General features: G+C 35.9%; 4 protein-coding genes and 4 non-coding genes across 8 annotated transcripts; 2 read left to right on the top strand and 6 right to left on the bottom strand.

Annotated features, from left to right (window-relative positions):
* Positions 1-178,657: 178,657 nt before the first annotated feature.
* Positions 178,658-178,764, top strand: LOC126003070 (U6 spliceosomal RNA). Its single transcript, XR_007493613.1, has one exon. It is a non-coding gene; the product is annotated as a U6 spliceosomal RNA (small nuclear RNA).
* Positions 178,765-204,123: 25,359 nt separating this feature from the next.
* LOC126002705 (small nucleolar RNA SNORA51) lies at positions 204,124-204,256 on the bottom strand. Its single transcript, XR_007493376.1, has one exon. It is a non-coding gene; the product is annotated as a small nucleolar RNA SNORA51 (small nucleolar RNA).
* Positions 204,257-240,479: 36,223 nt separating this feature from the next.
* On the bottom strand, positions 240,480-256,629 carry TMEM167A (transmembrane protein 167A). The gene is made up of 4 exons (XM_049766495.1): positions 256,558-256,629; positions 246,638-246,747; positions 243,318-243,352; positions 240,480-240,882 (listed from the first exon to the last, which is right to left on the bottom strand). Exons 1-4 carry the CDS (start codon positions 256,558-256,560, stop codon positions 240,812-240,814), a joined length of 219 nt encoding a protein of 72 aa, XP_049622452.1. The 5' UTR covers positions 256,561-256,629; the 3' UTR covers positions 240,480-240,811.
* LOC126002799 (small nucleolar RNA U109) lies at positions 244,490-244,629 on the bottom strand. Its single transcript, XR_007493432.1, has one exon. It is a non-coding gene; the product is annotated as a small nucleolar RNA U109 (small nucleolar RNA).
* A 15,401-nt stretch (positions 256,630-272,030) lies between the features above and the next one.
* Positions 272,031-487,151, top strand: XRCC4 (X-ray repair cross complementing 4). The gene is made up of 7 exons (XM_049766213.1): positions 272,031-272,175; positions 280,406-280,581; positions 320,071-320,237; positions 332,082-332,234; positions 333,483-333,589; positions 371,949-372,090; positions 486,826-487,151. Exons 1-7 carry the CDS (start codon positions 272,037-272,039, stop codon positions 486,932-486,934), a joined length of 993 nt encoding a protein of 330 aa, XP_049622170.1. The 5' UTR covers positions 272,031-272,036; the 3' UTR covers positions 486,935-487,151.
* Positions 328,115-329,203, bottom strand: LOC126001010 (male-specific lethal 3 homolog). The gene has a single exon (XM_049768184.1). The coding sequence runs from the start codon at positions 329,195-329,197 to the stop codon at positions 328,115-328,117; it is 1,083 nt and encodes a 360-aa protein (XP_049624141.1). The 5' UTR covers positions 329,198-329,203.
* Positions 441,560-441,664, bottom strand: LOC126003238 (U6 spliceosomal RNA). Its single transcript, XR_007493770.1, has one exon. It is a non-coding gene; the product is annotated as a U6 spliceosomal RNA (small nuclear RNA).
* Positions 483,260-484,386, bottom strand: LOC125998202 (small ubiquitin-related modifier 1). Its single transcript, XM_049766475.1, has one exon. The coding sequence runs from the start codon at positions 484,354-484,356 to the stop codon at positions 484,051-484,053; it is 306 nt and encodes a 101-aa protein (XP_049622432.1). The 5' UTR covers positions 484,357-484,386; the 3' UTR covers positions 483,260-484,050.
* Positions 487,152-499,781: the final 12,630 nt, after the last annotated feature.

Consider the following 499,781-nt stretch of genomic DNA (forward strand, 5'->3'; position numbering starts at 1 on the left):
GGTTTTTGGTTTTTGGGTCACACCCGGCATTGCTCAGGGCTTACTCCTGGCTGTCTGCTCAGAAATAGCTCCTGGCAGGCACGGGGGACCATATGGGACACCGGGATTCGAACCAACCACTTTTTGGTCCTGGATCGGCTGCTTGCACGGCAAATGCCGCTGTGCTATCTCTCCGGGCCCTTATTTTGATTTCTAATTGACTATGAAAGGATAAAAGAAAGGTAGGAGGTATGTGTTTTAAACAGTTTTTATAAAGTACTTGATTCCTGCTGCCACTCTACCTTCTCAAGTTTTGAGATTTCTAATACTTTATATAACTTAACATAGTATATACAAAAGTCGATTTACAATGAGGCAAACAAACAATATATTCCTTAAAATTTTGTCTTTGTTAACTCCATAAATTCAATTGCAACCTGGAATGAGACTGTGTCCTCTGATTATTTTTAACCAATTTTATTTTGTTCTAGATTCAGCATTTATTTTGTTTTTAAATTTATGTGTAACAGTAACTCTGAGTGTATATGACTGGCATATATGTTGGTTGAAAAGATATTACTTTTACTTGTTTGATTTGTACCACTTCTCCTTTTCATTTAGTCTTAGGTTAAGATAAAAAAAGGCTTTTAGACACATTTACTGTTTGTGAAATTATTCCTGTTTCTATTTCTGTGTATACCTGTGCTGAATATTATACATTTGTTCTAAGAACAAGAATTCAAAGAGGGAGGAGCCAGAGTGATAGCACAGTGGGTAGGATATTTGCCTTGCAAGCAGAAGTCCCTAACATCCCTTAAGGTCTCCACTGTAGACACTCTGCACCAACAGTAGTATATCAGCCCTGAATGAAATAATATATTGCTGTCCTGAATGCACACCTTGAATGAATAAAGAGAGAGAAGTTTTCTTAGAAAGATATGTCCTCACTTGAATACTGGATATTGAACCAAAATGCAGTTAATTGAGAATTTATACTGCTTTTCTTAGCTAATTCTAGAAACCTCCCGATTACAATTCCCTTTGAATTTTTTGTTCGTTTGTAAAGCATACATGGAGAAAATTCATTGGTCTTCAGTATCACTTCAATGACTTGTAACCAAAGAGAGCACATGTATCCAGAATCTATCAAAAAATAAATGTCTAAGAAATAAAGTAAAATTTCTACATCCCCAAACTCCTTCCAGTCAGCTAACCTCTAGTCATCTTCAATGCACAGTTCCTTTTTCAGTATGAAAAAAGAATACTGCAAACACCATGATGGATTTAATGCTGAAAAATAGCAAACAATTTTTGTTTGTTTTCTGGTACCTGTATTGAACTCAGTGTCTCACACAGAGCACATTCTTGGTCTCTAGGGTTTAAGTATATTGTTCTCAGGTTGAACAGAGAATCTTAGAAGGAAGAGTTAAAGATTAGTACAAAGTGCTTCACTTACTCTGGACTTGCAACACATTGCAACACAGTTTTAGCAATAATAATAATGTTGGAGTAACTCTTGCTCTAAGAGTTTTACAAAAGGACCAACAGTAGCAAAATGGGAAAATACACTATCTAAAAATCTGTAAGCAATCAAATGCTTCCTAATCTCCAGGTCAAACCTAAGGTTAAAATGGAGAGATATACTGGAGGTTTTAAATGCCAGATAGAGAAGTTTTTGAGCTGAGAAAACAAGAGGAACAAAGTGGAGGGTGGCTTAAAAAAAATAGGAAATAACTAGGAAGCATTAGGAAACAGTCAATGCCTTGGAACATCAGAATCAAACAGTTAAACAATAGATTTCTATTCCTACATCAAGGCTTCTGATTTTGTTGTCTAAGGAGGAATCTCAGAATCTAGGTTTCCAGCACACTCCCAGAGAACTGTCATTGCTGAGGTTTTGGAATAATATTTAAGAAAAAAATTGGTTTGAGTCAATAGCCCGTCTTTATGACAACCTTAACTCACTAGAAAGAGCTTTTCTTTTTATATTTTAATTAATGCGTGGGTGGGGGGATTCCTAAAGATTCCAATCCAGGGTTTCACCCACAAAAAGCAAGTACTGGAGAGTTTGAAAAATACCTCTGTCCACATCCCACTTCCAAAAGAGAGATTAGGATTTCCAGAGGAAAGCATAAACACTGATATTTTCTACTAGCAAATCAATTTTGTATCCAAGGTTGAGGATTATGCATCTCAACTACAATTGTGAAATGTGATTGCTCTTCAGAATTACCCAAGGAGCTTAAGAAACAGGTTCTCTGGCATCACACTGAAGACACATTGATAAAACAAACCTGGAAAGAGGAGGAGGGGCATGCATTCTTTGTTTATGCTTCACAATCTGGTCTTTCGATGCATCCATGTACCACAATGTTTTGAGGAACGCTATGCTGGTCTTGAATGGGAAGTGAAGACACATATCCTGAAAATGAAGATGAAACTGCAATCGCTAAGTTCTAAGATTTTCTGACAGTCTAGAAATACAAATCAAAAGAAAGAGATTGAAGCCAGAGAATAGCAATTGATCTTAACAGGTCACAAGAAAGTCTCTGGGATGGCCAAGATACTGCATGGAAATTGTCACAAGTTGGATATATTTTTATATATTCTTTTCCTGTCAACATCCTGACATATTAAGACACTATCTTCTAAACCCCTAACCCTCAGCAGAGGCCAAAGGCTCAGGTTTCTGACACAAAGATGACAATTATTTTCCAGTGACAAACAATAATGAACAGAGTGCCTAAATATTTATATTCTGAACATTTCTAAATAGGCATAAAAACAGAGCAAATGCAGATTTAATTATTATTCAGGTATTTGGAAGCATCAAGTTGGGTGCATCCTTCTCTGTAAGTAAATAGTGAAAGAGACTAAAGTCACCATCTTCCTAATGGATAAAGCCTTATGTGCCCCAAGAACTCCTCAGGTTTATCCTTCTCGAACAACTGACTACTTGGAGTAAACTCATTCTTAATCTAAATATAGACTGTTTTCCATTCCATGGAAGTTTTTTTGGACACCTAAGGAACACTATGCTTCCTCAAATTGATTTTGTCTATCTCTCATCTTTGCAATCATGTATTCTTCTTCATTCTTTTCAAAATGACATGAATCTTTTACATATAAAAATCAGAGGTTAGTTTTTAACTAAGAATATTAACTAGAAATTATATTTTATACCATTTTTCACAAATCATGCATTAGGATTAAATCCTGTTTATGATTAAAAGAGTTCTAATTAGTGACCGGAGCAATAGTATAGTGGCTAAATTCTGAAAGCCATTGAGTATGGTCTGAAAACAAACAGATAAGATTAAATTATAATTAAGTATATAAATAAAATACCTAATTAATAAGAACACAAACCTTTTTGACTCCAGATGTGGAACCATTATTCCTAGGGTAACTATTGATATTCTAAAGTATATATACTAAAAGTTTCCTCATAATATACTATGAAGCTGTCAGAAAAAATGAAGTCATGAAATTTTCCTATACATGTATGGACATGGAAACTATTATGCTAATTGAAATGAGTAAGAGAGAGAGACACAATAGTCTCACTCATCTGTGGGATTTAAATAAATAAAAATAAAATAAAACAACAATAAGAGTGTTATCAAATTGAGTGTAGGCAGTTATGACTAGAAAGAAATAATCAAGCTCCTGAAGCTTGTGGTGAATGGCCTTGACACTTTTGAGAAAAATTCCTTTAATTTCCATCTTGTTGAGAGTTTTTATCATGAACAGGTTCTGGACCATGTCAACTACTTTGTCTGCATCTATTCATATGATCATATGATTTTTATTTTTCCTTTTATTGATATGGTGTATTATATTTATATAAATATCACATAATACTATATTGATATAATATAATTTTTCATAATATATACAATAACTTGTAACTACGAAACCACCTTAGCATCTCTGGGATAAATCCTATTTAGTCATGGTGTATGACCTTTTTGATGAGCTGTTGGATTCTGTTTGCTAGTATTTTGTTGACAATCTGTGAATCTGTATTCATCAGGAATGTTGGCCTATAGTTCTCTCATTATTTTTTTTTTGCTTATACATAAATGGATATGGAGATTATTGTGTTGAGTGAAATGAGTCAGAGGAAGAGGAATAGATATAGGATAATCTCATTAATTTGGGGATATAAGAAAAATAATGGGGCCGTAGCATTAGCACAGCAGTAGGGCATTTGACTTGCATGCAGCTGACCCAGGATGGACCTGGTTTTGAGCCCTGATGTTTCATATGGTCCCCCAAGCCAGGATTGATTTCTGAGCGCATAGCCAGGAGTAACCCCTGAGTGTCACCAGGTGTGGCCCAAAAAACAAAATTAAATTAAAGTAATAAAAGATAGCATAGTAATAATATGCAGAGACAATAGAGATGAGGATCAGGAGGACCAATTCATCATAGGAAGTTTGCCACAAAGAGTGGTGAATGCAGTTAGAATAGTTAATGATCCACTGTGACAATGATAATTGGAGCTGATCACATAGAACAATAATTGGTGCTGAAAATGGATAATGTAATATGCATGGTACCACCTCATTAGCAATAGTGCAAACAATAGTGTCAAAAAGGAGAGAGAGAGAGAGAGAGAGAGAGAGAGAGAGAGAGAGAGAGAGAGAGAGAGAGAGAGAGAGAGAGAATTTAATGCCTGCTGCAGACATAGGTGGGAAAGGGGAGGGGGGAAACTGGGAACATTGGTGGCCAGAAATGTGCACTGGTAAAGGGTATATTCTAAAACTGAAGTTCAACCATAAACAATTTTGTAACCACAATGCCTAAATAAAATAATTATATAATAATAATAATAATAAAAGAAAAATAAATAATCAAGGCTCCATAAGGATGCAGTAGCAATCTAAATCTGAAAAAATAATGGTAAACATCTCAACTATATTTTCAGTTTACAATTATATTGAAAATAGAGGGGGCCGGAGCATTGGTACAAGTGGTAAGGTGTCTGCCTTGTCAGCACTAGCCTAGGACAGACTGTGATTCAATCCCCCAGCGTCCCATATGATCCCCAGGCTAGGAGCGATTTCTGAGCGCATAGCCAGGAGTAACCCCTGAGTGTCAATGGGTGTGGCCCATTAACAAAAACAAAAAAATGTTAAAAAGAAAAAAAGGAAAATAGAGCTGCTCTCTGTGAAGGCCAAAAACAGAAAAAATTATTTTTAATCACTTTATTTAGATAACAAATCAAACAAATTCAAAATACAGCATTTGGATGACCTTTCTTTGAAGTGTAGAAAAAGTGGAAGTGGATATAGACTCTCCAAAGGCATATATATTACTTGGCAATACAAGCAGCAGCATTTTCAGTAGAGAAAGTAAAAGATTCATACAGGTGGGGAAGGCTTAAATCTGTTCTCAGTGGGAGCAGACAGGATATGTTTCTCTGACCTCTTACTACTTTCCAATTTATGTCAGGCCTCTGTCAGGGTGATTATACTTGGATCCTTATTTAATTCCAATTAAATCTGAGACTTGAGTAAACACATGTGTATATCATAGAAGAATTAGAGGATTCTGCACTTAGGCCAATGCAGCTGTATCTCATCAGTTACTTAAAAATTTGTTCTTTAGTAATTTTTGGAGGGTGAAAAGGAACAATTATTGGAAGTTTTAACTAAATGCCAGCCTAGAATGGTCCTTTTCTATGGCCTTCCCTCCATTTTAGTGGAGACTATATGGACTGTCTTAAAAACACATGTAACATATATCTCTCTCACTGTCCTGGTGGCTCTCTATTGTCAACAAAATATAGTCTAGCCCTAAATGTACACCCCCCCACTTCATTTTTTAATCTGGTTCTGCTCTTTATTTCCTCCAATATCTCTTCTCACAGAGAATATTTTATCAGGTCTAGACTCTTGCTTTTTCCATAGCTTGGAACTACCTCATATCCATGTGATTTGCTTATCTTGCTTGAAAGTGGAATTTGTGCAGATTTTTTTAGAAAAACTGTCCAGACTTCATGATGAATCTATCACTTTGTTAGTTGAATAATCCTAGGCAAATGACTTAACTGCCTGTGTCTCAATATTCTCTTCCTTGAAGTAATGATGATAGTATCTATCTTACATGCATGTTAGGAGATTAAATTAATTAATTAATGTTATACATCCAGTACAGTGCCTAGCACATAGGAAATGCGTAGTATTTATTGTCTTACCACAAACCTAAATATTTCTCTGAAATCCTCTTCTCCATGAGAGTTTATTTAACTCATCTTAAGTATATTTTCTTTGCTTTGTTTTTTTTTTTTTTTGGGGGGGGGGGAGGAATGTTCGGGCATACCCTGTGTCACTCAGGGGTTACTCCTGGCTATGCACTCAGAAATCGCTCCTGACCTGGGGACGTTGGGAATTGAACCAAGGTCTATCCTGGATTGGCCGCATGCAAGGCAAAAACTACCGCTGTGCTATCGCTCCAGCCCATCTTCACATCTTCAGTGTATTTTATGTGTCTTCACCAGGACCTTGTCACTGTCATCAGTATTATCAGTGTGTGTGTGTGTGTGTGTGTGTGTGTGAGAGAGAGAGAGAGAGAGAGAGAGAGAGAGAGAGAGAGAGAGAGAGAGAGAGAGAGATTAATTCTCAAATGTCTTGAGTGCACTGTAAGAGATAATTTTCTATCCTGATTGCCTTACAGCTGGCAGGTAATCTTGAAGGTCTAGTTTTGCTACCCTGAAGAAATAATCAATTGAGATACAAGGTGACTAGTGGAGAAAGACCTTTATGTAATAATTACCCATAAAATTAAGGTAAAATAATGATCTATTATGATAGATTTTCAGTGATTATCCAAAGAAAGTACATAAAACCGTCTTTCTTCTAGAAGTGAGACTGTTGAAGACTTCATTGAAAAAGATAAAACTTAAAATTTACAAAACTCACTTGCTCACTGTTTTTTTGCCCAAAACAATAAAGATCAGCAGAAAAGACCAAGGAGGTAAAGTACATGCTTACTAGATGCTGAGTTTAATTCCCAGCATAAAATCTTAATCAAATATAGATTAAAATACATTACAAGATTTCAGTTGGCATGTAAAAACATTTTAACTTATTAGAATATTGATGAATAAAATAAATTTGGACAATAATCAACATGCGAACTAATTAGGTGTCCTTAGAAGAATCACCTAAACTTGGTGTCATCTCATTTGTCACCTCTACTTCAAGTGGTATTAAGATAATGTATTTGATTGGGACCTAATGGTAGCACAGCCATGGGGCTTTTGCTGTGCTCATGGCTGACTCAGAACAAATGCAGGTTTGATCCCTGGCATCCCATATGGCCCACCAAGCCAGGAGTGATTGTTAAGTGCAGAGCCAGGGGTAACCTCTGAGCACTGCTGACTGTGACCCAAAAAAACAAAATTAAGATATGAATGGATATACATATCTATATATTTGTTTATACTTCTAAAGCTACTACCTGACAGAAGCAATTCTCAAAAAAGAGTGATTTACCCTGTTACTTCTCCCCCAACCTCCTGCCTAATCTCAACCTGGTTGGTGAGACCCATCCAAGCTGGGAGGGGTCTGTGGTTGGTAATTAAGGGGTTGCCTGTGGGGAGCCAGAGAGAGATCAGGCACTGGAAGGAGGCTTGCAGGGCAGCTGATGGGGGCTGCTTAATAAAGCTTAGTTAAAGGCCATATGAGAAATATGAACCTGGCGATTAGGACCTTGTAATAAAGCTGGATTTCAGCTGACTGCTCTGGATCATTTCTTTGCCGTCATCCTTTACCTACAGATCTGCTGGCTAAAGGGGCTGCAGGTGTCAGGCCTGAGAAAGGCCTCACTGCCATCCACGACACTAGGACTTTATAATTAATAATTAATATTTACCCCACCCCTCACTCTCTGCCCTTGGGATATTTTGTCAAAATAGAAGACATTTCTTGTTGTCATTATTAGGAGAATTTTACTAGTGGAAACCAGAAATGCTACTAAAATCTGCAATACATAGGAAATTTCTGAAATCTCACGAATAAAGAATTAAATGCTTTCTGATGCCAAATTTGACATAATGATGTAAAATGTACTAAGTTTTATTGAGAAAGGGTGTCCCCTAATTTTGATTAGGTGTCCAGCAGTCACTCCCAGGCACACTTAGCCTGATGATTATGTTTGGGCCAATCTTGCTGTGATGTCAACATTATTTGGTCTTTTGTAGCCTACCTGATGTTAGGAGTGTGCTCACCCTTTCATCTATATTCTGGACACCAAGTAATACATTTATCAACATTCAGTTTCATTAGTATGTATTTTTTTACCTTTATTAAAAAAACACAAAGGAAGCAATTAGTTGGTAAGTCTTATAAACTATTATCTTGGAGGCTGATATGGATTTATTAAATTGTGCAATACATCATTTTCTGCCATTTTGGTACCATGCAACTATGATATAGGTAATTTTCAATTTTCTAAGCACTTTAACTCTGTTATTTTAATTAAAAAACATTAAGTACATAAGTAATTTATTACTCCAATTTTACTGAGGAAACTGAGACAAAATTAATCTGTGTTACTCTAGGCTTTACACAGAGCCAGGTAAGACCAAGTCTATCATGTTCAATCCTTCACATGAGACATATCTATTCCTGTATAAAATGTTTAAGTCTGTTTAATTTTTCCTTTCTGTGTCACCTTTGGCAAAGACTGCCTCTAATTTATCAGATCCCCATGAGAGATTATCTTCTTCCAAATTGATGCTGTTAGGTGTGTCATAAAGAAAAACAACAGCAATAAAAAGGGCATCACAAAATTAAACTTCTTGGGGATTTGGGATTTGAGCCTGATAAGCTCCATGAAGGCAGTCTTCTAGTTGCAAGACAGTGGCTTTGAAATACAAACGTATTCTAATATTACTAAGGAAGCTTGTTTAAAATGCGCATCTCCACCTTTCCACCTTTACCTCTCTCGGAGAGTTTGATCCAGTGAGGCCCGGACAGTTGCTGAGGCATTTCATTTTCCCTTGCTCCAAGTAATTCAGGTTTCCATTCTGACAAACCTACTGTATCAGGGAGGCTTGGGGATAAGTTCTCTCCTATCTGAAGACTTGCACGCACATGAACACTAACGGCCCAGCTGAGAGCCTATTCTCACTTTTTTTTTTTTTTTTTTTTGGTCCTAGTGACTGGAGCATTAGGTCTGGGAGATGGAATGAGAAGGCGTTGATGGGTAGGACTAGAGAGAAAAAAGAAGAAGAAGACGACGATTTGAGCAATTAAGCCACTTCCCAGGAAAATGGCTGTCTCTCAGACAATGAAGAAGCCCTCACAAGATCAACCCTGGTCTTCCTGCAGTGTCTTCCTAATTGGCTATTGTGGCTAGCCTTCTGCCCTGAGGGAGCTTAATAGATAACAAGTAGAGAAAAGAAAAGGTCTCCGCATAAATTAGAGCAGGAACAAAAGAGGAGCTGGGCTCATTTCCTCAGCAGCGAGCAGCCCTGATTGGTTCTTTCCCTAAGGTTTTCTCACACCGTCCCTGTGACCTTTCCCCGCCTTTTTCTTTTCTCCCTCTCAGGGACCAATAAACACAAGATGTCTGGACAAGCTTAGTTTTATAATTATCCAGGGAAAATTCCAATAACCCAGAACTCTGCTATAAAGAAATGTTATTGCGAAGTAGGGATGCTCTTGATCCTTTTGTTGAGTCGCTTTCTCTTAAAGAAGGACCCACGGCAGAGGCTCTGAGCATCTTTCCAAGAGATCAATTGGGTTACTTTCATTTTAATATCCAACAGTATGGAGACTCCATTACCAAATGTATACTACAGCCAATTTACCTTTCACTGAAGTAAGTAATTTAAAGTCATTTCAGGGATAGAATGTGTAGCATGGTAATGAAGAATGTCTGTTTCAGTCTTCACTTGCAAATCATTAGCTGTGTGACCTTGGAGGCTATTTTACATGTCTACACTGCAGGTACTAGTCTGTAAAATTTTGATACTAATAACACACCTCTACCCACACAGAAACACACACATTTTAGGAAATTGTTATAACCACCAAATGAGACTATATGCATGCAAAATGTATCTCCTCGTTCAAAAAAATAAACCCTACAGTAATATTTGTCTCTGTTCTTTATATCTTTTTTTGAGTTATTGAAAATTTTAAACTAATATCTATACAAAAACTAGAAGAAAAAACATAAGAAAAAATAGAAACCATTTTTAAAAATGTTTTCAATGTATTGCCCATTGAATTTCACATGCTCCTAAGATATTGTGAGTAGAACAACAGATGAATTTCCATCCGAAGGGAAGTACACTTTATTTAGGACTCAAATAAACATAGGAGAACGAGCAAGTTAAAGCTCGTGACTATTTACCACACACACATTGAGAGTTATGAGATGTGGAGTTAGAAGTTTCTTAACTTCTGATAGTTGGGCCTCTGTTATTGACTACTTTATATTTCAGACTGACAATAAATAAGTCAGTGTATGAATAAATAAGTACATATATACATATAATATGTTTATGTACACATACATTTTTTAGTCTGAAAGGCAAATTCTAGAGAGCCAGAATATTAGGGGTTCTGAAATTCCAAGTTCTTTTGTTGTTCTTTGCACAGAAAAACTTTGAATGTCATGCTAGTGACAATCTTCTCATTTATATGCAGGTTCCTCTGGGTATGGTTAGAAGGCAACATTCCCCTTCTGTACAAAGTACTAAGCACTTTATCACCTTCTCAAGTATGAAGAAGACAGAGCCTTGATTTTTAAAATAAGAGAAAACAAAAAGGCTTTGTTAATCATAATTGATTAATAATCATAACTGATTAATAATCATAATCTAACTGCATACTACAATTTTGCAATGTAACTTCAAGCACCATTGTAAATTTTGCCAATACATTTGGTGCTATATTGGAACCTTGTGTGGTACATGTTGTGCATATCATTTTATTTGTGACTAAATGGAAGGCAGTGGAATAAAAATCTGCGTAACGTGGTACCAGAGAAATAGTACAAATACAACAGGTAGAGTATTTGCCTTGCATGTAATAGACCCAGGCTTAATCCTCAGAAACCAATATAGTCTTCTGAACCTCAGGAGTGATCCCTGAACATAAACAGGAGTAAACCTAAAAACTACCAGGTGTAGTCCCAAAACTAAGAGTTTGAGTAACTAATAGAATTAGTTTTTAGTTCTGAACTTGAAATTATACTCTTGATATTCATATTATATAAGTACCCTTAGTTAAAAAAGATGTTAAGTGATTAATGTAAAGATCATAATAGAACCATTGACTGAGTCTTTGGAGCCTGCTTTCTAGATTATAGATCTGAGAAGAATAAGGAAGGAAAGAAATTGAGGTCTGAGGATAGAGAAAGGGGCATGAGTAAGAAGAATCAGACAGGATGTACAGGGCAGAGAACAGGAGCCTTGAATAAATTGAGAGTGTAGGAGTATGATATATTTCTATATCTGAGCCACAGAACTCAGAACTCAGCGAAACTGAGAACATAAGATGCAAACTACAACAACCAAGGAGGGACTGGGTGATGGGAGGGAAACAAGGGCCTAAAAATGGAAGAAGTACACTTGTAATGGAACTGGTGTTAGAACATTATATTCCTGAAACTAAACTATGAACAACTTGACAAATCAAAATGCCTTCATAAAAAAATATTCTTACCCAGTAAGTAGACCTGTATTTGTTTGCATGTCTTTTATATGTTCCCTCAGTCAAACACAATAAAACATTTTCCTCTTCTAATTCTTACTATGATAATCAATCAGTAACTAAGATTTTTTTTGTAGACCATTGCACTAGATACTAGAGTTAAAGAGAAAAGGAAAAGAGATATGCCAAGAAGTGTATGTATGAGCATATCTCAACCATTTTGAAAAGAATAGTTTCCCATGGATGAGTTAGACCAGAGCCTACATAATAAAAGAGGCCAAGAGATAAGGAAGACCCTCATTATTTAATAATTATGGAAATCACATGCTTCACACTGTCCATCTAGAGCAGCACCCCTGTAACCTTTAATGAGAAGGAACAGGAGGTCAGGATAGTGTTGAAAGTCCATACTCCCAAACAGCATGTTGACTCTTTCAACAATCTTTACATATTAGTGTTGTATGTATTCATAATTGTATTGATACATCAAACTGAAAATATTTCTGACCCAGGTTTTTTTTTTGTTTTTTTTTTTGTTTTTGTTTTTGTTTTTGGGCCACACCTGGCATGCTCAGGCTCCTGGCTGTCTGCTCAGAAATAGCTCCTGGCAGGCACGGGGGACCATATGGGACACCGGGATTCGAATCAACCACCTTTGGTCCTGGATTGGCTGCTTGCAAGGCAAACGCCGCTGTGCTATCTCTCCGGGCCCCTGACCCAGGTCTTATTCAGTCATTTCCAAGACCTGTAGCCTGCTATACTCACTGGGAAGCTTTGCATATTCAACATATGCTGCTTATGTAGTTTTGCCAATATTCTCTCACATATCATTGACTATGGTGTTTGTAGAGTGCTTAGTGAAAGACATTATGAACAGCATGGGGACTTCAGCCTGAACTCTTCTTCATCTCTTGTCCCCTGGCAAGTCAGCATACTTCTCTAAATTAGAGAAAATTTCATTAATACTAAAAATACCTTTACTGAATTGCACCATATTGGAATCTGGACAAATGGAAGAATTCATGCTCTCATATATGCTTATCAAAATAACCCCACTCTCAAATTTGGACTTAGTTAATAGTAAAAACTCCAGTGGAAACACATGTCAATATAGAAAGCTCTGCATTGCTCATTCTGTTAACACATTATCAACCCCAGTAAACCAGTTGGTAGAGAACATGTTGATTCAGAATGACTGTTGCTATATTACAATAATGCAAGGTTTAAAATAAACAGCCTGCATTTATTTAGATTTATGTTTTATTCTCTGTAGATGTTCACATTAATTTTGCTTTCTTTTAAATGTTATCTGAAAATATTGTGTTGAATATTGAGAATTTTTTTTATGCCATAGTGGTGAGTGTATTCCATGCCTCACCTTGAGCCAGGCCCTGCAAATAGGGATGTTGAAAGTTTGACAAAAAGGTGGCAAACACAATACAAGTAGCAGGGCACAGTTCAATTAAACAAACACTGAAAAATTAGCACACTATTTTTAACTTCCTTCATTGGTGTCTGGCAGAACAATTCCATGGTAATTTTGCAGTATGTTGCTTTCAGAGTAGGAAGGCAAATAGGTATTTCTTTAGTATTTCTTTCCCTTCGTGGTTCACAGGGAGAAAAATATTTCAGCCAGTTAAATGTTGAAAAAATATTAGTATCAAAGGCAATGTGCATAAAAGAATAAAGATTAGTCAAAAATTTCAATCTGAATACAATGCAGGGCTTCCCACTTATAATGAATTGTTGGCCTAAAAAATAAAATATATTCTTTCCATTTCACCTATTTCCACAGAGACTGCTGCTACAAACAGCCTGTCACCAACAGTTACTGTCTATGTCTGCTCTAGATGTTCAAGCTTCTGTGAGCAGAGCATGAGCAAATGTGGGATAAATGCTCCTGGTCTCCTTCTTACTGAAATCTTCCCTTTTATTTCTCTCTTTTAAGTCACTAAGTAGCTCTCAGATTTGCATATTTCATCTCATTCTACTCTCTGACTTTCTGTGTAACTTTATGTGTGTGTAATAAAGTTAAAATACACTACAAGAACCACTGGGCTTAATGTCTTAGATTTTCAAATTTTATATATTTATTTTCATGCCAAAAGCAATTAAATACTGTAAATAATCGCAACTATTTAAAATGATGGAAAGCAAATGTTTTCAAATTACTGATTGTTGGAGTAACCAGTTTTCACTCATGTTGGGATATTTCTTCTTTGCTTGTACTTGTCACTCATGAACTGGAAGTACCTGTGGATTAGTCCCTTACCCCTACCTGTGCTCCACCCAAGGGGATGGTCTTTCTCTTCCCAATAAAGACCTTGGATATTAGGGAGAAGCTGCTTGTGATTTTGGTTTCCACAAATAATCTGTCTGCTAGTATCTTTTTCTAATGAGCAGAAAGCTTGGGGTGGAATTTTCCTGAACCTATTTTATTCAAACTTGTGTGATTATTTCCTGTGTTGCCATTTGCTTCCAGACCTGTGCTCCCCAATCCCTCAGGATTATGGCATGAGGTTTCTGGTTAAACAAATAATATAATTAATGATGATAATGATAATAATAATAATAATAATAATAACAATAACAGTATAACGATAGGGAGATTAGACAACTGGTAAATAATAGATACAAGACTATAAGTTCAAGTTTTAGCACAACATGTTCCTCGGAACTCCACTGAATTATGTCTCCAGTGGCCTCCGGAGTACTATCTAAGACTTCAAATGGAGATACTTACCATATTGCTGAATATAGTAGAAAGGACTCTAGTTTTGGCATCACCAAACCCTTGCATGACCAGAGAGTATACTTACTTTAAAAATACACATATAACATTTTGATATAACTTCTTTCCATGTTTATCTCTGTTTCCACTCACTTGATTATTCTTGACCTATTATTATCAACCACTTACCTAGTACATACCTGAACATTTATATGTGTGTTTTTTTACTTCGTTCCCATTTTTTCTTTTCATTTGGGCATATAGAATTCTGTGGGCTCTTTGAGTTCTCTGAAATGTGGTATATAGATTGTGGTTGAACGAGGAGAGGCCTGTGATGATATAAACATCTCAGCCCTTCTCATACCAGACTAGTTTTTCTATTTTCTCTGCTAATTGGATTATTAGGTGAAATTTCTTATGAATCACAATTTCTGTGTTTAAAAGCAAAATAAAACAAACTTGTATTTTGTTTCCTGTTTCTATCTGGATATGATATTTTGATATGGTGCCTTTATGGCAGTTTTCTTCTTTTATAACAACATCTATTTATTGAGAATTTGGTATAAAAAATAGTGTTAGACACTGGCAGAAAGATAGAGAGGTGAAAAGACACAGATAGGGAGGTGAAAGACCCAGGGTACCTCCAAAGAAAAAAATATGAGAAAAATATTATAGAGAAAATGCAAATTGAGAAAAAGCCAGAACATCATCATTCAGGAGATATAAAGTACAGCATTTAGTCCACTAAATTGGTTGAATAATTCTTTGAGCAAGTGTAGAGTTCAGGAGAAGAATAAAAAGGATTATCAAAGAGAAGTAATTCCATAAGCAAATGTTCAGTAAAATATAGAACTTGTTCAAGAGAGAGATGAGGTGTAGTATTTGTCTATTGCTCCTTCAAATTTGAATGAGAATCTGGCTGGCTGGTGAAAGTATTCTTGGTGAGACATTAATTTTGTTGAGGTTTTTTGTTTTTGTTTTTGTTTTTCGCTATATCTTACCATTTTTTCAGGCCCTGAGGGCTTTGTTTGGTAAAGCTACTGTAAAGATACTCATTTATATATAATTTTCTTCTTTGATTTTGCTACTTTCAGTTTTCAATCTTCATCTATGATTTTCTTTATTCTGATTAGGATATTCCTTGGGGTTATTTTTATTTGGATCTTTTTTTATTGGTAGTCTTCAGACCTCTTAGATTTGGATGCATTTGTTCTCCAGCTCTGGACATCTCAGCTATGATGACTTTGATTTTATGGTTACTTTTATAATATTCCATTTGAATTTATTCCAAAATTCTCTTGTCATCTCTTCATTTATTTTTGAGACTTTTTTTCATCTCTAATGTCATCTGGAGATTTTATGCACCTCTTCTTCTAACTCACTGATTATTTCCTCCTCAGCAACTGTTACTCTACTAGTGAAGTCTTCTAGTGAGTTTTCATTTCACCTACAAAGTTTCTTGGTCATCATTTTGCCTGTAGTTTTCTCATTTCTACTGTGATATCCTCTTGTGTTTTATTGGCTAACCATTTATTTCATTGTTTCTTTGATATCCATAAATATTCTCAACATCTCCTCATCAGAGACCAAGTAAGCAAACTACCTGCATTATATTGAATGATCTGCCTCCTAATATTTTGATCTCTTTCTTAACTTCAGCAATTTATTGATGACACTTTTTTAATAACTAAAACATGTCAAAATAAGAGATAGTATAATATGTAAGGCAAGTGGGATAATACAAATAAGAAACTTGCCTTACATATTGTACTATCTATTATTTTTTTGCTGAGCACAACTCCCAGTACCACTTATGCACACCACCTTCAGCACTGTCAGAAGTGGTCCATGAGGCAAAGAGCCAGAAATAAGCTCACATGTTGTCCTGATCCATTAGCACCTCATGAAGGTGGAACATTATTATAACATAATTTGACTGCTGCTCTCCTAATAGGAATCATATGCTATCAGTTGTTGATAAGGAGTGGAGGTGGGGAGTACTTTCCATAGCTAAATATATGTGGAAAATAAGAAGACATTTAAAATGACAGTTTGAGAGATGGGCAATTGAAAAATAATTTTATTTTCTCTACAGGTATCTCCTTGTTATGTCAAAAAATTTACTTAGCCACATCTATACTCACAGTTTCTAGCTGACAACAAAAACTTCCCATATATTCTCCTTCTTCTTTTTTACCATATCCTGTTTTAGACTGCCTTGAATAGTCAAGTTACTCAGATTTTAGAAGTATTATTTTATTTTTGCAAGGGAATTTAAATACCAAGAAGTACAATGAAATCACTTTTCTAAATATATATAATATATACAACACTGTAGCATCAGTGTAGCCCTCAGGATGGGTTTGGATGGTGGTGGAAGGTGGTGGATGGTGATGGAGGAACCTTTCTCTGCCATCCCAGGCCATGTGGCTGCATCACCCTCCAACCGGCAAGTCATCAGGTTCAGGTAAAGGGAGTAAATTATCCACATAGATTGCAGAGAGATAACATCTTTATTTGCCCTGGCCAATGTGTGTGGCCTATATCATAAACCTATTTAAGCAATGCCATTCTTAGCTTGCCCTGTGTCTTAACTTCTTTCCGCCATGCCTCCTCCCGCTATTTCTTCATCCAGGCAAATCCCCTTTTGCCCTTAAACAAAACCTTTCATAACCTTCCTAAGACCCCTCCCAGGAATAAGAGAGTCTTTCTTGTAGTTAAGCTTATGCAGGAGGATTGGGGGTGTGACAACACAATACCATCAAAATACAATTGTCCTTTCATCACAATCTTTTAGACTCCCAATTTGCTCTTACCCATGATATTAGGAGGGATAATTTCACCTTTTAATAGCTAAGTATTCCATTGTGTAAATAAATATATATACTGTTTCCTTATTCACTTATCTAATGTTGAATTCTTTCTCTGTTTCCTTACCTTTGCTATTGTAACAGGTACAGTGAATGGACAAAGAAATCTTTAAGTTTTTCAGGTTATAATAAAATGGAATGTTGCAATGAAACTGACAAATATAAGGATACTTGCTGCGGACTTTTATCATAATAAGATAAAAGTCCTTGAAGCAAATCTTAGTGGGTTTATTTTTCCACTGGGAATCAAGCGGATGCAAGAGCAGACAAATATGAAATATGAATTATGAAATATGAAATAAATAAACCACACAGAATTACATGGTGAAAACAAGAGGGAGAGGCCAGAGAGAGGCTTTATTCCTTGAATTGGGCCTTATATAGATGGATTTTTGGGGCGTAGCCAGGGAGAAAAGAAAAGGGGATGAACCAATGAGATTAGAGCTAGAATTAGCATATGAAGAGACAGGTAAAGAGAAACCAGATACCTTTAAGGAAATGGGGGGAGAAAGAGAGATCACAAAGAGCTCAGCAGGAGACTTTTGGCGGGCTTTGATACTGACATTTCTTTGTCTGTAGGAGAGCTGAGGCTGGATTTCTATAGTGGCCAAATAGAGGAGGATGTAATGCTACAGCCATGTTGGAATTATTGCCAACGATCCACGCAAAGGGTTAAATGATTGACTTCGCTAAGCGGGCCTTTTGGCAAATAATTCTTTTAGAAGAGGAAAGCCCTGCACCAGGGAAAGAAAATACCACGTCTGGTGCGAGCTTTTCTTAGATGGGATGTAACAGACACTCATTAAAATAATAGTGGCAGAGTGGCAGAAAATAATAAAATAGCTTCTTATTCCTATACATGACATTTTGGAGTCTGTCTGACCTATGAGTATTCTGCTATATAAATAAAATGAACTAAATCTTCTTGAAAACCCACTTGTACTTTCATAATCTGTCTCTCTTGGCTTTACTTACTTGCATACAAATAAAAAAAACCTGTGTTTTACTAATTACTAATAGTAACTACATATAAGTAATTAAAGTAAACTAAACAACATCAAAAATGCCTAAAATATAATACCTTGCTTCCTACACTTTAGTATCCCCTTGTCAGCATGTTGTATGACTCATATTATCTTGTTTCTAGAGTTTCTGGGAGAATTTACCCATTTCTGACTAATTATGTACACTCTTATTCTCCTTCATTCTGGACATTTTCTTACTTTTGGCAGAGGGTATTTGCCTATTGATTTCTTCCTCCCTGTCTCTCTCATCTATGTCATTACCCTCTGCCAAATCTTTGGATATCTGGCATTCACAAGCATCCAGAGAATCTAATTAGTTCAGCCTGTCAGCATCCGAACTGAAAATTTTTTATAGGAGCCTCTAAATAAGTTATCTTTGTATCAGGCATCAGTTCCTGATCCAGTTAAATGACCTATTTTGAATGAGAAAGCTTTATAATGTTAACCATTCCCATGTGAGAGGTTAACCCTTGCACTTCTACAAATACTGGTCTCAACATTAATCGTAAAAATGGCAAAGTTGATGCCAAAATAGTAGTATAGGAGGGAAGTCTCTTGTCTTTCATGCAACCAATACAAGTTTAACTAGCTACATATAATCTCCCAACACTCTTAAACAAGAAATACAGAATAGTACCTAAGACCTAAGCACCACCAATAATGGTCCCTTCCCCCAAAATAAATAAATAAATTGACAGAGCACCACATGTACCACAGCTTGAAGTAGTAAGTGCCATTCAAGCAGCATCATTGAGTAACTTCAGCCTGGAAGACACCACTGTTATGAATATGTTTGGTGAATATGTGAAAAGGATTTCCCAAGTTTGGGGCTAGAACAGCAAGTGCAGCAGCAATGTAATAAACTGTGTCAAAGTCCATTCTTATATGACCAGGGGAAATACTTCCACTGTATTTCACCCACAATGTTATAGTTCTCAGAGAATTTCTCCCATGAATGCATATAATTAAAAGACCCATTTTTTTAAATATATTTAGAAATTAACATGTTCCCTTTGAGCATTTCAGGTAGTATAAACCCGGAATTCTTAACTTGTATATATGCCAACCCTTTGGACCCCCCAAGATATTTTAAAGATGACCACTGGTAGAAATAAAACAAACGGGGGCATGGTATAAGATGGGGGGAGACTATAGAAAAAAATAAGCTTGGAGGAGAGCCACAGTCAGTAAAAAGTGAAGAAAACACTAGTATAAATCACCCACATCAATTTTTCTTTAGTTGCTTTGGAATTTAAAAAAATTAGATGACAGAGGCCAGAATAATAGTACAAGAAATAGGCATTTGCCTTGCATGTAGCAAACCTGGGTCTAATCCAAACACCACAATTTCAGGGATCACTAGCAGTAATCTTAGACAAAACAATGAAGTGAGAGAATGTAAAGATATAAACTGATGGGTTTTAAAGTTGAGGATAAGGTAGGGCATTGGATAAAAATCACTAAAAAATATATTTAAAAATGGTTTAGAAAAGAGAAAATGGCTAAGAATGAAGCCTCCAGAATATCTAAAGTCTAAATAGTAAATAGAAAATAAGGATCTAAAATAAATAAGGAAGATTGTTCCAGAGAAATAAAAGTATAGAAGAATGAGAAGGATCAGGGATTTTTTATTTAACTTTTCACATAGAGAGAGTAGTTAGTGCTGTTCAAAGCTTCTGAATGGTTCAAAACGTGTTGATGGAATCTGAATTCTGAAAAAGGAGAGACTCTTTTCGTAAAGGCCAGATGGCAGGCTTCTTCTTAGTTTCTGAGCAGGAAGAGACTAAATTTTGTAAGGACCACACGTTAGGTCTTCACAAGCCAATTTCTATATACCCCTCCCCAAGTCAGGTAGCCGATCAGGGAAGGACAAGGGGGCAGTAGGAAGGTACCCCTAGACAGTAGCCAATCATTTTAAGGATCATCAGAAAGCTGGAACCTCCTATATCCAATCTCTCTATACTCTTCCTCATGACCTTGGGCAGGGCTCAGGGAGATAAATGACCCAGTGTGGAGGCCTTGTTGGCAGACAGATTAAAGTATTAAACTTTAGAAGCTGAAGAGGTGGAGCAAGCAGTAAGGCGTCTGCCTTGCACGCACTAGCCTAGGACAGACCTTGGTTCGATTCTCCGGCATCTCATAAATCCCCAGAGCCAGGAGTAATTTCTGAGTGCATAGCAAGGAGTAACCACTGAACGTCACTGGGTGTAGCCAAAATATCAGAAAAAAAAAAAGTATTAAACTTTATTTTAGTTGTGTGGTCTCATCTTTTTACTCTGTAACCTAACAGTATTTATTTATTTATTTATTTATTTATTTATTTATTTATGGGTTTTGGGCCACACACGACGGTGCTCAGGGGTCACTCCTGGCATGCTCAGGGAACCACATGGGATACCTGGAATCAAACCCAGGTCTATTCTGGGTCAGCTGTATGCAAGGCCATGTGCAAGGCAAATGCCCTACCACTGTGCTAATTCTCCAGCCCCCCTAACAATATTATTTGTAAAACCTTAAAGTTATTGCACTATTAAAAAAAAACTCAAAATATTAATTTTATGAAATATAAATTTAACAGATCAACTCTCTATTTTATTTTTCTATTTATTTTTCCTCATAAATAAGACAAGTTTATGAAATATAAATTTAACAGATCAACTCTCTATTTTATTTTTCTATTTATTTTTCCTCATAAATAAGACAAGTTTAGAGAAATATTTGAAGACCTAACATTTAAAGATCAAAGATTGGGGCTGGAGAGATAGCATGGAGGTAAAGCATTTGCCTTGCATGCAGAAGGACAGTGGTTGGAATCCCTGCATCCTATATGGTTTCACGAGCCTGCCAGGGATAATATCCGAGCATAGAGCCAGGAGTAACCCCTGAGCGCTGCCAGATGTGATCCTTCCCCCAGAAAATTAAAAAAAAAAAAAAAAAAAAAAGAAATTGCCTTACATTAGAATTAAGGCTTCTTTTGTAGTGTAGAATTTTAAAACTTTTTTCTTCTAGCACATGAGGTGTGATCTCCCTCCCAAAATAAATAAAGATCAAAGATTTTCTGAAATTAGTTGACCCAAAGCTGATCAACCTGTAAAATCTGAGGTTATGTTTTGTATGTAATGGATATCAATTGTATTTATTTATTTATTTTAATGTTTTATTTATATTTATAAAATTAATTTATAAAAATAGCAAGAATTGTTTGAATATTTCTAAGTATCACTGTATCAAAATCAACTTTTTCCTACCTGTTAACCTCTGCCCCTATTGAGTTATCAAATAGTCTAGTTAATAAAAATGTAGTTAAAGATGTATATCCCTAAAAATACACACACACACACACACACAATCACACACAATCACACACACACACACACACATACCTGCAGAGGTAAGTTTTCGAAGAAATAGGAAATGAAAGGAATATGTCAATTTTTTTGGTAGACTTAGAGAGTCGGGTACTAAATTGTCCTTTTTAGAAACTAGAATAATTAGATATGTTTTATTGATCCTAGATATTTTTAACTTTTCAGAACTTCTTTTATTTCATTCCTTAGTCTTTAGATGCTCTAAAAGTTTGTTTGTCTGTTTTTTCTCTTTAATTTCCACAGTAGCCTTGGCAAAACTGGCATTATAGCATATGCTTATAAGTGAGCAGTAGGGAGATGCCTAAAGACTAAAAAAGAAAAAAATAATGAAGAAAAGAGAGAGCCATAAAGAAGTAGCAGTATATAAGGACTCTGCCCCCTTCTTGATTTTTACCCCATTTTATTGCTTTTCTTCTCTTCCAACGAATCACATAATTTGAACCATCTTGCTCTGCCTCTCAAATTGAGAGGGAAATAATGGCGGGTACCAAGACCAAGCAGTCGTATGATCACTAAGTAGTGATAAAAATGATTGGACTTTAACACCAAATCCAGAGTCAATGACAATAGAATCGATACCTGAAGCCTCATCCCTCCATTCTTCCTAAGTATCTTGACCTTACCTGCAAGACCCCACCCATTTCCTGGGAGGGGTCTTAAAAAAGGTAGATAAGGCTTTGACCAGAGGGGATTAGGGTCTTTTGGTCTTTTGCCAGCATGGAGGTCAAAGGGAAGATGGCTGAAAGGAGTTAAGATGCAGGGCTAGCTAAGAATGGCTGAATGCTTAAAAGGTTATGATATAGGCCACACATGTGGTAGATAGGGCATGAATAAAGTTGATGCTTCCTGAAGCCTGCCTGTGAGTGAGTTCAATACCCGTCACTTTCCTGGACCCCAGACCCACCTGTTGATGGGGGATGAAGCCACGTGACCATGGCCTAAGAATAAAGGCCTCCATCCTTCACCATCCAGCAACGATCATTAATTATTAAATGCAACAGATAACCAATCTACAACAAGCTAGACACAGAGGGGACCACTTATACTAGCAGCCTGAGAGGTAAGGGAGAGGGATATGGGATGCAAGCTGGGAATGGGGGTGGTGGGAGGACAACTTTGGTGATGGGAATCCCCTGATTCAATGTTAATATGTACCTAAAATATTACTGTGAAAGATATGTAATCCACTTTGGTCAAAATAAAAATTATTAACAAATAAAAGAAGAATTAGCAGTATAAAGGATAGAGAGAATTTGAGTGGAGATATAGTGTCCCATCACAAAGATACCAAAGGCATTGCAAGTGCTTAGGCAGACAGATAGAAAGGACCTGAAAACATAATTTTGGAGACTAGTAAGATTTAAGAGGAGATTTCCTAGCCCTTCAGAACTGCAAAGGCATGAAGCCTACATTTCTTTGAGGTAAAATCTGAGCTCTTGGAAGAGAAGCTGAGTTATAACCCAGAAATCCAATGCTCTACCCAGAGAAGGTTGCACCCCTCAGAAAAGGACATGCTACAGAATAATCTATAAAATTATGAAGAGACCTTCCATGAGAGTATGAAACCATCAACAATGCAAGGCAATATCCAGGTTAACTTTTACATATGCAAAATTCCAGGAAAGAAAAGTTTGGAAGAATTGTATAAAGCTCCTCCTAAAAGCCATTTAGGGCTTGCTCTCTCTTGAATACATATCTTCCTTGTCTTTAGGTTTCTTTGCTTTCTTAATTATGTGTTCTCTCTCAAATGCATATTTCTCTCTCTCTCCCCTCATATTTTTCTAAATAACTATCTTGCTTCATTATTTCACCTTCTAAAATTATTTTCTGTGAGGAAAAGGCTACAGGCCAGAAACTCTTGTGCTGACATTGGGACTGACCTAATCTAGGCCATGCCTGTTCCCCTGTTCCTGTGGCTGAGGTGGGTTAAACAGAGTAGTAGAAATATACTTTTTCAAATCAATCTCCCATGATCCCTCTTCACTGAGCCACTGGCAACCAGAATGGCAAAGTATCTACAGCCTTAAACACTGCTACAATTGTCCTTGCATATTTCTGTTACAGATGTGCAGAATCAAGTTCTTACAGAAGAAATCATAAAATGCTTTTAACTACCTACCTTTTCTGAACCAAGAATTGTGAATAAACAGTCAAGTGATAAAAATTATGGAGCTGACAGAGCTGGAACGATAGAGAGCAGAGCTTTTTGCCTTGCAAAGAGCCAGCACATTTCAATCATTGGCATCCCATAAGGTCCCCCAAACCTTCCAGGGGTGATCCCTAAGTGTAGAGCACTGACCCCTTGTTGAATATGACCCCCAAATGAAAAACAAACCAATATTTGAAAAGAGTTACACAGAAAGATTCATCCCTATGATTAGTATCAACCACTGAGCTAGCTTTCTGTGGAATAGTAAGAACACACAGTTTTTACTGATTATCTATTTTCCTACTTGAAAGTTTTAGAAAATCACTTCAAATAAACTCCTTACTGGGATCCTTGATTTATGCATATCTTTCTCCTTAAATTCATGTTCTTATTATGCTACTTACTTTAAATGGGAAATTAGAGACATCATCGCTTAATTTCTTTAAAAATAATACTTTTTCTGAAACTTAGAGGTTTCTTTTGTGAAGAAGGCATTTATGCTGCCTTTTTATTCACTGTCCCACCCCCGCAGGCTATTAAGCACTGTGTGGTAGTTCTTTATCAGCAGTGTTTATACAGCATGGTTTTGTTTATTTAGATGTTTGTAGAGTGTAAAATTATGGGTTTGGTGGTCTGTAGTCAAATTTGCTTCCCTGCTTTTCTCCTCCCTTTTACTTGCATTTGGAAGGTAGTATTTTTTGCTTTGTTTTGTTTTGGTTTGGTTGCAGTTTGTTTGTTTAGGTATGCTTTGTTTTCTTCTATAAAGCTGATAAATAAAATGTAAATTTCCCTCAAAGAATTTTTTACATGCTGATAAGTGAAAGCACTTTCTCTCCATTCTGCACTCTACAATTTACAAGTCCAGTCATAGAAAAATAACATCACTTGGGTAAAAATAGGGGTTGGAATTGTAACATCTTTCCCATGGTTTCCTCAAAGGTCTTAGTCTTACCTTCAGTTTTCCTAGAAGATATCTTATTTATTTTTAACTTAGGACAGTGTATTTACTCAAAGCTGTGGAGAATATCAATTTTACTTCATTTTATTCTCCACACATATATAAATATAAATTTACTTTAAAAGAAAAATCTTAAAAGAAACCCAGACATTGTCAGCTTCTTAGATTTTCTCAGATCATCCCAATTTTGTAATATCTCTAGACTTTAAGACATACAAATTAATGGAACCTAAATTCAATTAACATTCGAGAAGTTAGCAGAGTTATATTAGGGTTTTTTTTTAATTTTTGTTTCATTTGTTGTGCAGGATTGACTTGGCTGTATTTAATATAGAATAAAATTGAAAGTTCGGGGGCCAGAGTACAGAGCGGAGGGTGCTTGTCTTGCATGAGGCCAAATGTTTGGTCCCTGGCATGCCATGTCATTCCCTAAACCACTTAGGATTAATCCCTGATCATAGAGCCAGAAGTAAGCCCTGAGCACTGTTAGGTGTGGCCCCCAAACAAAAATAAAATAAAACAAATATGGAAAGTTTATTAGTTTCTAAATTAACTAAATCAAGCAACCTAACTAAATAGAGAGGAGGGTTATTTGCTTCTGGGAACTAGGCTTAAGCAACAACAACAAAAAAATCCAAATGCATAAGGGTAAGCAGTTTCAAAAGAAGGGGAAGTAAGAGTACTTGTACCTACAAAAATAAATTAATACAAGTTCTACAGGGAAAGGCAACAGTTTAAATGGACACAGGATTTTCCTTATCTGTAGCTGAGTGAGTGGGATGACATTTGCTAGTTGACACCCACTACCAAGACTGAAATTAAGAGTACATAAAATAATTTATTTGTATGTTCTAAAATATTTTTCATAAAATGACCAAAGATATTCCAAAATATTCCATTTTTCCCTTGAATATTTGGTTGTTGATTAATTGGGGCTGAATTCACATAGACATTTGAAGCAGTTAAAGAAATTCAGTCAGATTCTCATTATATGTGATGTGCCAAAAGAAAAACAAATAGTCCATGTAGCCTTCAATAGTACTGAAAATAAACTATGATTTCAATTGTATCATCCTAAAACCCACCCTGTAGAAGGCTCATAAAATTGCCATTTGAGGTTTTTTTTTCCTGACTTTACTCTAAAGGTTATGTAAGCATGGTAGAGCCCCTGGTTCATCCAAATAATGGATAAAGGAAACTTTAACATCTCCCAGGAATTTTTCCTAGTTATAAATTTAGAGAAAGGGTGGAATTTTGGACAGTCAATGGGTAAAGTTGACAAATGATTACTCATTAAAACATAAACAAAAAGAAACCAAAGCCACCCTGATTTCTTTGAGAACTGACCTCACTAGCACCATTATATTTTTCCTTTTTCCTCCCTCTTTTGACCTTTTTCAGATTTGACCCCAAAGTAAATTGTATTGTTGAAAACTGAACAATGATCTCTGCACACCCCTTTTGTTGTCCTACCTCAGCATTTACCTTTTGATTGTAGGCAAAATCAACTTTAATTGGTAGAGGAATACTGACAGAGAATAGTTTGATAATACTGCATCTCTGAAGCCTTCATAAAATTCTTGAGACTCTGCTAAGTTCATTGAAGTACTAAATGCTGGGCTGGGACACTAAACAAGCATACATACCAAGGACTAAATTTCATGAAGTGCATATTTTCTGGGCATCTTTTTTTTTACTCCCTCCATCAATGTTCTGTCCTTAGACATCTTTTCCACTATATTTCCTTTTTTGTTTTTTAAGGACTTGGGCCCCCATGAGCAGCACCAAGGAGTGGATCTTCCGTCACTATATTTTCTTTGATCATCTCTTACGTTATACAGTGATTCATATATATATATAACTTTTCAATCTATAGATATTTTTTTGTTTTTTTGATCAAATCCGGTGCCGCTCAGGGGTTACTCCTGGATTTAGGTTTAGAAATGGCTCCTGACAGGCTCCGGGAACCATATGGGATGCCAGGATTTGAACCACTGTCCTTCTGCATGCAAGGCAAATGCCTTGCCTCCATGCTATCTCTCTGGCCCCTAAATCTATAGCTTTTTGTATTACACGGAGTGCATAGAATTGATGGAATATAAAACATGCCTGCATTTTGGGTTACCAAATCTACTTTAATATGTACTAAAATTTAATTACCACCATCCACCTACAGTTGCTATTCTCCCTCCACATTCAATACTTTTTTTGGGGGAGAGGCCACACTCAGTGATGCTCAGGGGTTACTCATGGATATTTGCTCAGAAATTGCTCCCGGCTTGAGGGATCATATGGGATGTCAGGGGATCAAACCGCAATTGGTCCTGGGTCAGCAGCGTGCAAGAAAAACACCCTACCGCTGCACCATCACTCCGGCCCCCATATTCAGTACTTTTGACAATAAAAGTCTAACTATCATCATCCCATGCTGTACTTTTTTTTTTTTTTTTGGTTTTTTGGGCCACACCTGTTTGATGCTCAGGGGTTACTCCTGGCTAATCACTCAGAAATTGCCCCTGGCTTGGGGGGACCATATAGGAAGCAGGGGGATTGAACCGCAGTCCTTCCTTGGCTAGTGCTTGCAAGGCAGACACCTTACCTCTAGCGCCACCTCACCGGCTCCTCCATCCTGTACATTTAAAATCCCAAACAACATTTTAATTTTTCATTTAATGTTTTATTTGTCTCCTCCACATTGAATGTAGGTACAAAGAAAAACTCATTGAGAAAAACTCAATCTAACATGTGGGAAAGAACTTGCAAAGCTATACAAGTGTGGCATTTTGGTTCTTTTTATGAGTAGGTGTGATATTCCTATGCAAATGAAGAATTATAAATGCCTACCTACTCTTCTTATATGAATTCTAAATTCTTTTTTTTTTGTGGGGGAGGGCTTTTTGGCCACACCCATTTGATGCTCAGGGGTTACTCCTGGATAAGTGCTCGGAAATTGCCCCTGGCTTGGGGAGACCATATGGAATGCCAGGGGAGCAAATCGCAGTCCTTCCTTGGCTAGTGCTTGCAAGGCAGACACCTTACCTCTAGTGCCACCTCACTGGCCCCGAATTCTAAATTCTTGAACCAGGCATTGGGGAACCTAAATTTCTGCTACTTATACACATGTTGCATGTATTTGCTGTTTTATTCATCTGTATCAAAGAATATCTACATTCAAATTCTTTTTTTTTCTTTGCCCTGGAATTATTGTCTCCCAATCCATCCCTTAAGATCTCCTTCCTGTACCCTGTACCCAGTATTGAAATTTCTGAGTTGCTAAAGTAACTTAATTTAATTCCATACATCACAGGATGACAATGACTTCACAGGCCAGACAAATTGATTAAAATTCATATTAAAATTAATAATGCTAGACATAATGCTGAGAGATAGTTCAGGGGTAAGATGTTTGTCTTGGATGTTGTCAACCTTGGTTTGATTACTAGTACTCTGTATGACCCTCTTAGCAACTCCAAAAATGATGCCTTTGAGAAGAAAAAGAAAGGAAGAAAGAAAAAGAAAGAAAGAAAGAAAGAAAGAAAGAAAGAAAGAAAGAAAGAAAGAAAGAAAGAAAGAAAGAAAGAAAGAAAGAAAGAAAGAAAGAAAGAAAGAAAGAAAGAAAGAAAGAAAGAAAGAAAGAAAGAAAGAAAGAAAGAAAGAAAGAAAGAAAGAAAGAAAGAAAGAAAGAAAGAAAAAAAGAAAGAAAGAAAGAAAGAAAGAAAGAAAGAAAGAGAGAGAGAGAGAAAGAAAGAGAGAGAGAGAGAAAGATGAGAGAGAGAAAGAGAGAGAGAAAAAAAAAGGGGGGAGGGGGGAGGAATCTGATATGAGATAACTATGAAGGAGTGTAAGGCTTTGGGTCCAGAAGGCAAGGTGTTATGGATTCTAAGCACCTTGAAACCAATTGTCGGATACCAGTTCAGAGTGTGAATAAAGAGATTTTTCTTAGACTGTGTATTTGTACTGCTGAGGTTATTTAGACATGAGGAAGATGAGTCATTTGCAAATAAACCAAATGACTACTAGGAAAGAGTAATTTGCAAAAGGTGATATGAAGGAAAAGTCATAGATAATAAATAGGACATATAAAAACTATGCTGCCCAGGTAATGGGAGAGGGGGTGAGTGTGGGGATGATTGTACATGTTCTTAGTATCTCAAATAAAGTGAGATGTAGAAGGTAAAAAAAAAAGTAAGATCAAGCAGGAGTTTATTTGAAAGTGAATGGGGTTCCAAAACAGAATGGGGTAGATCAGAGAGTAGCTTAAGTCCTATAGGTTGTTTTAAGCATCTTTATCATGGGTTAAAGGGAGTGCCTAGGGTGAGATCAGGCTGGCATGTTGGGTGAGAATTCTTAGAAAATCTTGATTAGCATAGACAGGTTGTGTATAAGAATTCATAGGCGTGTTTAGTGGTCTCAGTTTCTCTACCTTCAGGTCATTGACTACATGGGATGTCTGAGAAGACTGTGGTCTGCAGAAAAAACCCAGATGACATTTAGTGATCTTTTTGTCATCCTTGTTCCTGTCTATCTTGTCTGCATTTACTATAGTATAAAATTCTCAACTGATAAATTCCTCAGTGTTTTACAGTATTAGATCATAAAATTTACAAGAGTTCTTCTGTAGCATATGAACTGACTACAAGTGATTCAATAAAAAGAAAATAAAGTTATTTAATTTTGCTCTTATTTTTGTGATTTCATCAACTTGAACAGACAAAAAAAATTACTGAAAATTGGAAATTCTCCAAGGATTCATTGTTTGTGCTTGTCAGCACACCTGAGAGGAATCAAACTTTTTAAAGAATTATCTGATCTAACTAATCTAACTCAAAGATGCTCAGGGAGAAATAAATTTCAAAATGCTTAAGGGCAACTCAAGAGTAAAATATGCTTTGTAAAATTGCATAAAGAATTTTGACAAGACACGCTTTAAAAAACAATAGATGATCTAACAGTAAGTGCCCTCAGGTTATAGAGGCTCATTGTTGTCAATTTGAGGAACGAGGGTAATAGATTATAACTGAGCTTCACCCATTACACATTATTTTAAGATCTTTTCAAAAATATTTATAATAGTATTCTATAAGAACAATAAATAACAAGATGTGCCATCGAATTTTTATAAAAGCAGCAATTAATAAGCAACACAACAATAAAAATCAAGATCCAGGATGTTGACCAGGCTACACATTCACCTTGTAAGTCTATGTCAGCTCAATTTTTAGAAAAATATTGAAAGTTTTAAGTTTATTTCTTTGCCACTCTTATCATCTTTACATAACATGTATGTTACATATCAACATATGAAATTTATAGAACATATATGTCCACTTGGATATATCTTCTAATGAAATCTGATTTCCTTTTACTAACATATCCTACCTAACATTTGCATATCAGTAAATAGTAATAGCATCCAAATAATTAGTATATCTGATTTGTTCTATCACTAAAATGGATCCAAGATCTGATCACTTCATTTTTCCTTCATCGTCACTTTCCTGGTCCACACTACCATCATACACGGTGTGATTTATTGTAGTGACCTTAATTTGGCATTCCTGCTGTCCTCTATTTCACAACAGCAGGTCCTTAAATAGTGTTTCTTGTTCAAGGCATGCACTAAGGAAGGACTTATTGTAGTCCCTTAATAGAACATCACAGAATTAGAGACTTCATATTCTCTTTAAAATTTGTCATTAACTTCATGTTTTTCACAGTAAAATGTCTTCAAAGTCCTTTTCTTTTTTTTTATCTTTATGTAAACACCGTGATTACAAACATGATTATAGTTGTATGATTACAGTCATGTAAAGAGCACCCCCCTTCACCGGTGCAACATTCCCACCACCAATTTCCCAGATCTCCCTCCTCCCTACCCCCCTACACCTGTACTCGAGACAGGCTTTCTACTTCCCTCATTCATTCACATTTTATGATAGTTTTCAGTGTAGTCATCTCTGCAACTGCACTCATCACTCTATGTGATGAGCTGCATGTCCTGAGCTGCACCTACCAGCCCTCATCTCTCTTGTCTCTGAGATACTGTTAAAAATGTCCTCCATTTTTCTTAAAGTCCATAGATGAGTGAAACCATTCTGCGTCTTTCTCTCTCCCTCTGACTTACTTCACTCAGCATAATAGATTCCATGTACATCCATGTATTGGAAAATTTCATGACTTCATCTCTCCTGATGGCTGCATAGTATTCCATTGTGTATATGTACCACAGTTTCTTCAGCCACTCATCTGTTGAAGGGCATCTTGGTTGTTTCCAGAGTCTGGCTATTGTAAATAGCGCTGCAATGAATATAGGAGTAAGGAAGGGATTTTTGTATTGTATTTTTGTGTTTCTTGGGTATATTCCTAGGAGTGGTATAGCTGGATCGTATGGAAGCTCAATTTCCAGTTTGTGAAGGAATCTCCATATCGCTTTCCATAAAGGTTGTACTAGACGGCATTCCCACCAGCAGTGAAAAAGAGTTCCTTTCTCTCCACATCCCCGCCAGCACTGCTTGTTTTCCTTTTTTGTGATGTGTGCCAATCTCAGTGGCGTGAGGTGGTACCTCATAGTAGTTTTGATTTGCATCTCTCTGACGATTAGTGATGTTGAACATCTTTTCATGTGCCTTTTGGCCATTTGCCTTTCTTCTTTTTCAAAGTGTCTGTTCATTTCTTCTCCCCATTTTTTGATGGGGTTAGTTGTTTTTTTCTTGTATAGTTCTGTCAGTACCTTGTAAATTTTGGATATTAGCCCTTTATCTGATGTGTATTGGGTGAATAATTTCTCCCACTCAGTGGGTGGCCTTTGTATTCTGGGCACTATTTCCTTTGAGATGCAGAAGCTTTTCAGCTTAATATAGTCCCATCTGTTTATCTCTGCTTCCACTTGCTTGGAAAGTGCCGTCTCCTACTTAAAGATGCCTTTAGTCTCAATGTCCTGGAGTGTTTCACCTACATGTTGTTCTATATACCTTATAGTTTCAGTTCTGATATCAAGGTCTTTAATCCATTTGGATTTTACCTTTGTACATGGTGTTAGCTGTGGGTCTGAGTTCGCTTTTTTGCAAGTGGCTAACCAGTTGTGCCAACACCACTTGTTGAATACGCTTTCCCTGCTCCATTTAGGATTTCTTGCTCCTTTATCAAAAACAAGGTGGTTATATGTCTGAGGAACCTTCTCTGAGTACTCAAGCCTATTCCACTGATCTGAGGGTCTGTTTTTATTCCAATACCATGCTGTTTTTATAACTGTTGCTTTGTTTTATTTTTTCTTTTTTTTTTTTTATTTAAACACCTTGATTACATACATGATTGTGTTTGGGTTTCAGTCATAAAAGGAACACCACCCATCACCAGTGCAACATTCCCATCACCCAAGTCCCAAATCTCCCTCCTCCCCACCCAACCCCCGCCTGTACCCTAAACAGGCTCTACATTTCCCTCATACATTCTCAATATTAGGACAGTTCAAAATGTAGTTATTTCTCTAACTAAACTCATCACTCTTTGTGGTGAGCTTCCTGAGGTGAGCTGGAACTTCCAGCTCTTTTCTCTTTTGTGTCTGAAAATTATTATTACAAGGGTGTCTTTCATTTTTCTTAAAACCCATAGATGAGTGAGACCATTCTGCGTTTTTCTCTCTCTCTCTGACTTATTTCACTCAGCATAATAGATTCCATGTACATCCATGTATAGGAAAATTTCATGACTTCATCTCTCCTGACAGCTGCATAATATTCCATTGTGTATATGTACCACAGTTTCTTTAGCCATTCGTCTGTTGAAGGGCATCTTGGTTGTTTCCAGAGTCTTGCTATGGTAAATAGAGCTGCAATGAATATAGGTGTAAGGAAGGGGTTTTTGTATTGTATTTTTGTGTTCCTAGGGTATATTCCTAGGAGTGGTATAGCTGGATCGTATGGGAGCTCGATTTCCAGTTTTTGGAGGAATCTCCATATCGCTTTCCATAAAGGTTGAACTAGACAGCATTCCCACCAGCAGTGGATAAGAGTTCCTTTCTCTCCACATCCCCGCCAACACTGTTTATTCTCATTCTTTGTGATGTGTGCCATTCTCTGGGGTGTGAGGTGGTATCTCATCGTTGTTTTGATTTGCATCTCCCTGATGATTAGTGATGTGGAACATTTTTTCATGTGTCTTTTGGCCATTTGTATTTCTTCTTTGTCAAAGTGTCTGTTCATTTCTTCTCCCCATTTTTTGATGGGGTTAGATGTTTTTTTCTTGTAAAGTTCTGTCAGTGCCTTGTATATTTTGGAGATTAGCCCCTTATCTGATGGGTATTGGGTGAATAGTTTCTCCCACTCAGTGGGTGGCTCTTGTATCCTGGGCACTATTTCCTTTGAGGTGCAGAAGCTTCTCAGCTTAATATATTCCCATCTGTTAATCTCTGCTTTCACTTGCTTGGAGAGTGCAGTTTCCTCCTTGAAGATGCCTGTAATGTCCTGTAGTGTTTTGCCTATGTGCTGTTCTATATATCTTATGGTTTTGGGGCTGATATCGAGGTCTTTAATCCATTTGGATTTTACCTTTGTACATGATGTTAGCTGGGGGTCTAAGTTTAATTTTTTGCAAGTGGCTATCCAATTGTGCCAACACCACTTGTTGAAGAGGCTTTCCCTGCTCCATTTAGGATTTCCTGCTCCTTTATCAAAAATTAGATGGTTGTATCTCTGGGGAACATTTTCTGAGTATTCAAGCCTATTCCACTGATCTGAGGACCTATCCTTATTCCAATACCATGCTGTTTTGATAACTGTTGCTTTGTAATACAGTTTAAAGTTGGGAAAAGTAATTCCTCCCATATTCTTTTTCCCAATGATTGCTTTAGCTATTCGAGGGTGTTTATTGTTCCAAATGAATTTCAAAAGTGTCTGATCCACTTCTTTGAAGAATGTCATGGGTATCTTTAGAGGGATGGCATTAAATCTGTATAATGCCTTGGGGAGTATTGACATTTTGATGATGTTAATCCTGCCAATCCATGAGCAGGGTATGTGTTTCCATTTCTGTGTGTCCTCTCTTATTTCTTGGAGCAGAGTTTTATAGTTTTCTTTGTATAGGTCCTTCACATATTTAGTCAAGTTGATTCCAAGATATTTGAGTTTGTGTGGTACTATTGTGAATGGGGTTGTTTTCTTAATGTCCATTTCATCCTTATTACTATTGGTATATAGAAAGGCCATTGATTTTTGTGTGTTAATTTTGTAGCCTGCCACCTTGCTATATGAGTCTATTGTTTCTAGAAGCTTTTTGATGGAGTCTTTAGGGTTTTCTAAGTAGAGTATCATGTCATCTGCAAACAGTGAGAGCTTGACTTCTTCCTTTCCTATCTGGATTCCCTTGATATCCTTTTCTTGCCTAATCGCTATAGCAAGTACTTCCAGTGCTATGTTGAATAGGAGTGGTGAGAGAGGACAGCCTTGTCTTGTGCCAGAATTTAGAGGGAAGGCTTTCAGTTTTTCTCCATTGAGGATAATATTTGCCACTGGCTTGTGGTAGATGGCCTTCACTATATTGAGAAAGGTTCCCTCCATTCCCATCTTGCTGAGAGTTTTGATCAAGAATGGGTGTTGGACCTTATCAAATGCTTTCTCTGCATCTATTGATATGATCATGTGGTTTTTATTTTTCTTGTTATTGATGTTGTGTATTATGTTGATAGATTTACGGATGTTAAACCAGCCTTGCATTCCTGGGATGAAACCTACTTGATCGTAGTGGATGATCTTCTTAACGAGGCATTGAATCCTATTTGCCAGGATTTTGTTGAGGATCTTTGCATCTGCATTCATCAGTGATATTGGTCTGTAATTTTCTTTTTTGGTAGCGTCTCTGTCTGGTTTAGGTATCAAGGTGATGTTGGCTTCATAAAAGCTATTTGGAAGTGTTTCTGTTTGTTCAATTTCATGAAAGAGTCTTGCCAAGATTGGCAGTAGTTCCTCTTGGAAAGTTTGATAGAATTCATTAGTGAATCCATCTGGACCTGGGCTTTTGTTTTTCGGCAGACATTTGATTACTCTTTTAATTTCATCAATGGTGATGGGGGTGTTTAGATATGCTACATCCTCTTCCTTCAACCGTGGAAGATTATAAGAGTCCAAGAATTTATCCATTTCTTCCAGGTTCTCATTTTTAGTGGCGTAGAGTTTTTCAAAGTAGTTTCTGGTTACCCTTTGAATCTCTGTCATATCAGTAGTGATCTCTCCTTTTTCATTCCTGATACGAGTTATCAAGTTTCTCTCTCTCTCTTTCTTTGTTAGGTTTGCCAGTGGTCTATCAATCTTGTTTATTTTTTCAAAGAACCAACTTCTGCTTTTGTTGATCTTTCGGATTGTTTTTGAGTTTCCACTTCGTTGATTTCTGCTCTCAGCTTTGTTATTTCCTTCTGTCTTCCTATTCTTGGGTCCTTTTGTTGAGCATTTTCTAGTTCTATTAGCTGTGTCATTAAGCTACTCAGGTAAGCTCCTTCTTCCTTCCTGATGTGTGCTTGCAAAGCTATAAATTTTCCTCTCAGTACTGCTTTTGCTGTGTCCCATAAGTTCTGAGAGTTTGTGTCTTTATTGTCATTTGTTTCCAGGAACCTTTTGATTTCCTCCTTGATTTCATCTCGGACCCACTGGTTATTGAGCATGAGGCTGTTTAACTTCCAGGTGTGAAAGTGTTTCTTCTGAGTCCCTTTGGAGTTCACAAATAATTTCAGAGCCTTGTGGTCAGCGAAGGTAGCCTGCAAAATTTCTATCCTCTTGATCTTATGGAGGTATGTTTTATGTGCCAGCATGTAGTCTATCCTGGAGAATGTCCCATGTACATTGGAGAAGAATATGTATCCAGGTTTCTGGGGATGGAGTATCCTATATATATCCACTAGGCCTCTTTCTTCCATTTCTCTCCTCAGGTCTAGTATATTCTTGTTGGGTTTCAGTCTGGTTGACCTGTCCAGTGTTGACAAAGCTGTGTTAAGGTCCCCCACAATTATTGTGTTGTTGTTGATATTATTTTTCAGATTTGTCAACAGTTGTATTAAATATTTTGCTGGCCCCTCATTCGGTGCATATATGTTTAGGAGAGTGAATTCTTCCTGCTCTACGTACCCCTTGATTAATATAAAATGTCCGTCTTTGTCCCTTACAACCTTCCTGAGTATAAAGTTTGCATTATCTGATATTAGTATGGCCACTCCAGCTTTTTTATGGGTGTTGTTTGCTTGGATAACTTTTCTCCAGCCTTTTATTTTGAGTCTATGTTTGTTCTGACTATTCAGGTGCGTTTCTTGTAGGCAGCAGAAGGTTGGATTGAGTTTTTTGATCCATTTAGCCACTCTGTGTCTCTTAACTGGTGCATTTAGTCCATTGACGTTAAGAGAAAGAATTGTCCTGGGATTTAACGCCATCTTTATTTCAAAATTTGGTGTGTCTTTTGGGTAGTCTTGTCTTAGATTAGGTCTTTCAGTTTTTCTCTTAAGACTGGTTTTGTGTCTGTGAAGTTTCTGAGCTGTTTTTTGTCTGTGAAACCATGTATTCTTCCATCAAACCGGAAAGTGAGTTTTGCTGGGTATAGTATTCTGGGTGAAGCATTCATTTCATTCAGTCTTGTCACAATATCCCACCACTGCTTTCTGGCATTGAGCGTTTCTGGTGACAGGTCTGCTGTAAATCTCAGGGAAGCTTGCTTGAACATGATTTCCCCTTTTGATCTTGCTGTTTTCAGAATTCTGTCTCTATCTGTGGGATTTGTCATTGTGACTAGGATGTGTCTTGGGGTGGTTTTTCTGGGGTCTCTTTTGGTTGGTACTCTTCGGGCATGCAGGATTTGATCACATATATTCTTTAGCTCTGGAAGTTTCTCTTTAATGATGTTCTTGACCATTGATTCTTCCTGGAAATTTTCTTCCTGGGTCTCTGGGACTCCAATGATTCTTAAGTTGTTTCTGTTGATCTTATCATAGACTTCTATTTTCGTCTGTTCCCATTCTTTGACTAATTTTTCCATTGTCTGCTCATTTGCTTTAAGTTTTTTGTCCAATCTCTCCTGCTGTATGGAATTGTTATGTATCTCATCTTCCACAGCACCAAGTCTATTCTCAGCTTCTGATACCCTGTCCCAGAGCTTATCCATTTTGTCATTCACTTCGTTTACTGACTTTTTCAGTCCTGTTAGTTGACATGTTATTTCAGTTTGGAGTTTTGTCATTTCTGCCTTCATATTTTCTTGGTTCTTATTAGTGTTCTGTTCAACTCGATCCATGGTTTCTTGGAGTCTGTTGAGCACCTTCCATATTGCTAGTCTAAAGTCCTTATCTGAGAGGTTGATTAGTTGTTCAGTCATTATCTGGTCCTCAGAATTGTCATCTTCATTCTCTATGTCTGATGCTGGCCTGCGTTGTTTCCCCATTGTCACACTTGTATTGTGGGTTTTTCTACGTGTTGTAGTGGTATTCATTGTCTATATGATGTAGGCAGCACACTCCTCTGGCTCCTCCCTTTCTGGATGGGCTGACTTGCCTCTAAGGGAGGGGGAGTCCTCCGTGGATGTAGCCTCACACTGGGTCAAATCTTAGGCCCGAGCACGCAGTAGAGAAGACAGTCTGGAGAGAAATGTTTGCTTCTGTGATATAGCGCCGTTCTTAGTGTGATTTTTCCTTCTTGTTGCAATGGAGTTCTTTCCTTAGAAAGAGTGCACGGCCGCGTAGCGAAGTGGAGCGGCCGTGCTCCTCTGAGCCTCTTTTTGCCCCACTCGCAAGAGTTTCACGCAAGAGGACAGTAGACAGACATAGACAGGTCACACTCACAGTCTTTCACAGCTGAGCCCCACTGGGCCGGTGTACTTTCGCGGATTTTCCCCGCCTGGTGTCACACACAGGGAGCCAGCTTTTGCAAAGGTTAGCCGGTTTTTATCGCATTCTTTTTTTCATAACTGTTGCTTTGTAATACAACTTAAAATTGGGGAAAGTAATGCCTCCCATATTCCTTTTCCCAAGGAGTGCTTTAGCTATTCGAGGTTGTTTGTTGTTCCAGATGAATTTCAGAAGTATTTGATCCACTTCTTTGAAAAATGTCATGGGTATCTTTAGAGGAATCGCGTTAAATCTGTACAATGCTTTTGGAAGTATTGCCATTTTAATGATGTTGATCCTGCCAATCCATGAGCATGGTATGTGTTTCCATTTCCGCGTGTCCTCTCTTATTTCTTGGAGCAGTGTTTTGTAGTTTTCTTTGTATAGATCCTTCATATCTTTAGTCAGGTTGACTCCAAGATATTTGAGTTTGTGTGGAACTAATGTGAATGGGATTGTTCTCTTAATGTCCATTTCTTCCCTATCATTATTAGTGTATAAAAAGGCCATTGATTTTTGTGTGTTAATTTTGTATCCTGCCACTTTGCTATACAAATCTATTATTTCTAGAAGCTTTTTGGTAGAGTCTTTAGGGTTTTCTAAGTAGAGTATCATGTCATCTGCAAACAGTGAGAGCTTGACTTCTTCCTTTCCTATCTGGATTCCCTTGATATCTTTTACTTGCCTAATCGCTATAGCAAGTACTTCCAGTGCTATGTTGAATAGGAGTGGTGAGAGAGGACAGCCTTGTCTTGTACCAGAATTTAGAGGAAAGGATTTTAGTTTTTCTCCATTGAGGATAATATTTGCCACTGGCTTCTGGTAGATGGCTTTGACTATATTGAGAAAGGTTCCTTTTATTCCTATCTTGCTGAGAGTTTTCATCAAGAATGGGTGTTGAACCTTATCAAATGCTTTTTCTGCATCTATTGATATGACCATGTGATTTTTATTTTTGTTGTTGTTTATGTTGTGTATTATATTGATAGATTTACGGATGTTAAACCATCCTTGCATTCCTGGGATGAAACCTACTTGATCAAAGTGAATGATCTTCTTGATGAGGCACTGGATCCTGTTCGCCAGGATTTTGTTGAGGATCTTTGCATCTGTGTTCATCAGGGATATTGTTCTGTAATTTTCTTTTTTGGCAGCATCTCTATCAGGTTTTGGTATTAAGGTGATGTTGGCTTCATAAAAGCTATTTGGAAGTATTCCTGTTTTTTCGATTTCATAAAAGAGCCTGGCCAGAATTGGTAGTAGTTCCTCTTGAAAGGTCTGAAAGAATACATTCGTGAATCCATCAGGGCCTGGGCTTTTGTTTTTGGGTAAATTTTTGATTACAGTTTTAATTTCCTCAATAGTGATGGGGGTGTTTAGATATGCTACCTCTTCTTTATTCAACCGTGGAAGGTTATATGAGTTCAGAAATTTATCCATTTCTTCCAGGTTCTCATATTTAGTGGCATAGAGTTTCTCAAAGTATTCTCTGAATACCCTTTGAATCTCTGCAGTATCTGTAGTGATCTCCCCCTTTTCATTTCTAATACGCGTTATCAAGTTTCTCTCTTTCTTTTGCTTTGTGAGTTTTGCCAATGGTCTATCAATCTTGTTTATTTTTTCAAAGAACCAACTTCTGCTTTCGTTGATCTTTCGGATTGTTTTTTGGGTTTCCACTTCGTTGATTTCTGCTCTCAGCTTTGTTATTTCCTTCTGTCTCCCTATTTTTGGGTCCTTTTGTTGAGCACTTTCTAGTTCTATTAGCTGTGTCATTAAGCTACTCAGGTAAGCTCCTTCTTCCTTGATGTGTGCTTGCAAAGCTATAAATTTTCCTCTCAGTACTGCTTTTACTGTGTCCCATAAGTTCTGATAGTTTGTGTCTTTATTGTCATTTGTTTCCAGGAACCTTTTGATTTCCTCCTTGATTTCATCTCGGACCCACTGGTTATTGAGTATGAGGCTGTTTAACTTCCAGGTGTTAAATTTTTTCTTCTGTGTCCCTTTGCAGTTCACATCTAACTTCAGAGCCTTGTGGTCAGCAAAGGCAGCCTGCAAAATGTCTATCTTTTTTATTTTATGCAGGTATGTTTTATGTGCCAGCACGTGATCTATCCTGGAGAATGATCCATGTACATTGGAAAAGAATGTGTATCCAGGTTTCTGAGGATAGAGTGCCCTATATATATCTACTAGGCCTCTTTCATCCAGTTCTCTTTGCAGGTCTAGTATATTTTTGTTGGGTTTCCATTTGGTTGACCTATCAAGTGTTGACAAGCCTGTGTTGAGGTCTCCCACAATTATTGTGTTATTATTGATATCCTTCTTCAGATTTGTCAACAATTGTATTAAATACTTTGCTGGACCCTCATTCGGTGCATATATGTTTAGGAGAGTGATTTCTTCTTGCTGTACAAATCCCTTGATTAGTACATAATATCCATCTTTGTCCCTTACAACTTTTCTGAGTATAAAGTTTGTGTCATCTGATATTAGTATGGCCACCCCCGCTTTTTTAAGGGTGTTGTTTGCTTGAATGATTTTCCTCCAGCCTTTGATTTTGAGTCTATGTTTATTCTGACTATTCAGGTGTGTTTCTTGTAGACAGCAGAAGGTTGGCTTCAGTTTTTTGATCCATTTCGCCACTCTGTGCCTCTTAGCTGGTGCATTTAGTCCATTGACATTGAGAGAAATAATTGCCATGGGATTTATTGCCATCTTTGTGTAGAAGTTTGGTGTGTTTTTTGTTCTGTCTTGTTTTTAGAGTAGATCTTTCAGTTTTTCTTTTAAGGCTGGTTTTGAGTCTGCAAAGATTTTGAGCTGTTGTTTATCTGTGAAGCCGTGTATACATCCGTCAAACCTGAAACTTAGTTTTGCTGGGTGCAATATTCTTGGCGAAGCATTTATTTCATTGAGTTTTGCCACTACGTCCCACCACTGCCTTCTGGCCTTGAGTGTTTCTGGTGACAGGTCTGCTGTAAATTTCAAGGATGCTCCCTGGAATGTAATTTCCCTTTTCGATCTTGCTGCTTGCAGTATTCTATCTCTATCGGTGGGTTTCATCATGGTGACTAGGATGTGTCTTGGGGTGTTTCTACTGGGGTCTTTTTTAGCTGGTACTCTTCGGGCATGCAGGATTTGGTCACATGTTTTCTTTAACTCTGGTAGTTTCTCTGTGATGATGTTCTTAACCATTGATTCTTCCTGAAGATTTTCTTCTTGGGTCTCTGGAACTCCAATGATTCTAAAGTTGTTTCTGTTGAGCTTATCAAAGACTTCTATTTTCATCTTCTCATATTCTTTGAGTAAATTTTCCATTGTCTGATCATTTGATTTGAGGCTTTTTTTCAATCTCTTCTGCTGTGTAAAGTTGTTATGGATCTCGTCTTCTAAAGCACTAATTCTATCCTCAGCTGCTATTAACCTGTTGGAAAGCTCATTTATTATGTTCTTCAATTCGACTACTGAGTTTTTCAGACCTGTTATCTGATCTGATATTTCAGTTTGGAGTTTTCTGATTTCTAACTTCATATTCTCTTGATTTTTATTAGTGTTCTGATTTATACTTTCTTTGATATCTGTTAGCAACCTCCATATTTCGTCTCTAAACTCCATTTCTGAAAGACTGCTTAGGTAGTTGGTCGTTGTTGGGTCATCAGAGTTTCCATCTTCATTCTCTATGGTTGAAGTTGGTCTGCATAGTCTCCCCATTGTCACGCTTACACTGTGGGTTTTTCTACGTGTTGTGGTGGTACTCATTGGCTAGGTGGAGTACGCGGCCGCAAAGCGCAGCGGAGCGGCCGCGCTCCGGCCCCCAAACACTCACCTCAGCCGAGGCAAGCCGTCAGGGGATGCCAGGAGAAGTCCCCAAATGTCCACAATCCACAACTCCAACAGAAAACACACGCCTCAGGAGACACGCCTTGAAGAGATTAATGCTGAAGGAGGTCAAAGTTCCCAGGTTGATGCAGGCTGGGGGAGGTCCCAAAATGTCTGCCGGGCCTAGGGGCCCAGCAGTCAGCCTGATCCGCAACTCCGGCCCCCAAACACTCACTTCAGCCGAGGCAAGCCGTCAGGGGATGCCAGGAGAAGTCCCCAAATGTCCACAATTCACAACTCCAACAGAAAACACATGCCTCAGGAGACACGCCTCAGCCGAGGCAAGCCGTCAGGGGATGCCAGGAGAAGTCCCCAAATGTCCACAATCCACAACTCCAACAGAAAACACACGCCTCAGGAGACACGCCTTGAAGAGATTAATGCTGAAGGAGGTCAAAGTTCCCAGGTTGATGCAGGCTGGGGGAGGTCCCAAAATGTCTGCCGGGCCTAGGGGTCCAGCAGTCAGCCTGATCCGCAACTCCGGCCCCCAAACACTCACCTCAGCCGAGGCAAGCCGTCAGGGGATGCCAGGAGAAGTCCCCAAATGTCCACAATTCACAACTCCAACAGAAAACACATGCCTCAGGAGACACGCCTCAGCCGAGGCAAGCCGTCAGGGGATGCCAGGAGAAGTCCCCAAATGTCCACAATCCACAACTCCAACAGAAAACACACGCCTCAGGAGACACGCCTCAGCCGAGGCAAGCCGTCAGGGGATGCCAGGAGAAGTCCCCAAATGTCCACAATCCACAACTCCAACAGAAAACACACGCCTCAGGAGACACGCCTTGAAGAGATTAATGCTGAAGGAGGTCAATGTTCCCAGGTTGATGCAGGCTGGGGGAGGTCCCAAAATCCAAAGTCCTTTTCTTATAAAAGCTATTTGTCTTTCTTTACCATTCCAATTACCACTTTGACCTCATCACCTGAAGATTCTCCTTCACATTAGTCTCACTGCCTTTCTTGATCTTCTTGCTGAAGTTATAATCTCTGTGAATCTATTCTACAGTCTGAATTTTTTTTTCTCTAGATGCAACAAAAACTTCATATCCAGTATAAGAATCACCAACTTAAAAGCTAGCAGTGAATTAGTGGCAGGAAATGAACACTGGTAAGAGATGGATGTTGGGACATTGCATGACAAAAACTCAATTATCAGCAACTTTTTAACTCTTTCCTCAGGTGATTAAATGAAAAATAAAAGCTAGCTGTGAACCATTATCATTGCCTATGATACTCTTTTAAAATATTCTATTGGAGTAATCTGTTTCCTCTAAGCGTACAGATTAGTGACATTAAGATGGAAAGAGTAACTAATGTAACTCAATTAGTATGAGACACTGATGAAATAACTTCTTATAAAACCTCATATTCTTTATATTCTCATTTTTTTCATTGGAGCTAGAAATTTCATATTATACTTCCTGCACCATTTTGAAGAGAAGCAGTACTTTAGTTTTTTGAGAAGACAAAGCTTCTTAGCTACCCTTGAAGAAAACAATCATAGAAAAATAAGGTTTCTAAGCATCCCCTTCAAGCTTCCAGGATGGGATTTTCTTCCAAATTCTGAAAAATTAATCAACATTGACAGAAAGATTTTCATAATGGATATATCTTTATAAAGATGTTCCTAATTATATATCTTCATCTTTATCTAATGTGTGGAAATAACCAAATAATATTATGAACTTTAAGGTATTAAATGTTCAAGAATCAAATAAGTCAAACATTTTTAAATGGATGTGTGAACTTCAGATTTAAAAAATAGATAAAATTCACCAAAGTAAGCATTGCTATTTTGAGAATGTGTAATATGTTTGCAAAATAAAAGTGTATTAATTTTTGAGCAGAAATTCATGATATTGAGATCAAGTTTCAGAACTAAGAGCAAATGTTCTTAGCTATTGGGAACATAGAAAAAAATATATATAAGGCAGCAGAAATATTTTTTGAGAAACCAAGAAAAAAAGAGTTCAGAAGAAAATGAGTACATTGGCAAACAAATTTGGATCTGCTGTGTGGCCTGAAATACAGCAGTCGTCTCGGGCCTCCTCTCTGCTGTTCTGTGGCTTGGGATTTAGTTCCTCTCCGCCATTGTTCCCTGAGAGCTCATCATCTGCAGAGGTGAGCGTTGCACCCACAAAGGGTGGAGCTAGAGAAGCGGATGTTCCATTTGCCTTTCATGCAGAAGGTCGGTGGTTCGAATCCCAGCATCCCATATGGTCCCCTGAGCCTGCCAGGAGCGATTTCTGAGCGTAAAGCCAGAGTGACTCCTGAGCACTGCTGGGTGTGACCCAAAAACAAACAAACAAACAAAAATCAGAAAGCTTCAAACTGAAAACTTCAATGGAAAACCTCTCCAACAGGGTAATAGCAGCTGAGAATAGAATCAGTGAGCTGGAAGATGAGAGATGCATAACAACTCCATACAGCAGAAGAGATTGGAAAAAAAGCCTTAAGGCAAATGATCAGACAATAAAAATATTACACAAAGAATGTAAAGAGATGGAAAACAAATTAGACCTCTAAAATTGTAAATTGGTAGCCAAACACTTTCCCAAACAGTGACTTTAAGGAATAGAGGAAGTAAAAGTGTAATTGACATTAACCCTTAATTTTTAGTTGAACTTTAATTTTTGCTTGACTTCAACCATAAAGCACTATCTTTATCTCTTACCATTAATAAGTACATTATTATTTTTGAATAAAAATGTTTTAGAATACAGTTATTATTTTTCCTTAAAAAGAAAATGTTGTCAAAATTTTATCATTTTTATTCATATAATTTTATACTTTTATAATACTCTTGAGTTTTCTGAAATTATTGGTGAAAATTATAGCATTAACTTTATTGATGTCACATATGTTGATATATATACATATATATTATATATACACATATATATGTATATATAATATATATGTATATCTATAAAATATATTTTCCGGCACATAAGGACTTTTTAACCCATGAAAAACTTCTTAAAAGTCTGGGGTTGTCTTATAATCCAGTATAGAGCATGCTGAAACTTACTCAAGCTTCAGAGATGAGTGATCCACCCACCCCCCACCCCCCAATTACCGCTGCATCCCATCCAGCTGCCAGGCATCATTCCTCATTCCTCTGCTTGTCCTGACTCATCTTTCAGGGAACACAGAGGAGCTGAATTACCGAGTGCTGCATCCCATCCAGCTGCTGGGTGTCATGGCTGGTATGCAGTTTTCCTTTGCTCAGTCCTCTATTCAGCTTTTCTGGGACAAAAAGAAGGCACTGTCTCCCTCTAGCTGTCCTATTAATCACTGCACCCCAGCCAGCAGCTCTTGGAGGAGCCCCCTTTCCCTGCTCTCAATGTAGATCACAATTAAAAAATCATAGTCACTCACTACAAATGACAAATGTAAAATTATTGTTGGCACTCCAAAGTCTAGCTTTATTAAACATATACTATTAACCTTTGAGGGTTCTACTCTTTTTCTCTCACGTTTTTAAATTTCCATTTGGTGTGTGTTAAAAGAAAGGTAGTTTTATATGGCTAATACAGCCCAAACCCTATATTTTAACATAAAAAGTAGGGGTTCATCTTATATGCCCAGGCATCTTATATGCTGGAAAATATGGTATATATATTTATTTTGGGGGAAGGGCCACACCCTGTAATGTTCAAGGGTTACTCCTTGTTATGTACTCAGAAATCACTCCTGGCTCGAGGGACCATATGGTTGCTGGGGAATCAAACCAAGGTCGGTCATAGATTAGCCACATGCAAGGCAAATGCCCTACCACTGTGCTATCGCTCTGGCCCCTTTATTTTTGGTTTTATTTAACTTCACTTATATTGATTTGGGGGCCACACCTAGCTGTGTTCAGGGATTACTTCTAATACTAGTCATAATCAATCCTGGATATCTTGGGGAATCATATGTAACTTCAGGAATTAAAGCAGGTTGATTGAATGTAAGGCAAGTGACTTAACTGCTGTATTGTCTTTCTGTTTTGTGTTTATTTGTATTTGTATTAGAGTGATACCCAAAAATGTCTAGAGGCATCTTCTGGCAGTGCTCAGTGTGACCATGTATATAATTAAACCTGCATTAAAAGATATTTTTCAGGACAGGCATGTGATTCCATGATAGAACACATGAATCATGTATATGAAGTCATGTACTCTATCCCTAGCACCAAATACATATATTTGGTATGTGTGTGTGTATATATATATTACACAAATATATATATATATATGTATATATATATATTTGTGGGTTTTGGGTCACACCCGGCAGTGTTCAGGGATTTTTCCTGGCTCTGTGCTCAGAAATTGCTCCTGGCAGGCATGGGGGACCATATGGGACGTGGGGATTCTAACCAATAACCTTCTGCATGAAAGGTAAAGGCCTTACCTCCATGCTATCTCTCCAGCCCCGTGTGAGTATATTTTAAAATAAATATAAAGCATGTGTATGGTTAAATATAAAACAATATGAAAAAACTTAACACACAAAATAACATTTTTCCACACTGCATCTAACTTGTTATCCCCTTTTCCTAGCTTTTCTGAAGGTATAATCAACAAAGTTGATTATAAAGTATATAGAGGTAAAGATATTTATCTTCCTTGATTCTTAACCAGTATTTTTTGTGGGGGGCCATAACCAGCAGTGTTCAGGGGTTACTCCTGGCTATCTGCTCATAAATTGCTTCTGACAGGCAAGGGGAATCATATGGGATGCCGGGATTGGAACCACCTTTGGTCCTGGGTCAGCAGCTTGCAAGTCAAATGTTCTACCGCTGGGCTATCTCTCTGGACCCTTAACCAGTATTTTATTTCTGGTCTTTCTTTCATATATTTTATCACGAGGCTATGCCCAATTCTTGATTTATTAGAGTCCTAATTTATTTATTTTTGGTTTTTTTGGGGGGTGCCACACCCGTTTGATGCTCAGGGGTTGGTTACTCCTGGCTAAGCACTCAGAAATTGCCCCTGGCTTGCGGGGACCATATGGGATGCCGGGGATTAAACTGCGGTCCTTCCTTGGCTAGCTCTTGCAAGGCAGACACCTTACCTCTAGCGCCACCTCGCCGGCCCCTAGAGTCCTAGTTTATTATGACTTCCTGCTCTAATGAATTATAACTTAATTTCTTTATACAATTACTTTACACAACTTTAGTGCTGTTTCATTTTTATTAGTAGCTTCTATTATTTTATCAATTATAAATAATATGTTATTAGGAATAACAGCATAAAACAAATGAAGTTGTTCAGAAATTCAAAACTACTATTCCTGTTACTATGACTTTTAAGCTCATATATTGAGCTGTCAGGCTTCCCAGAAGAAGAAAAGTACTGTGGGGAGAGGGTGTCTGCACTTGCTCCAAATACTACCATCCCTAAAGAATTACCACAAATTAAATGAATGGACAGCTACCAGAAAAGTGCTTATTAAACCTTCTGCCATTGTATTAGTGACTTCCTTGGAGATACAATAATTTTCACACATATGCTTACTACTGTACTTTTTCTTTTTTGTTTCTGTCTATCTTTCTTTTTCTTTTTCATTTTTTTAAATTTTCAATAATTTTGTTTCACTTACCTGAAAACAAATATATTATGATCAACACTGTCAACCATGTGATACATTTTCTTTTTTAATTTAAAGGAAATATACCCCATTGTTGGCAAAATTGATCATAATCACAAATTAACTTATTAAAGGCTAGCAGAAGGTTTAATAACATATTTTTCTTTTTTTAAGGATAAAAGTTAAAGAGTACAGCAAAAACAATGCTAAAGTGGCAATTGTTGTTTGCATAGGCACAGCAAAATATGAGGGACATGGAAAGGAAAAGCCTTGGCCTAAATACAAGGAGAACTTACCCCTGAAGTTTTCTGGTATAAGACCATTTCTAGGCTCCAGGCATATTAGATTATCCAACCCAAACCAATAAACCTTCCTCCCACACACACCCCCAAACAGTCTTTGTTGGTGGTGTCATGTTTCTGTAGTTAAAGATCCTGGAATCTGCATATCCTACATCGAAGTCAGGATGATGTGGAGCATCCTCTAGTTTCACCTCACAATTAGAGGGCAATGCGGATAGCCCTGCCCTGAAAGCAGGTAATTGTTGTTGCTGTTATGTCTTCTCAGCGTTAAGGGACCTCTTTTTGGAGTAGGTCGATGCTGGGGCAGCGATAGGGTCTTCCATGGTAGAGGATTGGTCCCAGGTGATGTTATAGACAACCGTGGTTGTTTCCTCGATGGCATCATGGTTCAGAAGTGAATAGACAGTGCCCATTCTTCAGAGGTGTGAGCCAAGTCATTACGACAACGTTCAGAGTGTAAGGTCCCACTGCATTACAAGATTTGTGTGTTCCTATCTCTACTAGATAAGAACTTATCTGTATATATATTTTTTTCCTCATTTTAATGTGCCTATGTGTTGTGTATGTAAACATTTCCATGAGATTATTATGTTTCTGATCCTATCCTGATCAGTGATTGTGCCCTATCCTAGGGTGTGACCTGATTATGTGACCTGCTCCCACCCTAGGGTGGTACCTGATTATGATGTATAAAAGCAAGGGTCTGTGGAAGGCAGGGGTTTTTTTCCTGGGGCTGATTCTGGGGCTTATGCCTTATGCACAGAATAAAGCTGTTATCTTCAGAAGCCTGACTGCCTGTTAGCTTTATACCCACCGCATTAACCTCAGAACCGCTGGCTGAACAGGGTAGCAGACGTGTGGTTCGAGCTGGAGGAGAAAGACCTCATCCTCCATCCCTCAATCAGTCAACCCCATCAAGGGTTGTTCTACAACGCCTATGCAAAAGCAGAACAATACCTCATGGCGTTATTGGTGTATATGTGGACTGCTGGAACAAGTCCAACAATTCCCTTAACTTGTTCTATCATAAGCTCTAAATCTAGGAACTCTTCTACTAGAATTTTGTATTGAACTGATTACAAAGAGAAGAACAGACAAAACAGTGGGGAAAAATTGTCACTGTATAAGAGAATATTCAGTAAGGGTTAACGCTGTTAAGGGAATACATACAAGAGATTTAAAAGATATATACATGTCCATTTTATATCTCTGAAATAGTTGGGGGTGTGTTAAATCCGGTGCATTACTTTGGTCTGTGATTTGGCTTGTGCAGTATGATAACCGGCTGGCCATGGACCAGTATCAGGAAAAATCCTTAAACTGTGACGTCTCAGAAACAGAGCCTCTTAGCAAACAAAGGCCCACAATGAAGGAAGGAGGAGGGAATGAGGCCTGAGTGTAGGTCAATAGCAACAGAATATTGGGATTTTCTTAGGCTGAGAGTCTATCATATCACTTAGGGTGCAGTTTGGAAGCTGGCTTTGTGTGGGAATAATTATCTGCTTCTTGAGGAGCCAAGAACTGAAGGTAAAAAGGGTTAAATGTGGGGTAATGATGGTTGGGGTTAAGGGAGTGAAGTACTAGACATGAGCTTGTAGGGTGGTAGGCAAGGGCAAAATATAATATAGACATTCTGCATCTGCAAAACTCTGGATTCCCTGCCTATGTCTTCCTTTTAAATTAAAACTGTCACTATCTGGAAGAGTTTCCTTCCCATTTTAAATTGATTATGAAATTTCACAGGCAGAAATTGTTAAATTCATTAAAAATTCAAAACCCTGGGTCTCAAACTCAGAAAGCATGGTATAAAGAGTTAGGCTAATGGGTATGATGTTGAAATTATTTGCATGTGAACTCATTATTAACACCATTGTAAATCACAGAATATCAATTTTAAAATTTCAAAAAAAAATATTAGGCTAGGGTCCTGAAATCTGAATTAAATAAGCTATACTGATTGTTTAAAGGCTGATTGTACTTGGATTTCCCTTTGAGAATCCTACCCTAGGGCATTGAGGATAAAGAGGAAGATTAATTAATCAATGAGTGCCTTCTGATAAATATTTAAGAGAATAGAACAGAAAAAAAATATGTAATGATCTCTAAAACACCTGAGTTTCAGTAGAGTTAAATAAAAGGACATTTTTTACCTCTGTCTATTATGCATGTAAATGAATTAAATGTATTGATGTCACTATCAGGTTAAATTTTTGTTAAAGAAAAGCTTATTTACTTAGCTAAAGAAAGAACTCATGACTACCAAAATACCAAACTTTGAAAAGACAATGTTTTCATTTGCTTCTTGAAATACTAATTATACAGAACAATATCTACTGCATTCAGGATTTGTATGTCTCCCCAAAATAGAAAAAATACATAACCTCAACCTGCCCTTTTAAAACAAATAGCAACTTTTTACCTTGTCTTGTCCCAAGAATAGTTCTAATTCTCTGAACCCCTATGTATTTGTTCATTGTATCAAAGCAAAAGGCAGCCTCAGAGACAAAAGGTAGCAGGTAAACATGTTTAAACTGGAAGACTTGCTTTTCTGTCAACTCTTTCACATAAAGAAAATCTCACCCTAAGGAATTCCTCATTGAAAATAAAGTAAGTATACATCAATATATTTTATTCATTTTTAAAAGAAGTTTCTATTTTTCACTCTAATTAAAACATGGGCAGGCTGAAACCTGCATATTTCAAACTGTGAGGGAAGCAAAGGTGGTAGAAGTCTTTGTTAAATACTTGAAGTATTTGGGCTCTTTTTTTAGTCTATCCACCAGACATAGTTAAGATTGCTTCACAGATATAAAATTCTACAGGGAAATTATTTACTCTGATTGAAAGGTCTAGAATGACTGGACCCAAAATAACCATAGCAAGCAGCCATGTGAAATTTCACCTAAATATGAATGTCTTTCTCATTTCCACAATCCCAAACAAGATTTGTTTCTAATAAATTAACCCAGAGTGTCCCTTCACTAATCAGGCAGAAGCCTTGATTTACCTTTTCTTAAACTGCTCTTCTAGTCCACACTTCTTATATAACTGCGACTAATATTTAAAGACTAGTATGTGAGCTGATTCTGCAACTATATTCTGCCAAATTTACAATATTAGTGATTTTTTATCACCAAATGATTAAGTTCCTTTAATGTATATGCATATAGGATACACACAATTGTCTGCAAGGGGACCTGTGCCCCCTTCCTGTTAGACAGCCTGGCAGTGCTTAGTATGGTGTCTGAGCTCAAACTAAAGACTTCATACATATTCTCAGTCACTTGAGTTTTCTGTCTGACTTTGAGTTCTTCTTTCTACATAGAAATTTACTTGATACTTAGGCTGGCTTAGAAGAGAGCAGAAAAGAAAGGAGGAAAGTAAATAGAGAAGAGATGACCAGAAGTTGTCTTCTGAGAGCCAGCATAGTTTTTTTTCTTTAAACTCTATCTCCTGGGGCCGGGAAGGTGGCGCTAGAGTTAAGGTGTCTGCCTTGCAAGTGCTAGCGTAGGACGGATCGCGGTTCGATCCCCCAGCGTCCCATATGGTCCCCCAAGCCAGGAGCGATTTCTGAGCGCATAGCCAGGAGTAACCCCTGAGCGTCAAACGGGTGTGGTCCAAAAACCAAAAAAAAACAAAAAAACAAAAAAAAACTCTATCTCCTTCTTGATACTAGACGCTTCTTTACTCAGAACCTGAAAATGATCTCAGGTTTTCTTTTTCTATTTTTTTATCTTGTAATTCAGTTTTCTTTTATTTAAAGGATTTTTATTACCTATATTTTATTGTGATAATAAAGCTAAAATCAATAAGAAACAAGTTTGTTAATTCATCTTATTGTTATAAGATAATGGGATTATACAAAATCTTAAACCAAGTGGCTATCAGTACTTCAATCATTTTTAGCCAATAAAAGTACATATATTGACTACCAGGATGAGTTGAAATAAAAGCCCCACTTTATTCACTTTGCCAGCACATAAATTAAAACTGAAGCATTAAAAAGATTATCAGGTCCGCTGGGCAAGGATGCAAATTTATAAAGCATTCCATTAAAAAGCACCCTCATTATCACATATTTATCAGCCAAACTTAGAAAATGAATAGACAAGTTTTCCTGTATGTGTGAGGCCCTAGGTTCTATGCCCAATACACTCAAAACAAAGTATGCATTTTACCTATGCTTTCTGTTTATTTAATTTTATAAAAACAAATTTACCCTCCATTATAACAAGTTAACATTTTCAATTTTTTTAAATTGTCTATAATGGTTCATTATGTCATGAGCTCTTAAATTATGATACCTACTGACCTAGTACTATCACCCAAGAGCCTGGACTCTAGTAGGAGACTGACTTTAGGCAAAATGTAATTTAAATATTATAATTATGTTTGTGACCTCAAATTGGTATTTTTTAGCCTAATTAATCCAATGGCCATTTTCAGCATTTTTGGACATTAATGGTCAACATTAGACAGACTTAAGATTAATGCAGTCACAGAAAGTAGTGCTTCATATTTTTCTTTTAATAATAAAAACTCTCTTTACTTCATAATATTTTAACTTACAAAACAGAGAAGTAATGAAGATTCTGGGTTCTCTCTGATCTTACTGTGGATTTCTTTGAGTCCAGGAATGGGACAAGATTGCCCAAAGGTAGATCGCAGAGAGAAAGAGCAGATCATCTTATGGGAAATAAATAATTTAAAAATATATCTTTTGCTCTGTTTCTTCAAGAATTTCTTTACCTAGTTAAATGAATATACCCATAATTATTGAGAGATTTTTCTCCCCCAATAAAATGCAGAAAACAAACTGTTCTGATTTATTTATTTTTGTTTGCCGATCATTTTTAACTATTATAATGAATTCTACTATAAGAAAATCCTAGTCATCTTTCAGACCTTAGTTTTGACCTTTCTTCTTTAGGAAAGATGTTTCTGTACTAACAGTCATATTCTCCAGCCCCCAAATCTCCATGCTCTATCTCATTCTATAAATAAATCTGTCACTCAGGTCCCCAAAAAGAAAGAGATTGAACTCTTAGTTTTTACATTCTCCTTTGTTATGCTTTTTTAAATTATTTGTAATTATTTTAATCATTTGATCAGTTTCTCTCTTCTTAAGTAGGTTATAAATCTTCTGAAGAAAATCATCTTGTTTTCTGTTTGCTTTAGTTTGGTTTTTGGACTACACCTACCAACATTCAGTCAGGATTTGCTACCGACTCCTCAGGGAATCATCCCTGGAGATGCTGTGAAGACCTCGGGTGACATAGATTGAATTCAGGTTTATGAAGGACAAGCCAAGTGCCCTTATAGTACTACCACTCCACAAATACAAGTGACCTTGTTTATCTTGTTCACCACTGTGTTTTTAGAACCTAGTACAAAGAAAATTTTTTTAAAAAAATTGCTTCTGTGCAAAAATAAAAATATGACTGTGTACATTAATGAAAGGCAGAAGGTAGAATTTCAAAGTCATATGCCTTGTCAATAAAAGCAGAAAGCTGGAGATTGGTATACAGAGTGAGTGATTTTAGAGTCCCTGCAGTGGAAGAGGAACCATTACTTCTCTTTACTATGAAAACAAAGAATGGATAGTTTGGATCTTAAGGTTATTTATTTTAAAAGAACTAATGAGTCCAAAGAAACAGAAAATGAAGTACTTTAATTATGAACAAAAAGTCAAGTGAAATGTTTTCTAAATTAATCTTTTCTTGGAGGAAATTTTTCTATAATTCACTTTAACATCTCTTTTTAATTCTTTCCTTACACACATGTGAATGCCTATACATGGGTATGGGTACACACACATGATGTACAGTCAGATCTTATTTAGACCACAATAAATAACATGAAATGATTGCAGGCAGTATAGTTTTCTCTTCCCAAGTTGTTTGCTTTACAAACACTAATTTTCCTTGTTAGTTATGGGAAACTTCTGGTCAATAAAGAGGTTGATTCTGGAAAGTGCTACAAAAATTTTTAGCACTCTGCCTAAAACATCCTAAATGCAGCAGTCAAGGGTCTGCCATGCTATACATTCCATTATATGTAGTTTCATTATATGAAGCTAAACTGAAGTGTGCTCCTGGAGAAAGAGATCAGACCATTATTGGAATCTTTTGTCTGTTAACATTTCTCCTTAATCTGTCAAAATTCTCCTACTCATTTTCTCGATTTTTCAATTACAATTTTTTTCTCAATTTCCTTTTGTTTTGGTTTTTGGTGTTTTTTTGGTGGGGGAGGGTTACACCCGGTGACACTCAGGAGTTACTCCTGGCTCTGTGTTCAAAAATCGCCCCGGCAGGCTCTGGGGACCATATAGGAAGACGGGAATTGAACCCCAGTCGTTCCTGGGTCGACCAAATGCAAGGCAAATGCCCTCCCGCTGTGCTATCTCTCTAGTCTCTTTTATTTTTCTAATTTTCAATTGAGAATTCAATTTTTAATATATTCTCTAAAGCCCCTCTTCAGAATTGAAGATAAGACTAATTCCAGTTACAGCATGTTATTTATAAGGATAGAGAGGTCCTGTTTTTATTCTTTCTCTTCAGTGTCAACAAATAAGAAATTATATATAAGAATGTTATCAAGAATCATTCTTCATTTGCCTCTCAACCACCTCATCTCTCTAGGGGAAGGTGTCAGTGAGAGGTGAGAATTGTAGAAAAATAAGAAGGGGGAGTATGGAAAAGGAAGGCATAGATCTCAGATTGAGGATGGTAAATGTAAGGAAAACTAGTGAGAATTTAGGTTGCTTCCTCTAAATAACTTGTCATGAGTTCTGTGTGGTAACATTAGAAGGTCCTGAAATCTGAAACCACAGGAAAGACAAAGAAAAACTTGTAAGTAGAGAAACTGGAGATTTCCCATACTATAAATTCTGGCAAAGAGCCAGAATCTTTCAAGGTTTTATAATCACTTTCAGACAGGACATGGTCTCTTGTTTGGCATTTTTCCCTTCATTTGTTGTTTTCGTGGTTTTTTTTTTATTTTATTCATTATATAAATTTATTTTTAAGAGAAGAAATGATAGTGGGTTGGCCTTTTCCTGAGATGGTTTTTAATAAAAGAAAATCTTTTTTCTTATTTAATGATAATTGGACAAAACATATTCATAAGACTATGGAAAAACTTCATATAGCACTATGGAGTTGATGAGATAAAAGTTCAAGAAATGTTCTTTCTAGGAGCAATGTCAGAGTAATGGAGAACAGATCTATGAAAATCTGGTTAAACCTGGAGCTAGTTGTAATACGAGCAGCAGGTGACAAAAAGCCAAATCTTTAATTTTGTCTCAGTATTTGAGGTCAAACAATGTTATATATAAAAAACAACCAAATAAATGTCTGGAAAGGAAACATAAGGTTTTTGTCTTTTTCCCATGTGAATGCAAATAGACACAGTTTTAGAAATGAATAAGGAATAAATGCTCGTCTCTCCAGATATCATTCCCTAGCAGTGACATTCTTTGCTCGGTGTCAGATATATACCTTTCTTGAGGTCTTACCTATTGGTAATTCACAATAAAATCTAAAGAATGGAACAAAACTTTCAGGAACATTGAAATTAAAATAGTTCTTTTTATTAACTAAAATACCGGTAGCTTCTTCTGACTCATTGGCATAAAGTTGGTTGGTGGTTTGCTTTTACTAATGCTTAGGCCCTTATTGAGTCTGTTTGTTGATTTATCTGTGACTCAATTTATTCTAGTTCCAAATAGGAACTGAAGATACTAGATAAGTGAAGTGATAACAGGATAACTTGAAAATTTCTTCAGAATAAAGAAATGACCATCTGCATTAGGCCTCGGTATTCCTGGGCTGGACAGAGGTACAAAGTTACTCTCTTCTTTTTCACCCCTGCTTCTGAAGATATATATGAATGTAAAGCCCTGAGAAAGCTCTGGTGGTCACTTAGCAATTGAATTTCCAGGTGGCATAGTCATGTCACTGAAAGGAAAATGCCTGTACTTAAAAGTAATCATAGGCTTTCTCCTCTAATACTAGGCTGCCCTGCCAATGTGTCAATGGTACAAAGGGCCCCAGTATTCTTTCTCCATCACAGAGTAAGTGTGCATCCTCCTGTCTCTTGGCTCCCCTCTCCCTGTCTATACAAGAACACAGCTGGGCTTTCGTCTGAAGAAGGCTGGGTTATTGATTAGTTTTGTGATGATTTCATCAAAGACAAGAGCACAGGACGTATTTTACATTTGTCTGTGTTCAAAGTCACAATGTGAAAGACTCAAATGCATTTTGTTCTCAGGGAAAAGCTGCTAATGAAAAATCACATGCAAATAGTTTTATAGGGGCATTAAAGCAGTTGCTTTAAATTTTATGCAGAATGCATTTAATGTCTCTCATATAAGTGAATTGTATGATAACAAATTTATTTTAAGCACAGTACATATATGTTTTAATTTGAACATATATTTAATAAACCTGACCATATATATCTGACCCACTAAATATTATAGCTTACTTGACCTAGTCTGAATTAAACATCCTCAAAACACTTACACTAGGCTACTACTATTGGGCAAATCATCTGACACAATCCTATTTTTTTAATATAATTTTTATTTTAATCATAGTGGCTTACATATCTTTCACAGTAATATTTTAGGGACATATTAACATTGAATCAGGGGAATTCCCATCACAAAATTGTCCACCCTCCACCCCCATTCCCATCCTGTCTCCCATATCCCCTGCCCTAACCCCCCCCCAGGCTGCTAGAATGAGTGGTCCCCTTTGTGTCTAGCTTAGTGATCACGCAACTGTTTGGTCTTGGTACCCTTCATTATTTCCTCCTCTATTTAGGAGGCAGGACTAGATAGTTCAAGTTATGTGGTTTTGTTTGAAGAAGAGAAAAGCAATAAAATGGGATAAAAATCATGACAAAACACAATCCTATTTTTAATAAAGTAATTAATATCTAATGTAACTTATTGACTATGGCATTAGAAGCAAAAATAAATAAATAAATAAATAAATAAATAAATAAATAAATAAATAAATGGCTCTATGGTTTCTTACCAGTAACAAATATAGCATACTGTGTGGGTGTGAGAACATTTGAAATGCTGAACTAAAATTAATCCTTCGATTGTGGGAATGCTAGAGTGACAGTATCAAGGCCATCACCCTTCCATGCCTCTGTTATCTGTTTATCTTTATGATAACCAGGTTACCTGGAAACCACAACTCACTGTTGCTTCCAAGCATCACCAGAGAGTATCTTAAGGGTATTCCTATAATGGGAAAAGGTAAAATTTCAAAATTCTAGAGGTTAGAAAGACTGTACAACAGATAAGGCCTTTACCTTGCAAGCAACCCACCTGGGTTCAATCACCACATATGATATCCCAACCACCATTAGGAGTGATCCTGAACACTGAGCCAGGAGTAAGCTACAGGCACAGTAGTGTGACCTTCCCATCTTCCCAAAGGAATTCAAGTTTCCAAAGTCTAAGTACACTTTTTACTGGACACATATTACTTTCACATAGTCCAACACTGTAAGTTGAATTATGAGTGAGAGGCTGCTATATTGCCCCCATTATCAGAAATATTAAGCAAGATTAATTTAATAAAGTATCAACAATCAAAGACATCATTGTAGAGAAACTCTCAGAGCTAAAGAGTGCAAGCAACCAAATCCAAAACATACAAAGTACCAGCCAAAAGAGATTTAAAGAAAAACACCCTAATACACATCCTAATCACAATGATGACTCCATAGATAGAGCTAGTATACTGAAAGCAGCAAGATCAAAAAAAAAAATTACATTCATTGGAGCATCTCTAAGATTTACTGAAGATTTGTCACACAAAAATCCTGAAAGCCCCTAGACAGTGGTGAGATATAGTGACAAACTGAATGAAATTAATGCATTGCCAAGAGTACTTCACCCAGTGAGACTTACATTCAGGTTTGGAGGAAGGATACACAGAATCATGGATAAACAATAGTTTAGAAATTTTACAGATTTAAAAACAACCTTAAATGATGAACTGAAAGATCTACTCTAAGATAGGACAGACCACAAGACACAAAATATCTACTAAAAGATGACACTAAATCCCATAACAATCATCTCTCTCAAAGTCAGTGGAATAAATGCACCAGTTAAGAGTGGCAAAATGGACCAAGAAGCTGAATCCAACATTTTGCTGCCTACAAGAAATACATCTGAATAGTCAAAAATAAAAACAAAAACAAAAAAACACAGACTCAAACTCAAAGGTTGGAGGGCAATCATTCAAGCAAACAACTCCATTAAAAAGGCCAGAATGCCATAATAATTTCAGATGACACAACTACAGGCTTTAAAAAGTTACAAGGGACAAAAATGTACATTTCTTAATACTTAAAGGATATATACAACAGGAAGAAATTATACTCCTAAACATATACACATTAATGAGGGAGGGACAAGCAAAATATTTAAAACAACTGTTGACAAACTTGAAGAAAGATATCAATAACAACACAGTAATAGTGGGAGATTTCAACAATGCCTTGCCACCACTTAATAAGACTATCAGGCATAAATCTAACAAGAATATACTAGAACTTAAAGGAGCAATGGAAGAAATTGGCCTAGTAGATATATAAGGCTCCCATCCCCAAAAAACTGGATACACATTCTTCTCCAATGCATATAGGCCATTCTCCAAAATAAAGTGCATGCTTTTTCCATAAAACATACCTACACAAAATAAAGACAATAAAAAAGTGTATATACTACCTTCTCAGATCATAATGCACTGAAATCAGAAGTGAATAACAAGCAGACACAGAGGAAAAGTTTTAACACCTGGAAATTAAACAGTTCATTACTGAGCAAACAGTGAGTCAAAGACAAAATCAAAAGGAAATCAAAAGATTCCATAAAATAAAACAAGAATGAAAACACAAATTATCTGGATCTGTGGGACATTGCTAAAACAGTACTAAGAAGCAAATGAGGGGCCAGAGAGACAGCATGGAGGTAAGGCGTTTGCCTTGCATGTGGAAGGACAGTGATTCGAATCCTGGCATCCCATATGGTTCCTCGAGCCTGCCAGGAGTGATTTCTGAGCATAGAGCCAGGAGTAACTCCTGAGTGCTGCCGGGTGTGACTCATAAACCAATAATAAAAAAAAAAGATTAAAAAAAAAAAAAGAGAAGCAAATGTATAGTTTTCCAAGCATTCATCAGGAATGAAGAGGGAGCCTACATAAATGACTCAATGGCACAGCTTAAAAAAATTGGAAAGTGATCAACAATATGAACAAAAATAGGAAGATAGAAGAAAATAATAAAGCTTAGAGCAGAAGTCAATGAATTGAAAATGAAAAAAAAAAAAAAAAAAACAACCTGAAAGATCAATGAAAGAAAGAGTTGGTTTGTTGAAAAAATAAACAAGATAGATAAACCACTAGTAAAACTCACAAAGAAAGAGAAATTTAATAAATTGAATCAAAAATTAAACCAGGTGGATTACTACAAATACTACAGAAATTCAAGGATAATCAAAAACTATTGTGAGAAACTCTATCCTCCAAAAATGAAAACCTGGAAGAAATGGATAATTCTTGGATAATAACCTCCCAAGGTTACAAGAACCACAATGATCTTGCATATCTAGCAGACTCACCACCATTGAGGTAATTAAAATGCTAATCAAAAGTCTTCCCAAAAACAAAAGCCCCATCCCTGATGGATTCACTAAAGAATTCTTTCTTTTTTTTTCTTTTTGTTTTTTTCTTTTTGTTTTTTGGTTTTTGGTTTTTGGGCCACACCTGTTTGATGCTCAGGGGTTACTCCTGGCTACTCACTCAGAAATCGCCCCTGGCTTTGGGGGACCATATGGGACGCCGCCGGGTTATCGAACCACGGTCCGTCCTACGCTAGCACTTGCAAGGCAGACACTTTACCTCTAGTGCCACCTTCCCAGCCCCAAAGAATTATTTCAAACCTTTCAAGAAGACCTATAGCCTATATTTTTCAGGCTTTTCCAGGAAATTGAAGAAACAAAAACATTTCCAAATAATTTTTATGAAGCTTATATTACCCTGATATGAAAACATGCAGAGATTCACCAAAAAAGAGAACTACAGACCAATATCTCTGATGAACACAGATGCAAAGATTCTAACAAAATCTTAGAGAATAGGATCAAATGCCTTATCAGGAAAGTCATACACAATTACAAATAGGATTCATTTAAGAGATGCAAGGATGGTTCAACATAAGAAAGTCAATCAATGTAATGCACCAGATCAACAAAAGGAAATTAAAAACCATATGATCATATCAATATATGCAGAGAAAGCTTTTGATAAGGCACAACATGCATTTATGTTATACTCTAAAATGATAGGAATAAAAGGAACTTTTCTCAATATAGGCTAAGCCAGTGGTCAGCAACCTGCGGCTCATGAGCCACATGGGGCTCTTTACACTTTTAATTTGGTTCTTCTGTGTGCCGGGTGGCCACTTCAGGAGTCAGGACTCTGCTCCTAGCCTCTGTCAGGGCACGCCCTGTGTGCAATCCCAGCAGCCTGCTCCAAAAGTGTAAGACGATACCCAGTATCAATTCTAAACAAAGGTGTTCCCCCAACGTCATCCTTTCTTAAACCTCTTCCTTTGATATATAAAAGTCCACTGAATATGTACTTTCATCTCTCTCTCTTGACCTGAAACCTCCTGGTATTGGGAATTGGTTTTAATAAAGAAAGAGATGTTCTAGCTTTTTGGGCTTGAGGCAGAGAGTACAAGATAAAAAGCCATGGACTCCATAATCATCCTTTCCTGGCTAGCTTGGTTTATTATTTCTTTCTTGCTACCCTGCTTCTTCAGACCAGGTTGGGTGGGGTTTAGAAATACAGTGCCTGGAGTGATCCTAAAACACATATTTTATTTTGCACAAGAGTGGCCATCTTCCAGGAAGGGATTCTCAACCCAGAGTTTTCTTTTCCATGAATTCTCATGTTCAGAGTACTCATGATTAAAGTTGTGAGCTAATACCTTTAAATGCTGTTTTTCATTTTGAGTATGACTTTCTGCATAATATAAGTGCCAATCAGAAACTTTTTGCAAGAGTGGAAACATTTCAATATCTCCTTCTCAGACTCAGCTATCCCAGAATCAGATTCTTTTTTGAACACATCCATCTTATGTCTCACTATAAAAACTACTTGTGAAACTCTCCTGCAGAGAAATATTAAATTCATAGAGAAAATGAACAATGTCTGCCAAATACACAAGCTTAGCTACCCATTCCTTGTCCAACTGGGGCTGTACAAAGTCAGAGTTCTGCTCTCACAAGAACTGCACTACTTCTTCCCTCTTGCCAACAAGACGAGAGAGCACCCTTCCCCTGAACAGCCACTTCACTTCTTCATGGAGAAGATGCTAGTAGTGGGCATCCATACTCTCATCCAGGGTAGTGAATAGCCTGAATTTGATCACAATTATGAATTTCACAAATTATCTTTACCGTGTCATCTGTCACAGAGTTTAGTTCAGCAGGGTGTTTTTTTAATTCAGTCTATCATACAATGAGTGGATACAATGTACGGTGTGCAACTTCTGTTTCTTGTGACTACACAAAAACACTGAGCCATGCACAGTGCATTATCTGTACATACATCAACACATCAGAATATTATTTTGAGTGAAATGAGTGAGGAGAGGTGTAGACACAGAATAATCATTTGTGGCATATAAGAATAATAAATGGCAATATAGTAATAATATCTAGAGCAAATAGGGATGAGGGACAGGAGGACTAGTCCATGATAGGAAGTTTGCCATAAAAAGTGGTGAGTTCAGTTAGAATAGAGAAAGGTACATTATGACATTAATAGTTGGAACATACCACTCTGGACAAGAACGGGATGCTGAAAATGGATAAGTGGCATGCATGGTACTCTTTAATTAACAATATTGCAAACCACGGTGTCATAAAGAAAATTTTGCAAACCTCAGTGTCATAAAGGAAAAGAGACATAGAGAGAAAAAAGCAAAATGCCTGTCCCATAGGCAGAGGAGGGTAAAGGGGAAGGAAACCAGGGACATTGGTGATGGGAAAAGTGCACTGGTGAAGGTTGGTGTACATTCTATGATTAAAACTCAAGTATGAATAATTTTGTAACAAATATGATTAAATAAAAAATTATTTTAAAAATGTTTCAGGCACTCTATCATAATTCCTTTATGATATGGTATCATATGTCTTTAACAAAGTGCTATTTTCGTTTTTGTGTGTATTTTAGTTTGGTTTCTTGCAGCACACATTTCTTGCAGCACACATAAAGTGTCAATAGATTTTTTCTTTTCAGTGAAATCACTATTTTTCTCTGGAATACTGTCCTTGCTTTTAAAGATTGTTAAAAGGTTTTTCTCTTTTACCTGTTTAATCTCCATATTGTAGGGTTTCAAATTTTCAGCACATTTTGGTTATCAAGAGGAAACATTTTGAAACGTCTTGCTTACTTAATATCAAAAATCAAAGCGATTTTCCTCGAGAAAGGTGTTCACTATCCAGAATTAACAATCAGTGGATTCAAAAACTGTATTTTATGGTGGATGTTACTTCACATCTAAATCAGCTTAATCATAAACTACAGGGGAAAGGAAACATAATTTTTTCGATGTTAGAAGAAGTTATTTTGTTTGAAAACAAATTATCTGTTTTTGCTCAAGATTTTGACAAAAAAAAATTGATTCACCTTCCAAGCCTGTTGAAACATCGCCAAGAAAATAATTCTGATATTGATATTACCTATTTTAAAACAGCACTTTTAAATATGAGGGAAGCTTTTCTCAAGAGGTTTCAGGATTTCAGAAAGAGCAAAGTGACGTTGCCTTTGTTAAAAAACCTCTGGATGCCACTGTAATGGAATTAAATTTTTCTCCCTTTAATATCGACATTGGCAACTTTGACATACAATTTCTGGATTTAAAAAACAAAGAACTGTGGAGCTCGAAATTTGAACTTCTTTGTGCTAATTTAGAAAGATTAGAGAAACACAAATGTGAACTTAGTTCACGGCACAAGTGGTCTGCTTTGAAAGACCTGGAGAAGGAAGATATGTTGATTTTTAACACCTGGAATAGTATTCCTGACTCATATAATCAACTAAAAAAGATAGCATTTGCTGTTTTTTCTTTGTTCGGGTTTACATATTTATGTGAACAATCATTTTCAAGCATGACTCTTATCAAGAGTAAATTGAAAAATCATCTCATCAATGAGAACCTGGAATCCTGCCTAAAATTAAAAACAACAACATACAAACCTGACTTACTCAAACTATCCAAGGAAATGCACAAACATTAGTGTTTGTGGCTTTGTCAGTCATTGTCAGGATATAATTTTCTCTACACTGTAAGGCAAATTTTATGAAATTTAATGTTATCGATAAATAATATCTAAAGTTTTTGTTTTTCTTCTAAAGTTTTTGTTTTATTAGTTGTGTTATTTTTATCCTCCCTACCTATGTGAATACTTGCATACAGAACATTCTCAATAAAATCTTATTGAAACTAAAAACAGTTTACCATCCTATGTATTTTCGGTTTTAAAAATGTGGCTCTCAGGGCCGGAGAGATAAAATGGAGGTAAGGCCTTTGCCTCTCATGCAGAAAGTCGATGGTTCAAATCCCAGCATCCCATATGGTCCCCTAAGCCTGCCAGGAGCGATTTCTGAGCATAGAGCCAGGCGTAACCCCTGAGCACTGCCAAAACAAAACAAAACAACTCCCCCCCCACCCCCCAAAAAAATGTGGCTCTCAAAATAAATTTTAATCGTGGTTTTGACGAGATTTGGCTCAGTTAAAAATAAAGGTTGCCGACCACTGGGCTAGGCCATTTATCACAAGCTCATGGCAAATATACTCTGGGTGGGGTGGGACTGAAAGCCTTTCCCCTAATATCTGGCACAAGGCAAATCTACCCTCTCTCCTCCCTCCTATTTTATATAGTACTGGAAGTACTTGTCAGAAATTAGGTAAGAAAAAGATATCAAGGGCATCCAAATATGAAAGGATGAAGACAAGCTCTGTTTGCAGATAACATGATACTATATTTGGAACATCCTAAATACTCTATAAAAATGCTTCTACAAACATTAGATTCATATAGAAATAAATGACCAAGAATAGCCAAAGAAACCCTGAGGAAAAAGATGGAAGACATTACATTCCCCAACTTTAAATTGTACTACAAAGCAATAATCATTAAAACAGCATGGTACTGGAATAAAGAGAGACCCCACCCCAGACCAATGGGATAGACTTGAGTATTCAGAGAATAACCCTCAGACTGACAGTCAATCTTTGATAAAGGGACACGAAATGCAAAATGGAGCAAATGAAAGCCTCTTCAACAACTGGTGTTGGGAGAATTGGTCAGCTACAAGGCAAAATAGCAAACTCAGAACTCTATCTAACACCATGCACAAAGGTCAAATCAAAATGAATTACAGACTTTGCTTTGTCCCTCTGTCCCCTCCACTATATATAATTGTAATTTATTTGATTTTGAAACCAACAAAGGTTTACTGAAGAAAAATTCTAACAATTTAGCTTAGACTTAAATATGTGTTACATGACTGTATGTATATACATACATATGTATGTTGTGAAAAGAACAAAATGAGCCGATTTCCTTTCACTGATAGATATTATCTGGCTCAGCAAATAAATTCTACTATTTTTGAAGAACAATGTGATTCATTAACCTTGTAATGATGGCATTTATTATTTACATTCTTTCCCTCCCTTTATCTCTGTCTCTAATTTTTAACTCTTTTTCCACTATCACTTTAGTCACATTTATTCATTTTAAGTAGAATTTTTTTTTAGTTAAGTTAACTTGAAATCATTAATTCTATTCTTTTGGTTTGGGTGGGTTTTTAGTCATTAAAATTTTATTGCTTTCTTTATACACCATAGTTACAAGCGTATTTATGATATTGTGGTTTTTCTTTTAATTTACAAAATTTTTCATGATTCAGTCATACAATGCACAACACCCTTTACAAGCACACAATTCCCACCACCAGTGTCACCAGTTTCCATTCTTGCCTTCCCCATGCCAATTCCCCTGCCTGCTCTTCTGGAAGATATTTCTATTTCTTCTCTTCTTTCCTTGTAAAAACTGTGGTTTGCAATACTGAAGTTGTATGATAATTTTATCTCCTTTCAGCACCTAGATAGATAGATATTTAGATAGATAGATGATAGATATGCTGTAAAATAACTTTCAAATTTATAAATAGATACATAATTTTTATAAATGTCTAAAAATTATGATTTTGAAAGTGATATATTAGTATATAACAGCACATATATATTAGTATATAGATTACTAATATATCTGATATATTAGTAAATATTAGTGTATATATAACATATATACTAATATAATATATACAACATTGGGGCCAGAGAGATAGCATGGAGGTAGGACATTTGCCATGCATGCAGAGGAAGATGGTTCAAATCCTAGCATACCATATGGTCCACCGAGTCTGCCAGGAGTGATTTCTGAGCATAGAGCCAGGAGTAACACCTGAGCGTTGCCAGGTGTGACCTCCCCAAAAAATTGACTTACATTAGAATTAAGGCTTATTTTGTAGTATAGAATTTTAAAACTTTTTTCTTCTAGCACATGAGGAATGAAAGACTGTCAGCTAAGGTCCTCATCATTCCTCCTGAAATTCACCTGGCCATCAAGTTCAAGCTCTGTTGTCCACATCATCAAAAGTGCCAATCAAATGTCACTGAGGTATATAAAACATTTTGGGGAAAAAACTATTATAACACCAGCAGAGGAACTAACAATCATTTAAAATAGTCATATTCTTTATTCTTAAAAGTGTTTGAATATCAAAATATACAGGAAAATGGAAATATAAATAAGATAAAATAATGAGAAATAAATGACTGCAGAAAAACAGTATATTAATAGCACTTGGTTTTAGAAATTATTCTAAGAACTTAATATATATAGTAACTGATGTATACCTCACATCCATTTTACCAAGTGGTATACCAAGGTATATTTATGATCTTCATTTTACAAACATAAAATGTAAGACTTAAAAAGATTTAGTTACCCAATGGCCACAGTTATTAAGTAGTAAACTTTAGTCTGACAAGTGTACACTTTGCCCAGAATTTCCACTCAATCTGCCCATTCAAATTGGCCCCCTGTCATGACATAAAACATAGCATTCACCTAATAAAAATATAATATAATGGAAAATAATGCAACTGAAATAAAAGACTTTACTTAAAATTATTTTATCAGTGTTAACATGGTTCATAATAGCATTAATTTTTGTTTGATTTTTTTTGATAAACAATTTCACTGTAGCGCTGCCATTTACAAAATGAAAATCCTTCACCATTGTCTTTATTTCACTTCCAGTCTACCCCATTCTACCCTACTGCACTTGGTAACTTCAGTTCTGTTGTCAGAATCCAAGGGTCTATTTCCATTAGACATTATTCATTCCCCTTTTTTAATATATATCACTTATAAGTGATATCAAACACAATTTCTCTTACTCATTTTATTTAACACTCTCCAGTTCTATTCAAATAAGCAAAAGTCAGAATTGCATATTTTTAACTTCTTAAATCATTCATCTGTTGATGAACAACTTCTATTGATGAATAACTTAAATCATTCATCTGTTGAAGGGCAGTTTGATTATTTTCACATGTTGGCTAGTGTGAATAATAAGAAGTGACCTCTCATTGTCATTTTGATTGGCAATTCACTGATAATCAATGATGACACAAATGTTCCATATTCTTTTAGTTATCTGTATCTTTGTCTGTTCAGCTCTTCTATCCATTTTTGATAGGGTTAGGTCTGTATTTTTGTCACTGAGTTGCGAGTGCTTTATAGATTTTGAATATTAGTCATTTGTCAGATCACTATTTGTAAATAACTTCTACCATCTAGTAAAAAATTTCTTTATGTTAAGAATGTTCCTTTTGGGGGCCAGAGAGATAGCACAGCGGTGTTTGCCTTGCAAGCAGAAGATCCAGGACCTACGGTGGTTGGTTCGAATCCCGGCGTCCCATATGGTCCCCCGTGCCTGCCAGGAGCTATTTCTGAGCAGACAGCCAGGAGTAACCCCTGAGCACCACCGGGTGTGACCAAAAAAAAAAACAAAACAAAACAAAAAAAAAACCAAAAACCAAAAAAAAAAAAAAAAAAAAAAAACATTCCTTTTGAAGTTCAGGAACTTATTCTATGTAATGTTGTTTATTTACTTTGGTTCTCTTTGCCAATGGAAGGATGTAAGCCATTAAAGACACCTCTGAAGTCATTATTATGGATAGTTATGTCTTTTATTATCTATGTGTTTTAGTGAAATTGAGTCTGATCTTGAAGGCCTTAATGCTTTTCAGATTAAGTTTGTGTGTGTGGTGTATGGAAAAGAAATAATTTTCACAAAGCAAAGTCTTCATATTTCATCCCACAGGCAAACAAGGCTGTGACATGGAATATTTTTTGTTTGGTGTTTGGGAAGATAGTATTCAATATGTGGAGTAAGTATCGAAATGGAAAATGACTTAAACTCACAAAGGCAGAAAGGAAAACAGATCTGACTACAGATTGGGGAGAGTATAATCAGAGGTAATTGTCTAATGTTTCAATTTAAGATACATAAGTATTAATGATGTAGGCTTGAAATAGATTGTAAATGTATTTGCTTTCATTGAATCGTGCACTTAGAAATAGTTGTGTCAGCTTTTACATTAACCACTTAATCATTTTAACACAATTTTAAAAAGAAACCCTGCTCCACACTGTTGATTCAAGTAGCAGCCACAAGGCAATAAGAAATAATCACCAGAGTTACTTTTTGTCTATACAAGTATTTTTAGAAAAACTGTAAAATATTTTAAGCCATCCTATGTAAGTGGAGTACATCATAGCATAGATTCCTAGAGAAAGAAATTTTACTATCAGGCAGGGAAAAGCCACGAATCTGCACCTGCCCAGTGGAGCCCAACTGTGAGTGCTCCTTGTAAATGTTTCTCTACTGTCCTCTTGCGTGAAACTCTTGGGAGTGGGGCAAAAGACGCTCCAGATATCTGCTCTCCCAGACGCCATTTCCAGGGCGGGTCTCCAGAACGTGAAAACCGGCGGGCTTTCGCAGAAGCCAGCTGCCCTGTTTGGGACATCAGGCAGGGAAAAGCCACGAATCTGCACCTGCCCAGTGGAGCCCAACTGTGAGTGCTCCTTGTAAATGTTTCTCTACTGTCCTCTTGCGTGAAACTCTTGGGAGTGGGGCAAAAGACGCTCCAGAAATCTGCTCTCCCAGACGCCATTTCCAGGGCGGGTCTCCAGAACGTGAAAACCGGCGGGCTTTCGCAGAAGCCAGCTGCCCTGTTTGGGACATCAGGCAGGGAAAAGCCACGAATCTGCGCCCGCCCAGTGGAGCCCAACTGTGAGTGCTCCTTGTAAATGTTTCTCTACTGTCCTCTTGCGTGAAACTCTTGGGAGTGGGGCAAAAGACGCTCCAGCAGAGCACGGCCGCTCCGCTTCGCTACGCAGCCGTGCACTCTTTCTAAGAAAAGAACACCATCGTAACAAGAAGAAAAAATCACACTAAGAACTGAGGTATAACACAGAAGCAAGCATTCCTCCTCGGACTATCTTCTCCGTTGAATGCTTGGGCCTAAGATTTGATCCAGTGTGAGGCTTCACCCACGGAGGACTCCCCTCCCCTAGAGACAAGTCAGCCCATCCAGAAAGGGCGGAGCCAGAGAAGTGTGCTGCCTACATCATATAGCCAATGAATACCACCACAACACGTAGAAAAACCCAAAATACAAGTGTGACAATGGGGAAACAATGCAGGCCAGCATCAGACATAGAGAATGAAGAGGACAATTCTGATGACCAGATAATGGCTGACCAACTAATCAACCTCTCAGATAAGGACTTTAGACTAGCAATATGGAATATGTTCAAAGAACTCAAAGAAACCATGAATCGAGTTGAACAGAACACTAATAAGAACCAAGAAAATATGAAGACAGAAATCACAAAACTCCAAAATGAAATAACATATCAATTAACAGGCCTGAAAAAGTCAGTAAACGAAGTGAATGACAAAATGGATAAGCTCTGGGACAGGGTATCAGAAGCTGAGAATAGACTTGGTGCTGTGGAAGATGAGATACATAACAATTCCATACAGCAGGAGAGATTGGACAAAAAACTTAAAGCAAATGAGCAGACAACGGAAAAATTAGTCAAAGAATGGGAACAGATGAAAATAGAAGTCTATGATAAGATCAACAGAAACAACTTAAGAATCATTGGAGTCCCAGAGACCCAGGAAGAAAATTCCCAGGAAGAATCAATGGTCAAGAACATCATTAAAGAGAAACTTCCAGAGCTAAAGAATATAGGTGATCAAATCCTACATGCTCGAAGAGTACCAACCAAAAGAGACCCCAGAAAAAACACCCCAAGACACATCCTAGTCACAATGACAAATCCCACAGATAGAGACAGAATTCTGAAAACAGCAAGATCAAAAGGGGAAATTACGTTCAAGCAAGCGTCCTTGAGATTTACAGCAGACCTGTCACCAGAAACACTCAATGCCAGAAAACAGTGGTGGGATATTGTGACAAGACTGAATGAAATGAATGCTTCACCCAGAATACTATACCCAGCAAAACTCACTTTCCGATTTGATGGAAGAATACATGGTTTCACAGACAAAAAGCAGCTCAGAAACTTTACAGACTCCAAACCAGTCTTAAGAGAAAAACTGAAAGACCTAATTTAAGACAAGACTAACCAAGAGACACACCAAATTTCGATATAAAGATGGAATTAAATCCCAGGACAATTCTTTCTCTCAATGTCAATGGACTAAATGCACCAGTCAAGAGACACAGAGTGGCTAAATGGATCAAAAAACTCAATCCAACCTTCTGCTGCCTACAAGAAACGCACCTGAATAGTCAGAACAAACATAGACTCAAAATAAAAGGCTGGAGAAAAATTATCCAAGCAAACAACACCCATAAAAAAGCTGGAGTGGCCCCGCGCGAACGGTCCGCCCCGCCCCCGTAGCGTTTCTCTGGTCTCCAGAGGCTAGGGAGGCTCCGCCCACCCACGCGGCCCGCGCGAACGGTCCACCCCGCCCCTGCAGCGATTCTCTGCCCTCCAGAGGCTAGGGAGGCTCCGCCCACCCACGCGGCCCACGCGAACGGTTTGCCCCGCCCCTGCAGCGCCCCGCCCACCCACGCCGGTTCCGCCCCGCCCCCCGCTGGGCTTTTGCTGCCTCTCAGCACTAGCTGACAACAATAGGGCAAAGCAAGGAATCAGGCCACAGAAAGAGCAAGGAGGAGCCAAACCTCAGCAAGCTCTCCCAACAGTACCTCTAGATCCACCCTCAGGGAGGAGACCCAGTCCCACACAACAGGGGAAAAAAACAGGCTGAAATTGGAAGGAACAGCACTCCAAAGCACACCAATAAATACAAAAAAAAAATGGGTAAATCAAAGAGAACCCTAAGTTCTGAAGATACGGAGACAAACCCTAACAAGTTTCCAAGTCCGCCAAAACGCACAGATCCCTGGGAAGGCGAACTAAAAGCAGCAATGAGGAAGGAAATGCAAGAATTAATAAAAGAAATGAGAGAAACCTTAGCTACAGAATATAAGATAGCTATGGATGAATGAATAAGCCAAATTAAAGAAGAAATGTTAAAGAGCATGAGAGAGTCCATACAAAAAGAAGTGAAGGAATTAACAGACAAAGTAACGAGCCTTACTAGCAGAAACACAGAGTTGGAGAAACACATTGAAGAACTCGAAGGAAAACTGCAAACAAAAAATGAACAAGAAACCAACAAAGAAATAAAAGGCAAAGCACTGGAAGGAAAAGTCCAGTACCTAATGAACAAGGACAAAAGAAACAATCTAAGAATCGTGGGTATACCAGAAGGGGAGGAAATAGGGAAAGGGGAAGAACAAATAGTCAGAGAGATAATAGCAGAGAACTTCCCCACCCTCTGGAATGAAACTTCAGGTCAAATACAGGAGATCAAGAGGGTCCCTAATAAAATAGACCCCAATAAACCAACACCAAGACATATAGTAATCCAAATGGCAAAAAACAAAGAGAAAAAGAAACTTCTTAAAGCAATAAGAGAGAAAAAAAAACCTCAAATACAAAGGTAGGGACATAAGAATCAAACCAGATCTCCCAGTCGAAATAATTCAAGCAAGAAGACAGTGGAATAACATATTTAAACGACTGAATGAAAAAAACTTCCAACCTAGAGTCCAATACCCAGCAAAACTATCATTCATATGGGAGGACAGACTAAAAACATTCTCAAACAAGACCGAACTAGAGCTATTTGTGCAAACAAAACTGATCCTAAACGACCTACTCAGAGATGAATTACACAATCCAAACCCCCGATTGTAACAAAAACAACCCTACACAACACAACTGCACAACAGTCCTCTCTCTCAATAATCTCCCTAAATGTTAATGGCCTAAACTCCCCAATTAAAAGATGCATAGTAGAGAACTGGATTAGGAAAAATAAACCGGACTTCTGCTGTCTGCAAGAAACACATCTACAGATGCAGGATAAGCACAGGCTTAGAATAAAAGGATGGAAAGTACTTATTCAAGCCAATGGAAAACAAAAAAGAGCAGGGACAGCCATTCTTATATCAGACCAAATCACTTTCAATCTCAAGAAAGTGATCAGAGATAAAGAGGGTCACTACTTACTGATCAGGGGAACACTAGATCAAGAAACACTAACCATGGTCAATATCTATGCACCTAATGTAGAGTCAGCAAAATATGTGAGGCAACTGCTCGTAAACCTGGAGAAACACATGAAGGGAAATGTGATAATAGTAGGGGACCTCAATACTCCACTATCACCACTGGACAGATACACCAAACAGAAAAATAGCAAAGAAATAAGAGCTCTGAATGAAAAAATTAGAAGATTTAGGACTAATAGACTTATATAGAGCCCTCCACCCTCAGAAAACAGAATACACATTCTTCTCAAGTCCACATGGAACCTTCTCCAGAATAGACCATGTCTTAGGAAACAAAGCCAACCTGCATAAGACCAGGAAGGTAAGGATCATTAGAAGTACCCTTTCAGATCACTATGCAACAGAGCTCAAAATTGGGGTCAAGAAGAAGCAATGGAGAAAAACTAATACCTGGAGATTAAACAACATGCTGCTCAACAACAGCTGGATCAAAGAGCAACTCAAGGAAGAAATAAAAAGATTCCTTGAGACAAATAATAATGAAGAGACAACATGTCAAAATTTGTGGGACACAGCAAAAGCAGTAATTAGGGGGAAACTCATAGCAATACAGGCCTATGGCAAGAAACAGGAAAATAACAAAACCAACAGTTTAAAAGATCACTTCAAAGAATTGGAACAACAGCAACAGAGAAACCCAACCACAACCAGAAGGCAAGAAATAATAAAAACCAGAGCAGAAATAAACAGCATAGAAACTAAGAAAACAATACAAAAAATCAATGAGACCAGGAGTTGGTTTTTCGAAAAAATAAACAAGATAGACAAACCACTGGCAAAACTCACCAAAAAAAGAGGGAAAACACCCAAATCAGTAGGATCACAAATGAAAGGGGAGAGATTACAACAGAACCCCAAGAAATACAACATATCATGAGAACATATTATGAGAAACTCTACTCAGCTAGGATAGAGAACCCAGGAGAAATCGACAGATTCCTGGAGAAAAACCCTCTTCCAAGACTGGACAAAGAAGAACTAGAAAGCCTAAACAGACCAATCACCTCAGAGGAAATTGAAGATGTAATTAAAAAACTCCCTAAGAAGAAAAGCCCAGGCCCAGACGGATTTACAGGCGAATTCTACCAAACATTCCGAGAAGATTTACTACCACTATTTCATAGGCTCTTCCAAACCATAGAAAAAACAGGAATCCTTCCTAACTCCTTCTATGAGGCAAATATCACACTCATCCCCAAAGATGGCAAAGACATCACTAAGAAAGAAAACTACAGACCAATCTCACTAATGAACATAGATGCAAAGATACTCAACAAAATCTTAGCAAACCAAATCCAGCTCTTCATCAAAAAGATCATACATCATGACCAAGTGGGATTCATACCAGGAATGCAAGGTTGGTTCAACATACGCAAATCAATTAACATTATACATCACATCAACAACAAGAAAAACAAAAACCACATGATCATATCAATTGATGCAGAGAAGGCGTTTGACAAAATCCAACACCCTTTCATGTTAAAGACACTCAGCAAAATAGGGTTAGAAGGAACCTTCCTCAAGATAGTTACAGCTATTTATGAAAAGCCTACAGCCAACATTATACTTAATGGCGAGAAACTAGAAGCATTCCCACTAAGGTCAGGAACTAGGCAAGGCTGTCCACTCTCTCCACTCTTATTCAATATAACCTTAGAAGTCCTAGCAATAGCAATTCGACAAGAGAAGGGAATCAAAGGAATCCAAATTGGGAAAGAGGAACACAAACTATCTCTATTTGCAGATGATATGATGATATACATCGAAAACCCCAAAGAGTCCACAGTAAAACTCCTAGAAACAATTAACCAATACAGCAAAGTGGCTGGATACAAAGTCAATACACAAAAGACAGTAGCGTTTCTATATACAAACAACGAAATCGAGGAGAGAGAGATTAAAAATACAATACCATTTAAAATAGTATCAAAAAATATCAGGTACCTAGGAATCAACCTTATAAGGGAAGTGAAAGATCTATACCAGGAAAACTTCAAAACGCTTCAGAAAGAAATTGAAGATGATCTAAAGAAATGGAAGAACATCCCATGCTCATGGATAGGTAGAATTAACATAATCAAAATGACTATCCTACCCAAACTACTATATAGATTTAATGCAATCCCTATCCAAATCCAGACACCATTCTTTAAAGAAATAGAACAATCAGTCACAAAATTTATCTGGAACCACAAAAGACCCAGGATAGCCAAACACATACTGAAAAACAAAAATCTGGGAGGCATCTCCTTACCTAACTTGAAACTATACTATAAAGCTATAGTAATCAAAACAGCATGGTACTGGAACAGAGACAGGACCTCAGACCAGTGGGTCAGAACAGAATTCCCAGACATAAACCCCAAAATATACAGCCAAATAATATTTGACAAAAGAGGCAAGGATCTGAAGTGGAACAAAGGAAGTCTATTCAACAAATGGTGTTGGTACAACTGGAAAACCACATGTACGAAAGTGAAGATTGACCCATACCTCACCCCTTATACAAAAGTTAACTCAAAATGGATCAAAGACCTTGAAATCAGACCCGAATCTATAAAGTTTATCGAGAATAAAATAGGCAGAACACTCGAAGACCTATATATCAAAAAGGTCTTTGAGAATGGAGCACCAATGGCAATAACGTTAGCATCAAATATAAACAAATGGGACTATATCAAACTAAAAAGCTTTTGCATGGCAAAAGAAACCCTACTTAACGCAAAAAGACAGTTAACAGAATGGGAAAAAATCTTTTCACTCGATATATCAGATAAAGGGCTGATATCTAGAACATACAAAGCACTCAGAAAGCTGAACCCCCCAAAACCAAATAAAGCCATAAAAAAATGGGGAGATGAAATGAATAGACACTTCTCTGAGGAAGACAGAAGGATGGCCAACAAACACATGAAAACATGCTCACCTTCACTCATTATCAGGGAGATCCAAATCAAGACAACAATGAGATACCACCTTACACCAGTGAGGATGGCTCACATCAAAAATAATGGAAACAACCTTTGTTGGCGGGGATGCGGTATGAAAGGAACTCTCATCCACTGCTGGTGGGAATGCCCCCTAGTCCAACATCTATGGAGAAAAGTCTGGAGAGTGCTCAAAGAACTCAGAATTGAGCTGCCATTTGACCCAGCAATTGCACTCCTAGGCATATACCCCCAAGTTGAAAGGACATTCATTCCAAAATATGTATGCACCCCACTATTTATCGCAGCACTCAGTATAATAGCCAAATCTTGGAACCAACCTCGATGTCCAACAACAGATGAATGGATCATTAAGATGTGGTACATATACACAATGGAATACTACATGGCAGTCAGAAATGATACAATCACAGATTTTGCAGCAACGTGGATGGACCTAGATCATGTTATGTTAAATGAAGTAAGTCAGAAGACAAAAGATAAACACAGAATGGTAGCACTATTCTGAAGCACCTAGAACATATATTTTATACACAACTAATACCTAACAACCAAATAAAAGGGTTTAACAGGGTAGAATCTCCAAACACTGTAATAGTCAACATATACTTGGGAGCAGTGTCCAAAATACATGAAAAAGGAACAACACGAACTCTTAACTACACATTATACCACAAAGAAAACAACAACAAAAGAAACAGCAACATAGAGAGAACAGGTATGTAATCAGACTTCTACAACAAAGGCCCACAATAATCCCTTAGAGATCGTATACAGGAACAGAAGTATAGAACACCATGGGAAATCACTGACTGCAATGGAAACATACCATAACACTATGTTTTAATGCCTTTATCTTACTATATTTTAAATAACCTCTCAGCTTTTCTGTTCACAGGCGCCCTTGGATACAAAGGGCGGACAAACTAAGACGGCAACTCGGGATACCACGCGAGATACCATACCTTGCTTGCAATACGAGATGGCCCCGAGAAAACTCTTTGACATACACTTTATCTCTAGGTTACACCTTCTTTTAGGAACTGAAGCACGTGACCAGTCAGACCACCGAAGCAGTAACTGAGACGTACAGACTTAAACTACAGGCTCTACTTTTTTTTTTATTTTTTCTCTTTTCCCCCTTTCACTTTTCTCTTTTCTATTCTTCTCTTTGCTTTTTTCCCTTTCTCTTCTCCCTTTCTTTCTAAGCTATTTTCTCTTTTCTCTCCCTTCATACCCCTCCCATATACCTTCCCCTTTCTCCCCTCCAGAAATCCAACCACCCCGTCACCCCCCAATCCCATCCAGATCTCCCACCATATTGAAACTCTTCACCCTCAGTCCTTAATCTATTAGGCATCAAGATCGACCTCCTACCCAACGAACCAGTACCCAGCACCCAGGCGAGGGGACACCCAGTCAAACCCACACCTCGTCTCCTGCAAGAAAAGACAGCCAACTCCCCTGCGGACTCATGATGCGAGGCTCTCCATACCAACTCCCCCTAATGTGGACTGTTTCTTGAAACTGGACCTAGGTCCAAAAGTATCCCCAAAGCAAGAACTCTTCCAAGACCCCCCTGCCGCAAATTTTTACCAATCTGAAGAAGGTCAGGGGTGTGATATAAAGATGCCTGGGAACCCATGCACCACAAGAAAAACCCAAAAGACAATGGGAAAAACTGTACTTCCAACATAGGCATAAGACCTCTAATATAGCACCGCTTTACCTGCTTTCCCCCAAATGTAAGATAGTCTTTTGCACCACTTTGGTCCTTTAAAAACTTCGCTAACTCATTTTATTTCTTTTCTTTTCTTTTCTTTTCTTTTTTTTTTATTTTTTTAAAATTAATTAAGTTATTTTTTTAATGTCTGTCCTACATATACATTTGTGAGCTGATACATTTTTATTCCTTTTTTTTTTAATCATTTTTGGGTATGTGACCTGTTTCTGTTATCCCCTCTGTCCACCCCCAAATACACCGACAATATAAGGTAGCACCGTTTCTCCCTGCAAAGGCACACTAAATAAAGGGGAAATCTTACATAAAAAAAAGAGCTCTTGTCTACTAGAGATAAGAACTCATAGTTGTGGGCCGGAGAGATAGCATGGAGGTAAGGCGTTTGCCTCTCATGCAGGAGGTCATCGGTTCGAATCCCGGCGTCCCATATATGGTCCTCCCGTGCCTGCCAGGAGCAATTTCTGAGCCTGGAGCCAGGAATAACCCCTGAGCACTGCCGGGTGTGACCCAAAAACCACAAAAAAAAAAAAAAAAAAGAACTCATAGTTGTTTACAATACAGGGATATCTCCTACCCTGAAAATATGTCATGTGGAATCAACTTAGACTTCAGGTGATTAGATACCATTTGTCCAGCCTTGAACCCTGGACCCCAGACATAGAAACGGCACAGTTCCTCACAACAGCTACAAGAAACAAATCCCAGCCGGGACAGCCTTAATACTGTGGGGCCACCAACAAGGACCAGCTCTAACATGATATCCTGACAACGAGGAAAATGTGAACAACCTGACCTTAGAACAGATTAGCCTACCTTACCAGCCAATGACAAGACAAAACCAGAAGACTTGTCACTCTTTGGTAGGTCCAAAAGCCAAGATCGCGAGTTATAGAGGACTGGCTGCTAGAACCATGACCAGACTGTATATATCTTGGGACCAATAAAAAAGCCCTAGTTCAGGGTTTGAACTATGACCTGCACAATACTTATGATCCCCAGTTCCAAAGGTCTGGCAGAGACAATTGTAACGGAATGGGGCTTCGGGAAGCACAAAGAAAGACGCTATCCTAGGCGCCATCCCAGGTTCAACACAAAGACCAAGATCTCCAACCACAGAAGATGGATTAAAATGACACTGAAGGAACGGAACCTCAAAAACCACAAAGACTGACTTCATCATAAGTCCCACCTCAGGATCCGTGCAGATACAGAGACCTCTAGACACAGAGGTCTGAGTGTATCACACAGGACAGGGCAGAAGTCTTCCACACACCACAAAAGCACCACCGGGAAAATAAATGAGCCTGAGCAGAGTCTATAGTTGATCCCATGACAATATACTCCAAGGACGGAGAAACCCCATATTTCTTAGGCCAAGTGAATTCCTCTTTGAATGACCCCAATATTTACTGTGCCAGGGCAGGAGGGAAAAAACAAAAATAAAAAAAGTACAAAACCTCGGTTATTTTTTTATATATATATTATTTTTTTATCTTCATTTTTTATTATTATTATTATTTTTATTTACCTACCTATCTTTGGTAGATTTCTCTGTTTGGGTGTGATTATTGAAATTGTTGTCCCCAGTTATACTTTTTTTTTTCTCTTCTTTTCTTTCCTTTCTTTATGTGCTATGCCATGTTTCTTATTTCAAGACCATAGCGGTTTTCGTTTTGATTTGTTTTTGTTTGTTTCTTTTTTGTTTTTGTTTTTGTTTGTCTGTTTTTCTTTGTTTTTTTTTTTTTTTTTTCGCTTGCTTGTTTTTTTGTGGTGCTAATCGATATAGCCGGAATCCTCACTGGATATTTGACACTGCTTTTGGTACGGGGGGAGTGTTTCACCTTCTTTATCTCCTTGATCTCTCAAAGCGTTGATGAGAGCCCCTAGAAGGATTCCGCACATTTGCGGCATATTAGTCTCTTACCCCAGCTTATTTCTTTTCTCTTTTTCAAACAAAACCATGCATCTTGAACTAACTAGTCCTACCTCCAGTTAGAGGGGGAAATAAGGGAGACATCAAGACCAAACAGGTGCAAGACTACTAGGTAGTGGGTCAGATACAGAGGGGACCACATATTCTAGCCGCCCTGAGGGTGAGGGAAGAGGAAATGGGAGGGAGGACAAAAATGGAGGTATACGTAAAGACAATCTGGTGATGGGAATCCCCCTTGCTTTTATGTAAATATGTACCTAAAATAATATTGTCAACAATATGTAAGCCACGATGATCAAAATAAAAATCATATTAAAAAAAAAAAAAGCTGGAGTGGCCATACTAATATCAGATAATGCAAACTTTATACTCAGGAAGGTTGTAAGGGACAAAGATGGACATTTTATATTAATCAAGGGGTATGTAGAGCAGTAAGAAATAACTCTCCTAAACATATATGCACCGAATGAGGGGCCAGCAAAATATTTAATACAACTGTTGACAAATCTGAAAAATAATATCAATAACAACACAATAATTGTGGGGGACCTCAACACGGCTTTGTCAACACTGGATAGGTCAACCAGACTGAAACCCAACAAGAATATACTAGACCTGAGGAGAGAATTGGAAGAAAGAGGCTTAGTGGATATACATAGGACACTCCACCCCCAGAAACCTGGATACACATTCTTCTCCAATGTACATGGGACATTCTCCAGGATAGACTACATGCTGGCACATAAAACATACCTCCATAATATCAAGAGGATACAAATTTTGCAGACTGCCTTTGCTGACCACAAGGCTCTGAAATTATTTGTGAATTCCAAAGGGACTCAGAAGAAAAACCTTAACACCTGGAAGTTAAACAGCCTCATACTCAATAACCAGTGGGTCCGAGATGAAATCAAGGAGGAAATCAAAAGGTTCCTGGAAACAAATGACAATCAAGACACAAACTATCAGAACTTATGGGACACAGCAAAAGCAGTAATGAGAGGAAAATTGATAGCTTTGCAAGCACACATCAGGAAGGAAGAAGGAGCTTACCTGAGTAGCCTAATGACACAGCTAATAGAACTAGAAAATGCTCAACAAAAGGACCCAAAAATAGGAAGACAGAAGGAAATAACAAAGCTGAGAGCAGAAATCAATGAAGTGGAAACCCAAAAAACAATCCGAAAGATCAACGAAAGCAGAAGTTGGCTCTTTGAAAAAATAAACAAGATTGATAGACCACTGGCAAACCTAACAAAGAAAGAGAGAGAGAGAAACTTGATAACTCATATTAGGAATGAAAAAGGAGAGATCACTACTGATATGAGAGAGATTCAGAGGGTAATCAGAAACTACTTTGAGAAACTCTACGCCACTAAAAATGAGAACCTGGAAGAAATGGATAAATTCTTGGACTCTTATAATCTTCCACGGTTGAAGGAAGAGGATGTAGCATATCTAAACACCCCCATCACCATTGATGAAATTAGAATGGTAATCAAAGGTCTGCCGAAAAACAAAAGCCCAGGCCCAGATGGATTCACTAATGAATTCTTTCAAACTTTCCAAGAGGAACTACTACCAATCCTGGCAAGACTCTTTCATGAAATTGAACAAACGGAAACACTTCCAAATAGCTTTTATGAAGCCAACATCACCTTGATACCTAAACCAGACAGAGATGCTACCAAAAAAGAAAATTACAGACCAATATCCCTGATGAATGCAGATGCAAAGATCCTCAACAAAATCCTGGCAAATAGGATTCAATGCCTCATTAAGAAGATCATCCACTATGATCAAGTAGGTTTCATCCCAGGAATGCAAGGCTGGTTTAACATCCGTAAATCTATCAACATCATACACAACATCAATAACAAGAAAAATAAAAACCACATGATCATATCAATAGATGCAGAGAAAGCATTTGATAAGGTCCAACACCCATTCTTGATCAAAACTCTCAGCAAGATGGGAATGGAAGGAACCTTTCTCAATCTAGTTGAAGCCATCTACCACAAGCCAACGGCAAATATTATCCGCAACGGAGAAAAACTAAAAGCCTTCCCTCTAAATTCTGGTACAAGACAAGGCTGTCCTCTCTCACCACTCCTATTCAACATAGCACTGGAAGTACTTGCTATAGCGATTAGGCAAGAAAAAGATATCAAGGGAATCCAGATAGGAAAGGAAGAAGTCAAGCTCTCACTGTTTGCAGATGACATGATACTCTACTTAGAAAACCCTAAAGACTCTACCAAAAAGCTTCTAGAAACAATAGACTCATAGCAAGGTGGCAGGCTACAAAATTAACACACAAAAATCAATGGCCTTTCTATACACCAACAGTAATAAGGAAGAAATGGACATTAAGAAAACAACCCCATTCACAATAGTGCCACACAAACTCAAATATCTTGGAATCAACTTGACTAAAAATGTGAAGGACCTATACAGAGAAAACTATAAAACTCTGCTCCAAGAAATAAGAGAGGACACGCGGAAATGGAAATGCATACCCTGCTCGTGGATTGGCAGGATTAACATCATCAAAATGGCAATACTCCCCAAGGCATTATACAGATTTAATGCTATCCCTCTAAAGATACCCATGACATTCTTCAAAGAAGTGGATCAGACACTTTTGAAATTCATTTGGAACAATAAACACCCTCGAATAGCCAAAGCAATCATTGGGAAAAAGAATATGGGAGGAATTACTTTCCCCAACTTTAAACTGTACTACAAAGCAATAGTTATCAAAACAGCATGGTATTGGAATAAGGACAGGCCCTCAGATCAGTGGAATAGGCTTGAATACTCAGAAAATTTTCCCCAGACATACAATCAACTAATTTTTGATAAAGGAGCAGGAAACCCTAAATGGAGCAGGGAAAGCCTCTTCAACAAGTGGTGTTGGCACAATTGGATAGCTGCTTGCAAAAAATTGAACTTAGACCCCCAGCTATCATCATGTACGAAGGTAAAATCCAAATGGATTAAAGACCTCAATATCAGCCCCAAAACCATAAGATATATAGAACAGCACATAGGCAAGACACTCCAGGACATTACAGGCATCTTCAAGGAGGAAACTGCACTCTCCAAGCAAGTGAAAGCAGAGATTAACAGATGGGAATATATTAAGCTGAGAAGCTTCTGCACCTCAAAGGAAATAGTGCCCAGGATACAAGAGCCACCCACTGAGTGGGAGAAACTATTCACCCAATACCCATCAGATAAGGGGCTAATCTCCAAAATATACAAGGCACTGACAGAACTTTACAAGAAAAAAACATCTAATCCCATCAAAAAATGGGGAGAAGAAATGAACAGACACTTTGACAAAGAAGAAATACAAATGGCCAAAAGACACATGAAAAAGTGCTCCACATCACTAATCATCAGGGAGATGCAAATCAAAACAACGATGAGATACCACCTCACACCACAGAGAATAGCACACATCACAAAGAATGAGAATAAACAGTGTTGGCGGGGATGTGGAGAGAAAGGAACTCTTATCCACTGCTGGTGGGAATGCCATCTAGTTCAACCTTTATGGAAAGCGATATGGAGATTCCTCCAAAAACTGGAAATCGAGCTCCCATATGATCCAGCTATACCACTCCTAGGAATATACCCTAAGAACACAAAAATACAGTACAAAAACCCCTTCCTTACACCCATATTCATTGCAGCACTATTTACCATAGCAAGACTCTGGAAACAACCAAGATGCCCTTCAACAGATGAATGGCTAAAGAAACTGTGGTACATATACACAATGGAATATTATGCAGCTGTCAGGAGAGATGAAGTCATGAAATTTTCCTATACATGGATGTACACGGAATCTATTATGCTGAGTGAAATAAGCCAGAGAGAGAGAGAGAGAAACACAGAATGGTCTCACTCATCTATGGGTTTTAAGAAAAATGAAAGACATTCTTGCAATAATAATTTTTAGACACAAAAGAGAAAAGAGCTGGAAGTTCCAGCTCACCACAGGAAGCTCACCACAAAGAGTGATGAGTTTAACTAGAGAAATAACTACATTCTGAACTTTCCTAATAATGAGAATGTATGAGGGAAATGGAGAGCCTGTTTAAAGTACAGGCAGGGGTTAGGTGGGGAGGAGGGAGACTTGGGACATTGGTGGTGGGAATGTTGCACTGGTGATGGGTGGCGTTCTTTACATGACTGAAACCCAAACACAATCATGTATGTAATCAAGGTGTTTAAATAAAATTAAAAAAAAAAGAAAAGAAATTTTACTAATTTCCCCTTTAAACAAGTGAAAAAAAATTTGTTTGTTTTAGGCCAAACCCAGCAGTAATCAATGTCACTCCTGGCTCTGTATTTAGGAATCCCTGATGGAATGGGGGAACCCTCTAGGATTCTGGGACATAAGCAAGGCAGGCACCCTACTCTGTACTATTTCTCTAGCCCTATGGGAAAAAAATTTTAACAACATCTATTATTAAGAAAATCCTTATATAAAGCTTAAATCCTTCTTGCTCTATGTTAAAATATTTTATTGTTTTTCCAACTCTGGTTCACCTTTAGCCAAAATAATTGCAGCTGTTTTACCTGTCCTGGGAGGTTATGTTTTCTCCTGTGAATCCATTGACTTTTGTCTTCTAAATCCTCTTCTGTCTTCTCTTTAATTTCACCCTTAGGGTTTTTCTCAGGATTGAGTAGTTTGAAAAATTGGACTCAATCATTTTCGGTATTATCAACACCAATTCGTAATTTTTCAACAACACTGTTAGAAGTACTTGAGTTCATAGTAAGTCATGGTAAATGAACTACATCCTGAGAACACTGATAATGAATGGAAATGTACACTGACGCCTCCAGGACATGAAACAAGGGACAACACTAACCAGAGAGGCCAGGAAAGAGAAAACCGTGGGTGTAATATAAGAACAAAGAGGTATGTTGAGTTGTTCTAGGGAAGAAAAAAGGGAGTAGACTGGAGCAGAGGGAAGCAAAACTACACTCTCATGTCCTGGGTGTGTGTTTTGGGAGGAATGCTCTGTTGCGGTGAGAAAAATGGGTCACTTCTCTAGGGTGATGGCATCTGCACACAGCTGGGAACTGAAGGAGGTAGGATGAATATGTTCTTTGCGTGGAAAATTACTTTATTAAAAAAAACAAGAAAATTACTTTATTCCCTGCACTGTGGGAACTTTGCTGTACCCAGGGTGAGATAGAGGTGCTGCTGTTGGTAGTGTGGAGACAGAAGTCAGTCAGGAACTGGCTTCCATGAAATAAATGAAACAAATAAATGTTGGAAAGGCCTCATGTGTTCCCAACACACTCTGACCTATCAAACTCTTCTACATTTGTCATCTAGTTCCCACAACACATCCCCTGTGCTGTTGACAATTTATGTGTGTTATCACCTCTCTACTGCATAGGAGTGGCAGGTAGGATCACTTGACAGGTAAATAAGAAGGAAGAAGGCCCTTGCCCTTTTGTTCTGATTTCAAAACTCTGTTCCATGTTGCCATTCTCCTGAACTGCCAGAGCAGGGGTCTGTGAGCCCTTGTTGAAATGCTTCTTAATTAGCTGAAGATTTACATTTTCCAAATCCCTGCCTGGCACAAGGCAAGCTCCAGAAACACTCTAGGAGCTGGTACTTAGTATGACAGAATGAGAAGGAAGAAGAAGTTGTTTCTATTGGCATGTAGAATAGTAGCTGGTAGACTTCCCAAATAACTGATTGCCCTCAGAAAACAGTTTATTCTGGTTTCAAATTGGATGAAGGTCCTTTTGACCATTGTTATACTGTTCGGTATATAAACAACGAAGAGAAAGAAAATGTCTGTAAATGTGCATTTTAATAATATAAAAGAATATATTTAAAGAGTTATTAATCTCATTTTTTATTCATTGTATCCTAAGACCAAACGTTACCCCTAACTGAATAAGCTGGGTACATTGAATTGTTCATGAATCAAATAAGAAATTAATAGCGTATTGAAACCAAAGCAAAATTAATGTTCTTTTTTCCTCTAGTAAGAAAGGGTTCCTTCGTCCCACGCCCAGAATTTCCACACAGATTAGAAAGTATTCTATTTTAATTTAACAAAGCTTTTGGCAAAATATTAACCAGCTATAATTGTGGCCTTTGAGACCCAGCACCAAAGAAACTAATTGTGTTTCTCTGAGAAACAGTTTGTTCAACAAATAAGAATAAATAAAAAAAGCTATCATTGTATCGTATTAAGTAAGTTAGTAAATTGAACTATCCCAATTATAATGTGAGATTTCCCATAAGTCAGCTGCCATCAAGTCACATTGCACAATGCACATTGCATAATTTCTGCCATACTTTGTGGTGGTCCCTCATATAAATTAATGGCTAGCTTAGTGTTTTGGGTTGTTTATTTATTTTCTGCTTTTATGGGTTCATGGGAACATCCAGCCTGTACAATTCCATTATCCCATATAAAACTGCCATTAGAAAGCACAGCAAATACATCTGCTCTTCTTACCACAGAATAGTCACTAAGGTGACCAAAGTAACAGGTAAGCATCTTATATCCAACCATTGTGGTTCAAGTACAAATACCAGAATAGAAAAATCATTTACATACATTGAGGTTTTCAGTGAAAAAAAAAACTATAGAAAACATACTTTGTATTTGGGTTCATTATGATGTCATTTTAAGTACAAGTTATTATTTACTAGGTAGATAAATTCCCTTAAATGTATTCATCATTTATAATTTTTATGTATCTTGATTGATAAAACCTTAAAACATCTACTCTGGGGTGCTGTGTATGGAAATTTGTGAGCAAAAATTTCTTGTTTTCTGTTTGAAAAATATTTAGGATTATTTTCTTAGTGTGTCAGATGCAGTGCCTACTACATGATATGATTCATTTATCTGAGTGTATGCACTTACTTTATTTACAGATGGGGCAAATAAGACTCAGGAGCATATGCAGCCCCTCAAAGAATCAGACATTTTATTCAGTGACAAGCTGATACTTGAACAGACCACAAGAGAGATTGAGCAACTTCATCTTACACCAATGGCCTTCAGTGGAAAACAAGATCTGGGAAATATGGACTCTGTGCTTTTATCTATATCTGAAACCTACTTATCTGGTCATATACCCTGTGAAGTTATTCATAGAGTCATTATATAACAGCAAAAGTCCTTGAGCCACCAGAAAATCAATTTGCTGTGTCCAGAGCTTCCATAAAGACCCTTTCCACTAGTTGCACTGCATCTGTGGTATGGCCAAGGCTGAGCAGCCCCTATGGGATTTGTGATAGAATGGCATATTTTTCATAATTTATGATTGTGATGCTACATGACTTACATTAACTAAGAAGAGCAACTGAGAAAGCAACTGAGAACTAAGTTCACATATGGTAGAAATAGTGAGGTTGTTACACATTGTTGAACAAGCTGAACACATAAAATCAGAAAAGTGATAAATCTGAGTACTGCTTCATTACACAAAATACATAATCCCTGAGGGTTTTATCTAAAAGGAATCTAAGAACAACTGAAATATCATAGAAATTATGTCTATAATGAAGAAACAAATAAACCAAAATATACTGAAGTATTGAGTTTAGGCTAATTGTAGAATAATGGATTCATTTCCTATTGTTGCATTATGAAATTAGTTAGCAGTTTAGAGCCTGAGTTCACATGATATAGCACATTCTTTGAATGTGAAAGGTCTTGGATTTAGTGTCTATAGTTTGTATCCAGGAAAAAATATGCAAGTTTCTATTTACATGTAAATAATACATTCACAGATATGAGTAGATTATTTTGGTTTGGGGCCACACCTGCCAATGCCCAGGGCTTATAGCTCTGTATTCAGGGATCAGTACTAGTAGTGTTAGGGGATTAAACTCAGGTTGAGTGCATGCCAGGCACACACCTTACAACCTGTACTACCACTTTGGCCCCATAAACTGTTTTTAATTTAATTTTATTTGTGCAGAATTGTACACATTATGTTATGGGGAATATCATCAGCACCACTGCAAGATCAGTGTGGTTTGAAATATTCTAAAAGAAATGAAATTATATAATTAAATCTGATTACATTTGAGTTAGAGGGATTTCTGGTATTAATGTCAATGTGTGAGAATTTTCCCTCTTTTCTCTTCTTGGAACTGAAACAAAAAATATAAGAAATACTAAAAGAGCCCACAAATTTAATTCTTTGAAAAATTAGATAATATATTTTAAATAGCCTCCAAAATACATAAGGTACTAGGACTAAAAAAAAAAAAGCCTTGGTACATAAGGTACCAGATCTAGAAAGTCACACAAAAATTATTAAAAGAAGCAAAATGATCTGTAAGATGATCTGATGGGAGCACATTTCAGAAAAAAAACATACACAGGGGCTGGAGCAGTGGCACAGGGCATAAAGCACCTGCCTTGCACACGCCAGCCTAGGATGGACTGCAGTTCAGTCCCCCAGAGTCCTATATGGTCCCCCAAGTCAGGAGCAATTTCTGAGCACATAGCCAGGAGTAACCTCTGAGTGTCACCAGACGTGGCCGGAAAAAAAAAAAAAGCAAAAAAAACCCAAAGAAACAACAAAGAAAGAAAAAACATACACAGTACATTGAGAGGTTCTTTTTGAGTACTAAGGATGAGGAATGTATAAGCAGTCTTGGCATCAAGGCTTTCATGTACTTGGTTAATTTATAACAAGCAGAGAAGGGAAGCCATGTAGAAAACCACTCAGCTTTGTTATGAGTGCTATGAGAGAAAAATAACTATGCTATAATGGAATGAGAACAAGTTCTAATTGTCTCTGAGAAATTAGAATAGGAAAGAACTTGCAGAGAATTCTCATTTGGGAGCATAGATCCTACTGATATTTTTTTTCTTCTATAGGAAATTACTGTAAAAGTTGCTCAAGATGGTGCCAGAGAGATAGCACAGTGGTAGGGTGTTTGCCTTGCAAGCTGCAGACCCAGGACCAACTGTGGTTCAAATCCTGGCATCCCATATGGTTCACCATGTCTGCCAGGAGCGATTTCTGAACACAGATCCAGGAGTAACCCCTGAGGGCCACCAAGTGTGCCCCACCCCAAGTTGCTCAAGAAAATCCTAGTTTTTCACTATTAAAAGAAAGCAATACAGTATTGTCAACAACATTATATAAGTGAAAATATGAAAATAGTAATACAACTAAAAAGACAATCTGATTAAACAAAAATACATAAATAGGTGTTCAAGAAAACTTTTCTAAAGTAAAATATTACTTAAAACCATTTAAGAAGAGGGTACTCTGTGTGTCAGATAATATTAAGTACAAGTTATCAAAACTAAAATATATAAAGTATTTATATTGGATTTTAAACATATAGAATAATTGCATGCAAAATAACCAGCTAATACATAAAGAAGAAAATGCTAGCCAATTTTTAAATTTTTCTATACTTTTATCTGGTTTCAGAAATAGTGAAGAGCATATATAAGCCCCACACTTTCCTCTATACATAGAGAAAAAAAAGAAATACTCTAATTTGTATTTTTAGTTTTTGGGTCATACTGACTCTGCTCAGGATTTTTTTTGGTCCAGTAGTCAAGAATCACTGCTGGAATGGCTCAGGAGACCATATCGTGTGCCAAGATCTAACCTAGGTCTATTGCATGCAAGCACACTTTTCTCTCTGATACTGCACTATTTCTTGAAGTCTCAAAGTATTTAATATAGAGACAAACTATCCTTTATGTTTAAAGGTATTCTTTTTCATGCAAGAACCCAGGAAATATTATTATAAAGGTTCTTGCTGATAAAATTGTTCTGAAACAAACTGCAGCCAATCAAAATGCATCTGTGATACATTATGAAAATAAGTTCATAATCCACAAGTAGAAAATTTACATGGAAACCCCTCTTTGAAAATTCAATTTATCTGTTAGTTTTTTTTAATCTGAAAGCATGCCTATTGATATAATTTATTCTCATTAACTAAGGGTCACTGTATTTAAATTATTTTTTGTTCTTTATTCAACTAGCATATAATCATCACATGCTACTTTGGGTGCCAACTATATCTCACAAAAATAAAATTGCAAACACTAAAATTAGATGGTGCTGTTCAACAGTGATTACTCAGAAAGGCAAAAGTAGCTTCTACTGATTATTTTTCGCTTGCTAAGTACAAAACATAGTTAAAATATGTACTAATGTTATTTTAAACTCTTGTCAGAAATAAAAACTGCATATGAGACAACAAAATTTCATGTTCTGTCAAGCCAAATCTGAGTTATTTGAATTCTCTTTTTTGCTGCCTGAATCTCATACTATACACAGAAGAGCTATGCTGGTGACTAGTTTTTTTTGTTTGTTTGTTTGTTTTTCGGGCCACACCGGTTTGATGCTCAGGGGTTACTCCTGGCTAAAGGCTCAGAAATTGCCCCTGGCTTAGGGGGACCATATGGGATGCCAGGGGATCTAACCGCGGTAGCAATCTTTCCTTGGCTAGCGCTTGCAAGGCAGACACCTTACCTTTAGCACCACCTTGCCAGCCCCACTGGTGACTAGTTTTAAGCTTTACGTCAGAGAGAGAATCTCAGAATGTAATTTTTTCTACATTTTTTTTCTTTTTTTAAACATCTTGATTACAAATATGATTGTGATTAGGTTTCGGTCATGTAAAGAACACTCCCCTTCACCAGTGCAACATTCCCACCACCAATGTCCCAAATCTCCCTCCATCCCACCCCTCCCCCACCTGTACTCCAGACAGGCTTTCCAGTTTCCTCATTCATTCACATGATTGTGGTAGATCTTTGTGTAGTTATTTCTATAACTACACACACCACTCTTTGTGGTGAGCTTCATGAAGTGAGCTGGAAGTTCCAGCCCTCCTCTCATTGTCTCTGAGGATTGTTACAAAAATGACTTTTCTTTTTCTTAAAACCCATAGATGAGTGAGACTATTCTGCATCTCTCTCTCTCCCTCTGACTTATTTCACTCAGCATGATAGATTCCATGTACATCCATATATAGGAAAATTTCATGACTTTATCTCTCCTGATGGCTGCATAATATTCCATTGTGTATATGTACCACATTTTCTTCATCTGTTGAAGGGCATGTTGGTTGTTTCCAGAGCCTGGCAATGGTGAATAGTGCTGCAATAAATATAGGTGTAAGGAAGGGGTTTTTGAGTTGTATTCTTGTGTTCTTAGGGTATATCCCTATGAATGGAATAGCTGGGTTGAATGGGAGCTCAATTTCCAGATTTTGGAGGAATCTCCATATCACTTTCCATAGAGATTAGACTAGACAGCATTCCCACCAGCAGTGGATAAGAGTTCCTTTCTCTCCACATTCCCGCCAGCACTGATTGTTCTCATTCTTTATGATGTATGCCAATCTCTGTGGTGTGAGATGGTATCTCATCGTTGTTTTGATTTGCATCTCCCTGATGATTAGTGATTAGGAGCATTTTTTCATGTGCCTTTTGTTCATTTGTATTTCTTTTTTTATCAAAGTGTCCATTCATTTCTTCTCCCCATTTTCTGATGGGATTAGATGTTGTTTTTTCTTGTAAAGTTCTGTCAGTGCCCTGTATATTTTGGAGATTAGCCCCTTATCTCATAGGTGTTGGGTGAATAGTTTCTGCCACATGGTAGGTGGCTGTTGTATCCTGGGCACTATTTCTTTTGAGGTGCAGAAGCTTGTCAGCTTAATGTATTCCCATCTCTTGATCTCTGATTCCAATTGTTTGGAAAGTGCAGTTTCCTCCTTTACTCTCAATGTCATGGAGTGTTTTACTGATGTGTTGTCCTATATACCTTTTGGTATCAGGTCTGATATCAAGGTCTATAATCCATTTGGATTTTACCTTTGTACATGGTGTTAACTGGGGGTCTATGTTCGCTTTTTTGCAAGTGGCTAACCAGTTCTCCCAGCACCACTTGTTGAAGAGGTTTTTCCCTGCTCAACTTAGGATTTCTTGCTCCTTTGTCAAAAATTAGGTGATTGTATGTCTGGGGAACATTGTCTGAGAACTCAAGCCTATTCCACTGATCTGAGGGTCTGCCTTTATTCCAATGCTGCTTTGATAACTATTGCTTTGTAATACAGTTTAAAGTTGGGGAAAGTAATGCCTCCCATTTTCCTTTAGCTATTCGAGGGTGTTTATTATTTCAGATTAATTTCATAAGTGTTTGAGCCACTTCTTTGAATAATGTCATGGGTATTTTTAAGGGGATAGCATTAAATCTGTATAATGCTTTGGAGAATATTGCCATTTTAATGATGTTAATCCTGCCAATCCATGAGCAGGGTATGCATTTTCATTTCTGTGTGTCCTCTCTTATTTCTTGGAGCAGGGCTTTATAGTTTTCTTTGTATAGGCCCTTCACGTCTTTGGTCAAGTTGACTCCAAGGTATTTGAGTTTGTGTGGCATTAATGTGAATGGGATTGCCTTCTTGACATCCATCTCTTCGCTATATTATTGGTGTATAAAAAGGCCATTGATTTCTGTGTGTTAATTTTGTAGCCTCCCACCTTGCTATATGAATCTATTGTTTCTAGAAGTTTTTTGGTAGAGTCTTTGGAGTTTTCTAAGTAGAATATCTTGTTATCTACAAACAATGAGAGCTTGACTTCTTCCTTTCCTATCTGGATTTCTTTGATATTTTTTCTTGCCTGATCGCTATAGCAAGCACTTCCAGTACTATGTTGAAGAGGAGTGGCAAGAGTGGACAGCCTTGCCTTGTACCAGAATTTAGAGGAAATGCTTTTAGTTTTTCTCCATTGAGGATAATATTTGCCATTGGCTTGTGGTAGATGGCCTTAACTATATTGAGAAAGGTTCCTTCCATTCTCATCTTGCTGAGTGTTTTGATCAAGAATGGGTGTTGGACCTTATCAAATGCTTTCTCTGCGTCTATTGATATGATCATGCGATTTTTATTTTTCTTCTTATTGATGTTGTGTATGATGTTGATAGATTTACGGATGTTAAACCAGCCTTGCATTCCTGGGATGAAACCTACTTGGTCATAGTGTATGATCTTCTTGATGTAGTGTATGATCATCTTGATGATGCATTGGATCCTATTTTCCAGGATTTTGTTGAAGATCTTTGCATCTGCATTCATCAGGGATATTGGTCTGTAATTTTCTTTTTTGGCAGCATCTCTGTCTGGTTTTGGTATCAAGGTGATGTTGGATTCATAAAAGCTGTTTGGAAGTGTTCCCGTTTTTTCAATTTCATGGAAGAGTTTGGCTAGGATTGCTAGTAGCTCCTCTTGAAAGATTTGAAAGAATTCATTAGGAAATCCATCTGGGCCTGGGCTTTTCTTTTTGGGCAGATGTTTGATTACAGTTTCAATTTCCTCAGTAGTGAGGGGGGTGTTTAGATATGCTACATCCTCCTTACTTAGCTGTGGAAGTTTATAAGTGTCCAAGAATTTATCCATTTCTTCTAGATTCATATGTTTAGTTGCATATAGTTTCTCAAAGTAGTCTCTGATTACCCTTTGGATCTCTGCAATATCTGCTTTCAGTTTTGTTATTTCCTTCTGTCTCCCTATTTTTGATTCCTTTGGCTGGTCATTTTCTAATTTTTTGAGCTGCATCATTAAGTTATTCAGGTATGCCCCTTCTTCCTTCCTGATATGTGCTTGTAGAGCTATAAATTTTCCTCTTAGGACCGCTTTTGCTGTGTTCCATAGATTCTGGCAATTTGTGTCTTCATTGTTATTTGTTTCCAGGAAAGTTCTGATTTCCTCTTTGATTTCATCTTGGACCCACTGGTTGTTCAGTAGCAGGGTGTTTAATTTCCCATTTTTAAGTTTTTCTTTTGTGTGCCTTTGTAATTGACATCTAATTTAAAAGCCTTGTGGTCAGCAAAGGTAACCTGCAAGATTTCTATCCTCTTTACTTTATGGAGGTATGTTTTTATGTGTCAGCATGTAGTTTATCCTGGATAATGTCCCATTTACATTGAAGAAGAATGTATATCCAGGTTTTTTTGGGTGGGGTGTCCTATATATATCTACTAGTTCTCTTTCTGAAAAGTACTCTTTTCAGGGCTAGTATGTTTTTGTTGGGTTTCAGTCTGATTAACCTATTAAGTGTTAATAGGGCCGTGTTGAGGTCTCCCACAATTATTGTGTTGTTATTGATGTCTTCTTTTAGAGTTGTCAATAACTGTATTAGATAATTTGCTGGTCTCTCATTGGGTGCATATATGTTTAATATTCTGATTTCTTCCTGTTGCACATATACCTTGATTAGTACAAAGTGCCCATCTTTGTCCCTTACCACTTTTCTGAGTACAAAGTTGGTGTCATCAGATATTAATATGGCAACCTCAGCTTTTTTAAGGGTGTTGTTTGCTTGGATGATTTTCCTCCAGCCTTTGATTCTGAGTCTATATTTGTTTTGACTATTCATGTGTGTTTCTTGTAGCAGCAGAAGGTTGGATTCATCTTTTTTACCTATTTTGCCACTTTGTGTCTTTAATTGGTGAATTTAGTCCATTGACATTGAGGGAGATGATTGTCATAGTATTTAATGTCATCTTTGTAGATAAGTTTGCTGTGTTAGTTTGTCTCTGTTGTTTTAGAGTGGACCTGTCAGTTTTTCCTTTAAGGCTGTTTTTTTCATCTGTGAAGTTTCTGAGCTGTTGTTTATCCATGAAGCTATGTATCCTTCCTTCAAACCTGAACGTGAGTCAGACTGGGTGCAGTTTTCTCAGTGATGCATTCATTTTATTCATTCTTGTCACAATATCCCACTACTTTCTTCTGGCCTTGAGAGTTTCTTGTGACGTGTCTGCTGTAAGTCTTAGGGATGCTCCTTTGAATGTAATTTCCCTTTTTGATCTTGCTGCTTTCAGTATTCTATCTCTATCTGTGTGATTTGTCATTGTAATGAGGATGTGTCTTGGGGTGTTTTTCTTTTATCTGGTAATCTTCAGGCATGCAGGATTTGATTGCATGTAGTCTTTAACTCTGGGAGTATCTCTTTGATGATGTCTTTGACAGTTGATTCTTCCTGGAGATCTGCTTACTGGGCCTCTAGGACTCCAATGATTCTTATGTTGTTTCTGTTGAGTTTATCAAAGACTTCTATTTTCATCTGTTCACATTCCTTGAGTACTTTTTTCATTGCTTGATCGTTTGTCCTAAGGTTCTTTTCCAGTTTCTTCTGTTGTGTTGAATTTTTCTGCATCTCATCTTCCAGAACTCCGATTCTCTCCTCAGCTGCTGTTACCCTGCTGGAGAGGCCATCCACTGAATTTTTCAGTTGAGTTACTTTGTTTTTCAGATCTGCTATTTCAATTTGGAGTTTTCGTGTTCTGTTCAGTTCAATCTATGCTTTCTTTGAGTTGTACAAACATCTTCCATATTTCTATTTTATGTTCCTTATCTGAGAGGTTAATCAGATGGTTGAAAATTTTTAGGTCATCCAAGCTATCATCTTCATTCTCTGTGCATGGTGTTTGCTGCGAGTTTTCCCCATTGTCACGCTAGTAGTGTGGTTTTACCTGTGTGTTGTGGTGGGATTTATTGGTTAGAAAGAGTGCACGGCTGCGAAGTGGAGGTGCTCTTCTGGGGTCTCTAGGTGACAATTTTGGGGGGTTTACTTCCCAGGGCTCTGAGGAGAGCTTCAAGAATTCAGGAAAGACAGAGAAGCACAGGACAGAGCTCCCTTCAGGTTCTCAGTTTTCTCAGAAGAAGCACAGCAGGGCGGAGACTCCGCAGGTAGAGCAATCAGCACTCCACCTGGCAACCCCCACAGCCAGCCATTTCTTACTCACTTGCTGGCTTGCTGGGCAGCTTCAGAATGCAGTTTTTTTGGGTTTCACTCCCAGGGCTCTCAGGAGAGCTTCAAGAATTCAGGAAAGACAATGAAGCACAGGGCAGGGTTCCCTTCAGTCCTCAGTTTCCTCAGAAGAAGCCAGAATGTAATGTTTTAACCTTCTAAGAGCAATAAAAATTTTGAAGAGCAAGAATTAGTGGTAAATCTCTCAAGATTTAAAAGAAAGTCTGTTTGAAGATTTGTTGAAACTCTGGCATATGAAATCAGGAATTAAAATCTTAGCACTAGTGTATTAATGAATAAATTCAGCAGTGAGGAAGAGTACCTTACTAATAGGAGAAAATATTTGCCACATCTAAAAAAGGGATAATATCTAAGATACATAAGATAAACTTACAAAAATTTTTTAAAATAATGTTTTCACAGGGCTGAAGTGGTGGCATAACCAGTAGGGCATCTGCCTTGAACACGCTAACCTAGGATGGACCACAGTTCAATTCCCCATATGGCGTCCCATATGGTCCCCCAAACCAGAAATGATTTCTGAGCACATAGCCAATAGTGACCCCTGACCATCACCAGGTGTGACCCCCCCAAAAAAAAAAACAAAAAAAGAATGTTTCCCCATCAATAAATAAAGAAAAAATATGAACAGACACACCTTTGAAGACATAAGAATGGTTTGTAGGCATATACAAAAGTATTCTCCATTACTAATTATTACAGAAATACAAATCAAAACAAGAATATATCATCCTTTACCATTAAGAATATCATATATCAGAGGGTGGAGCAATAGCACAGTGAGCAGGGCATTTGTTTTCCATGACGGCAGACCTAGATTTGATCTCAGGCCTCCCATATGGTCCTCCCAAGCCTACCAAGAGAGATTTCTGAACCCAGAGCAAGGAGTAACCCCTAAGTGCCAGTGGGTGTGATTCAAACCCCCTAAAATATCACATATCAAAATATATGAAACAACTACTATTAACAGGAATAAGGTAGGAAATAAACCCTTCTCACTATTGGTAGGGATGTCATCATCTGCCTTGATGGAAAATAATAGGGAGAATCCTCTAAAAATGTAAGAGAATAATTCTCATATGATTCACTGGTTTCTTTTCTTTTTTTTGTTCAGTAGTTTCATTAATGAAAAAGATATACCGGTATGTACAGCTGTGTTCACTACAGTGCAAAGTCCAATAGTGAGCATGCAGAAATTTAAATGTCCAGTGATAGATAAATGAATAGAGCAGTCCTGGTACATATACCTAGCATTAAGAATAGATGGAATCATGTAGTTGGCTGCAATTTGAATAGAACTAAAGGGTATCATGCTCAGTGAAGTAAGACAAAGAGAAAAAGGCAAGTGCTAAATGAGCTCACTCATCCATAGACTCTAGAGAGACAATAACAAACCCTTGGCTTTGGACTAAAAAACACATTTCAGAACAATGAAGGAATGAATGGAAGAAATAAAAATAGAACTAGACATAGAGACATATTTTCCACATTTTGGTAAAGGTGTAACACATAACTCTGTACATAAATACCACAAGGTTTACCAATATTGTAACCATATTACCTAATCTATAAATAGAATAATAAATATTGACAATGTTATTAGTAATTATTAAAAATTAAAAATACTTTTTAGCTTAGGGGGATAGAAAAATGGGTTTGCAAGTTACAAGTTAATAAGCAGTCATCATAAAAAATAAAACTAAGATTCTACCAGTCTCTACTACAAACATTGAAGCTAGTCCACCTCTAGGTATTTCACCAATGGTACCCTGCTCAAAAATCTATATTAGACAGGAGAACTTGCAAACTACTGGCTGGTCACAATTGGATTTCAAAGTTGACTCAATCTAAGAATGCCATACCATCCTCTTTACAACTGCTCCCTTCTCTGTATACTTTTTCTGGTATCCCTTTAAGGGTCTATATTTTGAAAGAAAAAAAAATAAGTTAGAAGGTGCTTGAGAAGTCTTTCTTCCTTGAGAAGGAAGGTGGAAAAATTTACTCTTAAGAGAAAGCATTGTCATTTAAACTATGACAAAGTAAGAAATAGAAGCAAAGTCATCTTATTTACACTCTGTATGCCCCTGTTTATAAATATAAAAAAGGTATTTTTAAAAGTTCAGATAAAGAGTTCCTGAGTTTGGAAGTAGTTTGAGTATTGGGTCACATTCAGTGGCTTTCAGTAACTATTGTGGCTAGGAATTCAGGTTTGTCCATACAAGGCAAGTAAATGCCTTGCTTCTTGAACTATATTTACAGCCCAACAGGAGAACATTTTTCAACAATGAGAGCTAACAAAAATTGAAACTCAAGCCAGCCCACTTTTAAGACCTTCCTATTATGTAGGTCTGGTTTAGTTAGGAAAAAGCTCAAGAACTGCCATTGACTAATAAACTCAGAACCTTTGTTCCTTGGTCAGAATGCACTGCAACTAAAGAACCATTTATTGTGATATTAGCTTAAATTTGCAATCCTAACTTAGAATAATTTGTTGAAAGGTTGGATCCTAATAGGTTATTTCCCTTGGACTTTATTTCCAAAGTATGATATTTAATTAGGTGCTATTTCCAGTATATAATATGCTAGAAATGTTATAAATATTTCACAGTTTCATTATCTGTGCCCCTGAAGCAATATGGCAACTGAGTACCATGCTTGTTGATTAGCTGTGAATCACACATTGTAGCAAATATTGTCCTATTATGTATTGTTCTATTTTAAGGTTTTTTAAATGAAATTATCTAAGAATTTTATCATGAACAGCAAGGTTTCTTTTCCTACTGTATAAATGTGTGTGTGTGTGTATGTGTGTGTGTGTGTGTGTGTGTGTGTGTGTGTGTGTGTGTGTGTGTAGTAATGGTGATGAAGCCCAGGGCCCCATGCACACAGGTAATTGCTCTACATATAAGCTATATATTTTGCCTTCATATTTTAGAGTGGTCGATTATTGCTGACACAAGGCCTATTCAGTTACTTAACTATATCCATGTACCCCTTTGTCAACAATATAGATTTTTTAATTTTTTATTGAGACCATTGTGAATTACGAGTTTTTATAGTTGTATTTCAGGCATATAGTTACAGTGAATTAGGGCCATTCCCACCACTAGTTAACAATATAATTTTAAATATTTTTAGGACATGTTCCTCTATTTTACTCTTAGAATTTGTTTTAGCCAACTTTTTTATTAAGGGAATTAACTTGGTATTATCATTCTAGACTTGTTATACCAAATTCCATAAACTGAAGTTTAAGGTGAAGGTATTCTGCAGAACAGATTTCTCTTTAGCCCTTTGTCTTTGGCTTACAAATAGATATCTACTTGTTTGGGTTTTACTTGGACTATTTTGCATAGGAAAATCTCTTGTTTCTTCCTTTCCATATAAAAATACCAGTCCTGTTGGACTAGGGTCACATCATTATGATTTCATTTAACCTTAATTAAGTATTGAAAAGTCTGTCTTTAAATCTAGTCATATTGAGGTTTAGGGTTCAATACAAGAATTTGGACAGCACATAATTACCGTATTTTCCTGCGTATAAGACGACCGGGCATATAAGATGACCCCCTAATTTTACAGTTAAAACATAGGTTTAGGCCTATATTTGCTGTATAAGACAGAATGTTCCTGTGCAGCAACTGTATCTTCCACAGTGAGCCAATCACAACAAGCAAAGGTCCAAAGGTTATACTGTAATAGACGTCCTCTCTGACTCTGGCCAATCTGAGCAGGCTTTTCACAGTGTAGATTCGGATCCAGAACATTGTCTAATTTGCATGCATAAAAAGCCTGCTTGGACAGCTGAGTTAAAGAGGCGGTCTGAGCAGCTTGGCAGTGATTGGTGCAGGATCGAGTTGGAAAATTCGTTTTGTGGCAATATTTGGACAATTTTTGTTTAGCGGCATATTGAAACATTTTTCGGGATATACTCAGCGTATAAGACAACCCCTGATTTTTGGTTGACTTTTTTTGTTTCAAAAGTCGTCTTATACGCTGGAAAATATGGTATGTCTGTACCAGTTCACAACCTAAGTAAATAAGGAAGAAGTATCTCAGTTAAGATAAAAACTGTATCACATTTCTCCCTGTGTATTATTCCTTTTCAAGTCAGAGATGAGTCAAACAACTCAAGTGCTTCAAGTGATCAATGTATATGTTTATAGACACTTCAAATGATAACTAATATGACCAAAAGTACAGTCTTACCCTGGTGTTTATGTGTCATTGTTTATCACTTATGTCTGTATGTTGTAACTAGTGTTATTTTAATAAAAATTTAATTAGAAAACAAAATTGGGTCATGCCAAACAAAGGTTGGTTTTATTCAGCTTTGAGTCTATAGACAACTTTGACATCATACAGAAAGGAAAGAAATGCTCAAAACAAGATCCTGCTAATGACCTATGATCACTCATAGAACAATGATTTCATTCCTGCTAACTCATCATTTGTGTAAATTAGCATGAATAGAAGAATAACTACCACAAATAAAGGAAATCTAATATAGACTTAAATTCTGTACACTTGGATCATAATTACATTTTAATGTTTCACTCCTAAGAATATTACTATCCCGATCCAGGACCAAAGGTGGCTAGTTCAAATCTCGGTGTCCCATATGGTTCCCCATGCCTGCCAGGAGCTATTTCTGAGCAGACAGCCAGGAGTGACCCCTGAGCACCGCCAGGTGTGACCCACAAACCAAAAAAAAAAAAAAAGAATATTACTATCTTGGAGAATACTTGCTATGTGAAAATCTTGACAAGCAGTAATTAGGTGTAAGTAAAAGCAAGAAAAATTTTGAATAAAATGCATGACTTTAACTTTTCCTTATTAAAACATGTTATTCAACTATCAATGCAATCGTTGTTAAAAAATTAAGTGTGGGGCCCGGAGAGATAGCACAGCGGCGTTTGCCTTGCAAGCAGCCAATCCAGGACCAAAGGTGGTTGGTTCGAATCCCGGTGTCCCATATGGTCCCCCGTGCCTGCCTGGAGCTATTTCTGAGCAGACAGCCAGGGGTAACCCCTGAGCACTGCTGGGAGTGGCCCAAAAACCAAAAAAAAAAAAAATTAAGTGTGACTCTAAAGAAAAAAAGAATTTTAAATGATAATGATGCAATAGCTTTACTATCCCAACATGTACCCTTTAACTTAGAATGAAAATGTCGCTTCCTATATAATTGAAATGGCTGGAATTATTACGCTTTCATAAAGTAATAGAATAATTCTAATTGGTCTAAAGGTTAAGGACAGGGAAATACACAAAGACAAAGCTACAATCATTAGACAATCATTAGAGCAAAGTTATGAGAAAACACTTGTGATCTAAAATAACGTTCTGTAAAAATAAAAATGTAGACTCAGTCTAGATTATTTCTAACCCTTTCAAAATACACTGGAAGGCCCAGAAGTATAATGTCTTTGAACACCTGGCAAATATGTGGTCATAAGTTAAAATCACTAGTGTCCTCGTGTACCAAGAACATTCCTTGAAGTTCATTTGTTTGCGCCTGGTAGCTCTGCTATCTGTGGTCCTAGTGCCACTGCAACCACAAAGTGACATGAGACCTGCAAAGACCACAACTGAAAGCAGGCAAACATGGCTAAGAAGTGGAACCCTGGAAAACAAAATTCTTGTACTGTAGCCAACAATGGCAAAACTGTAACCAAAAAGTACAATCCCCAGTGAACAAATATGCCTGCATAACAACTAAAAGAGAGCACACTTCAGGTGAGCACCTCCACATAGAGTATGAGTTCTGCAACTTGATGAGCAATTCCCTGAAAGCATCTTAGATGAAAAATTGTGTGAGTGCCACAACCAGGCATTTGTGTAGCCCTCATAATACATGTTTATCACATGACATCAATAACAATAATGAAGGGTGGGAGTAAAATTTGTTGGGACTAATACACAGTGCACAAACTGGGTCAGAAAAATATATAAGGAAGCAAATCTATGCAAGACTTCTCTTCTTTACCAAATAAGTTTGATTGTGAACTGGTTTTCTCTCTCCAAATAACATGGTTGTTGTTCTCTCCAGCTTGATTCCCTCCTTTGTCCTCTGAATCAGAAAAGAGCCACACAAGACTGTAAGTACAAATAAAATCATCCAGACCAGTGAGTTAAATGCTGATTTGGGTAATTAGTCAAGCCCAGAGAGTTCCCAGTGGGGACTGCTTTGATTTCTGATTTTTAGAAAGTTTTTCGACCAAAGGATTATTACGGTAATTGAAATTAGGAATGGAATTATGGTTGAATCCTAAATAACATGATGTAGATGCTAAAACTGCTATTTAGCTGTTACACTGAACAATTTGGAACAATGGAAGAGACAGGGTATACTTGGGAGAGCTCTAATTTTAATTTTGAGATTGCCACTTTGTTAGCCTTTCACTGCTTCCTTAACGGAAATACAAGGTCTTTGAGAACTTGCCCAAGGCCTAGAGTCAAGTAGAAAATTATGAGCTTCACTTCCTAAGAAGAATACATTAATTTTATCCTCCTTTGAGGGTGGTGTAGTCTTCACATATATAAAATTTGGAATTTCTACTACAAAATGAGTGATTCTCTATGACAGATCAGTTCTAAGAGTTGAGTACTTCGGGGAAAATCTCTCCCTTGACAAGTGCTTGCACCACTCTTTTTTTCTGACAGATAAAGAAATAGGTAAGGATCTTACTTTGTTTAAATCTGTAATTTATAGGCATAATGCAGATCAAGGCTAAAGTTCAATTGTCAAATAGCATAATTCATAATTCTGGCAGCTAATTTGCTCTTATTAGCAGACATTGGATAAATGGAGAATGAAAATTATTATGTCAACTGAAATCAAAAGTCACAAAGGATTAAATTAGAACTAAGAGTTAGAGTACCAAGTAGAAAACACTTGTTTTTCTAAAAGAAGACCAAATCTGACCTACACTTTTCCAAATTGACAATATATTTCATATTTTCAATTACCTTTTAGAAATCTAAAAATTGTAAACATGTTGTGGAATTCCAATACAACAATACTAAGAGGAAGTTTGCCACTTTTAGATTCTAAGAAAGAAGCACAATGTGTCATGTTATTTTATCAAATTTTTTGTTTGTTTTGGAGATTTTTTTGTTTTTGTTTTTGTTTGGTTTTTGGGTCACACCCAGCAGCACTCAGGGGTTACTCTGGCTCTACTCTCAGAAATAGCTCCTGGCAGATTCCAGGGACCATATGGGATGCCGGGATTTGAACCGCTGTCCTTCTGCGTGCAAGGCAAATGCCCTACCTCCATGATATCTCTCCTTTTTGTGTGTGTGTCGATCCCCTGGTGCCTGGAGGTTACTTCTGACTGCCCTCAAGACTCACTCCTGGTGGAATCTGGGACCAAATAGGATAAGAGCAGAACCCAGGACCAATCAAGTCCACCAAGTTCCACTGCTGCAAGGAAGCACCCTACCCACTGTACTAAGGCTCTAGCCCAATAAATATGTTTTCGCACAATTAAGTTACTATTGCTGAAAAAGTAGTCGATATGCTATATGTTATTTGTCAATATAGTTTTCAGTTCACATTCTATGAGTAATTTTTGGAGAAATGTAGACATCAGACATATATGTTAATACATGGACTTAGAAAAAGGGGTGTGTGCTACATCCAGAGATTTAAATGCATTACTCCTGGATCTGCACTCAGGAATTACTCCTACCCATGATCTAGGGACCACATGGGATTCTAGGGATTGATGGGAGAGTTAGTCACATGCAAGGCAAATCCCCTACCAGCTGTACTATTGCTCTGGTTCCACAATTTAAATTTTTTTGAAAAGAAACACAAGAAACCACAACTGTGCTTTGCTCTATTTTTTGTAAAAGAAAAATAACTAACTGAAGCAAGTGGCAGAAAGAGAGATTTTAAATATAAAAGGATAAAATAAAAAAATTTAGATTTCCTATTGCAATTTCTATACTGAAAAAAATTAAAATTTAATCATCTAAATATCTGTTTATTTGCAGGATAATTCACAATAAGATGATAGCAAGCTATGAACATCAAATAAAGATTTTCTCCAATTTCCTACTTCCCTAAACCTCTTCTTTTGGTATGTAAAAGTCCGCCTGGATTACTCAACCTTCCTCATCCTGGTATTAGGAATTGGTTTGAATAAAGAAAGGGCAGTTCTGGTTTAAGGCAGTTCTGACTTGAGGCTTGGGCAGAGAGAGCACAAGGTAAAATGCCATGGCCAACGTGTGAATCCTTTCCTGACTGCATGGTTTATTGTTTCCTCACCTCTACCCTGCTTCTTCAGACCCGGCTGCATAGGGTTTAGAAATACAGTGCTTAGGTGATTTTATAAGTCGTGGATTTTTTATTTTACAAGTGGTGCTTGAACAGTGACTCAGGACCCAGAGATCTGAGAAGGTTAATCACCATCTCAACCTCCTTGAACTGGACTCCGTGTGCAGAGCCCATCACTGGAACATCAGTGCACCTGGTGCCTGTTCTAAATATAGTAGAGGCCCCTCTAAGAAGGACAGAAGCAGGAAGTGAAGGGGAGAGAGCTGAAGTGTCCCAGAGGCCAAGGTCCATGGCCTTTCTTCTACCAGACGCGCTTTGTGCAAGTACTCAACCCCCCTCACAACCTACAACAGCTTATCATGGTCAATGATGGGGCAGAAGCCAAAGAGAAAGCTCCATTGGAGAGGGACCAACAGCAGGAAGATGAGTGGGTCTCCTTACATAGACTCTGGCTCAGGAACCAAAGTCCTTTCCATCCCAGATGAAATAAGCAGCTTAACATAAGAGAAGAAGGTGGAGATAGAGAATCCAAATCCAGCCAAAGCCCAACTGAGGAGAAGTTGCTTTCAGAACCTCCTGAACCTAGGTTACCTCCAAAAAATTAACTTCCTTCTAGGTTCCTCTCTTGATCTTACTTGCATTGGTCACTATTTTGCTAGTTAAACTGTGTGTTCTACTTGTATTAGATTTTATAGCTACTATGTTGTTCTATGCCCCATTGCAAACAGAAAATTTTGTATCTAACTTTAGTGGTTTTATATTAGTTTGAACAATTTTGGGGAAATGCATTAGGTTGTTAGAGTTTTAAAAGTTCTCAGCTATCCTAATGAAGGTTTCCTATTGCTATGATGTTTGATTGTGTATATTTTGTAGCAACTTATTCTCAAATTATGTCTGCAAAAATGTTCTAATGTCTTTATCCACAGAAGTCAATGGAAAAGGAACTTGGATACTACAGACTCTTATTGCAGTGCTCATTATAAGAATGTTTAACAAAATTATTTTCAAACTATATATGTATATATGTACGTATATATATCTACAGAAATGTTCTTGTGATTTTGTTTAAGGAAGTTTATGAAAAAGAACTTGAATGTTCTAGACTTGTATTACAGTGCTTGGTGTAATAATGTTTAAGAATTTCAAATTAAGTGTATCTCAGAAAAGTTTTAGTGTTTATGTTCAGAAAAGTCTATAAAATTTTTTGTGAGGGGGCAGAAGCAATAGCACAGCAGTAGGGCATTTGGCTTGCACATTCAGGACAGACCTGGAGTCGATCCTCAGCATCTCATATGGTCCCCCAAGCCAGGAGCTATTTTTAAGAGCATAGTCAGGTGTGCCCCCAAATGTGATATGTATAAGGCAAAGATATAGAAAAAAAATTGATTGTTTTGAGAATGATGTATACAGTTTAAACTTTGATGCTATCATACAGCCAACTTTTACTCTACCTATGCAAAATAACAAACACTTTTATAAGTTCTGATCAGAGGTTCCCACCTCTGACAGATAAAAGTAGGACAAAACTTTTGTAACTTTTCTTATTTTTTTTAAACAGAAAGGGTGGAAATATAAGATGATACCAAGCTATGAACATAAAACAAAGGTGTTCCCCCAACTTCCTCCTTCCCTAAACCTCTTCTTTTGGTATGTAAAAGCCCACTGGATTACTCGCCCTTCCACCTCCTGGTATTGGGAATTGGTTTGGGCAGTTCTGGCTAGGGACAGTTCTGGCTTAGGGCTCAAACAGAGAAAGCATGAGGCAAAAGGCCACGGATGTCATGTCCATTCTGTCTTGACTGCTTGATGTATTATTTCTTCGCCACTACTCTTCTTTAGACCCAGCTGTGTGGGGTTAAGAAATATGGTGCTTGGGACAGTCTCAACACTGATAGATTTTTATTTTACAATTCACAAAATTTGTATAAAAATTCCAAGACAAATCTTTAGTACAAACAAAACCAACTCTTCTTTCTCTTAGATGAGTTTTCATGCTGAGCATCCTGATTCTATTTGCTCTATTCCAGTATACTCCACCATTGTGAGAGCGAATGCTACTCGAAAGTGGTTTTGATTATACTGTTGCTGTTTTCATGGATTTTATAGGATGCTAGAAGAAGGGGTGGCCTAACCTAACTAATGACTCTAATGAACCAAAAATCCAGTAAATTCCTTGAGAATTTTGACATCTACAGATAATATTTTGGTTATTTTTTTATGCCTTGAGGGAAGTTTTTGTTTTATTTGCTGTGATTAATAGCCCATTTAAAGCAAAGGCCCCAATGGGGACCATCATTTTGGCTTTGTCTCTTCCTAGTACATTGCTGTCTCTTCTCTTAGGACTCCAGAGAGAAATTTCTTTCTGCTCTTAAGAATTTTAAAAGCAACCAAATAATTAATTTGCTTTTATATTATTGACAATGTGGATTTTGCAAGAAGGCCTGTTTCTGATTTTTGTATTATTTAGGATGGATAATCTTGACTCCACAGCCCAAGGGCATAAGTGAGTCAAATTACCAATTAATTTCCAAATAATAGAAATCAGCTGAAGGGCCACAGCCAATTCAGAGAAGACCCCTTGTTCCAAAAATTACTGTATATCCTTCAGGTAGTTATCTTCACTGATTATAAGTAGAATTAACCAATTGTTACTCCAAGAAAAAGAAATTTATTTTAAAGACTTAGAAAAGTATATTAGAACCAAAGGTCAGAAATGTAGTCTTAACTCAAAAACATTAGAACCAAAGATTCAAGTGTCATCAGAAATTACATTACATACAAAAAAAATCTTTCTTTTGTTTCCTGCTAATCCTGCTACATAATCTCTCTGTAAGTCTCTCTGTCTCTCACTTTTCCTCTATCTTTCTCCCTTTTCCCTCTCTCTTTTATCTCTCTTCCCTCTCACACACTTATCTTCAATTTTCCTGCTGTCCTAATTCACTGACAGAAAAGAAAGGTAACTTGAATCCCCCAGTGTATATGGCATAGATCCAATTACCTAGAAAAATACTGAAAATATTTGGTGCAAAATTCTGAATTTTGGCAAAGGGACAGATGATCAGAGCTTTAGCTCTGTGCCCACCTTTGTTCCAGCCTCTGTTGAAAGGTTGGTCAGAGTATGTGGCCCTAAAATGTCATGGTCAAGTGAGTAGGAGATGGGAAAGAAAGAAGAGGATGAGTAGAGCTATGAGTAAAGAAAGGGCCTTTGAGTAGAAAGAAAGGGCCTCTGGATGTGGCTGCTTTCCCCAAAGGCTAAAAAAAAAACAGCTTCCAGGTTTCTGGACACCCTGCATGGCTCATTTTGGATAGTGTCTTCCATCTTTCTTCAGCCCACTTAACCTGAGTAACATACCCCTCTCTACATGTTGTACTGCTCTAAAAGTAAATCTCAGTGCTGCAACCTCTCAAGAGTTCCTTCAGCCCTTGGATCTAAAGCTATTTATTGACTAGAGAGGGTGAAAAAAATGTTTTCTCACCTGTCTGCCATTGGAAGAAATCAGATTTCATCCCCATTTACTCTTCCCAGGTTTTACCCAACAAAAGCAGTACAGTGATAATTATTATTTTTTTTTTTTTGGTTTGGTTTGGTTTCATACTTTGGGGCCACATCAGCCAATACTCCTAGATGTGTGGTCAGGAATTACTCCTGGTTGTGCTCAAGTGACCATTTGAGATTCCAGGGACAACCAAGGTCAACTGAGTGCATAACAAGCGTCCAATCTGCTATACTATCTCTCCAGCCCCCTTCATGGGTAATTGAGTTCTCTATAATTCTAAAACACCTTATATTTTCCATGACGTAACAGATTGTTGTTTTGCTTTAGAGGAAAGTCAATTCTATCATTCGATTGTTTTCCCTAGATAATCGTTGTTAATTTGGGCTCTGGTGATGCTCAGAAGGGTTATCAGTTGAGTCACATGACCAGAATTCCTTAAATACAAATATTTCAAAAGTAGATTACTTACATTTTTTCTTCAACTAAATATTACAAAGTTTAGCATGTAAAAATGATAAAAGCTGGTCTGCTTGATAGAATTAGGCATCAGCACAGATGAAAAAAAAATTTTTTATAGATGGAAATTTAACCTTAGTCCCTGTGCTCACTGTTTGTCACTTCCTTCCCTTAAACAATTTTTACAACTTAAAAAAAATAAATTCAATTATATTATATTAAGTATAATTGTATAGAAATTTTTTTATATTTCATCATTTTTATTGTAAGAATTTATTCAAGAGACAAAATTGATTAACATAATGAGGTAAACTAACATAACATAATATAGTAACATAACATAACATATAATATAATTAATATATTATAATATATGTAAGTCAAAGAAAGTTTCTGATTAAAACACAAATTTTTTTATAATGGCTTATATATCTTTCACAGTAGTATTTTAGGTACTTATTAACATTGAATCAGGGAAATACCCATCACCAAATATGTCCTCCCCCATCCCAGTTCCCTTTCTACAAATCATATACCCCACCATCACACCCCGGGGCTGCTAGAGTAGGTGGACCTCTCTTTGTCTGGCTTACTATTAGTGATCATATATCTGTTTGGTCCTGGAACCCTCCTTGATTCCCCCTCTATTTAAGAGGCAGAGCTAGATAAATTGAGTTATGTGGTTTTGTTTGAAGGAAAGAAAAGCAATAGATTGGGGTACAAAATAAGAGAAAAAAAAAAGAAGTCAAATACATTGAAAATGGGCAGAGTCCCTCTAGAGGCTTCCAACCTCAGTTTGAGAGAGAATGTGAAAACGGTAATTGAAACACCACAACAATACAGAAAGAAATATCAAATTAAATAACCAGTTAGCACTACAGCAATAAAGACAAGCACCACACAATAGTCTCTGTTCTGAAATCAAAGCATGCTCGAGTGTAAAAAGAAAGAAAAAGATAAGATAAAATAAAATAAAATAATATTGGAGACATCAACTTCAATCTCTACACCAAAATAAAGACGTCAAAAAAATCGATCAATCGATAAATAAATATGTGGAAAAATGATTGTTTTGTGCTTTTTTTTTCCCTTTTCTTTTTCTCCCTGCATAGGCACAGTAACTATTGGGGATATTATAGAGGGAATTCCCTTGGCCTAGGAGATAGAGGGTTTCTCCACCCCTGAAGTATACTGTCATGGGATTAACTATAGACTCCTTGCATGATCATTTACTCCCCCTTTGTTGCTTTCATGGTGTATGGAAGATTTCTGCTTTGTCATGGATGGTAAAGTCAGACCTCTGTATCTAGAGATCTTGGTGGCTGTGCAGCTCAAGGAATGGAGCTTATGAAGTCTTTCTTTGTGGTTCTAGCAGTTATGCTTCTTCAGTGTCGTTTTAATCCATTTTCTGTAGTTGGTGGTCTTGGTCATTATGTTGCTCCTAGGATGGAGCCTGGAATAAAGTCTATCATTATGTTTCCGAAGGCCCATTCAGTTGTGGTTGTCTCAGTCAGACCTCTGGAATTTGAGATCTTGTTTGTTGAACAGATTGTAGACCAGAAGCTAGGCTGGAGTTTTTTGTTGCTGCTGGTGGTGGTGGTGGTGGTAGTGGTGGTGGTGGTGGTGGTGGTGGTGGTGGTGGTGGTGGTGGTGGTGGTGGTGGTGGTGGTGGTGGTGGTGGTAGTGGTCCCTGGATGCGTACTGTCCAGTCTTGGTTGCAACAACCAGTCATCTGTATATAGTGATTTTGGCTTTGGCACAGATCAAAGGGTGGCATGTTTTCTCGTTTTGTCCTATCGATAGCTGATGAGGAAGGACAACTTGCTCTTAGATCAAGTTGTTCCCATTTCCTCGTCAGGTTATCAACTTAGAACTGGAGCATGTTGGTGTCAGAGCAGCATTGTAAATGCCCGTGGAGAACTCTGTCGTTTCTGTGTCTGGGATCCAGGAGTCAAGGCTGGACGGTCGGTGTCTAGTTCCCTAGAGCCTAAGTTGTTTCCACATGACATTAATTGTATAGAAATTTAAGGTTTTATAGTTATTTAGCCTCAGGACTTGAATTTTATTTTTAATAGACATGTAAATAAGAGGATTAAAAGTATTTAATTGGACGGGGGCCATCAAATATAAAAGTGTTAAGGCATTTTCATGCATGTAGGCCCAGTTTAGGTTAAATCTTCAGCCCTACCTGATCCCTTACGCTCCAGTGGAAGTAACCTTAAAGTCCACAGGTATCTCCATGTGTGATCTTAACTCTATGCCACCACTTCTGCCCCCCAAAATAACAAAATAATGTAGTTTTTTCTGTTACTTTAGAGTATTTTTGTGGATTTTCTCCTCTTGAAAACAATGTGAGGTCTTAGTGGCATATACTCACACAGGAAATAAATTTTTTAATATGTCATAAATAAAAGATGACTTTATGCATTTCAAGTTAAGGTGCTTTGAAAGATATGTCTTTAATATCACATTCTGGAGAAAATTATAATTCCCCTAGCCCCAAATCATGTGAGAAAAAAGAGAATGAATTAGTTGGTTCCATTTCCTTATTTTTCTTTTAGTCTCAAGTGAATAAACTGGCTTTTTCTCCACTTCTTAAGGGCTTGGTATATATGCTTAATATATTTAAAATATACAAGAAACTCATATTATTAGAAACTAAGATTTTCTAAAAATGTGTAAAATATTTGTAAAAACTGAAAAGTTGAAAAGTTATTTGTAATGATCTTTTTTTGTTTGTTTTTTTTTGTTTGTTATTTGGGGCCACACCAGTGGTGCTCAAGGCTTACTCCTGGATCTCTGCTCAGAAATTGTTCCTGGCTTGGGGGACCATATGGGATGCCAGGGATTGAACCTGGGTTGGTCCTGGGTCAGCCGCATGCAAGGCAAACGCCCTACCTTTCTGGCCCCTCTTTGCAAATATCTAAGATGACCTAAAAATTATTGCTTAATTAGAATGAGACTAAACCTGAAAAAAAACAAAACAAGAAAAGTTAGAATTTACCTCAGTTATTTCTAGGCACAAAATTTATAAACAAATAGTTGTAAATCAGATGCCACAACACATACACTATGTATAAGAAAGGAAATGAATTAGGTAAAAGTATATTTTTAAACAAATAGTTCCACCATTTAAAAATAAAAATGAGATCTCCTTGATAGAAACTAGATAGTTGGTGGAATACTACAGTTTAAAGCAAAACTTTTGATAAAGGCAAGACAAATATATTTCACTCAACATGTCAAAAGGCTGTCTCAAACAAATTGTCATTGCTATCTAAAAATTACTAGTATATCATTAAATATTTAATAAGATAAAGAATGTTAACCATTATTATTTAAAATTATTTAAGTAACAAAGAATAGAATGACAGTACTGTAACAACTATAATGTGGGAAAAATTAAATGTTTATTTAAGAAAATAACTTCACAATTATAAGAAGATGGTTAACTGTAAAATAGATATACGCAACTTAAACTCTTATGGATCAAATTGGTTAGTTAAAAATTTAAGACAGATCAAGTTAAAATACCCAATAAAACTTGGTTGTTTAATTAAGAATTTAATGCTAGAGGCTGGAATGATAGTACAATGCAGGCGGCCAACCATGTACAGACACTAGTTGGATTCTCAGCATCCCATATAGTTTCCTGATCCTGTTAGGAGTCTTTTCTGAGTGCAGAGCCAGGAGTAACCCCTGAGTTCTGGGTGTGACCCCAAAAAGAAAAAAATAATAATTTAATGTTTGATAAAGGTAATATTTAAAATTAGTAAAATAATATTAACTAGTCAATAACTATACTAAAACACACAGCAGGTCAGTTGAGAATGTACAGTTAGATGCTTACCCACAATTTTTGAAAAAATAAATCACTGTAGCTTAGAGGTGCAAAATATGAAACCAAAAAACTACTAGACTTAGGGTCAGGAGAGAGAGTATGGAAATTAGGGCAGTTAACATGCATGTAGCTAATCCAGGTGTGATCCCTGTAACCCATACAATCCCCTAAACCCTGCTAGCAGTAATTCTTGTATGCAGAATGAGAAATGAGCCCTTGAGTACCACTTGATATGCACCATTAAAAAATTACTAAAACAAATTTAAATATATAATATTGGATTATATTGACCCATTCTTAGAAAACTAAAAGTAAATATGATTGTGTACATTACCTAAATCTTTAAAAAGTCTAATCAAACCATAAACATTGGAAAACAAATAAAATGTATAGATAGCAAAAGTTAAGTATTATAAAATTAGTTGACTGAAACTGTACAAAGAACATGAATATACACAGAACAATCTAAAGAAGCAGAAATATAATTAATAAATGTGAAACTGAAAAAAGCCAAGTCTACAAATAGTTTAATAGACACAAATAAAATGATACTTGGGTGGCTAGTTGTTTTATAATCCAATTGCTAAGCAGTTACAAATATACATTTTTAAATAAAAATTATATTTATGTAAACAACAACTTTTAATGTTGCTAATTAGGAAGAAAACCTTTATTTTAAGTCAAAAATATTCATGTAAAGATCATAAAAGATGAAGGTAAGTACCTAACAGTTTCTAGGAATTTATCTAAGAAAATAACCATATGTACATAAAGGTTTGTCACATAAAAATTGTTTATAATGGAAAATTGGCATAATATAAAAGTGTTTTATTGGTTGAAAAATTATAGTGCATTTATATCATGAAATGTAACATCTATTTAAATATATGTTGTGTCACTTAGTGACCTGGAAAGATGATTATACATAATAATAGGTTTAAATAGAAGTGCCTTAAGTACTTATGAATAAATATGGTTAATTTCTCCAGATTGATTTGTTTACTCATTTGTTCTCAGTATTCTAAATAATACTAGCATAATATTTTGCAGAGCTTTTTGAAGTCACTCAATGATACTAAATCTTTTTATGAATAAATGATATCCAGTCTCTAGAAGTATTCTTATAAAATCTTCTTTGAAAAAACAGAAAGAATAGTTTTCAAAGTTATTTAGACTATGTCATATAGTATCTATAAGGTAATATTCTTCCTAGTATATTTAACTGTGTACATTAAAAAGCAGAATAGTTTTCAAAGTTATTTACACTATAACATATAGTCTCCATAAAGTAATACTTTCCCTATGTATATTTAACTGTCTACATTTTAAGTCTATATTGAAAAATAAGATATTGGAAATAAATATATTTGACTAATTATTATGTCTCCATCCTTAAGTGATTCTTCTTTGTTTTTTGTTTTTGTTTTTGTTTTGGGGCCACACCCTGTAACGCACAGGAGTCACTCCTGGCTAATGCACTCAGAAATTGCTCCTGGCTTGGGGACCATATGAGATGCTGGGGGATCGAACCATGGTTCATCATAGGCTAGCACATGCCAGACAGATGCCCTACCTCTTGCACCATCGCTCCAGTTCCTCAAATCTGTTTTAACTAAATTATCATTATTTGTTATAGTGCTAAAATTATTATTTTATACTGGGAGTGCTGCTTCACCATGCTCTTGACTCGAGACTCAAAATTCCTCTTGACTTGAGTTAAGGTATTTTTTCTAATAGAAATGATCAAATCCCTTGCTTTGTTTTTTTATACTTCACAAATTAGTGAGATCATTTGGTGTTTGTATTCACTTAGCGTGGCTTTCCCCTATTTATTTAAGTCACAACACACTTCAAGGACTCATTTCTTTCCATAGTTGTGTAGTATTTACTCCTCTGTATGACTATACTACAATCATTTTATCTACCTTTGTTAGACACCTGGTTTGTTTCCAGACCATGGTTACTATGAATAATACAACCATGAACAAAGGCATACATATATCCTTTCAGATTTGTGTTTTTTTATTCTTAGGATAAATTCCCAGGAGTGGAGTCACAAAAAATTCTTGGAATATTCTAAAGCTACAGGAATGGGAAGTTGGGATAATATTAATCAGACTATAGCAATAAAATTTAACTTGTCACAAATGTTCTTTCTGATAAGTTAGAAATAAATGATAAACTTAAAGGGGGAAAGAACAGGTCATTAAATCAATTCCGAAAATTAAACAGGAAAAAATCAGGAAAATACTTGCTCTACAGTTTCCAACATTTGAATGAAAATTATTTTAAAGCTAGGAAAATGGATATTTGATGGATGTAATTGTATTTGTATAAGTGGAAATAGATTCTCAGAATCCATATCTTCATTGGGCAATTTTTGACAGACAATATTAAATTGTGGTGAAGTCAGATTTTCCAAGAATATTTCTCAGCTTAGACATTGACTCTGGCTAAATTTATGCAACATACTTTAATTCTTTGTTGAGCAGCTGAACCATGTTCAGTTCTGCTAATCTCATTGAAATTTTACTTCTATGAAACTTGGAGAATAGTATCGTATATTTCAAAGTTTTGCTTTGGAGAATTATTGATCAGTACCTGTACAAACTCTAACGATAGTAAATTACCCTTAGTGGGTGCTCAAAACTCCCTGCTCTCTGGGCTGGAGAGATAATATACGGTGTCAGGCACTTGTCTTGCATGTGTTGACCTTGTTTCAAAAAAACACAGCATTGAGGCCAGAGTTATAGCATAGAGGATAGGGTGTTTCTAAGTTCTATCTGAGCATCCTATATGGTTCCCGGAGCCTGACAGGAGTATTTGGGAATGGGACACACTCAGTGATGATCAGAGACTACTCCTGACTCTGCACTCAGAGATCGCTCCTGGCAGCTTCGGGGGGACTATATGGGATGCTGGGGGATGCTGGGGATTCAAACCAGGGTTCTTCCCGGGTCATCTGCACGCAAGGCAAATGCCCTACCACAGTGCTATCGTTCCAGCCCCCGACAGAAGTAATTTCTGAATGCAGAGCCAAGAAGAATCCCTGAGTACTTCTGGGTGTGGTCCCCCCCAACAAAACAAATCAAAAAAATAACAGGATCACATATGGTGCCTTGAGCACCATGGGTCACTCCTAAGAATATAGCTAAAAAGCCCAAGTACTCATGCATTGAGATTGCCCCAAAGGACAATTACAAAAGATAATCATAACCCTTCTTAATAATACCATCTAGTCTTTTTTCTTTTTACTTTTTTCTTTTTTTTTACTATCTAGTCTTTTTTCAATGAAATCATTACTTCTTAGCTGGTATAAGTGCTAAATTATTGTGGAACATAGATATATTCCTCCTTGTCGTGTAGTTTATTGAAAACAGAAATGCCTTCAGGTCTCTGTATATATGTAAAAAAAAAAAAAAAGGTTAAAAATGTCTAACAGATTACCTTATCAAAGAAACTGAACTCTCCCAGCACCAGGTGATTATGTCTGAAAATGAAACTGCTTATGACCACCATCACTTCAAAAGAACAATTGCTTTGTCAAGAGATAATATTTGAAAACTTGATTTTCCTTTGAATGTACATATGCCTTACCTCAAAAGCCTATGACATTTTACTGTGAATTAAAGAAATTTTAAGTGTTTAGAGAACAAGTGTAAAGTCTGTTCATATTTTATATTTTTCCCATCTGAGGAAAAACGAAAAGAAAGAAAGAAGGAAGGAAGGAAGGAAGGAAGGAAGGAAGGAAGGAAGGAAGGAAGGAAGGAAGGAAGGAAGAAAGAAAGAAAGAAAGAAAGAAAGAAAGAAAGAAAGAAAGAAAGAAAGAAAGAAATAAAGAAAGAAAGAAAGAAAGAAAGAAAGAAAGAAAGAAAGAAAGAAAAAGAAAGAAAGATAAAAGAAGAAAGAAAGAAAGAAAAAGAAGAAAGAAAGAAAGAAAGAAAAAGAAAGAAAGAGAGAGAAAGAAAGAAAGAAAGAAAGAAAGAAAGAAAGAAAGAAAGAAAGAAAGAAAGAAAGAAAGAAAGAGAGAGAGAGAGAGAAAGAAAGAGAGAGAGAAAGAAAGAAAGAGAGAAAGAAAGAAAGAAAGAAAGAAAGAAAGAAAGAAAGAAAGAAAAAGAAAGAAAGAAAGAAAGAAAGAAAGAAAGAAAGAAAGAAAGAAAGAAAGAAAGAAAGAAAGAAAGAAAGAAAGAAAGAAAGAAAGAAAGAAAGAAAGAAAGAAAGAAAGAAAGAAAGAAAGAAAGAAAGAAAGAAAGAAAGAAAGAAAGAAAAGAAAAAGAGAAAAGGAAACCTTTGAGATTAGTCAAATAAAAAGCCTTTTGTTTGGGTTTTTCGGCTTTATGTGATCTAAATTTTTCAAGTAAATATTTCTTGATTATCAAAATTAGATTTCTCACCAACATTTTGCATTTAACATCAGAAAGAAAGATGAAGGGAAGAAAGGCAGTGTTTATACAGGGGAAGCTGGGCAGTTACTTAGCAATGAGTTCCAGATGGGATGCCTGGAAGACCTTGGCTTCCATGATAGGCCCTATGTCTTTCACGGTATAAGACACTGAAGAGGATAAATTGCCTTTCAAAACCAAATGACTCAATAGCTTCAGTAGTTGCAACTTGAAAGAAAAGTAGTTACTTAACCTGTCAGGTTGTGTCAACCCACCCCACAAGCTGATAGCATAGATGAGTTTGGCAGAGAAATCATATCATTTCAAGGTATCAGGATACATGGCAGTATGTCCACTTATTTTATATTTTGCTGTGTTCTATTCCTCTAATTATGTACTACAATTCAAAAAAATTAATTTTCTGTTACCTCCTAAATGGAAAGACGCAAAGCCAGTATTTGTGTGTGTGTGTGTGTGTGTGTGTGTGTGTGTGTGTGTGTGTGTGTGTGTGTGTGTGTGTGTGTGTGTGTGTGTGTGTTTGGGATACAGCAGGTGACGCTCGGGGTTTACTCCTGGCTATGTGCTCAGAAATCACTCCTGGCTTGGGGGACCATATGGGACGCCAGAGCTCAAACCGATGTCTGTCCTGAGTCAGCCTGGTGCAAGACAAGCGCCTTAACACTGCGCTACTGCTCCGGCCCTGGTAACTGGTATTTTGAAGGTTTTTCTTAAAGTGGCTTGTTTCTTAAAGTTACTTGTAGAGGTCTGACAAATGAAAATAGCATTGAGCTATTACTAGTGCCCCCTTACAATCTAATCTCCAAACAAAAAATCATTAAAATTGTCTTTTCAAAAATATAAGCAACATTGTTTTTCTCTTGTTCAAAATCCTACAATAAGTTTCTGTTGCATTTAAAATAAAATCTAAACTCTATCTTCTTGTTTAGAAATGTGTCATTGTCTGGTCCATGAAACATCTCAATCTCCTTTCATCCTTTCCCCAACTCACTCACTCTTCTCCAGATACCCCAATCTGTCATAACTTACGATTTACTTACTAAAGAGATTTTAATTGAGTTTATATTTTCTATCAGTAGCTTTCATCTCAAATACAAAATATTCCCCTAATTAATCTCCTCAAGATTCTATTCTTGGTCTTTCCACACTGTAACCAGAACGATCTTTTGTAAGGACTTATTATATCAATTACATGTTACATCAATTACTTCACTACTAATTTGGTGACATAAGTAATTCCTTTACCTAGTTTATGAGGCATTTCATATTATGACTGTTATTTATCACTTATCTAATTCCAAACTCTAAACTACTATCCTATCCTACATACCCACATCCTAACTACTAACATAAATTGTCATTTCTAGTCTTGATCTAAATCAGTCTTATAAATGTTCTTTGCTTAGACAGATGTCCTTTCCATTTGTATTTGCCTTAAATGGTTGGCACCCATGACCAAAAGTACTTAAACCCAAATGCTGTAATAATGGAGTTCTTTCGAAGCACAAGCATACAATACTTACCCTTGTAGATCCACATTAAAATGCCACATAAAATGTTGAGCTGAACTAATTGGACTACCTCAACTGATAAGCTTCTTCAGAGCAAAGTAAATCACCAAAAATGAAAGGCAGCCTATCAAATATAACAAAAAATTCCAATTATATAATATAGGTTATACATATATGTATATAGATATACATAGATATATAGTTATACATAGATGTATATAGATAGATAAAAAGGGAGAAAGAAAGTCCACAGATCTCAAAACCAAAATTATAAATAATGCAATGGGTAGAAGACACATAGTTACTTTTCCTAAAAAGACAATTAACCAGCAACTAGAAAAAAAAAAGATGCTCAGCATCACTAATTCATCATAAGTGCAATCAAAATTAGAAGTTACTACATTTTACTGGTTAAAAAAGACCAGAGATAAGACTGAAAAGATATTATAACAGATTAGCCATTTGTCATACATGCTGCTGGCCCAACTTTGATCCTATATATCCAGCATTCCAGGACTGTCCTGAGAACAGAGCCAGGAGTCAGTATTGAGCACAGCTTTATATGTACAAAAGAATAATAAAACCAAAAGCAAAAGGAATAACAAAACAATAAATATGATGACGATACAGAGAGAAGAAAAATCCTGTAAACTATTAGTGTTTGTGTAAATTGGTGAAGCTACTATTGAACACTGAGTAGATTTATCAAAAGATTAAGAATAGGGGCCGGAGTGGTAGTGCAAGAGGTAAGGCATCTGCCTTGCAAGCACTAGCCTAGGAGGGCAGGCAGTTCGATTCCCCAGCATCCCATATGTTCCCCCAAGCCAGAAGCAATTTCTTAGACCATAGCCAGGAGTAGTGCCCAAGCCTCACTGGGTGTGGCTCCTCCCCCCAAAAAATGATTAAGAATAAAAATGCTAAATGATCCAGGTACTCTACTTCTGGGTAGTTACTCAAAGAATATAAAAACATTAACTGAAATATATATATATATATATATATATTACCATACATTCTGCAGCATAATATATACCAACATAAGTATTCATCAATGAATTAATGAATAAAGAGATTGTGTAGAATCAGAGAGATAAAAATAAATACAAGCAAATTTTACTCATCCATAAAAAAAAACTCTTGCCATTTGCAATATTGATTAATCTAAAGGGCATTATTCACTTTTTAAATATCTTTATTTAAACACTTTAATTACAAAAATGATTGTTGTTGGGTTACAGGGGTCTCAAACTCAATTTACCTGGAGGTCACAGGAGGCAAAGTCGGGGTGATCCTTGAGTGCAAAGTCAGTAGTAAGCCTTGAACATTGGGATGTGTGACCCAAACAACTAAAACAAAACAAAACAAAATAAGATTCCTCTAGGGCAGGGCCACAAAATGTTGTACGGAGGGCCATTTGCAGGCCATGAGTTTGAGACCCCTTACACCATAAAGGGCATTATTCTAAGAGTACTAGAAATTCAGAGAAGCTATGTATAGGGGAGCAGAGTAAAAGATATACTATGTGATACATTACACGTATATCAAAGAGAAGATATACAATGTAATCCTTATTTATGAAATCTAAGCAAACCCAGAATTATAGAAACAAAGAACAGATTGGTGGTTACCAGAGACATAAAAAGAAGTGTAGGAGAAATGGATTGAGTATAAATAGACAAATTTCCAGTGACAAAATGTATACTACTATGCTATACATGTTTTATTTTCCATTAAAATTGCTGGTTTTATTCTTATTGAAATTTATATGTAATTTTTATATTTTATATGTAATTTTTCCATTATTTGCTTTATTGATTCCTCATTTCTTCTTGGACTTCTAAACCATAATTCTCTGTGGACAATGTAACTCCAAAGCAGTCTTTCATTAAAAAAAAACATGAGTCAGCCTTTCCCCACTTATCACTATTTTTGCAATAATAGTGTGTTCCTTGTAGATGTCTTTGTTTTATTCACACAGAAAATTCTAGGAGTTTTTAATAAAGTGACTTTTTAATACTTATTTTTAGAACATATGTTTGTTAATTCATATGTATGTTAATTCTCTCCTCATCTTTAATTGGGATAATGAGGGAGGCTATTGACAAAGACAAGCAACAAACATGAAGTCCAGCAATATTATGTAGAGAATATAGAACAAAGTAAAATATAAATTTAAGTATTAAATGTAGATACATTACTTATTTTGGTTTCAGTCATAGTCACTATTTTCCTTCAATGCCTCAACAAGTTGAACGAAAGAAATGTAATGATATTGTAATACCATTAATAAAAATTCTGGTTTAACTAGGTAACAAATATTCTTGATCTGACTTCCTAAATTTCATTTTATATTTCTGTGATGTTTAATACATTTTATTAAAATGACTAGAAAGATTATATTCAGACTTTTAATCTTGTTGCTGGAAATTATCCATAAGATTGAAACACAGAGATAAATTCTTAGTTTGCTTCTGTTGGGTGGGGAGTGGGTCATACTCAGCAGTGCTCAGGGTTTATGTTTGACTTAATACTTATGGGTCAATCATGGCAGCACTCATATGGTACTGGGGGTCCAACATTGTTGTGGTGCATGGAAACAAGCTCTTTTACATTTGTACCATATCTCTGGCCCAGGGAATTCTATATAATTTTCTATATCAGTGATAGTCATCAGGATTGCAAAGAGGGATATTAAAATAGAGTGTTGGGTCCCACTCCTAGGTTTTCTGATTCAGTAGGACTGAGGGAGTTCAAGGATTTTTTTACTTCTAACAGGTTTCTTCATAAAACCAATCCAAAATCTACTTTTTGAAAACCACAGATTAATACCAACAAAATAATATATACCAATGAGAGCATTCTGAATTCTTTTTTTCTACTTGTATAAATAGACAATTTAATATAAAGCCAACTTCAGGCTCCAACTGTTTGATAAGAATCAGATTTGGATTTTATAACAGCTGAAGAAAATTATCAGGGGCAATTTTGCTTTGTCTCTCTTCAAAAGTCTCTTGATCCAGGTGAACTGCTTCAAGTTATTCCTGACCAGACTGTCAAATCTAATTTCATATATTAGAATGTTTGGAAAAGATAATAAGATATTTACAAATGCAATTTATTTGGTGAACACCTAAGAACTGACTTGGAAACTTGCAACTACTTGGCTCAAATCATTTAAATGCTTGATACTGTTCATAATATGGCAATGGGAAAGAATGAAAGGAATAAGAACCAAACACTCTCCAGTTTTATTATTAAAAGCTACCTGGGTGGCACCATTCCTTCAGCCTTGTTCTCATCCTAAATGAAGTCAGTCACTTGCTGAAGAGTCAAAATAAATATTAGCAAGATAAGAAAGAGGAAAATAACAAGGAAAGACTTATGTAAATAAATGCCGTGTAGCAACTTGTAACATTACTGCAGTTTTTATACACAAAGCTTTTCAGCTTTTCTTCCGTTAAAAAAAAACGGTTCTGAATTGTAAATATATATCATGCTCATTTACTCACCATGAGACAGAGTCTCTGCAGATTGGAGAGATTTAGTGTGCTAGACAACTGTTTCAGATCCACAGAAGCTGGGGAGGAAATAAGTACAGTCTAACTTGGGACATGCTAAAACCTTATTGATACTTATTCTTTGTGGGACTATTTCCTGAATAGAAATAATCTCTTTCACAGCAGTTTAGTGCCCATTGTTAGAGACTTTCTAAGTTCTAAGCTTAACCAACAATCTCAGACTTCATTATCAGAAGTCTCCCCTGAAAAACTAGAAAGAGCTATAAAAGGATTTTATATTTTAAAGTAAAAACAGACCTGATTATGAATTTTGAAATCTTTAAGTGCCAAAAACGCATTTAAAATTGAAGACTGACAGGCCTGTCAAGTAGTAATGCATTTGTATTTACATCTAACCTGAAAGTATTTCAGTGTATAAAGACAAAAAAAAAAGTCATCTAGGAATAAAAAATATATATTAATATTAACAACCTGCAAACTGTCTAGCTATGTGGAGGGAGACTTTTTCACCTCAACTCTTGTCACCCAAAGTTAGTTTTTAGCAGAGCTCTAACCTTAGGACTATATCTATTTCTTTGTTGGCAAAAGGGTAGGCAAAAGAGACAAAAGTCATAAATGTAGGAATGAATACACTTCATGTCCTTTAACTACAATGAATCCACAAGCACAGAGAGAACTGTCATTAGTTTTAGTAGATTTCTTCTTTGTGAACTTTGTGATCAGCTTCTTTCTGGCCCCATCATGGTATTTGCAATCTTTTCTGAGAGCAAGAGCTTGAGAAAAGGCATCTATCTGTTTCATTAAAGTGATAATAGATCAAAGTTTTAAGTTGACAAAGTTTAGATTGCAGGGAGTAAATTAACTTTTGTTGTTTTATTTTTTGTTTTAGGGCCATACCCAGCAAGGCTCAGAGGTTACTCCTGGCTCTGCACTCAGGTATTACTACTGGAGGTGCTCAAGGGACCTTCTGGGATGCTAAGTATCAATCCAACATACCCTACTAGCTATACTATCTCTCTGGCCTCAATAAATAATATTTTAACCATGAATTATTTATATTAATATAAATATCTATTATACTTATTACTTTTATTTTATTTATATGATTAATATAAATATTAATATAATATTTGATTATATTCAGCATAAACATTAATGACTAGATGTTGCAAAGATCTATATAAGTTAGAGAAAAATGCATATTTTTATGTTTTTTTTTACAGTTCTCTGCCCAATATTCTCAGCAGGCATCTGTAAAATGACATGGACTAAATGCATTTGATTAGAAATTTGAAGGTAACGCTATTATACTATGTATATATAAGAATATATAGTGTAAGAGTTATAAATGAATCAAATATATGTGCCTTGGTAAGAAAGAAATTTTGTAATTTTAAACTGCTTTCCAGATATACTGCAGTCCAGTTTCAGTTGTAATTAACATAAGGAGAGCTCTCTCAGAGCTATTTACAGGATGAAATCTCTAGGGGTTAGTAAATTGCATGCTTTTGAGATAATTTCCTAAGGAATACGCTTTTATACTTTACCTTGAAATTTCTTGGACACCTCCTATGGAGTTACAGTTGACTTTCATAAATAACATAATGACTACATGTCAAAGAAAGAGTGATAACTGTGGGTCTTCAAAGAACAGAAGAAGTCCATAGGTCTCTTTCTTTCTGTTGACATGTAAAACATAAAATTAACCCACAAGACATTTGAAAATATACTTTCGAAGATGGGTAATTATTTTTAACAGTCCAAAGTATCTGTAGCTCCCTTGTTTAAAACATTCTGTTTATTACTATTTTGTTAGAAGAGATTAAAATCTAAAAATATAAGGACTTTATTTAAAAGTCTTAATAAAAATTATATATGTGCAATAAATAAAACATGTGATCTCTATGTCAAAGTTCCTAGGAATGTAATGATTATAGGATATTAAAGGATAAGCTCACATTTATAAGCCCAGTTCTGTTCAACGTTCTATAGAACTTGGAAATCCTAAATATTCTACATTTTCTTTTTAAAAATTTACTTTATCTAAACATCATGATTTACAATGTTGTTCATAATACAGTTCATAATGCATAACATTTCTTCTACCATTGATTTCTTGTCCACCAACCTCCAAGCTTGTCCCTTTGGGAGGCGCGAAGTAATTTACTATATATTGCTTGTTATAACTAAAAAGTAAGGATTTATTGAAAAATTCATAACAAACTCTGTGCAAATATATTATATTTTAAATATATCACACAAGCTGGTTTTTAACTCATTATCTGAAGGTTTAATATTTGTTGCTAGTTGTACCTTCTGTATTGTTTTTATTTGTTGAGCTTATACAGCTTCTTTGCTACTTTCATTTACATCAGATTTGGTGTGTAACTTCTGAGAACACTTGCGTGTGAGTGTGACTGAAGAAGAAATCAAGATGCTTCCCTCCTGAGGGTGATCCAGAGTTTTAAGTCATGAGACTGGTGAATTTTGAGGCTTGACTGCTATCTCTTCTCAGAACAGAATAATAGTGTGAGTCTATAAAGCTGATCAATAAGTTGACATGATGGTGGCCCTGGGATGTGATTCAATCCTCTACATTTTCAGCCACATCATCTATGTCTTGTCCCATTTTCTAATATGTTTGCAATGTTTTTCCTATTAATATTAGTTTTAGTATGAGTGTGACACTCCTATTAATGAAATGTCTTGTCATCTGATGCTCACTTAGTATGGATGAATGTTTTTCAGGTTTGCGAGTTTTATTTTTTACTTCACTGAGCTATTCTGAGTACAACCAAATATTTAAAACAATGTTTTAAGAAATAATTTTCTCTGCCAAAATAATTCATTATAAAATTATTTTGAAGGAATTTTTCTCAATAGTAAATATTTTTGGGGGTCACACCCGGCAACACTCAGGGGTTACTCCTGGCTCTAGGCTCAGAAATCCTTCCTGGCAGGCTCAGGGGACCATATGGGATGCCGGGATTCGAACCACTGTCCTACTACATGCAAGGCAACGCTCTACCTCCATGCTATCTCTCCAGTCCCTCGATAGTAAATATTTCTAACCATACAGAAATAATTGCCATCTTGAGAATTTGATTCAAAATAGAATAGGTTCCGGGTCCTTACAATTTTAAAATCAAGTTATATTTGTGAAATTGGATGTCACAAAATATAATAAACTTCTATTGTGTTTTTGAATTTTCAAAATACTTTCAAATATACTCTTTTTCTCTTCCCAAGAAGTTAATAGGCAGAAGGCACAATTATCTTTTCAAATTAGAAGATTATTGTCCAAAACAATTGATTACTTTTCCAGATTCATGGAACAAAAGCTAATAAATTCATATTAGTACCTATACTCTTCAATTTCCAGCAAAATGTCCTTTTATGTATACTCCTACTATAACAAGTCAGAAAACATTATCAAAAGAAGCTTATCTTCAATTTTTCTAAATATGAATTTCCCTTAGACTCTAAAAAGTAACTCTGTAAAGTATGGGTTGTCCTTCCTTCAAACACCTCCATTGAGCAAACTCCTGCCACAATACCTTTTTTGGTACTCCAGGAACTTTGCTTGCTGGGGTTATGGAGGGATTAAGGACTGGATAAAACAATATTGATGCCTGACAACAGATGAGTGGCTAAAGGAACTGTAGTACATAAACACAATGGAATACTATGCAGCTGTCAGGAAATATGAAATCTTGAAATTTTCCTATACATGGATGGTAATGGAAACTATTATGCTGAGTGAAATGAATCAGAGGAAGAGAGGTGACACAGAATAGTCTCACTCATCTATAAGATTTAAGAAAATTAAAAGATTTAAGAAAATTAAAAGACAGTATGATAATAATACCCAGAGACACTAGAGATGAGGGCTGGAAGGACCAGCCATGATATGAAGCTTATCACAAAGATTGATAATTGCAGCTAGAGAAATAACTACACCAACAACTATCATGACAATGCTAGCTGTGAGAAAAATAGAATTTCTATTGTAAACTCTTTTTCTGAGAGGTTAATCAGATGGTTGGAATTTTTTAGGTCTTCATTCTCTGTGCATGGTGCTTGCCTGCAAGGTTTCCCAATTGTCACGCTTGTAGTGTGATTTTTTCTGCGTGTTGTTTTGGGGTTTATTGGTTAGAAAGAGTGCGCAGCCATGAAGCGAAGTGGAGCGGCCGCACTCTTCTGTGGCCTCTAGGTGACAGTTTTTTGGTGGTGTGTTCCCTAGGCCTCTGAGGAGAGCTTCCAGTAGTCAGGAAAGACAGACAGGCACAGCAAAGATTTCCCTTGAGGTCCTCATCGTCAAGGCACAGCAGGGCGGAGCCTCCGCAGGCCAGAGGGCTCAGCTCTTCCTGGCGACCCCTACAGTCAGATTTTACTCACTCACTCACTGGGCAGCTTCATGGTACAGTTCTTTGGGGGTGCGTTCCCTAGGCCTCTGAGGAGAGCTTTAAGTATTCAGGAAAGACAGACAGGCACAGCAAAGATTTCCCTTGAAGTCCTCGGAGTCCAGATAGGTTAAATTCAATTCAATTATACTGCTATTTCTTGATCCTGATATCTTCAAAGGTATTTTATTGGCTATTAACTTTTGAAATATAAAATAAAGTTTGTGGTAAAGTAGAGATAATCTTAAAATAAGTCAAAATATTCAGTTTTTATCAATACTAATACTAAATAATAGGTTTGTTATCTTCAATGATCATAATACATGTAATGAATGGCATGAAATAAAATATAGCAAGAAAAACAAGACCAGTTTGAGCCCTGTTTCTATAATTTCCTGCCAAAACAAAAAAAAATACCTTTGTGCATGCTCTTTGAATTCTGTGAAGAGGTACATTTTTTTTCTTATTGCTAATGTAAAAAGACAATATAGACTTTTAGCCAGGAGATGATCTTACAGCAGGTAGGGAATTCTCTTGCACATAGGGTTTGATTTTTGGCACCCCATACGATCCTCCAAGTCTCACCTGGAGTGGACCTTAGCATAGAAACAAGAGTAAGTCCTGTATACTACCCAATGTGACCCCAAAACAAAACAGAATTATGTGGAAAGTATCACTTTGTAAATTGTTTGCTACTTTAAATATCTTAGCTTCAATATGTTGTCACTATTTTACTGTTGCACTTTTCATCCCAGATAAATGGAGTTTTAGTCTCAGTAGCTCCTGCAGATGAAGGTAAAGGAGGGCAAATTTTTTTCCCTACAGGCTAAGTGCAATAGTAGTAGGAAAAGTGTGAACTCAAACAGCTCCTATTGTTATTTGACAAAATATATTAATCCTTGTGGTGAATATGTGGAGCGTCATCTGTGGGTTAATTTCCCGCCTTTAAAAGAGATTTGAGGGAAAACTGACAAAACTTAGTCCCCAAACTGCTTGATTCAGAATCTTATATATTCTTCTCTGAAGATGAAGATTGGATTGTATTATCTTTCTAATATAATTAGCTTAATCTAGTAAACATTGAATGGTTTCAGTAGAAGTCAGCAGATTTTCTCCTATAGGCACCTGAAATGTTTTATCTTTTGAAGATTTAAAATACATAGAAAGGGTTTAATCTAAAAAGGGGACCTCTTAAGCAAAAGGCTTTAATTTACGATGTCTGTTTCCAAAAGCATGACTTTGAACTTTCTTAAAATGTGGTAGTGAGTGAGCCCTGTGAGCAACTGGAGTCTTTGGCTTACAATAAAGAACACAAAATCTGTTCACCAGGAGTTTTCAATGCTTCAATACCAGGAATTCTTTCTATTTAAAATAATATACATAAAAAGTCTCTATTAACTTCAGTTATTGAAGGAAACATATAATGCTATATGACTACTGTATATTCACTGTCTTTGAAATCAGTGTTGTTACTGTTATTGTAATTCTCACAGCATCTCCATGCCTTTGAAAATGTAGGTCATTTGTGGGAATAATAAATTTTAAGAAAGCATCAAATATAGAAGTTTTCAATTTTTCTATATAACTATCCATTTATTAAAAACACACCTATAAAAATTAAGGGAGATTTTGTTAATGATAATGTATAAAATTCAAGGGCAAATCCTAGGAACAAATGATAGATATTGACAGTGTGAAGTACTCAAACAATTGTAATGTCCATATTGTGGTCTTACTGTGTGTGCATGTTTTGCACATAAAAAAATATTTTTAAGGTCGCCGCAGCCATTGCACATCATTGCTGTGACTTTGAGACCAACCCAAGCACAGAAACCCTCACAGAAGCTGATAGAAGGAGCTGACCTGGGAATTGCTTTGCTTCACAGCTGCATGCATCTTCCACCATAACATGTAGAAAAATAAGCACAACAAGTGTGACAATGGGGAAACAATGCAAACCAACACCAGGCATAGAAAATGAAGATGGCAGCTCAGATAACCTTAAAAGCCACCTTTTTTATCCAGCCACCTAGTTATCCTCTCAGATAAGGAGTTCAGAGAAGAAATATGGAGGTTGTTCGTAGAACTCAAAGGAAGTATAGGTTGAACTGAACAGAACACAAAGACAGAAATCAGAAAACTCCACACTGAAATAAGAGGACTGAAAATCTTGGTAGATAAAATGAAAACCTCAATAGAGAGCTTCTCCAATAGAGTAAGAGAAGCTGAGTAGGAAATCAGTGATCTTGAAGATGAGATACAGAGCAACTCCATACAACAAAAAAGATTGGAAAAGAACCTTAAAGCAAATGATCTGACAATAGAAAAAATACTCAAAGAATATGAACAGATAAAAATGGAAGTCTTTGATAAATTCAACAGAAACAATATAAGAACCATTGGAGTGTCAGAGACCCAGGAAGAAAATCCCTAGGAAGAATCAACAGTTAAGGACATCAATACAAAAAAACTCCCAGAGCTAAAGATGTCATGCAACCAAATCCTGCATGCCCAGAGAATACCAGATAAAAGAGACCCAAAGAAAAGCACCCAAGACATATCCTAGTCACAATGACAAACCCCACAAATAGGGATAGAATACTGAAAGCAGCAAGATCAAAAAAATAAATTAGATTCAAAGGTGTATCCTTAAGATTTACAGCAGACTTGTCACAAAAAACCCTCAAGGCCAGGAAAAAGTGCAGGGATACAGTGACAGAACTCAATGAAATAAATGCTTCACCTAGAATATAGCACCCAGCCAGAATCACTTTCAGGTTTGAAGTATACATATTTATGAATAAACAACAGCTCAGAAACTTTACAGTCTCAAAACAAGCCTTAAAAAAACTGAAAGGTCTATTTTAAGACAAGAAATACTGACACACCAAACTTATACACAAAGATGACACTAAATCCCATGACAATTATTTTTCTCAATATAATTGGATTATATGCACCTGGTAAGAGACACAGTGGCAAAATGGATCAAAAAGTTGAATCTAACATTTTGCTACATACAAGAAACACATCTGAATATTCATAACAAAATAGACTCAAAATCAAACGCTGGAGGAAAATCATCAAAGTAAACAATTCCTATAAAAGTAGCCATTTGGGGGCTGGCGAGGTGGTGCTAGTGGTAAGGTGTCTGCCTTGCAAGCGCTAGCCAAGGAAGGACCATGGTTCGATTTTCCCAGCATCCCATATGGTCCCCCCAAGCCAGGGGCAATTTCTGAGCACTTAGCCAGGAGTAACCCCTGAGCATCAATCAGGTGTGAACTAAAAAAGCAAAAACCAAAAAAAAGTAGCCATATGAATATCAGATAAGATAAACTTTAGCCTCAGAAAAGTTATAAAGTACAAAGATGAAGATTTTTACTAATATAAAGATATGTACAACAGGAAGAAATCACACTCCTAAACTTATATAAACTCAATGAGGGACCAACAAATTATTTAATACAATTGTTGACAAATCTGATAGAAAATATCTATAACAACACAATAATAGTGTGAGACTTCAACACTACTCTGTGACCTCTTGGAAGGTCAACCAGGCTAAAGCCCAACAAGAATATAAAAGCTCTGAAAAGAGAAATGGAAGAAAGTGGACTAGTAGATATATATAGGGCACTCCATCCCCAGAAAAATGTATAGACATTATTCTCCAATGAACATGAGTCATTCTCCAGGATAGACCACATGCTGGCCCACAAAACATCTCCAAAAAGTCAAGAGGATAGAAATTGTGCAGACTATTTCTCAGGCACTGAAACTAGAAGTGAAGTCCAAAAAGACAAAGAAAAAAGACTTTAACATCTGGAAATAAAACAGCTTATTTCAGCCAGTAGGTCAAAGAAATCAAAGAGGAAATCAAAACATTGCTGGAAACAAATGACAATGAAGACACAAATTATCAGAATTTATGGGAAAAAGCAAAAGCAGTACTCAAAGGAAAAATTATAGCTTTGCCAACACACATCAGAAAGGAAGAAGCAGCCTATATAAAAAGTCTAATGACACAGCTTATAAAATTAGAAAATGATCAAAAAGAGTAACCAAAAATAGGTAGGCAGAAGGAAATAACAAAGCTTCGTGTGGGGAACTTAGGCCTAATATTCTCTAGCAATCTCTCAAGAGGCATGAACAAGGATGCAGCCTGCCTTTACTAAGGTCAATCTAAAAGGTTATTTCTCATATCAATAAGTGAGTCATTATTACAAGCCAAAGGGAACACTGAAGCCAGTAACCTTGGGAGAAAACATATTTACTTGGCAGTGCATAATTTAGACACATCCGTGGATTGGGAAAAGCAATTTTTGTTATCTATATAATCAGGTACTAGGGGGGAGTTATGTTAGGGGACCATTTTTAATTAGGTAGCTAGGTGACTTGGAGGGTCGTGGGGGGAAAAAAAACGTATGCTGTTATCTGTGTAACCAAAGGCCTTGAGAAGTTGCTCAGACAAAGTGCTTACTCTGCAATATCTTTGTTTGCTTTCCCTCGTGTATGATATATAATGATCTGCTCCCTTTGCAATAAATTAGCTGGTTCTTACTTTCTTTGTCTCTTTGTCTGTGTGTTCTTTGACTTTATGTTTTAAACCCACACTCCCTCTAAGAAATTAACCCATTTTTGGTGTCCCTGCAGGGGCAGGGATGGTACAACTTAGAGCAGAAATCAATGAAGTAGAAATAAAAAAAAAATCTGAAAAACAAAAGCAAAAGTTGGTTCTTTGAAAAATTAACAAGATTGATAAACCGCTAGCAAAACTCACAAAGAAAACACACAAAGAGAAATTTAATAAACCAGACTAAAAATGAAAAGAGGGAGATCACTACAGATACTGCAGAGATTCAAAGGATAATCAGAGACTACTTTGAGAAACTCTATGCCACAAAACATGAGTCCCTGGAAAAAATGGATAAATTTTGGACTCATAATCTTCCATGGTTAAACCAGGATGATCTAGTATATCTAAATAGACCTATCACTACTGACAAAATTAAAATAGTAATCAAGAGTCTTTCCAAAAACAAAAGCCCAGGCCCAGATTGATTCACTAACGAATTCTTTCAAACCATTCAAGTGGAACTTCAACCAATATATTTCAGGCTTTTTTATAAAACTAAGAATCAGAAACACATCTGAATACTTTTTATGAAGCTAACATCACCTTGATACCAAAACCAGACCGAGATGCCACAAAAAAGAAAAAAGAAAACTACATACCAATATCCCTGATAAACACGGATGCAAACATCCTCAACAAAATTCTGACAAATAGGATCCAATGTCTTATTAAGAAGGTCATAACCACGACCAAGTAGGATTCATTCCAGGAATGCAAGGATAGTTTAACATATGTATATCAATCAATATAATACACCATGTCAACAAAAAGAAAAATAAAAACCATATGATCACATCAATAGATGCAGAGAAAGCATTTGATAAGGTCCAACACCATTCTTTTTTTTTTCCGGGGAGGGGGGGGGTCACACCCGGCAGTGCTCAGGGGTTACTCCTGGCTGTCTGCTCAGAAATAGCTCCTGGCAGGCACGGAGGACCATATGGAACACCGGGATTCGAACCAACCACCTTAGGTCCTGAATCGGCTGCTTGCAAGGCAAACGCCCGCTGTGCTATCTCTCCAGGCCCCCAACACCATTCTTGATTAAAAAAAAAACCTCATCAATATGGGAATAGAAGGAATTTTTATCAATATAGTCAAGGCCATCTACCACAAGCCAATGGTAAGTATTATTATCAATGCAGATAAATTAAAAGCCTTTCCTCTAAAATCTGGTACAATGGGAAGAGCAATAGCAGAGCAATAGTGCAGTGGTCAGGCGTTTGCCTTGCATGCGGCTGACCCAGGTCAGACCTTGGTTCAATCCCTGACATCGCATATGATTCCCTAAGACAGAAGCGATTTCTGAGCACATAGCCAGGAGTAACCCCTGAGCGTCACTAGGTGCAGCCCAAAAAACAAATAATTACAAAAAAAAAAGAGTAATATAAAATAAAATCTGATACAAGACAAGGATGCCCTCTCTCACCACTTCTATTCAACATAGTGCTGGAATTTCTCGCCATAATGATTAAGCAAGAAAAAGATGTCAAGGGCATCCAGATAGGAAAGGAAGAAATAAAGCTCTCACTGTTTGCAGGCGACATGATACTATATTTAGAAAACCCTAATGACTCTACCAAAAAGTCTCTAGAGACAATAGAGTTATATAGCTAAGTGGCTGGATAAAAAATTAATATGCAAAAATCAATGACCTTCTTATACACCAATAACGATAGAAAAGAAATGGACATTAAAAAATCAATCCCATTCACTTTAGTGTCACACAAACTTAAATACCTTGGAGTCAACTTAACCAAAGAGGTGAAGACCTTATACAAAGAAAACTGCAAAACCCTGCTTCAAGAAATAAAAGAGGACACATAGATATAGAGACACATACCCCACTCATGGATTGGGAGGATTAACATAATTAAAATGGCAGTGCTCCACAAAGCATTTAACAGATTTAATACAATACCTCTAAGGATACCCACGACATTCTTCAAAGAAGTGGATAAACACTTTTGAACTTCATTTAGAACAATAAACGTCCACGAATAGCTAGAGCAACCTTTAGGAAAAAGAATATGGGAGGCATTGCTTTCCCCAACTTGAAAATTTGTTACAAAGCTATAGTCATTAAAACAGCCTGGTACTGGAATAAAGACAGACCCTCAGATCAGTGAAATAGAACATTTGGGGAATGTTCTGAGATATACAATCAATTAATCTTTGATAAGGGAAAAATGCAAAATGGAGCAGGAAAACATCGTCAACAAGTGTTGTTAGTACAACTGGTTAGCCACTTGCAAAAACGTGAACTCAGACCTCCATCTAACACCATGCACAAAGGTCAAATCCAAATAGATTAAAGACCTTGATATCAGACCCAAAACCATAAGGTATATAGAACAACATGTAGGTCAGATACTGCATGACATTGAGACTAAAGACATCTTCAAGGAGGAAATAGCACTCTCCAAACAAGTGAGAGCAGAGAAAAACAAATGTAACTATATTAAGCTGAGAAGCTTCTGCACTTCAAAGGAAATAGTGCCTAAGATACAAAAGCCACCCACAGAATGGAAAAAATAATACCCATCAGATAAGGGGCTAATATCTAGGATATACAAGTTACTGACAGAACTTAACAAGAAATAAACATATAACATCATAAAAAATGGGGAGAAGAAATGAATAGACAATTCCTCAAAGAAGAAATACAAATGGCTAAAAGGCACATGAAAAAATGCTCCACAACACTAATCATCAGAGAGATGCAAGTCAAACAATAATGAGGTACCATCTTATGCCACAGGGACTGGCACACATCACAAAGAACAAAAGCAATCAGTGCTGGCAAGGATGTGGAGATAAAAGAGCTCTCATTCACTGCTGGTGAGAATGCCATCTAGTCCAGCGTTTATGAAAAACAATATGGAGATTTCTCAAAAAACCGGAAATTGAACTCTTATATGACCCACCAATACCACCCCTAGGGATATACCCTAGGAACACAAAAATACAATACAAAAATGCCTTCTCACACCTACATTCATTGCAGCACTATTTACAATAGCCAGATTCTGGAAACAACCAAGATGAATGGCTAAAGAAACTGTGGTACATATGCACAACAGAATATTATGCAGCTATCAGGAGAGATGAAGTCATGAAATTTCCCCATATATGAATGTAATGGAATGTATTATGCTGAATGAAATAAGTCAGAGGGAGAGAAATAGACACATAAAAGTCTCACTCATCTATGTGTTTTATGAAAATAAAAGAAATTATTGTAATACTACCCTGACACCAAAAAAAAATCTTTGAGCTTTAGTGGTTAAACTATTTTAATATATCTCTCATTTCCTAATATATAAACAGAAAAGAATATTTGAATATTCCCACAAAATTGAAAGTCAGGTTTATTATACTTATTACTATGCTTAATTTAAGCTTTATTTTATTTTGAAGACATAATTTATTTTGATTAACTTATTTTAATGTGGTCTGAATAAACAATCTTCTACTGTGTAAGATGTATTGGAAAGGTAATTATTCTCTATTTTAACATTCATTTTCATCTTTTTTAATTTTTTCCTGCTCAACATTGCTAGCATGCAACATCAGTAAGGACTATAAAAATTCTCACTTGCAATGCAAACTAAAATTGTCACAAAAGGTATTGATTACTTTCCTAAAAGTCAATGTATAACTGGAACCAAAACTCAATTTGTGTTATTTGTCCCTTTCCATCTCCTTTCTTTATTCCTTCATTAACTTTATTTTACTTTTTATTCTTTCCCTATTGCCCAAGAACTTTAAATCTCAACTTTTCCAGAGAGAGGTCTTTTGTCTTCATAGCATCATTCTTCTGGGATTGGGTCTCAGTGCCTAACTTGGACCTTTTACTACTTCTGAGTCAATCTCTGTTGCCAAAAATATGAAATACTCTTATTGATCAAGATGTGTTTTATGTCTACACAGGAACAATTTTCTCTCTTAAAACTAAATTAACTTGGGGCTGGAGAGATAGCATGGAGGTAAGGCGTTTGCCTTTCATGCAAGAGGTCATCGGTTCGAATCCCAGCGTCCCATATGGTCCCTCGTGCCTGCCAGGAGCAATTTCTGAGCATGGAGCCAGGAGTAACCCCTGAGCACTGCTGGGAGTGACCCAAAAAAACCACAAAAAAAAAAAAAAAAAAAAAACTAAATTAACTTTAGGGAAGAAGTATATTCCCCAGTGATACTAAAATACAAAATTGTTACTGACAAAACAACAAAATGTATTCAATTCATTCTGACTGTAATTCTTAAAGATGGAAAACTAAATTTTCTAAAAAATCTGGCAGATCCTTTACCCAAATGAATTCAGACAGCCATGGGGCTAGAGACCCATGAACCTTTGCTGGAAGGCCATTGAGAAATCATCAGTAAAGTCTGAGGACCATGATGCAACCATGGTGAAAGAAATCCAGTGGTGACTAGAAAGAAATGTCCTAACAACTTAGTACACTAGCTGTTAGCATTTTGTTGCTGAAGATTTATGCAATTGTTCTCACTATTCAGCAAAAGAAAGTATTTAGAGTACCTATGTACTCATATTTTAAAAATTACACTGGGAGCTCTGGATTGGAAAAAAAACAACCCAGATCAAGTGCTGTAGTCTTAAATAGACACACAATATATAAAACAGATCTCTAGGATATTCCCAGCTTGCAATTGTAAAGCTCTATACCCATTAACAATTCCTCTTTTCTTCCTCCAAACTTCTGGTAATCAGTATCCTGCATTTTGATTTGATTCATTGTGATCAGAAAATATATTGTGTGAGATTTCAGTTTTCTTGAATTTATTAAGACTTGTCTTGTGCCTGATGTGTGGTCTATTCTGGAGACTTCCATGTGTGCTCTTCTTCTGTTGTTGAAGTATTCTGTGTATGTTTGTTATATATAATTAGTCTAATAGTTCTTCAATTTCTCTATTTTCTCATTGATCTGTCTGTTTCTAATTAACCTTTTAAGTCTCAGTTCTTCATATGTAAAGTAACAACAGCAGTAACAATTAAAAAACTACTGCTTGGAAGGGGGATATAGGACTGACCAGTCCTGGCCTAGGGAAGCCAAATGATTGTGACAAGAGGACCGGCAAAGATTGCAAACACTAGGGAGCAACCATAGCAAAGTGTGTAGAAAGCAAAGGCAGGATCACTAGGAGTCAGAAATTAGAAAGAATCACATACTGGGGAAGAAAATTGAAGACAGCCATGAAGAAAAGGCAGAGAAGTACTTTCCCTGTGGATTTTTCTGGGGGTAAACTAATAAAACAAGAAAGAGGCCCTTGTTACCTTTTTCCAGAGACCTTAGATATCAACTGCAATTAAATATAATCTTCTGGGAAAGAGGCAAAGCGTTAGGACTAAAAGAGTGCTAGTCTAATGCCAGAATTACAGAAAGTGTTGCTAACCAAAGAAAGAGACAAAGTGATAGAGACAGAGACGGAGACAGAGAGAAAGAGAGACAAAGACAGAGATGTAGACAGAGGGATAGAGACAGATAGAGACAGAGAAGGAAAAAGAGGGAGACAGGAGGTGTCTGTGCTTATCTGCTCAGACAGAGCCTCTTCTGCAGAGATAGCCCTTTGTGAGTGGATGGTCACTCCTGCCTCAGGATCGGAGACCTAAACTATGTGCAATGTATTTCTTACAAAACAAAATCTGCTTCTGGTGAGTTTTTACAGGAATATTTACAGAGATAGAAAATGACCTACTGATTTCTGAACAGTGCTATGTTTTATCTTTTTTTTTTTTTTTTTTGGTTTTAGGGCTACACCCATTTGATGCTCAGGGGTTACTCCCAGCTAAGCGCTCAGAAATTGCCCCTGGCTTGGGGGGACCATATGGGACGCCGGGAGATCTAACCGCAGTCCTTCCTTGGCTAGCACTTGCAAGGCAGACACCTTACCTCTAGCGCCACCTCACCGGCCCCTGTTTTATCTATTTTTAAGGATAAATAATGTATTATATCTATCAAAAACAAAATCGAGGGTAAAATGCTACTTTTTGACTTGGGTGTGTAAAGTGGAACAAAGAAAGTCTCTTCGACAAATAAATCTGGAAAAAATGCATAATTTGACGTAAAATAATGAAATTATATCCATAACTCACAACAAACATAAAAATTAAATGTAAATCAAAGACCTAAAATTTAGATAAGAAACCACAAAATGCACTGAAGGAAACAGGCAGAATTCTCCAAGATTTATACATCAGAGGGATTATCAATGACCTGATCCCACTGAATAAGATGAAGAAAATCAAAGTGAGGAAGTTTATTAAACAAAATTAAAAAGTTTCTGCATAGCAAAAGAAACTAAGGATAAAACAAAATAACAACCAATTGACTGGGAGAAGATATTCTCACATACTACTACAGATAAAAGACTATTATATAAAATCTACAAAACACTCACAAAGTTTGGAACAATGACAGAAAACAAAAAAGAACAATTCCATCAAAATAAAACTGGGAGAGGAGCACAAAGAGATGAAAGAGTGGATGTACCTTGCAGCCAACCCAGGTTCAGTTCCAGGCATCCCACATGGTCCCTGAAGCCCTGCTAAAAGAGATCCTTGAGCATAAAAACACAAGTAAGATCTGAGCACCACTAGGTGTAACCCAAATATATATTTTTTGGTATTTTTGTTTGTTTGTTTGTTTGTTTACCTGGCAGCACTCAGGGATTACTCCTGGCTCTGTGCTTAGAAATCTCTCCTGGGGGCCGGGTGGTGGCGCTAAAGGTAAGGTGCCTGCCTTGCCTGCGCTAGCCTTGGACGGACCGCGGTTCGATCCCCCGGTGTCCCATATGGTCCCCCAAGCCAGGAGCAACTTCTGAGCACATAGCCAGGAGTAACCCCTGAGCGTTACTAGGTGTGGCCCAAAAACCAAAAAAAAAAAAAAAAAAAAGAAATCTCTCCTGGAAGGCTAGGGTGTCCATATGGGATATGTGGGTTTGAACCATCGTCAGTCCTGGGTTGGCCTCCTGAAAGGCAAATGCCCTACCACTATGCTATCTCTCTGGCCCCCAATTATATTTTTAATGAGAAGAAATGAACAGAAACTTCCACCAAGAAGACACATAGATGACCAATATGAAGATGTTAAAAGTGCTCATTATCATGTATCGGGGAAACACAAACAAAAACAAAAAATAATGAATCATCTCATACCAGTAAGAATGCCATGTATCAGACAAAGCTTAAAATAACAAATGTTAGAGGGAGAAATGAGCCCTTATTTGTATTGTCACATGGTCCAGCCTCTATGGCAAAGAATATGAAGACTTCTCAAAAACTATATAAATGGTGCTCTACCTAATCCACTTCCACAAAAGCACAAACACATTAATTTGAAGAATTATTGTGAATATCATGAAGAAATATCATGAATATCTATGTTTATTTTAGCTTTTGGTACAACAGCCAGGATTCAGAAGTAACACCCCTATGTCCAACAATGGATGAATGGATATAGAAGTTGAACCAAAAAACTGTCAATGAGAAAATAATTGGGGCAAGTAGGGGAGGAAGAAACAAAGGAGCAAAGTGGATATAGGTAGGGAAAAGATAATCATAGAAATTTTGGTGGTATAGTATACAGTTTCTTTGTACTGCATTACTAGAAGCTTGAACACAATTGTAATTCTATGCCCTAAAATATACTACATTCTTTAAATTTTAAGCCAAATATTAATCTATTGTAAAATAACTAATTAACTTTACTTAATGTCTGAACATATTGAACAAATATTTAATTGTGAATGTTATTTTTTTACTATTTTTTAAATGTTTTTTACTTTTATTTTACTATTGTTATTTTATCATTTATGTTTTACTATTGTTAACTCTACTCTTAGTCTTAAATGTTATCTTTTAATTATATAAATGTAATTAACATATAATAGTACTTTAGTTTTAGATTAAAATATAATGATTAGACATTGTGAAATGATAAACACAATAAGTCTGTTAACATCTTGTCAACTTATAAATTTTTAATACTATATTATTGATTAAAGTAGTCATACATCAATTATTAAACCTCAAGAAAATATGAAAGAGTCAAACATCAATGAAAAATGCCTAACTTCAGATTCTTTTTTTTTTAATCATAGCTCAGTTCCTTTGATATTCTTTGCCTGTGACTCATAATTAGTTGAGTGTAGTGAATTGTCATAGTTCAGAGATGAGTGGCAAAGCTGGTTTTTAATTTCATTGGTAAATAATTAGTTCTGTCTTCCATTTGCTTCTATTCAGGTCACAAAAACCAATAATATTAGAAGTAAAAGCAGCAGTAGGGGTAATCTAATTCTACTTAGTTATTTATAGGAGGAAGAACTGAAGCTAAAAGAAGCTAAACGATCTACCTAAGATCACACAGTTAATGGCAAGTCCTTTGTGATTACTGAATCATGCCTTCTCATGTGCAATGAAATCTATCAAAATCAAATAAATAAAACCCAATATTTCAGGACACTAGTATGATTTCAGAATATCTATCAAAATCAAATAAATAAAACCCAATATTTCAGGACACTAGTATGATTTCAGAATATCTAGTTTAGTTACACAGTGTTCCATAAACACAGAAACAGCATGAAAAGGGCACTAAATTGAAAAGATTTTAGGTCTCAGTGGAAATTAACATTTGATGTACTTAAAATGTTTATCTCTGATAGCCATTGAAAATTAATTTTAATGCTTTAATCAGAAAGTTATTTATTACTTGCATAAAAATTATTGAAGATATACCATAGATGCCTTTATGAAAGAACAAAAACAGCATAATTTTTAATACACTTAAGAAGGTACTTTTTAAATATTGAATATTTCCTTTACATGCTGCCTATTGACATTTCTCTTTTGTTCTGTCCATCTGTAGTGCAACTCTTCAGATTTCTCTGATCATCAGAATCATCCTGGAGGCTTTCTACAAAACAGACTCTTGCATGCAAAAGCATGAACCACTGTACTGTAGATATCTTTATTATTTTAGAAGACTCTCTTATGGTTCTGCTAGTTGGACAAGTTTAAGAGACACAGTTAGCTCTATAGTGTCTAGCATCCTATAAAATATACATATAAAAGTGTTTTACTGTAAAAGTATTCTGGTATTTAAATATACACTCATTCTGTAATAATAAATGATAACTGAAATAGTTATCAAGTTATCCACATCTTCTATATTGAAATATTTAACCATGTAAGACAAAAGTCAAATTTTATTGATTCTAAAATATCACTGACTATATGGTGCACCATTATTTATGTATTACTAAAAGACTAACTATACTGACATGTTATCAATTGTTAGATGCTTCATAATCCTAGAGATAGAAAAATACATTTTAAATAATGAAATAATAAAATGAAATAAGTTTTCCCCTCATAGTCAGTTATAATGATGTGTATGGAATTAAACATGAATAAAAGAGGAAGCTTAACTTTTTGGATATTAAGAGAAAGAGACACACAAAGTAATGATTCTAATTTATCTGACATCTTTATAGATCATATCTTTATCTACATTTAAGGTTTTCCTGGGAATAAGAAATCCATCCTGCTGAATTTTGATCTCCATGATATCATAGGGTAATTTTAGATAAAATTGATAGAGGAAGGGGTTTTTTATCTACAGGTTTGACTTTGATGCATACCCTGTTTCATCTCTCTCTAACCTTTTCCTGCTACCCTAGACAGACAGAAGTAAATAATAAACCATGGGGAAGTAGGATGAGTCACTTCTGTGCTACCATGTTTTAAATGTAAACTATTGTATTTGCCACCAAGAGCCTTTGAATATCTACATGATTTAATTACACTGACAAGCACTTTACTTGAGTTTGTTGCCTATTTATTCCTATAAATTCATACATTTGTATTTCTTTTGTCAATTAAAAATTTTTTCTCCCTATATTTCCTGGCATTTAATCAAGTTATTTATCTCTGTCAAAAATCATCAGTAGCTCCTCATCCAATTTATTTCTTGCTTTTAAATTTTTAAGTTTACCCTGCATTACATTTGGTACTTCAAACAGCATGGGATTGGCATCTGCACAGCTGATATTATTTTTTTTACTCTCTGAAACTTAACTATAAATACTTGCTGGTTATTGGAAGCCATTCCTATAATATAAACCATAAAAAATACATTGTTACATGTATGTATATGACTATATTTATATAATATGTTAAATTACTAGACAAAACTATTATTAGGAATTATTAAAGAACAAATACACTGTACTGTATTTATCAAAAACATAAGTTCAAAGAACTGAAACTAAAAGGAAGAAAAGTGATATGCATGATATATGTTCAGTAACAGTATTGCAAACCACAATATCTAAAAGAAAAAAAGGTTGATGGAGGAAAGGAGAGAAAAGGAAAGTTCTGCCATAGAGGTGGGGTGGGGCGTGACAGAATAACAAGAAAAATTGGTCGATGGGAAATGAACACTGAAAGGATAAGTGTTGGAACATTGTATGACTAAAATGATTCAACAACTTTTGAACTCTGTAACTCATGTAAACAACTTTTTAATGAAGTTTTAATAAAAAGATATAAAAGATGCACAAAAATTATATGTGAAACATCTATTGATATACAAACCCTCATATTCATATGTAGATTCACGTAGTTCAAATTTTGACAGTTCTAGGCTCAATAATTCTTTGAATAAAATAACTCAGCATTACTCCTTAACTAGATAAACCTGCTATTTTATAATTTTAAATGACCACTTTTTTCATACAAATATTTTATTTCTTGAATTAAACATAAGTGTTAGATATTAGGAAATGATTTGTTCATGGGTATGATTAATTCACAAGAAAATTTGTCATTATGATGAAACTATTTCAAAACAATCTTTTGCATATTATTCATATGCTATGAATGATCAATGTTCAATGTAATTAAATATGACAATAAAATTTTTAAACTGGCTCTTACCTTCCTAAACTTCAAGAGCAACTTTGGCCTTTTTTAAAACTAAGTAACGGCAATTTGATAGCAACATGGAAGTTTTTAGACATAACAATCCATGACAACACAGCATTTCCCTTCTGTTTTAAGAGATTCATCATTTCTTTGTCAAATAAAAAAAAATTGTTTGTTAATTTAACCACAGGACTAGAAGCTTTAAAGATGACTGCAATGAAGTTAGAAGAGCAGTTTTTTAAGTTCCATTTGTAACTTATACTGAATGTTATTTTCTGTATTGCCCACTACCAGTTTTATCTACCAGACTAACTAAAATAATAAAGTATATGTTTCATCACAAATATTTGTCTGTATGTTATGTGCCTGTCTGTGTGTGTGCATGCAGTGTTCAGGACACCTGGGGACTCTACCTGTAATTCTCAGTAAACAGGGTCAGTAGTTCAGTGCAAAGAAAGGTCCAAAGAGTCTATATGCTCTTTTGAGTCCTGCAATTCCAGGGATACCCAGTCCACCTCAATGGTTCTCAGGATATATAGAACATCATCTGTGGGTTCAAGTGGCTTCTTTACTGCATATCACAAAATTTGGGGGACTGAGTATCCAACCAGTTTCAGTAATCTCGCAATTGCCCTAATGGCTGTACCTTATATAGTTGTTTTGATGTAAACTTACCTACTTCTGGACAGTGCTAAAGGGATATTAGCACTATGTGGTAGTTGTGGTGTGGTGACAGTGTTGTTCAAAAACACAATTATACTTTTATAACTCATTGTGACTTCAAAAGAGAAAATAAGGTAAAACTAAGTTAAATCTCCAAGGAACAACAATAGGTTTTGATGAAGTTCCTTTGACATCAGGATGTGGACAACATTTATCACTTCTTTACTGATTTTTTTTCACCTTCCCCACTTTCTGTTTGGAGCTACCATAGTCAAGCATTGCCACAAAAGCATGGAGGGTTAAATTGTCATACTGTGTAAGGACCACACATCAGAAAATTCTATTAAACCTGACCAGGATGAACAGCCAGACTGGGCACTTTTACATTAGTTTTTAGTCCTAGCTGGTTTTTTTTCTGCCTGAGATTCTGAACCACATATGCTTTAATCATTCTGGACCACTAATTCTGTGAAAAATAAACACCGAGGTGATAATTAATTAAAAGTGCTGCATTTTCCTTTCTTACTAGTTAAGTGTTTCTTCCAGACAGAAATTGACTTTCAGGAAAATAGGAATCTGTCTGTTTCTTTTGCATTGGTTCATTTTTCAACAGATTCTTCAAGCTTTGATACCTGTGGCTTAATATTCAAAACATTTTACTAGGATTTTCAATCCATATCATTTCCCCAACCATTTAAGAAAAACAACCAGATGAAAGATCTCAACCACATCCACTCATCAAACTAATTTTTACTGTTTTCTTGGGGGTCTATTCTGTGTGACTGAGTTTGTATGAGGCCCCATTCAAATATGGGAGGAAAAATCTTGCCTAACTAAAGAAGTGTTAATCATTTCATTGAATAAAGAGAACATTTTTATTGCTACTTTACTTATTGAATCTTTCCCCAAGGCAAGAAACAACAACAAAATTCCTCCTACCTGCTTTTACAAAAGAATTCTAATCTGTATGGGAACTAACCATGTCTGAAAGATTATTGAACACCTCTGGGATTTGAGACTTCTTTGGAAATAAACAAGTCAGGAAACTAATCAATAGAATTGAACACAAAATATATGTGGGATTCAGTTCTGGTCTGCAATTTATCAGAAAATAAAATTTAATAAACATTTTAAATTGACCATGCACTTTATATTAAGTCCTACAAATATAATAATGTCCATTAATTATTAAATAAATGTTTTCTAGGTTAAGATGAAATAAAGCAGAGAAGTTTAATAATCCACTTAAGTATGAACAGCTAGTAATTAACAGAGGTTGAAACTAACCCAGGTTTTTTGGTTTTGGTTTTGGTTTTTGGTTTTTGGCTCACACCTGGTGATCCTCAGCGGTTACTCCTGGCTATGCGCTCAGAAATCACTCTTGGCTTGTGGGACCATAGGGGATGCTTGGGTCTTGAACCGCAGTCCATCCTAGGCTACAGTGGGCAAGGCAGACACCTTAGCGTTTGTGCCACTGCTCCCTGGGTTTTATTTTTTTGAACTTCAGTCAACTGCTTTTTCACTTTACTATGACAAACAATTTCTCTTTTCTTGGTTTTAGTGTTTATTTATTTTATTTTTATTTATTTTTTGTTCTTTGGACCATACCCAGCATGTTCCTCCAGGTTCCCCATTCAGAATTTATTACTGGCAGGGCTTGAGGGATCAGATGGGATGCCATGGATCAAACCTTGGCTGGCCACATGTGCGGCTCTACATACTATACTCTCCCTTCATTTCCAATTTTGATTTATTGTAATCTGAAAAACAAGATGATAAACTAAACCTTAAAAGCTCCTTTGAAATTGGATACTCTTCTTCTATAATTGAGTCTAAGCCTAACTTGTAGATAATAAACTTGGTTTAGTTCAGTCCAAACAGTACACATATTTATAAAATAAAATTGAGAACTATTGGGTAGGAGGTGGCATGAGATTAAGAGTCTGGTATTAATCTAGGGAGATTTCCGGCCTAAAGAGTTTTCATCTGGTACAGTCCAGAGGTTACACCATGTATGGTGGCAGATGGGAGGAAGCTAGTACCAGTCTCAAAAAATCTGAAAGAGTGCTAGGGAAGATTCAAGACAAAAGAATTTTATTTGGTCCTATAAGCTGAAAGGCAGCCTGGATCAGGACATTGGTACCGATGAAAAGAAAATGGGCCCTTCTTTCTATGCTTTACTATCCATAACAATGCAATAAACATTAGTAACTGACTATCTAGATGCTATAAAATAAACTACAGGTTTACTTTGAAGTATACACTTATAAGGCTTAATTGAGGAGCTATCAGGAGATTCCGATTCAATGAAACCATGAGAGAATATTGTTTCCATGTTTCAGAGCTTGCCAAAATATAAAGTGTCCTTGTTGCTATAAATATACTCCCCTTCTAATTCATTTTGTAATTTTTCTTAATTAATGTTTAGCATCTTTATTTTCATAGCCTCCAAAAGATTAGCAAATGTTAAGCATTGTCATTTTTCTGGTGACCTAATGGTAAGGGAGTGGGCACTTGAAATAAATGCTTCAATATTTTTCCCCTGATAAACAGGAACACTATTAAGAAAGGAAATCTAAATTCCAGAAGATCACTAGCTACAGTATAATCGTGAATAAATAAAGACTGGGAACTACAGCTGAACTCTTTATAGAGTTCTTGTTCTTTTCTTCGAACACAATATTAATCATGGGCTCCTAAAGGTGACTTGAAAGATACATTCTTTGAACCTATAAAAACAATCATTTATATTATGTACCAGGCACCTTTTGCTAGACATTTCACATATATTATCTGTAATCCTCAAAGCAGTTCTTTAAGATAGAACTGATTTCAGACAGAATAACTCAGTAACATGCCCAGTGCCAAGTGAAGTTGCAACACTAGTCTGTTTCAACTCAGGCCCCTTCTCCTTCATCTCTGCCTCTTACAAAAGACATGTATGGGCCAATCAGTGCCTGTGCTTTTTCTCTAACCAAAAGAATTGGCACAATCTTTATTAATCATTTCTAAGAGTTTAGAGGCTAGTCCTTTAAAGAATCACTTGTAGAGTGTCACAAAACAGTTATTTGAAATTATTTCCTCCCTTTAAACTGGAAGGAAACTTTCTGTTTGCAGGGTAATGTATGAAACAACAAATATGTGAAGAAATGTTTGCTAGAAAGTTAACATTATCTTTAAATGGATTTCATTGTTGAGAAACAAAGGCAAATCTTCATATGAATGAGATTCTCTTGCAAGATTCTCCTGTTTTTGCAAGCAAATTAATAACTGACTTACAAATAAAGGAACATTAAATTTACTCAGGTGAATTCTATTTCTTAACAAGATAAAGATAGAAAGTACTGCTAAAATAAAATCTCTCTGCATTGTGCACATAAAGGTGTATATATTATTTAAATGTTTCATTCCAACCCTGTTTTAATACAATCTATTCATAATTTATTTTCTCATAAAATAACACTGATCAAAAGTTCTCCAGGTTGTCTAAGTTAAAAGGCTCTAATGTAAGGTTGCCCTCTCAAAATATCCAGGTAAAAATAAAAAATTTGTAGAGTGAATCTGTCAGTTAATTCACCTTAAGTGAAGGAACAAACAGCCTCATAAATCATCAAAATCTGGGTCTCCAGGGGATAGGTCAGGGGCAAAAGTTTCTGCCTTGCAAACATGAGGTCACAAGTTAGAACTATGGGCCCACATACTCTGTCACACACATCCACAACAGCTCACCTGTTTGGAGCCCCTAGTGCTCATATAGAAAACAAGCTCTTCAGAGTATGATGGCCACATAAGTTTAAGCACCACCACTCATGACAGCCACTTCTAATATCAGTGACCATATAACTAAGAGAAGTGATGTGGCACAAAAAAAAAGTTTTTTTATTGTTTGTTTTTTGGGTCACACTGGTAGCGCTCAGTGGTTACTCCTGGCTCTATGCTCAGAAATAGCTCCTGGCAGACTCAGGGGACCATATGAGATGCCGGGATTCAAACCTCCGTCTTTCTCCATGCAAGGCAAACACCCTACCTTCATGCTATCTCTCTGGCCCACACAAATCTTAATAAATAATATATTCATTTCACTTTGTAGAGGTAAAATTTTAGATGTCACTGATAGTGTAAGCAGCAATCAAAGCTAAAACAAAAAAAAAGTGAGCTATATTCCGTGAGGGAATTAAGAGAACATGAGGAAACTTTTTTGATTTCCTTGCTTTGATTCCACTACCAATTCATTAGCTCTTCTCATATACTTTGACTTTGGGTCTGTGAAACTTATTTCCTATGTTCTCAAAGCAAATGTTAGAGGAAAATAGTGGGAATGAATCAGAGGCTGGTCAATGCACTCAGGGATGAATCACAAGCTGAAAAATGTTCAAGTCAAAACAAATGTGCAAACTAAGAAATATTTCTTGGTAAATGCCACCAACCTTATGATTCCCACAGGAACTCATGAAGTCTCTACTAAAAAACTGCTGTGGTGAATGGTCTGGCTGTTGAGAGAGGAGTGGCCTTCGTCAGCAGGTGGTATTTGGGTCAAAAACACTCCATAAATAATCACTTCCAAAAGCAGTAAAAAAAGCATCTTATTGTTAACATTGGATATTTTATATTAATGTACTTGCCACTATGATAGTCTTTTTTCAAAGTAAAGAATAATCATCATTTAATATTTTGTCTGCTTGCTATGACACTAATAGGCTGTGTATGTTCTTTTTATAAAGATAAAATCAAATACCTTTCTTTTAAAATAGTTGACTATAGTGAATTCTTTTAACAGACTTACTTCATATTTCCATCTCTTTTTGCTTAAAAATATAACAAAAAGATAAAATACTTAAAATTAGATTCAAGGTCAATTTTATAATTCAAAAAATTTGATAGGAAGCTTTAAATTAAATGGCTGTCATTCTAATATATTTTCCCTAAAAGGGTTAGAAGTAAAGGTGGGAGACTCAAATTTTCTGGCATATTATAAACAAAACTTTTATTTAATTTTACATTTGTTTAGTTTGACGACCATACTTGGCAATACTCAGGTCTTACTCCAAACTCTGTGCTCTTGGGACTATATGTTATGTGTGGTTACATACAAAGTAAACACCTTAACTTCAGCAATCTCTCTCTTGTCCCTCAGAACAACACTATTAACCTGGTCTTTCAAGAGAAAACCGTGCCCATAGAAATATTTAACTATAGTTTTGTTAAGGAAGTTGTGATAAACATTAAAAATTTGATAACAAAGAGGAGACAAATCATGTACTTTAATCTCTTGGACTCTTTTGAAAAAAATTTAAATTTTTATCATCATGTTTTTCATTGTTTCTTAACAGACTTGTCTATTCATTCCAATAGAAAAACTTGAGACTATGAACCACATTCGCAAAAGTAATTGCTCTAAGTGACTGCTTAACTAGATTTGCATCCATCTCCATCAGTAGTATTTTTTATTTCAAAGCAAAAGACAAGCTTTTATTTCATGATACTGGATTAAAAACAATATACTGAACACAATAAACACAAGTTATTTTTGGTCTACTATTTAAATGTGTTTAATTAAGTCCTCTATTCTAATCTGCCTTAGTAAGAAATGATGAAAAAAATTATGCTAGACAGAACTTTTTTTCAGTAAAAACACTAAAATTCTTTAGGAAGTCACAAACATTGAGTTAAAAGTACAAAAAAATAGTCATTAAAATCATCTGTAAAACAAAGTGTAATAATTTCTTGTTTAATAGAGAGCTATGCAAAGGAGAAGCAAGTAAAAAAGATAGGACTATCAAGAGAAACAATTTAACATATAAATCAAACAGGTAAATTAAAATTCTATAATTTATTAAAAACACAGAGTGAATGAGACTTCAACATAGAACTTCAGATTTTTGTTTGTAGGCACTTATTGTTCCAAATGAAGTTCAAGAGTGCTTGATTCTCTCCTTGGAAAAAAAACATGGTATTCTTGTAGGGATTGCATTAAATATGTACAATGCCTTGAGAAAGATTGCCATCTTAATTATAATCCTCCCAACACATGAACAAGGTACATTTATCAATTTTCTTGTATTCTCTTTTATTTCTTGAAGCAGTAATTTTGTAATTTACTTTGTATAGTTCTTCCACCTCTTTAGTTATTTCATTCCAAGGTATTTGACTTTCTGAGGCACAATTTGAATGGGATGTTTTTAATATCTCTTTCTTCTCTTTTATTATTTTTAAATAATGGAAGAAACTTTTCTCAATATAGTCAAGTTATAAATTTTTGTTGTGTGGGGCCAGGTAGGTGGCGCTGGAGGTAAGGTGTCTGCCTTGCAAGCGCTAGCCAAGGAAGGACCGTGGTTCGATCCTCCGGCGTCCCATATGGTCCCCCCAAGCCAGGGGTGATTTCTGAGCACATAGCCAGGAGTAACCCCTGAGCGTCAAACGGGTGTGGCCCAAAAAACCAAAAAAAAAAAAAAATTTTTTGTTGTGCAAAATGTGGAAGACCTACATGAGCTACATCAAATTACTTGTAACCCATTTTTATTAATATAGAAAAATTTGTCTTCGGCTCCCTGTGTGTGACACCAGGCGGGGAAAATCCGCGAAAGTAAACCGGCCCAGTGGGGCCCAACTGTGAAAAACTGTGAGTGTGACCTGTCTATGTCTGTCTACTGTCCTCTTGCGTGAAACTCTTGCGAGTGGGGCAAAAAGAGGCTCCAGAGGAGCACGGCCGCTCCGCTTCGCTACGCGGCCGTGCACTCTTTCTAAGGAAAGAACTCCATTGCAACAAGAAGGAAAAATCAGGGGCCGGGCGGTGCCGCTGAAGGTAAGGTGCCTGCCTTGCCTGCGCTAGCCTTGGAAGGACCACGGTTCGATCCCCCGGTGTCCCATATGGTCCCCCAAGCCAGGAGCAACTTCTGAGCACATAGCCAGGAGTAACCCCTGAGCATTACCGGGTGTGGCCCAAAAACCAAAAAAAAAAAAAAAGAAAAAAAAAAAAGAAGGAAAAATCACACTAAGAACGGCGCTATATCACAGAAGCAAACATTTCTCTCCGGACTGTCTTCTCTGTTGCATGCTCGGGCCTAAGATTTGACCCAGTGTGAGGCTTCATCCACGGAGGACTCCCCTCCCTTAGAAGCAAGTCAGCCCATCCAGAAAGGGAGGAGCCAGAGGAGCGTGTTGTCTGCATCATATAGACAATGAATACCACCACAACACGAAGAAAAACCCACAATACAAGTGTGACAATGGGGAAACAACACAGGCCAGCATCAGACATAGAGAATGAAGATGACAATTCTGAGGACCAGATAATGACCAACCAACTAATCAACCTCTCAGATAAGGACTTTAGACTAGCAATATGGAAGATGCTCAACGGACTCCAAGAAACCATGGATCGAGTTGAACAGAACACTAATAAGAACCAAGAAAATATGAAGACAGAAATCACAAAACTCCAAACTGAAATAACATGTCGACTAACAGGACTGAAAAAGTCAGTAAACGAAGTGAATGACAAAATGGATAAGCTCTGGGACAGGGTATCAGAAGCTGAGAATAGACTTGGTGCTGTGGAAGATGAGATACATAACAATTCCATACAGCAGGAGAGATTGGACAAAAAACTTAAAGCAAATCAACAGACAATGGAAAAATTAGTCAAAGAATGGGAACAGATGAAAATAGAAGTCTATGATAAGATCAACAGAAACAACTTAAGAATCATTGGAGTCCCAGAGACCCAGGAAGAAAATTTCCAGGAAGAATCAATGGTCAAGAACATCATTAAAGAGAAACTTCCAGAGCTAAAGAATATATGTGATCAAATCCTGCATGCCCGAAGAGTACCAACCAAAAGAGACCCCAGAAAAACCACCCCAAGACACATCCTAGTCACAATGACAAATCCCACAAATAGAGACAGAATTCTGAAAACAGCAAGATCAAAAGGGGAAATCACGTTCAAGCAAGCTTCCCTGAGATTTACAGCAGACCTGTCACCAGAAACACTCAATGCCAGAAAGCAGTGGTGGGATATTGTGACAAGACTGAATGAAATGAATGCTTCACCCAGAATACTATACCCAGCAAAACTCACTTTCCGGTTTGACGGAAGAATACATGGTTTCACAGACAAAAAACAGCTCAGAAACTTTACAGACACAAAACCAGTCTTAAGAGAAAAACTGAAAGACCTAATCTAAGACAAGACTACCCAAAAGACACACCAAATTTTGAAATAAAGATGGCGTTAAATCCCAGGACAATTCTTTCTCTCAACGTCAATGGACTAAATGCACCAGTTAAGAGACACAGAGTGGCTAAATGGATCAAAAAACTCAATCCAACCTTCTGCTGCCTACAAGAAACGCACCTGAATAGTCAGAACAAACATAGACTCAAAATAAAAGGCTGGAGAAAAATTATCCAATCAAACAACACCCATAAAAAAGCTGGAGTGGCCATACTAATATCAGATAATGCAAACTTCATACTCAGGAAGGTTGTAAGGGACAATGATGGACATTTTATATTAATCAAGGGGTACGTAGAGCAGGAAGAATTCACTCTCCTAAACATATATGCACCGAATGAGGGGCCAGCAAAATATTTAATACAACTGTTGACAAATCTGAAAAATAATATCAACAACAACACAATAATTGTGGGGGACCTTGACACGGCTTTGTCAACACTGGATAGTTCAACCAGACTGAAACCCAACAAGAATATACTAGACCTGAGGAGAGAAATGGAAGAAAGAGGCCTAGTGGATATATATAGGACACTCCATCCCCAGAAACCTGGATACACATTCTTCTCCAATGTACATGGGACATTCTCCAGGATAGACTACATGCTGGCACATAAAACATACTTCCATAATATCAAGAGGATAGAAATTTTGCAGACTACCTTCGCTGACCACAAGGCTCTGAAATTATTTGTGAACTCCAAAGGGACTCAGAAGAAACACTTTAACACCTGGAAGTTAAACAGCCTCATGCTCAATAACCAGTGGGTCCGAGATGAAATCAAGGAGGAAATAAAAAGGTTCCTGGAAACAAATGACAATAAAGACACAAACTATCAGAACTTATGGGACACAGCAAAAGCAGTACTGAGAGGAAAATTTATAGCTTTGCAAGCACACATCAGGAAGGAAGAAGGAGCTTACCTGAGTAGCTTAATGACACAGCTAATAGAACTAGAAAATGCTCAACAAAAGGACCCAAGAATAGGAAGACAGAAGGAAATAACAAAGCTGAGAGCAGAAATCAACGAAGTGGAAACTTAAAAAACAATCCGAAAGATCAACGAAAGCAGAAGTTGGTTCTTTGAAAAAATAAACAAGATTGATAGACCACTGGCAAACCTAACAAAGAAAGAGAGAGAGAGAAACTTGATAACTCGTATCAGGAATGAAAAAGGAGAGATCACTACTGATATGACAGAGATTCAAAGGGTAATCAGAAACTACTTTGAAAAACTCTACGCCACTAAAAATGAGAACCTGGAAGAAATGGATAAATTCTTGGACTCTTATAATCTTCCACGGTTGAAGGAAGAGGATGTAGCATATCTAAACACCCCCATCACCATTGATGAAATTAAAACAGTAATCAAATGTCTGCCGAAAAACAAAAGCCCAGGTCCAGATGGATTCACTAATGAATTCTATCAAACTTTCCAAGAGGAACTACTGCCAATCTTGGCAAGACTCTTTCATGAAATTGAACAAACAGAAACACTTCCAAATAGCTTTTATGAAGCCAACATCACCTTGATACCTAAACCAGACAGAGATGCTACCAAAAAAGAAAATTACAGACCAATATCCCTGATGAATGCAGATGCAAAGATCCTCAACAAAACCCTGGCAAATAGGATTCAATGCCTCGTTAAAAAGATCATCCACTACGATCAAGTAGGTTTCATCCCAGGAATGCAAGGCTGGTTTAACATCTGTAAATCTATCAACATAATACACAACATCAATAACAAGAAAAATAAAAACCACATGATCATATCAATAGATGCAGAGAAAGCATTTGATAAGGTCCAACACCCATTCTTGATCAAAACTCTCAGCAAGATGGGAATGGAGGGAACCTTTCTCAATATAGTGAAGGCCATCTACCACAAGCCAGTGGCAAATATTATCCTCAATGGAGAAAAACTGAAAGCCTTCCCTCTAAATTCTGGCACAAGACAAGGCGGTCCTCTCTCACCACTCCTATTCAACATAGCACTGGAAGTACTCACTATAGCGATTAGGCAAGAAAAGGATATCAAGGGAATCCAGATAGGAAAGGCAGAAGTGAAGCTCTCACTGTTTGCAGATGACATGATACTCTACTTAGAAAACCCTAAAGACTCTATCAAAAAGCTTCTAGAAACAATAGACTCATATAGCAAGGTGGCAGGCTACAAAATTAACACACAAAAATCAATGTCCTTTCTATACACCAATAGTAATAAGGATGAAATGGACATTAAGAAAACAACCCCATTCACAATAGTGCCACACAAACTCAAATATCTTGGAATCAACTTGACTAAATATGTGAAGGACCTATACAAAGAAAAATATAAAACTCTGCTCCAAGAAATAAGAGAGGACACACGGAAATGGAAACGCATACCCTGCTCATGGATTGGCAGAATTAACATCATCAAAATAGCAATAATCTCCAAGGCATTATACAGATTTAATGCCATCCCTCTAAAGATACCCATGACATTCTTCAAAGAAGTGGATCAGACACTTTTGAAATTCATTTGGAACAATAAACACCCTCGAATAGTTAAAGCAATCATTGGGAAAAAGAATATGAGAGGAATTACTTTCCCCAACTTTAAACTGTACTACAAAGCAACAGTTATCAAAACAGCATGGTATTGGAATAAGGACAGGTCCTCAGATCAGTGGAATAGGCTTGAATACTCAGAAAATCTTCCCCAGACATACAACCACCTAATTTTTGATAAAGGAGCAGGAAATCCTAAATGGAGCAGGGAAAGCCTCTTCAACAAGTGGTGTTGGCACAATTGGATAGCCACTTGCAAAAAATTGAACTTAGACCCCCAGCTAACATCATGTACGAAGGTAAAATCCAAATGGATTAAAGACCTCGATATCAGCCCCAAAACCATAAGATATATAGAACAGCACATAGGCAAAACACTCCAGGACATTACAGGCATCTTCAAGGAGGAAACTGCACTCTCCAAGCAAGTGAAAGCAGAGATTAACAGATGGGAATATATTAAGCTGAGAAGCTTCTGCACCTCAAAGGACATAGTGCCCAGGATACAAGAGCCACCCACTGAGTGGGAGAAACTATTCACCCAATACCCATCAGATAAGGGGCTAATCTCCAAAATATACAAGGCACTGATAGAACTTTACAAGAAAAAACCATCTAACCCCATCAAAAAATGGGGAGAAGAAATGAACAGACACTTTGACAAAGAAGAAATACACATGGCCAAAAGACACATGAAAAAATGTTCCACATCACTAATCATCAGGGAGATGCAAATCAAAACAACGATGAGATACCACCTCACACCACAGAGAATGGCACACATCAAAAAGAATGAGAATAAACAGTGTTGGCGGGGATGTGGGGAGAAAGGAACTCTTATCCACTGCTGGTGGGAATGCCGTCTATTTCAACCTTTATGGAAAGCGATATGGAGATTCCTCCAAAAACTGGAAATCGAGCTCCCATACAATCCAGCTATACCACTCCTAGGAATATACCCTAGGAACACAAAAATACAATACAAAAACCTCTTCCTTACACCTATATTCATTGCAGCACTATTTACCATAGCAAGACTCTGGAAACAACCAAGATGCCCTTCAACAGACGAATGGCTAAAGAAACTGTGGTACATATACACAATGGAATATTATGCAGCTGTCAGGAGAGATGAAGCCATGAAATTTTCCTATACATGGATGTACACGGAATCTATTATGCTGAGTGAAATAAGTCAGAGAGAGAGAGAAAAACGCAGAATGGTCTCACTCATCTATGGGTTTTAAGAAAAATGAAAGACACCCTTGTAATAATAATTTTCAGACACAAAAGAGAAAAGAGCTGTAAGTTCCAGCTCACATCAAGAAGCTCACCACAAAGAGTGATGAGTTTAGTTAGGGAAATAACTACATTTTGAACTGTCCTAATAATGAGAATGTATGAGGAAAATGGAGAGCCTGTCTAGAGTACAGGCGGGGGTCGGGTGGGGCGAAGGGAGACTTGGGACATTGGTGATGGGAATGTTGCACTGGTGATGGGTGGTGTTCTTTACATGACTGAAACCCAAACACAATCATGTATGTAATTAAGGTGTTTAAATAAATTTAATAAAAAAAGGCAACAAAAAAAAAGAAAAATTTGTCTTATATCATGTACTCTTTGTTACCTCCTGCCTCTCTCCTTCCTTCCCTCCCTTTCTGTCTCTTTCTTTTTTCTTTATTTCTGCACTTCAGTGATGGGAATCAAACCTAGTTCTCCTTCCTGTAAAACATTAGATGTTGAGACATCTCTGAACCCTGTTATATCTATTTTCCAGGTAATAAGTAATGAACCTTAGTCCTAGATAATAATTATCTTATTATTAAAGAAACTGGGGGACATACCACTGAGCATCTGGTGTGAGATTTTAAAAGTGGTGTTGTAGCTAGAAATAAGAAGTCATTTTAGAAAGGGAAAAAAATAATAGTAGAATATCAGAATATATTTTGGAAAGAGCCAGTTGCCCGGCTTGTTTGAAGGGTGTATATATAGGAATTAGTCTAAAGAATCAGTATTTGGCACAAACCTTGATATCCTAATAATAAATCAGTGTTCACATTTTTTTTCTCAGAGAATTTTAGACAGAGGACATTGACAAGTGAAAACCAGAAAAACATAGCAAGAAACCTAGCTTGACCACATTTATCAAATATGTGTGACTAGAACTGTGAAATAAATCTCTATTTGCTGTATTTTCAACCCTGGGCAAATGGATCTGAAGCAGGGTAGCTGTGAAGAATTAATAAACCAAGTCAGCCAGGAAAGAATCATGAAGTCAGTTGGTTTCTCATCAAATGATCTCTCTCCACTTGTCAAGCCAAACTGAAACCTCTCTAGTCTCCAAGCAGGAGTGGGGAGGGTCAGTGAGAGACAAAGTACCTATCCAAGTGGACTTTTACAAGTCAAAGGACTTGGTAAAAAGAAAGAGGAAGTAGGGGAACACCTTTGCCCTGGGCAAAAGCAGGGTGTAAAATAATACAGAACCAAATTTGTTAATGTATAACTATTACCAGTCTTTTCCTTCTATATCCTCAAGAGGAGACTAACTTTTCAATTTGCTTTATTATTTCTCTATACACCTAAGCAGGTTCTGCCTTATCAGTCCCATTCTTTTGGAAAGTATACCCCCAAAAATTCAATACAAAATCCAATATTTTCAAGACACAGAAGATTTGTGTCATTTTGGTATATAATGAAATGCAATGATCTTCAGGAAAACAACACATACTGAAAAGAGATAGTTTTTAATTTAAAACAAACTTAGATAATAAAAGCCAGATATTTAAATATTATCTGCAGGGGGTAGCTCAGCACATTGTAATATGTACATAGATGTAATTCAGATTCTTTGCTTCATGAGTTACTGGCTAAAATCATAGCCAAAAAGGACACTGGAGAGATTTTGCTAAGGAAGACAAGATTTTGCTAAAGGTTACTGAACAAGGTGATTACCTTTATTCTTTGGAAAGAATATTCTAGTAGTTTTATCCATGTAAACCAAAGAGGAAGGAAATCAGTTTAGGTAAAAGTCTAAGGTTAGGTAAAAGTTACTAAGAGTGGGAAAGATTATTTTTAAAAAGGAATAAACAGCAAAATATTTGGAAAGTAAAATTAACAGAACTATTATGAGAGGTAATACGTAAGTTAATGATTTGATGTTTGAGTCCTCAATAATGGAAAGAATGTATGTCCCACTAACAGAGTGAGAATGCCAAAAGGAAAAGCTGACTTCCATAATAGCTCAACTTTGCATAAATTTTTGGGGGTAGGGAACAAGTGGAAGATCAAGCAAAGATGGCTCATGAACAACTGGAAATAGTAACTTCAAGGAAAAAAGTCTTATATCTATCTTATTCACCTTTAACCACTAAACCCATGCATGAAGGTTGATCAATAAACACTGCTGAGTGATAAAGAGTGCATGTAAGACTATTCAATACAGTTAGAGCTCAATCCTCTTACATTTTTTAAATTTATTTTTATAAATTTTTAAGATATACTATTGCATTTTTCCTGTGCTTATTTCTTTTTAAGTATTCTGGGATTCCTATCTTATGTCTCCCTTATAGACTGCTTTTTGTATACTAATGACTATATATACTTATTGAACTAATGCTGCAGATATTGTTTTACTCCCTAGTAGAAGTCACCAAATATTAGGCCTAGTGTCACTTTTAAAATAAAATTACTTCATCTCTCCTGACAGCTGCATAATATTCCATTGTGTATATGTACCACAGTTTCTTTAGCCATTCGTCTGTTGAAGGGCATCTTGGTTGTTTCCAGAGTCTTGCTATGGTAAATAGTGCTGCAATGAATATAGGTGTAAGGAAGGGGTTTTTGTATTGTATTTTTGTGTTCCTAGGGTATATTCCTAGGAGTGGTATAGCTGGATTGTATGGGAGCTCGATTTCCAGTTTTTGGAGGAAACTCCATATCGCTTTCCATAAAGGTTGAACTAGACGGCATTCCCACCAGCAGTGGATAAGAGTTCCTTTCTCCCCACATCCCTGCCAACACTGTTTATTCTCATTCTTTTTGATGTGTGCCATTCTCTGTGGTGTGAGGTGGTATCTCATCGTTGTTTTGATTTGCATCTCCCTGATGATTAGTGATGTGGAGCACTTTTTCATGTGTCTTTTGGCCATGTGTATTTCTTCTTTGTCAAAGTGTCTGTTCATTTCTTCTCCCCATTTTTTTATGGGATTAGATGTTTTTTTTTTGTAAAGTTCTGTCAGTGCCTTGTATATTTTGGAGATTAGACCCTTATCTGATGGGTATTGGGTGAATAGTTTCTCCCAATGAAATTTTCCTATACATGGATGTACACGGAATCTATTATGCTGAGTGAAATAAGTCAGAGAGAGAGAGAATAACGCAGAATGGTCTCACTCATCTATGGGTTTTAAGAAAAATGAAAGACATTCTTGCAATAATAATTTTCAGACACAAAAGAGAAAAGAGCTGGAAGTTCCAGCTCACCTCAGGAAGCTCACCACAAAGAGTGATGAGTTTAGTTAGATAAATAACTATATTGTGAACTGTCCTAATAATGAGAATGTATGAGGGAAATTGAGAACCTGTTTAGAGTACAGGCGGGGGTCGGGTGGGGAGGAGGGAGACTTGGGACATTGGTGATGGGAATGTTGCACTGGTGATGGGTAAAAAAAAAAAAAAAAAAAGTAAGAGAGAAACAAAATATTAAAGACAGATCAACGTCTCTCTTGTGCCTTACTAGACTACTAAAAATATAAATTACTTGGAAAGAAATGTTAGTAAGCCCTACAATAAAAAATAAATAAATAAATAAATAAATAAATAAAATTACTTAACACTACTACCTCCAAAATCTACAATCTTCAGCAAACAGAAAGTACCCACCAATTACACCCAAGGCTACTAATACCCCCTGCATAGTCATAGTATTAACCCCAAATAGTTGGATAGTGTACTTTGATAAACATTGTCTATATTTAATTCTCATATTTTTATCTATATTCAAATACATTGAATCCACTAAATATCAAATTAACATAAATTTAAAATATTCAGAGTCATAAACTTATTCCAAATAGTTAAAAAATTTAAAAGATTGGTAGTTGATTTATCCCATTACTATAGAAATGTAAGTATTTCAACACTTGGTAATTTATTTTGTATGTAGAGCCTACTTGTGTCAAAAATAGCATTTCCTTTCAATTATAAAGACTCTAATAAAGACTTGGTTAGAAACTTGGCAGTGAATTTTAAAAGGTAGTGTTTTAATTTTATGAATAACTAGAATGTCTCCATTTTTAGTGTAACAGATGACTCATTTTGTTCCCAACATCAGCTTTTAGTGTCAGACATTAAAACTTGCAAGATTCTATGGTATAAACTTTCCCCCAAATTCTCTTTCTATTCCTGTAGTGTGTGAGGTTCTTACTAAGAACATAGTGTTCCTATTTAGGGCAAAACTTCTCCCATTTTCCAGGTCAAAAAGACTTGATAATATATAAGCATGTTATAAAATAACTTATATTTAAATAGTTTCTTAGTCATTATGGATCATTCTCTAGGGTCATTCCTCATAAGCAATAATAATAAAATAAAAAATCAAATTTTAGTGTACCATAACTTTTCCCTTCATGGCCTAAAATGGATTCTTGAAAGTTTAAATTTTTACCCCCCCCCCCCCAAAATCAAACCTTGAAAACAACATCTGGTGTTGAGTTCATAAATTAAAACCAGATATGCTTTCATACTGTATTTCAGTTCACATGATTAGCTGGCAGAATGGCAAAAGGAAAAAGTCTTACTCTTTCAATTTTTATGTTTTGAAGATATAATAAAAATACAGTGTCCAAAGTAGCTGTGGATCTTTTAGAGTACATAGATCATGAATAATTATTGGAATTAATAAAAATATAGAAATCATTAGTATTGTTACAGTTCACGTTTAATAAATTTTATGAGGGCTTCCTGAGTGATAATAGTTTAAGGAGCTTACATGCTGCTATTAAACTTGCTTTTTAAAAACTTCATGGTATATAATTCTTAAACAAGAATAAAGAGTGAATAATAATTTTTTCTCATTTTTGAGTAGTATGATTCACAATACTTTTAGTGATAGTTTTATTTATGTTTCCAACAACAAACCCCACCACCAGTGTGCCTGCTTCCTTCCACCAGTACCTAAGAACCTTCCCATCTATCCACCTGGATTAGCTCTTTTATCTTTCTTTCCTCTAACATTATATTCTTCCATTTAATCATGTTGCCATAACCAGGCAGACAAAAAGAAAGAGGGCACTCTTTCCTTGGATTTGTAGTGGAAACCTTGGCAACAGACAGTAATTGCTCCAGGTCTGTCAAATAGACACATCAAAAACAAAACAAAACAAAACAAAACAAAAAACATTTGATCACTCCTGGTACAAACATTAGTCATTAGTGCACATTGCATTGACAAAGCCATTTTATTATAAAAGAGCAGGTATAATTTTGTTCCTAAATTCCAACAGTGATTCATAATATGAAAATAATTATTAAAATATGCTCAATGACATTTTTATGATAGTTATAATAGGATTGTAAATTGGTGTTTATAATTAGTTTGCATTTGTTATATCTTAAAGTAGTATATTACTTACTTAAAGCATATATTACTTCCTTTGGCAGATGATAAAAATTGAAATCAACTATGAGAGGAATGTGGCTTAGTAGCAGCACTTCACGTGTATAAGGATATTTGATAGGTCCCTGTAACACACATATCCAAAACCTGAAGTCTGCAAAAATGTATGTTTCATTAAGTTAATTTTGTAGAACCAATAAATACCAGAATCACAATTTAAGTATCTTAGCTCAGAGTTTTTTCCATTATTTCCATGCTCTCTTTTTGTAGAAGGAAAATTCAACAAACTATATCCTGAATTTCCTGAATTGACTAGTTTGGCACCTAGAGTTTATTTAACTGCACTCAAACACTTGGAAAGTCTACCTAAGCGAAATATTAAAATCAAAAACAAATATAATTGGTGAAGGGGAGTGTTCTTTACATGACTGAAACCCAACTACAATCATATTTATAATCAAAGTGTTTAAATAAAGATATTACTAAAAATAATCAAGCATATTAAGAGATAGGAGCTATAGCTGGTAGGGTGTTTGCCTTACATGCAGACTGCCCAGATTCAATTGCTAACATCCCATATGGTCCCCCAAGCCTGCCAGGAATGATTTCTGAGTGCAGATCCCCAGGAGTTACCTTGTAGTGCCACCAGGTATGACCCCGTCCCCACAAAAAATAAAACAAGAAAGAAAACTAGCAATATCATATCTTTATTGTAACAAATTTATTATATCTGGAATTTATACTCTGACAAGTTATCTTTATTAATGAATTTTCTCATTTTCGTTCTTAACGTTATTTAATTTTCTACTTTTAGGCTTATTACGTAAATTTCTCAGTAAATTTTTTATCCCAAGTATTCAATAATTATAAAATTAAAATTTTGTTCATTTATGTTCAATAGAATAAAATTCTTTAATATACATGTTGTTATATTTATAAAACTTCTTTTACCATTTTTGAAGAGAGGATGAGAAGGCCTCTTTCAAAGATGTTCTACATCTGACAAATGTAGAAACTGACATGGAATAGTTTCCCTTTTTTAAAACAGGATTTTCTAAGTTTTCCTGGTGGCACAGTCTGATGGCTATTCCATTAAGTTAGTTCCAAAGTCAGTCTTATTTCAGCAGTAGATTATCAAGTTTCCAAAAATAAGTAGAAACCTTGGCATATATTTACTTTTGCTTACCCCTCTCCAATAAATAATGATTGGCAATTTTTCTTTTTACATGAGATTAACAGCAATAACAATGATAAGTAGTTTAGTCTCTCATTATTATGTCTGTTTCCAGGTATAGAAAAGCAATAGAATGAATGGGTGAGAAAATCACAAAGTAGTGGTGCTGTATACTGGCTTTTAATATTTTATTTTGGTTTATTCCTATGACACAAACAAGGTAAATGCACAGTCAGTAACTCTGAATCTACAATCACTTTTAATATTCTGGTGAAACAAATATGAGCAGTCTGAAACTCAGGAGCTCTGAATTCCTCTCTCTGCTTCAATGAGGCTAATTCTGACTCTCAGTCAACATTGTTAAGAGCATGTCTATAAAAGCAAATAAATTTAGCTTGGTTTTTCTAAGCTTCAATCTTCTTACCTGTAACAGAAAATATATTTTTAATCTTAACAAATAAACAATGCAAAATTCTTTGGCTACAATAAGTGTGCCTTAAATCATTGTTACCAGAACTTCACTTAATGCTGATTCCTTCTTTCCCAATCACACTCTGATACTGATTATATGCCTATAAAAGTTTTATGCCTGTGATACACAAATGCTAAAGACACACACTATTCTTTTGGTATTTGCATTATGCTTCTTGGGCAACTTAGAATTCTTATAAAGTTGTTTAAATACAAATATACTCCAAGCATCCCCTTAAATTTAATTGTTAAATGTTGTACATATTTATGAAACCACATTTCGACCACACCCATTGACACTCAGAGGTTACTCCTGGCTGTGTGCTCAGAAATTGCTTCTGGTTTGGGGGACGATGTGGGGTGCCAGGAATTGAACCCAGGTCTGTCCTGGGTCAGTTGTGTGCAAGGCAAACTCCCTACTGCTGCGCTATCACTTCAGCTCCAATTGTGTGTGTGTGTGTGTGTGTGTGTGTGTGTAACTTTTCTTGATTCCATCTATATTCCTCATGCAAACGTTTCCTGGTAGTTCCTTCACAACACTCATAAAATTACAAGATAGTCTTAGATTAGTCTTTGTCTTAGATCAGAGTTGAATTGGTGTCCATCTTAATCTGACTATAAAATTGTATTCACTTTGACAGGGAAAATCACTGCTATCCCATGGTCATACTGTTCATTTTATTATGGGATCAAAGGTAGTTGTTGAATTGAGTTTGAAAATGGTTTTTAAAATCTTATTTATTTAAAGAAAATGCTTCACATAGTTGACATAGTCAATCATAATATATGTGTTTTCAGATGAGAGAGCAGTTATTTTAAAAAATAAAAATAAGGGCCCGGAGAGATAGCACAGCGGTGTTTGCCTTGCAAGCAGCCAATCCAGGACCTAAGGTGGTTGGTTCGAATCCCAGTGTTCCATATGATCCCCTGTGCTTGTCAGGAGCTATTTCTGAGTAGACAGCCAGGAGTAACCCCTGAGCATCGCCGGGTGTGGCCCAAAAAGCAAAAAAAAAGAAGAAGAAGAAAGAAAATAAAAAATAAAATGGAAGAGAAAAGAAAAAAGAAAAAACAAAGCAAAAGTATAGTAGCAAGTTCATTTTTGAAAATTACTGCATCACAATTTAAGTCACTGACATAATGGTACAAGTTTTCATAAAGTATTATGGTTATATGTCTAGTCTGTTGAATTGGGTTTCTTTAGGAATGTGTTAGTTTACACCTTGTTTTACCCAAAACAAAGATCCTTGGTTGCTTATATCTGTTTGTTTACAATTTAGTTTTACCCAAACAAAGACATTGTCCAACTTCCTGTTTCTTTCACCAAGCCCTTTGACTTGTAAATGTCCATCTGGATAGGTACTTTTATCTCTCACTTGACTCACCCTCCCCCCCCCAGTTGAATTTGATCTGGTAAATAAAACAGTTGTTGGTTTTAGTGAGCCCAGAGAGACCACAAGGCAAGAAGTCACCTGATTCCATGATTTTCTCCTGACTGGCTTATTAATTCATGTGCAACCCTGCTTCAGACCAGCTCATCCAGGACTGGAAATACAGCACTATGGTTTATTTTACATCTGGTGCCCGAACAGAGACATAGAATCCCAAGAAGACCACAATGATGGTGAGTGAAGTGGCCCTCTGGTGGATAATCACCATGATGGACCCTTTGAGCAAGACTGAATGAGCTGTGTTTTTCACTTGAACATTGATGTACATGGCCCCCGCTTCTGAATGGCTTCATGTTGCTTTGGTCCATTTACAGCACTTCTCATTCTGGACTGTACATGCAAGGCTCCCTAGAGATTCCCCCTCTCACATGTACCAAGAGGGTAAGGGTCCCTTCCCAGTGTTGACAAGTTCTAGATCTAAAGGCCTACTAGGGGCTGATAATTGGTCATTCACTACTGGCACTAAGCCAGAGAGACCCCCTCCCCATCTTCCAAGGATGATGAGTTGGCTACCACATATGCAGAATCAAAGTATACAAACAACTCAACCAGAGATAACCCCATGCCCCAAACCCAGAGTCAGGTGGACAAACTGGTGCTGAAAATCCAAGTTCTAGGCACTGACAAATGGTTTAATGTTTGGAATGGTTAAAGATTTATCAACAGAAATGACACAAAATAAGATATTTTTGTTCACTGAACTGCTATTAAGAGAAACAATCTCAGGAAGCTTCTGTGTAGCATTGAAGATGCAGATACTGTGGAGTTTGATGTTGTGAAAGGAGAGAGGTGTACAAGAGCTGCAAGTGTATACTGACTGCAAGTGTGTCCAGAAAGTAAAAGTATGCTCCTAATCAACACAATTTCTGCCAATTAATTTATCCCTTGGCTTCATTCACTTACAGTGGCAAAGGCCCCCTCAGGCTGGACAGAAGCAGGAAGTGAAGGGAGGAGAGTTGAAGACTCTCTGCAGCATCCCAGATGTTTATACCACCACCTTTCTTCTTCTACCAAAGGCTCTTTGTACAAGGACTTCAGTTCCCCCCAATCTGCAGCAGTTTATTAAGGTCATTGATGGGTTAAAAGCCAGAGAGATACCCCACTGGAGGAGAACCAATAGCAGGGCGACTAGCAGGTCCCCACACCCAGATTCTAGCCCAAGTACCAAAGGCCTTTCAACCTAAGTGACTTCAACAGTCCACCGCAGAAGGCAAAGATAAAGAAACCAAACCCAGCCAAATCCCAACTAAGGAAAAGTGGCTTTCAGAACCTCCTGCATCTGGTCACCTCCAAAAATTAATTTTCTACTAGGTCACTCTCTTGATCCTATTTGTATTGGTCACTATAGTGCTGTTAAACTGTGTGTTCTACCTGTATAAGTCTTTTGTTCAATGCCCCACTACAAACAGATTATTATGTATTCAACTCTTGTTGTTTACTATTAGTTTTCACAGGTTTGGGGAAATGCATAATTAGATTTTTAATGATTCTTGGCTATCCTAATGAATTTTTCCCAAGTGCTCTGATGCTTGATTGTGCATATCATTTTTTTTTGTTGGATGCTAGAATTAAATTTTTGGGAAAAAATTTGAAGAGAACCCAAAATTTATTTATAATAAATATGACAAGCTTTTGTGTTGTTTTCTTATATACAAACAACATGGACATGCCCATTGATGTTTGGGGATTGTTCCTCATACTACTTGGGGATCAGGTGGTACCATGATTAGACCTGGTCTTCTTCATGTAAGGTACTTCCTCTAACATTTTAAGCCATATTCTTTTTCTTACAGATACAGTTAGAAACACAGAGTTTAAGACTTTTCCTTTTCCTGTGAGAAGTGTTAGGCTAATTAGTATGTGCAGGCATTTTAATAAAGATAAATGAAAATTCTAGACAATAAAAGAAAACTGTTCTTAGAACCACAAAAGGTCACACTGAGACATTGTCAGTGAAGCTACCTATGGTGTCTCACAAGTGGAAACAATATGTGAACAAAGAAGACCAGAGTGATAATACATGTGGCTGACTAGATTATATCTCTGTCATTGTACTCTCAATCATTGCCAGGAGTGATTCTTGAGTACACAGCAAAGAGTCACTCCTGAGCATTGTTGTATATGACCCCCCCAATCTCCCCCGAAAAAAGAACATGAAGAAATCAATAGAATTTCATAGCTGGAAAATGTCTAAAGAGAGAGATCCAAATGCTCTAATTATTTCTATGATTTTACTACAAAATTTATGTCTATGCTCTCTAGTCTCCAGTGAAGGCAAGCCCATTTTAATTTTCACAACTTTTGATCAATGGCATTATTTTTTCATATGGGGTATAGAGCTTTTACTCTGACTTCCTCCCAAAAGTCCTTCATTTCTTCTCTGAAGTAACAATAATCACCCACAGAAGATTTTTTTAATATTTTAAAACTACACTTATGCTATTTTATTTAAATTCTGTGATACAAAGTTTCTCATGATTAAACTTAAACTATCTTATATTTTACAATTTTTCACATGATTTGTCTATACTTTCTAATTAGCAATATCCTCATCATACCCTGGACAAGTCCTCTCTGCATTTTTAGGTACCCCAAGTTAATATAGCTTTATAGGTGCTGTATTTACAAATATAGCAAACAAAACTATATTTAATTACTTTTCTAGTATAACTTTATGCAACTCAAAGTTTAATTAGTTGTCTTGTCATTTATCTTTATTAACTCACATTATAAACGCCATCAGCTGTATTTTGGAGGACTTCATAATTATCTCTGTAGCATCTATTATTTAATCATGCCAGGTTATTTTTTGTATTCAACTCTAAAACTATTTTTTTATTTCTATCCTGCAAATTTTATAAATATAATGTTAATTCTTTCTTCCCGACTATTAGACCACCAATGAAATAATAAAAAATATAGGCTTTAGGTTTTCTGTCTTAGTTTCTAGAGTAAAGTTGATTCCTCAATACTTTTTGATAATGATCATTTATTTATCACAGTCTTTCAACTTTGTTACTATTATTCTCACCTTGTCTTCAAGAATACAATAGAAACAATTGTTCAGTTCCTTAAATCCACACATATACATGTAAGTACACACACACACACACACACACACACTCTTTTTGGAGGTAAATACATTATAACCGGTGGATAATGCAGGTTTCTTGACATAAAAAGTAAAGAATTATCAAGTAGGGAGACTGGAGAGATAGCTCAAAGAACTATAGAACATGTTTTGCATGTGTGTGCTCCAAATTTGTTCCCTGGCATTGTCAGGAATTCATGTTTATGATAAAAAATGTTTTTGTGAATTGGAATGGTAGTACAGTGGGTAGCATATTTGCCTTGCATGTGGCCAACCTGGGTTTGATCTCCATGACCAACCTGGGTTTGATCCCCAGTACACATGTCGTCCTCCAAACACCTCTAGGAGTAATTCCTGAGTGCAGAGCCCAGAGTAACTCTTTAACATCAGTGGGTGTAATTCACCCCATCCCCAGCAATATTTTTGTTAGAGCAGAAGAATTAGGGATAAAGACTACATTGGGTAGTAACTTATATTGGCAGGTAAATGAAAGAAAATAAAATGTATTACAAAGAGATAGAGATATAAGTGTTGACAGCAAAATATTGTTGAAAATATAGAAATAGAATGAAATAAAAATAAATCATAAAAATTAGCATCAGCCATTTCTAGTTTTATAATTCAATGATATATTTTATTTTATGTTTTCCACATTATAATAAAATACCTTCTTTTGTGAAATTCAAGAATGTTGAATATCTACAACACTGCCTAATAAAGTTCACTTCTCCCAAAACTTTGATTTATCCAATCTTCTTATGAGATTTCCTCTCTCCAATTTCCTACTCATCAAACAGAAACAGATTCCTCATTTATGAATGATACTTCTAGGGATTTTTAAACCTCAGCCTTACTCTGCTGTGGTCATTATAACCCTGCATATTTCCAGACCCCCAGAATTTTGCTCCATGGAGAAATGGTAGAAATGGTAGAATTGTTAGCAGCTGGACCCTCTTGAAAGTGCAAACTTTACATATTTCCTCTAGCTTAGTGTGATTGTAGAAGTGAAACAATTGTCTCTCAAGTCCCCTTTCCTGGCAGTTGCTCAAAGGTTACCAAGTGAGAACAGCAGTGCCAACTGCCTTGAAAAGCCAAGAAAGGGTGAAATTTAAGACTTGAATTGCCTCTCTCTTCTCATTATGTATTATTTGTCAATCATGGATGAAAAGTGCTTTTTGCCCTCCAACGGCTAGCCCTGGGGTGCATATAATACTCAGTGGCATTACTTTTGTGTGGAACATTGTTTAAAAAAAAATCAATGCTTTATACCTTAAATAATGGGATTTTTTTCCTCCCCTTAAATGTTATGGTTTTTAACATGATGACTTAAGCTAAAAAGAAAAGTCACTTGGAGAAAAAATTAACCTTTGTGCTTATGGCAATATACATCCTAGGTAATAACACATATTAGTACATGTTCTAAGAATGTTTTATTCTACCATTTTTTAATTGCAGCCAAAATGTAAGGAGCTTACTGTTCTGTTGTTCCTGATAGGAGAAGGATATTGTACTTCTTGTGCTAAAATTTGTAAGTGAGCAATAAAATTTACATTATTAAGTTAACATGAAATCCAGTCCTTTAAGTATATTTATTCTGGTGCACATCTTTCAAACATACTACTTATTTTTCAAAGTACATTGCTATTTTTCACAAATGTTATTCATACAACATAGAAAAAACTTCTTATATTTTGGCAATCCATATTTGAATTTAGTAATACTTTTTTTACTATGAAAAAGAAAAACATGAAAATCAAATGTATTTAATTTTATTTAATAAACACACATTAAACCTTATTACACATAACTTTTTGTAATTGTTACTAAACAAGACACTAAGGTATCATCTTACTTGTTTAAGCACACATGAAGCTAAGGCTCATTAACATCTCTTTATTTCTAGTTTGCTTAGTTGGCTAATTATAATAAAAAAAAAAGTAAAGTCCGAGGTAAGGCCCGTTCCCCCGCGGCTGCCAGGCCAAGCCCCTTCCCTGCGAACCCGGGAGGCGCGGAAACGGCCAGGTAAGGCCCGTTCCCCCGCGGCTGCCAGGCCAAGCCCCTTCCCTGCGAAACCAGGAGGCGCGGAAACGGCCAGGTAAGGCCCATTCCCCCGCGGCTGCCAGGCCAAGCCCCTTCCCTGTGAACCCGGGAGGCGAGGAAACGGCCAGGTAAGGCCTGTTCCCCCGCGGCTGCCAGGGCAAGCCCCTTCCCTGCGAACCCGGGAGGCGAGGAAACGGCCAGGTAAGGCCCGTTCCCCCGCGGCTGCCAGGGCAAGCCCCTTCCCTGCGAACCCGGGAGGCGAGGAAACGGCCAGGTAAGGCCCGTTCCCCCGCGGCTGCCAGGCCAAACCCCTTCCCTGCGAACCCGGGAGGCGCGGAAACGGCCAGGTAAAGCCTGTTCCCCTGCGGCTGCCAGGCCAAGCCCCTTCCCTGCGAACCAGGGAGGCGAGGAAACGGCCAGGTAAGGCCCGTCCCCCCGCGGCTGCCAGGCCAAGCCCCTTCCCTGCGAACCCGGGAGGCGCGGAAACGGCCAGGTAAGGCCCGTTCCCCCGCAGCTGCCAGGCTAAACCCCTTCCCCAGGAACCACAAGCACTGAGGAGAGTGGCTTGAGGGAAGCCCTTCCTCTGGGTGGGCACCTGGAAGGGCAACTTGAACAACCCGAATAGACAAGGGAGATAGGGCCAGCCGTCTGGCCCCTCAGGTGACCTAGAACAGTCCATCCCCTAGGGCCCTGGAGTGGACCAGGGACTCCCCAAGGACAAGAGCTCTGGGTTGGGCGGAAGGAACTCCTTCAACGGATGTTTGGAGGGGGCGGAGCTCCATTGACTCTCAGAGAGAGGAGGGGGGATAGAGAACTAGGCTCAACAGCGCCAGCAACCCTTGTGGCCAGGAGCGGAACTGCACCGCTGACAGAACTAAGGAGCAGAAAAGGGACAAGACCCACAGGGAAGGCTGACACCTAGGCAGCAAAGGGGAGGAGAAAGAGCTAGGTTCAACAAGCTCACCCAACAGGCCCCTCTAGAACCACCTTCAGGAAGGGGACCAATCAGGCCGAAAATAGAAGCCACAGCACTCCAAAACACACCATTAAATACAAAGAACCATGCGCAAATCAAGGAGATCCCTAATAACTAGAGACACCATGACAAATCCTAGCAAGTTCCCAAGTCCACCAAATCGCACAGATCCAGGGGAAGAAGACTTAAAAACGGTAATGAGGAAGGAAATTACTAACAGTAATGAAAGAAACCCTAGCTACCAAATATAAGAAATCCATGGAAGAACGAATCAGCCAAATTAAAGAAGAAATGTCAAAGAACATGAGAGAGACCATACAAAAAGAAGTGAAGGACTTAAAAGACAAAGTAACAAGCCTTACGAGCAGAAACACAGAGTTGGAGAAGCATATCGAAGAACTCAAAGGAAAACTACAATCAAAAAAAGATCAAGAAACCAACAAAGAAATAAAAGGCAAAGCACTGGAAGGAAAAATCCAATATCTAATGAACAAAGACAAAAGAAACAATCTAAGAATTGTGGGTATACCAGAAGGGGAGGAAATAGGGAAGGGGGAAGAACAGGTAGTCAGGGAGATAATAACAGAGAACTTCCCCAGCCTCTGGAAAGACACTTCAGGACAAATACAGGAAGTCAAGAGGGTTCCTAATAAAATAGACCCTAATAAGCCAACACCAAGACACATAATAATCCAAATGGCAAAAAAAAAAACAAAGAGAAAGAGGAACTCCTGAAAGCAATAAGGGAGAAAAAAAAAACCTCAAGTACAAAGGAAAGGACATAAGAATCAAACCGGATCTCCCATTTGAAATAATTCAAGCAAGAAGACAGTGGAATGACATATTTACACGACTGAATGAAAGAAATTTCCAACCCAGGGTCCAATACCCAGCAAAACTATAATTCATATGGGAGGGCAGAATAAAAACATTCTCAAACATGAACGAACTTGAACTATTTGTGCAAACCAAGCCAATCCTAAGCGACTTACTCAGAGATGAATTACACAATCCAAACCCCCGATTGTAACGACAACCACTCCACACAATACAACGGCACAACAGTCCTCTCTATCAATAATTTCCCTAAATGTGAATGGACTGAACTCTCCAATTAAAAGACACATAGTAGAGAACTGGGTTAGGAAAAATAAACCGGACTTCTGCTGTCTGCAAGAAACACACCTACAGTTACAGGATAAGCACAGACTTAGAATAAAAGGATGGAAAGTAATTATTCAGGCCAATGGAAAACAAAAAAGAGCAGGGACAGCCATTCTTATATCAGACCAAATCGTATTCAACCTCAAGAAAGTGATCAGAGAAAAAGAGGGTCACTACTTACTGATCAGGGAACATTAGATCAAGAAACACTAACCCTGGTCAATATATATGCACCTAATCTAGAGTCAGCAAAATATGTGAGGCAACTACTGGCAAACCTGGAGAAACACATGAAGGGAAATGTGATAATAGTAGGGGACCTCAATACTCCACTATCACCATTGGACAGATCCACCAAACAGAAAAATAGCAAAGAAATAAGAGCTCTAAATGAAAAATTAGAAGACTTAGGGCTAATAGATTTATATAGAGCCCTCCATCCCCAGAAAGCAGAATACACATTCTTCTCAAACCCACATGGAACCTTCTCCAGAATAGACCATGTCTTAGGATACAAAGCCAACCTATATAAGACCACAAAGGTAAGGATCATAAGAAGTACCCTTTCAGATCACTATGCAACAGAGGTTAAAATTGATGTCAAGAAGAAGCAATGGAGAAAAACTAATTCCTGGAAATTAAACAACATGCTGCTCAACAACAGCTGGATCAAAGAACAACTCAAGGAAGAAATAAAAAGATTCCTTGAGACAAATGACAATGAAGAGACAACATGTCAAAATTTATGGGACACAGCAAAAGCAGTAATTAGGGGGAAACTCATAGCAATACAGGCCTATGTCAAGAAACAGGAAAATAACAAAACAAACAGTTTAAAAGATCACCTCAAAGAACTGGAACAACAGCAACAGAGAAATCCAACCACAACCAGAAGGCAAGAAATAATTAAAACCAGAGCAGAAATAAACAACATCGAAACTAAGAAAACAATACAAAAAATCAATGAGACCAGGAGTTGGTTTTTCGAAAAAATAAACAGGATAGACAAACCATTGGCAAAACTCACCAAAAAAACGAGGGAAAACACCCAAATCAGTAGGATCACAAATGAAAGGGGAGAGATTGCAACAGAACCCCAAGAAATACAACACATCATGAGATCATATTATGAACAACTATACTCAACTAGGTTAGAGAACCCAGTAGAAAACGACAGATTCTTGGACAAACACCCTCTTCCAAGACTGGAAAAGGAGGATCTAGAAAGACTAAACAGACCAATCACCTCAGAGGAAATTGAAGATGTAATTAAAAAACTCCCTAAGAACAAAAGCCCAGGCCCAGATGGATTTACAGGTGAATTCTATCAAACATTTCAAGAAGACTTACTACCACTTTTCCATAGGCTTTTCCAAACCATAGAAAAAACAGGAATCCTCCCCAACTCCTTTTATGAGGCTAATATCACACTCATTCCCAAAGAAGGCAAAGACACCACCAAAAAAGAAAACTACAGACCAATCTCACTAATGAACATAGATGCAAAGATACTTAACAAAATCTTAGCAAATCGAATCCAACACTTCATCAAAAAGATCATATATCACGACCAAGTGGGATTCATACCAGGAATGCAAGGTTGGTTCAACATACGCAAATCAATCAATCTGATACATCACATCAACAACATGAAAGACAAAAACCACATGATCATATCAATCGATGCAGAGAAGGCGTTTGACAAAATCCAACATCCTTTCATGTTAAAGACACTCAGCAAAATAGGGTTAGAAGGAACTTTCCTCAAGATAGTTACAGCTATATATGAAAAGCCTACAGCCAACATTATACTTAATGGCAGAAACTAGAAGCATTCCCACTAAGGTCAGGAACTAGACAAGGCTGTCCACTCTCTCCACTCTTATTCAATATAAACTTAGAAGTCCTAGCAATAGCAATCCGACAAGAGAAGGGAATCAAAGGAATTCAAATAGGGAAAGAGGAATACAAGCTATCTCTATTTGCCGACGATATGATGATATACATCGAAAACCCTAAAAAGTCCACAGTAAAACTCCTAGAAACAATCAGCCAATACAGAAAAGTGGCTGGATACAAAGTCAATACACAAAAGACAGTTGTGTTTCTATATACAAACAATAAAGTTGAGGAGAGAGAGATTAAAAATACAATTCCATTTAAGATAGTATCAAAAAATCTCAAGTATCTAGGAATCAACCTTACAAGAGAAGTGAAAGACCTATACCAGGGAAACTTCAAAACACTTCAGAAAGAAATTGAAGATGATCTAAAGAAATGGAAGAACATCCCATGCTCATGGATAGGTAGAATTAACATAGTCAAAATGACTATCCTACCCAAACTTCTATATAGATTTAATGCAATCCCTATCCAAATCCAGACACAATTCTTTAAAGAAATAGTACAATCAATCACAAAATTCATCTGGAACCACAAAAGAGCCAGGATAGCCAAACACATACTCAAAAATAAGAAGCTGGGTGGTATCTCCTTACCCAACTTGAAACTATACTATAAAGCCATAGTAATCAAAACAGCATGGTATTGGAACAGAGACAGGACCTCAGACCAGTGGGTTAGAACAGATTTCCCAGATATAAACCCCCAGATATACAGCCAACTAATATTTGATAAAAGAGGCAAGAATCTGAAATGGAACAAAGACAGCCTATTCAACAAATGGTGTTGGCACAACTGGAAAACCACATGTACGAAAGTGAAAATCAACCCATACCTCACTCCTTATACAAAAGTCAACTCAAAATGGATCAAAGACCTTGAAATCAGACCCGAATCTATAAAATTTATCGAGAATAAAATAGGGAGAACACTTGAAGACCTATATATCAAAAAGGTCTTCGAGAATGGAACACCAATGGCAAGAACCTTAGCAGTAAACATAAACAAATGGGACTACATCAAACTAAAAAGCTTCTGCATGGCGAAAGAAACCTTACTTTATGCAAGAAGACAGTTAACAGAATGGGAAAAAATCTTTTCACTAGACATATCAAATAAAGGGCTGATATCTAGAACTTACAAAGCACTCAGAAAACTGAGCCCCTCAAAACCAAATAAAGTCATAAAAAAAATGGGGAGAAGAAATGAATAGACACTTCTCTGAGAAAGACAGAAGGATGGCTAACAAACATATGAAAACATGCTCAACTTCACTCATCATCAGAGAGATCCAAATCAAGACAACAATGAGATACCACCTTACACCAGTGAGGATGGCTCACATCAAAAATACTGAGAACAATCTTTGTTGGCGGGGATGCGGTATGAAGGGAACTCTCATCCACTGCTGGTGGGAATGCCCCCTAGTCCAACATCTATGGAGAACAGTCTGGAGAGTGCTCAAAGAACTCAGAATTGAGCTCCCTTTTGACCCAGCAATTGCACTTCTAGGTATATACCCCCAAGGTGGAAGAACATTCATTCCAAAATACGTGTGCACCCCACTATTTATCGCAGCACTCAGTATAATAGCCAAATCTTGGAACCAACCACAATGTCCAACAACAGATGAATGGATCATTAAGATGTGGTATCTATACACAATGGAATATTACATGGCAGTCAGAAACGATACAATCACAGATTTTGCAGCAACGTGGATGGACCTAGATCATGTTATGTTAAACAAAGTAAGTCAGAAGACAAAAGATAAACACAGAATGGTAGCACTATTCTGAAGCACATAGAACATACATCTCAATCACAACTAATACTTAACAATCAAATAACAGGGTCTAAAAGGATAGAAACTCCAAACACTGTAATAGTCAACATATACCTGGGAACAGTGCCCAAAACACATGAAAAACTAACAACACAAACTTTCGACTACACATTATACCACAAAGAAAACAGCAACACCAGAACAGCAGCATAGAGAGAACAGGTATGTCATCAACCTTCAACAACAATGGCTCATAATAATCCTGTAGATATCATATACAGGAACACAGGTAAAGAATACCAAGGCAAACCACTGACTCCAACGGAAACATCCCATAACACTACGTATTAATGCCTCTATCTTACTATATGTAAAATAACCTCTCAGCTTCTCTGTCCAGAGGTGTTCTTGGATACAAAGGGCGGACAAGCTAAGATGGCAGCTCGGGATACCACACGAGATACCATACCTAGTTTGCACTACGAGATGGCCCCGAGAAAACTTTTTTCTTTTTCTTTTTTTTTTTTTTTTTTTGAGAAATCTCTTTAACATACACTTTATCTCTAGGTTTACCTTCTTTTAGGGATTCAAGCATGTGACCAGTCAGACCACCGAAGCAGTAACAGCGACGAACAGACTCAAACTACATGCTCTATTCACTGAACACATTCAAACAAACTAGCATTCCCTTGTTATTCTCTCCTCTCTTCTCACCACTTGCTTTTTGATTTTTTTCTCTTCTATTCTTTTCTTTACTTTCTATCTTTTCTCTTCTCCCTTTCTTTCTAATGTATTTTTCTCTTTTCTCCCTCCCTACCCCTTCCATATACCTTACCCTTTCCCCCCTCTGGAAATCCAACTATCCCTCCACCCCTCAATCCCATCCAGACCTCCCTCTATATTAAAACACTTCACCCTCAGTCCTTAATCTATTAGGCAACAAGATCAACCTCCTACCCCAACGAACCAGTACCCAGCACCCAAGAGAAGGGACACCCAGTCAAACCCACACCTCGTCCCAGGCAAGAAAAGACAGCCAACTCCCCTGCGGACTCATGCTGCGAGGCCCTCCCTACCAACTCCCCCCAATGTGGACTGTTACTTGAAACCGGACCTAGGTCCAAAAGTATCCCCAATGCAAGAACTCTTCCAAGACCTCCCTGCCGCAAAATTTTACCAACCTGAAGAAGGTCAGGGGGTGTGATAGGAAGATGCCTGGGAACCCACACATTATAAGAAAAACCCAAAAGACAATGGGAAAAACTGTACTTCCAACATAGGCATAGGACCTGTAATACACCACCTCGTTACCTGCTCTCCCCCAAATGTAAGGTAGTCTTTTGCACCACTTTGGCCCTTTAAAACCTTCGCAAACTCATTTTTTTTTCTGTTCTTAAATTTATTTATTCTTTTTTTTAAATGTTGGTCCTACATATACATTTGCGAGCACATACATTTTTATTTATTTCTTCTCTTTTTTTTTAATTTTTATTTTTATCATTTTTGGGTTTGTGACCTGTGTCTGTTATCCCCTCTGTCCACCCCCAGCTACACCGACAATATAATGTAGCACCACTTCCCCCTGCAAAGACACACTAAATAAAGGGGAAATCTTACACACACACACACACACACACACACACACACACACACACACATATATATATATATATATATATATATATATATATATATATATATATATATATATATATATATATAAAACAAAAAGAGCTCTTATCTACTAGAGATAGGAACTCATAGTTGTATACAATACAGGGATATCTCCTACCTTGAAAATATGTCATGTGGAATCAGCTTAGATCTCAGGCGATTAGATACCATTCATCCAGCCTTGAAATCTGGATCCCAGACATAGAATCGGCACAGCTCTTCACAACAGCTACAGGAAACAAACTCCATCTGAGCCAGCCTTAATACTGCGGGGTCAACAACAAGGGCCAGCTCTAACATGATATCCTGACAATGAGGAAAATGCGAACAACTTGACCTGAGAGCAGATTAGCATACCTTACCAGCTAACGACAAGACAAAACCAGAAGACGCGGCACCCTTTGGTAGGTCCAAAAGCCAAGATCGTGACTTACAGATGACTGGCTACTAGAACCACGACCAGACAGTATACACCTTGGGCCCAATATAAAAGCCCTAGTTCAGGGTTTGCACTATGACTTGCACAATAATCATGATCCCTAGTCCCAAAGGTCTGACAGAGACAACTGCAACAGAATGGGGCTTCTGGAAGCACAAAGAAAGACGCTATCCTAGATGCCATCCTAGGTTCAGTGCAAAGACCAAGATCACCAACCACAGAAGATGGATTAAAACGACACTGAGGCAACAGAACCTCTAGAACCACAAAGACTGACTTCATCATAAGTCCCACCTCAGGATCTGTGCAGATACTGAGACCTCTACACACAGAGCTCTGATTGTATCACCCTGGACAGAGCAGAAGTCTTCCACACACCAAAAAAACACCACCGGGAGAATAAATGATCCTGAGCAAAGTCTAGAGCTGATCCCATGACAGTATACTCCAAGGACGGAGAAATCCCATATTTCTTAGGCCAAGTGAATTCCTTTCCGAATGACCCCAATATTTACTGTGCCAGGGCAGGAGGGGAAAAAACAAAAATACAAAAACCACAAAACCTTGGTTATTTTATATATATATATTTTTTTTTCCCTTCATTTATTATTGTTATTATTATTTTTATATACCTATCTATTTTGGTCGATTTCTCTGTTTGGGTGTGACTACTGAAATCGTGGTCCCCAATTATACTAATTTTTTTTCTCTTCTTTTCTCTTCTTTTGTTATGTGCTATGCCATGTTTCTTATTTCAAGACCATGGCGTGTTTTTGGTTTGTTTGTTTGGTTTTTGGTTGTTTGTTTTGTTTTGTTTTGTTTTTCGTCTGTTTTTTTTTTGTGGTGCTTATCGATATAGCTGGAGTCCCCACTGGATAATTGACTCTTTTTTTGGTACTGGTGGAGTGTTTCAACTTCTTTTTCTCCTTCATCTCTCAAATCAACGATGAGAGCCTCTAGAAGGATTTCATCCATTTTTGGAGTATTAGACTCTTACCCCAGTTTATTTATCTTCTCTTTTTCAGGCAAAATCATGCAACTTGAACTAGCTAGTCCTGCCTACAGTTAGAGGGGGAGATAAGGGAGGCATCAAGACCAAACAGGGGCAAGACTACTAAGTAGTGGGTTGGATACAGAGGGGACCACATATTCTAGCCGCCCTGGGGGTGAGGGAAGAGGAACTGGGAGGTAGGACAAAAACGGAGGTGTAGGGAGGACAAATTGGTGATGGGAATCCCCCCTGATTTTATGTAAATATGTACCTAAAATGTTATTGTCAACAATATGTAAGACACTATGATCAAAATAAAAATTATATATATTAAAAAAAATTGAAACAGCCAGAAGAAGGAAGACAAACCAAAAAAAAAAAAAAAAGTAAAGTCCTCTAGCAAAAAAATTAGTAACCTTTTTTTTTTTTTTTTTTGGTTTTTGGATCATACCCGGCAGCACTCAGGGGTTACTTCTGGCTCTGAGCTCAGAAATCGCTCCTGGCAGGCTCGGAGAGCATATGAGATAGATGCCAGGATTCGAACTACTGTCCTTCTGCATGTAAGGCAAAAGTACTGCCTCCATGCTATCTCTCCAGCCCCTAAAAATTAGTTTTTTTTTATCATACTTAGCTCTTAATTTTTATAAGTTAAAAACAAGTTGCAAATATTTCAGAATTATGATCAATTTTATGCATTTTATAAGTAAGACAAAACACTGACAAATTCATAACCTGAAATTAAATAGAGCTTATTGAAGGACGATAAGACATTTTCTCCCTCTCATTCTATTTTTCTCACAATTTATTTTGGAACAGAAGCTGAATTCAAGTAGAAGTACAGCCTCCCCTTCTATATTTTAATTTAAACGGAACTATGAGGAGAAATAACGATTGTAATGAGTTTTTACAGTGTAGGTTTAGGCAAGGATAGTTCAATAGCTTGAGCCCACCTACTACTTCGAGCTTCTCGTTTTTGATAGTTAGATTAAGCACTCTGCAATACACTCAGAATCAAATAGAAATAAAAATACTGAGTAATATCCAGTGGAAGGCATTGAGCTGGCTAGGCTTCCACCAAAGATATGCAAGTTTAAGCATTTCTTATGGCTTCTTTCTGGAGCTAGAGGACTAAGACATATGTCTGAACCTAATGAATATTCATTTACAGACCATCACCACGGATCTTCTGTTTTGTATCTCTCTCCAGGCTCTCAAAAATGTACTTTGGTGAACTTCAAATAAGTTCAACCTTCATAATCAAAACTGAAATTTCAGAAGTTTTGTTTGGATTCAACTTCAAACAGCCTTCCCAATCTCTGTGTCTCAACTACTGTGATTAGTTGCCTCCAAATCTATAATATCTAGTGTACATCCTTGAATTACTCAATAATGTAAAAGAATTGAAATTAGAATTGCTGCATAGAGGATAGAGTAAGGAGGCTATAGAAGATTCTAAATTTCAAAGAATGTCCCATAAAGGAGTTTTTAAATTAAAGTAATTTTTCTTGATAATAAGCATGTATTGGTTTCTTTTAACACTTGTCTTCTCTTTATGGATCTCATCCAGCTCTAATTATTAATCCATCAAAATTGAAATGTCCTAGAGATATACCCTAGGAACACAAAAACGCAATACAAAAATGCCTTCTGCACACCTATATTCATTGCAGCACTATTTACAAGAGCCAGAATCTGGAAACAGCACAGATGTTCTTCAACAGATGAATGGCTAAAGAAACTGTGGTACATATACACAATGGAATATTATGCATCTGTCAGGAGAGATGAAGCCATGAAATTTTCCTATACATGGATGAACATGGAAACTTATGCTGAGAGAAATAAGTCAGAGGGAGAGAGATAGTCACAGAATAGTCTCACTCATCTATGAGTTTTAAGAAAAATTAAAGACAGTATTGTAAAAATACCCAGAGACAATAGAGATGATGGCTGGAAGGACCAGCTTCATCACATAAAACTCACCACAAAGAGTGGTGAGTTCAGTTAGAAAAATAACCATACTAACAACTATCTTGACAGTGTTAATGAGTGAGAGAAGTAGAATGCCTGACTTGAATACAGGCAGGGGGTGGGAAAGGAGGGAAATGGGGGGGGGGCATTTATATTGGAAATGTTGCAATGCTGCAGTGGTGAAGAGGTGTGTTGTTTTTACAACTGAAACCCAACTACAAACATGTTTGTAATCATGGTACTTTATTAAAAGTATTTTAGTAAAATCCTGAAATGTCAAGTAAACTGAATGTTAGCCCTAGCTTTGTTGATTCTGAGTTGATGCTATGTAATTGTTTTCTCTGTTCTTTACCTGGGATGTCTTTCCTTTTGTTATAGTGTTCATAACATCAGTTTACAAACTCTTTGTCTATGCAGCCTTTGATGACTTTGTCATCTGGAAATTATTACCCTTTTATTTGAATTTACATAATGCCTATAGATTGGCAGAAGAATCATGATGTAAATCCATAGCCCATACTGTACCATAAGAGGTTTGACAGAATTCCTTCATCGATCTTTAAATTGTTAGAGATGATAGAATTATATCAATATTTATTGAAAGAATATACAATAATTAATAAATAACTGAACATAATCTTCAAGTGTATTGTGGTAAGAGAATTTGAACATAACTTATATTTACCATAATAAAAGTTTTTAGTGAATGAAAGAATTTAAAGAGGAAGACATTTCTAGGGCCCTTGTTGCTCTTGTATACTGTCTAGTTAATGCCACATCACTAGTGTACTGAGCAAGATACTTTATATTTTTTCCCTTTCACTATAAAATCTCAAGTCTTAAACATAGTTTCTGGCACATAACAGAATCTCATTTATTTTATTTGAATAAATATCTTGACTTTTTAATGGAAGTGTGTTTTATTCTATGAATTTTTTAGGCTGAGTAAAAGAGTTTAGGTGTTGTCACAAGGAGATAAATAAAACAAAACTAAAATATCTTAAGATAAAGCACTGGATATGGTCTCCCTGTTTTTACCTGTCTGATCTTGTCAGAACCTCCTTGAGTTCCTGAACAACATGAAGTCACAGAGAAAGCCACAAGTTACTATCTATGTGAATTCAACCACTCTCTTCTTAACCCAGAGCAGATCATAAAACTTATTATAAGAACTCTTAATGTTTACTGTTAATTTCAAAGTAGCTACCATGCTTGATAAGATCCAAACCTTTGGAGAAGAAATAGACATCAGATCTACTGGGGATTTTTAACCACATTAAAAGAAGATAACCTTATCTGAGAGAAAATTAATCCTCATTTTTAAGCTATGTTATTTAGGGAAGCTGACATATGAGAATTGCTTTAACTGATTTTCTGGTCCATTTTACAACATAGGCTCTTACTGTTTTGACACGTAAATATATTTAATTTATGAGTTTGCTAATGGTTTTTGATTAACAGAATGAACTATTTTGTAATTATTTATTGCTTCATAAAATAAGTAATGAAATCAGACTCCTAAAGAAAACATATTGATATCTAATTTCCATTAGACTTCATTTTTATAACATTAGGTATCCAAAGCTGACAACATAAGCAAATACAATTAGTTTTGCTTACATTATACTTGTAATTTAATGTTAGTTAAAGAGATCTACTAAAAATTGCACAGTAATTACACATATTCATAAAACAATGAAAAAAAGATTGAAGCACATTTTAAAGTATATTGTAGAACAAGTAAATGCTTGTTTAAAATTCTTCACATTTCCATACAGTTCTTGTGATTTTTGATGGTATCATATCCAATTTCAAAATATGAAAATATGAATTTCTTTATAGAGTTTTAGTTGCTATGTTTTTCTCAATTAACTTTAAAGGCTATGCTCACTTTTGTTTGTTTGGCTTTGTTTTTGAGCCACACTTTGTGATGATCAGGGCTTACTCCTGGCTCTATGCTCAGAAATTGCTCCTGGCATGGGAGACTATATGGGACACCAGGGATCAAACCCAGGTCTGTCCTGGAATAGCCGCATGCAAGGCAAATGCTCTTTTGCTGAGCTATCGCTCTGCCCACAAAAGGTATGCTCTCTTTTATGATTTTATTAGAAGATAAAAAGGAAAATGTGAAAAACATTAAGAATTTTATATACCTGGCTAATGATAATTGTTATAAGTAAATCATAACAAACATGATATTTTAATGCTTAAGATAGCATTAAAATTAATAATTTTATAATTTATACATTGCCTCCTCTGCCAGGAAGCATTTAAAATCACTAATATTGTGCTCGCTTTGGCAGCACATATACTAAAATTGGAACAATACAGAGAAGATTAGCATGGCCCCTGCGCAAGGATGACACGCAAATTCGTGAAGCATTCCATATTTAAAAAAAAAAGAAGAAAAAAAAGAAAAAAAATAAATAAAATAAAATCACTAATATTAAACAAGGCTAGCAAGACAAAACATTAAATCCTAGTACATGAAATTATTGGTCATGAATAACCATTTTTTAGTGGGTAAGGAGCTTTTCTTCATGTGGCAGACACAGCTTTTACGCTCCACACAGCATACAGGATTGTGCCAAGATCAAAACTGCTATGACCAAAATAAAAAATAATTACCAATTACTATTACTTATTTATTACAAAGAGACCTAGTCACACATGTTCTCTCGTTAATTGAGAATTTTACTATTTATAGTTTTAGTTACAATGGTAATCAAATTCGTATAGGTAACTTAAGGCTTATATACTTATATACTAATATAAAATTCTCAAGTAAAAATTACAATGTTGAGTATTGGGTGCCATATAGTAATTAATTCATTTAGTTCAGTCACTTACTTTACTTAAGTATTTTATAATTCTGGCGCTTTTCATGTGATATGCATTCTTTTAAAAAAAAACTTTTTTTTTGGTTTTTGGGCCACACCCATTTGACACTCAGGGGTTACTCCTGGCTATGCGCTCAGATATCGCCCCTGCCGGGGGATTGAACCGCAGTCCGTCCTACGCTAGCACTTGTAAAGCAGACACCTTACCTCTAGCATCACCTTCCCAGCCCCTTAAAAAATAATTTTTATTGTGACCAACATGAATTACAAACCTTTCACAGTAAAATTAAAGGTATATAGTGACATTGAATCAGGGGTATTCCCACCACCAGTGATGTCCTCCCTTCACCCCTGTTCCCAGCATCCCCCTCCTTTGTCCGCTGGCCTGCTAGTATAACTGGCCACCTCTGTGTATAGCTTGTTGAAGATTGGATATTTATTCTGTTGTCGTTAACTTTGGGTTTGGTGTTTAAGTCTGATGGTTTTTTATTTCTACTCAATGTTCACATGACTGTTCGGTTCTGGTACCATCTTTCCCCCCCCCCCTCAATTTATGAGGCAGAACAAGATGATTCAAGTTATGTGGTTCTGTTTGAAAAAAAAAGAAAGAAAAGAGAAAAAAACAAACAAGGAGGATTGATTATGTTGAGTGAAATAAGTCAGAGGGAGAGAGATAGATGGATAATAGTCTCACTCATCTATGGGTTTTAAGAAAAATAAAAGACATTCTTGCAATAATTTTCAGAGATGAAAGAGAGATCTGAAAGTTCCAGCTCACTACATGAAGCTCACCACAAGATGATGAGTGCAGTTAGAAATGACTACATTGAGAACTATCATAACAATATAATTGAATGAGAAAAATAGAAAGCCTGTCTAGAGTACAGGTGGGGGTGGGGTGGGGAGGAGGGAGATTTGGGACATTGGTGATGGGAATTTTGCACTGGTGAAAGGGGGTGTTCTCTACATGACTGAAATCCAACCACAATCATATTTGTAATCAAGCTATTTAAATAAAGATATAAAAGGAAAAAAAGAAAAAGAAAAAAGAAAAAACAAAGCAGGAGAAGTCATCTTTTGGATATTTTTTAAAATTGATATTTTTTAAATGCCAATTTAAAAAGAAGAAAGGGAGGGGTCAGATTGGTGGTGCAAGTTGGTAGGCAGTTTGCCTTGCACACACTGACCTAGGACGCAATGTGGTAAGATCCCCGGTATCCCATATGATCCCCCAAGCCAGGAGCAATTTCTGAGATCATATCCAGGAGTAACCCTTGAGCATCACCAGGTGGGGCCCAAAAAGAAAAGAAATAGTTAAAATAAAGAAGAAGAAATGTGAAAAAGGAGAAAAACATAACAAAGTATAACAAGCTATCCTAAACTAATTATTTATCTTAATTCAACCAGTCCATAATAGATCAGACCCATCCTATCAGGGTCAGACCTCTAACAACATCTTAAGAATCGATCACTAATGTATGTCTTTATATGGGCATGTGCACAGAAAGAGAGGACACCTCTATAAGAGCCAAACCTAAATTGTAAACAATCCAGGCCTATAGTGTATATACCCCTCCTATATACTATCCATCCTCCCCCCTTCAGAAATCCTACTATCTCTTCACACACACACACACACACACACACACACACACACACACACCCATTTCCAATCCGATATCTCACCTTATTAATGCTCTTTACTCTCAGTTCTTAACCAATTAGGTATCAAAACCGACCTCCTGCCCAATAAGCCATCACCCAGCTCCCAAACCAAAGGACTCACTCAGCACATCTTTTCCCCTGAAAGAAACTACAACCAACACCCCTGTAGACTCATGCTCTGTGGCCCTGCTTCTCATCCCACCCCCAAACATGGACTTTTATTTAATACCAGACTTAGCTCCAGAAGGATGCCCAGTGCAAGAACTATATCCGAGCCTATCCTGCCACAAATCATTTCTCAAAGTCAACAAGACCAGGGTGTTTAATGAAACTGTGCCCTAGATTCCACCCCCTACAAGAATATCTCAAAAGACAATGGGGAAACTATATTTCCTTTACAAGTTTAAGACCTATATAATTCTACCTCTTAACCTGTTTATCCCAAATGCAAGGTAGTCTCCTGAATCACTTTGTTCCTTTAATTACTTTTACAAATTTTATTTATTTATTTTTATATATATGTGAGTGTGTGTATATATATATATTTGGTTTTTGGGCCACACCTGGCGGTACTCAGGGGTTACTCCTGGCTGTCTGCTCAGAAATAGCTCCTGGCAGGCACGAGGGACCATATGGGACACCGGGAATCAAACCAACCACCTTTGGTCCTGGATCGGCTGTTTTTGTTTTCTTCTCTTCCTTAACTTTACCTGTTTTGGTTCTGCTTGGTACAAAAACCTACAAGAAAAAGTCTTGCCTGGGATAATAGCTCAGGTCAAAACCAGGGCACAGAGATGATGGAGCCTGACACTCTCACTTCCAAATGCACCAGCAGTATAATATAGCACCATTTCTTCTTGCAAAGGCATACTAAAAAGGGGTAATTTTTTTTGTTTTTTTTTTTGGGGGGGGCCACACCCGGTAATGCTCAGGGGTTACTCCTGGCTATGTGCTCAGAAGTTGCTCCTGGCTTGGGGGACCATATGGGTCTCCGGGGGATCGAACCACGGTCCGTCCAAGGCTAGTGCAGACAAGGCAGGCAGCTTACCTCTAGCGCCACCGCCCGGCCCCAAAAGGGTAAATTTTACCTTTAGAAACAACCTCTTATCTACTAGGGAAAAGAACTCATACATTTTACAATACAGGGGTACCTCCCACCTTAAACAAATGTCATGTGGACCCAATTTAGAATAGACCACGACCATCCAATCTGGAACCCTAGATTCCAGACATAGAACCTATTCAATTCTCTGCAACAGCTCCTGGAACCAAACTCCTTCTGAGACATTCTTAATACTGCTCAGACACCAACATGTGCCAATATTGATATGACATCCTGACAATGAGGAAATTGCAACAACTTGATCTAAGAGCAGGTTGCCTTACCTCACCACCTAATGACAAGATGAAATCAGAAGATATGTCATCCATTGATCTGTGCAAAAGCCAAGATTGCTGTCTACAGAAGACTGACTGTAACAACCATGATTTGGAAGAACTTATCTTGGAACCAATAAAAAGGACCTTAGTCTAGGCTTTGGCCTGTGATCTGTATAACAATCAAGATGTCTAATTCCAGAGGTCTGACTGAGACAACTGCAACTGAACTGAATTTCTGGAAACATAATGAAAGACTCTATCCTAGGCTTCATACTAGGATCATTGCAGAAAACCAAGATCATCAACTACAGAAGATTGATTAAAACAACAGTGATGGAACAGAACTTTTAGAACCGTAAAGAAAGACTCCATCCTATGACCTGTGCAAATACCAAGATCTCTAGCTACAGAGGCCTTATTTTATCATCCACGACAGAGCAGACAATTTACAGACACCACAAAAGGACCTATGGGAAAGTAAAAGAACATGTACATAGCCTCTAGTTATTCTCATGACAGTATATTTCAAGGATGGAGAAACCCTGTATCTCTTAGGTCAAGGGAATTCCCTTTCTAATCTCTCCAATATTTACTATACCGATGCAAAAAAAAAAAAAAGAAAAAGAAGAAGAAGTACAAAATAATTCTTCTTGGTGTTGATATTGTTATTGTTTGGTTTCTTTGTTTTTGTTTTTTTTGTGCTTAGTTTTGTTTTGTTTTTATTTCAGGACCATGGTTATTGTGTGGTTGTTGTCTTTATTGCTGTGGTGCTTTTCAGGTTTTTGTTTGTTTTTTTTTGTATTGTTGTTGTTTTTTCTCCTTTTTCCCTTAAATTGATATTTATAGCCTCTAGAAGAATCCTCCATTTTTTGCTTGTTTGATTTTTGCCCCATTTTAACTTTTTCCTTCCTTCAAACAGAGCTATATAACTTGAACCATCTTGTTCCGCCTCACAAATTAGGGGGGAAATAATGGAAGTTATCAAGAACAAACAGTAGTATGAACATTAAGTAGAAATGAAAAAATGATCATATTTAAACACAAAACCCAAAGTCAATGACAACAGAATCGATGCCCAATCTACAACAAGCTAGACACAGAGAAGACCACTTACACTAGCAACATGGGGGAGAGAGGGTCAAACAGGGGGATATGGGATGTATGCTGAGAACAGGGGTGGAGGGAGGACAACATTGGTGGTGGGAATGTCCCTGATTCAATGACACTATATGCCTAAAACATTACTGTGAAAGATTTGTAATCCACTTTGGTCAAAATAAAAATTATTATAAAAACACACACAAAATAAAAACAAAATAAACAAAACAAAAAAGAAACAAAAATCAAATCAAAGACCAAATGAGCAACTACAAAAAAGTACCCCAACAGAAATACAACAACCAAACAATAACCACAAGAATGAAAGAAAAAAAGAAAAGAAAAAAGAAAGGAGAGCTGGTATGGCAAGTTTTTTTTTGTTTTTGTTTTTGCACAGGCACAGTAAATATTGGGGAAATTAGAAAGGGATTCCCTTGGCCTAAAAGATACAGAGTTTCTCTGCTTTTGAAATATACTGTCTTGGGAATAACTACAGGTTCCCTACATACTCCTTTTCACACCCTAAGGACTTTTTATGGTGCCAGGAAACTTTCTGCTCAGTTGTGGATTATAGAATTTGACCTCTAACTAGAGATCTTGATATTTGCACAAGTCATAGGATGAAGTCTAGAATAGTGTCTTTCTTTACAGTTCTAGCAGTTCTGTTCCATCACTGTTGTTGTAATCAGTCTTCTGTAATTGGTAGTTTTGGTCTTTGCACAGATCCTAGGATTAAGACTAGGATAGAGTCTTTGATTATGTTTCCAGAAGATCTATTCTGTCACAGTTGTCTAAGTCAGACCTCTGGAATCAGAGATCTTGGTTATTGTACAAATCCTAGGCCGAATCTCTAAATGCAAGCTACAAGCTCTGCTTAAATGAACATCTAAGTTGAAATACTTCAATAAAATAAGGTTAGTTTCGATAGAAAAGTATTTATTCAATAGGTAATTTTTTCATTCAGAAACACAGTGACTATCTTAATGAATACAAGTTTCACCCTAGTTTTTAATGTGTTACTTCAATTAACATTATACAACAGCAACCACAAAGTAGCAATTCTTCTCTACATACTCACTGACTTTCAGAAATGCTATGTATAACCCCAAACTATTTCATCACATATTTTCTTTTTTTTACATGAATACAAATATTTTGAAAATCAAAACAAATTTATGAGATGAGAAGTTAGTGTTATTTTTAGCACCACCATCCCCCTTATACATGTGAACAATTTGAAATTTGAAGAATCTTAGTAAGTTCTTCCAAACCAACAATTGGTAAACATAAGAGAGCAAATGGTGTGGGAGGATAGACATTTGCCAACAAATGTTAATATACTATGCATGAAAGTTTGCCTAATCCACTTAGGAAACCTCCAAATCCTTGATTTTTCCCACAGGACTTTCCAATGGGTCATGCTAATTTTTTACTACCTTATCCATGTGGTTGAAGATTGCTGCATATGATCAATTTATTTTGGGCAAGTTTGTACATTTTTTATCATAATCCTTGGATTCAAATGTGAGTATCCTATGTTCATTGGTTCACTATTGACAATAGCCCAAATATGTAAACAACCTAAATGCTGAAGAACAGATTACTTGATAAAGAAGCTATGGTACATATATACAATGGAATGTTACTCAGTCCTAAGTGAAGACATGCAATTTGATTCTATGTGGCTAGATCTAGAGAGTATTATGCTGAGTGGAGTTACTCAGAGGGAGAAAGACTGACACAAAATGTTCTCCTTCATATGAGGCATATAAAGAAGCATTTTGAGGAAGAAAAAAATGCCCAAAGACAATAGGAACAAAGAATATGAGAATTGCTCTTCAGTAGGAAAGCTTAGATCTGTGGAAAAGTTGATATGACAGAGAAAAGAACATTATGACAATGGTGAAGGTAAATGGTCACTCTAGAGGAAAGAAAGATTATTTAAAGGTGTTAAAGCACCAAGCATAAAGTTTTTATTAATAGCAATAATGTAAACCACTGTACCTAAAATTTATCATTAAAGTGCTTATCATAAAGATAAGTTGAGAGAAGAAAAAAATGCAGAGATTAGTAGAAAGCAGTGAAGGAATTGGTACTGGAACACTGTATGCCTGAAACCCAAAAGAGACTTTCTCTCTCCATGTATATATATGTATATATGTATATATTTACAGATATATGTAAATGCTAACAGAGATGAAGACAATCTTTAAGGTCTAGAAATATAAAAAGAAAAGTAATCTTTAAAAATAAGAAAATAGTACAACCTGATAGAACATTTTTAAGGAGTTTCTCTTTATTTCCATATGCTTAGCTGAGCTAAACTTTGCTTCACAAAATACCAATTTTCTTTCTGATGTATCTACTATTAGAACTCATCATTCTACCAGATGGTTTGATAAAGACCAACATATATGATACTATCATATCAAGCAATGCTATCTTTTCAGTAGTGACTGGCATCTCCCCCCCAACTTCCACAACCTAAATGGCCTCAAGTCATGGGACCATGCACCATGGTGCACCCCTCCCACAAACACAAAACAGCAATACCTACAGGTCTGGGCATGAAATTTTGTGTTTTTTTTTTCTCTCACACCAATTAGGAGAGAAACAGGGGCAAAATGTTTTGTGTGTGCCTGTGTGTTTCTTCTATTTTATGATATAGAGTTATATATAAAATTATATATAAATAATAGAAAGAAAGAACATGAGAACCTGTTAACAAGAGTTTATCCTGTCACACAAACAAAATAGCTCAAACCACAGGTCAAATAGCTCCACTGAGCACTTCCCTCAAACCCTCCCTCAAATAAAACTGCTTCTATGGCCTATCCTAAACACCACAAACAAAACACCCAGATTCAGAGGTACAGCCCTAGGACTGGGTATGAAGTTCTGGGTCACACCACACATACACGGATAATGGATTGGGAAACATTCAGCTGGGTTACAGACTTCATCTCTACAGCCAAGTCTGGAGTATTCTCCACCCACCTGTAAATCTAATATTGTGAATCACAGTTACAGAATCAGGTTGCAGACAACTCCTAAACATTTGGTTAGGAAAAAAAAATCTTTCCCCAGCTCTGTGGTTTATGGGTCAGATTGGTTTGTTTTTAGGGCTGAGAATATGTGCCTAGTTAGGCTGCTTTAGAGTCCTAAGCCTGTCTATTGTGTTCTCCTCACCCTACCCCCCAGTTTGTGAGGGAAAAAAAAAAACCACAACGAAATTTCAGCTCCAAACTCTTGGCTTATGTCCTTGGTTTGCATTATTTTATTTGAAATGATGGTGCAGCATTTGTCCCATGGCCTTAGACCTCTGGGTCACAAAACTTTTTATAAGGGAAATAGAGAAGACAGGGAAGCACTCATTAAGGCCCATGGCCCCATGGCTTCAGCCCTGAGTCTGTTAGTCACTTCCCCTAACTTCTTAAGAAAAATAAAATTCGGGGCCGGGAAGGTGGCGCTAGAGGTAAGGTGTCTGCCTTGCAAACCCTAGCGTAGGACGGACCGAGCGTAGGATGGACTGCAGTTCGATCCCCCGGTGTCCCATATGGTCCCCACAAGCCAGGGGCGATTTCTGAGTGCATAGCCAGGAGTAACCCCTGAGCGTCAAACAGGTGTGGCCCAAAAACCAAAAAAAAAAAAAAAAAAAAAAAAAAGAAAAGAAAAGAAAAGAAAAAGAAAATTCATCTTTAGCTAAAAAGATTTAGCTTGTATCTTTGGGTTGGGAAGTTTGTTTGTGGGGTTGGATGTGGTGTCTTGGGTGGAAAGCACAGGATTAGGCTATGTAGAGTCCCACAAATCTAGTCCTCCTAGTTTGTGAAAATAGATCAAAATTTCACTCCCAGTCCCATGGCTCCTGCCTGCTTTTGGCTTGGACACTTGTACAGCTGTGAGGTCGTCCCCTTTCCCACCAAAACAATGGCCTAAAGCACAGGCACAGGTTACATGCCACCATTTATTTATTTGGTCTCCTCAGCACCATCACAAGTGATACCTGAACACACAGCCTCTGAGCACCACTGGTGTGGGGAAAAAAGCCTACTCCCCAAATATAAAATTGCTCTTAATAAAAGTGAGCCATTCTAGATTTTTTTCAAATTTGTTTGAATGCACACTCAGTGCTACTCACACTCCTGGCTCTGCATGAAGGAATTATACCCAATGGTAGCTGGAGTACCAAATGGGATGTTGACCATCAAACCTGAAACAATGCATGCAAGACGAGCACATTACCTACTGTACTATTTCTCTGAACCTTTAATCCCATTCTAGATTTTTAAACATAGGTATTTAAATAAAATTTTAAATAACAAATAATCTTGAATTTTAGAAAGAAAATTCCGGGGAAATAGAAAAAATGGTCAATTCAAATGCCATTGCATAATTCCACTGTGAAAATATAAGACTCTTAAATTCTTTTTTTTTTTTTGCCACACTCAGTGGTTACTCCTGGTTATGCTCATGGGTTACTCCTGGTCATGCACTCAGAAATCACTCCTAACTTGGGGGACCATATGAGATGCTGGGGGATCAAACCTTGGTCCATCCCAGGCTAGCTCAGGAAAGGCAGATGCCTTACTACTTGCACCACCTCCCTGACCCTTAACTTTTTTGCTTATGATGACAAAGTGGGAGAGGAGAAATATTTGAGAAATAATTTGCCATATCTGTGGATGAGGAAAGTGAGTCAATGATTCCAAAGTCACTGGCCTAGTTGGCTATTGGGAGCTATGAATAGCATTGACAAATGGAACACAGAAGGAACTAATTTAAGAAAATAGAATCTAAGTTGTACTATGGCTCAACACCAGACATGCTTTCCACTATGATCAAACTTACTTGTCTCCACATTTTTCTTCCAAGTGCATTTTATAATTAAAAAAAATTTGTTTTTAAAGTAAGCTCCTTGGAGAACTGTCAAAAACTATGAGTACCTGAAGACTAAATATCTATAGGATCTCTGTTCTGATGAATCTGGCTTTTAATTTCCTACTTATTAGATTTTAAAAAAATATTTGTTGACACAACCAAGAGAATCCACTACTGCTTTCCCAAACAGTATCAAGCTTTTGTAGGAAAGGCTACTCAGCAGATTGAAAATTTCTTTTGTATCAAACTATCCAAATATTATTTGTTTATTTTAGTAGTGTGTTTCATTAGATCACCATGTAAAAAGTCAAGATCAAAAATTTATCAGTTAGAAAAACTCCAGAAAGGAAAGGGAATGTCTACTAAGATTATTCAATTTAAAAAGCATTCATAAGCATTCATAGTATAGTGGAAAGTGTGCTTACCTTGCACTTTGCTGGCCCAAGTTTGATCCATAGCTCTCCAAACCCCTCCATTCTAAGCCCTAAGTACCACTAGGCGTTACAAAAAAAAAAAAAAAAAAAAAACTGAATAAACTCTAAAAGTCTTTTAATTTTGTCATTGGTTTTTATTGGATTGATTTTTGGTTTTGGGGGAGGGGTGAAGGTTTGTTTTTGTTTGTTCATTTTGGGCTGTTTTTGTTTTTGTTTTTGTTTTTTTTTTGGACACACCTGGCAGTGGTCAGAGGTTACTTCTGGCTCTGCTCTCAGAAATCATTCCTGGCTCAGAAGACTATATGGGAGGCCAGGTATCAAACCTGTGTCCATCCTGGGTCATGTGCATGTAAGGCAAATGCCCTACCACTGTGTTACCACTCTAGCCCCTGGTTTTTGTTTTGTTTTGCTTTGTTTTAGGGGCCACTCCTAGAGCAAGGCTTACTCCTGGCGCTGTGCTCAAAATCACTGCTGGGGTCGAAGCAATAGCATAGTGGTAGGGTGTTTGCCTTACACATGGCTGACCCAGGACCGACCTGGGTTCAATCCCTGGTGTCCCATATGGTCCCCTGAGCCAGGAGCAATTTCTGAGTGCATAGCCAGGAATGACCCCTGGGCTTCACCAAGTGTGGCTCAAAATCTACCCCTCTTCCAAAAAAAAAGAAAAAAGAAAAGAATCGTTGCTGTTGAGGTTCAAAGGACCATATGGAGTTTGAAGCAAGGTTGGCCACATGTAACAAAAACCACTCTATTGTCAATGCTATTGCTCTTGGTATATTGATCCTCATAATTTATTCTTTTTGAACACAAAACATTGTTAAGTGAGTTAGATTCAACTTTATATGAAAATATGAGCTGGCTTGCCATACTATGAAAATAAAATTAGTAACATCTCTTCAGAGCCAAATATTTCATCACATGAACTTCTGTCTTAGTTAAAAAGAGAATTAATTTATTTTTGTAGCCATATGCCATGTGTCACAAACCAAAATGCATAATCTATAACAATTTTCTGTAGTTACCCAGTCAGTCAGAATCCTCTCTCAAACACAAATTTGGGGGCAAATTAAATCTACAGCTACTATGTTTTTCTGAATTAGTTGTTGCAATTTAAGTGTCTCATTTCACTGGAAACTAAGGGAGATGACATAACCCAAAAGTAAGAGTGTTGGTGTCGATGAATGACCCATATGACTTTTATGGTCTATTCTCCCATTCCCCTCTAGGTATGTTAGGTGCTTGGGATATACTACTTGATTGGTTTATCAGAAAGAAAATAGAAAGCTAGACTGCACGAAAATAGATGCTTTTAAAGTTTTTTCTTTAAATCATCATCTTCCACAGAAAGTCTTCTTAAGTAGCCACTTAAAAATATGGATGTCTGCTATTCTCTGAAGCAGCTCATCCTTTGGGACCAGTTTATACTACAATGGTTGATGCTTAAAGAACAAGAAGAAGTAGCAAAATTGATTCTAGAAATTTGCTTTAATTCAACTAACAAAATAAGTATCCCCTACTTTCTTGTTTATTTTTAAAGCAGACTTGGAACATGCCCTATATTGTCATATATTGTGTTCAAAATTTTAACTACTTAGTTTTTATAATTTACTTAGTTTTATAATTATATAATGCTTAATCCTTAAGTTGTACGCTACATTATGTGGTTTGTTATGGTGTAATTCAGTTAGAATTTCTTTATTAATTTTTAAAACTCTCATAGATCAATATGTGCAGAAAAATATTGACGATATCAATTCAATACCATTTTATAATAATAAATCTCAACATCTATCACAAGGAAATTACTTCAACTTAGATTGGCCTTCTCAGAAAGCATGGGGGACGATTTCCCTTTCTACATGACCTACAGCAGTTCAGTGTCGTCCCTGACACCCTCTGGCAGAAAAGGCCCAGCTTCACAATTGAAATCATATAATCTGAGCAACTAAATCCTCTCAGGTGAGATAGGGCTAAAATCTGGGCATTTTCTTCTATAATGGAAGGAATCGAGTCCTCCTGTACTGGCACCACCTTTGAAAGTCCTAGCCCCCTCCACCCACTGCTTTCATAAAAGAAAAACAGCCAGAGTCAGCCGCCATGTTCCAGAAGAGAATAATGTCTGCCAGTACTTACCAGGTAATCATATCTGGCTGATACCACTGTTTGCCTTCTCAGAAAAGAGGGAGAAGGGGCCTGAGAGATAGCATAGCGGTAGAACGTTTGCCTTGCACGCGTCTGACTCTGGATGGATCTGAGTTCATCCAGGTATCCCATGTGGTTTCCCGATCCTGCCAGGAGCAATTTCTGAGCCAGAGCCAGAAATAACCCCTGAGTGCCTCTGGGTATGGCCCAAAAGCAAAAAAAAGAAAATAAAATAAAGAAAAAGAAAAGTGGGGAAGATTACTTTTCTGCATGAAGTACAGCAGACTAATGCTAAACCCCATGACTTTAGTCATGGGCTCAGCTCCATGACTTGTCCTTGTCAAACTTCCAAGCCACCTAATCTAATTTAGATCTATAAATCCTACATCTAGGGGCCGGCGAGCTGGCACTAGAGGTAAGGTGTCTGCCTTGCAAGTGCTAGCCAAGGAAGGACCACGGTTTGATCCCCCCAGCGTCCCATTTGGTCCCCCAAGCCAGCAGCAATTTCTGTGCACTTAGCCAGGAGTAATCCCTGAACATCAAACGGGTGTGGCCCGAAAAACCAAAAAAAAAAAAAAAATCCTACATCTCAATATTTTGTAGTATCACTCAAGTAGTAAGTATCACAGGAAATCTGATGGGAGTTATGTAGTAATCTATCTGCCTTGCCTTACTGAGCCCAAACAGTAGCACAGAAGATTCAACTAGCACCAAACCACAGCTCAGTAAATCCTTAGACATTGACTTTACTAATTCCCTGGAGAGAAATAGCAATCATTTCAAATTGACCTGTGCTGATATAAAATTGATAATTCCATTTGACTTTGTGTTGTAACAAGTAAATGAAGTAAATTTGTCTTGTGCCTGCATAGAGGCAGACTATGGTGATAGGTGAATGAGTGACAATGGTGATTACTGATGGGTCACACGGGTGGTGCGACTGCTGTTTAAACATTTAATGCCTGAAATGACTATATTGTGAAGAACTTGGTAAATTAGCATTATAATAAAATTAGGAATATAATACTGGCAAAATATAAAATGCACATAGTTGACTTTTTACTCAATATGGAAAGCAGAAAACTTTTCTTCGAAGATCAAGATCAATATACACACTTACTAAAATATTTCTTTCAACTTAATACTTAAAATCCTAGTCAAATAAAATAGGTAAGGAAAGAAAATGCATCCAAGTTGGAAAAAGTAAATTTCTCTCTGCATATAGATAAATAACAGAGCAAAGAGCTTGAAAGGCTGGGGGGCATGTCTTACATGCATAAGGTACCAAGTTTGATCCCCAGTATCACAGGGTCCCACATAATTGAGTGAACATGTTGTTTCCCATATACTGCTAGGCCTGAGTAGCATATCTTCATCAGAACTGCACACTGAATCTTCTGGCCCAGTTGCCTAGAATCACCAGGAATGAACCCTGATCCCCTTGACTATTGCCCCCCTAAAATAATTTTCTATGATCCAGTAATCTCTGGATATATATCTGGGTATAGATTCAAAAGAAATGAAGTCCAAATGAACTTTCTTAGAATGCTGAAATTATCTGCAGCATTTAAAGCAACCTAAACGCTAATGGATGAAAGAATAGGAAAACGTATTATATAAACTTAGAGATTAATATCAACATAGATATATGTAGCTATAAACATAAATTGATATAACCCAGCATATATGTTCAATTATATATGGAATATCTTGTTCTGCCTTAGAAAGAAGTTCTGCAATTTGAAATATGAATTACTGTCAAGGACGTTACGCTCAATGAAATTACACAGACGGGGCTGGCAAGGTGGCGCTAGCCAAGGAAAGCACTAGCCAAGAAAAGATCGCGACCACGGTTCTATCCCCCGGTGTCCCATATGATCCCTCCAAGCCAGGGGCAATTTCTGAGCACTTATCCAGGAGTAACCCCTGAGCATCAAACAGGTGTGGCCCAAAAAAACCAAACAAAAGAAAAAAAAAGAAATTACACAGACAGAAAGACAAATATTGATTTGTCTTACATTTATATATAATTTTAATTAAAAATACTCAGAAAAATTAGAAAAACTATTATCTGAGGATAGATAGAAGAAATAGGGAAAATAGTAAATGTTAGTGAAAGAGTAGAGTTTCAGTTATGAAGTATGTATTAGTTCTGCAGATCTAATGTACAGCATGTTAATTACAATAAATAATAATGTTAATCTAACACCAAAAGATAAACATACTAGGTATGTTAACTTTCTTGATGATTGTGGTAATAATTTTACATGGTATATATTTATAAAGTCTGTAAGTTATATATATATATCATAAGCACAAGCAATTTTATCACTTATTTCTCAATAAGTTCAGGAAAATAAAAAGAATATCTTATTGTCCTCCCATAGAAAAAGTACATGTTATAGAAAGCACCTAATTCTCAATGTTGGCTAAATTTTCAAGGCCAAGTTTTACTATATTTAACTTCCTTTAACAAAAAAACAGTACTTTGATCTTATGATTGAGTAGAGTTTAGAGACTCTGCTGAAGAATAATGTGAGTAATAAATATCTGAAATATTATAGTCTACTTAGGCCTCCTTTTCAAAAGTTAAGATTGCTCTCAAATCTAACAGTTCTGAGAGGATCATGATAATATTAAGAAGGTATTTAAAGACTATCTTTATAAAATCATATAAGGTCATTGCATATAAGGGTCTAATTATTATGGTATAAGTCATGTATTGTATCCTAGACCTTTCCATGAACTCTTTTTCTTCCAAGTGATTTATAGTACCAACTTTAATTACAAAGGATCTAGAGTTTACTCATATTTAATCATTTATTCTATATATTGAATCAATTTTGCACCCTCTGTGAGAACTGCCTTATATGTTTTATGATCCTAAGATTACTCCATAGGACATCTCTACATGTATCAAGTGTTCTGTATTTCTTGGAGCAAGTCATTATATTTCAAACATTTGAAATGCCACACAACTTCCAATGATTTTCAACCATGGATAGAAGTTGGATATGGGAGACCTTGTCAAATTTGACTGGTGGACACCCATAAGCATGTTTCTACTCTGTAATTGCCCTTTTTTAACCCCCAAATGTATGCTGTTGGAGAGTGGTTCATTCATGGTACAGTTAGGAATTTGAGCACCTCCCATAAAAATCTGAATAACTACTCAAAAATGATATTTTGACTAAATTATGGAAACTTCTAAGACTTTTAAACAGGATGCTTTTCCAAACTAGTGCTAGGTTTTATTTGTGCACTCAGAATTAGAAAAATTTCTCAAGTACTCTGAAACTATTTATTTTTGGCCAAAAGGAAAGAAGGAAATTAAACCACTACCTCCACTGATCTCAAAGACAGAAAGTATCTTAACAAGCAGAAATAATCGACCACACTATCCTACTCTTCTTTCTTTTGGCATTTATTGACCTTATTCCTTAGGTACTTATTTTATTCCTATTGAATTATTTCTATTTTCTAGATCTTAGTCTCATCCTTGTTTTTTAATGATTAAATAGGGTTTTTTATAGTACTGATCATTGAATTAATTTAAACCTTGAGGAACTTGTCATATATCTACATGGGGTATCTTGCCCAATTCTCATATACTTCTATTTCAAAGACTTTCAAAGGACTTACGCTTTTCTAAATTTTAGACAATACATAAAGTCAATATCAGTATGTCTTATATTTACTTTGTGCATTGTTTTTCAATATTTATATATAATGTTTAAGCATTTCCAGGAATTATAGGTCCATCTGATAAAATAAATTTCAGTCCAGTATAAAGGATAGTTTTTGATAAATCAACCCATCTGAATGTGAAACATACAACTCACAAGGAACTGAGTTTCAGGCAATCAAGATATTTGAGTAGAGGTAGAAAGGTCAACTCTTCTCAAAGACTTTGTAGAAATCTTTGTTTTGCACAAAAGAAAGGAATATGTGACACTGCAATGAAAGTCAGAGAGAGAGAATTTATATACATTCAAATAGTTTGTCTATGGAGAACAGATGAAGGGCCGGGTAGGTGGCGCTGAAGGTAAGGTGTCTGCCTTGCAAGCGCTAGCCAAGGAAGGACCGAGGTTCGATCCCCCGGCGTCCCATATGGTCCCCCCAAGCCAGGGGCGATTTCTGAGCACATAGCCAGGAGTAACCCCTGAGCGTCAAACGGGTGTGGCCCAAAAACCAAAAAAAAAAAAAAAAAAAAAAAAAAGAACACAAAATATGGGGCCAGAGGATGGTGTAGGCATCTGCCTTGCGCATGCTTGCCTAGGACAGACTGCAGTTCGATCCCCTGGTGTCCCATATGGTCTCCCAAGCCAGGGGCGATTTCTGAGCACATAGCCAGAAGTAACCCCTGAGTGTTATCAGATGTGGCCCCAAAACAAAACAAAACAAAACAAAAAAAAATACAAAAAACAAAATGTGGTTTAATTAGGACCTTAAACATAAAAGTCAAGTAATTCATCATTTTTTAGGTTTTGTTTTAAAAAATTAATGAACATGAAATAATGCTGTCTTAAATTATAATCTGTATTATGCTAGAAACATGTAGCCGACCAACCTTAAACCAAAATTAACCTAAAACCGAGGACATAACGTGAATATCTATCTGAAGAGTCACATACCTGGACAGATCCAGGTAAGGCTGAAGATACTTGGAAAGTAAAGGAGAGAAGGATGAGAGAGCAAATTCTCGATAGAAAATGTTGGGGTGGCCAAGAGAGTAAGAATACTAAATCAACATCGGGCAGGGTTAAAATGAAGTCACTACCCTCATAGAAGTAGAATTACTAGAAGTATAAAAATTAAACTAAAAACGAGAGCTGGTTTGCATTAGAGCTTCTGAAGTTGGAATAAATACCTCCCTTCTTTACTTTAAGATCAGCTTCATGGACTGCGAAATACTTGGCTTAATGCAACTTCACCTCAAGAAATGACATTCCACGCCTTCTTTAGAAGCATGCTTCATGTTTTTCTAATATTGGGGCAAGTGGAGCAAGGGAGAAGCAGAATAAAGCACACAAGATTTGAAAAGAATAAAATATAATAGCAGTTCAATGTCCACTTCTGTTTCTTTAAGAACAGAAACCTTTTCCGTTTCTTTTTGTTTGTTTGTTTGGAGTTTTGTTTATGTTTAGTCTTTGGTCATATTCAATGATGATCGAGGAAGTTCACTCCTAGCAGAGCTCTGGGACCTTATGGGATACCGAGGATCAAACCCAGAGGTTGGTTGTGCGTGAGGCAAGCGCCCTGCACACTGAACTCTCTCTCTAGCACCAAACAGAAACATTTTTAATTCACTTTTTCATATTTTATTACTATCTCAACTGAATGCTTATAAAATATAACTATATAACACTCTGATTTTATCGCAGGAGCTTAAAAATGTTGATATGCTATATTTCAGGCATTCTACTAATATCAACTCTTTAAAGTCTTTAAGAGTTATTGGGCTTACAGAGACAAAAAAGATGAGCGCTGGAAGGACCAGCTCATGATATGAAAAGCTCACCACATAAAGTGGTGAGTGCAGTTAGAAAAATAACTACACTGACAAATATCATAACAATGTCAATGAGTGGGGGCCTGAGCAATAGCAGAGCGTTAAGGCATTCGCCTTGCACACTGTGGCATAGACCGCGGTTGGAATCTCGGCATCCCGTATGGTCTCCCGCGCCTGCCAGGAGTAACCCCTGAATGCAGCCGGGTGTGACCCAAACAAACAAACAAACAAACAAACACCAATGTCAATGAGTGAGGGAAGTAAAATGCCTGTCTCAAATGCAGGTATGGGAGGGAGTGAGGAGATTCGGGGCATTGGTGATGGAAATGTTGCACTGGTGAAGGGAGATGTTCTTTTATATAAACCCAACTACAATCATGTCTGTATTCAAGACGCTTAAAGACATTTAAAAAAAGAGTTATCGGGCATATACATAAGCACAACTAGAAATTTTAAATCATTTTTTGCTTAACTTTTTATTCTGTCTTATTTTTTATTTCCCGTTGTATCAACACATTTTATTTCTATTTTTCTATTTGTTGATGTAACTTTTCAGGTGGCATTAATATAATATAATACTGATATTATATATTTATATATAAGTTATATAAAGCACATGAAATTATATGGTAATATATAATCTACTAAAATAATAAATTATAATTGCTTAACATCTGTCATTTTTTCTCACAAAAAACAGTATGAGAAGTCTTAACTTGTCTGTTTGTTTTTGGGCTACACCCAGCAATGTTCAGGGCTTACTCTAGGCTCTGTGCTCATTGATCACTCCTGATGGGTTTAAGGGAACATAGAGAACCACTGTACTATTTCTCCAGACCATTTTGGATACTTTTTCTTTCTTATATCTGGATCATCATGTCTTGGTAATATTGAGTTATCAGTTTTAGATATCAAGTTTTAGATATGTATAGGTGTCACTTGGAAAATGTTTGTGATAATAAATTTTTTCCAGAAAAACATATTATAAATTCTAAATAATTGCCTATAAAAATCTTGAGTACAAACTTCCACCTACAACCATCATTTTCCTGGTAGGAAAATGGCCCAGTTTTTCTACAATGCTTTAAAAAAAAATAATGGTCACCAATATTTTTCAGGTAGTTTGATCTGGGCTGATACCTCTGCAGCATTTTCAGAAGGGCAAGTGGTATATTCAACTTTGTACATGAACTACAGCAGCCCAAGCCACATTCTATACCCTTCAATAGAAACAGCCCAACTCTGAGACTTAAACTTATTAAACTACCAAGCCAGAAAATTTGTTTTATATCTATAAATTATGAACTTTACAACACCTTAAAATTTTATAGTAGTGTCAGGAAATCAGATGGGAAAGTTACAAAGTAAATTATTAAATCAGTGAACCTAAATAGTAACAAATATCATCAGTAATTTATAGACATTGATTTTTGTCACACCATGGAGTGATAAAAATTATTAATTGACCCTTGTTGACCTAAGTTTGATCATTGCATTTGGCCTTGTGTTGTTGACCTAAGTTTTGATAATTCCATTTGGCTTTGTGTTGTATAAACTAAATTTGTTTGTGTCTGCAAGAAGGCAGGGTATGATGGTGGGTAGGAAATTGGGGGCACTGATTAAGGAAAAGTCACTCTAGCTTTGGGATTGGTGCTTGAATAGTTAATGCCTGAAGCATTAATGAACAACTTGGCATATCTCATTGTTATAAAAAATTTATATTAAGTACATAGGATTCAGATCTTGTTGTTATTTCTTATGTTTACCAATCACCAATTAAAGAAACCTGATGTCCTTGTGAAACTATTTTCCTGTAGATTTTAAGCAAGCAAATGTACAAGTTGATCCCAGAACAAGTTGAAATGATGCCAAAAAATAAGAACAATTTCAAAAACCAAATATAGCAAATCAATAAAATGAAAATATTCCAATGTCTCTATGTTGTAGGTATTTCAGAGATATAACAGCCAACTTAAAGGGCTCCCAATAGTCTAGCCAAAACTGAAATTATTAAATTATAAAGTAAATAAAATTGCTTTGGGGAGTAATCCAAAGTATAAATGAGTATACACACAAACGTATATGAAAATATGTAACATTATTAAATTAAATAATGAATTGGAGGAAGACATGTTTTTCATGCAGAAAATTTCAAAATAAAGGGCCGGAGTATTAGCACAATGAGTAGGATGCTTGCCTTGCATTTGGCCAACCAAGGTTTGATCTTTTGTGTTCCTTTCATATGGTTCTCTGAGCTAAGCCAGGGATGATCCCTAAGCACAGAGCCAGAAGTAAGTCCTGAGCTCTAATAGGTGTGGCCAATTTCCCCCCCCCCCAAAGAAAAAGAAATAGTTATGTTGGTATTCTGCCCTCAAGGGGAATTCATGTCTTTACTCATTTAGTTTGAACTAAACCTAATAACTTTGTTCTAAGAATATTTTCAGGCTTTAGAAATACTACCTCCACCAAGTGATCAAGATCAACATCACAGTTAGTAGTCATATATAGAGTATGTGCTGAGAATGGCACTTTGTCTCTGTACTGCTTCTCATAAAAACTCATAAGCCCAGGCCAACCATGAAAACATCAAGAAAATCTCAGCTGAGAGACAGTCTACAAAATGTCTGACCAGGACTCTTCCAAACTGTCAAAATTATTAAAAATTAGGAAAAGGAGAGATTGTCACAGACAAGAAGAGTCTAAGGAGACACAATGATTAAATGTAAGGTGGCATCCTAGATAAGAAAGAACATTAGTTGGAAACTAAGTCTAAATAAAACATTGAGTTTAGTTACTAAAAATGTATCAATAGTAGTTCAATAATTGAGATAAATGTACCATACTAAATATATGGCATAAATATTTGGGGAAACAATATATGAGGTTAAGGAGACATTGTTGTACTACCTTCAATATTTTTCTATAGATATTAAAACTATTCCAAAATAAACCACTAAAAAAATATTAAGTATGTGATACCACCAATAAATAGATATTCAGTTATACACTTTTAAACTTGTGAGATCTCACCCAAGTACAATGTAGAAAGAGAAAGGGTTAATGATAGGGTTTCATACATAAATAGAGTTTCATACATAATACATTCCAGCACAATATCCTCTACTTTTCTCTATCATTGTCCCAGTCCCCCTCTTCTATTTCTCCCTTATCTTGTATAGATATACATTTATGTGTATGCATGTATGTACATGTATGTATATATGTACACATAGACATATATATTCAGCTGAATTATGTTATTATATACATTTATACTCAACTAAGTGAGATCATCTTTTATTTGTCCTTCTCCCTCTAACTTATTTCACTTAACCTGATGTCCCCCAGTCCCATTCAAATTGCAATAAACTGCAAGATTTCAATCTTTCTTTTCTTCATTCTTTCTTATAGCTGTAAAATGTTCAACTTTTATATGTATCACACTTCTTTTTCCATTCATCTATCATTGCATATTTAGGTTGTTTCCATATTTTGGCTATTGTATTTAGGATATAAAGTTTTTGTGTTTTTAGGGCAGATGCTAATTAGAATATCTGGGTCATATGGAAAATCTTTTCTTTATTTAATTTTTTTTGGATGATGGCACACCCAACTATACTGGAAAATTGCTCCTCAGATATCACTTCTGGTAGGCTTGGGAGATGATATGGGGTACTGGAGACTGAACCCAGGTTACATATAGAAGTCAGTCACCGTACTCACTGTGCTATCTCTCTGATTCTTAATCTTCTGAAATTCTGAAATGTTATCATGCTGTTTTCCTCAGATTCCCATCATCACCTCTGGCCTATCACTAATTGTTCTGGTGTTTTTGATATATATCATTCTCATTGGGGGTGAAGTTCTATCTCATTGTTTTTGATTTGCATTTTTCTGATGATAAGTAACAATAAATGTTTCTTAATATATCTACTATTTAATTATAAGTGAGTTACAAATAGAACTTTTTCTAGGGAAGTTGTTGGAGGTCACATCGGGTAGTGCTCAGAAATCACTTCTGGTGGTACTTGATGGACCATATGCAGTGTTGGGGGATTAAACTGGGGTGGACTATGTGCATGACAAGCACTTTAACTTTTGTGCTATATCTCCAATCCTACACACAGGTCATATAGACAACCATTCACACATATACATACATATTTATTTTAAGGCTTCAGCTGGGCTCAGAGCATACTTTTGGCTGTGTACTCAATAATCACTCCTTAAAGGACTTGCAGGATCATATGGGGTACCAGGGGTTGAGCCCTGGTTCATTGTATGCAAAACAACTGCCCTACCCACTATACTATTGTTCTAGCCCTCCAAAATATATTATTTATAATTTTCAGGCTTCTTAATGCTGAGATAATGCTCTAAATAAGTCAGTAAAATTTAGGTAACTTTACTTTTGTTTTTATCCTGGTAACACTAATGGAAAAATAAATAACATGTAATATACACATACACACAAATATATATCCCTCATTATATTTCCATTGAAAAGCAAGCACTAGATTAAATAGAAACTACAAGCCTAGAAGAGTTCATAGACAAAAGCAGAGGAGCTCCAAGAAATTATCACATTGTTGTGGATTTCTGGTTCCCACCACTAAACCTCTGGAATGTTATGATATTTAAAGCAATTTCTCTGAAATGAATTTACCACCATGAAAAACCACCCACAGAGACAAGAGGCCTTTTCCATTTCCCCCCTTATTTCCTAGTAGATTATACCTAAAAAATGTTGAGGAGCTACTGCTTGATTGATTTGTCAATAAAAACATTGAAATGGATAATAAAACTTGTTCCACCATATATACATGTGCATTTTTAATATTAACTCTTTTATAGATTGCCTTTGAGGTAGAGATAAAGTTTTTCAAATATTTCATTCTGGACCTTTAAAAAAGGAATGGGTATTTTCCAAGACAATATCTTTATAGCCAAACAACTAGTCAACAAAAAAATATTATCCTATCTGTTGTTTGGACTGTTAAAAGCTACCGCTCAAGCACAATTTAAAAAAAAAAAAGTGTTTTAGCTAAATGTCGATTTCCTCTTGGAAATATGGAGGACAATTTTAGTTAATTTAGCGGAAAATGCAATATATGTTTAATCTTGAACAATGTTTTAGTTATATTTTAAATACCTTGTAACGAAAAAGAGACAAAAGTCATAAACAATATTTCTGTTTAATTAAAAATTTTATTTAATGATAAGATTTCTAATTTTTACTAGTTTGCCATTATAAGCCAACTAAACCAATTGAAATAATTATTTTTATCCTCTCCTGAGTGAGTTTTACAAAGGATAAAGCACCCCCATTTTTGGTAAATAGAAGATTTGTAATTTGTCTCAAATTGATAGGAGGAATTGAGTAGCAAGATGTGGGGAATCTATAGAATCTAATTTATAATACGATTTGTGATTATTTAGACAATGCTATTTTTCTCTGCCATAGTAGGATATTCTTCCAAACATTATAGAAAATACAAACATTGGGGCCGGAGAGATAGCATCGAGGTAAGGCGTTTACCTTTCATGCAGGAGGTCATCGGTTCGAATCCCGGCATCCCATATGGTCCCCGTGCCTGCCAGGAGCAATTTCTGAGCACGGAGCCAGGAAAAACCCCTGAGCACTGCCAGGTGTGACCCAAAAACCACAAAAAAAAAAAAAAAAAAAAAAAGAAAATACAAACATTAACAATGTTTGTATCTACACATACAGGAAGCTGGTTGAGGAAACAAAGCCACAAACAAAAGCCCTATATTTTGATGAAGTACAAGTCCACTTAACCTGTTTATTCTCTCTCTCTCTGTCTCTGTCTCTCTGTCTCTGTCTCTGTCTCTCTCTCTGTCTCTGTCTCTCTCTCTGTCTCTCTCTCTCTCTCTCTCTCTCTCTCTCTTGGGTTTTTGGGTCACACCTGGTGACCCTCAGGGGTTACCCCTGGCTATGCGCTCAGAAATCGCTCCTGGCTTTGGGTACCATATGAGAGCAAGCGGGATAGAACTGTAGTTCATTCTAGGCTAGCGTGAGCAAGGCAGATAGATGCCTTACCGATTGCACCACTACTCCAGTCCCTCTTTCTTCTCTTTAAATAGAATTTTCTACCCTCTAGTCCTTCTTCCAAGACAGTCTAATTCAGCAGCAGCAGCAGTCTGAATGCTGTTCTTTGCTTCAAGATTTCTGTTTGATCAACTCATAAACCTATGGAGCCTACGAAATTTCTATAAACAGTCACAATGGGAACATGGCAGGAGTTCATATGTGGCTATTACACATGAGAAGCCAACAACACATCCACTGCAATTCAGCATCTGTGCAGGACAGATGTGTGCACTGCTCTGCCCTGGACCCTCACTAAGTTTGCCCCTATTGTTCCAGCTCTGAAGTCCAAGCCCTATGGTAAGAGCAGTCTCAGCTGGTGCATTAGTCTAGCCTGTTTTGTAGGGCTGGAGCACATTAGTAATAATTTAGCACTAGCAGCTGCAAGAGGCAAGGCCCGTGCCAAGTGCCAGTCTTTCTCCTCTCTACCAGGCAGCAACTAAATTCATTCTCTGGGCTCTCAGCCACATTTCAGAGAGAGAGAACCTCATTGGTGATAGCTGGGATAGCAGAGACTTACTCACAGCCACATAACAAGCCACTACTATGAAGTAGCCTACTCTACTATGAAGTAGTCTGAGTGGTTTAATGCCAATATTGAAGAATTAAGCCATTAGTGACTGAAAAGAAAAAGGGGCTAATTCATTTAAAGAATTACAGAGTTAGTGATAAAGCAAAATTATTGGGAGTAGTCACTTACACTATGGCTTCAGAGTAAAACCTAGTTCTAAATACATGAATTCTGAAGCTCCATAGACTTTTTAACTGAAAAAATAAACAAACAATCCACTATTTCCAGTTAGACCCCAGGGTAGTTCCCTGGAATCAAAAACAAATCATTCTTATCAAGCTTAAGATAATGAATGGCTTGGTGTGGGGAAAGGGAAGTGTGATGCAGAGTTTTGAACCATTTGTTGAATCTGCAGTATGTGGGAAGTTCCTTATTTACTTCTACACCAAGAAATATCTCATTGATATCCTCCCTAAGGTTGTTGTTGTGGGTTTTATTTCTGTATATTAAATTTCATCTAGATCAGTTCTGTGATTTTAGCATCAAGCATGTTCACCTTAGCATTTGTAATTCTTTAATTTTATTGGAAATAGCTACTCACATTCCAACAGGCAACCCCCCCCAGTCCCCAGTCCCCAACCCTCCCCCAAACATCACCACTATTGTTTATGGCAATTTGGGTTTGCCTGTTGTCAGAAGAAGGGGTTAAAATAAATAACAGCTTAGTAGAAGCAATCTTTCTTTTCACTTGCCTCAAGAATCATCTGGTAATTTACATTGAAAGTCACAGATTGATTTGGATTGCAAAGCAAATGTTAGTGTAATTAAACTGCTTAAATTCAAAGTATAAGATAAAAATAAATAATCATTTAACATATATAAAATGACATTAATGTATATCAAACATTGTGGAATGGTCTTAATACCAATGACTTTTTTTTAATTTATAAGAAATAGCATTACTACAATCACCATGTTTTAAGAATCTGGAGAATATTTCAAGACAGAACCTTTAAGCATCTGGTGGTCTTAGATATCCTAAGGAATAGTTGATCCATAATAAAGACTCCCTTTACTATGAAAGCAGAAAATTTATGTTGACTAGGGAACATCTGTTAATTACATATTAAGGATAATTCCTTTGCTCACTATATAAAAGTAGTTTCCAGTAGCCATTCTTTTTTTTTTTTCCCCCCATTCACAATATAGACCAGGCAAAGGGCCTGGTTTGAGGTGTATATGGGGAGCATTTACTGTACCTCCTCTTTCTATACAGTCAGTATAAAGAACATAGCCTGGCATAAAAACCGGCTAACCTTTGCAAAAGCTGGCTCCCTGTGTGTGACACCAGGCGGGGAAAATCCGCGAAAGTACACCGGCCCAGTGGGGCTCAGCTGTGAAAGACTGTGAGTGTGACCTGTCTATGTCTGTCTACTGTCCTCTTGCGTGAAACTCTTGCGAGTGGGGCAAAAAGAGCCTCCAGAAACCTCGCTCGCCCAGACGCCATTTTCAGGGAGGGACTTCAGAGCATAAAAACCGGCTAACCTTTGCAAAAGCTGGCTCCCTGTGTGTGACACCAGGCGGGGAAAATCCGCGAAAGTACACCGGCCCAGTGGGGCTCAGCTGTGAAAGACTGTGAGTGTGACCTGTCTATGTCTGTCTACTGTCCTCTTGCGTGAAACTCTTGCGAGTGGGGCAAAAAGAGGCTCAGAGGAGCACGGCCGCTCCGCTTCGCTACGCGGCCGTGCACTCATTCTAAGGAAAGAACTCCATTGCAACAAGAAGGAAAAATCACACTAAGAACGGCGCTATATCACAGAAGCAAACATTTCTCTCTGGACTGTCTTCTCTGTTGCATGCTCTGGCCTAAGATTTGACCCAGTGTGAGGCTTCATCCACGGAGGACTCCCCTCCCTTAGAGGCAAGTCAGCCCATCCAGAAAGGGAGGAGCCAGAGGAGTGTGCTGCCTACATCATATAGACAATGAATACCACCACAACACGTAGAAAAACCCACAATACAAGTGTGACAATGGGGAAACAAAGCAGGCCAGCATCAGACATAGAGAATGAAGATGACAATTCTGAGGACCAGATAATGACTGAATAACTAATCAACCTCTCAGATAAGGACTTTAGACTAGCAATATGGAAGGTGCACAACAGACTCCAAGAAACCATGGATCGAGTTGAACAGAACACTAATAAGAACCAAGAAAATATGAAGGCAGAAATGACAAAAATCCAAACTGAAATAACATGTCAACTAACAGGACTGAAAAAGTCAGTAAACGAAGTGAATGACAAAATGGATAAGCTCTGGGACAGGGTATCAGAAGCTGAGAATAGACTTGGTGCTGTGGAAGATGAGATACATAACAATTCCATACAGCAGGAGAGATTGGACAAAAAACTTAAAGCAAATGAGCAGACAATGGAAAAATTAGTCAAAGAATGGGAACAGACGAAAATAGAAGTCTATGATAAGATCAACAGAAACAACTTAAGAATCATTGGAATCCCAGAGACCCAGGAAGAAAATTTCCAGGAAGAATCAATGGTCAAGAACATCATTAAAGAGAAACTTCCAGAGCTAAAGAATATATGTGATCAAATCCTGCATGCCCGAAGAGTACCAACCAAAAGAGACCCCAGAAAAACCACACCAAGACACATCCTAGTCACAATGACAAATCCCACAGATAGAGACAGAATTCTGAAAACAGCAAGATCAAAAGGGGAAATCATGTTCAAGCAAGCTTCCCTGAGATTTACAGCAGACCTGTCACCAGAAACGCTCAATGCCAGAAAGCAGTGGTGGGATATTGTGACAAGACTGAATGAAATGAATGCTTCACCCAGAATACTATACCCAGCAAAACTCACTTTTCGGTTTGATGGAAGAATACATGGTTTCACAGACAAAAAACAGCTCAGAAACTTCACAGACACAAAACCAGTCTTAAGAGAAAAACTGAAAGACCTAATCTAAGACAAGACTACCCAAAAGACACACCAAATTTTGAAATAAAGATGGCGTTAAATCCCAGGACAATTCTTTCTCTCAACGTCAATGGACTAAATGCACCAGTTAAGAGACACAGAGTGGCTAAATGGATCAAAAAACTCAATCCAACCTTCTGCTGCCTACAAGAAACGCACCTGAATAGTCAGAACAAACATAGACTCAAAATAAAAGGCTGGAGAAAAGTTATCCAAGCAAACAACACCCATAAAAAAGCTGGAGTGGCCATACTAATATCAGATAATGCAAACTTTATACTCAGGAAGGTTGTAAGGGACAAAGACGGACATTTTATATTAATCAAGGGGTACGTAGAGCAGGAAGAATTCACTCTCCTAAACATATATGCACCGAATGAGGGGCCAGCAAAATATTTAATACAACTGTTGACAAATCTGAAAAATAATATCAACAACAACACAATAATTGTGGGGGACCTTAACACGGCTTTGTCAACACTGGACAGGTCAACCAGACTGAAACCCAACAAGAATATACTAGACCTGAGGAGAGAAATGGAAGAAAGAGGCCTAGTGGATATATATAGGACACTCCATCCCCAGAAACCTGGATACACATTCTTCTCCAATGTACATGGGACATTCTCCAGGATAGACTACATGCTGGCACATAAAACATACCTCCATAAGATCAAGAGGATAGAAATTTTGCAGACTACCTTCGCTGACCACAAGGCTCTGAAATTATTTGTGAACTCCAAAGGGACTCAGAAGAAACACTTTAACACCTGGAAGTTAAACAGCCTCATGCTCAATAACCAGTGGGTCCGAGATGAAATCAAGGAGGAAATAAAAAGGTTCCTGGAAACAAATGACAATAAAGACACAAACTCTCAGAACTTATGGGACACAGCAAAAGCAGTACTGAGAGGAAAATTTATAGCTTTGCAAGCACACATCAGGAAGGAAGAAGGAGCCTACCTGAGTAGCTTAATGACACAGCTAATAGAACTAGAAAATGCTCAACAAAAGGACCCAAAAATAGGAAGACAGAAGGAAATAACAAAGCTGAGAGCAGAAATCAACGAAGTGGAAACTCAAAAAACAATCCGAAAGATCAACGAAAGCAGAAGTTGGTTCTTTGAAAAAATAAACAAGATCGATAGACCACTGGCAAACCTAACAAAGAAAGAGAGAGAGAGAGAAACTTGATAACTCGTATCAGGAATGAAAAAGGAGAGATCACTACTGATATGACAGAGATTCAAAGGGTAATCAGAAACTACTTTGAAAAACTCTACGCCACTAAAAATGAGAACCTGGAAGAAATGGATAAATTCTTGGACTCTTATAATCTTCCACGGTTGAAGGAAGAGGATGTAGCATATCTAAACACCCCCATCACCATTGATGAAATTAAAACAGTAATCAAATGTCTGCCGAAAAACAAAAGCCCAGGTCCAGATGGATTCACTAATGAATTCTATCAAACTTTCCAAGAGGAACTACTGCCAATCTTGGCAAGACTCTTTCATGAAATTGAACAAACAGAAACACTTCCAAATAGCTTTTATGAAGCCAACATCACCTTGATACCTAAACCAGACAGAGACGCTACCAAAAAAGAAAATTACAGACCAATATCACTGATGAATGCAGATGCAAAGATCCTCAACAAAATCCTGGCAAATAGGATTCAATGCCTCGTTAAGAAGATCATCCACTACGATCAAGTAGGTTTCATCCCAGGAATGCAAGGCTGGTTTAACATCCGTAAATCTATCAACATAATACACAACATCAATAACAAGAAAAATAAAAACCACATGATCATATCAATAGATGCAGAGAAAGCATTTGATAAGGTCCAACACCCATTCTTGATCAAAACTCTCAGCAAGATGGGAATGGAGGGAACCTTTCTCAATATAGTGAAGGCCATCTACCACAAGCCAGTGGCAAATATTATCCTCAATGGAGAAAAACTGAAAGCCTTTCCTCTAAATTCTGGCACGAGACAAGGCTGTCCTCTCTCACCACTCCTATTCAACATAGCACTGGAAGTACTTGCTATAGCGATTAGGCAAGAAAAGGATATCAAGGGAATCCAGATAGGAAAGGAAGAAGTCAAGCTCTCACTGTTTGCAGATGACATGATACTCTACTTAGAAAACCCTAAAGACTCTATCAAAAAGCTTCTAGAAACAATAGACTCATATAGCAAGGTGGCAGGCTACAAAATTAACACACAAAAATCAATGGCCTTTCTATATACCAATAGTAATAAGGATGAAATGGACATTAAGAAAACAACCCCATTCACAATAGTACCACACAAACTCAAATATCTTGGAATCAACTTGACTAAATATGTGAAGGACCTATACAAAGAAAACTATAAAACTCTGCTCCAAGAAATAAGAGAGGACACACGGAAATGGAAACACATACCCTGCTCATGGATTGGCAGGATTAACATCATCAAAATGTCAATACTCCCCAAGGCATTATACAGATTTAATGCCATCCCTCTAAAGATACCCATGACATTCTTCAAAGAAGTGGATCAGACACTTTTGAAATTCATTTGGAACAATAAACACCCTCGAATAGCTAAAGCAATCATTGGGAAAAAGAATATGGGAGGAATTACTTTTCCCAACTTTAAACTGTACTACAAAGCAACAGTTATCAAAACAGCATGGTATTGGAATAAGGATAGGTCCTCAGATCAGTGGAATAGGCTTGAATACTCAGAAAATGTTCCCCAGAGATACAACCATCTAATTTTTGATAAAGGAGCAGGAAATCCTAAATGGAGCAGGGAAAGCCTCTTCAACAAGTGGTGTTGGCACAATTGGATAGCCACTTGCAAAAAATTAAACTTAGACCCCCAGCTAACATCATGTACAAAGGTAAAATCCAAATGGATTAAAGACCTCGATATCAGCCCCAAAAACATAAGATATATTGAACAGCACATAGGCATAACACTCCAGGACATTACAGGCATCTTCAAGGAGGAAACTGCACTCTCCAAGCAAGTGAAAGCAGAGATTAACAGATGGGAATATATTAAGCTGAGAAGCTTCTGCACCTCAAAGGAAATAGTGCCCAGGATACAAGAGCCACCCACTGAGTGGGAGAAACTATTCACCCAATACCCATCAGATAAGGGGCTAATCTCCAAAATATACAAGGCACTGACAGAACTTTACAAGAAAAAAACATCTAACCCCATCAAAAAATGGGGAGAAGAAATGAACAGACACTTTGACAAAGAAGAAATACGCATGGCCAAAAGACACATGAAAAAATGTTCCACATCACTAATCATCAGGGAGATGCAAATCAAAACAACGATGAGATACCACCTCACACCCCAGAGAATGGCACACATCACAAAGAATGAGAATAAACAGTGTTGGCGGGGATGTGGAGAGAAAGGAACTCTTATCCACTGCTGGTGGGAATGCTGTCTAGTTCAACCTTTATGGAAAGCGATATGGAGATTCCTCCAAAAACTGGAAATCGATCTCCCATACGATCCAGCTATACCACTCCTAGGAATATACCCTAGGAACACAAAAATACAATACAAAAACCCCTTCCTTACACCTATATTCATTGCAGCTCTATTCACCATAGCAAGACTCTGGAAACAACCAAGATGCCCTTCAACAGACGAATGGCTAAAGAAACTGTGGTACATATACACAATGGAATATTATGCAGCTGTCAGGAGAGATGAAGTCATGAAATTTTCCTATACATGGATGTACATGGAATCTATTATGCTGAGTGAAATAAGTCAGAGAGAGAGAGAGAAAAACGCAGAATGGTCTCACTCATCTATGGGTTTTAAGAAAAATGAAAGACACCCTTGTAATAATAATTTTCAGACACAAAAGAGAAAAGAGCTGGAAGTTCCAGCTCACCTCAGGAAGCTCACCACAAAGAGTGATGAGTTTAGTTAGAGAAATAACTACATTTTGAACTGTCCTAATATTGAGAATGTATGAGGGAAATGTAGAGCCTGTTTAGGGTACAGGCGGGGGTTGGGTGGGGAGGAGGGAGATTTGGGACTTGGGTGATGGGAATGTTGCACTGGTGATGGGTGGTGTTCCTTTTATGACTGAAACCCAAACACAATCATGTATGTAATCAAGGTGTTTAAATAAAAAAAAATTATGCATTAAAAAAAAAAAAGAGAAGTTCTAGAAGAAAAAAAAAATAAAGAACATAGCCTGTAGTAAGCATTGGGATGCCTTATCTTTTCTTTTTTTTTCCTTTTTTTTTTTTGATTATATATATACAAATAAACCTTCACCAGTGCAACATTCCCATCACCAATATCCCAAGTGTCCTTCCTCCCCACTCCACACTGGCCTGTACTCTAGACAGGCTGTAGCCATTCTTAAATTTCCATAGATAATGGTTATCTTTTCAATGTCAAACTAATGCTAACAGCCAATATGACATTTAGATACTGTGTGTGTGTGTGTGTGTGTGTGTGTGTGTGTGTGTGTGTGTGTTAAAAACAATTTAAAGGGCCACTCATGTGGCCGGTCAAAGAACATAGGACACAGAGTGAAGAGGAGAGATCTAGATTTATTAAGACTCAGTGCTGAGGCCATGCAAGTCAGAGACTTGGAGTTCCAAGCATTGGGTAGGCCCACAATTTATATGCTTTTATCTTGCTTATTCAAGGCACATATCTATATTCCATCAAGGCACATATAAGCAAGGCAGGTGTTAGATTAAGCCATGCATCTTGTTTATGAGCCCTGTTTTTATTTTCTTCCAGTTCCTTCCTTCCCAGAGACCCAAGGGAACTTGCCTAATCTCATCTGGGCACTGGGAGGGCTGGTCTCTTTTGTTTTCTTAGGTTCTGCCCAAACCATAACACACCACTCTGGTTCACATAGATCTGAGATTTTTTTTAGTTTTTCCAAGTGTTCAGGAGGTTCTTCTTCCATCTTTTTCTTTCTCTCCAGCTACAAGATGTGCTTATTAAGAAATATATGCCAATTACAAGAAGTCTTTTGTGTCAGCAGGTATGAATCTCAGTAGTTGCTTTAATCTCAGAGTTCACTCTGCTCTATTTAATAATATCCAACACTTTGGTTATCAGCATTATTTGGAGGAAGAAGGATTGTCTTCACTTATTTTGATGTCATATATAATGATGACATTTATTTCCCAGTGGACTCACACTTTACACTGCCTCTCTTTTTTCTTTCGAAATATGAAAGAAAAATAGATTGGGCAACAAATATTTAAAAATAAATTAAAACAGGGACAGGAGCAATAGCATAGCAAGTAAGGCTTTTGCCTTGCACTCTGCTTGATCTCTAGCATCCCATATGGTCCCCCCTAAACTGCCAGGGGTGATTTCTGAGTACAGAGCCAGGAGTAACACCTGTGGCTCAAAGACCAAATAAACAATAAATAAAACAATGTCAGAAATCAAAATAGTCCTTTTATAAGAAAATTAGCACAAGTTAGTGCAGAGATGCCATTCATTCCTAAATAAATTAAAACCCTATAAAAACTATTGTCATGTTTATTTTTTCCCTCTAATTTTCCCCAGACATCTGTTAAGTGAAGTGTGTCCTAACTTGTCCAAGTTTGGCACTGTACAAAGAGGATTTAGGTTTGATGAATTTAAAGGACTATGAGTCTCTGTAGACTATGTACATGACTACTAAATATTATAAAATACATCTTCCAAAGATACTATCAGAAATCCAGTATTACATTTGCACAGGAAAAATGAGTTTCATCATTTCTAGTCTTACCCTATGAAGAAAATTAAGTTTCTTAATTTTCAATTAATTTAAGAGTGAAATATTGTAAAAAGGACATGTTTTTAAGTCTGTGTAAGTGAATTTCAGTGATTCTACACCATGTTCTGCTTACCACACCCAACTGCTATCAATTCCAATAAGCTTTAAAGTAGAATCACATCTCATTTTTTGTTTGTTTATTTTGAAATAATACCCAGGGTCTGTGCTCAGCCTGGGAAAACATCTGTGGTGGTGGAGAACAAACAGGAGATCAAACAGAATTACAAAGCAAATGTCCTACCTCCTATACAGTCTCTCTCTTGCTCCTAAATATTTTTAAGTGGAAGAAGTCAAGAAGGTCTATACAGTTTGTAAATTAAAATCTGGGATTCATTCTCCTGAATATATAGATATTATTGATGATAGGTATATGCACATCTCTAGGAAGAGGATTCTTGTATTTTATTTGCTTTCTTTTTTATTTGCTTTCTTAATATATTTATGACCCCTGAAAATATAATTAAATTGAAAAGCTTTTAAAAAATTAATTTGCGGGGCCAGAGAGATAGCATGGAGGTAAGGTGTTTGCCTTTCATGCAGAAGGTCATTGGTTCAAATCCCGGTATCCCATATGGTCCCCCGGGCCTGCCAGGGGTGATTTCTGAGCATAGAGCCAGGAGTAACCCCTGAGCAATGCCGGGTGTGACCCAAAAACCAAAAAAAAAAAAATTAATTTGCTAAGAAGGTTAGGCAAGGAATAGGAAGAGATAGATAATAGAATAGATAATTGCTGGAGGGATGCTGACACAGTTGGTGAGTTTGTAGTTGCAACATTGAATGGCTCTTCTCAATAACTAAAAATAGTCCCTAAGTTAAAAATAAATCAATTAAAACCCATATAATTAAGACTGGAGCAATAGTATAGCACAGGTAGGATGCGTGCCTTGCACAAGGCAGACACAGGTTCAATCCATATGATCCCTGAGCACTGCCTGAGTACAATGTCAGGAAGAACCCCTGAGCATCACTGAGTTTACCTCCAACCCCGCGCAAAAATCCCATGTAATTGAAGTAGTTCATTGCTCACCTCTGTAATAACTTGCCATATAATAATATGTTTAGAAAAGACCAGGCTTACCTGCCAGTCAAGGATCAACTTACACTCAGTCAACTAGTATTAAATATTCTGCATATTTTTACTTCAATATATGAAATAAAGAGAATCAGAAAATTTGGTTACAAGGCAAGATTTTCTCAAAATTTCCATTGGACTCCAAGTCAATTGGTCTACTATAGTTGTATAAATCAGTGCCGATCTTTATTCTTTAAAAGTGAATGCTGGTTTTTATTGAATCTCTATTCTATGTATAAAATATAAGCAGAAACTAATTATCTTTTTCAAATTTTGTAGGTTCTAGTTCTTATGAGTTGAAAATGAATACATAATTTTCATTGAAAAGTAAACTGCAAACCTATAAAGATTATAGGTGACATGTGCACCATATGGAAAAGATTGTTTAAAATTTAAATTGTACCTTTCAAGTACATTTCTTTCACATCTCAACATGGTTTTGTTTTTCTAATATTAAAAGGTCAAATCACTAGTTTTAAGTGTCTTTTGCTTAGATTTGACAAAAGCACTGGAGCACCATGAATCTTGCTTTGCTTTTTACTTTTTCCTAATATTAGTTTATTCCTCATCAGTTTTTTACCTCCCTCATCCATTTGCCTTTCCTCTTCCTGCTTGAACTTGCCAAACAAGGAAAAAAAGAAAACTTTGTAATTTTGTTTTGTAAATCTGAACAACAAACCATCTTTACAAAGGTGATTAAAATTAATAATAATATTAATAAAAGTATTTAATTAATTGCAATTTAAATATTAAAGAGTCCAAGACTATTAGCTTTTTAAATTCAAATTGATAAAATAATTCTTAAATATAAATTATACAAATATAATAGATGTTAGTAGCTCCACAAATGGAGCTACTTATTTTGTATAATTTTTTTTTTAAATAGTATGGTACAGACTGGTATACCTGGAGTCCAGAGTGGGTCTTATGCCAATAAACTTCTGGGGTGAGGCCTTTTTGTAAACAGGTCAAGGACTTTTTGCCATTTCCCCCATTTTTCTGGATATATGCAAACAACGGCGATTGCCACTATCATGCCTTTACTATATTTTTTTACTCTTATCCTTTAAGGAAAAAAAATACAATTTACTAAACTTAAAAACAAATAACTGTAGTAGAATGCCTGTCTCGATTACAGGCAGGAGATGGGAAGGGGGAGGGGCGAATGTTACACTGGTGAAGGGGGATGTTTTGTTTGTGACTGTAACCCAACTATGATTATGTTACTTAAATAAAAAAATATATATTTAAAAAAAAACTAGTATGGTTTAGTTGAAACTAGTTTTCCTAGCAAGAAAATAAAATAGAATTAATTCCAAATATCTCTTGATTTATTTATATAAGTAGTATGCTGCTGACTTTGAAGCTGATTGCTTTCATGTACCAATTTCTTTTTTTCAGTACTACTGTTCTTCCACTTCAAGATAACAGAATTTATAGGACCAGGACATGAAGTGATCTGTCCCTGGTATAGCAAATGCCCAGGCTGAGAGAGAGAGAGACAGAGACAGAGACAGAGAGAAAGACAGAGAGAGACAGAAACAGAGAAAGAGACAGAGACAGAGAGACAGAGAGATACAGAGAGACAGAGAGAGAGAGAGACATAGAGAGAGAGAGAGGAGAGAGAGAGACCCTAGAGAGAGAGAGACCCTAGAGAGAGAAGTGGAAATTAGGTATCCTTTTTATTCCCTTCTGGAATCTGAGGTCTGCAGCTGCCAGGGGGGTTTGAAGAGAGAGAGAAATTCACAGGCCAGAGGTGGCCGAGAGAAACCCCTAGACTCAGATTCAAGAGGGAGAGATAGAGATAGAAAAGAAAGGGTTGATACAAAGCAGGTAGCATCTTGCCTTTATCCCTGCTTTATCTCAGTGATGCTTTATCTCTGCATTTTACCCCTCCTCCCTCCCCACCAGCTGGTGCTGCTCTGGTCACTATCCTGCACCACCCCCAACTGTCCAAACTTTCCTTTTTATACCCAGCATGACAGGGTTGTGTCTTAAAGAATGTGTACAGGGTGGTGTGTCCAGGCCCAACTGTCATTACAATTGGGCTATCCAAGAACTTGTCCAAGTCCAACTGCCATTACATCAACATTTCCATTATGTATTTATTTATTTATTTATTTTAATTATATGGAGTTATTCTTAGTGGCCAATGAAATTCAGTCAGATGATGATCTTCTGTAAAAGCCATGGTGGTTATCAGCTGCATTTCTCTTCTTGACAAAAGTCTCTTACTATTATTGTACAAAAAAAATTTTTTTCCAAAGCCAAAAGACATAGCTCAGATATGAAACAATGTTTAAGGAGCAAACAGTAACTTGTGACTTTTTATCAAAGATATGCCTAACTGAAGAAAGTGAAAAACTCCAATCTTTTTGGGTAATGGGGCAACGAATTCTTTTTAGCTGCTTCCTGCTGATAGGGGACAATTGTGGAGTTATCAGAGTTTTCACTTTCTTTTTATACCAATCTATTTAAGGGGCAAATATTTTCTATTTAAATTTTTTTCTGTTTCTCTATCTAAATCTCTTTTATTTCCTCTAAATAATAAATTTCTTTATTTTGCTTTTTCTGTCTAAATCTTTTTTCTCTGAATAATAAATTTATTTTGCTTATTTATTTTCTTTTTCTTTTTTGCTCAACTTCTCACTTATTTCTCTCTTATTTGTTTCTCACTACCATTCATTTTCTCAATTTCTCTTTCATTCACTTATTTTTCTCTCAACTTCATCTTTTTTTTGTTTGTTCTGTATTGTTTTGGGGTCACACCCGGTGATGCTCAAGAGTTACTCCCAGCTATGCACTCAGAAATCACTCCTGGCTTGAGGACCATATGGGAAGCCAGGGGATCAAACCACGGTCTGTCCTAGGTCAGCCGCATGCAAGGCAAATGCCCTACTGCTGTGCCACCACTTTGACCCCCCAACTTCATCTTTTTACTTATATATTTTTCTTCTTGAAATCCTTGTAGAATCCAAAGTTCAATTGACCTATTACAGGCACCATTTGCAGAATTACTTCAGTCCAACTGCCATTACATCAACACCTGGTATTAAAACTACGAGGTCCTGGGCCGGAGAGATAGCATGGGAGGTAAGGCGTTTGCCTTTCATGCAGGAGGTCATTGGTTCGAATCCCGGCGTCCCATATGGTCCCCCGTGCCTGCCAGGAACAATTTCTGAGCCTGGAGCCAGGAATAATCCCTGAGCACTGCCGGGTGTGACCCAAAAACCACAAAAAAAAAAAAAAACAAAAAAAAAACTATGAGGTCCCAATCTGGAGTCACCATTTACTACAATATCCTATTAATCTTATGGATCCTTTGTTTAATTTAATTATATAATAGAGATAATATTCTTATATATTTGATATATTGCTTACAGTGTTTAATCTTTAAAATAACTATCCCAAATACACTCTTTGGGGTTAGGAATGGAGGTAGGTGGCATGGGCAAAACAAAGTTTAAAGACATGAAAGCTAACTGAGGATGTGAGACTCAAATGACAGGAAATATATCTTAAGTGAGTGCCCAAGGCCCTGGATTCTGTCCCTCCAGAGCACTGCTACAAAATGGTCCTGTGCCATTTGCAGTGGCCAAATAATGATTAAAACGGAAAAAAATGTACAAACTATCTCATATAATGTAATAAAATGAAGAGAATAAGGTTTCAACTTTACACTTGCATTTAAAAACAACCACTATACTAGAGAATTGGGGAAAAGTCCATTGTCAAATGGCCCTCTATAACATGTTTGGGGAAAGACAGTTAACTGAATATCTCACCTTTTAACCAGCATAAGGACAAGTAGAATTCAAGCAACAGTTAAAGGATGCATTTAAACACTCTATACCCTCACGAATATGAAAAAGTGTCATCTATCTCTACTTGAAAAGTCATAATTATCCTTCTTATTTATCAAGTTTATAATAATGGGGGACTTCTTGGCTTATCATTCAAAGTATCCAGCTGCTTCTAAGTAAGTCATAGGTTATCTTTTCTGTAATGAAAAACAACATGTTTTAACATGAAAGGAAATCAAAGAAAGCTTATAATTTCTGGAGCTTGCTTTGACAATCTATCCTTCCTTTCGAAACCTTTTGATAAACAGGTAGGCAAAAACCATTTTATCCTGCTATTTCCAAACTTTAATTTAGTGGCATTTACCACTAAATTAGTGGTAATTAAGATAATGGAAATGGTTTAATTACTTATGTCCTTATTCTTGAGTAGAAGATCTCATTAAAGTGTATCCCATAAGAGAAGAGAGGAAGAAAGTTTTATGAAGTTTTTCAGTGGTTGCTTAAATTGAAGAGTTTTCCAAAGAATTCATATCACAGTTGCCAAGAACTGTGCTAGGGACTTCCAATGTACTGTTTCCTACTCATAGAAGCCATCTCATGGTACAGGTATAGGTAGTGACCTGCTGTATCCTGGTTCTAGAAAAATGGTTTCTTTCAGGAAATTCTGAAAATTATTCTACAACCACAGAGAATCATTGCAATGGAAGACTCAGGCTTATTTTGGTGTTTTGTAACCACCTGAAAACAAACGATATGCTATGTTTTGGGACTATCTCAAATTTTCAATTATGCACTTTGGGGATGAAAATCCAGTACAGAAAACTTGTACAATGTACACAGCAATCAAATTCATATTATCTTTATTAAAATCCCTAAGCTGAGGCAAGGATCTAATTTCCACAAAAGAAAGAAAAAAGCCTCATGTTTTTTGGGTTCAATTAGACTAGCATGATTGTTTTTGCAGTACTGAGCACTTAATACTGATCACAATCAGAGCACACTGATTAGCTTATTGCCTTAATGTTCAATGCCACATGAAAATTACATTGGTCAGGAGGGTGGAATCCATTTAAGATTATCTTTCGGAATTAGGTAACATTAATAATAGACATTTACTAACTTTTAATATTGTCATATCAGGTACTTTCTTCTCTTGAAAATTGCTATAACATATCCGTAAAGGCAATAGCAATAGAAATTATTGCTTTTTATAAAATAGATAAGAACCTACATATGAGTATATATTGCCATACTAGTAGCATTATGAATGACTCTGGAATTCTCTCCAACAAACTGTCTAGTGGGCGTAATGCTAATGGTGAAGTGTTGTGTATTAGTTAACTTTACATGGGAGCTTGGATCCCCAAACTCCAGATACTGAGCAGTTCGTATCCTCCATTACTACTCTAAGAAACTAATGGCTCATATACTTGATAGCTGAATCCAAAATATTTATTCTGTAACAAAGGTCGCTTTCATAATTGACTTACAATAATTATAAACCATAAGAGGAATGGTAGAGCACAAATTTTTTGTTGTAGTTTGTTTTATTTTTGGAGCCACATATGGCGGGGCTAGGGACTTCCTTCTGGCTCTGCATCCACGGATCACTCTTGGCGAAGCTCAGGGGACTATTCAGAAATTGAACCCAGTTGAGTTGTGTGAAAGGCAAGAGCCTTACCTGCTGCATTCACTCTTGCCCAATGGAAGACAGTTTTATTTATTAATTTACACACCAGTACAAAAATTCCCCCACTGAAGGACAAGAGGTTATCCAGGACTCAGCTTACTTTTGACTTCTAAATTCTTATTTTTTCCAAAAAATGTCAGTTGTGTTAATTTGGATTTCTGCCCAATACATAGGTATTCTTTTTTTTTTTTTTTTGGGCCACACCCAGCGATGCTCAGGGGTTACTCCTGGCTGTCTGCTCAGAAATAGCTCCTGGCAGGCACGGGGGACCATATGGGATACCGGGATTCGAACCAACCACCTTTGGTCCTGGATCGGCTGCTTGCAAGGCAAACGCCGCTGTGCTATCTCTCCGGGCCCTACATAGGTATTCTTAATGATCACAGCAGTCAAGAGATTTGAGGTGGAATCAAACTAGATATGTTCCAATCTAATGTTTTGATCCTACAGAGATGTTGGAATAAATTTTCTTAAAATCTTCAGAGAAAATAGTGGTGTTTCGTAGGTATTTGGGGTTTCTAATAGTCTTTAGGGAGGTATTTAGTGACAGGAATTAAACCTAAGTCTAAAAACATACATGAGGGCTAGAGTGATAGCACATCAGAAGGGCATTTGCCTTACATGAACTGACCCAAGACGGACCTGGGTTCGATCCCCAGAGTCCCATAAGCCAGGAGTGATTTCTGAGTGCATAGCCAGGAGTAACCCCTGAGTGTCACCGGGTGTAGCCCAAAAATCAAATCAAACCAAGCAAAACAAAACAACGCCCCCCCCCCCACAAACCCAAGACATACATATCATAACTTGACCTGCATCCTTGGTCTTTGGTGTTTTTGCTTTTTTGGGGTGTGTGTGTGTGTGTGTGTGTTTGTGTGTGTGTGTGTGTGTGTGTGTGTGTGTGTGTGTGTGTGTGTTAACAACGGAATTTAACTCTTATTCCTAGAATGTTTCTGTAAGAGATTGAACATTTCATGAATAAAAATTTTCCTTTCTTCTTTTCTTTTTTGTTTTTGTTTTGGGGCCACACCCAGTGGTGCTCAGGGGTTACTATTGGCTTTGCCTTCAGAATTTAACCTGGTAGACTTGGGAGACCATATGGGATGCTGGGGATTGAACCCAGGTTGGACTTGTGCAAGGCAAATCCCTGCCTCCTGTGCTCTCACTCTGACCCACTTTCTTTTTCTTTTTTTTTTCCTGACCCACTTTCTATTTTTCTTCCTTTCTTTTCTTCTTCTCTCTCTTCCCTCCATCCCTCCTTTTCTCCTTCTTTCCTTCCTTCCTTCCTTCCTTCCTTCCTTCCTTCCTTCCTTCCCTCTCTCTTTCTTTCTTTCTCTCTCTCTCTCTTTCTTTCTTTCTTTCTTTCTTTCTTTCTTTCTTTCTTTCTTTCTTTCTTTCTTTCTTTCTTTCTTTCTTTCTTTCTCTCTCTCTATTTCTTTCTTTCTTTCTTTCTACTTCACATATATTTGCTTCTATTAAATATTATGGAAATTAAAATAAAATAAGAGCACTTTTATTCAGGATTCTGTGTAGAATAGGGATGAAGGTCTTAAAAGTATAATCATGAACCTTGGTACATGGATTACTTTGTTTTATCAATATTCCAGCATTTTTCTATAAAACTAATAAGAAAGGAGTAATTAAAGGCTGGGTGCCAAGGGCCAAGTTGTTTTGGATGCATTGGTCAAGAAATAAATAAGGACAAAACTAAATATCCAAGCCAAAGTCAACAATTATCAAATCAAGAGACCTAAACCTTAAAAATCCAAACTTAAAGGGGCCTGTTACACTGTAAGGCCAGTTGGTGGTATAAGATACACTCTGGGCCCATTGGTGGAGGGAGGTTGACATTGATGGTGGAAATGGCTCTGACTCATTGTACATCTAAAATTTAAATATAAGGGACTCTGTATATCACAATTGTTTCAATAAAATAAAATTAAATAAAAGTATAATCATGATCATCTCCTTGTGATTTCCTTGGGGAAATTGTACTTTCCTCTAAATAGTAGCCCAAATCTCCAAATTCCTACTCTGATCTAATACTTCAAGTATGAACTCTTTTTGTGTGTGTGATCTACTGAAATTTATTTGAAGAGACTGAGAGAATGGTATAGTTGCATAGATAGATGGTTTTTCAATGTTTAAATCTACTTCTGATAGGGCCCTTTTCACTTAAAAATAGAAAATATTATATTATTACTCTTTTACTCCTTAACAGTTCCCTATCACAAAATATGCACATGGCTGATCATTTTTATTGAAATAAATGAAAACCATCCCACTTCTGCATTAGTCTGTGCCCATGACTTTCAGTGACTTCAAAGCTCATATGATTATTGATAGAATATTGTTTTTCCCCTTAACTTTTGGGCTTGTCAGATGATTTGTATTTTCTTACATTTATTTCTATTTTTCCCTTTCTTCTTTTAAATTAATGTTTATAATTTCTAGATGGACTCCTCCCAGTTTTCTTTCTTCTTTTCTTTTTATTTTTTCCAACAGAACCACATACCTTGAATCATCTTGTTCTACCTCAAAAATTGAGGTGGGGGGAAAGATGGTAAGAGTATCTAACAGCCATATGAACATTGAGTGGAAATAAAAAATGATTAGACTGAAACACCAAACCCAAAGTCAACGACTAAAGAATCAATATCCAATCAACAACAAGCTATATACAGAGGGGAGCAGTTACACTAACAGTCTGGGGGGCCAAATGAGGGAGATATGGGATGCATGTTGGGAACAGGGTTGGAGGAGGACAACACTGGTTGTGCGAATGGCCCTGATTCATTGTTACTATGTACCTTATATTACTGTGAAAGATTTGTAATTCACTTTGGTTACAATAAAAATTATTAAAAGAAGTATCGCATTACAAAAATAATTTGTATTAAGATTTTATCACTGAAAATTTGTATGAATTCCTCACGTCAAAACATACTTCAGTATACATTTAATAACTACATAAGTATAGCATTTTGTAGAATAAATAAATAAATTCTATCAAGATTCTAATGTGCATAAACATTTAACCAGTTTCATAGACTCTCTCTATTCTCAAAAGAGATGTAAACCAAACTGTTATAACTTATGTCACATTAGTCAAAAAGCTAAAAGCTGGCAATCTCAGGAGAAGATTGTTCAAGGCCCTGCCCTGCCCAAGCCATGACTACTTCACCATTCACCCACAGTTGCTGTTTCATCATTCATAAATGTCTATCTGCAAAGACAACAATGTCACTAAAACTATGCTGGTTTTTGGACTAAAGCCAATGAGTTTGCAATGAGTACAGGCACTCCTCTCTGTCCATATTCTTGTACTTCCAGAAGCCCCGGTAATCAAAAGCATGCCTCATAAAAGTTGAAGTATAAACAAAATTGCTTAGAATTCCTGGCCTTGAATGCTACCACTTGACAATTTTAATTTTTTTGTTTAGTTTTTGGGTTACACCTGGTGGCGCTCAGAGGTTACTCCTGCCTCTGCATTCAGAAATCACTCTTGCCAGGCTCAGGGGACCATATGGGATGCCGGGGTTTGAGCCACCAGTCTGTTGCCTGCAAGGCAAACACCCTACTGCTGTGCTATTTCTCTGGCCCCTAATTATATATATATATATATATATATATATATATATATATATATATATATATATAATTGTTTTATTTAAGCACCATGGTTATAATATTGTTCATAGTTGGGTTTCAGTCATAAAATGTGCACCACTCTCAGCAGTGCAACTTTCTTAACACCATTGTTTCTAGTTTCCCTCAACCACCCTCCCACGACTGTCTGGGTCAGGCATTTTGCTTCTCGCCCCTCTCTGTCTCTGACTCTTTCTCTTACCTTTTTGCCACTGTGGTTTGTACTATTAGTAATGAAGGGATACCATGCATGTCATTTTATTCCCTCAGCACCCAGTCCTTATTCAGAGTGAACAGTTCCAACTATTATTGTCATAGAGACCCTAATCTACTCTAACTGCGTCTGCTCTTTGTGGCAAGCTTCCTACCATGGACTGGTTTTCCTGATTCTCATCTCTATTGTCTCTGGATATTATTCTTTACTGTCTTTTATTTTTCTTATATCCCACAAATGAGTGAGACTAGTCTATGTCTATAACTCTCCCTCTGACTCATTTCACTCAGCATAATAATCTTCACTCCCATCCATGTATAAGCAAATGTCAAGACTTCATTTTTTCTAACAGCTGCATAGTATTCCATTATATAGATTTACTAGTTTCTTTAGCCATTCCTCTTACAACTCCATTTTTCTATTACTATCACTTCAGTAGGAACACATCAATTTATGCACTAATGTGTATCTTAAAGTACATAATAAATTATTGAAGTTACAGAATAATATAACATATTTGCTGGCGTATAGGACGACCTTTCAACCCATGAAAAACTTCCTAAAAGTCGGTAGTCATATTATATGCTGGTATACGGCATGCTGAAACTTGTTCCAGCTTCAGGGATGAGTGATCCGCACCCCTCTTACTTTTAAGAAGTAACTTACTTTTAAGACTTTTAGGAAGTTTTTCATGGGTTGAAAGGTCGTCTTATACGTCGGCAAACATGGTACTAGAAACAAGAGCTTACTAAATCCTCTTGACAATGACTTAATGACCTCATTGTGAGATACAATGATTTTCACAAATTTTCTTTCTACTTTTCTTTCTCCTCCTCCTCTTCCTCCTCCTCTTTTTCATCTTCCTTCTCCTCCTTCTAAATAATTACACTCGTACTTATCTGGAAACAAATGTATCATGATCAACTTTATGTGATGATACTTTAAAGTAATTTATATTTAAAAAAGATTCTTTAGTTGGTTTACACAACATCCATTATTAAAATCATTCTATAAAACCATTAAACCATGAATAGCTAAAAAACCATGTAAATAAAGACATAGAAGGCGCTAGAAATTCTATATAGTAATACAGATTGATCCATGGCATTCTGGCTATTGTATGCAGGTGAATACTTAGTCCAAAATGTTCCATTGTACCATCTTTTTTTTTTATAATTTTTTTATTTTGAATTATGAGAACAAAAGATGCAAAGAAAGAGGATAAGGTAAAGTTACAGTGGAAGGACAATCACCCATAACATAATTATCAAAAGAAGTCCCCTTGCTGATATCTTAACTTTGAACTTTCACCAAAGAAAGTTAAGATAAATAAAACAGAATCCATGTGCAATTACTTTGTCCCTCAAGTCCCCAGATTGTAGCACATTATAATATTTCTTAACAGCACACAAGGCAATCTAAAGCCATCAAACTTACGTAACTCCTTAAACATTAGAGGCATAGTATTTTTTACATTTCCATGTACATACATATTAGCTTAAGTTAACCTCAAATTTTAAGTGGGTGCGTTTTAAGGATTAGAGTCAAAGGAGCACAGTAAAAACGGTGTTAGAGTGGCAATTGTTGTTTGCATAGGCCCACCAAAATATGAGAGGCATGGAAAGGAATAACCTTGGCCTAAATACAAAGAGATCCTACCCCTGAAGTTTCCTGGCATAAGACCAGCTCTAGGCCTCAGGAAAGTTATCGTTCGATCTAAGACATTGTCTGTAGTGCCAACACACTTTTCACACAGTCTCTGTTGTTGGTCTCATGTTTCTGTATTAAAGATTCTGGAATCTGCATGTCCTACATTGAAGTCATGATGTGGAGTGCCTTCTTGTTTCACCTCCCCATGAAAGGGCAATGCAGGAAGCCCTTTCCTGTAAGCAGGTTGTTGTTGTTAAGTCTTCTCAGTGTTAAGGGAAGTCTCTTTTGAGTAGGACGATGTCTGAGCAGTGGTAGGGTCTTCCGTGGTAGAGGATTGCTTCCAGGTGATGTTATAGACAAACCTCACCATAAAGGGGCAATACAGCAAGCCCTGTCCAGTAAGCAGGTCTTTGTTCTCGTTGTCTTCTCAGTGTTAAGGGGTGTTTCTTTTGAGTAGATGTCAGAGCAGCTGTAGGGTCTTACCTGGTACAGGAATGCCACCAGGTGATGTTATATACAACCTTGGATGTTTTGTAAATGTCTTCTGTAGATCAAGGGGTGAATGGAGAATGCCCATTCTTCTGAGGCCTGTGCCAGGTCTTTATGTCAATGTTCAGGGTGTAAGGTCTCATTGCACTACAAGATTTGTGTGTTCCCATTTTTATTAGATAAGAACTTATTGGTATGTATAGTATTTTTCCATGTTAGTGTGCCTACGCAAACAAGATATAAAGCCACGTGGTGCTATCAGATATATGGGGGCATAAGAACATTTCCAACAAGACCCATGACTTGGTTCAAACATAAGTATTAAACTGAGGGATTCTTTCACACCAAATTCCATATTGAGCAGTTCACAAAGAGAAGATAAAAAACATGGGGGGGGAATCATCACTGTATAAGAAAGTATTTAGCAAAAGTTATAGCCGTCAAAGAAAACACCCATAAAATGTTGAAAAGATATGTGTCCTTTTTATGCCTTTTAAAATAGTTGGGTGGGTGTTAACTCTAGGGCACCACTTTGGTCTGTGACTTAGGACTCAACAGTACTTAAGTTAGAAAGGGTATAAAAGGAGTAATGATGATAGGAGTTAAAGAAGTTAAAGAGAAATATGAACTTATGAAGGGTATGCAAAAGGGCAGAGTACAAAATGGACATTTTGCATACATAAAAACATAATTCAATGATAGTGAGTACTATTAAAGTTTCTTGTGAGAGTACTATTAAAGTTTCTTGTGAGAGTACTATTACAGTTTCTTGTGAGAGTACTATTAATGTTTCTTGTGAGAGTACTATTAATGTTTCTTGTGAGAGTACTATTACAGTTTCTTGTGAGAGTACTATTAATGTTTCTTGTGAGAGTACTATTAATGTTTCTTGTGAGAGTACTATTAATGTTTCTTGTGAGAGTACTATTAATGTTTCTTGTGAGAGTACTATTAATGTTTCTTGTGAGAGTACTATTAATGTTTCTTGTGAGAGTACTATTAATGTTTCTTGTGAGAGTACTATTAATGTTTCTTGTGCGCGGGGGCAATAGCCCCCGCGCGATTTTGAAAATGTAGACTGGGCAGAGCTTACCAGTGCCAGCCAAACCTCCTCCTGCTAGACTCCCAGCTCCCAGGAAGGAGAGATCCTTCAAGAAGCTGGGAGACCAGAAGCTCAGAGCCCCACCCAGACCCTCCCTAAGGAGCCGCATGGATAGTGGGGGAAGGCCTAGGGTACCTTCAAGCTCCACCAAGGGACCCAACTCACCGGCTTGCCCAGGCGTGTGGCCCGGGGAAGCCCTGGAGATCTGGAGCAAGGCGGCAGAGGAGTGCTGGGGTTACCCAAGTCCCGCACCCCCCCTAGGCCTGGCCAAGCAGGCCTCCGGCATGGCGGGGGCCTGCCAAACCTCCTCCTGCTAGACTCCCGGCTCCCAGGAAGGAGAGATCCTTCAAGAAGCTGGGAGACCAGAAGCTCAGAGCCCCACCCAGACCCTCCCTAAGGAGCCACATGGATAGTGGGGGAAGGCCTAGGGTACCTTCAAGCTCCACCAAGGGACCCAACTCACCGGTTTGCCCAGGCGTTTGGCCCGGGGAAGCCCTGGAGATCTGGAGCAAGGCGGCAGAGGGGTGCTGGGGTTACCCAAGTCCCGCACCCCCCCCAGGCCTGGCCAAGCAGGCCTCCGGCATGGCGGGGGCCTGCCAAACCTCCTCCTGCTAGACTCCCGGCTCCAGATCTCCAGATCTCCAGGGCTTCCCCGGGCCACATGCCTGGGCAAGCCGGTGAGTTGGGTCCCTTGGTGGAGCTTGAAGGTACCCTAGGCCTTCCCCCACTATCCATGTGGCTCCTTAGGGAGGGTCTGGGTGGGGCTCTGAGCTTCTGGTCTCCCAGCTTCTTGAAGGATCTCTCCTTCCTGGGAGCCGGGAGTCTAGCAGGAGGAGGTTTGGCAGGCCCCCGCCATGCCGGAGGCCTGCTTGGCCAGGCCTAGGGGGGGTGCGGGACTTGGGTAACCCCAGCACCCCTCTGCCGCCTTGCTCCAGATCTCCAGGGCTTCCCCGGGCCACACGCCTGGGCAAGCCAGTGAGTTGGGTCCCTTGATGGAGCTTGAAGGTACCCTAGGCCTTCCCCCACTATCCATGTGGCTCCTTAGGGAGGGTCTGGGTGGGGCTCTGAGCTTCTGGTCTCCCAGCTTCTTGAAGGATCTCTCCTTCCTGGGAGCCGGGAGTCTAGCAGGAGGAGGTTTGGCAGGCCCCCGCCATGCCGGAGGCCTGCTTGGCCAGGCCTAGGGGGGGTGCGGGACTTGGGTAACCCCAGCACCCCTCTGCCGCCTTGCTCCAGATCTCCAGGGCTTCCCCGGGCCACACGCCTGGGCAAGCCAGTGAGTTGGGTCCCTTGATGGAGCTTGAAGGTACCCTAGGCCTTCCCCCACTATCCATGCGGCTCCTTAGGGAGGGTCTGGGTGGGGCTCTGAGCTTCTGGTCTCCCATTGTACCATCTTTTAAAACTGTGGATCATGGGACCGGAGAGATAGCACAGCGGCGTTTGCCTTGCAAGCAGCCGATCCAGGACCAAAGGTGGTTGGTTCGAATCCCGGTGTCCCATATGGTCCCCTGTGCCTGCCAGGAGCTATTTCTGAACAGACAGCCAGGAGTAACCCCTGAGCAACACCGGGTGTGGCCCCAAAGAAACAAACAAAAAAAATCCCCTCTGTTTTGGGGCCAGAGAGATGGCATGGAGGTAAGGCGTTTACCTTTCATGCAGAAGGTCATCGGTTCGAATCCTGGCGTCCCATATGGTCCCCCGTGCCTGCCAGGAGCAGTTTCTGAGCACAGAGCCAGGAAAAACCCCTGAGCACAGCCGGGTGTGACCCAAAAACCACAAAAAAAAACCAAACAAACAAACAAAAAAAAAAACTGTGGATCATGACTTCATGGGCAAGGAAATTAAAAAAGTTTTTGATTGATTATTTTATTTTTTCTATAAAGCATTTTTCCATAAATCATTTTATGTATTTTAAACATAATTATTTATTTAATCATCATGATTACAAAATTCTTCATGGCTGAGTTTCCGTCATAGAATGTACACCACCCTTCACCACTGTACATTTCCCACCACCAATGTTCCCAGTATCCCTTCCAAACACCCTCACATGCTGCCCTCTAGGTAAGCCATTTTACTTCTCTCTCTCTCTCTCTCTCTCTCTCTCTCTCTCTCTCTCTCTCTCTCTCTCTCTCTCTCTCTCTCTCTCTCTCTCTCTCTCTCTCTCTCTCTCTCTCTCCTCTCTCTCTCTCTCTCTCTCTCTCTCTCTCTCTCTCTCTCTCCTGGTTTGTACTATTGGTAATAAAAGGGTACCATGCAAATCACTTTATCCCCTTTCAGCATCCAGTTTTTGCCTAGAGTGAACAGAAACTTAACATTTTTTAAATGAAATTCTTTGTGATTTACTATCACAAAGTATAAAGTTAATGCTTCTTTATGTATCTATTTTATAGCAAGGACATGTAAATTTTTTCTGATGAAAAGGGCTTATGAGTGGAGTTTAAGAAACCTTGCTTAATACATTCAGTCTTAGCTCACTTTTCAAATTTCTATATTTATGCTGCCTCTCTTCCCAGATCCCCTGATTTCTTTGAGTAGACTGGGAACATTATATTCTGTGGTCTGTAGTGTTTAGTAGAACTGTATTCATATATGGTACGCTAGCAATTGATCTCCTTCACCATATACATGTAGGTACTTCATTTAATGATACTGGGTTAGCTTTGTCCAAGATAAACACCTTTCCAGCTGTGCTATGGGACTCCAGCCCCATCATCTTTATTTTCAATTTGAAAATCTCCTATAACTTTTACACTTATATTTGTAGTGATAAAATACTACATTCAGTTTTAGGTGCAGGATTAAAGTGTCCTATGATTAAATAGGGGCTCATTATCTTATCTCTCAGGCATATAACTTATCCTTCAGAAGTTAATTGTCTTAGAAGGAATAGAAAGTACAGAGAACAGGAGCATATCTTGCTTAGTGACTGTGCTAGCGTGGTCAGTTGTGGGGATATTACATTAATGTAAATCCTTGGATTATAGCAAGTACTGCCACATGGAGACAGAGGGTAGGAGGGAATGATCGAAATTTAAAGTGTAGAAGGGTTCATTTCAGCTTAATAAGCATGATTGAGTATTCATACACTTGTTATGATGTTGCTATTGACACATTACCCATTTGAGTTGGAGGAAAAAGTGTAAAAGTAATTTCCTTTTTTTCCTACTCTTTTTACAGGTGACATGGATAGTTGTCTTAGCATGATGTAGCTAACGAGTGAAGCAATTCTTGCTGATATTTATAGATTAATATTATGTAAAAATTAGGGAAAGGAAGGAGAGACAACACATGCTTGGTGAATAATTATTTTGTTTATAGCATTGTGCTCAATGATGCTTCTGGCACCACAAGTGTAGAAAAATATATATGGAAATATACATATATGAAATCCATATTTCAGTGAACATAAGATGGTGTAGGAAATTTAAGATGAGCTTTTATTCGTGATATGGCTATTTTGTTATGTTTTAAGTAATACATTTTGTTACCACTTATTTATCTATACCAAATGATCTTTTCAGCAAGACTGTTTTTGCCAGCACCCTTTTACCTGTTTTAGCCTTAGGCAAGACAAATTTTCCCTTTTAAATTTTGGTCACATTTAGCAACTCAGGATACCCACCCGGAGCTGGGCAGCGACACAAACCTGGTAGGTCAGGTCTGAATCACTCTTAGTCTGAGTTAAACTCTGGCTTTCAATCTTATGAACATTCTTGTATCCCTGGACTTGGAGAAATGAAAATTGCGTTTATTTTTGCAAGCCTAGCTCAGTTGTCTAATCCTTTTTTTGTGTGTGACTAGTTGGGCAATTTTTCTGCTGTTACTTACTCAATTATGTGGTTAAATGTTAAATAGGCTGTCATAAAGATCTCCCTTAAAAGAAATAAAGCATTAAAAATTGGTAATGTGGCTCAAGTGGCAGAGCATGTTTGATTAATATCCAGATCTGGCCCCCAACCCACATTAGCACTGCTGGTAGCCTCAAATATTGTTGCTGGGCCCAGAGCACTTCAGGGAGTGGTCCCAATACTAAACACAGTGGGAAAATAATAATCATTTATTTTTGTATTTAAACTTAATAGCACTATTTTCTCAGAATCAAATTTCTATTTTTATGATTGGTTCAAAAATAATCAATTTGGATGGAGTAGAAATTTTCTATAAAGTGTTATGCTTACATAGAAACTTTAGAATGCACAAATACATGACTCGGTTCTCTGAAGTGTGCTGATTGCTCTAGCACCGGCTCACTAATACAGTGACCACAGATTTCCTTGTAACTCTCCATTGGGTGTGATACCCAAGATCATCTATCATTTTGTTGGATCTTTTCACAGCTTCTCTGCTTCCTGGCAGTTATTTATGTAACATTACTCCACATGGGAAAAGACAGCTGTTAAAGTTTTAGAATCAGGAATAAGAACACATTTTTATTAGATCTTTCATCTTGTCTACAGTGTTTTCCTTGGTTTAAATAATGGTAACAGCATGCTAGCTCTCCACCATAACTCACTCATTATTCATCTTTGTAAGGGAGAATGCTCTTGTACTTCTTTGGTTTCAGAAATGGGCATCTATCAAATCAAACAGAAAATCAAAAGTGTGGGAATGTATAATCACTTGGTGATTTTGAATTCATATATTTTGGGTTGGCCCTGCACAGGTACAAATGATAGAACTAAACTGTAAATCAGTAGGCATAAGAAAGGAATGCAAGAAACAAGAGTTCAGAGGATTAGACTGTTTCAATAATAAAAAGCAAGTTAGTATACATTAAAAACTGGAAAATATACAAGGATATTAGTTTAGAAAGACAGAGATTTGTTTATGATACATTGAGTTGCTGGGAGATGTCTGTCAGAAAATAATCTTAAGACTAAGAAGGTATGGTGAACTCTTGTATCAAGTTTGGGTTGACTTACATTTACTAAGTTCCTTTCTTTTTTAATATCTTTAAACACCTTGATTATAAATATGATTGTAGTTGGGTTTCAGTCATATAAAGAACACCCACCTTCACCAGTGCAACATTCCCATCACCAATGTCCTAAATCTCCCTCCTCCTCACTCCCCTCGCCTGTATTTGAGGCAGGCTTTCTAATTCCCTCATTCACGATATGATAGTTGTCAGTGTAGTTATTACTCTAACTGCACTCACCACTCTTTGTGGTGTGCTTCATATTGTGAGCTAGACCTTCCAGCCCTCATCTCTTCTGTCTCTGAGAATTATTGCAAAAGTGTCTTTTATTTTTCTTAAAACCCATAGATGACACTATTCTGTGTCTCCCTCTGACTTATTTCACTCAGCACAATAGATTCCATTTACATCCATGTATAGAAAAATTTCATGACTGCATCTCTCCTGATGGCTGCATAATATTCCATTGTGAATATGTACCACAGTTTCTTTAGCCATTCATCTGTTGCAGGGCATCTTGGTTGTTTCCAGAGTCTGGCTATTGTAAATAGCACAGCAATGAATATAGATGTGACGAAGGGATTTGTGAATTGTATTTTTGTGTTCCTAAGGTATATCTCTAGGAGTGGTATAGCTGGATCATATAGGGAGCTCAATTTCCAGTTTTTTGAGGAATCTTCATATCGTTTTCCATAAAGGTTGAACTAAAATGCATTCCCACCAGCAGTGAAAGAGTTCCTTTCTCTCCACATCCCTGCCAGCACTGCTTGTTCTCATTCTTTGTGATGTGTGCTGTGGCATGAAATGGTACCTCATAGTTGTTTTGATTTGAATCTCCCTGATGATTAATGATGGGGAGCATTTTTTTCATGTGCCTTTTAGCCATTTGTATTTCTTCTTTAACAAAGTGTCCATTTCTTCTCCCTATTTTTTGATGGGATTAGATGTTGTTGTTGTTGTTTTTCTTGTAAAGTTCTGTCAGTGCCTTGTATATTTTGGATATTAGTCCCTTATCTGATGGGTATTGGGTGAATAGTTTCTCCCATTTAGTGGGTGGCTCTTGTATCCTAGGCACTATTGAGGTGCAGAAGCTTCTCAGCTTAATATATTCCCATCTGTCTGTTCTGCTTCCACTTGCTTGGAGAGTGCTGTGTCCTCCTTGAAGATGCCTTTAGTCACAATATCATGGAGTATTTTACCTACATTTTGTTCTCTATACCTTATGGTTTCAGGTCTGATATAAAGGCCTTTAATCCATTTGGATTTTACCTTCATACATGGTGTTAGCTGGGAGTCTGAGTTCACTTTTTTTGCAAGTGGCTAACCAGTTGCGCCAACAACACTTGTTGAAGAGGCTTTCCTTGCTTCATTTAGTATTTCTTGCCCCTTTATCAAAAATTGAGTGTATGTTCCTCAGGCATACACTTGAGTACTCAAGCTTATTCCACTAACCTCAGGATCTGTCTTTATTCCAATATCATGCTATTTTGATAACTATTGATTTATAGTATAGTTTAAAATTGGGGAAAGTAATACCTTCCATATTTCTTTTCCCAAGGATTGCTTTAGCTATTCATGGGTGTTTATTGTTCCAAATGAATTTCAGAAGTGTTTGATCCACTTCTTTGAAGAATGTCATGGGTATTTTTAGAGGGATTGCTACTAAATTCCTTTCCATTTAAAGTTTCTATCAGAAGAGACAACAGAAGTGCTGGTGGGGGTTTGGAGGGGTTATGTAAAATAGATGGCAGCAATGAAGCTGGACCACTTTATAGATAAAATGTTACAAATTTGATATCTAACCTTGTTAACATGATGTGACTATTGGGCTACTCTCTCTTCTATTTCATCATTTCTGATTCCTAAGCCAGTTGTATTTAGATTCAACAAGGCCACACCTTGAAGCTTCTAGTCTTTCTTTCTCACTACCTGCTTAGTTGAGTTTCAGTTCATTTTTGGATGCAAAGACTACTCACTTACACAGCTGCTTCCATTGTGCAAGGTCTAATTCTTTTGCATGCATTTATTATTTAGAGCATTGTATGCTGGATTAGAAATACTAGAGAAAACAGAGAACTTGCCTTGCACATATTTAACCTGGGTTTGATCCCTGTCACACCATATGGTTCCTGAGCTCTACCAGGACTGATCCCTGAGCTCAATAAGGAGTAAGACCTGAGAACAGTGCATGTACACAAAATAACAAACTCTTACTGTATGGCACTGCTTTTTTTGTTGTTGTTAATTCCTAATTTACATATTTCTCATTTTATGTATTCTTCATGCAGGTTCCCTATATTTTTCCCACCACTTCAAGTCCTAATTTCCTTCCCATTGTATTTTGGAATATATTATTTGTTTCTTTGGCCTCTTATTCATTCTCCTTTGTTTTCAGTCTTAGCTGATAGATCAAAGATTGGCTCTGATGATTCCATTTAAAAATTCTAGAGGCCAGAGTTATAACACAGAGGCGAAGTAAGGTGTTAGTCTTACAAACAACTGCACTTTGATCCCTGACTCCACTTAGGGCCCTTCAAACACTACCAAGAATGATTACTTAACAGCCACGACTAAGCCCTGAGCATGACAGGGTGTGGCTCATTTATCTCAAAAGAATTACTTTTAATTTTGTATTAAGATCCATTAACTCGGGGCCCGCAGAGATAGCACAGCGGCGTTTGCCTTGCAAGCAGCCGATCCAGAACCAAAGGTGGTTGGTTTGAATCCCGGTGTCTCATATGGTCCCCGTGCTTGCCAGAAGCTATTTCTGAGCAGACAGCCAGGAGTAACCCCTGAGCAATGCCGGGTGTGGCCCAAAAAACAAAACAAAACAAAAACAAAACAAACAAAAAAGATCCATTAACTCTGTTCAACGTTTTTAAACTTGAGGGCCAACACCTGTCAGTACATCAGCCAAAGGCCAACTATTAATATTGCTATACACCACTAGCTTTTACTTTTTCTACATTTGCAAACTGGTGTTTGAAGACCACTACCATTAAATGACCCGAATGAGGCTTGGAACTTTTTTTTTTTTTTTTTTTTGGTCACACCCGACAGTGCTCAGGAGTTACTCCTGGCTCTACACTCAGAAATCACTCACCGGGCTTCGAAAAACAGTTCTTGTGCATGCAAGACAAATGCCCTACCTTCATCCCATCTCTCCAGCCCAAGGATTGGAATATTCTTAACTATGCTTTCAGTGCTATTACCTCCAGTTTTTAATCATCCAACTCTCTTTTCATCTTTGTATTATGTTCTGTAGTTCCTAAACACAAACATCATTTTACAACAGAATGTACTCATCGTATTCCAGATTTACTGTATACACTCGAGTATAAGCCGAGTTTTTTTCCGGCATAAAATTTGTGCCAAAAAACCTGAACTGTCATACAGGTTATTTGAGTCAGTGTGCTTACTCCGAATCACATGCGTGTAGTCTCCAGCCGTCTTCTGCTGTCTGCTGGAGGGGGCGGTGCTTCCGCTCAGCCCACAAGCTGTGGCTGAGCTGGAGAGGTCAGCTGCTGAACTGAACTGGATGCCACTGAACTATTGAACCCACAATATTCAACGGCACATATACTTAAGTGAAAAACCATTTAAGGCAGTAAAGTCCTGTAAATAAATGTTCATAAATCCTGAATACTAATAATCATGAGTTTTGGAGTATAAGGATTCAGGATTTTTTTTTTTTTTTTTTGGTTTTTGGGCCACACCCGTTTGACGCTCAGGGGTTACTCCTGGCTATGTGCTCAGAAATCGCCCCTGGCTTGGGTGGACCATATGGGACGCCGGGGGATCGAACCGCGGTCCTTCCTTGGCTAGCGCTTGCAAGGCAGACACCTTACCTCCAGCGCCACCTACCCGGCCCCCGGATTCAGGATTTTTAACCATTTATTTACAATGCTTTATTGTCTTAAATAAAGCATTCTATTCACTTTATTAAATAGTTTATTCACTTTATTGAAGTTGCCATTGAATACTATGGGTTAATGTGGTATTTTCACGGTATACAGTATGTCAAACAATATGTATCGTAAATGTAACATGTATTTATTTACTTATTTATTTACTGATTCCTCAATTATTATAATTGTTTTGGGTATATATTTTTATTTTTGAAATTTACCAGTGGCTGCTGCATTTTCCACCTCAGCTTATACTTGAGTCACTATGTTTTCCCAGTTTTTAGGGTAAAGTTGGGGGGGGGGATCGGCTTTTAGAGTTTATAGGCAATAGTTTCATTAGTGAAGATTGGAAAACATATAAAGAGTAAATATTTACTTCAAACATGTATGAAATAAATAGTTCTGTTCAATGAAATCAAAAGAATATGCTATCTTTTTTTTTAGGGCTCCGATAAAAATATTGTTGGAGTATTCTTAACTATCTTCCATATATTTTAACTTCCAATAACAAATTTTTGGTTTGAGGTAGTCTGAGGATGATTTTAACAGTTCAATAATGCAAATACTTTCTTGATGCTAACCTTAAATCCCTCCATGCCTTCCATACTTACAAGTAAATTTAATGCCTGGCACCCCACAAGGCCCTTGCCAGGAGTGATTCCTGAGTACAAAGCTAAATCTTGCACAGTTGGGGTGGCCTCAAATGCAATTCCCCATACATTACATGCTTAGCAATTTGATTACAAATCTTCAAAAATCACACATTATGTCTACAAATAAAGCTTAAACAGTAGTGTCTAGGTATTTTGAGGTCCCTGAGTATTCTCATTCTCCACAAAGTATGTGTGAAGGGATTTATCCTTATTTCTAATAGATATTCCTTCTTACTCCCCAACAAATGGTAAGAACATAAATACAAATTCTAAATTGTTAAAAGATTTTGCTCTCAAACTATTCTGCTCGGCAGACACTTTAAAATTTTGGGGGCTTGAATTAGAAAAAAATTGTTGTGACTTTTCTCTATAAATATGTATTAAATAATAGTTATAATGAAGCAATGAAGAAAGGTCTATGCCTAAAGAAAGCACTATACTGTTTTATAAGTCCCATCTAAAATGTTTTTTCGAATTCAAAGTAAAATTCTAGTTTTGTAATTTACTTGGGTGCACAGTCTTTTTTTAATATATTTTTTATTTAAACACCTTGATTACAGACATGATTGTGTTGTTTGGGTTTCAGTCATGTAAAGAACGCCACCCATCACCAGTGCAACATTCCCATCACCAATGTCCCATGTCTCCCTGCTCCCCACCCACCCCCTGCCTGTATTCTAGATAGGCTTTCTATTTCCTTCATACATTCTCATTATTAGGATAGTTCGAAATGTAGTTATTTCTCTAACAAAACTCATCCCTGTTTGTGGTGAGCTTCATGAGGTGAGCTGTAACTTCCAGCCCTTCTTTTGTGTCTGAAAATTATTGCAAGAATGTCTTTCATTTTTCTTAAAACCCATAGATGAGTGAGACCATTCTGCGCTTTTCTCTCTCTGACTTATTTTGCTCAGCATAATAGATTCCATGTACATCCATGTATAGGAAAATTTCATGACTTCATCTCTCCTGACAGCTGCGTAATACTCCATTGTGTATATGTACCAGTTTCTTTAGCCATTCGTCTGTTGAAGGGTATCATGGTTGTGGGTGCAGTCTTTTTAGTAACAGTCGTTATAAGGATTTGTCACAGTCAACACAGACTATGGCTCCCCACACAAGGCAGAAGTACATACAAAGTCTTATATTTCTTAATAAATGGCACAAATTGACTAAACAATCTGACTCTGAATGACACAACTCAAATATTTTGGGCAGGAAATGGCAGATATTTGCTCTATCTCTGCCATGTCATAGCATAAGGTGAACTTTCTCCCTCTGTAATTTTCATCACCATACAAATTTGTCAAACTTTTTTGTACTAGTTGAATTTGCTTTGCTAGTTTTTGTTATTTTTTTTTAAACTATATTTAAGCACATGATTACAAACTTGTTTGTAGTTGGGTTTGTCATGAAAAAGAACACCTCCTTCATCAGTGCAACCTTCCCACCACAAATGCCCTCCATCTCACGATAGTTGTGTAGGTATTTCTCTAACTGAACTCACCACTCTTTGTGGTAAGCTTTATATCGTGGGCAGGCCCTCATCTCTATTGTCTCTGGGTATTATTATAATACTATCTTTTATTTTTTTTAAATCCCATGAGCGAGAAAAAAAGTCTGAAAAGTTTTGTTTGTTTTTTGGGCTACACTCCTTGACGCTCTGGGGTTACTCCTGGCTATGCACTCAGAAATCGCTCCTGGCATATATGGGACGCAGGGGGATCGAACTATGGTCCATCCTAGGCTAGTACTTACAAGGCAGACGCACTGCCTCTAGCGTCACCGCTCTGACCCCTATAGTCTGAAAAGTTTTAAGATTCATTAAGAATTCCCAATAAATAAGTCATGAAATAAAATTCATAAGCAGGAGTTTTTGTTGCCATCATAGTAAAAAATGAGTTTTCTAACCTCTTTCACTCATCTAACAATAAAACTAGGAGACTCAAGTTCACTTTGATTTTATTTCACAAGTCATTTGAACTAACCATCCAGAGTAGGACTACCTTCTTCTAGTTTTAAGCAGAATGTGTTCTTAAAGTCACAATAAATGTATTTCTCCCTCTCTCATTTTCCTTATATTGGTGGAACATTTCAGATTACATTGGGGGCAAATCAAAAAAATCACAGAAAGCAATGTGCAAATGACAATCATGAAGCTACTTTTGAAAACTAATAACAACTTACAGATAGAAGGCATTGAGGTTGTTCAGCATTCACAATGTTCATAATTGAGATATGTGGTTTTGAACATTTACCCTACTGGATATCCAAGAATGATCTCTAATAATTTTACTTTTGTTTGCACTTTCCTACAATGTTTCAAAATTTTTAAAATGTGCAAGCACTTAAATTAGTGAAAATCATTCTCTGTGAGACGCTAAGAAAACGTAGGCAGTGCAATTACTTCATAGCAGCTATATTTTATTTAAATACCTGTATTTAGCATGATGATTTATTATAGAATTCTTAAGGGGAAAGGGTGTGGCTAAGGGGAAAAAGACATGCTTAGCATGTTCAAATTCCTGAGTTTGATCTTGGGGCACTACCTGTGTGGTCTCCACAAACATCAAAATAACTTCTAAAAATACTTGACTGGTTACCCATCTTGTGGCGTGCATCATGGTAGTGAGGCCCACACTACAGTTGGCATGAAATCTATCTAAGCTTGTTTACATATCAAGAAAGTATTTAATTTTTTGTTACACTAGATGGACTATATAGTCAACTACATTTGAGGTAGATGATTGAAATGAGAAAAATACAAGTAGTATCAAACTTTTGCCCACCTACCTAAGCTTATGTCTTAAAAATTCCCAAGTGCTAGATACTCATATATATCACTGGAGCTTCTACATATTGCTCTTAAGCTCACCTTACCTGTTGCTTTTCTGGAAGTTCATTCATATTCTTACCAAACATATTTTATTGTAGTATACTATCATCTCAGTAATAAATGCTTCCACATTGCATGTCTTTAAATAACTTCATATCTCGCCCTCTACATTATGAACTACTACAGGGAAGCAAAGATACACTTAAAATATCTACATAATTTGGTAACAAATTGTATATACTCTAAAAATGCTTCTTGAAACAATGGTGAAATATACCCTATTTACAAACACCAGGTCTTTTTCACAAAATTAGGTAAAGATTTATTTTTGATTTTGTAAACTGAATTTTTTCATTCAAGTCTCTTCTATTTTGCCCTATAAAAAAACTAGACTGATCCTATTACTAAGATAAAAGTATCTAATATAAATTAATAGTATCAATAATAATAACATTAATAACATGATAATAGCCCTATCCGGAAGAACTATTCTGAATTTAAGCATATAAAAACATTCAGGATACTGACTGGCACAGAAACATAGGAATTAACAACACACTGGACTGGACTTTAAGCCACAGAGAAAATTCAACAGAGCCCTTTAATTGACCATCTTGATTGGAAAATACGAACAGTGTAACTGAAGCCAAATAAATATCAGTACAAAACAAATTACAGGAGAGATGGACTCAAAACATGTTGGAAAGGTTAATGGGAGCACCTGTGGAGTTGCCTTTGTCATCCTGTCCAGTTCTGTGAGAGATTATGAAACATTGTTTGATATCTAGACTGCTCATCACTTTCTTCAGCATCCCACCTCCATGCCAAAATCAAAGAAGGATATCTGAAAATGCTGTTGTTTTAAGACTATCTAAGCTGCCCTCTTGGCAGAAAAAGACTTGTGTGTTAAGTCTTTGATAAAATACAAATGTTTAAATGCAATTATTCATAAACAGTTTCTTCCTAACTCCCAAAGAGCTAGTTTCAAAATGTCAGAATGGAAGAGGTCAGAAATAAGTTACTTCCAACACTGAAAATGTTTATATTATCACACAATTTCCAAAGAAACTATTTTTCTCCTATCTCTTTTGAATTGTCTTAGAACTGATGATCTAGAATATCCTTTCATTTTTCATAAAAAAATATTCAACATATTCTCTGGAAAATTTGGATAATAAACTACCACTCAGAAAAGAGACCCTGGGGCCAGAGATATAGCATGGAGGTAAGGCATTTGCATTTTCATGCAGAAGGTCAGTGGTTCAAATCCCTCCACTGCTGGGTGTGACCCAAAAACCAAAACAAACAAAAAAATGCACAAAAGAGACCCTAGGGACAGAGAGGATAGTGGGTAAAGTTGTTGCCTTGTACACAGCAGAGCTGGGTTTAATTCCTGGCACCACATAAAAAACAAAACAAAGCAAAACAAAAAGAACTTCAGGCGTGGCACCCCTGGACCTCCACTCCTAAATAATGATACATTAAAAAGAAAACAGACCCCAAAAGGTGACTTGCCCCTTGTACAAGAAAAGTAGAGTTCCTTTTGAGTAGATACTCTGAAAGTCCTTAAAATGATAAGCCCAAGAGACAGTTCAGAATGGGAACAATTATCACAATCTGATTCTGCTTAAAGCAAAATATACTTCTTTCAACTAGTTATACGTATGCCAAAAAATGTAAAGCAAGCAAACATTCCCAGTTTGTAATAACTTATTAGCAAATAAGTTTTTCTTAGGAATTTCCTAGAATGCTACCCAAATAAACAGAGTGGTCTTTAAAAACACTAGCTTTCAAAACTTTGTTTTTGCAGAAGGAGCTACTTGAAGACTTACTTTAAAATGTTGTAAAATACTTTTCATTTAAGAAAAGTTTCTTACGACTTTTAAAATGGTATAGCAGACAATGCTATCTACTTAAAACTATATACCTTTTTCAGCCAAGATATTTAAGCTCATATAATCTTAAATTTTAATCAAATTTCACAAAGATTTTAAGTCAGCATCCCAATGTTCCTCTTGCCTCCACTGAACATCAGTAAAGGTCTGCCTTTATTAGTATGTATAAAAAAAAACAAGCCAGGGGAAAATATATAGATTTAAAAATTTCATTTTCACTGACTAAATTATACAATATTCCAGCTGAAAGACAAAACATAGACCAGATATAAAGTGCTGTATTTAAAACACACACACACACACACACCTCAAAAATACAGTTTGTATTTTAGGGACAATTAAAATAGTGTCTCATCTTTGAAGACCTGACATTAAGAATGACGAACCCATCTAGGATTATTATACTGCAATTTCTCTATTTTGCTCTTTCACTCCCAGTACAGCATTTTTCAGAGAATAAGAGTTAGCTAGTCAAATTTCTGCTTAAGACATTTATCTACATTTGACCAGAGAGGCTTAAGAAATGACCACACTAGTGATCTCTTCTAACAGAAAGATTTAAACTCTTTTCTGTTACATATGAACATTTTCCCAATACTACTGTTACATCTTATATGGTTCTCCTTTAAGAAATTTACAGGCTTAAATAAACAATTGTCATTATCTATAGAATTTGCTAGTAGAGGTATTATTTAATGCTCAAAATGGTTTGTAATGCAAGCATTACATTAAATAATGCAATTCTTACCAATACAATTTGAACTTTTCCTCCAATTAAAATGCTGGTCTTCTAAAAATGTCTCAAAGATTTACCATTGACAAATCACAATGAAAGAAAATTTCCACTTCTGTTTTTTATTCTGTGCCCTAGAGATACCTTACTAAAAACTGGTATCTGACACAACAGAAAGATACTTGTAGAATCTAATATTCTGGTGACTGTACAATTATAAACACGTCAAACTCTTTAAGTAGTAATGTTTACATCCTAATTAATATAGAACATTGGTCCAATAATGTAAAAATATAGAGAACAGCAGCTGGAAATTTATCTCATTCAATGTTCAGAGATAAAAGGGTAAACCATCCATTCCATTTTATCTGTAGACAAAGTCCTTTTGTTCATATTGAAATATGATGACAATTAAGTTCTGGCATTTTGTCAAGTTACTGGATGAAAAGGATGCTGAAGGCCATCACTATACAGCACACTGCTACATAAGGACTCTTTCGTTCACCTGTTCAAAAGAAAGGAAGATACTATTAAGTGACTGGCTAACATGGATATGACAAGGCTATTACTATCTGAGAGAGAAACATTAAGAATCAAGATAAAGCTCATGCCTAAGAGTAATTGAAAGGCTCCACAGATGATAAGGGTATTTTATGCTTTATCGATGTACTAATTCCATATGAGTTCCTCTTGTAAAATGGGCTCTTCTTTAATTATGCTATGGTATTTAACATGAGATTTTTTTTTCAGTAATCTTTAACAACCAACATTCTTTTTTTGTTGTTGAATTTTTTGGGCCACACCCGGTGATGCGTTACTCCTGGCTCTGTGCTCAGAAATTTCTCATGGCAGGCTTGTGGGACCATATAGAATGCCAGGGATTGAACCCATGTATGTTCAGGGTCAGGCACATGCAAGCATGACAAATGCTATATAGTAAAACTGTTAAGAGTCAATTTATTATTTCCTCAATGAAAATATTCATAAAGTTTAGTATACACAAATAAATACTTGATAATTTTCTATTTATGGGCAATTATTCTAATTAAAGAAAACCTAAAGAGAACATATTATCAAACTGTAACAAATTTTTTTTTTGAGGAAGTTCTTCTCTTTTTTCATTCTTTAACTGAGAGTGTAATTTACACATGGATTTCATTTTCCTGTTCTTAATTTTCTTAAAAGAGATTTCCATGTGGTAGAGTTAAACATATTTGGCTGAGAACTTGTTTAAGAATGTTACTTCTTGTCTGGACTTAGGTCTGTATAAGTGAATGTGAAACAGTTGCTATAATATGATAAGATCATTTGGCTGTCCCCTTTCCTATTAAAATTGCATCCTTTGTGGATATATTCTTTGTGAAGGTAAGAGAAGGACATGTGGTTAAGAAGGCACACAATCAGCATCAGTGTTTTCTAAGCCATTTTGCCAAAATAAAAATTTAATGCTTCTACATAATCGGCAGAATGAATACTTTAATGGAACTGTGGCATTCAGAGTTCAGAGAAATGACCAATCTAGAAAAAAAGTGATTCATATCACATAAAATTAAGAAAACCACAAAGTTGATGCTTTTAAAATTTCTGGTTTTATTTACCTTTCTCCCTCCTTTATTCTTTACAAACTAGATTCCTTAAGTAACACCTGTGAACAAAATGCTACTTTGAATGACTAGAGAATGATGCTGTTTACACACCTCCAATTTATCATGTAAATAAGACTAAAAAATTACAAGTATTTCATGAGATAGTAACTTGATAATTCTGGGATGAAAGCTCAATCCAGACTTTATATTTTAAAATAAATTTTAGTATTCAATAGTATTAATTTAACACAATGACATTTTTTAATTCAAACAAATTATCTTTGCTTTTGCTGTAGCATTGTTTTTTCTTTGCAGTTTGAGATATTTTCCAATATAAATACATTACCCTTGACAATATACTTTCTTTTTCTGAGTGACTTGATTCAGAGGTACATATACTTACATTATGTGCTACTTTGTCTTTTTATCATTTTCAGTTTATTTTGAAGTTATTAAGATTTCTTCTGTTATTTCAGAGTTTGAAGATAGTAAGTATAACTGAATTTCAGTCACTTCATACTTTTGATTTCTAAACCACACTGGGCCTTTTGAATTTAGGAACTACTAACATATTGGGCTAATCTGACTATGGGGCTGTCCTTGTATAATAACACACAGAACCATGCCACTCTAAGACAACTAAAAATATCTGAAGTCATTGCCAAATATTCTGACAATTACATAGGCTATATATCTATGCTTAGCTAATCAAAAATTAATGATTCTCCCAATAGATTAAAATTCTAATGTCAAAGGATAATAAAGACAGAAAAAACGATGGGGCAATAATATTACATGTTAAAAACGCATTAAATTACCTGAAAAATATTTGTTCCAATAGTCAATATATTACTAATGTAAGCCCCGAAAGAAGTACTTTATTGTGAAGCACTTCAGACTTCTAATTATAGAGCAAGAAAACTGGAAGATTCAGAAACCATCCTGGCCTCAAAACAGCTAATAAAAGCAAGAAATAATATTCAATGACAGTATAGAGCTCAAGATAATTATATTTACAAGTTTGTGCATCAAACCTTTTATTAGATGGGAAATTTATCCTATTATCAGAAGAGTACATACTAAACACTCAAAATTCACACGCTTTACAAACATGCATGTATGCATAACACAGATTGTTCTATAATGGACTTAAAATGTGGAATGTATAATAACATTATAAAGACTCTGTATGTTTGATCTCATTGCTAAGGAAGCATTATGACAACTTGGTGCAATTCACTAAGCTTAGCAAAAATATACAAAACGAGGGAAGCTACAATTTCAAAGCTAACATTTGTTTCTTTGACTGTACTTTAACTGGCTAATAGCTTTATAGCACTTTATAGACACTTACCAATTCGAGCACACTTCCAAAATATGCCCAACAATCTGTACAGAATGAAAAAAAAACTCAATATAGGGAAAGAGAATTCATTTCATATACTAGCATTTTAACTTCTTATGCTTTGTATCAAAACTAACTTTCTGTTTGATACTGAACTACCACATATATGTGAACACAGAACACAACAGTTTATCTATCATCAATCAGTTCTTAAAAATTTGACTACATGTGGTATCAGAGGGTAAGCTAATGAGTCATCATAATCAAAACAATTTGTTTTATATAGATTATCCTTGGAAACATAACTTCTGACCTTAATGCAAAAAGATTCTTAGTCCAAAGTAAATAAAATGTAGAAAAATATATATTTTGAGGAATAGTCTGAGAGGTAGAGTAATTTTATTATGGCATAAAAGCCAAAAAATAATAATCATATATAATCCATAAAAATATCATTGACTAATATAAGAGTTTGATTGCCTAAGTTCAATACAACGTATCTTTTCCTTTAATAGCACTCATTCAGTTGTTAAATAGATTAAATTCTATTCAAAATTTTTGAATAGAATTCCAGTATGTAAAAATAGCTAACAAGTATTATGTCCGTTGACGGATCTAACTCCAGATATAATTAAATTAGCTTATATTTTATAAAAAATGGAAGATAACTCATTAGTGATCTGCAAAGCTATGGCTCTGTGTCTCTAAAATCTTCACTGAAATTTACTCTGGTTGAAGGAATAGATGAGAGCTCCTCTTAGGGCATTTTGAAATCCACAAAACAGTTTAAAATCATGATCATAGACTAGTGCAGCTTCTGTGGAAGTTGAAAATAAGATGAAATAGTAATGTATATTTTCTGTTATTTTAAAGTTCTTTATTACTTAAAGCAACAAAAATTTAAGCTATTTTAAAAAGTCATCAAGAACATATTTTGTTCAGTCTATCTAAACATCTCTAGTTTAACTATAGAATCTCACTATAATAAAAAAAGTTTGAGTTTCATAAAAATATTTACTACATAAAATAATGGTCTATAAAATTTCTTATACAAAATATTTGTTAATGTTCAATATAAAATGGCCTCAACATTTAACTAAATATGAACAGATTTAAAAAATGCTTTCAGCTGACAATAGTGGATACATTTTAAAACATAGAGATACTATATAATTGGTCCTTTGTGTAGGAGAAATATACTACTACTCAACCTCTACTGTAAGGTTGGTAGCCCTGAAAACTCCTTTTTTCTTTTAATATAGCATGTTATGGATGTATTCCTGCCCCCAAAGGAATGAGATGCAGGCATTTCCACATGCAATATATTTTCTTTTTAACATTAGCAAAAAAGTATAAACATCTTATAACATTATATTAGAAACAATGGTTAAGGTAATTTCATCATAAAGTCATTTATCATAACCTTAATAAGAAAACAATCCTAGTTGACTTGAACTCGGCTTTAATTTAATGCTGTCTGGTTTATATACTATGACACATGTTGCCTCCATCTCCCTTTAAAAATTCTGAGCTCATCAGGAATGATTCCTGAAAACATATCCAGAAACCTTAAGCATAGCCAGTAAAGTGTACAAACAAAAAATGGCTATTTTTAAGAATCTTTATTTTAGTGCCTATTAGAATTCAGAGTAAAATATTAAAGAGACTTAAAATTAACATTTATGTGTTATTACTAATCCTTTTATTACTTAAAAGAATAAAATAAGATACAGGCTAGTATCAAGGTACAACTATGACTAAAGAAATTTATAGTTATGTATTAAGGCAATGAAAGTTTAATATTTATCATTATCTTTTAGATATCTTCACCCTTCTGACTAAATAACATGTATTTCTGTATTATTTGAAGTACTTTATTAGTTCATTTTATTACGTAAAATAATAAAATAAGGTATAGACTGATAATCAAGATAGAATCATGACATAAAGAAATTTACAATTATGCAAGAGGGCAAGAATCATGACATAAAGAAATTTACAATTATGCAAGAGGGCAAGGTATTTTTTATTTTAAAATATCCTGTTCTTTATTTTTCCCCAGCCACACCTAGTTGAGCTCAGGGCTTAGTCTTGGCTCTGTGCTCAGCAATCACTCCTCATAGACTAAGGAGACCATATAGATGCTGGGGAAATCAAACCTGGGTAGGCCACATGAAGGAAGTACCCTACCTGTTGTACGATCTCTCTGAACCCTAGTCTCTTCATTTGATTGAATAACTTATTCCCACATTATAAATATGGGGTTTTATTATTATCTTTTATGTTTTGGGTTACACCTGACAGTGCTCAGGTATGACTCCATGCTCTATTCATGGATCACTCCTGGCTCTGTGCTCAGGAGACCATATGTGGTACCAGGAATTGAACTAGGATAGACCACATGCAAACAAGTGCCTTAAACCCTGGTACTCTCTCCAGTTCCTAAAAACAGTACACTTAAAAACCTTTAGTTTTGTATGGTTGTCATGCTAAGCTAAAATTCAGAGGGAAGGATGAAATGTTTGAATGTATAATTGTAGGTACTGACAAGCTCAAATGTTAATTTTTATACTCTTTAAGTTAAATAAACCCCTAAGATAGCTGTTTTAACACACAGAAAGTACTGGGGGAAAAGCTCAATTGGTGGGATTAGAAACTTGGCAAAGGGTAGGGTCCCATTCCATACTGGAACCAGATGGTCTTTGGAACATCTACAGGATAAGTCCCCTATGCTTCTCCTGCAGTTTACCCCAACCCTCAAGAGATAAAAACAGGAAGCATATATGATTATAGCAGTTATGTACTGGCATGACAATTATTTTTTTCAACAAATAACCAAATTTCCCAATTACTTAATACAAATGAAGAAATACATTGCCTGAATTTTATCTTTACTTCCCTATTAAAAAAAGTCACAAGGGCTGAAGTGATAGCACAACAGGTAGGGTGTTCGCCTTTCATGTGGCTGACTGACCCAGGTTCAAACCCTGGCATCCCATGTGGTCCCTGGGTAGTGTCAGGAGTGGTTTCTGAGCACAGAGCCAGGAATAACCCTTGATTGGGGATGGGTGTGACCCAAAACTAAAAAAGAGGGAAAATAAAGTCACATTTTATACTGATTTTTGTTTGTTTAATAAATTCCAGATAACTTCTAATCTGTACTTTACTAAGATACTGTGAGCGCAGTATTTTTTAAATATAAGGGGAGAAAATAATGTATAAAGTTATTACAGATAAACGTAAAAAGTTCCATGTAAGAAATTTAATTGCCTTTATAAAAATTTATACCCTTTTCTGTAAGAAAATTTAGGTGATCATTAGAAACATACCCAGTTTTATTTCTGTCCAGGAGGCTGGGTGTTAAGGATCGGATATAAGCACAGGTACATATTAACAGCAAGATTACTGTCAACAGGCTCTGAAAATTGAAAATAGCAGACTAAAAAGAGAAAAAGAAAAATTAGTACCATAATAAAAATTACAAAAGTAAAATAAGCCAAATAAGTACATATTAAACATCACACTTATATTCCCTCTAAAAAAAGGCTAACAAAACAGAACTTTTGATAAAAGGTTAATATCAAGGATCTATAAAGCACTCACTAGACTTAATAATAAATAATTCAATTCAATACCTCACACAAAAACACTTCCTCAAAGACAAACGAATGCCCAATAAGAATATAAAAAGTGCTTTTCAGGGGCTGGATTGATAGCACAAAGGGTAGTTAGTGTGTTTGCCTTGATTGTGACCTACTAGGGTTCAGTATCATGCATCTCATATGGTTCCCTGAGCCTACTAGGAGCTACTGGAGTGCAGATGGATGTGGACCAAAAAACCAAAGCCAAAATCGAACCCCCTTCCCCAAAAGTGCTTTTCACTCATAATTTGAGAAATGCAAATCAAAACAGTAAGGTATAATCTCAATCAAAAAACAATCTGAAAATAGCTAGCGTTGGCAGGATTGTGGCGAGGAAGGAATTCTCATCCACTGCTGGTGGGAATGTTGTCTGGTCCAACCTCTATGGAAAGTAAAATGGAGTGCTCCAAAAAATAGGAATAAAACTGCCATACAACCCCAAATACTTGGAATCTAACCCATGCAGAAAAACATTAATTCAAGAGGATTCACAGGATATACCCTGTTCACTGTTGCACTTATTACAATAGCCAAGATATGGAAACAACCCAAATGCCCAATGATAGATGAATGGATCAAGAAGCTATGGTATATGCACAAAACACAGTATCATACAGCTCTAAGAAAGAACAAAATCATGCAATTTGCAACAACATGGATGGAACTAGAGGATATCGTGCTGACTGAAGTCAGCTGGAACAAAAGAGGCAGATACAGAATGATCTCTATATACACAGTTATAAAGATCTTAAGGAGGCAGCAACAAAGAGACAAAGACAACATAAGGGGAAACTGATCCACAAAATTAGTGAGTTGGGAAGGGTGATGATGAGGAAGATGAGTCTCACTCATCTACAGGTTTTAAGAAAAATTAAAGACATTATTGTAATAATGCCCAGAGACAATAGTGATGAGGCTGGAAGGACCAGCTCACAATATGAAACTCACCACAAAAAGCAGGACGTGCAGTTAGGGAAATAACTACACTAACATCATGACAATCTTAATGAGAGAAGTAGAATGCCTGTCTCGAATACAGGAGAGGTGGGGAAGGAGGGAGGGAGGACACTGGTGGTGGGAATGTTGACTGGTGAAGAGGGGTGTTCTGTTTATGACTAAAACCCAACACAATCATGCTTTTAATCATGGTGCTTAAATAAAGATTTTATATTAAAAAAAGAGATGGGGATTTTTGATAGTGCTCAGGAGACCATATGAGATACAAGGATTGAAACCAGACTGACTGCACAAAAGGCAAATGCCTTATCTGCTGTACTATCACTCCGACCCCTAGCATTTTAATTTTTTAACCTGTGACTCAATACCTATACCTGAAGTGATAAAGTGATGACAATTCTAGGTAGAAAAAGCACTTCATTGTTACATCTCAAAGATCCAATTTTAAACACATATATGAAAATATTAACAGTAATTGATAACTTCATGAAATATACTAGGGACGACCAGATTTACTGCAATAAAGTGGCTGAAAAGAAGTATTTCGAAATATGTTTGTCATTTTCCCAATGAAACTAAATTCACAATTTTGCCATGTTTTATATTTCCTTTCCTGATTTTTTTTTTGGTGATTTTTGGGTCACACCCAGCAGTGCTCAGGGGTTACTCCTGGCTCTATGCTCAGAAATCGCTCCTGGCAGGCTCGGGTGACCATATGGGATGCCGGGATTCGAACAACCGTCTTTCTGTGTTTAAGGCAAACGCCTTACCACTGTGCTATCTCTCCGGCCCCTTCCTGAATATTTTAATTAAAGAACATGCTTAAATAATGTCTGGGGTTTGTTTCTAAATAATCCAAAATGTGTTTGTTTATGTAGGGGGAAGTATAGGGTAAATGATAAAATGCTGAGCACATAAAGGCACATTATATACTTCTATACCTTTTAAGTTTGACCTTTTTTTTATAAGATTTTAAAGATGCACTTAAAAACATGCCTACTTTCAACGAAATGGCATGTGTATATATATGTGAGTATGTGTTTGTGTGTGAGCCAGTTATAAATGAAAACCTACCACAAGTATGCAATATATAATACAAGTAACTTTGTTCCTACATTTTATAGACTTTAAATATTAACAAACAATTTTAGGTGGTAAAGTCTTTTAGATGTACTTCTGGTTAAAAGTTTTCTAAACTTACAGACATTAGTCTATCACTGCTTAGCCTACCTAAGCATTCCTCTTAATATGTAGCATCTGTTGGCTGTTGTTAAGAGAATTTTAGTATTAGAGTTAGAGAAAACAGATGTTATTCCTTAGTAGAAAATTATCTTTTTTGTAAGTCTGTATTACTTAAGGATACTGAAAAACAGAATAGGAAGAAAATAATTTATAATGCTAAGTAAAACTCACATACTGCTTTCAGTTACTTTTAGATTCCTTATATAAGAAGTCATTTTTAAGGGAATGCTGTGTTTTTGCAAATGCCATCTATTTTTTCATGCTTGGTGATATGACACAACTTTTCTCTCAAAAGGTAGCTCTCTATGAAGTCTTCCCTTTTCTCATTCTCCATTGTAAGTCAGAATGTTTGTGAGTGTGTTTCAGACAGCCCCTATCTGTAACACTGTACTGTAATCTATATTATTAAGATTTTATCAAATTTGTGGGCTCCATAAGCAAAGAATAAATAACAGACACTGAAAAATGAAATGAATTTAAAAAAAAAAACAACTGCCAATAATGCACAAGGGCAAGAACATATTTAACTCCAAATTAACAAAAAACGTTATAAAAATGTAGAGAATATTCAATAAAATATTATGTTAACCATTCAGGAAAAAAAATTCCATGCGCTGTTTTAGACTTCTATTTACTTGGTAATAATATTTGAAAAATCCAGAAGGAAGAAACAACATTCTTATGTTTAAGAAAGCAGGTCATGTGGCCAAAGACAGTACAATCTTGCAGGGAGAAGGGCACAGGGTGCTTGTTTTCACATTGCCCACCAGACTCAATCCTCTCTACACCAATATGGTCTTCACAGTTTCACCCAGGAGTGATCCCTGAAGCCAGAGCCAGAAGCCTGAAGTCTGCTAAGGGTGTGATCCCCAAAAACAAAGCTACTGATATGCTTGAAATAATTAGATTTACTGTTCAATATATTCAAACTAGAAGGAAATAAACTCAATCAGTTACTGTGTGCAATCATTCTGAAATAAATTACAGTATTATGACTTTCAAAATTATGGAAACAATTCAGATGTTTGAAATACCACACTATAAAATGATTTACCAATGACTAGAGATTGTTTAATGAAAGCTTAAAGTTCAAACATGAAATTATCCTAAATATCAGGAATTCTTTAACTTAAAAGACATAACTTCTTGTTTTAAGTCACTACTGAAGGATAAAACTACATTCCTTAAGTTAGATTATAAGAGTAATAATTAACATGTAATGATACATGCTTTCATATGTAAATATAAAAATACTAAGTAAAATAAATCACCTTTAATATTAGAAATAGAGTGGCAATAGGAAAACCATCAAAGTTGTATTAAAATCAAAGAAAGACATTAACAAGAGAGAACATACTCAATTCAGTGGTCCTCAAACTTTTTAAACAGGGGGTCAGTTCTGTCAGTTCACTGTCCCTCAGACCATTGGAGGGCTGTACTATAGTAAAAACAAAAGCTATGAACAAATTCCTAAGCACTCTGCATATATCTTATATTGAAGTGAAGAAACAAAACGGGAACAAATACAATATGTGGCCGTGGGCTGTAATTTGAGGACCACTGTTTAGATGATAAGTTCTCACTGACCGATTGGTTGTTAATTAATCTGCAGAAAAACCTTTAAATTTCCAGTAGATTTTAATCCCAGATCATTTAGTACCTTATGAAGTCCAAATAGTAACAATTTAACTTAATACTTATTCCTTCTACAGAAAAGTGGCTTATCTTTATGTGGAGGTGGAAGAGAAGTCAGGAGTGATATTCCTGACCTAAATTCGATAAAAACTAAAAAGCACTGGAAAAGTGGGTCAGCATTTATCATTTACAAAGCTAGGTCAGGTCAGAATTTTCCAACTAGCTTCTATATCTGCAAATTCATATATATCATTATTGTCTTTTAAAATAAGAAAAACATAGAAATGTAGGCATGCCTGTTAGTAAATGTACAAAATGCACAAACATACTTGTATTCATATTAAAACTCATTATCCTTATATAAGAGTTAAGGGAAGATTTCCACTAGCACAAAAAATTAGCATTTTCTTAGGTCATTATTAGAAAATAAGATCAACCTGCACTCTTTGTTTTAAGGTCTCAGTGATAAGGACCAAATAGACACAGTTAACTTGATTTAATCTGAAAGAAACAAAGAAGATTACTATAAACTCATCCTGTGTATCTTCTAAGCACCAGTGGTCACTAAACATTTGGATTACTTAAGGAAATTAACTAAATTTATGCACTTGTTCTTTGATTCCAACATTCTAATATTATTTTATCAAAAAGACAAGCAGTGTGTGATGAGGCTGTAGTAACTGCTTGATCTTACTGGTTTAGTTTCAAAAACAACAAGACTTTTGACTTCACTATTAAGTTTATGGTGGTGGACCACACCCAGCAGTGCTCAGGGTACCATTTGCAGTGCTGGAGATAGAACTAGGATCCCCTGAACTAGATCTCTGGACCTTATATATCTGTCTAAATAAAGAATTTTTAAATTTAAAGCACTGTGATTTACAAAGTTATTCATGAATTGAGTTCAACATCATAAGGCCTTATTTCAGAGGGTCAGTATCCATATCAAATGATTATAAGTCCATTACAATAGCTTTTAAAGTATAGTTTATGGAGTTCTTTCAAATGTTTATGAAGCCAAAACTACTTTTATAACACTGTGAGCTATTTGTCCTCTCTGTGATCATATTTGTATTCATGATAATACAAATAATAACAACTAATAATAGGAGTAAATTATATTAATAAATTTCCCCAATCCCCAGTGAAAAAAACCTAAAATTTCTATGGACTTAATGGCATCATTGTACTAGAAAAACGATGCAAACTTTGGTAACAAATGTCAATTTTAATCTTAGCTTTACTATTAATGTGACCTTGGGCAACATAATTAAATTCTATACATATACATATACAATGTGGCCAATAATGTATTTAATCCAAGATCATGTAAAGTTCCTGATACTTGACTTATTTCTTTTCAAGTTAATCAATCCTCAGTAGTGATTTTCAAGATAATTTTAATTTTTATCCTTTTCTTTCAACCTATTAATTATTTTCAAAATGTAAGGAATTCAATCTTCTATCTAGAATTCTACACTTGTTTCTTTAACTGGTCTCTGGATATAATCTTTTATTTAAATATATTTCTTATTAGCAATTATCTAAAATTGACAGTTCAAAACATTTTTGGTACCCAAGAGATACAATAGGGCATTCAGTTGCTTGCTCTATATACAACCAACTCTGGTTCAATCCCATGTACTAAATATGGTTCTCCAAGCTTTGTTAGGAGTGACTCCTGAGCAGAGGCAAGAATAGCTCTTTAGTACTGCTTGGTGTGTCTGTTCCCCAAACCAAAATCAGAGAGGAAGAAACAAACAAACAAACAAACAAACAAAAAACAAATTCTTTACCTGTAAGCAATTAAATATCATCAAAATACAAAATCCTTGGCCTGGTATAAATCCATCAAGATCTGGTTCCAGTTTTTCTAGCCTCTTTTATTACTTTTCCACTCAATTTCTATTCATGCCAGTTTCCAAACATCTATTCGAATTCATGTCTTTTGTCTTCCTAATTGCTGTTTCTTACATCTAAAGAATATAAAAACTAATTCAACTAGCTAATGATTATTGCCCAAATCTCTGCTTATCTTTAAGAAACAAGTCAGGGGTAAACTCAGTAGGCCAAGAGAACTGAGGGGAGTAGATGAGGGAGGTCCTTGGGATAAGGGTAGAAGAAAGCAGACACTTTGGTTTTGGTATTATAAAGATATATGTGGGGCACCTATCAATTTGTTAATCATATGCCTCAAATGAAAAAAAAGAAAAAAATTATCATTACAAAGTGTAAGACTTGCATGACTGACCTGAAATTGTTACCTGGCACTACATGTAATCTTGAGCTCTTCAGAACTGATCTTTGAGCATAGAGCCAGGAGCTCATGAGCATAGGCCACAAAAACAAATTTAAAACCTAAGAAACATGTCAGAATATCAGGAAGAACTAATTCCTGTGCTTCTAATATTTTTTTTTCTTTTTTTCTTTTTGCTTTTGGGTCACACCCAGCAGTGATGCTCAGGGGTTACTCATGGCTCAGCACTCAGACATTGGCCCCTGGCAGGCTCAGAGACCATATGGTATGCCAGGATTTGTACCACCATCCCTTCGGTCCAGGATCAACTGCATGCAGGGCAAATGCCCTACCACTGTGCTATCTCTCCAGCCCCTAATATTTTCTAAGCATTTCTACCACAAAAAAGATAAAATAATTTTGTATCTCTTTCTAGATACTTAGAAACCAATAGTTACCAAGATTTGTGAATATTATTTTGGAATATTTGTAAACCATTAAACACCAACAGGGGAAGAAATGAAGACAATTCAAAGTAATGGATATGAGTTGGTTATTTTTCAGACTTCATTTGGCATTCTTACATTACTCTCCTTCCACTTTACACATCCATCTATATCACAGCAGATTAACATATAAAATCACTTAATATTTCACATGTGAAATAATGAAGTATTTTAAGACACTGGTGTTTATTTGACATTCTATCACCAGACTTTTTTCATTCTAACTCTAATGGCACTGAAGCTAAATGATCCAGATTCTCTACAGTAAGATGTCTGTCTACAGAAAGGAAAACACTAATTGGTTTTGAGAGAGAGAAAGAGAGAGCAAGAGAGAGAGAAAGAGGGAGGAGAGAGAGAAGAGATAGGAGAGAGAAAGAGAAAGAGAGAGAAATTCTGTGCTAGCAGGATACTGGAGCAAGTACACACAAGGACTCAAGAGTGCTTTTATAAGCTGTAAAGAAGTAGAAGAAATTAAAAGAAAGGTCTTATTGGAAAGAGCCGAGCTAAGATGAATTTGGAAAGCCTCAAAAGTTAGAGGACATCAAGGTATTCTGAAGTTTTTCTAAAAGTATATACTCATGGGGCCAAAGCACAGCGGTAGGGCATTTGCCTTGCATGCAGCCGATCTGGGATGGACCTGGGTTCGATCCCTAGCATCCCATATGGACCCCAGAGCTGCCAGATGCGATTTTTGAGCACAGAGCCAGGATTAATCTCTGAGTGCCAATGGGTGTGGCCCCCCAAAACAAATAAAGTATCCACTCATAAGGCATATTTTCAGATGATTATATTTTTGCAGGTAAGCAAAAAAAAAAAAAAGAAACAAAAACAAGATAACAAACTACTGTTAGCTTTTTAATTTTGTCTCTTTTTTAACCACACCTGGCGATGCTCAGGGGCTACTCCTAGCTTTGCTCAGGAAGCTTTCCTGGCATGCTCAGGGGGCCATATGGGATGCCTGTGACCTAACTCAGGTTGAGCGCGTTTGAGCGCGTGCAAGGCCAACCCCTGTTACCTTTTATTTTTTTTAAAGGGATGGGGGATGGCGATCTCACATAATATCTCTTCAGTTCCTGCTGATTACATTTTATGGCTTTGAAAAATTTTTCTAAGAAAATTTATTGACATATATAGTAAATCAGATTAAGTCATTTTCATTGTATTACCTTACATATTAAAATTTAGGTGCTCAAAAAAATCAAGAAAACTCACTATGTAACTGTTCCAAATGCCATTTAGTTCCTTCAAAATGTTGAGGGAAAAAAGGTGACAGGAACAGAGCAGGAATAAAATATTAATTGCCTAGCAGTTGTTTTTATTACTCAGCATGGTTGACTTGCACATTAAAACCAAGAGCAAAAATATCACTACCAAATTTTATCTTCACTTACACTATTTTTGATTAATAGCACAAAGACTTCTGGCCTCCAGGCATTAAAATAGTACATTAAAGGGCTGAGGAGATTATAGAACAGATATGACATTCCTTGCAAGTAATCAACTCAGGTTCAACACCCAGCACCCCAGAAGTGATCCCTGAGGGTACAGCTGGGAATAAGTCCAGACTTTGCTCATATGACCCTCAAGCCACAAACCAACCAACCCCCCAAAACAAAACATTAAAATAATAGCATAGTAAATAGGGATTTATTTTGTATCTTAAATGAAATAGTCAACTTCGAGGAAGACATGAAACTATTTTTATACTCTTTAAAATGCGAAAATAGATGTCTAAATTACAGCGCAGTCATTCACTAAGAATAAGTGTATTCTTCCTATCCTACAGTCTAGAAATTTTTGGAAAATCTCCATGACCAAGGAAGAAATACCCTGCCATTTACTACAGATGATAAAATTCTCTGGGAAGAAACTTTTGAGCTATGCCCAGCCAATCAAAATAGTAGTCATAAAGCAAGAAGCGACGAATGAATTATAGCCTAAATACCAAAAATTTCTTTGCTTGCTGAGATTTTTCAGCAACTTCAGTAAATTTCCAGGAGAAAAGAAGATTTTAGAACCAGAGTTGTGCAGATCTTATCAGCTAACCCTGAAATAAGCTTAGAATGATAATGTATGGCAAACACACTTTGTAAATTCTCTGTGGCCTGGTATAAAGTTTTTTTTTTTTTCGAAATTTATCATAAGGATAAAATGGCTTAAAGACATATCTTTAAAGGTATTTTCTATCACTATAAATCCTATTATTATTATATTCACATGCCTTCTGGTTACTCTGACTACATCACTTTTCTCACCTGGGAGAAGGAAAGCAGTTCTTTCTGTAAAGCTTTTAAAAAGAAGGCCAAAAACTATGAAGGAATCTGCAATTCACACGCAGACAACTTTAATAGGGTTTAGAAGAGGGCCCAGGCACCAGTCCAAAACATTTCTAAAAGATGAAGATATAAACCACCTCTGGAAGATAATTCCAGGGGTTGTTAAATCGGCAGTTTTCTCTGTCAAGTAAGGCTGCTCTTTAAAATAATAGATATTTTTACCAGCGCTCTGCAAAGAGACACCTTTCAGGTTGAGAGAATAGAGTTATTAACGGGCCTCCAAAGCAGATGATTAAATAGGTGAAAAATGAAACCGTGAAACACAAGTGAAAATATCGGAGAATACAAATGGGGGGGGGGGGCGGAAGACATGCTGCAAAAACCAAACAAAGCTGAAATGCAACAAGCTCTACCTACCCAAAGGGACAAGAGCCAGGAAGAGAGTCTATCTAATCTATAGAACAGGGTTAAGTCCAATCAGATCATTTCTTTGCAATAGTCAGGAAAGGGGGGAAGGCCCGGGTTCGAGATCCCGGGGTCTCTGGGTGGATGGTTCAGGTCCTCAGGTTGTAAGTAAGAGGGACCCAATGATCCCAGCCAGGCCTCAGATCTGGGCTCCAGGTAAAGCCTACAGGAGACGGGGCTTCCCTGGAACGCTCAAGGTAATGTCACAGTCTCAAGCCCTCCAGCCTTAGCTTGGGTGCCCAGCCCTTCCCCCAAATAGCAGCCGCGACCCCCCTACAAGCCCTTTCTTACCATAGTGAGGCCGGCGAAGCCTCAGCCACATCACCCTTCCGGGCCCAGGGCGGAACAAGGCGCTCATGCCCCGCCCACCCTCCTTTGCTCCTTTCCGCCTTCCGGTTGGGCCGGCCTAGGCATCTCGCTGAGATCTGCTGCTATTCAGACGCTCGTATAGGCTCCTCGCCACCGGAAGAGGCGGGACTCAGGTGACGCCACGCGACCTGCGGAAGTAGATCAGGTTCTTATTGGCCGAGGGTCGCTGTCCCTGGGAGCGGGCCTTTTGGAGGAGAACGGAAGTGGAGGCCTGGAGAGGTAGGGCCCGGAAGTGGGGCTTTTGCTCTTTAAATAATAATCATCAGTTGTCTTTTTCTTTTTCTCTTTTGTCTCTCTCCTTTTTTTTTTTTTTAAAGTGCCCCCTTTTATTTTCTGCTAGAATTTCCCAGCTAGTGGATTTTTGCCTGGGACGTTATTTGACCCCTCTTTCCCAGCCTTATTTTCTAAGCTGCTGGGCCTTTCTTCAGTAGACAGGTTGGTTGTCTGGTGCTCTTCATAAAATGGGTTCATTCTTGGTGCCCGAGAGATTCTTTGGATTTCCAGGCTTCTTTGAAAATTCCCTAATGGTTGTGGAATTAGATGCATTTTGGTTTTGGTAAACTTGACTGAGTAGGCTCTTAGATCTGTTTTAAAACCGGCCTTCATTTCCCACTCATTTTGTAAGCCTTTAATGAAGTTCCAGGTGAGCTGAAATGTAGACTCGTGTGTTAGAAACCAAGTTTGTGTTTGGGGGGGATGATTGATATTATCAAATAGTCCTTTTCCAAGTGCATTGATAGACCAAATTGCATAGAAGTCATTCCCTAGGCCAGACCACTTAGCATCATTTTAAGTAGGTGTTTTTTACACATTGAATTAATTTCTCCTGACCCAAACAGTGCTCAAGGGACCCAGGGCACAGCTGTGATCCTTGGCAGTAGTAAGTGCAGCAGTTGGTCCCCCTGCCATGCTTCTGAGATGCAGAATTACATTCAGGACATCCTCCTCCCCCATGCTAAGAATGTGCTCCATATTCACCTCCTGATCTTTAACTAGTTTGATTATTTAGGTTCCTTCAATTTTACTAATCTCTTCATAGATGTGGGTTTCAATAATTTGTGACTTCCCATTTCTAGATGTGGAAACAGGTACTTGAACATACTCAGTTTGCACAGTATCTGGAATCACTTTGGAGGTGTTATACTTAGTGTCGTCTTTTTTTTTCCCTCTTGACAGTGATCGAGGGTTCTTAGATTAAAAGACGAAGGAAATTCAAGAGGTGTTGGTTTATGTGCCTTCATAGATTGCAAAATGGGATCTTTACAGCAACACAATTCAAGGGACATTTGAATTTCAAATATGCTCTGCAACTTTATTGTTTTTTTTTTTTTTAATATTGTAACTAAGCTTTTGATTTTGCCCTTTCAAGACATGGTCAGATGTTTGCAGGGATAAGAAACATTGTATAGCGTATCCCCGCCTATTGGTTGTTTTGGGGCCACATCTTGATGTTGGTTAGGGCCTACTCCTGGCTCCCAGCTCAGGGATCACTGGTTGGTTCAGTGGACCATTTGGGGTACTGGGGTATTGGACCTGATCAGCTGTATGTATTGCAAGTGCTTTGATGATTTCCATCCTCATCTTAGCCAAAACTTTAAAATGCTCCCTCTGTTATAATCGCTTTACATGGTTTCATTTGTCTGGACATTCAGATTTATTAAACATGGCTTGTGGGAATTGTGTTGTGCAACTCATGAAGCTTGGCTTCTAAAGTGTAAATTGGGGGGCGTGGCTGAATTGGGGGGGGGTTGTTGCCTGCAGTTTGCAGTATTCACCATATTTGTGTTTGTACCAACCCTGGAATGCAGGGACTATGCAAAACAAACAGATGGGAGAAAATGCTTAAGGGTCAGGGAGTTGAGCAGCCTGTTGATCTTATTGAGCCAGCCAGGCTACTAGCTAAACTGAGACACTTTCCCTGCTAGGAGCAGGGTTAGTAGCTAAGTAGTTACTAAGTAGCTAAGGGTACTCATGTTAATTAAATCTAGGTGGGTCCCTTATTAAGCCTGGGTAGGTTTTTACAAATCAAAAAGGACGAGTGTGGGGGGGAAGGGAGTCATCTATAAATCAAATATAGATGTCTACAATAAATTTTTCTGATGACATACTGCCTTTGAATATCTATGAAGATGGTCCTGACTTTTGTGAACGCTTAACAATAAATACAGCTTCTGTATGAATCTGTGAATACCATCCGAAAATCAGAATTATTAAGGATCATAGTTGAGGACCAAGTTATACTCAGCAAACATGCCTTGTATTAACTGAATCAGTTCTATTCCTGGCTAAGGTTTCCTCAGCACAAAGCCAGGAATAAGCCTGATCACAGCTCCAAAATATAAACATGGTTGAATCACAATATTTGTGAATTATAATTATTTTTAGACTGTTTTTTGGGTACTACAGCTTCAAAATAGTAAGGAAAGGTGTTTGTAAATATCTTTAAATTATTCTTAAATGTGCACAAGTGGCAGTAAATAAAGTTGAACTTATATGTATAATAGATGTTAAAGATATTTTTACTTATGTAAAAGCAAATGAATTTTATCAGACATGCAGTAAGCTCTTAAAATTATTGAACTACATGGGTATGAAACACATACACTTCGTTTTGCTTTTCATTGTCAGTTTATTAAGTACAGTATCTTGCATTGCTGTTTCAAAAGTTTCCTTTTAGTTACTTTGCTGTTTTCATTTCAAACCATCTTGGAGCATTTTCTTACTAAAGCTATAATTTGTGTTTTTCCTTTGATCAATCTTCTTGCAAGAATAGGCTTTTTAACTTGGGTTAACTGGCTTCTCTAGAAATGAACCTATAAAAATTGTTATTTTTTTTTTTCCTGTGGAGAGCATGCACAGACTTCTCCAATGTTTTAAGGATTAATCAGTTTAATACAAGTAATCACCTGGCTATTATTTGGCATATAGTAAGTACTCAGTAAGCATTTCAAGTTTGGCTTTCCATTTCAGTAAATTGACTCATTGAGACAAGAGATAATAACTGAAGTCTAATTATCTTGTATACTAGACACTCAAGGCAAGTTTTAAGAGTTAGATTGATATTGCTTCTCACTGAATTACTTCCTGTCTTTTTTAATTTTGCAACTTGTTTTGATAGCGGATGTATTATTTATTCATTTTTCTTTATTTCTATTCAGGATAATCTCATGCTATAGACAGTGATTTTACTTAATTGCTTCTTTCTCCATCCACCTAGCTTCTTTAGAGGTTGACATTTGTTGTTTTAATGTCTTTGTATCCCACCTCTCCCCTTTTTATTTTCTTCTCCTGTGGTTCTTAGGTTACATTTTGTTTGACCTACTTGTTTCTCTCCTCCCTTCACTCCCTTCCTTCTCTCTTCCCTTCACTCCCTTACTTCCCTCCTCCCTTCCTTCGTTCTGTTCCCTTCCCTTCCTTCGTTCTGTTCCCTTCCCTTCCTCCCTCCCTGCTTTCTCTTTCCCTTCCTCCCTTCCTGTTTCCTCCTCTTCCCTTCCCTCCCCTCCCCTCCCTTTCTCCTCCCCTTCCTTCTCCTCTTTCTTTCCCTTCTCTTCCCTCCCCTTTTCTTTCTTTCCCTCCCCTTCCCCCTCTCTTATCCTTCTTTTCCTTCCTCTCCCCTCCCTTTCCCTCCACTCTCCTTCCCTTCCCTCCCTTCCTCTTCCCTTCCCTCAACTCCCCTTACCTCCCATCCCCTCCCCTTACCTCCCTCCTTCCCCTTCCCTTTCCTTTCCCTTCCCTTCCCTTCCCTTCCCATCCCTCCCTCCCCTTTTCTCCCCTCCCCCACCCTTCCCCTCTCCTCTTTTCTCCCCCCCCTTCCCTTTCTTTCCCTTTCCTTCTCTCCCCTCCCCTCCCTCCCTTCCTTCCCTCCCCTTCTCTTCCCTCCCCTTCTCTTCCCTCCCCTTCTCTTCCCTCCCCTTCCCTCCTTTCCCATCTCTTCCTTTCTCCTCCCCTTCCCTCATCTGTTTATTTGACCCACACCAGGCAGAGCTCAGGAGTTACCCCTGACTCTGTGCTCAGCAACTACTCCTAGCAGGTTGGGGGGACCTAGAAATAGTGAAACAGAGAAAATGCAAGAAGTTTCTATAGTTTAAATGTGACAAGAAAATCTATTTTGGTTAGTATCTGATAGCTATCAGAATACAATTCATGAAATAAAGAAAGTATAAAATAAATATGTTTGATTGAATATAGATTGCCATTGTAATTTTATATGAATATTACTGTAACTATAGCATTTTTTTCGGGCCACACCCATTTGATGCTCAGGGGTTACGAAGTGCTCAGAAATTGCCCCTGGCTTGGGGGGACCATATGGGACGCGGGGGGATCGAACTGCAGTCCTTCTTTGGCTAGCGCTTGCAAGGCAGACACCTTACCTCTAGTGCTACCTCACCGGCCCTGTAACTATAGCATTTGATGTATGGATTAAATGACTCCTTTATATCTAGTCAGTGGAAGCATAATTTTTTCTTTTATCTTTGCAAGGCTTCATGAAGCCTGTTTAAAATTTTTTTTGCCCTTTTTTTGATAGTCTTTGAATAATAAGCTTATAAGAACGTGAAATATGGGTATTAAGGATGGGCCCTCCCCTCATTACATTTCGGACGGTAGAGGTTTTTTAAAAAATCTTATAAAAGATGACTTTTATAATTAATCTAATACATTACATTATAATATTATGGAAGATGATAAAAATCATATATCTGGAAGATACATTTGTTTTTTTAGAATTCTCTATAAACATGGAAAAAATACATTTGTATTTAGGAACATGATAGACTTATAACTTATTTTCAATATATTGAAGATAGAAACAAATGAAACATTTTAAGATTTAAATAGATTACTTTATAAAAACGAATTTGCTAATATTTTGAGATATGGTGCAGAGATTTGAAGAAAAATTATTCGAATTATTTATTTTTAAATTGATTTTTTATTTGCTTGTTTTTGGTATTTGGGTCACATTTGGTGGCACAGGGGTTACTACTGACTCTGCACTCTACACAACTCCTGGCAGGCTTGGAGGACCATCTGGGATGCCAGGGATTAACCCTGTCACAAGGCAAAATGCCCTACCCGCTATTCTATTACTCTAGTCCCTAAACTTACATTTTTAAAATGCCATCTAATCAAGATTGGAATTGTTGTCTTGTATAGAGAAGATTTTTTTCTCCTGGATTAATTAGGTCTTTAGACAAGAATACTCACCAGTTTTTTTCTAGACCACCTGTTACCAGCCTGTTTTTTTTTTTTCCATAGTGATAACAAAGTTGCTTAGTGACTTAAATCATACATTTTAGTTTTGATGAAAATGTGTGTATATTAATTAAGCCAAAGGTGGTGTATACTTATTTGCTACTGAACTTTAAGAATTTAGTATGGTTTCCTAAAGTATGATACTCATTTCCTTAATGAGTTATATATTCTGCTATTTAAAGTTTTTTGCAAGTATCAAATTTAGCATTCCATGTGGTCCCATGAGCACTGACAGGAGAGATTTCTGAGTGCAGAGCCTGAACATAGCAGAGTGTTGACCACAATCCTCAACCACAAAAGGGAAAGAAAACAGTTGCCTTAATGCTAGAAAAGGAGACTGCTGAATTCAGTGTTTAAAATTGTCTTTACCTAAGCTTGGTTTCTCATTTTATGTTTATCTTTGGAGGGGAGAGTACTCTGCCTATGAAATGTCTGTCATGGAGGTGGAGTCCTTTATGGAGCATGCACTATGACCACCCAAGCCAGTTTATGGAAAAATGGTGGTTTCCTTTCCCAAAGCAGAGGTAATAATGGCTGTAGCTACTCTTAAGTCATTAGATCCTTCATCTGCCCCTTCAACATAGGAATGGTTATAACTGTGTGACTGGTCTTTGTTATTTAAGCCATCATTTAGTAGTCATAATAAGTTTTAAAAGGAAAAGACTAATTTCCTTAGAGGTAGCTCAGGTCCTTCCTTGGCTAAGCAGAATGAGAATAATGGAGATGGGACTGATTAAAAAGCTTAGTAGGTGGGAGGGTTGAAAAAAAAAAGTTTAGTAGACCTACTTTTGTCCAATCTTTGTTTCCTTGTATTTAGAATGAGTAAGGTTGAAGTTTCATATATACATATAAATGATTGTGATTTTACATATATATATATATATATATATATATATAACTCTTAACATAGTCATAATATGTGCTTGAAGAATATTAGTTTCACTATCTTGTTGACAACTGAAGTCTTTAGGATAAATAAATGATTTTTTAAGGTCCTATTATGCATTGAGTAACTATGTGCATTGTTTGTGTATATATGTGTACTTAGTTTAAGATTTCTGTATTAGCTTCTTTGTTCTCAAGTTACTACAATCCACTCCCTTTTTCATTGTCCTGAGTTAAATTCTTAGATTTTAAATCCTTCTGTTTGTACCAAACAATTGAACCTTGGACTTCATGTCATTCTAACTTGACTGAATCGTGTACATCATTATCTAAGTATTTATTTACTTTTATTCCAGGTGTTTCTGAAAATACCTCATTTAGCATCATTTTTGATAGTATTGTCATTCTTGACTCTTGGCCAATGTGAAGTATTCATGTGGGAAGAATTAAATGATATGTGTTTTATTTGTTAGAGACATAATTTTAGGACATTGGATTTGAATAATTGTTGCTTTTAGTAATTCTTTGGTACTTAATTTTATCAACATCGGGTTCCTGCATGAAAAAATATTCTTTTTTTATCTATACTTTTTAAATTATTTTATATTAAAATGCTGCAAGTTCATGTAAGTTATTTTAACTTAAATTCAAAATTGATATGAGTATATTTATAAGAAGATTTTGATTAATCTTTCTGATTAATATAGCAATATAAAAATATATAGAGGAAGGCCAGAGAGATTGCATAGCAGGTAGGGCACTTGTCTTGCGTTCCACTGACCTGGATTCAATCCTCAGCATCTCTATGATTCTCTGAGCACTGCCAGGAGAAATTCCTAAGTGCAGACCAGGAATAACCTTTGAGTATTGCTGGTTATCCCCCTCCCTCATACAATAAACAAAGAAAAGTAAAGAGGCTTTCAAAAAAGAAACATTATTTCCTCTGTCTCTGTTATTGTTGGTGCCACTTTTGCTGGCAAACATTGCCATTCCACATTGTAGGAGCACAGCCTCCAAAATTCTGATACTTCACAAATGACTACTTTTAAGGCTTAACTTCATTGATTGTAGACACCAAAACATGGGAAACCAATAGAATGGTATCAGAATTCTAAAGCTATTACAGTCACATTTCAAAAAGTCAATAGCTATATACTTTGATATATAGTTGAGTGATTATAGTTTTCAGTGCCTTTTCATTTAGGCGGAATAGTAGGCAGTGTCTCTCTGAACATAGTTTTCATGATACCTTCAATGTATCAGGCCTCCTTTTTTCTCCAGAGAAGAAATGAAATGACTGGCGCTGGGATTTTTGAAGGCTGTTCATAATTATATTAAACATTGAGTGAATGAATAGTTTTTTTTACTATGTACGAGGCCGGTATTTTAGGCTGGTAGACAGTATAACAAAGGGCAATGGCAGTTGTGAATATTGAGCTACTACTCAGGCCTTATATCTTTAGATTTTAGATCTCATTTTCTCTTACAAAGCTGCCTATGAGTATTCTCAGACTTGCTTTTTAAGTATTAAGTATCTAAGACTGTGAAGTATCAAGTATCTAAAAATCCCTCCACTTTTTAATTCTTTATTATATCCCTTTTTTCACAATATTTGTAATATGCTTTTTTGATTCTCCGTTAATTTAGGGTCAGGAACATGCCAATTTATTCATAGCCTAGGCCTAACACTTAGTACAATAGTGTTTGTCATCTAGTGGGATCAAATACATAATTGTACCTAGTTTACTACAAAAATAATTATTCAGGGGCCGGAGAGATATAGCACAGTGCTTGGGCATTTGCCTTGCAGGTGGACAACCTGGGACAGACCAGGGTTCCATCCCCTGGCATTACATATGGTTCCCCCAAGCCTGCCAGGAGCTATTTCTGAGCACAGAGCCAGAAATAATTTCTGAGCACTGATGGGTGTGGCCCCTAAACAAACAAAACAAAAAACAAAAAAATATCCCCAAATAATTATACATATGAGAAGCTACCTACACTCTTTGGAAATGAGATTATAAAGCATCAGATTATTAGGGAAATTTTTATTATTCCAGACAGTAGGGACTAAAGAAACCGATTTCAGATTTAGTAGTGGTTTTGCACTGATCTCCTGAAAAGGTATATTTAGACTCTTTTATTTGGCCCAAGGGGGTATGTTTTTCAGCACTAACAATTCTATTCTCTATACCAATTGGATGTCTTACCAATTCAGTTGAATTCTAAAGGTACCTGGAATTCTCATAATTTCCCATGTGGTTAGGACTCAGTCTCATAAAATTGCCCTTATGATTGCTGTCATGAGTACTGTGCCTATACTCTGACTGATCTTTTGTAAATGAGAGATTTTACGATCCTCTTAGGTTTGATACTTTGCTATAATTGTTCAAAGAATTTAGCAAAAATACTGATGTTTTAATGGTTTATGTGTAGGATGCAACAGAGGAACAACCAAATAGAAGAGATAGCTTGGATAAGTATGGGGTGATGGATCAGGTGCCTTTTCTTTTTTTTTTTTTTTTTTTTTTTGTTTTTGGGCCACACCCGTCGGTGCTCAGGGGTTACTCCTGGCTGTCTGCTCAGAAATAGCTCCTGGCAGGCTCGGGGGAACATATGGGACACCGGGATTCAAACCAACCACCTTTTGTCCTGTATCGGCTGCTTGCAAGGCAAAGGCCGCTGTGCTATGTCTCCAAGCCCCAGTGCAGTGTCTATGCTCTCATTTAGCATGTAGATCTCTTAAGTATTTAGATGTGTTTGTTCTACAACATAAAATGCTTCACATTTCTTTGTTCTAGAATTTATATAAACTCAATCTCTAGCTCTACCCTCTTCTCTGTATGTATGGTTTGGGGATAAATGTCAAAGGGACAACTTTCCAATCATTGCCCTTTTGGTGACATTTTTAACTTGAGGTTATTTGCGCTCGCTCGAAGTCCTTTCATTAGCATAGACATTGACTTTATTGATTGAAAGTGTCTCCTCATCAATAAGAGTAGGCAGTCATCACTCAGCAAATTCTAAGGATTTTTGGAATTCTGTGTGACAGTCTTCTAATATTTTTATTATACCAGCCATCTCTTACTTTCTATTTTTAAAAAGAAAAGCCAACATTTAAATAACAGGTCAAATACATAAAAATAGTTATTTGTAGATTTCTTGAAGTCAGAATGGCAGATCACCAAATAAATAACTAGTATTTACAATCTTCTCTACTACTAACACTCTTCACTGAGTAGTGAATGCCACCTTTATAAGGTAATTTGTAATTCCCTGTTTTCCACTATTCTTCCTCCTTATAATGATTATTCATGACCCTACATTTGCTATCCATAGCTCATGGAGGCAATAGAAAGAACTTTACCTTTGTTAAAAGGTACAGTGCTTGATATAAATGTTTAGCAAATACAAGGTTTCAGTTCACTTTAAGAATGTGTCACTCCTGGGGCCGGCGAGGTGGCGCTAGAGGTAAGGTGTCTGCCTTGCAAGCGCTAGCCAAGGAAAGGACCACGGTTCGATCCCCCGGCGTCCCATATGGTCCCCCCAAGCCAGGGGCAATTTCTGAGCATATAGCCAGGAGTGACCCCTGAGCATCTAACGGGTGTGGCCCGAAAAAAAAAAAAAAAAAAAAGAATGTGTCACTCCAAGGTGACAAAAATGAAATCTTTTTATATCTTGCTGTCTCCTCCCATTTGAGTTGTTAAAATGTATGTTCAGGAGTGCAGTTGAAAATTACTTAGACTCAGACATTATAGCATGGGAAAAATGTTTGTAATTATTCATCCACTTAGGAATCTAATTCCGCATAAGCTTTTTTTACCAGTATTATGAAACCATGTGAAATAGTCTTTTTTGTGGACTAAAATCTATTAAATATTGGCATTACTTCCTGAATATTTTTATGTGACTAATTAGGTGGTATCACCAGTTGACAATATATTTTAAGATTTAAAAAAATCATTTCTCTTATATTTGAATCCTATCCTTTATTATCCAGTTTGTCGCTATAAAATAGGCAGATAGATGGGTACAATAGTATTTAAATGGTGAGTTTTTGAATGGAAGAAAAGTATAGTGTAAGTTATGTTCTTTTTCTCATAAAGTGCTTTTAGTTACATTTCAGCTCTGAATGGCAGCATTTTCCTCTTTAAATAGAAAAGATTATATATGTATAAGCTTAACTGGAGGTATTTTATAGGAACATCACTGTTAGGAGATTAAGTAGAGAGGCATAAACAGTTTTAGGCCCAAGAAATCACTACTACTGAACTCTCAATAAAAAAAAAGTCCTTAGCTACTAGCATTACCACAGGTGCTCTTCTTCAGTTTTGTTTTTAAATTTTTATTTTGATCATGTTGGCTTACATATCTTTCACAATAGTATTTTAGGTACATATTAACATTGAATCAGGGGAATACCCATCACCAAATTTGTCCTCCCCCATCCCCGTTCCCTTCAACCCGTATCCCCTACCATCAGCTGCTGGGCTACTAGAGTAGGTGGTCGGTCCCCTCTTTGTCTAGCTTTTATTAGTGATCATATATCTGTTTGGTCCTGGTACCCTCCCTTGTTTCCCCCTCTATTTGAGAGGCGGAGCTAGATAATTCGAGTTATGTGGTTTTATTTGAGGGAAAGAAAAGCAATAGATTGGGGTAAAAAATAAATAAATAAAATAAGTAAAAGAAAAATCAAATAAACTGAAAATGGGCGGAATTCTTCTAAAGGTTTTCAACCTCAGTTTGAGAGAGGACATGAAAAAGGTAATTGAAACACCACCACAATACAGAAAGAAATATCAAATTAAATACCCAGTGAGCACTACAGTAATAAATACAAGCACCACACAATAGTCTTGGTCCTGAAATCAAACCATGCCGGAGTGCTAAAAGAAAGAGAAAGATAAAATAAAATAAAATTGGAGACATGAACTTCAATATCTACACCAAAATAAAGAAGCCAAAAAAAAATCAATCAATAAATATTTATGTGGATAAAATGATTATTTTGTGCTTTCTTTTTTTTCCTTTTTCCCCCTACATAGACACAGTAACTATTCTGTTTAGTGTCATGCTAGTGTTTTAACTGATTAGTAGTTTCCTTTTGATGAGTGTTTGCTATTCCTTTTACCAAAGTTATTTGTATTCAAGAGTGATCACTTGAGGAACATAAAGACAGATAGTCTTGGAACTTCGGGCCCAATTTTAAAGTCATTTTGGATTAGGAACTAGAGTTCCTGTGTGAAGTTTATTCAGACATTAGATCTGTATTGTTTGTTAAGAGTCACCTCCATAGAGTAAAGGAACAAAAAAAACCTGGAAGTGAAATATTAATGATTCATTGAAACTAAGGATTAGTGGTATGATAGAGAAAATGAGCCATGATATGATATTTGGAATGGAGCAGCTGTCTTTCCACATTCATAAGAGATTATTAAGAATGAACTATGATCATGCCTTAATTTTTAAAAGTATTATGTTGTTAGCTCAATGTATTCCATGAATGTTATATGTGCAAGCTTTGGATAGGCTCATGCCAACATTCAATTATATTTTACTCTTACTTAGGGTGATCAAATGTCTTAGTTTTTGCTTTTGGTTAAATGGTTTCCTAGGATATGGAACTTTCAGTTTTAAAATAGAAAAATTCTGAAGGCAAATATGAACAATTATTTATCTTAATTTTTTTCAAAATTATTACTAGACTAATTACAAGGATAATTCGGATGTGATTATAATTGTGTGTAATAATTCTGTAAACTCCTTATCCTTGATGTTTAGGAAATCCAACTTAATTTTATTTTCAGGAAAAAATATCACTTTTTGAACTAGTTTGATTTTTTGTTTTATTTCAGAACTTAAATATAAATAAATCAGTATATCACTTTTCAGGACAGTCATATTTACCCTTCGTTTATGTTAATAACAACAGCCAGCTAATTTGACATGCTATTACACATGCAAATGCTAAGTTATTAATTAAACTCTCCAATGTGCAAGGTTGAGAAGATGACAATTATATTAATTCTTTTAAAACTACAGGTACTAAACACATAGGAAGAATATTTGCATTTAGTTTCTTGAATTGTTGCATGATTTTTGTTTTATTAAAAGTAAATAGCCTAGGGGCCGGAGAGATAGCAGAGAGTTAGGGCTTTTACCTTGCTTGCAGTTGATCCAGGACATGTGGTGGTTTGAATCCCGGTATCTCATATGGTCCCCCGTGGCTGACAGGAGTGATTTCTGAGCACAGAACCAGGAGTAACCCCTGAGCGCTGCCAGATGTGACGGAAAAAGCAAAAAAAAAAAAAAAAAAAAAAAAAGTAAATAGCCTAGTGGTTGTTGCATAAATCTTTCTTCAGTTTTTTTTCAAGCTATTATTTGTTTTGATTCTTGAATTTTGGTAAAGTGATAGAACGTTAAAAAAAGTGGAATTTTTTTTTATAAATCTACTTTAGATATATAATTTTTATTTTAATACACTTTTTCTTTAATAAAAGGTAAAACAAAATTATTTAGCCATGGGTATAATTAGCAACTGGGAACAAGTACTGTAGGGTGATCATTATTTTGAATTTAACTGTAGGTATCAGTCTATTTTTTTTTTCAAAAAGGGGGCTTTATTAGTAACATGCATTAGCCCATTCTGATCTGTAAGTATTCTTGGCATAGCTGCAGAAGTTTGAACACCTGCACCCAAAGCAGCTTGAAAAGAAGCCATAACTTACTATAAAGGAAAATAAAAAGCTCAAGTTCAATGGTGTTATTAATGATACAGTGTTGTCACTAACTTGAGCTGACCTAAGAGAGTTGGCTTCTGCACTGTTCCTTATCAGCATCCAAAAGGGCATACAAAATTCTTTGTAAACTAATTTAAAAAGCGTCTTGTTTATTCAGAAGCAACTGTGAATGGTATTTGTTCAGAATGTAGATCACATTAACTGCCTACCAGCCAACAACTTATTTTCCATCTAAGAGAGAAGCCAAGTATCAAAAACACAAAGTACTAAAGATAAGTTTCTCAATTCTCAACTGTTCTGAGTTCTCAATAAACCCACTGATGTACAAATTGGGGTGGGACCGAACTGTTTCCACCTGCAGACTTATTTTAGATACTTGGCCCTGACTGGGAGAGGTGCTGATACTACTGTGACCTTTAGCTCCCCTAGAAAACAAAACACAGGCTTTTTTTTTAATGGGTCTAGTCAAGCAGCTCTTAAGAGGATTCTACCCCTTTAAGTAATATTCTGAAAGGAACATAGCAAAGCAAACAAGCCCTGAAAACCTGTGGTTTACATTTTCACTTACAGGTCTGGCAAAAGCAAACAGATTCTTGATTTGCTACTGTTGAAACTTAAAATATGCCCCAAGAAATCCTTAGATATCTTCAACCTTAGATATTTTAGATTTGGCATTTTATGAGAACGTGACTTCAGTAAGTAAAAGAATGAAATACTTTTAAAATCAGTTAATTTAGTTTTCGGAAATTTAGATAGTCGATAGAAAAGCATTGAAGCTACACAGGAACAAAGTACTTACAGTAGTCATATGTGAGCTATTATATAAACTAATGTTTAAAAAGTCTTACAGGTAGCATCCAATGTTTTATATCTGTTTATTAAGTTCAAAATAAACTTGAATAAGTTAATTTTGTGATGAGTAGGATTAATCAGAAAAATTCTGACATAAAAATTCATTAGTAAAATTAAGAACTTTACATCTAAATATAACATTATGAATTAAAAGGTAACTTAATATATGGGATAAGATAGTCTCTCTGTATGTATGTATGTATATATATATATTATAAATAACTAACAAATCAGAAACAATGAATAAATTTGTCATTTGATTAGTTTCTCCACAGATGTTCCACTTTAAGATTGTCAAGTGCCCAATAAGTATATGTATAGGGCTCAACATCATTATCAAGGAAGCATTAATTAAAACCACAATGCAATTCTAATATGAATAAACTTTAAAAGATGAGAAATATTTGCAAGGATGTGCAATAATTAGAGCTCTCATATGTCAACTATAAATTTCTACACACCTTTAAGAAAATTTAGAAAACTTTTGCTTATATTATACTGAAACTAACATGAATATGTCTAATCAAGCCATTCCACAATTCCACTTATAGATATGCTCATAAGTATATATCCAACAGAAATGCATAGATCTTTGCTAGAATGTTTATGGTAATGCTATTTGTGATATTCCGATGTGGAATATAGTTAAATGTTTACTACTGTATATATGGTAGATTAGATAAATGAATTATATACCATGATCATATAATGGAATACTTTTCAACCAGGAGGCTATGCTCAGTTCTTAGAAGCAAGGTGGATAAATTTCATTGTTTAACAAAAGAAGTCAGACACAAAAATAAATGTGTGTATATGATTATAATCATATGGAAGTACAAAAATCACTCAAAATTCTGATCTTTTGTAGAAATAAACAGTAGTTATTTGTGGTATGTATAAGTGAAAGAGTGTGAGAATGGGCCAGAATTGCTAATGCTCTGCTTCTTGATCTAGGTACTGTTTATATGGATTTGTTTTATTGTCATTTCTTGAATTGGATTTTGATACATTTAATTTTCCCTTTATATAGTGTTCCTGTACAAAGTTAAAAAAAGTTACAGGCCTTAGTATGTATGTATAGCTCAACACTACTCACCTCTATTACAAGGTGTTTCTCTCTACGTTAATAGAGCAAATCACAGAGTCTAGAACCTTTCTTAGAGAAAGAATGATTGGATGCTGCCATCCTAGATTCTGAGGTTTTCTTTTTCAGTACCTTATGCTTTCTCTTCTTTTCATTTCACATTCCTTTTATTCAGACAGGTACTAAGGCAAAAATTTACCCTCATTAGTTTTAGTCTTGAAATTATTCCTAGATCATTTACATAGGTTCTTGTGTTCATTTTTGTTTTTGTAGGAAAAAGGATATTGACCTTTGAGGATAATTTACTTTTTATATTATTTTAGAAACTAATTTATATTTACTTATTACAACTTCCTCTACTCATTTACAGGTTTTTTTGATGTGTAATATTATGAATATACTTTATAAAACTATGAATAAAATATGAATAAATATGGAACAAACTATGAGTTACTAAGTTGGTTGTTGACTTGCTAGTCTTTTCCTTGGTGCTTTGTGTATCTGAGAGACAGGTACAGAAAATATTATTGTCACAATTTCTTGCAAAAGTACTAATTTTATTCTTTTATAATAGGTGACCAGAAATGGAGAAAAAAGTAAGGAGGATCCGTTTTGCATCTGAACCCAACATCACTCATTTCCTACAAGTCACTTGGGAAAAAACACTAGGATCTGGTTTTGTCATTACACTCACTGATGGCCAGTCAGCTTGGACTGGGACAGGTACTATAAAATCAAATTTCTGAGTGGTTTTATAATGTGCATCAGTCTTGATTGATATTTTAGGTAAGGTGCTTTAAAAATAAATATTGACTGATCACAAAAGGCTTAATTTTACTTACTATTGCTGTCTGTACAGAGATGTGAAATATTTAATGCTTTAAAATAATTAACATAAAGGTAGAGAAATAGGTGTGTAGTCCATGAAATTCTTTTTCAACATTAATTTATTTACTTGTTTTGCTTTTAAAAAAATTTTTTTTTCTGGAGGTGTGCCACAATCTGCAGTATTCAGGTTTATTCTTGGCTCTCTACTCAGGAATCATCCTGGTTACCCACTGGGTAACCACTGTTTGATCACTCCAGTGATCATAGTGATAATCTGGTTTAGCACTCAGAAATTGCCCCTGGCTTGGGGGGACCATATGGGACGCCAGGGGATCAAATCATGGTAGCTGTCCTTCCTTGGCTAGCACTTGCAAAGAGACACCTTACCTCTAGCACCACCTTGCCGGCCCCTAGATCTGTTATTTTAAGTGAATGAAATAATTTTTGTTTTTAAGAAATTAACTTAGTAATTATAAAGGGGGGGGAGAAATGGAGGTAGGAAGAAAGAAAGGAAGGTAGGTGAGGACGAAAAATAGAGACAGAAAGACAAAGAAAGATTGACAGAGAAAGAGGGGGAAACATCTATATTGGTTTTTTAATTTATTTTTTGTGCTACTCTTGGCCGTTTTCAGGAACTACTTCTATTATTGTTCATCAATAAATTTGGATGGGGGAACCTATGGTGCTAGAAGTCAAATGTGGGGGCTCCTTCCTAAGTAGTTACCTGTGATTTCTAGCCCTTTGAGCAGTCTCCTAATCCCATCAGCACTTTAGTATTTGAACTTGACCATAGTTTCAAAGTGAAGTCTATATGCAAAACATAACCTGAACATTGTGCATATATCATTTCTTAATATCTAAGAAGGCATAGGAGGTAGATTGGTTAGGCCAAAATTTGTGTTACAAAAAAGGTAAGTGCAGTTGATAGTGCCTTGAACTTTGAATAAACTTGCATTTAATTTTTCAGTGAAATATATATAAAAAGCCTATTTATTTATTTATTTATTTATTTATTTATTTATTTATTGTGGGGGCTTTGGACCACACCCAGTGGTGCTCAGGGTTTACTCCTTCCTGGCTTTGGCCTCAGGAATCACTCCTGATAGAGCTCAGGAGATATATGTGATGCCAGGAATTGAACTTAAATTGGCCACATGCAAGAGAAGACTGTACCCACTATAGTATCTCTCTGGCTTCCTAAAAATTTATTTCTATAGTTATATGTCAGTTATTTCTAGAGTTTGGTTTTGAATGATCTTATAAATATAATGATATTCATATTAATTTGCATTTTTATTAAATTTTAAAATATTTTGCAAAATTTTCTACCATAATTATTATATTATCTTTAAAAATTATAGCTTTTAAAATTTCACAGTGTGAGATTAAGTTTCTTTTTTGAGTATTTCAAATGCAATTATATAGCACATTTAAACTGAATTTTTTTTTTTTGCACTAACTATATATAGTTTGCAGTAGCTGTTGTGGTATCAGTATTATTACTTGGGTGTTTTTATTTTTTTCCCCCTCTTTTTGTTTTCTTGTTTTGCCAGTACCAGTGATTAAACCCAGGACCTCATAGATGCAAGGCAGGCTCTTTACTGCTCAGCCATATCCTGCTCCTTGTGGTGTATTTTTCAGCTATGGCAATATATTAGTTGTTGGTTGGTTGATTCAGTGTAGGAGTGGAGGAAACTTTGTCAAGTTAACTCTGTGCATATTAATGGAGTGACATAATCCTGCTTTAGGAGGTTCCCTCATGGTGAACAGAGCTGTGGAAGTTGAATGTAAGGAAATGCATTTCTAACTATATAGCTCCAAGGTAGATTTTAGTTGAAATTTTTGCTGGTGTGTAATTACAAGTTAGATATTTCTAATTAACAAATTATTTTCTATAATAAGAAATTTTGGTCAAACAGATGACCTTGAAGTGCTTTAAGAGATGTGATTATAAAAAGAAAAGATTAAATTTTAATCTTGTAAGTAATCCTCATTCACTAAGGCAAAGAGCAGTAATTATATCTTTAAAATTTTTTATCATTAAGGATTGGAAATAAAGGACTACTCTGATTTTCTCTTAAATTTTAATTTAGCCAAGAATACAAATGAACTTTACATTTCTGAAGCATTTAATTTATGTCATACAAAATTTACTGCCATATTTTTGTAATTCTATTTTTGTGAATATTGTCTCACTAGACTAAGTTTATTGATATTATTTTCAAAAATATTTAAGTTTTAAATCTCATGTATACTGTATATTAATTATTTTATTATTTTGTTATATGTTTCTATATCAGAAACAAATGAGACTAAATATATATTTTCTATGTTTAGTTTAGAATTATTTTATAATTGGCTTGATTTTGTAGACAATAACATGATTAAAAACATTGAATTAAAACATAAATATGAGTTTTCTTCCTATACCTCATCCTTATTTTTTCTTTGGTATGACTTTTGATTGCTGTAACAGTTAATTTAGATAATTTTTTTTCTTTTTTCATTTGATGAAATTAAAAGGATATGGGGTTTCTTTGAATCTCCCACACAGTTAATTCACTGATTTCTTTTTCATTAGCAATGCTGCATCTAATAATGTTCTGGAGTCTAATTATCATGTGGTCTACCATCTCTTTAACATTATAGAGAATTATCACAGGGTTAAGTCATAAAGTGTATTCACAATCAATAATTATTATGACTTTTATAAGAATTGCAATGTGGGACCAGTGAGGTGGCGCTAGAGGTAAGGTGTCAGCCTTGCAAGCACTAGCCAAGGAAGGACCGCTGTTCAATTCCCCCAGCATCCCATATGGTCTCCCCAAGCCAGGGGCAATTTCTGAACGCTTAGCCAGGAGTAACCCCTGAGCATCAAATGGGTGTGGCCTGCAAAACCAAAAAAAAAAAAAAAAAAAGAAAAAAATAATTGTAATGTGTGGTAGGACATTTATGAAGCCTATTTTTGGAGTAGATTAAAGTTCACTGAACCATATCACTTTAGTATTATTAAATAATTATGTTCACTTAAACATTTTGTGGTCTATCTTGAAATTAGATTATATGACAATTTGTTAAAATAATATTTAATTATTAAACTGATAAATATATCAGTGGGGTCGGAGAGGTGGCACTAGAGGTAAGGTGTCTGTCTGCCTTGAAAGCGCTAGCCAAGGATCAATCCCCCTGCGTCCCATATGGTCCCCCAAGCCAGGGGCAATTTCTGAGCACTTAGCCAGGAGTAACCCCTGAGCATCAAACAGGTATAGCCCAAAATACCCAATAATAAATAAATAAATAAATAAATATATCCCTGATATGACATCAGTATTTTTTTTTTACTTTATTTTTTTACCCACCCCTTGACATCAGTATCTTTAATTGAGGATTATAATGTCTTTTCTGGGAGGAGAGCCTATACCTAGTGGTGCTTAGGGAATACTTGTGGTTCTGTGCTCCTGAATCACTTCTTATATGTCTGTGGACTATAGGAGATGCCAGGGATTAAACCTGGTTTGGCAACATGCAAGGCCAACACGCCCTACCTGCTGTACTTTCACACTGATCTTTAGATTTGTTTTGAACTTTGATGCTAATTTATGATATATAATATCTTGTTTATGATACATAAGGATCAAAGGAAATGGTTTTCCTTTACTTCCATTTCACCTACCCACAAATAATGTTTCTTACATGGATTTTTTTTTTTTTTTGCTTCTACCTCTCTGAGAATGATTCCTTTAGTTTTGGTAATGTTGACTATTTTATATGCCATATTATGCTGTTCATCTATATCCTTGCTGAATATTATTATTTCTGTAGCTTCTGTCCTTAGACGCTAAGGTTTCTGGAGTCTTAAAGGCTTATAGGCTATGTTTTCTTTCAGATGTTCTTAGACTAAAACTCAAAACTGATTACCATGTTGACTTTCCAGGATTTAATTTTCAAATGGGCAGTCTGATTTTATATTTTAATATATATTCATATAAACATTTAAAAAGGGATAGCTTCTCAGTTTTAAAAATAAGTTTAAATACCAAATTTCCCTTTGTAATATTTCTTCTAAATATGAAACATTTTGAAATGAAAAAATAGATAGCATTCACAAATTAGGAATAAAAGTTATCTATTGCTTGAGTTTAAGCTCTGAGATTGCCATTGTTTTTTGTTTAACTCTCATATTTGGTGTGTACATAGTACCAGGTACATAGTATATACTCAGTAAGCTCTATTTTTTGAGAACAAATTGTTTTACCTATTGTTAGAATGGAATCTTTATCTTATTTTATTTTTGTATTTATTTTTGGTGTTTGCACCACACCGGGGACACTCAGTGGTTACTCCTGGCTCTGTGCTCAGAAATCAATCCTGGCAGGTTTGGGGGCCATATGGGATACCAGGAATTGAACCCAGGTTCATCCCAGGTTGGTTGCATGGAAGGCAAACACCCTCCTGCTGTGCTATTGCTCTGGGCCCTGGAATCTTTATTTTAACAAAAACAGAATATTTTTCACTTATATTTTATTATTAGATATACATTACATTCTTTTAGTTTTTCAGTATTGAATAAAGATGATTTCTATACATTTATTTAATCTATTAATTTTCCTAGATATTGTAATTCTTCAAAATTATCCATATATGAAATATGAATTATTTAAAAGTGGGAACATTTATTTTTACACTTTTTTGAGAGTAGTTATTTGAAAGATTAAGATATTAAATTTCTGTCTCTCCAGACATTCCTCAATAAAATTATCTGACACTCTTCAGAATAATATGATAGTTTTTTTTTTCTTTTTCTTTTAAAAGATGTAGTTTTCAGGGGCTGGAATGGTGTACAAGCTGTATGGCTTGCCCACGCTAGTCTAGGACAGATTGCAGTTCAATCCCCCTGTGTCCCATATGATTCCCAAGCCAGGAGCAATTTCTGAGTGCATACCCAGGAGTGGCCCAGAAAACAAAAAATCCAAAAACAAACAAAACAATATAGTTTTCAAAGACATTATATAGAAATATATTTATATAAATAAATATAAATTCATATAGACATAAATATATAAAATATATTGTATATCTAAATATATATTTTATATATATATTTTTTGGGGGGTGGGCCATAACTGTATGTGCTTAGGTATTACTTTGGCTCTCTGCTCAGAAATATCTCCTGGCGGCTCAGGGGACCGTACGGGATGGCTGGGGATCAAATACAATTGGCTGTGTGCAAGGCAAATGCCCAGTCTGCTGTGCTATCACGCTGGCCCCACTTTTTATATTTTTAAAAGGTATATTTAAAACATACCTCAATGCATATATCAGTATCAGAACTTTATATCAAAAATAGATAATGCTACATCATCCTGTTTTTTTTTTCTTCATTTTTTTAAATGGGGCTCTCACATACTTAATAGTACACAAACTGAAGTTATGAAAAGCTTTATTTTATTTTTGTTTCAGTTTAGTTTAGGTTTTAGCTTTATAGCTCAGGGATTCTTTTTGGCTGTGTATGCTCAGGAGTTACTCCTTGTAATGTACAGAAGCCCACTTGTGGTTTAATTAGGTTATGTGCACAACCTAGGGCTATTTCTCCAGCTTGTAATTATGTCATTATTTTAAAAAAATCATAAAAGGAAATAATTATCCAATACTTAAAATTAAAACAACTAGAGAAGTATACATATAAATCTCAACTTCAATACTTACTCCTTGAGATTCTGGAACAGAGGTTTCCAAACTCATTTGGCCATCTGAATTTTTCAGGAAAAGAAATTACTCATTACACCTTGGAAATTTTCATTATTTAAATAAACAAACTGAAAGTCTCCTCCCCAAATTTCACCCAAGGCTACTACCCCCCTCATCAATCTAGCAGTCCTCTACTCTAGGGTGGAGTAGGTGGTAATTAACACTTAGGTAAATAATGCTCTATTAACTTATCTCTAAGTCTTCTTACTTTTAAAATGAGTATGTCAATGTTATGAAGGCTAAAACAGTAATTTAACCTTTTAATATGAAATTAAAGATCTAATCGGTCTTCATGAGTTAACATAGGAAGCCAGTCAATCAAATGTTATTTTATGATAAATATATCTTTAATATAAGAAAGGGTAAACCAGGAGCTGAAGAGCTAGTAAAATATAGAGGATTTGATCCCTGGATTCCCTAAGCTCTTCCAGCAGTGATCCTTGAGCACATTCTTGAATAAATTCTGAGTACTACTATGTGGTTCAAAAATAAAAATGGGGTGCTGTGGGGAAGAAAATGTAAATCCAAATGCCTGCAAGCAAATGTGGTTAATAGAAACTGAAGTCCTATTAAATGTGATTCTCAAATATTTCAAACTGAATATGAAATAGAAATAGAAATGACTGTGATTATAATATTTGTTATAATTCAGATAATATCTAATATATATTATCTGATAATATCTGATATGATATAAAATATTATAATATCTGAATGGGTTGGAATTTGTAGACTGCAGGCCTGTTAAAAGTTAGAACTGATCTCTCAGTATGAAGGAAAGAACCTGCAATTCTTTGGCTGTTAATGAAATAATTAATATACATACCATAACCATTACATATAACATGCTCAATGTACAGTGGAAACAGTAGAGGGATTATAGGGGTGTGATTCCATTCTATTCCTTTAATCACTTGATTCCCCTCAGCCAGCATTAACTGCTTTAGTTCTGAAAGCCTGAGCATCACAAAAGTGGCCTCCTTGGTCCCTAAAGTTACAGGACCACAGCATATTCTGCATTTTTGGACACTTGTTTGACTCAGTTGTCTGCATATTGCCAGAGAGGCCCTTGGGCTTCTTGAGCACTACCTGGGAGCCAGTATATCCCCAAATATATAACAAAAACTATACACATAAATCAACAAAATGCAATCTAGAATTACTCCAGTATGTGAATGTATCTCAAAAATCAAGCCAATTACTGATGGCTGTGAATGAAAGAAGTTCCAAAACAAAAACAAAAACATCAAATTTGTGGTATGTATAGATACAGTGGGAAATATAAATTTGAACATTTGCCTCAAGTGTAAAGTTAAGATAATAATAACTTTAGGGTCAGAGAGCTGTCTTGTATGTTAGCTGCATCGGTATGACTCTGATGTGAATCTCTAACTCTCTGCAGATGGCCAGGAATATCCCTTTGAATACCCCTCCCTTTGCTTCTCCAATAAAATAAAATAACTTTCAAAACTGTTTCAAATTGGTGAAACTAATAGAATTCTAAGAAAGGAAGACTAGAAACTTTATTATAGACTATGTCTTGTGTCTAGAGTACTTTACCTAAGGAGAGCCATGTCCAACGTACAAAGTATGAAAAACAAAACAGCAGATATTGTTGACATATGAACTAATGACATTAATAATCAAGGTACTTTACATGAAGACCAATCTAAATGAGATCAAAATGCTGTAACTATCTCTTTGATCCAAAATTGGAGATATAATTATTAAAATAAAAACCTTTATGGATGAATAAAACATCTTTAAAATTTACCTAGATGGGAGACTTGGAAGCCAGAATAGCATATAGTAAATGTAAGAGGAGCAAAGCAGTTCCCTTCTCTTGCTTCTCCTTTGTTAAACTCATCATCAGTTTTTTGTATTATTGGCCCACAGTGCAGTGAGCAGAGTGAATTCCACCTTTAATTCAATTTGATGGTGCATATGTGGTGAGGAATTCTATATATTATCTTTGTAATTGAAGCAAGGAAGGAAGAATTATTAATTTTGAATAGGTGCTATAATTATAAATTCTGAATGATTGATAAATTATTCCTAGGAAGAATTCCTATGAGTTGCTATGCCAAATGGAAGGAAGCTTTTGTGGCATTTTAATTTTATTTATTTAATCTAAGGATAAATGAATAAGACAGAAAGCCTAGTGATTTTCAGTTAAGATCTGAAGCTAACTTAGTACTTTTCTCAAAAATTATTAATTCTGTAAATCTCAAATCTGACTTAATAATTTGTGTGGTTATTTTACTTTTTATTGAAATTTATTTCATTATTTATAAATTAGTGATAGTAGGTAAACAAATACATTTTCATGTTTAGATTGTTTTTTTTAACTTCAGAACATTTCATTTTTTCCCCAAAGTTTCCGAATCAGAGATTTCCCAAGAAGCCGAGGACATGGCGATGGAAAAAGAGAAATATGTTGAAGAACTGAGAAAAGCATTAGTGTCACAAGCAGAACCAGTTGACACATACAAGTTTAATTTTTCTAAAGAGTTTGGTCATTTCTCCTTTGAGAAAAACCTGAAAGATGTTTCAGTAAGTAAAACTTCATCATATTTTAAGTTTTTGTAACTTATAAAAGCATATTATAAATTACATAATTTATAGTTACAGCATTATAGTTGAGACAAGGCAAAATATTGTTTTAAAAAATAATGACTGTAAGAAAGAAAATACTATGTTTATGTTTAAAAATTATGACATTTATTAGAATATATTCTCTACTTTATTAGAAGATATTATACAGTAGTAGATAGTTGAGTCTAGTATTAAATATCAGTGTATTAGGAATCATATTTAACTACATATATTTATATTATCAAGGTGGTTAGTTGTCTAAAGTGAAATACTTTTGAATTTTGAATTTTGTGTGAGCTTCTGAGTGAGCGTCAAGCAAATAGACATGACCAAATGTTGTTAAGTAGAAAAAGTCTATTTATTATGACAAGTAAAGGAAACATGGAAAGTCATGTTTCAAAACACTTCCTCCCTGAGTTCCTGTTCAGGTATAATATTTACAGGAACTTTAGGAGGAATTTGAATACAAAGAGGTAAATATCTGATTGTTAGGGTTCGACCATAATGTCTCTTTGAGTAGCCCTGTGTTGTACAGTGTTTATGTGCCCGCCTCAGATTATAAACATGATATCAGACATAATTTATTTGAAAATGGCAGAAATTCCCTGTCCAGGCTGGAGATCCTACTATGAGAATGAGGGTAAAGCTGTTCACTGGTCAATTTGGAAGATTAGTGCATAGTTTTGGTCTAGGGTTTGAAATTTTCTAGGGACTTCTGATTAGTACCCAAAGGTCTAGAATATATCATTCTCTACATTTGCAAATTCTTTACTGACATATACAGAATTTATGTTAATTTATTTGAAGTCTATTTACTCATTAATTACCTTTTTCTTTTCCAGGCCTTCAGACATTCTCACACTATTTGTATATTTTACATAATTTTAATTATTTGCATGACTTACATAATGTGATATTTAGAGATTGTACTTGCTTTTTGCAAGTTATTTTTTTATTGTTCAATAATGAAGTCCATGGTAGAAAATAATAAAGGGAAATTTGTCTGTATTAAGTTTTGAGAATTACTGACTGCTAGGAATAAATTGAGTTAAAAATTATTTTAAAAGTTATTTAAACTTAATTATTTTAAAGGCTTTCATTTTAGAAACCATTTGAAGTAACAAATGTAACCATTATTTTTAGATATCTATTATTATTTTAATATAATACAGAAACTAGCTTTAGTAATTATTTCTATTTATAATTACATCATTTTTGGCGCTAGAGAGATAGTACAGTGGGTAAGGTCCTTTCCTTGCATGCAGCTGACCCAGATTGCATCCCCAGTATCCTACATGAATCCCTGACCAGTGCTAGGACTAATTCTTGGTTGCAAAGCCAGGAGTAGCCCATAAGCATTTCCAGGTGTGGCCCAAAAGCAAAACCCCAAACAAACAAACAAACAAAAAAGAATTAGGTACTTTTTCTACCAATGTTAACAATATTTTTTCTGTCTGTTTTTATGTTTCAATAAACTAGTATTTGAAAATAATAGAATATATATAATATATTAAATCAGAAGGTGAGAACAGGATGCTGAAATTTATTTATTACATAGTATTATTTTCTATAGCCCAAGTATAGTCAAATGATGACATACGACACAATTGTGGACTTTTTTTTCCTCAAATTTTAAAGTACAATATTGTCATAATGGGAGCAATGATATTTTCCACTCAAGAAGCATTTGTGTATAATAGTAACTTTATTACATAAAGCCTGTACTTGTCTTATGGACACTACTACATAAAACAAATTCAGATTTGTTACTTTTTGGGAACCTGAGAGACTTCTAATAGATTTTACATGGTGAAATGGATGGTTACTAAATTGGGTTTGGAATATTTGGATATTACTTGTCTTGGCAATTTTTTTCACTGGTTTCACTGCTTCATGAAGAAAGAAATTGAAGTCTTCAGGATGTCTTTTACTATTTGATTTACATCTATCATTGATGTTAGTCAATTTGAAAAATAAAATAGCTTGAAACAAATTAACTTTTTTTTGTGTGTGTGGTTTTTGGGTCACACCCGGCGGTGCTCAGGGGTTATTCCTGGCTCCATGCTCAGAAATTGCTCCTGGCAGGCATGGGAGACCATATGGGACGCCTGGATTCGAACCAATGACCTTCTGCATGAAAGGCAAACGCCTTACCTCCTCTCTCCTTACCTGCTATCTCTCCGGCCCTGAAACAAATTAACTTTACCAAAGTTAATAACTTGAACCATTAATCTTTCAGTAGGTTTTCTGAAGATATGGAGTATTTCAGTATTGCAGAATGTTGGTTCTCATAAGGATATGCATAAAGATTACACAGTGCTTTAAATAATTGCCTTATTTATTTATTTATTTATTTATTTACCACAAAAAAAGAAAGCCTATTTTCAGAACAGGTAGAAAAGGAGGATGTTTTTGACATTTGACAGCTACTTCGCATTTTTTTGAATGAAATAAGACTTAAATTTGAAATACTATAGTCAGCCTTTTGGATACATCTGAAAATACTAGTTTATTTAACTAGATTTCTTTAGATAAGCTGGTGATGTTGGATCCTGGGCAAGTTCATGGTTGGGTGGCTTAGCATAGATCACTTATGATTCAACCATCTGCAGGCAACTTTGAGGAAATTACTCCATTTATTTTAGGTGAGAGTGGGATACTTAAAATGTGTCTCAGGTGTAAGAGGGTGTGAGCTCTGTGTGATTAGGGTATTAGGGGAAAGCAGGGTGTGTGCTCTATATGTTTAAACTTTTCTATGCAAATATAACTTTAAGATGTATTTCTGCAAACAATTTTACTGATAGTATCTTATAAAGTCACTTAGTAAAAATGAACAGTTTATTAGAAACATGGAAAAGTACTTATTCTTTTTTCTTTCTTTTTTCCTTTTATTTAAACACCATGATTATGAAGTTGTTCATTTTCCTCAGTCTTACAATTGACAACACCCTTCACTTATGATTATTTCCTGCCACTAATGTCCTTAGTTTCCCTTCTACCCTCTCCCCTGGCCTCTGGGCAGGGATTTTACTTCTCTCTCTGTTTGTCTCTCTGTTTCTCCCCCTTTTTTTTTGTTTTAGACACAGTGGTTTACACCTTTGTTAATGACGGGTATCATAGGTATCATACCTATCTCCATTCAATAACTAGTTATTGTTTAAAGTAATAAGTTCCAACTATCTTTGTTATAGTGATTCCTTCTCTACCCTAATTGCATTGCTCCACAATTTGTAGCAAGCTTTGTCCTCCTGGCCTTCATCTCTGGATATTATTACCATACTGTCTTTTCTTATATCCCGTAAATGAGTGAGATTATTTTATGTCTATCCCTCTTCCTCTAACTAATTTCATTTAGCATAATACTATCCATATTCACGCATATATAAGCAAATTTTATGACTAATCCAGGTTTTTTGAAAATATGGATATTCCTTAATAAAAACCCTAGAAGTCAAGCTTCTGTATGATATAGCACTATCACTTCTAGGGATATATTCTAGGATCCCAAAAAACAATACAGAAAAGACCTCTGCACTCCTATGCTCATCATAGCACTATTTACAATAGCCAGAAACTGGAAACAACCCAAGGGCCCGAGAAAAGATGGGTGGCTGAAGAAACCCATACATCTACACAGTGAAATATTATTCAACTATCAGGAAAAAGGAAGAGCACGTCTTAAGACTACCAGTGTTGGGAGTGACCAAAATCTGAGAAAAGAACTTATTATTCTTTATTTCATGACATAGAAAGCTGAATGTTGCCAAAAGCTCAACTAAAAAATATAGTGAATACTGTTTCTCTTATTGATATAAGTCACTCTCTTACTGAAAACTCATATAATATCAACTCTAATAGCATTTATCATAAGATTTATGCCTTTGTGGGTCAGACTTTTATGCTTTTGCTGCTATCAGTTCAAGATGTCTTATATATTTTTACTTATTGAACAGTTTAAACATTTTGAATTTTCAAGTCATAGCATGTTTATTTGAAGCTTACATTTACATTTATAGCACATTTCATTCATCTTTTAAAGGATTAACTGCTTATATTTTTAATTAAAAAGTGTTATTTTAAAACAATTAACTAGTGTTTTATCAGAGTGGAAGGATTGTCATTTCCAAAGCAATTAAGTATTTTACATTTATATGTTTATGTACATGTTTAGTGGGAGTATTTGTATAATTTTTTTTTAACATTGGATATATTTATTTGAAATTTTTTTTAATATAATTTTTATTTTGATCATAGTGGCTTACATATTGTTGACAATATTTTAGGTACATATTTACACAAAATCAGGGGGGCTTCCCATCCCCAAATTGTCCTCCCTAACCCTCCGTTTTTGTCCTACCTCCCATTTCCTCTTCCCTCCCCCTCAGGGCGGCTAGAATATATGGTCCCCTCTGTATCTATCCTACTACTTAGTCTTGCATCAGTTTGGTCTTGCTGCCTCCCTTATTTCCCCCTGTAAGTGGGGGCAGGGCTAGCTAGTTCAAGTTACGTGGTTTTGCCTGAAAAAGAGAAAGTAAATACACTGGGGTAAGGGTCTAATACCCCGAAAATGGGTAGAATCCTTCTAGAGGTTCTCATCATCAATTTGGGTATTTGTATAATTTTTATTGGATTGCTTTAGAGCTCACAAGCCTCAAAATTATATTTATGCCTTACTTCTCTTTTACTTATATATATTAAAACTTTTTCTTATTGCTGAATTCTCACAGAAATAAATGTCAAATTACTAGCTAGAACATTAACTCTTGTTCTCAGTACAGTACAAACCTCTGAGCTGTGTACTGCTCCATCATCAGGGCTCTTGAATTGGCAGCAGATTGTTCTGGTTGATAACATTTATATTCTGGAATCTGCATTTGGGAGTCATTATCTCTTTACTATTAGTATTCACTTGGGATATTACTCACGTACTTTGTTTTACAGTTTTCCCTCTTTGCTTTTTAGAGTTCATACTAATTATACAGTTCATGCATTGTTATGCTAACAATGCATTCTAATATTTCTTTTACTTCCTATTTTGCTTTTATAATTTGCTCTGTTTCTCAGGAATAGTCATTTGAAGAGCCCTTTAAAGCTATATATATATATATATATATATACTTTTTTTTTATTTAATTTTTTGTTAATTTTGTTGGGAGGCCTATGGAGCAGTACTCAGAAGGCTTAACCTGTCTGTGGTCCTATGTAAAACCCAGGGATACAAAATTTCTTGGTCCTTGCTCTGCTGGGATTGCTCAGACCACTATGGCAGTGCAAGGGCCCTTCAGGGCCACATCTAGAGATGTTCAAGAGGCCATATGATCTTAGGAATCAAATCTGGTTTGGACACATTGCTAGGCATACACCCTATTCTCTTGTATGGTTTTGAACTCAACTATTTTATTTTATTTACTTTTATTTATTTATTTTTATTTCATTATTATTTATTTTATGCATGCTCATATCTTTTTGTTAAAGAGGTAACACAAAGATGATGGATTTGTGGCCAACCTGGCAGTTCTCAGCTATTTCTGGCTCAGTGTTCAGATCTATTCACTTGTAGTGCTCAGGGCAGCATATAGGGTGTTGGGAATAGTACTGGAATCAGTTGATCACCAGGCAAGCAATTTATCCCCATACTATCTCTTTGCCTTATTGTTTTTAAACATTGTCTTAGATTTATTACATGTTGTTAGATTATACCTTGTATTAGCCAAAACAAAGATTATCTCTGGTTTCTTTGTATCTGTTTGTTTACAACTGGTTTGACCCAAAACAAAGATCCTCTTATATTTAAACTTGGGTGGGACAGGTTTAAGATAACCTGAGCTATCTGCCCTTATTCTGCTCTTATCCCTCCACCTGAGGGTGGTCTCTGTACTTAATAAAAACAAGCAGGCAGCTTGCTCTCCATATGAGATAAAAGATTGCCAGACTATACATATTTCACCCTCAGCCTTCTTTTTTAAAAATAATACTTTTGTTTGTTTGTTTATTTTTTTGGATTTTTTTTGGCGGGGGTGGGGGGGGGGTCACACCTGGCTGTGCTCAGAAGTTACTCCTGGCTCTATGCTCAGAAATCACTCCTGGTAGGCTCAGGGGACCATATGGGATGCTGGGATTTGAACCACTGACCTTCAGCATGCAAGGCAAACACATTACCAGCATGCTATCTCTCCAGCCCCCTCAGCCTGCTTTTGATTATTTTTTGCAGCGACTCTGCTTTAAACTCGTTCACCTAGGGTTGGAGATACAGTGTGTGTGGTGATTTTATACTATGTCATGTTATATTTTAGTTTTATATGTGTAGAAATAGCTCTAGTGAGGTAATTCCATAAGAGAAAATTAAACACAGTAAATATACATGAATTAAATCCTCCCCCCCACACACATTTGTTTGTGCTCAAGAATTAACTATATGTCTCTGTTAAAATTGTGATCTTTTATTTGCATCTCCTTTCACGTTGTTTTTCCTGTTTCTACCATCCATCAGGTATTGGTTTGGGGTTATAGTTTAGACTAAAACTCAACAAATTGGAGCTGAAGAAATAGTGCAGCAGGTAGGACATTTGACTTACATGTAACTGTCTGATCTCTTGCATCTCATAAAATCCTCTATCACCAGGAGTGATTCCATGAGTCCAGAGTTGGAGTAACCCTTCAGGGTTACATCACCAGATGTATCTGTAAAACAAAACAAAATCAATACAAAAATAATAGATAAAATTTAACAGCTTAAATAATATGGTGGTTTTTATTTTATCATTTATGGCAGGCATAGGGACCATCTGAGATCTATCCCTGGATTGATGCAAGAAGAGTGCTCTACTCACTGTTCTATCAATCTGGCCCTGTGGTCCAAGATGGCTGTTCTAACTTCTGTTCTCTTCAGCTTTCAAGCCACCAAATTAAGTTTAAGTGAAAATGAAGAGCTTCTGTGTTTTCTCTAAGGTCTCTGCCTTAAAATTGTAAACATTGCTTTTGCTCACATCACATTGTTAAAGACTATGATGCATGGCTTCAGCATAGAATCTATTAATATGATCTTAAACTATGCTGTGCCCAGTTATTTGCTTAGTATGTATACAAAAGGAAAGATGAATATTGAGGAACAAGAAGTTAATAATTAGGAAAAAGAGTAGCATTGAGAAGGGTTTATATTATCATTACAATGCTATATCTTTATTAGTTTAATTATAGCTATTTCAGTCATTTTAGTATAAAAATGCTGATATATAGTAATGTACAGGGAAGCCTATTACATATTATTTATAACTTATTTATCTTCATAAATAATCATTCTAAGTTAAATAAAAAACTCCATATATTTCTCAAATACATAAAAACGATGCAAAATAAGTTAGTCAAAAGCAGCCAAAGCTGTTTTTAAGTACAGCAGTCCCAAATCTCGTATTATTGCCATGTGCCCTTGTGGTTTGGGGGACTTTGAATTCACATGGCTATTTCCAGATGAAATATCAGAATTGGAGCATTTATTATACTGTGCCAAAGACATTGTCAAAAATAGTAATGACTTTCAGGTTTGTGGGAGTATGGTTTGCAAATGTGTTTTGTGAATGCCTGAGAATGAAATTGTGCTATTCTTTATTTTAGTGATAAAATATTTGTATACATTTGCCATTTTTATATTACACACTTTATAGTTTCCTGCCCATTTGAACATGTGGAAACTATGATGTAATGTAATTGATGCAGAAATCCTGCTGAAAGTATATATTTTCTAGTTAAACTGTAGAAGAGACTTTAGACTTATTACTTTAAATTTTTCTAAATTTTTATCTTTGAGAACTCATTTTGTTTTTATTATTTAACATCACTCTGCTCCAATTTAAAATATTTTATTTTCTTATAAGAAACAACTCAATCTGATGGTACTATTTGTATTTTGTTGCTTAAGGATTGTTCGGGGCAAAACAATATATCATAGAATACATCTAGAAAGAAGTGTTTAAAGCACTGCTATAAAAGTACCCTTGAGTGTTAATAATTGTCTCTTAGTTCACCTATTTTAGCATGTACTTTCACTTCATGTCTACTTGGTTTGTTACTATTTGTATGTGAGGAAACAATTGGTGAAAGTTTAAGTGAGCTTGTAAGAAAACTAGAGGTTGCAAATTGGGGAGAGTAGTAGACCTCTGTTTTCAGAATCCACTATAAGTTTAAAAATCTTATTTTGTTTAGATTTAATATAATTTAATATGATATGCCTGTGTTACAAGTAAAATCTTTACTACTGTAGACAGTTCCTTTTATGCCTATTTCTAGCCAGTCTTCAGCTACATGCTTTCTTTCCTCAAATCTTACTCTTCACTTTAATTTTGATCTTTCTTTCTTTCTTTCTTTCTTTCTTTCTTTCTTTCTTTCTTTCTTTCTTTCTTTCTTTCTTTCTTTCTTTCTTTCTTTCTTTCTTTCTTTCTTTCTTTCTTTCTTTCTTTCTTTCTTTCTTTCTTTCTTTCTTTCTTTCTTTCTTTCTTTCTTTCTTCTTTCCTTCCTTCCTTCCTTCCTTCCTTCCTTCCTTCCTTCCTTCCTTCCTTCCTTCCTTCCTTATTTCCTTCCTTCCTTCCTTCCTTCCTTCCTTCCTTCCTTCCTTATTTCCTTCCTTATTTCCTTCCTTATTTCCTTCCTTCCTTCCTTCCTTCCTTCCTTCCTTCCTTCCTTCCTTCCTTCCTTCCTTCCTTCCTTCCTTCCTTCCTTCCTTCCTTTCTTCCTTCCTTCCTTCCTTATTTCCTTCCTTCCATATTTCCTTATTTCCTTCCTTCCTTATTTCCTTATTTCCTTCCATCCTTCCTTCCTTCCTTCCTTCCTTCTTTCAACACACCTGGCTGTGTCAACGCTTAGTCTTGGTTCTACTCAGGTGTCATTCCTAGTACAGCTCAGAGGACCATTTGAGGAACCAGGGATGGAACGCAGATAAGCTGCATTCAAGGGAAAAGCTCTGGCTGATTCTATACTATCTGTTGTATACCCCCCTTTTTTTCTTGGTATTATTTTATGTAGGATAAGTTATTTGGAAGTAGTTTAATTCTTTTTCAAACTTCATACCTTGTAGCTTTATCCTTTGTCTTATTATTGTGTTCTTCTTAAAACAAAACTTGTATTTATTACAGTGATAAGAATAGCAATTGTCTTATTTCACATTTAGGGAGAAAGTATTTGATTTTTTCACTATTAAGTCTTTAACTGTAGTTCATTTATATAAGCTTTTTTATCAGGTAATCAAATTTCTCTTTAAAAAGTTATAATTTTGGGGGGCCAGAGCGGTGACACAAGTAGTAGGGCATTTTCCTTCCATGCAATGACTAAAATGGACTGTGGTTTGATCCTCAGGCGTCCCATATGGTCCCCGAGCCAGGAGTGATTTTTGAGGGCATAGCCAGGAGTAATCCCTGAGCGTCACTGGTTGTGGTCCAAAAACAAAAATATGATATATATATATATATGTGTATATATATATATTATATGATTTTTTGATTTTGTGTCACACCTGGCAGTATCAGGGCTTACTTCTGATTCTGTGTTCAGGGTTCACTCTTTACATTACTCCAGATACATAATCGGTGATGGTGATTGAACATTGACCACATGCAAGGCAAGCACCTTACTTCCTTACTATCTCTCTGTACCTCTTTATCACTGCTTTTAATCAATTTGATTATGATGTGCTTTGCTATTACCTTGTGTAGACTTTTGGGGGGTGTGGGAGTTGGTCCACCCTGGGTCTCAAGGGACTCTATGGGTGATTGAACCAGGTCAGACACATACAGGAAAATGCCTTACCTGTCCTACTGCTCTTCCCCTGACCTTGCAGTTATTAAAGTTTTGCTTTTTAAATCTTAATAAGTTAGACTAGACATTTATTTTATGTCTTATTTAATTTGAATGTCAAATTAAAATGGTTTCATATTTTTTGTCCACTCAATTCCTGTTTTGTTTCTATACAGAATAGTAAAATGAAGAATTTTATCATTTTATATGTCATTTTAGCTTTGTGTATCAATTATCTGGGCTACTGGGCTTTAGCTTTATAATTTAGTAAGCATGTTTTGAAAATGAATCTTATATTTGTGACTTATTTTGCATATATTGAAATTTTTAAAAGTTGAACTGGGGTCACATGCTTTACTTTCAGGAGGCTTGAGTTTAATTCTTGGCACCTGTCTTTTTTTTTGAGCATTTCTAGGAATAGCCCTTGGACATTAGACCTGTATTTACTCAGGAGCATCACTGGGTGTAGGTCAGAAGAAAAGGATTAAAAAAATACAAGAAAATTTATTTATATTGACAGTTCCTTATATGATATTATATTTTATATCTACTAAATAACCACTAGCTGTGCTTATTTATACTTAGTATAGTTTCTTCTGGATTCTCTCAATAAACAAGAATTTTTATCTATATATTTTTGTGTCTTTATTATGTACACATTTGCATTTGTTTTCCTATATATGTTAAACTTCATTAGTTCAGATAATAGTCACAGATTGTTTTGTTCTTTTTTCTTTTTTAAACATATTCTATCATCTGGCTCTATTACTCATAAGTTGTTTATTCAGTCCTAGTTTCAGAATTGTTAATTAATATCTCAATGAAACTATAAATTCTAACTATTGGACATTGTTTATTATTCTCTTTTACTTAGTTTTTTTTTTTTTTTTTTTTTTTGTTTTCTGGGCCACACCCCGTGATGCTAAGGGGTTACTCCTGGCTATGTCGTCAGAAATCGCTCCTGGCTTGGGGGACCATATGGGAAGGCAGGGGATCGAACTGCGGTCTGTCCTAGGTGAGAGTGTGCAAGGCAGATGCCCTACCACTTGTGCCACTGCTCCGGCCACTCACTTTTTTTTTCTAAGCATTTTTTAGAATGTATTAAAAATGTGATTTTCTAAAATGTATTAAATATGTATTAAATTAAATATTTAATAAATTAATATTAAATATTTATTAAAATATCTTAAATATATTCCTTGAGAGTCTTTTTTTCCATTGTAGGTTCCTCTTGCACAGAGTTGATACCATTTATAATAATATGTGAATAATTACCAAGAACCAAAGAAATATAATAAAATATAATAAGAGTAATGCTACTTCTTCATTTTTAATATCCTCTTCATTCCCTATTAATTTCTAGAAAACTGCTCTAGGTAACCAAACACATTAGTTTCTGGCTTCTGTGTCATATCTGTTTCTTTTAACTATGTAGATGTATTTCTTTTTTTCTATTCCTTATTGGCATTATACTAAACTCATTTTTATTTTAATATAACAACATATCCTGAAAATCTCCCTGGCAATTCATAATGATATTTCATTAAAAACATTATGGTGAGTGGTTGTTTTTGGACCATACTGCAGTGCTCAGTACTTACTTCTGGCTTTGTGCTTAGAAAAACACTTTTGGTTTTAAGGGGAACATATTTAGTGGTGAGTATTGAATCTTGGTTAGCTGTTTTGTTTTGTTTTTTTTTTTTTTTTTTGTTTTTGGGCCACACCCTGTGACGCTCAGGGGTTACTCCTGGCTATGAGCTCAGAAGTTGCTCCTGGCTTCTTGGGGGACCATATGGGACGCCAGGGGATCGAACCACAGTCCGTCCTAGGCTAGCGCAGGCAAGGCAGGCACCTTACCTCCAGCGCCACTGCCCGGCCCCAGGTTAGCTGTTTTTATGTAAGCCTCTTGACCTCTGTGTTATCTGTCATGACTCTTCAGTTATATTTTTACGGATGCTTCATATTCTACTATAAAGCTATTCAAATTTTCAGTGACATCTACATTTTAACACTTAATTATTTCCAAGTATTTTGAAATTCAGACAGTGCTACAGTGAATTACTTGTTTATATTGTATCACTTAAAATTTATCTTTAGGTAAATTGATGGTTGTGTAAATATTAGAAATTAAATTCAGGTGTTTTCCTTATCATTGATGCCAATAAATATGCAGTTGTCTTGTTCTCTATGCCCTCATTAACAAGAAAGACATACTATTATATTAAAACTTTTTCCAATAGATGTTTAAGGGTGTCTCAATGTTGTTTTCATTTAAATTTCTCTAATCGTGAGTGAGTTTCAACACCTTTTCAAATTTTAATAAATATATATCTTTTGGGAGCATATTTCTAGCTTTTCCTCTGTTTCTATTGGTTTTCCATCTTTGTTTTAATTTTATTTTATTTAACTTATTTAACTGCATTATTAACTAATTGCAGACATTAGTACCTTGGGTATTACTTATTTATCTTTGTTTTAATTTAGGTCACAAATTTATAATAGTGTTACCAGCTATGATTTTGTTCTGTACATTACCACACCTCACGAACAACAAAATAACTAAGAACCTTCACCAATGTCTTATATAATTTGCAGCCCACCTCTTCATCCTCATCCACCTATGTACCATGCTTGGTTTTCTTAGATCTGTAATTCAAGGCGGATGTTTGCTAACATTTGACACTGTCTGTTCCCTTGTTTTGTTTATACAAATAAATGAGATCATGCAGCATTTGTTCTTTTTCTTGCTTTTTTTCCCTTTCACATTATACATTCTAACTCTATCAGTATTGCAATGAGCTTTATGATTTTTTTAGTGGCTGAACTGTGTTCCTGTATTGCAGTGAAAATTTTTTTCTGCAAGTATTATCTTTGGTATTGGGTTTCTCAAAATATTAATCTGAAAAAGTCTGTTCTCAGATAACTTGTGAAAAAAAATGCTGTTTCAATCACTGACAGAAAATAAACACATTTTGATCGTCTCAGTATGACATTGTTATTCACTAAATTTCTTTATGTATAATATCTTATGAAAAATGCTTTTTTATTCTGTGTATATAGAAATATGCTTCAAGATGATGCCATTTAACTTTTTATTGGAATGTTTATTACTATTCTTACTATATCTGTAGGCTTTCTGTAATTCATATTATTGTTAATTGACTTTGTTGTTACTTAGCACTCTATATACTGGGACCTTATGTTTGTCATTTTCAAATCTTACTGTGTTTAATGATGAGAATGACAACTATGTTCCTTTTGTTACACTACATATAATTCTGCTGAGTTTCTGAAATAATATTATGAATGAGGAATATAAGATCCAGTGGCTTATAACTTCCTAAACCAAATAGCTAGTTAGTAACAGAACTGAGATCGAATAGATGCAATGTAACTACAAAGCATGTGGGGCTAATTATCATTATATATAATGTCTCTTAATTTTGTATTTAGTATGTGTTTAAATTTTTATTGAGTTGATTTATTAAATTAATGTTGCATTCATGATAGTCTAGTAATAATGTTGTGAGGGCTTGTCTAAGGCCGTGACAATAAAAGGAAAGCATAATGGTTAGATATTTTATTATCACATATTGTCAATATGTACAGAGTTAATGCCATGTTTTTGTTTGTTTGTTTGTTTGTTTTTTTTGTTGTTGTTTTTGGTTTTTGGGCCACACCCGGCAATGCTCAGGGGTTACTCCTGGCTATGGGCTCAGAAGTTGCTCCTGGCTTGGGGGATCGAACTAAGGTCCAAGGTCCGTCCAAGGCTAGCGCAGGCAAGGCAGGCACCTTACCTCTAGCGCCACCGCCCGGCCCCCTAATGCCATGTTTATAAGGATCTTTCAAATGTCTTCTAGGTACACTTCCTTAATTTTTCCTTACACTTCCTTTTTTTTTTTTTTTAAATGTTACTTTAGTATTTCATTGGGAGTTGTGCTCATACGTGCTATTCAGATGCTCTAGGATTACTCCTGAAAATACATGACCATTCATGCAATACATATTCAGTATTTGTGCTTGAGAGTTTAGTGCTTCTTGGGCACACCATTTGGGACATCTGGGCTACACCTGGAAATCCTTAGAGGGCCAAGAGGTACAGAGAATGAACTTGGTTATGCACCTACAATCGTACTATTTCTGCAGTCTTTAAACCTTTTTACTTATTAAGAATTTACCATTCTGATTACTTGTCTTAAAGGAATCTCAGAGGCATCAATTTCAAAATTGTTACTTCATAACTAATTTGATTTTTTTAGTTGCCAAATATTATGCATTATTAAAATTTCCTTCAGAGATATTTAATATTTTAAAATCCTCTATCAGTTTAAATTTTCCTGTTTTTTTGTTTGCTTGTTTTTGGGTTTTGGATCACACTCGGCAGCGCTCAAGGGTTATTCCTGGCTCCATGCTCAGAAATTGTTCCTAGCAGTCTCTGGGGACCAATGGGATGCTGGAATTCGAACCAATAACCTGCATGAAAGGCTTTACCTCCATGCTATCTCTCCGGCCCGCTTTAAATATTTTTCAATTGCTTTTGCTGTTAAATTGGAATACAATTTTAAACAAATAATTTAGAGAATCCTGTTATTCATAGTTGTTTTTAGACACAGTGGGATAGAATCGAATATAATTTTGAATGTCAGTTGATCCTTTATACTTGATAACACTTAAATATAAAGTATACAATGCTTATAAGTGATAAAATGCTTTTGTTGAAAAGTGATGATCTTTTTCCATATTATAAAGATGGAATTATAAACATGAAATAGGTGTGATTACTTACTGTGGTGACTCAAAGATAATATACCAAATTTTATTTTAGTGCTGTTTCATTATTTTAAACATCCATTTTTATTGTTATTTTAAGATCTACCATCATAGCTAAAGTACTAGTATGATAAATTTTATAGTATATTTGAAATAATATATAGATACAGAATGTAAAGGCTGTTGCTTGATTTTAAGGATATGACTACTTTGTATTGATATTCATTAACATTATAAATATTTCATTTTATTTGTAAAATTGGCTTCTAAAAGAAAAATATGCTGATATTATATTATGGAATTAATCTTTACCATTTCTTTTGGGTTTTTGATCCACTATCCTATTTGGTAATCATTTCTTTTCTGCCTGAAAATATTCCTGAAACATTTTATTTAATATTCCTTGTTGTTGAATTTTTGTAAGTTTGTTTATATGAAATTGCTTTATTTTGCTTTAAAAGAATTTTTTGGTTGAACAACCATTTGTGGATTAACTTTGTTGTTTTCAATCAGCAATTCTAATATGTTAATCCAACCTTCTGCTCTCCTTACTTCCTTTCCTTTTTCCTTCCCTCTTTCTATTTTTCTTCCTTCTTTGCTTCTTTATTTTTTTGTAAACATTTAGATCTTATCATGGACATTGTGAATGATGTGTTATATATAAAGATTTAGGTAGACTCATTTGAAACTACCAATATTTTACATTTTGTGTGCTTGTTTCTTAAGTTCGTTAATTTGGCTGTATTCAGACTTCAAATTCTGTTTCTCTTGTAGTAAGTATTGCTTAATATTTCAGGCCAATTCCTTTAACCTTAAGGATCTTGCTTGAGTGTGTCTCTCATATACTTGACTTTGGGATTTATTTTGGTAAGAGATTTGAATATTTTATCTATTAAATTAAGATCTTTCCTTCTCTGGTTTTCTCCTTTCCAGAATTCGTCCCCACACTTTTGATACATTTTATTCTAAAGCTTGTCCTCTTATTCTACAAGAGAATGAGATCATATTTTTTCTTAAATTTATATGATTATTTAATGGTGAAAATTAGGGTCTTCTCTCAAGCTAAAAATCATAAAAATAAAAATCTTATTCAGTTATTCCTTTTCCCCCCCAATATTTTAAGTTCCCCTTTCTCTACCTTTGGGTGTTTTTGAAAATGCAATTTTGTTCATTCATGGTTTATGATTGTTTATGTGTGAATGACAATAGCAGAAATCTGTACATAGCTCTTGAGCTCTATTTCATGCTTTTTGTGCATATTATTACAAATTTTTTTTAAATTTTGCTGAACTCTTGGTTCATCTAATGGTGCTCTAACCTAATTTTTTAGAAAACCATTTTTCTGCTACTGCTATTCTAGTTTATGCCTAGCCTAATTAAAGTCATGCTTGTATTTGAATAATGGAAAGTTTCCAGGGAAAATGAGCAGCTGGTATTGACACTTAAAGGGTTTTATGAAATAAAAGGAAGCAAAGAATCAGTTAGACTTGAACCTCAGAAAAATGTATCTAATGGTGAAAATTGTGAGACTAAACAATCTGGCAAGGAGACTTTCTCTGAGTTATTTTAAGCTGAATTGAAAAAGTCAAGGGAAAAACAATAAGTCTGGTTATGCACTGGTAGATTGGCTATTTGGATGATCTCACAGCTACCTTTCTTAGTGACTCTTTGGTCATTAACCGGAAATCCTTTTAGATTTTACATTATTAATATGAGTTTTTAAATGGGATTAGGGAATTCGGTTTCTTCTAAAAACTATATAATTTATAGTAAAAATTCTCTTGGGAAGAAAGAAATACTGAAACTAATTTTTTTTTTTTCAGAATAGTCTGTGGTATCATACACTTAAATTGCCTTGTTTGTAATCGTATTCCCAACATCCAAGATATTGCCAGCACATCAAAGGTCTTCACTAAGCTTTGGTGTTCCTTTGTTTTCATTTATATATTTATTTTTATTAAAATTCACTAAAAAAAAAAAACAAAAAATAAAAACAGGGCTGGAGAGATAGCATGGAGGTACGGAGTTTGCCTTTCATGCAGGTCATTGGTTGGAATCCCGGCATCCCATATGGTCTCCTGAGTCTGTCAGGAGTAATTTCTGAGTGTGAAGCCAGGAGTAACTCCTGAGCACTGCCGGGTGTGACTCAAAAACCAAATAAAATAAAATTAAATTAAATTAAAAAAAATTAACATCCACTAAAAAAGAAAAGTATTTTAAATACATGTCAAAATAACAATGTTACGATTGATCTTTTAGGGCTGAGTGATAGCACAGTGGTAGGGCGTTTGTTTGCCTTGCACAAACCTGATCCAGGACGGACCTTGTTTTGATCCCCAGCATCCCATAATGAGCCAGGAGCAATTTCTGAGCACATAATCAAGAGTAACTCCTGAGCTTCACAGGGTGTGGTACAAAAAGCAAACAAAAAACCAAAAACCAAAACAAAACTTTTGTCATTGTTTTTTGGTTGGTTGTTTGGTTGTTTGGTTTCCTTCTTTTGCTGACTTCAGAAACCTGAATTAAGATTTTTTTTTTTTTTGGTAGCTTTAGACACAGAAAGAAACAAAATGGTTTAATCTTTGTAGGAACTGTGAAATGCATTAAAGTGAAAAAGAACACCAACATTATTTGCTTTAAGAGAGTCTGTTAACCAAGTGGTTTTGGATATAACTTTAAGCAGGACTGACTGAATTCTAACTGTCCTTCATATTCCTTTTATGGCTTGTGTCAGATTCCTTAACCTCTTTGAATTCACTATATTCCTCTTTTAAAAATATTGATACCATCTATCTCATTTTTGCAGGTGTGAATTTAAAATGAAATTACCATGTACAAATGTTTAGTATTAAAACAACACATATGGTATTCCAAAGTTAGTTTTTTATAGTGATTATGCATCTTAACCTTTGTAGCTCCTTCTTATTTTTTAATAATTTTATATTTTATATGGGACTGATTTGCTTTATGACCATAACCTTTTTGTTTAAGTGTTGATTTTCAGCTAATTGCTTATAAAATAAAGAACAAAACTACTTTAGATGTTCTCCTTGTTCTATATCTAGAATGGTGGGAGCTTCTTGGATGTATTATTCCTCAAGAATACTCTGAAATCATGTTCATGGTTTATCGGAAGACATCTTGTAATGATGAGTCTTAAACAAGATTTGCTTCAATTTATTTCATTCATAGCCTCAATTTTGAACTTTTATTATGTGAGAATATAAAACAAGTCCTTAAGACATGTAAATATAACTTTACATTATTTAGAATATGTCTGAGTGTTTGACCTTTATAATGCATCTTATTAGGTATTTCCTTTGAATTTATATGGGGTGAAATAATAGTGAGTGAATGACTTTTCCTTCAATAGATTAATTAGTACATTCAAAACTATCATATAATCATATTGAAAATGCAATAAAGATATAAGAAAATAGTAAATGTCACGAGCTATAATTCAAATTTTGTAAGGATACTTTTATATTAGTATATAATGCTTTAAGATTTTTAATTACATCTAGAGAAAGTAAGGTTTTATATTTTATTTTAGGTGGAGTGTATAGCTAATATCTAGATCCTAAAATAATAAATTTATGATATAAATAGAATGTTGAAATATTGTGTATTTTGTTTTTACCAATCATATCAGACATATGAAAGTGACCAGATTGATTTATTTACAATTCCAAATTATTCCACATATTTTTGATTTTTTATTTGTTTTTGTGCTCAAGGTGGCTCTGCACTCAGAAATCACTCATGGAGAACCAAATAGGATACCAGAGATTGAATTCTGGTTTGCTATATATAAAACAATTACCTCAGTCTCTGTATTATGTCTTTTGCCTCTGATGTTTCGTTTTTGATGGATCATTAAATATGAAAAGAATCTCTACCAGTGTTTCCAAAAATGGGCAAGAGAGTGCTCAACAGAGTTCTCAAATGATACATGCATGAGATAGGGAACCTCGTAGCCATGAGTGCAGTTGGTGAACACTTTCCATTTGTTTGCTTATGAAGAAGGTAAATGTTTAGGTAGGCATTGAACGACCTTTTTTTGTTTTCTGAAAAGAAGGTGGAAGGCCAAATACGTTTGGGAACCTCTATGATAATTGGCCATTCAATTAATTTTTAATGTTTTTCTTTTCTGTTAATTATTCAGTCTGTTTTATTTCAGTAAATTAACTACATTGAAATGTGTTGAGTTATGTTACTGTCCTACAATATTCTAAATTTGTTGAGATATAGGAAATATATGTAATGGATATATTGTTCAATGCTAGAAAATTTTGCATGCTATACTTTATTACATGTTATATTTTAATAGTATCAGATGATTAAAGGTAGCTTTAAAGTAAAATGGATAATTCATTTAACAAAAAAACATCAACTATTTCTAGCATTCTTAATTATAATGATTGCTCTCCTTTTAGTCTTTGAAGCAGTGATCAAAGAAGTTATGTTTCTCTGTGACTCAGTATTTTGAAATATTTATACCCAACCAAAGTAATATTTCATCAAAAGAGGTGTTATTAGAACTCATTTATAATTGCTGTGCTCACACAACTAAGCTCCTATCTTGTAAGTTTTAAATGTCTTATATAGTGTTGCTTTTATGGTGTTGCCTTATATGGTGTTGAGAGCAGAAGATGTTTATCCTTATTAAAATAACAATTTATTTGTTATTCTGTGTGCCTAACAATCAGGGATGCAAAAATGAGCCACCCACAAAGAGCTCAGTGAGTTGTGTTGAGGCTTTGGTGTTTAAGCTACTGTTACCTGAACAGGTAACTTAACTGTTTTGCTTTCAGAGAACTAAGAAAGTAGTTACTATGAAGTGAATCTTAAGTGCCTAAATTGCTGAAATTCTATTTTTAAAAATAAATATAATAAATACTAGAAAACCTCCTTTGATATTAATCTAAAAATCTGACAGAAAAGTTGAATCTTTTCGTGGCCAAATGATTTTCTTAATGTTAGCATAGTAAATACTTTATTATTTATGTAAGCAATGTATAAAGAACTTTTTATGTAGTGCTATCATTATAAATTTTTTATTACTGATTTATCATTAGATTATAGTGGTATGGAATTTTAGAAATTTATGTATTTCTATATGTATATAATGTTCACCAATCATAATCAAAGGCCCACTGCCATTGGATACTATATAAAAATATCAAGTTTTAATTTGACATTAAACTGAATTTCATGGGTGATCAATTTCCTAAGTATATTGTATTGTATATTGTACATTTATGTATATTTATGTTATAAAGCAAATATTTGTAGTTTTTGATAAACAAAACTATATAACGCCCTCTGAACAATACAGTAGAATGAACATGTATTACTCAGGATCATTTACCCTTAAGTGTTGTCAGCTATAGAAATTCTGTAATATCTAGAATGATCCAGTATAAAAATTTTAAAAAGGGGGCTAGAAAGATGGTACATAAAATAGGACATTTGCCTAGCATTCAGGTCCTCCCAGCCCACCAGGAGTGATCCCTGGAAGCACAGCCAAGAGTAAGCCTTGAGCACTGCGAGGTGTGCCCCTCAGAGTAAAAAAAGAAAACGATATATGGAGATATATTTTTAATTTGACTCATTAAAATAAGCACAAAATTATTATTAAAGCATCAGTATAATTCTTTTATAGTTTGATAACAGCTATTTTGATATTGAATCATTGAGAACTATTTAACTTTTGGATTTGTATAACTTACATGTTTTATATTATTTATGTTTTAAATAAATATATTTAATTCAGTCTTACAAAATTACTTAACTAATCAATACCTACTATCCAGGGTCTACTTTGGAATACTCCTTAGAATCAATATTGAGTCTGCAGTGAAAGTTACATTGGCAGGGGGAGTGATACATATAGAAATATATTGATTTAGTTCTGAATAATTTCTCTGGTTGAATTTGTTATACAATCTAACTTTCATTATACATAAAACCACATAATGAGGTACTGGCACCTAATTTTTGTTCAAATCAGTTGCATCCTCTTCTCTCCTAGTACTATTGTAGAAGTAACAGAAATGATTTCATTAAAATTAACAGTGCACAAAGAACTTTGGTAAATGAATGCTAAAAACTATCATTCACGTTCTGAATTAAGTTAAAAAACATTGCATCTTTTTTTGTTTTGTTTTACTTTTTGGGGAGAGGGCATACCTGGAGGCCTTCAGGGGCTACTCCTGGATCTATGCTCAGAAATTGCTCCTGGCAGTTTCGGGGGACCATATGGGATGCTGGGGATTGAACCCCTGTCCACCCCAGGTCTGCCTCATGCAGGCAAATGCCCTGCCGCTGTGCTATTGCTCCGGTCCCACATCATTCATTTTATTTTTGCTAATATAGAAACAGCTATATCAATCTAATGCCTTTCATGTTTATATTGAATAAACTTTTTATACCCTTTAGTAAAATAATTTCATTTTTTAACTTTCAGAGTTTGACAAATGTATACACAAAATATGCATAGATTATCAATATACTTTGTTTTTCTTTTTCTCTTAATTTTTCTTTCCTTTTGTTTTTGGGTGAACCCTGGGGGTATTCAGGGGTTGTTTATTCTCAGGGGTCATACCCTACAAAGCTCAGGAAATTATATGGTGCTGAGGATTAAACGGGCTAGTTGCATGCAAGGCAAGATCCTTAACCTCTACCATGTTTTGTTCCTAAATTTCTTTTTTAATGGTAAATTTAATGTTTTCTGGATTTATTTCCGTGGTAATTCTTGTATCACTTTTTGATTGCATCTAAGCTAGGAATACTAGAAGGAAAACTGCCCCGTGAAATCAATTCCTGGTCACTCATCTGTATCTCCCCAGCTGTGACAGAGACATGTATCATTTACATAAAAGGCTACCCTGTGAAAAAAATAGTGTCAGTTTTTTGACATTTATTTTCCACTGAGTTTAAAATCTGCTTTTCAAATATTATACTTAATTTTAAATGTACAATATATGTTCATAATTCTATTTTAATCTTACAAAAACAATTTGTCTTTTTCCATAATATTTTTCTGTGTCTAAAAGATATTCTCTAGTGATTTAAATATACATGGTATTCTTTCCATAACTAGATCACCACAAACTGGATAGCACAAAACAGAAATATACTCAGTCCTAGAAGCTGGAAGTCTAAGCTAAAGATTTGTCTGTCTGGTTACAGGAATATTCTCAGATCTCTGTGAGACAATATGTTATTTGCTTTTTCTTTACTCCCTCCCTCTTAAAAACTTTTGGTTAAAATACACATAACAAAAACTTACTAGAAATTTTTAAATGAGCAGATCAATGACATTCACAGTTCTACAGTTTTCATGAAATAACTGCAATTTCTCTGCTAATAACCACATCAGCACACCTCGATGTTCTGTGCCTTGGTATCTTCATTATACCTTCTGTTTTTATATTTGTGTGTGTGTGTGTGTGTGTGTTTGCGAGAGAGACAGAGAGAGAGAGAGAGAGAGAAGAGAGAAGAGAGAGAACAAGAGAATCCTTTAGGCTTTCATAAACATTCCATCTCTTTCAAGATCTCTACCTAAATCACATCTTTTGTGATATGAGTTGATAATTATAGGTTCTAGAACTGGGAAATAAATATTTTTCTATAATTCATAATTTTCTTTATAGTAGTTTAAAAATTAAATATCTAATAATTGAATTAATTTAGTCTACTGTTATATATATGTGTTCATGAACACCCTGCACTTTTTTTTAAGTTTAAAGCAGATTTATAGGTAATTAAGCAAGATATAGAAGAAAAGAAGATGTGCTTATATTAGTGAAAGGATAAATAAGCTGGCACATCAGATGATGGTCCCTGTTATTAATTGACCCAGTTCTACATGTGTAGTGGTATAAATGGAAATTTTACCTTCCTCTGAATAGTAAATTTTAAATTAAATTTATATTAGACTAACATAATTATTATTAGATGTTTCATAAATACATTTTATTTTCAAGTCACTTGTCAGTCTTGCCCACCCTAAAGTGTCAATATTTTTTCGATCATCTGTTGGAACTGCTTTCTATTTGTGTCCCTTGCACTCTTGCATCGTCATCTTGCAAACTCAGTTCTGGGGTCCTAATGCAAGGGTTACTATGAATTGGTTTTATTTGTTTCCTTGATTAATACTGTTTGAGTTGTGCTAAAGCCTATCAGTTTCTAGTGGGTAGGGCAGGCACTTTGTGGGTTTCTTGGGCTAATTTGTGTTTTGACAAAGAAAGTTCTCCACTGCTAAACTTCATCCCCCACTGAAGAATAAATTTTAAATAAAAAAAATTTTTTTTTTTGGTTTTTGGGCCTCACTCGGTGATGCTCAGGGGTTACTCTTAGCTATGCCCTCAGAAGTCGCTCCTGGCTTGGGGGATCATATGGGAAACCGGGGGATAGAACTGCAGTCCATCCAAGGCTAGCGCAGGCAAGGCAGGCACCTTACCTCTAGCGCCACTGCCCAGCCCCAATAAAATATTTAAAATAATGTTTGCTGCAACTTTATTGTGTACACACTCAAGATATGATTGTCCCTCAGACTTTCTTGAATTAAACTTTATTAAACACTGTAAGGAGATAATTTGACATATTTCTAAAGAAGAAGGGAATTAAAATACTAAAGTAAAATATCTTTGTCACCCTTAGGAAACTTTTGCTCATTCCATATATTTGCAAAGCTTTGTTTGGAGGGGGGAGCACACTCAGTGATGCTTAGAGGTTACTCCTGGCTATGCACTCAGAAATCGCTCCTGACTTGGGAACCATATGGGACACTGGGTCAGCCACGTGCAAGGCAAATGCCCTACCTCTGCACCACCACTCTGGCCCCATATTTGCAAAATGTTTAACTGCTCTATCATACCAGTCACCTGCCATTAACAGTCACTAGCTTAAGATGGGTTTGTAAGCATTAATTTGATGTGAACTTACATAATTTGAAATTACAAACTAATTGGTTCAATATAAAGCACCAAATACATCTTTATTAATTTATTGTTAATATTGGCCTAAATAGATTTAGTTTTACCATGTGAATATTCATTTTACTAGATAATAAAGCTTAAGTCAACAAGTAGCATTTTGGTGATTATAATTTAGACATTTTGCCATTACAGCTAAAAAGGAACCAAAAAATTTCTCTTAAAACTTTAAGAATAGACATTATTACTATTTTTCTAATAGTAATTTAGCATGTAGATTAGATTAATTTTGAAATAATTTATAACTCTATATCCACTTTGCTACTACAATGAGATAATTTAAAAGGATTTTCTTTTAAAAATGTATTTTTGTGGTGCTGGGAATTGAACCAAGGGTTTTACATACATGAGGCAAGAGCTCTGCCACTGAACATCATTCCTGGTTCCCCAATATAAGTTTTAGAACACTTATGTTCAGATATTTTGTTAAAATATATTGTTGTTTTAGGTGTAGTTTTATAAGTAGACAAATAATATGAGAGGTAAATTGTTTTTACATATATTTTATCATTTGTTAAATGGTTTCTGGAAATTGGATCTTTAAAATATAATTAGTAAAATAAGTTAATCAGTAAATTGTGCATAAGATATTGTAAAAGGACTATTTTATAGGGATAGTTAAAAGAATATAGCTTCATTCTAAAAATGCAGTCTTTGTACATTATATTTTTATAAATATATACTTCTGGAATGTAACTTATCTTAGTTTAAATAGCAAATATAACAGAAAAGTTAAGACATTTATTGAAGCAATTCCCCTGCTAAAACTATGCTAGTACTTATGGAATTTTTTGAGTCCTTTCTTTGTCTGGGCTAGTTCTCAACTTAAGTGATGGGCTTTCATTACATTCCTGGGGAGATTATTTCACCATTTTAACAGACTTTTCTTTAAGAAAAAGTATTACTTGGTTCAGAATTATGCAGTTACTGTGGTCATCTCCTTTATACTCTCCTCAATCATATATTTTTGCCTATCCTTTTATTTATTTTTGTTTTAAGTTATTGAATATAAGTCTTATAGAATGATTACATAGAGTATAAGAATTGAATTTAGGTTTTCAGATTACTTAAATGCTAATAGTCATTTCTATTTAGCATTGTTTTAAAACTATACTTATAGTGATTTTTATAGATAATTTTTACTCTTGTTTTAATTTATTTGTTTGGGTTTTGTTTTTGGTTTTGAGTCATACCTAGCATTGCTCATGGCTTACTCCTAGCTCTACAGTAGGAGGTCTCATGATAGGCTCAGCGGATCATATGTGATACTGAGGATGAAATCTCGATTAAGCACATGCCTTACCTGCAGTATTATCTCTTTCACTTCGGTTCTTAAACATATTGTTCTTATTTTTGAAATATTTGAAGTTTATACTTTAGAATATTCACCATTTCCTTATTTTGATGCATTGAAATACAAACATAGAAGAAAAGTATATTGTGGCTGAATTACTATACAATTCTTATTTAGTAATAAAATTATTCAGCATTGAGCATATATTGTCAAATTATATTACTACATATTTTTCTATTACATATAGATATGTTACTGTGTAGTCTATTCCTAAAGTTATTATATTATTTTAATTTAGTCTTTTCATTTTCTTCTCTTTCAAACCATAGTTATTTTATGTGGATAATAATAAAATGTAGCAGAATTTTTAAAAAGTATAATCTGTTACACTAGTATTTTAATAATTGGAAAAAGTTAATTACACTTTTATGTGGAGGGCAAACCCAGTGGTGCTCAGATTTCTTTTGGCTCTGAGCTTAGGCATCATTCCTAGCAGAGCTTCAGGTACTAAATGGAGTTCCGGGGGTTCAACCTGAGTTGACCGTGTTTAAGACAAGAGCCTTCTTCACTATCACTACAGCCTTGATAAGTTATTCTTTAAATGATAAAATTATAGCACTATGAAGAATGAGCAGAAGTTCCATAGCCTGACTGTATCTATGTATTCATGAAATTTATGTTGGACAGCCATAAATTCTTAGGTTTTTATGTTAAGTACAGTTACAATGCATATGCTTTTATCATAACCAATATATATAATACATACATATTTTAAAATTATTTTCAATGTTATGAGCTAAAAAATTAAATGAAAATAATATAGTATATATATATATATATATATATATTTTTTTTTTTTTTTTTTTTTTTTTTTTGGTTTTTGGGCCACACCCGGCGGTGCTCAGGGGTTACTCCTGGCTGTCTGCTCAGAAATAGCTCCTGGCAGGCACGGGGGACCATATGGGACACCGGGATTCGAACCAACCACCTTTGGTCCAGGATTGGCTGTTTGCAAGGCAAACGCCGCTGTGCTATCTCTCCGGGCCCTATAGTATATATTTTAATATAATATTTTTAATCTATTTTTACTCTTTAAGTTACACACAGTGGTGCTTATGCCAACTACTACTTAGTACTTGAGTGTTGCTCTTGATGGTGCTTATGAAACACCCCCCCATTGCTGGGGATAAACCTTACTTCTTGCACATTTTTAGGAAGGTTGTATTACAGATCAGTGGTCTCAAAATGAACAATAAAATTCTTTATGAGGTGGCTCATGATGTACGCCTATCGGCAAACCTAAAAGAAGGTAGGCTTTAGGGGGAAGGACAAAATAAAGACAACTATCCTTATTTGTAGACAACTAACCTTATCTTTAGTAGAGGTCAAGATAAAAATTAATACCCTTATTTCTAGGTTTCTTGAGAAAAGACTTGGTAAGGACTCTTAAAAGAGCTCACTCCCAAATTTTTTCAGGTGTGTTTTATTTTTACATCTTATGAAGAATGCAACAAGGACTATGATATATCACATTTCTTTTTTTTTTTTTTTTGGGGGGGGGTCACACCCGGCAGCGCTCAGTGGTTACTCCTGACTCTATGCTCAGAAATCGCTCCTGGCAGGCTTAGGGGACCATATGGGATGCCGGGATTCCGACCACCATCCTCATGCAATATAAACCCCTTACCTCCATTCTATCTCTCCAGCCCTATCATCACATTTCTTATAGTGTGCTCTTTAGCTATGATATCATGGACAGTTATGACACCTACAAATAATTCCCATTTTTGTTTTGTACTCTCTTTGTTTAGTATCTATACTCTTTACAGTAGCATATTTCAGGTGATTGTGGTTCATAATTATTCTGAATACATTATTAGTCTGAAATAAGAAGTCCAAAAATACAGAAATATTAAAAACACAGTTTAGGAAAATTAATACTTTGAAGATAAAGAAAATTAACTTAGTATGTATAAATAAATCAATTAAGAACTTATGTGATTATAGGCTTTCCTGATAAAAGATTCTGGGTTTTATAAAATGCATAATCAAACTTCATGCTATTTTTTGTGCTTTATTCAAAGAACATGCATCACATAATTGACATAGTTGACCATAATACATTTGTTTCCAGATAAGTGAGAGAAAATATATTTAAAAAGAGAATAGAAAAAAAAAAAACAAGAAAAAGGAAGAGAAAAAATAAAAGAGAAGTATAGTGACAATTAGATTTATGAAAACTATAGTATCTTCAATGAGGTCACTTACACATTGGCAGGTTTAATAAGCTCTTGTTGGTAGCTGACCATTCTGTTATTTTATTTGCTTCTAAATATTAAGTGACCTTTAATTGGTGTGTTCCTATGGGAATGATAGCATCAAACAAATAAAGTTGTCCAGGAATTCAAAGCACTATTATTAATATTGTGGCGTTTGTGGGGCATGTTCTCATCTGCCACGTCTCATTGAAATAGTAGAATGTGGGAGTAGGGTGCCCACACTCAGTCCAAAAAAACCCAGATGATATGAGCTCAAATACCAGCATACCTGGAGTTTGGTCAGATTGGTATCTCTGCAGAGAACTGAAGAGGAATGGTGAAGCCAGGTCATATCAAAGCAGCAATTATGGGTGATGGATGCAGCAGGCAGGGTGGGGATTGGCCCACCTTCTACTCATGAAATTTCCACTTTTTGTTGTCTGGCCAGTTTATCCATGATTTTCAAGCCTTGGTTTACATCTCTTTTGGAAGTGAGAATGTGGACCTGGCCCAGTTCTAACAGGGCATTTGCATTTGTGGGTTTGGTTAGAGTTGACAGGCCTAGAAGTATAGTGTATGTGTATGGGGAATCGTGCCTGTATTTATTCCCCCCCCCCCCAAAAAAAAAAAAACCTCAGTGATATCAGTCTAAATACCAGGCATAACTAGAGTTTGGTCAGATTGGTAACTTTGCAGAAAATTTTAGAGGAGAGGTGAAGTAGGGCCCTAGGCAAAGCGACAATTATGGGTGATGGATACAGTAGGTATGGCTTTGGCAGGGTGGTGGCTTGACCCACCATCTCTTTCTGAGATGCCAGCTTTCAGCTGCATGGGTGGTGTACCCATGATTTTTCACTGCTTGGTTTATATCTCTTTCAAGGAAACACTGAGCATGTGGATCTGACTCAGTATAAACATGGCCAACATTTGTGGGCCACTTTATTATTTTTAAGAAACACATTTTAAGTCTAAAAATAATAAATACTGGAAACAAAAAATAGAATGAGAGAATTTTTATTTTTAAAACTTATTAAAATGTAACTATATCTTAGTACTTAGTACTTAATACTAGTTACTAGTATAGAGTTACTAGTACTAATCTATGTAGTAGTACATAAATTCTTAAAATATTTTTTGGAGTGTACATGGTTGTGGCTCAGCTGTTACTTTTGCTTGCTCTTTGCTCAGGAGTCACCTGAGCTCTTTGCTTAGGAATCACTTCTGCTGGTGCTCAAGAGACCATATGTGGTGCTTGGTATCAAATTCAGATTTGCTGTATACAATAATGGCCTTATCTACTGTGCTTTCTTTTTTGGGGGGTGGTCACACCTGGCCAGGGACTACTCCTGACTATGCTCTCAGAAATTGCTCCTGGCTTGGAGGACCATATGGGACACTGGGGGATTGAACCACAGTCCATCCTAGGATGGCACGTGCAAGGTAGATGCCCAACTGCTTGTGCCACTGCTCCGGCCCCTCCACTGTGCTTTCTTTTCAGTCCTTTAAGTACTGGTAAATATTTGGGGGGGGGGCTATACCTGGTAGTGCTCATGGATAATTACTAGTTTTATCTGCAGTCTGGAATCACTTCTGGTGGGCTCCTAGGATCATATTGGATGTCAGGGATTGAATCCAGGTTGGCCGCATGCAAGGCAAGTCCGTTAACCATAGTACTATCACTCTGGACCACTCTAAGTAAATTTTTAATCAGAAAATCAACATATGATCCAATTCTCTAACATTTTTTTTATAAAAAGTTCCCCTAACATGTATATAATAGTCAGAAATAACAAAATTCATGGGCCAAAGAAGATATTTAAACACATATTTGAAAATGAACAGTAGCCAAAATATTACATATTGAGACTTGAAGCTAAAGAGTAGAGTCTGGTTTTAAATGCATATTTTAGCTATGATTTAAGATTGATGAGGTAAGCCTTCAATTCTTCCGTGTTATCTAAAGAAAAGCATGAACAACAAACAAGTTCTTAGGATGAGGCTGAAAATGATGCAGGGTAGCTGCAATGTAACTGACTTAGAGAGTGCCTGCTCATTTTGATTCAGCATCAGAGGACCAAAATTGATGAATCCAATGGGACTAATCTTGGGGGATCTGGTCTATTGCATTAATTTTAGTGTTAAAATTTGCTAAATATAATTTTTGAAATATATGCCATGTTCTCACTTTCCATTTATTTTATGCTTTCTGCTATTTTAGGGAATGGGGTTTTGGGTAGACATAACTAAACTATGCTTAGGTATGGAGGTATGGATTGCACCTAGGGAATGCAGTGCCAGGGATCAAACTGGGGTTAGCCTCTTGTAAGACATGAACTCTTATACTATCTCTTTGGTACATTTTCTTTGTTAAAGAAATATTACAGATTTTGGAGCTGGAGCAGTAGCACAGTGGTAGGGCATTTGCCTTGCACAAAGATGACCGGGATGGACCCTGGTTCAATCCCCAGCTTCCCATATAGTTCTGAACCTGCCAGGAGCGATTTCTGAGCACAGACCCAGGAGTAACCCTGAACATTGCTGGGTATGATCCAACCCCCCCAAAAATTATAGATTTATAAATTATAGATTTTTTAAAAGTTTTTGTATATTAAGCTTTTAAATAGTTTATTTCCTTTCTAAACTTTTGGTGATTTTTATAATTATTTTTACTTGGTTCATAGAAAATTTATTTAGAATATATGCTGGTTGAACAACAAATATCTCCTTGAAAATATTTATCTAAGAAAAACTTCAAAGTTAGATTTGTTATGTTAGTGATTAATATGTCTACATTTCATGATTTAAAATATTTTCATTCTTATCTAAAGTTTAAGTACTTTTTGTTTTTATTAGTGGGAATTGAAAGTTGACAAGCAAAATATGAAATACAAAGCGAGTGCTGCGCTTACTAACATAAAATGAACAAAAGGGACACATTATGTCATAGAATTCTTGTCTCCCTGAGGAGACAAGAGTGGGCCAATCTGGGCCATCATACTATTAAGTTAGAACAGCTGGAAGTTGATATTTTTTTAAATCTAAATCTAAAGACTGGATATTGGATCTTGTCTTTTACACATTTGGTCTCCTGTGTTCTTTTGGCATGGGGTCTTTTTGTGTGGTATGACTTTGTGAAAAAAAAATTCTTTTCAAAATGGAATATTTAAAATAAACAGGCAGTGTGTTTATTACTGTGGAAACCAGACAATGACTGTAATAAACAGAAAGATTTCAAAAGACTAAATGATTACATGCCAACAGGAGTGTAATTATTTTATTAACTTTTATTTCTACCATAATGATTGAAAAGATTTCTGAAGTAATTTTTCCGTATTTATCTGTATTTTGAATTTATTTAAAGAAAAAATCACATAATTGACATAGTTGATAGTGATACATTTGTTTCCAGATAAATAGAAGCAAAGTTATTAAAAAAATAAAATGGAAGGGAAGAAAAAAAAGGGAGAAGGAAAAGGAGCAAGCACATCTGTGAAAAATATTGTATCTCCAATGAAGTATTAATCCAATAGCAGAAGGTTTAGTATACTCTTGTTAGCTGTCCATTGTATTAAACTGGGATGTTTCTTTAGAGTTGACAACATCAAACAAATGAAGTTGTCCAGAAATTCAGAGCACTATTACTAATTCTACAATTTTCTCAGCTACCAGGCTTCCTGGAAGAAGGAAGATATGTGGAGAGGGTGCCCATACTCACTTTTGAAAAGCCCTAGTGATATCAGCCTAGAAATAGGCATACTTGAATGGTCATCAGATTGCTGTCTCCAAAGAGAATCATAGAGGGTTAGTGATGAAGCAGGGCCATTTTGGTGATTGAAGGTGATGGAGGCAGCAGGCATGGCTTTGTCATGGCAGGGGCTTTGCCTACCCTGTCCTCCTGACATGGCCAGCTTTCTGCTGCATGGGCCAATGTAGCCATACACTTGCATCTCTTTAGAGAAAAGAATGAGTCATGGACCTGGATCAGTTCGAACATGGCGACTGCCTGAAGTAACTTTTTTGATATTTGTATTACTATTTTTTCATTCTTACAAAATTGTTTGACTTTTATTAGAGACTTAGTTTTTAACTGAATAGAGAAGATATGCTTAGTTGTGGAAGTGTACTTAGAACCTTCTGGTGATATTAAATCTCAATTATTTGATAGCATTTTCATGTTCATGAAATAGGAACTTTGTATCTTGAGCTTGCTTCATTCATCTTAATTTTACTAGTTTTTTTTTTTGAAAAGACTGAATAGACTGAAAATCTATTGTAACTATACATCTTTGGCACATAGTTTAACATTTGATGTAACAATAAATTATTTCTCTTTTTATCGAAATTTTTTATGCCTGATAAGACATTTTTGTTAAATTGGGTAAGCCTAAAATTGCTAGAAAAATTGCAACTTGAGTCTAAATTATTTATAAGTAAACTAAATAACTAAACTAAAATTAAACATAAACTGAATTACTTTTATATATTATTCCCTCTTCTTCCCTCCTGTCCCCTCCTTTCCTGCCCTCACTCTCTTCCTTCCATTCCTCTCCCCTCCCACCCTTCCCCTTTCCCCCCTCCTTTCCATCTCTTCCCTCATCTTCCACCCTCCTCTTCCTTCACTTTTCCTTCCCTTCCCTTCCCTTCTTTCCTCTCTTCTCCTTTCCCCCTCCTTCTCCCTTCATCTCCCTCTCCCCTCCTCCCGTTTCCCCCTCCCTTTCCTTCCCCTCCTTGTCCACTCCCCTCTTCTTCTCTCTTCCTCTCCTCTCTTCTTTATATTCTCCTCTCCTTCTCCCTTCTGCTTCCCCTTCTTTTCTCTGTTTTTCTCCTTCCCTCCCTTGTTCTCTCTTCCTTACCCTCTTCTCCTGCCCTCCCTTCCCTCCTCTTCTCCTCTTCTCTCCTTTCCTCTCCCCTCCTCTCTCCTACTCATCTCCTCTCCCCTCCTCCTATATTCTCCCCTCCTCCTTTCCTCTCCTCTTCTCCTCTCCTCCCCTTCTCCTTGTCCTCCTCCTCCTCCTCTCTTCTCCTCTCCTCTCCCTCTCTTCTCTGCTCCTCTCCTCTGCTCTATCACCCTCTTCCTCTCTTCTCTGCTCCTCTCCTCTCCCTCCCTTTTCCTCTCCTCTCCTCTCCCTCACCTTCTCCCTCTCTTCCCTTCCCCTCTCCTCTCCTCTCCTCCCGTCTCCTCCCCTCTCCTCCCCTCCCCTCCTGTCTCCTCCCCTCCGCTCCCCTCCCCTCCCCACCCATTCTCCCTTCCCCTCCGCTTCCCTCCCCTCTCCTCCCCTCCCCTCCTGTCTCCTCCCCTCCGCTCCCCTCCCCTCCCCACCCATTCTCCCTTCCCCTCCGCTTCCCTCCCCTCTCCTCCCCTCCGCTCTCCTCCCCTCCGCTTCCCTCCCCTCTCCTCTCCTCCCCTCCCCTCCCCTCCGCTCTCCTCCCCTCCCCTCCCCTCCCCTCTCCTCCCCTCCCCTCCCCTCCCCTCCCCTCCCCTCTCCTCTCCTCTCCTCTCCTCTGCTCTCCTCTCCTCTCCTCTCCTCTCCTCTCCTCTCCTCTCCTCTCCTCTCCTCTCCTTCCCTCTCCTGACAACTATGGTGACAATGTCAATGAGAGAGAGAAGTAGAATGCCTCTATCAAATATAGGCGGGGAGGGGGAGGACGGAGATTGGAGATATTGATGATGGGAATGTTGCACTGGTGAAGGGGGTTTCTTTTTATGACTGAAACTAACTGCAATCATGTTTGTAATCAAGGTGCTTAAATAAAGATAATATTAAAACAGTTATAGGAGCTGAACAAGTTCAGTTCTACTATCTGCTATTGGAAAATAGAGACTGGGGAATTCCTGTAGGACTATTTCAAGAATCTTGAGAATCAAGAACTTAAATTTCAGTTCAGTTCTCAGAACTAAGAACCAAGAACACTGAATACAGGCAAACATTTCTGTACCACCTCAAATTGTTAGGTTGATAATTCAGTTTTCCTCTCTTTCCTCTTCTGATCAACAGCAGATAAATGATAACCATTTATTTTGAGGAGGGCATTCACTTTAGTCCATTGAACAATTCAAATGCTAACCTCATCCATAAACAACCCACAGAGAAACCGGAAAGAACCCACTTTTGGGGTACCTGGTATCCTAGTCAAGTTGATACAAAGGTAGCTATCATGCTAGTTATTGCTAGTTTTGATATTGAGAATCTGATTATGGTTAGATTCAAATTTATGCTTTAATTCATACTTTATGTTTACTAATGTGACCCTGAAATGTACTTATCTTGAATGAAAAGTATCTTAGTGAAAAATATTGAGTTTTGTATTAATAATCACATTTTCTTATTTCTTAATTAAATAATTTTTTTCATTCATGGATTGAATACAGGGTTTCACATGCATGGCAAGTGCTCTACTGAGATGCATTTCTGATCAAATAATGCTTTAAAATGATGCCTTCCTCACTTTGTAACAGCTACTTCTCTTTGATTTTTTTTTTTGCTGTGTATGTTACTTTATTTATTTATTTTTTTGGGCCACACCCGTTTGAAGCTCAGGGGTTACTCCTGGCTATGCGCTCAGAAATCACCCCTGGCTTGGGGGGACCATATGGGGGATCGAACCGCGGTTCATCCGATTGCAAGGCAGACACCTAACCTGTAGCGCCACCTTCCCGGCCCCTACTTTATTTTTTTTTATACCTTTCAAACATATACTAGTATTTGGTGAAAAATACCTTGAAAATGGTTGTTGAATTTTTATTATAGGGATAATAAAGTTATATAGTAGTATATTTTTATATGATTTACAAAAAAAAATAGCATACCCATTCCACTAGGTCTCTTTGTCATTTGTGCCCAGTTTTTAATTAAACTAATAGACAGTGAACTGTCCCATTAACTTTGCAGTTTAGGGAAGTAACCTAACCTCATAGGAACTGTCTTCTCTGTGCTTAAAATCACCACTTACAGAGATCAGAGCCACAGTGCAATGGGCTAGTATACAGTCAACTAGGGTTTGATATCATCAGATATGTTTCCTTGAGCCTTTCCAGGAATGAACTTTGAACCTAAAGCTAAGAGTAACCCCTGAATAACAGGTGCGGTGAAAATGGAAACACACATACCACTTAGTATTTCAAATAGAATTCAAAATATATCAGTTGATGTCAGTTAATGAAAATATTCCTTTTAGGAAGACTTTATTTTTTATTTTTTGGTTTTTGGGCCACACCCAGCGCTGCTCAGGAGTTACTCCTGGCTGTTTGCTAAGAAATAGCTCCTTGCAGGCATGGGGGACCATGTGGGACACTGGGATTCGAACCAACCACCTTTGGTCCTGGATTGGCTGCTTGCAAGGCAAACGCCACTGTGCTATCTCTCCGGGCCCTTTAGGAAGACTTTAGGTCAGGTCACTGCTAGATGATCTTTTCTATACTAAATTTTTAAATAATTAATTTTGGTTTGAGTATTGATCCAATTAGCAATATGTGGGAGGCAAAATTGGAGTTTCTAAAGCATAAACATGTGGAAGCTTATCTAAATTTGTAGAGCTTTACTTACTCACTTTAAAAATTAAATAAAGCATTATAATTAATAAGCATAATTTTAATTATATGTATTACTCATAATTGTATATATCAATGGCATATTTTAGCTTCAGAATGCCAAAGTATTTGCTATAGATTCTCCACTTTCCTTTCTGAGGAATGATTCTCCTAAGATAGGAATCTTTGCAATTCATCTAATGAGTTGTCGTTACTGTGTTACCAAAATACACTAATTACTATACCACTTGGACATGTCTGGCAATGTTCTTATTTAAGTGTCTTTGGCAATGTTTTTATTTGAGTTTATATTGCATCATAAAAAAACAGGTCATAGGGGCCGGAGAGATAGCACAGTGGCGTTTGCCTTGCAAGCAGCCAATCCAGGACCTAAGGTGGTTGGTTCGAATCCCGGAGTCCCATATGGTCCCCCGTGCCTGCCAGGAGCTATTTCTGAGCAGATAGCCAGGAGGAAACTCTGAGCACCGCCGGGTGGGGCCCCCAAACAAAACAAAAAAAACATAAAACGAAAAAAGTAAAAAAAGAAACAGGTCAGATAAATGGGACTATAATATGCATAACAGTTAATTCTTTTTTCTTTTTTTTTTGAACCTCACAGAAAGTTGATATCTTGTTTTAATATTTACTAATAGCAAAGTGCTACTTAATGTAACATGGCTTGTTTATATAGTTACCGTAAAACATGTGGTACTTCATGAAGAATTAAAAGTGGTGGTTTTAGTTCTGTGACATTTTAGCTATTTTCCTCTGGTTGTTTTAAACAATTTAGGTTTTAAAACACAAAAATTACTAATTTTTGGGTTTTGGGCCACTCTTGGATGTGCTCAGGGGTGACTCCTGGCTCTGTGCTCAGAAATTGTCCCTGGCAGGCTCTGGGGGACCATATGGGTTGCTGGGAATCAAAGTGAGGTCTGTCAGGGTTGGCTGCATGCAAGGCAAACAACCTATTGCTATGCTATCACTCTGTTCCTAAAATATGAAAATTTTGAACTTTAGATTTAGAGTATATACTTTGTATGTAAGAGCCCTGAATTGGATTATGAGCATTGGTAGGAACAAGTTCTCCTGGTATTGATTTTAGTGGTTTAAACCAAACAAAAATATGAAAATCATAGTCTTATTTTATAGTTTGCATTGATTATTCTAAAATTAGTCTATTAATATTGTAGATTTGTAAATATTACTATTTATTTTAATATTACAGTCTATATAGTATAGTCTATATACTCTACTCTTTATAGTAGTATTGTAGTCCTTTTCTTGAAATTTCTAAGTCTTTAAGAAAAGGTGTTAAATTTTTTATTTCTTCTGTAGTTGCTATCATTTGTAATTCTGGATGTATGCATACATAAAGACTTGAATATTTTCATAAAGTATTAAAATAATAGAAAGTTTAGGGCTGGAGTGATAGCACAATGGTAGGGTGTTTGCCTTGCATGCAGCGGATCCAGGACGGACAGTGTTTCGAATCCCAGCATCCCATATGGTCCCATGTCTGCCAGGAACAATTTCTGAGCGAAGAGCCAGGATTAACTCCTGAGCTCTGCAGGGTGTGACCCAAAAATGAAAAAAAAAAAAAAGAAAAGTAACACATGAAAGTAACAATTTTCTGATGTTTTCTAAATGTTATTTTTCTAACAAAGGAAACATCCTTTCAGAATGTCCTTAATTTGTATTTTAGTTTTTATATCTGGTCTAGCATTTAGCTCTGCCTTTATACTATAATGTTTTATTTATTTATTTTAAACATTTATTTATTTAATATGGTATTGTGGGGCCACACCGAGCAGCGCTTAGGGTGTGTGCTAAGAATTCTCTCCTGTCAGGCTTGGGGGACCATGTGGGATGCTGGGAATCAAACCCAGGTCTGTACCAGGTTGGTCAGGTGCAAGGTAAACACCCCACCACTGCACTATCACTCCGGCCTCTATAGCTTGCTTTTAAATGACACAATTAATAAATAAGGAGCAGCTGTGCTTATAATACACTCATGCCAAAGAAAAGCTAAAGTAATATATTTAAACATCAGCCCAGCCATATAGTATGGTTTTGTGTGAATTTGCTGGTTGTTAAAAGTGGTGTGAATGGCAGTAAATGGTTAGGTCTGATCTTAGAGGTAGAATGAAGTATTTTATATTCTTCTATCATTAAGCTTGATAGTAAATCCTTATCCACGTTCAGTTTTGATGGAAACATAGTCTCTTAAACTTTTGTTAAGGTGTGAAGAAGCTAGAGCATCAGTAGTGAAAGTACTTCCTACCTTGACTCTAAACTATATGTAAAAAAAGTGCAATTGTTCTAAATCTAATCTAAATATTTTAAATAATATATTTTCTAGGATTGAGTTTCTGTGCTCTGCTGGTTTACTTTCTTACTTTAAAAATAATAAATGTTCACCTGTTCAAAGAGCTCCAAACTAATGAAAATTATTAGGAAACAGAAACTTAGCAATAGTAACACCTCTTAAGAATTATATTTTAGGCTTATTCTGTATTGAGGAGCCAAGCAAATATTTAATAATTTTCTTTTGTTATCTTTAATAAAAACACTTAAATGATGTTTTAAAGTAGCTCAGTGATAATCTATTGAACAATAAGCTCACAAATATGTGATAGAGAATTGATTCCTTCCTTGTCATCATTGATAGAAGAGGAGGGGCTAGATTGTTTTCTACTTCTGCATATGTATTTAACTTATTATGCAGAATCAAAGTATGCCACAAATTCCCCTTTTTTTGGTTTTTGGGCCACACCGGTAATGCTCAGGGGTTACTCCTGGCTATGTGCTAAGGAATCGCTCCTGGTTTGGGGGACCATCTGGGAAGCCTGGGGATCGAACCATGGTCTGTCTTAGGTTAGCTCACGAAAGGCAAATGTGGCACCATTTGTGCCACCACTCCAGCCTCAAATTCCTTATTTCTATTGTAAAACTTTCTAGTGATGAAAAACTCTTTCCTTCCTGAAGATTCTCACTTTGCCAACACTGCTTGACAATTGTGAACTGAAACAAAACAAAATCACTTTGAAGAATTATGTTTAACTGATAGTATAATCTGTTGTCTAAATATAAAATAAACTTTATTTTCTTGTATGCATCCCAAACTATAATATATACAGATAACCTATTTTTTTTGCATGTGAGTCTATTTCCACTGATCTCAAAGTAAATAAAACTTCAAAAAGTACATGGTAAAATTGACTTTCAACTGATATATTCTGAATTTCAATAGCTATATTTTATATTAGTAAAACTTTATTAAAACACATGCTTCTTGGGGCTGGAGCAATAATAGCACAGCAGTAGGGCATTTGCTTTGCATGCAGCCAATCCAAGATGGATCTTGGTTCAATCCCCGGCGTCCCATATGGTCCCCGAGCCAAGAGCTATTTCTGAGCACAAAGCCAGGAGTAATCCCCACCCCCCAGCTTCACCAGGTGTGGTCCAAAGACCAAAACAAAAACAAAACATATGCTTCTTGAATGAATGTATTATACCTAGTGGTGTTCAAGGGTTATTCCTGCTGCTGCACTCAAAAATTATTTCAGGCAGTGACTAGGGGACCAAATGGGATATCAGGATTAAACCAGGGTAAGCTGTATGCAAGCAGTTGCCTTTTTTTTATCCACTGTACTCTATCACCAGCCCAGAATGTATGCTTTATTATAGGAAATGTTTTTGAACATTTAATCATAAATTGTATATAAAAATTAATTTGGTATGACAAATCATCTAAAATAGTTTAAATTCATGAAATGAAAATTAGAACTTCCAAGTGTTCTTTTTTGTAAACAATGTAAAATTAGTTATTGAAGGATGCATTATAAGATTAATAAATTTGGGTGTACTTACTGAAATATGGTGGTTGTTTTTTTTTATTAATTTAGTTTTTCTTTCATTAAGAAATTTAAGAGATGGTGAAATGAAACAAATTAAAGGATTGACAAGACATGAAAGACCTAATTGGATTTCCAAACTTTCTTTTAAATGCATGTAAATTTATAATATTCAGTTTTCTATAGAGTGTTTATAACTGAAGCCTATTCATGAGTAGATAAAATATTGTTAATTTTTATATTTTAATCTATTAATTTTACCCTTTCTGTCTTCCACCCTTCCTTCTATTTATCCTTTTGTTTTTCAGCCAAACCCAAACAATTTTTGATAGACTAATTACTCTTTATCACCTTCTTAAAATTCTCTTAACTACTACCAGAAGGTTTACCTTTGTTGTTGTTGTTGTTATTTGTTTGTTTCTTGGGGATGGTGGTGGTGGTGGTAGTAAGTGGAGAAAAGCACACATAAGACTAGCTATACTCTGGCTTACTCCTGGCTCTCCATTCAGAGAGCACTCCTGACAGGGTTTGAGTACCTGTAGCATTCCAGAAATAGAACTTTACTCACTGTACTACTCTATCCCCCAGAGTTTTATTTTCTTCAAAATATTTGGATAGATTATTTGTTACCATCTAAACTAGAAATGAATTAAAATTGTCACATATTTTCGAACAGAGTGGTTTAAATCAGGTTGCAAAAAAGAGATTTAGGTAGTATGCTTATGTGGCATTAGTGTTATCTTTTTTGCAAGAAGGTGACTTACTACTAATAAAAATATTCTTAGGCTATACGTTGATTTTTACAATAATATTTAGCAAGAAAGTAAGAAGTTACCCAGATTTTGTATTCTGTATTCTTTTTGATTCTTACATTTTTTTCCCTTCAGGGGAAATTATACATGTCTAAAATTGGGCTTGATACTGCATCAAAATCAGTATGATTTTTTTTTCACTATAGTTCAGACTTGGTTCCTTCAACGTAGAAAATGTTGCAAGCCCAGCTGATGTCATTAGAGAAATTATTTGTGATTGCCTGGACACTATTGCAGAAAATCAAGCCAAAAATGAGCACCTGCAGAAAGAAAATGAAAGGCTTCTGAGAGATTGGAATGATGTTCAGAGTCGGTGAGTACATAATGAACTTGTAATATAAGAGCCTTACATATTTACTGTTGCAAGATTGACCTAATAATTTGTAGATTTTGGGCCCGGAGAGATAGCACAGTGGCGTTTGCCGTGCAAGCAGCCGATCCAGGACCAAAGGTGGTTGGTTCAAATCCCGGTGTCCCATATGGTCCCCCGTGCCTGCCAGGAGCTATTTCTGAGCAGACAGCCAGGAGTAACCCCTGAGCAATGCCGGGTATGGCCCAAAAACCAAAAAATAATAATAATAATAATAATAATAATAATAATAATTTGTAGATTTTATACTAGCATATGTTGAAAATAAAGTCTTATCATTTATGCCTTTATTTTGTATAAATAAACCAAGATTGTTCACTGTTGCACATTTCTAGAATACATTGACACATTCAGGCTGTTAGTATTTGGGTGACACCAACTAACATACATACCAGTGTGTTCAGTTTTACAACAAAGTCAAGTCCATTTACATTGACCAAGAAGATTCAGGATGTTGATACTTAATCAATTTAGCTCAAATTATAAAGTGAATACTGAATGAAAAAATATATAAACAAAATATAAATTATCCCAATTGATTCCAGCTTTAGATTTTTATATGAATAGCAATTAATGATGTGTGTTTTAGTAACTTTAGTCATTTTCCTCTACGTGAATAAAAGTTAACACTACTAGCATTTCTTGTTTTTGTTTTGTTTTGGGGCCACACTCAGCGGCTCTCAGGTATTACTCCTGTTTCTGCACTCAAATCACTTTTGGCAGAATTGGGGGACCATATGGGATATGGGGGGACAGAACCTGGTTGCATGCAGGGCAAATGCCCTATGTGCTGTTCTATCACTTCGGCCCTACTACTAGCATTTTTAAAAAGAGGTAATCGTGACTATTCATCAAATTATTTGGAAGACTGATTTCCCTGATTTTGCTTCCTATTTTTTCAAATTATGAAGTGGAGAATAACTTAGTTTTTCAATTATTACAGCTCAAGATTTATCATAGTCAGGATCATTTTATACTATTATAATTGATATTGTATTTATGGACATTTGTAGATGAAAGAAAATTTTAAAAATGGATTTTTTAAAAAAATATATATTTCTGGGGTCAGCGAGGTGATGCTAGAGGTAAAGTGTCTGCCTTGCAAGCTCTAGCCAAAGAAGGACCACGATCCCCAGCGTCCCATATGGTCCCCCAAGCCAGGGGCAATTTCTGAGCGCTTACCCAGGAGTAACCCCTTAGCATGAAATGGGTGTGGCCCAAAAAACAAAACAAAACAGAGTGGTGGTGTGGAGCAGAAAGGCATCTGCCTTGCAGGCAATAGCCTGGACCGTGGTTCTATCCCCTGGCCTCCCATATGGTCCCCTAGGACAAGAACGATTTCTGAGAGCATAGCCAGGAGTAACCCCTGAGCATCACTGGGTGTGGCCCCAAAACAAAACAAAATAAATATATGTTCGTGAAGATGAATTTAGTGAAAGAAATCATGTACCTAGTTATTTATATTCATTAACTATTATAGGACATATAGTTAAATATCTAACACTTATTTACATACATTATCTTTTATATTATGATAATGTCTTTTTTTTATAAGCTCAGAATATATTTCTCTCTAATAACAGGTAAATAAACCAAATCAAAACTGTCAAATATTGGAAAATTATATAAAATAATAGATAATTCTTTTTAACTTCTGTTTTATTTATGCTATGATGAATCATTATCAAATAACTGGTAAAACGTATGATTTGAGACATACATATAGTTTGGGAGTACTTTTCTATATTATGTATGTGTAAATCAGTTTATAGACATTAGACCTTTGGTATGATAAACTATTGTATATAGGACACAAAATACTCTTGGTATGATAGAAAATTTGATCCATGAGTTACAAAAATACAGACTGAATACTTAGTACTTGGACAAATTACTGTAAGAATCTTCCAGAGATTTTGAAGAGATAGCACAGTAGTAGGGTGTCTGCCTTGCATGCAGCTGATCCAGGACACTCAATGCTTCCAATACTGGCATCCCATATAGTCCCCAGTGCCTGCCAGGAGCAATTTCTGAATGCAGAGCCAGGAGTAACCCCTGTGCATTGCCGGATGTGACCCAAAAACAACACAAAACAAAAAAAGAATTTTCCAGAGGTTGAAAGAGGTATTACCCCATAATATTCAACATCACTGTCATAGAAAAAAATGCAACAGAGATTAAAGCTGAGACTTGCAGAATATGCATCCTGTGTAAAATGTTAGGAGTACATAGAATACCTGACCATGACTACTGCTTTTGAATGATCTAAAGTGCTTTTTAAAATCTTATTATGGAAAAAACCACAGGCTTGCATTTTATCACTTGCTTTATTTATTTTTTAAATGTTTTTGATAATACTGAAAGGGCTCTAAGCCTGCAGGGGTCTCAAACTCACAGCCCGAGGGCTGCAAAAGGCCCTCCATACAACATTTTGTGGCCCTTCCCTAGAGGAATCTTTTTTGTTTTGTTTTGTTTTAGTTGTTTGGGTCACACCTCCCAATGTTCAAGGCTTGCTACTGACTTTGCACTCAAGGATCACCCAGACTTTGCCTCCTGCGGCCCCCAGGTAAACTGAGTTTGAGATCCCTGCTCTAAGGGCTTCAAATTGTGATAATCCTCCAAATTGGAGGGAAAGAGAATCCACTTCAAGGTAGTTAAAAAGAAAAATATTCCACATGTTAGATTACTAGATTTATCTATTTCCAAGATAAGATTTTTCTTTTCTATCAGAGGAATATGTGGCCATTTTAATGAGCTACAAAAATATTTTGAATATTGCCAAGAGTACTTAAGTATTTAAGGAAATACTCTTAAGTATTTCTTTTCTATTTCTAGAGCCTTTGTACACTAGAAATCGTGCAAAGGTTTTGTACAGCTCCAATTTATATAAGCAGTAGTACTTTTCAAGTCTTCATAGTAAAGTTAGAATTAGGAAATAAACACACTGAAATAGGTAATTGAGATATTAGAAAATAGAGAATCATTAATGTATAAGTCATTAGATATGTAGAATTTTCTAAGCAGCCTCTGCCTTTCTCAACAGTATTTTATTCCTGTTCTTTTCATTTCTTGTCCATCATTAGACTGTATACACGATGGAGTTAAGTTGCGATGGGACACTACATTGTGATTCTGAGATTTGCTTAGAAGATATTAATAAGGCTAAAATAAATATGAGATAGGATATAATATGAGCAAAAGTAATCACACACTTAAGTAATTTTTTAATATGGATAATATGTATTATATGTTAAAAATAGAAATGTAAATTACCAAAGATAAATAATACTATTCCATTTTTATTTTTTGAAAAATAATCTGTTTAATAGAGATGTCTGAAAGGAGAAAGTTTAAGTGTTAATAGCATGTGTCTGAACTTATTGATGAAATTTCTTTTTCCCTTTTTCAGTATTTTTGTTTCTATTTTGATACTTAAATATTGGTCATAGTTATGCCAGTCAGCTTTAAAGATTTCCATGTTGAATGACAATAATGAGTCAATTAGGTTTAAGTGAAGAATGAAAATTACATAGGAATAGAATGAGTGAGCTTTTATGTGTAGACTTAAACGTATGTATTTGCTGTCTTTTATTTACTTTATAGCTATGGTCTTAGTTTCAACAAGTGACATACTGGATTAATTTAACTTTGTATAGTTTAGATCGAAACTACTAGACAGATTTCCAAGGGTGATATTAGAAATATTTTAAGTGGATCTGTAGGTTATTAGTTATATTTATTTCTCTAGTTTTTCTTATTTTATTTCAAATTTTTTCTTTCTAAATGAGCCTTTGTGCTTAGATATCAAGATAGAAATTCTCCAGCTTTATTCTGAGTTAATAGTTATTAAACCTCTAATGGGAGCCAGTTTTCATCTGATTGAATTGGGTTGACACTCCTGTAATCAGAATAGAGAGACCTTGAAAGCTCCTCTCCCTCATCTCTCTGCTTCAAACCATAAGCACATTGTGTACAGATGAATTCAGGCCAATTTTTAAAGACCTCAGGAGATAGTCTCATTCCCTCTGGTTACCCATTACAGTCAGAAAATTCTTCCTTCCATCTCTTGGTAATCTGAGTCTTTCACAGTATAGTTGAAGGCCGTTTCCTCTTGTTCTGTCATCAGAAAGGCTAAGAACAGCTGTTCACCATCTTCTTCAGTATTTTCAGGCTTATTAAACCTCACTACCGCTGCTTTCATTTTTCAATTCTTTTTTAGCATACTTTGTTATCTGAGTTCTTTGTAGAAATTTTTTTCTTTTGTCAGACCTTGTCCTGGATATAAATTTATCATTTATTATTGTTTTATAGCATTACATCTTCTATGTCTTATTTCTGCACAAATTATCACTTAGCCTTGCCTTTTTTTTTTTTTTTTTTTTTTTGGTTTTTGAATCACACCAGCAGTGCTCAGGGGTTATTCCTGACTCTGCCCTCAGAAATCGCTTCTGGCAGGCAGGGGACCACATGGGATGCTGGGAATCGAAACAAGATCCACTCTGGGTCAGCTGTATACAAGGGAAACACCCTATTGCTGTGCTATCTCTCCAGCCCAAACTATTGCTTTTTCTTTAAGTCGTTTTATGTACTCTTTTCTTATCCTGATATATTTTGAATATTCTGTATATATTCAAATTTAATTTTTATGTTTTCTGATTTTGGGCAGAGGGGATTTAGGGCATACACAGAAGTACTCAGGTCTTACTCCTGGTGTTATTCTGGTGTCACTATTAACAATGCTAAGAAAATCATATATGGTACTTGTGATCAAACTAGTGTTTATGACTGAAGCCCAACTATAATAATGCTTGTAATCATGGTGCTTAAATAAAGATTTTATATATTAAATAATAAAAAAATTAGAGTTAACACATGCAGGCAAATGCCTCACTCACTGTACTATTGTTACAGTTCAGTTTTTATCATTTTACTTTATTTAAACACTTTTATACTTTATTTATTTATTTATTTTGGTTTTAGGGCCACACCCGGTGATGCTCAGGGGTTACTCCTAACTCTGCACTCAGAAATTGCTTCTGGCTTGGGTGACGGGGACCATATGGGATGCTGGGGGATAGAACTGTGGTCTGTCCTAAGCTAGCATTAGCACCACTCTGGCCCTTTTTTTTTTTTGCCTTCTTTTTCCTTTTCCCCCTTTTAAGTGTTCTGTCCCATCTCACCTGGGTTAGCTCTGTAAATGAAACCCATGGATTGATATTCTTTGTCAGCCGATGTATACACATGAATGTATGGTTACCAAACCAATGTCAGTCTAGTGCCTGTTAGTAACAGATACCATGTCTATGTTGTATGTTGTTCTCCCCTCTATCATATATAATTCCTCTTTCCCCCTTTTGCTTACCACCTTACAAACCCTTTTTTAGGCAGACATGTTATCCCCCCATGTAACCCCTTTTTCTTTCAGTTCTTAATTCCTCTCTAAGCAGAATATGCCCCCACCCCAGCCAGCTGCCAACCAGCACCTAAAACAAAAAGATGATAGATTTTTAGCCTGAGAGGAAACTGACACTCTGCTGCTACTGATTTACTCTCTTCAGCCCCTTCTCCTCCACCTCCCTTCATTGTGGACTTTTGCTTGCTACCAGATATGGTGGCTCGGAATTCCCCCACCTGAAAATATTTCCTGATAGGTGACTACTAGAAGCCATTTTTTCATAGACTCCATGAAGTCAAACCACAGAATGAAGCTGCGCTCTGGATTTTACCCCCTCCCACAACTACTTAAAAAGATTTAAAGTTGACACATACATCCCCTTTGAATAATTCTTTAGATGTATTCGTTTAGTAGGCATAATCTTAATTGAATATCTTCTTATGTAGCAACAATTTCACCCCACCCTAAGGATCTGTTTAGTACCAAATTCTAGTAGATAACTCTGTTTAGAACTCATGTCAGAAATAGGTTAAGTGGATTGTTTGGCTTGTTACCTTGGCTCCCACATACACCACTAATATCTTGTGGCATGGCTTCTCTCTGCACAGGCACATTAAATGGGGAAACGTTTACATATTCAAGCAGATTCTTATCTAGTAGAGAAAGGAACACACTAATTTTATACTGCAGTGGGGCCTGACACCCTGAACACTTGGCTTAGTGACTTGGCTGAGACTTCAGTAGATCGGACATTGACCTTGAACCATGGACACCATCTTCGGAAACAATCACAGTTTTCTACACCATCACCAGGAATAAAAAAAGCTATCAAGGAAGACCCTACTACTGTCATGGCACTGACTTAATCCAAAGAGGGTCCTTACAACACCATGACAACTTGGAAAGAGCAACAGACTGCTTTTTAGCATAGTATTCTCTGTATTGGTATTTAACGGTGGGATAAAACTAGAAGACGCTACATGTCACCTGGACTTCTACATAGGATCTGTACAGAAACCATGGCTCGTAACTTCAGAAACCTGACAGCAACAACTGTGATGGTGAAGAGCTCTTACCGGGACCATTGACAATGACTATGGTGTTGGACAACCTAGTATGCCTAGAGCCTGGAGTAGGTCTTATGCCAGAGTGCTTCATGGGTTGGTCTCCCTGTTCATAGTCCAAAGGTTTTTCCTTTCCATTTCTCCTATATTTTGCTATGCCTATGCAAACAACAGCTGCCACAAACACACATCTTTTTTAGTGTACTCTTGTATCTCCTAGCTTAAAAAAAAAGGGGGGGGACCTTACTAAAGCCCTCTTCTAGTGTAATAATTGCTTTACTGTAGATATAATAATTTTCACAAATATACTTGCTAAAAAACTTTTATTTCTATTTTTTCCAAATTATTATTTTATTGTTTTAGTTTTTTTTTTCTATTTCTCAATAACCTCACTTTCTGTCATCCTGAAAGAAATGTAATGTGATCAATGATGTCAACTGTGTGATACATTTTCTTTAAATAAATCAACTTAATTATAAAATAAAGATTCTGGGGAGTAAATATGGGTGAACCACATGCAAGAAAAACACCCCATCCAATATATTATCACTTAGGATCCTATTCCTCTAATTTTATATAATTATACAAGATATTTATTATAATTGCTTTACTTTGCTTTTGTTTAATCTTCAGTACTTGTGTTCATCCACAGATGTCTAACCACCCAATCCCTACCACTACTAGGTTTTCCCTCTGGCCTCTGTCATTGCTTTATTTATTAGTTCAGTACTCCAAGTCCACCTCTAGTAAGAGTCAGCCAGTGTCCAGGGAACCCAAGATCGCTATTATAGTAATTTTTTAACAAAAGACAGGAGGTGTAAGTCATAGTTATTTTTAATAGCTAAAATGAAAAAGATATGCTATGCTTTACTTACATCAGTAAAGATTAAGTTTACAGAAAATGAACTAAAACAGGTAAATAAATGTATAGCTGCATTTTTGGCATATTAATACCAGCTCCTTCTAAGATTTAGTGACTACCTTATAATTTCTAAGCAAAACAAAACTTTGCCGGACAGAGTTACACAGACTAAGAATTTTATAAAATTAATGCTGGTTGATGCTAACAAATAACAAAATATGTGCTAATTTCTATCAAACAACTATAGCATCCTGAGATAGTCTACTCTATGCACAATTTTCACAGTTGTTTAGCTATATAAAAGTTAGGTGAATGAGTTTAATTCTTTACAAAGTATTGCAGTTAATATGTTTATGATAAAAGTCAGAAAATCAGTCATCTAGCAAGTAATTCTTAACAGAAATAACTTTAGGAAAACATATCATTCCATGGGCTGACTGTACATGCTTCACATGTGGGATTTCCTGGGTCACAGCCCCAGCAGCATCAGTAGAGCGCCTCAACACTTCAGCACCATTGCCCTGGGGTGCGCATCAGAGGCAGAAACATAAGCCGAATCTGGGAAGAAGTCGTCATGGTATTCTGCTAAAAACCTCAGAAAGAGATCCAAGTGCTTTAGTAACGCTTTCAGATTCTTCTCAGAAAGGGACATCTTTCCCAGGATTTCTGGAAGTTTCACAAACAATCGTAGCAAGTGATGTGCCCCATAAATAAAAGAGGCTGGAGGTGGCTGGTCACTTGGGGGGTAACTCTCTGGAACAAGCTTCCAAGCAAGTACCTCGTTTACTTCTTGAGTTCTGCCTTCGAAGCCAGCAAACACAAAGCTCCCTTTTGGACCGATCAGAGGAAGGAGAAAGGCTGAGCCACTCAGTCCCTGTGTCCCCTTTTCCAGGGACAGCTTGGGCCTCCTGGTGGAAGTGTTCTGCTGCCCATGCTTGGGCTGGGGCGAAGCACTGCTCTCTGACAGCGTGTTGCAGCTGACAGAGCGGCGTGTGGAGCGCCTCAGAGTCGGCAAAGCTTCCACCTCAGATTTGCGCCTTTTTGGGGTGCTGGGCTCCTCGGGCATCGGCCGACTCTCACTGGACGGTGGAGTGACTGGATACAGCAGAGATGGACCTGGAGAGCTCTCCTCCGGGTTCCTGTTCATGGCGGAGGCCAAATGCGAGGAGGTGGCCATTTTATATTGCTCTTGTTCATACGGATAGAGCAACAGCAACGAGAGGTGAGAATCAAAGATGATCCTTAATCCATCCACCATCTCTTTGCAAAGGGCGAGGCTGTCCGACTCGCCTCCGGTGGAGACCCGCGGGCTGAGCAGATGGCGCAGGCGACCGCCCTGGCTCCTGCCCGCTGGGCCGTAGCACACCGTCACGCCGGCGGGTGGCACCGGGTGCTGCTGGGGACGAGGCGAGAAGGCAGCTTTGAGAGCAAAATACCTCACGTACGACTCCAAGACGGTGACCACGTTGGCCTGGCAGGGAAGTTGGACCAGTCGTTTCCTCCGGTTGATGTAGTAGCAGTCGTCCTCCAGGACCTTCTTCAGAACCTCGGGGATTTCGATGGCGATGGTTCTTGCTTCCATGTCTTTTTCTGCGAGCACGACTCTCACTCTTTCCTTTGCGATTCCTGGTTGAGTTATTGCTCAGGACTTTGTGCACCACGGCTGCCCTCCAAGGAACTGTTTACTGAACTTGCAACTATTTCTTCAGTGGAAGATTTTTTTCGGGGGGGAGGGAAGAATCACTTCAAGCAACTCTGAGCTTTGCAAGAGGCCTTCAGGTTTTCTTGCCAATTTACTCCCAAAATCTTATTTTTTTTAATCAGTTTTACCTAGTGTTTCGAAGGACGGGATCTCCAGGTGACCGTCACGCAGTCCCCAACACCAACTCCAACCGTGAAGAGGGGTGAGATAGTCTGGAATCTTTCAGTCTCTCTTGGCCGGAGTCTCCCTCAGAAAATGGCGGCCACTGGGGCGGAAGACTCGCCCCCTTCTGGCTGCTTTGGCCCTGCCGACTTCCGGAGGCCCAGTCATCGCGATGTTGTGCGGGACTGGAATGATTAGTTGAAAAAAGAACCAGGAACATTTTCTTCCCGCCAAAAAATAAAAAGTTGGAAGCGTGAGTAGATTCTTCTAACCGAGCTTTTCTTCGGTGTAGAACTTCTTTGTTTTCCTTTGTGCCACATCTGCCAGTGCACAAGGAATTTCTCCCGGCTTTATGCTGAGGGATCACACTAATGGTGCTTGAGGAAACATGAGTGCCTGGGATTGACGCTGTGTTGGTCTTTTTTTTTTTTTTTTTTTTTTTGCTTCATTTTGCACTCTTAATATTACTTCACTACATGCTTTAGCAACCAATACATGTACATTATTTGATAAGCTGTATAGATTTAAAATTAAATTCGTGGGAACAAGTGCATTTAACTATTTTTGTATTTTAAATTGAACTTAATAGTTTTAAATCTAGTAGAATTTACATTTATAAATTATACCCGTGTATTATGGACCATTGTTATATATATATATATATATACATATACATATCTATACACATATATTTGGATTTCTTTTAAGAGTTCATTCACTAAACATTTGTTTTTTTTTGCTCCTGATCTTTTTTACCTTTTTGTTTCCCTCCTAATAAACTGGTTGTTCTGATTGTTCAAAACTTTATTATTTCGCCCATTTGGTTTCTATATCATTTATAGGTAAATTTAAAGTAAACTCTTTATTATTATTTTTTTTTTTTTTTGGTTTTTGGGTCACACCCGGTGGTGCTCAGGGGTCACTCCTGGCTGTCTGCTCAGAAATAGCTCCTGGATGGCACGGGGGACCATATGGGACACCGGATACGAACCAACCACCTTTGGTCCTGGATCGGCTGCTTGCAAGGCAAACGCCGCTGTGCTATCTCTCCGGGCCCAAACTCTTTATTTTCTAAACACAAAATCAATAATTCAAGAAGATATATGGACACTTGTGTTTAATTTAGCATTAAGTAAAATATTTAACCAAGATATGGAAATGCCCAAATGTCCAATTACAGATACATGGGTTAAGAACATGTGGTATATATACAAATATGGAATATTATTATGTACCTGTTAGATAAGACTGAAATAATGTTGCAATGTATCATATTAAGCAAAATAAGAGGAAAATTAAATGTAGGATAATTTTATCTATTGAATAGAAATATACAAATTAAGGGAATCAGTAGCATCCATAAAAGACATTCCCTTGGTCTAGGATTATAAAACTTAAAAACAGAGTGTGACAGGGCATTTATGAAGTGCAAATTAGATGTGACATAAGGACAATGGTGGAGTAGGATCATGGGCTTTTGGCTGTTCATCAATAATATAAACAAGTATATTGTAAACAAATACTTAAAGTATGATTATAATACATAAGGCATATTGCTTTATGTTATCCTAATAAGTGATAATTCATATATTTTATGTATTTGTTGAATTAGTGTCTGTGGAGATATTTCTGTTCTGCACATCTTAAAAAAGGGTTGACCATGGCCAGAGCAATAGCATAGCAGGTGAGGCATTTACCTTGCACACAGCTGACCTGCCAGGAGTAATTTCTGAGTGCAGAGCCAGGAGTAACCTCTGAGCTCAATTGGGGATAGTCCAAAATAACCCCTCCCCCTAAAAAATAGGGTTGGCCTTTTTAAAAAATTGTTTAGTTTGATAAAATCTTTGTATTTTGGAGATTTTGACTTCTTGCTAGGCATTTGATTTGCAAATATTTCTTCCTTTAATAGGATATCTTTTCCTTTTGATATAAGCATTTTTTTCAAGTCTTTGATTCATTAACACTGGTTATTTTGGTTGTTCTTTCCTTGCTATGTAGTGGGGGTACCGAATGTATGTCTAAGGCAGATTTCCATGAGCATATCAACTATCTTTCCCTCTCTATCTTATAGCTTTAGGGCTTACGTCTTAACATTTAATGAGTCTGAATTAATTTCTGGTTTTATTTTTTTACTGGTGGCTGATTAGTTTCTACATCATTTATTGAAGACACTGTCTTTCTTCCATTATTTTCTCTACTCCCTTGTTAAGCATTAGTTTTATGTGTATATTTTATTTCATTTCTGGGTTCACAACTTTATTTCACTAATCTATGTACTTTTGTTTTAATAACAGGTTTCTTTTATTACTGTGGTTTTGTGGTATAGGTTGAATATGGGAACATGATATATAATTTATGTTGTTTTTCTCAGAAGCTTTTGCTTTTCGTTTTTGGATTTCTTTGTATTTTCATGTACATTTGATTATTTTTGTCCCATTAATGGGCATTCATTGACTCTGTTTTCTGTTTTAGATGTTACAGTTTTAAAAAGAGATTTGACATTGTATTTTTCTTATAAAGTGTTTGAAGTTATTTTTCATATTAAATGGGATAATATGCTAATAGAAATCTGTATCACTTGTATATTTGTTTTCAAATTTAGATTTGAAAAATGTGTGAATGCTAAGGAAACTGTGGAGAATGATCTTTATACAAAATTTATTCTTGTACTAAATGAGAAGAAAGCCAAAATCAGAAGCTTACGTAAAAGGTTAAGTGAAATTCAAGAATTAGGAGAGAAGATTGAACATAAAAGGTATTTTGACCTTTCTGTTTTTAGATGAGAGATACATAAATTTCAGTAGAATTTTATTGAAACATATTGAAAGGTAAGGACTAATCTTTCAGTAATATGAGATGATTTGATAATCTAAAATTATTTATTTTGCCTAACAGTATGTTTGTAGTATACTTCAGAATTCTCAACATAATCTTGCCATGTCTGCCATATTGTCATTTCTACTTATTTTTGTTTGTTCATTTGTTTGTTTTTGGTCACTCAGTAGTGCTTGGGACTTGCTTCAGCTCTTACAGGGGACTACATAGGATGCCAGGGATCAAATCTAAGTTGTCTGGTCTTAGCTTTTTCTTCATAAAAGTATGAATTTGGAGGAGATTAAAGAAAGGCAAAACTGCTTTAAGATAAATAAAAGTCTGAATGCTCTGGATACTACAGGGGGTAACTTGGAATACACTATCTTATAGAGTAAAAATAAGTGTAAAGAAACTGATTGAAGAACTATGTAAGCTTTTAAGCCACACTTAGTTTATTAGGTGAAAGAGAAACTTATTCTAAAAAGATTTCACATAGTACAGAGCCATAGTAGAATGGGTAAGTTATTTACTTTGATCATGACCAACCCATGTTTGATCCTGAGCATCACATGTAGTTCCATGAGCCTCATTAGAAGAGACTCCTGAGCCAGGGTAGATCATGAGCAATGCCAAGTGTGGCCCCCAAACAAAATATTTCACATAAACACTGAGAAGATAGGGTTGAGCTGCTTCCCCTAGCACCATGGTGCTTGGTGGCCTCCAGCTCAGCCAGTCCCTACCTTGTACCAATACTGAATACCAATATTGTAGAAAATGATGTCAGGTGCCGATCCCTGAGTACCATTAAGGGGGCAAATAAATAAGTTGTAGAAGGTATTTAAATAGTTTCGCCTCAGTCAAACATATTTTGTTTGTTTAATCAGAAATTTTTTCCAAAAATGTTTTTTGATTTTTGTTTGTTTGTTTGTTTGTTTATTTATTTATATTGGTTTTTGAGTCACACCTGGCAGCTTGCAGGGGTCTCTCCTGGCTCTGTGCTCAGAAATTACTTCTGGCAGGTTCAGGATACCATATGGGATGCCAGGATTCGAACCAATGACCTGCATGCAAGGCAAACGCCATACTGTATCTCCGTGCTATCTCTCCTAAGAATGTTTTTTTCTTAATTGATGAATTTTTTACCTAGCCAAGGTTGGGGTATAAAGAAGAATGCTAATTTTCTCTCTAGTGAAACTGATACATGTGCTGAAATGAGTGCAGATAAGGATGCAGTTTATGATGAAAGCACTGATGAGGAATGTGAAAACGTGCCGGATGCCCCTCTGTTGACATCAGGTAAAATAAATTCATTCATTTCTTTACTGAGTTTCTAAATTGGGTCAAACCTTTAAAGATAATAAACCAAAATGAAACATGGATGTTTAGTGTGAAAACTCATAAGTTCAACTACTTAATGTTAAAGGTTAACTTTATAAAGAGTACAATTCATGGAAACAATGGAACACACATGTCTAAGTAATATCATTCCTTGTTAAATAAGGATACAGTAATAATAAACAAGATGCCTTTTTGCTAAATATAACTGAGCTTCAGAGGACTGAATACCTTTAACTTAAAAAAAGATATTTTACAATTTTCTTTACCGAGTTGTTCATAATACAGCCCTTTGAGGCATTAAATGTTCAGGCACCAATCCTACCACCATTGGGACCTTTCCTTCACAAGTGTACCCAATTTCTCACCCAGCACCATTGCCTGCCTCCTTTAGCTGCCTTTAACTTTTTAAAACTTAACTAACTAGAGTATGGGTGGATGCATGTAATCAACTGGAATGCTCTAAATTATTATGAAGTTGATACTTTTACTTATTTCACAAAGTGAATTGCCATGGGGTGAATAGGATTAGAAGAAAAGATAAAAAGTTGACAGCTTGGGGCCAAAGAGGTAGCACAGCAGTAGGGTATTTGCCTTACATACAGCCTATCCCAGATGGATGGTGGTTCGAATCCCTCATCCCATATTGTCCCCAGTGCCTACCAGGAGCAATTTCTGAGTCCAGAGTTAAGAGTAATCCCTGAGTACTGCTGGGTGTGACCCAAAAACAAAAACAAACAAACAAACAAAAATTGACAGCTTAAAGAACCTAAGCAATACTTCTTTCTCAAATCAAGTTCTCAGTAGGTTTTTAATACTGGTGGATTTTTCTTCAAGATTTATTTAGATTTCCTAGAAGGTTCCTAGAAGGATACCCTTCCCCCCAAACCTGGTCTTATGAATTGATAATTCTAATTAAAATAAAATATTTTCAAAATAAATGTTTGATTATTATAATGAATACATTATTGTGTGCATGTTACATACCAGGAACTTTTCTGTGTAGCAGAGAAGAAAGGATGAAAAATTGTGCTTTCATTTGCATGAAGCAAGTTGTAATATGAATAAATTAAATATAAATCATAATAATTTTATATGCTGACAACAATATAGATAGGAACGGATGATAAAAATATAAAAATTAGGAATAGAAATTAGAGTTTTGATTTTAGGCGAAGCAGTAAAAATGGTGATAAGATGGTAAGTCTTCATATACTTGGGAAGAAAACATACTCTGTTATGTATACCTGTCCTGATACCTAAAGTGTTTAAAAAAGATGATGAAGGAATTGTATGGATAAAGTTTCAAAATGAAGATTAGTTAATCAGTCCAAAGAGAGGCCAAAGTATATCTAGTCACTGAATTGATTTCCACTTCTATTTTAAGTTATATTGGAAAATAATAGTGAAAGATTTTAAATGAAGCAAAGAGATTTGGTTTTAATGGGATTAATCTGGCTATATTGGAATATAGCACAGGATGGCAAACAGTATAATAGTTGGAAAGCTAGCTTAACAGTACATGATGAAAGTGAATGACAAGGTTGGCTTAATCCAGAGTGATATAAGTAAAGTTGATTTCTTGCTGTCTTATTTTAGGTATGTTTCAAGGCAATGGGATTGCCAATTAAATAGATATGGGTCACGAGAGACACCAAAGGTGATAAAATATTTGTACTGAGCTATGAAAGTCATGCAGTTGATTTAATTAGTTGAGGGATGAAGAAAATTTTAAGTAGAAAATTTCCAGTTTGAAAATCATTAACTCTGAGATGTTGGTGGAATTTGATGTTTAAATTTTGAGTTCTGAAGATAACTTATTACTAAAATATTAGTAAAGATGGCATTTAATGTAAGTTCAAATTTTAAGGAATAAGCAATCATTTTAGAATTTGGTCTTAATAAATGTGATAGGGGTCAGGAAAATGAGATCAATAAAGCAGGTTGGACATAGGTTTAAAGTAGCAGACGTGGTTTAGGTCATACCTGGTGCACTTTTTATATTGGCAGACAATAAAGTAGAACAAATTGACAAAGACATAGAAAAGTTTCAAGTCCTAGACATGGAAATATACCTGATGATTATAGTATTGATTAGTTAGGTTTTAGTTGGTTACATGATCACAATCACTTTGATACTTAAGAGTAATTTTTGTTTGGTTTGTACTTGTTTAATGTTAAATTGGACATTTAGATTAAAAGTTACTAAATAATCTAATGTATTTGAAAGCTCACAAAGAGAATTTGTACTCTTTCCAATATAAGCATTCTGAATTTTTTGAATATAATGATCTTTGATTTTTTTCCTTATTTATAGCTGTCTCAATAATTTTGAAAGTAGATAAAATTACTGTTAACAAGAAAATAAAAGGTTAAGGATGGTATATGAGAATAGTGTTATTTTTTGTGTCTAACTCATTTTAATCAAATATTTTATTTATAAATAGCCTATTTTAAATTTAATAAAACCACTTTTTTCCTAAAATGTTTAGTTTATTTCATATGTTTCTATATTTTATATGACAGTATTTTATTTAACTTATAATTAGCTCACTATATGTTTGATCTGTAGGTTTCTGGATTTTTTTTTTCTTTTCTTTTTATTTAGTTAGGGCAAGTTTTTATGTCAGGATTTAAGAACAAGATCAGGGCAATAGCTAAGAGGGCTGGAGAACAAGTCTGACATGTTGAGATTCCAAGTTCGATTCCCAGCACCAAATTACTCAGCTATGCAGCTAGCTATGTTGAATGTAGAAGCACCCCAAGCACCATCAATATGGTCTTTTTTTTTTTTTTTTTTTTTTTGGTTTTTGGGCCACACCCTGTGACGCTCAGGGGTTACTCCTGGCTATGCGCTCAGAAGTTGCTCCTGGCTTCTTGGGGGACCATATGGGACGCCGGGGGATCGAACCGCGGTCCATCCTAGGCTAGCACAGGCAAGGCAGGCACCTTACCTCCAGCGCCACCGCCCGGCCCCCAATATGGTCTTTTTATGTATATTATGTATAGACATATGTGTGTCTAATAGAGTAGGGATATTATAAATTTCAGAAATTTCAAGCAGTACTTTCGTGAACAAGCAATTTAATTTTGTTCTCCAAAGTTAAAACTTTTCCCTTATCATTAGTATTATGGGGGTGAGGGAAGAAAGTAGACCAATTTAATAAACTACATCATTCTAAAATAAGTTAAACCACATATAATTAAAAATTTCAAAATATTAATTAACAATTTACTATCTAAAAGGAATCTCAAAACATGTTTTAGAACTTGAAGATCACAGAAAGTGCCTTTCCATAATTATACTTTATATTATTCTAGAATAATATTTACTTTTCTGTTCCTTCACTTTTGGAATTTTAAATAAGTTATAGTGCTATTCTAGACTTTATTTTCAACCATAATTTATACTGAAGACCTAGAATTCATAGATATTTAATTTTGCTTTAAATTAAGTTTATGTTAGAGAAACTAGTTTTGATTTTATTTATTTATGTATTTATGTATGTATGTATGTATTTATTTATTTGAATTTATTTTAGAATACTCTTCTTCCTTTACAAAAGAGAAGGGGTAATTTTAACTCCTTTCTATTTGAAATTAACTATGACTTGGCCCTGAGTGATAGCACAGTGCTTAGGGTATTTGTCTTGCACTTGCCTGATGCAAGTTTGATCCCTGGTATCCCACATCGTCTTCCAAGCCTGACAGGAGTGATTTCTGAGCTGAGCACAACCAGCAGTAATCCCTGAACCATATGTGGCCCAACAAACAAACAAACAAACAATTAACTCTAAAATTGATCTCTTAGCTTGAGCTCCTACTTTCTGTGTGGTGTTTTAAATCACTAAAAACTGATGGGTTATGTAAGGCTAAAGTTTCTCCAGGAAACAGTTTTCACGGATGAAAATCAAGTAATATTTGTAAATTTTGCTTTGGAGAATCTTCACGTTCAACTACTCCGAACAAATAACAGAACCTTTCCAAATATGCAAAGATAAAAGTGCATTTTCTATATTTTTATAGTTTTTCTCAAAACTTCTTCTAATTCATTGCATTCAAGTAACCTTCATATGTCTCAAGAATATGTGATATAATTAAAAAATGAATTTGTCAACTTACTATTTTTATATATGCCATTTTATAATTTTAATAAAAGAAGTATACATATAAAGTTTTTAGATTATATGTGGATATTTTAATAATTTTAGCAGTTATAACAGAATATGACTTTATCCTAACAATTCAAAATACATTTGAATGTTTATTATGAAAATGGGACTTAGGGACTGGAGTGATGGTATATTAGGTAATGTAGTTGTCTTCTACAGACCTGACCTGGGGATTGGTCCCTGGCATCCCATTTGTTACCCCCAAGCACCAGTAGTAGTAATTCCTGTGCGCAGTCAGGAGTACACCCTGAGCATTTTTGGCAGTGATTGGAAACAAACCAAGCAACCAAAAAACTCATCAAAACAAAACAAAAAGGAAAAGGAACTTGGAATTTACTTCATAGGAAGAGATCTACCTTGTAAAGCATTTTGAAAGCGTATGCTTAATTGGCTCTCAGTGAACCATTATAAGAAGACTTTTGAACATCTAATTCTTTACTAATTATTTCATTTAAAATTTTTGAATTATGATTATTTCTTTTATTAGAATTTGACTGATTAGTTAAATGAGCCTCACTAATAATATAAGAAAAAGTATATTCTAGAACGTTTTGCCCTTTTTAGCTTTATATTTAAGATTCACAACCATTAAAAACAATTAAAATAATATTTTTACTTCTTTACTTTCTTACATAACTATGGACCTGAGTTTAATTAGTTCTATTTCTTAACTAAATGTAAAATCCTTGTATAAATGTTATCAGTAATCTGGGCTTCTCCTTAATTGATGGGCTTCTTTCAGAAAGTGTAATTCTAGAATAGCCTTTTTGAGAATAAATGAAAGACTATCTTAAACCGTTGATGAATACTGATATAGAAGCCTTAAAAACAGAACAGAATCCAAGACTTCTATGTATCAAAGAGCTTGTTGCTTCGAATAGTGAATGTCTACTCACAGAGGGGATAACAACATGTACTGCCAAAGACATTACTCAGTAATTCAGCGTTAGAATCACAGATAATGCCCTTAATCTTATCCACTTTTTAAAATGAGACACATTTATTTGTAAATTCTATATTAAAAGCCTGATTTAGTAAAAAGTTGTTGCAGAAGTATAAAATATGCGAGAGTCCTGCCTACTTAGCATATATTTTAGGGCTCTTCTTATAAGAGAGCAGCCTCATTGGGAAATGGCATTATTATAATATTCTTTAAAATCTATATTAATAAATATATTCTTCTAGTTCAATTGTATTGAATTTTCAGATTAACAAAAGCCTAGGAAATTTATATGAATAACTCTTGGCCACACTGGAGAAGAAAAGCATTTCCTTCTATTATAAAAAGTGACATTTTTCTTCTTTGTGGGATATTATAAATAACCTTTGAAATTTCCTAACACTGAGACCAAGCCTCTGATTTAACAGAATAAGAACATTTTTCTCTTTAGAGAAGAGAAATCTTATTTCTACATAAATTCTCTTATAATAAACAAACAAGATTAAAGAAAGAAACTTTAAAAACTACCAAAAGGGGACTGGAGCTATAGCACAGCAGGTAGTGCTTTTGCCTTACTTGCAGTTGACCTGGGTTTGATCCTTGGCATCCCAGATGGTCTCCCATGTGAGGAATGATTTCTAGGCACAGAAAGTCACAGGAGTAACCCTTGAACACCACTGGGTATTGCCCCCATACCAAACAATCTACCAAATGCACATATTTCTACTGAGATTATCTGTATTCATGCATAGATAATATTTTTATATATGACATATATGTGCATGGCATGGTAATATGTATATTACACTATTTGATATTTTACAAATTCCATATGATTTACTACAAATATATAATTACTTTACATAATATATTAATATATTATAATATATAAACATATAAATATATTATAATATATATAAATATATAATTTTATAATTTTTTATCTTGAGGTAAGAATAGTAGAGATCTTGTCTGAGAAACTTTGTTTTTGAATATGGCATACTTTTTATTATTGTTATAAAATCTATTCTTTCATTTAGAAATAATACTTGAGACCATGGAAGGAAGTTGCCTCAAAAAATTGACACACATGTTTTGCATGTAGGAGTCCTAAGTCCTGTCCCCAATATTTAATGCTTTAAGCATTGCCAGATACGGCAGCCCATCCTACCCCAACAAACATTGAATCTTAACAGGTTGACAGTATAAATTAGTTTCTTATTGAGAATTGTTTGAACTTTATACCCTATGTTTTCAACTTTGTAGTTTTTTTTTTTTACTTTGCCCTACATATGTATATAGATCCACCTTCCAGATTCTGCTAATTACTAACTCTCCCAATCAAAATATAGTCTCTTCTTTTCTCTGAAACTGGAACTTGGTCTGGAGGTTTCTTATGTGAGAGTTTCTGGTGAAAGTGATATAAAGCCTTATAGTTTTTAAGGCTAAATGCTAGAGGTTTTTGCCTGGTTCCTTTTTGGATCCCTAAAATGCTGCTCCCTGAAATCTACAGAGGCCATTTTGTAGATATAGATGAGCCACAGTTAGGGAGATGGAAGAGAGCTCTCCAATCTAATCAAAATAGCCTTTTGATGTCCTGAAAACAGAATAACTTCTGGAGATCCAAAGATAACATTCTCAGCAATGCCTCTGAATTCTTGAAAAATACTGTTTGAGATTACATTATATTTTAATTATGTCTTTTTTTGTATGTTTTTTTTATTATTGTGACCAAAGTGTATTACAAATCTTTCACTGTATCATTTATGGTACATATCGACAGTGAATGAGTGGCATTCCCACCACCAGTGCTCTCCTCCCTCCACCCCTGTTCCCAGCATGTATCCATATCTCCCTCCGTTGTCCCCCAGAATGCTAGTGCAACTGGTCTCCACTTTACAGCTTGTTGTAGATTGAGCATCCATTCCACTGTCATTGGAGATCAAATGGATAAGAAAAAAGGGAGAAAAATAATTTGGTAACAACTACCAAAAAAAAAAAAAAGAAAGAGAGAGGAAAAAAATGGAAGAAAAAAGAAAAAAAAATGCACCCGGCAAATAAAAATAAAAATAAATCACCAAATAATAACCACAAGAGTGAAAAAGAAAAAAGTGGAAGAAAAAAGAGAAGGAAAATAAAGTAAAAAACTAACAAATCAAAACAAAACAAGAAAAAGTGGGGTGCTGGAGTGGTAGGGTTTGACTTTCCCACCACTTTTTTTTTTTTTTCATAGGCACAGTAAACATTGGGGAAAAGAGATTCAGGGTTTTTCTATCCTTGAAGCATACCATCATGGGATCAACCCCTGGCTCCATATATACTCATTACCCCATCCCAAAGGCTTTTTTATGGTGCCAGGAAACTTTCCTCTCAGTTGTGTGCAAGAAAATCAAGCCACTGTAGCTAGCGATCTTGGTCTTTGCACATGTTATAGGTCAGGGTCTAGGATAGAGTCTTTATGGTTCTAGAGGTTTCTATCCATCGTTGTTGTGTTCGGTCTTCTGTAACACTTGCTCCCTGTTTTCATTCAGTCCCTAAGCCGAAGCCTAGTGTCTTTTTTTTTTTTTTTTTTTTTTTTGGTTTTTTGGGCCACACCCAGCGGTGCTCAGGGGTTACTCCTGGCTGTCTGCTCAGAAATAGCTCCCGGCAGGCACGGGGGACCATATGGGACACCGGGATTCAAACCAACCACCTTTGGTCCTGGATTGGCTGCTTGCAAGGCAAACACCGCTGTGCTATCTCTCGGGCCCAGCCTAGTGTCTTTTATAGCATTAACTGATGTACACTGCTGGTGCTTTAACCATTGCCATCACTTGCCTGTAGTCTCAGAAACTGGTTTGTAATAATATATTCGTATTTTCAGTAGAGGGACAGTTGGGCCAAACCTAGCAGAAGTGTGTTTGTGTGTGTGTGTGTGTGTGTGTGTGTGTGTGTGTGTGTGTGTGTGTGTGTTTGTGTGTGTTGGAGAGTCATTATTACCAGTTTTTAGTTCCCAGTAATGTTTGGGGGATCTTGTGATTAGAAGGGTCAAAACCAGGTCTGTTCAAAGCATTAGTCAGCCCTTTGAGCTTCTCAGTTTAATATAAACTCATTTATGTATCAATGCTTTCACTTGCTTGGCCTGTAGTGTTTCATCCTTGAAGATGCCTTTGACACCAATGTCCTGGAGCCTTCTGCCTACATTTTTCTCTCTGTACCCTATAGTTTCAGATATGATATCAAGGTCTTTACTCCATTTTGCTTTGACTTTTATGCATGGCTTTAAATAGAGGTCTGAGTTCACTATTTTGCATGTATTGGATGAGTTTTTCTACACAAATTGTGAAGATGTTTTTTTTTTCCTCCACTTTGTATTTAGTGTGCATTTTTCAAAGATTAATTGATTATACCTGAGGTTCATTTTCTGAATGTTCTTGTCTATTCCATTGATGAAAAGGGCTGTCTTTATTCCAGCACCATGACGATTAGTGCTTTACAGTTCAGTTTAAGTTTGGAGCAAGTCATTCTCCCATCTTGTTTTTTCACAAGGATTAGCTATTTGAGGAGTTTATTGTTGTTACATACAAATTTCAGATCTTTGAAAAACATGCTAGGTATTCTTATAGAGATTGCATTAAATCTGTACAATGTTTTGGGAAGTATTACCATGTTAATTATGTTAATCCTCCCAATCCATGAGTAAAGTATATGTCTCCATTTTCTTGTGTCCTCTCTTACTTCTTAAAGCAGCAATTTACAGGTTCTTTTTATAGTTCTTTCTTTTCTCTTTTTTTTTAATGGAAGAACACTTTTGTTTTTATCTTATTTTTTAATAATATCTTTATTTAAGAATCATGATTCTTTAGTTAACTCCAAGATACTTGATTTTCTGTGGCATAATTGTGAATGAGGTTATTTTTAATATATTTTTCTTTCATTATTTGTATATAAAACTGGATTTTTGTGTATTAATTTTGTATCCTGTCACTTTACCATACATATCTATTGTTTACAGAGCTTTTTTCTGAAGTTTTTAGGATTTTCTTAATATAGTATCATGTCTCTTAATACAGTTTTATGTCATCTGCAAACATGTCTTCTTGATTTCTTTTCCTATATAATATAATTATTGATTAGGGTAGAATCAGTAATACAACAGTCCAAAGCCCTGTCTTGTTCTCCAGGAGAGGTGGTTGGGGTCAGGAGAAAGGAAGTCCTTAAGGAGAGCAGCTTCCTAGGTCTCACTGTCACTGCTGAATATCTTATAGCCTGTTACCTCACAGATGCACTGTTGCTGCCTGTGTGACCTAATTACAGGTTTTTCTGTCTCACTTAACCTTGCCCCTGCTGTATTCCCTTGAAACAAATGGCCATGTCCTGCAGCTCAGCTGGGAAGATGTGTCCGAGCCACACCCACAGCTCCAATTCCTGACAGGGTGCCACTCCCTGACATTCTCCTGGCAATGGCAACACATCCTGCTGGCTTCACTGCCACTGTTGGCCATCTCAGAGTTGGCATATCACAGCCACACCACCACTGTCTGTATGGTCAAATTGCAGGGCCCTTCTGCCTCTTTTAACCTTGCTTGACTCAAGCACACAGAAGAGGCCACACTGCATTCCTAAGTTTTCAGCTTTGCTCTGGGACCAAATCACTGCCAGACTCACTGCCAGACTCCTGTCTCTGGGAACATCACCAAGTAGTCACTACCAGCACTGCCTCTGTTGCTTACGGCTGCCATGCTGCCATGTTTTTCTTCAGCCATCTCCCCAGGAGCCTGATTTTTTATTTGGTGATTTGCATTTTCCTTTACTCCAGGAGTCTGGTTTCCTGTTGCCAAGCTCACAGACTTCTGGAATTTCAACCTTGCACAGGGATGAGATGTTCTTAGTGTCTCTAGGCTCCTCTTTGCTGCTGCTGCTGCTGCAGTCACCACTACTATTGTCTTCCCTCTGCCTTATTTTTTCTCAGCAAGACTACAGACGTTAAATATAGTCTTATACTATATGCCATCTATGTATTGTTAAGTACATAAATAAGTAGGTACATAATTTTTATCTTTCTTATGAGTTGGATTTTTCTTATTATGAAATATTATTCATCTTACCTATTAAGGTTCCATTCTTAAAGCTCTCTTCCAGTAATCTAGCTATTTTCTTAGTATTTATGTGATTTATCCTATTTATCTATTTTCTTTTTTCTTTAACATTTTATATCTTTAAAAATATTTCTTAGATTATAGTTATTAAGACTAGTTAGATAATTTTATTTTTAATTAGAATGTTTGCTCTTTCTGTATTTTGTATAGTTATTTATATTTAGATATGCTAAAATATTATTTATATTTTATTTTCATTGTTTGAACATTCTCCCTTTGTTAAATTGTTAATTTGTATGTATGTATGTGTGTGCATGTGCATGTGTGTTTGGGTCACATCTGGCCGCTCTCAGGTTATTCCTGGCCCTGGACTCTGAAGTCATTTCTGGCAGGCTCAGGGGAACATATAGCATACAGGGGATTGAACCACAGTTGGCCACATATAAGACAAACACCCAACCTGCTGTACTTTAGCTCTGAACCTTAACTATGTGTTCTATATTTTTGTTCTAGTGAGTATTATAAAATACTAATGGTGTTTTGTGGCCCAAAAACAAATAAAAAATATCATGGCCTATTATAGTCTAATATAAACTTAATTTTCACATTTTACAGATTATGCAGGTATTTTGAACATAACTGCTTAGCTATCAACTTTTTATAACAATTAAATTTGCCAATTAAAATCTCAAACACTATTTTTATAGTTTGTAATATTCATTTTTTGTTTGTTTGTTTTTGTGTTGGGGGGTGGGGCACACTCGGTGACACTCAGGGTTTACTCATGGTTATGTGCTCAGAAATTACTCCTGACTTGGGGGATCATCTAGGATGCTGGGGATCTAACGTAGGTCTGTCTCGAATCAGCCACATGCAAGGCAAATGCCCTACCAATGTGCTATTGTACTTTCCCCTATAATATTCAGTTTTGTTTAAACATATCTCTGCTTTGTTATGTTTTGCGTTGTGTTTTTATCAAGATTATTTTTTTAACCTGAAGAATTCTATTTAATGTTAGTTTTAACATGTTTGTTTAGCTTTAGTAAAATTATCTTGACTCTTATGTGTAAGCCTTTAGTTTGAAAAGAATATTTGCTGGTAGAGAGTTCTAGTTTGACATTTTCTTTTTTTCAGTGGTTTGAATATGGCATTCCCTTGTCTCCTGTTTTTTTTTTTTTTTTTTTTTTTTTGTATTACAGTTAAGGAGTCTGCTTTTAGTCAAACTTATGTCACTCTGATGTTAAGCTCTTTGATTTTGCTCATTTTATCATTTAACTTTTTTGTTTCACAGTTTATTTTCTGTTGAACAACGTGTGGTTTACTTCACCTTTAACTGCTTGAAGTTCATAGAGTTTAAATTGGTGACATCAACTTTTTGGTCACTTTTACAGAATTATTGGCCAATGATTTTTATAAACACACATTTTCTTCTTCTTTCTTGGGAATACACTTACACATGTACTAAATGTTTCCATATGTTAAGAGTTCTTTTTACCCTTTCCACACGTTTCTTATGTTGTCTGTGATTTCAGTTACTTTAGCTTTCTTTGCGTCAGTATAAATATTTTCAACTGAATCACTTCATTAGAATTTTCAGTCTACCAATTTATTTTGTATATCTCCCTTTTCTGTTATGAATCAGTTAGACATGTCTATAATACGTTTCATCATTAGTGTGTCAATACTTTTTTTTAATTTTATTGAAACCATTGTGATTTACAAAGTCCTTTATAATTAGATTTCAGACTTACCATGATTCAGGGCCAATACCACAACCAGTGTAGACCTCCCTTCACCAATGTTCCCAGAATACATTCTATACCACCACTCTTTACCCCTGTCCTGCCAGTATAGCAGGCCCATTTTAAGTTTAGATTTTTATAGTTTGTGTCCCTTGATTCCATTATTGTTGACTTTGACTTGGATATTTAATTCTGTCCTTTTTTTTTTTATCTCCACCAATGAAACTGAGACTACTTAACCCTTTGTCTCCATCCTTTCTTCCCCTGCCCTTATTAATTTTTTGGGGGGGGCCACAACCAATGACTCTCAGGGGTTACTCCTGGATATGCGCTCAGAAATCACTCCTGGCTTGGGGAACATATGGGACGCTGGGGGATTGAATCAAGGTCTGTCCTGGGTCAGCCGTGTGCAAGGCAAACACCCTACCACTGTGCCATTGCTCTACCCCTTTCTTAATTTTTATTTTAAAAAAAGCATAAATATGAGGTAAAAACAAAGTAATTTGTCGTTCTATGAAAAAAGCAGGAGCTGTATGCAAGCGGTAGGGTATCTGCCTTGCACACATTAACCAAGGACAGATCACTTCAATTCCCTGGCATCCCATATGATTTCCCCAAGCCATGAGCGAATTCTCAGCACATAGCCAGGAGTAACTCCTGAGCTTCACCAGGTATGGCCCAAAAAGCAAAAAGCAAAGGCAGGAGTTACTGTCTAAAAGATAAAAAAAGGGTGGCAGATTTTTGCATAGGTGCAGCAAAAGTTGGGGAAAATAGAAAAAAACCTTTGGTTCAAAAACAGGGGATCCTTACCCATGAAGCATCCTGCCATAAGATCAACTATAGGCTCAGGGCATACTAAGTTGTCTGACCCCAAAGTCTTCCCTCATGGTCCCAGGAAACATTCTTCTCAATCACGATTGTTGCTGGCAAGCTTCAGTAATTAGAGATCTTGGTTTTTGCACAGATCCTATGTTGAATTCGTAATGTCATGGAGAGTCTTCTGGTTTCATCTCACCTTTGGGTGGGGAGGCAGGGAAACCCACCTTGAAAAAAATGTATTGCTGTTTCCAAGTCAAATGAACCCACCTTGGATCAAGTCATTAACAGTGATGTGGTGTATGATGTTGATTGATTTGCTTATATTGTATCATCCTTGCATCCCTGGGTTGAAACCTACATTCTCATTAAGTATTGAGAGATTATATTTTTCCAGAAATCTGTCCATTTCTTCTAGGTTCTCTAGCTTAACTGAGTACAATTGTTCATAATATGCTCTCATGATGTCTTGGTTTTCTTGGGGTTCTGTTGTAATCTGTCCTCTTTCATTTATGATACTGTTTAGTTGAGTATTTTCCCTTTATTTCCATGTGAGTCTTGCTAGTTTTCTCTGTCTTAAGAAAGTGATCTGTTGAACTGATTGTATAAAAAGTGGGTAAAGGTATATATGCTTTAGAGGTTATTTTCCTAAACAACTTAAGTTATCTAATAATGATCATATTATTTCAAATTAGTTCACTCGCTTGTTCAATTGAATTTTGAGCTGTACATTTTCTAGGAGAACGAAGTGCTAATAATATGCGTGGAACTAAATTGAAATGTCTTCCTGCAGATGTTCCTGTGTTCATGCTATTTGGGAAAAAGGGGTTTGATGGGATGGACGTGAAGATCCCTCTTTCTGCACATACACAGACTTGAGATGCAGCACGGGACATAGCGTTAGCGATGGAACGTGGAAGTAGCTTAGGGAAGATGCTGTAGGCAGCACAGCCCACGTTTGAATGGAAGGACCAGAAGGTCCCTCTCTCCACACTCACACATAGATCTGAGATGAGGTGCAGGATGACAGGGGGTTCAGAGACAGCAGTGGGACATGGAAACTGCTTGAGAAAGACTTAATTTGTCAACTTTTAAAGGCCAATTCTTTTTTTTTTTAATATCTTTGTTTAAGCACCATGATTGCCAACATGTGTGGGCTTTAATTATAAAAAAATACACCCCCCTTCACCAGTGCAACATTCCCAACAACAAAGCTCCCATCTTCTTTCTCCCCCACCCTTGCCTGTATTCAAGATAGGCATACTATTTCACTACTATTGTCATGATAGTTGTCAGTGTAGTTATTTCTCTAACTGAACCCACAAGTCTTTGTGGTAAGCTTCATATCGTGGGCTGGTCCTTCCAGCCCTCATCTCTATTGCCTCTGTGTATTACTACAATAATATATTTTATTTCTTTTAAAACCCATAGATGAGTGATATTATTCTATGTATATCTCTCTCCCTCTGACTTATTTCACTCAGCATAATAGTTTCCATGTTCATCTATGTATAGGAAAATTTCATAACTTCATTTTTAGAGGTCAATGCTTAAATGTTTGTCAACTCCTCTAACAGTTTATTCAGTATTTTACTACTAAAATAAAGGCAAACCGTAGGATGCAGTTAGTAATTTCAATTTATGTGTGTGTCCTGTAGTATTTACTGATGAAAATGTAACATACTTCAGTAGTCTTGTCTTAAAAATATATAAAGGTCCTCAAACATATTTAATATGATAACTCATACTTTAAATAGCACTATGGTAAATTTTAAATGTAACTAGGAACTGGTTGTCTTAAATTACCTAATGTTTATTTTGGGTTAACATGTTTATTTTTATTTTTTATGTTTTTATTATTTTTCCCCTATTTTTTTTATTTAAACACCTTGATTACATACATGATTGTGTTTGGGTTTCAGTCATGTAAAGAACGCCACCCATCACCAGTGCAGCATTCCCACCACCAATGTCCCAAGTCTCCCTCCTCCCCACCTAACCCCTGCCTGTACTCTAAACAGGCTCTCCATTTCCCTCATACATTCTCATTATTAGTAAAGTTCAGAATGTAGTTATTTCTCTAACTAAACTCATCACTCTTTGTGGTGAGCTTCCTGAGGTGAGCTGGAACTTCCAGCTCTTTTCTCTTTTGTGTCTGAAAATTATTATTGCAAGAATGTCTTTCATTTTTCTTAAAACCCATAGATGAGTGAGACCATTCTACGTTTTTCTCTCTCTCTCTGACTTATTTCACTCAGCATAATAGATTCCGTGTACATCCATGAATAGGAAAATTTCATGACTTCATCTCTCCTGACAGCTGCATAATATTCCATTGTGTATATGTACCACAGTTTCTTTAGCCATTCATCTGTTGAAGGGCATCTTGGTTGTTTCCAGAGTCTTGCTATGGTAAATAGTGCTGCAATGAATATGGGTGTAAGGAAGGGGTTTTTGTACTGTATTTTTGTGTTCTTAGGGTATATTCCTAGGAGTGGTATAGCTGGATCATATGGGAGCTCGATTTCAAGTTTTTGGAGGAATCTCCATATCGCTTTCCATAAAGGTTGAACTAGACGGCATTCCCACCAGCAGTGGATAAGAGTTCCTTTCTCTCCACATCCCCGCCAACACTGTTTATTCTCATTCTTTGTGATGTGTGCCATTCTCTGTGGTGTGAGGTGGTATCTCATCGTTGTTTTGATTTGCATCTCCCTGATGATTAGTGATGTGGAGCACTTTTTCATGTGTCTTTTGGCCATTTGTATTTCTTTTTTGTCAAAGTGTCTGTTCATTTCTTCTCCCCATTTTTTGATGGGAATAGATGTTTTTTTCTTGTAAAGTTCTGTCAGTGCCTTGTATATTTTGGAGATTATCCCCTTATCTGATGGGTATTGGGTGAATAGTTTCTCCCACTCAGTGGGTGGCTCTTGTATCCTGGGCACTATTTCCTTTGAGGTGCAGAAGCTTCTCAGCTTAATATATTCCCATCTGTTAATCTCTGCTTTCACTTGCTTGGAGAGTGCAGTTTCCTCCTTGAAGATGCCTGTAATGTCCTGGAGTGTCTTGCCTATGTGCTGTTCTATATATCTTATGGTTTTGGGGCTGATATCGAGGTCTTTAATCCATTTGGATTTTACCTTCGTACATGATGATAGCTGGGGGTCTAAGTTCAATTTTTTGCAAGCATCTATCCAATTGTGCCAACACCACTTGTTGAAGAGGCTTTCTTTGCTCCATTTAGGATTTCTTGCTCCTTTATCAAAAATTAGGTGATTGTATGTCCGGGGAACATTTTCTGAGTATTCAAGCCTATTCCACTGATCGGAGGGCCTGTCCTTATTCCAATACCATGCTGTATTGATAACTATTGCTTTGTAGTACAGTTTAAAGTTGGGGAAAGTAATTCCTCCCATATTCTTTTTCCCAATGATTGCTTTGGCTATTCGAGGGTGTTTATTGTTCCAAATGAATTTCAAAAGTGTCTGATCCACTTGTTTGAAGAATGTCATGGGTATCTTTAGAGGAATAGCATTAAATCTGTATAATGCCTTGGGGAGTATTGCCATTTTGATGATGTTAATCCTGCCAATCCACGAGCACGGTATGCATTTCCATTACCGTGTGTCCTCTCTTATTTCTTGGAGCAGAGTTTTATAGTTTTCTCTGTATAGGTCCTTCACATTTTTAGTCAAGTTGATTCCAAGATATTTGAGTTTGTGTGGCACTATTGTGAATGGGGTTGTTTTCTTAATGTCCATTTCTTCCTTATTACTATTGGTGTATAGAAAGGCCATTGATTTTTGTGTGTTAATTTTGTAGCCTGCCACCTTGCTATATGAGTCTATTGTTTCTAGAAGCTTTTTGGTAGAGTCTTTAGGGTTTTCTAAGTAGAGTATCATGTCATCTGCAAACAGTGAGAGCTTGACTTCTTCCTTTTCTATTTGGATTCCCTTGATATCTTTTTCTTGCCTAATCGCTATAGCAAGTACTTCCAGTGCTATGTTGAATAGGAGTGGTGAGAGAGGACAGCCTTGTCTTGTACCAGAATTTAGAGGGAAGGCTTTTAGTTTTTCTCCGTTGAGGATAATATTTGCAGTTGGCTTGTGGTAGATGGCTTCAACTAGATTGAGAAAGGTTCCTTCCATTCCCATCTTGCTGAGAGTTTTGATCAAGAATGGGTGTTGGACCTTATCAAATGCTTTCTCTGCATCTATTGATATGATCATGTGGTTTTTATTTTTCTTGTTATTGATGTTGTGTATGATGTTGATAGATTTACGGATGTTAAACCAGCCTTGCATTCCTGGGATGAAACCTACTTGATCATAGTGGATGATCTTCTTAATGAGGCATTGAATCCTATTTGCCAGGATTTTGTTGAGGATCTTTGCATCTGCATTCATCAGCGATATTGGTCTGTAATTTTCTTTTTTTGTAGCATCTCTGTCTGGTTTAGGTATCAAGGTGATGTTGGCTTCATAAAATCTATTTGGAAGTGTTTCCGTTTGTTCAATTTCATGAAAGAGTCTTGCCAGGATTGGCAGTAGTTCCTCTTGGAAAGTTTGAAAGAATTCATTAGTGAATCCATCTGGGCCTGGGCTTTTGTTTTTCGGCAGACCTTTGATTACCATTCTAATTTCATCAATGGTGATGGGGGTGTTTAGATATGCTACATCCTCTTCCTTCAACCGTGGAAGATTATAAGAGTCCAAGAATTTATCCATTTCTTCCAGGTTCTCATTTTTAGTGGCGTAGAGTTTCTCAAAGTAGTTTCTGATTACCCTTTGAATCTCTCTCATATCAGTAGTGATCTCTCCTTTTTCATTCCTAATACGAGTTATCAAGTTTTTCTCTTTCTCTTTCTTTGTTAGGTTTGCCAGTGATCTATCAATCTTGTTTATTTTTTCAAAGAACCAACTTCTGCTTTCGTTGATCTTTTGGATGGTTTTTCTGGTTTCCACTTCATTGATTTCTGCTCTCAGCTTTGTTATTTCCTTCTGTCTTCCTATTTTTGGGTCCTTTTGTTGAGCATTTTCTAGTTCTATTAGCTGTGTCATTAGGCTACTCAGGTAAGCTCCTTCTTCCTTCCTGATGTGTGCTTGCAAAGCTATCAATTTTCATCTCAGTACTGCTTTTGCTGTGTCCCATAAGTTCTGATAGTTTGTGTCTTGATTGTCATTTGTTTCCAGGAACCTTTTGATTTCCTCCTTGATTTCATCTCGGACCCACTGGTTATTGAGTATGAGGCTGTTTAACTTCCAGGTGTTAAGGTTTTTCTTCTGAGTCCCTTTGGAATTCACAAATAATTTCAGAGCCTTGTGGTCAGCAAAGGCAGTCTGCAAAATTTCTATCCTCTTGATCTTATGGAGGTATGTTTTATATGCCAGCATGTAGTCTATCCTGGAGAATGTCCCATGTACATTGGAGAAGAATGTGTATCCAGGTTTCTGGGGGTGGAGTGTCCTATATATATCCACTAAGCCTCTTTCTTCCATTTCTCTCCTCAGGTCTAGTATATTCTTGTTGGGTTTCAGTCTGGTTGACCTATCCAGTGTTGACAAAGCCGTGTTAAGGTCCCCCACAATTATTGTGTTGTTATTGATATTATTTTTCAGATTTGTCAACAGTTGTATTAAATATTTTGCTGGCCCCTCATTCGGTGCATATATGTTTAGGAGAGTTATTTCTTCCTGCTCTACATACCCCTTGATTAATATAAAATGTCCATCTTTGTCCCTTAGAACCTTCCTGAGTATAAAGTTTGCATTATCTGATATTAGTATGGCCACTCCAGCTTTTTTATGGGTGTTGTTTGCTTGGATAATTTTTCTCCAGCCTTTTATTTTGAGTCTATGTTTGTTCTGACTATTCAGGTGCGTTTCTTGTAGGCAGCAGAAGGTTGGATTGAGTTTTTTGATCCCTTTAGCCACTCTGTGTCTCTTAACTGGTGCATTTAGTCCATTGACGTTGAGAGAAAGAATTGTCCTGGGATTTAACGCCATCTTTATTTCAAAATTTGGTGTGTCTTTTGGGTAGTCTTGTCTTAGATTAGGTCTTTCAGTTTTTCTCTTAAGACTGGTTTTGTGTCTGTGAAGTTTCTGAGCTGTTTTTTGTCTGTGAAACCATGTATTCTTCCGTCAAACCGGAAAGTGAGTTTTGCTGGGTATAGTATTCTGGGTGAAGCATTCATTTCATTCAGTCTTGTCACAATATCCCACCACTGCTTTCTGGCATTGAGTGTTTCTGGTGACAGGTCTGCTGTAAATCTCAGGGAAGCTTGCTTGAATGTAATTTCCCCTTTTGATCTTGCTGTTTTCAGAATTCTGTCTCTATCTGTGGGATTTGTCATTGTGACTAGGATGTGTCTTGGGGTGTTTTTTCTGGGGTCTCTTTTGGTTGGTACTCTTCGAGCATGTAGGATTTGATCACCTATATTCTTTAGCTCTGGAAGTTTCTCTTTAATGATGTTCTTTTTTTTTTTTTTTTTGGTTTTTGGGCCACACCCTCTGCCGCTCAGTGGTTACTCCTGGCTATGCGCTCAGAAGTTGCTCCTGGCTTCTTGGGGGACCATATGGGACACCGGGGGATCGAACCGCAGTCCGTCCTAGGCTAGCGCAGGCAAGGCAGGCACCTTACCTCCAGCGCCACCGCCCGGCCCTTTAATGATGTTCTTGACCATTGATTCTTCCTGGGAATTTTCTTCCTGGGTCTCTGGGACTCCAATGATTCTTAAGTTGTTTCTGTTGATCTTATCATAGACTTCTATTTTCATCTGTTCCAATTCTTTGACTAATTTTTCCATTGTCTGCTCATTTGCTTTAAGTTTTTTGTCCAATCTCTCCTGCTGTATGGAATTGTTATGTATCTCATCTTCCACAGCACCAAGTCTATTCTCAGCTTCTGACATCCTGTCCCAGAGCTTATCCATTTTGTCCTTCACTTCGTTTACTGACTTTTTCAGGCCTGTTAATTGATATGTTATTTCAGTTTGGAGTTTTGTGATTTCTGTCTTCATATTTTCTTGGTTCTTATTAGTGTTCTGTTCAACTCGATTCATGGTTTCTTTGAGTTCTTTGAACATATTCCATATTGCTAGTCTAAAGTCCTTATCTGAGAGGTTGATTAGTTGGTTGGCCATTATCTGGTCATCAGAATTGTCCTCTTCATTCTCTATGTCTGATGCTGGCCTGCGTTGTTTCCCCATTGTCACACTTGTATTTTGGGTTTTTCTACGTGTTGTGGTGGTATTCATTGGCTATATGATGTAGGCAGCACACTTCTCTGGCTCCGCCCTTTCTGGATGGGCTGACTTGTCTCTAGGGGAGGGGAGTCCTCCTTGGGTGAAGCCTCACACTGGATCAAATCTTAGGCCCAAGCATTCAACGGAGAAGACAGTCCGAGGAGGAATGCTTGCTTCTGTGTTATACCTCAGTTCTTAGTGTGATTTTTTCTTCTTGTTACGATGGTGTTCTTTTCTTAGAAAGAGCACACGGCCGCGTAGCGAAGCGGAGCGGCCGTGCTCTGCTGGAGCCTCTTTTTGCCCCACTCCCAAGAGTTTCACGCAAGAGGACAGTAGAGAAACATTTACAAGGAGCACTCACAGTTGGGCTCCATTGTTTTTGTTTTTGTTGCCAGAAATTGCTCCTGGCTTGGAGGATCATATGGGATGCCGGGGAATAGAACCAGGGTTTGTCCTAGGTTAGTGCATGCAAGGCAAATGCCCTGCTACTTGTGCCACCACTCCAGCCCCAACGTGTTCATTTTTAATGTTGTTTAGGTACCAGAGAGATAGTTAAGAGATTGCTAAGGCCCTTCCTTACCTTGAACAGGACTAACCCTGATTTAGTTCCCAGCACCTCATATATTGTCAGGATGAATCCTGAACACAGAGCCAGGGGTAAGCCCTGAGCCTTGCTTTGGGTGTATTTCCCAATCAAAAGTAAATAAATGATAGCTTAAAATGAACTTGTTTTTTGAAGATAGTTGTTTAGTTTACTTTGCTGTTAGGATAATTTCTACTGCAAGTGAAAAATAAAAACTCAACTATTATTAACAATAGAAGCTTATTATCTCACATAATAAGTTTGAATGTTTAGTCCTCCAGGACTAAAATATGACAGGAATAGCCAAATTTGGTTATTTATTTTATCGCTAAAGAAACAGGAACAGGGGGCTGGAGAGATATCATGAAGATGAGGCATTTGCCTTGCATGCAGAAGAACAGTGGTTCAAATCCCGGCTTTTCTTGTGGTCCTCCGACGTGCCAGGAGTGATTTCTGAGCGTAGAGTAAGGAGTAACCCCTGAGTGCTGCCGGGTGTGACCCCCCCCCCCAAAAAAAAACAGGAACAAGCAACAAGCTCTTTTTAGAGGTTATTAGACTATAAACCCCTCTAAAAGTGATTAAAATCTACTGAATCTTTCCGAGAATTCAAAACACTTCTTTTTTAAATAGTATTTTGATGCTTTCCATTGGACATAGATTTAGATCATTTGGAAGGCAATTTAGAGTAGTGCTACAGGATGAATGGGAACTTAAAGATAATAATTATATGAACCAAATTTGAGATAGGAGATGTTTACTCATACTATGATGCCCTCAAATTAAATGCATTCACAAATACTGTGATTACTACAAGGTGTATTAACTATGATTAAATACACTCACATGAACTTCTTTTTTAAATATTATTTTGGTGACAAAGTAATTTAAACATTTGAGGTTACTATAAGTGATATTGGTGATGTGATATGAGGAATGTTTCTGTTATTATTAACACCCAAGGCTATGATGGCTTCTGAAAAATAATATACTCTATTTAAATGAATGCCCAATGGTACTATTTTGGAAAAAAAATAGAGTACTTATAGGGAGATAAATTTGAATTGAGAAATATTTTATAAGAAATGAGAAAATACTTTCTTTGCTCTATTAAAATTAAATTACAGATAGCAAATTTCTAAATATGTTTTGGTTGCAGTGAATTTTTTCGTTAAATAAATTCAGAAAATTCTGAGTTAACTGAATTTAATGAATTTCTTTCATTTTAAACTTTTCTATGTTTAATATAGTAATTATTATGGATCTTAATCTTATGAACTGAGAAATTCATAATGCACCTTTCTTCATAATTCAACCTTTGCATCATTAGGAGGCAATTTATTTCTAACAGAGTGATATGAAAATTATATGAAGCTCAGAAAATATTTGATATACTTTGCTTTTTAATTTGCCCTTATATGATGGAATTAGTTTCATTAATTTTAAATTAGGGCTCTAACAAATAATAGGCACAGTAATTGGACTTTCTGTTTCATAGAGATGTTTTTAGTGTAATTAAATTGGAAATACACATAGGTGACATTAAACTAAAATTGTTAATACTACAAATGTTTATATTTAAAAATAATATATAAGCTAGTTTCCTTGATACTTGTTTTACATTATTAAAAAATCACAAATTTAGGGCCAGTTATAAAACTCAGTTGTAGAGAGCATTTTCTTTACATGTGTGAGAACCTTGGTGTGAACCCTGGCACCACACTAAAACTTACACAAATATAAAGTATTTTCTTTGAAAACCCTGATTTTTTTTAAATAATGTTTTTTCAACTACAGCTCAAGCATACACAGTAGTTCTTTCTCTTCTATATAGTAGGGCATAGCTTCCCAAATGAAATAAAATTAATCTTTGCTGTCATAGAGTTGAGATTCAAATGAATAGTTTTATTTTTAAAAATATGAGCAAAGTATGGTTTATTTGTTACAATTGCCATTGCAAAGATTAGTAATAATGAATACTTTAATTTTTAATATTTAATTGTTTTATAAGAAACAAGCTACTTTTACATTTTATTTGAAGCCCAAACATTAAAAAAGGGAAGATAAATAACACCTGCTATTTATGGAGAATCACACACACACACACACACACACACACACACACACACGTTTTAACTGCTGTCAATTGAAATGCCTTTCTCCACAATCATATCTTTCTACAATCTTATTCCTATAGCTCATGTTACAAAGCAACTGTTTGGCTATCCCAGTGATCAGTCACTTGGTAAATCAAAGAAAGAAGTGTATTGCCATAATATTATAAAATGATAGTGCTAAGAAGTTGGAATTTTTGTTTGTTTTTGCCTTTTGTGTCAACACCCAGTGGGCTTACAGGTTACTTCTAGCCCTATGCTCAGGAATCACTTCTGGGGATTTTGTCGGACTATATGGGATGCCAGAAATGGAATCCTGTTGTTTTCCATATTCAATAAAAACACTATATCTAAAAATAAACAACCAAACAAAAACGACACTACCTATTGCCTCGGTCCCAGTGCTATCAGTTTATTAGCAGTTTGGTTGTTGTTTTCCCTTCATGCATGGAACTTTTAAATATTTACAAACTTTAAGAACTTATCTGGGGCCAGAGCGGTGGTGCTAGAGGTAAGGTGCCTGCCTTGCAAGCGCTAGCCTAGGATGGACCACAGCGGTTTGATCCCCCAGTGTCCCATATGGTCCCCCCAAGCCAGGAGCTCATCATCTGAATATTACTGTGGATAAGATATCTGCCATTTGCTTCTTTAGTCAGGTGAAAGCAAGGTATCAAGAATATATGTGAAAGTATTTGTACTCTAGTGCATAATGCCTAATATCCTTTCACAAAACGCACAAAATTCTTCTGACATTACTGGTGGTATAAGAGAAAGGCTACTTGAGCTGCTATTGGGGTTTTCCAGATCTACTCAATGCAGTATCAGTGGGTTCATGGAATGTTGAGGATTTAACCTTGAATCTTTTTTTTTTTTTTTTTTTTTGGTTTTTGGGCCACACCCGGTAACGCTCAGGGGTTACTCCTGGCTATGCGCTCAGAAGTCGCTCCTGGCTTGGGGGACCATATGGGACGCCGGGGGATCGAACCGCGGTCCGTCTCCTAGGCTAGCGCAGGTAAGGCAGGCACCTTACCTCCAGCGCCACCGCCCGGCCCCTAACCTTGAATCTTGACATGCAAAGCATGTGCTTGACTATTTTAAACCACATTCATAGCCCCTCACTATTACTTTTATAAGTAGATACTTAACGATTTTAAGGAAATGTTTACAGTTTTCTTATGTTCTTTATTCTTTGTGTTCTAAAAGTTGGTAAATTGATTTTGTGGTTTTCTTGCATCACTAAGAACACTGCTTTGCACATAGGATTTTTTGACATTTGTTTGTTACATATGAATGGATGTCTTTTAGTATGAGTATATATTTTAAATGAACATAAGTACAGTGTAAATTAAGTTATTTTTTAACTTTTATTTTATTTAAATTTTTATTTATTTATTTATTTAATTTCATCTGCCATATTGTGCAAATACTCTTAGCAAAATGTTGACAAATTTGGAACTTTATGGTTATTATGGTTATTATCTGGCATAGCATCAATACTGCCTAAGAGTTTATTTTAGCATCGTTGTATTGCTAAACAAAGCTTAGCAGCTATGACTGTTATTTGGCGCAATTTCCTACCTATTCCAGAAGGATAAAGTATGGCTTATGTTAGATGTTTTTCTCTAAGCTTCATAACACTTATTTAAACATTGTGTTATATCCAAATTAGCCTAAAAGACTCTATTCATTCTGTTTCTTTGGCTGGTGTGCCACTTACTCACAGATTCATTGACAATGATTGATTATAAACAGCCTGAGAGACCCACTTACATGGATTCGTCATTTGTTACAGTTTAAATGAGTCACAATTCCCTCTGCTGTTGCACTTTACAACATGTAATAAGGTGTTTTTAATGACTTTCCCTGCAAACTATACTCCTTTCATCTGCAGGTCAGCTTAGTTTAAATCTCCATTTTGCTGGACATCACCCCCAAGAAAACTTTTAGCCCTCATTATTCTTTTCATCTCATGAAACCATATCCTACAATATTTTAAAAGCCACAGTGCAAACTAATTATGCCTCAATAAAATATTTTCAGGATAAAATTTACAGTAGTCTACAGCTGCTCACAAAAATGAAATTAAAATATTTCTACATTACTGATATACTTGATTTTATTCCCCCTTTCTTCCCTTTGTTATTGTTTCCATAACCAAAAAGGCACAAGATCTTAGTTGTGTTTCCCAGTAAGGATTTCTACAACAATGGTACTTGCACAAATGCTTTACAAAAGTCAAGCTTTGTTAGTTTGGTGCTCGTGTACATTTTTGTTGTGTTTGTCATGGCCACTTCTAGTTGTGCTGCTCACTGTTTTCTCACCAGGAGTCATCCCCTTGGCTTTGGTGCTTGTATTTTTTAGCTGTAGTATTCACTGTAGTTATCACACTTTACTGGTGGTACTTGCACACATCTAGTTTAGGTACGCAGAAATTACTTGTTATTGTATTTTCCAGGGATCTTTAATAGCAGAACCAAAGGGGTTATGTGAATTACTATGTTTAGCATCAGAACCAAACTCATAGTACATTTTTGCATTGATTCCTGGGCCTGCTGATGCTTTTTTTATTTTTTTCAGTCAAAAAATGTATTAAACTATCATGATTGACAATAATATTAGGATTTTGATTTACATTGCTACTTAACCACATCCATCATGAGAGTTGACAATATCTCTTTTATCTCTATCTCTAGATTCCTTCTCAGGGCTCCCCAGCTTTCATTGGCAGCCTCAGTTCTGTTATCAACTTCTTTTTATTTATTTTTTATTGATCACTCTCTATACCTTTTGTATTTTTATACTCCACGTAAGAGTAAGATCACTTGTTTTTTGTCTTCTCATCCTGACTCACTTTGCTTAGCATGATATCTTCCAGCCCTTCTCCAGTTGTAGCAAAATGCAAGATTTTATCTTTTCTTTGTATTCTTTTGTGTGTACATACAGTGGTTCTTTACTCACATATCTGTTCTGATACTTGTGTTGTTCCCAGGTTTTGGCTATTGTCAATAACTCTGTAATCAGCATAGGTATACATATACCTGTGAATGCATTTTAATGCAAAACACATGCTACCAATACAGTAAGCTATGGCCATACTTAACGAGTCCTTTAAAAAGAGGATAAAACTATGACTTATTCATCTTTGCTTCTAACCACCAATCTAGCATGTATTATTAATAGTCAACTTGTTATTTATTTATTTTTGGTTTTGGACCACAACCAGTGATGATTAGGGTGTATTTCTGGCTCTATACATAGGAATCTCTGCTAGTGGACATTTTAGGACCCTATAGTCTCAAGGATTAAACTTTGATTAGCTACATGCAAAGCAAGCACCTTACATGTAGTATTGTTGCTCTGGATCTAATATTTGACTTTATAAAAATTGTCTTTATTTGTATAAATATGTGTGAAAAATGTTAGCCAAATTGTGTGCCACAATTGTGTTCAGTAATAAAAGCTAAAAAACAAGAATGTGACTGCACTGCCACTTAATTATCAGTTGGCTTAGGACTTTCATCTGATACTGCTGGTTCAGTTTGGGGTTAAGGACCAAATGTGGATTTTTGTCTAAATCCATCTATATATCTACTGTCCTTATTTAGCAAAACTTTACCTAAACTTTGATGCTTATAATTTTAATGAAATCTTGTTCAATAGCAAGGCTATTGAGTCTTCCAAGATTTTGTTCAGAGGAATAATGGAAATGAATTGCATTGATTTTTATACTACTTTGGGTTAGGTGCTTTATTAGTGCTTCATGGAATTTTAACTTATCGTCAGTTTGAGGTTTCTTACTTGTCCAAAATAACTTATTTGTTCAAAATAACTTCTTTTTTTGCATTGTTTTTCTTTATTTAAACATCTTGATTACAAATATGATTGTGATTAGGTTTCAGTCATGTAAAGAATACCCTTCACCAGTGCAACATTCCCACTACCAATGTCCCAAATCTCCCTTCATCCCACCCCACCCCCACCTGTTCTCTAGACAGGCTTTCCAGGTCCCTCATTTATTCACATGATTACGGTAGTTCTCTGTGTAGTTATTTCTATAACTGCTCTCACCACTCTTTGTGGTGAGCTTCATGAAGTGACCTGGAAGTTTCAGCCCTCTTCTCATTGTCTCTGAGGATTGTTGCAAAGATGACTTTTATTTTTCTTAAAACCCATAGATGAGTGAGACTATTCTGCTTCTCTCTCTCCCTCTGACTTATTTCACTCAGCATGATATACTCCATGTACATCCATGTATAGGAAAATTTCATGACTTCAATCTCCTGACGACTGCATAATACTTCATTGTGTATATGTACCACAGTTTCTTTAGCCATTCGTCTGTTGAAGGGCATCTTGGTTGTTTCCAAAGTTTGGCTATTGTGAATAGTGCTGCAATAAATATAGGTGCGAGGAAGGGGTTTTTGTATTGTATTCTTGTGTTCCTAGGGTATATCCCTAGGAGTGGAATAGCTGTTCAAAGAAACTAATATATTGTTTAAAATTAAACAAGTTTGAGAAACAACTAAAGTTTGTGGTTACTTGTTCTTGTGATTTAATTATTCCCCTTTTGTATTCAGACTCTTTACTATCAATTAAGCACCAGACTTGTGAGTAAATATAGGTCACTTAATATAGGTGAATCTGATGTAAAGAACACAGAAATTAGATTGGAGAGATACCTCAAAGGGATGGATGCTTGCTGCAGGAACTTCTGGTTTTATCCCTGGCATTGCAAGGTGCCTCAACCACACCCTCTCAGCACAGTGCCAAAATATACCCAAGCACTACCATATATGTTACCCAAAATACAATATTGGGGGTGGGTGGAAAAAATACAATATTAAAATAAAAATACTTTGTGACTTATGCTAGAAAATATATTGATTCATTTAAAATTGAATGAACAAAAAGGATCAATCTGTAAAACACTTTATAGTTTAATAAGCTGATGTTAATGTAATGTTAGTAATTTTTTTCAATTTTGCCTTGTATAATTATTGTGTCTGTGATAGGCAAATTGAAGTTCCTGATTATGTGTTTTCTCTAGAAGAGAATGGTGACTATGGTAATAGAAGCTATTAATAGATTTTAAAAGTATTGACGTTAAACTTCTTTAAGTGTATTTCAGATATTATATGTGAATAGGGGAAGAAAGGGCTCTGCTAATAGAAATGCAGACTTGTCCAGCCTATTTGGAAAACTATAAGGACATTTGTCAAAAAACTAGAAATTTGATTCCTATAAGATCCAGCAATACCACTCCTAAAATCTATCTACCTAGGAACACAAAAACAAAACTGCCCTCTGCACTCCTTTATTCAGCACAGCACTATTTACAATAGCCAGAGTCTAGAAACAGTCCAGGTGCCCAACAGCAGTTGAGTGCCTAAAGAAACAGTGGTACTTCTACACAATGTAATACTATGCAGCCGTTAAGAAAAATGAAGTGTGAAATTTATACATAGATGAACATTGAGACTTTTATATTAGTGACATGAGCAAAAGGAAAGGGATAAATTTAGAATAATCTCATTTATTTGTGAGATATAGAAAAACAAGATAGTATGGTAATATCCAAAGACAATAGAGACAGCAGAGTTTAGGAGGTCCACCCCAGGTTAGACAAACAAAGAACAGTGAATGCATCCAGAGTAAAGATGGGTCTACTAGGACAATGATAGTTGGAACTGACTGCTCTGTACAAGAACTCAGCACTGAAAGTGAAGAAAGAGGCAAGTCACCCCTCCATTAACACTAGTATAAAGCACAGTGTCAGAGGAGAGAGAGGGAGGGAGGGAGGGACAGAGAGGGAGGGAGGGAGGGAGGGAGGGAGGGAGAGAGAGAGAGAGAGAGAGAGAGAGAGAGAGAGAGAGAGAGAGAGAGAGAGAGAGAGAGAGAAAGAGAGAGAGAGAGAGAGAGAGAGAGAAGAGAAAGCAATTTGCCTGCCTTAGAGCAAGGTGGGGGTGGGTGGGAGGTGCAAGGGAAATGGGAAGAGTGCACTGGTGAAGGATGGTGTACATTGTATGATTGAAACCCAACAACAAACAATTTTGTAATCACAGTGCTTAAATAAATAATAAAAAGAAGAAAACTTAACTGTATCACAGAAACTCAGTCAATACTTATTTTATATGTGTGCATATCCATCTAGGGAATGTATGACCTAGATTAATAAGCCTTATCTAGCCAGTTTACCTGCTCATTGTGCATCATTTTATTGTCATTTTCATTATATTATATATTATATTGTACTTTTATTATATTTCAGCCATTGTACAATTTCTCTGGCTCTTGACTTACTATTTAAACTAATGACTTATCCTTATTTGGGCCATTTCATCTAGAGTTACTCTGGGTCATATATTGGCAATTCATTACCTAAAGAGTTAGTCACTGAAAGTTCTCCTGTATAATTCTTTAAAAGTGTTATTAAAAATATGTGCGAAAATTTTTTTATTTGTACAAATTTACCAAAATCTTTTCTGATCTCTGTTGAAAAGAAATATAGGTTTAAGTAAATTAGAACATAGTAAAAGAGAGAATGAAATTAACAAAAAAAACCCTTAAACCCTTATGAAGGAAATGCTATGAAATATTTTAAGCTCACAGAAATTTATACATAATTCTTATGGATTTGAATCATATGAATTCAACAGTGAAAGCTTTCTGTTGAATACAAGAATTTGATGACATAAGTTATAGGAATTAACCTTTTAGTTTGTAACTTAAAAATAAACAACCATAAGTCTTTGTTTTTTCCATGGAGAGGATACTCAATGAGTGACTTAGGTTATCTTGTGTGTCTGTGGTAAGAGAAGCCAAAAAGAAAGCTGAGAAACAGTTAGTCATGCAATAATTCATTCAGCAGTAATGTGAATTATTGATTTATTAGAAAAAATATCTGTGCTCTAACCTATTTTTTTAGCTATCACAAATAAACTAATAATAACATCACTCTGAACAAAGCATGTAGACATTCATGCAAACTTCCTTTTCTAAAAGCCAATACAGTGAAAGTCAGACTTAGTGAGGAAAACTGGCATTAGGATAATGCAAAACGTCATCTTTGGAATTCAATATTCTGTGGGCCACTAGATACAAAGCACAGACTTCAGTGGCTACAGGTACATTATTTGAAAATGTTATATGTACGGGGAGTGGATGGGCTGTATAGTCCGGAACTGGTGTCATCTTTATTTTATATATATATATATATAATCTTTATTAGATTGCATAGAATGTGTATAGCTATACATCAATTGGTGAGAAAAAAGATCTATGAATCAGTAATAATATTGAAGCTTTGGCAAAACAAAACATTAACCTTAAAAAAGTAGTTTTTTAGTATTAAAATGTGAGAGGCTTACTTGCTAGAGACCTACGTTTACCAGGTAGTTTAACTCTGGGATATATTGGATTGTTGGTGGTATAGCCCATAGTGTCACGCTATTGCAACTTTGAGGACCTAGGGAAGCCAACACATATTTATTCTCTTGTCTGAACTGCTACTGGAAGCCAACACATATGTATTCTCTTGTCTGAACTGCTGCTGCCAAGTTCCTGAAGTTCTGTCAGCTGAGAGCCACCTTTCACAATAATGGTTTTTGTAAAGGGCCCTACTTTCTGGATGCATTAAATCAAATGAAACTTGAAATTTATCCCACTGCTTCCCCACGCAGTATTTCAGCCATTGTGCGTTAATTGGTAGTAATTCCTCTCTTTTTTCTTAAGTTTTAGAAATGGTGCAAGACACATTATCATACAAAAAGGCTAATTTTAACATAAAGTGGTGAGCATTCTGGAGATGCAACCTCAGTTTTTTAAAAGCTCTAGTTAACATTAACTTCTCTTCTGCTAGATATAAAAGTTTGCCAATTTATTTGGCATACCTCTGCTCTTTTTTTCCTTTCCTTGTTTCTGTTACTTATACTTAACCAGTCTCATTTTCTGCATCCTTCTTTTTCATAAACACTCCAGTCAAGCCACATTCCTTGTCATTACCTTTTGAATATGTGCCATTCATTTTTAATTATTCAAGTTCTTTCTTGTGACTGAAGTGCACGTGTATAATCTAGTAAAGTTAATATGATTTGATTTTTTTTTTGTTAAAGCAAAAACTAGTTGTTGCACTTAAAAATATGTTTTTACAAACAGCAACATTTTGGAAGTAATTTGACTCTTTGGAATAATTCTGACCCTACCTGTTGTAAGGTAGCAGCTTTGCTTATTTGAATCATTTTTTAAGGGATCCAGTATCAGAATATAAATGAACTTTTCAGAATTGTGATGGAATGAGTGGATCTTAAAGTATTTTATTCGGTAGATTTTCTGTGGATATTTGAAAAGGAATGCCTTAATCACTAGAGAAAATGTATTTTAACTGCCATTTTTATAGACTATTTGGAAAGTTACTTCTCTTATGCCTTTTGTGCTCATTTATAAAAGATGATGGTGTTAATATGTTCTTCACTAGATTGAAGGCTAAAAAAATTTGTATAACCTATAGTGATATGTCTAGCACCTATATTTTTTAAATGGTTGCTATTTCAAAAAAAGGATCACAAGGAAAGTTTAAGGAGAATGGTCAACTGTGTACAAATATCAAGTGACTTAGACAATCATAAACTGCATAAAATAAGAATTAAAATACAAACTTCTTTTAGAATGTGATAGATGTGTGCCTGAAAAACCACTTTTGCTACAAACTTGTACACTAAAAGCAGTAGGAGTTTTGGTGAAAAATTAAGGTTTGTGGAGACCACAAAAATGTCTAACTTTACATTGTAACTTTTAGTCCTCTAGTACATTCCTAACTAAATATTATATATAGTAACTTTTAAATCTCTAGACACATTTGCATACGGCATTAGATTATATCAGCTTTGTATCATAATTCTGTTCAAAACCTAGAAAGATATACAGAATGTATGTGATTATAGCAGTTTCCTCAAAATTAAACATCTGTTTCAAGAGACAGCAAGATATTTATTTACAATTTTTTTCAACTGTAGTTTTGTCAAAGAGCTTAAGTTTTGAAAAATGTAGTTTTTTTTTCAGCAATACCAGCTTTTGTTTATACTGAAGGGAATAGATATAGAATTTTTAGCCATTTACCTCTTTTTGTATTAGGTTTTTATACATTGCGAAGATTTTTAATTGGGATCAAATTTTAGACCTGATTACTTTAAAATGCTAGAAAAATATTGGTATGAATCAGTAGGACATCCCAAATCCACATTACATTAATATTAATAGTAACAAAATAAATCTTTTATAAAAAATGTGTATTTTCAGAATATACTGTGATTGTAATAAGAATTAATATACTATATATTTACTATATATACATATATAGTATACTCTACACTGCATATACTATATATTTACTGTACGAATGAAGTTCTCCTAAAATGTTTTGAATTAAATTATTTATAAACAGTGAAGGACAAAATATCAAGCATATTTCCATTTTTGCTTGCATATCAAATACTTCTTTGCTTGTATATTCAAACATTTTAAGAGTAATGTAACGGTTTAGATACATTTATGACTCCTGTTACTATTTCTTTTCTTTTATAATTATCTTTATTTAAACACCGTGATTACAAATATGATTATAGTTGTATGACTACAGTCATGTAAAGAACACCCCCTTTACCAGTGCAACATTCCCACCACCAATTTCCCAGAACTAACCTCCTCCCCCCATCACAACTGTTCTCGAGACAGGCTTTCTACTTCCCTCATTCATTCACATTGTTATGATAGTTTTCAGTGTAGTCATCTCTCCAACTGCACTCATCACTCTATGTGATGAGCTTCATGTCATGAGCTGTACCTACCAGCCCTCATCTCTCTTGTCTCTGAGATACTGTCATAAAATGTCTTTCATTTTTCGTAAAACCCATAGAGTGAAACCATTCTACGTCTTTCTCTCACCCTCTGACTTACTTCACTCAGCATAATAGATTCCATGTACATCCATGTACATGAAAAATTCATGACTTCATCTCTCCTGACGGCTGCATAGTATTCCATTGTGTATATGTACCACAGTTTCTTTAGCCATTCGTCTGTTGAAGGGTATCTTGGTAGTTTCCAGAGTCTGGCTATTGTAAATAGTGCTGCAATGAATATAGGTGTAAGGAAGGGATTTTTGTATTGTATTTTTGTGTTCCTCAGGTATATTACTAGGAGTGGTATAGCTGGATCATACGGAAGCTCAATTTCTAGTTTGTGAGGGAATCTCCATATTGCTTTCCATAAAGGTTGTACTAGATGGCATTCCCACCAGCAGTGAAAAAAGAGTTCCTTTCTCTCCACATCCCCGCCAGCACTGCTTGTTTTCCTTTTTTGTGATGTGTGCCAATCTCAGTGGCGTTGGTGGGACCTCATAGTAGTTTTGATTTGCATCTCCCTGAGGATTAGTGATGTTGAGCATCTTTTCATGTGCCTTTTGGCCATTTGCCTTTCTTCTTTTTCAAAGTGTCTGTTCATTTCTTCTCCCCATTTTTTGATGGGGTTAGTTGTTTTTTTTTCTTGTATACTTCTGTCAGTACCTTGTAAATTTTGGATATTAGTCCTTTATCTGATGAGTATTGGGTGAATAATTTCTCCCACTCAGTGGGTGGTCTTTTTATTCTGGGCACTATCTCCTTTGAGATAGAGAAGCTTCTCACCTTAATATAGTCCCATCTGTTTATCTCTGCTTCCACTTGTTTGGAGAGTGCTGTCTCCTCCTTAAAGATGCCTTTATTCTAAATGTCCTGGAGTGTTTCACCTACATGTTGTTCTCTGTACCTTATAGTTTCAGATCTGATATCAAGGTCTTTAATCATTTGGATTTTACCTTTGTACATGGTGTTAGCTGAGGGTCTGGGTTTGCTTTTTTGCAAGTGGCTAACCAGTTGTGCCAAGACCACTTGTTGAATAGGCTTTCCTTGTTCCATTTAGGATATCTTGCTCCTTTATCAAAAACTATGTGGTTATATGTCTGAGGAACATTCTCTGAGTACTCAAGCCTATTCCACTGATCTGAGGGTCTGTCTTTATTCCAAAACCATGCTGTTTTTATAACTATTGCTTTGTAATACAGTTTAAAATTGGGGAAAGTAATGCCTCCCATATTCCTTTTCCCAAGGAGTGCTTTAGCTATTCGAGGTTGTTGTTCCAAATGAATTTCAGAAGTGTTTGATCCGCAACTTTGAAGAATGTCATGGGTATCTTTAGAGGAATCGTGTTAAATCTGTACAACACTTTTGAAAGTATTGCCATTTTAATGATGTTGATCCTGCCAATCCATGAGCAGGGTATGTGTTTCCATTTCTGCGTGTCCTCTCTTATTTCTTGGAGCAGTATTTATAGTTTTCTTTGTAAGGTCCTTCAAATCTTTAATCAGGTTGACTCCAAGATATTTGAGTTAGTGTGGCCCTAATGTGAATGGGATTGTTCTCTTAATGTCCATTTCTTGCCTATCATTATTAGTGTATAAAAAGGCCAATGATTTTTGTGTGTTAATTTGGTAGCATGCCACTTTGTTATATGAATCTATTATTTTTAGAAGCTTTTTGGTGGAGTCTTTAGGGTTTTCTAAATAGAGTATCATGTCATTTGCAAGCAATGAGAGCTTGACTTTTTCCTTTTCTATCTGTTTTCCCTTGATATATTTTTTTTTTTTGCCTAATCACTATAGCAAGTACTTCCAGTACTATGTTGAATAGGAGTGGTGAGAGAGGACAGCCTTGTCTTTTATTTATTTATAATTTTTTTGGTTTTTGGGCCACACCCATTTGTCGCTCAGGGGTTACTCCTGGCTATGCGCTCAGAAATTGCCCCTGGCTTGGGGGGACGATATGGGAAGCCGGGGGATCGAACCACGGTCCGTCTTACGCTAGCGCTTGCAAGGCAGACACCTTACCTCCAGCGCCACCTTCCCACCCCGACAGCCTTGTCTTGTACCAGAATTTAGAGGGAAGGCTTTTAGTTTTTCTCCATTGAGGATAATATTTGCCACTGGCTTGTGGTAGATGGCTTTAACTATATTGAGAAAGGTTCCTTTTATTCATATCTTGCTGAGAGTTTTCATCAAGAATGGGTATTGAACCTTATCAAATGCTTTTTCTGCATCTATTAATATGACCATGTGATTTTTATTTTTCTTGTTGTTTATGTTGTGTATTATGTTGATAGATTTACGGATGTTAAACCATCCTTGCATACCTGGGATGAAACCTACTTGATCAAAGTGAATGATCTTCTTGATGAGGCACTGGATCCTCTTTGCCAGGATTTTGTTGAGAATCTTTGCATCTGTGTTCATCAGGGATATTGGTCTGTTTTTCTTTTTTGGCAGCATCTCTATCTGGTTTTGGTATGAAGGTGATGTTGGCTTCATAAAAGCTATTTGGAAGTGTTCCTGTTTTTTCGATTTCATAAAAGAGCCTGGCTAGGATTGGTAGTAGTTCTTGAAAGGTTTGAAAGAATTCATGCGTGAATTCATCAGGCCCTGGGCTTTTCTTTTTGGGCAAATTTTTTTTTTTTTTTTGGTTTTTGGGCCACACCCGGTGACGCTCAGGGGTTACTCCTGGCTATGCGCTCAGAAGTCGCTCCTGGCTTGGGGGACCATATGGGACGCCGGGGGATCGAACCGCGGTCCGTCTCCTAGGCTAGCGCAGGTAAGGCAGGCACCTTACCTCGAGCGCCACCGCCCGGCGCAAATTTTTGATTACGGTTTTAATTTCCTCTATCGTGATGGGGATGTTTAGATATTCTACATCTTCTTTATTCAATCGTGGAAGGTTATATGAGTTCAAAAATTTATCCATTTCGTCCAGGTTCTCATATTTAGTGGCATAGAGTTTCTCAAAGTATTCTCTGAATACCCTTTGAATCTCTGCAGTATCTGTAATGATCTCCCCCTTTTCATTTCTAATACACATTATCAAGTTTCTCTCTTTTGCTTTGTGAGTTTTGCCAATGGTCTATCAATCTTGTTTATTTTTTCAAAGAACCAACTTCTGCTTTCGTTGATCTTTAGGATTGTTTTTTGGGTTTCCATTTTATTGATTTCTGCTCTCAGCTTTGTTATTTCCTCCTGTCTCCCTATTTTTAGTTTCTTTTGTAGATTATTTTCTAATTCTATAAGCTGTGTCATTAAGCTTTTCCTGTATGCTCCTTTTTCCTGATGTGTGCTTGCAAAGCTATAAATTTTCCTCTCAGTACCGCTTTTACTGTATCCTGTAGGTTCTGATAGTTTGTGTTTTCACTGTCGTTTTTTCCAGGAAATTTTTGATTTCTTCTTTGATTTCATCTCGGACCAATGGTTGTTCAGTAGTAGACTGTTTAATTTCCAGGTGTTAAATTTTTTCTTCTGTGTCCCTTTGTAGTTTACATCTAACTTCAGAGCCTTGTGGTCAACAAAGGTAGCCTGCAAAATTTCTATCTTCTTCATTTTATGGAGGTATGTTTTATGTGCCAGCATGTGGTCTATCCTGGAGAATGACCTGTGTAAGTTGGAAAAGAATGTGTATCCAGGTTTCTGAGGATGGAGTGTCCTATATATATCTGCTAGGCCTCTTTTTTCCATTTCTCTTTTCAGGTCTAGTATTTTTTTGTTAGGTTTCAATTTGGTTGACCTATCAAGTGTTGACAAGCCTGTGTTGAGGTCTCCCACAATTACTGTGTTATTATTGATATCCTTTTTCGGATTTGTCAACAATTGTATTAAATACTTTGCTGGTCACTCATTGGGTGCGTATATGTTTAGGAGAGTGATTTTTTCCTGCTGTACATATCTCTTGATTAGTACATAATATCCATCTTTGTCCCTTACAACTTTTCTGAGTATAAAGTTTGTGTCATCTGATATTAGTATGGCCATCCTCGCTTTTTTAAGGGTGTCGTTTGCTTGAATGATTTTCCTCCAGCCTTTGATTTTGAGTCTATGTTTGTTCTGACTATTCATGTGTGTTTCTTGTAGGCAGCAGAAGGTTGGCTTCAGTTTTTTTGATCCATTTCGCCACTCTGTGCCTCTTAAAGGGTGCATTTAGTCCATTGACATTGAGAGAAATGATTGTCATGGGATTTATTGCCATCTTTGCATAGAAGTTTGGTGTGTTTTTTGTTCTGTCTTGTCTTTAGAATAGATCTCTCAGTTTTTCTTTTAAGGCTGGTTTTGAGTCTGTAAAGTTTTTGAGCAGTTGTTTATCTGTGAAGCCGTGTATACTTCCTTCAAACCTGAAAGTGAGTTTTGCTGGGTGCAGTATTCTTGGCGAAGCATTTATTTCATTGAGTTTTGTCACTGTATCCCACCACTGCCTTCTGGCCTTGAGTGTTTCTGGTGACAGGTCTGCTGTAAATTTCAAGGATGCTCCTTGGAATGTAATTTCCCTTTTTGATCTTGCTGCTTGCAGTATTCTATCTCTATCTGTGGGATTCATCATTGTGACTAGGATGTGTCTTGGGGTGTTTCTCCTGGGGTCTTTTTTAGCTGATACTCTTTGGGCATGCAGGATTTGGTCACATGTTTTCTTTAGCTCTGGTAGTTTCTCTGTGATGATGTTCTTGACTGTTGATTCTTCCTGGAGATTTTCTTCTTGGGTCTCTGGGACTCCAATGATTCTTAAGTTGTTTCTGTTGAGCTTATCAAAGACTTCTATTTTCATCTGCTCATATTCTTTGAGTAATTTTTCCATTGTCTGATCGTTTGATTTAACACTTTTTTCCAATCTCTTCTGCTGTGTAAAGTTGTTATGCATCGCATCTTCCAGTGCACTAATTCTATCCTCAGCTGCTTTTAACATGTGGGAAGCTTATCCATTAAGTTCTTCAATTCGTCTACTGAGTTTTTCAGACCTGTTATTTGACCTGATATTTCAGTTTGGAGTTTTCTGATTTCTATCTTCATATTCTCTTGGTTTTTATTAGTGTTCTGATCTATACTTTATTTGAGTTCTGTGAGCATCCTCCATATTTCTTCTCTAAACTCCATTTCTGAAAGACTGCTTAGGTGGTTGGCCATTGTTGGGTCATCAGAGTTTCCATCTTCATTATGGCTGAAGTTGGTCTGCATAGTTTACCCATTGTCATGCTTATGCTGTGGGTTTTTCTATGTGTTGTGGTGGTATTCATTGGCTAGGTGGAGTTCCTCTTTACAGGCATATGATTTTTTTCTCTATATCACTAACAAACATTTCTGTTCTTCATAACAATTGCTTTTCAGTATAAACTAGATTCATATTTATTTTTTTGTATAACAGGATTTCTCCAACACATTTATGTATTCACTCTAAGGTACTTCTTTATTTGTCTTAGTACCAAGAAATGGAACTGAGACTGTAAAATTATCCAGAAAGAATGTTGCCAAGATAAGCAAAGACCTTTTATTTTTTTTTCCATCTACCCCCCAGCAAAGACCTTTTATAATCAAATAGTTTTGTATGTACTATATCCTTTATGTTTTACGTTATTATTAAAGTGTTTTATACCTTATCCTCATCAAATAGATATGCATTATATTAAACATTTAATATATTTTAATTTTATCTTCCTTTATATGTCCTAAAGCACAGCATTGCCTTACTATAGATTACATGCAAACTTTTGTTGAGTTACATTTTTATGTCATTTTATTTTAGGTCTAAGTGATGATTCCATTATTTTAAGTCCTGATGTCACTGATATTGCACCAAATAGAAAAAGGAGGCAGCGAATGCTAAAAAACCTTGGAACAGAACCAAAAATATCCTCTCAAGAGCAACAACTTTATGAAAAAGAAAAGTAAGTCATTCTTAACATTGTTAATTGTTAAGTAACTCATTTCTTAACATCGTGAGTCAACATTAAATAATTCCAGTATGTAACTTTAAAATTTCATGTTTATATCATTTTCCTTAAGTTCTTGTCTAAGAACTAACATTATAATTTGAAAATTGTAAAAAAAAAAATGAATTTATTTGAATCACCATGAGATATGTATGTTTCAGTCATTTATGTATGCTTCATTCATACAACGTTCCAAAGTGTAAAAATTTTAATAGTTTATTAAATAAATTAATTAATTAAATAAATGATAGTTGTTATAACTCATTCATACATAAAGCGGAAGTTCTAAAACTATAAGCAATCTGTTAATGTTTTATATAAATTAATTAGAAATGGCTTGTAGAGTACAAAAAATATTAGCATCCATCTTAGGTTCAGTAAAGTGTTTCAGTCTGACTTACTATTTAAAGAGAATCTATGTAGCCTTTAAATTAACCTCTCTGTTTTTATGTGTTTTTATGTTTTTATCTTTGAAAAAGATAGCCAAATAGGATGTATTTTTTCTTCTATTTAATTCTATGGTATTTTTTAAATTATATACTTGAATTTTAATGATTTTAACCCCTCTGGTTTACTTTATTCCTCTATGTTCCTCTAAATTTACTTGTAATGGCTTAAAAAGTATAAATATTTGATACTTCATTATAGAAAGAAGCATTTTATAAGGATTACTATCCATTCAATGGGAAATAATGAGCAAATCCTTTGTATATATTTGTGTATGTATATATACTGAATTATATTTTCTCTAAATTTTGCATTAATTTAACCAATAATTATTATATAATAGCTATATAGCAAATTTTACAGCACAGTAGTTTTTCAGAGTATAGAACAAGGTCCACAGAGGGTTACCAAGATTTTATATTGTAACACTTGGGCCATTTCTTTTATAGTTTTATATAAGCAGGGTTCAGAAATTTAGGTTGAATAAAATAATTTAATATCAAATTTAAAAAATATTGAGAAAACAATTGCTTTTATTCAAGTAAGTCATCAAAATGACTTGTAAAAACAGTTTATAGGGACTATATTGTTCATCACATATGTTAGACTTTTAATACATATTTTACATTTTTCTTAGTTTTTTTATATATTTTATTTAAACACCTTGATTACATACATGATTGTGTTTGGGTTTCAGTCATGTAAAGAACACCACCCATCACCAGTTAGTTTTAAAATTTAAGGTAATTTACACAAATAAACAATTCTCAGGTTCTGAAATACTTTTTATTATTTAAATTATTTTTTGTTTTGCTTTGTTTTGTTTTTTGGGACACACCCGGTGGTGCTCAAGGGTTACTCTTGACTGCGCTAAGAAATCTCTCCTGGCTTGGGGGACCTTATGGCACTCTGAAGATTGAACCATGGTCTATCCTAAGCTAGCATGGGCAAGGCAGATACCTTACTGCTTATGCCACCGATTCAGCTCCTATTTAAATTATTTTTAAATTTTTATCAAAGCACTATTATTTACCCAGTGCTGAGTTTTAAACATACAGGTTCCAGCGCCAATCATACTTTGAATGTCACCTTCCCTAGGTTTTCTTCAACACACCTTATCCTATCACTTTGTTTCTATTGCTTAGGGGTAAAGGCAGCAAGTCTTTTCTTATACTTTAATAGAACTCACCAGTAATCCTATATGGACATGGACTTTTGTTCTTGGTAGAGTCTTAATTACTGTTTTGAGTTATTAAATTGATTGGCATGTTCCAGTTTTCTACTTCCTTCTCATTCATTTTCGGTTGAATATTTTACCTTAAGAGGGGTACATCAAGCTGAAATAACTCTCATGATTATAAACAAGAGTATTAACTTTTAAGAATTTTATGAGTAACCAAAATTTAGTCTGTTTCTGATGAAAGTTTTACTGAGAATGAATATAATATGTAATTTTTATGCTTCTGAATAGTGAAGAACGATTGCAGAAAAATTTTATGCATAGTTTATTATCTGGCATATTAACCATTACATCTTATCAAATATATCTGGGGAGTCTGTTTCAATTTTAAACATGCTAAAAACTTTTTTCAGCCCCACCATTTTCTCCATATTATCCTGCAGTTGTATTTTTGTAGAACCTGCATTATTGTTTGACTTGCACATTTTCACATTGACCTAAGAAATACACAGTAGATAATATTTATTTAAAAGCAATCCTGTATATATATCTATCATTAACTCATCCTTGTAGCTTTATTTTGAGAGATGTTTGTATGCTAGCTGCTAAGAATATATTGCTGAGCAATTAGATATAGTCTTGACCTTATAAAGATAAATTTATATAGAGACAATAGGCTTTAATTACATTCTATATATATATATATAGATGCAAACTTTTGCAGGATTTCATGATTGTGATAATCATAGCAAAGGGGACCTCATTTGAGGAATCATCATATAAATTGTCTAATCATAAGTAGGAGTATAGTGATGGAGTGGAAGGCAGAGTGCTACAACAGAAGCAGTATTTTATAGGCATGTTTTCATGTGAATGAGAGTGCATAGAACAAAGCTAAACCAAGTCTACTTAGGTGCATCTTTAAAATTTCGCCAGTATTTATGTACATGATAGCAGTTATCTTTTTCAATTCTAAAGTTCTTTATTTCTGTTTTCCTTAACTTTGATACTACGTTTTAACTCTAAATTGTTGCTAAAATCTCATATTGACTAAAATATTCTAATAGTTGGTTCATTTTAGCATCTCCAAATGAAAGTCATTATACTAAGCTTTTCTATTTCTTTTTAACTCTACTTTTAAGATACTAAATGTACCATTTTGGATTCCCAATAATAAAATTTTCATTCCTTTGAAACACAGGAAACTAGAAAATTGAAAACATACTGAAACTTATGTAGTCACAAGGATAATAGCTTAAGTAAGCATATGTTAGCAGTTCTGAGGTGCAGAATTATATTGCCATTTTGCCTTTGTTTTTTGTTTATTTTTGCTGCCATAAATGTTTTCCTGAAGAATATTTTAAGATCTTTGATGATTTCCAACTCTCAGAGAGACTGAAATTTTTGAATCTGGTAAACTTTGATAAATATTCATTAAAAATAGTGTGACTAATACATACAATGTGATTATTCTTGGAGAACACTCACCCTGTTCTGTAAATTGGTGTACCACTAAGAGTTATTAGTTAACATAACAAAATACTGCATTTTTTTTTCTTTTGGGTTTTGGAGACAGGATCTCCTGGCTCTGCACTCAGAAATTATTTCTCGTAGTGCTTGGTGGAACCATATGAGATGCCAGGAATCATACTAAGGTGAACCGAATGAAAGGCAAGCTCCTTACCCACTGTACTTTAGTTCCAGCCCCTGCTGTATATTTCTAAATATTTTAGCAATTAAGCTTTGTAGTTTCAGCACAATTGATTTTTATTTTAGTTATTTTATTTTTATTTTCAATTCAATGGTTTGCAATACTGTTAGCTATGGTTCCTCATGCATATAACATTTATCACTTTGAATTATAATTTGTGCTGATTAGTATATATTTTAATTCCATTAGTTAAACAAAATGAGCCTAATTAAAATTAATACAGGAGTTTAATAAAATTAGTTTTGTATTTGTAACATTATTAGTATCATCAGGTCAAGTCTTGAGTGTAAACAAAACATGGCAAAATTACTTTTTTTGCCCACCTGTACTTTTTTTGTATGCAATATGCTTTCTTGGATTGATGCTTAATTTAAGAAAATATGAAAATTACCTTTTATTAATATTTAAAGAAAAATGTATTTTATTAATGAAGGAGTGTGTATTTAATTGCATTAGGTTCCAGCTTAAATTTTTACTGAGATTATACTTAACATACTTCAACAAAATATCATAGATAAAAATATATTAAAATTTATATGAAACCATATCCATAGTAGCTTTGCAAACCATTATGCTTAAATAAATATTTTATTCCAAAAAATGGAAATTTTTAAGCTGTGAATATTTTTCTTTCTATTTAATTAATTTATTTTAATTATATCTTTATTTAAACATTTTGATTACAAATATGATTATAATTGAGTTTCAGTCATGTAAAGAACACCTTCCTTCACCAGTGCAACATTCCCATCACTAATGTCCTGAATCTCCCTCCTTCCCACCCCACCCCTGCCAGTTGTGAGTATTTTTAATTTAATAATTCATTAATTATTTTTATATCCAAATAAATGAGTACAAAGATTCACTGTCTTACAAAATGAGATCATGGTGACCAGGTATATTAGAGTATTTTGGCTGATTAAACCAATATTTATCCATTAGTTAAATTGAGTCAGTATTTTATTTTTTTTTATAAAATCTTTATTTAAATACCATGATTACAAGCATGAATGCAGTTGGGTTTCAGTCACAAACAGAATACCCCCTTCACCAGTGCAACATTCCCACCACCAATGCTCCCCTCCCTCCTTCCCAACCCTTGCCAGTATTTGAGACAGGCATTTTCTCTCACTCATTAAACCTTTATTGCTGTGGTGCCTTTTGGGTTTTTCGTTTGATTGTTTTTTGTATTGTTGTTATGTTTTTCTTTCCTTTTTCTCTTTCTTCTCTTACATTCATATTTATAGTCTCTAGAAGGACTCCACCCATTTTTTGCTTGTTTGATTTCCCCCCAATTTTTTTTCTTTCCTTCATACAGAACCACATAACTTGAACCATCTAGTTCCACCTCACAAATTGAGGGGGAAATAATGGAGGGTACCAAGACCAAACAGTTGTATGAACATTAAATAGAAACAAAAAATGATCGGACTTATACAACAAATTCAAAGCCAATGACAATAGAATCGATACCCAATGTACAACTAGCTAGACGCAGAGAAGTCCACTTATACTAGTAGCCCAAGGGAATATGGGAAGAATGCTAGGAAGACAACAAAGGGAAGACAACATTAGTGGTGGGAATGCCCCTGATTCAATGTCACTATATACCTAGAATATTGCTGTGAAAGATTTGTAATCCACTTTTGTCAAAATAAAAATTATTATCCAAAAAAAAAATTCTCATGATAGTTCTTAGTGTAGTTATTTCCCTAACTGCACTAACACTCTTTGTGCTGAGCTTCATATTGTGAACCTGTCCTTCCAGCCCCTCATCTATGTTGTCTCTTGGCATTATTACAATAATATCCTTAATTTTTCTTAAAACCCATAGATGAGTATTTGGTATCTATCTCACTCTGACTTATTTCAATCAGCATAATAGATTCTTTGTACATTCATGTATAGGAAAAGTTCATGACTTCATTCCATTGTGTCTATGTACCCCAGATTCTTTAGCCATTCATCTGTTGAAGGGCATCTTGATTGTTTCCAGAGTCTGGCTATAGTAAATAGCACTGCAATGAATATAGATGTGAGGAAGGGATTTTTGAATTGTATTTCTGTGTTTCTAGAGTATATCCCTAGGAATGGTATAGCTAGATCATATATAGCTCAATTTTCAGTTTTTTGAGGGATCTTCATATTGTTTTTTATAAAGGCTGGACTAGATGGCATTCCTATCAACAGTGAATAAGAGTTTCTTTCTCTCCTCATCTCTGCCAGCACTGATTGTTCTTGTTCTTTGTGATGTGTGCCAGTCTCTGTGGTGTAAGATTGTATCTCATTGTTCTTTTAGTGTGCATCTCCCTGATGATAGTGATGTAGAGCATTTTTCATGGTACTTTTGACCATTTGTATTTCTTCTTTGACAAAGTGTCTGTTCATTTCTTCTCACTATTTTTGAGTGGGGTTAGATTTTTTTCTTGTTAAATTCTGTCAGTACCTTGTATATTTTTTATATTAGCCTCTAATCTGATGGGTATTGAGTGAATAGTTTCTCCCATTCTATGGGTAGTTTTTGTATCCTAGGCACTATTTCCTCTGAGGTGCAGAAGTTTCTCAGCTTAATATATTCCCATTTGTTTATCTGTGTTTCCACTTGTTTGGAGAGTGCTGTTTCCCTCTTGAAGTGCCATTAGTCTCAATGTCATGGAGTGTTTTACCTTTGTGTTGTTCTATATATTCTAGAACATGTATATTCTATATACATAATGGCCTTCTTATGCACCAAAAATGATAGAGAAGAAATGGACATTAAAAAAAAATCCCATTCACTTTAGTGCCACAGAAACTCAAATATCTTGGAGTCAACTAAAGAGGTGAAGGTCTACAGAAAGAAAGAAAAACTAAAAAATTACAAAAAAAAAAAAAAAGAAAAGAAAAGAAAAAAAGAAAAAAACCACAAAAGCTTGCTTCAAGAAATAAGAAAGGACCCGAGGTAATGAAGACACATACCCTGCTATTGGATTGGCAGGGTTAATATCATTAAAATGGCACTACTCCCCAAAGCACTGTATAGATTTAATGCAATACCTCTAAAGATATCCATTACATTCTTCAAAGAAGTGGATCAAATACTCCTGAAATTCATTTGGAACAATAAACACCCACGAATATTTAAAGCAATCCCTGGGAAAAGAAATATAGGAGGCATTACTTTCCCAATTTTAAATTGTATTACAAAGCAATAGTTATTAAAACAGCATAGTATTGGAATAAAGACAGATCCTCTCAGATCAGTAGAATAGACTTCAGTATTCAGAGAATGTTCCCTAGACATACAATTAACTAATCTTGCCCCTTTGAAAAAGGGGCAAGAAATTCAAAATGGAGCAAGCAAAATTTCTTCAACAAGTGGTGCTGGCACTTCTGGTTAGCCACTTGCAAAAACGTGAACTCAGACCCCCATCTAACCCTATGCACAATGATCAAATCCAAATGGATTAAAGACCTTGATATCAGACCTGAGTCAGTATGTTAATGTAATTAAAATGAATAGACAAAGATTAAAACCAGTCAGCTAGTAAATGTTTAAATTAAATGACCCAATTAATTTTGTAATGCCTGCCATTTAAACTGTTTTAGTCCATTTCTCCCATCTGAAATTTCTGCTTTACCTTTGTACAGCTGTTTTCTCTTTCTGTAGATTCTTGCTCAAAAGTAAAGAATAGTGAAATTAGCAACGGAATAAATGAAACTATAAAGCAACACATTGTCTCAGAATCAGGCTCCTGAACTGAGGAAATTTGGTTAAAATGTGAGCCACCCAAATTGTAATCAAATCACAGTGATTGTGAAGACCAAAACTGGAGTCATACATGGGGATAACAGTCTTAGTTATTAGAAATAAAAATAAGTTCTTTTTAGAGAAGAAAGAACTCTAATAAGAAATACATCTAAATACATTTAAGGAGGTCCTCCTTAAACAATCCTTGGGTATAAAAATATCAGACCCTATGGACTGGAGAAGAGCTAAATATAGAGATAGGAATAAAATGCCTCCAACTCAAGAATTTTAGATAGGTGGAAGAAAGAAACTCGTCATTTATTGAAGCTAGGTATAGTGAGTCTAGATTTTATTCTGTACAATATCTTTCACAGACTTCATTTTACATAATTAAGGTAAATTTAATAAGTACCCTACAAAAGATTTCCGATTGTAATTTAGAAATTGCTGTCTACCCTAAGCTCCCACATACTTTAATTCCCAAAACTTTACAAATTATATATTAAAAACCCTGGGAGACTTAATAGTAAATAATTTGTATGTGGATTACCTTTTATATGTGCTTAACCATAGCACCTTCATACTCTCTGCTAGTTCCCACTTAAACACCCCCAAAAGTGCAATTATGTAGAATGCCATTCTTCAGGGCTTAGTTTAGGCTGTGGTCTTAAAAATTCTTAAATATTAATGATTTTTCATATAAAAAGATAGCTATGATTACTGAATTTTAGGCAATAAATGCTTCTCAAGAAAAATTAGTTCTGTGTGTATCGGTCTTCATAAGAAAAAAACAAACTGTATATATGGTATTCCCCAATTCTGTTTCCTCCAGTCATACTTCTTAGGATACTTCCTGCTTGTGTGAGTGTTGGCTCTGTTGGAAGTAATTTTCTGAGAGTTTTAGTTATTAGAACATATTGGTACTTTCTTAAAAGAATTATTTTAACATCATCTCAGCTGCAGGGCAAAACCATTAAAGCTGTTTGGAGCAGATGTACAAATAAATACTGTGTAATTTTTAAGATACTTTCATATAGTCTTTGTTCCTGGGAGTTAGCAAGTAAAATATATATCGGTTCATGTATTTCATGCTAGGTCACAGACATGGTTTAGTCTTCTCTGTGATAGATGTCTTGTAAAAACACAGAACTCTAAGCAAGTTGTTCCAAACAACCTTAAAAATATTATTAAATTGTAACTTTTCACAGATGTTGTTCCTTGAGTTGTAAGTGAAAAAGTTTTAGCTGTGTGTTTTGAGTATCCCATAACTGTTCCCATAAACTAAGCCTTTAGCTGCAGTATTTTGGTGACTAATAGATGCAGCATGCATGCATTCAGAAGCACACAGATACATTCACACACGGCACCATTATTACCACCTTAAGTTTTATTTTTCTGACTAAGTTTATACAATTTTAATATTGTTAATATTACTGCTAGAGCAGGAAAGGATGCAGCATAGTATTTTCTCAGCACAGTATTTTCTAACTTCTCTGGAGTAAGATTTATTGTTGTATAGCTGCCCCTGATTGTATGAGGTGTAATGTTCCTAACCCAGAAAAAAACCCAGTTTCTTCTGTTTCTACTGCAAATTTACAGCAGCATTAGGCATGGAATTGTGTAGTACATACTTTTATTTAAGGACATATCAACATCAGGCTCTCATGCTACTACACGAGAGTAGTAGTGCTAGAGAACATACATCCTCAAAATAACCTGATTTTGCTTAAGTAGTTTAAAAAAGTATTTGGAGGGCAGAGAGATAGCACAGCAGTAGGGCATTTTGCCTTGCACGCAGCTGATCCAGAACAGATGGCGGTTTGAATCCTGGCATCCAGTAGGGTCCCCCATGCCTGCCAGGAGTGATTTCTGAGCACAGAGCCAGGAGAAACCCCTGAACACCACCTGATGTGACCTCCTTTAAAAAATAAAATAAAGTATTATTACTGAAATCCATGGAGTTTTGAAAGTGTTAACCTTTTATTTCTCTATATTTTTCTATTTTTTAATTAAAAACATTTTTAAAACATTTTAAAAAACTAAATATCAAAATAAAAGTAGGGCAGGAAAGAAGCCAGTATTAATACACTGATTGATTGACTTAAATTTTTTGGATTAATTTTAGGTTTACAGCAAAATAGAGCAGAAAGTACACAGTTCCTAATTGTCCTTTTTGTTCTGAACTTGTACAGACTTCTCCACTCTCACCACTAGTCTGAGGTATAGTTGTTATAATCTATGTACCCGTTTTGACACATAATAATCATAATAAGCCAGGTTCATATTTTTCTTTAGGATTCAATCTTGAAATTGTATTTCTGTGTATTTTGAAGTGTATATATAATGAGAAATATTCATGAGTAAAGTATCATGCAAATTAGTTTTCTACCCAAAACATTTTATGTGACCTACCTACTGTTACTCCCACCTCTGAACCCATAGTTTCATAGGTTGACCGTTTTTGAATGTTATATTGCTGGAATCATAAATTGTGTGGCCTTTTAAAAATGGCTTACTAATATGCTTACTAATATGCACTTAATAATTATAATAATTATTTGATAAATTTATATAAAATTGAAAATAACAAAGCTTAATATATTCTTGATAGCCTATTTCTTTCAAGTCTTAAATAGTAATCCATGTCTAGAATATTGTTTCTAAACTGAAGACCCTATAGTTCTCTATGTGCCTCAAAGATATTCCGGTAGAACCACAGGTGAAAATTGTATAAATGAGACTATAGCACCAGACTAGGATTTCAATATATAGAATAAGAGATCTACAGGAAAGAAACAAGATGGGAAAGGGCCAAAAACAATGAGAAATACTAATCTCTATATACCTCAGTTTACCCATTTACTTAACTTTTTGTTTTAATAACATGTGATTTTCATTTTATTTATAACATTATAAAATTGCATATGTTTTTCAAAAAAAAAATAGAGAACACTTAGTCCAATACAGATAGTTGGAATGAGCACATGCTTTGCTTGTGGGAGACCTGGTTTTAATCCCTATACTGCATGATTCCTTAAGTATCAGTGGAACAAACCTACACACACAATCGCCACCCACCCTAGGACTAATCTCTGAGTACTGTTGAATATGGCCCAAAAATAAATAAACATGCAAACAACCATAAAAGACAGATATAAAATATATACATATATATGTATATACATAATGCAAAATCTCACTCAAGTAGAAGGAGCCATTGACACAGTATGTATAATATTTCAGCAAATTTCTTTTATACTTTATTTGTAAAACAGAGCTCACACTATTTATGATATAGCCTTGGGTAACCAGAACCATAGCTCAGAGTACAAAGTAGATCAAAATTAGATAAGAATGTCCATGCACACACACACACACATACACACATACATACATACAGAAATAAATATACATTTTAGATATGCCATCAAACCTCATGGTCACATTTCTGTTATATGGAAGGAAAGAATGATACCCAGAGTAAACAAACACAGAAGGAGAATGTACAACTCCACATAGATGTAGCCCCAGATGGGATCCTCTTTCTCTTTTTGTCTGTCACTCCTTTTCATCAGTATTATTAGAAAACAACATTCGAGAAACAGTGCTACTTGATAAACTCTTTCTGTTACTGCTTGTCTAATTTTCTCCATGTATATGAAGGTCAAATGATATAAATCTACATAGGACATTCTAGGAATGTGATGCTCTGTTATTTTTAAAATAGTTTCCTCCCCCTGTTCTTGGGAAATATCCATTGTTTATGGAATTTCAAACATAGAATATTACTTTTCGTTCTAGCCCTCATGAAAATAAGGTTTGCTTCTGTTCTTTTAGGCTATAACTCATTTTGCAATCCTTATAGTATTGTTACCAAAAAAGGATGGAATAGGTAAAGGATAGGGTCTTAAGGAGAGTAGAGGTAGAGGACTTTTGGTACTTTGAGCATGATAGAAGTATAGTAACTGTGCATGAAAAGCAGAAGCCAAAAGAAATAGTGTAAATAATATTAGCTTATGCTAAATAATGTTGGATGAAATAATGTGATAGAAGACCAAGTTTTAAAAGCATTTTATTTTATATTTTCATATTTATATTATATATACACTTAAGTCCTTATATTGTTTTGTATTATTATTTAAAATTTAATTTACAACTCAAGTAACTTACTAATTTCTAACAAGTTATTTTTATCTAACTGTAAATTAAAATATGATTACTGGTCATCTGTTATTTTTGAAAGATGCTGTTTAAATTTTTATACTTTGATTCTTAAGAGCTTATATAATTATCTTTTTCTTTAATTTAAACAGCAGTGTATTTAAATGTATATGTTTAAATTACATGGAAAATATATATAGTTTATCAGATTCAGAGATAATTCTAAAAATTTTGGGTAACAGAACTTAAACTTTATTTTGTTCTCAATGAGGTACATAAATGTGTGTGTCCAAATTATTTATTTTATTTATGAATGAACCTAATTTTTTTTACACAACTTAAATTCTATCATACTGTTTATCTTAGTTGAAAAGTAAACATAGTGGTGGTTTTAAAACAAGAAAGATTTTTATTAGCTTCGTTCTGTGTTTACTTAACTATTCAGACTGTGGTCTCACTTTCTTTGCTACATATTTTGATTAATGGCCTCCTGGACTTCTTCCAGAATATACTGATTATGGTCAGTGTACTTCAAAGATGATTTATTAATTGTGTTTGTAACTCAAAATAATTAAGTAAAGATTGGCTGTGAACATTATAGGTTTGCCAATAAAATCAACTTTGCATTATAAGATAAAGTGATTAAGAGGATGTTTTTCTCTTTTTAGATGGAAAGAAAGAATATTAAATGTTTTAAAATATATATTTAGTATTAACCACTCCTGCTGACCTTTTAAAGCTTGCTTAAGATGGTTAGTCTTAAAGTACTTGTACATAATTTTAAAATAGCGATTACTTAAAAGTTTAAATAATATATTTTTATGTTTATAATTCACCTTGGGAAAAAACCCTTGTTACAATTCTCTGAGGCTCTTACAGGCATTTAGATTATAGACAGTCTTAGATTTCTGTTTAAAATAATATAGTGGGAAGCTGTCATAGTCTTTCTGTATTATATTCCATCTGTATTGTGCATGTATAATTTGAAGATGCTTTGATGTAATTGTTCTTTAAATTTTCCTTGATAATTGTTATTGTTTTAGGCCTCTAAAAATAGAATAATGGTAAATATTCATTATGTTTGATTAGAGGATTTTTAATGAATATGATTAATACCCTGCTTATAATATATAGGCCAATATGAAAAGAAAATTGCGCAGTTTTTACTATGAAGAATACTTTATTCAAAAATTTATGTTAATAATGAAATTGTTTAATTTAATCTATCAACTAATGTATCACTAAATATTAAACACTATTTAATTTGTCTTAAAATATTGGGAAATAAATGATTTTATCATTTTAGAACCTTTTAAGTTTTGTTTGATAGCATTGGCTAATAATATAAAAGTAAAACAATTACTACATTCAGTTACCAAGTAATATTGCAATTTCAAAAAAAAAATTTTTTTTTTGGCTTTTGGGCCACACCCGGTGATGCTCAGGGGTTACTCATGGCTATGTGCTCAGAAATCGCTCTGGTTGTTATAAATAAAATGAAAATCGCATGTTATTAAAACAAAAAGTTAAGTAAATGGGTAAACTGAGGTATATAGAGATTAGTATATCTCATTGTTTATGGCTCCTTTCCCATCTTGTTTCTTTCCTGTAGATCTCTTATTCTATATATTGAAATCCTAGTCTGGTGCTATAGTCTCATTTATACAATTTTCACCTGTGGTTCTACCGGAATATCTTTGAGGCACATAGAGAACTATAGGGTCTTCAGTTTTGTCATATGGGACTGCTGGGGATCGAATCGCAATCTGTCCTAGGCTAGCATGTGCAAGGCAGGAGCCTTACTATTTGTGCCAATGCTCTGGCCCCAAGCAATTTAAATTTAATTGAAAAATATTTTCAAGGGGTTTGAGAGGGGCTGAGTAAATTTACCTCCCATCTCACAAATATGATTCTCCACTATGTACACAAAAAATTAGATTATGGATTGATATTTTCTATAAGATCTCAGCACATGTTTCTAAATAATTCCTAAAAATTATAATTCTGGGGTCCATGTGATAGTAGAGAGGGTAGTGTGCTTAACATCCTCACCATAACTGAAGTTCGATCTAAGGCATCTTAGTTCCTTGAGCATCATCCGGAGTAATTCCTGAATGCAGACCCTCGAGGAACCATTGAGAATCAGAAAGTAGGGCCCAAAAAGTTACAATTTATTTTAAGTTTATTTGTATCATTTTGTGAGATAGTTTGTAATTTGGGCCATACCTAGAATACTCAGTAATATTCTATGATCATGGATCACCCCGGGATCAAACTTGTGTTGGCTAAATGCAAGACAAAAGCCTTAACCGTTATAGTATCTCTTTAGCCTTCATATCACTTTTAAAATATTAGTTTTATAGCAAATAGTTATAAACTATCAGAAAATTTAGAATTTTATTAATGTCAGTATGATTGAATATTTTTCCTTACCTAGAAGTACTTACCTAGAATTACAAAATAAAGAATTTGGCTCCCGAATATGTCTTCATCAGCCATTGTGTTTGAAAACAAACAAACAAAAAGGAACCAACAAAAATTAATTAGTAGCATAGATCTTCCACCTTTTGACTACATTGTAATTTCTGGCAAACAGTTTTGTCTGGGGAGGGAGAGCTCTGGCTAAAGATAATATATGTAAATTTGACACTATTGGTGATAACAAGAACTATAAAACTATAAAACATATGACAAGTATATGCACTTCTCAAAGAAGAAAATTGTTAATCCTTTTTAAAACAAATTAAAGAGAAGGGTGATAATCATAACACTAGCTAGGTGTTGAGTTTTATCTTGTGGTATGATGGCTACTAGATCCATCAAGTGAAGAAACTAAAGATAGGTGATGTAAACCTGGCCATTGAATCTACACTTCTTTTCTTTTAACACAGAAACTTCTTTTGCCATACTTTGCATTTAAGTTTTACCAGGGCACAAAGACACATTTGTCATTATCACTGGCAATGAGGGATGATGGTTTTGTGTCAAATTCTAGGCAATGAGAGTGTAAAAAGAACTGGCATGTGCAATTTGAGTCTTTCCTCTAGAACACTTTCCTTCTGAGATCATAATTCATCTACCACTAGTCCCACCACCACTACACTTCCCTTTACTAGTGTTTCTAGTCTCCCACACACCACTGTAATCTGCCTCCATGCAGACACAAATTTACTTCATATTGCTTGTTATAACATAAAGGCAAATTGACTTATTGTAACATAGATCAACAGCAGGTTCATTTGAAATGATTGCTATATCTTTCCATGTTGTTTTTAAAGTCAGTGACAAGGGGTTTACTGGACTGTGGTTGGTGCTAGTTAAGCCTTCTGTGTTACTGTTTAGGCTCAAATGAGATTGGTCTATTACTATGTAATTTTCTCATCAGATTTCCATTGATACTACTGGGCTGACACTACTATTAGATAATAAGGTGTCAAGATTTATAGATCTAAAACAAATTTGGTGGCTTAAAAGTTTGTCTCTGTGCTTGGGTCATTTGCGTCAGAGGATATAAGGAGTGGTATTTGGCTGCCCCCTCCGCTTTTTGAGAATGCCACAGAGGAGGTACCAGCCATGATCAAACTACCTGGAAAGTATTGGTGACCATTATTTTCTTTTGGTGCATGGTAAAGTAGTCAGTAGTTTTTTCTGTTCCCCCACCCCAACCCACCCCCCATGGAGAAGGTGGCAACTGTTTATGGGGCTGCTAGAATTTCTTTAGGAGTTGCAGGGAGATGGGAGGTTGTTCAGACCAATATCATTTCACTTGAAAAGGCACGTAGTTTTTAGCCCTGCAGTCTGATCTCACCTGAGAAGATTTACCTTCTCATATATTTAATTATCATGTGAACTCAGTCATAGACCTGGACCGTTTCTGTTGGAAGGTATAGTGGGTGGCATTTTGCTGCTGTGGTTCATGAGGTAAGGAGACTCTGCCCTCCACCCCCTTTCTGAGAATGCCACAAAAGTATCAGCTAGAAATGCATTACCTGAGAAATATTGAAAGCCTTTTTTTTTTTTTGAAAAGAGAGGTAATTTAAAGATAGTACTAGTGACCATATCATGAAGTGCACATAAGATACTATGTCATAATTCTAAAGGGGGACTTAAATCTTAATTTGAGTTTTTTTATGGTTGTTTGTTTGTTTGTTTGTTTGGGGGCCATACGTACTGGTATTCAGGGACTGTTCTTAACTCTGTACTCAGATGTAACCCCTAGAGCTGCTCTGGGAACAGGAATTTGTACCAGGAATGGCTACATGTAAGTCAAGTGCCTTACCTCCTGTGCTATATCTTTATTAATAAAGACATAAGGAACAGCTTATGGTTTTGAACTAAAAAATGGCATACATAATAAACAGTACTGTAGAAAATTTTTTCTAAAAACGTGTTTGATGAACATATGTTCATATATATGTACATGCATGTGTGTGTGTTTACAGCTGCTAGGAAGATTTATTTGAGAGAATGTGATTTTAAGTGTGAAGTTAAGAAAGCAGTATGGCGGATCAGAGAAGATTGAGAAATATAAAGTCTACTTTATTCTTACCACCGAAGACTTAAAAAATATTTGTTTATGAAAATTCATTTTTCAACATATCTATGTCAAAGTTCCTCATATCTTGCATTTGGAATCACCCTACACGAATGCTGGATAAATGGAAGTTGCTTATCATTGGCAATGACTTATAAATATGCTGCTTTTAAAAGTTTAGGAATTAAACTTCAAAGTGAAGAATTTAATGCAAATTTTTAGTACAGAAAAAAATGATATAATATTCTAAGGTTAGTTTAATACCTGTCATATATAGAAGGAAGTAGGGGCATTTGCTTTGCATTCAGAAGGATGGTGGTTCGAATCCTGAGTAGTATAATATACTATTGTCAAGTAAATTAAATGATGAATTGATCTAATCAGTACACTAGGTAAAGGAAATATTAAGGTATTAAGGTGTCTTCACCTATCTTGGTAGTTACTGCTATTTACATAATAACTACCTAAAATTGACTTATCCCCTACTTTTCCTTTCTTGAACTCACCAACCAGCCTCCAACTTTACTTTATCTACCTGTCTCAGTATGCCTATCTCTTAGATGTAATTATCTCTTTGAACCTACTTGCTGTCCACTACTGGTACACTGTCCTATGCTAAGTCATATTCGTCGTTTTGGGAGACACACCCTGTGGCACTCAGAGGACACATTTGGGTCTGGCTCAGAAATTATTCTTGGTAGGCTCTGGGGACTATATAGGATAAAGGGGATCAAACCTGGGTTGGTCATATACAAGGCAAATGCACTATACACTGTGATATTGCTCTGGACCCACCACACTTATCTTATACCTGGAATATTGATACCCTTCTGTTTGGTCTTTGCATTTCCATTTCTCCATTCTCTGATCCACTGTAAAATTCTAAAATACAGGAATTTAACTGTGTCTTTGTATTTCTCCAGTGTCTTCCAGCTCCTTCTCTTTTTCTGTGGTAGTCCAGTGGCCTTCCATTATACTTAAATTCTAAAGTTATAGTCATAGTTTGCTTCCTCTTAGTGATCTGCTTCTTGAAACTAGTTATTTCAATATTCAATATTCAAACTAATAATTTAAACATTAGTTTAACGAAGATTTGGCAATCTTATTCCTCATTCACAGTAAATACATTTTGTGAATTACTGTAAACACTGAATTAATAAACATTGATTCATCATTCTTATACAGTATTAAGTCCCTGGATCCCTATGTCACATTTTTATCAGCCTCTGAGTAAGTTTTATGTATATTTCTGTTTAAATACACCTTAATATGTTTTGTCGATTCATTGGGCACATGGTCAACAACACTGTAACTCATACCAAAATGAAATTTAACTTTGCATCTTTTTCATTTTCTTTTCTCCTTCTGGTGTCCAGTTATCAAAATCTGAATGAAGATAGTCTTCCAAATGAAGTTAACTATTTGAAAGCAGCTAATATATATTTTTATGTTTTATAGCACTGAATCAGAGAATTTCTTAACATTCGACAATCCAAAATAATTAGAAATGAACCAAAGAATAATTTAGAAGTCCTGTGCGATATGCATTGATTTTTTTTTACTGGCTCCATGCACATTGCATATATTAATCATAAATATACTGTACTTATATTTTTAGGTTCACATTGGTTTACCTTTGCATTGTAAATTTACATTTGTATACAACATTTAAATGTATTGACTTTATACATATAATGTTACAGCTATCACCAAAGTGTCAATATCCATTCTCTCCACCATTTGGATGTTTTTACTTTTAATTTTATTTATTTTTATATGACATATTTAAAACTGGGCCTGAGAGATAGCACAGCGGTCAGGCATTTGCCTTGCATGCAGACAACCCAGAAGAGACCCGGGTTCAATCTCCGGCATTCCCTGAGCCTGCCAGGAGTGACTTATGAGCGAGAGCCAGAAGTACCCCTGAGCTCTGCCTGGTGTGGCCAAAAAAACAAAATTAAATAAATAAATTCAAAAGATAATAAATAAAATAAACCCCACCTCCTACATGAGCACACACATATCATTAGTAAACTCTGTTTACAGAGTCTTAACAATTTTTACTATTGAAAGTTACCTATCTCTTGCTTTGTATACCACATATGAGTAAGATTTTTTGATGTGGGGCCAGAGAGATAGGATGGAGGTAGGGGGTTTGCCTTGCATGCAGAAGGATGGTGGTTCGAATCCCGGCATCCCAAAATGTCCCCCAAACCTACCAGGAATGATTTCTGAGTGTAGAACCAGGAGTAACCATTGAGCACTGCTGGGTGTGACCCAAAAACCAAAAAATAAAATAAAATAAAAGCTATCAATTAAAAAAGAAAAGATTTTCTGATGTATTTTACTTAACATGATACCTTTATGTTATAGCAGTAAACTAGATTTCATTTTAAGTTATAACAGATTATGTATATATAATTTTATTTATTTATCTGTCTTTGGGAATTTGAGGTTGTTTCCAGCTGTTGGTTATCATAAATAGGGTTGCAGTGAAACATAGATGTACTTTTCAAATTAGTGTTTTTATAGTCATTGAGCAATTACCTGGGAGTGTGATTCCTATATAACATTAAACTTCTGTTTTCACTTTTTTATATATATATAAAGTGACCATTCCTCTCATCTTCTCTCCTCCACCCCCAACCCACCACTATTTCCTGTTCCTTAGGCCATGAAAACATTCCCAGAGATGCTTAGCCCTGCTTTGATGTCTCACAGTTTATTGTATTGCTATGCATGGCCTTTTAGTACTTGAGAAATAACAGGGTCACTCCCAGCAAGAATTGGGCTGGGAAGCAGGACTTCTATCACCAAAAGTAGTTCTTGGTGTTTTTAATTTACTTTTTTGGTAGGGAAATTTCCATCCTGTTTCCACAGGGTCCAGATCAATTTTCATTCTCACAGCCTATGAAATTTTCAATTCTTCATGCTTCTCACCAACACTTGTTTCTGATTTCTTTGATAAAAATCTTTCTCTCGGTGCTGGAAGTACCTCCCTATCAGTTTCATTTGTGTTTCCTGTTAAAAAATGTTTTTTATGTGCTATTGGCAGTTTATCATCCTTGATGAAGTTTCCAGTTTTTTTCCTCATTTTTTGAGGTTGTTGGTTTTTGTTCATGAATTTGGGTATATATGTGTACTCTTAACATATATATAGGTAAATATGTGTATATGTATACATCATAACATTTTAATGCATATTTTGTGAATACTTCGCATAGTCTAAGCACTGGTCAAGGCACAAAGTATTTGGATTTCAGTGATAAGGAAAATAAAAAGCAAGGTCATATGAGGTAGGAATAAAGAAAAAATACACAGCATTTTTTTAAAGGTGATAAAAAAAAGGAATAGTGAAATAATTTTTCCTTATATAAAATGAAAAATCATGGGAAGTTTCTCCGAGGAATTATATGTAAATGTAACATAACTGATGAGGAGATATGCCTGGGAAACAGGGTGAATGAAAGTAATACAAAGGTCTTACTCGCATTATGATTATTGTAAATTTGTAATGTTAAAGGACCAGAAAAGTGGCCTATGTAAATGGAAAAGAAAAGGAGCCCTATCTGATATCAGAGATGGGCAGTGAAAGGAGGAAGGTCAGATCATTCCAAGGTCTGAGTTTTCTAATTTATTTATTGTGTAATATGTCTGATGGAGGGTAATTTATATGTTTGATGTTTGTTCTGAGAATTATCTATGATCACAATGTAGAATATGCATATGGAGGTAGGAAATTAGGTGAAAAAGTGATCAGTTAGGTTTTGTGGTTGTCCAGGGAAAATGTGATAATGACTTATAACTGTAAAATAGTGAGGCATTCTTAGATCTTGGGTATGTTCTAGCAGCTAAGTTGTCTTGAGAGAATAGAAGTATTGCTATGTGTTAGGCTGGAGAAACGAGGTGAATGGTTTAAGGTTCAAAATGAGAAGAACTAGAAATAAGATATACAGAGTTGAAAAAGTAGAAGTTTCAGGTTTGACTAGCTTGCATTTTTTAAAAAAAATATATTTAAGCATGATGTTTACAGACATGTTTGTAGTTGGGTTTTAATTTTTACCCTTTTTACCAATCCAGCATTCCAACCCAAAGCTCCCCAACTCCCTCCTCTATCCCTTGGCTGTATTTGAGGCAGGCATTATATTTCTCTCACTCATTACCATTGTCATGGTAGTTGACAGTGTAGTTATTTCTCTAACTGGACTTTCCACTCTTTGTGGTAAGCTTCATAGCAGGGGCCTGTCCTCCCAGCCCTCACCACTATTGTCTCTGTGTATTATTACAATGATGTCTTTTATTTTTCTTAAAACCCATAGATGAGACAGACTATTCTGTGTATATTTTTCTCCTTTTGACTTATTACACTCAGCATAATAGTTTCCATGTCCATTCATGTATAGGAAAATTTCATGATTTCATTTTTCCTTATGGCTGTATAATATTCCATTGTGTATATGTACCATAGTTTTTGTAACTACTTATCTGTTGTTGGGCATCTGGGCTGTTTCCAGATTCTGGCTATTTATTGTAAATAGCACTGTAATGAATATAGAAGGAACATAGAATGAGTCCACCCGGATTGTTCTAGTTGTTTGTGACATGTTCCAGTCTATTTGGTGTGAGGTGGTACCTCGTTGTTTTGATTTGCATCTCTCTGATGATTAGTGATATGGAGCACATTTTTATGTACCTTTTGGCCATTTGTATTTCTTTTTTGAGGAACTATCTACTAATTTCTTCTTCCCATTTTTTTTGGGGGGGGGTTTGGGCCACACCTGGCAGTGCTCAGGGGTTACTCCTGGCTCTACGCTCAGAAATCGCTCCTGGCAGGCACGAGGGACCATATGGGACACTGGGATTCGAACCAACCACCTTAGGTCCTGGATCAGCTGCTTGTAAGGCAAACGCCGTTGTGCTATCTCTCTTCCCAATTTTTGATGGGGAATTTTTTTCTTATTAACTTCTGTCAGCACCATGTATATTTTCAATATTAGCCCCTTACCTGATGGGTTTTGAGTGAATAGTTTGTCCCATTCTGTGGGTGGCCTTTGTATCCTTGTCACTATTTCCTTTGGGGTGCAAAAGCTTCTAAACTTAATATATTCCCATCTGTTTATCTGTGCGTCCACTTGTTTTGAGAGTGTTGTTTCCTCCTTGAAGATGCCTTTAGTCTCGATGTCATGGAGTGTTTTACCTGTGTGTTCTTCTATATACCTATAGAATATATGTGTTCTTCTACAATATGGTTCCAGATCTATAGCAAAGTCTTTAATCCATTTGGATTTGACTTTGTACATGGTGTTAGATGGAGGTCCGAGTTTGCTTTTTTTGCATGTGGCTGACCAGTTGTCCCAACACTACTTGTTGAAGAGGCTTTCCTTGCACCATTTTGCCTTTCTTGTCTCTCTATCAAAGATTAATTGATTGTATGTCTGGGGAACACTCTCTGAATACTCAAGTTTATTACACTGACTGAGGATCTGTCATTATTCCATTATCATGCTTTTTAATGGCTTTATAGTACAACTTAATATTGGGGAAAGTGATGTCTCCCATCTTCTTTTTCCTAAAGATTTCTCTAGCTATCTGTGGGTGTTTATTGTTCCAAATGAATTTCATGAGTGTTTGATCCACTTCTTTAAAGAGTATTATGGGTATCCTTTGAATAATTGCATTAAATCTTTACAATGCTGTCAGGAATTTCGTTATTTTAATGTTGGTAATCCTCCCAATCCATGAACAGAACATATGTCTCCATTTCCTTATGTCCTCTTTCATTTCTTTTTTAAATTAATTTATTTAAAGAAAATGTACCACATAGTTGACATAACTGATCATAATACATTTTTTTTTTAATTTTTTTTTTATTTAAACACCTTGATTACATACATGATTGTGTTTGGGTTTCAGTCATAAAAGGAACACCACCCATCACCAGTGCAACATTCCCATCACCCAAGTCCCAAATCACCCTCCTCCCCACCCAACCCCCGCCTGTACCCTAAACAGGCTCTACATTTCCCTCATACATTCTCAATATTAGGACAGTTCAAAATGTAGTTATTTCTCTAACTAAACTCATCACTCTTTGTGGTGAGCTTCCTGAGGTGAGCTGGAACTTCCAGCTCTTTTCTCTTTTGTGTCTGAAAATTATTATTACAAGGGTGTCTTTCATTTTTCTTAAAACCCATAGATGAGTGAGACCATTCTGCGTTTTTCTCTCTCTCTCTGACTTATTTCACTCAGCATAATAGATTCCATGTACATCCATGTATAGGAAAATTTCATGACTTCATCTCTCCTGACAGCTGCATAATATTCCATTGTGTATATGTACCACAGTTTCTTTAGCCATTCATCTGTTGAAGGGCATCTTGGTTGTTTCCAGAGTCTTGCTATGGTAAATAGAGCTGCAATGAATATAGGTGTAAGGAAGGGGTTTTTGTATTGTATTTTTGTGTTCCTAGGGTATATTCCTAGGAGTGGTATAGCTGGATCGTATGGGAGCTCGATTTCCAGTTTTTGGAGGAATCTCCATATCGCTTTCCATAAAGGTTGAACTAGACAGCATTCCCACCAGCAGTGGATAAGAGTTCCTTTCTCTCCACATCCCCGCCAACACTGTTTATTCTCATTCTTTGTGATGTGTGCCATTCTCTGGGGTGTGAGGTGGTATCTCATCGTTGTTTTGATTTGCATCTCCCTGATGATTAGTGATGTGGAACATTTTTTCATGTGTCTTTTGGCCATGCGTATTTCTTCTTTGTCAAAGTGTCTGTTCATTTCTTCTCCCCATTTTTTGATGGGGTTAGATGTTTTTTTCTTGTAAAGTTCTGTCAGTGCCTTGTATATTTTGGAGATTAGCCCCTTATCTGATGGGTATTGGGTGAATAGTTTCTCCCACTCAGTGGGTGGCTCTTGTATCCTGGGCACTATTTCCTTTGAGGTGCAGAAGCTTCTCAGCTTAATATATTCCCATCTGTTAATCTCTGCTTTCACTTGCTTGGAGAGTGCAGTTTCCTCCTTGAAGATGCCTGTAATGTCCTGTAGTGTTTTGCCTATGTGCTGTTCTATATATCTTATGGTTTTGGGGCTGATATCGAGGTCTTTAATCCATTTGGATTTTACCTTTGTACATGATGTTAGCTGGGGGTCTAAGTTTAATTTTTTGCAAGTGGCTATCCAATTGTGCCAACACCACTTGTTGAAGAGGCTTTCCCTGCTCCATTTAGGATTTCCTGCTCCTTTATCAAAAATTAGATGGTTGTATCTCTGGGGAACATTTTCTGAGTATTCAAGCCTATTCCACTGATCTGAGGACCTATCCTTATTCCAATACCATGCTGTTTTGATAACTGTTGCTTTGTAGTACAGTTTAAAGTTGGGAAAAGTAATTCCTCCCATATTCTTTTTCCCAATGATTGCTTTAGCTATTCGAGGGTGTTTATTGTTCCAAATGAATTTCAAAAGTGTCTGATCCACTTCTTTGAAGAATGTCATGGGTATCTTTAGAGGGATGGCATTAAATCTGTATAATGCCTTGGGGAGTATTGACATTTTGATGATGTTAATCCTGCCAATCCATGAGCAGGGTATGTGTTTCCATTTCCGTGTGTCCTCTCTTATTTCTTGGAGCAGAGTTTTATAGTTTTCTTTGTATAGGTCCTTCACATATTTAGTCAAGTTGATTCCAAGATATTTGAGTTTGTGTGGTACTATTGTGAATGGGGTTGTTTTCTTAATGTCCATTTCTTCTTTATTACTGTTGGTGTATAGAAAGGCCATTGATTTTTGTGTGTTAATTTTGTAGCCTGCCACCTTGCTATATGAGTCTATTGTTTCTAGAAGCTTTTTGATAGAGTCTTTAGGGTTTTCTAAGTAGAGTATCATGTCATCTGCAAACAGTGAGAGCTTGACTTCTTCCTTTCCTATCTGGATTCCCTTGATATCCTTTTCTTGCCTAATCGCTATAGCAAGTACTTCCAGTGCTATGTTGAATAGGAGTGGTGAGAGAGGACAGCCTTGTCTTGTGCCAGAATTTAGAGGGAAGGCTTTCAGTTTTTCTCCATTGAGGATAATATTTGCCACTGGCTTGTGGTAGATGGCCTTCACTATATTGAGAAAGGTTCCCTCCATTCCCATCTTGCTGAGAGTTTTGATCAAGAATGGGTGTTGGACCTTATCAAATGCTTTCTCTGCATCTATTGATATGATCATGTGGTTTTTATTTTTCTTGTTATTGATGTTGTGTATTATGTTGATAGATTTACGGATGTTAAACCAGCCTTGCATTCCTGGGATGAAACCTACTTGATCGTAGTGGATGATCTTCTTAATGAGGCATTGAATCCTATTTGCCAGGATTTTGTTGAGGATCTTTGCATCTGCATTCATCAGTGATATTGGTCTGTAATTTTCTTTTTTGGTAGCGTCTCTGTCTGGTTTAGGTATCAAGGTGATGTTGGCTTCATAAAAGCTATTTGGAAGTGTTTCTGTTTGTTCAATTTCATGAAAGAGTCTTGCCAAGATTGGCAGTAGTTCCTCTTGGAAAGTTTGATAGAATTCATTAGTGAATCCATCTGGACCTGGGCTTTTGTTTTTCGGCAGACATTTGATTACTGTTTTAATTTCATCAATGGTGATGGGGGTGTTTAGATATGCTACATCCTCTTCCTTCAACCGTGGAAGATTATAAGAGTCCAAGAATTTATCCATTTCTTCCAGGTTCTCATTTTTAGTGGCGTAGAGTTTTTCAAAGTAGTTTCTGATTACCCTTTGAATCTCTGTCATATCAGTAGTGATCTCTCCTTTTTCATTCCTGATACGAGTTATCAAGTTTCTCTCTCTCTCTTTCTTTGTTAGGTTTGCCAGTGGTCTATCAATCTTGTTTATTTTTTCAAAGAACCAACTTCTGCTTTCGTTGATCTTTCGGATTGTTTTTTGAGTTTCCACTTCGTTGATTTCTGCTCTCAGCTTTGTTATTTCCTTCTGTCTTCCTGTTCTTGGGTCCTTTTGTTGAGCATTTTCTAGTTCTATTAGCTGTGTCATTAAGCTACTCAGGTAAGCTCCTTCTTCCTTCCTGATGTGTGCTTGCAAAGCTATAAATTTTCCTCTCAGTACTGCTTTTGCTGTGTCCCATAAGTTCTGAGAGTTTGTGTCTTTATTGTCATTTGTTTCCAGGAACCTTTTTATTTCCTCCTTGATTTCATCTCGGACCCACTGGTTATTGAGCATGAGGCTGTTTAACTTCCAGGTGTTAAAGTGTTTCTTCTGAGTCCCTTTGGAGTTCACAAATAATTTCAGAGCCTTGTGGTCAGCGAAGGTAGTCTGCAAAATTTCTATCCTCTTGATCTTATGGAGGTATGTTTTATGTGCCAGCATGTAGTCTATCCTGGAGAATGTCCCATGTACATTGGAGAAGAATGTGTATCCAGGTTTCTGGGGATGGAGTGTCCTATATATATCCACTAGGCCTCTTTCTTCCATTTCTCTCCTCAGGTCTAGTATATTCTTGTTGGGTTTCAGTCTGGTTGACCTGTCCAGTGTTGACAAAGCCGTGTTTAGGTCCCCCACAATTATTGTGTTGTTGTTGATATTATTTTTCAGATTTGTCAGCAGTTGTATTAAATATTTTGCTGGCCCCTCATTCGGTGCATATATGTTTAGGAGAGTGAATTCTTCCTGCTCTACGTACCCCTTGATTAATATAAAATGTCCGTCTTTGTCCCTTACAACCTTCCTGAGTATAAAGTTTGCATTATCTGATATTAGTATGGCCACTCCAGCTTTTTTATGGGTGTTGTTTGCTTGGATAACTTTTCTCCAGCCTTTTATTTTGAGTCTATGTTTGTTCTGACTATTCAGGTGCGTTTCTTGTAGGCAGCAGAAGGTTGGATTGAGTTTTTTGATCCATTTAGCCACTCTGTGTCTCTTAACTGGTGCATTTAGTCCATTGACGTTGAGAGAAAGAATTGTCCTGGGATTTAACGCCATCTTTATTTCAAAATTTGGTGTGTCTTTTGGGTAGTCTTGTCTTAGATTAGGTCTTTCAGTTTTTCTCTTAAGACTGGTTTTGTGTCTGTGAAGTTTCTGAGCTGTTTTTTGTCTGTGAAACCATGTATTCTTCCATCAAACCGGAAAGTGAGTTTTGCTGGGTATAGTATTCTGGGTGAAGCATTCATTTCATTCAGTCTTGTCACAATATCCCACCACTGCTTTCTGGCATTGAGCGTTTCTGGTGACAGGTCTGCTGTAAATCTCAGGGAAGCTTGCTTGAACATGATTTCCCCTTTTGATCTTGCTGTTTTCAGAATTCTGTCTCTATCTGTGGGATTTGTCATTGTGACTAGGATGTGTCTTGGGGTGGTTTTTCTGGGGTCTCTTTTGGTTGGTACTCTTCGGGCATGCAGGATTTGATCACATATATTCTTTAGCTCTGGAAGTTTCTCTTTAATGATGTTCTTGACCATTGATTCTTCCTGGAAATTTTCTTCCTGGGTCTCTGGGACTCCAATGATTCTTAAGTTGTTTCTGTTGATCTTATCATAGACTTCTATTTTCGTCTGTTCCCATTCTTTGACTAATTTTTCCATTGTCTGCTCATTTGCTTTAAGTTTTTTGTCCAATCTCTCCTGCTGTATGGAATTGTTATGTATCTCATCTTCCACAGCACCAAGTCTATTCTCAGCTTCTGATACCCTGTCCCAGAGCTTATCCATTTTGTCATTCACTTCGTTTACTGAGTTTTTCAGGCCTGTTAGTTGACATGTTATTTCAGTTTGGAGTTTTGTCATTTCTGCCTTCATATTTTCTTGGTTCTTATTAGTGTTCTGTTCAACTCGATCCATGGTTTCTTGGAGTCTGTTGAGCACCTTCCATATTGCTAGTCTAAAGTCCTTATCTGAGAGGTTGATTAGTTGTTCAGTCATTATCTGGTCCTCAGAATTGTCATCTTCATTCTCTATGTCTGATGCTGGCCTGCGCTGTTTCCCCATTGTCACATTTGTATTGTGGGTTTTTCTACGTGTTGTAGTGGTATTCATTGTCTATATGATGTAGGCAGCACACTCCTCTGGCTCCTCCCTTTCTGGATGGGCTGACTTGCCTCTAAGGGAGGGGAGTCCTCCGTGGATGAAGCCTCACACTGGGTCAAATCTTAGGCCCGAGCATGTAACAGAGAAGACAGTCCAGAGAGAAATGTTTGCTTCTGTGATATAGCGCCGTTCTTAGTGTGATTTTTCCTTCTTGTTGCAATGGAGTTCTTTCCTTAGAAAGAGTGCACGGCCGCGTAGCGAAGCGGAGCGGCCGTGCTCCTCTGAGCCTCTTTTTGCCCCACTCGCAAGAGTTTCACGCAAGAGGACAGTAGACAGACATAGACAGGTCACACTCACAGTCTTTCACAGCTGAGCCCCACTGGGCCGGTGTACTTTCGCGGATTTTCCCCCGCTTGGTGTCACACACAGGGAGCCAGCTTTTGCAAAGGATAGCCGGCTTTTATGCTCTGAAGTCCCTCCCTGAAAATGGCGTCTGGGCAAGCGAGGTTTCTGGAGGCTCTTTTTGCCCCACTCGCAAGAGTTTCACGCAAGAGGACAGTAGACAGACATAGACAGGTCACACTCACAGTCTTTCACAGCTGAGCCCCACTGGGCCGGTGTACTTTCGCGGATTTTCCCTGCCTGGTGTCACACACAGGGAGCCAGCTTTTGCAAAGGATAGCCGGTTTTTATGCTCTGAAGTTCCTCCCTGAAAATGGCGTCTGGGCGAGCGAGGTTTCTGGAGGCTCTTTTTGCCCCACTCGCAAGAGTTTCACGCAAGAGGACAGTAGACAGACATAGACAGGTCACACTCACAGTCTTTCACAGCTGAGCCCCACTGGGCCGGTGTACTTTCGCGGATTTTCCCCGCCTGGTGTCACACACAGGGAGCCCTGATCATAATACATTTGTTTTAGGATGACAGAAAGTGAAGTTATTAAAAAAATAGAAAAACTAAAACATGTACAAAGTAATACTAATATGAAAAAAGAAAGACTCATTAGCAAGTATATCCATGAAGATTATTATATCTCTAGGAAAGCCATTATTACACTAGAAGAGGGCTTAGTAAGATTCACCTTTCTTTCATTTTAAGCTAGGAGATATAAGAATACAATAAAAATATATGTGTGAAATGAAAAGGAAAATCCTTTTGCCTATACACTGGGAGAATTTACCCATGAAGTGCTCTGGAATAAGACCAACTAGAGGCTCTAGGCATACTAGGTTGTCCAACCCCATAGTCATTGTCAATGATCCCAATCAGAGCTCTTCATCATCATGGTTGTTGCTTTTGGTTTCTATAGTTATAGATCCTAATTTCTGTACAGATCCTATGTAGAAGTCCAGGTGACATGTAGCACCTTCGAGTTTTATCTCACTGTTAGATACCAATCCAGAGAATACTGTCCTATAAAGCAGACTGTTGCTGTTACCAAGTTGTCATAAGGACCCTCTTTGGAGTAAATTGGTGCCATGGCAGTAGTAGGGCTTTCCTTGGTAGTTTATTATTATTATTATTATTTATTTCTATTGATGTTGTAGAAAAGCATGGTTATTTTCGCAGAGGATATCCATGGTTCAGAGGTGAATGGTCAATGTCCAGTCTAGTGAAGTCTTAGCCAAATCACTATGCCAAGTGCTCAGATCTAAGGTCCCACTGCAGTATAAAATTTGTGTGTTCCTATCTTTATTAGATAACTTGTTTGCATATGTAAACTTTTTCCCATTTTAATGTGCCTATGCTGAGAGAAGCAATGCCACAAGGTATTACTGGTGTATGTGGGAGTTGAGGTAACAAGCCCAACAATCCCCTAACCAAGATCTGACATGAGCTCTAAATAGAGAGTTCTCCACTAGAATTCTGTATTAAACAGATCCCAAGGTTGGGATTGTTGCTACATAAGAAGATATTCAATTAAGGTTATGCCTACTAAAGGAATACATCTAGCAGGGGTCTCAAATTCAAATTTACCTGGGGGCCACAGGAGGCAAAGTCGGGGTGATCCTTGAGGGCAAAGTCAGTAGTAAGCCTTGAACATTGGGGGGTGTGACCCAAACAACTAAAACAAAACAAAACAAAAAAAGATTCCTCTAGAGCAGGGCTACAAAATGTTGTTTGGAGGGCCATTTGCAGCCAGCGAGTCTGAGACCCCTGATCTAAAGAAATATTCAAAGGGGATGTAAATGTCACCTTTAAGTCTTTTGAAGTAGTCGGGTGAGGGTAAATTTCAAAGTGCAGCTTCATCCTGTGGTTTGGATTTGTGGGATCTAAGGAAAATGACTCCCAGCAGTCACCAATCAGGTAGGTGAATTCTGAGCCACCAAATCTAGTAGTGAGCAAAAGTCCACAGTGAAGGGAGGTGAAGAAGGGGGAGGCCAAGAGCAAATCAGTAGCAGCTAAGCAAAAATCTTCCCAAAAATAAAAGACCAGGCCCAGATTGTTTTACTAACAAATTCTTTCAAACCTTTCAAGAGGAACTACAACTAAACTCTACAGGCTTTTTCAGGAAATTGAAGAAACAGAAACACGCTCAAATGGTAGCATTTATTTTAAACTTGGTAGACTTTAAAGCAGAGATAATAAAGATATGCATAGATCTTTTAAGTTCTATAAAAAGAGAGGTCTGGTGATAAATATATGAGAATCTTTAACATTTGGGATCTAATACTGTTATTTTTAAATGATAGCAGTCAGTATGGTGAGTGCTTATCTCCAAGAATCTTGAATTTTTCTTTATGTATAGCTTAATCATATAAGAATAAAATATACTGTGCAATGTCCGATCTTAAGACTGTATTATTTACTAGATTATAAGATTTAGGAAATACAATCAATTCATTTTTGATGATTTATTTGAGATTATATCTAAATTTAGTAAGTGATTACTTACTGGATTCTCAACTCATCTGATCAATTTTATCATGTTTCTATTTTTATTTTAAAAATGAGCAAATTTAGGGCCAGAATCGTAGCACAGTGATAGGGCATTTGCTTTGTATGTAGCTGACCAAGGAGAGATGCATGTTCGATTCCTGACATCTCATTTGGTCCCCCAAAACAGGAGCAATTTCTGAGCACAGAGCCAGGAATAAGTCTTGAGCGCTACAGGGTATTGCCCAAAAAAAACAAAATAATAATAATGATAATAATAATAATACGAGCATATTTACATTGAAACTTGTAATAGAGTATTGGGGTAAAGTTCCAAAGAGGCATGATTATTTTATTTATATCACAGTTGAAATTAAGCTGTTCTGTTTTTGTGTGATCACTGAACCAAGAGTTACTGGGAGCACATATATACATACATATCCATGTATATAATAGCTGACTTAATAGTTCAGCAGGGGAATAATACAACAAAGGTTTTGTTGTACCTGATACAACAAAGATACTTGAAACCCTAATAGAATGATTAATTGGGTGACTCTGATAGTGAATAATGTGACACCAAATTTTTTTAATTTTCTGTACTTGAGCCAAAGAACTTTCTGCTGTTCGGCCACAGTGTCTCTAGCCACCATTATATCTTAGGTTCCAAAATGAGAAAAGCAGAGCAAAACTATAAGACCTTCTCTGATAGCTATGTGCACAGATAAGGAATTTAAGCTTTGTGTCAATGGTATAATGTATAATGTAATCTAAATTTTTTATCTATGCAATATGGAGACATATTAACATTTATATTAAATATATATTGAATATATTAAAACTATCACACTATTGTCTTAATATATTAAACCATAGATATTGTTTGAAAATTGCAAAGGTAGAAGTTCTAGGTCAAATAGGTTTTTTTTTTTTTTTTTTGGTTTTTGGGCCACACCCGGCATTGCTCAGGGGTTACTCCTGGCTGTCTGCTCAGAAATAGCTCCTGGCAGGCACGGGGGACCATATGGGACACCGGGATTCAGACCAACCAACTTTGGTCCTGGATTGGCCACTTGCAAGGCAAACACCGCTGTGCTATCTCTCTGGGCCCTAGGTCAAATAGTTTTAAAGCTTTTATAATAATAGAATGTTTTTGATATTCACCAAATTTAAATCTTTGCTGTGAAATGCATACTGGCACTTCTATTTTGAACAGTTAAACACCTGAATAAATCACTCTTTAGCCCTTTTATCATAAGCTTGCAAATATATTTTCCCAACTACTCAATTTAGAAACTTTACCTAGCATTATCTATGTATTTGTATATTAAAGATAGTCTAGGGCGGGGCCAGAGAGATAACATGGAGGTAAAGCATTTGACTTTCATGCAGAAGGTCATTGGTTCAAATCCCAGCATCCCATATGATACCCGGAGCCTGCCAGGAGTGATTTCTGAGCATAGAGCTAGGAGCAACCCTGAGCGCTGCCAGGTGTGACCCAAAAACCGAAAAAAGAAAAGAAAAGAAGAAGAAAATTTAGGGCAACTCTAAGTAATTACTTTACAAATCGGTCAGTATCTTTTGAAATAAAAAAATATTATTGGCTTTATAGGTACTCTTTACTACAGTATTTGCAGTACTCTAGCAGGTTGTAGGTATAGATTTATTTACAAAGGTTTTAAACTAGCCGGACAAATAGAATTCAATTCCCATTCTAAAGTTTAATAGAGAAAACACTCAGTGATTTGACATCACTCCACCCCACCTAATGACTTCATTTTCCATTTGACTTACTTGTTGTCTGTCTTGGTTATTCACAGAACCAGAAAGTGCATCAACTAAATAAGAACTGTAGTCTTAATTTCCACTGTGTACGCAGAGATTAACCACAGTGCAGTTGATCCAGAAACTCATAAATTGAGTACTAGTTAGTCATAGAATTTTAAGGTAGGCACATAATTTTAAGGTAAGATAGTTTTTTCTATTTTCTACACAAAATAATTATACATTTATCCTTTCTTTAGTTGTAATTGTAACTTGGCGTAGCCAAATGAATCACAGTAAGTGGAACATTTATAACCCTGGTTAGTATCTTATGCCCAATCTCCTTTCATGATTTCTCTGTATATCCTCTTCCCTGGATTTTATTTTAATATAATGTTTACCTCTACCTTACTTTTATTTAATATTTATTTTTAAAATCCTGGTCATATAAATTTAATACTTGCAAAGAATCTCCCCTTACCTTATTAATTACAAACTAATAATACTATAGAAGACATCTGAAAATACTGATATAGTTATAAAAGTGTCAATCAAGAAATAGGAGAGCTGAGTTCAAGTTTTAGTATCATATCTTAATATGGATGCCTTATTCAGACAGCTTTCAAATTTGTCACTTTTCTGTTGTCCCTGTCTCTGCTTTCACTTAAGCTCTTGCTATACAGCTCTCTTTCTGACTTTAAACAATTGTTAGACTGCGTCTTTTAAGATAGTAATAGGCTTCATTTTTTTAATGAGTCCCTATTTTCTGGATAAAGTTAGACCACCTTCACTTAGGACCCTGAGTCTTTCCCTAACTATTAATATAACTCTTCAGGCCTGAGATGGTAAATAAACTAGCAGGATACTAGCAATATTCAATTCACATATGTGTTTGATGAGTTGTTCTTTGTTCTCCAAATAAATTGGTACTGACATTAGTTTTAAAACTGGAGATGTCTGGCTTCTCTTAAAATTAGTATAATATCACCTCATATGGTGGTAATTGACCCCTTTGACTGTTCTCTTTAACCAGGACATTTCTGTTCAATATACCACAGTCCTCACCCAGGAAGTTTTACTCCTTTATGTAACTTAAGGATATTTTAATTTGCATCCTATTCTGGCTGCTTCTTCTGACTTTGGATAATATTCATCCTTTATAGAAGTAAACTACAACAGGTTCTTCAATTTTTTTCTTAATCTTATCTATAATGTCCTCATGCCTTTTGATTTCTTCATTTCTCTGATCCATTAATTTCCTTCAGAGTTTGCTACAACTTTTGTATTTTCTGAAAACTTACCCAACCTACCTCTGTGTATCTGTGTACCTTAGCCTACCATAGCCTCTATTACATTGCATAGTTTTTATTTTGATGTACATATTTATCTGTGCCTCCACTAGGCTCTAAGTTCTGTAGGAATAGAGAGACAGTGGTTTGTCTTTGGTTCACAATTCAGGCATTAATCAACAGAGTATCTGCCATTTAAGAACTGACAATTAAGATGCACTGATGAATCTCAGTATTATTCTCTATAAAATGATTAATCAAATAATTGATTTCCAATATGTATTATTTGAAAGTCTCTTCTAATTATTTAGGGGAAATTTTTTTTACCTTGTTTATTTCTCTCATTTTTTTTGAATCTTCAATTAAAGGCTTGTTCAAACACTAGGTAGGTAAGATTTAATGAAACTAAGTTGTGGTGTTCTAAGTGCTAAATGAGTAGTTCTTTAAAGAGAAATACCTGCTTTAGATACTCATTCATATATAAAAATGGACTGTTTAACAGAGTTCAAAAGCAATATAAAGCAACTTTGCATGGGCAGTTGTTAACATTTAACATAAAGGAATTGGTGACAGGACATTTATGCAAATTTAATTGCAACTGTTTGGCAACTGAGCACCACCTGGTATGAACCAAATTAAGAAAAAAAAAGAAAGAAATGTATCTTAATTATCAGCAATGCATACAGAAGATATGTATATTGTTTGTAATAGAAAAAGATGTTTAATTAGAAACAGTTTAGGTTCCATTTATTAGTAAGTTAAGTGGATTTAAAACAAAAATGCTTAAGATTGTGTTGATGCCTAAGATTGTGTGGATAATCATATCAGAAAAGCCCTATATCTTATCGTATGGTTTCATTCTCTGTTTTTTTTACTGGGAATAGAACCCAGGTTGGCAATATGCAAATCAAATATTCTACCAGCTCTACTTCACAAATTAGGGCTAAATGGTAGATTTTTCTTTTGAAGAAAAGATTGTTCTCATAAAATATATTTGAAACAACTGAGTTTAATAACAAAGTAATTCATATAACTATGAATATGAAAACATGTGTACAAGGCAACTCAACTTATCTTTAGTTAGTAACTATGATCATTCTTATTGGATTTGTTTCAATCTTTCACATAATTTTGAAACTGTGAAATTTTTCTATAATCAGGAAAAACTGATTTTGAAGTATAACAGCAATAAATAGACCACAAGTCACAGAGACTTTCTCAACCTTTGACAATGAGGTTGTAGACTCTAAATCTAAATAATTTTGAAATTTTTGTGTGAAATAACATCTCTTATCAAAAACATTAACAATATAGCCCACTTCTATACTTAAATTATCTCTTTTCCCTAAGCAAAAACTTTTCTTGAAGTGCTAGTGAAAAAATTTGAAGAATTTTTTCTTATTTTTGAAAAGTTTGTACAAACTAGGACATAAAGGACAAACAAGGACATAAAGGACATAGTACAAAATAGGACATAATAATAGTGCTAAAAGCTGTCAATTGATTCATTGTTCTGATTACTACAATTAAAGTTTTAGAATCTGTTATTCTACTAGTTGTTAAATTAGTGTGTTCTCAAATTTGTAATTTGGAAATGAACTAAATTGACCTCTTTCGAATAATTCTCACAGTTGTCTTCACTTTTGGCATCTGAAAAGTAGACATTAGATACATGTTCCATCTGCCCCACCTTCCTTTTCAGACATGAATATACTTGGGAAGAGCTGTCTCTCTGTATTTCAGAATCTTGACTCATCTTTATTTTACTTTACTTGTCCTTACTTATCTTTCTATGTTACAGTACCCTCCCCCTAAAATTTTTGTGTATTTTTTCATACATTCATGTATATATATATATATTGTTACTTTCCCATGTCTCATGTTTTAATGTTGAAAATTGAAATTGGGTAGCCAGTTGAACTTGGAGAGTGTGAAGTAATGTGTTTTCAATAATGAAAAATGGGAAAGTTCAGAAAAATCTCTGCCAAAACCCCCTAGTTGATCCATAGCCAAAAATTTAAAATAGTGAATAATTCATAATGAAAAACAATGACAAGAAATTCATGAGAATTTTTATTTAAGGTGAAGGTGAGTTTGTTATTAATGATCCTATTCATGAGTAAAGGCTAAAAATAAGGGCCTTTGTAAAGAACTCAATTTTAGTCATTTCTTCCCAAGAATCTTAATGTCTTAATTTACTTATATTGCAAATGTTTAGGACTTATATCATATAAAGAAAGTGTTACTTAAAAAATTACTTAAACTGAAATCATTTGTACATTTTTTTACTAAAATAATTCTGTTAAAGCTCACCCATATGTAGTGGATTCAGAGTAAATTTTTAAATGGCTTTGAATGTCATAGTTTCCAATTTAGACTTTCTAATTGTTTTTAATACATTAGGACTGCTGTTCATTTCCTCTTGGAATTAAGCACAGAAATTCACAGATATATGAAAAGAATCAGGTTGGTGAACAGTGTATTTAATAATTTGAACAAGCACACAAATATATTTTCTCTTGATTAAGCTTTTTTGTAGTACAATGTTCCTCATAAAATATTAAAACTAGGAATGCTAAGCCACTAGCTGAAATTTTCAATCTTGAAATAATTTTGATTTGATTTGATATTTGAGCAGTTAGTTATTGTTTGACTGGTTTTTATGGTTCCAGAGAGCAAACCCTCACATATATAAGGCATCCATTGAACCACTGAGTCATGATCCCCAGCCCTGTTGATTTTAATTATAAAACATTTTATTTTCTTGATGGTATTTGAGAAATAGTATTTCATTTATTTATTAATAAAACTGTAGCTATGAGAAGCTGGAGCGATAACACAGTGGTAGGGTGTTTCCTTTGCATATGGACGACCCGGCACGGATCTAGGTTCTATATTATCTACCAAACAGTTGTGTATAATAAAAATCAAAACAAAATGCAATAATTTGAATGAATAAGTATGAATGAATGGTCCCCTGAGCCTGCAAGAAGAGATTTGAATGCAGAGCCAGGAATGCCCTAAGTGCGTCCAGATGTGACTAAAACAAACAAACACCAAAACTATTGCTTTTAAAAAGCATACAAATTATATTACCACTTCAAATGATTAGGAAGATAATTTGGGATACTACATACTAGCTTTAATATTTTGTGAAACCTATTGTATATTTAGAGAAATACAAAATAGGGCAGAATGCTGGCAAATCCTCCTCTCTCCTCAGAAAAAGAATAAAGAACAAAGATGAGAAATGTAGAAACTATCTAAGTCACAGGGGTCACCTAATCACCTTGTTTGGGGTAAAAAGGCCCAGTCAGTGACTTGGCATTTGGGGAGATAGGCTGATTAGATACTATGACATTTCTGATCAAGAAAAGCATCATACCATTTACAAAAAGAAAGGCGATAGTTTCTATTTGCTACTTTACCACCCAGGTAGAAGCATATTCATCTATTTCAAACATGCATAAAACCTATGAGAAAAGAGAGGAAAATTATTAAAATATAAAAAGATAGTGTTTAATTGCATACCAAAATTTCATGACCATGTATAAACTGTGTGACTAGTATAATTTTTACTTTTAGCCACTATACACAAAAAAAAAAAAAGGTTTCTATAATCTCATGCAGGTTAGTTAAAAAGCAAGTTGAATATTATCTACCCAATAGTCGTGTATGGTTAAAAATGAAAACAAAATGCATATAAGTTTTATTGGTAAAAACAGTTCTGAAACATTGTATATAGGCTGTTAATATTAAGGCTATAGCTAATGCAATTGAGAAACAGAACTGAAGTCAGAAATGAGAGTCTCGAAGGAGAATTTGCTTTATACAATGTAATTGCATTCATGTATGACTTATGGAATGAAAATTTTATAAATGATAAAGAAAGTATGAATGAATCTGGAAGTTATGAGCTGATAGAAACAAGAAGACATGAATGTAAGTGCAGACATCCCTTCTTTTTAGCATGTGAATCAAAACTAATTATTACACTGTCTTTGGAATCTTTATGAAATATTTTATAGCTTATTTTGACGGTTTTGTAGAAACAAAGGAATTATAAGTCAGCATCTTTGTAAATCACTTTTTTTCATAGTTTTGCAAAAGAGCCAGCAAAGAGAAATTTGCTGCGGTGATTTATTGTGAGACAAGTTAATATCAATCAAGAGGAGGTTGTTTGTTTCATCACAATAGCCTTGGTAAATTAAAAGTAATAAATTCAGTTGAAAATCATGAATATGTTCTTGCAATATGTTGTGTGACTTCTTTTTCTGGGTCCTGTTGGCAATCCCTCTGGGCTTTGTTCAGGGGGCGGAGGCTTGGACTTTGAGTAATTCTGCTTTTACTCCACCCTCTTGGAACTTAGATTTACAAAACCAAAAACATGACTTTTCACAGGAGCTTGTTATTCTGTTTCTCAAAGTTTGTTTGAATCACAAGTGAAATTAGACTAAGATATCCCCTGCCCTTGGCATATGTTACTTCAGAAAAAAAAAAAAACACAGAAGATCCAGCCCTTAATTCCTGGTTAGTAAGATAATATCCATAACTGGGTGAGGTTCTAGAGATGGAATTATTTGGCACAACACACATCTGACTGAAATCTAAATGCGACTCTTGGGACCATTGAACTATGAATTGGTATGTCTGTGTGAATTTCAGTTTCCTTTCTTACTAATCAACTTCATGTTTAAAATGTCTAAAAGATTCTTTAACCTTTCTGATTTTGATTTTTTCTCTGACAACTTGTCACCATTATTCCTAACCCTAGTTAACTGATCATAACACTCACCATGGCTTAATGGTTCTCTATACTGATTCTCCAGGATACTCTTTGTACTATAGGAGCCATCTTTTTGACAATAACAGTATTATAGAAATCATAACAGCTGCCAACATTTATTTTATTTATTTGTATAGTCCACCATTACATTAGGAAATTCTCATAAATTATAACAATCTTGTGATGTGGAGTTTATTATTTTCTTTTCATATACTATATATGATACAGGAAGAAATGGAGATAAGGTCCATTCCTAAATAGCTTTTCCCAGGACATATGGCAAATTAAGCTTTAAACTTCATCTAATTTAAATACTCTTTCCCAGAAGCCTGCCAAGTAAAATCTCACTGTGATTCCAATGAACATTTAATAAAGTAGTCTGTAATAGCATCCCAGTTTCTTGTTAGTCTTAATGTTTGATCTCATAAAACATGATTTAATTTTTTGATAGTTAATATTATCCAGTCATTTTCCTGCTTAAAGGACAACAGTGAATGCTATTTTCCAATTTATATACACTAGTTTGATTATCTACTCGTTATTAACTAACAACTTTGTTGTTTGTTTCATACTAAAATAAAAAGCCGTACCACTGTCTACTGGTCTTCCCTAAATAGAATGATGTCAGCAGATAATAACTGATTTGGAAAAGTGGAATGACTTCTTTTTGGTCCATTTCAAATCTTTTTTAAATCAAAATCATATTGAATATGTTACCAAATTTGTTACCATTGAATAGCAATTGCACAAGCAAAGAAATCATGAACTTGCTACCTCCTATTTTGAAGTTGAGAAAATTACTTCCATCACTAAACTTCATTCTTCTTTATTAAAGATCATTATAATGAGAAACCTTAGCTCATAGGGTTGGTTGGTTTATTTTTTGTTCATTTTGTTCATTTTGTTTCTATTTTAGTCTTGAATGAGATAACCTATCAACCTATCTACCTCTCTAAAACTTTAGATAGTACAGGGGGAAAGGTGCTTACCTAACATAATGCTCTGGTTCAATCACTGTCATCATGTGGTTTCTGAGCATCACTGAGTACAACCCGGGAAGACCTCAAGTGCCAGTAGTTGTGTCTCTATAAACCCAGGACCACTTCATAGATTTCCTGCAGGCTCCTCAGGGCCCAACCAATACCACATCATCAGTCCTTTGCATTGAACCACTGACCTTGTGTTGAGAATTTCTGGGAGGAACTCCCCAGAATTCCTGATCACTGTTTGGAATACCTCCCCATGAAAAAGAACAACAACAAAACAACCAAAGCTCAAGTATGTGCCCCATAGTAATACTTTTATTTATGTGGATGTAATTTTTTTAAACTATTTAAAGTTTGTGAGTATGTGATATGGATCATTAACATTGAACATTTGGTGGTAAGATTTTGTTGAGAGTTTGATGTTTATTCTAGATAAGCTACAAATGCTTACTCATATATACTGTATATCTGAAGCAATTACATAATTCTTAAAATGTTTGTTAGATGAAAATAATCCTTTAAATATTTTTCTTTAGATAAAATGGGAACAAATATACCAAGTTTATTATTCCAGTATTCTGAAGCATCTCTTTAATCTTTGGTGGGAAGGATGATGCACACCTGGTTGAGCTTAATTTTCACACCTAGCTTGTTCTCATGGATTATTCCTGGTGGGATTTAGGGCACCATTTGTGGTGCCAGGGATTGAACAGGAGTTGGGCAGGTGCCCTGCTTGATATACTCAATCTCTTCATCTTGAATGACAATGATCTAAATGTATTACTAATATTCCAAGGTAAAAAATAACAAAGAAATAGGACTTAGGATAACTGTTTATGTACACATTGCTTATTAATATATCCATACAATGTAAGCTCCAAAATCTAAGTTGGAATATATCTTTAAATATGCATTTCATTTTCTCATTGCAAGTTTAACACATTATTCTTTATTCTCATTCTTCAGACTTGTTAGCATCCCAATGAACCAAAAAACAGGCAGTATTTTTTGTTCATTTTTAAAATTTGGTAATTTTAACTATTATATGCTAATTTATTACACAATTCGTTAAAATAAATTATTTTGTAATCTACAATTTAATTAAATGTAAGTGAGTTATTTACTTGTTTTTAGTTTGGCTAATAAAATATATCTTAAATTTATTTTTGTTCACAGGAAAAGTGAAGGACTTAAGTATTTTATATGACAGGATAAGTGATCTTTTAACATTATTATATATAGTAAACTGAGTAGAATTAATTTTATTTGTCATAAGCAATAGAAATGACAAATTTATGGTAAGTTGTTCTCAATGTTGTATTGAACAGTTACAATTTATAATGTAAATGAGGAGGTGGCACTGTATATTTGTCAGCCGTTCTAAACCATTCTTTTCATTGTTAATTTCCTGACCACCACAGAAGTCTCTATGTCTATAGTCATGGATCCTTTAACAAAAGTTCATGCTCTTTTTTGGTCAGCAACCATACCCTTCTTATTTGTTACATAGCACTTTCTTTTTTTCCCCAAAGGAAGTGATATCTTTTCCCATGAACTTGACCTCTACAAGCTTGCCTGCTAACATCATGCTATGCTGTACCTATCCTTTTTTTTTAAATTAGAGTTAAAAATTTTTTTAGAAATAACTCATCCCTTCACTAGGTTGTTTTCTGTTTTGTTTGGTTTTTATAATCTAAGCTATACTCTCTGCTCAAAATATATTATTCACTACTTTGTTCATAGTCAAGTCCTTCATACACACACACACACACACACACACACACACACACACACAATCTCACTTTCTTTTTAATGGCAGACTGCTTAACATTTTATCTACCATGTAATCCCTGTTTCTTATTTTTTGTATTGACTAATCTCTATTCTCAGTTTGTAAGCTGCTTGATTATTGTTATGTGGACTTTCTGTATTTCATGATTAGTAATATGCATGCACGTAGGAATAGGCATATATGTGGTATTTGTTGAATAACTTAATAAGTGAATAAAAGTTTTAAGATATTAAAAAATGTTATTTGAGGGGCCGGGCGGTGGCGCTGGAGGTAAGGTGCCTGCCTTACCTGCGCTAGCCTAGGAGACGGACCGCGGTTCGATCCCCCGGCGTCCCATATGGTCCCCCAAGCCAGGAGCGACTTCTGAGCGCATAGCCAGGAGTAACCCCTGAGCGTTACCGGGTGCGGCCCAAAAACCAAAAAAAAAAAAAAATGTTATTTGAATATGAAAAAATATCTAATGAAAAGTAATTGTGGGGCCAGAGTGGTAGCACAGGGGTAGGGTTTTTGCCTTGCACACAGCTGTCCCAGGGAAGACCACGGGTTTGATTCTTGGTATCCCATATGGTCCCCTTTGCCAGGAGTGATTGCTGGGCACAGAGCCAGGAGTAACCCCTGAACGCTGCTGGGTATGGCAAAAAAAAGTAATTGTTTTGAACAGAGTTGAGTTGTAAAAGATTATTTTAAATTTATATGATAAAGACAATATATAAATAAATGTATCTTTAATTTATTAAAAGTATATTATTTTAAATACATGCTAAAAGATATATATTGTTTTATAGATGATTTCACATAAAATTATAGATCTTGATTTCAGTAATATTTAATTAATTTTTTCTAAAGTATTTTACAAAATTTGACTCTTTTCTCATGAATAGCTATAAGCATTGCTATAAATACTCTGTAAGGAATAAAATTGTGAAAAAAGTATTCATGGCTGTTAATTTCACCTACTGGTAGGTTAGGAGACACAATAATGTTAAGTAGTAGCACATATATCTATATAAAGTTCTTTGTATTACAAGAATAAATTAAATGTTTATCTACCCAGATACTGTGTATACCAAACAAAATATAACGGAGAAGGGGATGAACTGATAGTATTGTGGGTAAGATACTTAACTTGCCTATGGTCCATCTGGCTTCAATATTCTGCATCCAGTATTATTTCTTGAACACCAACAGAAGTTATCTTTTAGCCTTGAGTTCTTAGTTTTTTAGTTTGTCCAACATTTATAGAGAAATTTAAGTTAAAAATTTAAGTTAAAAAAATACTTGTATCATAATAGTTCAAGTATTTCACAGTAAAATATTTTCAGTAATTTTCGACCATGTAATAGTCAGGCTTTTAAAATACATTATAGAAGACAATGCTAATATTTAGTTAACATTATGTTTTGAACCAAATTGTAAAATTATAAAATAGTTTAAATATAGAGACAATCACCCTTTCCAAAATCGTCCTTCCTCATCACTGACACTCTATAGCTGTCTTTGGGGACACCACTCCTATCATTCTTCAGGTATGCTGGTATCTGGGCTGTTATCACCAGGGCTTTTTTTAGCGAGTGTAGGCAACTTCCTCCTATATCTCCCTTCTTCTGGGAAGCCTGGCTGCTGTCACCTCACCTATAAATGCACTTGCTATGCTCGAACTAGGCCAACTCCAAAGACTAACTCTTTTCTTGAACATTGTATAAACTGTGAAAGAATATGGCTACACCAGCCTACACACCAGAAAGCTGGCCATCTTGGGAGGACATAGTGGGCCAAGACCCTGCCCTGCTGAAGCTATTCCTACTGCCTCATCATATCCACAATCACCATTTCCAAGAGGTCCTTGCCTTATCACTGAACCTATACAGTTCCCTACAGGGAAAACAATCTGACCACAATTCAGGTATGCCAGTATTTGGGCTTATATTACCAGGGCTTTTTGGAGTGAGAGCAGGTACCCTCTCCCTGTGTCTTCCTTCTTCTAGGAGGCCTATTAGCTGAATACGTGTCCCTAAACATTGTAGTATCTGTAATAGAATTTTGAATTTCTAGACAACTTCATTTGTTTGATGCTGGCATCCCTAAAGGAACACCCCAATTTAACAGAATAGACAGCTAACAAGTGCTTTCCATTGTATTAGTGACTTAATTGGAGATAAGATAATTTCCACAAATATGCTAGCTAATGTACTTTTTCTTATATTTTTCTTCTCTTCCATTAAATTTTTTAATTTCTATTCAATAATTTTTACTTCTCTGGAAACAATGTATTATGATCAACTATGTCAACTATGTGATATATTTTCTTTAAATAAATAAATAATATATTTTAAAAGTTCAAAGATGGAGCAATGAAAGTAACATTACCATTAGGGGATAATTTTTTAAATATTTAAATTTAAATTTAGCAAAATTGGGCCAGAGCATTAGTAGGGCATTTATTTGCATATGGCCCATATGGGTTCAATTCCTGGCATCTCATATGGTTTCCTGTCAGGAGTGATATCTGAATGTACAGTCAGGAGTAACCCTTGAATCATGTGGAATGCCAGAGTTTGAACCCAGGTCAGTCATGTGTGAAGCAAGAGCTCTACCCACTATAATGGTTCCAGTCTAAACTCTGATGTTATCCTTTTGTTACTTAGATGTTAAATCTGCTATCCAGATTTCCCTTTACAAGCCCAGAGTTCATTGATAATAAAAGTTGTTATTTAGCCCTTTTGGCTCTTTGCCCCTTTGGCCCTTTTGGCTCTTTGCCCTTTTTGCCGTTTCTCTCTTGGCCCGGCTTGGCTTCCTGGCTTTTGGATCTTTGGGCCGCATGGAGCCCAAAGGGAAGATGGCTAACAGGAGATAAGATGCAGGGCGAATGCTTAAAAGGTTGACATAGGCCACACACCTGTGGTGGCTAGGGCATGAATAAAGATGATTCTTCCTGACGCCTGACTGTGAGTGAGTGATTTCACCTGGGCCTGGAACTCGCCGGCTGCATGGAGGTTGCAGAGCCATGTGGGCTGGATGGTATCCTCCACCATCCAGCCTCATCGTTAATTATTTCATGCTACAAATGGCGCTCCGAACTTTGACCTGAATCCTGGACCCAACAAAACAGCAAAAATGGTGAAATTTCTGCTCTTTTGTTTCATTTTGGCTCTTTTCGGATGCACTGAGCCCAAAACACTGGGCCACGTGGAGCCATGTTCAAACATGGCCGTGACCCCTTCTAGGGAAAGAAGGGCAATTAAAACAAAAGAGGTGGAAGCTTGCATCACCTCCAGCCCAGGCCCAGGCCCAGAACTGAAACTTTGTTACAAGAAACAAAAACCTCGGCCTGTAGAAAAACTAATTAAAAGTCTAAATTGGAAACGGAGGAAAAAAAAGACTGTATTTAAAGTGGACTGATTTTCTGAAAATGACCTTTGGCTTGAATTTGGATTTCGACTTTGGAAATTTCGAACTGAACTTTTAGTTTAAATCACTTGGAACTCTGAACATCCAAAGTGCTCCCAGAGGGGAAAAAAGGCAGCGGTAAAGCCCCTGCGGCAAAAAGCTCCAAGCGGCAAGCTCCAAGCAGCTCGGCTCGGCTGGGATCTCGGCTGGGATCGGCTTGGCTGGGCTCAGCTTTGCCCGGAAAAGCGAAAAACCTGGAATCGCTCCAAATCACAAACCAGCAGCGGAGCTTGAAACTACGGAAGAAAGCCACGTGTCAGCGTGGGACAAAACAACATCTGAACTTTAAAAGTTTAAAGAAGCCACGTGGTGAGATCAACGTGGGACAAATTAATCATCTGAACTATGGTTTTAGGTGTAGAAAATTAGTGGGTAGTAATATTTTACTCATAGTTGGTAATGGAATAAGTTTTAATTAGTTAGTGGTTAAAAAATAAAAATATAAGGGAGGTAATACAGATTAGCCCATTTTAACATCTAATTTCTAACCACCTGCATCTTTGTCTTAGTCGTTTTCTTTATGATTTAAATGTGTTTTGTTGTCTTTCAGAGTTAATATTTTCAATTGCAAAATGTTTTACTGTGTATTTTAATGTACTTAGCCTGTTTTTAAAATGTATGTTATGCATGTATGCTGAAGTACTTGTGTATAGAAAAAATATAGGAACAGTGAAGTTCCCCCAATATAGTTTAAAAGTATAGGAACATGAAAGTTCCAAAATAGTGCTTGGTAAAAAAGCATTAATATAATTTTAGGTTACAGGTGTAAAGTATATTTTGCAAATGATATGTTTTTAAAAAGGGCTGGTATATTAATTTTCACTTTATTACGTTGGCGCATGAAAATATTTAAAAAAGGGGGAAATGTGGTGTACCCTAAGACCCACCCATTTCTGGGAGGGGTCTGAACCGGATAGTAGGTGTAACTTTACCTGCAAGCCCCTCCCATTCCTGGGAGGGGTTTGGAAAAAGGTAGATAAGGCTGGGACCAAGGGAATTCGGCCCTTTTGGCTCTTTGCCCCTTTGGCCCTTTTGGCTCTTTGCCCTTTTTGCCGTTTCTCTCTTGGCCCGGCTTGGCTTCCTGGCTTTTGGATCTTTGGGCCGCATGGAGCCCAAAGGGAAGATGGCTAACAGGAGATAAGATGCAGGGCGAATGCTTAAAAGGTTGACATAGGCCACACACCTGTGGTGGCTAGGGCATGAATAAAGATGATTCTTCCTGAAAAAAAAAAAAAAAAAAAAAAAAAAGTTGTTATTTAAACTTGGGGAAGGGATGATATAGTGAGTAAAGTCTCTCAAAGAGCTAGTAAAATGCTTTGTGTGAAATAGTACCAGGGTTTAATCCCTGGCTCAGAATAATTCCTTGAAAATTTTTGTGTGTCGCCTGAATAAAAAAATAGTGACAAAAGTTAATTAAAATATTTTTCCAACCAATTATGAGCCTATTATAGAATGCCAATCTATAAGTAATTTGTTCACAGAAAAAGAGATTGTACACACCTAAATCCTGAGTGATACACATTATTTCTAAATAGAACATGAACTATTTAGAAACCGGGTCCACCAAGGTTAAAAAATAAAGAGTAACCCCTGAACACCATCAGGTTTGGCCCCAAATCAAAACAAAATAAAGTATAGAAAATCTAGGTCCAGGTCTAAATTTTAGGTATAAATTATTAGCGTTTTGTTCTTTGTGTAAATTTGTTTCAATGATAGTGCTCTTTCTTCAATCACTGACAATTTTTCATGTGTGATTTTATAGAAAAAAAGATTTAGAGGAACATTATTCAGTGATATTATAAAATACATGAAATCATTTAAAGTAGTTAAACAATTTAATATATAACTCTGGAACTCTGTAGAGCTTCTATTAAAGCTTCTTGTGTTTAATATTGCATTTAAAGGGCTTAAAAGTGCTTAAAAGTAAGTAAGGAAAAAGTTTGTATAATTTGTATGGGGATTCAACATAATGGATAAGAGAAAGAATTTTTACTTTTTAAAACTTTTAATCACCTCTTTTTTATATGAGAATATTCTCATGTTCCCTCAAGGGAAACATACAGTACATAGCACTTATAAGTTACTTGACTACAGAATTGCTTTTACATCAAATGACTATGGAACGAACTAAACATGGATATATTTCATAGTGGTAAAAATGATAGCATGTAGAATAATCAGCCTTAATTTCTGTCATAAGAAATTATATATAAAAAGGTGTTATCAGAAAAAAAACACCACTTGATCATCATAGAATTTATGTATTAGGGCTAACTTTATATGAAACTGACAAAGATAAAAATAATAGCACAGTTATATATATTAAGAGAAACACTTTGGGAGTTGATGCAAGATGTCATGAACTCCAAACAGGTGATATTTAAGTTGCATGTAAATAGAAATAACTTTTTAGACCTGAGGCTTTTCATGAAAGAATGACATATACAAAGACTCAAAGATGAACTACAGGCAGGAGAGACAGAAGATCTGAAATGCTCTAGTAAGATTCTGACTCGGTAGATTTTATCTTGAGTGTCTGGAGGCCAAAATAAGGGAGTTTGTACTTTATATTTGGGGGGAGATTTTGCAATAAAAGATTTTAAACAGTGAATTTTATGACTTGATTTAGTTTGTGAAATATCACTTTTTCTACTGTGTGATTAATTAAAAGGAGGTAGAGTGAAGTCTGAAGATCATTTAGCACTGTTGTAATACAGATGAGAGATAAAAGGGATGTAATATGTTATCAGATTGAAGATAAAATTAGATGCTTTTTAGTAGAAGACAAAGTAGAAATAAATAGGAGCTTGAGTCCTCTTCCTCCTTTGCGCTCTTTTCCAAAGAGCTCTGGCAATGATATTTTACACTGCTTTATGCCAAATATAAATTATATGTCTCTGTTGAGTTTGACTTTGTTTGATGTAATATTTGGAAGATTTCCAAAATGATTGACAGAGACAATGTATAAAATCCCTTAGAGTCACACTTTCCACTTTACCTTTTCTATTCATCTTATTCTGACACTAATTTATTTCAGCATGCCCTTTCACTATGGATGAACCTCACTTGCTTTTACCTTAATCAAGACACTCTTAAACAGAACATTTATTTGAAAATTAAATTAGTACCATGACATGTACATGGCAAGAATACATCATCATGATATTCCCTGTATTAACAGTTCTTATTACTGTCTCTTGAGCCAGATTTATTCTACCCAAATTTAAATTATACTTTGTACTACTATCTACCCATAGAATATGTATTTTGAGTCTGATGAGAAACTAACTAAGGAATTGAGTATTCTTTTTCACTTGTCTTGTTTTACCAGAAGTATTGTATAAATTAATTGGTTTATTGTGTTTTGTTTGGAGGCCACACCCAGCTGTGCTCAGGGCTTACTTCTGGTTCTGTTAAGCTCATCACAAAGAGTGGTGAGTGCAATTATAGAAATAACTACACTGAGAACTACCATAACCACGTGAATGAATGAGGGAACTGGAAAGCCTGCCTAGAGTACAGGTGGGGGTGGTGTGGGATGGAGGGAGATTTTGGGACATTGGTGGTGGGAATATTGCACTGGTGAACGGGGGGGGGGGGTGTTCTTTACATGACTGAAACCTAATCACAATTATATTTGTAATCAAGATGTTTTAATAAAGATATTTAAAAAGAGATCACTCTTGGCAGTGCTCAGGGACCTTATGCATTACATTAATGGGACCTTAGTCAGCTGCATATAAGGCAAGTGCCTAAACCCACAGAAATACTTCTCCACACCCATATGCAGATTAATTTTAACATCACCATTCAAATTGCACCTAAATGAAAATTATAAAGAAAATAATTGGGGGGGGGCAGAAAGATAGCACAGTGGCTAGGGCAATTGCTTTGCATGTGGCTGACCCAGGTTCAATCCTTGACATCCCATATGGTCCCCTGAGCACCACTAAGAATGGCCCCTAAATGCAGAACCAGGAGTAACTTCTTAGCACTGCTGGATGTGCTTCCATCCCCAAAAAGAGAAAATAGTTTTCTACTAGAGGGTACAAGGGAGAGAGAAAAACAGTGAGCACAATGAGTTGAAGTCCATACTTTACATGTGGGAGCCCTATGTTCAGTCTCCTGCAATGTGGGCCCTCAAAAATGACATGATCCTAAGCACAGCTGAGAGTAGCATCTAAACACTCAAATTACTTTCCAAATCAATTAGTTCTGTAATTACTTTTTGTAATTACTAATTGGATTTCTTTTGAATTAAATAATTTGTACTTTTTATCTCTGAAAATTATATTTGCTTTGTTATCTACTCCAATTTTAAATATTTGCCACTATAATTATAACACTTTTATTTCTTTTTTAATTCTTTGTCGTTGCTGTTGTTGGAACACACCTGGTGGGCATTACTCCTGGCTCTGCACTCAGGAATCACTCCTGGCATATTCAGGAGACCATCTGGGGTGAAGGGAATTGAACCTGGTCAGGTGCTTGTAAGGCGTACACCCTACCAACTGTGCTATCTCTCTGGCTCCCATCTTTTGTTTCTTGGAACATGAGTATTGAGTAAACTATTGGCTAAATATGTACAGGGAAAGGAAAGATCTGTTCTATTGTGTACTGTTCCTACCTTTTGTACATATGCTAGCTGTTTCAAAACAAATAAGATCACTCTGTACTCCTATACTGTGTGTAAATATGCTACCTTTTTGTTATGAAATATAATACTATATTGTTATGATACTTGCAACCATAGTGTTACAGTATTTTCCACAGCAATAAAACATTGCCACAACGAATATCATTCACTTAGATCCTGCTTGAAAATACAAGTTGATAAGTTGTTTAACATAAAACTAAGTTTTATAGGAATATTTAATATATATAATAAAATAAGATTTTCCTTAGATAATATCAAAATAAATTATCAGAAAAATTATTCATAAGAATATGTATCTGTAATTCAATAAGATCAGTAGTGAGTATGCTTTACTGTTTAAGTGTTATACAGTAATAAAAATTTTAAATTGGGTGGGGGGGAGGGAAAAAAATTTAATTGATTATTCTGATTGGGATGTAGATCAATGATAAAACAATACCTTGTATGCATGAGACTAGAGTTTGATTCCTGGCATTACGCACAAATAATTTAAAATTTTGTCATTGTTTATTATGGAAAAATTAACCCAAATTTACTGAAGAATATAAAAATAAAGCTTCAATGAGCAATATGTCTTTAAGTGAGGGATCCATTCTAAGAGATATAGTACAAAATGGAGCTTTTTTGATCATTTCTTTGGAAAATTTCTGTCTAAAAGTTTTTGTTTGATGTTTTTTCATTGATGGGACCCATTCAGTGATATTCAACTTTATAAAAATTAATTATAAGAGGGGGGAATTAATCATAAGAGCTTGATATAGCTTAGTGGCTAACATTTCCTGCCTTGCAAGTATGAGGCCATCATTTTGGTCCCTAGCACTGTCCATATGTAGTAGGCCTGGTCCTGGCACCTCGACTATTTAGGAGTTTCCACCTTACAAAAGAATGTGTGATATCTGGTGCACAGGTGTGGGAGTGCACCATAACTTAGAGTACAATCTCTCATAAGCACTGCAGTTAATATGTCTGAGCACTACAGCCAGAAATGAGATAAACACCCCAATTAGCAAATGTGTGAACACCACAGCAACCCTTGACTAGCACTTCAGTCGAATGTGTGTGAGCCCAGGAATTAAATGTATACAATTCCTTAAGCATCGCTGTAGTTGACGCCACAACTAAACATCACAGCAATAGCAATAAAGGAGAGTTAAAGAAGAAATAAGTAAATGAAGCCAAGTTAAAATAGTTAAAGAACAGTTTAATTTGTTTATAATATTTCTTTATAATTGTTATATTTTTTCTTATGATAATCCTAGGAAGTATGTACTGTGTATTTATTATTGATGCCACTTTATGAAGCAAGGAATGAAAACAGCAATAGTCCATCTCTCTTGATGGCACCTTTTTAAAAATGTACTTCCTGACATTAGCAACATCTTAATTATATAAAGCCTCCAAAATTAGTAATTACATAGTAGTTAGAGGAAAGATGGTAGTATTTCTTTAATATTAATGCTCAAGGAATGTTAGAAAAAAATTTATAATAAAAACAAAATGTAAAAGCATTCTCAGGATAATCACCTGAACACCACATTAAATTTTGACCTTAAGCCTCTATCAGATCGGGAAATAAAAGAATATAGTTTTCAAGTAATATTCATTTTATATTTGTTTATCCAGAAAAAAAGAAATCAGCCATGCCTGTTTTCTTTTTATGAGTTTTATTGGGGGTCACACCCGGCAGTGCTTAGCAGTTACTCCTGGCTTTGCACTCAGAAGTCGCTCCTGACAGGCTTAGGGGACCATATTGGGATGCCGGGATTCAAACTGGATCTGTCTTGTGTTGGCTGAGTGCATGACAAAAGCCTTACTGCTGTGCTATTGCTCTAGCTCCATGTGCCTATTTTCTTTTAGAACATTCTATTGAATTTTCTACTGAAGACAGTAAATTCCTAGTAAGAGAAATTATATGGGTCTCATCAATTGTTATGATACCTGTATAGACTGGCACATAACTGGTACATCTATTTGATGATATATTAATAAATATGATTGAGTATTGAGAAAGTAGAAAGATGAGAAGTTATTAAAAAGTGATCACATTTTTCAGCACATTGAAATATACTCAAAATTAGACATTTCTATTTTAATTCCATTGAAGCATGAAAATAAAAACATTTCAGAATGTGAAATCATATATTATTGAATTCCCATGTTAGATTTTATGGTCATTGTAAAGCAGAACCAAGCAATAAAGACATTTAAATAATTACCCAATCCTCTTAAAATTGTTGAAATTCCTCCTAAAAGTTTCCTTTTAAAATTGTCAAATATTAAGATTTTAGGTTAACAAGAATCATTTTATTTATTTATGATTGAGTTTTAGCTAAACAATGATTTAAAATCCAATCCCTTTACCAATGTCCACTTCTCTCCACTAAAGCGTCTCTAACCCCATTTATTCTCTCACCAGTTTGCTGCTACAAGACACACTTATGAACACACACACACACACACACACACACACACACACACTGGTTTACAGTACTGTTGCTGCTAGTGCTTCATACATAGCTCTTTATCACCTTTCAGCACCATCACCACCTCCTGGTTAAATATTTCCCTCCACCATAGCTGTTCTGTGTTATTCCCTAGCCCCCTAGAGTGGAATGTTTCCTACTGAATACCAGTTGTCATATTCTTTGTTTGCATTGTCTTTGGGATTTATTATTCCAACATTGTCTCTTATCCTACATATGAGAGAGATCATTTTGTGTCAGTATCTCTTTCCCTCTTCTAACTTCACTCTTCATATACTCTCCAGGTCCCTACATGTAACAGCAAATTTCATGACTTTGCCTTTTCTTATGGTCAAGTAATATTCCATTGTGTATATGTACCATAATTTTTTTATCCAATCATATATTCTTGCTGTTTGGGCTATTTTTGGATAATGCTGCAAGGAACTATAGATCAAGAATCATTTTATAATCAACTATATTTGGTATAATAGAAATGAAGTAATACAGTGCCAAGCCATTGTATTTGATACTTCTTAGAGTTTCAGATTTTTGAATTAAGTATGGAATGCAGATGATGGTTAAGTGTCTGATCAAACAAAACCCTAGTCACAGTACCCCTCTCTGACTCAAGACAGGACTGATTAGGCAACAGGAATCACATCACAGCAGGACTTGAGACAGAAGCTGTCAGAGATGTTGGAAATCCTGACTCACCTCTTTGTGGCTTTTTTTCTGCCCTCATAAGGTACCAAGTGAGTAATAGAGAACAGAAAATGAGGAAAGTTGGGGGAAGGAAAAGGAAAAAAGAAGGGAGATTTCATAACTCTAATATTTCACTGTTAATATTTGTCAACCTCATTCTTAGGGAATCAATACTTCATTCTCTTTTACTTGAGATTTATGGCTTCTACTCTCCCAGAGAAAGGGCATTCACTTACCTTCATTCCTTTCCCTCAATCATATTCTATCCAGTCTTTGATGAGATGATGAAAATAAATAAGACTTTTTCCCAAAGGAATTTCTCCCAGAGAATGTTCTTGTGATTAGAAGAATCTTAAAGTTCTCATGGAATTCTGATATGATTTTTTTTCACTTTATTATTTCAAATATGTGTTTAGTTTGTCCTTGAAAATGATTACAGGGCGGTAGCTCATGCTTTGCTGGGTATGATCTCTGGTGCCACATAAACAAAACGCAGAAACAAGCCGATACATTGTTTCAGCCAATTGCTTGGGGTTGAGGACAAGGCAATGTTTAGAAGCTAGGCAATATTTCCAGGATCCATCTACAAGTGACTGAAAAATTTCACACAGTATTCAGGACTGAAGAGCTAACAACTATCCTGAATAGAAATACTTCCTTCAGCTACTTATAATTTTAAAAGATGTGAACAAATACATAAAATCTAGACTTTTAACCCAAAAAAAAAGCACATACTTTAGGAAACTATAGAGCATATTTTAAATCTTTTTATTGCAGTACTATGATTTTTATTATTATTAACAAAGGTTTTCCACATCACATAATTCCAAATCACACCCATCACCAGTGTTCCTACTTCCCTCCTGTAGAGTTCCAATGCCCTTCTTCAAACAACTCCACCTCAAATTAAGTTTTGAGAATCAGTCCTCTTGTGATTACTTTTTTAAGGCAATCATTAGCAGAGCATCAATGAGGAGGGCATAGGGCATACTTAATCATGACCATCAAGAAACTTTATACCAAAGCTGTAACAAGTGGATTTCTGAATGGTGTGGGCAAAACACAGCCCTAATTGAAAATGGCAGATTAGGAAACACAAAAGTAAAAAGTCCTAAGATAAATAATGAGTAGAAGTTCTTTTTAGGTGGAATATACAGAACACATATAGTAGGAAAGTTGAAAGAGCAACTACAAAAGTAAAATGAAGCACATATGCACACTGGGAAAGATTGATTGTCTAGAACCATAAGAAATGCCAAGTTAAACATTTCAAATAAAATAATTAAGAGTTAATACTGACTAAACCTTATAACTTTTGTGAAGAAAGAAGTATACTTATTTCTTCTAAAATAAAGTTTGTCATATAATGTCTATTTTTCTTTGTTTATGAAGCCCTAACATTTTGTCAGATATTCTTTGGAAACCTGATCGATATGATGGTAAAAGAATATTTCTTGTTCCCATCACTTCTTTATTTCCAGAGCAGTTCAACTTTTTCATATTTAGATGATTTTTATTTTAATTTAAGAAGTAAAATAAAATGAAGCTTGATATCAAACAAAATGAAGTTTGATATCAGTGAGAAATTACTAGCCAGTTTTATTACCAAGAAAGCATTGTGTAAGCAGTCTATTTCTTTAAATATTATAGATATAAATATTATATCTAAATATTTATGCCTAAATAGTATGAATTGATATATGGTGAAAAGTATAAACACATGTATGAACTTGAGCATATACAAGATATGGGATAATAAACAAATGAGGAGAAAATAAGTTATTTATCAGTAGGCCACTTTCAACCACTTTTATTTTGAAGAAAACTATCTTGTTTAGTACATTGATGTGAATATTTACAAAATAGGTTCCTGGTTTGTAAACTGAGAAAGGTCAATGCCAAAAGTCTTCTAAGTTTCTGAAAAAGTTTTTGTTCTTAATTCAAAATATCCCTTAAAAAAATTCTCTTTACAGGGGCTGGAGCAACAGTATAGTTGATAGGGCTCTTGCCTTGTATGCATTTTATCTGAGTTGAGTATTCAGAACCCTATGCACTTCCCCAAGTTACCAGGAGTGATCCCTGGTAACATATAGCCAAGAATAAACCCTAAGCACCACTGAATGTGTACCAAAATCGAAAAAAATCTTTATAGTCCAAGAAAACGTAAGTATTTATATTTATCACACCCTTCATCATATATATTCTGTATGTGAGATTAGTGTATATATGTAGATTCTTATAATCTAAAAATCCTGGCTGTGTTTTTAAAGAAATTTTTAAAATGTTAGTTCCTTATATAGTCCTGTAATTCATTATATTGTAAATACTTAAATCTATGCTTGATTTATTTTGAACTTATTATTTCTATTATCTAATGCATTTTTATTCCATTACTCAGATTGCATTTAACTTCCATATTTCCATGTGTAGACATTCATGGTATAAGAAACATGTTTTTCATTTTTTACACAGCAAGAAACAAATCCTTCCAGGATTTTATATGCCTGGTGATTTTGAGAAAACTATACATAGCAGTCACATTAACAATGAAATATTAATGCAAATTTCCACTGGACTCTGATAAGCTTCCTTTATTAGTTTATAAGAATGTAATTTTTTATGCTTTTTAGAGTTATCACAAATGGGTTGAGAGTTTAGGAAAAAAATTTGTTTTTATATACTTAGCATTTAATGTGATATTAGTATGATGTGAAAACACAGCAAGTTAATAATTTTAAACTAATTTTTATGTTTAAAGAAAAATATACACTTTGCAGACATATTTTGAAAAAGATATTTTACAGGGGATACAGCCAATGGGCTTGGGACCTCTGGGGCTACCTCAGCCCATACTTTGACCATACAACTACATGATGGTTTTAGTGTTTGGGAACTGGAGTATGAAATTTCTTTTGGTATATTGAGGAAGAGCAACTAATATGCATGAATTCTAAGTAGAGTATCTGACTTCTGAATGATTACATTATTGCTAGAGATAAGAGTTAGAGTCATATGTTATGAAAACTGAAGTCAGAAATGATGGTATAGTATCTAGGGCACTTACCTTGAATGCTATCGACCTAAATAGATCGGCAGTATCCATGATCTCGCTAGGAGTGATCACTAAGCTTGGAGCTAAGAATAAGCCCTGAGTACCACTAGGTATGGCCCCCAAACAAAAATAAATAAATGAGAAAACTTTCCAAGCTGCTAAATGGATACTGTAAAATTCCCAAATCCAATTAACCTGCCATGTTATAGGAAGATTTTAAAGATTTAAGAGAGTAGTAGGTAGGGCTTTCTGTTGGCAGTCAATATGGAGGTTGAAGTTTCATGTAGAGGGAAGAGGACAAAACTATTCCACTAAAGATGCAAAGGCAAGGAGACAGTCTTGTTTGGTCATTTATGAGGCTTATTTGGCTCATGCACAAACTTTTATCTAGGACAACAGTGGGAGTCAGACCTATATAGAAAGAATGAGCCAGATGCAGTGAAGGTGGCACGGAATGTGGTCTTCCTGAAAGAATTAAAAATTGCATTGGTTTTAGGTCATACCTTCATATTTATTCTGTGTACTTTTCCATGACAGAATAATACCTTTGCCCACTCCTCCCTTTGCAGCCCCTCTCCCAAATACTAATTTCCTAATGCCCAGAGCCTAGAACTCTTATTTCAGTTTTGTATGAAAAAAGAGAGAGAAAAGTATGGTGTGATTGAATAATGATGCCCCAAAATATCTAGGTCTTCATTCCTGAAACCTGTAAATGTTTCCTTATATGACAAATATAAGATGCAAAAGTTATCCTGAGTAATTTAGAGGAGCCCCAAACAGAATTACAAACATCCCTATTTAAAGAAAGAAGAACAGTATTTCAGACAGCAAAGTAAGGAGGCATGTGATAAAAGACCTCAACTAAAGAAGATTTTAAACAGCTGATTCTGAACATACAGAATGGGAATATGAACTAAAGAATACAAGAAATGCTATTCTAGATACTAAAAATGTCAAAAAGAAAATGGGTTTTCTCTAGAGTCTATGGACAAAACAACCCTTACAGCATCTTGATTTGAACCTTGGAGGACTCTGTACTGGTACCTCTAAAACATTGAGAATAAAATTTTACTATATAGTATAAGTCAATGAATCATAATTTAGCCACCAAAAATCAATACACATAAGATATAAATCTCATAAAATTGCTTAAAATGTGGAGTGGACTCTGGTGAGCCTCTACAAATGGTAATTGCAGGTTGTCATTAGAACACAATAAGTTTTTTGAGTTAATATTTAAATCTAGCTTCCTGTCAGGATCTCTCTAACAACCTCAAACTTGGTGAATGTTTATGAGTGCAAGTTTACTAGGCAACTCTTCTATCATAACTATGTCTTTACACAAAGAAAAGTAAAAAATTGGCCACAGGAATTTGCTGCAGAATTAAGTCTCTTATTTATAAATACTTTATGGTAGTTGGGAAATGTTGAAAGTATGACTTTAGCTTTCTAAGTTCTACTATACTAAAAATTTATCCTTGAAAGTAAAGTGAGAGATGATCATACATACACACAATTTACCACAAAGAACATGAGGTTATTTAAGTGACCATTGAAGGCTCTATCATTCCATAAGCTCTTATACAATGATTCTATATATAACAAATAGCAAAATTAAGTTAGTTGAAATAGCAACATGTATAAAAACACTTACTTTATGGGATCATCAAATCAGCCTCTTATTTTTTTATAATTTTTATTTAAGTACCATGATTACAAACATGATTATAGTTGGGTTTTAGTCACAAACAGAACACCCCCCTTCACCAGTACAACACTCCCACCCCTAATTCCACCCCCCTCCTTCCCATCCCCTGCCTGTATTCAAGACAGTCACTCTACTACAGTTATTTTTTTTTAAGTTCATTAAGCTTTTTTTTTCTTTCTTAAAGGATATTTGTTTTTTAAAAAAATCAGCTTCTATGAGAAAATACTGAAGATTCAGAAACTTGGCCCTGCTCTTAATGCAAAATCTGGTGCCTGCCTATGATTAATATAGGGAAAGTTATTTTTGAAAGTTCTCAGTAACAACAATTAAGTTTTAAATGAATTCAAAGTCTTTATGTGGAAGAAGAGAGACCTCTTTGAAAAGAAAAAGAAGTGCATTTCTGAGTGCTGGTCATAGCTGAGAAGAATGGAATATGATCATATATATGACTCTAGTAGACTCAGACATGATCAACCTGGAGAAGTTACCATAGTGAAGTTGCCAAGAGTTTTGTAGTTGTTAAGTAACCAAGAAACTCTCATTGAGGAACTGAAATTCATTAGTAAAACTGTTATTACTTCGTAAAATAATCGGAATTATCCCTGAGAAAGGAAGTTAAGAAATTGAATACTTGCAAAATCCATTTTAGGATGCTGAGATGGCATCCAAAGGGCAAAAGGCAAAAACTCTTTCATCAACTGCTGATGAGGTTTCACCAGAAACAGACCATGCCACAGATATGCTAATAGCTTTTTCTTGTCTTTTTAGAGTAAAAATAATACAAAGATTCTGCTTTAAAATTGTACAGAAGCATAATATGAAAAAGTAGTCTCATCTCCAGCACTTCCTCATCTTCTATTGAAAGGGATTGCTATCTATCTAAAGGGACTATTTTCTATTTATAACTTTGGAAACCTTGGAAAAATGTTGTTCTAACTTAAACAGCCCAATACTGTTTACAAATAGGATCACTGATATGCAAACTACTGAATTTTCCCACTGTAATTTTTATAAGGGGATTGCTCTCCAATGATTGTTGTGGACCCAGGAAATATTTTCTGTGGTACATGGTTGCATAGAGGGAGCCGGAAAGGTCAATGCCTGGGTCCAATGATGTGGACCCATCTGCTCAGGTCAGTAGCACTATGCATCACTTGGGCCACCTCTGCAGTGCTCAGGTTCAGTGAGATTCAGTGAGGACGCACCTGGTGGTGAGTGGGGAGCACAAGAATTGAATCTTGAAATGAGATAAGGTTTGGCAGTGGATAGAATTCTGGATTTTTTTAATTTGTTATTTTAACTTCCTTTAGATTTAAAAAAAAAATCATTTTAAAGAAGTATTTACAAAGTTATAGTGGAGTTTTTAGACATACACTATTCTATCAGCAATCCCATTACCAGTCCCTCCACCATTGTCCACTGGTTCCCTCCCAACCTGCCACCTTATCAGTCATAATTTGTTTGGTTGATGTAGCTTTGATTTTTTTTTGTTTGTTTTCTTTTTGTTTTTGTTTTTGGGCCACACCCGGTGACACACAGGGGTTACTCCCGGCTCTGCACTCAGAAATCCCTCTTGGCTTGGGGACCATGTAGGATGTTTGGGAATCAAACTGCAATCAGACCATCTGTCCTGGGTCAGTCGTGTGCACGGCAAACGCCCTACTGTTGCACCGTCACTCCAGCCCCTGATTTCATATTTTCAATGTTATTAGGGGGGGTTAGATATATAACTATACAACTCCTGTGCACTAACTACCGCACTACCAATTACCTGAGGACCTTGACCCCTGGCTACCTTTCACCCTCACCCCACCTCAGTTACTTCCTATATGTATCTTCTCCCCTTAGTTTCTGTTTTTCTCTATTCTTTTCCTCCCTAAACTCTCAAGGCTCAAGGATAAACGAGGTATCCCAGTTTAAAACCTTATATTTCCTCATCCAGTACCTGATTACCACAAGTGAGAGCATCCTGTGTTTCTCTTCTGACTCACTTCACTTAACATATTATCTTTCAGTTCCATCATGTAGCAAATTGCATAATTTTATCATTCCTTGCAGTTTCATAGTCCACATATTTATCATTGAATACCCAGGTTGAATCCATATCTTAGCTATTGTACAAAGTACTGTGATGAATAATGGGATGCATATGTCCTTATGAATGACTGTTTTTGTGTTCAGGGTATAGATACCCAGAAGTGGAATTTTTGAGTCATATGGCAGCACAATTCTTATTTTCTGGGAAATTTATACTGTTTTCTATATCGGTTGAATAATATTCCCACCAGCATTGGATGAGAATTCCTTTTTACCACATCCCTGCCAATACCTGTTGTTTCCAGTATCTTTGAAAGATGCCTCTTTTTCTAAGTTGAAATGATATCTCATTGTTGACTTGATTTGGATTTCTTTATTAATAAGTAATTTACTTATTAAAAAAAAGCATTTTTTTCATGTGCCTCTTGGCCAGCTGTCAGTCTTTGTCAGAAAAGTGCTTGTTAGTTTCCTCTCTGTGTTTTTGATAGGGTTTTGTTGTGGTCTTTGTGAATATAATATAATGTAATTATATTATCATATATTTATTTTGGATACCAACCCTTTCTGTAATAAGTTGAGTGTGACTATATTCTTCTAATTAGTTATCTTATAGTTTTAGCATGTGTTATTTTCTGTCATGCAGAAACTCTTGAAATTTATGTAGTCTTATTTGTTTATTTTTTATTCTGTTCTCTTTGCCAGTAGCATTATATCATTAAAGTCACCTTTATGGTACAAGTCTTCAGACATTCTTCTTATATTTTTCTCAGTGTACTTTATAGATTCTGGTCTGATCTCCAGGTATTTGATCCACTTTGACTTTTATGTAACTTGTGAGATGTGTATCCAACTTTAATTTTTTTATATATGATGATCCAGTTTACCAACACCATTTATTGAAGAGACTATCTTTACTTCATTTTAAGTTCTCATCTTCTTTGTCAAAAAAATATATAAGTGTATATATATATATATATATATATATATATATATATATATATATATATATATATATAAAAGGATTTGTCCTTAAATATTCAATTCTAAACCATTGGTTAGAGAGTCTCATTATTCCAGTACTACACTGTTTTGATCATTATAGATTATATAGTATAGATTACAGTATAGTTTCAGATGATTTTTCACTTTCTGATTATTTAGTATGGCTTTAGCTATTCAGGGTCTTTTGGCACAGGGCTGGTGGACGTGAGTCCCCACAGATCTAAGGCTGGAGTAACTCTGTCTCAGATCAGGCTAACCCAAGAGGCAGGCAATGATTCCTCATGAAATATCTGGTATTTACATTCTGGTAGTACAATTATGAAGGGATGATCTCAGGAAACAAGGTTGCCAGGAGCAGGTTTCACAGTCCAGGGCAGGATTATAGCACAGGCTGAAATGGGGAAGGTGTCATAAAGGCGACTGAAGGTAGGGTTAGCTGGATTAGGTCCAAAGGTATCGTCTAGTGATACCTTTGGAATTTTTAATACCAGCATGTTAAGATCTGACTCATTCTCGTTAATGAATTTAAAGAAATTTGTAGCTTTATTTTCTATATTTCAATGTCATAGATGTTTATCTTGATGCTCCTCCCACTCTAATTTTAACTCTCTATTTTTCTCTAAAACTGCTCCAAACACACATCCTGCCTTTTCTTCATACTGATGAGTTGTAACATTGCTTTTATGCAAGAAATCCTCTGCACTGAAATAGTCTCTTTAGATGATAACTTACTCTCTCCTTCATCATAACTCATATTTCAACTCTTACTTCACAGTAAGATTGTCTTTGATTTTACTATCATGATCTGTTCCATGGAAATTCCTCCCTCCCTTCTACCTTTCTTCTCCCCTCTTCCTTTCACCCTCCTTTATCTCTCACTCTCTTCTCCCTTTACTCCCTTCTTTTCCCTTCTCTCCTCTTCTTCCTTCCTTCATTTCCCTCCTTCTTTCCTTCCCTTCTTTCTTTATTCCCTCATTTCTTTCTTTCCTCCTTCCCTCCTTCCTTCTGTTCTTCCTTTGTCCCACTCTCCTTTTTTCCTGCTCTTCCTCCTCTCTCCTTCCCTTTCTACTTTCTCTCCCTCCCTTCCTCCTTCCTTCACCCTTTCCCTCCCTCCCTCTGTCCCTTTTCCCTTCCTTTCCTTCCTTCCTTCCCTTCCTTCATTCCTTCTCTCTTCCTCCTTCCCTTCCTTCCTTCCTTTTTCTCTCCTTTTCCTTCCTTCCTTCCTTCCTTCCTTCCTTCCTTCCTTCCTTCCTTCCTTCCTTCCTTCCTTCCTTCCTTCCTTCCTTCCTTCCTTCCTTCCTTCCTTGTTTTAGGCAACACTTAGCTGTACTCAGAGCTTATTGATGACTCTCTGCGTAGGAATCACTTCAGATAGTGTTTAGAGGATCATATACTGTGCCAGGGATCAAACCAGTGTTAACTGCATGCAAGGCAAGCATCTTACCAGCTACCTGTTTCCTCAGTCCCTGTTCTTTTCCTTTATAATTTTTTCTTTATAGAACATTTCACCCTCTAAAATATTTTTTAAATTTTGTTTTATCTCAATTTCACTAAAATGCTTCATTTTTAAAAAATATTTCAATAGTTTTTTATTAAAATATTACTTATGAGAATTGACATATTTAGGACCTGAAAATTATTGAGTATTAAACTTATTGTCCTCTGTCATTATTAAATTTCTGTGTAATCATACTCTCACATTAAATATGTATGTTTTTATTTTCAAGTACCTCTTAACATTGTAGACTTTTTCTTTATTAAATATTATTATAGTGTAAATGGAACAAGGAAAGCCTTTTCAACAAGTGGTGTTGGGACAACTGATCAGTCACTTCTGAAAAAGCGAACACAGACCTTCTTGTAACACCATGCACAAAGGTCAAATTCAAATAGATTAAAGACCTTGATATCAAATCTGAAATTATATGGTATATAGAACAATATGTTGTTAAAACACTCCATGACATTGAACTGAAGGCATCTTCAAGGAGGAAACATCACTCTCCAAACAAGTGGAAGCAGAAATAAACAGATGGGACTGTATTAAGCTGAGAAGCTTCTGCACCTCAAAGAAAATAGTGCCTAGGATATATAACCCACCCACTGAATGGGGGAAACTATTCACCCAATGCCTATATGATAAGGGGCTAATAATATCTAAGATATACAAGGTATTGATAGAAATTAACAACAACAAAAAATCTAACCCCATCAAAAAATGGGGAGAAGAAATAACAATTTCTCAAGAAATACAAATGGCCAAAAGGCACATGAAAAATGCTCCATATCACTTATCATCATGGAGATGCAAATCAAAACAACAATGAGGTACCATCTCACACCACAGAGACTGGCACACATCACAAAGAACAAAAAAAATCAGTGCTGGTGGGGAGTTGGGAGAAAGGAACTCTCATTTACTGCTAGTGGGAATACCTTCTAGTTCAGCTCTTATGGAAAACAATATGGAGATTCCTCAAAAAACTGGAAATTGAGCTCCCATTTGATCCAGCTATACCACTCCTAGGGATATATTCTGGGAACACAAAAATCCAATACAAAAGTCCCTTCCTCACACCTATATTCATTGCTGCCCTATTTACAATAGCCAACCAAGATGCCCTTCAACAGATGAATGGCTAAAGAAACTGGTACATATGCACAATAAAATATTATGCAGCTGTCAGGAGAGATGAAGTCATGAAGTTTTCCTATACATGGATGTATATGGAATCTATTAAGCTGAATAAAATTAGTCAGAGGGAGAAAGAGAGAGAGAGAGACAGAATACTTTCATTCATCTATGGGTTTTAAGAAAAATTAAAGACATTGAAATAATTCCCAGAGATGAGGGCCAGAAGGACCAACTCAAGATATGAAGCTCACCTGTCTCAAATACAGATGGAGGGTTAGGGAGGGACGAGATGGGGCATTGGTGATGGGAAGGTTGCACAGGTAAAGGGGGGGTTTTCTTATTATGACTAAAACCCAACTACAATTGTTTTTAATCACTATGTTTAAATAAAGAATAAATAAAAATTAAATATTTAAAAAAGAAAAAAATAGGAAAGAAAAGACATTATTGTATTAATGCCCAGGGACAAAAAAGATGAGTGCTGGAAGGACCAGCTCATGATATGAAGCTCACCACAAAGAATGGTCAGTGCAGTTAGAGAAATAACTACTTTGGGAACTATCATAACAATGTCAATGAATGAAGGAAGTAGAAAGTCTGTCTTGTATACATGCAGTGTGTAGGGGAGTGGGGAGATGGGGGCATTGGTGATGGGAATGTTGCACTGGTGAAGCGGGAGTTCTTTTTATGACTGAAATCCAACTACAGTCACGTTTGTAATCAAGGTGTTTAAATAAAGATATTATTTAAAAATATATACCATATTGAGTACAATAAATAAATATTTTCGTAAATGTTTCTTTAAATTAATCATAGTACATGGCAAACACCAGTATAAAAATTCCTATCAATTAAACTCATAGCTGCTTGAAATTAAGTAAGGTAATCTTACATTTTAATGATTATCCTTGAATCTGAAATAATACATGGCAAACTTAAAAAAAAACATCTTGTTGCATATAAAAACATGTCCCACTTTGTTAGAAATTTATACTTTTGATAGTCTGGATTCTCTGCAAACAAAATGAAATAGCAAGGGTAACAACTCCAAATTAAATTATATAAATGACAATAAATTTCAGTAAAATAATGTCTCTCCATTATTTGAAAATTATCATTTTTGAGTGTTATTATTATAACTATCAGTTTTACTTCATATTTTTAGAGTTGCAAAATTTACCACAAGTTTCATCAGATATTTCAGAATGACATAGCTGAAGAGAAGACGTCAATAAATTTCCAACTACTTTGACAATCATTAGCAGAGCTTTTTAAAAATCTTCCTTTTACTAGAAACAATTTATTTCTACAGGAAAGCTAAGTCTAGCCATTTATTTAGTGGTTTGTATGTTCTGTTTCTCATAAGTTATATATTTATACAATTGGTATATCAACCTATTTTATTTTTCAAATTGCTCTTAGTTTCAACTGTATTTATTTTGGAGGCCCTCTCAAGCAGTGTTAATGCGGCTCTTAGAGCCTGTTGGCAATGCTCTCCCAATCAAAACAACAGTTCAGTACCAGAATTAGATGCTTTTTGGTAGTTGGCTGTAGTGACAAGGACTATAAGAACTGTACTCTGCAGTTCTTAAAAGGGCACATGAGGCTAAGGAATGAATATTTGATTGTGTCAGGTTTGTATTAAGCATGTACTAAGTATGTGGTTTGACCACTGAACAGTCTCCGGCCTCAAGTAAGCGTTTGAAAATAAGACTATGTCATGCATACAAGCAGCTTGGTATTTTATAAAATAAAGCTTTCAGGTGAGTCATGTCTGCCTACATACCTGAACATAGGTATGAAGTATGTATTTAAACAGCATTTACTGGAATTGTAGAATACAGTTAAGAACATATATCCTAGCAGAGATGTCATGATCAGTTAAGAATAGTTTTTATTAATTTTTTTCATCCATAATAAAGATGCAGAGAAGCTGATGGAAGCTGTTGGATACTTTCCTTCATTACTCATGATTCAGTCACAGCAAAGACTAGGACACCAGCCAGACTTTTACCAAAATCATTTGTATTTAGTCTCTGAGGAATACAGTTGACTTCTTTGAATTAGTAACTGTTTCAGTATCTAACATATATTTCTTAAAGCTACTCCTTAAATAGTAATAATAAAAATACATGAATTCTGTTTTTAGTTGGAAAATGAACTTTACTGGAACTATTTCTTATTCTACATTTTGCTTTCACTCTTAATAGTAGTAATTTAATTTTTTAAATTGTACAGCCTTAAATATTTCCTTATTTTATATCTGCATTGCTCTGAATAATGCCAAACATTGAACAAAAATTTATTGTAAAAAATTTAGTTATTGATTGCATATAACATCACTAAAACATTGTTATTTATTCACCTTTTAAATTTCTAATTAGTTTCTATAAGTACATTTTAATTAATTAAACACCATAGTTTATATGGTCGTTCATAATACAGTTTTTTTCTCACATTTGCAACATTGTTCATGATTGAGTTTTATATAATATACAACACCCTTCACCAGTGCATTTTCACACCAACAATGTCCCCAGTTTCCTTTCAGTCTTCTACTACCCTTTCCACTGCCTGCCTCAGCCTCTGCAGCAGACATTTATCCCCCCCCCCCACTTCCTTTTATTTTCTTTTTAGATACTCTGGTTTACAGTATTGTTAAAGACAAGATACCATGCATATCACTTTCTTTTTTTGGGGGGGGGGAGGGGTTACACCTGGCAGTGCTCAGGGCCACTCCTGGCTCTACGCTCAGAAATCTCCCCTGACAGGCTCGGGGGGCCATATGGGATGCCGGGATTCAAACCATCGTCCTTCTGCATGTAAGGCAAGCACCTATCTCCATGCTATCTCTCTGGCCCCATCACTTTCTCCTTTCAGCACCCATTTCTTGTCCACAGTGATCATTTCCAACTATCATTGTCATTGCGGTCCCTTCTCTGCTCTAACATCACTCCCTCTATTTGTGGAAAGCTTTCTACCATGGACTGGTCCTTCTGGCCCTCATCTCTATTGTTCCTGATATTACCATACTATTGTTTTTATATTACACAAATAAGTGTAATATTTATATTACACAAATAAGTGTTATCTCCCTCTGACTCATTTCTTTCCGCATAATACTCTCCATATCCATCCATAAGCAAATTTCATTATCTCATTTTTCTTAACAGCTATATGCTATTCCATTGTATAGATGTACCACTTTTGTGTAGATGTACCACTTTTTCTTTATCCACTCATCTATTCTCTGGTTTGTTTCCAGATTCTGACTATTGTGAATACTGTTGTGATGAACATAGGAATACAAAGGGCTTTTCTGCATTGTGTTTCTGGACTTCTCAGGTATATTGGTAGGAGTGGTATTGCTGGATCATATGGAAACCTAATTTCTTTTTATAGAATTTTCTGATTGTTTTCCAAAAAGACTGGGCCTGTCAAAATTCTTACCTTCTGTCTCCACCTGACTGCTTCCATGCCAGTATTGGTTGTTCTTATACTTTCTTATATGTACCTGTCTCTGTGTTGTGAAATGATATCATTATTTTTATTTTTATCTCCTTGATGATTAATAAATTGGAGCATATTTTCATGTTCCTTTTGGCAATCTATATTTCTTTGAGAAAATACCTGTGTATTTCTTCTTCCCATTTTTGAATTGGGTTATATTTTCCTGTATGTGTTAAATCATACCACTGCGCTATATATCTTAGATAGTAACCCCATATTGGATGTGTATTTGATTAATGGTTTCTCCCATTCCGTGGACATTTTTGTATTCTGATTACCATTACATTTCAGGTGTAGAAGCTTCTTAATTTAATGTAGTCCTATTTGTTTATTTTGATTTCACTTATGTGGTCAATAGTGTTTTATCCTTGAAGATGCCTTTAGCTTCAGTGTCTTGACATGTTCTGCCTATGTTTTCCTCTATCTGCCTTATGGTCTCAGGTCTGATTTCACAGTCTTTAATCAGTTTGACTTGGCCTTTTTGCATGGCATTAAGGTGAGGTCTGAGTTCATTTTTTTGCATGGAGTTGACCAGTTTTCCCAGCACCACTTGTTGAAGAGATGTTCCTTACTGTACTTCATATTTCTTGTCCCTTTATCAGAGATTAATTGATCATATATCTGAAGAGCAGTTTCAGGATAATCAAGTTTCCATTCATCTGTCTTTATTACAATTAATGACTACTACTTTATCATACAGTTTCAAGTTGGGAAAAGTGATGTCTTCCATCTTTTTTTTTCCAAATAATACTTTAGCTATTTGTGGAAGTTTATTGTTCCATATGAATTTCAGGATTGTTTGATATATTTTTATTTTTGAAAAATAAGGTTATGTGTAACCTTATAGGAATTGCATTAAGTCTGTACATGCTTTGGAAAGTATTAATATTTTCTATGCTAATTTTCCCAATCCATGTGATGTTAATTTTTCAACCCATGAGCAGGTTATGTTTTTCCATTTTCTTGTGTCCTCTTCTATTTCTTGAAGCAGTGTTTTGTAGTTTTCTTTGTATAGGTCTTTTATCTTAAACTGAATCCAAGGTACTTGATTTTCTGAGGCCCAGTTATGAATAGAATTCCTTTTTAAAGATATCTTTCTTCACTTTCATTTCCATATAGAAATTCCATGCATTGTTGCATATTAAATTTGTAGCCTGCCATTTTACAATATAAATGTATTGTTTCTAGAAACCTTTTATGTAGTTCTGAGGATATTTTAAATATATCATCATGCTGATGCCCATGATATATTTTTCTGCCTAATTACTATGTCAAGTATAACCCATACTATATTGAATCAAAATTGCAAGAGTGGGCAAATTTGTTTTGTGCCAAATCTTTGAGAAAAAGCTTTAAATTTTTCCCATTGAGTAAAATGCCATGAGCTTATGGTAAATCACTTTGACTGTATTGAGGAATCTTCCTTTAATTCCCATTTTTGTTGAGGGTTTTTATCATTAATAAGTGCAGTGTCTTGTCAAGTGTGTTCTCTGCACATATTGCTATGATCATATGATTTTATTTGATCTTTTTATTTATATGGTATATTTCATTAATTGCCTTGCCTATGTTAAACCATCCTTGTATCTGAGATGAATCCTACTTGGTCATGGTGTATGTCTTTTTGATAAATTATTGGATTCTATTTGCTAGTATTTTGTTGAGGATCTTTGCATCTGTGTTCAGTAAGGATATAATCCTGTAATCCTCTATTTTTGTGGAGTCTGTGTTGGCTTTTGTTATCACGTAAACTGAAACTGACAGTATTTCTGTTTTTTCAATATCCTGGAAGAGTCTGAAAAGGCAGTATGTCCTTTAAAGAGACAATATGTTCTCTTTAAAGGTTTGAAAAAATTCCAGAAGTCACTAGTGAGTCCATCTGGGCCTGGGATTTTTATTGGGGGGGTGGGGGGTTATTACCATTTAAATTTTCTCAATAGGTATAAGTCTATTCAAGTATTCCACAGCATCTTAGTTCAATCTTAGGAAGTTAAAGGAATCTGAGAATTTATCAGTTTCTTCTAAGTTCTCTCATTTTATGACATAAAAATGCTCATAGTAATCTCTGATTGCTCTGAATTTCTGTAGTATCTCTTGTGACAGCCCCCTTTCATTTCTGACTCAATTTATTAGGACTCACTTGCTCTCTTTCTTTGTGAGTCTTCCTTATGGTTTATCAATCTTGTTTATTTTTTCAAAGAACCAATTTTTGCTTTTATTGATCTTTTGGATTGTTTTGGGATACACATGGTCAGTCATTTCCCTTCAATGGTCTCTTGGGCCCCATCCCTGACACTCTCCTAGTGGGCCCCGGCTTTGCTAGGTCCTAGTATCAATGTCTTTGTGGCCCCATCCACCTGTCAGGTTCACATAGTCATGTCCCAACAATCACTAGGAGTATCCAGAACCTCTGAGCAATTTTTGGAAGTTCTCATCTCCTCCTTCACCCACAAAAAAACAAAAAGAATAAGGAAATAATGTTCAGTAAGTTTTATGCCATAAAACTATTTTACTTATTTCTTTCAGCTTAGAAATATTATGCCCTGATATAACAATTGATTTTCAAAACTCCACTTAATCATATTTGTCACAGAAAAAGCATACATTTAATAATAATTTATTAGGTCTGAGATGAAGAAATATCCCAGTGTTATAAAAATAAATAATAATTACAGGTTCCTGTCATTGTCTATAACTGAGGGTTTTAGGAAAAAGTGATAGCATAACAGAAGGGCTTTTGCCTTGGATGCAGCCAATCCAGGACAGACCTGGGTTTGATTCTGGCATTCTGTGTGGTCCCCTGAGCCTGCCAGGAGAAATTTCTGAGCACAGAGTCGGGAGTAATCCCTGAGTGTCACCAGGTATGGCCCCCAAACAAACAACAACAACAAACACATATCTTACTGGTGCCATAGTTTAATTAATTGAGGAAAAACTGTCAGTTGTAGTTATAGAAACAATTATCAGCTGCACAAATCATAATAAAAATAAGGCAGCTTTAAAAAATATTTCTTTTCTCATAATATTTTATTGGACTAGTAAGAAGTTTTTGGGCAAGTGTAAAATAAGAGTCATTCTTTGTGCTCTGTTTCATAATTAAAAAGAAGATGTGGTTAAAAAAATACCTGATACTGTATTTATAACAGCTCAAGTTTGTAAATGAGCCAGAACTTTGGAAACGTTTTAAAACCTATTTCCAAAATTGATTTAAAAGTTTAAGAAGAATGTTTAAAATTGTTATAAATCAAATGGAAGTTTTATGTGATGTGCATCATGTATCAATGATTTGTGAGAACATTAGGGAAAGACAAAAATAAAATATAATAGAAATTATCATTATCTAGTGATGACAAGGAAAAGAGGAAAATAGAGCTTTAATCTCCTTCTCAGAGCCAAGAAACCAGATTAGCTGTTCAGTAGGTACTGGAATTTTTATTCCCGTGCCATTCTCTCTATGAGGCATTTTTAGCATTTTTAGTTCTATAAAGAAAGCCTCAAATACTGGCCATTCTTAAAACTCAAAGGGTAAAATTTTAGAATGTTATGTTGTCATATTCTTTAGGCTTCTTGAGGGAGCTGAATGCTTGCTTTCCTTGCCATCACTTTCCTCTTACCTCAGAGCCTCAATGTTCACAACTTGTCTTTAAGCCTTCAGAACTTCTGTCTCATACACTTGTTAAATTGAGCATGTCTACATCCCAGTTAAAAATAGATTTGCTTTTACAAACTTGGACAGTCAGGAAGGTCTTACTTTACATAATATTTGACCAAACTTTTTCTGGGATTACTTTTTGATTAAGCTACTAAAGTGGTGATTATAATGCTGAAATGGAAATTGGAATTAACTTGACAGATGACAGCATTGTATTTGTTTTAAAAGTACTAGTCCAACAGGCCTTTCCCATTGATAATTTTTTTTTAAATATGGAGCGCTTCACAAACTTGCGTGTCATCCTTGCGCAGGGGATGCTAATCTTCTCTGTATCGTTCCAATTTTAGTATATGTGCTGCCAAAGCGAGCACTCCTATTGATAATTTTTTCAATTTTTATTCACATTTGTAAATAGAATGTTTATAAAATTAATGCATCATTAAATTAATGCAGCATTAAATCTCATAACTTAATGTTTACCTCTATATAAAACCCAGATACTATAAAAGGAAACAATAATAATAGCATGGCAACCTGTAGTATCAGCAAATACGTTCATATTCACTTATAGAAAGATTTATCCCTAGATGACATATACTGTAGAACTTTAGGAGTATAATTTCACATCTCTATGAATGTATATAAACTTGGCTCGTCATCAAAATTCTGGTTAGCTTTGGCAAACATCCAGCTAATCCTCTCTACCTATTCCCAGGCCTTCTCCCCTCCTGCCTACTCCCCCCCACTCCGGTAATTACATTTGTATTGTCAGAATCTAAGAATTTTGGATTTGTACTTTATTTTTCTATGTTCATATTCTACATATAAATAAAATATTGTTTTATATTTTTATTCCCCATGAAGAATTTTCATGCTGTTTTCCTTAAATGGCTAATCCAGTTTGTATTTCTAACAACAGTTTAGGAAGGTTCCATTTTTTTTCCATTCCTTCACCCACACTTGTAATTTCTTGTCTTTTTGATAAAGACCATTGTACATGGTATAAGATGATATTAGTCTGGTCTTGATTTTCATCTACCTAAGAATAGGTGATTATAAATATTTTTGTGTCTGTTGGTACATTATTTTTCCGGTGGCAATTTCTATTTTGTCAGCCATACTTTTTTTAATACTAACAGTTACATAAAGTTGTATAGAATGGGCATTAAACATTGTGATTAGAATATTTTCTCATTCTGAGATGAAGTAAAAGAGTGCTTTTAAGGACTCAGCATTGACAATACATTTTAAACACTTCCCCAGAAAGTATCTATATTTAAGTTAGTTTATCAGGGGTCTCAAACTCAATTTACCTGGGGGCCGCAGGAGGCAAAGTCGGGATGATCCTTGAGTGCAAAGTAAGTAGTAAGCCTTGAACATTGGGGGGTGTGACCCAAACAACTAAAACAAAACAAAACAAAAAAAGATTCATCTAGGGCAGGGCCACAAAATGTTGTACAGAGGGCACAAACAGCCTGCATGCCGCGAGTTTGAGACCCCAGGTTTACATTTTAGTCTTATGATTTTGAAAGACTATTCTCAGTGAAAAATAAACACCATTTTCCTTGTAAGTTACATCAGTATATGTGTCAATAGAGCAAATATATTTATATATTATATATTCAAGATTTATATATTAACACAAAGAAGTACAATATATCTCCAAACTAGATTTATACCTGGCTGTTGGTAGGTAATTATTCAATCAATGTAAAAGCACAAAGTAGATTAAAAGATGATTTAGCACAAGAATTCAAGGAACTACCACTTTTGTTTACCGTGTGTTTAAACAAAATGATGTCATATGTATTATTCAGTGGCCCTTATGCAAATATCTCAACTGTTCTATACAATTAACCATCAAAATAGGCTGAATTATTCCTAAAATAAATTTATTTGGGATTCAAAAGATTAATCTGAATCTTGAATAATCAGGTAGAGTGGATAAAGCAAGGAAAGTCTCTTCAACAAGTGGTGTTGTTGGCTCGTTGACCACTTGAAAAAAGAAAAGGCAAAGTCAGGCCCCCATCTAACACCAGGCACAAAGTTCAAATCCAAGAAGATTAAAGACCTGAATATCAGGCCTGAAACCATAAGGTACAATGAGCAGCCTATGTAGGTAAAATACTCCATGTCATTGAGACTAAAGGCATCTTCAAAGAAGAAACAGCATTCTCCAAACAAGTGGAAGCCGAGATAAACAAATGGGAATATATTAAACTGAGTGGCTTCTTCACCTCAAAGGAAATAGTGCCTAGGATACAAAAGCCACCCACAGAATGGAAGAGACTGTTCACCCAATAGCCATCAGATAAGGGCTAATATCTAAAAATATACAGGTATTGACAGAACTTAACAAGAAAAAAACATCTAATCCCATCAAAAAATAGGGAGAAGAAATGAACAGACACTTTGACAAAGAAGAAATACAAAGGACCAAAAGACACATGAAAAAATGCTCCACATCACTAATCATCAGGGAGATGCAAATCAAAACAATGATGAGGTACCATCTCACACCACAGAGATTGGTACACATCACAGAGAATAAGAACAATCAGTGCTGGTAGGGATGTGGAGAAAAGGGAACTTTTAATCACTGCTTGTGGGAATGCCATCTAGTCCAGTCTTTATGGAAAACAATATGGAGATTCCTCAAAAAACTGGAAATTGGGCCAGAGCAGTCGCGCAAGTGGTAGGGCATTTGCCTTGCACACACTAGCCTAGGACAGAGTGCGGTTCGATCCTCTGGTATCCCATATGGTCCTTCAAGTCAGGAGAGATTTCTAAGCATATAGCCCAGAATAACCCCTGTATGTTACCAGGTGTGGCCCAACCCCCCCCCCCCAAAAAAAAGAAAAAACTGGAAAATGAGGTCCCATATGATCCAGCTATCCATTCCTAGGGATATATCCTAGGAACACAAGAATACAATTCAAAAATCCCTTCCTCACACCGATATTCATTGCAGCACAATTTACAATAGCCAGACTCTGGAAACAACCAAGATGCCCTTCAACAGATGAATGGCTAAAGAAAAAGTGTGGTACATATAAACAATGGCATATTATGCAGCTGTCAGGAGAGGTGAAATCACGAAGTTTTCCAATACATTGATTTACATGGAATCTATTATGCTGAGTGAAATAAGTTAAAGGGAAAGAAATAGACTCACAATAGTCTCACTGATCTATGTGTTTTAAGAAAATTTAAGGACATTATTATAATATTGCCCAGAGACAATAGAGATGAGGGACAGAAGGACCAGCTCACAATATGAAACTCACCACACAGAGTAGTGAGTGCAGTTAGGGAAATAACTACACTAACAACTATCGTGACAATTTTTTAATGAGTGAGAGAAGTAGAATGCCTGTCTCGAATTTAGGCAGAGGTTGGGAAGAAGGGTGGTTTTGGTGGTGGGAATGTTCTATTTATGACTGAAACCCAACTTCAATCATGTTTGTGATCATGGTGCTTAAATAAAGATTTTATATTTATAAAAACAAATTATGTAGAGTGGGGACTTTACCCATTGTTTATGCTACTCTCACACATAAAATGAAAATCTTGAAAAAATCTTTCTTGAATAATATAGTACAAAACAAACCTTTTTGGCATATAGATACTTTATATGTTCCCTAGATCAATCAAATTCCAAAGTTAACATTCTTTCAGTAAGCTGGGAGTGTTTCCTCCTTATAATCAAAGCTATCCAATACATAGGGTATACTGTACCTTTAAAAATTGTACTTTCAGCGGCCGGGGCAATAGCACAGTGGTAAAGGCTTTTGCCTTGCAGGCCACTGACCCAGAACTGACCTTGGTTTGATCCTAAGGCGTCCCAAATGGTCCCCCAAGTCAGGAGCCATTTCTGAGCACATACCCAGGAGTAACTCCTGAGTATCACCAGGTGTGGCCCTAAAAACCAAAAAAAAAAAAAAAAATTGTACTTTCAGGAGGGGGGCTGGGGAAAAATACTTTAAAAAATTATACTTTTACTGCTTTCAGCCCAATTCTTTTATCACTAAATAGACTGTTTCCCTCCTAATAGTATCTTATTTATTCCTCATAATAGAATTTTTCTCTTCAGTTTTACTATAATTGCAAGAAATTAATTCTTCTAACCAAGTTTGATTTATTGTGCATTTAATTTTGGGGGGAAATATTTTAATGATAGTTACTAATAGTACACACTAATCTAACTTATAGCATGTTTTCCATTCTTTCGGTTTTGAACTACAATATTCTTGGTTTTATTCTGACACATACAATTTTGTCATTGCATAAGTTTTTAGTACTATTAAGTTACATTTCTTGGGGCAGGGCAGTGGCGCTAGCGGTAAGGTGCCTACCTTGCCTGCGCTAGCCTAGGACGGACCACGGTTCGATCCCCCAGCATCCCATATGGTCCCCCAAGCCAAGAGCAACTTCTGAGCTCATAACCAGGATTAACCCCTGAGCGTCACCAGATGTGGCCCAAAAATCAAAAAAGAAAAAAAAAGTTACATTTCTTTTGGTCTTACAGCAAGAAATCCTTGCCAGAAAGCAGTTTGTGATCTATTTCTCAAAGAGTGTAGAAAGAAATAGGAAATCTAAGAAAACTTATAGGCATATAGACACTGACATTAGCAAGCCCCCTTTCTCAAAGGTTTTCTTCCATTCTGGGAGATTGGTAAGGGATTGTTATTACTATTCCATGAATATATATTTCATGATTAAATGAAGTATATTTCTAAAAATCAGTAGGTTTAAAATAGGAGCATTACTTCATTATGTCAATCAGACACAAAACGCATCATAAATATACTTCAGATATTCCTTCAGAAAAAATTGCCATTTTGTTTGCCTTGCTTATTGAAGAATAATTAACATAAAGAAAAACTCGTAATTCTTAGAAACAGTTTTTTTATTTTAGCTAACATTGTATTAAAGCAAGAACTCTTTTCATCATTAACCCAAAGTTTCCTCACACTTAAATGCAGTAAACCACTATTTCTAGACTCTGTTCTAGAAACATAGACTCTTTCCTTTTGTCTTTTCCAGAATATCTAAATAGTTAAACAGTATACAGTTATACTGAGCCTACTTTCATATACCTTAAGTCCCTCAAGATTTTTTTCTTGTAGACCTGTCAGTATTAATGAATAATAACCCATGAAAGAATGTATCATGTTTGTTTTCCCCTTCACCTTATAAAATCTTTCACCATTAAAAGCTATATTATTATAAAAATTAAATGTTAAAATACTTGTGCCAGATGCTATGTTAGGCTTTTTTTTTTTTTTACATAATCTAAATACTTTAGTGCTGCAAATTCTGGAAATAGTATTTTTTTTAACATAGAGTCAGACTTTTGGTTTAAATCTCATCTCTTCCACTTACTAGTTTTATGGCTTTTGGCAAGTTCTTCACAACCTAATTTTTCACAGCTGTGGACAGATTGTATTAATGCTACTTACAGGATTATTGTTCAGATTAAGGAAACTATTATCTGTAAGTGCTATATACTTATAACATTGTATTATTCAACATTTAATAATCATAACTTATAAATTTATAGAGACAAATAATATGCATATGTGTGTGCATTCTTTGAATAATGATAAAGAGGAAAATATATTCACAACTAAAGTGAAGTAGGACTCAGAAAAGTCTGGATTCTACCAGGATCCAAAATTTTTTAATCCATCAAGAATCCAAACTTTTGGTACAATGATACCAAAACTTTAAATCCAAGATTTTAATGTAGTTGTTAAATTTTAGTGTTTCTCCCATGGTAATAAGTATATATTATTAAATTAAAATCTCAAACTTATTTTTTTTGCTATTATGGCAAATTTTACATTCTGAGGAATCTTCTAAAACAATAAGTCCTATATAAGTTAAAGTATTTCTTTCTAGGCACACAAAAATGAATTTAAAGGAAATCTTTAAGAATAAAATAATAAGCAAAAGCCAGAATATCCCTTTGTTTTGAGTAGTTAACAAAGTCATCTAAAATTTTAGGTGCACTGGCATAAAATGTTGACTTAATAATGTTGATAGGAGACTGATTTGTATGTTTGGTGCATGCAAATAAGTGCAGTCCTGGTTGTACTGATCCCTAGAAAACTGGTCTAGGCTCTGAGTGGCCTGGGGTAGTGCCACAATAGGAAAACAAACAAACAAAAATAACTTTTCTGGAGGAAAGTTTTTGGGTGAATAATTTTGATATAGACAAACTTTTCTGGCAAAATAAATGGGAGAAAATCCCCATTTCATTCTAATAGGTAGACTTAGCCTTGATTCCTGAACCAAAAAGAAATAAACAACAAAGCAAGAGATAGAGTTTGATAATAGCAAAATTACAAATCAATTATATCCCTAAACATATGTGCAAAAGTAACTATATTCATAAATTAAATCAAATATTGTATTTTTAATTTAGGGAATGATAAATTATAATATTGTAAAAGTTTAAGTTTTAGAGGTACAGTGTACAATACCTACAGTGTAACCATACCATACCTGCTGTAATTATTCCTTCAGTGCTTCCTTATGACCTGTTCTATCCATTACTATTCATTAGTAACCTCCGTTATATGACCATAATCTATTTGTTTTCATTGAATTTTGCCTAGCCCCACGCTTTATTTTTTTATATACCACACATAACTGAAACCATCCAAATTTTTTTTTTACTTTCACAGTACAGATGCTTTTTAGTTTGATGTAATCCCATTATTTTTGTTTGTCTTGCCAAGTGAATTTGAATTACTGACGACACTTTGAAGTCAGTATCATGAAGTGTTTTTGCTATGTTTTCTTTGATGTATTGAATGGATTTAAATCTTGGACCAATTACATCATTTAACTATTTTTGAGAAAACTTTTATGCATTACTGAAATAGTGATCTAGTTTTATTTTGCCTGTGATTAACAAATTTCCCAATATTTGTTGGAGAGGCTTTTCTGTCCCAACTTATGTTTGTTTGTTCATTAGTACATTAACTATACTTATGTATGAGAATTTATCTATGGACTCATTTCTAGGTATGTATGAGAATTTATCTATGGACTCATTTATAGGTCTGAGTACCTGCTTTTATTTCCAGACCATACTATTTTGATCCCTAAAACTTTTAAAATGTAAATCTGAAATACTCCCCAAAGGATTTTACAGATTTAATGTGATCCCTCTAAAGATAACCATAACATTCTTCAAAGAAGTGGATCAAACACTTATGAAGTTTATCTGGAACATTAAACATCCTTGAATAGCTAAGGCACTCATAGGGAAAAGGAAAATGGGAGGCATTACTTTCCCCAACTTTAAACTGTACTACAAAGCAATAGTTATCAAAACAGCATGGTATTGGAATAAAGACAGACCCTCAGATCAGTGGAATAGGCTTGAGTTCCCAGAAAATGTTCCCCAGACATACAATCACCTAATTATTGACAAAGGAGCAAGAAATCCTAAGTGGAGCAGGGAAAACCTCTTCAACAAGTGGTGCTGGCAGAACTGGTTAGCCACTTGCAAAAGCGAACATAGACGCCCAGTTAACATCATGTATGAAGGTAAAATCCAAATGAATTAAAGACCTAGATATCAGACCTGATACCATAAGGTATATAGAACAACACGTAGGTAAAACACTCCATGACATTGAGACTAAAGTCATCTTCAAGGAGGAAACTGCACTCTCCAAACAAGTGGAAGCGGAGATAAACAAATGAGAATACATTAAGCTGAGAAGCTTCTGCACCTCAAAAGAAATAGTGCCCAGGATACAAGAGCCACCCACTGTGTGGGAGAAACTATTCACCCAATACCCATCAGATAAGGGTCTAATATCCAACAGATACAGGGCACTGACAGAACTTTACAAGAAAAAAACATCTAATCCCATCAAAAATTGGGGAGAAGAAATGAACAGACACTTTGATAAAAAAGAAATACAAATGGCCAAAAGGCACATGAAAAAATGCTCCTCATCACTGATCATGCTCCTCATCACTGATCATCAGGGAGATGCAAATCAAAACAACGATGAGATACCATCTCACACCACAGAGACTGGCACACATCACAAAGAATGAGAACAATCAGTGCTGGCGGGGATGTGGAGAGAAAGGAACTCTTATCCACTGCTGGTGGGAATGCCGTCTAGTCCAACCTCTATGGAAAGCGATATAAAGATTCCTCCAAAAACTGGAAATTGAGCTCCCATTCGACCCAGCTATTCCACTCCTAGGGATATACCCTAGGAACACAAGAATACAATACAAAAACCTCTTCCTGACACCTATTTTCATTGCAGCACTATTCACAATAGCCAGACTCTGGAAATAACCAAGATGCCCTTCAACAGACAAATGGCTGAAGAAACAGTGGTACATATACACAATGGAATATTATGCAGCTGTCAGGAGATATGAAGTCATGAAATTTTCCTATACTTGGATGTACATGGAGTCTATCATGCTGAGTGAAATAAGTCAGAGGGAGAAAGAGAGACACAAAATAGTCTCACTCATCTATGGGTTTTAAGAAAAATAAAAGTCATTTTTGCAACAATCCTTAAAGACAATGAGAGGAGGGCTGGAACTTCCAGCTCACTTCATGAAGCTCACCACAAAGCGTGGTGAGTGCAGTTATAGATATAACTACACTGAGAACTACCATGTGAATGAATGAGGGCACTGGGAAGCCTGTCTAGAGTACAGATGGGGGTGAGGTGTGATGGAGGGAGATTTGGGACATTGGTGGTGGGAATGTTGCACTGGTGAAGGGGGCCGTTCTTTACATGACTGAAACCTAATCACAATCATATTTGTAATCAAGATGTTTAAATAAAGAAAAAAAGATATTGGAAAAAAACAATAAAAAATGTAAAGCTGAGACATGCAATGCTTTCTAATTTTATTAACTATATGTAGAAGGGTTGTGGGGGTTGGTTTTATATAAACTTTTTGAGTGTGTGTGTGTGTATATATATATATACATACATAGCTTGTATGTGCATGTATATAGTTTTATTTTAGGGCCACATCCAGCGATTATTATAAATTACTCCTGGTTCTACCCTCAGGAATTCTCCTGGGGATTATAGGGGATGCCATGTATTGAACCTGGGTTGGCTCTGTCAAGAAAAATGCTCTACCTGTTGTACTATATCACTTTTGCCCCTTAAGTATATATTTTGTGTCTTTAAAAATTGCAGTGGAATTTGGATAGAGAAGTTGCAGTAAATCTATATAAAACAATTGTTCTGGGTTGTGTTGTTTTTTTTCTCCTAATTCCTTAAAATGTGAGATTACAGTACTTAATTGAGCTATTTAAAAAATTAAAAGCCTATATAGGTCTTATATATTTAATTAGCTCTTTTTTATGTTTATTTCCACAAAATTTTTAATGCCATCTTCAGCTATCTCCTTGACCTTGTATTTGTTCATTAGCAATCTCCTTAGTTACCACAAGAATTTACCCATAAGATCTTTTCTATTAAGAGCAATGCAAAATGTCATCTCTTAGGAAGTCTGATTCGAGACTACCAATATGATGCCTGCTGCTCATTCTAACATTTTTTTATGTCTTTGTTCAATTGTTTTATGTACATCATTATCCTCCTGAATCAGTACTGTAACAGAAGTGGACCATTGATATAAGTAAACATTTCAAAGAAAAAACAAACACCTTTTCTAGATTTGGTTTTATGACATTAACATTTTTTTACAAAATGAAAATATTTGAGTTTTTGAGTTATAGTGTTACCACATCACACCTACCACAAAAGTGTCAATATGCCTTCATCACAATCCATATAAGCCCACTCCTAAAGGAAATTTTTTTTATTTAGATTTTTTGGGGGGGTTACACCCAGTGGTGCTCAGGGGTTACTCCTGACTCGGCATTCAGAAATTGCTTCTGGCAGGCTCGGGGTACCATATGGGATGCTGGGAATTGAATCTGGATCCATCCTGTAGGCCGTGTGCAAGGTAAACACCTTACCTCTGTGCTATCGCTCCAGACCCTATTTGGATATTTTTATTAATATATTAATTTAAAATTAGCCTATAATATGTTTCTAATTTATACAAAGTCTACCACCAAAGTTCCAGTTACCTCTACCAGAGTCCATAAGCCCCTTTTCTTCCACTTCTCACACCTGCGGGTAACTGCCAACCGTCCTCCGAATCTACAGATATGTTTCATTGAATGTTGCCTATTCCCTTGCATTATTTATTTACATAATACCTATAAGGTTATAGGTACTTTCTCTTTCTGACATATAACTTAGCAGATACTTTCTAGTTCTGTCCATGCTATAGGGGGAAAAAAAGCAAGACTTCCTTTTGTCTTTTTTTTTTCCAGTGGGGAAGAATGGTGAGTAATAGGGGATTTGGGCCAGGCTCAGTACTTACTCCCTTCTTGGTGCTCAGGGATCATTTCTGACAGTGCTCAAGGGACTATATGTAGTACTGGGGATCAACTGGGGATCATAATAGTGCAAGATAATTACCTTATCTGCTATAATGTCTCTCTAGTTTCTCACTTCATTTTTTATACTCAAATAGTATTCTGTGATTTATAGAAACATAGTATTCTGTTATGTGTGTTATATATACATTTATATCTTCTTTATAATTTACCTTTTGTCAATCAGTTGTATTGTTTCCATATCATTTCTATTGTAAACATAGGTGTGCATGTATCTATCCAAATTGTATTTTTGTGTTCTGCAATGAGATTCAGGGAATGTAATTGTTGAGTCATAGTTTAGTTCTAATTTTACCTTTTTAAGAAATCTTCATACTACTTTCTGTAGACTGAATCAGTTTATATTTTCCCAACAATTAACCAGGGATGCTTTTTCTCCACATCACTACCAACACTAGTTGTTTCTGACTTTTGTGATGTAAGTCATTCTTTTTTTTTTGTTTTTTTTATTTGTTTAATATTTTATTTTTAATTATGAGAACAAAGATGCAAAGAAAGAGGATAAAGTAAAGTTACAGTGGAAGGACAATCACCCATAACATAATTCTCAGAAGAAATCCCCTTGCTGATATCTTAACTTTGAACTTTCAGCCAAAGAACATTAAGATAAATAAAACAGAATTCATGTACAATTACTTTGTCCCTCAAGTCCCCAGATTGTAACACATTATAATATTTCTTAACAGCACACAAGGCAATCTAAAGCCATAAAACTTACGTAAATCCTTAAACATTAGAGGCATAGTATTTTTTACATTTCCATGTACATGCATATTAGCTTAAGTTAACCTCAAATTTTAAGTGTTTTTTTTTAAGGATTAGAGTCAAAGGAGCACAGTAAAAACGGTATTAGAGTAGCAATTGTTGTTTGCATAGGCCCACCAAAATATGAGGGGCATGGAAAGGAATAACCTTGGCCTAAATACAAAGAGACCCGACCCCTGAAGTTTCCTGGCACAAGACCAACTCTAGGCTCTAGGCAGGCTAGATCGTCCAATCCAAGACACTGTCTGTAGTGCCAACACACTTTTATTTTTCACACAGTCTCTGTTGTTGGTATCATGTTTCTGTATTAAAGATCCTGAAATCTGTATATCCTACATTGAAGTCAGGGCATGGAGCATCCTCTCGTTTCATCTCAAAATTAAAGGCTAACGCAGGAAGCCCTATCCTGTAAACAGGACATTGTTATTGTTAAGTCTTCTCAGTTTAAGGGAAGTCTCTTGAGCAGGTCGATGTCTGAGTAGTGGTAGGGTCTTCCGTGGTAGAGAATTGCTTCCAGGTGATGTTATAGACAAACCTGGACGTTTCGTGAATGGCTTCCCTGGTTCAGGGGTGAATGGAAAATGCCCTTTCTTCTGAGGCCTGTGCCAGGTCATTATGTCAATGTTCAGGGTGTAAGGTCCCTTTGCACTACAAGATTTGTGTGTTCCATCTCTATTAGATAGGATCTTATTTGTATGTATAGTATTTTCCCATTTTAATGTGCCTATGCAAAAAAGGAGCAATGCCAAGTGGCTTTATTGGTGCATATGGGGGCCATAAGAACAAGTCCAACAATCCCCATAACATGGTTCAATCATAAGCATTAAACTGAGGGACTCTTTCACCAAAATTCCTTGTTGAACAGCTCATAAAGAGAAGATAAAAAGTGGTTAGAATCATCACTGTATAAGGGAATATTTAGTAAGACTTATAGCTGCCAGAGAAAAAATACAAAATATTCCAAAGAAATACATGTCCATTTTATGTCTTTTGAAACAGTTTGGGGTGGTTACACACAATGCACGGCTTTGGTCTGTGATTCGGATTGTGCAATACTGAAGTTAAAAAGAGTAATGTGGGTTAGTGATGTTTGGGGGTGAGAGAGTTAAGGAGTAAAAATGAGCTTTGTAGGGGTGTGGGAAAGGTCAGAATACAAAATGGACATTCTGGATATGCAAAACTTAACATAAGGATAAGGAATACTCTTAATACATGCAGTGCGCCTGATATAAGTCATTCTTACTGGTGAATTGATGCCTCATTGTCATTTTATTTGCATTTCTCTGATCATTAAGTGCTGGTTGCATATTTCAGATGTGTTGTCCATCTGGATATTTTTCTTTACAAAAGAGTTCAGTTCTTTTCTGCATTTTTGATGGGGTACTTCGATTTTTTGTTTGTTTATACTTTTATGAGTGCAAATTATATCTTAGCTATTATTTTGCCAGAAATTTATAAAGTTACAAATTATAAAGCCCTTTGTCAGAATTGTGGATGAATACTTTATCCTTTTTATTAGGATGTCTTTCGTTTTAGTATCTTTGCTTTTGCAATTCAAGACTTTTTAAGCTTATTGCAGTTTACAGATGTTAGGTTAATATAATACTACTGTTTTTATTTTCCTTGTCAGTGGTGTTAAGTCACAGAAGATGCCTCTAATTTACAAAAGGCTTTAATCACATTAGAAGATGATGTACTTAATTATTTCTCCATAAAAGAAAAAGGAAAAGGAAAAACCTCGTAGCAATGAGTGACAGAAACTACTATGTCTCAAAGTGAAAATCTGTAGTGGTGCATATTGAAGTCATGTGGTACCTGATAGAACATGACATAACCACCTGTGAAAGTCCTTAAAGTTAAAATTGTTTAACTTTAATCAGACTGTAAGGCAAAGTTAAATTTAGCATTCTGCTTTGTAACTGACCGATAGTTGCTAAAGTACCTCCAGAAATGACTGAGGAATGAGAAAGGAAACAAAGAAATATATGTGACTGCTAACATAAAGTATGCTATTAAATCAATCCTTTGGTTAGGAGGAATATTTATTATTGAGAAACTGATAACTGAATAGGGTCTGAGTATTAAATACCTATAATTTTAATTTTTATATTTTGATAAGTTATATTGGGTTAAATGGGGAGCACTTATAGGGAAATTCATACTAAGTAGAAAAGTAACTGGAGAACCTATGGTAAGTTAGTTCAACTTATTTTCAAATACTATTGTTCCTACATCTCTTCTTTCAACCTAAAAATGTGTGTAATGTTGCAGTCAGTATTGTATAACATTATTTTGGAAAAAATTAATAATTCTGATAGCATCAAGCTTGGGAGATTAATCCATTGATAGTATTTTTATACAGCTATGGGAGTAGGAATTAATTAGCCACTTTGCAATTCAGTTTGTCATTACTTACCATTTAAAAAACATTATACAGTTATGTACAGTCTGACACAGAAATTCAGGCACTAGGCATAATGGCAAAGATAAATTGAAGGATATATATCTATATCTCTCCATATATGGGCATATATGGGGCACTTGCCTTGCATACTGCCAACTGTTTTCTATCCCCAGTATCCCATATGGTCTCCCAAGCTCACTAAGAGTTATTTTTAAGTGCATATCTCAAAACCAAAATAAATCAATAAATAATAATACATTTATATAAGAATTTCATAACAATAATGTTTTAGTGAATATAAGCATATGCATATGTATTATAAATACTATCCATCTATCTCTATACACATATAATTACAGTTTAATAGAGGTGTGACCATAATTAAATCATGTTATAGAAATTAAAATAAGATATAAATTTTATATAATTATTTAACAATATACGGCCAATAGGTAGTACAGCAGGTAGTGCACTTGCATTGCATGAAGCAAACCTGGGTTCAACCACCAGCTCCCTCTAGGAACTCAAACTCACCTCAAGTGAGCCCTGAGCCATGAGTAAGCCCTGAGTACTTCCAGGTGTGGCTCCTAAACCAATTGTTTTTTAAAACAAAGGAATGATTAATGTGCAATATAAGCTTTGGTGGTACCTCTATAAGTAGATAGAGGAACAAATTGGATAAAGTGCATGTTGAATATAGCCTTATTGGTAACTTCATATTTTTAAGTTCAATAGTAGTGATATTAAGAGCTTGTTTTAGGATTATTCTTTGTAATGCTTAGTATTTAGAGCTAATGGGTATCTAATAGTACATAAAACTAATTTTAAATGATTGAAACATTGAAGAATAATTTATTGTATTTACTTATGTATTTTTTTTTGTTTGGGTCATACCCAGAAAACCTCAGGGCTTACTCCTCACTCTGGGCTCAGGGATCAATTCTAGCAGGACTTACTTACAATGTGCCTGGGATCAAATCTGGGTCAGGCAATTACGAGACAAATGCCCTATTACATTCTGTATTATCTTTCTGGCCCTGAAGAGTGATTTTTTTTAATATAAACTATTTAAGCACCATGATTACAAATACGATTGTAGTTGGGTTTCAGTCATTAATACCCCCTTCACCAGTGCAACATTCCCACCACCAATGCCCCCCTATCTCCTTCCCATCCCATGCTTGTATTCGAGACAGGCATTTTACTACAGTTACTTTTTTTGGTTTAGTAAGCTCTTCTTTTTTTTTTTTTAAGGGTAAGAGTTAAAAAAAAATACAATAATAACGGTGTGAGAGTGGCAATTGTTGTTGTTTGCATAGGCCCAGCAAAATATGGGGAAAATGGGGGAAAAAACTTGGCCTAGATACAAGGAGACCTTACCCCTGAGGTTTTATGGCATAAAACCAACTCTGGGCTCCAGGCATATTAGGTTGTCCAACCCCTGAGTCATTCTCTGGTCTCAGTGAAATTTTTTCTCACATTAGCTGTTGTTGGTGTCAGGTTCCTGTAGTTAAAGATTCTGGTCTCTTTGCATTTCCTTCATCAAAGTCAGGATGATGTGGAGCATCCTCTAGTTTCACCTCACCCTTAGATACAAAGAGCCCTGCCCTGCAAGCAGGTTGATGCTGTTGCTAAGTCATCTGGGTGAACAAAGAGAACACTCTTTGGAGTAAGTCAGTACCATGGCAGTGATAGGATCTTCCCAGGTAGAGGTTTGCTTCCTGGTGATGTTATAGACAATAGTGGTTGTTTCCATAGATAGTATCCATGGTTCAGGGGTGTATGGACAATGCCTATTCTTCTGAGGTCTGAACCAAATCATTATGCCAATGTTCAAAATGTTAGGTTTAAGGTTTAACCTCATACAAAATTTGTGTTCCCATCTCTAGTAGATAAGAACTTGTTTGCATATGTAATATCTTCCCATTTTAATGTGCCTGTGCAAAAGAGACACAATGCCACAAGGTATTTTGGTGCATCTGAGGGGCCAAGGGAACAAGTCCAACAATCCCCATAACTTGGTTCTAACATGAACTCTAAACAGAGAGACTCTTCTACCAGAATTCCTTATTGAACAGATCACAAAGAAAAAAGAAAAAGAAAACAGTAGGCAAAATTGTCACCATATAAGAGGATATTCAAAAAGAGTTATAACTGTTAAGGTAGTATAACTAAGATATACAAAAGATATACATGTCCCTTTTATGTCTTTAGAAATAGTCGGGGGGGAGGAGAGAGTGTTGAATCCGGGACACCAATTGGTCTGTGATTTGGCCTTCTGAGTTGCAAAATGACACCCTGCAGTCCCATATCAGGAAATGTCTTTGAATGGGGACTCCTCAGAAACCGAGTATGGTAGCAAGCACAGGTACACAGTGAAGGAAAGTGGAGGATAGAAGGCCACTGAGAGTAGATAAATACGAAAAAAGTATTGGTTTCTTCTAAGCCTGAGAGTCTATTTTTTCACTTTGGGAGCTGGTTGGCAGCAGGCTTGAGTGGATAATGATCTGCTTCATGAGGAGCCAAGAATTGAGGATAAAGAGAGTTAAATGTGGGGTAAAAGGCAGTGGGGGTGAGGGAGTAAAGGACTAGAAATGAGCTTGTAAGGTGGTGAGCCAGGGGGAAAAGGAAAGTGTACAACAAAGACATTCTGTATATAGTAAACATAGATTAGACACTATGATATCCTATTAAACTATCCATACTTTACACGTGGGACCCCGTGAGTTTTGAGAATGGACACTGGTGGGAAGGAAAGTTGCTGATGACTTCCCCACACCAACCCCTCTTCCTGAAGAGTGATTTAAAATACTATGGCTTTTTGTTACATTGTTAGTCAGGGGGTGAGTCCTCCCTCAGGGAGGGAGGTGAACTCACTGTCGATAGATGTGATAGATGTAACAGTGTTGGATTTATGTGCATGGGACACCACCAATAACAGTATTATAAATTACAGAACTTCAATCCAAAAAAAATAATAAGTTAAATAACAAGTTTGGGTCTTCCTTTTCAGTGCTTCGAAAAAAAGTCCTTTAATAAAAGGAGCACAGGGGTCCAAAGAAATAATATAGGGATTACAGTATTTGTCTTGCATGTGGTGACTCCAGTTCAATTCCCTGGCACTACATATTTTCTCCTAAATACTATTAGTAATAAGCCAGGCATAAGCCCTGAGTACTGCTGAATATGACCCAATTGCCCCCCCCCACCGACCTTCAAAGTAAAACTTAAAAAAAAAAAAAAACCAAAAGATAACAAGGAAGATCAACTTGCTGGAACCTTTTTGTAACTGTGCGTTATAAACGCAAAAAAATTACGGACCTAAAATATTAATATGTTTCTCAGTATTTGTTTCAAGAGCCTAGATTAGTTGCGAAGACTAGAAGCCTGTCCCTATCTTTAAAGTACAGTGATTTTGTCCTGTAAAGAATAGTGAACAGCAATCTTCAACCACAGTAGGCCTGCAAACCATTTCATAATACTGATCTGATTCTTGACTGGCAATTATAACTGCTGCAGTAGACCATTGGTTTTCAGCATTTCTGTATCTGCAAACTTAAACTGGTCCATGGATGGGTGGTTGAAGTCCACTGAACTACATACCTTTAATAATATATGTACCCACAATAGTTTTCCTACTCAAAGTGTTCCACAGAAGTAGACTTAGTATGCTGAATTTCTTTGTTTTAAAGTTTCTGGGGTCAAATGATAGCACAGCAGCTAGGAATGCTATATATTGCATCCTAAATGGTTCTCAAGCTTGCCAGGAGTAATTCCTGGGGTGCAGTCCTATAAATAACCCCTAAACATGGATGAGTGTGAATCAAAAGCAAAGCAAAAATAAAAGGACTCTCAAAACAAAACTTTAAAGTTCTTGTTTTGTTTTTCAGGCAGAGTAGTATTTTGGTACTTGAAGAAAATAAGCCAATCAATATGTTAATAGATAGACAACTTTATGAAACACAGACTAGCCACTCTTGGAGCTCAAAGAATCAGTGTTGTAAAATGTAGATGCCAACCCCTTCAAAAATACTTTCAAAAACAAAAACCTATTTAGAGCATTTAAATGTGATTTATTTATCTGTAATGAATTTGTATAGATTGAATGAAATTTAAACTATGCAAATGAGAACATTTGTAATAGCTTAATACTGAACTCAGTGTTCTGAGATATTGTAAATGAAAGTTTACCCTAACAGTCATTAACTAGATAGAGAAGAGTTCTGTAGCCACTAAACATTTTATGTCCAATTGAAGTAAAGTCCTTTGAAAGGAAGACGTAGACTTTATTGGTACAATCTTTACTAAAACAAGGCAGCAGTAGACATCTGTCCTAAAGATATTTGACTGACCATATATAATCATCACTTACCTCGCCATAGGATAATATAGCAGCGCAGCAAGAGAGTTTATATTTGCACATCTCAGAGTACTCATTTTTGCATTTTCCACTACTTCAGAATGGATAGTGCCATATGGCTTCCACATAAGTAGACCTGTTATTAATAAACTAAGTCTGATGTGTAATTACATTTTCAGTGATTCATCTGTGAAATACCCTGGGTTATTTTACATGGAGGCATATGGTTCACATGTGTACAGTAATTATTCTGTGATGATTGACATCTGTATTCTTCTAAAAGATTCCCAGTTTCATTGATGTGAGATTTTGCCATCTAATATAGACAAAAACTTGCATTGAAAATGCCTACCTCAATCTTGAATATTAATACACACACATGTACACACATGCACTGCCACTGGAACTAGGACCTACATACATATTTCATGCACTATGGTTTATATACAGATGTATGTTGATACCTTTTTCTCTTTTTGTGTTTGTTTATTCCATGACATTTATTTTAGATTGGAAGCTTGAAGAGAACAGTGACCATGCTAGTTTTATATTATGCAAGAAATGTCAGGTAATTTTTTTCATGTGATTGTCAAGTATTTGTAGGTCACAATGGAGATGTTCAGTATTTAGAGGAAAAATAGAGTTTATATTTTGCTGAAAACACATTTTGCACTACAAGAAATACTTTCTGTAAATGCCTCTGTTTTCAATTTTACACATTTTAATTAATCAGATCATTTCTAAAGTTATGTTGTTGAATAAAATTAGTTCATGCTAGAATAATTTTTCAGTGAAGTATTATAAGAAAAAATTTTAAAGGCAGAATTCAGGACAAGTTTATTGAGACAAGTAACATTTTAGGTGTGCCTTCACAGGTAGAGTGTGGGCATTGAATAATTAAAGGAAAGGCATATGAAGAGTAGAAAATGAAATTGTTGGTTAACTGAACATGGTTTGTTCAAGAAGGCCTACATCCAAGTTCTACCTTAGCTATTTATAAATTTTGGGTACTTGTATGACTTGATCAAGTATGAAAAATTTTGTTTTTATATCAGGAAAACGCAAACAATTATAAGGTATAGGATATTGTGAAAATTACGTGGTTAAGGAATTTAGCATAGTCCCTTCTACAAGAAAGTTTTAATAATTTATTTTGTATATTTTTTTTTGGTCCCATTCTCAGCAGTGATAAGTACTTACTCTTGGTTCTGCACTCAGAGATTACTCCTGGCAGTACTCTGTGTATCAAAAGGGTACCAGAGATTAAACATCGTCTACTGTATGCTATTGCTATTGCTAGATGCTATTGCTCCAGCCCCCGATTTTAAGAAGTCTTAAGTGACTGCTTCATGAGAGGTTTGCAACTTTCAATAGACTTTTAATAAAAGTTGAATTTGAAAAATAATATTTGGACTACGGGTACAGGCTCTACAAAAGCTACATATAGATGGGGCTGGAGCGGTGGTGTGGAGCGATAAGGCATCTGCCTTGCCAGCCCTTGCCTAGGACAGACCACGGTTCTATCCCCCAGCATCCCATTTTGTCCTTCAAGCCAGGAACAATTTCTGAGCGTATAGCCAGGAGTAACCCCTGAGCCTCACCGGGTATGGCTCAAAAAAAGAAAACAAAACAAAACAAAAAGTTTCATATGAAGTCCTATTTTGTGTCAAGAAACATTTGTAAGTGACATTCAGATATGGAGGTAGCTTGTAATCTCTCCCCACCGAAGAATTAAATATTTTTTAAAGTTTACCTACATTTCTAATATCTATTAGTATTTAAATAAGATTTACAATATAAATTTTCCCTTGACTTTCCTATGGTCTTACATAACATTCACTTATATTTTCTTTCTTTTTTATCTTGCCTTCTATCTGTCTCTTTCCTTCTTTCCTATCTTAGTTCATTCTTTTGCCCCTCCATCTATCCCTTCCTTCCTTCATTATTTTCTTTCTTTCTTCCTTCCTCCCTCCATTTCTTCCTACTTTCCTTGTTTTGGGGACATGCCCAACTTTGCTCTGTACTTACACCTCACTCTGTGCTCAAGAATCACTCCTGGTGTGCATTAGGTCAGTATCTGTGGGGTAGGGATCAAACCTGGGTCTGCTGCATGCAAGGCAAGGACCACACCTACTATACAATTTACTTATGTTTTCTTTATGAGAAAAGGTACTTAAAGACAGATATCCATTATTGCTGTTATGAATAAGAATTACTTTTGATCATCTAAGTTTTTTAGAATAATGGAAAATTACTATGTAGTATACCTTAAAAAGCATTTTGTGTGTGCAATTATAAGTAAGTCTTCTGTAAGAAAAAACAAGTTGCTGTCATTTCAGACTTGGAACTCCAGTTTGGGGGATAGTTGTTTGTTTTGATTTGTTTTGGAGGGGTTGGACCACACCCAGGGCACTTGGGTTACTTCTGGCTCTACACTCAGAAATTGCTGCTGGCAGACTCAGGGGACCGTGAGGGATGCAAGGAGTCAAACCTGGTCTGTCCTTCGTCAGCCACATACAAGGCAAACACCCTACTGCTATACTATCTCTCTTGCCCATCTTCCAATATTTTGTATGCTTTAAATAAATACTTTGTACATTTTTACCATATGCATAATATAATTTTGTTAAGCTAGATTATAGTAGTTTCACGATCAGCAGTTTTACTTGTTGATATCAGAGACAAAAATTTTACTTGGCAGTGAGACAATATGTTGAAATAAATATATCAAAGCATGATCTTAAAATTATGGAGATTATAGCACTAATAATTACAACTGTCTATTAATTTTTTTGTTATTTTGGGGGTGGCACTCAAGGATTACTGCTGGCTCTGCACTCAGAAGTAACTCCTGGCAGGCTCTGGGGACCATATGGGATGCCAGGACTCAAATCTGGGTCTGTCCCAAGTCAGCAGCATGCAAGGCAAATGCCCTACTGCTTTGCTATCTCTCCGGCCCCATCTGTTTATTAATTTTTTTAAATAGATTAAATAGCCTATATGAGTGATTTGAGAAAATCTAGTATTTATAACATTTCTCAGGACATCCTGAATTTAAGTTTAAAAATAAAATTTTTTATAAAATCTATTCATGCAAATCACTTGAGTGTGGTAAACTGCTGTTCAACCATGGTTCTTGCCTTCTGGGAACATAGATTCTTACAAGTAGGGGTTTTAATTGTTGTTTTTTTTAGTTGCTTTCAAATTTCTTAGATACAAAAATGCATTTAGAGATAGATAACTTGGGAAATGGCAAACTTTTACCCCTTGGATCAGGACAAAATGAAAATTTTTTTATAGAAAGTGATAAAACAAACTATAGGCAATAGTTTTAAGGATTTTCTCTGTTTACTCATCTATGAAAGCCCAGTAATATTTTGAGGGGAACTTGGGGATTATATATATTTTAAGGGAAATTATAATTAGAAAGTCAAATCTAGCTGACTATTTTCCATTTATGCTTAGGGCCTGATCAATTTTCATGGTTGTTTTTTGGGACTGCATGTGAACTTATGGATGACAGCTTTACTAATTTCAAACAAGTGTTAAAATTTCTTGGTTCAACATTTTAATTTCTATTTATGGTTTCTCATTTTTGAAATTTGATCTCCCTTCTTGATTAGTCATTGATGATGAGATTAGTGGTGATAATTTCTTGTGGCTAACAGGAGCCACATTTCTTGACAGGAAAAGGATGTAGAGACCCAAAGATTGTATTTCACCTCTGACTTTTTACTTGTTTCATGAAGAAAATAATAATTGTTTAGAGTTCCTTGTTGATTCTCAATAGACAGATAGAAGAGATTTAAATCACTAACATTCTCAATCTTTAAATAATAATAACAAATGTTATTTTTAAATAAAACAATAGAAAAGTTAACCCAATATTTGGGGTTTTAGTATGGTATACTTATAGGTTGACCAACAGAGCAAACCTCATTTGCTGATGAGGCTTTCTTACATGCATAAGGATTGCATGTAACGTTCCCTCACACTTCTGTAAAGTGGCATATAACCAAACCAATGACTTTAGTTGAGCTTGTAATCTTGTGAATTCATAACCACCAGAACTACTTTAAATCGTAACTAATTTAATGCATACCAATTGTATAAAATTAAAGTATCCTTGTTAAATGATGGATTACATTAATTTATGTGATGATTGATATTCTTTTAATATTTAGAATGTCTTTCTATGGATGTGAAGTAGATTTTATTTTTTTTAATCTAGAAATCTAGGTATTTCTATTTTTATACTTTACAAGGGTAAAAAAGGGCAAAACCTCAAAAGCCTTTGTAGTTAATTTCTTCAGCAGACAAACATTTCTTTAATTTTAGGAATTGTCAGTTACTTGATGAAACAATGATTCTAAATAATAGTCTCTGTTCTCAAATTGTTTATAATATAAGAATTGAAGTCTGGAATAGATATTCTTTCCAGTGAATCTCCTCCCCTTGAGTCTGGGTGGGCTTTGACTTATTTAACAGTGAATGTAGAAAGGTTTCTATGTGCTTCTGGAGTAAGTCAGGAAAAGGCAGCCTTGTAGTAGAGAATTAAGAATTTATGACGCCAGAGCAATGGCACAGCTGTAGAGCTTTTGTCTTGCACACAGCTAACCCAGGATGGACTGCTGTTCGATCCCCGGCATCCCATATAGTCCCCCAAGCCAGGAGTGATTTCTGAGCACATAGCCAGGAGTAACCCCTGAGTGTCACCAGGTGTGCCCCCGCAAAAAAAGTTAAAAAAAGAATTTATGTAAGAATCTGCCTACCCCAGACTTACGTTATTAGGAAACCAGGTACTTCCTCGTATCTACTCCTACTTAGTTTTTGAGTCCTCCCAGTAAACACACGATGTGATAGAATGGCCTTTCAGATGTTTTGAGTTCCCAGTCATCATGTCAACCTGTATCTCAGAGAAGACCCTGATAGCATGGAGCAAAGGCAAGCCATCTCTAGTGATCTCTATCCAGAACTCTGATTCACAGAATATTTGAACAGAATAAATTGGGTATTGTTTTATGCCTCTAAGTTTGGGATGATTTGACTTTGAAACAAATATGTACTTTTTTGAAAGGTAAGAAGGATCAAAGAAGGACACTGAGGGAAGTTTGTGGGGAAATGTGGTGATGTAGAAAGAGAAGACTGTGTTTGATGGATCAGACTTTTGGTATTGAAAAGAATTGAAAGCTAGAGTTGCAGACATGTAACTAAAAATCATGCACTCTTTTCTTTCATTGTTTTTAAGTTACTATGCCAAGTGAATGTTAACTGTAACCTTATAGAAGGACAAAGAAATAAAAGAGAAAGTTTAATGGATAGTTCAGATAAAAAATGATCATGATTAAGTTATATTAATTTATTACAATAACAAATTATGATGAGTTCAGTAAAATTATTCATTGGATTTGTCTTAAATTTTAAAATTACATTATTTTTTTAAAAAAAATAAATGATAGTGAGTTAGAGCAATAGCACAGTGGTAGGGTGTTTGCCTTGCATGTAGCCAACCCAGGACCGACCCAGTTTCGATCCTCAGCATCCCATAAAGTTCGCCAAGTTTGCCAGGAGTGATTTCTGAGTACAGAGCCAGGAGTAACTCCTGAGCGCCACTGGGTATGGCCCAAAAATATAAAATAAAATAATAAGAGGTCGGAGCGATAGTGCAGCAGTAGAGCACTTGCCTTGCACACAGCTGACCCAGGATGGACCTCGGTTCTATCCCCAGTGTCCCAAATGTTCCCCCAAGCCAGGAACAATTCTTGAGTACATAGCCAGGAGTAAGCCCTGAGCATCACGGGATGTGACCCAAAAAACATACATAATTAATTAGTTAATTAATTTAAATAAATAAAATGATAAAGCTTGTCCTACATTTTGCCAATTGAATCAGTGCATTTACAAAATATGTACAAAATATTTATTGGTACTTTTGAATTCTACATAAAAACTTCCTACATTATGAATCATGAATAATTAGGATTAGATTAAGCTATTATATTTTAAGCCATTGAATACAGTGCAGCATTTAAAGAATTGGACCACATTTTAATCAATTAATGCACTAATTAAACCTATTGTCATACTTACACTGCTTCCACAAAATAATACTTCTGTACAAAATCTTGGAAAAAGTCATCACTTATAAATATTTCACATGAGGAAACATATAACACAATTAGTAAATATATAAATGTAAAAACTAGCCAATAACTTTCCGAGTGCATTTGGTTAACTTTTGAATAACAATCAACTTCATGTATTTTCATTTTCAGTGATAAATAAAAGCATATTAGTGATACTTCAGTTTTTTTAGTTTTTTGTTTGTTTAGTTTTTTGTCACACCCAGCAGTCCTCGAGGGTTACTCCTGGCTCTGCACTCAGATATTGCTCCTGGCAGGCTCAGAGGATCATCTGGGTTGCTGGAGTTCAAACCTGAGTCCTTCCCGGTCACCACATGCAAAGCTAACGCCCTACCGCTGTGCTATCACTCCGTCCCAATATTTCAATTTTTAATGTAATAATATCATACAGATAATAGATTTCTTATGACAGCAAAAAGGTTACAATGGTTTATTGAAAAAGATATTAATTATTGATTCCTGGATGGCGCTGGGTGATGGTGAGACAGGAATGGTGAGGACTTTCTCTGCCGGCCCAGGTTACGGACCTTCAACTCCCTCCAGCCAGTGTGTCTGAGGGTTCAGGATAGTCATGAGGAAATGATCCACAGGCAGTCAGGTTTCAGGACATCAACTTTATTAAGGCCCTAGCCACCATGTGTGGCTCTTAGTAAGCTTTTAACCTTTTCAGCAGGCTCTTCTCATCTGCCCTGACATCTCAACTTGTTTCCCCCAGCCACTCTCTTGCTGAAACCTCTCTCAATCCTCCCCCAGAATCCCCCTTCTCCTCTCCTGGTGAACAAAACAGGAAGCCAAAGATCCCTCCCAGGTGTGGGCAGATCTGTCTCTCAAGGTGAGCAAAACAGGAAGTTGGTGAGGGGAGGAGTAACAATGGTCTTTTTTCAAGTAATTTGGAGTGTGCTGTATGGTCAAAGCAATTTTTCTCCTTATACAGTTTGGTTTTACTTGACAGTTTGGTTTTATTTTTTAAAATCAACTGAAAAGTTTAATATGTTAGGGACCAAAGTGATAGCTCAGCAGCTAAGGCATTTGCCTTGCATTCGCCTAACTGGGTTTCTATCCTAGGCATCCCATAGGGTCCCCCAGCCCTGTCAGGAATGGTTCTGTAACGAGCCAGGAGTAACCACTAAGGGCTTTCAGTGTGTGGTCCGAAAACCAAAAACAATAACAACAAATTTAATCTTTTAAATACAAACAAAAAAAGTTTAATCTTTTAATTCTAAATCATAGGCCACAGAAATTTATAGCTCTTTTTCTTCTACCTGCTTCTAAGGCTCTTAACCCCTCTCTGGCTAATTTCTGTAAGGTAAACAGAACATCTTCCTGAATTTAAGCAGTGACTTTATGTTCATCCACATTGTCAAGTGGAATCAATGTATGAATAGAGGATTGTCTCTTAAGTTTGTTTATTTCATATATCAGCTATCAGTTATGTGATATTCATTTTATGTTAAAAAAAATCTCATGTCACCTCGTGAACTTAGGCTGAGAAATCATTCTTAGTCATTTATTCCATAAAATCAATAAAATTCTGATATTTTCGGACTGATATTCTACAAATCAAATGGGAAGGAAATAAGGCCACAGTATAATATATGACATTGAGGACACATTTGCTACTTTGTGAGTGGAAAATTCTGAAAAAATAATCTAGCAAGAAAAAATAGCAAGACCCTAGTTACCGTATATTCCTGCGTATAAAACGACCCCCTAATTTTGCAGTTAAAACATATAGGTTTAGGCCTGTATTCGCTGTATCAGACAGAACAGTTCCTGTGCTGCAACTGTATGTACTACAGTGAGCCAATCACAACAAGCAAAGGTTCAAAGGTTATACTGTAATAGACTTCCTCTCTAACTCTGGCCAATCTGAGCAGGCTTTTGACAGTGTAGATTCGGGTCCAGAACATTGTCTAATTTGCATGCATAAAAAGCCTGCTTGGATTGGCTGAGTTAGAGAGTCAGTCCTAGCAGCCTTGCAGTGATTGGTCCCTTATCATAGGGACCAATTTGCACCTTTTATGGCAATTCCCTGGGGGCGTCAGTTAATCTCCCCCACTACATGAACCAAACAACACCCCATCCTCGGACCCTAGCACTGAGCCACTAACACGGTTAGCTGGGTTTTGCCAGAAGTGGCCCCCTGGATCTCCTGAGTTTGGGAGCCCCCAAGAAAGAGATTTGGAAACTTTGTGGCCTGATTTTTTTTGTTTGTTTGTTTCATTTGCAGCATATTGAAACATTTTTTGGGATATACTCAGAACGGCCCCGATTTTCGGTTGACTTTTTTTTGTTTAAAAAGTCCTCTTATATGCCGGAAAATACGGTAGTTAAAGTAAAAATTAATTCTCTTAGAATAAACAAAGGTAGAGTTTTTAAATGGGAAAAAAGAGGGATCAGAGAGATAGTATAAGTAAAACAGTTTCATTACATAGGGCTTATCTGTATTTAAGCCCTAGAATATATATGATCCACCAAGCCCTACTAGAAGAAAACCTTGATCACCACTGTTTGTAGATCTCTATGCAAGAGGGGGGAAAAAAAGCACAAAATAATCTTCTTTTTATTTATCTATTTGTTGTTGAATTCTTTGTTTTGGTGTGGATATTGAAGTTGTTGTCTCCATTTTTTAATTTATTTTTTCTTCTTTTCTTCTTCCTTTTTGTGCTCTGTCATGCTTTTTATTTCAAGACCATGGCTATTATGTGGTGCTTATCTTTATCCCACTGGATATTTTATTTGATATTTCTTTTTGTATTGTTGTGGTGTTTCACTTTCTTTTTCCCTTTAGTCTCTCAAACCAAAGGTGAGAGCCTTTAGAAGGACTCCTCCCATTTTCGGCGTATTTGATTTTTTACCCCATTTTATTGTTTTTCTCTTCTTCAAACAAAACCATATAACTTGAACTATCTAGTCCTGCCTCTCAAATAGAGGGGGAAATAATGTCGGGTACCAAGACTAAACAGTTGTATGATCACTAAGTAGTAAGCTAGACACAGAGGGGACCACTCATTCTAGTTGCCCCGGGGGGGGGGGGGGGGGTGAGGGTAGGGGATATGGGAGGCAGGATGAGAATGGGGATGGAGGGAGGACAATTCGTTAATGGGAATTCCCCTGATTCAATGTTAATATATACCTAAAATATTACTGTGAAAGATATGTAAGCCACTATGATTAAAATAAAAATTATATTAAAAAAGGAGCATTTTAAAATTTTAAGGAAAAGAGAAGATGGAAGAGAAAGAAAAGCCAAAGATTTTTTATATGAATACATTTCTATTTCTTTGAATACAAAAAAAATTACTTGTAAAAAATATCAACAAAAATTTTCTGCAAGAAAAAATAATATGTTTGTCAGTAATTACTAATTTCTTTTTACTTTTGGGGTCAGAGGAATAGAATGGCAGGATGAGTACTCTAGCTCAATGGTTAGGATTTATCACTCATAGCAATACATACATATATAGATATATTAAAAGCATGTGACCCAATCCAATTATTACCCCTACCCTCAAATAAATTGTTTTTTAATATTGAAAAGATTTGGTGGGGCCCGGAAAGATAGCACAGTGGCGTTTGCCTTGCAAGCAGCCGATCCAGGACCAAAGGTAGTTGGTTTGAATCTCGGTGTCCCATGTGGTCCCCCGTGCCTGCCAGGAGCTATTTCTGAGCAGACAGCCAGGAGTAACCCCTGAGCACCGCCGGGTGTGACCCAAAAACCAAAAAAAAAAAAAAGATTTGGTGATGTTTATATTAATTATTGATCATATCTAGAAAATGATTAAGACATTGAATCTGTATCAGTAAGCAATTCATGAAAATAAATCTTGTTTTATCTGGACAGGATAAGTCTATGCAGTTGATCAGATACAATTTAGGTCCAGTGTAACTAAGTCACTCAAAATGCTTACAGGACAGCCATAAGAATTTACAGGTCATTGGGCTAGTGCAATAGCACAGAGGTAGGGCCTTTGCCTTGCACGCGGCCAACCCATGACGGACCCAGTTTCAAACTCCAGCATCCTATATGGCCCCTTAAGCTTGCCAGGAGCAATTTTTGAGTGCATAACCAGGCATAACCACTGATCGCTGCCAGGTGTGGCTCAAAAGACTAATAATAATAATAATAAAATTTACAGGTCAAGTAAAAATGAAAATGCCCTGTGTTCTTAATTTTTAAGATTTTCAAGACAGCAGAGAATTAAATCAAGGATAAGAAGATAAATGCCTTTATAGTATTTTGTGACTGTCAACATAGGGTCATAGATCCATGACAGAATGTTTTTTGTTCTTCAACAGCCTGCTGTTTAGAAGTGTGAGGTAGAAAACAGTCATCTGGTTTTTTTCAGCCCTAGATAAGGACTATTTTAAGTCTATATTTGGGAGAGCTCAGTAGCTCAATGTTAGTTCAACCTTGAATATTTGTTTGCTTACTTTGTTTCCTAAGCATTAAACAGTCTCTGATCCATTATAAGCACTCAATAAATAATGGATGGGTGAATGAAAGATGATAGCAGATGCCAGCTGGTGTCAAATATTCTGGTCCAATTAGGCTTCATCATTTTGGGTGCTTTGGGGCCATGGGTCATATTGCATATACCTTGTAAATGCTTCTTCCATAAACTCAAAGGTTTCTTTAGGCACTGGACTTACCTAGTCTGCTATTACTCAATTTGTTTCTCTGTTAAGTTATCCTGAAACATATTTAAACTTACTTATAAGACAAAACAATAATTAAACCCTAACAAAATAAGACTGAAGTGACAGTAGGTAAACTAATATTTTAAAATTGAAAAGATTCTCTTTCAAGAATATCTATTCTAAATTTCTCAACTATGAGTTTATGGTAGGTCACATACCAACAAAAAATTAAGGTCTCAGTGGAACTAAGGATGCCCATGAGCTGACTTTTGGAAAAGCAAAATGGGAGAATGGAAAGATAGTCTAGCTGTCAAGGAGCTTGACTTGCACATGGCTGCCCCGACTCAATCTTCAAGTCCTCTGAGCCCCACCAAGAGTGATTCCTGAGTACAGAGCTACAAGTAAGCCCTGAAGACTGCTGATACCTCCCAACAAAAGAAATGAATATATTAAACTGGATTATCTGGGTGTTCCCACTATGTCACAGAGGACAATAAATGCAAGAAAGGCACAAACAGAATCAGAAAGTGATATGATGAGGGAAACAACACTCAGATATATATTTGTAATAGAAGGATCCACTATCCTGGAAGGGGTAGTTCTACAGACTGGAAAAAAACAGCAAACAGATTCTCCACTAGAACCTCCTGAGAGGAGGGGCACCATAAATCACTCCCACTAAAATCACTGGGCTTGCTTTTGACCCAGACCACCAAGCTCCAGAACTGTAAGGTAATGAATTGTGTTGTTTTAAGTCACTACATTATGGTGATTTGTTACAGCAGCAGAAAGAGGCTAAGACAGCTGTTTCCACATTGTGGTGAAACTCTTAGCTCCTGGCACCCTAAAAACCACTAATTTCTATGGTTAATATCTTCCTACAATTCCTTCCACTTCTCTTGAAAGTAAAAGTAGGGTTCTGTCTCTTTTTTCTTTGTTGGTACCTTCTTTCGATGAGCCAATAAATTCTGAAGTTCAGGTTTGTAAGGTACCATATTTTCAGGAAAGCTAGCAGTACTTTGAGGACAGTGAGAAAAAGAGGCTTCTGTTGCCTATTTGGTTTATAAAATCTAGATGCATAGTCTATTTTTTTTATTTGCTTGGGTTTTGTTGGTTTTAGTTGAGGGGGTTGTTTGTTTCGGGGTGGGGCACAATAAATAGTGCTCAGGATTCCCTCCTACCTCTGTGCTACATCAAAAATGTGTCAAGTGCCTTACCTGCTGTACTATCTCTCTGGCCCTGACAAACTTTATTCTTAATTCTTTATAGTACTTTACTCTGTTTTTGTTTTGTTTTGTTGGGGTCTTTTTTTTTGGGGGGGGTCACACCCGGCAGTGTTGGGGTCTTTTTTGTTTTTGTTTTTTATTTCTTTTTGTCCACACCCGGTAGCGCTCAGGGGTTACTCCTGGCTATGTGCTCAAAAATCACTCCTGGCTTGGAGGATTATATGGGACGCCAGGGGATTGAACCCAGGCTATCACCAGCAAGGCAGACATCTTACCACTTGTGCCACTGCTCCAGCCCCAATAGTTCTTTACTCTTAAAACATTTTTTAAAAACATAATCTTGAACCAGGAATATAACTCAGCTGGTAAATAGAGCACATTCTCACCAAGTTTGCAGTCTTATGTTCTGCCAGCTCTGCTTGGAATCCTGAACACTGCCCACTGTGTACCAACTAATCATATTTTCACCATGATGCTACTCATTATTTGTAGGTGTACCAGACTCCAGAATACCACTGCAGGTTGGCATCAGAAAAGCTCAATAATTTGAGAATATTTAGCACAAGTTATCCCTGTCCTTCTGCCCAAATTCCTCTCTCCAGAATCAGCCCTTAATAGTTCCTTTCAACATTATTTTAAGCAAAAGTGTGATGCATATATAAACTCTTAGTTATCTATACACTTCTGCTCCCTGCTTTGTTTTGCATAATAATCAGCTGTTTTTATAGAAATCCATGTTGAACAGCTAGTGGACTTATGGAAGAAAAAAATACTTGCCCAACAATTAGAACCATTAATTCATTTTGTGGGAGAATTTGTCATGTAACTAGCTATAGAAGCACACTATCCACCCAAAACCAAACTTTTATGAAGTAGGAATAGGTATAGTAGAAAAGGTATAAACTTTGGAGTAAGAAAACTTGTATTCCTAATGTGCCATCTCACCTCCATACTGACTGACTCTGCCTTCAGGCAAGTGACTTCACTTTATTGAGCATCCCTGTTAATAAAGTCTGTGTCATTTACTTGATTAATAACCACAACTTCATTATCTTTTGTCTCTGGCACTTAAGTTGTTTACATATTCTAGCATTTGTATTAAGTAGCACAATGAACATTGCTGGGAATATATCTTTTCCAATGAATGGTCTTGTATTTGAGGAATAGAAAGAAGGCAGTGGAAACACGAGGTCATCTGGAAACTTTATCTTAGTTTTTTGGAAGAAACTATATTGATTTCCTTAGAGAAATCCTGTTTCCGTAGGGGCTGAATCATTCAGCATTCCCAACAGCAGTACCTGAGAGTTCTTTTTTTCACCACTTCCCACCAATACTTTTTTTTTATAAGCTTTTAATATATTATGCATTTTTACTTGTGTGAGGTAACATCTTATCGTTATCTTTTTTCATTTGTTTTTGTCTTTGGGCCACACACTAATGGTGCTTTAGGGTTTTAGTCATGGCTCTAAGTTCTGGGCTCACTTTTAGTGGGCACCGGAGACCACATGAGGTGCTGAGGATCAAAATGGGTCAGCCACATGGAAGGCAAGCATCCTATTCCTATAATATCTCTTTGACCTTTAATTGTCTTAGTTTTGTTTTCACTGATTGTGAGGATGAAAACTTTTTCATATGTCTACAGATCATCTGTCTTCTTCAGAGAAGTGTCAGGTCTCACCCCATTTTTTATTCCTCTCCCATATTTTGAAGAGGTTATTAAACTTATTGATGATTTGTGCAAATCTTTAATTTTTGAGATGTGTCCATATTGTTTTCCAAAGATGTTGAATCAGTTGATAATCTCACCAGAGGTGGATGATGGCTTTTCTCCAAATCCATACCAACAATCACTGTTTCTGTTGTGTTTCATATGTGATTTGACTGTCTTTTTGTGGTCATTTTTGATAAATGCATAAAGATTAGATTCAACATATCCTGGAAAATTAAAACATAGATACTTGGGGAGCAGTATTGTTTATGTTGCAAAATATGTTTAATATCAAAAAATAATGCCAAAGCTCAGGTCTGCATTGTCTCCACTTTATCTTTCATCTTTATTCCTCATCCAGCATATGAGTTTTAGCCCCGATCCCAGATGAAAGTCAGAATTGAGGTGAATAGATGACAGCAAAGCTGGGTTTTGTTTTTGTTTTTTTTTAAAAAAGGTATATTTTAGAAGTATTTTAAATATATCTAGTACAAGAGAAATTAGCTACTTTAGAATATTTTGCTTAGGTGACTAAAAACAAATAAACCATTTTGCTGGATTATTTTAAATGTAACTCTGCATTGTTTGTTCTTGTCTACAGTAAATAAAAAACGTAACAGCCTTTTTCCAGACTTTAACTCTGAACTCCAGATAATTCATGATGGGTGAAAGTAATTTACCTAACATGTGTTTACAGGTACATCAGTCAAAATCATGTAGGAAAACAGCATTTAAATAGCAAGTGGAAACAGCTCAAGCACAGTTAAACTTGATCTATTGCTTCTGTGACAAAAATTCTTTCTCCCTTTCTTTATGGCACAAACACAAAGCATATATACTCTCTCACTCTCTCTCTCTCTCTCTCTCTCTCTCTCTCTCTCTCTCTCTCTCACACACACACACACACACACACACACACACTAGTGTTCAGTTATTGATATTTTGTGATACTGTGTGGTTTTAAATTTGAAAGAACTAAGTCACATCCTTGCATTTTATTATGCCTTGTTCTTTTGATTAACGTATCAGACTTACCATGTGTGAAGCTGTATTTTCATCTTTTTTCTGTGTGAAATCTTTAACTGTTTATAGAATATATCTAAAGTTTAGTTTCCCAAAATCTTTAAAGACTTGCCTTGTAAATTACATTTACCTCATCTGAGATTGACGTTTATATTGGTTTGTATTTTAAAGGTAAGTAGAGGATGGCATATTTAAATATTACAAAATCACTGTTTATATCATAGCCATACAACAGGATGTTTTAGTTGTCACAGTACTGTCAGTCACTTCCATATTTGTCTAGACTTCTGAGTTTTCTCTGATTGGTACATGTCTTAGAAATATTATTCTTGTCATATTATGAAATGCAAGTAAATTACTCCAAATAGTACTAATCTTTATCATTTGAATAAGACTGTCTTTTGATCATGGTAATACTTTTATGACTAAAAAAAAATCTTAAAAAATGAACTAGTAGTTAGAAATATTTTAAAACATGTAGGTAATTTAACTCCCAAAAAGATAATAGAGAAGTAATTTATTCTAATATTTTATAAGATGTCCTGGAATGAGATATTTCTCTTGACAAATCCAATTTGATCTACATATTCACTATTAATAAGATCATAGTAGTACAATTATTATTCAGTCTTTGAATTTGTATGTGTGTTTTAATGCACTATGAAATCAAACTAATAAAATATAAAACCTTTTGTAATTATATTATTAAGAATTCAAGCCATCTTTTAGAAAAGCTGTCATCATCTGGAGTTTTATTCTTTTACCCTAATTGAAAAGCCATTTTGGGGGGAGGGGCCCATGCCGGTTACACTCAGGGATTATTCCTGGCTATATGCTCAGAAATCACTCCTGGCTTGGGGTAACCATATAGGACACTGGGGAATTGAACCGATGACCGTCCTAGACTAGCGTATGCAAGGCAAACACCCCACTGCTTAGCCAATACTCCAGCCCCGTCATTATTATTTTAGCCTTTAATTCTACAAAGACTTTTTCTTCACTTGTCACGAATATTTTCTTTATATTCACATTATTCATTTATTCCACAGATAATTATTAAAAATATGTTGTTGTTGTTGTTTTTCAAAATAGTTGGCTTGAATTTAGCTATCGGAATTCATGAGAAATTAGTAATCCAAGATTAATTAAAGCATCCTCACCTTTTCACAAACTAAATCTAAAAATTAATATTCAGATATTGTCACTGGCAAAATGAAAAGTGAAAAGTTTTTTTGGCTCTGCATAAACTACATAAACACATAAGATTGTGTTCATTTTTATTTTTATTATTTTTGCTAATGGAGTAAAATCACTGAAAACACCTCTAAGGTTCATATCTTAGAGCAGGGGTCTCAAACTCGTGGCCCACGGGCCGTTTGCGGCCCTCCGTACAACATTTTGTGGCCCGTGGCTGGCCTTCAAATATCGCAGTATTCGCGATTATTTGCATACCGAATAATCACAATAAAAATCACATTAGTAAGAAAAAAATCGCATTAAACATTCGCATACCCCGAGCAGTTCTGTTCGGGGTATGCAAATGTTTAATGCGATTTTTTTGCGATATTTTTCTTACTAATGTGATTTTTTATTGCGAATATTCGGTAAGCGAAATCCCTTATGTGGCCCTGCCTCACCCCTACTTTGCCTCCTGCGGCCCCCAGGTAAATTGAGTTTGAGACCCCTGTCTTAGAGAGTTCTGTTTATATTTCATTCGTGTATTTTTTTACTGATCTTGAGGTCAGTATTTTGTATTAGTTTTTATACTGAATACTGGATACAGTATTTATACTGTATATACTGTATACAGTTTTTATACTGAATACTGGATACAGAAATTATTTCTTATGTGGCTGTCCAGTTTTCCCAGCAACATTTCTTTTTCTAAAGCAAATTAAAAAGTTCTAAGTAAGTAAATATATCTTTCATCTTTTTTTTTCAGAATTGCTTTAGCTAGTAATAGAACTTTATGATTTCATACAAATCTTTAGTTTGTTCTAAGTCTTTGAAGAAAGCCATAGAATTGTAAAAGGGATTGCATGAATTTGTAGAATAGTCTTATATATTATGATTTGTTTGTTTAGTTTTTGCTTGGGGGCCATACCTGGTGGTAGTCAGGGTCTGACTCTCAGAAGCTGCACTCAAAATTACTCCTAGTGGTGCTCAGCTAATCATTTGGCATTCTTAGGATTAAACCCAGATGAACTCCATGCAAAGAAAGTGCTCTACCCACTGTACTCCCTTAAGAGGATCATTTTGATAGTCTTAATTCTCCTAGTGCATTAACATGGAATATTTTTAATTTCTTCATATACTCATATATTTCAGTTGTACTAGTTATTCAAATCCTTTCTAAAACCCTGGTATTTAATTATTTTAGATACTACTTTAAATGGGGTAATTATTTTTATTTCATTCTCTTGTATATTGTTAATTACAAATGGAAATTAACTGAGTTTGTGTATTGCTTTTATAGCCTGCTACTCTGCTATATTATTTTATTGTTCTAAAATGTTTTCAGTGATCAAATCATTTTTAGATAACATTTTATTAAAATGCTAGATTAAAATTTTTCTGACTTATTTGCTTTCCAATTTTATCTCTAAATTCTTGGAACAATATGTTTGTGAAAGAAATAATATGAAAAAATTAAACTATGTCTTTAAAAATATAAGTGGTTTTGTTATTTTGAGAAGTTGAAATGAAACTAATTCATATCATTCACAGTTGTGCCTCAGAAAACCAACTGCTGGTTTATGCACACACACACACACACACACACACACATACACATACACACTTGCACACACACACACACACACACACCACAAACCTATAAAACACTACTAAGAAAAATAAAAGACACTCATAAATTGAAACACATCCTTTTTCATGGACTAGAAGGTTTCATATGGTCAAATGACAATCCTGACTGAGCACTCTACAGATTTATTGCAGTCCCTTGCCCATGACAATTTTTAAACTCATAGGTCAAACACTGTTGAAATTTATGTGGGATAATAAATCCCTCCAAAATGGCCAAAGCAGTCCTAAGGGAAAGATTATGGGAGGCTTCTTCCCAAAGTCAGTCTATACTATAAAACTATAATAATTAAAACCGTGTGGGACTAGACCTATGATGGACTCTCAGATCAACAGCAGAAAATTCTAAGTTCAGAGATAGATATGCATGTATATATAGTTAATTTTCAATAAAGTGTGAAAAGGAATGAAGTGGAGCAAAGAAAAAAACAAACTTCAACAAACAATGCTAGGAAAACTGGTAAGTCATATGCCAAAAATAAAAAATGTAAAAAAAACTCAGATCCCTGGGCTATAGCACAAGAAGTAGGACATGTGGCTAACCCAGGACCAACCTAAATTTGATCCATGGCATCCCATATGGTCCCAGAGTCTGCCAGAAGCAAGCTGAGTGCTGAGCCAGGAGTAACCTCTGAGTGCTGCCAGTTGTGGACAAAAAAAAATAAATAAATAAAGGAAGAAAGGAAGGAAGGATAACTCAAATCCCTAACATAGATTTCTAACATCATGTACAAATGTGAAATCAAAATGGAATAAATATCTCAATATCAGACCTCAATGCATAAAATCCATTGAGGAAATTATAGGCACACAGTTCATGACAATTGTTAGAAACCATTGACCAAGCAAATGGGGGAAAAGGTAAACAAATACAACTATATGAAATGTAGAAGCTTCTGCACCACAAAGGAAATGATAACCAGAATAAAAAGACACATCTCAAACCAGGAGAGGATATTTTTTTATCATTCATCAGATAAAGTGTTGACATGAGACACCCGTAGAACTCTACCAAGAAAAAAAAAAAAAATGGAGTGAGGCCCGACTGTGAGAAACTGTGAGTGCTGCCTGTGTGTGATTGTCTCCTATCCTGTCTCCTGAACCTCTTGGGAGTGGGCCGAAAGGGCCCAGAAAATTCCCACTCCCAGAGGCTCATTCAAGGGGCCTAGTGCCAAGGAACTGCTTCTAAAGTGAAAACCGGCTATAAGCAGTACTTCACAGAAGGCAGGTCTCCTGTTTGTGACGTCAGGCTGGGAAAATCTACACCGGCCCAGTGGGGCTCGACTGTGAGAAACTGTGAGTGCTGCCTGTGTGTTTGTCTCCTGTCCTGTCACCTGAACCTCTTGGGAGTGGGCTGAAAAGGGCCCAAAAAATTTGGTTTCCCAGAGGCTCCAGAAGAGCACCCATGCACTCTTTATAAGGAAAGAATGCCACTGCAACAAGAAGAAAAAAAACACTTTAAGAACTGAGCTGGATCACTGAAGCCCAGCATTTCTCCCCAGATTGTCTTCTCTGCTGCGTGCTCGGGCCTAAGATTTGATCCTGTGTGAGGCCAATCCAGGACCAAAGGTGGTTGGTTCGAATCCCGGTGTCCCATATGGTCCCCCGTGCCTGCCAGGAGCTATTTCTGAGCAGACAGCCAGGAGTAACCTCTGAGCACCACCGGGTGTGGCCCAAACCCCCCCCCCAAATCTAATCCCATAAAAAATGGGGAGAAGAAATGGACAGACACTTTGACAAAGAAGAAATACAAATGGCCAAAAGACACATGAAAAAATGCTCCACATCACTAAACCTCAGGGAGATGCAAATCAAAACAACTATGAGGTACCACCTCAAACCACAGAGATTGGCAGACATCACAAAGAATGAGAACAAACAGTGTTGGCGGGGATGTGGAGAGAAAGGAACTCTTATCCACTGCTGGTGGGAATGCCGTCTAGTTCAACCTTTATGGAAAGCGATATGGAGATTCCTCCAAAAACTGGAAATTGAGCTCCCATACGACCCAGCTATACCACTCCTAGGTATATACCCTAGGAACACAAAAATACAATACAAAAACCCCTTCCTTACACCTATATTCATTGCAGCACTATTTACCATAGCAAGACTCTGGAAACAATCAAGATGCCCTTCAACAGACAAATGGCTAAAGAAACTGTGGTACCTGTACACAATGGAATATTATGCAGCTGTCAGGAGAGATGAAGTCATGAAATTTTCTTATACATGGATGAAATGGAATCTATTATGCTGAGTGAAATAAGTCAGAGAGAGAGAGAGAGAAAGGCACAGAATGGTCTTATTCATCTATGGGTTTTAAGAAAAATGAAAGACAGTCTTGAAATAATAATTTTCAGACACAAAAGAGAGGAGGGCTGGAAGTTACAGCTCACTTAATGAAGCTCACCACAAACAGGGTTGAGTTTAATTAGAGAAATAACTACATTTTGAACTATCGTAATAATGAGAATGTATGAGGGAAATAGAAAGCCTGTCTAGAGTACAGATGGGGGTTGGGTGGGGAGGAGAGAGATTTGAGACATTGGTGATGGGAATGTTGCACTGGTGATGGGTGGTGTTATTTATATGACTGAAACCCAAAGACAATCATGTATGTAATCAATGTAAAATGTATAAAAAAGAAATGAAGAGCATAGATGATTATTATACAAAATTTTCAAAACTGAAGGAAGCAGATTATAAATTCCAACAAGTACTGAAGAAACTTAAAATAAAATTACCCAGATATGTTGTAAATTATGAATATTTAGAATGGAATATTCTAACATATGAGTATTGACACAAGGGGAGAGTCAGAAATAAAAAAAGGAAAGTGGATAAAGAGATTAACAGAAACCTCAAAAATGTCTTCCAGATGTCTAAAAGGTATATATTTTAAATGCTCTTAATCACTTAACATCAAGGAAATGCAAATCAAAACAAAATGAAATATCTCACATTATGAGACTGGCACACATCACAAAAAGAGGGGTGTCAAGAACAACCAGTGTTGGCATGTATATGGGGAAAAAAAGACCCACTGAAAATTTACTACTGGTAGAAAGTCAACTAGTCCAATTTTTAGAAAAACAATACAGACATTCCAGAACACTAAGAATTAATTTTTCACATGAACCAGAAATTATGTTTGTGAACACCTACTTCAAAGTTCTAAAAATTCAATTTCAAAAAGATATCTGTATTCCCATAGAGCACATTCTGAGCTAAAATATGGAAGCAACTCAGATGTCAAAGCTCAGATGACTGGATAAAAAAAACCTGTGATACATATAAACAATGGAATCTACTCAGCTATAGGAAAACAATGAAAGCATTAAATGTTCTCTCTCATAATGGAGAATGATGACACAGAATGATCTCTCTCATAAAACAAGATGTAAATAAACAGAATATGGGAATACCAAATGCTCACAGGTAACAGAAACAGAATTTTTCTTCAGTATGAAGCTTATGGGGTTAGGAGAGTTACCCTGGGACATTGGTGAAAAGAAGCAGATACCTGGGTAGAGGGTATTGTGATGGAATAGTTCATGTATGAAATTCTACAAATTACAGTTTGCAAACCACAGTGCCCAAAATAGAAAATGTTTTTAAAGAAGCAAGTACAGAACATTAGGGGATTTAATAATTAGCATAGTACACATTTTTTGTGTACTATACGTTAAAAATAGTCAACCTATTTCTTAACAACTTTAGAAGATGAGAATCTTTTTCTTCAGGGGGTGAGGGTGGGGGTGGGTTTACATGCAGTGTAGCTCTGCACTCAGAAATTGTTCCTGGCAGACTCGGACGACCATATGGGATGCCAAGGATCAAACTTGCTTCAGTCCTGGGACAGCAGCATGCAAGGCAAAAGCCCTACTGCTGAGTTCCGGTTCCCGTGGAGATCAGAATCTTAAATGAATCTTTCTTTCCCACTTTTTAGTTCAATATGATCCTTTTATTTGTGCTAATTATTATTTTTAGCTAAATTCAAAGATCTGTATATTGTTTATTCTGTATTTTGACTGAACAAAATCACTAAATTTTTCCATGCCTGTCTTTTTAATTGAAATAATTCATTTATTTTGCCTAGGGAGAGAAAAGGTACCAATAAATCACTAAGAAAAGTGCCTAATATGTTTTAGTTAACATTGAAAAGTTAATCATATAATAATTATTCTTTCATTTTGTATTTATCATTTTCTCCTGTGGAATATATTTTTAGATATTTAATTGCATGTTATAATAATTATGTCCATATTTGTTGTTAATTTTAACACTGAAGCACCCAGAGGGTTGTACTTGTCATCTTGACAGTATGTTAATGCGGAATACCTTGGCATTCTTGTGAGAGTAGTGTCTGAACTTGATTTGTTCAGAATAAGACAGGACATGTCCCATATCCAGTGGCCGCCAACCATGGTTAATTGCATGCAATCAGAATGCCAAGAAAGACCTTTGATGAATTCATTTTTGAATGAGTTCAGTAATTCACATGGGTACAGGCTATCAAAAATACTTAAGTTTAAACATACTTGATTTGGATGTTTTTAATTAGTTGTCCTGTCTAACTGTCTAGCGTCTAAGAGAAGCTCTTAGCAGGAACTATTTTTTCATTTCTGATGTTTTAGCTGCTAATAATAAAATTTTACAAATATTTTGTGAAATTTTATACACATTTGTATATATATCCCCACATTTAATCTTGGCTGCTTGTGGAATAGTTATTACTATCTACATCTTACAAATCACATAGTCACAATTGGAAATAATTGGCTTCAGTTCACATCTATGTGCCTTTACTTCAATTCTAGTCCTCTACCAGCTGTACAAAACTGCTGTGGCTTCTCCTCTGCCTTTGAGCTAGAATTGTGACATTATTTCTGTGTATTGCTGGATTTAGCCTACTCATTATTGCTCCTATAACCACTTTTGTGTTGTGGGGGGAGGGCTTTTGGTTTACACCTGTGGACGCTCATGGATTACTCCTGGCTCCATGCTCAGAAATCACTCCTGGTAGACTTGGGGGGTGGGGGTCATATGGGACGCCAGGAATCAAACCAGGGTCTGTCCTGTGTTGGCTGCATGCAAGGCAAATGCCCTACCGTTGTACTATTGCTATAGCCCCCTCTGAAACCACTTCTAATTTTTCTCTTTTTTGGGGGGGTGTACACCCGGTGATGCTCAGCTTACTCCTGGCTATGCATTCAGAAATTGCTCCTGGTTTAGGGGACCTTGTGGGACACCAGAGATTGAACTGACGTTCGTCCTGGATCAGTCACATGCAGAGCAAATGCCCTACTGCTGCACTATCACTCTGGCCCCATAATTGTTTATTTTAAAAGCACATTTTACTTTGGTACCATAGAGAATCAATAACAAAGTTTATTTGAGGTTATGAATATATATTCTACACTTAAACTTCTGATGGAGCTCAATGTACCCTCAATCTCACTCTTTTCAAGATCAGTTAATAATCAGTAATTATGCCTTTTATTTTAAAACTCAAAGAATTTATATTAATATTGCAGTTATACCATTGATTGAGTGGATAGAATACTAAAATTGAAGTTTTATTTATTAAATAAAGTTTTGTAATTTAGTAAATGTATATGAGTCAACAACTGCTAAACTGTGAAATCATTCTTAGTCACAGACACATTATCATCAATGGCCAGCACAGGAAATTCATGTGATCAGAATTTCTCTATTGAGGGATTGTTGTTGTTTTTTTTTTGAGTCTCTATAATTTATAATACTATTAATGTTAAGTTTTTATTCATACAGCATTCAAATATCATACCATCTAATAGTGTCTCTGTGTTCATTGACCCAACAACCAAAAACAAAAGAAAAGGAAAAAGGAATTTCTAGAGAAATGTTCTCTTTTTCTTTTTTTAGGCCACACCCAGCAGTGCTCAGGGATTACTCCAGGTGGTGCTTAGGAGACTATTTGCTGTACTTCCATACTGGTCCTAAAAAGTTTTCTATGTGGCCTAAAAATACATTTCAGAGAATGTTTTATTTCTTGACTTTGTTTATGAGAATTGTTGTACCCTTGAGTTTCTGTTACTTTTATTTTTTTTAATTTTTTTATTTTTAATTATGAGAACAAAGATGCAAAGAAAGAGGACAAGGTAAAGTTACAGTGGAAGGACAATCACCCATAACACAATTCTCAGAAGAAATCCCCTTGCTGATATCTTAACTTTGAACTTTCAGCCAAGGAACATTAAGACAGACAAAATAGAATCCATGTACAATTACTTTGTCCCTCAAGTCCCCAGATTGTAACACATTATAATATTTCTTAACAGCACGCAAGGCAATCTAAAGCCATAAAACTTATGTAACTCCTTAAACATTAGAGGCATAGTATTTTTTTTTTACGGTTTTTACAAATATTTGTTTATTTTAATGAAGCTGGTACAGACAATGTCCATTTAAATCCCATCTCCCAGGCCAGAAAGTACAAACAAAATAAAAAAAGAGCAGTGTTCAGTTGTATATACTTCTGTATGAATAGCTTTAACTGCTAATGAAAGAACTTTTCTGGGATCTTCTGACAAGCTTTTTTCTCATTAATCTTAAAATGCTTTCTCCAGTGAAACCATCTTTGAAGTTAGTCATGACTCTCATCACAGCTGTCATTTATTTCGTTTCCAATCTGATCTTGTTCCTCTTCATTTTTTTTTTTTTTTTTTTTGGTCCATACCCTCAGATTTTAAAAGTAGCTTCAAGTTAAGGAAAGGTCATTTTCCACAGTTCAGTTCTGAAAAACTTCCATCTCCCACTGAAAGTCATAGTCCAGGAGTGAAGAGATCACATGCTAGAACATCAGGGCCAATTGAAAAGTCATTACGGACACTCGCATTGGTCAGTCCTATTTATCACAAGTCTGAAAATGCACAGTCCCTGCAAAAGATGGCCACTCTGTGCACACGTCATTTCTAAAAGGAGAGCAATGTCAAGGGGCTGAGGTCTGATCACCAAAAATCAGCACAATGAAAACAAATGATAATGAATAATGGGCACTAGAATTCAAATTACCAGATGTTTTAAAGAGACTGGGTGCCTGTTCTCAATTCTTTTTTGAACACCACATTACAAAAGAACTATTTTTAAAAATAAAAAAGGATTGAGGATAAAGAAAAAAATAAAAAGAATATCTAAATCCTTGAGTGACCCCCTGTTTGTTCCTGATAAACTTCAATCACATCTTCTTCCTCCATTCCAAGTTCTTTTGGAGTGTGGTTATCAGCAATTCTCTGACCTTCAAAGAGAAACCTGAGTGAATTCATTGGAACTCCCTGTCTTTGACAGTAAGATTCTTTAAGTTTCTTGAGATGTGTGGTCATTTTCACTTTAAAATGAATCTCACTGCTATCCTGTCCAATAACTTTGAGTTTTATGTATTCTCCTTCCTTCTTATCTCCCAAGTCCTCAGTTGAAGGTTTTGCCTCCTGATCCGACATGGTGGCGCTGGCTCCGCGGGCTGTCCGCACGGCCGCGGCCTCGGGCAGGCAGGACCTCGCTGGGGCTCCCAGGCATAGTATTTTTTACATTTCCCTGTACATGCATATTAGCTTAAGTTAACCTCAAATTTTAAGTGGGTTTTTTTTTTAAGGATTAGAGTCAAAGGAGCACAGTAAAAATGGTGTTAGAGTGGCAATTGTTGTTTGCATAGGCCCACCAAAATATGAGGGGCATGGAAAGGAATAACCTTGGCCTAAATACAAAGAGACCCGGCCCCTGAAGTTTCCTGGCACAAGACCAACTCTAGGCTCCAGGCAAGCTAGATCGTCCAATCCAAGACATTGTCCGTAGTGCCAACACACTTTTCATACAGTCTCTGTTGTTGGTATCATGTTTCTGTATTAAAGATCCTGGAATCTGCACATCCTACATAGAAGTCAGGATGTGGAGCATCCTCTCGTTTCACCTCACCATTAAAGGGCAATGCAGGAAGCCCTGTCCTGTAAGCAGGTCGTTGTTGTTGTTAAGTCTTCTCAGTGTTAAGGGAAGTCTCTTTTGAGCAGGACGATGTCTGAGCAGTGTAGGGTCTTCCGTGGTAGAGGATTGCTTCCAGGTGATGTTATATACAAACCTGGATGTTTCGTGGATGTCTTCTCTAGATCAGGGGTGAATGAAGAATGCCCATTTTTCTGAGGCCTGTGCCAGGTCATTATGTCAATGTTCAGGGTGTAAGGTCCCTTTGCACTACAAGATTTGTGTGTTCCATCTCTATTAGATAGGATCTTATTTGTATGTATAGTATTTTCTTATTTAAATGTGCCTATGCAAAAAAGGAGCAATGCCACGTGGCATTATTGGTGCATATGGGGGCCATAAGAACAAATCCAATAATCCCCATGACATGGTTCAATCATAAGCATTAAACTGGGGGACTCTTTCACCAAAATTCCCTGTTGAACAGCTCATAAAGAGAAGATAAAAAGTGGTTAGAATCGTCACTGTATAAGAGAGTATTTAGTAAGACTTATAGTGTCAGGGAAAAACACAAAATATTCTAAAGAAATATGTGTCCTTTTTATTTCTTTTGAAACAGTTTGGGGTTGTTACACACAATGCACGGCTTTGGTCTGTGATTAGGATTATGCAATACTGAAGTTAAAAAGAGTAATGTGGGTTAGTGATGTTTGGGGGGGGTGAGAGAGTTAAGGAGTAAAAATGAGCTTTGAAGAGGTGTGGGAAAGGGCAGAATACAAAACGGACATTCTGGATACGCAAAACATAACATAAAGATAAGGAACATTCTTAATATATGCAGTGCGTGTGGGGGTTGCGCCCCCGCGCAGTTTTCCATATGCAGAGTGGTCAGATATTGTCAGTGACAAACTTAGCGCAACCGAGCAAATCACAGAACATCCCAAGTTAGGACCAACCTTGTCTTGCTGCCTGGGCTGCCATCCCAGAAGGCCTGGTAGAAGAGGGGAGAAGGCCTTCCACATGGTGTCTCTCCCAACCCCATGCCGGCTAGAGCTAGCCTCCAGCTCAAGAGAGGATCGAGAGAGAACCAGAAGCCAGGATCTGCCTGCCCTACACCCTGTGCCCTTATCTCCCTAGAGCTGAGGGAAGGGCAGGGAAAGCTTGGGACCCCATCCAGGAGGGACCCCCGACACCCACCTTGTCTGGCGGCGTGGGCTGCCACCCCAGAAGGCCTGGAGGCCGGGGGCAGAAGAGGGGAAGGCTGCCCAAGTTAGGGAGAAGGCCTTCCACATGGGGTCTCCCCCAACCCCATGCCCTACTTTTATTTTTAATAAATATTTAAGCACCATGATTACAAGCATGTTTGGGTTTGGGTTTCAGTCATAAATAGAATACCTTTTCTTCACTAGTTACTTTTGAATAAACACTGATTAGTTCTAAAGTAGAAAAACTTAAATATGTTTTCTCTTTCCTTTTTCCCTCTCCGCTCTGTCAAACAGATCAAACAGGTGTTTGAACATTGAGTAGAAATAAAACATCATCATACTTAAACACCAAATCCAAAGCCAATGACAACAGAATCGAAACCCAATCTACAACAAGCTAGTTACAGAGGGAACATTATACTAGCAGCCCAGTGGTCTATGGAATATGGAATGCATGCTGGGAACAGGGGTCTAGGGAGGACAACATTGGTGATGGGAATGCTCCTCATTCAATGTCACTATGTACCTAAAATACTACTGTGACAGATGTGTAACTTAATTTGGTCAAAGTAAAAATTAATTAAAAAAACACAAGAGAAAAAGAGTAGAACCTTCAAAGATTAACAGTATATGTTTAATAAAGCTAGACTTTGTAGTGCCAACAAAAAAATAAATATCAAAACCATATCTGAAACAGGTATTAGCTTTCATTTTATTTGTGTATTTTAATATCATTTTATATTACATGGAATTTTTAATTGAATTATATTTCTCTCTTCTTCACTCTAGGCTTGATACTTCAGTACCTGAGACATCGAAAAAGCACAACTCAAATGAAAACCTGTCTCTAGAAACCCTGAAAAACACCAGTTCAGAAGACCTCTTTGATGAGATTTAACTGTCTCAAAAAGTACTTTGATGTTCACTAGACTGTGCTTTCTATTCATTTCTTTAAACTGAAAAAGCAGACTTTCTATTTAACAGCAGCTATTACTACACTTTACTACTTAATTACATATACACTGTGTTGAGACTATTGTGCAAAATGGATTAAAATGTAAAAAAGTTATGATTTGATGACAGTGGTACATTTTTCTAAACTATTCATTCAGCAGGCCTATAATTATGTAAGATTCAGACTTTGTTGCATGGTATGTATTTATCTTACTCAGTTCACACATATTATATATGGTTTCTGTCTAACATCTTGTCTAGAAAGGTCCTGTAAACAATACAAAGAAAATGTTTATACATTTTAATAGTCATGTTTTGAACGTGGTGTCTGAATATTTTAATTTGAGGACTGGTGTCTGATATATATTTGAGTGTGTAAGCAAAATCTGAAAAATATGCTGATAGAATGTTTGTTGCACTGAAATATTAATTAAAATATTAAACTTAAGTTACTATGGTAACAGGTTTGTATTCAATTTGTATAGTTATATATGTAGATATCTATAATGTATAGTTATATATACTCTAACTTCCTTTTGTGTGAAATGCCTATTTTTCAGAGATTATTGATAAAATATTAATTTGATATATTAACGACTTTATCATGTTCATTCATCTATCTTCAATAATAACTCACATTTTTCTTTCAGTGCCATAAATAGAACCTAAGATCTCATACATTATGCTAGACATATGTTATGCTGCTAAGCAACATCCCTATCCATGTAACATTTCATCTTTATTTTTTTCTGCCTTTTAAGCTATTATTCTGTCTTTATTTCTCCAATTCAACCTCAATCCATCAACATTGTTCATACAACCAACATGTTGCCAAATGCATTAGTTAAGACCATCCCCAGTTCCCACCTTACTAAGCATCTTACTAAAAAAAAAAAAAAATTTAACACAGTAACTTATCAGTAAATATTTTCTTCACTGGATTTCTGCAATACACATATTTTATATTTTGCATTTCGAACCTCTAATTTTTAAATTTTTCTTGCGGTACTATGATTTACAATGCAGTTAATGATTATTTTATGCATGCATCATTCTAACATCATACACACCGTAGTATCCACTTTTTTTATTTTTTGGTTTTTGGGCCACACCCGATGATGCTCAGGGGTTATTCCTGGCTATGCGGTCAGAAATTGCTCCTGGCTTGGGGGACCATATGGGATGCCAGGGGGTCGAACCCCGGTCCGTCCAAGGCTAGTGTACACAAGGCAGACACCTTACCACTTGCCCCACGGCTCCGGTTCCCATAGTATCCACTTTTAAGAATATTTTGCTAAGTTCTCCAATACTTAAATATTTGTGTGCCCTAGGCTAAATCTTCGCCCTTCTTTTTCATTACCCACATTTCCGTAGGTCATCTGCAGTTTTAAAACTACTTAGAGCAGTGGTGGGCAACCTTTTTGTTCAACTGAGCCAAATCTCGCCAAAACCAAGATTGAAATTTGAGAGCCACTTTTTTTTTTTTTTTTTGGTTTTTGGGTCACACCCGGCAGCACTCAGGTGTGCACATACCTTGTATGTTCGATGACCTGAGTTTGAACCCCTGCATTGCTTGGCCCCAGAACAGTTCACTGGCAGCAGTGCTAGGACTTGATGAGGAGAAATTCTAGTGGCCACTTTGGGACAATCTCCTAGTCCCCTTGATTTCTAATGGAAAGGGCCCCAAAAACTTTTTGTTGTTGTTGTTGTGGGGCCATTCTTGGCAGTTCTCATGGGTTGTTACTTCTGGCTATGTGCTCAGGAATCATTCCTGGTGAACTTGCTTTTACTATTATGCTTCTGTCGTTGGCTTTTATCACTGATTTTGATATATGGGTTTTTTTTTTTAATTTGGGGTGTAATTTGTTGGAGCATTTCAGACTTCTTGAATCTCTGAGTATATAAATTCATCAATTCTGGGAAGTGCTCATCTGTGATTTATTTGACAGTGTTCTTCATTGAATTCATATACCTGCTTCTTAGAGACTTCAGTGATTCTTATTCTTCTTGAATCATCCAATACTTCTCTGTTGAGCTGTTCATTTACTGTCATTTATTTCCTTGTCTGTTCTTTTCTAGGATCTTATCTTGGAGCTCACCAGTTCCTCAGCTGCATTACTTTGCTGCGAAGCCTTCCTCTGTTGATTATTTCACTTACCAAATTATTCAGTTCTGTCCCCTCTAAGTTTTTTGGTTTCCACTCTCAAACTTTCTTTGCTTCATTGACTACTAATGCCATCATTTCTTTGGATTAAACATCCTCAACATGACATTTGTAGTAATTATCTGAGAATGTAAAGACATGTTTGTCTTTAAGAATATAAAATTTTTTCCTGAGTCAATCTTCTAATGCACTGGAAAGACTTAGGTATTCTATTACTTCCCTTTATCTACTATCACAGAGGCACTTTCAAAATAGAAACATAGGGAATGCCTCAAGTATAAAAGTAATTACCAAAAGGCCTACTATCTCACATAGGTTCCAGCAAACTACTCAAGATCACACATTGGTCTGACCACATAGAACAGCCCAAACCCCAACCTTAGGTAGAAATATTGAAGTTTAGCTTTATTTTATACCATTTAATTAGTGAACAGCTGAAAATCCTGTGTTGAATTTCCCACACATGGTTTCAGTTAGTACAGCCATGCAGGCCCCATTTTGATAAAACACTGACATGTACCTTTGGTGCCTGTACAATGTACTCTTTCATTTTACAAGGTGGCTGTAGTGTGGTTTTAAATATATTTTTTAATGTCAACAAAAAACCAAGGTGTAAACTTAAGAGGAAAAAAATGGTGAAAGAGGCAAAAACAATTTTGTTTGACTGCTGCAGAATTTTCGAACCCTGTATTGGGCAGTTACTGACTTGTGTGCAAAAACCATTATGATTCATGAGACAAGGTCTGAGGCCATTAGATGGCTGATCCATCACCTCAGGAAATATCATTTACTATACTTTCAGTTGGCTTCATGTGATGTCTCTCTACTGGAAAGACAGTGGAAAGCTTTTTAAATAAATGTAACTGATAAGACACTGGCTTTCTATGGGAGATTTTCTGGATAACATCTAGAAATTCACACGTTTTTATATAGGAAAGTAAAACTGAGGTACAGGAATCTGGGAGTTTGAGGTGAAAACCTAATTTATGTCATCACATTCTACTACCTGCCAAAATAAGGGAACTAATAAGAAAATAATGAAGATAAAATAAGTGAGATGTTTACTGACTGCTTTACATGGTGTGTGTTCCATGCTTATCCCAGGAGTGTCAACAATTTTTTACTTCATATTATGGGAAAACACAATGCCTTTACTTTCAGAAAGAGATTGCAAACTTAAATGTTCTAGGATCCTGCACAGAGGTTAAAAATCTTTTCTCTGTCCAGCTTTTATTTGGAGAACTATAGTTTCATTTTGGACTCATTATTTAATCAAGAAGAGATGTGGTTAGCAAGTACAATAAACTTTGTCTCCTAGACAAATAACTAATTTCATTATTCTGAAATATCCAAAATTAAGGAAGTCAAAACAAAATCCTGCATACAATACGATTGAACAAATTATCATTAATCTCAATTTAAGAAAAATTGAATTTTGAGATATTTTTTCTGATGACCTTAGTGTTATGGACTGTCACAGACTGACCATAAAATAGTTTGCACTTTTATGGAAGGAAGAATAAAGAATAACATGCTATAGACTTGTCCTTTTAACATAGATCACTCAGCTTAGGTTCACAAAATGTCATGGTTGATATAAACCTTCGACAGATGACTTGGTGCCTCTTTGGTACTTCCTTTAAAATAGGTACAATAAAATCTAACTATGGGTTGACATATTGATATATTGTTTATTAATCTACTTAATTAATGACTAATTCAAAATTTGAAATATCTTCAAGCTTTCCAAGTCATCATCTCATGTGCACTAGGCTTGAGGCACAGTTCCCTGTCTCCACTGAAACCATTCTACCTTCATCTCTACCTTCAAGAAGAAGAGAGCCTTTATTTCTTCAAGATGAAGAGAGCCTTCATCTCTACCAATGGTCACAGAAATACTACTAATCTATAATCACTGCTAACATTAAAGGTTATTCCAGGTTCCTCATTTCATTACATTGCAAACTGATTACTTAAAATTCAACCTGATTACATGAACTTTGATTCATGGTTCTCCCAATATTTTCCCATTCCATGAACTCACTTCTTTATGATTAAGTTATCATGCCAGATCTCAGTGACCATGATGATTGCTCCAAAGGGCCAAATCATATTGCTCAGGAGTCTCCTGTGGCTCTTCTAGTAGATCCAAAACTTGGGACCTCTTTATTCATCTCAGTGAGAATGTGAATAAACTTATTTCTGCTGTAAAATTTCAAAGTATGCATCACTTATCAAAACATAACCTATTATATAATGAGTTTATTTACTTTTTGACTCTTCTCACCAGATGAAACACCAGTAGAGCAGAGCTTTAGTTTGTTTTGGTCTCCCGCACAATCTCCTTATGGTGCTATGTATACAATATATGTTTGGTATTTGTTTTTTGAGTTAATGACTTTAATCTGTGTCATGGTTAAACCTAAGCAATAAGACACAGAGGGATTTAAAATAGTAGGACCAATCCTTTACTAAAGTTAACTTTTGAGATTGGTCTAAATTCTAATATCAGACTCAGCATTGATGTGATGATTTTTAAAATTCACATTTCTGTTTGAAAACCATATGCCCCTAGTCCATAAATATAAAGCTAAAAACTTAAATTATACTAACCTTATTGTCTCTATATTTTAATAAAAGTAAATATTTATAGTATATATCTTACCTTATGCTATACATAGTAGCACATTAATCACCTCCACAGTAACCAAACTTGTTTTAATAAACAATAGAAAATACATATGATCCAGGTATCCTAATTATATATTGAAAAGGAGGGAAAACACTGTCTTTAACAAATGTCTTCACTTACATATTAACTTTGTTCAAAAAAAAGGTCTGAAACTTTCTCTTATGTATTTTTGGTTCTTCTCTGCAAATATCTGTCAACCTGACAATTACCATTTAGTCATTTGACTGGTATCTTATCTCTGCTTCATTCATGGGCCACCTTTATCTTCTTTGTTTTTCTACTTTAATACTGTCCTTTAATGATGCTACATCTCCAAAAAGGGTAGACATGAAGTCTTCTCTGGATTCCCTACATCACAAAAGAGACTAGTTTGTTACTTTAAATAGTTTACTATCAAGCTTTCTAATGACCTCCCCATTGCTAAATTCAGTTATTATTCCACAATCTAGTTATTACACAACAACCTTAGATATTTAAAAATCTTAAATAATAGTAATAATGTAATAATACACATTACTAATATAATTTCAGAAGCCAAATCCAAAGAAGTCATCAATAATGTGCCAGAACCATCTCATCATTTCATACTCTCCAGCACCCACAATGTGAAGAGTTGTCAGAATGTCTTCCCTTCCAGAAGTTGAAAAGTAGTGCAGGAATAAGATGCTTGCCATGCATCCTAATAATACCAGTTGGAATCTCCAGCACCACTTCCACATGTGAGTTCATAAATTTCTGAGTTCATAAATAAAGATTCATTTATGAGCACAGAATCATGGGAATCACATGGACTCCAAACAAAATTTTTTCTCTTATAATTACGTATCTTAAGATCTGATGTTTTCTAAAATGGCTGTGTTAATTCCACAAGGTAAATCCCACTTTGCCCCCAGAGATGGCTTAAATCTTTATATTTCAGCAAGGAAACTGGTTTAGCATCAGTTTGTTTCTCCCAAATAGGCAAGTAGACATTTACTTGAAGTCATTTATCAACAATAGGGCATTTCTATCTAAATATAGTAAACTCAGTCAAAAACCTTCAAGAAAGAAATTCAAACTCAGTGTGTTAGAGAGTTAGTATAGTGATTAAGATGATTAAGACACTAACTTTTTAAGTTTTTTGATTGTAGAACTGTTATATAGGAAAATCATAGAGATCCAACAATATGATTGCTTAAGTGGTCTATAAAATTTAATTAAAGTTGCCATTTAATTCTTCATTGAATCAAAATCACCTCATTCTTTAAGTTATGCAGCATTGAACTAGTCCATTATGACAAAAACTTCTCCTTATTTTTGGTTACTTTGACATACCTTATCCTCATCATTTGATTTCTTCACTAAGCCACCTTTCCTATAATATCTGTAAACTTCTCATTTTCCTACTAGCAAAATATACCTTCCCATTACTCTTATCTTGGAGCAGTCCCAAATGACAAGGTAGCTAATAAATCAATGCTAAAGACAAGAGAGTTAACTTGTTTTGAGCTATGCTGCTTTACATTTGGTCAACATAGCAAGTCTTCATTAAGATAATTCAGAATTACTGACATTAAATTTTAGGCTTTGCAGCCAACCAGTGGATCTGTCCCTTCAGTCAATCACTGAGTGGCCCTAGAATGTGCAGGTAGCCCTGGAGTCTGATGATGCACAGAGACAACATAGGAAACATGGGAATTTGTGGACCTGTATTTTAATGATCTCAACACTGCTCCCCAAACACAACCAAACAGGATCACTGTGGTTGAAGTAGGATACTGGAGCTCTGGGAATAAGATTTACAAGCCTTTGGATCTAATGATTAAAAAACCAGATTTGAGTCAAATAGGTGAGTACAAACCTTCCTTCATGCTAGGTCAATCTTGGGGAAGATTTTTCCCTTTGCTGAACTTCAGTTTCTTCAGTTGGAAAATATAGTCAATCATCCTACATCACATGTTGTTCTAAAGACAAAATGAGACCATGTGAAATTGTTAAACACGTAACTTGGGACCCAACAAGAGTCGTGTAGGATGTAGGACAATGGTGTGCATTTGCTGCCACTTCTACTTAAGTCAAAAATGTTACAGAGAAATTGGATAGAAAAAGAAAGCTAGTGACTAAACACTCCCCCAAGAGCAGAACAATGGCTTTGCTGTAAACGGTTAAATCACACCCTGGTGTGGCTAGTAATGACTAATATGGAAAAAGGGTGTTGGTCACCCATGTGTGTAAGGTTTTTTTGGGAAGTTGACCCCACTCTGCTCTCAGAAATTCTTGTCACCAGTGAACACAGCTTTTCTTTTTCTCTTGCCACATTTCTTGTCTTAGAAGAAATTAACTCATTTCAGAAGAAATTTCAATCCTTGTTATATACTTAGTACCCTAGCAATTTGTAGAAATCTTCCTTATGTGAAGTATACTTTATTAATATACTAATAACATTTTGATAAGGTAGGTTGTGTTGATATTTATGGATTCAAATGGAGAGAAAACCTTGGGATAAGCAGATTTAAAAAAAAAAAAAAGAAAAGCCTAACAATATAAGCTGGAAGGTACTAAAATGGAAAAGTGTTGCCCTGTACCACAAAAAAAATTTTTTCCCAATTAATGGCAATGAGAGACAGATTATTTTAATTAGAGATGTTAGAAAAACTATCATCATCAAATCAAAATCTGGGGTTTTAAATGGTTTTTAGAAGTCTCTAAAAACACTTATTTTTTTTATATTCCTTTGAAAATATTGCCCCAAATAGGATAGCAAAAGCAATGATCTTGTAAGAAGAGACCATGGTGAGAACCATATACACCTCCCCCCAAGTAAAGCAAATGTACTAACATTATTTCCTAATGTTTTATCTCTCTATAGCCTCATTTGTTTCATTGATACTAAACCACAATTTATCACCAGTTCTTGCCAAGATACTGAGGGAAGCCAAATGCCTCATGACTGTTGGTTTTAGCTATTTCAGGACTATTCTTACTACCCCTAAACTTTCTTTAACTCTGGTGATAGATATCTTTTTTAAAGTATTGAAAATTTCACAATAGAATCACCTTACGCCTATTGCTAAGAGATTCTTATTGTTGATTCCCTGATGCCTTCATTCTCGGGATGCTTGAGTCTTAGTTTCTTGTGTTAAAGTGTTCTGCTAAGAACAGAGGTAGGCTTCCCCCTAGAAGCATATTAGTCATACTCTCCATATCTTGAATCATGAGTTTCTAAGAATCATTCCTGGAGAAACCCTCCTGAGAGCAGAGAAATTGTCATTTCCTTATTTCTCTGTAGCCTATGGAAACAGAAACTTATCATCTTTCAGGTTCCCCAGTGCCTATCTATGCATGACTCTGCTTTAGAAGAACATTTTAAGGGCTAACTGAATTCATAATTTCCCACATTTTTAAAAACTTTTTCTTACTGGTACCTTTCAAATTGGGTGTAGATTCCAACACATATTGTACATATATATAGTCCAAACTGACAATCTCATTATGGTTATTATTGATTTTCCCTTACAAGGTATTGCCCCATCCTAGCCACTCACCAACTTTTGTTGTTCCTTTGCAATGTCTAGTACTCTTTATCTCCACCAACACAGCTGCTATGTATTTTCCAAATGATTCCAAAACCTGTCAAGTCTTTCCTACTTTAATCTTGCCTAATCCAACCTTTCCCCCTAGTTGTTTTTGCCAGTTTAGCATTTTTATAGTTTTCCCACTGCTTTCTATAAGAACACCCAATCATCTTAAATTGTCTTCCAACCTCAACATGGATGATGCTTCTTCATTCCAGTATTATTTTGCCCTTTATCCGTAGCTACCCTTTTTTTACTTAAAAATTATACATTTGATTGACATTGAACTTCTCCAACTCTCCTTGTTCTCTCTTTACTTCCTGTCCTCACCTCTGATTTTCCCTTTGTTTAAAATGTCCTTTCTTATTTACTTTCACCATCTGTTTATTTGTTAAGGTTTACATTAAATGTCACTTTCTGGGGCCAAAGAGATAGCATGGAGGTAAGGCATTTGCCTTTCATACAGAAGGACAGTGGTTCGAACCCCGGCATCCCATATGGTCCCCTGAACCTGCCAGTAGAAATTTGTGAGCATAGAGCAAGGAAGAATCCCTGAGCGCTGCCAGGTGTGACCCCAACCCCCCAAAAAAAGTCACTGTCTTTATAAAATTTCCCTGATTTTTCCAAATCAAATATTCTTTATCTTTGTTTTCTTAGTTCCATGTTTGGCCACCAGTAATATTAAATTTTCTTTTGGATTTTCTTGGTTTGTCATTAATATTTCATTATTTTCCTATCACTGTCCTATTCTTTTTACCCCAAAATTTTCCTGAATGACTAAATGAGAGGGTATGTTGAAAATAAAATACTTGAGGATTGTATGTTAGGGGGCCTCACCTGGTATTTGTCAGTATCAATCCTGGCTTTTTACTCAGGGATAACTCCTGGAGGGAATCAGGGGTATTAGGAATCAAAGCATTTGGGTTTTATCAGTCCATTTGGGGTATTGGGGATCAAACCAGGTTGACCGCTTGCAAGGCAAGTGCCCTGCCCACTGTGCAATATCTCCAGCCCTGGAAACAACATATTTGAAGGAAAAATATCAATACAGTGGATGTATCTTGGAGAACTATTGAACTGAGAATTTAAATAGTATCTTTGGGTCCAGATAGAAATTATATGTCCTGTAATAAGAGCACTTTCAGTGGAGTAACAGGTGCAGGACCAATGTGGAGTAGTTTGATGTAGCTAGTACCCGAGTATATGTAAACAGAAAAGATAAAAACTATCCTTAGGGTCACAGAAAAGACATACCCAACCAAAAAAATTACAATTGAGCAAAAGTCATAACATAAGGTCTGATAAAATGTTCTAGAACAAATGAGTTAAAATTCAGGACAGCACTCAGAAAGTAAGCTTGTCTTTTTTTTTTTTCTTCATTATGCCTGCGTAGCAAATAATAAGTTTTTTGGTGGATTGTGCTGGCTTGTTGTGATAACAATGTAAAAGGAAACAGCTGTAGTAGATTCAGGAAATCCTTTTGCTTTCATTTTTTTTCATTAAATCTGTATGTCACAAAAGAATTGAGACATGCAGCAAATAACCAACTCACTCAAAGAATAAACTGTTATTAAATACAGTAGAAGACCTGGCACATCTTGAATTTGAAAGACTTATTCTGTAGAGAAATTCATTTTCAGTCTTCAGAAAGAAAACATTTCCACTATAGTCATAACCAACTTGTGGAAGTTTATACATAAAATATTTTAGTAAACAACGTGGAGTGTATGGTTTTAGAAAGACAGTGTGAGGGTCATGAAGATAAAAGCAATGAAGGAGCAGCAGATGTGCCCCAGGCCCTCTGCATTGCCATCAATCATAAGTCTGTCCTATTCTGTGGTTCCCTACCAATAGGTCTTGGACCCCTGAGGGCAGCAGAATTTATTGTCAGAGGCCTGTAAATCCATATGCACATCCAATCTAGGTAGACTAAATAAATAGTGTGTCATACACACAGACACAGAGCACTATTTTTTAAATGTCTGTAGATGAGGTGATGAATAAAATAGAAATCCGCTTGCTTGACTGAATTAATAGCAACCTTTGATCACTATATATTTTCTCACTTCGTAGACACTAGGAGCAAAATGACCAGTCATCATCCTTAAAATGAGTGGGCAACTACTTTTTCACTTGCTAGAAAACATACACAAAGTCACTGGATAGTGAATTGAACAAGAACTACAATGTTTTTCTTAGTATTTTAATTATTTGAATGGTGAACATAGGTTTATAAGTATTTAATGATTTCAAAGTAATGAACATAGTTTTTGTTTTATAGGTGGTTTGGGGAAAAAGGAGTGAAGAATGACACCAGAAGTAAGTGTTCAGGACTTACTTCTGGCTCTCCACTCAGGAATCACTCCTTGCAGGACCTAAGAAACCATATGTGGTGCCAGGGATTGAACCTGGTTTACCATATGCAATGCAAGTACTCCACCTGTTATATTCTTTTTTGCTCTCAAAGAGCTCCTCTTATTCAAGGTTTTTGTTTTTTTGGTTTTTGTTTTTGTTTTTGCAGACTTTTGTTCTAAAGACTCTCAGTCCATACACTATATACAATATAAACATCATTCAATTATGAAAGAGTGTTCAAGGACCAGTTCTTTTTATTGATTTGCTTTTTGGGGGGCCACACCTTGTGGTGTACAGGGTTTAAATTAGGTGTTCAAATGGGATTTCTCTCCTTTGAACATTGATAATAATTTATAGGGCAAAAACAGAGGGAAAATTTTACTTTCCTTCTGTTTTCTGATACTCTGATCTTCAAGTAATACCATCCTTCTAATTTGCCTGCCTACAAAGAGCATCATTTGGGTTTTTTTTTATGCGAACAAGCCAAAGATGTTTTGTTTGTCCCCTTAATTGCTTATATATATAGTTATTTGTTTCAGATGTATTTGCTTACAATATTTAAGCACATAATTTATATTGTCTATTGGGAAGATTTGACAGGAAGAAAAGCATCACTGATCTGTTTTTCCAAGTTTCCTTCTCACTAGTGTCCAACTGACTAATGAAATGCCCTTTAAAATTTGTACAAACTATCCAAATACTCATCACTGTACTCTTTTACAAAAGGGAAAATTGGAAGTTTTAGTGGTAGGTCCTGGCAATTCAATGTCTTGAACTCTGTGGTGCTAGTAACCACCAGGGCTATACTAGGATGTACTGTGAGGTGTGTGTGTGTGTGTGTGTGTGTGTGTGTGTGTGTGTGTGTGTGTGTGTCTGTGTGTCTGTGTGTGTGTGATAGAAATGGTCCAGATCTCATATTCGATCTTTAAGACAACATAACAATAATTTTAGAAGTTTTTTCTCTTTTTTCCCCTCCCTCCCCTTTTTTCTTTTAATTTTAGAAGTTTTAAAGCATTGTTTATATTCACTTCACATGTGTGTCCACATGCATATTTACATTATAACTAACTTTTATTTTAAAAATAGCATATTGTATCTATTTATGGTAGTGATGTGATTGTTTAAAATAATAATCAAATAAGTTTATTGAAAAATGTAATCTTGCCTCTTTATATAACTATGGGAGGTATTCAAGAGTTTATGTGATCCTGTCCTATCACAAAGCAAATTGATTGCCATTACCCAGAGACAGAACCTGTGAATGTGGAACCATTTATCAAGATGGAACAAACATTTACCACCCAGCAGTGTGACAAAGAAAAAGCAGAATAGATTCAATTTAAAGGTGTCAGGAGATGAGTAGGCTTATAGGAATCAAAAATGTGTCTCCACCCTGTCTGTTGTGCACTAGCTTTTTGGTCTCCTTAGTACGTTGACCTCAGCATTTTTGAACGTGAAGAATAATTTTAAAAAACAATTTAAAGTTCATTGTTTTGAATGTATCACTTGTTCCATATCACAGTATCACGGGATCCATTAATATTGAGGTCAAAGATTACGTTCTGAGAGCCTGGCAGAACAGTTCTCAAATGTATTACTCAGCTGCAGTCAGACGTCACAAGGGGAACTGGCTATGTCTGAAAGCCAAAGAGTGTAAAACTAACTGTTCCTTTCTATTTGTCTGTGAGATAATTCTGGCTCACACTTTCCCTCCAGGATAAGGCTGTCAAAAAATAAATAAAATAAAATAAAAAAGACTTTGCCTGAGATCTCTGAAACAGGAGAAATAAATGTTCTGACTGCTCCCAAGAAGTGTTTCCTCCAATGACTACAAATAGCCCATACCTACTACACAGATGCATTATTCCAACAACACATTTATTTTTCAGTCAAGTGGAAATAACGTCACAATAGAATCAAGTAGGCTAGAGTCATTAACTTGGCTGTTCCAAACCTGGTCTATCATTGAACTCTCCCTAGCTCTCTCTTTCTCTTTCTCTTTTCTCTCTCACATTCTCTCTCTTCT

Source organism: Suncus etruscus, chromosome 2 (assembly GCF_024139225.1).
Source record: "Suncus etruscus isolate mSunEtr1 chromosome 2, mSunEtr1.pri.cur, whole genome shotgun sequence".
NCBI lineage: Eukaryota > Metazoa > Chordata > Mammalia > Eulipotyphla > Soricidae > Suncus > Suncus etruscus.

Coding starts and splice junctions, on each gene's coding strand:
- TMEM167A (XM_049766495.1), bottom strand. Junction 243,353..246,637: donor CTGGACAGAAATAAAACTGG/GTATGTTTCTAA, acceptor CATTCTGTACAG/ATTGTTGGGCATATTTTGGA. Junction 240,883..243,317: donor TTGGAAGTGTGCTCGAATTG/GTAAGTGTCTAT, acceptor TCTTTTGAACAG/GTGAACGAAAGAGTCCTTAT.
- XRCC4 (XM_049766213.1), top strand. CDS start 272,037: ATGGAGAAAAAAGTAAGGAGGATCCGTTTTGCATCTGAACCCAACATC. Junction 333,590..371,948: donor TGCCCCTCTGTTGACATCAG/GTAAAATAAATT, acceptor ATTTTATTTTAG/GTCTAAGTGATGATTCCATT. Junction 372,091..486,825: donor CAACTTTATGAAAAAGAAAA/GTAAGTCATTCT, acceptor TCTTCACTCTAG/GCTTGATACTTCAGTACCTG.
- LOC126001010 (XM_049768184.1), bottom strand. CDS start 329,197: ATGGAAGCAAGAACCATCGCCATCGAAATCCCCGAGGTTCTGAAGAAG.
- LOC125998202 (XM_049766475.1), bottom strand. CDS start 484,356: ATGTCGGATCAGGAGGCAAAACCTTCAACTGAGGACTTGGGAGATAAG.